This window comes from Chiloscyllium plagiosum, unplaced genomic scaffold, assembly GCF_037043375.1.
Source record: "Chiloscyllium plagiosum isolate Xiang-an unplaced genomic scaffold, Cpla_swu_hap1 HiC_scaffold_9, whole genome shotgun sequence".
Classification (NCBI taxonomy): Eukaryota; Metazoa; Chordata; class Chondrichthyes; order Orectolobiformes; family Hemiscylliidae; genus Chiloscyllium; species Chiloscyllium plagiosum.
Genome location: NW_028270147.1, coordinates 47,543,366 through 48,120,081, shown reverse-complemented (window position 1 = coordinate 48,120,081; position 576,716 = coordinate 47,543,366). Strand labels below are relative to the sequence as shown.

At 40.3% G+C, this 576,716-nt stretch overlaps 2 protein-coding genes and 1 long non-coding RNA gene across 3 annotated transcripts; 1 reads left to right on the top strand and 2 right to left on the bottom strand.

Moving 5' to 3' along the window:
- Nucleotides 1-118,451: 118,451 nt before the first annotated feature.
- On the bottom strand, nucleotides 118,452-121,846 carry dmrta2 (DMRT-like family A2). The gene is made up of 2 exons (XM_043699220.2): nucleotides 121,270-121,846; nucleotides 118,452-119,958 (listed from the first exon to the last, which is right to left on the bottom strand). Exons 1-2 carry the CDS (start codon nucleotides 121,691-121,693, stop codon nucleotides 119,087-119,089), a joined length of 1,296 nt encoding a protein of 431 aa, XP_043555155.1. The 5' UTR covers nucleotides 121,694-121,846; the 3' UTR covers nucleotides 118,452-119,086.
- A 35,333-nt stretch (nucleotides 121,847-157,179) lies between these two features.
- On the bottom strand, nucleotides 157,180-571,941 carry faf1 (Fas (TNFRSF6) associated factor 1). Its single transcript, XM_043699221.2, has 19 exons — nucleotides 571,726-571,941; nucleotides 565,502-565,570; nucleotides 549,267-549,313; nucleotides 525,912-526,114; nucleotides 492,752-492,843; nucleotides 468,111-468,214; nucleotides 438,065-438,170; nucleotides 340,057-340,143; nucleotides 312,709-312,804; nucleotides 308,459-308,582; nucleotides 289,742-289,805; nucleotides 282,896-282,977; nucleotides 268,151-268,305; nucleotides 241,229-241,365; nucleotides 240,669-240,757; nucleotides 207,797-207,877; nucleotides 204,806-204,883; nucleotides 188,603-188,818; nucleotides 157,180-157,761 (listed from the first exon to the last, which is right to left on the bottom strand). The coding sequence occupies exons 1-19, from the start codon at nucleotides 571,765-571,767 to the stop codon at nucleotides 157,678-157,680; spliced, it is 1,956 nt and encodes a 651-aa protein (XP_043555156.1). The 5' UTR covers nucleotides 571,768-571,941; the 3' UTR covers nucleotides 157,180-157,677.
- Nucleotides 160,275-173,131, top strand: LOC148149142 (uncharacterized). The gene is made up of 3 exons (XR_015758152.1): nucleotides 160,275-160,302; nucleotides 165,409-165,568; nucleotides 172,783-173,131. It is a non-coding gene; the product is annotated as an uncharacterized LOC148149142 (long non-coding RNA).
- Nucleotides 571,942-576,716: the final 4,775 nt, after the last annotated feature.

The window sequence follows — 576,716 nt, the reverse complement described above, 5'->3', positions numbered from 1 at the left end:
GAACCATGTAGTAAAGGAGACACTGAGGGACATGAGAAGCATAGTTTCAGCACATCCTCTCTGCCACTGACTGTTTGAATCCCTGAATTGGACTGCGCTGCCACAGCTGAGAAAGTTTCTAGTTCAGAAGTTAGCCTATAAAATTCCTCCAACTATAACTGGCAAGTTTTTGCCAGATGTTGGTTGGAAATAGGGAATTCAATTCACATCAGAAGATTGGGGTCATCCTATTTACCCTGCCCATCCTGACTTTGGATACAGGAATCAGCATTTCAGAGTTTTCAGATGAGATAAAGTACAGAGAAGTAGTGACAGGCCTACACTTAATTGCGATACCCTTTAGTGGTTGAATCATTGGTAATTGCTATTAACAAGAATTTGTCACATTATCTGGTGTCCTGAAGAACAGTAAGCAACTATGAAATACAACACAGTTTCCTAGGTAAAGGAATTTTGGGAAGAAAATTGGAATTACAGAAGTTATGGACATCTTAATCCATAGCAAAGTTTATTTCTAATTGACAAACTCTTACACATTGTAGATATTAATTAAAATTTACTGGATTAGCTAAAATGAAGGTACATGAAATTCAGTTAGAATGAAAAGAAAAAGACATATGAAACATGGTGGTAACCCAACGATTAGGAAGAAGTCACCAGTTTTTAAATTGTTTGTGTTAGGCTGAAAGAATGTGTATTTGTTTACATCAAGCCTTGTACCTCAAATTGTAATGGGCTGAATTGTCACAGTAACTCTGGAAAAGCTGAAGCTTTATTTAAAACAGGCACAGTGAATCAAATGTGATTATCAGCTTAATTTGTGACTGTCATGGAATTATGCTGTGTATATATCATACAGTTGAATGTACTACATATCATTGGTGAACAGGGTGTACAAGCTAAAGTTTTGTCAAAGTTCATTTAGGGCAAGAGAGAAGTGTCATTCAAAAGAGAGACAAACAAGCCTAAATGCATTAACTGATCAAGCCAGATGAAAAATATAACATGTTTGTGATGTTTGCCAGTGGTCAAACTGATCATATTCTGGTCACTGGATAGTGTCAAAAGTTAAAATGTATAGCGCATTTGTACAGAAAAAGTATAAAGCAGCTTGCCTCAGAGTAAAACTTAACCAGCTCAGAAGGTCAACTGATTAACAATGAGACAGGCTGATCACCTGTTCTGGCCTGATCCTCGAACAAATCCATGTAAGAGGGCTCACTTCTGGTAGTTAAGTGTTGTATGAATAAGATTTTTGAGTTCTTTTTGCTTTAATAAAGAACATTAGGTACATTCTATTGTTAGAACTGCCTTGGGTTATTGATATCCAGAATTAAGCCATCGGACCAGGGAAAATGGGAATAAAAGCTTACAGTGTGGAATGCTTATCAACATTAGTAGTACATGCATCCATAAATTAAATTTTGCAAAAGCTATTTTACGCACAGTGCATTCAAGTATCAAGTAACATTTCATGAAATGTGGCTAGGCTTGGAGGTTTTGAGGGGTTTCATTAATCACCATAATTAAGAGAATTTATCAGTTCCAAGAAAAATACTACACAGTGGTTGGGTGTGGGCAGTGAAATGTGGGTTTATCGCTGTGTTAAGAGTGAGGATTTTGTATTTATAAGATGAAGTCTCAGGTCTGACTCCGCATTTTTTGCTGACTGGGAATAATGTTGCAAAAGCTTGGACAGCAATTTTTTTTCTGCCCCTGTTCCATACTTCCTTTCATATTGGTGATAACAGGAGTGATAATTTTATTTACAAGGACCAACAGAATTAGACCATTCCAACAACTGCTTTGTTTTTGCTTCCAAAAAATCTTACATCAGTATAGTTTTTGTTGTTGAGCAAATAGTCTGTGCACTACTGTGACACGATTCCCTGAACTTCATTTCAATAATTTGCATTGGCAAAGACAATCATTGCACATCGACTTTGATTTTGAGATCTAATCAGCAGAGCAATGAGTACTCATCAGCATTAAGGCAAAAAGCAAGGCTTTTCCTTAAGCTAGAACATTAGGTGACTTGAAATTAGCCAAGGCAGTCTTGCAAAACACAGGGGCCAGAATTTTCCTAAGACCAAAAGTGGGAAAGTATCCAGATGGGAAATCCATGGCCTACTGAGATAAGAAAGCCAAACAAACTTTCCAACAATCAGGCAGCTGAATGCCTGCCAGTGGACTTTCTGCTGGAACTGGGGCACTCCAGCAGGAAGTGCCATTCGTCTGGACCTGGCAAACAATCAAGGCCAGCTATGCCAATACAGATGCCAGGGCTGTTGCCAGGACATTGCCCAACTCCCTCAGATTCCAGGTGGAGAATCACAGCTAGGAAAGGAAGATCTTGTTTGTAGGGAGGTGATTCAGGGATTGGGGGGGACCATAGGGAACGGGGATCTGAAGTGAGAACGTGTGAGAAAGTGTCAGCAGTCTAGTTGTACAAATCTTGTGCAAATTAATGTAGATTAAGGATCCCCTCACCAACACCAACAACATCCAGGGTAATTGCAACCCATGTAAGATATGAGCTTTCTATTATGAGGAAGGGTCGCCAGACTCAAAATGTTAACTTTGATTTCTCTGCACAGATGTTGCAGAGCTTTTCCAGCAACTTCTGTTTTCGTTGTTGTTAAGAATGAGAGCTTTGTTGTCATTAATTACCCATTTCTGGGCTTCAATTGACAGCAGAGCATGAAAGTTGAATTTAGATCTTCCTGCCCACAGCTTAATTAAGCAAATGCCTGAAGACAGCAGAAATCACCTTGATGTTAACACATCTGATTATTTTATCTTCCCATTACCTTAGCCCCACCCACACTGTCCTGAAAAGGACTTTGGTGCCTATGTAGACATTGTGTAAAAAAACACTGGATTAACCTTTGTCAAGAAATCCAAATGGCTTGTGACAATGGAAATCTACATGTTGTGTGCAATAGGCTCAAGAGGACATTTGGTCCAACTGTTATCCAAGTTTCTGCCCTGAAACTGTACGATGCTGAACTACTCACTGATAGAAGTAAACAAATGGCCCATGGATCTCACAAAAGCATTCAACATGGTCAGCAGAGCTAGATTCTGTATGATTTTGGAGAAAATTGTCTATCCACCAAAACTCTTTTCCACCCTTTTAAGAATGATATAGATTGGGGCTATCCAAGCTAGTCCTCCACCCCACTATGTTTTTAATTCACTCATGAGATGTGGGCATCGTTGGCCATGCCAGCAGTTGTTACCCATCCCTTGTTCATAGATACTCTATTTATTCTTTGTTATGGGTCTGACCCAGGGGTGGTTGTGGATGAGAAAGATGGTGAGCTCGGAACACACTCTTCATGCTGTCCCTACTGAAAATAAACTTCATATGGGCACAGAAAATCTACTCCATCTCAGCATCAATCCTGTCAAATCACCTCAGAATCATGTATATTTAAATGAGACCACTCCAATAGGTCCAAACTGCTCATGTTTTCCTCAAAAGACAACCATACCATTTTTAATCATATAATGCTTATAGCCATAACCTTGCATCATCCTGAAATTAGGGGAGAAAGTGAGGTCTGCAGATGCTGGAGATCAAAGTTGAAACTTTATTGCTGGAACAGCACAGCAGGTCAGGCAGCATCCAGGGAACAGGAGATTCGACGTTTCGGGCACAGGCCGAAACGTCGAATCTCCTGTTCCCTGGATGCTGCCTGACCTGCTGTGCTGTTCCAGCAATAAAGTTTCATCCTGAAATTAGTTAGTTCCAAATTAACACTACTAGGGCTCCAGTAACAAAAAAAGGTTCAAAAATATAACCCATGTTGTGTTTGTTCAACAATGGTGATTTTTATTTCACCTGTTCTTGGTGACAGAAGCCCTTGCAGTATTTAGTAGGTGCTGTTCATCTTTTTAAATCTATCCCAACCCTTGGCATTTATGGTCTTTCATTGGCAATATTTCAGAGATGCTACACTACCAAAACAACCCTACAAGGGATAAAATCAGTTTAAAACTATGCAGTGCTAAACTGGCCAACCACAGATAATTCGTTTTAGGATGCCAGTAAAGCTTGGAATGCAAACTCCAAAACACCAATAATTCCATTTTATTTAATAATAATAGAAATTGAATTTGAACCAGTGGAATTGGGCCTTTCTAACAATTTTAAGTAAATAGATTTGATCAAGTGAAAGTGGCTTTCTTTTCTTAACTGTAGAATTAATGTAATTTTTTTGATATTTCTAATTTGAGTGAATTACAATTTTTTTGTCATGCATACAAATGCCTAAGGTAAGCTGTTACCAGTGATGTGCTCCTGCCTATTTTATAAGAATGACCACTGAAATATTACAAAGGCATAATTCTCTAATACCAAGCCAACTTTCAAGTGACAAATTGCATGTATGTTTTTATTTTTGCACTGCTAGGAATTATCATTCAACCTTATCAAGTAAGTATAGGTTTTAGTAAGAGCGTTTTAATGAAACTTGAATTACTTTGGCATCATTTCACACTTGGTTTAACAAGCTGCATTAGAATTGCAGTAATGAATAAATTACAGAATTGAGCAAAAGCCATTGGTCTGAATATGAAATCAGAACACTTCCTTTATAACGCTCAGCAGCTTCAGACAATATCACCTCCTGAACTCTGCATATGACACTTACCTGGAGCAAACAGCAAAACTACCTGACGTGTAAGTTGATTGAGCATTGAAAAATTTGAATAAATCTAAATTGGCTCCTTTGTTGTTTTTAGAGTGGTGCTGGAAATACACAGCAGGTCAGGCAGCATCCAAGGAGCAGGAAAATCAACATTTCGAGCAAGAGCCCTTCATCAGAAATGAGGCTGGAAGCCTTGGGGGTGGAAAGATAAATGGAAAGGGGCGGGGCTTGGGATAAGGTATCTGGGAGTGCAATAGGTGGATGGAGGAAGGGGTAAAGGTGATAGATCGGATAGGAGGGTGGAGCGGATAGGTGGGAAGGAAGATTGACAGGTGGGAGAAGAAGTTTGGACCTGGGGTAAGGTGGGGGGGGGGAGGCAAAATGAGGAAACTGGTGAATTGCACAATGATGCCCTGGGGTTGAAGTGTTCTGAGGTGGAAGATAAGGCGTTCTTCCCCCAGGCAGCAGGTGGTGAGGGAGTGGCAATGGAGGAAGCCCAGGACCTGCATGTCCTTGGCAGAGTGGGAGGGGGAGTTGAACTTTCCGGCCATGGGGCGGTGGGGTTGATTGGTGCGGGTGTCACAGAGATGTTCCCTGAAGCACTCAGCGAGAAGGAGTCCAGTCTCCCCAATGTAAAGGAGAACCACATCGGGAGCAATGGATACAATAAATGACATTTGTGGAAGTGCAGGTGAAACTTTGATGGATGTGAAAGGCTCCTTTGGGGCCTTGGATGAAGGTGAGGGGGGAGGTGTGGGCACAGGTTTTGCAATTCCTGCAGTGGTAGGGGAAGGTGCCAGGAGGGGACAGTGGGTTGTTGGGAGGCCTGGACCTGACCAGGAGTCACGGAGGGAATAGTCTTTAAGGAAAATGGGTAGGGATGGGGAAGGAAATATATATATCTGGTGGTGGGGAACGTTTGTAGATGGTGGAAATGTTGGCGGATGATGCATTTTATGCAGAGGTTGGTGGGTTGGAAGGTGAGGACCAAGGGAGTTCTGTCCTTTTTGTGGTTGGAGGGGTGGGATTTGAGGGTGGAGATGCAGGATGTAGATGAGATGCATTGGAGGGCATCTTCAACTGTGTGGGAGGGGAAATTACGGTCTTTAAAGAAGAAGGCCATCTGACGTATGGAACTGATCCTGCTGGGAGCAGATACAGTGGAGGCAGAGGAATTGGGGATACGGGATAGCATTTTTGCAGGAGGTAGGGTGGGAGGAGATGTAATCCAGGTAGCTGTGGGAGTCGGTGGGTTTATAAAAAATGTCTGTGTTGGGTCAGTCGTTGTTGATGGAGATGGAGAGGTCTAGGAAGGGGAAGAAGATGTCGGACCTCCCCCCACTTTAACCTAGTTCCAAACTTCTAGCTCAGCACCATCCTCATGACCTGTCCTACCTGTCAATCCTCCTTCCCACTTATGCGCTCCACCCTCCTCTCCAACCTATCACCTTTACCCCTTTCTCCAGCCACCTATTGCACTCCCCAGCTACCTTCTCCCCAGCCCCGCCTCCTCATTCCTGATGAAGGGCTCCTGCCCGAAACATCGATTTTCCTGCTCCTCAGATGCTGCCTGATCTGCTGTGCTTTTCCAGCACCACTCTAATCTTGACTCTAATCTACAGCATCTGCTGTCCTCACTTTCTCCTTTGTTGTTTTGTTGACGTATATAGGTTCTGGTGACAGTTTTATCTATTCTCTAAAGTCTGCACAAATCAATGCAGACTAAAGCACTGCTGTTTATCATTTCTTCAAGGCAGGCATCCTTGCAAGAGGATTCGCAGTAGGGTTAAAATCAACTAGGTAAAAACAATGACTGCAGATGCTGGAAACCAGATTCTAGATTAGAGTGGTGCTGGAAAAGCACAGCAGTTCAGGCAGCATCCCAGGAGCAGGAAAATCGACGTTTCAGGCAGAATACCTTTGTGATAGCTAGATGACATTAAAAAAAATGGCACTTTGGTCTAAGGGGGTCTCTGTCATACTCTGTGCAGTCTGCAAATAGTCAGTCAATGAGAAGACCATTAGACAGTAGTTTGTTCAACAATCAGTCAACTACGCCTATAATATAATTGTAATCTAAGCAAGTATAACAACAGAGACTGTATATGTGAATCTGCGATGTCATGTAAATGTATATAGTTTGTTGTTAATAAACTTCTAAACATTTGTTATGGTCCCATCTCGTATTACTAATGGATAAATCAGATCCTAGTGTGAAAACTGGACCAATAGATCAAAGTCGCTTTCTTCTACTTTATCATGGCAACCTTTCACTGACACATGCGTACTCAAGGCTGCTGATTTGGTTTCAACAAGAAAACAGAAGTTTATTGCACAAAATAAATCAAAATAAAATAAAATACAAGCCAAGCTATCTCAATAAAGCACAGAATGAAATATTTCAAAACACATGGCAAAACCAAATCCTATCTACTCCCAGCACCATCATATTATAGTTACTCAGAAATCAAGAGAAATTCATTCCATATCAAATTTGGAGTCTTGACTTAATTGCTTTTGCTTAGTTCCAGTCCTATGAGCCATGAAACCTTTTCCCTCGATTGCACACACAACTGAGAGCTCAGTCCTTTAACAATCTGCTAAGTTCTAACCAAACGCTCCTGATTTGGAAGTTTCACAAACTATTCCCTTTCACTGAAGTAAAATTTTGCTTAACTGCTCTAAACATTCTATTTGTTCTTGCTATGACCCTAGTCAGCTCTCCTTTAAACAGCCCAAAAGCTTTTGTATAGCATTTTTCATCTTAAAGTCTGCTAAGTTAATAGCTTTATGTTATCTCCCTCCTGTTGCAAATCCCCACTCTAAAAGCAAACTTCCATTTGCACTCGATGAGATACATACTGCTTTCAAATCATAGTTTCAGAAAAACTGACCAAGTTTAATTTTAATCCTTTCACACAACAGACCGACAAACAAATGACACTAGTTTAAAAGTCAAACTCTACAAAGATTAGTTCAATATACTGAAGTTATGCATCTTTCACCACATGTGTCAATAACAATCCCACTCTTAGTGGTATAAGTTATGTGAGCAAACTTATAGAAAAGCACATTATCTTAGTTGGTAGTGAAGAACTGAAAAGTTATTTTTGTGATCCAAGGTGAACCTAGTGAAGTGAGCCATTTTGGCAGAGGAAAGCAGAGCACAGCAAAGCTGATTGTAGTCTAGCTACAAGAGGTTAAGGCAGCTATGTGTTTCACATGCTCAAACCTGCACCCCCTGGAATTGATGTTTGTAGAAATACACAAACAACAATGTGGATGTTCTGCTGGAATTAAGGACAGTAAATATGAAGATGAGCACATGACTGAAAAAAAATCAGAATACCATGGCAAATGGAGGGTCAGTGGTTCTGCAGGTGAGAATTTGAAATTGCAGTCCTAAATGACTTGCAGGAGAATCATTTCCAAAGGCATATGCAAATGAAGGTAGCAAGTAGATGGTCAAATTAGGCCTTGGATAATTAAAATAAGTTTGAAGAAATAGCAGCAGTTAAGAACCCCATAGAGTCCAATAACTTTGGAAAAGAGGTTAATTTCCCAGTGGCCAATGAAAATAACCAAAAGGCAAGATTTCACATTGTAAGACATTTGCTGTAACAGTGATCAGGAGCAGGAATCAAGATGAGTTATTCACAAATGTTTACCTAGGAATATTGAAGTCAATTGTTAACTAGTCCAAAGCCATTCTGTATTTTCCACAATTTCTCAGCAAAGGTCACCTGAAATCTATCTGGGATACTTAAAGGAACTGAATTCTTGTTCTTACTATTAACAGGTCTCCATTCTGCACGAACAACAGCTCAAGAAGTCTACTATCAATAATTCCATTATGTTAAAGGGGACAGTAGCATAATGACGAAGTCATTGGACTATTAATCCCGAGTTCAGTGTTGGTGTTCTGAGGACTTGGGTTCAAATCCTACCATTGCAAAATATGGAATTTGAATTTGAATAATTAAATTCTAATTGAGCAGCTTGTCCAAAGGTGACCTTAAAGTTATTGTAAAAGCCACTCTGGTTTATCCTTTAGGGAAGGAAATCTGTTATCCTGACTTACACATGAATCCAGACTCACTGCAATGTGATTGATTTTTAACATCCTTCTGAACTGGCCTCGCAAGCCACTTGGTTGTGCCAAATCACAGCTCACCACTACCTTTGGAAGAGCAAACAGGGATGGACAATAAATGCTCTTAACCAGTGATGCCCACATCCTGAAAACAAATGAGGTAAAAGGTGTAGATAGACACTTTTCCACATTGCCAGTCTTGAACAGCTTGACTAGGGGTGCTATTAATTTTGGAGTACACGACTTCAGTACTATTGCCAGAATTTTGTCACGGCCCATAGATTTTGCACTATCCAGTACTTGCAGCCATTTTTTCATAACACATGGAGTGAATTAAGCTGGCTGCAGTCTGGCATTTGTGATGCTGGGGACTACTAGAGGAGAATAAGATAGATGACCTATTTGGTACTTCTGTCTAAAGATTGTTATAAGCACTTCAGTCTTATATGTTGCTCTGATCTCCGAGTTCACCCATTACTGAGGATGGGGTTAGTTGCGAAGCCTTCTCCTCCAGTGAATTGTTTAATTGCCACCACCACTCACAACTGGCTGTGGTAGGACTGCAAAGTTTTAATTTGATACATTGATTGTGGAAGTTCTTAGCCCCGTAAATTACTTGTGGCTTATACTGATTGACAAGTATGACGGACACCCTGATTTAGATTTCTGGCATACTCGCCTGCACACTTCATTAGATTGATGTAATGATAAAGTAGCATATATCAATCCTTGATGTTGCATATGGTGGCTGATCCAAATCTGCTGCTGCCAATGGCTCACAGTGCCTCATGGATGCCCAGTTTTCAGCAATAGAGCTACTTGAAATCTATTCCATTTAACATACAGGTATTGCCAGACAACATGATAGATGGCATCCTCAACTCTAAGACAGGTAGATTTGGTGAGGACAAGGTCAAGTAATTTTTCCCTCTTACTAGTTCCATCACAACCTGATACATATCCAGTTTAGCAGCTGTGTTCTTTCGGACTCAGGCAGATCATTCAGTGGGAGTGATATCAAGCCACTTTCGTTGATGAACATTGGAGTGCTCCATCCAAAGTACATACAATGTCCTTGCCACCTATGCTTCTTCTAATTGGTGTTCAACATAGAGGAATGTAGGCTTGTCAACTGAGAGGAGAGTGGGTAGATGTTAATCAGCAGGCAATTTCAATACTTGTGTTTGACTTGATGCCACAAGATGGGGTTCAGAGTCAATTTTGTGGACCCGTCAGGTCTACCATGGTCATATTGACCGGCACAGTAGAATCATTAAGTTGAATGGCATACCCCACTTCTTTCCTTCTATTGTTACATAAAAAAGTGTAATGTTCAGCAATAGAATATTAATAGTATTATGCATTAATAAAACAAAAATACATAGTAATACTTTAATAGTACTTAATATAAAATAGTAAGAGCCAGAAACTGGACCAGCAAAACCAGTAATGTGGCAGTGAGCCATCAGCAGCAGAGTCAGCAGTAGCAGGGCCAGGGAAACATCAGTGAACTAGCTGCAGGACTGAGCCAGCAGCAGAGTCAGGAGAGCAGCCTGAACAATGCCAGCTGCAACAATGAGACAGCTATAACACCGTCAGGAAAACAGAAGTGGGCCAGTGGCAGCAGTGAGCCGGCGGCAGCAGCACCAGGACAACAGCAGTGATAAGAAACCAGTTTTGAATCCCAGTTGCAGAAGTGCCAGGAAACAAAAAGTGAACAAGTGAAGAACATGGAACTGTACAGCACAGAAATGGGACCTTCGGTCCACAATGTTGTCCCAAATATTATGCAAGATTGAACTAATCCCTTCTGATCCATAATCCCTCCATTCCTTGCATATTCATGTGCTTATCTAAAAGTTCCTTAAATGTATCTATCATATTTGCCTCCACCACCACCTCTGGTACCACATTCAAGATTCCTAACACTCTCTGCATAAAAGATTTGCCACTCACATCTCCTTTGAACTTTCCACCTCTTACCCGTGGGCGGCACGGTGGCACAGTGGTTGTGGGCGGCACGGTGGCACAGTGGTTAGCACTGCTGCCTCGCAGTGCCAGAGACCGGGGTTCAATTCCCACCTCAGGCGGCTGACTGTGTGGAGTTTGCACGTTCTCCCCGTGTCTGCGTGGGTCTCCTCCGGGTGCTCCGGTTTCCTCCCACAGTCCAAAGATGTGCAGGTCAGGTGAATTGGCCATGCTAAATTGCCCATAGTGTTAGGTAAGGGGTAAATGTAGGGGCGTGGGTGGGTTGCGCTTCGGCGGGATGGTGTGGACTTGTTGGGCCGAAGGACCTGTTTCCACTCTGTAAGTAATCTAATCTAATCTAATCTAAATGCATGCCTTATAGTTTTAGACATCTCAACTCTGGGAAAAAGACTCTGACCGTCTGCTATACTTATACATCTTGTAATTTAATAGATTTCTATCAAGTCTCCTATCAGCGTCAGCTGCCTCAAAGAAAACAACCCGAGTTTTTCTAGCCTCTCTTGATAGCAGCATCTTGGCAAATCTCTTCTGCACCATCTCCAAAGCCTCCACATCCTTCCTGTAATGTGATGACCAGAATTGAATGCAATACTCTAAGTGTAGCCTAACCAAAATCTTATAAAGCTGCAACATGACATCCTGACTCTTGTATTCAATTCCCCAACCAATAAAGGTAAGCAAGCCATCCTCTTTACCACCCTCTCTACTTGTGTTGCCAGTTTCAGGGAGCAATGGACTTGAACCCCAAGATCTCTCTGAACATCAATGATGTTCAGGGTCCTGCCATTAACTGTATACTTTTCCATAACATTTGATCGCCCAAAGTGCAGCACATAACATTTACCCAGATTAAACTCCATCTGCCATTTCTCCACCCATATCTGGAAAGTGAAGACAAGTTCACTGTTCTGGGAAGGAGGTAAGGGTTGAGGGCGGAAGAGTCAGAAGTGAGTCCGTCCTGGTTGAAGGCCCTGTTAACCACAGTTGAGGGAGTTCTCAGTTGAGGAGAAAAGGTCATGTCAGAGATGTCCAGTGAGATATGCCATCAACAAAACAAATACAACTGAGATCGAGAAATTCGGAGAATGAAATAAAATCCTTGCAGGAAGCAAGGTGTAAGGAAGTGTATACAAAGTAACCGTGGAAGTCAATAAGTTTGTAATAGATTTTGGACGACAACCTATCCCTGAAATGGAAACAGAGAGTCAAAGAAGGGAATGGAGGAGTCATATTTGGTCCAGGTGAAGTTGAGAGAAGGATGGAAATTGGAAACAAATTCAATGAATTTTTCAATTCCAGACAAGAGCAGGAAACAGTGACATCATTGATGTATTGGAGAAAGTGTTGGGGGTGCTGCACAAGTAAGACTGGAACAAAGAACATTGTACATACCCCACAAAGAGACAGGCTTAACTGGGACACATGTGGCTACCCACGGCCACATCTTTGACTTGGAGAAAGTGAGATGAGTTAAAGAAGAAGAGAGAATGAGAACGAGTTCAGCCAGGCGCAGGAGGGTGGTGGTGGATGAAAACTGTTCTGACCTCTTTTCAAGGAAAAAAACAGAGAGTCTTTAGACCATCCTGATGGAAAATAGATGTATAGAGGCATTGTACATCCATAGTGAAGAGGAGGTGGCTAGGGATTGAACACTGGAAATTATGGAACTGCAGTAAAGCATCAGAAGAATAAAAGAAAACCTGTCAAGAAAACCAAAGCATATTATTGGTGAAATTCAGCTCTGACATGCCTGATTTGGAGCAGAAAAGGGCAAGAACTATGAAACAAAGAGGCAGCAGCCTTATTGAAGTCACATTCACTCCCTGATGACTCAGTGATCTTTGGTATTCTGCTAAAAACAGATTACTGGTAATCCTGGCATCCAGATTCATGATGGAAGCTGTCTGGGCTTCCACTGCAGCACTCAATTTATTGGCCAGATGCTGTTTGTGATGGAATGAAGCAGAGAGTCTAGCCATCAAATGCTGCAGCGTGGTTGGTTCTGAAAGTATGTAAGACTGAGATAGTCAACTATTCAACCATGAAGAATGCTTTTCAAATGCAACACGCAATCTGGACACTTCTATGCTCCTTGTCATTGAATATAGTCTTTCTGGCAGGCTTCCCAGTGTGTCAATTATTTGGATGTACATAGTCATCAGCTTTCTTCTGAACAACAGTAAAATACATTGGATGTTAGAAGTTTGAAAAAAACAGAAAATGATGGAAATACTCAGCAGCACGGGCAGAATCTGTGGCAAAAGAAACAAAACTAATGTTTTTGTTGGTGGTCTTTCATGGGAAACGCTTTACTTTGTAACATACTGTATTTAAATCTTGATTTGATTCCTCTGCAGCAGAACTGTTGTGTCCATTTGTAATCAAGACATATATCTGCTCTATCCTTTCTTTTAACTCCACCTTGAAAACATTTATTTTCAGTATGACACCATGTGTAGTCCCTGCCTTCATGCTATCCTCTAAACTACATGCAGTTTTTTTAAAAAATCATTCATGAGATCTGGTGTCACTGGCTGGACCAGCATTGATTGTCCACTCCTAGATGTCCTCTAAAGATGGTGATGAGCTGCCTTCTTGATTTGTTGCAATCCATAAATTCTAAGTAGCCCCAGAATGCCATAAAGCAAGGCATTCCAGGATTTTGCCTTATCAACAATGAAGGAACAACAAAATTTCCAGTGAGTGGCTTGGAAGGGAAATTGCAGGTGCTGGTGTTCCTATGTATCTCCTGTCCTTGTCCTTCTGGATGGAAGTGATTACGGGTTTGGAATATGCTATCTAAGTAGCCTTGGTGAATGTCTATATTGCATCCATTAGCTGTTACACATTGTTGCTACTAAAAGTCAGTGGTGGACGAAATGAATGTTTGTGGATGGGGTGCCAATGAACTGGTCTGTTTTGTCCTGGATGGTGTCAAGCTTCTTGACTAATGTTGGAGTGTGTATTCTATCACAATCTTGAATTGCACCTTGTAGCTGGTAGACAGGCTTGGGAGAGTCAGAAAGTGAGTTACTCACCACACAATTCTTAGCTTCTGAACTGCTCTTTGTAATCACAATGTTTATATCATTAGTCCAGTTCAGTTTCTGGTTAATGGTAACCCACACAAGTTGATAGTGGGATTTCAGTGATGACAAAGCCATTGAATTTCAAAGGATGGTGATTGGATTCTCTCTTGCAGGAGATGGGTCATTTCCTGTAACATATCTTGCATGAATTTTGCTTGCCAGCCCAAACCTGAATAGTGTTCGAGGCTTACTGCAATTGGATATGGACTATTTCAGTATCTAAAGAGTTGCAAATTGTGCTGAATATAATGCAATCATCAGTGAGCATCCCCACTTCGAACCTTAGGATGGAGGGAAGGTTATTGATGAAGCAACTGAAGATATTTGTTACAAAGAGTCTACCCTGAGGAAATCATGCATGAGATGTGCTGGAGCTGACATTACTACCCTCCAACAGCCACAACAACCTTCTTTGTGTCAGCTTTCACTCCGGGCAGCAGTGAGATTTCCTCTGATTCCCATTGACTTTGCCAAGGCTCCATTCCTGAAGGACATTCGTGAACCAGAATTTGTTTTCCTGACAATTGACAATAGTTTCATGTTCATGAGTAGACTTTTAATTCCAGATCTTTACTGAATTCAAATTTCACTATCTGGGATTCAAAACCAGGTCTGCGGAACATTGCTTGAGCCTTTGGATTACTTGCCATCACCTTCATGACAGTACATGTATCCAAGCTGACGACATTCAAATAATCTCACCATCATCAGCAGCAAGTTGGTAGTTGGATGATGGCCATACAATTAATTGAGCAATGGATGGAGCTAGAAAAGGTATGATATGGCATTTGAAGATGCACTCCTAAAAGCTTTGTTACACAGCAAATGGTTAGCAACTGGAATGCACTGCCTGAATGTGAGGTGGAGAAAGGTTCAATAATGGCTTTCAAAAGGGCATTAGATCATTTTCTGAAAGGGGCAAATGCAGGAATATGGCACTAGTTGTATAGCCTTTGCAGATAACTCACATGAATATGATGAGCTAAAACACTTCTATCTTCAATATAACCATGGTGGCTATAGAATGAAGTCGAGTGAAGGTGAATCTTTACTTTCACTTTTGTGTTCCTCTGCCACCTCCAGGGTAGATTCAAGACCCTTGAGTATTGAAATTAAAAAGGGACAAGGTTTGGGTTGTGAAGACAGGAAAGGAGAAAATAAGAAGTGCTTGTTTACTGCATTTGCAATTTGTAAATTAGAACAGATTGAGGAATAAGGGGAATGAAAACAGAAAATGCTGGAAACTCAGCAAGTCTGGCAGCATCAATGGAGAGACAGAGTTAATGTTTTGAGTCCAGTATGACTTCTTCTGAATTGAAAAGGGCTGGAACATTGTTATCTTTGATGGTGTAGAATAATGACAGAGAAGGAACTAATGGAACAGATGATTAGAGCACCCAGTGCAAAAAGCAAAGGGAGTGTTAATGGTGGTAATGTAAAGATAGAGATGTATAATAGTTGTAAATGATAGTTGTGAAAAGGAGAATTTGGATCTTCTCTGTAGAGTGCAAACTCAAGATGACACAAACAAGATATTGCTGAGAGGGTGTTAACAATCAAAGGAGAAAGTGAGGTCTGCAGATGCTGGAGATCAGAGCTGGAAATGTGTTGCTGGAAAAGCGCAGCAGGTCAGGCAGCATCCAGGGAACAGGAGGATCGACGTTTCGGGCATAAGCCCTTCTTCAGCCCTTCCTGAAGAAGGGCTTATGTCCGAAACGTCGATTCACCTGTTCCCTGGATGCTGCCTAACCTGCTGCGCTTTTCCAGCAACACATTTCCAGCTGTTAACAATCAAAGACAGAAGTCATGATATGGAGTTATTGAATTCCTGGGATTCCATTTGGGTGATATGGCTGTCATGGTTGAATAATGATCAATGTGTGAAAACATTGAGGGTGTGCTTTCTAAACTTGTAACAGTGCATAGTGCTTGAAAGTGGGATAAGAAATATGAATGTTAGCTATGAGTTCTGATCAAATTAGTTTATTGGTATTTGTTTGATGGTCAGACAATGAATTGAGCAATGGATGAGGCTAGCAGTAAAATTGATATGATGAGACATTTGAAGATATACTCCTAAAAACTGACTGCTGCTGTCATCTGTTATGACTATTTTCCCTGCATGTGTCTGGAGGGCTTCTCACCTCCTGAGAATACAGGGTGGCTGTCTTTCCTTCCATCTCTTTCATCAAGACTTTGATGCAACATTCAAAACCGTTAGTGCATGCTTTGTCCTTTGCCCAACCATTGTTGACCTCTCCACAGCACAATATGTAAAATGATCTCATCATCATCTGCAGCAGCAATGATGCATCCCTAACCCACAAACCCCTTTTCAATTATAACAGAGAGGTGGAGGAATTATTTCTCTCAAAGGTTCTTAAGTTTTCGGAACAGTTTATCCCAGAGAGCAGTGGAGTAGGGTAATTGAACATTTCTAAATCAGAGGTGGATAGATTATTAACTAATATGAGAGTCAATGATTATCAAGGATAGGTTGGAATGTGGAGTTGAGGCCCCAATCAGATCGGCTACCATTTTATTAAATGGCAGAGCAGGTCAGAGAGGTAGAATGGCCTTAACATGCTCCTAAATGAAATTGTATCCATTGTTGATAATTTACCTGTACTTATTTTCTTTCCTTTATTCTCTCTCATTCCCAGTAACTCATGAGGTAGATACTAATTTATTGGCTAAAGTTGGAGATTAGAGTCAAGATTAGAGCTTTTGCCTAAAATATTGATTTTCCTGCTCCTCGGTTGCTGCCTGACCTGCTGTGCTTTTCCAGCACTGCTCTAATCTAGACAGCAATTTCTGTTTTTCCACTTTTAGTTACACAACCGCAGATTGCAGAAACTGATTACAGCTTCAAACATAAAACTAATCGTAAACTCTGACAGTTTGGTGGTAGACTCTTTTTTAGTCGAGTATGACCAAGCTGGAAGTCTTTTGTTGAACCACTCATGACTGTAGGGTTCAAAGGTTAGCATGGACATCCACAGCACTGACTGATCATTCTTCTTGGTACTTGGGACAACCTCCAAAGCCAAGCCACCTCTGGTTTCCTCTGGGCATGGCAGATGTTGCAAGCTTAACATAAACAGTCTTCAAACCAAATTTCAGTGATTGCGTCTTCTTTGGCCAGATATATTCTTTTCCCAAAAGAAATGGTCTGCAACATCAAAGTTTGTAAGGAATTTTTGTCCTTCTTTGGTTTACTAGCCACCTTGATGTCTTTTCCCTGTGGAAGTTCCATAGAAGATCTCCTTGAGATTCTATAGTCATCCATGTAGGATTCAATGGGCTACCAATTTAAGTTGCGTTTTCTGGAGCATACTCTTCATGCTTTTGAAGGGTAATGAAGGACCTGTTGTGACTTTGTTCTGCATTAAGTACTAATGATGGAGATCTTTGTGGAAATATTTCAGAACTTTGATGTGACACGAGAAAGTCTACGATATTATGCTAGACTCCAGGGCTGCAAGGATAATTGCCTTTCAGAGTTTGATTTTAATTTTTAACTTAATGCAAAGCACTGTACTCAAGTCAGCTAGAGGCAGAACTTGCTTTCTGGCTACAGTGCCAAAATCTTCCTCACTGTTGGCATCTTTGAGTGCTCACTGCGAGGGTATGAGAGTTATTCTACAGCCTCGAGGCTGGTGTCAATGATTATGTCTGGTCCTTCATAATGAATGCATAGTGCTGTTTGAAACATCACCTCAGTCTAAGAGGCACTAATTTTAAGACCAAAGATTTTGTCAGCACTTGAGAATTTACTATAGATTGGATGTCATTTTTCCTATGGGCAATAGGGCAGTTATCCACATACAGAAGCTCTCTGACATTTTAATCATCATTTACAATCCCAAAATCCAGGTCAATGTTTCCACATTGCAGTTAGATTGCTACTAAATCAAAGAGGTTGTGTGTTTTTAAATTCATTTTACCCAAGAGACAGACATCACCAAGAAAAAGATGATTGTCTGTTACCCAAACTATAAAAGGGCAATTCTGCAAAAGACATATCATATTCCTCAGAACTAATTATTGTTATGATATATTAAGTTGATCATAGGTAAGATTGTGATAGTCGAGTTTGCAATTAAGTATTGGTATGTTTAAGATTAGTATAATTCATAAATCAGGTTGTTGTTTTGCTTATGATAATTAAATTGCCATTTGCCTTTGCCAATGCAATAGTGTAATAAAAATATTAATTATACTTTGAATTGCCTTCTATTTAGTTCTTGATATTTTTTGATTGTACAAAAATTAAATCGGTATTTGCAGTAATCTAGCTTTTGCAGAGTGATACAAGAGGTAAATTATACAACACACATAATCAAATCTAAATCCCAATTTTGTATTTCTCCACCAACAATCTCTTGATACCATGTGGTATATAGTTTATATCAATCAATTATTTATTGCATAAACTTGCTGACCCATTAATGGAGCAAAGTTCTACGCTAAGTCAATAGCTGTGACAAAGAAACTAGAATCAGGGTAAAGAGTATTCACTATCACTGAGAAGTAATCTTATGTTATTGTATGTTCTTTACCTCACAGCGCAGTCAAAAGCTGACAAAACACCTCCACAAAATGGAGTGGAAAGCAGTCTCACACCTTAAATGTACAAATATGTAAATGGTAAATTGACATGTGATGGATTTAAAATCTAAAAATTCTATATCAAACACTGCTAATCAGATTTTTTTAACATTAACAACAACACTCGATATAGTGCTTTTAAATAGCAAAGCTCCCCAAGACAATTCACAGGAATATTAAAAAGCAAAATTTGATAGCAATAATTTGAATCCAATAAAATAAACAGCTCGAGAGGCCTTGGAAAGTTGGAAATTGCAAGACAGACAATGACAACCTTAGTCATAGGGCTGAGTCTTGTCATATTTTTGGTTTGGTGTCAATTACATCTGGTTTCATGGAAGATTTCACTCTGTGAGGCTCAGCGAGATTTCTTGACATTTGGTTCCTGGGTTGGTGTTGGAAGCTACCCTTGACTTATTGTGTCAGGACTCTCAGACGTAAGGATGGTTCCTTTGATGTGACTGAAGACCACTTACAACCACTAAATAGCACAGCAAGACAGAAGTACTGTTAATCATAGAATCCCTACAATGCAAAAAGAGGCTATTCATCCGATCGAGTCTGCACTGACCCTCCAAAGCGCATCTTGCCCTCCCACACTATCCCCATAACCCCGCATTTACCACGGCTAACTCACCTAGCCTGTACATGCCTGGGCTCTATGGGGCAATTTAATATGATCATCCACCTAACCTGCACATCTTTAGACTTTGGGAGGAAACCTGAGCACCGAGTGGAAGCCCACACAGATATGGAGGCAATGTGCAAATTCCACACAGTCACGTGAGGTCAGAATTGAACCCAGTGTCCTGGCGCTGTGAGGGCATCAGTGCTAGCCATTGTGCCACTGTGCTGCTGTAAGCCTAATAACTTTGACTGAGGGGGCACAGCACAAAAGGGCAAGACAAAGCAAGGCAGGGGTGTTGCAAACACTCAGGTAGTGAGCACCAAAAAAGCGATTGAACATCCCTGATACACAGCCTGGTCCAGTGCATGAGCTGGGTGCCTGTCCCTGCACACAAGGTGTGCTTTTGCAGCAACATTACAATGCTAATTACCAATGTGACCCAAATGCAACACTAATGTGCAGAAATATCCTTCAAGTGGATCTCATGAAAGTTCTAAGAGGCTGCCAGGTGTTGAATACCAGTGTCTGTGGATGAGAGCTTAAAAATGTGTTGCTGGAACAGCGCAGCAGGTCAGGCAGCATCAAAGGAGAAGGAGAATTGACGTTTCGGGTATAAGCCCTTCTACAGGTCCTGAAGAAGGGCTTATGCCCGAAACGTCAATTCTCCTTCATTCCTGAAGAAGGGCTTATGCCCGAAACATCGATTCTCCTTCGATTCCTGAAGAAGGGCTTATGCCCGAAACGTCGATTCTCCTTCGATTCCTGAAGAAGGGCTTATGCCCGAAACGTCAATTCTCCTTCAATTCCTGAAGAAGGGCTAATGCCCGAAACGTCGATTCTCCTTCTCCTTTGATGCTGCCTGACCTGTTGCGCTTTTCAAGCAACACATTTTTCAGCTCTGATCTCCAGCATCTGCAGTCCTCACTTTCTCCTTCTGTGGATGAGAGGTGTGCACAGCTGTTGTTCTGGATTGTACCCTGAGGCATTATTGCTGAGTGTCCAAGATAGCAGTCCACAGGTGCTGGAGTCTGAAATACAGAGCTGGAGATGCCAGGTTCCTGCTCTGAGTTGCATGTTGATAATTGTCAACATCTAGTTTCTTCATGGCCGGTTAGAAAACTGATTATTACTATGGTGAAACTTGGTATTAATGGAACTGTTAACAAGCAATCAGCCCCATTAATAGGCATCTCATAACTACTTAAGGAGAATTTCATTTCAGTGTGTGGATCTTATTTAGAAAATGCAGCTTGTTGTTATTGTCATTGACCTGGGCCTCACTGAACTTCTCATGCAACTCTTCTAGATTTCTTGCCATAGTCTACTTCTTCAGACCTCCATAAGATTTTGCCCCTGGAGATAAGATTTCAGCTGCTTTCTAAAGTAGAACAGATTTAATGAGGGAACTCTTGAGTTTGGGCTTGGATAGCTGAAGGCATGTCCTTTAATTGTACAGCAATGGTGATCAGAGGTGCCTTTGTCATGTAGTTGATTTACACACTTCATTCTTTACATTTGTTGGACTTTGGCTCAATCTATCAACTTACTTTCTTCTATGTGTGAGCCAAGTCCTACGTGTTCTTTTAAATTAAGCAATAGGAGAAGATATTCGGTCTCACACTTTTAGTTTATTTTAGCAGTAAGTGGATAAAGCATACAGAGCTCTGGGTCTAAACCTTTTTGTCCCTGACAAACTACAAAGTGTGCCAGTTCAAAAAGTAAGACCCCGTTCTGTCCCTGACCCAGTCTTTTTATACAATAAAAAACGTTATACAATCACTGAGGTAGAATTATCTTCTGATTGGCTGTTGATCTGACTCCATTCTCCGCCTCCTCGCCTTCCCGGATGTCTGACCCCACGTGACCTTCTTTTGCCCACGAAACGGAGCATCACGTGACCTCCTCGGCCCGCGAAACGGAGCATCACGTGACCGCCTCGCACTCTTCCGTGGCGCGAAATGGAACGTCACGTGACCGCCTCGCACTCTTCCGGGGCGCGAAACGGAATGTCACGTGACCCCCTTCTGCGCGCGTTACACAGCATCACCACAGGCTTCCGAATGCTGAATACATTTACACTCGCAGCCAGCCTTCTATTTTACAAGTAAGCCATATATTTACACATTGTAGACCTTTAATTCAACAAAGTGATCAAATGCACTCTGTTTGATGAGTCAAGTTGTGATACTGTCATGAAGCTTCAATACTGTATTCAGTATTGTAAGATCTATGTCATTTTATTTTTGTGTCTTTAGAAACTGTGGTTGCAAGGTGAAAGAACTGTTTTCAAAAACAGGGACTTACTAGGATGGCTACATAGGAATTCAATACTTAATATGAGCTCTGTTTTTTTTCTGGCTGTGGGTTCCTGCAATGTGCAGACAATCTAGAGCCAAGGCATTGTTTACAATTGAAGATGATTGGTTCACAGCTAACTGAGCAGGCTGGAACTGGAAACAAGTTGCAAAGTCACAGAAACAGAAAGAGAGAGAACCTACAAAGTAGTGCTGTTGTTTTCCCCAGTCAAGGCTGCCTGTTCTATTCAGTAAAAAAAACTAGTTTAAACACAGAAAACCAGATGCCTTTCCTGCACCAGTTGCTGTAAAATGGGACTTTTGAACTGTCAAATCAGAGAGATTTTCCAAGTGAGTTAGCTGCTCTACACTTCTTTCATACCAGTGGAAGCTTCCAGGGAAAGATAACTTAACAGAAAGGGCAGGGTAACAGGAATCAGATCACCTCAACATCAGATTTGGGAAGCAAAGTTCATTGAACTGATTTTTTGAGTATTTTCTACCTCTGCCAATAACCTATTTTCTCTATTTTTTTGACTGTATGTATGTAAGGGGATTTTATAAGCGATTAGAACTTTAGTTAGTAAGTATAAATGTTGCCAATGACTTATATCTGTTTCATTATAGCTATATTTTAATCACTTATAATAAATAATAATTGTTGTTTAGTACAGAAAACTAGTCTGTGCTTTCTATCAACCCTAGCCTGAAAGTACCATAAAAATGCTTTAATATTCAGTACAATTCCAGGAATAGCAGGCTCGATTAACAGTGGGTCATCCCAGTGGGTCATAACAAAATGCATGTCTCAGGATATCAATCCTTCCTTTAAATCACTTTAAATGTTATTGTGTTCTTGCTCCTTAGATATTTTTAGGTCAAATTGCATAGAAAACAACAGTAAAGCATGCCAACTATGCATCACCATGCAATTTCATTAGGACTAAAATTAAATCTCATCAGGTAGACTCTAATTTACTTCAAAACAACAAAGGAACAAAATATTAATAAATTAGTAAAATCTCATCTGCTTTTCCTATGTATAATTGTGTTTTGTTTTCTATTTCAACAAATTCAAACTGAGGTAGGCCACAATGCAAACCTATATTTAAATAATGCAGAAAACTCTATTTGTGCAGTACAGCAACAAAACCAGTACATTGAATCACCAAGAAGCTGCAAGCCATAAACTTCCTCCACTGCTTTATTAGAAAGGCAGATCCATAAAAATTCATCAGGATAATGTTGAGATGAAGCTCGTTTGAACTGCCATCTAGCAATCAACCAATCACTCATAGCATGGCATTTACAGCACATCTCATTCCCCAGTTCCTTAAGGACAATTGATTTTCTTGATTCCATTAGCATAAAAGCAAGGAAAATGACTGCAGTGCAATATTTTTGGAAAGTTCCAGAAGTCGGCAGTGCATCAGAGTGTAACCATGATAATAAGCAAGTGCACTGCAGTAAGACTTCAAAATATAAGACCACAAGTAAGCAATTTAAAATACAAATAGACACAACTGGAATATGTTAGGAAAATGCATATAATTTCAAAATAAACTAATCAGTAGGCAACATCTAACAGCCCATCAGCGTTTTCATATACTGAAGATTTCTTTTTCTACATTCTAAAACATAGAGCTGTCTAATACGTTTTTTTATATAAAATGACTACCCCTTGGGGTTGGAAAAGGCACATGAATATTCACACGATTGTCATTATCTTATGCTAAAGAGAAATTTCTATGAGATGAATTTATAACAATTTCTTGCAATATACATTAACCAAATGACTGCAATTTTCATACAGTGGACTTATTGTTTCCTATAAATGAAAATAAATTATTTATCCTTAATGTGTGTAGCTGACTGCAAGGCTGACTATAACTGTTCCAAACAAAACCAATTTTACCAGTTGATGACATATGTGTGGTATATTTCCTTTTGCAGCTAAATTAATTGAGATTTGTACAAAACTATGCATAGTTTAAGTTTTGGAGCTATCAGTTATTCAAGCTATTTGTATCAGCTAAGTGTGTTTACTTATTTTCATCCATGCCTTAAGACCATTACAAAGGAGGTGGGGGCGTGAAACAAGTCCTGGGCAACAATACACAATCAGCTCAGTTCTAAATTTCACTGGTTCTAAGTGAGCTACCTACTACTATTTCTTGTTTTGCACTACTAACCCCAACAAATGTGGTGTCAGGTGAATATCAAGGAAAGGAGGTGGATGGGGGAGAAATGACAAACAGCAAAGGAGAGGGAGAGAGAGGAGAGTGGCAAGGCTTGGAGAAGAAAGAGAGAGACATAATGGGAGTGGTAGGAAATAGAGAGAGAATAAAAGGAATGGGAAGAAAGATAAAAATAAGAAGGTTGGGGGAGACAGTAGGGGAGAGAAAGAACAAGTAGAGAGAAAGAGTACCGCGTCTGGAGAATTGTGTACAGTTTCGGTTTCCTTTTTGAAAAGGAACAGGAGTAGGCCATTCAGCCCCTCAAACCTATTCTACCATTCAATGAGATCATGGCTGATCCGTGACCTAATTCCATTTACTTGCCTTTGGCTCCTGTCCCTTAATTCCTTTCTTTAACAGAAAAACAATCTATCTTTGCTTTAAAATTAACATACGTAAAATAAGTCATTGCATTAGAGGTTTTCAGAGAAGATGCATTGCATTCATTCCTGGGTTGATGGGATTATGTTATGAAGAAAGATTGTACAGGTTAGACTTATACCCATAGGAGGTCATCTTACTGAAGCATAAAAGATCTTGAGGGTACTAGATAGTGTGGATATCTGGAAGATGTTTCCTCATATGGGGATAATTAAAACTACAGTAGTTAACCAAAAATAAGTCTTCCTTTTAAAACAGAGATGAGGAGAAATCTTTTCTCTTAGAGGGTCATTAAGTGTGGATGTTTCTCCCATAGGAGGCAGTGAGTTAGTGAAGGCTGGATCTTTACATTTATTCAAGACTGAATTAGAATTGGGGAAATGGATTGCAGAAAGGAAAGTGCAACCAAGACCTCAACCAGATAACCTATGACTGTACTGAATACTGGAGCAGGCACCAAATGGCCTCTTCGTGCTCATAAGTCTTATTTCTTAGTTGAGATGGAGACAAAGAGAGAGGTGGGAGGAATGAGATGCATAGAGGATTTCAAAAGATTTGGAGTAAATAAGGAGAAAATAAGTGAGAAGCCTTTGAGGGCATCTCATTGCCCTATCTACTGGTGCAATACATCTAGATCTTAAGTATACAAATTCAGGAAACACTGATCCAAAGCATCATGTGAATACCTTCACCACCTGGATTGCAATGATTCAACAAGGCAGCTCACCACCATCTCCTTAAGAGCAATTAGGGATTGGCAATATTAGCTGGCTTTAACAGTGATGCCCACATCCAGTTACGGAACAGCAAAAGTTAAAAATACAAAGAGGGCAAGTATCATATTTAGTTAAATGATGGATATATGTAGTGCTAACAGTGAGCCATATTAATATGACCTTGAAGGCTGATGTTCTCATATTTCTGGCAGAACATGATGCTTTGAAAGTGCTCACCTCAGAGCTTTTATTTATATTTATTTTGCAAGGTTTGAAATTCTTTCAGGACATGTGGGTGTAATTGACAAGGCCAGCATTTGTTGCTCATTCCTAATTGGCCTTGAGAAGGTGAAATGGTGAACCATTGTCGATGATAACTGCAATCAATGTGACATTCTCTAAGGAAAGGAATTTCAAGATTTTGGTCCAGTAACAGAAAAAGAATTGCAATATAGTTTCAAATCCAGATGGTGTGTGGTATAGAGAGGTGGGTATGTTCCCATGTATGTGCTCCCTTCACTTTCAAGATGTAAAGGTCACATTGGAAGCTGCAATCAGAGGAGGCTTTCTGTGTTCCTGCAAAGGGCCTTTGTAAATGATGCATACTGCTGCTTCTGAGCACCATGATGGAGGGTGTGAATGGTTAAGGTGATGGATGGGGTGCCAATCAAGCAGACTACTTTGTCCTGCATGATTTTGTTTTGCAGCTGCACTCATTCAGATCCAATCATACAGCTGACTTGTGCCTTGTACGTGATGAACAGGTTTTGGGGAGACAGGAGGTGAGTTACTTGCCACAGAATTCCCAGTCTCTGGCTTGCTATTGTAGTCAATATTCATATGACTGGGTGGTCAATGGTTGATAGTGGAGGATTCACTGATGGTAATGCCATTGAATGTCAGAGGAGATGGTTAGATTGTTTCTTGTTGGAAATGGTCATTACTTGGCATTTGGGTGCATATGTTACTTGCCATATATTAGAGGAGAAAGTGAGGACTATAGATGCTGGAGATCAGAGCTGAAAATGTGTTGCTGGAAAAGCGCAGCAGGTCAGGCAGCATCCAAGGAACAGAATCGACGTTTCGGGCATAAGCCTTTCTTCATTCCTGAAGAAGGGCTTATGCCCGAAACGTCGATTCTGTTCCTTGGACGTTGCCATATATCAGCCCAATCCTTAATGTTGTCCATGTTTTACTATATATGGACACAGACTATTTAGTATCTGAAAAGTTGCAAATGGTACAGAACAGTGTGCAAACTTAGCAAAGATGATAGATGAACTGGCTGAAGATGGTTGGACTAGTATACTACCCTGAGGTTCTCCTGCAACGATGTCCTGGAGCTGAGATTACTGTCATACCACTGACAATCTTGACGGAGAGTTCTTGGAAAGGAATAGATTAGATTTTGCATTGCTAGAGGGGCTAGTTTGCACAGATATTAAATTCATTTTGCAGCCAAACACTGAAAAATCACACCTACATTTATAGTGTATTTAGATTTCCCACAATAGCCACAAGGATTTTGCTTTGTGCTCCTGCCAAACCATTAAAAATGGGTGGAAGAGCACCTGTGCACATCAATCATTAAAGGAGGCAGGACAGTTTGAGAGTGTGGTTAATGAACCATATATAGTATCTCAGACTTTATTAACAGGGGCATAGAGTACAAAATTAAGTTATGTTAAAATCATAAAACATTGATTCAGCTTCAACTGGAGTATTGTATCTAGCTCTGGGTACAGTACTTTAGGAAAGATGTGAAGGCATTAGATTGAGGGCAGAAACGTTGAGCGTAGAGAGTTTCCTACGATTCCCACCGATTTCAATTTTACTAGGGCTCCGTGTTGCCATATTCAAGCCAAATGCTGCCCTATTGTCAAGGGTAATCACTCTTGCTTCACCTTGCACCCAACCCTTTTACCATATGTAGATCAAGTTTGTAATGCAATCAAGAACCAAGTGACCCTAACTGAGCATTAATAATCAGGTCAATGTTGTGTAAATGCTACTTTAAATCAATGTTAATGGCATTTTGTTGATAGTTGAAAGTAGATTGATGGGATAATAATTAACCATGTGGATTTATCCTGCTTTCTGTGCACCAGATATATGATAATGGCTAAGCAATTCTTTCAATTTCATGAAACACAGAATGGCAATATTAGTTCATAAATTTATTCTATTCACAGTGAGTTACTTTCAAATCAGAATATGTATATGACCTTACAATATGCATATTTCCAATACTGAGTGATGGTTAACATAAGTTTTATAATAATCATCAGTTACATTTGCAGGTAGTTCTCCTTTAATTAAAAAGTTACCAACACTTGCACTAGTTTAGGTGGAGATTTTAATCTTATACTAAGTCAATGTTGGACCATTCTCATAGGAAATCCAATCACATTGTAAATTTAGGTATGATTTTTTTTCAGTGTTTGGCTGCATAACGAATTTAATAGATACGTGCAAACTAGACCACCCTAGCAATGCAAAATTTAATCTATTCCTTTCCAAGAACTCACGGTCAAGATTGTCAGTCCTATGATTATTGATAAATGCATTATACTGCAATCACACATATTTGCTCCTTTTCATGAAAACTGATAAACCTGCATGGTGGTGAAATGGAAAATGGAAAGTAATTGACTATTTAACTCCATATTCATGAAAAGAGTGGCGAAGTAAATTACAAAGTACTTGCATAAAAATATAGGTTTTGTGATATCAAATATCTATCCTTTGAGGAACTTACAAGGTATGAATGGAAGAGCTTAATATAAGCTGCATCTTAGCCAAACAAAAAGAGAAAACAGATGCAGCACAAATGTTCCCATTTATTGGAAGTACTCAAAACTGTTAAAGACTACATAAAATTCATAGCAAAGAAACAGATCATTCAATCCAACTGGTGAAAGTCAATATTTATATTCATCACAGATCTCCTCTCACATCTCTTTTATAACTTTATCTTTATATTCTCCTTTCTTTCTATTCACTTTTATCTTAAATGCCATCTCTTATTTGTTTCAATTACTCCTTCTGGTACAGAGTTTCACATTCTGTCTATTTCTGAATTCTGAATTCAGCAGTGACTAAACACAGTAACTCTGTGTAGATTAACCAATGTTTATAGAATCTCAGAATTATTTCAGCACAGAAGGTGGCCATTTGGCCCATCATATATATGTCAGTCCTCTATATGTGCAATTACCAAGTGTCATTCCTCCATCTTCTCTCCAAAACCCCACACACTTTCTTTTCACAATAAGAATCTTATAAGAATCCTGACTGCCTTGACTGGGCTTCCCTCTAACACACTCATAGGTAATGCATTCCCAATCCTAATGACTCACTGTGTGAAAATGTTTCTCCTCATGTTTCCATTGCTTCTACTGCAAATTACTTTAAATGTGTGCCTTTTCATTCTTGAGCATTCCACCAAAGGGAATAGATCTTCCCTATCTACACTACGTAGACTCTTCATGTTTTTAAATACTTCTTTCAAATCTCTTCTTAAACTGTCATTTTCCAATGAAAACAGTATCAACTTCTCCAATCTATGTACATGACTCAAGTTCTTCATCACTGGAATCATTCTTATGAACCGTTTCTGCCCTCACATCTTTCCTAAAGTACAGTACCCAGAGCTAGATGTAATACTCCAGTTGAAGCTGAATCAATGTTTTATGATTTTAACATAACTTAATTTTGTACTCTATGTCCATGTTAATAAAGTCTGAGATACTATATATGGTTCATAAACCACACTCTCAAACTGTCCTGCCTCCTTTAATGATTGATGTGCACGGGTGCTCTTCCACCCATTTTTAAAATTATCACCTTTATTTCATATTGCTATTTCTGTTTCTTCCTATCAAAACAAATAATTTCATGCTGTCTTACATTGAACTTCAGCTACCATTTGATCACTCATTCCACCATTCTTCATAACTTTAACATAGCTTTTCTGAGAACTCCAAAACATGGCTTGCTTAATTTATAAAATTACTTCATTAACCTGTTTCACTAGTTTTAGTGATTACTATGTATGAGAAAGTCTTGTGATACATTGGTTAATGTCTCCAAGTCAAAACTTCCAAGGTTCAAGTCCCACCCCAGGATTTGAATGGTCGAGGAAGATGCATTCATGACATAGCCAAACTAGTAGATTGTCAACCTGCAAATCCTTCCTACATAAGCCAATGGTAAGTGGAAAGGATTCCTGGGCAGGGCATGTATGGAATGAAAGTTGGAATCTCTACCATCGCTATCCATACCCCAGAGTTCAAAGTATATATTGTCATCCAGGATTCCTGAGAAATCTGAAACTTACCAGACTGCTTGATCCTTTTCCTCTTCTAACCCATTCAAAGCTTATTATTCTACCAAAATGTAAGATCTCACGAAAGTCTCTATTGAAGTTTATTTTTTAGTTCCAGGACAATTTGCAAGTTACTAATGTCTTCTTATACTTGGTCACAGTCTTCAATTCTCAACCGTAAATTGTTTATGTAACAGTGCTTTATATCTATTCTGCTACTTATCTCATAACTCCAAAGGCTCCTGACCTTAGTCAAGTCTAATGTGCAGTGCCTTATCAACTAAATGGGATCTTAACTGTATTGTATAACAGAAGCTGTAAAATTCATTCCAATTTCATCCAAGTAGTCAGGGCGATAACATGGAAAAAGTGCTGACTGATAAGTTAAAGTTAGCAGAATAAGCTAAAACAAGCTCCTTGGAGGCTGCCTGAACTGCTGTGCTCTTCCAGCACCACTAATCCAGAATCTGGTTTCCAGCATCTGCAGTCATTGTTTTTACCTAAGCTAGAACAATGCCAACTCAACAGTTCAGGGGGCTGCAAATACCTCCCATTAAAATTAATTAAATGTCATGCATTTTATAAGCTCATGTACCAGTAAGAATTTCAGACAAGTACTTCCTTTTATGGATCATATGATTCCAAAGTCAGACAATTCCTTTTACTGTTAACTCAAGAATCCTGTACAGGCAGTGAAAGATGAAAAGCTGTTAAGCTGCACTCATGAGGTTTAATCAATAGACTTGGATTAATGCACAGTAAAATTTTATAAAATGATCATGCCCAAGTACAGCAATATTTTTAAAATCTTTAATCAGATAAATTGGATGTTAAATTCTTCAATATAATCACGAGCGCTTGTTAACAAAGATTAAAGATTTTATCTTCATAGTAGTTCCAAGCTATAGGTTGTGAACACAAACAAATCTGCTTGCCCATGAAATGAATATGTGCTCCACATATCATGCACAATGATCAACTAGTATCTTGAAAGGATGTTCAACAGATATACTAGAACAAATTGCGCAGATTTGAAGTGCCAAGTCTGTTCTGATTTATATATGATCACCAGTTAAGGCTAGCTCTTCACAACCTGTGGTTGCTATTTTATAGGTAGAAAGTCATTTAATTAAAGACAGTTGAGCAGTAATATTCCAGGACTGAATGAAAGCAAATCGACTATGTCAGGAGGGCATATGAAAGAAAAGTGTATACTTCAAGATGCCCCCTACTGGCTTTTGCAATTTAGAAAAACAGTGCAGGGCCGGTTCTAGCATTTTTGGGTCTGTGAATGTTATCCAGCAAAAGTCCCAGAAAACAAAGTCAAAACATACAAGGGAGGAGACTGCACATATTTTACATTGATTAATTCAACTTCCAACTGCTTAAGAATAAGAAATGATCCAATGATTTAAATCAAGAACTTTGAATGAAACACCACCTGAGGATTTTTCTTGAAGTAATTCCAATAGGTAATTCAATTTAGATGATTCTAAACTATGAATAGATTCTAATTAACAAAGTAAAAGTCAGAAAGAACATGTTTGGTTTGAAACCAAACACTTCAATTAAATTGACAGGTAAGTCTTACTTTAATATCATGCTCTTATGTTCCAAAGGTGATTCAAAACCGATTCAATTTTTTTTAAGTATAGCCATCTTTTTGTGGGTACACTAGTAGCCAATTTACAACACCATGGTCTCAAAAAAACATTAAAAGCATTAAGGAGTTAATCTGTTTTTGAATGTTGTTTGTCCTGGGAAAAAGAATGGGAAATGCTATGGGATGTTTTGCATTTATCAGAGCAAGCACTCCAGCTTCACCAGGTCACATTCAAAAGATAGCACCTCTAATTATGCAAATGTTGGTGGACAGATTACTGAGACATATAAGTCGAGATCTTGTACTCAAGTCCTCGTGAAAAGCATTATCTTCTACCTCACAACTTCAACATTTGTTCTCCTACAAATAGTTATATTTAGTATTCAATTGGAATATAATCAAATCTGTGGAGGATGTTCAACTAAGTTAATCTAGTCTGCAGAGTAGGCCTTCAAATGAATTATTGCACTTCATTGTTAAAGTCTCTGAATTGGGAGGCAGCAGTGAATGTTCCACAAAACAACCAAAGAAAATTGATCCATTTGAACATCTTCCATATATTTTATTAGACCCCATATATAATGCAGAATTTACTATTAGTGCAAAAAACTATTTTTAGAAAGTGAATGATAAGTATCATGTCCATTGTTTATCCATTGATAATTATCCTAAAATGGGGTTATTGGGATTATTTAGAGGTTAAGACTCAGTAATTCTCAATATATCAGCATTGTAATGAAAATTACTTCACCCAATTGAGTCCTACTGGATTGACGTACTTTTTTTTTAAAAATATGAATCTGAAGAAACTGACATTTTATAATGTCAAAAATATAGTACTCTGCAATTACATTTTGGATGGGGTGATGAATGTATAACAGAGGTAGAAATTTTTTTCTTCTTTAATGTTGCTCAGCCATCAACATCTCTACTGGATAAGGAAATATGAAGAGGCTATGTTTAGAATGCTAGACTGCACACGATTGCAGCAGACTGTTTGTCCTTTACTTTTTACAGCCTTTTGAGGTGGTCAGATATTTTTAACATCTGACTTCTATGGCTTTGTTACATTTGTTAGGTTTATAAGATTGTTATATTTGTGGTACTGTGCCATCAATTTAAGAGAAAACATGGAGGGAGTCAGACAACGAGCTTCTAGTCGTTAAAAATCAAAGGGAGTCCCAGAATGTGCCAAAGGGATGATGGAGTTTGGTAGTCATGGTTCAAGACAATGGCAGCAGTCTATGAGTCCACCCAGAGTCTCAGAAAAATTCTGCAAGTATCAGGTTGTAAACAATTGTGCTGTAAACTGTGCATCTACTTCTAAAATGGAAGAGAATTGGGATGAAAAATAGCAAATCAGCATTTGATCTAGATGTCAAGCTAAAGTGTTTTTATTGTGCCATGAGAATGAAGAGAGAATTATTTTTGAGATTAGGTTAGAGACTTCCTTACAAATCAATGACCATCACTAAAAGTTGTTGTGCATAGACAGCAGATAGAAATGTATCATTTCATTGGGCCACCAGGCAGAATAAAAAAGGACATGTGGAAAATGAAAGTGATATTAGACTGGTTCCTGTGAAAACTGTAACTCTGTGAACCAGGGGCAGAAACACAACTGTAACCTGGGATTTTTTTAGTTCGATTAAGAAGTTCAATTAGGAATCCTTTCTGTACTTCCAACTATGACTTAATTACTAAAAGAATGTATTGCCTCATTAAAGCCTAGGGGTATTATTGTTGGACTGTTAATCCAGGTAATGTTCTGGGGACCTAGGTTCGAATCCCACAATTGAAGGTGGTGGAATTTGAATTCAATCCAAAGAGATTCTGGAATTAAGAGTCTAATCATGACCATGAATCCATTGCCAGTTGTCAGAAAACCATCTGGTTCAGTAATGTCCTTTAGGGAAGGAAACTGCCATCCTCACCTGATCTGACCTACATGTGACTCCAGACATGCAACAATGTGGTTGACTTTTAACTCTGAGCAATTAGGGATGAGCAATAAATGCTAGCCTAGTCAGTGATGTCCTCATCCCATGAATGAATTTTTTAAAAAGTGTTTTTCTGTAACAGTAAAAAATTAAATGTAAAGTCTTGCTGTGTTATTCTTTCCACTACTTACTGGAAGTCGAAACGTTTTTGGAAGTCATTGATCTCCACAGAGATCTACAGATCATCACAGTTGTAAGAACTTTAATAAAACAATTTGCTGATGCTTGAACTTGATTACATCAGCACCATTCTGTTCCACACATTCAAAAGAACTGACAATCAATTTGAAATGGCACATCAAATATAACAAATGTTCAGTCAAGAAACATTTCTCTTGAGCAGCCAGTATTTTATCCTAAACCCTTCATTTCCTTTGTATTCAAAAATATATGGCTCTCTGTGTTAATATATTCAATGGCTGAGTAATGAAGACCTTTTGAGGGGGTAAGGGTAGTTAATTTCAAACACTCTCTCTCCTCTAAATGAAGACATTTTTCTCGCCTCGAACATAAATGATTAAGCCTTTTCTCTGAGAGTGTGGACATATGCCACAACTGGGGGAAGTATTGGGGGACACTGTAACTTTATGAGAATATCACTGGCTTAGTAAGCCACTCAGTTAAAGAATACTGATCTTATCAGCAGCACCTACATCCAATGAAAGAATTTCATAAAAATCAACCCTATCAAGTCCCTTAAGAATTTTAGATGTATGAATGAGACCACCACTCATTCTTCTAAACAGCCTTGAATAGTCTTATCTCACTGGACAATTAGATGTGTGAGGTATGGTAGGTAGTTAATAAGACAAGTTTGATAATATATGGCAAGAAATGAGAATTTCTCCAAAAAAACTCAACACAACTTGCTTTGCACTTAGCCAACAAATGTAAAGATTCAGCCCAGTATGGGTTTGGTTGCATTCTTTCCTCCTTCCAGCTTTTTCTCACGTCTCTTCTAATTTTCTTCTGTTTATTCTGCAGAGAAGGAGTATGTTTCACATGATATACGCCTCTGACAGTGAAGCTGTACCAATAAATTACTTATAAATCTTAGCATAAGGATCAAATATAAAGTCGTACATGAACAGAAATGAAGGTGTCAAATTTAAATCATGTGGATGTTGTAAAGATAATATCTTCTAATTTTTCTGTGTTTTGGATTGTGGACTGAAATGAGAAAAGAGTGCATTTATAAACCAAAGTCTGCTAAAGAGATTGCTGCATGTTTTAAGTGGAAGTTACCTGAAACTCATTGTAAATGCTGTACATACAGCTATTTGCTCAAGCAGTGGGAGAAAGACTGAGGATGAGCTAGACCCAGGGTGTAAGTAAGAGGAGATACTTAAATTAATTTCTTAATCCTTATTCTTAAAGGCCTTTATAACCTGTAACAAACAAGGTACCTAGTTTTGTTTTTCAACAAACTTCAAAACAATTCTTCATTTTACCCTAAACTGGAGATCATAACAGTCTAAAAATCTTGCATTTGTAACATATTATTGACAATGTATCAAATAGACAGTCACTGAAAGAATACATTTGTTAAGTCTTAAGACATGTGAATCACAAATGCAGAACTGATCAGTTCAATAAATAACAGGAAGTTTCAATACATGTAATTCAACACAATTTATCTTGGCAAAAATAGCAATTGTTTATTTCTCCAGTTGCATAAGTACCAATGGATTTTCGATTAAGTCCCCATTTCAACTAATTCCAACATTTTAAAAAATGTATTTTTTCACAAAGGCAGTGCTTTGGAATAATTAGTCTAATATCATGAAGTGATAAAATTTTGAGTTTTGGATAATTGACTGATAGTTGCTAACTGCTTGCCTGCACTTGAAGCCAGGAAATGGTAATAATTTTAAGCTTCATTAATGTCAGGATCTTGAAATATAGGGTTTCAAATACAAGTCCCGATATTATTTGCTATTTGATACATGCTAATATCAGGTCTCCCACTCACAGCCAGTAAAGAGGTAAGTGCAGTATGGGATCCATAGCAACAGAGATCCAGGTTATTTTTTGCCCCAGTATAAGCCTTTCTGCTTCAACTATGTTGGCTGGATCCCTTTGACCTTATCGCCAACCGACATGATTAAGGTGTATACAATGAAGAGTCACTAGATTTGAAATGTTAACTCTGCTTCTCTGTCTATGGATGCTACCAAACTTATGGAGTTTATCCACCACTTTCTGTTTGTGATTCAGATTTCCAGCATTTGCAGTTCTTTGTCTTCACTTTAATGACATCAAGTAAAATGATTAATAGGTAACTGCATTTAAAACAAAATGAAATCTAATGTTAAGTAAACAAATCAAACTCAAAGTGTATAAAAACACTGGTTTACACAGAATACATCCACACATTAGAATCTATGGAAGAGATAATAGAGATAACTACTGCACATATTCAATAATTAATAGAGAAAGATGCAATGCCAGAAGATTGACAAATAATTAACATTGTACCTACTTATAAAAAGAGAGGTAGAACATGACTAAGGAAATATAGAGCTGGCAGCTTAACATTAGTGGTAAGATAAATATTGGAATTCCCAATACAGGGCTGTGGAAAAACATCTAAAAACAAAAATATAATAATGAAGAGTCAACATGGATCTCAAAAGAGACACTCCTGCTGGACCAAACCCAGTGATTTCCTTGAAGGCATGACAGAGATAGTAGACAAGGGATGTTGTTGGCGTACTTCATCTAAAATTTCAAAAAGCCATTGATAAGGTACCACGTATTAAACTAGTGAATACATTCAGAGAAAGTAGTCCGGCACAAGTAGCTAGTACAGAAAGTAGCGATTGGGGAAAAGAGTAGTTATTTGGAATTGATGGTGAGTAGTACTGTTACATGAGGATCAGTGCTAAGCCACTGCTGTTCACAGTTTATAATAATGACTGAGACTTTGGAATCTATTTCTAACTTTGAGATGATGCCAAATTGGGACAGAACAGGGAACACTGATGAGCACTGCAACAAATTACAGGATATTAACCAAAATGCAGAATGGACATAAAATTGTCATATGAATTTCATATAGATAAATGTGGGTATTATCTTCTGATGAGCAATATAAACAAGTTACATACTCCTTAGATATTAAGAATCTAAACGGCATAGGGAGGAAAGGAATCTGGGATGACAAATACACAGAAAGTGGTGTAATAGGTTTAGATTAGATTAGATTACTTACAGTGTAGAAACAGGCCCTTTGGCCCAACAAGTCCACACCAACCCGCCGAAGCGCAACCCACCCAGACCCATTCCCCTACATTCACCCCTAAACTGCAGGCAATTTAGCATGGCCAATTCACCTAACCTGCACATTTTTGGACTTTGGGAGGAAACATGATCACCCGGAGGAAACCCACGCAGACACGGGGAGAATATGCAAACTCCACACAGTCAGTCGCCTGAGGCAGGAATTGAACCCAGGTCTCTGGCACTGTGAGGTAGCAATGCTAACCACTGTGCCACTGTGCCACCCAAGGCTATAAAAAAATTAAACACTTACTTTTGTAGGGACAGAATTGAAAAGTAAAGAAGTTATGCTAAACTTGCATTGAATATTGGCTAGATCCCATTTGGGAGTACTGCATACAATCTGGTCTCCATATGATAAAGAAGCTATGGAAGCACTGGTGAGAGTACTACAAAGATTTCTGAGGAAAATATCAGGGATGCACGAATAACCCTGTCAAGAAATAATGAATGCCTGGGTCTCTTTTATTTCTCTGGTAACCGAATGGGGTGCCTTTAAAGTTATGAAAACTTTTAATAGAGTAGAGAGAGAGAAGAAAGAATGGACAGACTTTCAAAGTAAACTCAGGTGTGAGGCTCAAAGTGAGGCAAAGAAACCATATGTCAAAAACGTTGGCTTTTCTTTGGCTCTTTAGCTGACCTCCAGTATTGGTCTCGTTCCAGATTTCTTCACAAGAGAGGACAGGAGGAACGACATGCTGAATTGGTTAAAGGAGGGATTTCTAATTGACGAGACCCTGGAAAGGGTCAGAGCTGAATTGCACAAGGATTCCAGCAATCATAAAAATTGCAAGAGAGATCTGAGAAGACAGAGTCTCCTCCAGATCCCTCATTCTTACCTGAAGTCCTGCAGGGCCAATACCTTATAGGGGTCTGAATGACATGGGCAAAAGTGAGATGTGTGGCAGAATTGATTAGGAAGTCCAGCAACGTCCATCATGATATTGTGGAGAAATCCAGACAATCATTTATGCTTTCCTACAAACAGCAAGTTATCAGTTAGGGGGATTATTGCTTATTAAAGGCCCAACTCATCTCATTAATATTCAATTTTCTATCTCCCAAACTCATCAAACAGATTAGATGTCAAGAGAACCATACATAGAAGACAAAATGTGCACCTGGCAAATTCAGCTCACTGCTTGCTCCAAACAACCTCTATTTTAAAAACCGGACACCAAATCTCAGACATGCTCCAGTGCACTGCCACACACATCTCACATCCATGGATGTTGGCACCCAATATGTGCCGGACTCTAACAACCCTCATGGCATATCTCTGACCCACTTACAGCAAGCTTCTGCACTTCAGTTAGTGACGATGCACTAGCAACTATCATTGTCAACTGTTAGCAATTCAGAGACATGCCCCCAGCTCATGGACTGGATCAGAATGCATCTCCAGGTGTTTTCATTACCATCATGGTGCTCACTCACTTTGATCTGATCAGAATGCTCACATGGTAGCCTTGCATTCCCTTATCTGGTCTTTTCACACTTTGGCCCATCAATCAGAGACTCATGTTAATTCTGTCTTGCCTTGCCATCTAGCACATTCATAAAACCAGGAAGCTTGCCATGGTTGTCAACAGACTTCAGTCAGGTCAATGGAGTGTCAGGGGGTCACAGCACAGTAATTTAAGAACTGCCTCTGATACCAGTCCGTAGTCTCCTCAGGGCAGTCAGACCATAGAGCTAAGGAAATAAATGTCAATCTGTCCACCACCCATCTTGAGTTTTCTTCCCAACTGGGAACTGTTTTCATCCTGAAATGAGAGCAAGGATGTATAATGAGTAGCACAGTTGTTACTTTTTGTGCAGATTGGGAGGTACCTAGTTGAGTGAACAGGCAGTGGAGAAGGCATCTAGGGTGAGTAGTGCTGGGGTTTGGAGTGGATGAGAATAAGTGAGGGAACAATGTAGGCACTAGTGAGAGTGATAGAGCATAAGTCTTGGTGAAAGAAGTATGGTAGTAGCAGATATAGAGTGAGGGTGAGGGTTCAGAGACGAGATGGTGGCACTTGTGCTGGCAGTGCGAAGAAGGACACTGATCTTCTTCCTGCAGTACTGGGCAGCTCTCCAGATAGTTGAGACTGCTTTGACCCACGTGGCAACCTTGGCCTAGACTAGCATGGTCCGGTGTCATGTTTCCTAGAGGAGGACGCAGTCCCACCTCTGCAACAACCTGCCTGTTGGATCTGTAAGAACCTGTTGACACAGCTGAGTGACAATGTTCCCTTGTCTGCAATTTCCAGGGAAAACATCAGGAACTGACAGTGCTTGAACAGCTGCTAATGAGGACACAGGCATGAGGGATATTGGTGAATTCCTGGATATCCATTGAGTGGCGGGTTGTTCAGGGAATGGCGTGTGATAGAATAGGGCTAGAATTGGATGACATTGGGGTGGGGAAGATAATTAATGAGGTGAGTTTGATAAATTATGGTGAAAGAGCTCTTCAGGCTTCATGCAAAAGTCCTCTGAAATGTTTGACTCAACTTAAATTTATCCACAAAATAAAAGATTCAGCCAATGATGTTTGTCAAAGAGGGAAGGAAATGTTTAGACTCTCAGACCAAGCAGGTATCCATGCAAGGGGCCAAGAAGTCAATTCCCTACACAGCACATTTCTGAATAACACATTTTCCAACTTCATTCAAATCTCTCCTTACATGTCCTCGTATTTCCATCTTGTCAGGCAATTTGAAATTTTTAAAACTGAATATTCAACATAGTGAGACCTTAATGAAGAATTGTTAGCTTACAACTTCACAGGTCTTCAAACTTTGGCCATTCAGTCATTACAATGCACTATCCATCATCAACCTTCCTTTCCTCTCCAAAATCCTTGAATGTGTTATTGCATCACAAATCAAGGCCTGTCTTTCTTGGAATTCCATGTCTGAATCCCTCCAGACAGGTTTTCACCACTGCCACATTACCAGAGCAGCTCTCATCAAGGCCTAAAATGACATACTTTATCCCTGTGGCCAAAACAAAAATCCTTTTCTCTTCATTTTGTCGAGCTGATGACAGCCTTTGACACACACCATTCCAAGCTCCTCCAATTCCTCTCCATTAACACGCAGCTGGGTAGAGCTGCATTTGCCTGGTTGCCTTCTGATCTGTTCAGTTGTAGTCAGAGAATCACCTGAAAAAGCTTATTTCACTCATGTGCCGTTACAACAGTTACAACATCTAAAAACACAAAGATAGTTCCCATCTATACAGGGATGACACCCAACTATACCACACCTCCTTTGTACTTCTCAGCGTTTCTAGATTGTCAGGCAACGTGTCTGATGTCCTGTACTGGATGCAAGCATACCAACAAGAAGCAAGAGTAGGCCATTTAGCTGCTTGAGTCAGATCTACAATTTAATATGTTCATGGATAATCTAACTTAGATGTCAACTCCATACTCCTGACAACTCCCAATAATCTTGTACTTCATTGTTTACATTGAAGGTATGGTTATTAAGTTTGTAGATGACACCAAATTTGGAGATATAGTGGACAGCAAAGAAGGTTACCTCAGAGTACAAGATCTTGATCAGCTGGGCCAATGGGCCCAAGGAATGGCAGATAGAATTTAATTTAGATAAAGGTAAGGTGCTGTATTTTGGAAAGGCAAATCAGGGCAGGACTTATACAGTTAAGTGCAATGTCATGGGGAGTGTTGTTGAACAAAGAAAACTTGGAGTGCAAGTTCATAGTTCCTTGGAAGTGAAGTCACAGGTAGATAGGATAGTAAAGAAGGCATTTCGTACGTTTGCCTTTATTGGTCAGTCCATTGAGTATAGGAGCTGGGAGGTCATGTTGTGGCTGCACAGGACATTGGTTTGGCCACTTTTGGAATGCTACAAGCAATTCTGGTCTCCCTGCTATAGGAAGGATGTTTTAATACTTAAAAGAGTTCAGAAAAGATTTACAAGAATGTTAGAAAGGTTTGAGCAATAGAGAGAGGCTGAATAGACTGGGCCTGTTTTCCCTGGAGCATCAGAAGCTAAGAGGTGACATTATAGAGGTTTATAAAATCATGAGGGACATGGGTAGGGTGAATAGAAAAGATCTTTTCCCTGAACTGGAGGAGTCTAAAACTAGAGGGCATCGGTTTAAGGTGAGAGGAGAAAGATTTAGAAGAGACCTAAAGGGCAACTTTTCACACACAGAGTAGTGCGTGTATGGAATGAGCTGCCAGAGGTATTGGTGGAGTCTAGTACAATTACAATATTTAAAAGTTATATGGATGGGTATATCAATAGGAAGGGTTTAGAGGGATATTGGGCAAATGCTGGCAAATGGGATTCGATTAATTTAGGATATCTGGTCAGCATGGATAAGTTGGACTGAAGGGTCTGTTTTTATGCTGTACAGCTCGACGACTCTATGATTCTATAGTGAAGATAAATGCAAACACCTCTTCAATTTATCTCTTTAACTTACATGATCAATTCCGCAGACTTACTTACTGCACTCATTTTGTTAACTTGTTTCTTTCTAAAATCTTTATAGAAATTATTTGTTTTTTTTTATTTATATTTCTTTCTCTAGTACACAACTTTTCCCTCTGGAATAACAGTTTAGTCACACTTTGCAATTTTTACATTCTGTCCAAACGTCTGACCTACCACCTACATTTTCACAATTATATGCTTTTTCTTTAAGTTTAATACTGTTTTAATCTTTCTAATTACCCTTAGATGTTGGATCCTTCATTTGGAATTTTGCTTACTCACTAGAATATATCTATTCTGTGTATTCTGAAATATCCCCTTACATATGTGCCACTGAATCTCTATTGTCCTATCCTTTCACCTAATTTGCCAACTCATTGTAACCAGCTCTGCTTTGATGTCCTCATAATTGCCCTTATTTAAGTTTTCAGACCCACTTTGCTCTCTCTCAAATGGAATATAAATTCAATCATATCATAGTTACCTCAGGGTTCCTTCACTATGAGATCAGTAATTAATTTTATCCTGTTGCACAATATCAGGGGTCTGGTACAGCCTGGTCTCTGGCTCCAGAACATGATGGTCTAAGAAATTATCCCAAAGAACCATTTTACAAATTTTTAAAAATTTCCCATTGTACTAACATGCCTTTCTGTTAAACTCCAAATATTTCTTCCTTTATGTTCCGTACTACCATGTGGTTACTGTTGGAGGACCTGTATACCATTCCCAAAAAGAACGTCATTCCTTTATCATTGATTAACTAACAGAGGTGGCCTTTTCCTAGTTCTTGGAATCCATGAAGGATAGATTCATGGCAGTGATAATGGGAGAGCAGTGTAACACTTAACAATGAACTTGCTTGTGGCCAGGACTAGGAAATCTTGGCAATATAGATAAATGGTTACAGTCCTCTCCTGCTTATTTACTCTGAGATGGTGAGCAAATGAATGTCAGGAATTCCACCATCTGTCATTACCTTCTCTGTCCTACTGTGTACTGTTTCTTCTTGGAATGAGGCAAAGGCAGATATTGCATGAGGTGAAAGTGGCTGGCAGAACTGTTTGTGTTGGTGGAGGTGAGAGGAAGGCGGTGAGGTGACCCAAGTGAGTGAATAGAGATTGCAGAGGGCATGCAGGACTAGTAATCTGGGGAGTGCAGGCTGGCTAAGAGCGATTGAAGGAAGATACCAAATGTAACAGACCATGAGCCTAGTTGGGAAGTAAGTCCAATGGTAGATTTAGGGTGAGTGTGAGGTAGCAGAGAGAGGATGGTAGCATTTACTCTTGCTGAATGCTGAAGGTCAATAATCTTTTTCCTGCATTGCTGGGTGTTCTTCCAGATTGTTGACACCAATCCTACCTGGGTTGTAACTTCAGACCAGGCTGTTAGGACCTGATGCCATGGTCTCCTCTGACAGTCCTGAAGAAAAAGAATGGCCTTCTTCTCTATCACTTCATCCATCGGGACGTCTCAGTCCCAATCAGCAAAATGCGATGCCAACTTTCCTCTATCAGCCGTCTCATTATCAATTCTTCATACACTGGAACTGTGAAGGGCAATTCCTGGCTTGCAGCATTTGATATGGTGAACAGCTGAGGTTTACATATGGCACCAGTGGCAGGAATCCCAGAAGATTCCAACAGCGGCGAGCACTTCTGTTACTGACAAGAGCAAGATAGCACAAGAGTGGAGCTGTGGAGGCATGATGCATGCCTAATAAGGAGAATGCTGTAAAATTGCATAAGAAAACTCAATAGTGGTCATGGAAAGAATCCATCCACGAAAATCCTGAAAATTGACACAGCCAAAATTTGAGAAAATTCAGCCCTTAATATCTAACACATTTCTGTTTGTGAAGATTGGGATTTTCTAGATACCTCTTCAACAATAAGTTTTAGTAGGAATTTATCTGGTACCTCTTAATTAGTAGCTTACTGAATAATTGTTTTTACAGTTTGCTATTAAGCCAGATCCAAACACCATCACAATGTACTGAATAAAAGCACAACCAATATATCATATTGAGTACAAACAGTGATTTCTTGGGGATCATGCAGTAACAGAGTTACAGTCAATGTCTGTTAATTAATTGAACAACACCTGGTAGGTGAATTATGAATATTTGTTTTTATTATGTTTTAATATAATTCTATATGCTACAACTATTGCTGCATAACTTAATAGATAAAATTAAATATAGGTGTCAAACCAGATTTTTACATAGAAATGAAAGGTTTTTGTCCAATTAGGATTTCATATTAAGATTTTTGCTGGCAATCACCATTGTATTGTTAGTGTCGGTGAAGGTGAGGGGAAGGTGGTGAGGTGACCCAAGTGAGTGAATAGAAGTTGCAGAGGGCATGCAGGGCTAGTAATCTGGGGAATGCAGGCTAGCTAACAGCGATTGAGGAAAAATGCCACATATAACATAAAATGATTCAATAATCAACATTTGACATATCCCAAATTATCTTGGAGGTGTCATTTTAGAACTGCCAAATGCCAAAAGATTGGATTAAGCTTTGCAATTTAGGTCTGCTAATTTCTATTGCACCATCTGCTGGCTGGCACTTTGGCTTAAAAATAATGTGTAAATTTATAACTATGTGCCAAAATATATAGCCAAACTACATTTGAATGTCATTCATTCTTCTAAAAGCTGAAGTAAGTCTGACCAACTGAAGTAAAACTCTTCTTTGCTTTTAAATGTTCTGTAATTGAAACAAGAAGATACAAAGGCATAAGTCATTTTCATATGCATGCCAACAATTCCTAATGTTTGCAAAATCTAAATAAATTCTAATTTGTTTAAAGTGAAATTTGATGTAGAAGGCATATTTTCATCTTTGCTCCTACATTTGGCAATTACTGTAAATCACCTAAGTTGGCCTCAACAGATAATTCCCAAAATGGGGGTCAACTTATTATGACATCACCATAATGATGTCATAAGATGTTCTGAGGTCACAATAGACTCTTTGCAAGACCTTTCCTGTACCAGTGAATTTTATTTTATATTTCATTGCATTTGAACAGATGATTGGAAAATAATTGTGAAGTCTTTTATAAACCTAATCATTACAGGATGTGGAAATCACTGAAAAGGTCAGCATTAACCATCCACTCCTAATAGTCCAAGTTAGTTAATAACTGACTTGGTGTGTTGTAGATCAGATCTAGACCCACTCTAGATCAGATTTGATGCGTTTGATTCAGAATCACTCCTTCAGAAGCCATCCCCTTCTCCATCCTTTCAATTGGATAGTCTGCACTTTTGGAACAAACTGGTGACCGTGCAGCATAATAGCTAATTCCATACATTATTGATCCACAATTTCATTCCATTCTCATCCAACCATGGCATCGATTATGCAAAACCCCTGTTGGGAACATGATATTCAGCAGGGTTTTACATTTGTAAAATTATCATAGGTTTTAGTTTTGTTCCATTGGCCAAGTAAACTGGTGCCACCATTCACCTCATCTTTTCATGTCCTGTGATCTTTACTAGACCTGTTTTAGAAACTTTCTACTCCACAGTTTGATTGCTGCCAAACAAAATTCACGAGCACTTCATCCATGTTGCCAATATGAAAATGGATACTCATATTTTTGCTGTTATCTGACAGTGGATTATTGGAAATTGATAATGAAACTCTAAGGTTCACAAGCAAAAGTAGGGCATTTGCTCCATTGAATCTGCTCTGCCATTCAGTGAGACCTTGGCTGCTCTGATAATCCTCAACTTCACTTCTCTGCCTTACCCCCATAACCATTCGTTCCATTTACTGATCAAATATCTGTCCACCTCAGCAGTGAATATACTTAACAATCCAATCTCAACAGCCCTCGATTGGAAAGAATTCTATAGATTCTCTCATTTCTGATTTTAATGGACAACCCCTTGCTCTGAGGTCATGCCCTCTGAACCTAGGCTCTCCAACAAGGGGGAAACAACCTCTTCACATTCATCCTGTCTGGCTCCCTAAAATGTTTCAATGAGTTCACCTCTCATTCTTCTCAAGTCCATGACTATAAGCCGATATATCTTATCTTGCCAGTAAGCTTTTCATCTGAGTAATATTCATTTTCTGTAGTAACACTTGACACTTTCACTCTTTAAAGCTACAACATTAATTAGATTTTTCTCAAGAATTTTTGTTGGATTCAGGATTTGATTTAGCATTGCGTTTTACGGGAAATAGGTTCAAATGAAACTATGACAGCTGACAGGACTTTATTTATGTTAGTAAATGTAGAATATAAAGTTGATTATGACAACTAATTTGTTCACCTCCTTGAGGGAAATAATTTACTCCTTACCTGGTCAGACCCTTGCGTGATGGAGAAAGTGAGGTCTGCAGATGCTGGAGATCAGAGCTGAAAATGTGTTGCTGGAAAAGCGCAGCAGATCAGGCACCATCCAGGGAACAGGAGAATCGACGTTTCGGGCATAAGCCCTTCTTCAGGAATGAGGAATGTTTGTCCAGCAGGCTAAGATAAAAGGTAGGGAGGAGGGACTTGGGGGAGGGGCGTCGGAAATGTGATAGGTGGAAAGAGGTCAAGCTGAGGGGATAGGTCAGACTGGGGTGGGGGCGGAGAGGTCAGGAAGAAGATTGCAGGTTAGGAAGGCGGTGCTGAATTCGATGGATTTGACTGAGACAAGGTGGGGGGAGGGGAAATGAGGAAACTGGTGAAGTCCGAGTTCATCCCTTGTGGTTGGAGGGTTCCTAGGCAGAAGATGAGGCGCTCTTCCTCCAACCGTCTTGTTGTTGTGGTCTGGCGATGGAGGAGTCCAGAGACCTGCATATCCTTGGTGGAGTGGGAGGGGGAGTTGAAGTGTTGAGCCACAGGGTGGTTGGGTTGGTTGGTCCGGGTGTCCCAGAGGTGTTCTCTGAAACGCTCCGCAAGTAGGCGGCCTGTCTCCCCAATATAGAGGAGGCCACATCGGGTGCAAAGGATGCAATAGATGATGTGTGTGGAGGTGCAGTGAATCTGTGGCGGATATGGAAGTTTCCTTTGGGGCCTTGGAGGGAGGTGAGGGGGGAGGTGTGGGCGCAAGTCTTGCACCTCCTGCGGTTGCAGGGGAAGGTGCCGGAAGTGGAGGTTGGGTTGGTGGGGGGGTGTGGATCTGACGAGGGAGTCATGGAGGGAGTGGTCTTTACGGAATGCTGATGGGGAGGGGAGGGAAATATATCCTTAGTGGTGAGGTCCGTTTGGAGGTGGCGGAAATGACGGCGGATGATGCGCTGTACATGGAGGTTGGTGGGGTGGTAGGTGAGGACCAGTGGGGTTCTGTCCTGGTGGCGGTTGGAGGGGCGGGGCTCAAGGGCGGAGGAGCAGGAAGTGGAAGAGATGCGGTAGAGGGCATCGTCGACCACATCGGGGGGGAAATTGCGGTCCTTGAAGAAGGAGGCCATCTGGATTGTACGTTGTTGGAACTGGTCCTCCTGGGAGCAGATGCGGCGGAGACTAAGGAACTTGGAGAATGGGATGGCGTTTTTACAGGGGGCAGGGTGGGAGGAGGTGTAGTCCAGGTAGCTGTGGGAGTCGGTCGGTTTTAGTAGATGTCCGTGTTGATTCGGTCGCCTGAGATAGAAATAGAAAGGTCGAGGAAGGGGAGGGAGGAATCTGAGACTGTCCAGGTGAATTTGAGGTCGGGGTGGAAGGTGTTGATGAAGTGGATGAACTGTTCAACCTCCTCGTGGGAGCACGAGGCGGCGCCGATACAGTCATCGATGTAGCGGAGGAAAAGGTGGGGGGTGGGGCCAGTGTAGTTGCGGAAGATGGACTGTTCCACATATCCTACGAAGAGGCAGGCATAGCTGGGGCCCATGCAGGTGCCCATGGCTACTCCTTTCGTTTGGAGGAAGTGGGAGGATTGGAAAGAGAAGTTGTTCAGGGTGAGGACCAGTTCAGTCAGTCGAAGGAGGGTGTCAGTGGAAGGGTACTGGTCGGTACGGTGGGAAAGGAAGAAGCGGAGGGCTTTGAGTCCTTCGTGATGGGGGATGGAGGTGTACAGGGACTGGATGTCCATGGTCCTCACCTACCACCCCACCAATCTCCATGTACAGCGCATCATCCGCCGTCATTTCCGCCACCTCCAAACGGACCCCACCACCAAGGATATATTTCCCTCCCCTCCCCTATCAGCATTCCGTAAAGACCATTCCCTCCGTGACTCCCTCGTCAGATCCACACCCCCCACCAACCCAACCTCCACTCCCGGCACCTTCCCCTGCAACCGCAGGAGGTGCAAGACTTGCGCCCACACCTCCCCCCTCACCTCCCTCCAAGGCCCCAAAGGAAACTTCCATATCCGCCACAGATTCACCTGCACCTCCACACACATCATCTATTGCATCCTCTGCACCCGATGTGGCCTCCTCTATATTGGGGAGACAGGCCGCCTACTTGCGGAGCGTTTCAGAGAACACCTCTGGGACACCCGGACCAACCAACCCAACCACCCTGTGGCTCAACACTTCAACTCCCCCTCCCACTCCACAAGGATATGCAGGTCTCTGGACTCCTCCATCGCCAGACCACAACAACAAGACGGTTGGAGGAAGAGCGCCTCATCTTCCGCCTAGGAACCCTCCAACCACAAGGGATGAACTCGGATTTCACCAGTTTCCTCATTTCCCCTCCCCCCACCTTGTCTCAGTCAAATCCATCGAATTCAGCACCACCTTCCTAACCTGCAATCTTCTTCCTGACCTCTCCGCCCCCACCCCAGTCTGACCTATCACCCTCACCTTGACCTCTTTCCACCTATCGCATTTCCGACGCCCCTCCCCCAAGTCCCTCCTCCCTACCTTTTATCTTAGCCTGCTGGACAAACTTTCCTCATTCCTGAAGAAGGGCTTATGCCCGAAACGTCGATTCTCCTGTTCACTGGATGCTGCCTGACCTGTTGCGCTTTTCCAGCAACACATTTTCAGACCCTTGCGTGATGCCAGGCCTTTAAAAATGTAGTTGACTGGCCTCTAAAATGGCCTAGCAAATCATTCATTCAAGAGGTTTGGGGACGAACAACAAATGCAGACTTTGCCAGTGATCCCCACATTCCAACAAAGAAAGCTACAAGATTCATTGTAGTAAATGGCAAGGTTTCTTCAACAACAATTCCCATAGGGTAATCTCAACTACTTAGAAAAACAAAGGAACAAAAATACTTTGGAACATCAAGATCCCTCTAAATCAGACATTATCCTGATTTGGAACTGTAATATTATTCTTTCATTGTTACCCAGATCACAATCACAGTACTCCGTACCTAACAGATTTGTGGGAATACTTCAACCACATCAACTGCAGCACATCAAGTCAGTTATTAAATAACTTTTCAAAGACTATTAGGAGTGGATGGTTAATGCTGACCCTTTTCAGTGATTTCCACATCCTATAATGATTAGATTTACAAAAGACTCCACGATAATTTTCCAATGATTTGTTCAAATTAAATAAAATGTAAATAAAATTCACTGTTAAAGGGAAGGTCTTGCAAAGAGTCTATTGTGGCCTCAGAACATCTCAAAGCACTTACAGCTAATAAAGTACTTTTAAAGTGTGATCACTGCTGGAAGGAAGGATAATTTGGCAAAAAATTTGCAGAATGATATACATGAAAAGATAATCTGTTTTTACAGATGTCGGTTGAGAGATAAATATTGGCAAACACCGGGAGGACACAAATGTTGACATTTAATTTCTTATGTGTCCGCTAAATGGTCATACGGGTCTTCAGTTTCAAGTTTCATTCTGAAAAACAGCATCTTTAGCAATACTACGCTCCACTGATACTGAAAGATCAGTTTCTATTATGTTCTCATCTCTGGACTGGGTTTAAAGCCATAATTTTCCAACTCAGAGACAGGAATGAAACTGCAGAATCAAGGCAAGAAGTGTCATCTGCTATTAACGAATGAGGCTATTTTATTTTAAAAAGAGCTGTATCAGTACAAATCTACATAAAAAAAATTCCACACAACTTGAAAAATCTGAGAACTGCAAATTCATTTGTCCTTCCCACCAAGTTGAACTTGGTGCTGAACATGGAATAAATTAAACTGCATGAATAAATTCCTAACATAAAAACAAATTTAAAAGTCTTCCAGAAGCATATAGACAGTATAAGGGTAGCCAAAGGAGAAATTAGTCAAATTAGGAATTAAGCAATCAAAATACATGGAGCAGAGGGCATAGCTGAGGGACTAAATTGTTTTTTGCACCCAACTTGAGAAAGATGTTGTTATACTTATGGTGAAAGTGGAGGTCATTGAAACATTGGATGGACTAAGAATTAATAAAGAATAAGTATTTGAATCATTAGTTATACTAAAAGTTGATAAGTCACCAGGACGAGAAAGGATGAATCTGGAAACACTGAGGAAACTACGGGTAAAATTTAGGGATGCATTGACCATAATCTCCAATACTCCTCAGGTTTAGGGGATGCTAAGAAAAGTGGAGAATTCCAAATATTACATGTATGTTCAGAAAATGGCGCAGGGATTACTCCAGTAATGGAGACTACTCAGTTTAATCTCAAAGTTGGGAAGGACTTTAGAAATGATAGTCCAAGGCAGGGTTAACAAGGACAAATGTTGATTAATTAAGGGGAAAAAAGCATAGATTTATAAGGGGAGACACTTTTAATTAACTTGAGTGCTTTCTTTTGGTGAGGCAATAGTCAGAGTTGCTTACAATAATGCAGTTAATGTGATGTAAATTGACTTTCAAAATAATTGGTTAAAGTGCCACATAAAAGTCATGTGAGTAAAGTTGAAGCCTATAGAAGTAAAGGGACAGTGGAAGCATGAATACAAAGCTAGCTGAGTGGCAGAAAACAGAGAGGAGTGCTGCACAGGTGTTTCTCAGACTGGAAGAAGGAAAATAAGGTTCCCTAGAGATTGGTTCTTGGGATCATTGCTTTTCTTGATATGTATTAATGATTCCACTGACTTGGGTGCACAGTGCACAATTTTAATATTTACAAATTATACAAAATTTGGAAATTCTGTGAATTGTGAGAAGGAAAGTGATAGATTTCAAGAGGACATAGGCAAACTGAAAGAATAAATAAACATGTGGCAGATTAAATTTACTTGCAGAGAAGGATTCAATGATACAATTGGTATGAAGAGCAAAGACAGACAATACAATAAGATATGATTTTAAACAGGATGCAAGACCGTCTTGGAAGTACATGTGCATAAGCCACAGATATTGCAAGTTAATAGGATATCTGACTTTATCCTGGCAAATAATACAAAAGCAAGAATATTATTATGAACTATTATGTACAAAAAAATCAAACTCAACTAAGTATTGTGATCAATTCTGGGTTCTGTACTTTAAGGATAAAAAGGCATTGGAGAAGGTCCTGTAAAGATTTATGTAAATAGCTCCAGGATGATGGACCATCAACAAGGATCATTTGGAGAAGTTGGCACTGTTTTCCTTACAGAAGGGAAGGCTCAGTGCAAAATCAATTGAGGTAAGAATGAAGCAGGCCATTCAACACATCGAGTCTATTCTGCCATTCAACAAGAATATGGTTGAGATGATAATTTTCAACTCCTGCCTGTGCCTAGTGTTCTGAATAGAACAGTTAGGTAGGCATTGTTCCTACTGGTGGTAATAGAGTCATAGAGTCATAGAGATACACAGCAAAGAAAAAGACCCTTTGGTCCAACTCATCCATGCCAACCAGATATCCTAAATTAATCTGATGCCAATTGCCACCACTTGGCCCATATCCATCTAAACCCTTCCTATTCATATACCCATCCAGATACCTTTTAAATGTTGTAATTGTAACAGCCTGCACTACTTCCTCTGGTAGCTCATTCCATACACACACTATCCTTTGTATGAAAACGTCTGGCAGCTCATTCCATACGTGCACCACTCTCTGCGTTAAAAAACGATCCCTTAGGTCACTTCTAAATCTTTCCCCTCTCACCTGAAAGCTATGGCCTCATGTTTTGGACTCCCTTTCCCCCTATTTATGTTACCCTTGTCCCTCATGATTTTATAAACTTCTGTAACTTCACCCCTCAGCCTCCGACCCTCCAGGAAAAATAACCCCAGTCTATTCAGCCTCTACCCATAGCTCAAATCCTCCAACCTGACAATAAATCTTTTCTGAACCTTTTCAAGTTTCACAACATACTTCATATAGCAGGGAGACCAGAACTGAATGCAGTATTCCAATAATGGCCTAACCAATGTTCTGTACAGCTGCAATATGACCTCAATGCATTGACCAAAAAGGGCGGGCATACCAAACACCTTCTTCACTATCCTAACTACCTGTGACTCCGGTTTCAAAGAACTATGAACCTGCCCTCCAAGATCTCTTTGTTTAGGAACTCTCCAGGACTTTACAATTAAGCGTGTAAGCCCTGCCTGATTTGCCCTTCCAAATACAGCACCTCACATTTATCTGAATTAAACTCTAACTGCCACTCCTCAGCCCATTAGCCCATCTGATCAAATCCCATTGTACTTTGAAGTAACCTTCTTCACTGTCCACTACACCTCCAATTTTGGTGTCATCTGCAAACTTACTAACCGTACCTCTTATGCTCGCATCCAAATCATTTATATAAATGACAAAAAGCAGTGGACACAGCACCAATCCTTGTGGCACACCGATGGTCACAGGGCTCCAGTCTGAAAAGCAACCCTCTACCACCACCACCTTCTGTCTTCTACCTTCGAGTCAGTTCTGTATCCAAATGGCTAGTTCTCCCTGCAATCCATGTGATCTAACCTGGCTAACCAGTGTACCATGAGGAATCTTGTCGAACGCCTTATTGAAGACCATGTAGATCACGTCCGCCACTCTGCCCTCATCAATCCTCTTTGTTACTTCTTCAAAAAATTCAATCAACTTTGTGAGACAGACCAGGATTATTAGTTTTAGTTTTCAGCAGTTGCTGGGGTCTTGAAGATGGATGTGGAAACTCTTATTTCTCTCTCTGTAATAGCTAAAAGCTGGGGTTCTCTGCAGCCAGAATTGCATGTGAGAGAATCTATTTTACTGAATTTGCCTTTGCCAAAGATGGGTTTAAGGGATGTTACTATTTTGGAACAGTTAATCAGTACGAGTTTAGATATATTATTTTGTTAAGCATTTTGATAGCGTTACAGTTCAGTGAATTCTTTTCTTTTTATTTTATCTGTATTTTAACTGTGTAAAAATAAATTATATTTTGCTTAAAGTCAAGTAGTTCAACAAATCAAATTGCATCTGGAACATGCCTCACACTTACCTTTAAAATAAGAAAAGTTAGAGTCTAGGCTGTCTGCTTAATATATTTTGAGGGGGTTTAGTCTGGTGCATAAAAAGTTTTCAAATCTTCACATTTCTCTTTAATGTATTCTCAAAAAGCAAAAATAACAACAAAAGATCAAGGGTGAGAAAATAATATCCAAGAATGCAATACTAAATCAATTGCATAACAGGCTATTTTCCCTGGAGCATTGGAGGTTGAGGGGTGATCTTAAAGAGGTTTATAAAATCATGAGGGTCATGGATAGGGTGAATAGTCAACATCTTTCTCCCAGGGTAGGGAAATTCAAAACTAGAGGGCATAAGTTTAAGGTGAGAGAGGAAAGATATAAAAAGGACCTAAGGGGCAACATTTTCCCCCAAGTATGGAACAAACTGCCAGAGGAAGTGGTGGAAGCTGGTACAGTTACAATATTGAAAAGGCATCTGGATGAGTGGATGAATAGGAAGTGTTTAGAGGGATACAGGCCAAGTGCTGGCAAATGAGACTAGATTAATTTAGGATATCTGGTCGACATGGATGAGTTGGACCGAAGGGGTCTGTTTTCATGTTGTACAGCTCTATGATTTTATAACAATGAAAAACAGTGAACAAACATAAGATATCCACCACCATTCCATCTGCAAAAGAACAGTTATTGCAGTATTGATTTTAGTTTCTTTGCTGAGTTACTATCTCAAATGGATGCAAATACGTCAATATCTTGAGTCTTAACATATATGCATATATACATAAACACACACAAGATGTATTTTTCTGCTCATTTGCATCATCCTCACATCAGATCAATTCCATAATTAAGCATACTTCATGCACAGATTAATTGAGAAAATTTTAACAGATACCAGATATGAACCAGCCTTAACTTCACAGAGTTGTAATACAGAGTTATACAGCACAAAAATAAACACTTTGGTCCAACCAGTCCATGCTGAAACATAATCCCCAACTAACTAGTCAAACTTGCCTGCTCCTAGCCCATATCCCTGCAAACCTTTCCTATTCACATAAAAATAATCCAAATTTCTTTTAAGCATTGTAATTATACCCACATCCGCCACTTTCTCAGAAAGTTCATTCCACATAAAACCACCCTCTGTGTAAAGAATTTGCCCCTCATGTCTTTTTAAAATCTCTCTCCTCTCACCTAAGCAGAGAAACAAGGTAGGACTCATAAATTAAACTGCATTTATTTCAGTGCAAGAGGCCTAACAGGGAAGGCAGATGTACAGTTGAGAACAAAAGCGAGTCAAACAATCAGGGCAGGCAGGGACAAGATGGTACTAATAAATTAAACCACATTTATTTCAATGCAAGGGGCCTCACAGGGAAGGCAGATGAACTCAGGGAATGGTTAGGAACATGGGACTGGGATATCATAGCAATTACAGAAACGTGGCTCAGGGATGGACAGGACTGGCAGCTTCATGTTCCAGGATACAAATGCTACAGGAAGGATAGAAAGGGAGGCAAAAGAGGAGGGGGAGTGGCATTTTGATTACGGATAGCATTTCAGCTGTACTGAGGGAGGATGTTCCCAGAAATACATCCAGGGAAGTTACTTGGGTGGAACTGAGAAATAAGAAATGGATGATCACCTTATTGAGATTGTATTATAGACTCCCAAATAGTCAGAGGGAAATTGAGAAACAAACGTAAAGAGATCTCAGCTATCTGTAAGAATAATAGGGTGGTTACGGTAGGGGATTTTAACTTGACAAACATCGACTGGGAGTGCCATAGTGTTAAAGGTTTAGATGGAGGGGAATTTGTTAAGTGTGCACAAGAAATTTTCGAATTCAATATGTGAATGTACCTACAAGTGAATGTGCAAAGCTTGACCTACTCTTGGGAAATAAGGCAGGGCAGGTGACTGAGGTGTCAGTGGGGAAGCACTTTGGGGCCAGCGACCATAATTCTATTAGATTTAAAATAGTTGCAGAAAAAGATAGACCAGATCTAAAAGTTGAAGTTCTAAATTGGAGGAAGGCCAATTTTGACGGTATTAAGCAAGAACTTTCAAAAGCTGATTGGGCAGATTTTCGGAGGTAAAGGAAGGACTGGAAAATGGGAAGCCTTCAGAAATGAGATAACGAGAATCCAGAGAAAGTATAATCCTGTTAGGGTGAAAGGAAAAGCTGGTAGGTATAGGGAATGCTGGTGATTAAAGATATTGAGGGCTTGGTTAGGAAAATGAAGGAAGCATATGTCAGGTATAGGCACGATAGATCGCGTGAATCCTCAGAAGAGTATAAAGGCAGTAGGAGTACACTTAAGGGGGAAATCAGGGGGGCAGAAAGGGGACATGAGATAGCTTTGGCAAATAGAATTAAAGAGAATCCAAAGGGTTTTTACGAATACATTGAGGACAAAAGGGTAACTAGGGAGAGAATAGGGCCCCTCAAAGATCAGCAAGGCAGCCTTTGTGTGGAGCCACAGAAAATGGGGCAGATACTAGATGAGTATTTTGAATCAGTATTTACTGTGGAAAATGATATGGAAGATATAGACTGTAGTGAAATAGATAGTGACACCTTGAAAAATATCTAGAGTACAGAGGAGGAAGTGCTGGATGTCTTGAAACGTGTAAAGGTGGATAAATCCCCAGGATCTGATCAGGTGTACCCTACAACTCTGTGGGAAGCTAGAGAAGTGATTGCTGGGCCTCTTGCTGAAATATTTGTATTATCAATAGTCACAGATGAGGTGCCGGAAGACTGGAGGTTAGCTAACGTAGTGCCACTGTTTAAGCAAGGTGGTAAGGACAATCTGGGAAACTATAAACCAGTGAGCCTGATGTCGGTGGTCGGCAAGTTATTGGAGGGAATCCTGAGGGACAGGATGTACATGTATTATGAAAGGCAAGGACTGATTAGGGATAGTCAACATGGCTTTGTGCGTGGGAAATCATGTCTCATAAACTTGATTGAGTTTTTTGAGGAAGTAACAAAGAGGATTGATGAGGGCAGAGCGGTAGATGTGATCTATATGGACTTCAGTAAGGTGTTCGACAAGGTTCCCCATGGTAGACTGGTGAGCAAGGTTAGATCTCACGGAATACAAGGAGAACTAGCCAGTTGGATACAGAACAAAGGTAGAAGACAGAGGGTGGTGGTGGAGGGTTATTTTTCAGACTGGAGGCCTGTGACCAGTGGAGTACCACAAGGATCAATGCTGGGTCCTCTACTTTTTGTCATTTATATAAATGATTTGGATGCGAGCAAAGGAGGTATGGTTAGTAAGTTTGCAGGTGACACCAAAATTGGAGGTGTGGTGGACAGCGAAGAAGGTTACCTCAGATTACAACTGGATCTTGATCGGATGGGCCAATGGGCTGAGAAGTGGCAGATGGAGTTTAATTCAGATAAATGTGAGATGCTGCATTTTGGGAAAGCAAATCTTAGCAGGACTTATACACTTAATGGTAAGGTCCTCGGGAGTGTTGCTGAACAAAGAGACCTTGGAGTGCAGGTTCATAGCTCCTTGAAAGTAGAGTCACAGGTAGATAGGATAGTGAAGAAGGCATTTGGTATGCTTTCTTTTATTGGTTAGAGTATTGAGTACAGGAGTTGGGAGGTCATGTTGTGGCTGTACAGAACATTGGTTAGGTCCCTATTGGAATGTTCTGTGCAATTCTGGTCTCTTTCCTATCGGAAAGATGTTGTGAAACTTGAAAGGGTTCAGAAAATATTTACAAGGATGTTGCCAGGGTTGGAAGATTTGAGATATAAGGAGAGGCTGGACAGGCTGGGGCTGTTTTCCCTGGAGCGTCGGAGGCTGAGGGGTGACCTTATAGAGGTTTACAAAATTATGAGGGGCATGGATAGGATAAATAGACAGACAATGTCTTTTCCCTGGGGTCATGGAGTCCAGAACTCGAGGGCATAGGTTTAGGGTGAGAGGTAAAAGATATAAAAGAGACCTAAGGGGCAACTTTTTCACACAGACGGTGGTACGTGTATGGTGCCAGAGGAAGTGGTAGAGGCTGGTACAATTGCAACATTTAAAAGGCATTTGGATGGGTATATGAATAGGAAGGGTTTGGAGGGATATGGGCTGGGTGCTGGCAGGTGGGACTAGATTGGGTTGGGATATCTGGTCAGCATGGACGAGTTGGACCAAAGGGTCTGTTTCCATGCTGTATGTCTCTGTGGCTCTATGACTAACTCAGGGCATGGTTAGGAACAAGGGACTGGGATATCATACCAATTACAGGGATGGACAGGACTGGCAGCTTCATGTTCCAGGATACAAATGCTACAGGAAAGATAGAAAGGGAGGCAAAAGAGGAGGGGGAGTGGCATTTTTGATAAGGGATAGCATTTCAGCTGTACTGAGAGAGAATATTCCCAGAAATATATCCAGGGAAGTTATTTGGGTGGAACTGAGAAATAAGAAAGAGATGATCACCTTACTGGGATTGTATTATAAACCCCCAGTAGTCAGAGGTAAATTGAGAAACAAACTTGGAAGGAGATCTCAGCTATCTGTAAGAATAATAGGGTGGTTATGGTAGGGGATTTTAACTTTCCCATAGTGTTAAGGGTTGAGATGGAGAGGAATTTGTTAAGTGTGTACAAGAAAAATTTCTGATTCAGTATGTTGATGTAACTACTAGAGAAGGTGCAAAACTTGACCTACTCCTAAGAAATAAGGCAGGGCAGATGACTGAGGTGTCAGTGGGGGAGCACTTTGGGGCCAGCGACCATAATTCTATTAGATATTAAATAGTGATGAAAAAGGATAGACCAGATTTAAAAGTTGAAGTTCTAAATTGGAGGAAGGCCAATTTTGATGGTATTAGGCAAGAACTCTCAAAAGCTAATTGGGCGCAGGTGTACAGGGATGGCTAGAAAATGGGAAGCCTTCAGAAATGACATGAGAATCCAGAGAAAGTATATTCTTGTTAGGGTGAAAGGAAAGGCAGGTAGGCATAGGGAATACTGGATGACTAAGGAAATTGAGAGTTTGGTTCAGAAAAATAAGGAAGCATATATCATGTATAGACAGGATAGATCGAGTGAATTCTTAGAAGAGTATAAAGGCAGTAGGAGTATACTTAAGTGATAAATCAGGAGGGCAAAAAGGGGACATGACATAGCTTTGGCAAATAGAGTTTAGGAGAATCCAAAGGGTCTTTACAAATACATTAAGGACAAAAGGGTAACTAAGGAGAGAATAGGGCCCCTCAAAGATCAACAAGGCAGCCTTTGTGTGGAGCTGCAGAAAATGGGGCAGATACTAAACGAGTATTTTGCATCAGTATTTACTATGGAAAAGGACATGGAAGATATAGAATGTAGGGAAATAGATGGTGACATCTTGCAAAATGTCCATATTACAGAGGAGGAAGTGCTGGATGTCTTGAAACGCATAAAGGTGGATAAATCCCCAGGACCTGATCAAGCATACCCTAGAACTCTGTGGGAGGTTAGTGAAGTGATTGCTGGGCTTCTTGCTGAGATATTTGTATCATCGATAGTCACAGGAAGGTGCTGGAAGACTGAAGGTTGGCTAACGTGGTACCAACAAGGTGGTAAGGACAAAACAGGGAACTACAAACCAGTGAGGCTGACATCAGGCAAGTTGTTGGAGGGAATCCTGACGGACAGGATGTACATGTATTTGGAAAGGCAGGGACTGATTAGGGATAGTTAACATGGCTTTATGCATGGGAAATCATGTCTCACAAACTTGATTGAGTTTTTGAAGAAGTAACAAAGAGGATTGATGAGGGTAGAGTGGTAGATGTGATCTATATGGACTTCAGTAAGGCGTTCAACAAGGTTCCCCATGGTACACTGGTTAGCAAGGTGAGATCTCATGGAATACAGGGAGAACTAGCCATTTGGATACAGAACTGACTCGAAAGTAGAAGACAAAGGGTGGTGGTAGAGGGTTGCTTTTTAGACTGGAGGCCTGTGACCAGCATTGTGCCACAAGGATTGGTGCTGGGTCCACTGCTTTTTGTCATTTATATAAATTATTTGGATGCGAGCATAAGAGGTATAGTTAGTAAGTTTGCAGATGACACGAAATTTGGAGGTGTAGTGGACAGTGAAGAAGGATCTCATGGAATACAGGGAGAACTCACCATTTGGATACAGAACTGGTTCAAAGGTAGAAGACAGAGGGTGATGGTGGAGCTTTGTTTTTCAGACTGGAGGCCTGTGACCAGTGGGGTGCCACAAGGATCGGTGCTGGGTCCACTACTTTTCATCATTTATATGAATGTTATGGATGTGAGCATAAGAGGTATAGTCAGTAAGTTTGCTGATGATACAAAATTGGAGGTGTAGTGGACAACAAAGTAGATTACCTCAAATTACAATGGGATCTTGATCGGATGGGCCAATGGGCTGAGAGGTGGCAAATGTAATTTAGAAAGCAAATTGCATTTTGGGAAAGCAAATCTTAGCAGGACTTATACATAGATAAATAGACAAAGTCTCTTATCTGGGGTGGGGGAGTCCAGAACTAGAAGGCATAGGTTTAGGGTGAGAGGGGAAAGGTATAAAAGAGACCTACGGGGCAACTTTTTCACTCAGAGGGTGGTACATATATGGAATGAGCTGCCAGAGGAAGTGGTGGAGGCTGGTACAACTGCAATATTTAAAAGAGATCTGGATGAGTAAATGAATAGGAATGGTTTGGTGTGATATGGGCCAGGTGCTGGCAGGTGGGACCCGATTGGGTTGGGATTTTTGGTTGGACCAAAGGGCCAAAAAGACTCTCAATTTTTTTTGTTTTTTTTTTAGTTTAGATTAGATTCCCTACAGTGTGGAGACAGGCCCTTCAGCCCAACAAGTCCACACCTACCCGCTGAAGAGTAACCCACCCAGACCCTCTGACTAATGCACCTAACACTATGGGCAATTTAGCCTGACCAATTCACCTGCCCTGCATATCTTTGGCCTGTGGGAGGAAACCGGAGCTGCCCAAGCTAAAAAGAACCAGCCTTGATCTTATTAAATGGCAATATTCCAGATGTTGGCTTACCAAGGCCCTGTATAACTACAGTAAGCCATCTCTACTTTTGAACTCCAATCCTCTTGCAATCAACACCAATATGTCATTTGCCTTCCTAATTTCTTGCGACATCTGCCTGGCTACTTTCATTGATTGTTCTATAAGTACACCGAGATCGATTGATTGCCTGTATACTGTCTATCAACTAATTCTCAATCCATGCCAATAGTTTGCTGTCTCTCCCATAAGCTTTAACTTTGCTATTAACTAGTGGCAATTTATCAAAAGTCTTCTGAAAATCCAAATTCACCAAATCCACTGGCTCTCCCTCATCTGTCCTACGAGTTGCATCCTCAAAGAATTCCAAGAGACTTGTAAAGCATGATTTACCTTTCATAAACCCATCGTGACTTTTTAAAATTTCATTACTGCTTTCCAAATTTTGCTGTTATCACAGCTTTTTTAACAAACTCCAGCAAGTTACCTACTTCTGATGAAGGACAATTGAGCTATAAGATTCTCTCTCTTTTTAAACATGGGATTATATTTGCCACCCTCCAATCCACATGAACTGTTCCAGAATCTATAGAATTTTGGAAAATGACCATCAATACATCAAATATTTCCATTAGTACTCTGAAGTGTAGATTATTAGGCCTTTAACCTCATTAATGTACCAGCACCAGTTTCTTATTAATTCTGATTTCCTTCAATTCTGCCCTTGGTTCCCTACATTTCTTGGAAGTATTTTATGCCCTCTTTTGTGAAGACAAAATAAACGTATATGTTCAATTCGTTATGAAGGTGTAGAGGTATGCTGTACCTTTAAGAGACAGAGAGGAAGCTAGCAAGGACTAACTGAAAGCACAGAGTGTCCTGAACAAGGTGAAAATGTAACTTGATTGAAGCAAATAGCTGGGAACAAAAACAAATTAAAATTCGGCCAATCAGTTTAAAGTATGCCCAGATACCAAACTCCACTCGAATTTGAATTTACTGTTTTGATGACATCAAAGCAATGAAATGATCTGATGTTTTGGAGTATAAAACCAGACATTTTGAACAGTTAGGGGGAGAACGCCAAGAAAACCAACAAGTACAGACTGCTAGCTGAATAGTTTTCTGAAAGGTACTTGTCGGTAAGAAAAGTTGTGCAGCAGAAGGAGACAACCCAGGAAAACCTAGACAACAATCTAAGGAGGAAAATCTGCAAAGGAGAAGTGGCAAAGCTGGCTGGTTTTGAAACGTGATTTTAGTTTTGTATATCTTAATCAGGATTTTTTATTGGACCAGCATTGTAGAGTGGGAGGTTAAAAAAATAGGTTAAAGAGAAAGGAATTGTAAATAGTTATGAATGTGGGTTTGCTAGCTGAGCTTGAAAGTTCATTTCCAGATGATTTGTCACCTTACTGGGTAACATCTTCAGTGGGCCTCCGGGTGAATTGCTGTTGAAAATTCCTGTTTTCTATTTATTTGTTTGGATTTCTTTGGGTTGGTGGTGTCATTTCTGTGGTGACATTATTTCTGGTGGTGATGTCATTTCCTGTTCTTTTTCTCAGGGGGTGGTAGATGGGGTCAACTTGATGTGTTTGTTGATTGAGTTCCAGTTGGAATGCTTCTAGGAATTCTCATGAGTGTCACTGTTTGGCTTTAGATTAGATTACTTACAGTGTGGAAACAGGCCCTTCGGCCCAACAAGTCCACACCAACCCACCGAAGCGCAACCCACCCACACCCATTCTCCTACATTTACCCCTTCGCCTAACACTATGGGCAATTTAGCATGGCCAATTCACCTATCCTGCACATTTTTGGACTGTAAGAGAAAACCCACGCAGACACGGGGAAAATGTGCAAACTTCACACAGTCACCTGAGGTGGGAATTGAACCTGGGTCTCTGGCGCTGTGAGGCAGCAGTGCTAACCACTGTACCACCGTGCTGCCCTTGTCCTAGGATGGATGTGTTGTCCCAGATGAAGTGGTGTCCGTCCTCATCCGTATGTAAGGATACTACTGAGAGAGGGTCATGTCGTTTTGTGGCTAGTTGATGTTCATGTATCCTGGTGGCTAGTTTTCTGCCTGTATGTCCAATGTAATGTTTGTTACAGTCCTTGCATGGTATTTTGTAAATAACATTAGTTTTGCTTGTTGTCTATATCGGGTCTTTCAAGTTCATTAGCTGCCATTCTAGTGTGTTGGTGGGTTTGTGGGCTACCATGGTGCTTTAGACTGACCTACCTTGGGGAAAATACTTTGGCTATTCACCCTATCCACGCCCCTCGAGATTTTATATACCTCTATAAGGTCACCCCCAGCCTCCCACACTCCAGCCTATTCAGCCTCCCCTTATACCTCTCCAACCTTGGCAACATCCTTGTAAATCGTTTAACTCTGTATTCCAAAGGTGACCTCATAAATCCTGTACAGTTGCAACATGACCTCCCAACTCCTATAGTCCGTGCACTGACCAATAAAGACAAGTGTACTAAATGCCTTCTTCACTACTCTGTCCACTTTCAAGGAACTATGAACCTGCACTCCAATGTCACTTTGTTCAGCAACGCTCCACAGGATCTTACCATTAAGTGTTTAAGTACTGACCTGATTTATCCGACCAAAATGTAGCACCTTATACTTGTCCAAATTAAATTCCATCTGCCACTCATTGGCTCATCTGATCAAGGCCCTATTGTACTCTGAGGTAACCTTCTTCACTATTCACTACACCATTTTGGTGTTATCTGCAAATTTACTAACCATACTCCTATATTCACAACCAAATCATTTATGTAAATGACGAAAAGCAATGGACCCAGCACCAATCCTTGCAGCATATCACTGGTCACTGTCCTCCAGTCTGAAAAGCAACTGTCCACCACTACCCTCTGTCTTCTACTTTCGAGCCAATTTTGTATCCAAATAGTGAGTTTCCCTGTATTCAATCCTGTACAGGATTTATGATCTAACCTTGTTAACCAATCTACCATGTCTTCTTGGCATTTCCAGTTTTGTTCCTTTGGCTTGTCCAGATTTTTTTTGAAGCTTCTGGTTTTTATACCCTTGATTCTTCTGTACCTATTGAAGTTCTAACCTAGAATGAAATATACAATACAACACTCAAAAGTACAATTTCCATATCAAAATGCCTTGCCTATGCACAGTATTGTGCGCCGTTTTGGTTGCCACACTACCAGAAGGATGTGAAAGCTTTGGAGAGAGTGCAGAGAAGGTTCGCCAGAATGTTGCCTAGTCTCAAAGGCCTTGGTTATAAGGAAAGGTTAAAAAGACAAGAAGTGTTTTTACTGGAACAAGTCATAATGGAATACTTCAAGATAAATGTTAATTAGCTAGCTGAGGGAGTTGTTGCTTGGACATTTTAGTTGGAAGTTTACATATTACTGTGCCAGTAACCATGTCATGACAGAGATCTGATAGAGGTCTACAAAATTGAGAGCATAATTAGGATGGATAGTCAGAGGCTTTTTCCCAGGGTTGAAGTTTCAATTACAAGGGAGCATAGGTTCAAGGTGAGAGGGGAAAAGTTTAAGGGAGATGTGCAAGGAAATTTTCCACTCAGAGGGTGGTAGGAGCCTGGAACATACTGCCAGAATAAGTGGCAGAAGCAGGCACATTGGCAACATTTAAGAGGCATCTGGATGGTTACATATAGGGAGGGAATAGAGATATGGACTGATTAAGGGCAGAAGGTTTGTTTTTCTGGTTTAGTTAGGGCATGATGATTGGCACAGGCTTGGAAGGCCGAATGGTTTTTCCTGTGTTGTACTTCTCATTTGTTCTCTTGTTATGACCCAAAAGCTGTAAAGAAATGGCAGTATAGTTCCAAGTCAGGATAGTGTGTGACCAGGAGGGGAACTTGCACTGCTAATGTTACTTGTAACAATAAGATTTATGAAGAGCTAAGAGCTATTTATAGATTTAATTACCTTCGGGTTCCCTATCTGCAATCAGATTAAAGACAAGTGGTGTTTCCATGTTAGTCAGTATGAGCAAGGTCTGAGTGAAATATACTTCTTCGAGCATGCAGCTGTAAGAATCTATTTATGTCCTCGAGCCAGACTACACTAACACCTCGAGCACCAGCAAGTCACATCAGAATGAAAATGTTACACTAAATGCCCAGCAGGTGGTACCATTTATTCTCCCAAAACAATGCTTTCACTGTAATTCTGGTAGGTTTTTTCAGCAAATTCAAGCTTTGCTAATTTTTAGTTTTTGAATCAATTTAAAAAGCTGAAATTAGTGTGTTTTTTTAAAAAATGCACACCATGACATGGTTACTGGCACAGTAATATGCAATTAAATGTAAACGTTCCAACTAAAATGTCCAAGCAACAACTCCCTCAGCTAGTTAATTAATATTTATCTTGAAGTATTCCATTATGACTTGTTCCAGAACAGAAACCTTCCCTTTTGGAAAAAAAGTGCATTTTTTTACAGGCACATTCTACTTTTTAGTCTCCCCTCTGAGCATATGTCAATGTTTCCCTTTCATCTGTCTGTGATTGATAAGGTAAGAATGCCTTCAGCACAAATAGTTAGATAATGTGATTCATTTTATATCTTTCTACTGTAAAATCAAAAAATCCGTATTCTTTGCACAGAAAGGAATATTTTAATTTCAGCATAGAACACCTTACTGAAGAAAACTCGTGTCAATATTCTAACACAAACTGATTGATTGTCATTTTTGTTTCGGTGCATAAGGAGAATCTTTAGCTCATAATATAATTTTCTCTCCAAAAATCAATTTAATCTAATGGCAACTTTTTTATCTAGTGAGAAGAAATACCTTAGTTGTCATCTAAATATTTCTAACTTCTTTAGTTTATACTTAGCATCAATCTTTCTCAAAGATCACTATAGTAAATTAAACAGATGATCTGCAGACATATTTGTATAATCAACATAAGTATTGCTAATACATCAGTATGAGCTTTTCAAATGAGAACAAACTACATATCCTACCAGAGTATTGGATATGAGCTCCACAAAAACAGTAAATCAGTTTTGGAAAAGCAAATCAATTCTCTAAATCCATTGGAAAACAAGTTTTTTAAAAAATTAACAGTGAAGATATTGTTGTGTCAATATTGTCACATGTTAAAAGTGGTGACTTTCTATTTTTCTATATTTTTGTTCATGGACTGAAATGAGAAAATAATTGTTTTAAGCCAAGGATTGCTGAAGGATTACTGCTGTTCTTAAAAGCAAATAACCTGATACTCATTTTAAGCACTGTTTACACGGCTGCTAATTCAAGCAGTGATAGGAGAAGGTGCAATTGAGCCAAAACTAAAGGAGTATACAAGTGAAGATTCAATTAGCCACAAGTATCTAATAGTGTGTAGACCACTAACCAGTTCTAGTTGACAAAGGTCTTCTGCTTACCGGCAACTGTGTGATTGATTCTAAGGTAACTGAATAGGTTGGAGCTGAGACAGGGAGTAAGGAACCATCTAATCTTCATCTGCCCAGGAACTCATTGATCTCTATGGCAAGACTTTCTTTATGCCTAAAGAAAACAGTTAATGTAAGCTCTAACATTTAATTAATTAGTCAGAAACCTTTTATAAGTGTGAACCAGCCACCATGTACTTTCTCCCAACCAGTGAGAGAAGACTGAGAAACAGCTTACTGATCAGTACTAGAATAATCTCAACAATCTCTGAACAGAAGCCAGTGAACTACTTTCTCAACTTTCCCTCCATCCATCATGCCCATGTTTGTTTCCTGATTGAGTCTTTGTATGTGTATAAAAGGGGAGTTTATAAGGGAGTTTATCAGGCGACTGACTGTGTGGAGTTTGCACGTTCTCCCCGTGTCTGCGTGGGTTTCCTCCGGGTGCTCCGGTTTCCTCCCACAGTCCAAAGATGTGCAGGTCAGGTGAATTGGCCATGCTAAATTGCCCGTAGTGTTAGGTAAGGGTTAAATGTAGGGGTATGGGTGGGTTGCGCTTCGGCGGGGCAGTGTGGACTTGTTGGGCCAAAGGCCCTGTTTCCACACTGTATGTAATCTTAACCAGTAGAGCTCTATGCTGATATTTCATAATTGTTTACCTGTAGGCCCAAGTCTGTTTACTTATAAATCTTAGCGATTCTTATTAAGTACAGAACTGTGGTCCATGCTTTCTGATAACATGTCCGAAAGATAGATAAATTGTGGACTTCTGCATACTTTTAAAAAAAACCTTGTATGTTGATTGGAAAAGTAGGTCTTGATTTCCAGTACACTACCCCAGCGAGGTGTAACACATGACAGTGGATTATAATCTGAGATCACTCTGGAGATATTAATTTTTAACTCCAAAATGTTATTTGCTTTAAAGAAAAGAAGTTGTACAGCCAAAAGAATGACTAAGAATGTAAATTCTGAGCAAAATAATTAGGTCCCAAGTAGAAGGCCTGAGGGATTATCCACGGACTTGAGGAAGACAATGAGAATTTACATCTGATGGGGTTCAAGGAAATTTCAAAGAGCAAGACTTCAAAGTGAGAAATGCAGTGCAAACTGAACTGTAATCTCCTGGTGAGTTTTCTCAGATTATGAATATGCTGGGAGAAAAGAGAGCAGTCTGAGCAAGAGATGTTTTTAATTTATGGGAAGTGGAATTTCCCCTTTCAAAAATACCTAAAAACAGCGGGTTGGTATCAGTTTCAATCCTGGTCTATAAATGCTAGAGTTTGAAGGTATCTACTGTCAGTCTCAGCTGAGAAAATCCCTTCATTGGCCCCTTTCAAAACATAAATTAATTTGGCCTGGAAGAAAGGCATTCACAAAAGAAGGGTCTTTTTTAATATTAATCTTGTTACAACCAACTGAGGGGATGTATGAATAAAGAAGTGGGTGCCAGTTCATCGCTCAATAGCCAGGAGCTTGATAATTTGGGGTATCCTATCCAGAACCATTATAGTTTGAGGAAGTTTGCCTGGGGACTGGTCTTAACAATGGACAATATCCCAATATTAACATGTTTTTAGCAAATTATGTACTTTTAAATTAGTACCAACTATCTCTAAAATAGTTATCTCAAAATCCATTGACAACCAATATTTATACAAAATAGTTGGCACCTTTGGTTTTGGTTGATATGTCACACAAATAACTATTTCTTATGCAACAAGTAAATTCTTACGCTCACAAAGGTGAAATATCTGTAATAAATAAATTTGTTCATATAAGTCAATTAAAAGTCATAACGTTCATCCACAGGACAGTGAAGATGTATTTGTCCATACATTAGATGCATTATCTCATACAAGTACTAATTAGCTTTTATTTTGCCTACAAAAATATTTGGAAATAATGATGGTGCAATACTGAAACAAAACTAAATTAGCATTCAGTAAATTCTGCTCAAAAGACCCAAGAGCACCTTTCGCCTTTGTTTTTACCTGAATAGCTTTTATTAAGCCATTACTAATTCTTCAGCTTTTCAAGAGACAGAGGTGCTTGAGGGACAATAGACTCCAGATAAAATAAGCAGTGGAAAAACACCATAAGTCAGGGACTGAGCCCAAGGAAAAATAGAGCAGAAGACCCACAAAACCTGAGAAAGCATTGATAGGCCCCAGCTTTCATGGAGAGACTGTTAATTCAATAGAGGGCAGATTGAGTGCCCACATTTGTCCAGGCTGAGCAGGGGTTGAAAAAGAGTGTGATCTGATTTGATTGCAGTTTCTCTGAATAATGTGTTATGATTGTTTGGAGAGATGAGTTTTGTAACAACACATTTCACAATGATTAACATAGGCATGTATCCTCTGTTATAAGTATTTTTAGTTTTAGATATAAAAGCTATTGAAACTTACACATTGAATAACAGAATGGTTACTGCTGGAGCAGCAAATGCAGAGGGTTGTGGTCTGAGGGATGTAGGACCAATTGTTTCTCCTTGCTTTGTGAACTCCACATTAGAGGCATCCCTCAACAAAGTAAAGGATAGGATGGAGATCCTTTTCTGGAGTTGGCCACCTCCAAGGCTGAGATTGAGATGGCTAAGGTAGTGAGTGAATACAGGACCTGGGCCCAGTGTCAGAAAAGGTTCAATTACCTTGTTTGCTCTGGCATGATGCATGCAATCACAAAACATATGACAGGCTGAACCATAGAGGTACTGAAGACCTGCCAGCAATGGTACATGGAGCTCCAAATGTAAATAAGCATTGGTGTCAGCCATAGTGGCTTGCACTACCTTATCTCTATTTTTTTCTCTTTTTTTCCCTGCAGGAGAAACATATAGATAATGTCTCTGAGAGGTCCAGTTAGGAGGAGGGACTCTATACCTCTATATCATCCCCACAATACAGAAGGAAGCCATGTAGATTGCCAAAGTGACAAGGTAGTCAAGAAAGGTGAGATAGGCATTGTTGTTTGAGATAGTGAATAGAAACTGAATTGTTTATGTTAACAGGGAGGTAACAGCCTAGAGGTAATATTGCTGGACTGTTAATCCAGAGACCCAGTTAATGGGTTTAAATCCCTCCACAGCAGATGGTGGAATTTGTATTCAATAAAAATCTGGAATTAAAAGTCGAATGTTGATCATGAATCCATTGTCAATTGTTGGAAAAACCCATCTGGTTCACTACTGCCGTTTAAAAAAAAGGGTGCATTATACTCCAACCCATCCAACAGCACATCAGAGGTTCAGTTACATGGGAATGTCAAATAACAGAGAGGCTCCAACACTACAAGATCAGTTCTCACAATCTCTTCTTGAATCTCCCACAGCTTCAAATGTCAAAGCAATTGAACAAAGTCCTGCACCATCAACAGGCAAAATGCAGATTGTAGATGAACCACCATTGCAGGTTGCAATCACACCCTTCATCAGAACAGAGGCAGTCACTTTGGTGTATCCTTGTGCTCAATTGAACAATACTGACATTAGTGGTACAGACTGAGTAAGACATCAATGAACAGGAGGATGTATGTGCGACAGTGAGGGCACTTGCTCTTTAAAGGTGGAGGACAGACACAGGGCCTCAGGAATCACTAGAAAGTAGGATGTACCAAGACCTGCAGCAGCAGATGTACTTTCAAATGACAGGATTCCCTGAGACAGTTTACAATCACACTCTGAGAATGGAGGAAGCCACCCAACTCATGCGTGCCACCAGAGATCCTCAGTGCTTTGTGCATGTGTGCTCCTCCTTTGACAGATTGGCCAGCCTCATGGAGGGCCATTTTTGGCAGCACTTGAACTTGTACGTACTGAAACTGGTTAGCTACTATCAAACTTCATCTCTCTTAATACTTTTCTTTCCTCCCAATCAGCTTTATCCCTACAAAAGTTCCTTTTCTTGAATTTCTCTTCCAATAGCACCTTTTAAACCTGTAGACCATAAGACCACAAGATATAGGAGCAGAATTAGGTCATTCAGCCCATTGAGTTTCCTCTGCCATTCAATCATGGCTGATATGTTTCTCAAACTCATTCTTCTGCCTTCTGCCTGTAATCCCCTTAACAATCTAGGTCTATTTTAAATACCCTCAATGCCTTGACCTCAACAACCCTCTGTGGCAATGAGTTCCACAGAGTAACCACCATCTGGCTGATGAAACACCTCCTCTTCTCAGTTCTAAAGCGTCATCCCTTCACTCTGAGGCTGTCCCCTCAGGTTCAAGTCTCTTTGACAAGTGGAAACATCTTCTCCACATCCACTGTATCCAGACCCCTCATTATTCTGTAAGTTTCAATCAGATTCCCCCTCAACCTTCCAAACTCCATTGAGTACAGACCCAGAGTTCCCAACCACTCCTCATCACCAGGATCATTCTTGTACACCTCTTCTGGAGCCCTTTAAATGCTAGCATATCCTTCCTTAGAAACAGAGCCTAAAATTGCTCACAATAGTCCAAATATGGTCTGATCTCTGCTCTTGTATTCTAGCCCTCCTGAAATGAATGCTAACATTGCATTTGCCTTCTCAACTGCCAACTGAACCTGCATGGTAACCTTAAGAAAATCCTGAACCAAGACTTCCAAGTCCCTTTGTGCTTCAGATTTCTGAAGCCTTTCCCTATTTAGAAAATAGTCTACACTTCTATTCTTCCTACCAAAGTACATAACCTCACACTTTCCCACATTGTATTCCATCTGCCACGTCTTTGCTCACTCTCCTTGTCTATCCAACTCGTGCAGTCTTCCCAACGTGGAACTCCACTAGTCATTGGCTGCCATCCTGACAAAGGTCCCTTTATCCCTTTTCCCTGCTCTCTGCCAGTCATCTAATCCTCTATCCATACCTTGCCTCTAATACCATGAGCTCTTATCTTATTAAGCAGTCTCCTGCTAGCACTTTTCTCTCTACCCCTGTAACAATGTATATCAGGGTCTCTCACTCTCTTCTTGCATCACTGAAATAATTATCTTCCTGTATTTTTGCATTGACTCCTCCAATTTGACATACCCCCTCTGTCTCTATAGCTTTGTACCCATTTGTAAAGCTAGATCCACCTCAGATTCTTCTGTTTCCCCTCCAGCCCATCACCATCAGCAGCCATTTATCTAAGCTTATCCTTTGTCCCATATGATTTATTTGGTCTAAGATTTATTGATTTAATATCACGCGTACCTAAAAGCTTTGTGTATGAGCAGTACAAGCAGATCAGAGTAAGCAAGAACGTACAGATCATAGTGAAAAAAAAGACTGAGGTTTACAGATTACATAGCACAGGGTGTCTGCTAGGCAAGATCAACATTAGCGAGATCAGCATTAATTGAAGTTTGACAGTCCATTCATCTCTCTAATAACAACAGGGAAGAAGCTGTTGTGAACCTGCTGGTACATGTGTTCAAGCTTCTGTATCTACTGCTTGATGGAAGCAGTTGTAGGAGAGCATTACCTGGGTGGGATGTGTCTTTGATGATGTTGGCAGCCTTTTTGGGGCAATGGGCTGTGTAAATGGAGTCCATGGATGGAAGGTTGGCTTCTGTGGTGGTCTGGGCTATGTACATCACCTTTTGTAGTTTCTTACAGTCCTGGGCAGAGCAGTTGCTATAAAAGACCGTTGAGCACCCAGACAGTATGCAATCAATGGTGCATCTGTAAAAGTTGGTGAGGGTCCTTATGGACATGCCAAATTTTCTGAGCTGCCTGAGGAAGAAGAGGTGTTGTTGTGCCTTCTTGACCATCACATCTACATGGGAAATCCAGGATGCCCTCCAACCTTGGGTGTAAAATGTGGTGCTGGAAAAATACAGCAGGCCAGGCAGCATCCGAGGAGCAAGAGAATCGACGTTTCGGGCATAAGCCCTTCTTCAGGAATGAGGCTGGTGTGCCAAGCGGGCTGAGATAAAAGTTAGGGGGGAGGGAATTTGGGGGAGGGGCGCTGGGAATACGATAGGTGGAAGGAGGTGAGGGTGAGGGTGATAGACCAGAGATGGGGTGGGGGCGGAGAGGTCGGAAAGAAGATTGCAGGTCAAGAGGGCGGTGCTGAATCCGGGGGTTGGGACTGAGATAAGGTAGGGGGAGGGGAAATGAGGAAGCTGGAGAAATTTACATTCATCCCATGTGGTTGGAGGGTTCCTAGGCAGATGATGAGGCACTCTTCCTCCAGGTGTCGTGTGGCCAGGGTTGACACGAGGGGCAGGGTTCAAGGGTGGAGGTGCGGAAAGTGGAGGAGATGCGGTGGAGAGCATCGTCGACCACATTGGAGGGGAAATTGCGGTCTTTGAAGAAGGAGGCCATTTGGGTTGTTCGGTATTGGAATTGGTCCTCCTGGGAGCAGATGCGGCAGAAACGAAGGAATTGGGAATATAGGATGGCGCTTTTACAGGGGGCAGGGTGGGAGGAGGTGTAGTCTATGTAGCTGTGGGTGTCGGTCGGTTTGTAGTAAATGTCTGTGTTGAGTCGGTCGCCTCAGATAGAAATGGAGAGGTCGAGGAAGGGGAGGGAGGAGTCTGAAATGGTCCAGGTAAATTTTAGGTTGGGGTGGAAGGTTTTAGTAAAGTGGATGAACTGTTCAACCTCCTCGTGGGAGCACGAGGTAATGCCAATACAATCATCGATGTAGCGGAGGAAAAGGTGGGGGGTGGTGCCAGTATAGCTGCGGAAGATGGACTGTTCCACATATCCGACGAAGAGGCAGGCATAGCTGGGGCCCATGCGGGTGCCCATGGCTACTCCTTTGGTTTGGAGGAAGTGGAAGGACAGGCAGGTCCTTGGCCTCCTCCATCGCCAGACCCTGGCCACACGACGCCTGGAGGAACAGCGCCCCATCTTCTGCCTAGGAACCCTCCATCCACATGGGATGAATGTAAATTTCTCCAGCCTCCTCATTTCCCCTCACCCCACCTTATCTCAGTCCCAACCCCCGGATTCAGCACCGCCCTCTTGACCTGCAATCATCTTCCCGACCTCTCCGCCCCCACCCCCTCTCCGGCCTATCACCCTCACCCTCACCTCCTTCCACCTATTGTATTCCCAGCGCCCCTCCCCCAAATTCCCTCCCCCCTACCTTTTACCACAGCCCGGTTGGCACACCAGCCTCATTCCTGAAGAAGGGCTTATGCCCAAAACGTCGATTCTCTTGCTCCTCGGATGCTGCCTGGCCTGCTGTGTTTTTCCTGCACCACATTTTTCAACTCTGGTCTCCAGCATCTGCAGTTTCTCCTTTCTCACTTTCTCCTAGTTGCTCTCCAACCTCAGCCTCAGTTCCATTGATGTAGATGGGGGCATGTTGTCCTTCTTTCTGAAGTCGATGAACAGTTCTTTAGTTTTGCTGACGTTGAGAGAGGTTGTTTCACATTGCACAATATCACCAAGCTCCCTAGCTCCTTTCTGTATTCTGAATTGCCATTGTTTGATATCTGTCCTACCCATGGTGGTGTTGTCAGCAAATTTGTAGGTGATGTTCATTCAGAATTTGGCTACACAGTCATGGGTGTACAGGGAGTACAGTAGGGGACTGAGAACACATCCTTGGGGGGGCTACAGTGTTGACTGTTATTGTGGAGAAGGTGCAGTTGTCTATCTTCACTGATTGTGGTCTGTGGGTCAGAAAGCGGAGGATCCAGTTGCATTCGGTGGAGCCAAGACAGAGGTCTCGGAGTTTTGAGATCAGTCTGGAGGGGATAATGGTGCTCAAGGAGAGCTGTAGTTGATGAGCAGGACGTAGGTGTCCTTGTTGTCCAAATGTTCCTGGGTTGATTGCAAGGATAGGGAAATGGCATCCGCTATGGAACTGTTATGCCAGTAGGCAAATTGTAGAGGTTCAAGGCAGACTTGTAGACGAGAGTTGATGTGAGCCACGAACAGTCTCTTGAAGCACTTCAAGATTATGGAGGTCGGAGCCACTGGGTGATAGTCATTAATGCACATTGCATGTGTGGAAGAAAATGACTAGCCAGGCAGTAATACATTTTTTACTCACTCCTTTACGACTTGCAACACAAGGAGATTCAACTGTGTAGGATCAGCAATCACTGAATACTGCAAGGCCTGATCTTCAGTCAGGAGTGGATTTCCTCGTTCATCCAAGGTTTCCAGGTGGGGACACCGCATTGCCTTCTTTGGTACATTATCCTCCTTGCATTTGCTAATGAAGTCCATGATGGTAGTGGTGTATTCATCTAGGTTTTCCACTAAGTACTTGAATATGTTCCAGTCCACCAATTCCAAGCAGTCCTGGAGATGGTCTTCTGCAGCCCCCTTTTTGTGAAGGATCTTCCAATTCCAGCTTCTGCTTGTAAGCTGGGAGGAGGAACATAGTTCTGTGATCTGATTTTCTGAAGTGTGAAGGGGGGCTGGAGCAGGATCGTGTCTTTAACGGTTGTGTAGCAGTGGTCCAGGATGTTTGGTCCTCTAGTAGGGCAGGAGATGTGTTGGTGGTACTTTGACAGCACCCTCTTGAGGTTGGCTTGGTTGAAGTCACTGGCTACATTAATAAGGTCTCCGGACATTTCACCTCCAGAGTATTTTGGCAGTGTAAATTTCATCTAGGGCAATCTTCATGTCCACATGGAGTGGTACATCGACTGCTGGCAGGACAGTGAAAGGGAATTCTCTCGGCAGATAGTAGGGACAGCATTTTACTGTAAAATATTCTAAGTATGGGAAACAATGGCTTCCCAAGGTCACTGCATCTGAGCGCCAGGAGGTGTTGATCAGGAACCATACCCCACCACCCTTTGCCTTACCCAAGGACATTGTACTGTCCGTGTGATGTATAGAAAATCTGTCAGCTTATACGACACAGAAGGAATGGCAGGAGTGAGCCAAGTCTCTGTGAAACAGAGCACACAACTGTCTCTGAGTTCCCTCTGGAAGGTACGTCTAGGTCTGAGTTCATCCATTTTGTTCTTGATAGCCTGGACATTTGGTCGAAATATGCTGGGGACAGGTATCTCAAAACTGTATTGTTTTAACCTTACCTTCAGGCCAGTACATTTGTGGGTTCCTGCATCTGGACAATCCTGGAAGTCAGTGGTGCAAGTCTGCTGCTCCTGCAGGTAAGTGAGTTGGGTCTGCTTGGGCTAAGCCTTCTGAAGTGCAGATCTTGCATATTTTACATTTTTTATTTATTCACTTATTGAATGTAAACAGTATTGATAAGGACAGCATTTATTGCCCACTGATAATTAGCCTTGAGAGGGTGCTGGTGAGCTACCTTCTTGAACTGCTTAGTGGTAACTCAGTCCTATCAAATGGACAACTCCAGGATATTGAAGGGGTGATGATGAATTAATGATGTATTTCCAACTCAGGACTGTATATAAGATGGAGGGAAACCTGGAGGTGGGTAGTGTTCTCTAGAGATGGTGTACCTGCTGGCCTTGTTCTTCAAAGTGATATACTTTGTATTTAGGAGGTACTAATGAAGAGGCCCTGAGCGTGTTGGTGCAGTGCACAGATGAAACACACCCAGTCGTGTTGAAATTGTGATGAAGGGAGTGAAAATGGTAGACGTTACATAGATTTTAATTTTAATATTGAAAATTGGGATTGGTATTAGATTTGTATGTCTCAAAAGATATTTGTGATGCAGTTGTTGTTTCTCTTGCCAAAACAATCAAATGCCACTGCAGTCAAGCAGTCTGAATGGTCCTTAGTCACATGGTTCTGGAACTAGATTGGTTGTGCAGTAGAATATGAATTCAATTGATTCAAGGATTATTGAAATAGATGCCTCTCATTTTTTGGAAATAATGATCACTGTCATTACAATCTGTAGTACTATTGTACATTATTTTGTCAGTAGTAACACTTGTACCTGAATACTTGGGTATATAATTTAAGGTAACACTGCAGTGTTGTATTGAAGGAGGGCTGCGCTTTGTGGTTTTTCATTCACCTCTTAGTTGAATTTAAAAGGTTTCATTACATCCAAATAAAAGGGGAGAAATCCTATTGTTCTGGCCAATAATTATATCTCAACTAATATCACTAAAATAGATTATCTGGCTATTATCTAACTGCTGTTAATGGACTCTTACTACATGGAAAATTGGCTACCACAATGTTCTTTCATCACAACTATGACAATGTTCGAGTTCATTACTTGTAAAGGACTATGAGATGTGGGTTGTCAAAGGCACTATCTTTATTTCTGCGGTTACATTCACAGACATTTAACTTTTAGTAATATTGATTTAGCTAGTGGAAGAATCTTGATATTTTTCCAGATAGGATCCTGGAAATGGGTAAGATCAATTTTACAGAATCCACCTCCAGCTTTAGATAATTCTTTAAAAAATTAAGCAGTTCAATTTTTTTGAATTTTAAAACAGATTGTTTTGAAATATTGTTGGTTTAAAACATTGAAACCAATTAGATGTAAAACTAAATTATAGATTATGCAAGCGGTTAAATGTCTTCGCACATGCAACTGCTGCCATCTATAGGTATTACATTGTTTTGTTTTCTCAATATGGCTAACCAGAAAAAATGAAGTCATCCCGAAAAGGAAGAGATTCATTCATTACCTACAATATATTATATACTGTATGCATAGCATAAATCCTCTAAATTGTTTGTAATTCAAGAATATAAATTAATGACAAAGACAATCTAATAATTGTTGGGGATTTTAATCCTCATAAAGACTGAGACAATCAACTTGGCAAGGTTGTAGAATATTTTTGAGACAATTTCCTGGAGCAGGTCATTATGGAGCCAACTAGAGAAAAAAAAACATCTATTTTAATTAGTTAAATATTCTCAGTGTAGCTGAATTGATTAGCAATTCCTTCTTAAAAGATCTGCTGAAAATAGTGATCATAATACAATAGAATTCCATGTTAAATTTGAAAATGACATACTCCAATCACAAAGTTGATTTTCAAAAGTAAACCTAGCGGGAAATCCAAGATGGCAGCAATCCAGTAGGTCTGCCCTGCTCGGCTCTGCCCAAAAACCCAGACAAAGTGGTGCATTCACCCTCCCTTTTTACCCATTGTGGTGCAAATCACTGGTTTTAGACCCCTAGAACTGCTATTTATTAGTTTCAGTGCTTTTTCCAAACAAACAACAATGACTAAGGGAAAAGGACTGCAAGGATCACAACAAGCAGGGCACTCCCCTGCAGTACTGGACACACCTGCAGCTGCAGTGTTGGCCTCTGTGAACACGCTTGGGGACTTAGCTGTGGAGAAGAGGCTGGTCTCGGAGTTCATGAAACCCCAAGAGGAGATCGATTCAGCGATGGAGGAGACCTGGACCAGGTTGGAACTGATCTTGGCCATGCTGCAGAAGCATGACTAGGAGATCCAGCATCTCGGACGGCGCGTCATGGAGGTAGAGCAGCGGGCTGTGGCTTCCAAAACTGCGGTGGAATCTTCGGAGGGCCAAATCCAGGCAATGGAACAGCAGATACGGATCTTAGTCGATCAGATCGATGACCTCCAAATCGAGGCAGTCGGAAGAATATCCGCCTGACCAGGCTGCTGGAGCGGGAAGAGGAAGCCAGCTGATCAGCTTCTTGGAGTGATGGCTCCCGTAGTTTTTGAAGCTGGAAGTCGGTGGACCGGGTGCGGGTCGAGCAGGCCCACCGGGTCACTGTGCAGGTTGATGGCTCTTCAAGCACGTCAGACAATTACCGAGAGAGACTTTAACCGATTTAGGGACCTTGAGGTGGATAGGATGCCTAGGGGGTCTCATGGGTATTTTCTGCAATCCAGGCAGCTGGTGTTGGTGGATGTGTGGAGATGTCTTCACCCTGAGGGCAGGGATTTCACCTTTTTTTTTAATCCCACGTAAGTGCTATACTAGGAATGACATGCTTTTTGCTCCATCAGCCTTTTTGAATTCAGTGCTGTCCTGCAGAACTGGGAACATAGCCATTTCTGATCATGCAGCAGTCTACATGGAAGTCAAGGCTAGTGGTGATGGTACAGGCTTGCTGCACTGGCGCATGGATCCTTTCTTCCTGAAGGATAGCAAGTTCATTGAGTATTTTTTGCGGGAATTTAAAATGTTTTGGGACATTAATTCAGGTACGGCCAGTAATCCGTCGATGCTCTGGGAGACTGCCAAGGCCTATGCAAGCGATTCGATTATTTCTTATTCAGCGACTCGGAAGCGGTAGAAGGGAGAGCAGCAGTGTATGCTCGAGGTTCGGCTGAAGACAGCCAAGACAGCGTGTTTTGACAGACCGTCTGTAACTAAATTGCAGCGGATTACAGCCCTCAGGGCTGCTCTGAACGCTGCTCTCACTCAGACAGCAAAGAGGGAGATTTCCTTTGCGAAACAGAGGTTATTCGAGTATGGTAATAAACCGGGTAGGTATATGGCATACTTGGTCAGAAAGAAGAGTGCCCCAATCTCTCACATCCATTAGCGAGTGTGCTGGTATTATTACCTGCGATTCCCAAAAAGATTAATGCAGCATTCAGGAAGTTCTACTCTGGGTTGTACCGGTCAGAGGGCTGTGAGGACAGATTGGTGAAGATAGAGTCCTTTTTTAAGACCTTGGACATACCAGGTGTAACTTCAGAGCAGGCGTCTCTTTTGAATGCCCCCCTGACAATGCAAGAGATACAGGAGGCGGTGAGGCAGCTGCAGGGTAGTAAGGGGCCCGGCCCAGATGGATTTTGGAGTGAGTTTTATAAGGAGGTCATAGACTTGCTGGCCATGCCAATGTTGAATATGTACAATTATTCGTACAGTCAGGACTGCCTCCCATCCTATCTAAGGGAAGCAAATATTTCTCTTATTCTCAAGTGAGGGAGAGCCCCAGAGGTTTGCACTTCATATAGGCCCATATCGTTATTAAATATGGACTTTAAAATTTTGTCGCAAATGCTGGTGGTGAGGCTGGAGAAAGTCTTGTCCTTCATTTTAAAAGGGGCCCAGACAGGTTTTGTTAGGGGTTGCAAGTCCTCTAATAATTTTAGGAGAGTGCTAACAATGTTTCAGGTGTACTAGCAAGAGTCGATTCCAGGCTTGGTAGTCTCCCTGAATGCAGAGAAAGTGTTTGACTGGGTGCAGTGGCCGTACCTCTTTTATGTCCTGAAACGCTTTGGCCTTGGCGGGGTGTTCGCCAGGTGGGTGCCAGTGCTATATAGTGACCCAAAAACAGCGGTTCTCGCTAATGTTATAAGGTCTGACAACTTTAGTATTGGCAGAGGCAGCTGACAGGGTGGCCCCTCTCACCGTTGCTATTTACATTGGTGATTGAGCCATTGTCAGAGGCCATCCAGAAGTACTCCACGGCCCTGGAGGTAGGATCAGGAATATATAAGATTACCCTTTACGCAGATGACATTCTTCTCTTTCTAACTAACCTGATGATATCTGCGCCCCATTTAATACATGTGATTAATTTATTTGGCTCCTTCTTGGGGTATAAAATCAATTTTATTAAATCAGAGGCCACGCCTGTCGGGGGTCTTATTAGAGTACCCAACCTTGGGGGTGGAATCCGATTCCCTTTCAGATGGTCACAGGGAGGTTTCTTGTATTTAGGCATTTTTATCACCTCGGCCTTTGATCAGTTATATAAAGCTAACTTTGTGCAGTTGCTGGAGAAGGTAAGACAGGGCCTTTGGTGCTGGGAGAATCTTCCGATATCCTGGTTGAGTAGAATAGCTCTGGTTAAAATGAATGTTCTTCCTCGCTCATTATATCTCATGCGAATTCTCCCTTTGCTGCCCAGGCAGGTGTTACGGAGGCTTAACAGTTGGCTCAGCTCTTTTATCTGGCGCTACAGGTGGCCTCTTATTAAGCTTGCCAAGTTGCAGCTTCCACAGGGGATGGAGCAGGGGTGTGGATTTTCCAGATTTTAAGAAATACCAACTAAGTTCCTGAATATCTTTTGTGGCTGATTGGGTTTGCCAGGATCCGAGGTCAATCTGGCTGAACACCGAGGCCTCCCAGGCAAAATGTCTCCTCATTAATCTGTTGTTCGTGGACAAGATGAGGACTGCTTATGGACCTTTGCAGAAATCCAATTGTCCTTAACACAGTTAAAACATGGAGAATGATGCGACAACGTGAGGACAATTTACAAAAACTTTTCCCTTTTATTCCCAAAGTAGGATGGAAGATTCCAGCTGACATCAATGGATTACGGTTTGAGGCTCTGGGAGTCCAGAGGAGTTTCCTGTTTGGGAGACTTATTTGACAGGGAGATCATGATGTCTTTTGAGCAGCACATAGAGTCATAGAGACGTACAGCACAGATACAGACCTTTTGGTCCAACTCGTCCATGCCAACCAGATATCCCAACCTAATCGAGTCCCACTTGCCAGCACACAGCCCGTATCCCTCCAAACCCTTCCTATTCATATACCCATCCAAATGCCTTTAGAATGTTGCAAACGTTCTAATCCCCACTTCCTCTGGCAGTTCATTCCATACACGTACCACCCTCTGTGTGAAAAGGTTGCCCCTTAGGTCTCTTTTATATCTTTCCCCTTTCACCCTAAACCTATGCCCTCTAGTTCTGGACTCCCCCACCCCAGGGAAAAGACTTTGTCTATTTATCCTATCCATGCCCCTGATGATTTTATAAGGCTCTATAATGTCACCACTCAGCCTCTGATGCTCCAGGGAAAACAGCCCCAGCCTATTCAACTTCTCCCTCCAACCCTGGCAACATCCTTGTTAATCTTTTCTGAACACTTTCAAGTTTCACAACATTCTTCCAATAGAAAGGAGACCAGAACTGCCTGCAATATTGAGCCAGAAATATGAGCTATCTAGGAGGGACCTCTTTCGTTACTTTCAGATTAGAGATTTTACACAGAAAAAGACTACATTAATGATTAGTCCCTATAAATCAGACATGGAGCGGAGAGTGCTTCGGTTCACGGGCACTCTCTCAATCAGTACCCTCTATCATTTATTAGGAGGTAGTGTCTCGAAGGACATCAAGAGGTTGTATGGAATTTGGGCTCAGGAATTGGGGGTGGAGATTTCACCAGAGGAGTGGGAGGATGCTTGGGAGAATGTAAGGAAGATTTTGATTTGCAATAGGACATAGGCTATGCAACTGAAGGTACTCCACAGGGTTTATTTGGCACTGGAGCGGCTTGCGAAATTTAAGACAGGAGTGTCCCCAGTGTGTCCCAGATGTAAAATATATGTTGGTACTCTTACTATTGTTTGTGGTCATGCCATAAGTTTCGTAGGTATTGGGGCGCTATAGCAAGTGTTTTGGAAGGGGTCTTGGGAAGTGAGGTCAAGGTAGATCCAGTGTCCTCCCTCTTTGGTTCGCCGTATCTCCCCTCTTTGGACACATGGGAAGAGGTTGTTTATTATTCTTTCATTTTGTGCGAGGAAGAACATTTTGATGAGCTGGATGTCGGAAAATCGCCCAGCACTCTCTGGGTGGCGTAGGTTAGATATGGAGCACATCCCCCTGGATTTCCTTACAAGTAGGGTGCACCAGAAAACTGAACTTTATTATAAAATGTGGCAGCCCTTTGTGAACCATATAGACATGGACGAATCGGCCATATTGGTTAGGGCCTTCGTATAGCCATGAGGACTATGTCTGGGGGCCTGGAAACCCCTGGGAGGAAGATATATTTATTCTTTTAAGGATGTGACAAGGAGGGTAGATAAAGAGGAACCAGTAGATGTAGTAAACCTGAATTTTGTTTGATAAAGTGTCATACAAAAGGTTAAAAGCGAAGATAATGGAGTTGGGAGTAATATATTTGCATAAATAGAGAATTGGTTAATGGCAGGGAGTAAAGAGTCACCATAAACAGGGCTTTTCTCAAATGCATAGGCTGAGACCAATAGAGTACTGGAAGGATTAGTTCTGGAATCTCAACCATTTACAATCTATATTGACGGTTTTGATGAAGTGGCAGAGCATATCTAGTCTTGCTACTAATAGAAAGTTAGGTGTAAATGCAAGAGGGCCAATGATTGTGATGGAAGCAATAGGACATAGGCTATGCAACTGAAGGTACTCCACAGGGTTTATTTGGCACTGGTTGAAACTTTATTGCTGGAACAGCACAGCCGGTCAGGCAGCATCCAGGGAACAGGAGATTCGACGTTTCGGGCACAGGCCCTTCCTCAGGAATTTGGCACTGGAGCAGCTTGCAAAATTTAAGACAAGTGTCCCCAGTGTGTCCCAGATGTAAAATAGGTGTTGGTACTCTTACTATTGTCTGTGGTCATGCCAACAATGGCCAAGGACAGTGAGCAGGGCAGTGAGTGGGATGGGAGTAGGGTGGGCCAAGGACAGTGAACAAGGTAGTGAGTGAGGCACCAAGCAAGCCGCAACCAGACTGGATGAGAGGTAAAATAGGGCTTGAGTGAGGCAGCAAATGGAGTGAGAGAAGTGCAGCAGAAGGGCATGGTGAGAAGGTGTTGTGGCCAACAAAGAGGTCAGAGTGAATGTCCTCATAAGTATCATGATTTTAAAAACGATTGATCACAAAAGCATTGATCATTTTATAATTAAAAACATGGAATATATTAAGTGATACATTACTGTATTGTCATACAACAGCAGCAACTTATTAAGTGAACAAATGTATTTTTGTGTTATGTCCATGTTTATAATATGTATTACGAGTTTTCATAATTATGGATACATTGCAATCTCAAGGTATGTTGGACTTTAACATGCCAAAGAGTGCCTGCAAAACACATCACCTCAATTTAAATTTTTATAATTCTTTCAACCTTCAGGTACTGATCAGATTGAGCACGATAGAACCAGCAAATCCAAGCTATTGCTTCTCTATTCATTAAAGCTATCACCTGTCCAGATCTAATTTATAAAAAGACAAATACCTTTAGATGAATTCTTCCAGGGAATTTCTGGGCCTAGAGATTTCTACTTCTAAAGCAGCATAAATGATTCCAAGAATCCACAAAAACTGGAGCAGACAGTATCATCTTCGAAATCATGCTGTCTTTTTCAGCAGTAAATGTTGTATCTTGTGATATGAAGCTCCTAGGGCCAATTTGGAAACTGCTGAGGGAATGTAAGTATGTAAAGTAAATGACAAGATGTCAAATGGTTGGGTAGGGATTAGGATGGCATATTAATGAAGAAGTATGTGGTGGGTGGCAGATAGGTGAGGGTAAGGTACCAAGTGGCAGAGGGGTAAAGTGCAAGGTAAGCACATGTGTTTTCAATACATTGAGGGGTTTGGTTGGAAGCTGGGGTGAGGTGTCAAATCAGAGGGGGTGTTGTCACAGCTGGTGGGCCTGGGTAGGATGAGTTTGGTTTTGGTTTTCATTTTGGGGGATGTTGAGTCAGGTCTGAGGGTGGGTCTCTCAGGAAAAACATCAGGTAGTGCACTTCCTTAAGAGGATAACTCTGAGTTATCCAGGTCGGAAATGAAGGAAATGGGAGAAATTCAATAAGGTATGACATCGAAATTCATTGGAACGATTGGGGGCCATGGGAAACCGGTGGGTGCTGTTGGGTTAAGGTGGATGTTAAGTTGAGGGATGTTGGGTCTGGGGATTACTGGAGACTTGGGAGTCATATTAGCTTAGGAGACTGTTATGTCAGGGGATTGTCAGGCCAGGAGACAGATATGTTGATTCACGGTGGGACTGCTGGTGAGAAATTGAGCTTTGGGTGTTGGACCAAAGATGTTCAAGGAGAAGGTGGGAGTTGTTTCAGTCAGGCATTGGTACTGTAGGGATGGGTTGAGTTAGGTCAGAGGTTTGGGGGTGCTGAATTAGTGATCACTCAGTGGGACTCTGAATTTATCCAGAATTTAGAGCAGTTTTAATCATCTAACTTTTCCTGAATAACTATTAAGTTTAAGTGAGTCAGAACACTGCAAAATCTCTGACTAACTCAAATTTGGAGACCTTTTGTACAAGAGTTTCAGACATCAGTTAATTTCCCAAGGAAATGTCAACATCCTGGGGAATTGCTGCAGAATCAACTGTATTAGGATTTCTGCATGTTCCTGTGTAATTGAACTCCAGTCTATACTGCTACAGTGACTATTTTCCCATTGGAATTTCTGGGTCTGGGTTTTGCACATGAGCTTCATTCATGGTCATCTAATTGCCAGTAAAATTATAATATTTCCCATTAATGGTAGAGTCAAAAGATTGTTTTCTTTTGAATCTTGCTGTTCAGAGATGTTATCTCACATGTCTGGAGCAGGTGGGTATTGAATTGAGATCTCCTGTCTCAGTTTCTTTTCCGAAATTACATTACTTCCAAAGAACATCTGAATTTTGTTTAAGCCTTTTCCAGAACAATGCTATGAAGAGAACAGGTGCAAATATCACAGCCCAATGCACTGTCAACACTGTTAATAGAGGCTGCTCAAGCATAGCTCAATAATCATTGAGAAATACTCAGAGTTATCCTCTTAAGGAAGTGCACTACCTGATGTGGAACAAATGTCTTTGGCACAAAGACCAGTTTAGCACAAACATCTAAAATGTAATGTAGTAGGACTGTTAATTATATCACTGCTACTTTGCCCCAGCAAGCATCAGTGACAATGTTGAATATTGTGGCTTTCACTGAGGTGAGATATCCGATCCACAATTGAAAGACCATTTTCCCTTTTGTCCCTCTAGCAGCCTGTGTACAGCCATAGAATGTAAAATATCCTCCTGGTGGTGGTGTTGTGCACCTGCAAGGTCATATTTATTGGTACATTAGGGTGTTGAAGCAATTCAAATTTGTCTAATTTTTAATAAAAGCAATATTTATTTCCACATAATGCATACAACCTCAGAATGACAAAACTGGTCTCAAGGTTTGTGTAATATGAGAATAACAATTAGAAAATGTCTCCGTTCAGAAGTGGTTTTTTTCACCCTATACCACATTCGTGCAATTAGATACATTTTGCAACAGTTAAAAGGTTGTAAAAGTGACAAATACAACACAGCATTTGTCAACATTTGGTTCCATTTCATTTTCATAAAGTAACAGAAGACTTATTTACTATCAAGCATATCGCAAAGTGCTCTAAAATGCACTTCCTTTCTATTCTTCAAAACTGCAAGAAAAGAAACACATATAATCGTTATCAAACTATTGCAGAAAAAAGAAAAAAAATTGAATTCTGTTAACTCCTGTTCAAACTTACCTTTTGAAAGGAACAAATTTCTTCCATTTACTCAATATAGGTTTGTATCAACAACTGAAACAATGCCACAAAAAGTGAATTGGGTAGCAAATAATGAATTCAATGTAAGCACTGAAATTTCATTACAAGCTGAATATTTAGTCTATGCACTTCATTTAATCAATATTTTTCAATCTTACTAAAATGTCTAATTATCTTTAATACATCCGCTGAGGGTGTTTAAAGAAACTTTGATTTTGTTATTGCAAAAAACTGTCTTAATTTTTAAGCATCATTGCCTTGAGACTTTTTTTCTTGCAAGCCATTCCCAATTTTATTCAGTTCGTTAAGCACTGCCATAGATGCAGTCTTCTCTTTTTTAAATTTGTATCAGTTCTGTGATTAAATAAAAAGAACTGCAGAAAATGCAACACACCCACAGTTCACATTTATCAACTGTACACGTCATTGTTGAGCTTTTCAACTCCACCCTGAAAGTTGTTCAAATGGATATGCATTGATGAGTGAAATGTGAAACCAGCTCTGAAATGCTGTCAATTTTTGTTTTTATTCATTCATGAGATGTGGGCATCACCAACGAGGCCATTATTTATTACCCAACCCTATTTGAGAAAATGGTGATGACTTGCCTTCTTGAACTATTGTAGCCCATTTGGTGCAGGTAGACCCACAATGAAATTAAGGAGGAAGTACTAGAGTTTCGGCCCATAACATTGAAGGTATGGCAATATATTACCAAGTCAGGAGGGGTGTGATTTGGAGCAGAACCTGCAGGTGGTGGTGTTCCCATGTATCTGCTGCCCTGACCACCTTGAAGTAGTGAGAATGTGTGTGAATGATGCAATGGTGAATTTCTGCAGCATTTTATAGCTGGTACATTTGTGCTCTGCTTTTCTCAGATAAGCACCAAGACGAACGCCTTGTCCATTAACTTCTGTCCATTTTCACCTACTAATTATTTCTCTTCTGTAGGTTCTAGCAGCATCCAGGAATCCTCAAAGAAGAAGTAGTAGCCTGAGCTCCTCTGCCCCAACACTAGCTGTGAGGAAGAAACCTGTGAAAGTCAAAGGGTGTACGGCAAGGCACTCACCTCACCATTCACCAGCGTAGAGACTGTCTCCTCAGTGGGTACTCTATCTAGATTAGACCCGGCGACATGACCAAGCGAGCACATCACGGACACTGCCCACAGCCAATTTATGCCTGAGGTCTCAGGCACATAAGATTATTGCTGAAGACAAGGAACTTGCTCAGTCTCTTGCAGGTGATGCACCTCTGTACTCGGTCATAAGTGAAATGCTCAACCTGATAATAATGGGGAAGATGCTGTTCTTGAATCTGTTGGTACATGTCTTCAAGAGGGGGATGAGAGCATTCTGTCTTACACCACTTGCCCTTCTTCTCAAAGAGACAGGATGGTGCCAGCACACCAAAGGGAGAAGGACCTTCTTTTCAGATAGTCCAGATATACCATGTCCCTCCACCTTCCTTCTACCTATAACTTCATTGCCTCCAGTAACTCTGGACAGTAAGCCTGCACTTGTACAGGAGATTTTCAGTGGGCTGGGGCCCTCTAAGTCAAAAGCTGCTAGGAATGTCTGACCCATAATTTTCAAAATGATCAGCCCAGCTGCAAGGTTAGGCCTGTACATGGATGTAATGGGAGTAAGTAGGGGAAAAAAAATCACTTTCTAAGGGCATATCAGTAGCATGACTGTTCAATTTTTGTATAAAAATCTGTACTTTTGTAAAAAATATATTCACATCTACTATTGTAACAGCATCAGTAATCTTATTGTTCCACTAGGCTCAGTTTTAGAACTTTGATCAAGAGAGAGGAACCAATAAAGTGGGTGACTGCAAATAACCTTATTCATTAGGGAATCACATACCTCTATTCCAGCCAAAACACTACAGTTGAATGTCAGGGACACTGAAGCTAAAGGTAAGTGTAGGGAAGGAGCCAAGGCCTGGGATTTCTAAAAAATTTACAACTCACATGCATCATTTGGGAAAGGTGGCAGAATCTGTGGTCTTCCACATGTTTCAGGAGGGTAACGTTTGTCCTATGTCTGGGGTTCACAAACATACGCTGTAGGATTTAATTCTGTGAGATGGCTAAAGGCTAATTTATGTTTTATGTTACTCTCACTGCACAATGCTCTGAAGAGAACAAGTGCAGATATCACAGCCTAATGCACTGTCAACACTGTTAGAGGCTGCTGAGGCATAGCTCAATAATCATCGAGAAATACTCAGAGTTATCCTCTTAAGGAAATGCACTCCCTGACGTGGAACATATGTCTTTGGCACAAAGACCTATGTAGCACAAACATCTAGAAGGTAATGTAGTAGGACTGTTAATTATATCACTGCTACTTTGTCACTAATGCTTGCTGGGCAATGTTTGGATGTTGTGGTTTTCACTGAGGTGAGATATCCGATCCACAATTGAAAGATCATTTTCCCTTTTGTCCCTCTACCCTCTACCGTTCACAGAGACAAGTGAGGAGGTTATTTCCAACTCCTCCAGAACCACAATGGGCGAATTAAATAGAACTAGCCACGCAAGAAGGCAATGATGTCAAGCAGAACACTGAGTGGGTCACTGGGATGTGTTCTAACTGTAAGAACATAAGAGCTAGGAGCAGGAGTAGCCATCTGACCCTTCCAGTCTGTTCCACCAAACAATAAGGCCATGGCTGATCATTTTGTGGCCTCAGCTCCACTGACCTGCCCTCTCACCATAACCCTTAATCCCTTTATTGTTCAAAAACAAATCTTTGCTTTAAAAATATTTACTGAGGAAGCCTCAACCACTTCACTGGGCAGGGAATTCCATAAATTCACAACACTCTGGATGAAGAATTTCCTTTTCAATTCAGTCCTAAATCTGCTCCCCCTAATTTTGAGGTTATGCTCTCTTGTCCTAGTTTCACCTGCCAGTGGAAACATCCTCTTTTACAACTATCTTATCACTTCCCTACATAATTTTATATTTCTTCTGAATTTCAATTAATATAATCTCAGTCTACTCAGTCTCTCCTCATAAGTCAACCTCCTCAACTCCATAGTCAACCTATTGAACCTCCTCTGCATCCCCTCTAGTGCCAGTACATTCTTTCTCAAGTAAGGAGACCAAAACAGCAGGCAGAACTCTTGGCCTCACCAGCATCCTAAACAGCTGTAACATAACCGCTTTTAAACTCAATTCCTTTAGCAATGAAAGACAAAATTCCATTTGCCTTCTTAATTACCTGTTGTACCTGCAGACAAACCTTCTGTGATTCGTGCAGAAGGGCATGAAGGTGCCTCTGCATAGCAGAATGCTGCAACTTTTTACCATTCAAGCAATAGTCCTTTTTACTGTTACTCCTACCAAAAATGGATGACTTCACATTTATTAACATTGTATTCCATCTGCCAGACCTTTGCCCACTCACTTAAAATATCTATGTTCCTCTGCAAAGTTTCACAGTCCTCTGCACACTTTGCTCTGCCACTCATCTTGGTGTCAGCTGCAAACGTTGACACACTAAACATGGTCCCCAACTCCAAATCATCGATGTAAATTGCTAATAATTATGGTCCCAACACTGATCCCTGAGGCACACCACTAGTTGCTAATTGCCAACCAGAATAGCACTCATTTATCTCCACTCTTGGCTTCCTGTTCATCAACTAATCCTCTGTCCATGCTAATACCAGTAACACCATACATTTTTATCTTAAGCAGCAGCCTCTTGTGTGGCATTTTGTTGAAGGCCTTTTGGAAATTTAGGTACACCACATCTACTGGGTCCCTATTGTCCACTATGCATGTAATGTCTTCATCGAGTTCCAAGCATGACCTGCCCTTTATGAACCCATACTGTATTTGCCCAATGGGACAATTTCCATCTGGAAGCCTTGCTATTTCTTCCTTCATATGAGACTCAAGCATCATCCCCAGTACAGAAGTTAAGCTAACCAGTCTATAATTCCCCAAATTTTGTCTATCACCCTTTTTAAACAGTGCTGTCACATTTGCTGTTTTCCAATCTTCTGGAACTGCCCCAGAGTTCAGCAAATTTTGAAAAATTACCACAAGTGCACTTGCTATTTCTCCCATCATCTCTTTTAGAATGCTGGGAGGCATTCCATCCAGGCCAGGAGACCTCTCTATCCTTAGCTCAATTAGCTTGCCCAACACTACCTCTTCTATGATAGTGATTGTTTCCAGATCCTCACCTATCTTCATCTTTTTGTTATTTACTGGCATGTTATTAGTATCGACCACTGTGAAGACCGACACAAAATACCTGTTTGATGCCTCGGCCATTTCATCATATCCCATGACTAAATGCCCCTTCTCATCCTCTAAAGGACCAATGTTTACTTTAGCTGCTCTTTTTCGTTTTATATATTTCTAGAAACTTTTGCTATCTGTCTTTATATTCTGTGATAGTTTTTTTTCTCATGTTCTACCTTACTTTTCTTTATCGCTCTTTTTGTGGCTTTCTGTTGACATTTAAAGCTTTCCCAATCTTTTAGTTTCCCACTGATCTTGGCCACTTTGTATGCCTTCTCCTTCAATTTGATAGCCTCTCTTATTTTGTTAGACACCCATGGCAGATGATCCCTTTTCTTACAGTCCTTCTTTTTCGACTGGAATATACTTTTGCTGAGCACTTTGAAAAATTGCTTTGAAAGTCCTCCACTGCCAGTCAACTGTCCCACCATAAAGTCTTTGTTTCCAGTCTATTTTAGCCAACTCCTCCCTCATCCTTTGTAGTCTCCCTCGTTTAAGCCCTGGACACTGGTATTGGATTTTATCTTCACACTCTCCATCTGTATTTTAAATTCAACCCTACTGTGATCATTCCTTCCAAGAGTATCCTTAACTATGAAGTCATTAATTATTCCTGTCTCATTACACAGGACCAAATCTAAGATAGCTTGCTCCCTTGTTGGTTCTATTACATACCCTTCAAGTAAACTATCATGGATACACTCAACGAACTCCTCATGGCTACCTTGACCGAGCTGGTTTGACCAATCAACATGTAGATTAAAATCCCCCATGATAATTGCCATACCATTTTTACAGGCATTAGTTATTTCTTTGTTTATTGTCTGCCCCAATATGATATCATTATTTGGGGGGCCTATAGACTACACTTATCAGTGACTTTTTCTTCTTAGAATTTCTAATTTCCACCAGATGGATTCAACTTTATTCTCCACAGAATCTATGATGTCGTCCTTTATTATCAGAGCTACACCAACTCCCTTACTTTCCTGTCTGTCCTTCCGAATAGTCTGATACATGTGGATATTTAACTCCCAGTCGTGACCATCGTGCAACCATGTCTCCGCAATGGCTACTAAATCATATTCATTCGCGATGATTTGTGCCATTAACTCATTGACCTTGTTAGGAATGCTACAAAATTCAGACAAAAGTGCCCTTATGCTAGTTTTCATACCTTCACGATTTCCAACATCTCATAATATGTTCTGAGTTATCCTTCCTTTTCACTTCTTTAATAGATTGTGCATTGTTAAAAATCACACAACACCAGGTTATAGTCCAACAGATTTAATTGGAAGCACTAGCTTTCAGAGCACTGCTCCTTCATCAGGTGGTTGTGGAGTACACAGTTGTAAGACAGAATTTACAGCAAAGGTTTACAGTGTGATGTAACTGAAATTATACATTGAAAAATACCTTGATTGTTTGCTAAGTCTCTCATCTGTTAGAATGACCATGTTAGTTTCACTTCTTTCATATGTAAATCGGAAAACATTTTTTAAAAAGTTACATTCTCAGGTGAACTTTAACAATTGGTGTCAGCCCAGATAATGTGTTGAAGGTGTTAGCCCCCTGTGTGCTGCTGTCTGTGCCATAATGTTTAGACTGATTCTAATCTAAAAAATGCTTATGGAGTCTGTTTTTCTCTTCATTGAGGCTGCCAGATCTGCTGAGAATTTTTAGCATTCTCTGTTCTCTTATTTCTTATTCACTATAAATATGAATATAAGTAACAACAATTTTCATATCCATAGCAACTTTAACACATGTAGTGATCCCAAGTTGTTTTCATAGGAAAGTTACCAATACTTAGCACCAAGTGATGGACAGATTAGGACAGATAACCTAAAGTTTGGTCAAAGAGGTAAATTTTAAGGAGTGCCTTAAAGATAGAAAGAGAAATAAATAGACAAGGAGCTTTGAAAAGAGAAGTTCAGGGCCTAGGGCCCTTGCAACTGAAAACACTCCCGCAATTAATATTGGAGATAGACAAGATATCAGAATTGGAAGAGGGCAGAAAACTGAAAGTCTTTTAGAGCAGAGAAGGTTGCAGAAAAAGGGAGGAGTGAAGCCATGAAGGAGTTTGAATAAAAGGATAAAAATTTTAAACTAGTGGCACTGCCAGTGTACATCAGTGAGCCCAGGATTGATGAGAAATTGGTATGTAGTGAGAGTTAGATCATGGACAGTAGAGTTGGGCGGTCAGCAATTGGAATAGTCAAGACTAGAGACAGCAAAGGTAATAAATGAGCTGAGGCAGACTTAGGTTATGTTACAAGATTGGAAATAGGTGATGCCATCGTTGTGATGGCATGGGTATATGGTCATCTCCGAGTCAAATACAACACTAAAGTTTTTAATGGTCTGCTTCAGCCTCACAGTTGTCATAGAGAGGCATTGAGTTAATGGCCACAGGAAATTATGCTTGTGACAAGGATCAGAGAAGTCACTTTAATTGAAGGAATTTGCTGTAAAACCAGTACAGAATATCAGACAAGAAGCTTGATAATTTGGAGACTATAGACAGAGCATGAGGTTTGGTACTGAGATAGAACTGGGTGGTGTCAGTATGTGTGGAATCTAATGTTGCATCTTCAGCTGATGTCAGCACATACATGAAGACTTTTGATATCATCTATTTTTCTATCAAATGCAATGAAATACAAGCATAAATAAAAGGGAAGCATTAAAATAAACCTCTTTCTTTTCCTTAATTTTGCTGAACTCTTCATTAATATCATTTCAGTCCCTCATTTACTAATTCTGGCTTTTTACCAAGTTGTCTGAAGAAAATAAAAGAAAATTTTTGTTATCTATAGTAACAAACGTGCAATAGTATTCACCCATCCTGCATCTCTTCACTGATCATTTCTAACAGTTTCTTATACACTTTGGATTTCTACTCCAATTTGATCAATCTCCAGCCCCTGCAGGTCATGTGTATTTGTATAAAGTCTAACAGATTTCTTAAGTGGCCACGTTTGGAATTTTGAGGTACAAAATACCTGCTGTTGTTTCTTATCAATCCTTCCCTCAGGGAGCACTGTTAGTTTTAGAAATAAGTTTAAAAAGTGTTATTTTGAAATAACTAATCAATCACAGTTTTCAGATAGATACAGATCCATCACCTTTATTAAAATATAAGTCATCTTCTGGATTCCGCATTTCTGATTTAATTGTGATCATTTGTTCCTTACCTCCATCACAAACTCTAATCATGAAAGAAAAAATAGCAGAGGTGTTTTTTTTTAATCAGTAGCTACACACATCATAATTGACTGTTACAGAAAACATCTGTTATCAGTGTGAATGATTTTGTTACTCTGGGTTTAGGAGAAAGATGTACTGTTAATGGAAATTGGAGGGAACATAATTGTGTCTCTAACAACCACAAGTCTGGCATAAGACTACTTGTTGCTTGTATTAATTGCAAAAATAAAAGTACTTGCCTTGACAAGTACATAATGTTTTCTCTCAAAGAAACTTCAGTAATATTTCTGATGCAACACCTAATCTTCAAACATTAGCAGAAACAAACCAAATGAAATGTTTTACAAAAAAAATTAAACTCATATATACCTGTTATCCTATACATCTCCACTATTTGTTTGTTTGTTTCATCACAACAATCTCTGAAAGGGAAGAAAGTTCCAGCAGAAGAGCAGCATAATACTTTGGAAGAGATGATGGATTTGGGCGCGTGGGTTTACAGAACTCTAAACAGCAGCTATTATTTATTTTAAGAAAGCTAGTAAATTTTACCAAAAGAGTTATAAAATATAAAAGCCAATGATTCATAATAAACCTATATATGGGTCGTTCTGCTATGATATGTGTTTCGTTAATGCAAATTCACTATAAGACAGTTGAGGAATTGGGACACAGTTTCTAAAACACGAAATTTTAAAGCATGTATTGGTTATAATGCGATACCAACCCTATTAGTTTCAATGGTGGTGCTATTCGTATAACATGGAGTTGCATGAGAACAGAACTACCGCATTATAAGATAGCCAACTGTACAAATAAATGAGAAGTCCTTGGAAGAGCACTTGCTTCTTCACTGTAGGAAAGATAGTGAAGCTTTGAATAGGGTCCTGCACAGATTCATTAGGATGCCTGATATGTGGTTAAACAAACACAAACATTTGAAAAATTGTTTTTACCATGTTAAAATAATACAAATTAATGGAACATTATAAGAAAAGTGTGTAAAATTATGAAAGGATAAACTGGTGAAGCAGACAGCTTGGTGATGCCCAGTTTGGGTTCTGCCAGGGACACTCAGCTCTAACCTCATTACAATCTTGGTTTAAACATGGACAAACAAGCTGAATTCCAGAGGTGAGATGAGAGTGGTAGTCCATGACATCAAGGCTGCATTCAACCGAGTGTGGCATCAAAGAACCCTAGCAAAACTAGAATCAGTGAGTATCAGAGTGCAAAACGCTCACTGGTAGAGTCATACCTGGCACATAGGAAGATGGTCATGGTTTAGGGTGTAGGTTTGCTCGCTGAGCTGTAGGTTTGATATCCAGACGTTTCATTACCTGGCTAGGTAACATCATCAGTGGTGACCTCCAAGTGAAGCAAAGCTGTTGTCTCCTGCTTTCTATTTATATGTTTGTCCTGGATGGGGTTCCTAGGGTTTGTGGTGATGTCATTTCCTGTTTGTTTTTGGTATCTAGATCTATATGTTTGTTTATGGTGTTGTAGTTGGAGTGACAGGCCTCTAGGAATTCTCAGGCATGTCTTTGCTTAGCCTGTCCCAGGATAGATGTGTTGTCCCAGTCGAAATGGTGTTTTTTTTCATCCGTGTGTAGGGCTATGAGGGAGAAAGGGCTGTGTCTTTTTGTGGTTAGTTGGTGTTCGTGTATCCTGGTGGCTAACTTTCTTCCTGTTTGTCCTACGTAGTGTTTGTGGCAATCCTTGCATGGAATTTTGTAGATGACGTTGGTTTTGTCCATGGGTTGTACTGGGTCTTTTAAGTTTGTTAGCTTTGGTTTGAGAGTATTGGTGGGTTTGTGTGCTACTAGGATTCCGAGGGGTCTTAGTAGTCTGGCTGTCATTTCTGAGACTTCTTTGATGTATGGTAAGGTGGTTAGGGTTTCTGGCTGTGTTAGCTCTGCTTGCCGTGGTTTGTTCCTGAGGAATCTGCGGACTGTATTTTTTGAGTATCCGTTCTTCTTGAATACGTTGTATAGGTGGTTCTCCTCTGTTTTCCGAAGTTTGTCTGTGCTGCAGTGTGTGGTGCCTCGTTGGAATAGTGGTCTGATACAGCTTCGTTTGTGTGTGTTGGGATGGTTGCTGGTGTAGTTGAGTATTTGGTCAGTGTTTGTCAGTTTTCTGTATACGCAGGTTTGTAGTTCTCCATTGTCCTTTCTTTCGACTGTGACGTCCAGGAATGCGAGTTTGTTGTCGGTTTCTTCCTCCTTGGTGAACTTTATGCCTGTGAGGGTGTTGTTGATGATGTTAAATGTCTCTTCTATCTTGTTTCGTTTTGTGATGACAAAGGTGTCATCTACATAGCGAACCCAGATTTTTGGTTTAATGGTTGGTAGGGCTGTTTGTTCTAGTCTTTACATTACCGCTTCTGCCATGAATCCTGATAGCGGAGATCCCATGGGTGTGCCGTTGGTTTGTTGTAGATGATGTTGTCGAAGATGAAGTGAGTGGTGAGGCACAGGTCCACTAGCTTCATGATGTTTTCGTTGGTAATATGATTGACGGTAGTTGGGGTGTGTCTGATGGTCTCTTCTAAAAGTGTGGTAAGTGTTTCCTTTGCCAGGTCGATGTTGATGGAAGTGAACAGTGCTGTTACGCCAAATGAGATCATTGTTTCGTCTTCCTCTATTTTGGTGTTTTTGATGATTTTTAGGAATTCCTGGGTGGAGTGGATGGAGTGCTGTGACTCTTCTACTAGGTATTTCAGTCTTGCATGTAGTTCTTTGGCCAGTCTGTAAGTTGGTATTCCGGGTAGTGAGACTATGGGTCTGAGGGGGGCTCCTGGTTTATGGACTTTTGGTAGTCCGTAGAATCGTGGGGTGTTGGTCCCGTCTGGTTGCATTTTTTGGAATTCCATCTTGTTTAATTGTCCGGAACTGTGTAATTTTCTTAAGAGATATGTAATTTTGTTTCCTAGTTGTGGGGTCGGGTCTAACGCCACCTGTTGGTAGGTGTTGGTGTCTGCGAGTAGTGCATTGGCTTTCTCTATGTAGTCCCTTCTGTTCAGGATCACTGTGAGCCGACCCTTGTCTTCTTTTTTAAGGTTTTCTAGGGCTTTCTTTTCTTGTGTTTTCAGTTTGTTTCCTTCCCTCTTTCGGCTCAGAGTAGGTGCAACTGTCAGTCTGATCGTTTGCTATGTTTCTCCCGTGAGATTGTTGTCCTTCAATGTGGTTTCTAATGCCGCTAGGAAATCCTTCCTGTCAGCGTCTCGGTAATTGAAATTTAGTCCTTTTACTAGTACCGCTTTTTCTGTGTCTGATAGGGTTCGGTCTGATAAGTTCTTAATCCATGCCCCTGTGTTATCGGTTTTGTCTTTGTTTGTGAGTTTGTCAAGTTTTTTCTTCAGGTCCCGATTTTTCTTTATCTGTGTTTGTCGTTGTTTGGTGTCAATGGCTCGTTCTATTGTGTCTGTCCATTCTTTTTTTGTTGCTTGTTTGAATAACGGTTTTTGGCGCGCAATTTCCAGGTTGTATTTTCGGAGTCTGTGGCGGGCATTATTGATTAGTTCTCAGAGCATTCTGCGGCCATTTCGTTCTGTTAAACTTCTGGCTTGAGGTGTTTTTATCGGCAGTTTGTATTGGAGACATTTTGGCAGTACCTGTTTTCTCAAACATTCGTGCAGGAAATATTGTTGTTTGCAGTTGTCCAGATGGCATTCCTTTCCCATCTTCGGGCAAGTTGTAGCGTGTTGCACCCATAGGTTTTTGCAAGGTCATCTACAAAATTCCATGCAAGGACTGCCACAAACACTACGTAGGACAAACAGGAAGAAAGTTAGCCACCAGGATACACGAACACCAGCTAACCACAAAAAGACACGGCCCTCTCTCCCTCATAGCCCTACACATGGATGAAAAAAACCACCATTTCGACTGGGACAACACATCTATCCTGGGACAGGCTAAGCAAAGACATGCCTGAGAATTCCTAGAGGCCTGTCACTCCAACTACAACACCATAAACAAACATATAGATCTAGATACCATCTATCAACCCCTCAGAAAACAAACAGGAAATGACATCACCACAAACCCTAGGAACCCCATCCAGGACAAACATATAAATAGAAAGCAGGAGACAACAGCTTTGCTTCACTTGGAGGTCACCACTGATGATGTTACCTAGCCAGGTAATGAAACATCTGGATATCAAACCTACAGCTCAGCGAGCAAACCTACACCCTAAACCTCAACCTGAGCTACAAACCTTCACAAACCTTGCAAAAATGGTCATGGTTGTTTAAGATCAGTTATCTCAGGTCCAAGACATCTCTGCAGGAGTTCTTCAGGGTAATGTCTTAGGCCTAACCATCTTCAGCTGCTTCATCAATGATCTTCTCTCCATCATAAGGTCAGAAGCAAGGATATTTGCTGATGATTGCACAACGCTGAGCACCATTCGCAATTCCTCAGATATTGAAACAGTCCGTGGTCAAATGCAACAAAATCTGGATAATATCCAGGCTGACATACCCAATACACAAATGCCAGGCAATGACCATCTCCAACAAGAGACAATCTAACCATTACTTCTTTGTTCTTTCACAGAATGTGAATGTCACTGGTAAGGCCTGCATGTGTTGCCCATCCCTGATAGGCTTTGAAGGTGCAGTTAACAGTCAACCACATTACTGTGAATCAGTAGTCGCATGTAGGCCAGACCAGTTAAGGGATGGAACATGTTTTAAACTCTTCCAAATGAGAAATTCCATTACACAAATCTCATTGTTTATATATAGTAATGTAATACAGATGACTTGAAACCAGTATTTACACAAGGAGATGACCATTTGGACAGATTGATGTCCCCAATAAAAAATCAAAACAATTGCTTGCACCTGTCCTTTACTTCTATGCAAAAACAGAATCATGCAATCCACCACAAACTAGGCAAGAAAATCATCAACAGTGACACACCACAACACATTGCCATCCGAAAAGTATCATGCAAGTTTGCATTTGCACCTCCCAATCTCAGTATAATCCATTAACAAAACGAAACAAGCTAAAAGACAAGTGGAAAAGAAGATTATACTGGCTATTGGAAAACACAAAATAATGATATTATCCATCAAGCCTATAAAGAGAAGACAAAAAAATATACATAGAATTGGAGCAATAAGTGGTTAGTGGAGATGGGTAATTTGTTAGCTCATTTGGCTGACATAACTAGAATATGGTGCATCATAAAGTCAATGTTATGGGTTCAATCCCTGTCCTGGCTGTGATAGTTTGGGGAAGTATACCTCCTCTCCTTATTCAATGCCTGGGGAATGGTTACTCTCAAATTGTACTTACCCAATTGCATCTCCTCAATGGAGACGGATGTCTACGATCCTCTGCAGTCTCCAAAGAAGTGGATCTCCACTAATCAAATAAACCAGACTTCAATATTTATTATAAAGTGATACTTAAACACAAAGTTTCAAACAAGATTATTAAGATCGTACTGCCAAATTAGCTTTTTCCAAATTGTTTCTTCAAGTAAAGTTGTAAAAAATAAGAAGATAAATATGTTCAATATTTCTTCACACAAATCACCACGAGGGGATATAGCTTTAAATTAAGGGGTGATAGATATAGGACAGATGTCAGAGTAGTTTCTTTACTCAGAGAGTAGTAAGGGTATGGAATGCTTTGCCTGCAATGGTAGTAGATTCGCCAACTTTAAGTGCATTTAAGTCATCATTGGACAAACATATGGACGTACATGGAATAGTGTAGGTTAGATGGGCTTCAGATTGGTATGACTGGTCGGTGCAACATCGAGGGCCGAAAGGCCTGCACTGCGCTGTAATGCTCTATGTAATGTTCTATGTTCATTAGCTCTGTCAAGAGGAATCATTTCTGACAGGTCAAAACAAGTGAAAGATTTGAACCCATCATAAAACTGCTGAGTTGTGACAGAGTGTGCAATTGTGTCATAATTTTAATACAAGTCACAACATATTACACAATGTTTAACTTCATTAAATCAACCTATTCTGACAACTTAAGTTTTAACATCTAACTCGTCAGATTTTGTTGATACGATGAAAATGAATTCTAATCACGAGGAAGAGAGTAAGTAATTTTCCTTGGAAGTAGCAAGGAAATGGTCAAAACTCTCCCATTAACTAGTTAGTGCTGAAAGTCTAGACTGAATGTCAAAATAGCATTTTTAATTGTTTGCTGAAATGGAAAGCATCAGAAATTGCACAGAGATGGTGGTGACAACCAAAAGGTCAGCAATTAGGTTTCTCTTTCAAAAATTGCATAGCTGTGGTTTCTGCAACTTGATCTAACACTTTAAAGCACCTGCATGCCTGAATGACAGGCTCCAGCTCAAAAGTACTAAGGATATAACATCACGCCACTGCAAATCATCTGATAATCCTCAACCTGTAAAGGGTTTGACCCAGAATCTTAAAACTTTAACGTCAGGTTCCCAGGAAGGTCAATGGAACCCAAATGGCGGTTTTGACAGTCCAGTAGATCACTTTTAAGGGAAATGGTGAGGGATTATTTTAAGTAGGCAAATTAAAGCTTCTTGCTTTCAATGTCTGAATCAAGGAGCCAATGTGCAGAATCTGCTCCAAGTGAAAAGTTCGGTGTACAGTTCTATAAATTGATTCTGATGGAATAACAATTATATGTGGATCCTGTCACTCACTCTCACAACAAGGTGCTAATTATATAAAAGAACTGTGACATTAATTAATGACAAAATAAGTTGTAGATGAGCATTTTTTTTCATTTCAAGGATATTCACCTTAACCCATCAGTAGTCAGAAGGTTGTGGAGCATGCTGCATCATTGACTGTACTGTCTTTCAGATACGACATTACAGAAAGACTCTGATTCCATTTACTTGCAGTTACTAATTTGATATTTCTTTCCTGAGAGCTCTCTATGGATGTGTTGTAGCTTGTGCAAATGTGCAGAGTGCCCAGAGGATGGCAGCAGCATGACTTATTGAATACTTTGTATGATACTGAGGAGAACATATATAAAAATAAAATCAGTTCAATTTGTGCGGTGATAAAGCTTTTTAGTCATGAAATATTTCCCTGGTTGCATCAATGCAATGGCATGGTTTCTTAGGCTACTTTAGAGGATACTTAGAAGTCAACCAGATTTGTTGGGGGACTGGAGTCGCACATATGTCAGACCAAGTACAGGTATAGGTTTTTTTCTCTGTCAAGGATATAAACAAGCTTAGTTTACCTAAGAATCTATACTTTCATGGTCACCTTTCCTGATATTAGCTATATTTTAATATATAGTTGCTAACTTTTCATTTATTTTATCAACTGAATTCAAATTCTTAAATTTTCATCATGTGTTCTCTGCGTTCTAAGTCCAGGCCTCAATTCTCAAACAGAATTGGGTTTTATTCCATGCAACCAGATTTGTTTCACCTTAGTATTGGTGGCGATGAAAACAAAGACTCATTGAATTTACTTGCGCAGGACAATAAATATGGTTCAATAATGTTGCAAAACCTTATTTAAGGCAGACTCAGTTTTCATGCAGCTGAAAATTTGCAACTCACAAACATTTTTGTTTCTGGTAATCTACACTTATTTAAACATTCTTGCTGAGAATCCAATTTTATAATGCTATGAATGTTTATTATACTTCTGCACTTATTTTTATATCTCAATTAGATTTAACTGCAAGAGTGTATTTTTACAGTGCTATTACATACTTAAGTAAATCAGAATTCCTTTTTTAATTCTATATATTTTGCATTTAGCAATTCATACACAACTAGACAAGATAAATGCTCTAATGCAATTTTAACTAGCTAGGAGAACAAGACAGGATGTTCACTGAAGAAAGGGCTAAATTGTCTTCCTGTAAAAAGCAAAATATATTGATTGGATATGTTTCTACCTCATATTTGAAATAATCTATTCCAATAATTTTGGTACGTGAAGGGTTAAGTCACCATAATTTTACCAGACCATACTGCTGCTCTCTTATTAGACAGACAGAGAGGGAGAGAGAGAGAAAGACAAGTGCTGGTGGTTTAATAGACAATAGGTGCAGGAGTAGGCCATTCTGCCCTTCGAGCCTGCACCGCCATTCAATATGATCATGGCTGATCATTCCTAATCAGTATCCTCTTCCTGCCTTATCTCCATAACCCTTGATTCCACTATCATTGAGAGCTGTATCCAACTCTTTCTTAAATGAATCCAGAGACTGGGCCTCCACTGCCCTCTGGGGCAGAGCATTCCACACAGCCACCACTCTCTGGGTGAAGAAGTTTCTCCTCATCTCTGTCCTAAATGGTCTACCCCATATTTTTAAGCTGTGTCCTCTGGTTCGGCACTCACCCATCAGCGGAAACATGTTTCCTGCTGCCAGAGTGTCCAATCCTTTCATAATCTTATATGTCTCAATCAGATCCCCTTCTAAACTCAAGGGTATACAAGCCCAGTCGCTTCAGTCTTTCCGTGTAAGGTAATCCTGCCATTCCAGGAATTGACCTCGTCCATGTAAGGTAATCCCGCCATTCCAGGAATTAACCTGAGAGTCATCACACTTCAGCTGAGTGGTGGTTTGGGAAGTGGGGGGGAGGTTAGGGGTTGACAGGGAGAATACTTCCCAGTGACCTCAGCTGGTATAGGAATAAAACTCATGCTATTGACATTACTCTGCATCACAAACCAACCATCCAGCCAACTTACTAACTGAACCCCCTTCAGTGCAAACATCAACTACAGAACAAGCTCCCTCCACTTTAACTACAGAGATCATGACTATACTTAGACGTATGGAAGGGATAAGGAGAAAAATGACTTATTCAGGGTACATAGTGACATGGTGATACTTAATTGTGTATAATTTTGCATTTCTGCAAATCTAGCTTCACTTGCACCTGCAAAATGAATTGTTTTAGTGTCTTTGTCACTGTCAGACCTGGTTAAGTCACACCCATATAAGAAATGAGCAGTCTCTTCAGATATCCCAAGGATAATAGAAGTTGTAAATGTTTATCACTCACAAGCAACTGACTCCTTGCCCACAGGTAATCTCAAGCATCAGCAATCCTTGCACCATGACATTGGTGACTGTAGCAATGGCACTGCACCTTAATATGAGAAATGCTGAGGCTAAACACAATGTACAGTGATTATGCTAGGGTCTAGTCTGCACACAGCATTGCACACTTACACCCACCTTGTGCGTGCACAGCATCACTAATTTCCCACATCTCTGGAGGGAATGGTTTATTCTATCAACTTTCTTTGTCACACAAGCAAAGGAACTGAGATGCACAAGATTTATGCTTGACTACACTTCCACAAATCAGAGGGTGTAATTGCAGCACAAGCTGAAGTGAAGAGTCCCATTATAAATGTGAACATGAGAATTTCTAATGGAAAAAATTAACAGTGGCACATGCTGATGTCAGGAAAATGTTCTGAAGAAGTCATGTTTGATCCATAATGTTAACTTTGTTTCTCTCTCCACAAATACTGCCAAATATCCTGAATATTCCAGCACTTAATTTTTTTTAATTTCAGATTTCTAGTATTCACACTTTTAGCTTTTGCTATATTAATTGAAGGAAGGGAGTGATGGCCCAGTGGTATTATTACTTGACTATTAAACCAGAGACCCAGGTAGTAATCAGAGAATCTGAATTCAAATCCTGCTGTGGTTGAATTAGAATTAAATTAAATAAATAACCAGAATTAGAGTAAACGATGACCATGAAACTATTGTCAATTGCCTGGAAAAACTCATTTGCTAATGCACTTTAGAGGAAGGAAATTCCATCCTACCTGCTCTGGCCTACATTTGACTCCAGGCGCACAACAACATAATTGACTTTTTCCTGTCCTCCGGCCAATTACAGGTGGTCGAAAGTGCTGGCCTAGCCAATGATGCCCACATCCTGTGAGTAAATGAATTCAAAAAATACGGGTTTTTTGGGTGTGTAAACAGATTGATGTTGAAAAGTTTAACTGCTTCAGCTGGTACTGCTACCCTTAAGAGAAAGGGCTTTTTAACTGAATGCCAAAACATGATATTTAATGGCTAGTACAATTTTAAAAAGGCAACATTTTTAACCAAGATGCTTATCAACATTTCCTTGCAGCAAGTCTACTTTAATGAGGAGTTGATCAATTCTGCCTGCTGTCCATCTTTGGGAGAATGGAGATACAACTATACTGTGTCAGTTGTCACTGGCATCTGGCTTATGGTGTGGTACAAGATGCACATACACACATAAATAGGAATTTGGCTTTTTAAAATGGATGCAGAAGGATGTGAGTCAGTCCTGTGAAGATTTGTTTTTTTAAACAGATCAGAATATCATTTAGAACATTGACCTAGAAACATCAATTCCAAGAAGGCATGTGACTTCAATTAAACACCTGGTAGACCCTTGTAATATTGGTAGATAAAATGTTTATACTGTTACATAAATGGCAAATAGAACAAGGTAATTAGTTTAGTTTTGACTTTAGAGCAGAAAGTTTAACTTCTCAATTCAGAAGAACCCAGTGTTCCGTTCAAAAGGTGAAAGTATTTCTTCTACCAAGAAAAGCTTTAATTCAAGGGAACCATTCGTTGTGCCACAGTATTTTTGTTTTGTGCTTGAGTTTCAAAGCCAGGGCAGTTTGGATAGAAATCTTCAAGTTGTTAGAGCTGAAAGAGTTTAAACGTTTAAAATTGTGGAAGGCTCATGACAGTGAACTCAGAAAGAAATTGTAAAACCATCCTTGCAGTCCAGGGAAAATAAACTGGGAGGGATTTGTTAAGTAGAAACTTAAAGAGTTTAGAAAGGAGTGATGTTTCACTAGATTGAGTTTTCATAAAAGGACAACATGTTCTGTTGTTAAAGAATATCAGCAACCTTGTGTGAAAATGTTCCAGTTACTAATCACCATGGTAACCAACAGAAAAAATTAAACATATGATCTATCAGGCCAGGTTTCATTCTGAAATAGGACTGTCCTCTATTATCATCAGCTGGGACCATGATAAAGCTGAATATTGTTGTCCTGGGAGAAATAAGTAATGAATTTTAGACATGAACTCAAAGTATATTATAGGTAAGTGTAGGACGAAACTCTAAACCATATGATATCCATACTGACCTTAACATTAATAAAGTATAATATGAAATAATATTAATGTGTGCAACTTAATATGTTTTGAGTCTACTGAAAATTGGATGCAACTTTTCAGATTTGCATTCATAACTTTGGATGTATTAGTGATTCAAAGAAGACAAGATAAGGCCTTAAAGAATGAGTTGATGTTTGTATAGAATAGAAAAAGGAGAACAATGCCATCACAGGCCTGTGAAACAATGAATACAAAGTTATTAAGAAACAAACTTTAGAACATAGAACATAGAACATAGAACATAGAACATAGAACATAGAACATAGAACATAGAACATAGAACATAGAAGAATACAGCGCAGTACAGGCCCTTGGGCCCTCGATGTTGCGCCGATCCAAGCCCACCTAAACTACACTAACCCACTATCCTCCATATACCTATCCAATGCCCTCTTAAATGCCCATAAAGAGGGAGAGTCCACCACTGTTACTGGCAGGGCATTCCATGAACTAACAACTCGCTGAGTGAAGAACCTACCCCTAACATCAGTCCTATATCTACCCCCCCTTAATTTAAAGCTATGCCCCCTTGTAATACCCGACTCAATACGCGGGAAAAGGTTCATACTGTCGACCCTATCTAACCCCCTAATCATCTTGTACACCTCAATCAAGTCACCCCTAAACCTTCTTTTCTCTAGTGAAAACAGCCCCAAGTGCCTCAGTCTTTCCTCATACGATTTTCCTTCCATACCAGGCAACATCCTGGTAAACCTCCTCTGCACCCGTTCCAATGCCTCCACATCCTTCCTATAGTATGGCGACCAAAACTGCACACAATATTCCAGATGCGGCCGTACCAGAGTCTTATACAACTGCATCATGACCTCAGGACTCCGGAACTCAATTCCTCTACCAATAAAAGCCAGTACGCCATATGCCTTCCTCACCGCACTATTTACCTGGGTGGCAACTTTCAGAGATCTGTGTACATGGACACCAAGATCCCTCTGCTCATCCACACTACCAAGTATCCGACCATTAGCCCAGTACCCCATCTTTTTGTTATTCTTCCCAAAGTGAATCACCTCGCACTTAGCTACATTGAATTCCATCTGCCACCTTTCTGCCCAGCTCTGCAGCTTCTCTATATCCTGCTGTAACCTGCCACATGCTTCCTCACTGTCAACAACTCCTCCGACTTTCGTATCATCCGCAAACTTGCTCACCCAACCTTCTAACCCCTCTTCCAGGTCATTTATAAAAATGACAAACAGCAATGGTCCCAAAACAGATCCTTGTGGAACACCGCTAGTGACGGCACTCCATGAAGAAACTTTGCCATCAACTACTACCCTCTGTCTTCTTCCATCCAGCCAATTTCTAATCCAAACCTCCAACTCACCCTCAATGCCATATCTCCGTATTTTCTGCAGTAGCCTACCATGGGGAACCTTATCAAATGCCTTACTAAAATCCATATATACCACATCTACCGCTTTCCCCTCATCAACCTCCTTCGTCACCTTTTCAAAGAATTCAATAAGGTTTGTGAGGCACGACTTGCCCTTCACAAAACCATGCTGACTATCCTTGATCACATTATTCCTATCCAGATGTGCATAAATCCTATCCCTTACAATTCTCTCTAAGACTTTGCCCACAACAGAAGTGAGACTCACCGGCCTATAGTTACTAGGGCTATCCCTACTCCCCTTTTTGAACAAGGGAACCACATTTGCTATCCTCCAGTCTTCTGGGACTACTCCTGTAGACAAAGAGGACATAAAAATCAAGGCCAATGGCTCTGCAATCTCCTCCCTTGCTTCCCAGAGAATCCTAGGATAAATGCCATCAGGCCCAGGGGACTTATCTATTTTCACCTTTTCCAGGATTTCCAACACCTCTTCTCTACATACCTCAAAGCCATCCATTCTACTTATTTGTGCCTCAGTATTCTCATCGACAACAATGCCCTGTTCCTGAGTGAATACTGAAGAAAAGTATTCATTCAGTGTCTCCCCAATCTTTGTGAAGATATACCTGCTGTAATACATGAAATGATGAAAATCAAGTAAAACCAGTTTAAAACTTATTTTTGCATGTAAACAGTCAGTCTGGGTCTGAGAGAGAAAGGTCAGGAACATGAGAAAACAGAGCAAGAGGTAAAATTAGGAGAACTAATTGGACCAAAGTGAAAGGGAAGAATAGTCCAGAGAGTATTGATCATCTAGAGTTGTCAAAGCTTGTGGTTTTTGACAACTGAAAAGAAGAAAAAGTTTTTTTTTCTGTTAAAAGCATAGACAAGATGAAGAAAGAAATTGACAACTCTAATAAAAAGATTGAAATAATGTTGCAGGAAAGAATTCAAGAGTGTATGTGTGATAATGCAAAGCATTGAATGTAGATCTCGGGAAATAGTGAGAGCAGTGATTCAAGAACACTGAATATCTTCAAGATATTTGTAATCATGGGTGGATCCAAAATAAGAAGGGTGTAATTTCAAATGCAATTAAAAATTACTGTCAGGTTATTTATGGAGAATGCGTTTACAGAGGCAAAACCTATTAAGAATTTATAATGTTGACACAAAAGCATGACAATAATAGCAAAGTGGAATAAGGTTTTCTAAAGTATGCACAGATATAAGCATTTTAAATTACGATATACAGATTAATATGGTGATGTGATTCAAGGATTCCTTAGTAATTGAATGATAATGTTTAGGCTTCACTCAGATCTTTAACATGCTAGTGACCCAGTGCAGGTGAAAAGATATTATCTGTAAAATATTTAATTATTTTAAAGGCTTAATGTTTAATGGTGGTGCTTTAAAGTTATTTTTATTTCAGTAATTTCATATATTTTTATAGGTTTGGTTTGCTCATTGGGATTAATGAAAAATATTTTATTTGTAAATGATGAGACTTTCATAAAAGAATTACTAACAATAATAAAGCATGCAAACTGTTAATTTATCTTAATGACTACATAAACATGACTATATATATACATATCAAAGTCTAATAAAATTAATTAAATGATAAGTAGAGTGATCTGGGAAGAGTAGATAGGGTGAAATATTTTCCCATTGGGCCAAGCATCATGAACTAGAGGACACAGATTTAAAGTGATTGGCAAAAGAACTACAGGTGAGATAAGGGAAACTAATTTTTAATGCAGAGAGTGATTACAATCTAGAACACAGTGCTTCAGAAGTGGTATCAAACAAGTGGGCTGCTTGGTCCTGGACAGTGTCAAGTTTCTTGAGTGTTGTTGGAGCCACACTCATCCAGACAGGTGGGACGTATTCCATCGTACTTCTGATTTGTGCCTTATAGGCTGTGGACAATCTTTGAGAAGTCAGAAGATAAGTAACTTGCTGTAGGATTCCTAGCATCTGGCCTGCTCTTGTACCCACAATATTCGTATGACTATTCCAATTCAGCTTCTGGTCAATGATTAATCCACAGGATGTTGATATGGAACATTCTTGATTGTCTGAAGAAAATGGTTAAATTCTCTTTTGTTGGAATTGGTGAATGTCTGGCTCTTTTGCAGCATAAATATCACTTGCCACTTATCAGCTCAAACAAAGGTTTTGTCCAAGTCTTACTGCATTGGAACATGGACAGCTTCAGTATCTGAGGAGTCATGGATGATGCTGAACATTAAGCAATTATCAGTGAATATTCCCACTTCTGACTTTATGATGGAGGAAAGTCATTGAGGAAGCAGCTGAAGATGTTTGGGCCAAGGACACTAGGCTAGGAAACTCAAGTAATGATATCCTGTAGTTAAAATGATTGGCCTCCAATGACTTTCCTTTGTTCTAGGTGTGATTCCAATCAGAGGAGAGTATTCACCCTTGTTCACATTGCCTCCAGTTTTGCCAGGATTTCTTAATGCCACACTTGATCAAATGTTGCCTTGATCTCAAGGACAGTCACCTTTAATTTCCCCCTTGAGTTTGACTCTTAAGTACATGTTTCAACAAAGTCTATAATTAGGGACTGAGTGAGCTTGTCAGAATATAACTGAGTTTCAGTAAGCAAGGTACTGTTAAGTAAATGTCACTTGATAGCAATAAGTATGACATCTTCTATCACTTGGCTGATGACTGAGAGTAGAGGATGGGGTGGCAGCATACTGTTTTGGGTTAGTCCTGTTTTTTGAGAACAGGGTCCATTGCCTTTGCAGTATCCAATGTCCTAGGTAGTTTTGTGATATTGCATGGAGTGAATTAAATTGGCATCTGTGTCACTGAGGACTTCCAGAGAAGGCCAAGATCCATCCAGCACTTCTGCCCAAAGATGTTTGCAAATATTTAGCCCTATCTCTCGCTGGGCTCCTCATCATTGAAGATGGAAATATTTGTGAAGCCCCCTCTTCCAGCAAATTGTTTAATTGTCCACCATTACTTATGACTAGATGTGGCAGGATGGCGGAAGTTTAGATCTGTTCTGTTGGCTGTGTGATCATTTGCTGTTTAGCATGCAAGTAGTCCTGTGTCATAGCATCACCAGGTTGATATCTCATCACTGGGTATGCATTATGCTCCAACTGGCATGCTCTCCTGCACTCTTCATTAAACTCTGGCTGAGTGGTAATGGTGCAGTGGCTTTTAAAACCCCAAACATGCAACAGATTTTTTTCTTCCTGGAGCCTGTATTTACATGTGATCTGAAGATACAGATTCCATCTTTGCTTCCATGGGGTGTGTGTGCAAGGTACAGCAGTTGTGATCGTAGGTCCTGCTTCCTCACCTAAATCTTATCATTAACTTGAGTATTCCTGACAGCGACCTTAAGCACTTTGTCTGCAATCCTCAGCTATTAGTTGTGAGGCTTCCTATGATGATCTCCAATTACCCACTTCACTCATTATGAGCTAAGTGTCAAGATGTGGTGATTGAAAAGCAGTACATCCTTTTCATGCTCTATATATTTGACTTCTAATAACTTCTCAGCTCCTATTGGTATAATAACCCTCCAACAATGCAAGTGAGTGTAAATTCACACATTATATACAGTGATTGAACACCCAGGAAAACAATAAGCCCTCAAAAGAATGTTCTTCTTCTCCTACCAAGTACAGACACAGGCTGACATCCTTTGGAAGGGCCTGCTGACTGCAATACTATGAAGACTTTGAAAACTTTAGCAGTCATTTTCTGCCTCTCAGCCTAGAGGTCCCCAGATACTGAGAATCTCCTGTCCAGGGACACCTTCCTCAGCTGCAACTGCTGGACGCAATGGAGTACCTATCACAGTGGAGCTGAAGGGGCAAATCAATCTGGACTGTACTAGGAAGCGGTTCCTGAGGTGTTGTTTCTCCTCTCTGTAGGACATTGTTGGTACCACCATATCTGCTTGGAATTATCATTAATGCTGAGCACCAATAGTTGGAGTAACAGAGTGCAGGTTTGAGTTAATATCTGACAAATACTGAGTGTTCTGCTGGACCTAAATACCAAATTGACTGAGAATGGCAACATTGTGTGAGAGAAAACAACACAAGAATACAATATCTGTTGTTTTCTGAGCACAATGTTGGCAATCTCACTCAGGGAATTAATAAATGATGCGGGTTCATTTTACAAGAAAATCTCAAACAGGTTTGTTTAACGAAAAAACCAATAACTTGCAGCTATGAACTAACTTCCTTATTCTAACATGCTGTGGCCTTGTCTAGTCACAGCCGCTACCATGTGGTGTTAACTTGGTCCTTGGCTCATGAGCATTGTTGCAATATGAGTTGATATTATTACTGGACAAGTCTAGAAGTTTAAGGTGAATGAGTCTTTAATTCCTCGACTGGAACCTCTGATAGATTATTTCTGAAGCTATCATAAACCTGAATTTAAATGACTCAGCTTTTTTTTTATACATTCATGGGATATGGGCTTCACTGGCTGGCCAGCACTCATTACCTGTTCCTAGTTGTCCTTGAGAAGGTGGTACTGAGCTGCCATCTTGAACTGCTGTAGTTCTGATGAGGAATCACCAGACTCAAAACTTTAACTGCGCTTTCTTCCCATAGATGCTGCAGACCTTCTGAGTTTCTCCAGGAATTTCTGTTTTTGTTTCAGATCACCAGCATCCACAATTCTTTATTTTATAAAAGAAACTACAAATGGTTAACAAAAAATTCCCCAGCAATGGAAGCTAACTATCAATCAACTGTAAATAATTACCTGAGTAAGTGCTAAGTGCAAGCAGGAAACTGAATCAGCACTTGTAACTTGGGTGTGCCTCAAAAAGGCACATAAAAATCAACAATATCTACTGATGAACAGAATGGATGCAAATGGAGTACAGATAATGAAATTTGGCACAGAAAGGTTTATAAAAGGGTGAGGAAGTGAGTAATTAAAGTTATAATCCATATTTCAGTGCAAGTTAATATGTAGAAGAGGAAAATATCTGCAAACTAGGAAGTTGATTAAAAAGTTAAGAGACCAAGCTATATTAGGGAAGTTTTTGTCCCTAGACTGTCATATGCAGGGCTTTGTGGCACTAAGATTGCAAAACACAGAGTCACAAAATTGTTTCAAGATGTGGGCAGCAGAATTTTGGTTAGCCTCAAGATTATTGGAAAGTAGAATGTGGGAGAGTGCATTAGAATAGTCAAATCTGGAGATAATATTAACTTGGATGAAAATTTCAGTGATTGGGCAAGATGTGGCAAAGTTGAGTGATCTTATAAAGGTGGAAATATAGGGTTACAGATCGACACACATTATTGAAATTAGTGGAAATAAAAATGATACCAGGGCAGCTGGTGGAATAGAGCCTGCCATGAAGTAGCTGAAAAATACATTTGGTACTGACTTTTCATGCATTTCAACCAAATGATATATAGTAACATAGACAAATAGAACAATAAATGACAATGTAGGGATGTTATTGAGACTTGAACAACAGCTTCATTGGAATACACTTGGAGATTCATATCCATTGTGCTCATCGCAAATGAACAGAAGCAACAAGGGTTAATCTGAAGATAAATCTATGGCTCCACAAACAGGAAAAAGACATCTCATAGGGAAGGTTATAAAGGTGCAAATTAAATCCAAAATAACAAATAAGATTATGTTTTCAGGTCTTTTATGCAGTAGAATTCCAGGACACAATTTCAGGAGAATCAGTGACATACATCAAAATCACGATAAGTCAAATCACAGGAGGCTGCCCAAAGAATTTGTGCAAAAGGAGTTTTGAGATGCAAAGGGACCCCTGGGTAACCCGATTTTCCTATAAACAAGTATTATGTCAAAAAAAATTAAATGAAGTGACATAGTAAATATGTAAACAATGTCTTTATTTTTCAATTTGTTCACACCAAAGGTGTCATTTAAGAGCATTGAGGATTGTTGGGAGTTAGTTTCAGAAAAACTCAATAACCTTATTCTGCATAGTGTGCTGTCTTTGGACAAGTGCAGTAAAGAGTCCGGCACTTTGTTAGTGCAGCTAAAAATATTCTCTGTGATTTCATAAGCACTCCTACGGCCTTTGTGGTTTCAGCTAGGGAAACGAGTGAATGAACCAGTGCCAGTCATCAGACTCTTCAGCATAGCAGCCTCCTCAGGATCCTCAGTGCCAAAACATACTGCATCAATAATTGTTATATCTGTCAGTTCTGAAGTGCAACAGACAGTAACTTCCACCTCAGCGTAAGTTTGCGTGGTCATCTCTGTTATGTTATGATAATGGTCCAAATACTATAAGCCTCTTTAGTCCTTTTCAAGAACCAGAACAACAGAATCTTAACCAATCTACAAAACTAAGGATCAACTTCAACTGCCAATGTTAATTCTATGGTTAAATTCCACTGCAATGGCCATCATATTCAATTATCCACTCTTTGTGTACAATCCAGGGATTAATTTGTCTATCTGTTCCTTTTTAAAACTTTCTTCTACTTGGATTAAGCTCTTATTTCTAATATATGTATACTTGTGCTTTGTTCATATTTATTCACATGTAGCAATTAATAAACTCATCTTTTTCATTAATTCAAGAAAGCCTGCCTAAATTGCCTCCTTTTTAAATAATAATTTCATTTGGTCTGGAAGAAAGGTATTCACAAAGGGAGGGATCCTTTTGAACTTAGCCTTTTGCAACCGACTGAGTGGGTGTGTGAATAAATAAGGGGAGCCAGTTCATCCCACCTTATTAATTTGGGGTAACCATCTCTAACCGTAACAACTTGGACAACCTCATCTCAAGCATGGTTGTAACAGGACATTATATTTTACAGAGGATATACATGGCTGTTTGGCTATATTTCCCTGACATTCCGATAATTAAATTATATGAAAGGGACAGAAGGTTTGAATATATTTTAGAATCCTGAAGTTAAGACTATGTAGTTTACATCTCATATAAATTTAAGTATATTCTTAACCATTGGAAAAGTATTAAGTTAAAACTATATCAGTAAATATTTAAGTGAATACTTGCTAAGTAAAGAGTGCTGCTGTGGTATAGCACAGTACTTTGAAGCTGTCACTTGTGAAACATCCACGGTTTCCTGACAAGTTTATTTCAAATTTCAATCCATGCCAGGGAATATATGAAGACAAGACTATTTCCCATTGTAGTTTAAATTCTCAACTCAGAATCATCCCATTTGTTGTTGCAAATCTTCTATTCAGCTAGTGATCAGCTTTAGTAGAGATTAGAATTAAACTGTCTGCTTGTTCTCCCAATCAGGCAGTGGTGAGCTGAGAGACTAAAAAATGAAATAAAGAAAAAAGTACAAAAATGAATTTAATTCAGCAAATGAAAGAAGTTTGTTATCCATACAATTCTTTTGTGATGCTAGTCTGAGACTAGTGGCCTGATGACCTCTGTCTTTAAAAGTGAAGGGGATATTCAGAAAAAGGTAAACTTATAAATCTGGTTGCAGAATGGAGTAATAATTTGGATAATGTCAAGCAGAGTATATCAGAGGGTACAGAGAGATTTCTTTTTACTGTAGTTGGACATTAGCAGCTAGATCTCATAGGGAACCAATATCACATTTAAAATTCAATACTATTCCTGAATGCACAAAGTATTCATCACAAAATAGATTAATTAATGGCACAAACAGGGATAATTGAATTTAACCTGGTACTAATTCTAAGGTAAGGTTCTAAGGTGAACAAGACTGTGAACAAAATTAAATAATCCAAGGCACTTGACTTTTGGACACAATGGTAAATTGAGGCAGTTCTGGTATAAGATGAAATAAAGGTTGGAGAGGGAAGGGATACAAGCCCAGAAAACCAGAATATACAGTCAGCATGAATAGAACTAAGAAATAAAAATACACAGAAAACACTGTAGGGGTACTTTATTATCCTCCACACATTAATCAAAGTGTTCCATAGCTATGAATCAGGAAACCAAACTAGCATATACAATGGTACTGCAATAATCTTTTAATCCTCATATAGAATGAGCCAAATTGATAAAAGTAGCTTGGATAAAGAATTCATATAATGCATTTAAGACAGATTTCTGGAACATTATTCCATGAAACCAACTAGATTATTTTAGATCTGTGTAATGTGTGATGAGACAGGTTGAATTATGTAATATTTTGGTGAAGCATTTTGAAGGTGACAATAGTCTTAAAAGTACATAGTGTTACACAAATATAAGCCAAGGAATTGAGAGGATTTAAAAAATTACCAATGAGTTGATAAACAGGAACAAAGTGGAACAAAATAAACTAACTAGAAATAAATAATTTATGTCTGCCTTCACAGAAAAAGACTCATAGAAAGTTGTGGGGACATCGATGTCTAATAAAAGTAATGAGCTTAAAGTAATTAGTGTTGACAAAGAAAAATAATGGAACCAAAGTCTAAACAATTCCTCGGACGTAATGGTCTACAGTCTGGGATTTTGGTAGAGATGGTTACAGAGATAATGGGGGTAAAGGTTTTAACTTCAAGAACTCCCTGATTCCACAACAGTCCCATATATTAGAAGGTAGTAAATATAATTCACTACTTAAGAAAGGAGAGTTAGTGAAAGCAGGGAACTATAGGTACATCAGCCTAAAATCAGCAGTAGGGAAAATGTTATAATCTGATACTGAGGATGCAGTAACTGGGTATTTGGAAACCATAATAAGGTAAGGCAGAGTCAAGTTGGTTTTATGCAAGGGAAATTGTAGTTGTAGTACATTGACAGCTTCAGTAAAATACCATTGAAGAGACTGTTATACAACACTACGGTTTATGTATTCATGATTAGAGTATAGGCATGGATTAAGGATTGATTAAGGGATATAAAACAGATGTTAAGAATAAATTGATCATTGTTAGGTGACATGCTGTCATGACTGAAGTGCTACAAGAATCAAAATTTAGTTCCCAGTTACTTACAATTTATTTCAATAGCCAATTTATCTAAGTTTGTTGATAGTACAGAATTAAGTAGCAAAATAAGCTGTGAGAAAGACCTAAAGTGCCTTCAGAGCGATATGTGCTTGAGCAAGGGAGTGGAAAATATGATCAGGTTTCTACCTCCTCGTAGCATTAAAGATTTGCATACAGAAAAGATGGTATTGTACCAAAACATTGTTCCTACAGATCCACAAAGGGCAAAGTTTTAAATAAAAAGATGCACAACTAGTTATTAACATAAACATTATTTTATGTCAGCAACACTAATAAGTACATATTTGATTTAGTCTTAATAGGTTTATGAGCATTGCTTGTTTTTGATTGACCACTGGTTCTTGAACTCTCAGATTTCAATTTCTGTTTAGTTTGATGATATGAAAACCAGGCTGTTTGTATAATGGGCAACCAATCTGCACCATCAGTTTTCCACCTGGGTGACAAATTGAAAATCTACCCCTGTGGAGTGAACATGAGCAGCTCAGGGTGATGTGCTTTTTTGTCTTTCTCTCTCCAGTTATGGGGAAATACTTATAGCCCTGCTTGGTGATAATGACTAAGGTCATAGACCATTTTCTTGGGAATTATAGGTGGGGACCAACTTTCAGCATCTGAACATCTTGCACTGCACTACTTAACAATGTAATTCTTTAACGAAAATATCATCCAAATGCTTAAGATTTTCAGCCCCATCATTCTCTTGATCAAGGAAATAGGCATACTTTTTCTATCAAAGGTAAGTGTTGTAATACCTCTTTAGGTAAGTGATTAAATAATCAACTGGGTGAAGAGTAGGAGCTCAGGTCCATGTTTGTGTTAAGTTTACATACACAGTTTATTAATGATTTTTCTTAACTTTAAAATATTACATAATGTCAAATTAAAATAAGTTTCAATTAGATATTTAATCAATACAAACTACAAAGAAACAAACAGGTATAAAATATTCATAAAAGAACAGAAAAGAGCAAATCCAATTTTATAGGTAAATATCAGGTTATTAATTCTACATAATGTAATGGGAATTGATGCAAACTGATTTTTTGATGAAATGTGTGATTTCTAACAAATGAATTCTAATTGTGGATTTGTGTGGATAAAATTTAAACAATCAGATTAGGGACTTAAGGTCTCAAAGTGTTGATTAATCACAAGAGAAACACATGTCCTGAGATATCAGTCATTCATGCTTTCAAGACTTTATGAAGAAAGGTATTGGCTGATATCAGTGTTCTAATAAACTGACTTAATATGGGTCCTTTCCATTCTTTCCCTACTCTGACAAAACCCAAACACATTTAAACTGTTCAGAGGAGTTTCCAAATAGAAAAAAAACAAATAAGCAAAAACAGAGGTTAAGTCAAACAGTATAGATTTTCAATTCCAACCAGCTGTCAGCTAAAAACCTCTTTTGAAAGAATTCTGGGAACAGGTCAAGGGTGCCCACGTCAGAGAATGGTGTTGGGACAAGAGGCCACATGGAAAGCAGAAAATAACAAACGATACAGATGTGGAAGTAGAAGAGGTAGTTATGGCCAGTGCCTCAGAATAATACTTGATTGCCACAGGAATAATTATCTCCCAATTGAAATGCAAAGAATCTACATCTAATAATAGAAATCAGCATATAAATAATCTGTTCAATTAATGCATGTTGCATTTTAATCACTTTTAGTCAATATCTACACCATATTTTTATTGTTGCATAAAAGTTACATATTGTTGTTTGTAGTAAAAATAGGATTTAAAAAATATTTTTTATAAAGGAATACCAAATGTTAACAACTCAGGACCAGTTTTATGCATAGTCCTATTCCTGTAAGAGATTTCAGTTTAGAGGTGACAAAAACCTGTAAAATGGATATTAGTCTATTCCCAAGATTCAGCCAAGTTGCACTAAAAAAGGAGGAAATACCTTTTAATGGCTAAGTGGCATTTTTTTTAATCTATATAAAAAAGAGTAAATTAAAGGAAGTGACTTAATTTAGGAACTGCAGAGGACCTGATTATCCCTTGAAAGAGTTTCAATTTCTATTTTGCTGTAAAAATTAATCTGAATCTCTTACCAGTAATACTTACCAGAACCTCTTCCTGGTAAAACTCATACTTGGTGGGTATTATAATGACATTAGTATAGACATTGCATCAGAATTAAGTGACTTGTGTGAAACAATTTTTACTTCTATTCTTTTGTGGCAAAATCAGCCTTCATTTGGAAGCTGATTTAAGCCTAAAAAAGAAAGATTGGCACAATAGATACAGAAAACAGACGCTATCACCTGATTTACTTTAGCTCATTTATCCAGGACAAAGAAAAATCATCTTCCCCACTGTCGTGACATTTCCCTGTGCCCTATTTTGACATTCATTATTTTACTTGAAAGACCTTTCTGAGTGCTGATGTCACTTTCTAATTAAGAAGTCATCAAGTAGTTTTAAATTTCTCTTTCATCAATTTTGACCTAATTCTGTTGTGTACCCTAATATAACAAGTATGTCTGTTACTTGCATTTTCTATACGCATATAAGCTATGCTCTGCCTGTATACTTCTATAAAACCATTTAAGTTTCCTGTCAATGCTAAAGGGGCTTGGTTTACCCAAAGACTCTTTATAATTCAATTCTTTAAAATTGGAAATTAACATTGCTGCTCTTCTCTGCATGGCTTCCAGGATTTGAATATATCCCTTGTGTCTTAGTGACCAAAGGTTTCGAAGCAATATTATTATTGATGAGCATTGACCTCACAGCCAAAAAAAATTACTTTACATAATTACTTTAATGTACTAAAGATTTTCAAGGTGTTTTTGAGTGCGTTATCCGAGGCCTAAATTTTATGAATATGAACAAAAAATGAATAAAATCTATTAAGTGAACGCTGGCAGGACCTCCTGATACCATTAGCTGCCATTAGATACTTGTGACATAAGGGGGCGCTCAAGCACAAAAGAAGCAGAAAGAGGGAGGCGCTTTGAATTCAGTGCTTAATTTTTCTTTATAAATCCGGCACAAATTAATATTCAACAGTTATTTGTGGTGGATTTAGAATGAAACATCGTTTCAACATCATGATTTGTGGAAAACATGAAATGAATACAACCCTCATTGCAGTTGTACTGTGACAAAATTGCTTTGTCATTAAATGCATGCACTAATTAATTTAGCTAAAGAGCACGTATTTTAAAAGTTATGCTTTAAACTTACACTTTTAAAAAATAAAACAAACAGGTTATTTATCTTTACAGGTTGTTCTGCTTTTAATTCTACCATCAACATTTTTGAATAAGTACTTTAATAATCGCATTCGGGAGCACATTTATGGTTTTACGAACTGTTTATGTCGACAGTAATATGAAAGTATGCAAAGACAAAAATGAAAGGAAAATACGCGCAGATAACGTCTGAGTCGTCAAAATAACGGATACTCTTACCTGACACTAACGCACTTTTCAGGTATAAAGCCTGTAGATTATTCCTGAAATTAAAAAAAATGCAATCACTCTATGAACAGCTCAACTCCATTAATCTCCTCTAAATGATTTGCTGCAAATGGAACTCACCCAGTGCGGCCAGCAAACTTGTCATTTTACTTTTTCTGCATCACGCTGTATCAAAGACAGGTTGGTGATATTTGCGTCATTAGTTTCCAGGCACCTGCGAGATTTAACACTCGACATTTCACCAAAAAGACAAATGAATTACATTATTCAACATGTCAGTAATATTTGTGACTTCGTGACTTTAGCAGTGAATTTAGATTGTGAAGTTTTTTTTTAAGTCGCGGGCACACTAAATAGTCGAAACTAAACCGCTAGCTGTCCTAATCGAGACCTGAATAGTAAGCGGACAACGGGAACTGCATTACCTTCCAAATATTCAGTGAAAAGCTCGCTTTTTAGTCGATACTACTTTGTGAGTAACTAGGCCTTAATTTTTTTCTTAGCTGAAGGGTCTCGTATAAAACTCAGTAAACGCTTTTTTAAAAATGGAAAACCGATTCTAAGTGATTTTTGTAGGAAAACAAACCTAAATAGGTATATTGCTCACAATGATGCCAAATCGCCAGGAATTTCATCTGAAAGGCAATGAGTTAGTATTGTATGCAACTGCCTTGGGCATTTAGAAACTTCTTTTCCTGTTTGTTCCTAGATCTTCTATGAGCAAATATGCAGTCGCACATTTCAGTTCTATCCAGTGACTTTGCCTGACCTGTTAGGAAACCGAACACTTTGTGTGAAATTTGTTTCTAGTTGTCGGTTTCGTCGATTCAAATGCTTAATATTGACTCATAATCCAGGACATCCAAATATTTCATCAGCCGCTTTCGGGTCAGTCTGCGTTTTATCACGAGTTACTACACAAATTATTAAATAATTTAAATAACCATGATTTTAAAATGCTAAAACTTTTTGATTGGTTATTGTTACAAAATTTGCTATTTAATTAAATGCGAACAATGTAACGCGAGTCTTCGAGGGAAGCAAAAGAGATATGTATTGTATAAGGCAAAGGTTTATCGGCCATCTAAATTTATAAAGTGTTTTCTTCTACAAGTGACGGCATTGCTAATACTCTGTTCAGACCATCTCCTCTTTAAACTCTAGAGTCAGTCAACTGGCTTTATATTTGCCTCGGAATTATTTAATATTGATATTGTACTTGTAATTATAATTTTTCAGCGCATTCTCCAAATACGCATCAAGAAGTTAAATATATTTCAAGGAATAAGTCCCTTCAAATGACATTTATATCCCTTCTACACGCGTTGATGAAATGGAGACAATCAGTTTTGTTCCGATTTTCACTGAATATTAAACATTTATGAATAATAAATGTCCTAACCTTTAATAGCTTACGCTTTTCTTAATCTTTAAAACTACTGAACAAGTAACTACATTGTGGCTCCTAACTATTTTAAGGCTTGACGTTAAATGACTTATCATTTGAACCCATCTTTCTAAGCAATTTTGATGACGTAAAACACTAGCTTTACATGTCTGCGAGATACTTGGGCGGAAGGCCCGGATTGTCGCGCTTGTAAGTATTTCTGGAATATATCGAGTCGATATTCCCACAATTTTACGTTTAGTAATGCCTCGTTTATCGATGTAAATATGTTTGTAATTAATTAAACAAAGTGGCATCAAAAAGATTGAAGGTTTGTTCACTCCAGAGCAGGATGTGGTGAAAATCACATTCATATCAACGTTCGGGTTTTAAGTAGGTGAAACCTTCAGTGCTGTCTGTAATAACCTGCAGTCTGAGAGAGACCTAACGAAAAACCAAATGTTGTGACCTTACATAACCGCGGTGGCAGTCCTGTCTATCCTAACGCCCATGGTAGTAATCCCAGATATACAAACTCATCCTGAACAAATTCAGCTGTGAAGGTTTGCTCAGATGTTGGCCACTTTCCTGGTACAGACATCCTGCTACCATCTTAAATTCAGTTTTTTTTCAATTAAAGTGGAATTAGGCAGCCCAATCAAATTAACTTGTTATTAAAGCTCCGTTTATTAAATCATTGTATTGTAGCCATATTATGTTTCACTGCCTGAAAGATCTGGACAAACTTTTGTCATATTGCCTGCAAAAATGTGGATTGGATGAAATGACGGGATTATTATGGAGTCTAGTAAAATGGCGCAGAATGTGCTGCATTTTTTAAAACAACATAAACAGCGATATTTGTCTGAAACTATATAAACTGGACATTAAAAAAATGAGGCAGAAATTAATCCGTGCAGTTTATAGAAATTTTCCTGTTTGAACAAGTTTCATCTGTCCCTTTCTGGGTATCAGTATATGAGCGGTATGTGCAATTTGAACATTGTCCTTTTAGACATCATGTTTACCCAGTTATACTTGATGCAAGAAAGTAAATAGATCAACTCAGCCAGAGTGCCGTTTAGCAGGATTAGGTTGCCATGGTTACGAGTTTGATGAGTTATGCAATCTTAATTCAATGCAGCGAGCCATTCTTGATCGTACGTAGACGGTCATAAAGTTTTAATGTCACTGGGATGTATTCTTCGGTCTGAGTTAGACATTTCACGGGTCCTTTTCTCTTCACTAGTTTTGTAAACAATTCTTAATACTCCTGAAAAGCCAACACCTCACCAATTTTATGTATTGGCTGAAATCAGAAATTTACTGCAATGTTTTTTTCGACTCTGGAGTTTCGATGACCATAACTAAATATTTCAGATTTCTTCTCATCGACAAGAACGGTGTAATTTCGAAATATTATTGTGCTGTCAGCTTTGGTTAAATATTTAAATCAAAATGCGTGTCCAGGAATTTGTTTACAAAATAACTTTTATTTCTATCAAATGCAAACACATAACTTTGACTGTTTACATGAAAATAAATGCTAGAATCAACACAGACTAGTACCAAGCTTCTATATACAATGTAAATAGATGACTGAACATTATACTACCGTCTGCTGTAGCCTTTGCCTACGTACAATTACAAATGCAGTTAGTTACCCTTACGTTTGATATATACACATTTGCCAAAGTCTACTTGAAAGAAACAGTCGCAAAGCAAGTCCCAGCTCAAAAAGTCTATAATATATTTAATCTGCACCTTTACAAAGGTACGTAAGAGCGCTTCCGCTGTTCCATGTGAATAACTTTTTTCTACATATTACATTAATAATTTAGAATTAAGTCAGTTTTCCTTATAGACATTACACTCGTATCTACGTACACAATAATCAAAAAGGAATTTCGTGAGTATGGCTATGAATTACAATACCAGCGAAGTATACCGTTAACAAAATTGCACGTCAGCACTTTTATTGTACAATCATGTTTATTATTAAATATTTAACTTTCTCCAATGCATGTTCTATAATAATCACGTAGGCACGGGACAGTTTCGAACAATTCGGCCAGTGCTTTGTCAAATTTTAAGACGCCTGAGAGAGTGTTGCAACTTACTGTTTATCCGGGTTATTATTTACAACTGATCCGTAAAGTCCATTAGTGTACACTTGATCTTTGTGCAAGTTGGACCTATCTCGCATGAGGTCGCTGAAGGCGTAATCCATTGGTGGACGAAAGCCCAGTGTTGGGACAAGGCCCGTTGTTGAATAAGGTGTCATGAAAGCAAGTCCCCGACTATGGGCCGAATACGCTAAGCGAAGAGGATTGAGTCCTAGATGTGGTCCAATGGCATAGGCGTTGGGATCTGTAGTAAAATGGGCCGCGTTAGGTTGTAGTGGTGAAAAAGCAGACCTGTTGCCCAGCGTCCCAATGGCAGGCGGCACCGCCCCAGCTACCAGAGGTCGATGTGATGTAGGTCCTTGGACAGCCTGATGAGTCCTATCACGGTGCCAAGTTTCTTCGGAAACCTTTTCTTGCTCTCTATTGTTTAGAATCTGCTCGATGGCTTGGACAACGTCCCCTCCGCAACCTTGCAGGACTAGCTCTAGGACACTTCTCTTGTGTGAGGGGAAAACCCTGGTTAGAATTTCAATTGGAGTCCTCTGACGGGCACCTGTGGAGGGGGTACCGTCTCTCTCATCCTTTTCTGTCTCTGACCCAGAGTCAGAGCCCAGTGGCGTGATGGTCCTTGGGCTATCTTGTCCTTCTTTAAGAACTTTACAGATGGGAGAACTAAGAAATGATTCTCCATCTCCGTTCTCTGATCCAGATCCATGGCGAACGTCTGGCGACGAGGTCCCAGGTACACTACCTGCTCCAGGCTCACTGTCACCCGGTATCGGCTTCACTAAGGACTGCTGAGGAGTACCAGCTCGCGGCATCAAACTCTTTTGAAATAATTCATACTTCTGGAGTTTAGTTTCTGCAAATCAAGAGATTTAAAAGATCTTAAACTGTGATAATGCAAATTGAAGGGTTTTTAAAAATGAAATCATTGTTGAACAGTTATAATTAGTTATAAATGCATTCAATAACAAAAACATTCCGGTTGAAAATAAGGATAACGAAGAGACAATGGAATTTTGGAAATTTCTGGTGGCGTGCACGAGTCGATACTTGACAACCAACAATTTGGCACCAGGAAATGTATTTGACATGTGACCACATCAGAATATTATAGTTTAATGTTATATATCCAAAACAAGTCTGAACGCTGAAACTGTTCCTCAGTTTCGTTTAAACGTTTTTTTATAGTATGTTAATTATTTTGCTGCTTAATCGTTACTTTCAATTGAATAAAACTTTTTAATTCTAAGGGTCTCATAAGTGACTTCTCTGGTTAAACAAAAGGCAAACAAACAAATCTGAAGAGCAGAGACCAGACAGAAGTTTGGTGGGGTCACAATTTGTTGTATCAATTATTGCTAAATAAGCCAATTCCCCAATAATATGACAGTATAATTGTTTGCTAAATTGTGTTTCGTGGAATTGTTTAGTGATAGTGTTTTCTTGTTATCAATTTTAAAATAAACAAACGTTGTTAAATTGTCCTTGAATATCGCCATCATTTGATACATGCTGGTTATTTAAATAAGCACTAGAATCGCATTATTCCCATTCTATTTCCATGATTATATAATGGTACAAACAATCGTGATCTGTATGCGAGAAATTGAATTGAATGCTTTCTGAAGTAAAGACAACCGCAATCCGAAAAAAGTGTAATTCTCCAAAACAGTCACATACCAGTTTTCACAGAAGACTTCTTTTCTCTAAATCGTCAGTGGGTGAAGGTTTACATTCTAAAACTGCGTTTCCTAATCCAGGTTTTACATCTAACTACCTACACTGTGTGTCTGAGGCCTGGAGAATTCCACTGCGGCTCAGGGATGCCGAGGCCAGGACACTGTGGAGTTACCCATATCTTCAAATGAAACGTTCTTCCGAGCAGCATTGTATATGTAAGTTTGACTTTAACGGTTACTATTTAATTATTTGGAAAATATGTAATTGTACGCGGCGCGCGGGTTAATTGTGAATATATTGTTACCACGATCTGAAGTGAACAAGGTTTTGCGGCAGAAACCTTCCCACAAATGCGGGTTCATTCTCGAATTTATCGATCGACCTTACTAAGTTGAACAGAGCTACACGAACTACTGTAAACATGAGCAAGGAGCTTACAGTGGGCGAAATAAAAAAAAGTTTTACAAACTTTGGGAGAAGGTGTTACCTGTGTTACCCTCGGAACAGACCGAGCCAAACACATCGTAAGAAGATCGGGATGGGATCATGCCGTTGGCAGCTGCAATGGCCAATCCTTCCGCCGTCCCGTACAAAAGTTGCAGCTCCCGGGCTTCGTTTTCTTCCTGCGCCTGTTGCCTTCTCAGGGCTACCTGAGCCGCCATCACTCTCTGCCTTTCAGCGATCAGGGTACACTTCGCGCACATGCAATCCTTCCAGCGACAGTAGCGTTTGTGGCCCTTCAGAGCGGAGACGACCCCATGGTTTCTACAGCGGGCGCACTTGGGAGTCCTGGGATACTTTTCGGTGGCACGTAGGAGCAGAGGCGGAGCACGGAGTAGAGTCCCCGACACTGAAACAGGTATTGCTGTCGGAGTAGTCTGGCTAGTCGAGAGCTCCGTGCGCAATTCCATTACTTAAGAATAGATTGCTGCTAAATGTCAATTTCTTGTCTTAATTTTCAATCTCAAACTACTGTGCTGGAAACTGTTGCAACAACCACGTATGCGCAGGGAAGATTAGGAGAGGCGCTAAGATCGGTGTGGGAGAAGGCGATGATATGGACGGTATTAGCATTAATGCTGCTGGATACAGAGGTTCAATGAGTCCACTCCCGCGCTCTCTCTATTGTTGCTCGTTACGTTTTCATTAGATTGAAATTGACAACATGTGGCGCCTGCGATTGGCCGAATGGCACGCGGCTGAAAGCACACTCCTGATTGGCTCTGGTTACTGTTACCTAGTGTCCACCTGAACCTTCCAAAATAACCAAGTGCAAACTACAACAGTATCTTACAGGTACAACTGAGACCCAAACTAAACTTAAACAGCAACTTCATTCTTTAGTTTACACCGGGCGTTGTTTGGAGATGTTGGTGTAGTTAACAACAGTAACTAAAGGTGAAATTCCACTTTCTTTTGCAGGCAGTCGTGATCATGATGATGTAATTACTGAGTAACTCCGACGTTGAATTCTGGGTAAGTAACACTTTATTAATTATTTCCACTGGTAATTGCAATGGGTTTTAAAATAGTCTGTCGGCAACAGATACAGTTTTCAAAAGAGAGATTATACTTCTGTTTGTACGTTCGAGACCTGTCTTGGGCAAACCAGCTTTTTCACTTTTCCCATTTTCGAATCGATAAAATATAACTTGTTATCCGTTTGGGAGCGTAAAGGAGGGTGGGCAACAAATGATTGAAAATGTGGTAAATTAAATAATAGCTTTAAATTGTACATGAAAATTTTGATAAAGTTGGACAGCAGGTTTTAAAAATAAACAACAGTCGTTATTCACACATTATGGGGGAGTGAAGGTAAAGCTGTCGACCCGAGCAGTAAAAAGCATGAGAATTCTTCAGCGCCTTGAAGGTTCGCCTACATTTTGCTTATCAAGTTTTGAGTACGCCCTATCTGCTCCAAGCAATTGCAATATAAACTGTACCGTTTACATAATGTTTAAGAAGATGCTTTGTATTCCAAATAGCACTCCCACCCCACCAAATCTATATAAATAAACCGTAATGGTAAGCTCCACCTTAGCCAGCATAATTCATTTCAGGCAATCTTCTGTTTCCTCTTTCCAAAACAAAATCCTACAACATCGGGTGGAAGAGCAACGCGCAACTGGCGAGTGGGGCAACAATAATGCGATTCATACAGCCGCAGAACTATGTTCCGGAAATGGCGGTGGATATTAACTGTTGCTCCTATCTCATCGCAGACTTTGTTTATGATTAAAATATATAACTTAATTTTATTATTCCTGCTCTCGTTGTTCTGCATTACTTGTATAACTGAAGACATGGGGGAACAGAGAACGCCTTATGGACAACTTAAAATTACAGTGGAAGAGCGAAGTTTCAGCTGTCTACTATATGACCTGTACCGTTCAAATAGAAAAAATCAAATTTTAATTTAATGCTGAAACAACGGAGAAGCTCCGTATTAGTTGCAGCATTTCTGTTAAAACCTCTGTGAAAAATGTGTGTGATGTCTATGTATGTGAAGGCAGTTTCTAAGACTGATCGATGTTTATTAAAGCCACAAATGTGCCTTCAGAACAACAGTGTACTCAGTTAAACATTCGAGTGTGATTTATTTTGTTTCTGTAATTGGTGATAATTAAGATTAATTGACAAAACAGGCACAGCTATCCAATTGATTAATTAATTGTCCCTGCGTTGCGCGTTTGCAACACAACAGAGTATATCTAAATAGCACAAGGTTATTTGAAACAATAGGTTAAACAGTTTAGACCAAGTGTATATTATATTGGCGTAATCAACAAAAATACACTAAATTTACAAAGGTCCTGCCGAGTTGCCATTCTTCAAACTAACATCAATCAATCAGCTGCCAAACAGCTCCTCCCTGATGAGAGCACTCGGGGTAATTTAACTGGTAATTTCATCCACTGTTCGCGTTTATTCACTGCAAGATGCATCGTTTAACCTGAATCGACTAGATTCTTTGGAGTAAATTTCGCGCCTCGATACCAAAGAATTGCGGGACGCGGTTTTAATTAAGAGAAAGACCTGAATTTCAGGTCTATGTGGTAGTCATTCACGTGATGTGGACTGCTAATTGGATATGTGAAATCATAAAGTTTTGGCTGAAGAAATATAATGTTGATTTTTAGTTTTATTAAATCGAATGTAATGTGGAGAATTCAAGCAGATTAATTTATCAATCCAGCTATTTGATGCTGGAAATGTACAGGTTGCCTATCTCATTGCATTTTCTATTTTGAACATTCCGAAGTATTTCTTAATACCTATCGCAATTAAGAACAGAAAATATGAAATACACAGTCGATCAGTCAGCATCTGAGAAGAGAAATACAAGCAATAAATATTATCAGACTGATTTGTTTTTTAACCAATCATTTTCAGTCCTTGAGCGATTCTAAGCACTGAACGCAATCGTTTCACAAAATCACACTTTGTTTCAGATTTGCACAATTTTTTAGCGATGCGGATACAATCAGAACAATTACAAAAATCAATGGACATGGGTCGGTCAATTTGAAAACAGTAGCATTCAAGACACAATCTCTTTCTCTTGAACAGAATGTGATTCCACGATTAGGTGCCAAGATTTTACGTGAAATCAAGCAACGATTGAGTTGCATACCCGAGAAAGTTAAATGCATCTTAATCAATGCATGGATTTAAGTACGCTTGATAACAAAATGACGGGAGTGAAATCATAATGTCGGTGCAAGTACCAAGTGTGTACATTTTTGGAGCCATAAAACAGTTTGGCATTGTAGGTTTGGCTATGGTTAGAAAAGCGTATTTTGCCTATAAGAAGGAAACATCACTACTGTATATTTTACTAAGTCATAAACGTAACCTCTTTTCAATTAATGCTCTATTTGGTTAAAACATCTAAATATTCAACGTCAATTGATTCGTACCGAATGTATCGAAACAAAAGGCTTCGCTCCGCTGATATTCTGCACAATTAACCAAACTACTTGGAATTTGTGTGACCACTGTGTGCGCATGGAAGAAAAATGCGATTGCCAGCGCTTCTCCCTGTAACGGACCTGATCTGGAATGTTCCAAAAATGTTTTTTTTAAAGTACAGAAAATAGAAGTCCATCTACCTTCATCCCTATTTATTCAAATGAACTTATCCGCTTTAAAAGAGAACAGCATAGATTAATATAGCACTCCATTCAAAAAAACAATGCTTATCTAGTTTTAACTAAATACGTTGTGTCGTCTTTTTTAAAAATACATGAGCAATCATATATGGACACTGTATTGTCCTCTCCGAAGCATGTGCAACATTGGAGGCCGGTTTCTTTCTAACAAATGAAAATAAATGTGGTTATTAAATAACTTGTTCTATTAATGCGTGACCGGCTATTCTTTTCTATTATTTCGACAATGGTTTTGTGAAAACCACAGTTCAATATCTTTAGTTGTGTAATTAATTATAAAAACTTTTTCAAACATACTGCAAGTACAATGTTTGAATTTAACTAAATTATTTATATATCCATTGAAAAGTTATCACAGCGCTATTATTCGGTAAATATTCTCACTACTGGCTGTCAATTAAGTAACAAAACTGACCAATATTAATGCTTATGTAAGTAGTCTTTTTTTTTCCGCTGGAATTATCCGTAAGTGTTTATTATCTGTTCTCTTTCCCTTTCATAGATGACAGTCCTCATGTACCTGCTAATGTAAGTGGTCTTTAAGGTTTCATTTGTTCCAGGGCTGTTCCATTGACTTTTTCATTGTTTACTGAATGAATCAGTGTAAGTAAATGCCATCTGTTTCCCGCTGGTTTAATCTGCACCTTTAATTACCCAGCCAAGAGTCTAATAGAGATGATATTAAACTAAATCTTTTTGACATTAAAAGTAATTATCTCAGGACGAATCTTACACCAATGAAAATTACCTCGAAGACATCCGATTTTGATGCTCGCTTTCGCAAACGTCACTCAAGCAGATTTACACAATATTAAAGTTTTTGCACCCTGATATCACCGCGCAGTTGATGTCAATGGTGTTGATTACCATGTTTCGTACGGTTCGAATTACAACATAAGCTACTTTTCAAAAAGAAACCCTAATGATTCCCAGCGTTCTAGATGTTATATACATTTACAAAGGACGAAAATAAAACATATATTTCCTACTACAAGATCATGAAACTATCGTGTTTCATGCAGGTCTGTCGGGCAATACTTTTAAGAAATGCTTTTTTTTAATGCGCAATGTCATATTAGAAAGTAAACAAATTACTGGTCTCAGTATAGATGTATTCATGCGGTTTAATATAGCATGAAAAGGATAGAGTTATATAAGCAAATGAAGTACACATATCCCTTATATATGCACACAAACGAAACGTGTGCACACATCATCCAAATTCATTAGTACACACGCTAACGAACTGTCAAACTTCATCTTGTTAAATGGGTTAGCCTTTAAAAGGCTGTAAATTGTAAATGTGGTTTGATATTTGGTTAACCCGTATTTATTATGGTCTGGTTTAAATCGAATCATAGTTTCACTGTGACTGAGTCACTTGTTTTTCCTTCAAACAATTCACCTTTGAACAAGCGAGTCTTTATAAACTATTCTGGAGCAAATCCAGGAACATTTTCTTAAAACCCATAGACGATTGAGTTTTTTCCAGGTTTTTAAATTTTCACAAAGGAAAAGATTGACCCAACATATGTAGCAGCATGTTGCTGACCCGAGCTCCCTAGTGCGGCATTCTCACGGCTTGCTGGCTACTGCTGTCCCACCTGAAGGTTGCCCGGTCCCCGATTGCCATTGAGCCGCTCCCCGGAGCGGGAGCTGAAACAATTAGGTTACTACAAGGTTAGAGTAGCACATCTAACATCAGATAAGCTTTGGGAAACCCAGCACTTATGCACGCTTCGTCTCCTAACTAAGTGTTCATTAGGTTGTTAACCTCTTTGAAAAGCAAAGGGCATGTGATAATGTCCTCTTCACAAATGCAATCTTTCCCTTAAGGCAGTTCACAAAACCTAAAATACCTGTAGAATACAAAACTGAACTGTACAATTTCTACTTTTCAATATTTCCCTTGTTATGCAAATAATTAAATGTTAATTATACATGTTCATTTGTGTGCTGTGCTGTTAATTAATACGTCGTTTAATAGTAACGTGCTCGTTATGTTCTCCCTTTTTAAAAAGCTAATCTGTTTTTGTTGTATTTATATTTTTATGATCCCGCTGGTCTAGAATACGTTTACAATAGAAAATACACGCTTAATCTAAGTTGTAATTCCAGCATGTTTGTGTGTTGATATTGCATTGATGAACTATTATACACGTTATTATTTTCTCCATATTACTTTCAAGCAATTGCCAGTGAATGCAAATCAATATTCTCAACAAAACTCCATTTGAGGCGATTTTACCATAAAAACGTACTAAATCGATCATTCGCGCATGTTTGTGTGTAATAAATGCGCAAGGGTGTAGGGTTTTGTACGAATTGATGATGTAATTTAAGATCGTAATTTGATTTACCTAAATTTCTTAAAATATGGCACCTCGCATAACAAAGGTTACACATTGTTCTTTATCGGAGTTGGGTTAAAGGCAATATCTGACAGAAAGCTATCCATGGCCAATTCATTCTGTTTAATCGCCTTCAAGAATCGCTGCTGGCAGCGTGTCGGACCTCTTCAAGTTTAGAAAGTGAATGGCTTTTTAAGCAAACAGCCTCACCTTTAAAGAAATCCGCTAGTTCCGTTTAATAATGCTCTTATTTCTAATTGATGGATTTCCAAGGAAGAGCCCGAAATGAGTAACTCTGACCAGATTCCCACAGCTATTGTGTGGGTTTTTGGTTCTTTTAGGACCATTTCTGCCTCTTTATTTTCCAACCCCTCGGGCATGGATTAAAGCGTCAGACAATTTTATCTTCGCACCTCTGCGCCGGTTTAAGGCACTTTGAGGTAATGTGAATAGAGGGCTTTAAGAGAAAAAAAGTTGCATGTTATTATAACTGCACCACTGATCATTCTGAAAGGGGCTACGGCAACTGTAGGAACAAACATCTACAAAGTACTAATTGATCACTTAAAACGGCGGTCTGTGCACCACATCTTTGGGAGACGAGCTTCAAAACTGTTTACAAAGGAGACGCGTTGGTTTAATGGGAAACTGCCAACAGCAATAGCAATAGCACGTGTCTTTTTATGCAACTAAAAATAAGTTTATTTTAGGGTTAAGCAAAAATAGTACTGATTACTGCAATGAAAAAGATCCTAATGAGATAATAATGCATAGGAATATTTAATCTGGTCGACCAAAATCATTAAATATGATTCGCTTCAAATGGTATTAGAATAGTCGATTAAAATTTATATAATCTCAATACAAGTTAAATATTAAGGATACTTATTTGGTCTCTTCAACATGAAAACGGTTTTCATTTCTTGTGCACCAGGTATGCGCTGTAATTAAAATTCAAACCCCGTAACATACATCTGCTTCGTCTTTGCCAAATGAATTGAAGAGGAAAAAAGATTGCATTTAGATCACAGATGGGTGCAGGTTTTGGAAGAAATTTGAGAAACACCATTGTCCGAAATCAAAACTCAATGTGTTCGCTGAAAGGAGTATTCTTTAGCCTTCGGAGTTGTATTAGACTTGTTTTTTAAACTTGAAGTGTTCCACACAATTACTCCGGTCCTAAATGTCACAACCATTCTGATTCCAAGCGTGGCTGATTCTAAATGTTATAAAAAGCTAAAGAAAAAAGAGTACAATTATGAAGCAATAATTATGCTACTTTGTTCGCACGCCAAAGCTTCCAAGGAAGCCGTTTCTTGCAGCATAGACGTTCACCGTTCCAGCCAGCTCCTTTTAAAAGGAGACGGTAGATGTAGTTGCCAAGTAGCTTATCAGATTTACAGCTCCAGTAGGAGGGTTATAGTAAAGACAAAGGGTTATAGTAAAGACAATTCCTGACAACAAAACTTGAAGTTAATTATCTGGAGTTCAATGTAAAGAACATGAAATAATATACACTAAAGTAGCCAGTAACTCAAACAATGTGCAATTTTCAATAATTAGGTCCACGAGTAAAACAAAGAAATAGCTGTATATTACAAAACTCCGGATTCCCTTTATACAAAAAAGGTCTGAAGACGATAAACTTAAATTAACACGTGGACAGAAGACTAATAGCTTAGCTTTGATTTATTCCGAATGAATTTTCATTCGGATTTGTATACGCTACCATAAGATTTTACGTTGTTTAACGCATGTTATATTTTATATAAACATTCATGAAGGTAATGTATTTAACAACCAGTGGATTGAAAATACCTTATTTCCAATCATAGTCAAACTAGGAATACAATTATAAATGCCAATATGTCCAGAAATGCTCCGCCTGTTTTCCTTTATATGTAGATTTAATTACATCAATATTAGCGCATGGATGTGAATATAAACTTTTCTTTTCATTAAGATGTTAGCTTCAGTTGGGAGATCAGTAACTGTTCATTCGAAATGAAAAAAAAATAGGATTCGATACCCTAGCGTGTTGTCTTGTCCAGTATTTAATTAAAATGCATCAATTTCTTGGTAATTAATTAGATGAGGTACAAACAGAGGTAAACAGTGTACAATTTTACTGTTAAATATTAACAGTTGAAAAATGACAGCAAATAGAAATATAAACTTCACTCACTGTTAGAAAGATGATGCAATTAACATTACTGTGACAGAGGCCGGGAGGTTTAGAAGTTCCTGTTCTATTGTGTCAATATCAATATCTATTGATTAGTTTTTAATAAATAAGCAAGCTAGCGTTTTAATTGTGTGTTTGACATAGTCAAGCCTGACTTACAAACAACATTCCTCTTCCTGAAGAAAAACAAGTGCAAGAGAATGACATTGCCATTGTTTGAACCACAGCATTTACATCAAAACATGTTCAAGTCTACCTCACTTTAAATGAGAGACTGATTTCCATCCAGCCCTGACATATTCTCATCAGGCTTTACCTTTGATACGGAGGATTGTACAGCTGGCTGTTATTTAGTCTGGACAAGTCTGAAAGGAGTCGTGTGTTGAAAATAAAATGGCAAAAAGACCAGATTTGACCACAGTACAGAACAGTTCTGAATTTGTAGCGTGGCAACCGGACTCAAGAGGACCTGTTCTTTTTAAGGCATATTTCATGTTTAAGAAAATCTGACACTTCATTTGAATGATCAGTACCTTTACCTGAGAAGTTTTGAAAGGTTAGATTCCTTGCTAATATACAAAAAGGCAATTAGTTGCGTGATTTGCGCCAAAAAGCGTAGATTCGCTTCGAGTTATTAACTGTGTCAACCCTAATGTGCTAATTTTAAAAACCAATTGAAAGCACTTCGTATAATTCATTCCTCTCTTACATAACCATGAACGACAGCCTTATAGGAACAATATTTTTAAACCTAAGCAATTCCAAAAATATAATAATATATACAAATAAACATCAACATTTTGAATGTGAAGATCAGGCGAGATCAGCAGTATCGCTTATTACTGGCGATGTCAACTTATTCAATCAACTTAACATACATACTTTACAAATCAATTTGTTTTTCTCAAAATTTAAAAATTATCCAGAAATTTTCAGCAGAGCATTGTTTGTATTTAAAACATAATGTAGCTGTCAATGCATACTGAGACGACGCGGCACTTTTACAACTTGCCACTACTTAAAGTATAAATAGTGGAAACGCGTTATATTAAAAATACACTGATATGATTATATTCGAGCAGGAATATTTTCAAAGAACAAAGCAAAAGTAATTTTAGGTAGAGGCATGGCACACACGCTTCAGGAACTACTTTGATTGTTAAGGCCACCAATATATGCTAAAGTAAGTATTCTGTACAAAAAGGCCCTAAGTACTTAACATTGCAAAGTTATTGGAGCTTGCGTTTTCATTTAATACAACAAATTTATAGTTTCCTTGCTGAACAACTCCATTAGTCACCACTGGAGTGTGATATTACTCTCGACAAATTCGTGTTTAACACGGACTAGCTGTGATGCAGCAATTTATTTGCAGAAAGATAAGCTCACTAAACTATATCTTGTGGTTAAGTTACCATTATTTGTCATGTAAGATACACTTGTTAAATTATGTCCCGTTTTCTCATAGTTAAAATGTTCAGTATTTAGCTGCGCTGCTGTCAATAATCGCCCCTTCCCAGCGAATCATTTACTAACGTCCAAATATCAAGAGTCCAAACATCAAGTAAATGTTAACTATGTGATTTATAAGCAGACTGGATGATGGCTGCGTGCGGCTTTTAAAGATATTTGATTAATCCTTCATCTCCTCCAAAATGCAGTTTTGCCAGCAGTCTGAGGTTTTCGGACCTCAGTCATGGTTTTAAAAACACATGCGTGCGAATGAAAGAAATGCCATGGTTGTTTTTTTTAAACTGAAAGATCTTGCAACAGACCTAAAATTGCCTGGAGCAACTCGTTAAAACTACGCGATAACCATTTTTGTCAAATCTGTTGCCTGCGTTTATTCACTTGGAAATATTAATCCATGAGTGCAGCTCACAAAGCCATTGCAAATTCCAGGCTGTGATCTTTACGGTGCTAAAAGACTGACAGGCATCAAAGCAAAAACTTTCAGACTTTAGTTACAGCACGTGTACAGATGGCAGGGGTTGTCTTTCAGTAACTTCACAGATTTTGATGAGCAAAGATCGTGGCTGTGTAAAGTAGACAATGAACTATAGGCTCCGATCTATCGACCCTTTTGATTAAAACTGCATGGGAAATGTATACACACAGCAGGGCCAATGCACAAAATGTACTTACGAAACTTAATTCCAAGCGTGAGTAATCATTTGTTGCAGGGCATTTGACCAAGATAAGGTAACAGTTCAATACATTTTGCACTTGGTATTTATTTAAAATGACATTTTAAAAAAATATATTTATACATCATATAATCACGGAGAGATTAATGCTAGATTCCATTCTATGAGACCAGAGGCCAACTTTCAAGTATACATTAATAAACAGAGATCAGTTGCCTTACTTTTGTGATAGGAGTCTCATTATTTAACACAGTACAATTGAGAAGACATCACTAATCAATGGTATTTTGTTTACCGCTGCACTCACATACATTCTTAGTTGGAGCAACTCAACTGGTTCATAATCCAGTATTTCTGTCCAACAGTCTAGCTTCCACGTCCCTGAGGAAAAAAAGGCGTCGTAGGGAAAAAGGTGTTGCATTTAATTTCAGAATAAGAGAATGGACTTCAAGATATTTTCCTGTATGTTCATGGCACAATAGATGCCGTTCCCTATTTATAACTCAAAAAGATTACAATTCAATTGTATAGGCACCCTCATATTTTTAAAATTATTCCATGACAAACAACACAATCCAACTAAATTAACCCACAGTACTCTGCAGATGCTGTACATCTGAAATATAAACAGAAAGAACTGGGAGAAAAAAACTCAGTCGATCTGGCAGCTTCAGCGCAGAACGAAACCAACTTAACATTTTGAACCTAATCTGGTTTCTTCAGGAGGTCAGGATTCTCTGACTCAAAATGTTAAACTCCGGTTCCTCTCTCCATAGAAGCTGCCAGACCTGCTAAGTTTCTCTATGATTTTGTTCTTATTAAAATCCATTAAACTCCAACTTATTATGAACCAGTCCATATTCAAATTGATCACCAAACTTTACAAACAACATGAATCATTCTCTGTTGTTATTCCAATTTAGTGGTCATAGAGCAAATCTAAAGGTACCTTTTGGAGAATCTTCCGAAAGCCACATCACCAATGTTAGCCCATAACAAGGTGGAAAGAGGCAAAAAGTATGGTGCTGCAATTGGCATTTGGCTCCTTACTCCCATGTGGAGAAGACCCTAACTCTCACTGCCCCAAGTAGCTGCCTGATAACGGCCAAGCCCCTCGAGTGGTATTGAAAGCTGCACTTAATTTTCTCTGCTGGGACCTTCTGATTGAAGGATGTCTCCCTTGGCATGACTGAACAGTACTCCCCTCAACATGGCGATTTAATTGAAGCACATGCAATGACTTGTTGCATCAGTTATTGGCACAAGTGGAGCATGGTTAACTACAGCAACATGTCCACCCTATGACAAGCTAGGAGAAAATAGAGAGTTGGGTGCTGGAAAAGCGCAGAAGGTCAGGCAGCATCCGAGGAGCAGGAGAATTGACATTTCAGGCAAGAGCCCTTCATCAGGAATGAGATTTGTGAGCCGAACGGGTGGAGAGATAAATGAGAGGCGTGGTAGGTGATGGGTCAGAGAGGAGGGTGGAGAGGATAGATGCGAAGGAAGAATGACAGGTAGGACAGGTCATGAGGGCGGTGCCGCATTGGAAGGTTGGAATTGGGATAAGGTGGGAGAGGGGAAGTGAGGAAACTGGTGAAATTCACATCGATACCCTGGGGTTGGAGGGTCCCAAGGCAGAAGATGAGGCAGTCTTCCTCCAGGCATGGGGAGGTAAGGGAGTGGCGATGGAGGAGGACCAGGACCCGCCATGTCCTTGGCTGAGTGGGAGAGGGAATGGTCTTTACAGGAGGAGGATAGCGGAGAGGAGGGAAATATATGTCTTGACAAGCTGTTTGGCTCTGTGTCAGTACAGACACAAATTCATGACCAGTTTTGCCTATTGTGAACCTAAGTGAGCGAGCATCCGAAATTGAGTAGTCCTGAAATGCCTGGTCCAGTCCATGAGTTGAGTGCCTCTGTATAGGCACAAAGCATCTTTGCAGCAGTACTGGAATGAGAACTGCTAGAGGGCTCCTATACGTGGCATTGAAGTGTACTATCAAGAGATCAGAGATATGATGTTGAAGACAGGCTGATGCCAATGTCCATGGCAAGGGTGGAGGTGGTCACTGCTCATATAACATGTCCAGAGATGTTGGTGACTGTTTTTTAAGATGGAGATCCAGAAGAGCCAGCAGTGATCTGAATTTGCCAGGTCTGTGCTTTAACTTTAGTGTTGGAAATTCTTGTGCCCCAGTTTCTATCAAGTGCATGGTACAATAGGAACCTGCCTATTAATGAGGAGAAATTTGATGTAAATGAGATTAATAATGAGCAACAATTCCTGTTAATAGATATCTTAATGCTCACAACTGAGAATCACATCTCAACACCCTGAAATCTTTGGAATTTGTTCCAATTTGTTCAGTGATTTGTTCTCCCAACATTGGAAAAGGCATCCCTGGACTTCTCACATGATCCTAACAGATTTCTTTTCATAGCCAATGTCATTCAAGGCCTTAAGATTTTTAAAATTTAAATTAAATTAAAAGATTAAGGTTCAACTCAATTGTGTTTAAGTGGCATGGTAACAAAACATATTTCGTAACTGTGAATGATCCATTATTGAAAATTGAGAAATTATGTTGAATTAAATGCAAATAACTCACATTCAAATAATTACATTTATAGCCATTTAAGTTACTATATATGCTGCATATTTCATTAATTATCAAAGTTCCAGTGGACATTTATGGGTAAAGAAAGTTAATCTAAGAGTTGAATTAGAAGCTCCATGAATAGGTGACTTAGAGCTTACAAGGTGCTTAATCCAAGTAGAAGTCAATAAACATATTTAGTGCTAATGTTTATACAAACATTTTTCTTGTAGGTTTCAAACCTTGATGAATATTTTTTAATCTGACAATGAACAACAGAGGTATCCAATCTTTAAGTGGCAAATTAACTCCAGAAAATTGGGCTGTAAGAATTTGGATAACTTAATTGCATTGCTAGGATAGACATATTCAGGTCTCACTTTATGCTTTTGCACAATACATTTAATCTGTTCATTGTGTGTTTTGCACTACTATATTGGGCCAATTATAAACCAACATTTGATGTTTATTCACTGCCATGCACAAGTTAATGTGGTTGAGGTTAAACATTGAATTGTGATGCATGAAATATTATTTACTGGAAAGTGCATGAGAACAGATATATTTTCTTGTTGCCAGATGTGATAATAGATACCATGTTGCTAGCACACTATGCACAAGATAGCTAGCCTTATTTATTTACAGGTAAAACTACATATAAACATGAAAAGAGACAAAATGTGTTCAAGGAAAAATAATCAATCATGCAATGATATGAACAGGATGTATTGTCTTTAAACAATGACAGTACTCATAATTCCTGCAATTTCTATCAGTATGTCCATTGAAGCAGTTTCTGTAGGCTAGCTTGGATAGATGGTTTGTAATACAGAGTGATGCCAAGTTGTGTGCTCAATTCTCATATCCACTGAAGTCACTATGAAGGCCTGACCTTCTCAACCTCACCTGAGGCATGACGACCCTCAGGTTAAACTAATTGCATGTCTCTGTCTAACAAGATAGCAGACAATGGCAACTTTCACAACATTCACTTTCACAATGAACATGCTATGAAATAATATCCTATCATTTTTACATTTTTTCTATTAATCCAAAAGATGTTGGGAAATAGTCAATGATCCAGCATTATAAGGATATGTCTCACTTGATGTGGTAGTAGTGAAGAGAATTTTCAAATTTCTACTTGGGTCAAATGTTTGATCTCAAAGACAAAGTATACAGTGCTTAAATAGGACATGAACATTTTTCCTTTTGTCAGCTACAAAATTCCATCTGGATTCCCTAGGAGCCACATAAATTTTATTTGATCTTGTTGAATCTGAATTTCAGCTTTCAGATATGCTGGTATCATGACAGTCTCAACACTATTTACCCAAGAATTGCAGAGTTAGTCACCAATGCCTAGACTCTGGTCATACTGAAAATTAAACCATTGATTGCAAATGCTGTCTTTGAGCAATGACTTACTTCTCCACAGAAGGTTGATTCCAAATTCAATGCATAATTAAACAAGCAGTTTATACCTTGCTTCAAAATTACTCTTCTGTTCAACAACTTAATACAGAATCCTAATGCAACCTGAGAAATGTAATACAACTATTATTCTTGTGGTGCCTCAATTTTTTTCTGTGTCCAGCTTCTTGAACGAAGACTCCAGTCATGGATATCTTTTGCCATGATCTGAAAAACTTTTCCTGATGCATCTCCAGCAAGACAAGTTAATTTAATTGATTTTAAACTTAATACAATGTTGAAACAACGTACACTATATCACTCCCTGTTATTGCTGTTTCAATGTATATGCTTTCCTTTGATCAGAATTTCCTGTTTTAATTAAAGGTCATTAAGGTGAAATGTTTCTGTCTTCATAGACTTGCTGATTTTTCCAGCACCTGCAGTATTTTGCTTTTGTATTTTTACAATGTTAGCTGCCTGTAACATCTGAATATTGCTAAAAAGTGATACAAAATAAAAACTTTTCTTCTTATGCTCACGAAGATTAACTCACAAGAAACCAAACTCGGAGAGGGAAATATGCAACCAACTTGTACAATTTAAAAAGAGGGTATTTTCAAACCTCACAATACATATCCAACATTAGTTGTGATTCAGTTATTAGACAACATGGACTAAGTATTACCATGTGTGCTAAGAATTGCATTGGAAACACTGTTGGACCTGCAGTGCAATGTATATACGAGTTACATGCATCAACACAAAGGATCCCATTCTATGTATGGAAAATAATTTAATTTATTTGCAATTTTTTCTATTAAGGGACAGGAAACTGCCAGTGCATGCTATATTCCCCATGTCAAAACCCTAAAAATCTAAACCATCTGCCTGATCTAAGATGCCAGCAGAACTGTGATTATACAGTGGGAGGGATTTGTCCCGGAAGTTATCAAAATTGAGTTTGGAGCCATGAACAATGGCTTTGGAAACCTTGAAGTCTCGTGGCATCAGGGTCAAATATGGGCAAGGGAAAGGAAACCACCTTCTGATAACCATGAATTGTCTTCCCTTGGTTATGGTTTTTCATGCTAAACAACATTTGGAGGAAGTATTGAGGGTGGCAAGGATGCAGGATGTTGTCTGGTTCAGGGATGTCAATACCTGTGACCAGTATTGGCTCAGCAGTAGCAGCAGCAGCAGCACTACTGATTGAGACATAAAGGGCATTGCTTCTAAACCAGGTTTGAGGCAGGGAGTGAGGGAAGCAACAAGAGGGAAAAACATATGTGACCTCATCCTCACCAATCCGCCTGCACAGATGCATCTGTCCATGACAATTTTGGTAAGAATTAACATTGAACAATGCTTGTGGATATGAAGTCCCATCTTCATGTTGAGAGTGCCCTCCTTTGTGTGGTGTGGCACTACCACCATACTGGATGCAACAGACACTCTAGCAACTCAAGACTGAGCATCCATGAGGCGCTGTGGACCATCAACAGCGGCAGAATTCTACTCTAACAAAATCTGTGACCCTATAGCCCAGCATATCCCCCAATCAACCATTACCATTAAGCCAGACAATCACCCTTACTTTGCTGAAGAGTGCAGCAAGATATACTAGGAGCAGCACCTGGCATACCTAAACACAAAACGTCAATCTGATGAAGTTACAAACATACTACTTGCATGCCAAACAATATAAACAGAGCTAAGAGATCCCACAAACAATGGATCAGAACTGAGTTCTGCAGTCCTCTATCATAAAGTCAAATGTGGGGATGTTCACTGGTGATTCCACAATGTTTAGCACCATTTGTGACTTTTCAGATACTGAAACAGACCATGTCCAAATACAGCAAAAAGTGGATAATATCCAGACTTGGGCTGAAATTGGTAACATTCACACCACACCAATGTCAAGCAGTGAGTATCTTCAATAAGAGACAATCTAAACACCACTCCTTGACATTCAATAGTGTTGCTATAACTGAATGCTCGACTATACTTTGGTTACCATGGACCAGTGTTGAAGAGGGATTTTAAAGAGAAGACCTGAGTCGTGTTCAGCAGCATAAATTGATCTTTCTTTGGAGCTCCATACCAATGGAGTGTGGGAGAGGCCTGGAGAGACAAATTCCAAGACACTTTAACTCTCCCAATAAACCTATTCTGAAGAAGAGTCACTAGACTTGAAACATTAACTCTGGATTCTCTCCACAGGTGCTGCCAGACCTCCTGACATTTTCCAGCAAATTCTTTTTGTGTTTCTGATTTCCAGCATCCATAGTTCTTTTGGTTTCATTTTTTTTTTAAGGTTAGATTCCCTACAGTGTGGAAACAGGCCCTTTAGCCCAACAAGTCCACACTGACTCTCCGAAGAGCACCCAACCTGACTAATGCACCTAACACTATGGGCAATTTAGCATGGCCAATTCACCTGACCTGCACATCTTTGGACTGTGGGATGAAACCGGAGCACCCGGAGCAAACTCTACACAGACAGTTGCCTGAGGCGGGAATTGAACCCGGGTCCCTGGCACTGTGAGGCAGCAGTGCTAACCACTGAGCCACCATGCCACCCCCAAGTCCAGTTTCTCCCGTTCTATCCAAACTAAATAATATGTTTAAATCAGCTTGTTACAAGGCTGCTATCCAAGCTTCCCTTATCAAAAATGTCTGATACTTACATGACTAAGATTTACTTGGTGTCCCACTAAGATTTCTTATAAGGCACTTCCTTATCTTAAAGGCTATGATTCCTGCAGTGGAATCTGCTGTGTTCAACCAACAATTCTCTTCAGCCACCCCATTATGGTATCTAAACACCACAGGCAGCCATTATATGTTTCCTTCAGCTAATGGCAGCTCCAACACCAGATACTAAACTGGATTTGTTGTTTCAATAAAGTGGCTACAATAGCAGATCAGATGCTAGAAATACTGCAGTGGGTAACTCACCTCCTGACTCTCCACCATCGACAAGGTTCACGTGATATGTGTGATGAAATACTCCCCAACTGCCTGGATGAGTGCAGCTCTAACAATAATCAGGAAGCTTGATACCAACCAGAATAAAGCAATCTGCTTGATTGGCACCACCTCCACAAACATCCATTCCCTCCACTACCAATGCCTTGAAGCAGCAGTATGTATTATCTACAAAATGCATTGCAGAAATTCACCAAAAATCCTTAGACACTACCTTCCACACCCACAACCACTACCATCTAGAAGGACAAGGGCAGCAGATATTTCAGAACTCTATCACCTGCAAGTTCCCATCCAAACCACTCGTCATCCTGACTTAGAAATATATCACAGTTCCTTCAGTGTTGCTGAGTCAAAATCCTGGAGTTCCCTCCCTCAGTGGTATTGTGGGTCTACCTACACCACTTTAGTGGTTCAAGAAGGCAGCTCGCCACCACTTTCTGAAGGCCAACTAGGAATGTGTTATGAAGATGTGGGTGAACTATACATTTTAAGAGAGTTAAAAGCAAGCAGTGACAGCACCATAATATTCTCAATAAGACACAATGAACATGTGCTCCAGCTACTGGAGTAGCTGGATGCTTGGAAACGACAAAAAACAAATGCAAATTTGGCCAATCAGTTTAAATTATTCCCTGAAAAAATACCAATTTTCAATCAAGTTTGAATTGAGTATATTGCCAATCTTAAAGTCAATGATGCAATCCGATGCTCTAGAGTATAAGACAGGGGAAAAATTGAACAGTTGGGAGGTGAACTACCAAGCCCCAGCAGGTAAAAGACTGCCTTAAAAATAGCTCTATTAAAGGACCTTTTTTGATCAGTAACCAATGAAGCAAAATCCCTAAGAAGAGAAGACAACACAGGAAGGTCCAAATAGAAGAACTGAAAGCTGCCTGGTTTTGAGATAAGAAGTGTTGTTTTGTAAATCTGAATTTGGAGTTTTATTGGACTAGTATTATAGAAGGGAAGGTAAAAATACATTTGAGGAAGGAATTGTATATAGTTGTTCGTTAATTATTCTCTGTTATATTTTAAGAAATAAAATTGTTAATTTTTACTTTAAGTAGTTCTTGGCCACTTGAATTTTTACAAATTACTGCACGGGAGAAATCTTTTCTGTATTGCTAGTGATAAATTAAGCAAGAGGGTTTACCCCGTGTCGTAAGAGATGCATATGTTCCATGAGTCAATAAAAGCCAGCGTCTAACCAAACAGAACCCACTTCTCATGCTATATACATTTTGAGTTCTCTTTCCAGATACGGTTTCCTGCTGTCAGTTCTGGTGTATGCCAGATGAAAATCTTCAACTTCATGTCTCTTTTTAACAGTGTTTAGATTCTGTATTGCCAAGCAAACATGTGAAGAAATATGGAAATACATGCATCAACTTAGTGTTTTGCTACATTTCTAAACCCTTCATCTACAGTGAATTACACTTGAAATTTAATGATTTATTAAGCAGAAAAAGCATACCAAGCATTTTTACATGCAGCATTAACTTATATTGAGATGATTCCAGATAGCTAATAATTTTGGATTGATGCTGGAAGGAGGAATATTACACAGCCAATAGGATAATTGTTCCTTATGTTTGAATACTCCTTGAGATCCCTGGTATCCTTCTGAACACTAGAACTGGCAAATTGCCACCTATAGTTTCCTGCATCATTCTAAGAATACAACTTCTGATATTGCAGTTTTTTTCCTGCATTGAATTGCCAGCTTAGATTATGCAGTCAAGCTTGAAATACTTCTTAAAAGTAGTCACTATGGACAATTATGTTTTGAAGTATTAGGCAATGGCACACATCCAGAGCAGGAATTAGTATTTGAATTGAATAAATGGTAAAAATTGTTGGTTCAGGATGGGTGCACACACAGCTTAGGAAAACTTTGGAACTGCTCCCATTTTCCTTTTTTTCTGAAATATGGCACAATTAAACTTTCAGCAAATTAACAAAAGTGGCCCACAAAAAGTCTGAGTGACTTTTCCCACTTTATCCTTATTTCAGGAATTAAGTAAATTTTTTGAAATGTAATCTTTTATGCTAAATACTGATCATAACCTGAAGCTTCGGAGTAGCCACTTGCATCTCTCCTTCCTTTTCTTTCCCTTATACTTCATGGCCAATCCAAACATCATTTCAGCCCTACTCTATGAAACTTCCTCCCTAAATATTTCTGCTCACTATTTTCATCTTACAACACCATCTCTCAATCCATCTCTCCCATTTACTTCATGGTTACTTTTCCTAGCTTTCCTCACCAGTGTTAGGCATTCAGTACCTTATCTATTCTTTTCTCTGCACAATTTCAAATGATATGTGTATTGTAATAGGACCAGTTCTATTACAATCAGACAGAGTGTCTACTCAGGAAGGGAATTTCCACTCTATGTTTATTGGAATCCACTTGCAGTAGCAGGAGTGAAATTTCAGGGATGAATGTAGGCATTTGAAATGTTGAATTTGTTTTTAGATTAGATTACTTACAGTGTGGAAACAGGCCCTTCGTCCCAACAAGTCCACACCAACCCTCCGAAGAGCAACCCACCCAGACCCATTCCTTTACATTTATCCCTTCGCCTAACACTACGGGCAATTTGGCATGGCCAATTCACTTAACCTGCACATCTTTGGACTGTGGGAGGAAACCAGAGCACCCGGAGGAAACCCACGCAGACATGGGGAGAATGTGCAAACTCCACACAGACAGTTGCCCGAGGTGGGACTTGAACCTGGGTCGCTGAGAGGCAACAGTGCTAACCACTGTGCCACCGTGCCACCCCATAATTGCATGTAGCTTTTAGCATGGACTAGTTAGACTCCATTAAATATTTATAATTTACTTCATTTTCTTAAAAGTAACCTTTAACACATATCTAAATACATATGACTTCTTTATATTTAAGAGTAATACGTAGAACATTCAGTCCATTGAGTCTTTGTCAGCTCTTTATAAAATAATCTACTCAGTCCCATTCCTCTGATCCATCCCCCTGCAAGTTTATTTCTCCCAAGTGATCATCCAATTTCCTTTGAAACTATTTGTCAACTATGCTTCCACTATATAGCCTGAGTTACAGATCTTTACCACTTAGTTCATAAACATTTTTTCTTTCATATCCCCTCTTGACCAAAATCTTAAATATGTCTCCTCTGGATCTTTTTAATGGCTTTTTAAAAATTACCCAAACCTGTCATAATCACATAGACCTCAGTAAGATACAACCTCAAACTCGTTGCTTCAAGCAGTAAAGCCCCTGCCCGGCACTTTAAAGGATTTTCACATCCTTTCCAAGGTTTGGGAGATAAAACAACAAGAAATTGAGAGTCATAGGAGTGAGATTTTAGGAAACAACATAGTGAGAATTCACAATATGAAGCAGAAAAAGGTTAGGAGCCAAAGCAGTGACTGTTCAATGGGTGAAGCAGCGAGCATTTGGAAGACAAAGCAGTAAAGATAAATGGAATAAAGCAGTGAGAGATTGAGGGATAAAATAGAGACCATTCAGGAGTTGAAGCAGTGAGCATTCAGAAGCTATTACAGGTGCTTTCAGGGGCTGAAGCAGGGGACAAAACAGAAAATTTGGGGAATAAATTCACAATTTGTGGGAATTGAGAGTTTGGGGGAATAAAGCAGTAAATATTCATTGATTAAAGCAGCTAGTGTTTGGTGGAAAATAGAATGAGTGTTTGGGGGAACAAAGTAGCAGGTGTTTGAGAGATAAATCTATGTGGTTTTAGGGGACACAACAGCAAGTATTTGGAGGACAAACCATCAGGCATTGGAGGAAAAACAACAAATATTTGTGGTATAAAGTAGTGAGGTGGGGACAAACCAATGAGCACTCAGGCAATAACAATCATTCAAGGGATAAAGTGCAAAGTGTTTGGTGGATAAAGCAGTGTGTGTTCAGGTAACAAAGCAGCAAGCAATTGGGGTAAGGCAATGAATGTTCGGGAGATAGTACAGTAACTATTCAGGTTAAAGCAGCAAGCATTCAGGAAATAAAGCAATGAGAGGTTGGAGATACAGAGGTGTGTAATGGAGTAATAACAGTTTGTGATGGGGTAAAAACATAACGTATGATGGCATAATAACAGTGTGTGATGGAGTATTATGCAAGGAGAAAGAGCTCATTAATAATCCCAGTACAAAGAAACCTTTAGGGAGAAGTGACTATAATATGGTAGGATTTTACATTAAATTTAAAAAAGTGATGCTGTTCAATCCACAACCAGAGACTTCTAAATCTAAGCACAGGAAACCTATGTAGATATGATAGGCAAATAGCTTTGGTAGATGGAAATCTACATTAAAAGATATGATGTCACAAATGTAGTGGCTAGATTTGAGAGAAGTAACATCTGATCTATAACGAACGTGCATTCATTTATGGCAAAATATCCAAAAGGCAAAGTGATCCAAATGTAGTTAACAAGAGAAACTAACATTTTTAATTACATGAAAGAAAGACGCTTACAAGTTGCCGAAAGAAAGTTGTAAGATTAGGAGTATTTGAGGGTTGATCACGCAAGTGTCCAGTGGCCTCTTGGACCAGCCAGTTGCATAAAAATAGGTGCAGCTTGATGGCCACTGGGATAGAATGCCCACCAAACCCTTTAGTTAATAAGTTCTACTCCAGCAATAAGAAAAATTTTGTAATAGTGTCCTATGACATCATCAGTCTGCAGTGACATTGTGCATCTTTCATCCTGGAGGAAATGGCATTGAGGATAATAGACTCTGGGCCTCCTGTATCTCCTCCATATCCTGAGTGGATAATAATCCTTTATGTCTGTTTTCAAGGAGGAAGATACAAAGAAACCTTTATTAGAAAATAAAAGTGAGGAATTGAAAAAAATGAGTGCCAATGTAAAAATTAGTACTGGCAAAATTATTGGGATTCGAAGCTGCTAAATCCCCTGGATCTGATGATCTACATTCCAGAGTGTTAAAAGGGATGGCTGTACGGATAATGGACATATTGGTGATCACCTTCCAAATGGAATAATTTCTTGAACAGCCCAACAGATTGCAGTGCAGCAAACGTAAACCAACTATTTAAAAAAGCAGAGGAGAGAGAAAATTGAGAAGTACAGACCTGTCAGTCCAACATTGGAAGGAGTAAAAATGCTGTAATATATTATAGAAAGATATGATAACTGGATGTTTAGAAAATAAAGGTGGAATTAGACAGAGCCAGCATAGAGTTATAAAAAGGAAATCATATATGATGAAACAGTTTTTTTTAAAAATTAAGTAATTTGCAGAATAAGGGGGATCAAGTGTATGTGGTGCATTTGGATTATCAGAAGGCTTCAGATAAGGTCCTACAAAAGAGGTTAGTTAATGAAATCAGGGTATGAGAGATTGAGGGTGATATAGGGGCATGGGTTGAGAATTGGTTCATGGATAGAAAACAGACAATAGGAATAAAGTGGTCTTTCACAGATTGGCAAGCTGTGACTAGTACGGTACTCTAAGGATCAATGCATAGGCCCCAGCTATTCACAATATATATTAATGACTGGGATGTGGGAACCAAATATAATATTTTCAAGTTTGTTAATGTCACAAGGCTAGGTGGAACTGTCAGTTGTGAGGAGGTTGAAGAAGATTTTAAAGGGTTTTAAGTGGGCTATGTGAATAGGTAAAAATATGGCAAATTGTAGAAAAGGTATTCCTTCTACCAGAATTTTCTGCATCACATTCAGTCAGCTATTTGTATGCCATTTCGCTAGCCTATTTAGTTTTGCAGTGATGAATGTCACCATCACTGCCTATCACACCAAATTTTGCTCTGTGATTTCCAATGTGTATAAAACAATAAACTTGGGGACATCATTGACAATGAGCCTCCGTTCTGACAAACAACCATTGAGATAACTTACTGTTTTCTATGCTTAAGCAAATGTAAACAATTTCATTTTAGCAAGGTTAAAGTGATTTTTGAAAATGTATCTAATCAAAATTTCTGCTTACATGAAAGTGACATTCAAAAATGATTTCAAACTAACAGACTTTCTTTCTTTAGAAACACATTTCTTGTGTCTGGACAGGACAGCAAGCAGTTTATATACTACATAAGTAAATTTGGAACTCTTAAACTGTAATGGACTATTATGATCTTTACAATTTGTCTGCTGGAAAGATTGACCCTTCACCCCACATACCAGTGTGAGTAATATATTGTTGAAATGGAGAATGCCAACATGGATATTGGAGGCATCATGCACTTCTTCAGGAAGCCCTGCCTGCAGCCACAAGACTGAAGGGTGGTGATTGCTGGTAATCAGCAGGAGGTTTCCTTGCCCATGTTTGACCTGATGCCATTAGGCTTAATGAGATCCAAAGTTTATGTTGAGAACTCACAGGATAATCCACTCCAACTATATACCCCTGCGATGTCATCTCTGGTAGGTCTGCTCCTGTCAGTGGGACAGAACATATCCAGGATGGTGATGGTGTTGTCTGCAACATTGTGTGTCAGGTATAATTCAATGAGTAGGATTGTGTCGGAATGTTATTTGACCAGTAAGTAGGACAGGACGCCCAATTTTGGCAGAAGTCCCGAGGTGTTGAAAAGCTGGGCTTTGCAGAGTCAATAGGGTTGTGTTTGTTGTTGCTGGTGCCTTTGTCAATGCCAGGAAGATTATCCAGTTGATCTAGTCATTCCTTTTATCAGGCTTTGTAGCTGATAGACACAACTGAGAAGCTTGCTAGGTCATTTAAGTGTCAACCACAATGCTGTGGATCTGGAGTCACATATGGACCAGAGCAGGTGAGGATGGCAGATTTTCCTCAACTAAAAACCATTAAGGAACCACATTGGATTTTGTGACAATCATTTGTAGGAAATCATTTGAGGAATAGAGAAAGTGAGAAACCTTGGTATGGACATGCATCCCTCATTGAGTGGGCCATCAAATACAAAAACAGGGATAATAATGTTAGATCTACATAAGACACTGGTTGGTCCACAAATAGAGTTTTGTCTACAGTTCTGGCCATCACCTTATAGCAGGGACATAAAATGACAGAGACCACAGAGGAGACTTATGAGAATGTTGTCATGGCTTGAAAATTGCAGCAATGAGGAAAAGTAGCAGCAGGCTTGCATATTTTAAAAATTGGAACATAGGAGGAGGGATTGAGTAATTGATGTGTACACAATAATGAGGGCCTTGACAGAGTGGATAAGGAAGACCTGTTTCTCGTATTGGAGAGATCAATTACCAGGGCTATAAATTTAAAGTGATTGATGGAGATTTAGAGGGGATGTGAGCAAAAGCTTTTTCACCCAGAGGATGAAAGATGTCTGGAATTGACTGTCCAGTTGGCAATTGAGTGAGAAACCCTCAACTCATTTAAAAAGGACAATGGATCTGCACAGTAACCAGCATGGCTAGAGATCAGGTGACAGGAAGTGGAATTAGAATGGGCAGTTAGTTTATTCAGCCAGCACAGACATGATGGACTGAATAGCCTCCTCTTGTATGTAATTTTTCTATGGTTTTATGGTCACTATTAAGCTGGCTTTTCATTCATCTGCATTGAGGAATCTCAATCCATATTCCCCCAGATCATTAACATGGGTCTCTGGATTATGAGTCTTGTTTCAATAACACTGTGTCATCATCTGCTCCCTCCATTGTTAAAAGATACAATTCACCATGAATCATTACAAAATAGAGATGACATGTCTCTTGACATATACTTCACAAAAAATTCACAAAATCAATCAGCTAATTTAATGTTATTAGCTACTTGCAATTGCACTATGGTTTCATATAAATTCCACTCATAGCTGAAGGGATATTGAAGCCATCTCTGTGTTTTTAATTAAAACTCAATGCCTAGTTCTTTGAGAAATCAGTGCAGATTGCAGCATAGCAGTTACATATTCACAATCACTCAAAAGGTGGTATCATACATTATTAAATGAACGTTTTGATGAAATATTGTAGAAATTATGTGGGAGAAATTTGTAATCTCATTATCTTATTCATAACAAAATATGACAAATATAACAAAAAATTTAAGCGTGTGCTGTGGTCTGAATTTACTTAGGAAATATACTTGCATTTTATTGTAGTAGTTTTGAGTATTTTCAGTTCTTAAGGTTCACGATGGACTCTAGGTAATCCAACCCAGTTGATTCAACATGTACCCCAGGAGCAGTCAGTAGAACTCAAAGTTGAAGTATTTAGAAGTTACAAAAGTTTTTAAAAGCAATATTCTGAACTGAAAATAGAGCCCAATCCATTGGTTTCATGTTTTAACCATTTTCCTAATCCCAGTTATAATCTCTCCCATCCCTATCTGTAAGGTAGAAGACAGGGTGGTGGTGGACGGTGGTTTTTCAGACTGGAGGCCTGTGACCAGTGGAGTGCCACAAGGATCGGTGCTGGGCCCTCTACTTTTTGTCATTTACATAAATGATTTGGATGCGAACATAAGAGGTACAGTTAGTAAGTTTGCAGAAGACACCAAAATTGGAGGTGTAGTGGACAGCGAAGAGGATTACCTCAGATTGCAACAGGATCTTGACCAGATGGGCCAGTGGGCTGAGAAGTGGCAGATGGAGTTTAATTCAGATAAATGCGAGGTGCTGCATTTTGGAAAAGCAAATCTTAGCAGGACTTATACACTTAATGGTAAGGTCCTAGGGAGTGTTGCTGAACAGAGACCTTGGAGTGCAGGGTCATAGCTCCTTGAAAGTGGAGTCACAGGTAGATAGGATAGTAAAGAAAGTGTTTGGTATGCTTTCCTTTATTGGTCAGAGTACTGAGTACAGGAGTTGGGAGGTCATGTTGCAGCTGTAAAGGACATTGGTTAGGCCAGTGTTGCAATATTGCATGCAATTCCGGTCTCCTTCCTATCGGAAAGATGTTGTGAAACTTGAAAAGGTTCAGAAAAGATTTACAAGGATGTTGCCAGGGTTGGAAGATCTGAGCTACAGGGAGAGGCTGAACAGACTGGGGCTGTTTTCCCTGGAGTGTCGGAGGCTGAGGGGTGACCTTATAGAGTTTTACAAAATTATGAGGGGCAGGGATAGGATAAATAGACAAAGTCTTTTCCCTGGGGTTGGGGAGTCCAGAACTAGAGGGCATAGATTTATGGTGAGAGGGAAAAGACATAAAAGAGACCTAAGGGGCAACCTTTTCACACAGAGGGTGGTACGTGTATAGAATGAGTTGCCAGAGGATGTGGTGGAGGCTGGTACAATTGTAACATTTAAGAGGCATCTGGATGGGTATATGAATAGGAAGAGTTGGAGGGATATGGGCCGGGTGCTGGCAGGTGGGACTAGATTGGGTTGGGATATCTGGTCGGCATGGACGGGTTGGACCGAAGGGTCTGTTTCCATGCTGTACATCTCTATGAGTCTATTAATTTTAAGTACTTGTTAAAAGCAGGTTTTTAAAATATTTCCTCCTGAATTACTTTGATTCTAGTTTTAATCAATTGCTTGGTCATCCTTTACAGGTTTTTAAAATGTTTTGAATTCTCAGGGTTGCTACTCTCTGGCAAAACAGTAAACTGCACTCTTAAATTCAATAACGTTTTCACCACCTCTAGTTGTCTATAGCTGTTTTAAATTTTCTTTATTAATGGAGGTTTTATTCTTAAAGTATCTTCATGAAGATACATTAATTTAGAAAGAATGTTTGCGAGTTTTTGATTTATAGACATCATTTACTTCAGAGTTTAAATTTTGAACTGAATGGCAAATGGATTTTGCTCTCTGTGAGAGAGGGGTACAGGTATTTAACTTGTCAGTCTTTCTTGAGCCATGATTTTTAAATGAGCATGTGTGAGGGAACAGCTCTTGGAGTGATAATCAGAATTTGTTTGCATGTGAGAGTTTTAAGTTGAAAGGAGTAAACATTAGAAAATATTAGCTTGCTTTCAGTTTAGAAGCAGGGATTTTTTTGTGCTTGGGATTACCCACAGATGGTAAATTGTGTGGTTTCAGAAGATCCAGCTGATGGCAGGTATAAGAATGGTTTCTCTTGAACAAAGGAGTCGTCAAAACAATTTGGTAGTAGGTTACTTCAGTGTAAACATTTTACGTTAAAAATTCCAGACCAAAGGTGTTTGGTTAAAAACTTCAAGGAGTGATTTGAAACTAAGAATATCTAATTTCAGTTCTGACAAATTAACGTAAATGCCAAATGCTCAAGATAGAGAACTGAAACAGTTAATTCAAACCTATAGCTGAAGAAAGAAGGGAATTATCTCTGGCATTTGAGTACTATGAACTGATCGTGTTGGGATTGAATGGATTTTATTTTAATGTTTTGAAATTTTATAAATTGTGTTATATATAAATAGCTTGGTTTGTTTTATTTTATAAGACCTTAAGACATTGGAGCAGAAATTAGGCCATTCAGCCCGAGTCTCCTCCACCATTCAATCATGACTGAAGTTTTCCAACCCCACTCTTCCACTTTCTCCCTGTAACCCTTGATCCTCAAAAACCCATCTATCTCCATCTTAAATATACTCAATGACCTGGTCTCCACTGCCTTCTGTGGCAGTGAATTCCATAGATTCTCCACACTCTGGCTGAAGACGTTAAACCTTATTTCCATTTTAAAAGGTCTTCTCTTCATGTGAAGGCTGTGCCTTCAGTTCCTACCAATGGAAACATCTTCCCAACATTCGCTTTGTCCAAGCCATTCAATTCTGTATGTTTCAATTAGATTCCTCCTCATCCTTCTAAACTCCATCAAGTATAGATTCAGAGTCCTCAAACGTTCCTCATGTTAAACTTTTCATTCCTGGTACCATTGTCATGAATCTCCTTTGAACACAGTATAAGGCCACTACAACCTTCCTGAGATATCAGGCCCAAAATTGCACACAATACTCCAAATGTGGTCTGACATGAGCCTTATTGAGGTTCAGAAGTACATCCCTGCTTTTATATTCAAGTCGTCTCAAAATAAATGCCAACATTGCATTTGCCTTCCTAACTACTGACTCAACCTGCAAGTTTACCTTGAGAGAATCCTGGACTAGAACTCCCAAGTCTCTTTGCAGTTTAGACTTCTGAATTTTCTTCCCATTTAGAAAATAGTCCATGTCTCTATTCATTTATTTTACATAATATATTTTATAAAACTAAAACTGCAACATTGTGTGTACATGTTTCAGTGCAAGATCACCACATTAATAAATAAATGATTGATTAAGCCAGATTTCAGCCTGGGATCGGACTTGTCCAGCAGTAACATCAGCTTGGATCACAACTGTTTTGATTGTTCAAGTTTTTTGCTCATTATTTTTGAGTACTGTTCCATTCTTTTTCTTCATTGAATTGATTTATTTCCAGAAGGCAGGTATAAGAATGGTTTCTCTTGAACAAAGGAGTAGTCAAAACAGTTTCCATTTTGTTGTGTCTTCTTTTTGCTTGACAAGATTTTTGATGCAATTTTCTTACCAATTTATGCATTTCTATTTACTTGTCAGGCTCTGTGCACTAAATTTGTACTTATGTTTTGACTGTTCTATTTCATATATATTATGGCTTTTTTTTCTCTCTTGTATATTTCAATTAAAATTATTTATCATTATGAGGTTACATGTTAATAGAATATTTCCTCTCCTGTAGGAATCTAGAAGTTCGGAGCACAGCTTCAAAATAAGGGGTGTCCTATTCAAGGCTAACATGAGGATTATTTTCTCTCTGAGGCCCATTACTGTTTTAAATTCTCTTCCCAGTGAGCAATGTAGTTCATTGAATATATCTAAGGTTGAGTATGATAAATATTTGGTTAACAAAGGATTCAACAGTAATCAGGATAGGCAGGAAAGTTGAGTTAAGGACACTTCAGAGTAGCCATGATATTACAGATTGGTGAAGCAGGTTCGATAGCAGTGAATGGCCTACTCCTACTCCAATTTCTTATCTTCAGTTTCACCTGTAATTGATCTTTTCTTGTTCCACTTGTGGTTTCCTTGCCTGCTGCCTTCCATATATTCCACGATCTTCTGTCTGATCTCCTGTCTTCTTCCAAAATTTTATTTCTTGGAAGTGCTAATCTGAAAGCCTTTTTCTAATTTGGTATTTTGCATCAGTTCAACAATACACCTAACTGAGCAATTAAACATGAAACTACCCATTATTTTGTTGGTGATTTTGTAATTTCCTTTCAGAGATTTGAACTATTTTTAGGTGAGTTGACGAGTGTGGTGCTGGAAAAGCACAGCTGGACAGGCAGCATCCAAGGACCAGGTGAATCAACGTTTTGAGCATAAGCTCTTTATCAGAAACTCCTGATGAAGAGCTTATAGTCCAAACATTGATTCTCCTACTCCTCGAATGCTCCCTGACCAGCTGTGCTTTACCAGCGCCACGTTCTTCGACTCTAATCTCCAGCATCTGCAGTCCTCACTTTCTCCCTATTTTTGCATGAGCCCTAGTGACCAGAATAAAGTAATATTTCATCACTTGCAAGGTATTAGGATCTTAGATGCAACGTTGGAATGAACCTGTCTAGGATTTACATTTGTTTATATGTAAGCAAATATGGTATGACACACTTAGGAGCATAAAATTAATATGTTCCTTTTCAAACAGAAACCAATCTCCTAGATGATTCCTAGAAAAAAAATCTAAACAATGCTTTAAATAGACAAAATATATTTTTACTGTAAAAAGACACATGTAGCTGATGTATGTTTAAAAAAAACCTACCTGTTAGCATACCACAAATAGTGCCATCTACTGCACACCTGTGCTCCTTTGTAATGCTTACTTTTAAACAGAACATAAATTGCAATTCTGACAACACTATAAATTTAGCTAAGTTAACCAATTTAGAAACACAAGATGTGGTACAAAATCAATTTAGTACTGCAGTGAAATCTGAAGGCTGAGGGTTAACTGATCTTGGGTGGCTTACATGAAGTGTTTTCCCTTTGCTTGTACCTAAGTGACCGTAAAATGTAATCCATCACTGACAAGATGAACAAACTCCCAAACCATTCCCAGGCATTTTACACCTGAAAACTATAGACTGTGCCAATTTAGAAGAATTTTATTTGCTAGAATATCACAGGGTTGTGCACTAAGTGCCAAAGGTCTAATATTGAGGCTCAGCTGTGGAGCTGCAAATACAGGCATTCCATTCAGCAATTTGTTCTCCTTCTTTCCCCAAGACAAAGTGCAGTGATTGCAAATTTTCATTACATGGTCAAACAGGTGACAATAATGAAGGTCTGGGTTGAGAAAAGCCTTGATGAGGCTTTCTGAGGATTTCACTATTGCGCTGCATCTAGAAATATTCAACACATTGTAAAAAACAAAATTATTTCTATAGTTTGTAGGTAAATACAACAAATGAGGCCATAAGGAGCATGAATGCTATACTGTTTAAGAAAATCACCAGGACAGATCCATCACAGATGGCCCAGTCAGGAGTGACCCTCGGAATCTACAATATTGGCTCCAGATTCCATTTACCCTAATGCATCAATGGGTAAGGAAACCCACCTCTGAACAGGTTACTGAGTGAAATATGTCAAAAAAAAAAGGAAGAGTACAGACCAGACTGCTGCCTTATGAGCACAGATAAAACTGGTCATCCTTGAGGGGCTGTGGGCCACCATCAGCATAATTGTGCTTAACCATAATTTGACAACTAATGGCCATTGTGCACCATGTACAAGATACGCCACAGAAACTTACCAAGGCTTAACAGCACCTTCCAAATCTGGAGGACATAGGCAACAGATGCATGGAAACACCCACGTCCTCAAGTACTGTACTCCCATTCACAAATATCCTGCCATCTTTAAATGAAAACTGTTGCCCCAAAATTCCCTTTCTTTGAACTTGCTCCCATGTTTCAAGTTTATATTCATTTTTCCCAAAATTTCATTTTTATGTCTGCTGGTTTTGGTACCAGCCAGAGCACCAAAAATATCTCCAAGTCATAAACAACATCTGTTATCCTGACTCTAGTGTTATTAGCTTTGCTTTGATCCACATTAGTAACTTTATCAATACCTGACTAGTTGCAATTCCAGCCTGAATTTCTGCACCTTTCCTCCTTCAAGGTTCTCCTAAAAACCTCACTGACAGAGCTTTGAGTTACACTTCCTAATATCATTATTTGGCTTGTAATCTCTTTATTGTTTTCAAGTTTGGGATATTGATATTGTTTAAGCAATGAAGGTGATATTGAATTTAGGTAAGAAATAAAGAAAAACAAATCAGCGTAAAAAAGAAAAAAAGTGAATTTAAATATCTCAAGCAGGTCTGCAGACAGTAAAAAAAGTTTAAAAACAGATTTGTAGTACGCTATATAAGCATACTTGAATCCAATTATTCTTACAAGTTCAAATGAAGGCTTAAGACAAATATACAGAATTATATTTATTATAAAAACTTTTAACGATTGCAATGTACTTTCAATTGAAATGTTTATTCTTAATGTCTATCAAAATTATGTCATTGGATACTTGTGTTCCCTACATGCAGGTTTCACACTATTTTAAAAGCTAAAACATAAATCTGAATCGCAAAAATTACTGCAAGTGCTACTTTTTTTTATACGACACTTAGGTACAATAAAGGAACCTGCATGCTTTGCCAAATAACCTGTAAAGTAGTACAAGGCCAGTTGTACTGGGCAACTTATGAAGCTGTAGACAAAGGTTAAAGAATATATAATGGTAATGACTTTTACTGGTTAAAGGAAAACCAGTATGGTTTTAAAAGTTGAATGTTTTTCATTAATGTTCAAGATGCAAGCATTGTTTATCATTGGTTAACTTTCATCAACTGGTTTTACTGCATACCAATGCTAAGACTAGCACAAGTTACATTTGATATAAGGAAATTCATATGACAAACTGCAATGTTAGATAGCATTTTAAGTTTAGGATTTAAGCAAATTTTCTAATTACAGTTAATTTTGACATCTCAGTGATAGCAATATAAAAATAACGGATAGTTAGCTTTAAAAATAATGCAAAAAGTTTGGTAGAATTTGTCTAAATTTTACATTTCAAATATTGAATACTTCATTTGGTAAGTGGACCAAACATTGTATCACTCTGAATACGGTATTTAGAATTTTATCCAAAACGATAATGTTCCAATAATCCTCTCTAAATAAGATGTAGTTCACACAATGCACATCCATAGTTAACATATACATGTAAAACCTCCTTAAAATCTCCTACATCTTTTGCACCAATGTAACCATGAACAAGATTCAGATATAAATACATAATCAATATCATTCTTAATAATGAACCTCCACATTTTTGCATGCCAAGAAGAAATCTCTACACCCGCTGTATTTCTGCTGCATTCAGGAGAATATCAGTTCTCATCTTACTTCAACAACTGTAAAATTTAAGTTCCCAATTGAAAAACCCTAGATATTTTATAGCCTTTGCTTGGGAATTATTTTTACTGAGTTAATCATCAGTCTGCTGTCAAATAATTAACTGGTTAAAATTAAATTTCTTATTTTTAAAGCATTTTTCTTTATCAACTTGTTTGGGCATGTTTTGACACACATAACTGGCCATCAAAGATGGACTTGAACCCAGATCTTCTGACCCAGAGAAGAACACAAACACTGCACCACATCTGTCCCGTAAATGGGTACTTTGATATTCAATGCCAGTTTGATCAAAGAAGGCTACCATTGCCAACAGTGACCAACTGCATTCATTTGTTTGTGAATGTAATAGTCATTTCATACAAAAAGGGAACTGAAACACAACAAAAATTGCTGGTGCTAACCTCTAGAATATCCTATCAAATACAGTTAGTCCTCTAGCAATGCTTATTGTTAGAAGTTTAACTAAGACTTAACAATGGAAAGAACAGACTTTTGAATATTCCCAGCATGGTTTTCTACAGCTTGTCCAGAAAGTCACATTAGTCAATTACTCAAGCAGCAGTCTAATTGGCAAGATAGCAATACAAAGTATATTATTACATTCAATGAGCACCCCAGTGCGAAACACGAGATTAATCTTCACTAACAGTTCCTCATAACTAATACATTTCATCTCTGGCATCTGTTTTTACAGTTACCTGTATTTCTACTGATAAAACCTTGACTTGCATTGATTCCTCGCAATACATTTTTAGTGACAATTTGTTTGAAACCATATCTCAAACAGGTATCACCTCGAATTTTTGTTTTGTGTGAAGCCCATAAAAACCAATTTTGTGGAAAGTCACATATGTAGCATTTATATCCACCTTGTTATATTATAGAACTTCTTCAAGATTAGATTGTGGTGATTTGTGTAGTATATAAGTATATTACAAGCATTACTCAGATAAACCGACAAGATGTGGTTGCATATTGATCACGTTAATAGTCTAATAATCCAGAAGTCTGAACTAATAACCTGGAGACACATGTTCAAACTCCACAATGGCTCTGGTAAATTTAAATTCAACAAGTTAATAAATTGAGAATAAAAAACAAGTATTAGTAGTGGTGATCATGAAACTACTGGATTGGCATAAAAACCCATATGGTTCACTCATGTCCTTTGGGAAAGAAAATCTGTATGCCTTTACCTTTCTGAGCAAATCCAGCCCATAGCAAAGCAGTTGACTCTTAGCTGCCATCTGAAATGGCTTAGCATGCCACTCTATTGTGTTTATGAAAGAAGATCACCAGCACCTTTGAGGGCAATTAGGGATAGACAATAAATTCTGGTATTGCCAGCAATGCCCATATCTCATGAATGAGCAAAAATAACTTTCGACATTTACTAAAAAAGATTTCGGGTATTAAAAGAGTTCTCAAAATCATGAAAGCAAAATCAATTCCCACGAACTAAACCCAAAAATAACCATGATAATTTTACATTAAAGACCTTTGATTAATGAGAATACTCCACATAAAAATATTCTCATAAGGTCTGATGTACATAGAAGACCAAAAAGGTTTTTGGGTGGAGCAGTTTAGAAGACATAAAAATTCTTTCCAAGCTGAAAAACATTGAAATTTACCATGGCACAGAACAGCATTTGAAACATTACCAAGCCTTCTGTTGAGCAGATGTTTCAGAAAGTTAGTACTTAATTGTTCTTGGTTGAACTGAATATAGACCATTCTTGGAGCTTCACTTTACAGTTACATCTTCCTGTATTCTTTCCAAACAATGATCATTTCTCTCCTTCAAGTTGTCGACAGTTCTTGCTAAATTTGGAGTCGATTGCCATTTCCTAGCAAAGCATTCAATATTTTGTTCATTCTTTTCTTGAAAACTAAGATAAATTAAAGTCAAAATATTTAAGATCATGACCTCTCATTTTGATTTTACCAATTGATGGAAATAATCTGCTTATGCCTCAATTCCTTTTACCATTTTGCACATATCTATTACATTCTTCTGACGTAGGGAACACAATATTGATCTTCACTAACAGTTCCTCATAAGTAATGCACTTCATCTCTGGTATTTGTTTTTGGGATTATTCATTTCATGCATGAAGGGCTAAAAACTGCTATATGGTACTTCAAACATGACTGACCCATCATACAGCACAGGCTCATTACCTCTATTTCTACTGATAAAATTTTGACTTGATCATCACCCAGATCCCTTTGCTTAATAATCGACTGAGAAACTTACCAATTGGGATTCTTATGCCATTTTCATTCCTGATTTGCATATTAAATACCATCTGTCACTTACCTGCTATTCTCTTAGATTGTTTATGCTTTCCAGTAATCTCCTCCCTTCTTCTTGGCAGTTCATTATTTTCTGTAGATTTCTATTTTAAGCACACTTTGGTCAATCCACCAATTATTTCTCAGTAAGTGATGTAATTTTCTTTTCTATATGAAGCTGAAATGTGTGTAACCTTGGTTTGTTGATATGCATTTCACAAATAAGAATTAACAAACTTACATTTATATCATACTTCCATGACTTGAGGGCATCTCAAGTAGTGGACAGCCACTGAAGTACTTTTATATGTAGTCACTGTTGTAACGCAAGATTTAATGCAATGTAATGCTTTCTTGAGGCCTTGCTTCAGGTAAATAGCTTATATAATTTGTTAAATTAACAAGCTGTAGCAAAAGCTGCTTTAGTTACATCTAAATTGACTTGCTTAACTTATTAAAAATATTATGTTATGAGGAAGATTATATCATTACTGTTGAAAATGAAAGCTGTGAGATCTAGGAGAACAATATACATACATAGAAAATAACGAGAAAATTGGCAAAAGATAACTCCATGTCAATGTGTTTGGGCATAATAGTCTTGACTAGTTTCTCTCGACATCAATTTATTCCTGTATAATATATACCAACAATTAGTTACTTCTCCGACTCCCTAAAGAAGAAAGAAGCAGCACTGAGCATGTGGAATAGGTTCAACAAGAAATAAGGCTGCAAATGAAAGTTTATATCCTTACACTTTACCAAAGCTGAAAACCAAATAGGAAAATCACATGGTATAAAAATGATACACTTTCCAAATAATACTGTAAATCTCCACGGCCAAGAATGACCCCATACCGACTGTGAAATCATAAATTAGGCTTTATGTAGAAATCCAGACATGGAATTATGCACATTTATGAGCATAGTCTCAAGTATGTATTGAATTAAAACAAATACAGAATTTTAAATCAAAGCACTTGCTTCAAAAATTGGGTGAATTGTAATACAGGGTTTGTGGTTGAATGGGTACAAAGAAACCAATTCTAAACTAAGATAATTCTCTTCACCTTTGAATAGTGCATCGATGAATAAACATAGGCTAGAATAGTGTGAAGGGTGGAAGTCAGTGTTCATCACAGATCGCTATCCTCCTATATATCTTTGTAAACATCTACAATTCTTGAGAGGTTGGCAGCATACAGGCATTTTACAATGATGATGTTGATTTAAGAGTTCTGGAAGAGGCAGATAGTTGTGGCATGTGGCTGGACAAAACAAAGAAGGATCTTGAATCTTTCAGACATAAGCTGAGCTTTTATCAACTATTTGAGAAGTCAGAGTCCCATGGATGAATTCATTCCTTTGCTTCCAGGAAGAGTGTTTCCTGAGGATAGAGTTTCACCTCCATTAATGTTTCGGTTGGATCAAACTGAGATACCTGTTGGAAAGAAAAAGAGTACATTAGACAGTAGTTCAGTATAAAAATTCTAATTTTGACACGTTGACATTTAATTAGCTTACTGTTTCACTGGCAGAAAAGTGGATTAAACAATAGTTGTCCTCATTTTCCCCACACAGTAGACTTGATACCTTTTAATAAGAAACATGTGGAAGAACAAACTGTTCATTGCTCGTTTAACCTGGAATCTAAAGATCTTTGCATTTAGTCAGTTCTCTTCTTTGTTACATACACTTCATCTTGGACCATTTTAGCTCTATTAGAAACATTGTCCTCTCCTGAACATCGAACTCTGTTGCCAACATGACCTGAATCTTGGACACAGGAGCTTAGGTCTTCCATTAAAGTGGAACTGGGGCATGATTTCAGTAGAGCAGGACCTCTTTTTATTTTTCTACCTTGGTTTAATTAATCTTTGTAAACTTCTTGGCATCCATGCTGAGTTCATGTAGAAGGGAGGGTAGCAAATATCTAAGAGAGAAACTTTGGAGGCCAGTTCCTACCAGTAGCTTCAATAATGCGATGATAAGGTGTACAATAAATATTCAGCTTTACCAAATTTAGCATCAAACGCTATGCAATTATTTTTTAATATCATTATCCACAGAAATGGTAATCCCATGAAAACAAGAATTAGGAGGAGGAGTAATCCCTTGAAGCTACTCACCATTCAAAAAGGCTCTGACTGACCTAACTTTGGCACAGATCGCCAGCAGTCAGTTATGGCATCTGTAATCAGTGGGTAAGAACTGAGGTCTCTATCTCAGATTATGGAAATATTCAGGATAACAATTGGCTCTATTTATGTTGCTTCACAATACAACTGCTTTACATAGCCAACATATTATACTTCATCACATATACCCATCAGAAAATCCAAGAAAGAGCAAGGATGAGTGAAAAGTTGCCAGATAAAACTTCTGTTATACTTCCTATCTTCCTTTCTTCCACTGAAAATGTGCACAAAGAGGGCAGACGGTCCTCATTGGAATAATTACTGACAATAGAAGTCAAAAATAGTACAGGCATGGGAGAAATAAATATTCGTCATGCAAAAATGTATAGTGTGAAGATATACATGAACAAATCTGTCATTTTTCAGAGTTCAATTTTATATGATTATCCTTCACAGTATATTAGTAGAGATCAGAAAAAGAATAATTACGTTTGTGACATTCTATTAAGAATTCACATTCAAGTCTATAAAGTTGTAAAAGAATCATCTGTTAAGTAACAAATGAAAGTAACATTTAAACACTGCTTCACAACAACTAGAGCATAGTGCCCTTCCAGGAACTATTGTGCAAGTGCAGTGAGGTGGTAACAAGGTCATTGTGGTTCATTAGAAGAAAAATTCCTGCAATTCAGCATTCAAACAGGTGGGATGTTGAAAGTATTAATTTATGCTGAAAAGTATGAATAATCACCATTCACAATCTGTTCAAGTAATTAAATACTTTTCAACTGTAATCAATAATGTTAAGGCTTATTTTTTAAACTACATTTAATTCAAAATTTTAGTAGTTTGGACAAAGCACCTACAATGCCAAATTCTCATTTTAGTCAGCTGGTTGACTAGTTTATAAAAGATGGAGTTTGTAAGAACACAATATAACTAAAAAAAGAGAAAAGTGTTTGTAATGGTATGAACTTTAAAAAGAAACAATGGCCTCAATTTACACCTGTTACTCATATCAAACTTTTAACACTTTTGAGAGATCATGTGATATAAAAGTTAGCTGTCACACTGGAAAACAAAGTTTAAAAATGATTGTGCACCTCTGTTAATTGCGATGAGGCAGTACACACTTACACTTCATGCTACCAGCTCATTTCAGTGATTTTAGCTTTCAGCTAGCACCAACCACATTGACTGTGGGGCTTATTAGGAGCAAGGTATCATAAGTAGCTAGCACCATTTCATACTAGACTGCACCTCAAAGGAGAGGTGCACTAAGGTAGTAAATACTCACAGGTGTGAAGGTAATAGCTTTCATTTGGGGAATGCAAAAATATGGCAAAACATGGAGGAATCAGAGTTCCTAGATCTTTAAGGCTTCAATGCAAGGCCTGCTGCAAGGATTTAGAGGCCACCAAGAAAAGCACATAAAGGACGATGACAGCAGATAGTTACGGAGGTCAATGTCAGAAGTCTAGCTCCAAGATCCTGACCAAATACTGTAATTTGTTCAAAGATCTAACAAACGTTTAAGGTCAGTGATTTTCAAATGTTTTTTTTTTAAATCAACTGTGTTAACTGAACTAAGACACTGCACGATTCATCATACCCAGTGTGGCTGGACTAGTAATCTAGAGACCCAGATAATGCTTTCAGGACCTGCATTTGAATTCCAATCTGAATTTTTAAAAAAAGGTGGAATTAAAAGCTTAATAATGGTTACGAAACCATTACTGTTTGTTATAAAAACCCATCTAGTTCACTCCTGTCTTTTAGGAAAGGAAAACGATCATTATTACCTCATCTGGTCTTCATGCAATCCTAGGTCTACAACAATGTAGGTGAGTTTCAACTGCCCTCTGAAATGACCAAAATACTCAGTTGTATCGAGCCAGTAAAAAGTTTCAGAAAAAAAGGAACTGGACAGACCACTTGGCATTGATGTAGGCACCAAAACGATAATGGCAAATCTCAGGCTCCTCCTGATATCCCCAGCAGATCGCATGTCAGTTTTCAGTCAATTCGATTCATACCAAGTTGAGATAAAGAAATGGCTGATGACATTGGATACTGCAATACTATGCATTCTGACAACATTCCAGCAATAGTATTGAAGACTAGTTATGGAGAATTTTGCATGCTCCAAGCCAAGCTGTTCCAGTACAGCGACAGCACTGGCATCTACCCAACATTATGGAAAATTGCCCAGGAATGTACTGTGCACAAAAAAGGCACTAAATCCAACCTGGCCAATAACATCAGTCTGTCTTGATCATCAACAGAGTGATATAAGGGGTCATCAATAGTACTATCAAGCAGCAGTTGCTTAGCAATAATTTGAGTTTTACATGGGCTGTGGAGTAGGACGTTACAGTTGGTGCTCATCTGCTCTTTCTGTTTATTTCCCATTTTCTTCTTTATTTATCCTCCTTGTTCTCCCCTGAGGTAGGCTGGAGGCATAGAGCAGAGTGCTCTGGAGGCCCAAGGGGCGGGAACAGCCAGTGGGCTGGAGGCCTGAGCAGAGTGGGGATGGCTAGTGGGCTGGAGTGTCACATGGAGGGAGGATGGCTAGCAGGTTGGAAGCCCGAGCACAGTGGGGATGGCCAGAGGGCTGGAGACCAGAGTAGAGTGGACATGGCCAGTGGGCTGGAGGCTCACAGCGAGCGGGGACAAGCAGCGGGCTGGAGGCTCACAGGGAGCGGAGATGGCCAGTGGGCTGGAGAGCGGAGCAGGGTCAGCCAGTGGGCTGGAGGTCTGAGCAGAGTGGGGAGCGGAGCAGGGTTGGCTAGCAGGCTAGAGGCTCACGGGGAGGGAGGATGACAAGCATGCTGGAGGCCCGAGCAGAGCAGGGATGGCCAGCAGGCTGGAGGCCTGATCGGAGTGCAGAGCGAAGCAGCGGGCTGGAGAGCGGATCAGGGTCAGCCAACAGGCTGGAGCCTCACAGGGAGTGGGGATGGCCAGTGGTCTGGAGGCCTGAGCAGAGTTTGGAGCAGAGCAGGGTCGGCCAGCAGGCTCACAGGGAGGGAGGATGACCAGCATGCTGGAGGCCCGAGCAGGGCAGGGTCGGCCAGCGGGCTGGAGGCTCACAGTGAGGGAGGATGACCAGCGGGCTGGAGAACTGAGGGGAGTGTGATGGCCAGCAGGCTGGAGGCCTGAGCGGAGTGGAGGCGGCCAGCGGGCTGGAGGCCTGAGCGGAGCAGGGTTGGCCAGTGGGCTGGAAGCTCACAGTGAGGGAAGATGACCAGCAGGCAGAAGGCATGAGTGATATGGGACAGATATTGGACTGGGGATCAGTGCAGCAGGAGAAGGGCCACTTGCAAACTTGCAGGTCCAACAATTTACTCAAATTACACTTCTCTAGTGACTGGAGTTTTCCTGAATATCTCCCTCTGTTTCCTGATTTATTGCTCTGTCTAGGATGTTACTTCTATCCTTTATAGTGAAGATTGATGCAAAATATCTGTTGAATTAATCTATCATCTCTATTTTCCATTATCAATTCTCCAGATTCACTTTCTATAGAACCAAAATCCACTTAGTTAACTTGTTTCATTTTAAAATACTTGTAGAAACATTTTACTATTTGTTATTATATTTTTGGCTAGAATTCTTTTGTAATCTTAATCATTTCCTCCATATTAATGTTTAATTATTTGCTGGTCATTTACATTCTTACAACTCTCCTGGTGTCACCTGTGTTTGTAGAATTATAGATTCTTTCTTCTGATTCAGTATGTGGATGTACCTACTAGAGAAGGTGCAAACCTTGACCTACTCTTGGGAAATAAGTCAGGGCAGGTGACTGAGGTGTCTGTGTGGGAGCGCTTTGGGGCCAGTGACCATAATTCTATTAGATTTAAAATAATGGTGGAAAAGGATAGACCAGATCTAAAAGTTGAAGTTCTAAACTGGCGAAAGGCCAATTTTAACGGTATTAGGCAAGAACTTTCGAAAGCTGATCGGGGGCAGATGTCCGCAAGTAAAGGGATGGCTGGAAAATGGGAAGCCTTCAGAAATGAGATATCGGGAATCCAGCGAAAGTATATTCCTGTTAGGGTGAAAGGAAAGGCTGGTAGGTATAGGGAATGCTGGATGACTAAAGAAATTGAGGGTTTGGTTAAGAAAAAGAAGGAAGCATATGTAAGGTATAGACAGGATATATTTAAAAGGGAAATCAGGAGGGCAAAAAGGGGACATGAGATAGCTTTGGCAAATAGAATTAAGGAGAATCCAAAGAGTTTTTACAAATACATTAAGGACAAAAGGGTAACTAGGGAGAGAATAGGGCCCCTCAAAAATCATCAAGCCGGCCTTTGTGTGGAGCCGCAGAAAATGGGGGAGATACTAAATGAGCATTTTGCATCAGTATTTACTGTGGAAAAGGATACGGAAGATATAGGCTGTAGGGAAATAGATAGTGACATCTTACAGAGGAAGAAGTGCTGGATGTCTTGAAACGCATAAAGGTGGATAAATCCCCAGGATCTGATCAGGTGTACCCTACAACTCTGTGGGAAGCTAGAGAAGTGATTGCTGGGCCTCTTGCTGAAATATTTGTATCATCAATAGTCACAGGTGAGGTGCTAGAAGACTGGAGGTTGGCTAACGTAGTGCCACTGCTTGAACAAGGTGGTAAGGACAATCTGGGAACTATAAACCAGTGAGCCTGATGTCAGTGGTAGGCAAGTTGTTGGAGGGAATCCAATCATGTATTATGAAAGGCAAGGACTGATTAGGGATAGTCAACATGGCTTTGTGCGTTGGAAATCATGTCTCACACACTTGATTGAGTTTTTTGAGGAAGTAACAAAGAGGATTGATGAGGGCAGAGCGGTAGATGTGATTTATGTGGACTTCAGTAAGACGTTCGACAAGGTTTCCCATGGGAGACTGATTAGCAAGGTTAGATCTCATGGAACACTGGGAGAACTAGCCATTTGGATACAGAACTGGCTCAAAAGTAGAAGACAGAGGGTGGTGGTGGAGGATTGTTTTTCAGACTGGAGGCCTGTGACCAGTGGAGTGCTACAAGGATCGGTGCTGGGCCCTCTACTTTTTGTCATTTACATAAATGGTTTGGATGCGAGCATAAGAGGTACAGTTAGTAAGTTTGCAGATGACACCAAAATTGGAGGTGTAGTGGACAGCGAAGAGGGTTACCTAGATTACAACAGGATCTTGACCAGATGGGCCAATGGGCAAATGGAGTTTAATTCAGATAAATGCGAGGTGCTGCAATTTGGGAAAGCAAATCTTAGCAGGACTTATACGCTTAATGGTAAGGTCCTAGGGAGAGTTGCTGAACAAAGAGACCGTGGAAAGTTGCATGTAGATAGGATAGTGAAGGAGACATTTGGTATGCTTTTGTTTATTGGTCAGCGTATTGAATACAGGAGTTGGGATGTCATGTTGCAGCTGTACAGGACATTGGCTAAGCCACTGTTGGAATATTGCATGTAATTCTGGTCTCCTTCCTATCGGAAAGATGTTGTGAAACTTGAAAGGGTTCAGAAAAGATTTACAAGGATGTTGCCAGGGTAGGAGGATTTGAGCTATAGGGAGAGGCTGAACAGGCTGGGGCTATTTTCCCTCGAGTGTCGGAGGCTGAGAGGTTTACAAAATTATGAGGGGCATGGATACGGTAAATAGACAAAGTCTTTTCCCTGGGGTTGGAGAGTCCAGAACTAGAGGACATAGGATTCGGGTAAGAGGGGAAAGATATAAAAGACCTACGGGGCAACATTTTCACACAGAGGGTGGTAAGTGTATGGAATGAGCTGCCAGAGGAAGTGGTGGAGCTGGTACAATTGCAACATTTAAGAGGCATTTAGATGGGTATATGAATAGGAAGGGTTTGGAGGGATGTGGGCTGGGTGCTGGCACGTGGGCCTAGATTGGGTTGGGATATCTGGTCGGCATGGACAGGTTGGACCGAAGGGTCTGTTTCCATGCTGTACATCTCTATGACTCTAAGTCTGGTACAATTTTTAACTTTTCTAGTTAACCATGGATGGTAGGTCCAATCTCTTGAAAAATACTGTGCATTCTGAAAGTTATAAGTTTGCCACTGTATCTGTATTCCTGTATTTTAATCTCATTTGTTTAATCATTCTGCATTCATGCCCGCATAACTGCATTTATTTAAGTTGAAAAAAGATGTCGGACCCATTCCCCTCTCCCTCAATCTGATTGTGAAATTCAATCATACTATGATTGTTGCCACGTAGGGGTGCCTTCATTGTTAGATCATTCATTATTCCATTGCACAATACCAAATCTAGTCTGCTCTCTTGTTCAAAACATGCTGTTATAAGAAATTATCCCAAAATAATTCTATGAAGTCCTCATCTAGACTACCTTTGGCCATCTGACTTTGGCACTGTCTATACCTATATTTAAATTTCCAATTATTATTGCTGTGTTTTCTTGAAAAGTTCCCATTATTTCTTACTTTACGGTCCATGCACTAAAGATGCATCAGCCTATAGGGTACCCTGGAACTGTCTGAGAAGAAGGGAAATGAGCTGTTCTTTTACCTGCCAGTACCATCTCTGTTCTTGAAAGGCTTATGCCAGCCATCACTGTGGGAAATAAACATGGGCGGCACGGTGGCACAGTGGTTAGCACTGCTGCCTCATAGCGCCAGAGACCCGGGTTCAATTCCCGCCTCAGGCGACTAACTGTGTGGAGTTTGCATGTTCTCCCCATGTCTGCGTGGGTTTCCTCCGGGTGCTCTGGTTTCCTCCCACAGTCCAAAGATGTGCAGCTCAGGTGAATTGGCCATGCTAAATTGCCCGTAGTGTTAGGTAAGGGGTAAACGTAAGGTGGGTTGCACTTCGGCGGGTCGGTGTGGACTTGTTGGGCCAAAGGGCCTGTTTCCACACTGTAAGTAATCTAATCTAAAAAAAAGTAGGTACCTATGCAGATTGCTAATTTCAGCAACAAAGATGTTTACTTCTATCCAAGATTGCACATAGGTGTCTTTACACCTACCCTTGATTCCATCTGTGGACGAACTGCAAGAGACACCTCCAACCTCATTTTAAGGATGGACATTGGCAAGTTGGATGAGACCTAGAAGAGGTTGCTGATTCCCATTCTCACCAGGTGTGTGCGTGATTTATATAAATCAATATCAATTTTAAACTAGCGTCACATAGATGTTAGTCTACTTATGTGAAGGGGTTTAATAAATAATAAGGTCAGTCTTTTCAGCACCATGATTTTAAACCAGTATGTGCCATACAGCAGATAACTGAAAGCTTCTTGAAATATTAATGTAAGTTTTTTTAAAATATATTAAAGGGATTTATAAGAAGGAATAGAAATCATCAAAAGACATAAGCTTGTTTCTGGTTTTAGAATAATCAAGGAATGACTTTAGTTGAGAAAAACCAAGAGATTGAAAAGACTTTGGGCAGTTCAAAGACCACCTGAATGGATGTCAGATATCAGTACAGTATCTCTCCTAGAAAAGGAGATTATTCAGAGTAGTTAAGGAAATTGGTTACCCCAGTGAAATAATTTAGTTTCTGAAAATTCCAGACCAGGAATATTTGGTTAGAATTTGGTTATTCAAAGCTGAGAAAGTCTTAAGATCTCAGTTAAGTGAGGATTCAAGGGAAAGATGTTAATGCTCACAGGATAGGAATTGCCACTGGTACCTTCAGGCACATGAAAGCTTTTGGTGACCTGTATTTTCAGTCTCTCCTTATGTATCTACATAATATATTCATTTACAACTTGACATTTGAAGAGACTCTTGAAAGACGAGACATCGTCTTAGCTTGCTTGTTGCAGTTTAATATGAAAGTTAAACCAGAAAAGTGCCAACTTTCCCAGACAAAAGTGTAGTACCTTGGGCACTTTGTTACAAAAGGAAGGAGTTACTCTTGACAAGAGAAAATCTGAGCAGTGGGGGAGTGTCCCTAACCTAAGACAGGGAGGGTACTGCATGGGTTCTTTGGTCTCGATGGATACTCGAGGCTATGACATTTGGCCGCTCCACTCCATGATTTGCTGAAGAAATTGGAAAATTCTGAAGGACTGGTTGGGGAAGGATATATGAGGCACACAAAATGTCAGAGTTGGACCCCAGCATGAAGAATCCTTTTGGGTGCTCAAGCAAAAACTTGTCTCATAACTTGTCCTTGACCACAAAAATTTCCATCTCCATCTCATATTAGGAAGCAATACCTGCTTTCTTGGCTTAGAAGTGTTGCGGTCAGAGATCCAAAAGCAGGAAAATGGTTATTGCTTATACCAGAGCTGAAAATGTGTTGCTGGAAAAGCGCAGCAGGTCAGGCAGCATCCAAGGAACAAGAGAATCGACGTTTCGGGCATAAGCCCTTCTTCAGGAATCTTTTGCTATACCAGACAGGGTCAGAAGCCAAACAAGACAAAAATGGAGAATTACTCCAGTATGAACTGCTAGCTTTGATGTTGGCTATTTCACAAACGTTCAGAGACACTCTGGTGCAGAGTTTGAAGCATTTACAGACAACAACCCATCAGTTACTTTCAAATGTTCAAACATCTTGTAACAACAGAATAGCCAGTGAACTCAGTCAGTTTCAATTCCAGATCTGGTACCAGTCAGGCAAAAGTAATGCAAATGCTGATGCCCTCAGTTGAAAGATGGGCACAGGAGGGAAATCACCTCTACCGAGCTGAAGGGGGTCTATGGCTGATGCCTTGTCCCAAGTCAAAGGCAAAGTTTTGACCTTGATTCCCCATGACATTTTGCCTGAGATTCAGCACAGTGTCACCAATGTACCTAAGAATAAAATCCAGTCAAGTAGAGTCAGGTTTGGTTTCATTTTTGCAACTACCTTGAAACATGACCTCAGACAGCTTCAACTGCACTAGTACTGGAAGACCCAATATCCACCAACCCAGTGCTGGCTGATGAAGAGGTCCAAACAGGCATAGAAAATGTTGAGGTGATGAATGGAGGAGGATGAAGTCATCAACTGCTTCATGACAGGGAAAGAGGGGTGAAGCAACACATCCTTCCTGATAGCCTCAAGGTCACGTGATCGTAATAGTTCAAAATCAAGCATGACATCAAACGGTGCAAAACATAATTGCTCTGATCAGAAAGCAGTGTTACTGTCCCTGGATACTTATTAATATTGATGACTACTGTCAAGTCTGTGAAAGGTATAATTTGGTGAAAGTGACCTCACTGCAGCATGGGATTCCAGGTCACCAAGAGACCTCTAGTGGTCCTTGCAATAGCTTTTATGGTCCTTGACTCCAGCAGTAATCAGACTGAGCATGTTCCCATAGTTAATGCAGGCCATTCTCACTTGTGGCCATAAGTTCTCAACTATAATCAATGTGCCAGCACATGATTTGTTTATCTGTTCTGGTGTTCCATATCAGACTTTCAGTGAGCAGGAGTTCAAATGAACTTTGGAAGGCCTGTAGCATTGTTAAGAGTTGCATTACCCTCTATCATCCATAGGATACAGACAGTGCTAACAATTCAAACCAAACTCTACATGAGCATCTGAGAGAAAACAAAAGTGGTCCTAGTACCTTCTGGAATTGGTTTATGCTTAAAATAGCATCCCACTTATCTGCAGACTATTTTCCACACACTCTGTCCTCAATCCTTACCGTGGATGATCTCCTTGGGCTCACCACACTTTCTGAAGATGATGTCTGGTCAATGCATGGGCAGCATCACATGATACTAAACCAGGCATTTGTGATGATGCCCAAGAGGACGGAGAGAGAAGCACTGAGAAGAAAAACATGAAATGGTCTCAAGGATATAGACTGACCTTTCAACTGAGGCAAGAATTTTACAGAATCAGAATATCAGGGGTCAGAAATAGGAGACAGGATCCTGAACCCTGTAGAGTCATCAAGTGGCTGGACATAATTGGTCACACCTATGTTGCTGAACTAATAGTTGGAGGGCAGCCTCATAAAATGGTTCATGGAAAGAAGCAACTTGAGGCCATAATCTGGTGGATTATGTGGAGACAAGAAGCTCACTCAGAGGTGTTGCAGAATGTGAAGTGTTGGATCTTATTGGCTCAAGTGAAAGTCGAATTGGATAATGGTAAGGAACTCTTTAACGACTTGTGTATTGTGACACCATGAGGCACATCGACATGAGAGAGGCCTTATCTCACCCTGGCCAACAGCACAGGGATAACCTGTTGGAGTGGAAACTGCACCTAACCTATGATTCCTGGACATCTGACTGGCCTCGACTTCAATATGGGCAATCATCCACAGAGCCTGGATCCCTTGGAAAATACCAGTACAGATGAGAGGCTGAGAAGGTCCTTGAGGAAATGCTGGATATCACCTCAACCTTCATCATTTATTCAGATTGATGATGCAAAAATAGAATGCTGCTACTGATGTGGACATGTAGATTCTAGCCATCATGGCACAACTGAACCCTGCTTTATGAGCTTTGAACCTTCCATGTGTTCAAATCCCTTGCTGCAGTATTAACACCTTTCTCTTTTGTATTGTCTCCACTCTTTGATTTATCACATCTTCCCAAATTTGATCTCTTGACCCCACTGTTCAATTTAAATTCCTCTCTACTTCTTTAGTTATGTGGCTCACAAGAACACTAGCCCAAGTACAGTTCAGGTGGAGAGTGGAACCTGTACAATCAGGGCACTTTCCCTGATTCTGGTACAACTGCCACATGAATCAGAGCTCACTTCTCCCAAATCAGTCTTTAAGGCATGCATTCATCCCTCTAATTTGATTTGCCCTATACCAATTTGCACATGGATCAGGAAAGAATCCAAAGACTCTGATCTTGAGGTTCTGCTTCTTAATTTGGTGCCTAGATTCTCATACTGAATATGCAGAACCTCTTTCTTTGTTCTGTCAATGACATTTGTACCTACATGGACCATAATGACAGGATTCTCCCCCACTCACTGCAAGTTCATTGCAGCCGAGGAGATGTTTTGATCCCTGGAACTGCACAGACAACACTACCCCCTCAGGACTTATATTTTTTGATGCAATGAACGGTGTCCATTCCTCATCTACTGCTATGTTTTTTTTGTTCTCCCCTCTATGACTCTATTTGAATAATTTTGTGTAGAGTAGTCAGTCCACTCTGTAGCCCTCACCCTTATTCAAACAAGCTTGAAGAACCTTGAACCTGTCAAATAACTGTAAACGTTAGGACTCCTATGGCTCCTGAGCTATTGATTTCTTAACCAGTCTCAGTTGCAGTCACACTAATGACTGAATGCAGTCCTTTAACAAATCAGAAGACCCTATTGTAAGAGGTGTGATTATCTGTTGATACAAAGATTCCAAATAACTTTCCCTCTGCCTGAGGTATTGCAATGTCTGTAGTTCAGCCTACAGTTCACACTAGCTGAGCAAAAGCTGCATAAACCTCAAATGCTTACAGCAGAATTGTTTGACCTTGATCACAGGGGCATTTTGGAGCTCTCAGATGCTACAGCTTAATCTACTTTATGTAACTGCTTAATTATTTTATTCAATTTTTTACTTTTATAATATTTCAATAATTTTATCAGTAAATGCTACACAATTAGGAATGGATTCCACCTTAGACAATTAACAGATAGTTATCAAATAGCTAGCTAGTTCTCATGTACTACAATAAGAACTAATTCTTGGGGGCTGTAAAGTTATAAAAACCCAAAACAAAGTAGCACTTCTTTTCTGTCCTTTCTAACTCCCTTAATCATCAACATTCAGCACTCTATAATAAGTTGAAGTGCAAAATTGCACAAAATTGGCTAGTTTATATGTTCCTAACACAAAAGGCCTAGCTGCCCAATAGACAATAGGTGCAGGAGTAGGTCATTCGGCCCTTTGAGCCGGCACCACCATTTATTATGATCATGGCTGATCATCCACAATCAGTTTCCTGTTCCTGCCTTATCCCCATAACTCTGATTCCACTATCTTTAAGAGCTCTATCCATCTCTTTCTTGAAAGTATCCAGAGACTTGGCCTCCACTGCCTTCTGGGGCAGAGCATTCCATATATCCACCACTCTCTGGGTGAAGAAGTTCCTCATCAATGCTGTTCTAAATGGCCTACCCCTTATTTTTAAACTGTGTCCTCTGGTTCTGGACTCACCCATCAGCAGAAACATGCTTCCTACCTCCAGAGTGTTCAATCCTTTAATAATTTTATACATCTCAATCAGACTCCCTCTCATCTTTCTAAACTCAAGTGTATACATGCCCAGTCGCTCCAATCTTTCAACATATTATAGTCCTGCCATTCTGGAAATTGACCTAGTGAACCTACGCTGCACTCCCTCAATAGCCAGAATGTCCTTCCTCAAAAGCCAGAATGTCCTTCCTCAAATTTGGAGACCAAAACTGCACACAATACTCCAGGTGCAGTCTCACCAGGGCCCTGTACAGCTGCAGAAGGACTTATTTGCTCCTATGCTCAATTCCTCTTGTTATGAAGGCCAGCATGCCATTAGCTTTCTTCACTGCCTACTGTACCTACATGCTTGTTTTCATTGACTGTTGTACAAGAACAGCTCGATCTCGTTGTACTTCCCCTTAACTTAGCTCCATTTAGATAGTAATCTGCCTGCCTGTTCTTGCCACACACTTATCCACATTAAACTGCATTTACCATGCATCTGTCCACTCACCTAGCCTGTTTAAGTCACCCTGTATTCTCATAACATCCTCCTCACATTTCACCCTGCCACCCAGCTTTATGTCATCAGCAAATTTGCTAATATTACTTTTAAAGCCTTCATCTATATCATTAATGTATATTGTAAACAGCTGCGGTCCCAGCACCGAACATTGTGGTACCCCACTGGTCACCGCCTGCCATTCTGTAAGGAACCCGTCTATCACTACTCTTTGCTTCCTGTAAGTCAGCCAAGTTTCAATCCAAGTCCGTATATTGCCCCCAGTACCATGTGCCCTAGTTTTGCTCACTAATCTCCTCTGTGGACTTTCAGGAAGCCTTTGATAAAGTCCAAGTACACTACATCCACTGGCTCTCTCTTGTCCATCTTCATAGTTACATCCTCAAAGAAATTCCAGAAGATTAGTCAAGCATAATTTCCCCTTCGTAAATCCATGTTGACTCTGACCTATCCTGTTACAGCTATCCAGATAAGTCATAATTTCATCGTTTATAATTGACTCCAACATCTTTCCCACCACTGACGTCAGGTTAACCAGTCTATAATTCTCTGTTTTCTCTTTCTCCCTCCCTTCTTGAAAAGTGGGACATTAGACACCCTCCAATCCACAGGAACGGATCCTGAATCTTTAGAACATTAGAAAATGATTACCAATGCGCCCATGATTTCTAGAGCCATCTCCTTAAGCACCCTGGGATGTAGACCATCAGGTTCCAGGGACTTATCAGCCTTCAGACCTAACAGTCTATCCAACACCATTTCCTGCCTAATATAAATTCCCTTCAGTTCATCCATTACCCTAGATCCTTCAGCCACTATTACATCTGGGAGATTGCTTGTGTCTTCCCCAGTGAAGACAGATCCAAAGTACCTATTCAACTCTTCTGCCATTTCCTTGTTCCCCATAATAAATTCACCCGTTTCAGTCTTAAAAGACCCAATTTTAGTCTTAACCATTTTTTTTCTTTTCACATACCTAAAAAATCTTTTACTATCCACCTTTATATTTTTGGCCTGTTTGCCTGCGTACCGCATTTTTTTCTCCACATATTACCTTTTTAGTTATCCTCTGTTGTTTTTTAAAAGTTTCCCAGTCCTCCGGCTTCTCGTTCATCTTTGCTATGTTATACTTCTTCTCTTTTATCTTTATATAGTCCTTAACTTCCCTCGTCAGCCATGGCTGCCCCTGCCCAGCACATAGAAGATCCATTTCACCTGCTTCATTATATAACTAAGCCCAATCACTCTTCCACTGAAGACTTTGTTAAGACTGTTTAAAGCTGACAACTTTAGAATTTAAACTGTACATTTCAAAACAAAATTAGCTATGTATGACAGATCTTGCCTTCGTCTCGAGGTGCTGCTGACTCCATGATGTCCTCCTCTTAACTTTTTCCTCTAGAAGATGGTGCAGTTCTGCAGCATGAAGCAGAACACCATGAATCTTGACACAGGCACTAAACACTCCAGTAACGTTCCCTTTACTTTTTCCACTGGACATCCTCACCAATTACTTGCTCCTTATCCCCCTTTATCAACAATGTAAAATAAATTCCCAGCAATTTCAGTTGTAAAAATGAGTCACTAAACTTGAAATGTTATCTGTTTTTCTCTCTCTCTCTCTCCAGAGATGCCAAATTTATGTAGTACTTTGTTTCTTTTTCAGATCTTCAGTACTTCGCTTTTATATTATTACACAAGTTCATTATATTGGTGTCCTATATCCAACCATCTTCAGCTGCTTCATCCTCACAACGTTCAGCATATTTGCGAATCCTCAGATACTGAAGCAACCTCTTTTCATATACAACATCTGGTCTACATCCAAGCACGATCTGATGATTGGTAAGTAACATTCACCCCATTCAACTTCCAGGCAATGACCATCTCGATCAGGGCAGAATCCAACCATTTCTCCAGAATCTTAATAGCAAGATCATCTCTGAATCCCCCATTACTAACATTCTGAGATTACCACTGATCAAAAACTGAACTGTACGGGCCATATAAGAACAGTGGAGAAAAGAGCATGAGGCCAGGAAGTTTGCAGTGACTAACTTACCTCCTGACTCCACAGTATCCATCTACCATCTACAAGGCACAATCCAGGAATATGATTGAATGTTCTCCACGTGTCTGGATGGATGCATCTCCAATAACACCATCCAGAAACAAAGTATCCCGTTCAACCCACACCCCATCTACGATCTTCATCTTTGATGTACAGTGGCAGCAGTGTGTTCTATCCACAAGATGTACTGCATAACTCACTATGGCTCCTTGACAGCAAACCTGTGACATTTACTATCTATAAGGACAAGAGCAGCAGATGCATGGGAACACCAACACCTGCAAGCTCCCCTCCAAGTCACATAGCCTCCTGACTTGGAACTGTAGCACTGATCCTTCACTGGTGCTGAATCAAAATCCTGGAACTCTCTTCCTAATAGCACTCTGGGTGTACCTATGCCCCCAGGGCAGCAGCAGCAGCAGTTCAAGATTGCAGATCAACATGACCTTCCCAGGGCAACTTCAGATCTCAATAGATGCTGGCCTACCCAGCAATACCCACATTTCAAAAACAAATAATAAAGGGTGTACTGACAGGATCAACTCTACTTATCACCAGTCTCTCTCTCTATATTGTTAAGTTATTAGACTGCTTATGTGACATCCAGTATTCGATAAACAGAAATGTATACAAATTAAATACTAGGAAAACTGTAGCTTTTTTACTCCACTACTTCAAACTCCATTTTGTAACAAATGATTCTCTCTCCAAGTAAACCACACTGTTTTAACCTTGATATCATATTTGAACTTGAGATGAGCTTCTGATCATGTATTCCACGATCACAAAGAGAGCCTACTTTTACCTCCTGCAGTTACCTGACTTTATCCCTGTCTCAGTTCATCACCCATTGAAACTTTCATTGGTTTGAACCTTGAACTTGCCTACTCCAGTACAGTTCTGGCTCCTCTCCCACATGCATGCTTTGTAAACTTGAGGTCATCCAAAACCTCTGCCCATGTCTTAATTTGCAATCAATTCCATTCACATACCATCTTTGAGTAGTAACCTATATTAACTACTGGTCAATCAACACCTTAATTTTAAAATTCTCATTCTTATTTTCAAATCTCTCCAGAGCATTGCCCCTCTCTATTTCTGTAATTTCCTGCAACCTTCTGAGATATTTGAGGTCATCTAATTCTAGCTTTCTGAGCACAAAGGGCAGGACAGTTGATGTTTCAGGCATAAGCACTTCATCAGGAATGTGGAGGGGGAAGGGGGCTGACAGATAAATAAGGGGTGGGGTGGGACAGGGAAAGATAGATGGAATGGTGATAGGTGGATGCAGGTAGGAGGTGACTGTGATAGGTTGGTTAGGAGGGAGGAGCGGATAGATGGGTAAGAAGATGGACAGGTAGGTCAGGTCAGGAGGGCAATGCTAAGTTGGATCTGAGATGAAGTGGTGGGTGGGGAGATTTGGAAACTGGTGAAATCAATGATGATGCCATGTGGTTGTAGGGTCCTGAGGCAGAAGGTGACATGCTCTTTCTCCAGTCAGTAGGTGCCTTTGATTTGGCAGTGGAGACAGGGAGTTGAAGTGGTTGGCTACAGGGCTGTGGGGTTGGTTGGACCAGAGATATTCCCTCAACCTCTCCATGAGTTGGCGCTCGGTCTCCCCAGTGTAGAGGAGGCCACATTGAGGGCAATGGATGCTGTAAATGAGGATCTATCTGTCCATCTTCCTCCCCACCTATCCGCCCCACCCTCCCCACCGACCTATCAGAATCACCTACCTGCTTCCACCTACTGTCATCCCACCTACCTTTCCCCCTATTTATCTCTCGGTCCCCTTGCCCCTCCACATTCCTGATGAAGGGCTTATGCCTGAAATGTAGAATCTCCTGCTCCTCAGATGCTGCCTGACCTGCTGTGCTTTTTCCAGCACTACACTTTTCAACTGGACTCTCTCGCACCTGCAGTGCTCACTTTCACCTGGCTTTCTGAGCTTCCCTGACTTTAAACACTTGCCCACGCGTGGATGTGACTTCAGTAGCCTAGGCCCTAAATTTTGGATTCCCTGCCTGAATCTCTTCACCTCTCCACCTAATTTTCCTCCTTTAAGTAATTCCTTGATAACACTTTGATCTAACTTTTGTTCTTCTGATCTACCACTTCCTTATGTGGTTTAGTGTCACATTTGTTTTTTTATTACTCTGACAATGTTGCATTACATTAACGCTTCTACATACATAGTAGTTATTGCTGTTGATGCAATTACAATCATGCTCTGATTAGATCATGTCTAAGTGGACAGAAAGGGGCTGTCTAGAGTGCTACAGGCCTGGCTTTATCTAATTTGTGTCCCCCTTATGATTCTGTTCATCAGTTGCTCACAGTATAGCAGATGTGTAAGTATTATCCCCTTCAGGTTGGTGTGGTTCTGTAGCATGAGGCAAAACATGAATCTTGACACCAACTCAAAGGACTCCAGGGGTCCTCCAGAACAATCCAGGCAGGAGAAACAATGTTTCAGGATACCAGTCTTGATCAATCTTTGTGCACAAGGACATGAGTTGTGCACGATCCGCCATGTTATTATTGGATTACACACTCTTTAGTTTACTGTGGTGGCTCAAGGATGACTAGAGACAAGCAATAAATGCTGGTCAGCCTGCGAAGCCAACGTTCCACAAGAGAATGAATAAATAAATAAAGTTTTAATAACTGCTTCAGGTTACTGGACATTGCCCTGCATCGTCTTTTGCTACTGATTACACACAGTCTGGGTATGGAATTCTTTTCAGTTTTGACATGGGCATGGTTAAAATCCAGCACCAGTCAAGAGACATGCGTGCAAGCAATGATACCTTACGTCATAGGGAAATGTAATATGTTCAATCCACCTGGCAAGAGAATAAAACAGATCTTTTTACTGAATAAGCAACCTTGTGAACCAGTGAACAGAAAGGTGCAAGATGTTATGAACAGCTAGATAGATTAGTTCATTGGCATGGTCACCTTCAAGAGAATTTGACAAGGTTGTCTTTGCCTTGCTCTGAAGTAGCAGTTGTGGCTGCAGTAGGCAGAAGATTCCAGTGATAATATCTTTACTGAGGCAGAGACATCTCACACTTTATTTATTACATGCTGAGATTAAGGTGAAGAAATGTTTGTTTGTAGCCCTAGCCGATGTGGCCTCTCACTGCTCTTCAACCTATTCCTCATCTCCCTTTTCCAGCAGCTTGGTTTGTTCCGCATGGTCTCTCCTGACTGTCCAAGTCATAATATATTTCAAGGACAATGTCTGCTTGTACACAAATCAAAACATCAAAATAGGGCAGGAAAACTTGAAAGTCAAAATCTCAAAGCTACAAAAATACAAATGGTCAAAAACTGTGCGCTTTAAAAGCATTACACAATCAATTTTCCAAATTACTCCGATTTGTGTCAAAGATTGTGGAGTGGCAGAAAGCATAAGGGACTGTCAGAGAATACAGGAAGATATACATAGCCTGCGAGTTGGGCGGAAAAGTGGCAGATGGCTTTCAATCCAGACAAATGCGAGGTGATGCATTTCGGCAAGTCTAATTCTAAGGTGAATTATACAATGAACGGAAGAGCCTTGGGAAAAGTTGATGGGCAGAGAGATCTGGGAGTGCAGGTCCATTGTACCCTCTAGGTTGCTGCACAGGTGGAGTGGTCAAGAAGGCATATAGTATGCTTGCCTTCATTGGACGGAGTATTGAGTACAAGAGCTAGCAAGTCATCTTAAAATTGTCCAAGACATTGGTTCGGCCGCATTTAGAATACTGTGCACAGTTTTGGTCGCCACAATATCAAAAGAATGTGGACGCTTTGGAGAGGGTGCAGAGAAGGTTTACGAGGATGTTGCCTGGTATGGAAGGTGCTAGCTATGAAGAGAGGTTGAGTAGGTTAGGTTTATTTTCACTAGAAAAAAAAAGGAGATTGAGGAGGGACCTGATTGAGATTTACAAAATCATGAAGGGTACAGACCGGGTGGATAGAGACAAGTTTTTCCCAGGGTGAAGGATTCAATAATGAGAAGTCATGCTTTCAAAGTGAGAGGTGGAAAGTTTAAGGGGGATACACGCGGTAAGTACTTCACACAGAGGGTAGTGGGCGTTTGGAACGCGTTGGCAGCAGAGGTGGTAGAGGCAGGTACAGTAGGTTAATTTAAGATGCATCTGGACAGATGCATGAGTAGGTGGGGAGCAGAGGGATACAGATGCTTAGGAATTGACCGACAGTTTTAGACAGTACATTTGGATCAGCTCAGGCTTGGAGGGCCGAAGGGCTTGTTCCTGGGCCATAAATTTTCTTTGTTCTCTTTGTCAAACTTCTCATCTAATATCCATCATCAGATGATAAGAAATTACCTGAAATCAATCTTGGAGAAAATCAGTGTCATTGGTAGAGACTGAAGACAAATTCATTCCTGAGCCTGCAACTCTACTTCTCTGCCTAGTCATTGTCTAAACTGAATCAGATCATTGGTGACCTAGCTGACCCTGAACTGTGCTTCTGACCCCATATCCTCATCATAACTATATGCATTTATCTCCCTAATACTATTCACCTCATCCCATCAGCTGCTGAAACTCGGATCTGTCTTTATTACTTCTTAAGTTTATAATCCCAATGGTCAATTTCCCTTGATAAACTTGAATTCATCTAATGTTCTGCATCTCATATCCTAACTCCAGGCTTGCTTCCCAATCAGCCATTTTTGCTGACCTACATTGACAATGCCTTAATTTTAACGATTACATTACTGTTTAAAATGCCTCTGTGACTTTGCCTCTTCCTATCTCTTGTGATGGAAGGTGTGTGAAAAACATTATCATGTTTAGTATTTAAATTGTTTTTGTAAAAAAATGAATGGATGTCAGTTAGTGTTGCAGAAGAGTTTTCAAAAGGCCAGAAATTCATTCTGGAACAGTGAGCTAAATGTACCAGTTGAAGAAAACACCTGATTGTCAATAAGGGTTTGGGAGAACCCTCAAGTCAGAACCTCTGGAATGTTAACAGATTAACGTTTTTATGCAGTGTAAATGTTTGAAGTAATTAACCTTGTATTGAATTCAGTTCAAAAAACATCAAAGTTTTATTTGGGAAGAATAAAGAGTGGAGTTCAGAAGAAAGTTTTAGTTTCTTTATGAGCAGATTTTGGTTCAGAAGTAACCAGTCACTGCAACAGCAGTGTTTTTCTATTTATGATGTTTCCAAGCAAAGAGAAATTGGGACTGAAATTTTAAGATTGTTAAGAGTGGAAAAACACCAGGCCATCAGAATTATGAAAAATTGATACCATCATAAAGTTCTCTCTTTTGCTCAAGAGAAAGAAACTGAAAGGAATCAGTTAATTAGAAGCTTAAAGAGTTGAAATAGGAGTATAAATTCTCTGGGCACGAGTCTCTGTAATGAAGAGTGTTTGGAAACAAGTTGATACTTTATTTTAATGTTTATATTAAGATCTTTCTAACTCTTAAAATATATAACTTGATTCTGAGGAAGGGTCATCAAACCCCAAACGTTAACTTTGATTTCTCTTCACCGATGCTGCCAAATCTGCTAAGTTTTTCCACCAACGTTTGTTTTCGTTTCTTGATTTACAGCATCCACAGTTCTTTTGGTTTTTATTGCTCGATTTGTTTGTGTAATAACAAATACTTGTTAGAAAGTACCTGCAGTCTCATGTGAATATATTTCAGTGACCAACCACCATATTAATGATAAAAAAAACACATGATGAATCAAGCCAGATTTCATTCTTAGATTTGACTTGTCCAGTAGTACCAGCAAGGACCATAACACTCTGCAATCCTGACCCCCTTGTGTATCCTCTATCCGCCCTACTTTTTGGAACAGTGCTTTCAATGGCCTCAATGCTAAATGCAGGAATTCTCATTCTAAAATTCTTGAAACTTTCTTGTTCCCTTCAAAATACTCTTAAAGCCTACTTCTTAAAGTAAGCTTTTGATCACTGGTCCTAATATCTCATGGCTTAGGACAGGAATTTGTTTGTTGAAGTACCTTTGAATGTTTTAAAGGTGTGATAGAAATGAAAACTGGTTGCGGCTGCTGCAGCAAAATGTCCATTTTACAATCTACTACCCGCCTGCTGGATCCATTGTTGGACTGTTTTCCTTACTCTCACGAACTGTGACATGGTCAAGCCTAGCACTATTGTTTTCATTATTAGACAAAAGTTCCTAATATAATTAATTCAAACAAATTGCTGGCAATCGCAGATGTAGCTACTTCCCCTATTGGTAGGGATGCTCTGACCATGCAAGAACTGGTTGGCAATAGTTTCTGGTTTTAGTGTTTCCTATGATAAATGGAGCACATGCATTGCTTATGGTACATCAAGTGAAACTAGCAGTACAACTTTACAGGTACTAAATATTTGTTGAAGTGCCATTCCACAGCATAAATTGCACCAAATTTAATTTTGGAGTAAATTACTCCAGCTGCTGGAATCTATACTGAAAACAACCAATACTGGAGATCACAGTGGGTCAGACAGCATCATGGAGAGAGAGCAAGCTTATAATTTCGAGTCTAGATGACTCTTTGGCTGGTTCATAGATATTTTCACAATAAAAATATGAACTGCATTTTTCATTCTGCAGGCATTTCATGTGAACACCACAGCTGTCAAAACAATGTTTCTGCAATGTAGCAGATCTCCAAAAATAGTACCAGCTATCCATGCCATTTTGTTTTCTTCCTTTGGGTATGGACCTTGCTGTAATATCCAAACTTACCTTGTTGGAAAATTAGAATTTACCCAATGAAGCTTTGAAGTGGGGTGAATTGGAATTTCTAATCATTAGCAGCTTTTTCTTTCTGTGTCATTGCTAACACAAAACATGGTAGGTTTTTTCCCCCTCTATTTGAGTACTTTTCATTGCAAGTCAATATTCTGATTAGGTGAAACTGCAAAAAAAAGTGAATTCTGACAATGGAAAAATATCTTTGGGTTTATAAAATTTGGGATATTTTACATGTAGGCAGTGGTCCAGCATGATTTTTTTATAACACGGGATTGCATCAGAACAGAACTACTGTGATATAGCTTTTTCCAACAAAGCAAGGTTAGCTTTTCTGGCCTGAATCAAATCAACTGAATCATGCATCCTCTTCCTTTTACCTGAAAATGATCTGCAGGTAGCTAGTGGTAATTGCTTGCTTTACTTGTGGGTAAAGATGAAACTGCTGTTAAATTTGACTTCACTTTCCCATCTTCATATAGTTGACTATCTTGCATTTCTTCAGGTGTAAAGTATTGTACTTTTAGCCAGCTATATTTGCAAACTTCTCTTTTCCACTTGCTGATTTGTTGCACTGAGGTCAGGAAGGTTGTCATACTTGAACAGCCAATCCAGATCAGGAATTTAATTCAAACTCAGTGAAAAATGTTACTAGTCAGATGGAAATTATAACTCACGTTTAAGCCAAAAACTGAATTCAGATGATGAACTGAGTGATGAATTTAAAATGCATTTTTGATGGGAAAATTTTTGATTCCAATTAACAAATAAGATATACTTAAATGGTGAAAAGACTGTATCCATTATATATTTCAAAATTCTACAAGCTTCCTTTGTGATACAGGTACGAAGAATTTCTTGTTTATGTTTTCTCACTGTAGAGTCCATCTGCTACAGTCAATTGCACTAGAGTACTGTAATGATATTACATTGGGATTTATAAATCTCAACTCAAATGTATGTACCAGAAGGAGGTAATTTTCTAGCTCTAACTCACATCACTTTCATCTTACAGCTTACATCTAATTTGACAGCACTTCTTTTCAAATCCCTATAGATAATACAAATCTATGGAGTAGAACAAGAAACAATGGTAGGTGCCAGATGCATCCAGAGCTCACCAACTCTGGTAACAACGGCATGGAACGCAAATATCTTTTAATGAACGCTATTCACTCGACTGTAACCATACAAACTGGGGTGTATTCAAGGTCATGGTGTATTTTAAGGTATACATTTTTCAACTTCGTGCTATCAGTTTAAATGCCAAATGAAATTATAAACTCAATTTATTTACCTGCAAGTCTTTATGAGAGGAATGCATACATATGGACTGTACATAGGGATCATGCCTCTTGTTGCCCTTCAAACACTGAATTCCCCAAGGAGAGCAGAGTTTGCAAATGTTTACACCATTATCCAATTAACAGACAATAACACTCGAACATCTGTCAACAAACAAAGCTGTTGTTTTGCTTCGCTGCAAGGCATTCCTGTTCATTTGGCTTGTCTATGAGCTTAATTAACACATCATACTGGCCTATTGTAAATAAACTTTCTATTCTCTTATTTTGTGCGGCTCTTTACAATTTCCTTTTGTTAGTTTATTCTAGTCCTTTAATCATCATCTTTCTATAGTGACTTAATTTACTCATTTCATGAAGGGTATAATGTATTTCATTAGATTTCATAGAAAATGGAAATTGAAAATAATTTTACAAAGACATGAGCCAAAACATCATTTGAAAAGCAAAATAAAAACTATTGCGAGATAGTAATAAATGTGAAGTGACTGAAGGGACAGAAAATGGACTTGAATTTGAGTTTGTAAGCATAGCGGAACAAAGTTTTGAAGCTGTCAACAGCAGGGAAGATAGGAGAAAAACATGTGCACTAACAAATGACTGAGAAGACTGAAGGATGCCAGAGGCACAGACACTGATAGAGCAGAGACGTTTTCTCAGCATTTTAACTTAGCATTAATGTATCTTCTGCCACACTTTTGTGGGTGACACGGTGGCACAGTGGTTAGCACCGGGTTCAATTCCCGACTCAGGCGACTGACTGTGTGGAGTTTGCATGTTCTCCCCGTGTCTGCGTGGGTTTCCTCCGGATGCTCCGGTTTCCTCCCACAGTCCAAAGATGTGCAGGTCAGGTGAACTGGCCATGCTAAATTGCCCGTAGTGTTTGGTAAAAGGGGTAAATGTAGGGGAATGGGTGGGTTGTGCTTTGGCGGGTCGGTGTGGACTTGTTGGGCCGAAGGGCCTGTTTCCACACTGGAAGTAATCTAATCTAATCTAATATAATAAAGTTAATTTGACTCTAACTCACGATCTCAGCGTTAGTTTTGGTAAACAGCTTAAAATGTTCCATACTCTGCTATTATATTGTTTCAGAATTTTAGTTAGAAGCAAGTTTAAAGTGAGTTACAAATATAAATTTTATTACATATTAAAATAATAACTTTTCTGCCTCCTAACTCTGACATTGTGATCCTGCAGGAACAGCTCAACAATTTTAAACATACGTACAGGTCAAGACATTACCAAAAGGTCAACCATAAGTATACACAAGATTATGTGATCTTTCCTGATGTTGCACATGGAAATTCAAGGCATATCTTAAGCAGAAATGGCATTTTGACAAGGGGATAATTGGACTAAAGTCCAATCACCATCATAAATTATATATTTTGTAATCATAAATGCTGCATAGTTGCTCATCGAAACTATCCCTATTAATATACTATTATCATGCCCATCAACAAGTGGTTGTTCTACCGATTTCTGTGAAAATCTGAGCAACCTAATCTCAGAAATGTAGCGAATTCTGCTGACAATCAGATAACTATAAATTTATTAGTTAAGTACCGGTCTCCAAACAATAAATTTATTTTACACTAAACATTTCTTAAATTGTGTTTATTCTCTACGACATTTATAAAAAAGTGGATTTTTGATGGGACAAATGCTTAAATCAATTCAATTATCAAAAGTACTTATTGCTCTCAAGTTTCAGATGGTTTCACCACTGAAATAACAAAGTCAGAGACAGTTCACATAGCATGTCTTAACATTGTTCTACCAGGTAAGTCTATTTTATCAAGGATCAAGATTCAAATTAAATGCATCTACTTTTCACCCATAAGACTTTGTGTAGCATATACTATTCAGATATGGCCTCCTTTTGACTAGCAATAGAAATTATGTCCAACATATGTGTTCCAATTGATTTTCAAATCATTTATATTCTGCAATGTTCAACTGATATAGCACTCAATTCTGCTAATCCACCACATTGAATCATAGCAAACATTTCAACAAATTCATATGATCTGCAGCTCTTTTCATAATGAAGGAAGGAGCTAATATTATTCCTTTAAAATTAACATTAACATTATTTTCTACTTTATCTGAAGCCTTTTGTTCTTCAAGGAGTAAAGTATAGAAATACAAAATGAATCAACCTAGCACTCTCTTTATGTTAGTGCTGCTGTTTGAAAAGTCAAAGTACTAGATTCACTACTGGATTGGTTCAAAAAGCAAACATGTACAAAACTGAAAATCTATAATTTAATAATAGAAGTGCATTCAAAATATGCATGCACAATGCTAAAGTAATTTCCACTTCAGAAAAAATATACTGGACAGTATAATTGCATTCTCCATCTGTTCTAAAATTAATATTGCACTGGCAGTGATAATATAGAGATTATTAATGAAGGCAGAAGAAGGAGAAGTGACTCCATGAATACTTAAGCAATTTTATTCAAGTCAGAAATGTGCAGGTCTAGGTGGAGGCCATGTGATATAAATAAAAAAATTCAGATAAAGTTAATAAAATCTGAATTGGAAAGTAGATATGTCAAGCAGGAGCATAATAGAATCGGAATGAATGGGCTTTTGTTTGATATGAACAACCAAACAATCTGGGGACTGTGATGACTATTGGATCATCATTCTTGCAATGCTTGTCATCATATAACGTTTGTGTTTGTCACTCTGCAATTAACTTCAATAGATCAACGACTTTATAAACTATGTCCTGCAATATGTTAAGATGTTCTTCTCGATTGTTTCATTTTCTCATTTGTTAATGCCTGCTTAAGCCTTCACACCTGCCTTTTTTTAAGCAAAAAGAAATACCAATGCAGAACGTTGTAGAAGATAATGGTGCTGAAGGGATTCGTGTTCATCGTACACGGATTCCACCCATTTTATTAATACCACACCCAGTCTGTAAATAGATATAAGTAGGCCTACTCTAGCTGTTCGAGGGAGCAGATTTATCTGTACCAACCAAGGTCTTAGTAATTATGCCTGAACAAATGCTACCATGCAATAAACTCAACAGCGATACCTTATCTGTAGATACAGTACGGTAGTGTATCCTCTATCATTAATCACTGGATATGCCAAGACAAAGGAGAATTACGGGTAGCGAACTACCTCAAACAACCCTTACCCAATACCACGTACTGGTATATGTCTCGAATACCACAAGATCGAACTGGACCTTAATAAAGCCTTTGACAAGGTTCCGCTTGGTAGACTGGTTAGTAAAGTTAGATCACATAGGATTCAGGCAGAGCTTGCCAATTGGACACAAAATTGACTTGATGGTAGGAGACAGAGGGTGGTTATGGAGGATTGTTTTTCGGACTGGAGGCCTGTAACCAGCGGTGTTCTGCAGGAGTCAGTGCAGGGTCCACTCTTGTTTGTCATTTATATAAATGATTTGGATGAGAATTTAGGATGCAATGCATAGTAAGTTTGTGAATGACATCAAAATTGATGGTAAAGTGGACAGTGAAGAAGATTTTCTAAGATTACAATGGGATCTTGACCAATTAGGCAAATGAGCTGAGGAATGGCAGATGGAATTTAATCTGGACAAATGCGAGATGCGATAAGATGAACAGGGGAGGGCTTATATAGTTAATGGCAGGACCCTGGGTAATGCTGTGAAACAGAGAGGCCTGGGGTTCAGGTACATAATTCTTTGAAAGTTGGGTCAAAGGTAACAAGGCATTCCGCATGCTTACCTTCATTGTTCAGACTATTGAGTATTGGGGTTGGGACATTGGTGAGGCTTTCAGAGTACTGTGTACATTTCTGACTGCCCTGCTACAGGAAGAATATTATTAAACTGCAGAGGGTTCAGAGAAGATTTACAAGGATGTTGCTAGGACTGGAGGAGATATAAGGAAAGGCTGAATAGACTGGAATCTTTTCATTGGAGTGGAGGAGATCGAGGGGTGACCTTAAAAGAAATTTATAAAATCAACGAGGGGCATAGATAAAATGAATAGCAAAGGTATTTTCTCTTTAGAGATAGGGGAGTTCAAAACTACAGAGCATATTTTTAAGGTTAGAGGAAAAGATTTAAAAGGGACCTGAGGGGCAACTCTCAGGTGGCTCGTTATGTGCCAGAGAAGTGACTGATGGGGGTACAGTGACAACATTTAAAAGACATTTGGACAGGTACATTAACAGAAACGGTTTAGAAAGATATGGGCTAAATGCAGGCAAATGGGACTAGTTTAGTTTGGGAAATTTGATCAGCATGGGCAAGTTAGATCAAAGGGTCTGTTTCCATGCTGGATTTAGTACTAGGCAATGAACCCAGCCAAGTGTTAGATTTGGAGGTAGGTGAGCACTCTAACGATAACGACCATAATTCAGTTATGTTTACAATAGCAATGGGCAGGGATAGGTATTTTCCCGCAGGGAAAGAGGTATAATGGGTGGAAAGACAATTATGATGCGATTAGGCAAGATTTAGGATGCAAAGGATGGGGAATGAATTGCAGGGGGTGGACACTCTTGAAATGTGGAGCTTATTCAAGGAACAGCTACTGCGGGTCCCTGATAAGTATTTATCTATCAGACAGGGAGGTAGTTGTTGAGAGAGGGTGCCATGGTTTATGAAAGAAGTTGCATCTTATGTCAAGCAGAAGGCGGCGGCTTATGTTAGGATGAGGCGTGAAGGCTCAGTTAGGGGGCTTCAGAGTTATAAGTTAGCCAGAAAAGATCTAAACAGAGGGCTAAGAAGAACCAGGAGAGGACATGAGAAGTTATTGGCGGATAGGATCAAGGAAAACCCTAATGCCTTCGACAGGTTTATCAGGAATAAAAGAATGACTAGAGTAAGATTAGGGCCAATCAAAGATAGTAGTGGAAAGTTGTGTGGGGAATCTGAGGACTTAGGGGAAGCAATGAATGAATACTTTTCGTCAGTACTCACATTGGAAAAGGGCAACTTTAGTGAGAATATGGAGAAACAGGCTACAAGATTAGATGAGATTGAGATTAACAAAGAGGATGTTTTAGTAGTTTTGGAAGATCTGAAAATAGATAAGACCCTGGGGCCGGATGGAATTTATCCTCGGATTCTCTGAGAAGCCATGGAGGAGATTGCAGAGCCTTTGGCTTCGATTTTTATGACATCATTGTCAACTGGACTAGTGCCAGAAGATTGAAGGATAGCAAATGTTGTTCCCTTGTTTAAGAAGGGGAGTCGGGACAACCCTGGTAATTATAGGCCAGAGAGCCTTACTTTGGTTGTCGGTAAGATGCAGGAAAAGGTTATAAGAGATAGGATTTATAATCATCTGGAAAGGAATCATTTGATTAAGGATAGTCAACACGGTTTTGTGAAGGGTAGGTCGTGCCTCACAAACCTTATTGAGTTCTTAGAGAAGGTGACACACCAGGCAACATCCTAGTAAATTTCCTCTGAACCCTTTCCAAAGCTTCCAAATCCTTCCTATGATGCAGTGGCCAGCACTGCATGTAATACTTCAGGTGCGGCCTTACCACTGTCTTGTACAGCTGAAGCATGACCTTGTGGCTGTGAAACCCAATTCCCCCTACCAATAAACGCCAATATTGCCTTCATATTGATTTCTTAGAGAAGGTGACAAAACAGGTGGATGAAGGTTAGGCGGTTGATGTGGTGTATATGGACTTCAGTAAGGCATTTGAGAAGGTTCCACACGGTAGGCTATTGCACAAAATACAGAGTTTCGTGTTTGAAGGTGATATACGGCAGTTTGGATCAGAAATTGGCTCGCTGAAAGAAGACAGAGGGTGGCGGTTGATGGGAAATGTTCATCCTGGAGCTTAGTTACCAGTGGCGTGCCCCAAGGATCTCTTTTGTGGCCACTGCTGTTTGTCATTTTTATAAATGATCTGGAGGTGGGCATGGAAGGATGGGGTAGTAAATTTGCAGATGACAGCAAGGTAGGCAGAGTTGTGGATAGTGCCAAAGGATGTTGTGGGTTACAGAGGGACAGAGATAAGATGCAGAGCTGGGCTGAGAAGTGGCAAATGGAGCTTAATGTGAAAAAGTATGAAGTAGTTCACTTTGGAAGAAATAACAGGAATGCAGAGTACTGGGCTAATGGTAAAATTCTTGGCAGTGTCCAAGATCTCGAAGTCCAGGTGCATAAATCCCTGAAAGTTGCCACCCAGGTTGACTGGATTGCCACTGGTAACTAAGCTCCAGGATGAACATTTCCCATCGACCACCACCCTCTGTCTTCTTTCAGCGAGCCAATTTCTGATCCAACCTGCCATATCGCCTTCAAACCCGAAGCTCCGTATTTTATGCAATAGTCTACCGTGTGGAACCATATCAAATGCCTTATATACCACATCAACCACCTAACCTTCATCCACCTGTTTGTCATCTTCTCTAAGAAATCAATATGAAGGCATATGGTGTATTGGCGTTTATTGGTAGGGGGAATTGGGTTTCACAGCCACAAGGTCATGCTTCAGCTGTACAAGACAGTGGTAAGGCCGCACCTGAAGTATTACATGCAGTGCTGGTCACTGCATCGTAGGAAGGATTTGGAAGCTTTGGAAAGAGTTCAGAGGAAATTTACTAGGATGTTGCCTGGTGTGAAAAGAAGGTCTTAGAAGGAAAGGCTGAGGGAACTGAGACTGTTTTCGTTGGAGAGAAGAAGGTTGAGAGGTGACTTAATCGAGATGTATAAGATAATCAGAGGGTTAGGTAGGGTGGTCAGTGAGAACGGACGGTGAAGGCTAACACAAGGGGACATAGCTTTAAATTGGGGGGTTTTAGATTTAGGACAGACATCGGGGTAGTCTCTTTACTCAAGAGAGTAGTAGGGGCATGGAACGGTCAGCCTACAATAGTTAAGGACATTTAAACTGACATTGGACATATGTATGGATAATAATGGAATGGTGTAGGTTAGATGGGCATCAGATTAATTTTTCAGGTCAATGCAACACTAAGGGCCGAAAGGCCTGTACTGCCTGTAACGATACCACATTTGATACGACAATATATGACACAGAGCTAAATATTAGTTGATGTCCAGAGGAATTTTTTAAGAACTACATATGAAGCCAATGCTGATAAAGGAATTAAAAGGTTAGGCTTTTGAAAGTTTGCATAGCAGGTTTTAATAAATAAGCTGCTGATTGCCTTTTCATTATCTTCATATTTCAGAAACTACACAAAGTGATCAGTATTTCACAATGTTATTGTACAGCAGCAAGTAAAAAGAAAAGAATTAAATAGAATATAAATCTGTTTGGAATTACGATCAAATTATTTGAAAGTATTTAAACTTTCCAAGTTGAATGCACGTACAATATAAACTGTAGCATACTCATGAAAAGATAACATGAAACACTTACATCTCTTCGAGGGAAAGTACTCAGCAGCTTGTATTCATCCCTTGGGAAGCCTTTGGAAGCCACAAAATCAAAGACAACTTGGAGCCTGTTGCTTGCTAGGAAACGCCGTTCAAAGAATTCCCCACGCGGTGTTCTGATGCGTAGCTTGCTGACAAGTTCAATGCTCTCCTCCCTTGGCTCTGGAGGTAATGATTGCTCAAGGGACAATCGAATAGCCTGGACAAATAAAGAAACAAAAACCTGAGCAAATCCTCAGGTCAACTTTATCCTTCCTATACCTTTTTATTCAGGAAAATTAGTGGTCAAAAGCATTCCCATTTCAATTCTCGGAGACACTGCATTATACCTGCAGACATAGCAATAATACAATTTACTGAAGAGATTTATGTACAGTACGATGTTACGACCAAAGTTGGAAGGATGCACCGATTGCTTTATAATCCCATCCTTCCACTGCTTGCAACAAATTTTAAATTTAACCAGAATGGTGGTGTGGTTAATTATATAAGTTTTAGACTGAATCTGATTGGATATTAGAAACAATCCAGCCAGGTTTCTCTTATCAATAGAGAATAACTAGTTGATTACAAAAAAAAATAAATAATGATGCACAAAATATTGACAGAAAAAGAGAGTTCGGTCTGTGTAAAGATAGATATGACTTATACTTGAACATCCTAAATTACTACCAGGCAAATATGGCTAACTAACAAATGATGGTTGATCATCCCACAGAACACATTAAATAGACCGAACAGATCCTTTGGATATCTCAGCAATTCTGTCATGATTTAAAGGTCACCAAATCTCATTAAAACTTCACAAGGGATTACAATTCTTCACTTGCAATGACCTGATCTTGAAACTCCTTCAAAGGCCGTTCCATCATAAAATCCCAACAGTGTGCAAGTAGGTTATTCAACCCGGGTCCACACTGACCCGACAAAGAACATCCCACCCCACATCTGTAACCCTGTATTTCCTACGGCTAATCCACTTAACCTGCACATCCCTGGACACTACGGATAATTTAGCATTGCCAATCCACCAAACTGCATGACCTTGGAAAGTGAGGAAACTGAGCACCCGAAGGAAATCCACACAGACATGGTGAGAATGATCAGACTACACAGAGATAGTTGCCCGAAAGTGGAACTGAACCCGGGTATCTGGCGTTGTAAGCTTCCAGTGCTAACACTGAGCCACTGTGTGACTGCTCACCATGGTCCACCCTTTTTCCTGGGTCTATGCTCCCCTGGATCCTTTGAAACTGCACTCCAGCCCAAAATCACAGGAACAACTCCAGCTTTTTAAAGTGACTTTCATCAAGCCAGTAGTGCCGCAGGATTTGTTTCCTGAGCTCTAATCTGGCTCAAGGAGTCAGTGGGATTGACAGGGTAAGCTCTCTGTAGATTTAAATCATTCCTGGCACAAAGGAGTATGATTATGATTGTTCAGTGTCAATCATCTCAACTCCAGGACATCTCTGCAGGAGTTTCTCAGGGTCCTTGGGCCAACCATCTTTAGCTGATTCATTAATGACCTTCCTTCTATTAGAAGTGATGATTGCACAACATCTAGCACTATTCAGAATTCCACAAATAATGAAGCAGCCCATGTACAAAGGGTATAAGATTTGGACAACATCCAGACTTGGACTGGCATGATAGCACCATTGTCGAAGAGCGTGGTGCTGGAAAACACAGCCAGTCAGGCAGCATCCGAGGAGCAGGAGAATCGACATTTTGAGTTGAAGCACTTCATCAGGAATGCCATATGCAGGGAACGTAAATTCTCCTGCTCCTCGGATGCTGCCTGACCGGCTGTGCTTTTCCAGCACCACACGCTTCAACTCTGATCTCCAGCATCTGCAGTGCTCACTTTCTCCCCTTGGTAGTACCATTCATGCTACCTGAGTGACAGGCAAGGACCATTTCCAGCAAGAGAATCTAGCCATTGCTTCTGAATAATCAATGGCATGGCATTACCAATACTGAAATCCTCACTATCAACATCATAGGCATTATAACCGACCAGAAACCGAACTGGTTTAGCTATATACTGAGGCTGCAAGAGCAAGTTGGAGGCTAGTAATCTTGCAGTGACCGACTCACCTCCCGAGTCCTCAAAGCCTGTCCACCATCTACAAGTCACAAGGAGTGTGATAACATTATTTGCATGAAAGACTGCAGCTTTAACAACACTCAAGAAGTTTGACACGACCCAGGTCAAAACTGCCTGCTTGACTGGTATCAAATCCACAAATGTTCACTCTCTCCACCACTGATGCTCAGTAGCAATAGTGTGTACCATCTGCAAGATGCGCTGCTGAAATTCGCCAAGGCTCCTGAGACAGCACCTTCCAAACCCCAGCTCACTATCTTCTAGAAGGGTAAGGGCAGCAGATACATGGGAATATCACTACCTACACACTTCCCTCCAAGCTACTCACTATCCTGACTTGAAAATATTCAGCATTGCTGGATCAAAATCCTGGAACTCCCTCCCTACATTGTGGGTCTTCCTATTGCAAATGAATTAAAGAAGTTCAAGCAGCAGCTCACCACCAATGTTTCAAGGACGATCAACTAGGGATGGGCAGCAAATAGTGGACCAGCTAGAAATGTTCATATCCCAAAAATAAGTAAAACTAAAAGGTTGCACTACTGCTTCTGTACTTTCAACATCCAATCTCTGCAGCAATAAATTATTAGTGACATACAATTTCTTCTGAGGTCTTCACTGCTCTTAGGACCTATCTAAGCCCTCATTATTCAGATCTCTTCAACTGCTCTAGCATTTCTTTCAGCTCCAGCGACTTTTAAGTAGTTCTGTTGTGTAACTATTAATTGTGTGCAGTTTTGTTGCAAGCCCCGAGGAATTTTCTTCTCTCTCACCACTATCAATATCCCCATCATCCTTGTCCCTCTGCCTTCTCTTGCATGTCACTGCATTCTACTCTTCTCATGCACTTCGTGTTCCCAGAAGGCTTATTGTACCGTTGTCATTGTATTAGGTGCAGCCACTTTCTTCAAGCTTTAGTTCCTTTAATTCTTGTGCTTGCAAATACATAGAAATACATACAAAACTCCATGTACACTATAATTTGCATGTGTTTATGTGCATATAATATGAATATGTACAGAACAAAATGCATATCTACAACTTTTCAACAATATTACTAATGCTATTGACTTTAAAGCACAGAACTTTTAATTGGCAGAAATAAAGCAATTACCTTATCAGGGAATTAAAAACATCAGTAGCTCATTAAGTCCTTTCCTGTTACATATGGTCAATTCCCAATGTTACTATTCTCCAAGGCTTCTCTATACTACGTGATTTAACAAAGACTGCCTAACAAGAGTACAACTTTATTCATCAAAACAATTAGACTGATAATGTTAATAATACTAGGTAGAACAAATACCAAGCTGAATAAACATTGATTTGGCCACTAGAAAAACAAATAAAGGAAGATGCTTTATTTCTGCAAAGAATACTACAGCTGTATGTGAAAATTGGAATTCAAACAGAGTTTGTGGGCAAATGAGTATCATATATGAGAAGCAACAGTCGGCAAGATTCAAACGTGAAAAAACAAACACCAGACTTACTGCTGGTAACAACGAAAGCTGTTTAAAGTTCTTGCGGGTAAACATCTCACATTACGTTGGCTTTTAACTGGTAAACTCATTGAGACACAATAAAAATTTAGTCCAAAAGCAGTAACGCAGAAAGCATATGGAGGTTCACAATTAAGAGTTCGGTGTCCAATCCAAATTATTTGTCATAGTAATCTAACTTTGTCTAATTGCATGTATATGCTGTGATCAAAAGCCACACGTTCATAACCTAAATCTACCCCTTCTCCAGTTCTGTAACACTAAGGCCAATGTAGCTTTGCCAAAAGGCAAAATACTGCAGGTGCTGGAAATTTGAAACAAACACAGAGAATGCTGGAGGAACATGGTAGGGGTGCCAGCATCTGTGGAGAGAGAAAGTGTTAACATTTTGGGTCTGGAATGACTTCTTCAGAAATGAGAGGTGTTGGAATTTTTTTTGATATATATTGACAGAGACTGAGATCCAGTACAAAAGACAAGGGTGTATTGTGCTGACAGCTGAGAAAGAGAAAAAGATGTAAAATGGGTGTAAGTTAAGGAGTAAAAGTGAGAGAATAGGCTCTCTCAGCTAAGATAAAGGGCTTATACTTGAAAAGTTGACTCTCCTGCTCCTCGGATGCTGCCTGATCTGCTGTGCTTTTCCAGCGCCACACTGACTCTTTCAGCTAAGAGCAAAGCAAATACGACACAATCAAGACAAGGTTGTGTGGGGGAACGGTAAAAAAAATGGGAAAACAGACATAATGTGGCTAGTTTCTGAAGTTATTGAATTCAATATTGAGACCTCTTGCCTGTAAACTGCATAAGTGGAAAATGAACTGTTGCTACTTGAGTTTGCGCTGTGCTTCGTTGGAAAGCTGCAGGAGGCCTAGGACAGAAATGTTAGCATGAGAACAAGGAGTTTTACTGAAATGACAATCAACTGAGGAGTCAGGTCATTTCTATAGACAGAGCAGAGTCATTCTGCAAAGCAGTCACCTAGTCTGTATTTATAATGTAAAGGAGACTGCATTGCGAGCAGTGAATGGAGTAGACAAATTGAAAGTGAAACAATGTTTCACTTGGAAGATGTGTTTGGTGCCTTGGTCAGTGAGGAGGGAGGTGATGATTTGGAAAGTATTACACGTTCTGCGACTGCAAATAAAAGTGCCATGCAGGAATAAGGAAGTTTCCATGCAGATGGAGGAATGGACCAGGTATCACAATGAGAACAGTCTTTGTGGAATGCTGTCAATGGAGGACAGGAGAAGATACGTTTGTGGTGGCATCCTGCTGAAGTTGGCAGAAATGACAGAGATCATCCTTTGAATACGGATACTAGTGGGAGGAAAATAAGGACAAGGGAACCCTCTCCCTGCTCCGAGAATGAAGGGAAAGAGAGAACACAGATGTATGAGAAATGGACATGGCTGAGGGCCCTGACAACCACAATTTACTGTTGTGGAGTTCTCTGTTGAGAAAAATGATGGTGTCAGATGCTGCATTGTGGAAGGTGGCATCATCAGAATGGATGCGAAGGAGACAAAGAAACTAAGAGGATGGAATGAATCCTTGCAAGAAGTAGGGTGTAAGGATGTGTAGTTGAGATAACTGTGGGTGTTGTTGGGCTGACAAACACAGTCTGGATGACTGCTTTGCGGAACGCCACTGTGAATTTTTTTTGTATTGAGCCTCTGTTTCTATAAAAAGTATTGAAAAAAATATTTTCCAAAACCTTTTAGTTCTGAAGAGGTGTGTCGCACCAGACTCAAAACATTAACTCAGTTTCCCTATCCACAGATGCTGTCAGATCTGTTGAGTTTCTGCAACATTCTCTATGCTTGTTTGTGGTTTTGTCTTCATAGTTTATGAAGATCAGTTAACTCAGTAGATATATGACCTTCAGGCTAGGGTTCTGTGTCTTATAACATTGTTTGGATAACTATAACCATAACAACTTGTACAGAACCTTTCACATCATATAATGTACCAAAACACTTTATAGGAGCATTCTAAAACTAAATATGACACCAAAGATGATATTAGGCTAGATGAACAGTAGCTTGGTCACAGGATTAGGTTTTAAAGATGTCTGAAAGGAGGAAACAGCCGTGAAAATGTACAGAAAGGGCATTCCAGGGCTTAAAGTCTAAACAAAGAAAGGTTTGGATACCAGTGGTAAAGTCAGGGTGCTCAAAAGGGCATAATTAAATGATTACAAGTTCTTCTGAAGGATGTGGGGCTGGTGAATATTATAAAGATAGAGGGGGACAAGGCCATGGAAACTTCCAAAAAAAAAATGGGAATTTTAAAGTTGAGTAGTTGATCGACTGTGAGCCAATGTAGATAAGCACTAGAGTGATAGTGTGCAAATTAAGGCAAGAGCAGCAAATGTTTGGCTGAACTCTTATTTATGCAGGGTACAATCTGGGGAATTCTCAGAAGTGCAATGAAGGCTGAGATAGACATTTTTAATCAATAAAGAAATCAAGGGTTATGGGGAAAGGCAGAAAGGTGAAACTAACGATTATCAGATCAGCTGTGATCTTATTGAATGGAGGAGAGGACCCAATAGGCAGAATGACCTATTTCTGCTCCTATGAATAGTGAAGTCTCAAAGTAACAAAGGTATGAAATACAGTTTCAGCAGATTTGTTGAGACAGGGCAAATTGCAATGATTTTGTGCAGGCGGAAATGGGCAGAAATAGGTAGTGAATAGTGAGGAGGTATGTTGTAAGTGCTGTTTCAATATTGTGGCCAGGAAATAAGCCTTAGATGAATGATTCAGAGATCAAGGAAAATTTGTTTAGAAACTTTGTAATTGATTATTTCTGATTTGTGATGTAGCAAAAATATTGGCATAAGCTAATCTCAGGAACAACCATGCCATCAAGCTATGGGCAGACTGAATTAGACTCAGACTGTTGCCAGGGAGAGGGATACAAATTGATAGGTAGGAAATGCATTTTGTGCAAAGTTGCAAACAATGGTTTTTGTCTTCAATTAAGTTGCATGAACATTTAGCTGAACTAACTAGATTATTTATCATAACAAAATTAATCATTCAGTAATAATTCTCAACATCAAATCCTAAACCATTAAACAAAATACTTAAAGATGACGAAGCAAGTGGTGTGTTGAAGCCATAGTAGTTGGGAGCTGGGAGACACCTGTGTGATCTACTGCAACCACATCTAAGGAAATGGCTACAATTTGTAAAACTTTGGTTTAGAGTTGATGAGCTGGAGTTTGTGCTTTGGATACTGTGATCATCAGGGAGGGAGAAAGTTACTTGGACACTTTCTTCCAGGAAACAGGTACATCCCTTCAGTAATTTCAGATTTGTTTGGTGGTTAGCGACAGGAAAGATGTACAGTAACTACTAGTGAGGCAGTAATGGGTATTCAGGAGGGAGAAGTCAAGAAGCCTCAGTCCTTGCACATGCTCAACAGGTATAAGGTCTTGTAGCCGATGTGGACAAGAGCTTGAACTTAAGGATGAATGAACAAACTGACCACAACAGTGCGGTACAAGGGATATTCAAGTGAGTGAAGGGAACTTAATACCAATAGAGCAAAGAAAAGTTAAGGGGATGGATAATGTTGGTTGAAGCCGAGATTGAGAGTTCTAAAGTCTCTGTCACTTGCTTGTTACCAGAGTTAAGAACATCTGTTCAGGGCTGAAGAGGATTTTGAAGAAGGAGGGGAAGAATTCAGTTGTTGACATCCACATGGGATCAAATGTTGCAGAGCTAAGCAAAACGTTTTGCTAAGGGTTATGAGCAGCTAGCACCTAAATTAAAATGCAGAGCCACAAAGGTAATAATATCTGAATTACTACCCAAACCATTTAGAAATTGCCAAATCAGAAATAAAATCTGAGAACTGAATGTGTGCTCAAAGATAGCACCAGTTTGGGTAGAGATAAGAAATAAAAAGGGAAAGTAGCCACTGGTCAGAGTAGATTAGAGGCTGCTAACTATAACTGCATTGTAGGCCAGAGTAATAATCAAAAAATTATGGGGGCTTGTGAGTGATTTTAATTTTCATTCAGATTGCACAAATCAAATTGGTAGAGCAGTGGATGGGCATTCTGTGCCAGGTAACTCATCTCCCGACTCCCCAAAGCTTGTCCACTATCTGCTGTCAATGTGTTAAAATCCTGGAACTCCCTCCTCGCAGGTTTGTGGGTATCACATTGTCTGCAGTAGGCGAAAAAGGCAGTTAACCACCTTGTTCTCTAGGGCAAATGGAATGGGCAATAAATACTGGTCTTTTCGGAGGCACTCAATCTGCAATAGCACATAATTTTTAAAAAAAGGATGCCTCAAGAACAATGGCATTCATGGTCATGACCTACACTTGCATACTGTCCTAAAAACAGATTTAATTTGAGAGATCATTTTGGAAGTAGTGATGCATATAAATAATCATAATTAAGAAGGGTTCAACTGGTCTGTTGAGTTTTGAATAACATAGTACCTGACCAATAAGTAATCAAAATATTTGTTTCCTATTGAAAGTAACTCCTGAACCAAATAATTGATTAAACACAAATGAAATCACCTGTTTGCAATCCTGGGAATGAAGCATTGCTTTATTTCCCACTTCCTAATACAAACCTTAATTTGTCTCCTATTATTAGCCATAATATGTGAAGAGAAGATAATTTTATATTTTGACCTTAGCGGTCATTTCACATTTAATCACATTTAGAGTATTTATTTCAAACAATATCAAACCTCAAATTCTGTAGATGCTTTTTGCGTGAATTTTAAGTAATTTTCTACAGGTGACCTTAAACAGTACGGTTACCATATTTTGCCACTAACTTGTCAAAATGCAATATTCTATTTATGTTGAAAATTGTGAATAGTATGTTGGATTGCCACATGACCAACAGCCAAGACAATTCCAAGCAGCACCATATCAGAGTGGGATTTGTGTAAAAATTGCTCCGTAACTACAAGTTAGCATTGCTTGTTCGGTAAATCTGTTTGAGACTTCCATGTAAAATGAACTCATGCTAATTCCCAATAGAGTATGGGAATCAGTAATGCTGTGTAAGAAACACAGCGCAAGAACATGCTATAGTGGTTTTTCCGATAAAATGAAAGCAGCAATGCAAGTTTGAAAATCACAGGATAAGGCCTCAGACAAGATTTCTAGTAGCACAGAAGTTACATTTCTGCTGGGACAGCAGAAAGAAAAAGTGAAATAAATGGTTTTGGCTGAACATTGAGCACTTGATTTGTAAGATGGCTCGATTGATAATCTGTGCCAGTGACAGGTCAATTCAAAATTGGGCTGTGGAATGCAGGGCCGATGTGACAACTTTGAGCGCCATCCTGTTAAAAAAGAAAATAACGCATGCAAAACAGGCTGATCTGCAGTCAAAAAACATCTCTGCAGAAATTAAAAGAAGCTTCATTGCTGAATCTCCATTCCCATACACATCCATAATATTTGCAAAAAACTCGGAACATCAGGGAGATTACTTACCAAATTCCCTAGTACACACTGGAAGATCACAAATATCCTCTCTAACTGGATACATTGGGATGACAATAAAGACGGCAATTGAAAATTCTAATTGAACATAGTCAACACCTCAGGTCTGTGGAAAAAGTTATAGTGTCATTGAGGTATACATTATGGTAACAGATCCTTCGGTCCAATCTGTCCATGCTGACCAGATATCCCAGCCCAACCTACTCCCACCTGCCAGCACCCGGCCCATGTTCCTCCAAACCCTTCCTATTCATATACCCATCCAAATGTCTTTTAAATGTTGCAAATGTACTAGCCTCCATCACTTCCTCTGGCAGCTCATTCCATACACGTACCACCCTTTTTGTGAAAATGTTTGTCCCTTAGGTCTCTTATTCTCCAACCCAGGCAACATCCTTGTAAATCTTTTCTGAACCCTTTCAAGTTTCACAACATCTTTCCGAAAGCAAGGAGACCAGAATTGCACGGAGTATTCCAATAGTGGCCGAACCAATGTCCTGTACAGCTGCAACATGACCTCGCAACTCCTGTACTCAATACTCTGACCAATAAACGAAAGCATACCAAATGCCTTCTTCACTATACTACTTTCAAGGAGCTATGAACCTGCACTCCAAGGTCTCTTTGTTTAGCAACACTCCCTAGGACCTTACCATTAAGTGTATATGTCCTGCTAAGATTTGCTTTCCCAAAATGCAGCACCTCGCATTTATCTAAATTAAACTCCATCTGCCACTTCTCAGTCCATTGGCCCATCTGGTCAAGATCCTGTTGTAATCTGAGGTAACCTTCTTTGCTGTCCACTACACCTCCAATTTTGAGGTCATCTGCAAACTTATTAACTTTACCTCTTATGCTCACATCTAAACCATTTATAAAAATGACAAAAAGTAGAGGACCTAGCACTGATCCTTGTGGCACTCCACTGGTCATAGGCCTCCAGTCTGAAAAACAACCCTCCAACCACCACCACCCTCTGTCTTCTACCTTTGAGCCAGTTCTGTATCTAAATGGCTAGTTCTCCCTGTATTCCGTGAGATCTAACCTTCCTAACTAGTCTCCCATGAGGAACTTTGTTGAACACCTTACCGAAGTCCATATAGATCACATCTACGCTCTGCCCTCATCAATCCTCTTTGTTACTTCTTCAAAAAACTCAATCAAGTTTGTGAGACACGATTCCCCACGCACAAAGCCATGATGACTATCCCTAATCAGTCCTTGCCTTTCATAATACACGTACATCCTGTCCTTCAGGATTCCATCCAACAACTTGCCCACCACCAACATCAGGCTCACTGATCTATAGTTCCCTGGTAAATTTGATTTGATGGATTCAGAGACCCAAAAGGGAACAAATTACTCGACAATATGACAGTATTGATGGAAGATGAATTTAAAGCTGATTTGATTAATTTAAGTCAGCACAAAGCAATCAACTTCAGGAACAAACAACTGAAGCTCCACAACTTAGTTCAATTGCACAAAGAACACACAAAGATACAGTTGGATAATAAAGGTGTAAAAGACCATCATGACAACAACCAACACAAATATCTTTTAAGAGACCAATGCACATACAAATTGAGAACCAAACAAAGTCTAGAATTCCATGAGATCCAGAAAGTTTGTCAAATGACTTATATGTTGTACAGATTCAGACTTAAACCCATAAATTTTACAACTTTGTTGTGTAAATAGTTTTGCAGAGACATAATGTTTGTGTATTTTCAATCGAATTACATGCATAAGACTGTGTCATTCTATTTTGTGTATTTAAAACTAGGAATTGGAATGAAAAAGAGCTGGTTTAAAAGACAGTGGTTGAAAGGCTGGCTGCAATTTTGAAAGCAATTAACCTGACACCCATTGCAGGCATTGTATAAGCAACTGTTTGAACAAGCAGTTATTGCAAATTGAGTTGCAGATGGATTTTGAGCTGTTGGGGGTGCACTGATGCAGCTTTTGCTTGATTGACAACTGGTCAACAGTAATAAACCAATGACAGAAACTTTACTTCCCAACAAATGTGAGATTGGTTCTCAGGTAACTGAACAGCTTGAAGCTGAGAACAAGTTACAGATAAAGTGTTCAGTTCTTGCCCAAATCAAGTAAAGTCCCTGTTCTCTGCAGTCAAAACTCATTGTAAACCTTAAGAAAATCAGTTTGCCTTCCCCGCAGCAGTCATTGTATGCTGGGACTTTTAACTGATAGGTAGAGGCTTTTTTTAAAGAAACCAGCCACCTCCTGTCTCCACCAAATAGTGGAAGCAACTGCAGAAAGATGACAGAAGCAATTGCTGGCCAGCAGAACAGTTGTAAAAATCAACTCATCAACATTACTGAGGAACAAACTGTTTATTGGTGTGTAAGGGAGGGTTTATAAGGGGATTACTGTTTCAATTAGTTGTGTTATCTGCTGACAGTTTACCTATAGCTAAAGTCTAATTACCTGGAATAAATAGTGATTCTGATTCAGTATAGAACTCTGGTCTGTAATTTATAAATTCTGCAGCTTTTATGACGACTCCAGGAATAGCATAGAGTCCTACAGCACGGAGACAGGCCCTTTAGCCCAAACTGGTCCGTGCCAACCAATGTCCACCCAAGCTAACCCCATTTCCCTGCACTTAGCCCATATCCTTCTGATCATTTCCTATCCATGTATTTGTCCAAATGGCTTTTATATGTTGTTAATGCACCTGCTTCAACCACTTCTGCTGGCAACTCACTCCAAATACATATCACCCTCTGTGTAAAAAGGTTGCCCCTCATGTCCCCTTTTATTCTTTCCCCTCTAATCTTAAATTGATGACCTCTAGTCTCGATTCCCCAACCCTGGGAAAAAGACTGAGTGTGTTCACCCTATCCATGTCTCTCATGATGTTATACACGTCTGTCAGTCTCAGTCTCCTACCCTCTCAGACTCCTACGGTCTAAAGAAAAAATGTCCTAGCTTGTCCAACCTCTCCCTAGACCATTGAGTCCATGCAACAATCTTGTAAATTTCTTCTGCACTCTTTTCAGTTTCATAACAAGCTTCCTATAACAAGGTGACCAAAACTGAACACAATACTCCAAGTGGGCCTCACCAATGTCCTGTATATAACTGCAACATAACTTCCCAACTTCTACACTCAATGCCCTGACTAATGAAGGCCAGTGTGCCAAAAGCTTTCTTCACTGCCTTGTCTACCTATGACTCCATTTTCAGAGGACTGTGAACCAGAACTCCAAGATCCCTCTGTTCCACTACACTCCTTAAGGCCGTATCATTCACCATTAAACTCCTATCTTGATTTGACTTTTTAAAATGCAAGACCTCACACTTACCTATAGTAAACTCCAGTTGCCATTTCTCGGCCTGTTCCCCAGCTGATCAAAGTTGAGCTGCAATTTCTAATAGCACTTCACAAGTTCCAGTACACTACCCCAATGAGTTACATAACCTGTAATTTTATCTTGTAAAGGATAGGGCTTTGTATTGCTCCTTTAAAAGTTGTGTATGCTAATAAGCCAAGATCTGGGATAACACACATAGCAAGTAGACATGAAAGCCTCGAGCAACATCTTGCTGGAATAAGGATGTGCACATATATTGCTCTATAACTGCAAGTTATCAATTTGTTTGTAAGCAAACTTGTTTGATATTTTCAAATAAATTGAATCTAAGCTACTTACCAATCCAATATGATAGTGCTAATTCTGTGTTAAGAATAAAAATATGATAAAGTACCCATTGTTAAGATTATTTCTGTCAAAATGATAACATTAATTACTCACTGAGATCAATAACATAGGAAATTTGGTGCAGACAATAATCATACAGCTACTTCAACCTTCCACCAACATCCAGAAAAGGCAAAGCTGTACAAACCCCCTGTCACATTTCATCCCAGGTCATGAAAAGTGCTTTATAAATGCAACTGATCTTGCTGTCTGGCATTAGTTAATAACAATTTCTGCATTCTGGATACCAAGTTACTGTAATGCACAGGAGATGGTGAAAAAAAATGTTACCACTTTGGGGGGGGGGGGCTCTGGTGCATTTCATTGACACTGTTTTTTTAACCATGGAATATATAGTTAATTTAGTTGGCATTGCAGCTCGGTCCTCCTTGAGAGCCCTTGGAACAGTTCTGAGGCGTGTACTTGCTGGGGCCACGGAGGTCCAGAACCACAACCTATTGTGGGCGGCACGGTGGCACAGTGGTTAGCACTGCTGCCTCACAGTGCCAGAGACCCGGGTTCAATTCCCGCCTCAGGCGACTGACTGTGTGGAATTTGCACGTTCTCCCTGTGTCTGCGTGGGTTTCCTCCAGGTGCTCCGGTTTCCTCCCAAAGTCCAAAGATGTGCAGGTCAGGTGAATTGGCCATGCTAAATTGCCCGTAGTGTTAGGTAAGGGGTAAATGTAGGGGTATGGGTGGGTTGCGCTTCGGCGGGTCGGTGTGGACTTGTTGGGCCGAAGGGCCTGTTTCCACACTGTAATGTGATCTAAAAAAAATCTAATCTATTCTGCATTAAGCAGTGAACAGAATGAACAGGCTTCTAACTGGATGACACATCTGCTTCAGTCTTCTGATGATGACAAAAGCCTGATAGGTAGCAGGGCATGTAGCCTTCTCATCACTCCAGCCGATCTGCATCTTGGATAATATCTTTGCTGCAGCGAGAAGACTCGTTGGACCACATGGTCCTGGCTGTAGGTGGACTATCTCAAGTCTGAACTCCTACAAATTGCTGAGCACAAGCTTCTGGTCACCACACAATAAGAAGAATGTGATTGTTATGGAGGGGGTGCACAGGAGATTTATCAGGACGTTGCCTAGGATGGAACATTTCAGCATTGAAAGAGTCTGGATAAGCACAGGTTGATTTCTTTGGAGGAGAGCAAATTGAAGATGAACTTGATAGAGGTGTATTAGATTACGAGGGACATTGATATGGTGAATAGAAAGCAGCTGTTCCTCTTAGTTGAAGGGTCAATTAAAAGGGTGAATAATTTTAAAGTGAAGAACAGGTGGTCTGGAAGGGATTTGAGGAAAAATGTTTTCACCTCTCGGCTTGCACTGCCTGGAAGAGTAGTTGAGGCGGCACACATCACAACCATTTAAAAGTACTTGGATGAACAATTGAAGTGTCGTAACATTCAAGGCTATGAGCCGAATGTGGGAAAGTTGGTTAGTGTAGGTAGCAGTGCACTTTTGGCAGTACAGACTTGATAGGCCAAAGGGCCTCTCCATTTCTATGATTTTATGAACTGCACAACATTCCCAGTTAACTTTCCTTCTTTTCTCCTCAGCTGCTGCATGAAAATACTCATCCTTGGTGACATATAAGATTTATAATATATTTTATATATTCATGGGCGGCACAGTGGTGAGCACTGCTGCCTCACAGCGCCAGAGTCCCGGGTTCAATTCCCGCCTCAGGTGACTGACTGTGTGGAGTTTGCACATTCTCCCCGTGTCTGCGTGGGGGTGCTCCAGTTTCCTCCCACAGTCCAAAAATGTGCAGGTTAGGTGAATTGGCAACACTAAATTGCCCATAGTGTTAGGTGCAGCGGTAAATGTAGGGGAATAGGTCTGGGTGGGTGTGCTTCGGTGGGTCGGTGTGGACTTGTTGGGCCGAAGGGCCTGTTTCCACACTAAGTAATCCAATCCAATCTAAACTCTAATCTAATCTAAATATATATATATTATATATATATGAGAGAGAGAGAGAGAAGTAAAAAACAAAACATTCTGGAAATACTTCGTAAGCCAGGCAGCATCTGTGGATATAATTAATATTTCAGGTTCATGACTTTGCATAAGAATTGAGAAAATTGAATTGTAAAAGGTTCTGAGCAAAAGGAGTTGAGGATGGAAAGAACAACGAAATTGAAAGGCAGCAGAAATTGCATAAGATACAATTTAATGGTACAAAAGCCAAAGTGAATGATAATGGGAACGCAGAGAAACAAAAGATGTTCCTGTACAATCTTTTATTTTATTGAAACAAAAGATATGCTTCAAGAAGTTTGAATGGCTGGATATCTGTTTTCAGAATGCAAGTAAAGAAATAGTCAATTCTCAGCATGAAACTTGAGTAGCTTGCTGAAAAAGTATACCTTTATATCTTTTGTCCATACTCTTCATGTTGCACTTATCAGGACAGTTTTTGTGAATATCAATTCAAGTCAAAACCCAAGATATATACTGGCTGAGAGTGTTGATGTTTGCACCATCACTAATGCCGCTTATCTCCACTTTTGCAATATTGCATAATTTCACTCCTGCTTCAGCTCATTTGCTTCTGAAACACTCATCTGTGCCATGGTTTCATCTAAATTTGACTAAATAAATTCCTGTCTGATCTTTTACATTCTATCCTCCATAAATTTGAGGTCGTCTAAAATCTGATGCCTATTTATTAACCAGCCATATGTCCCTATATCCCTTTGTCGAACAGTGTCAATTCTTATTTTTTAATCATTCCATGACCTTGTCCTTCCTATCCTACAAACTCCTCTGACTTTACAGCTGAGATATCTGTACTTTTCTAATTCTGACTTATTGCACGGTCCCAACTACCTGTATAATTGTTCCATCGTTGGCGGCCATCCCTTCATTGCCCGGATACCAAATTCTGGAATTTATTCCCAACACTTGTTTAACTTGCTTCCCTTATTTACGAAACTTCTTGAAACAGTGTAAAAATTGCACACAAGTTATCTGACCTAACATCTTAGGTAATTCAGTTTTATACTTTGTATTGCTCCTGTGAAGTGCTTTGGGATGTTTCATCATGTTAAAAGGTGCTCTAACTGTAAAGTGGATCGAGAAGCAACTATTAATCCATGTTATTTCAGTTCTCTCCCTTGTACACTTCTCCACAACAGTTTCTTCTGATGTGTCAAGGGCACAAATCGTTAAAGCAAATTATTTTAAACATAGAGAGACATTTAAAAAAAAACTGTATTAAGGTGAACTATACTTTAGAATTAAATTTTTCAAACATCACTAATGGTAAGGCCTCCTGAGGAAAGTTCACACATACCACAAGGTGTTAAGAATGCAAATATGATCAAATGATTCAGCTTTACCTCACGTTCTTCTTCTTGTTCTTTTTTAATCTGCTCCTGTCGTTCCTGCTCTGCCATTTCTCTTTCTTGTGCTTCTCTCTGATTTATAAAAGCAAAGTGAATGCATGAAATTAAAAGCAATTTCAGACATCACTTTAAAAATGTAGTACCATACAACAGCATCATTTTGTTTTTTCAAATTATGATTCTGATTAATGGGCACAAAGGCACAAGTATTCACACAACATATGAACAAAGGGCTGAAGAAGGCCATTCAGCCCCTCGAGGCTGCTCCACCTTTAAACGGTCATGACAGATGTGATTGTAATTTCAAATCCATATTCCTGCTTACCTGATAATTTTTCACCCTCTTGTGCACCATGGATCTATTCCAGCACTGCCTTAAAAATATTCAAAGACTCTTCTTCAACCACCTTTTCAGAAAGAGTTCCAAACATTCATGACCCTCCATAAGAAAGAATTTCACCTCATCTCTGTCTCAAAAGGGGTGACTCCTTATTTTTAAACAGTGACCCCTAGTTCTAGATTCTCCCATAACAGGAAGCATCCTTTCCACATCTACCTTGTCAACACCTTAAATTTTTTAATCAAGTCGCCTCGTACTCTTTTAAACTCCAGGGGATACAAGCTCAGTTTGACCAATCTTTCCTCACAAGACAACCATCCTAATTCAGTATTAGGCTAATAGACCTGCGAACTTGAATTTTATTTTAAATTAAACAAAATTTAAAATGTAATTAATATGCACACACTTCCAATACCAAACGAGATGATTAGAAGAGAATAAAAGGTACGGATTGAGGGGCCTGCCCAGAACGACACTACTGGCAGATTGACATCTTGAACAGATTAGTACAAAGGACTAGTGAATATATCTAATTTTTGAAGAAAGACTGAAGTCTTCAGTTTATATTTATATCTCCAGTGTTTCTCTTTGCTCTTTAAAAAGAAATCAGCTTACCAGTTTGATATTGGTGATTTTTTTTCCTTTTCAGTTCATAAAAATGAAATATCATTACAGTAAATAAAACTGTGGACACTGGAATCTGAAACAAAAACAGAGAACTGCTGGAGAAACTCAGCAGGTCTGATAGCATCTAGGGTGAGAAAAGCAAAGTTAATGCTTCGAGTCTCCTGACACCTTGTCAGACTGTTCTGACACTATCCAGTACAAAATACACCCTCCACCACTGATATTCAGTTGTAGGAATGTCTTCAGCACTGCAGAAATTCACTAGAAATTCTGAGACAGCACCCTCCAAACTCACGACCATTAATCCATTTAGGAGGACAAGAAGAGCTGATATGTGCAAACATTACTACCGGCAAGTTCTCATCCAAGTCCTCACCAGCCTGACTGAGAACTATATCGCCATTCCATCTGTGTCACTGAGTCAAAACTCTGGAATTCATTGCCTTTTCTTACTTTTCAGTTTTCTTTTATTTCTGTTGGGTTTTTTTTTAAACATTTTGGCTTTGTAGCTAAGATGGTGCTGCAGAAGGCAACTTTGTACACTTTTCATTGTACTCACATATTCTTATGAGTACACATGACAGTAAAACCTAATTCTAAAATTCTAATTCTAATGCCATTTGTGGGTCCACTTACAGCACGTGCACTGCAGTGGTTCAAGAAGGCAGCTCATCACCATCTTCTCAAGGGCAACTAGAGTTGGGCAATAAATGTTGGCCCAGCCAGTGATCCCCATGTCCCAAAAATGAATAAAAAAAATACTATCCAACTTCAGCAGGTAATAGGGAAAGCAATTGGAATGTTGGCCTTTATTTCAAAGGAAATGGAACATAAAAGTAGGGAAGTTTTGCAAAACTAGACAAGACATTAGTCAGACCATAGCTGGAATAGTGTGAATAGTTTTGGACTCCTTATCTAAGGAAAGATATACTGACATTGGAGGCAGTCCAATGAAGGTTCATTGGGTATGAAAAGAAACGGAGTAGAACGATGAGAGGTTACCTTATTGAAATATACAGGATTGATGCTTTACATCGTTTGGATCATAAACACATCAACAGTGAGAAGTATATTTTAAGAAATTGAAAAGTTATAGATGATTTTGTTCTGAAGATATTTAAAAATAAAGACCATGCCTTATCATCATTTTAAAATTAATTGATTCTATACAGTGGATGAATGGGCATGGATAGGCAAGAGTTTATCGTGGTGGTATGAGGGGAATTGAAGATTGGTGGAATTCGATATAATAATAAGGTATGGGCAAGGCTTTCGAACTTACTTTCTGAGAGGATTCCCCGTCTGGACTATAGTTCATGACATCCCTGAGATGCTGTAAACCACAAATCCATTAAAAGCTAGCCCAACAACACAAAAATTGCAGGTTGTTAAAATGTGGGCTGAGAAGCTAATCCTAAGCAGCTCTGGTAAAAATCAGAAAACCCAGGAACAAGGTTAGGAATCTGGGAATTGTGTTTCAAACCTCATTTTCAATTCTCCACAGAATCTTTCCACTTCATAAAAAGAACTCTGAGTCCAAAGATCAGCAATTTTATATATGAAAATTTTGAAGTACTGGAATGACTTTTCAACCACAAATTTGTTTTTTAAAAAAATTCTTCTTGGGATGTCACTGTCATGACTATCACCTGCTCTTAAATGTTGTCAGTGTTGCGCATGTCCAAAGAAAAGTCAATGAGGAAAACTACATTTTTGAAAACAAATATGATAATTTCAGAACTTTTTCTTAGTTGCTTTAAAATAAGACTTAGTAAAAGACATACAGAACCTACTTGGATAAGAGGGAAATGAGTTGAAAAAGAAACAATTTTGTCAAGATATTTCACTGGGCATTCTAACTAATTGTATAATATTCTGCTGATAGGAATACTAAGCCACATTTTTGCAGGTGAATCCTTGACACCAACCCAACATTAATTTTTAAAAGATTAAGATCTTAAGTGAAATGAAACCCTGCTAGATACATTAAAATGGATAATAAACAAGCATGAACAAACCTTTGCTCGATCTGCTTCGAGAGAAACTCTGTACGCCTCATCCTGTTCTCGTTTCACCCTTTCTCTTGCTTCACGTTCATCCTTGCAAAGGTAAAGCATTGAACAAAATTAGTGGGAACCAAAGCATCCTCTATTAGTTCAATGCAATTTTCCCTCTAATTCCAGTTTGCTGTAGGCAGTGGGTTTGTTGGACTGTGCAATGCCTTTTAAAGAGACCCTCAAATGAGGAAACAGGCATTTATTTGGCATGCTATTGTGTGTGGCCTACTTATCCTCTGCACAGCACATTCCTAATTGCTCGGAAGAACATTAGTACAGAGACCTGCTCTGCACCAAGTGTTATGAATTATTTAATCTCGCAGTTTGCTGTCACTTTTAAATGATTATAAATACTGTGCTACAAAGTCAATAATGTAACAGATTCAGTTTATTGATACATCTTGAATTGAATAAAATTCTGGAATTTAAATAAATTATTAAATTGGAGATGAAGAGCTAATCGAATGGTGACCATGAAACCATTGCAAATTGTCATTAAAACCCACCAGGTTAACTAATGTCCTTTAAGAAAGGTAATCTATTATCCCTAACTGATTGTGTGTGACTCCAGAACTAAAACAATGTGGTTGACACATAACTGCCCTCTGAAATGGTCTAGCAAGCCACTCAGCTGTACTAAACAGCCACAAAGCTGACAAAAAGGAACGAAACCAATACACCATCTGGCATCAACAGAGGCACCAGATACAACACCAGGAAACATAACCTCACTGACCCTGCAAAGTCCTCTTTAACCATTCCTGTGGGCTTGTGCCAAAAAGTTATATCAACTCCGAAGATGTGGGCATTACTGGCTTGGCCAGCATTTAGTGCCCAGCCCTGGTTGCTCTTGAGAGGGTGCTGGGTGAGTTGCCTTCTTGAACCACTGCAGTACCTGTTCTGCAGGTACACCCACAATGCCATCTCATTCAAGCAACAGCCTAACATAGTCATACTCATCGAATTATACCTTATAGACAATGTCTTGAACAATACCTTCACCTTCCCTGGATTGTCCCCTACCACTAGAAGGTAGATGCATCAAATATGGCAGCACAGTACTGTACAGACAGGTTGAAGTTACTCTGGAAGTACTCAGCATTGACTCGAGGCCTCATGTAATCTAATGGCATAAAATAAAACATGGGCAAAAAAATCTACTGCTGATTACCATCGACTTACTACACCTCTCTTCGAAAAGAACAGTTCTTCATGCTGAACACCACTTGGAGGAAGGGTGGCAAGGGCATAGAATGTATTCTGTGTGAAGAATGTCAATGTTCATCATTAGGAGTAGCACCACTAAGAACTGAGCTGGCTGAGTTAGAAAGGCCACAGCTTCTAGATTGGATCTACGTAGGGAAAAATGGTGAGGGAACCAACAAGAGGAAAAGTTCTAACTGACCTGATGCTCACCAAACTACCTCTTATGCGATCAGTAAGAGTGACCAGTGCAAATTTCATCTTCACAATGAGGATGCCCTCCATCGTGTGTGGCACTACTACCATGCTCAATCGGACTGAGTTTAAACAGATCGAGCAACTCAAAATTGAGCATATATGAGACACTGTGGACCATTAGCAATAGCAGAATTGTACCCAACCATAATCTGCAATCTCATGGCCTGACATATCTCTCACTCTACCATTACCACCATGCTCAGAGATCAAACCTGGTAAAATGAAGTATGCAGGACAACAGACCAAAAGCAGCACCAGACATACCTAAAAATGAGGGTCAACATGGTGAAGATATAAAGCAGGACCATTTATATGTCAAACAGCGGAAGCAGCATTCAATAGAATTGGTCAAGTGATTCCACCAGCAACAGTGCCACACCCAATCATGAATAGGAGATAAACAGGAGATAGAAGTTCCAGAAATATTCTTATCCTTAATGATGGGAAGTCCAAAGCATCCATACAAATAAAAAAAACAAGGTTGAAGCATTTGCATCCATCTTTAGCCATAAGTACTGAGTGGATGATTCATCTTGGTCTTTTCCTGAGCACACCTCACATTACAAGTGCCTGTCTTTAATCAATTTGATTTACTCCACATGATATCAACAAATGGCTGAAGGCATTGGTGACCGCAAAGGCTATGGTCCCTAACAACATTCTGAAAATAGTACTGAAGACAAGTACTCCAGAATGAGCTGTGCCCCAACCCAAACTGTTTCAGTACAGCTAGGGCACAGGTAACTACCCATCAATGTGAAAAACCACACAGGTCCTCTGCACAAAAAGCAGAGTAGACCTATCCAGGCCAATTACCGTCTTCTGCGTCGACTCTCCATCAACATCAAATCATTGGAAGGAGTCATCGACATTGCTATCAAAATTCACCTGCAAAAGAATAACTTGGCCACTGATGGTCAGTTTGAGTTTTGCCAGGGTCACTCGCCTCCTGACCTCATTACAAACAATCATCTAAACATAGACAAAGACCTGAAATTGATGTGGTGAGAGTAACTATCCTTGAAATCAAGGCATCATTTTGCCGAGAATGGGATCAAGGAGCTCTAGCTGGAGTCCAAGAGAATTAAAGGGAAAACTCTCCACAGGTTGGAGTCATACTAAACTCAAAGCAAGATACTCATGATTTTGAGGTCTCATTCCCAGGATATTGCTGCAGGTGTTCCTCAAAGTAGTATTTGAGTAAATAGTGATGGTTCAAAACAAAGACATAGCCTAGTGAGAAGGGAGGATTCCAAGAAGGAGATAAATCAACTCCAGTTAACGAGGGAAGCTAAGGATAGTGTGACGATACTATGGCAATGGTACCAATAGGTGTAACGTCCTGGCTTTTCTTTTAAAGAAGAAAGGTTGAGACAGAGGTAGAGAGTGCTCTGCTCAAAGCCAATAAAGTAAACAGCCTGTGAGGCCTTGGGTTTTTTAAAAAAAGTTATCACAATAGAAGCAAGCTCTCATAGAACCAGGATTTTTAGTTTTAGCTTTCAGCAATTACTGAAGTCTTGAAGCCGAATGCGGAAGCTCTTATTACTCTCTGTTACAGCAAAAAGCTGGGCTTCACTTCCTGCTGCTAGAATATGAGGCAACCTATTTTACTGAATTTGCCTTTGCCTTGGGTGTTATTATGGGATGTTACTATTTTGGAATAGTTACTTAGTAGTAGTTATTTTATATATTATTTTGTTTAACATTTCAATAGTTATAGTTAGGTCAATTCTTTTATTTTGACCATTTTTAACTGTAGTGTAAAAGTGATGTGTGTTTTGCTAAAATTCAAGTAATGTGACCAATCAAATTGCATCTGGAATGCAATAAATTACATTTATCTTTAAAGAAAGAACAAGTCAGGATCGAGGCTAATATATTTTGAGGGCGTTTGGTCTGGTCCATAACAATGGCATCAAATAAAAGAAAAAACATACAATGCAGCAAAGAGGATTGGGAAAGTTGTAAAAACTAACAAAAATGAGCAAAAAATAAAGAGGAAGAAAATCAATTCTGAGCATAATACTTTGCAAGTAATGCAAGTGGATAGCAACAGCTTCTTTAAATTAAGTCGTGTCTTGATAGACACAGCACTTGGGTAATACGTAGTGGGTCGAATTAAGGTCTAGGAATCAGCGCAGGCTCGGTGGGCCAAAGGGCCTGTTCCTCTGCTATGTAGAAAGAGAGAGTGAGAGAGTGAGAGAATGAGAGTGAGAGGCCAAAGCGACCATATACTCCTTAGCGATTAGGGTAATAATAAGGGAAACTAGGAAATGGCAGACGAATTGAATACTTTGCATCCGTCATTACAGCACATGTACACTGTAAATAATCTAAAAAAAAAGACTAATAGCATTCCAAAAATACTAAATAATCAAGAAGCAAAAAGAGGAGAGGAAATAAACTAACCAGAGGAAAAAGTGCTAGGGAATCTAATGGGGCTGAAGTGCAACAATTCTGCTGGACCTGATTAGATGCATGCCAAGATGTTAAAACAAAGCTACAGAGGCAGTGGATGCACTAGTAGTAATCTTCCAAGAATCCTTAGATTTGGAAAGGGTCTTATAGGATTAGAAAACTGCCAATGTAACACCTACATTTAAAAAGGGAGGAAAGACAAAAAAAAGGATAAAAATAGGTCAGTAAGATTAACATCTATTAAGAGTTGATTATAAAGGATGCAAAGCAATGGATTTGGTATGATCAAGGAGGATCACAAAGGGGATTTCATACTTGACAAATTTATTAAAATTTCCTGAGAAGGTAACAAGCAGGATAGAAAAAAGTAAAGCTGTGGATGTAATATATTTGGATTTCCAAAAGGTGTTTGATAAGGTACCACACATTAGGCTGCTTAATAAGATAAGAGGTAGCATACTAGACTGGATAGAAGATTGGCTAATTAATAGAAGATAAAGAGCTGAGGTAAGGGACTGCCCTATGAGGACTGATTTGTTCAACTGGGTCAGTGTCCATTAGAGTTTAGCAAGATGAGAGGAGATCGGATTGAAACATATAAAATTCTAACAGGGCTGGAGAGACTAGATGCAGGGAGGATATTTTTCTGGTTACTGGGTCCAGGATCGGGGCCATGGCACTGAGATTGAGGATCACCCATGTTCCTATTGAAAGGCAAAGTGGCATCAAAGGACTGAATGGTTTACTTTTGCGCCTAGTCGTTCTTTTTTTCTAAGTGACACAATTTTCATAAGTGATAAATAGAGTTCAGACTTTAATAATTTATTCTTACCTTCTAATTAGTGTCTGGTTTGTGCAATCTTCATGTATCCCTATCATTCCAATTTTAATTGTAACTAACGAGCAGCCTAAGTTTCAACTGCCTAAACTTTAAGTCTGCTCTTAAAATTCAACTATTTCATTGTTCCAAGCTGGCAATTGATAGGATTTTAATTTTCTTTTCTAATGTATTAAGGGAATGCTGTTAAAATTTGCATATAGTGACACTGGTCACGTTTGTATGGAGTCTGGTCTGGCATTTAGAAGTTTTCCTATGCTTGTGGTTGGTGAGGGTGAATCAACTCATCCTGGGACAGTGTTGCAAAAGTTCCATTCAGTCCTTTGATGCCACTTTGCCTTTCAATAGGAACATGGATGATCCTCAATCTCCGTTGGGCGGCACGGTGGCACAGTGGTTAGCACTGCTGCTTCACAGCGCCAGAGACCTGGGTTCAATTCCCGCCTCAGGCGACTGACTGTGTGGAGTTTGCACGTTCTCCCTGTGTCTGCGTGGGTTTCCTCCGGGTGCTCCGGTTTCCTCCCACAGTCCAAAGATGTGCAGGTTAGGTGAATTGCCATGCTAAATTGCCCGTAGTGTTAGGTAAGGGGTAAATGTAGGGGTATGGATGGGTTGCGCTTTGGCGGGGCGGTGTGGACTTGTTGGGCCGAAGGGCCTGTTTCCACACTGTAAGTAATCTAATCTAATCTAATCTAGTGCCCTAGGCCCAACCATCTTCACCAATGGCCTTCCCTTCATCATTACGTCAGAAATGGGGTTGTTCACTGATGATTGCACAATGTTCAGTAACATTCGCATACTCAGATTTTGAGTCAAGATTAGAGTGGTGCTGGAAAAGCACAGCAGGTCAGGCAGCATCCGAAGAGCAGGAAAAGCAATGGTTTAGTCAAAAGCCCTTCCTGAGGAAGACTTTTACCCGAAACGTTGATTTTCCTGCTCCTCGGATGCTGCCTGATCTGCAATGCTTTTCCAGTTCCACTCTAATCTTGATACTAATCTCCAGCATCTGCAGTACACACTTCTGCCTATACTCAGATTCTGATGCAATCCATGTTCATCTGCAGCAAGATCTGGATAACATTCAGGCTTGGGCTGATAATTCCAAGGAATATTTGTGCCACGGAAGAGCCAAGCAATGACCAACTCCAATATGAAAGGGTTAACACATTCGGCCTTGACAGTTAATAGCATCATCATTGCTGAATCCCTCAATGTCAACATTCTGGAGGTTACCAATGACCAGAAACTGAACTGAGCCAGCTATATAAATACCGAGGCTATAATTGCAGGTCAGGGATTAGGACTTCTGTTGTAAGTAACTCACCTCCTGACTCCTCAACAGCTGTCCATTATCTGCAAGATACAATTTAGCAGAGTGATGAAATAGTCTCTACTTGCTTGGGTGTGTGTGGATCCAACATGAAACGTGACAACATTTAGGATAAAGCAGCCTATTTGATTGCCATCCCATCCACCATCTTCAACATTCACTTCTTCTATATTGATGCACAGTTGCAGTACTGAGCACCATCTGCAGATGCACAGCAGCAACTCTGAAAGGCTCTTTGAACAGCACCTTCCAAACTTGCAATCTCCATTAGCTATATAGACAGGGAAACAGATGCATGGGAACATCCCAACTGCAAATTTCCCTCACTGGCACACTCCATCCTAACTTGGAACTACATCACTATTCCTTTACTGTTGTGGGTCAAAATCCTAAAATTCCTTTTGTAATAGCACTGTTGATGTACCTACACCACATGGACTAGAGCGGTTAAAGAAAGCTGCTCATTACTATTTTTCAAGGAAAATTAAGGAGGGACAATGAATGCTGGTCTCACCAGAGATGCCTATATCCAGTGAACAAACAGAATAAACAAATAGTATCCAACCAAACCACAATGTAACCCAAACAAGTAATAATAGGAATCTCTTGTGATCCAAACTGCTTCTGCCCCGAAACTTGCACCTCAATTTTCAAAGACAAGCTGTGAAAATGTGGTTAGATTTGAATCACAAGTTATTATTTTTGATAAATTCAACAATTCAAAGGGATTTTGGAGAAGATTTGTAGCTCAGGTTATAAGTTTGCTTGAAGATTTGTTCTCAGACGTTTCATCACCATGCTACTTAACATCATCAGTGAGCGCTGGTGTTCTGTCTCACTTGCTACTTACGTGTCTTCCCTCAGTCATCGAGTCATAGAGATGTACAGCATGGAAAGAGACTCTTCGGTCCAACTTGTCCATGCTGACCAGATATTCCAACCTAATCTAGTCTCACTTGCCAGCACCCAGTCCATATCCCTCCAAACCCTTCCTATTTATATACCCATCCAGATGCCTTTTAAATGTTGCAATTGTACTAGCCTCCACCACTTCCTCTGGCAGCTCATTCCAACACGCACCACCCTCTGCGTGAAAACGTTACCCGTTAAGTCTCTTTTATATCTTTCTCCTCTCACTCTAAACCTATTCCCTCTAGTTCTGGAATGCCCCACCCCAGGGAAAATACTTTGTCTATTTGTCCTGTCCATGCCCCTCATGATTTTATAAACCTCTTTAAGGTCATCCCTCCGACGCTTTGGGGCAAACAGTCCCAATCTATTCAACCTCTCCGAATAGCTCAAATCCCTCAACCCTGGCAACATCCTCATCAATCTTTTCTGAACCCTTTCAAGTTTCACAACATCCCTTCGATACGAAGGAGACGAGAATTGCATGCAATATTCCAACAGTGGCCTAACCAACATCCTGTACAGCCGCAATATGACCTCCCAACTCCTGTACTCAATACTCTGACCAATAAAGGAAGGCATACCAAACACCTTCTTCACTATCCTATCTACCTGCGACTCCACTTTCAAGGAGCTATGAACCTGCACTCCAAGGTGTCTTTGTTCAGCAACACTCCCTAGAACCTTACCATTAAGTGTTGAAGAGGGACGCCAATTCAACTGGGACAATACATCCAGCCTGGGACAGGCTATATAAAGACATGCACGGGAATTCCTGGCATTCAGACCGGAACCCCATTAACAAACATATCGATTTGGATCCCATTTACCAACCTTTCAGAAAAAAGAACCGGAAGTGATATCACCCCACCACCCAGACCAAGACACATCAATAGTAAGCGGGACAGAACACTAGCACTTCGTTTGAGGCTCACTAATGATGTTGCCTAGCATGGTGATGAAGCATCTGAGAACAAATCTACCAACTAAACAAGCAAACTTACAACCTGATTCAAAAGGGTGATTAGATGATTATTTGAAAAGGAACAACATCCAAAGCTTTGACAAGAAGGCAAGGGGATGGCACACAGTAAGATGCTCATTTGCAGGGCTGGCACAAATATGATGGGATGATGACCACAATCTCCATTAAAACATCTGTGATTCTGAGATAGCAAGTAAGCGTGTAGAACTAGTAGCAATCAGACTAAATCAGACTAGTAGCAATCGGACTAATTCTGTCCATGACTAAGAATTCAAAGCATTGAAAAATGGTCCATTTCCACATAAGTATATTCATATCTCACATAAACAATGTCATTTCTTACTGCCCTCCGAAATACATAAATCTTCTGAGTGAGAGCGAAAGTCTACCATAACAATCGTAATGCAGTGGCAAGAAAGTAATTAGAAATGTGAATATCACTGTTTTCTGGTATTTTTACCTCAGTATTTATCGTTAAGAGGGGTGAGTCTGCCCCAGACAACCCCACTAAATGATCAGGAATGTCCCATCACAATGGCTGTGAACAGTGAACTACACCCAAATTGAACAGATAAACTGCTTATTGCTTTTGACCTAAGTTTTCAACCTTCGAAGAAACAAATTTAATGTCTAGCTCTTTTGGAATTTAACTAATTTTCAACTTGATGGATTTTAAAAAATTTGATGTCAATACACTATCAACACAGAAGCAAGAACAGGTAATTTAATGTTTTGAGACTTCCTCTGCCATTGAGATCATGGTTGATGGATGCTTTGTGGCGTATTCCTTAATACATTTGAAAGCTAAAGAGCTATCAATCTTAATTTAAAATTTACAATTGATCTCACATTGCTCTTTGTAGAAGGGAGTTTCAAACTTCTCTCACCCTTTATAGAACATTACAGCGCAGTACAGGCCCTTCGACCCTTGATGTTGCGCTGATGCGGTTTCCAATTTCATTCCTGAAAGGTCCTAGTTTTAACACAATGGTCCCAACTGTTACCTTTCACTGGGGTAGCATGCTGAAAATTAAGCCCTGCTATTCCCACAGGCATCACAAAAGTTAAAGGATTTAAAACGAGTAAACAAAATTCCCTACTTTAACTGATTTTCAGACCCAGGTTGATAGAAAGCATGGACCATGTTTCTGTACTTAAGATGAACCACTGTTGTTTACAAGTGATTAGACTCTAGCTACAGGTAAACAGTTATAAAGCCATTGACATATAAGATTACAAACTACCCACCCTTACATAGACACAGACATACACTCAAACAGACACCAGAATAAAAATTATGGGCTGAGAAACTCAAGGAAGCAGTTCAGTGGTTCTTCTTCACAAATTGCTGAACTGATCCTTATGATTCCTAACAAAAACAGAAATTGCTGGAAAAATTCAGCAGGTCTGGCAGCACCTGTGAAGAGAAATCAGAGTTACATTTTGGGTCCAAAGATCCGTCTTCAGAACTGATGGTAATGAGGAAAAAGTTGGTATTTATGCAGAAGATAGGATGGGGGAAGGGTGAGGAGTAAACAATAGGTGGAGATAGAGCTCAAAGAGAGAGAAACACAATTGGACAAAGGAGTGGATAAAAGATCAGCCGAGAAGAATGGATAGCTGCTAATGGGAATATTAGTATTGACAATGGGTAGTGTGTGGTAGCAGCCCATGTGATGACAAGGTTTGGTTTGTGGGGGTGAAGGAAAAAACATGGAGAAAGGTGCTCAAGCCCCAAAACTGTTGAACTTGATATTATGTCGAGAAGGCTTCAGTAGTTCCCAAGCAGAAAATGAGGTGCTGTTCTTTCAGCTCATGCTGAGCTTCACTGGAGCACCTCAGCAAGCCTGGCTAGGGAACACAGTGGGGTGCTAACATGGCAGGCAACTGGAAACTCAGGGTCTTTTTTTGTGGACAGAATGTAGGTGTTCTGAAAAGCAGTCTGTGCTTCGCTTCCTTAGTATAAAGGAAACCACATTATCAACAATGAATATATAACAATCCAAAGGTGTGCTGGTCAGGTGAATTGGCCATGCTAAATTGCCCATAGTGTTAGGTGCATATGTCAGGGATAAATAAAGGGTAGGGGAATGGTCTGGGTGGGTTACTCTTCAGAGATTCGGTGTGGACTTGTTGGGCTGAAGGGCTTGTTTCCATACTATAGGGAATACTATAGACTAGATTGAGTGAAGCGCAGGTAAAGTGCTGCTTCACCTCAAAGGTGAGTTTGGGGCCTTTGATCGTGAGGAGGGAAGAAATATAGGGACAGGTGTTATAGCTTCTGTAATTGCAGGGGAAATTGCCACGTAATTGTGGAAATGTGTTGAGTGTGAAGGAGGAGTGATCTAGGGTATCCCAGAAGGAATGGTTCCTGCTGAGGAAATGTGTATTGTGGTGGCAACCTGCTGAAGGCGGCGTCTAATGATCCTAAGGATCTGGATGCTGGTGGGGTGGTAGGTGAGGACAAAGGGGACCACTATCACTCTTATGACATGGAAGAGGAGTGAGGGCTGAAGTGCAGGAGATGGGTCAGATCCAGCTGAGGGCCTTGTCAACTACAATGCTGGGGAATCCTTGGTTGAAGAAAAAGGTGGACATTTCAGAGGTCCCCTTATCAAACTTGGTATTATCAGAACAGATGCAAAAGAGACGGAGGAACAGGGAGAATGGAATAGAGTCTTTATAGGATATACAGTCAAGGTAACTGTAGGAGTCGATGGGTGTATGGCAGATATTGGTGATCAACCTATCTCCAGAAATGGAAAGAGATGTCAATGAAAGGAAGGGAGGAGTCAAAGATGGACCAGGTGAAGGGAAAGTGGAAGGCAAACTGGTAATGAAATAGATCAACTTTTCTAATTCTGGACGAGAGGGGGAAGCAGCACCAATGATGCCATCGATGTACCTGAGAAAGTTATGAGTGGAGGCCAGAGTCGGACTGGAAGAAGGAATATTCCACAGAGACACAGGCATAACTGAGGCCCATGCAGCTACCCAGAGCCATCCCTTTGACCTGAACAAAATGAGAAGTATTTTAAGTTGTTCAGAGTGAGGACGAGCTTGGCCAGATGGAGGAGGGTGGTGGTGGATGGGGACAATTCAGGTCTTTTTTCTAGAAGGAAACAGAGAGCCCTGAGACCATCCTGATGGGGATGGATGTGTGAAAGGATGCCATGTCCATGGTAAAGAGGTGGTGGCTGGAGCCCATAAACTGGAAACTTCTAAACTGATGCAAAACATCAAAGTAATCATAGAAACAAATAGGAAGAGACTGGGCAAGACTAGATAGGAAGACATGAGTTCTGTGGGACAGGAACAGGGAGAAACAATGGGTCTGCTGGGCAGTCCTGTTTGTGGATTTTTGGAAGGAGGTAGAAGTGGGCTGTGTGGAGTTAGGAAACTATAAATTTTGAGGAAATGGACAGGAGATTACCATTGCCAAATGAAATTAGGTTAGTGACTCTTGGGAGTAGAGTAGCCCGATATTCATGGTGGGGTCACGGTCCAGGGGAGATAGCAGGAGGTTTCTGAGAGCTGGCACTCAGCCTCTATAATGTAGAGGTCAGCCCACCAGACAACAGCACTACACTTGTCAGCAGGTTTAATTACAAAGTCAGGGCTGGATGTGAGAGCTTTGAGCGCAATCAGTTCAGAGGGACATAGATTGGAATGGTTAAGGGGGGGAGGGGTGCAGAGAAATAGAGGCAACCAATGTTACGTTGACAGTTCTCAATGAACAGGTCAAGTGCAGGTAAAAGGCCAGACGGAGTCAAGATGGTTGGAAATGTTGGAGCCAAGTGAAAGGATCTGTGGGATAGGGAGAAGACTCTTGTCCAAAGAAATAGGCACAGAGGAGAAGGTAACAACAGAAGAATTCAATATCGTGCCATTAAGGTGGGGACGCAGAAGGATAAAACAAAGACCTTTTCTCGGTACAGAAGGTTCAGCGTCAGAGAGCAGAAGGTCAGAAGGAATAGTAAATACATGACAGATGGTAGGGTTGGGAGAGTGGTTGGAGGTCAGAGGGAAAGGGAAGGGAGGAAGGTTCCAGAGGGGCATGGGTATCTCTGAGTTGTTGCACTGATGATTCCCATGACGGTCAGAATACTACTTTTCAGTCATTTTACTTCAGATGCTTCCACTTGTTTATAAGAGAAACAAGATGACTGGTTCATCAGTTAAAAGTTGCAGATTACAAGTACTGGTTTTCTCCAGGTGTAAAATGGGTTTTGACTGCAGAGAACAGACAGACACCTTTTGTGCTAGTGAAGATCAAGAAACTTCTTTCTCTTGTTCCCAGCCCCAAGCGGTTCAGTTACCCAAGAACCAAACACACAGTTGTTGGCTTTTATCAGCGATATCTGGTACTAGTCCTTGGACCTCAGCAGTTTCTTGTTACCAGCCTGCTACATCTGGACACAGAACCCCTCAGCTCTAAGTTGTCTGCAATCACTTCAATTATTGCTTCAACTGAAATGGCTTGTTACACAATGCATGTCATAGTGTCAAGTTACTTACTTTTCAAAATATGCAGCAATCCTTTAAAACACTGATCTTAAAACACTTGCCCCCTCCATTTCAGCCCACAATTTTAAAAAGCACAAAAAGATAAAGACACAGACTTTATATAAGTCAAAGACTTCCAAACCACTAGCGACAGGGCAGTTCAGGAGAACGGTTTCTCTTAACATACATGGAAAATTTTCATCCAATTCTCTCTTAATCCTCTAAATTCTATGGAATACAATCCATTTGTACAATCTTTCCTTGCAATTTAACTTGAAGTTCACATATCATTCAGATAAACCTTGGCTATTCTTCTTGAGGCAATTGTTTTCTTCAACTAAGGATGTAGGTTCCAGAACTGCTCTGTGCTCCAGTTGAAACCTAACCTGGGATTGACATCATCAATGAACACCCACACCATACTGAATCCGGAACCTGAAGTAGCGTATCCATTGTTACTGCTTCACTTGTCAACCTATTGGCCATCTCCCTTGCTGCTCCCTTTGCTGTCCTGCTGCCAACCTCTCACCACCAACATTGACACCCCACCATCCCACCGGCTTCCCTAGTCATCATCTCGTTGTGCATCCCCTTGCCACCCAGGAGCTGCAAATTCTATAGCAATGTGTCAAAGACAATTAGACATGTAGTTCAAAAGGGGAGGTTGCAGGGTTAAGTGGTAAAAGACTGAATTGGACTGTTCTCTGGGACTGACACTTTCCAATGTCATTTTAGATACTATAGATATATTTGTAATGTAAGATTATGCTACTGCATCACTACTGACTCAATAAATGAACAGCAGAAGTCTCCAAGGTCTACAGTTAGGATGTGAGCAAGCTTTTTTCCTGGTTATAACGTCAAAGGTACTGCATGAGCTGTGAGTGCACACATTACAGTTACACTGGCAACAAATACAACCTATTTCACAGCCCAATTCCTTCCATGAAATAAAATTAATCAGAAACTTCAAACATAACTTTCAAGATTTACAATATGACCTTGAATCAAGATCCTTCAGTATTTTCTTGATTAAAACATCCATGTTTCCAAAGTAGCTGAAATAAAGGAGAACTATAAAGGTTTTTAAACTGAGTGGATGGTATTCAATGTTAATTTCTTTCTGAAGGAATGCTAGCTGTCACAAATAATTTTCATTCAGTTATGTGAAGTGATAATTCTTTACAACAAGTTATTTCCATAAATGGTATATAATAATACCAAGTGTTTGTGAACTGAGATTATAAAGCTAGTTAGAGATGCACAGTATAATTTTAATTATTTGTCATAAATATAAACTGCACACATTAATTTCTGTAAATGTTTCACCCAAATCAGCGACCTATTTGAACTTGACTTATAGCCGACAGTACCTGATAATACATGCAACCCAGATTTTTCAATCAGGTGCTATGGCACGTCAAAACTATTTAAAATCAACTCCATTTATCTTGAATGAAGTAGACTTCCCATGAATCACAGTAATAACACAGAATGTGTCAGTCATTTAAGTCTCTGTAACTCAAAATACCAGTTCAAAATCGCAAAAATATGACAGCAAGCTTTCACCTAAGTTTTAACCATACTATAACTACAGTCATAACTCATTTATAAAGACAGATCACTGAACTTTATTTTTGAGCTTCCATAATTATCCAATAATATTTAATTATGAACTACATATGAAGCATTAAGCAAGAGACATTATAGTAATATTCCCTTGACCTTCAAAAGTTTTACTGTTGCTGAATCCACCACCATCAATATTCTGGGGTTACCACTGACCCAAAGCTGAACTGGACGAGCCATATAAATATTGTGGCTACAATAGCAGGTCAGAAACTTGGAATTTTACAGCAAGCACCTCACCGCCTGACTCCCTAAAGCCTGCCCACCATCTGCAGTGCATATCAGCTAGGATTAAGTGAGGACGGCAGATGCTGGAGATCAGAGTTGAGAGTGTGGTGCAGGAAATGCACAGATCAGGCAGCGTCCGAGAAGCAGGAGAATCAACGTTTCGGGCAAAAGTCCTGACCCTAACCACCCTCATTCAAGGGCAGAAGTTCCATAGGAACACCACCAAGTTCCCTTCCAAACAAAAACTATCATAATTAGACATATATCACTGCTCTTCCATCAAAAACCAGAACTCCTTTCTTAATAAGACTGTAGATATATATACATCACTGCAAAAGTTGAAGCTGGTGGCCCAGCAGCAATGCCTTAAGTGTAATTAGAATGAATAACGAAAGCTAGCCTCGCTACTGGTCTAAATATCCAACTAAAGAATAAAACATTGATCAAAAACAATTCAAAATAGTTAGTTCATATGGGCTAGCCATGTAAAATATATGGCATACTTGCCAAATAGCAGCCATAGGGTAGTCTCAGGGTATGTGACTACCTTGGGGTGAATTGGGTGAGGAGTGAGGGAGTGGAGAATATGAAGGAATGAGGGAGTGTAGAGTGTTTGAAGAGCGAGGGGATGGGGAGTGGGTGAGGAGCGAGGGGATGATAAGTATACTGTTTTGGATACTTTTGGGCCTGTGGCTCTGTTGCAGAAGAGGACAGTGATAGTGATACGGGATTCATTGGTGAGGGGAACAGACAGGAGATTCTGTGGATGAGAATGAGACTCGTTATGTTGCCTACTGGATGCCAGGGGCAGGGATGTCTTGGATCAAGTGTATGGCAATCTTAAAGGAGAAGGGGAGCAGCCCAAGAAATCGTGGTGCACATCAATACAATGACATAGCTAGGAAAAGAGATGGGGTCATGAAAAGTGAATTTAGGGAGGTAGGAAGGAAGCTAAAAATAAGGACCCCAAGAGTAGTAATCTCTGGGTTGCTGCCTGTGCAACATGCTAGTGAGGGCAAGAATAGGGAGATATGGCAGACAAATGCGTGGCTGAGGAGTAGGTGCAGGGGGTAGGGTTTCAGTTTTGTGGATTATTGGGCTCTTTGAACTTGAGAAGCACGCAGTAGACATTAAATGGATATGTTGATGCAGCTCATTGCTCTGAAACATTGGCCAAGTGAGATGCAGACACAGTTTTAGGAAAAGCAAGGGTAGGATAAGACAGGGGCAGGTTCAGTCTGCAGTAGTAGGAGGTTTTTCTAGGATTAGGTTGGTCACTTCTGTTATTTCCAAATCCACAAAAAGAAAGTCCTGATTAGAACACGCACCTGTGTACAGGCTGTATGCACCTCATACTCAATCCATTCATCCTTTAAAACTAAAATTGACCACAACTGTAAGACCGTAAGTTTTGCAGCACATGTAGGTCATTCGGTCCATTAAGTTGCTCCACCATTCATGAGATCATGGCTGAGCTGATAATCCTGAACTCCACTTTCCTGCCTTATCCCCATTAACCTTGATTTGCTTATAGATTAAAAATCTGTCTCTGTCAATCTCGAACATACTTAACGATAGTTTCGACAGCCCTCTGCGATATCGGAAACCCATGTCATTCAGATCCCAAATTAGGTGGGAAAGAGACTTACCGTTCACATGCAGCAATTACTTTGAGCATTCAGTGGATACTCAATGTGGAAGATGCAATGGGCTGAAAGTCATGTCAATTGGATAGACCTCACTTTCAGGTAGGCATTACCCTATCAAATGTAATACTCTCAAGTAATTTTTCGGTCATGCAGTGTACCAACAGTTCCTTAGTCCAAAGGATAGTTTAGAAGTAGAAAGCCATCTTGTTGGGGCGGAGATATGTATGGTTAAAAATTTTAAAACATCGCTTTTATTATTTTGTTTTGAAATAAATAATTATTTTAAATATATATTCAGAATTTTATTTATCTACGTTAATAAGACTAGTTTACAAGAACCCAGTAAGTTTACATCACTGAAAGACAATTTTAACAGCACTGCCAGTTGTGCAACAGTGACCATTTTAACAGTAATAAACTTTGACAGCTGAAATAGAAGAATGCACTGTAGAGATATTATCAAATAATGCTGTCTTTAAAATGAACTCCACCCAGTAAACTTGTCAAAAAGAGTTACTGTAATCCATAGAATAGTCTAACCCTCAGGCAGAAGAGTCAGACGGCAAAAGACAGGTGTGCTAAGTTCTAATACTTGTGGTTAACAATGTGTATCTACTCATTAGTTTTGTATGTGACAAATTCAAACATTTTGAGGTTTGTCATGCAACATCAGGCTATCAATCATCTGGCAAGTTAAAAGCCTATGTTTCTGAACAAAGCTTTCCAGTGTGACGCACTGCTACATAAACTCAAACCTGAGAAATTTCCATTTGCGTGACCCGATTGCAAATGTAGCATTTCTGTGCTATTAGGAAAATACAAACCCCAGCAAAAAATGTTCAGTCGAATCGCTCTTTCCTTTGAGTTAATTGAACAAAGCTTTTTTTGGTTATACTTGGGCCAGACTGTAAGTTTTTGGGTTTCAGAATTAAGTACAAATTTGCCCAAATCATAATAATAGCAAATCAGTAACTTGTTCAATAATATTACAATTGGTTTTAAAGAAAATTTGATAAAGTGACTTTAAGATATATTTCCTAAGTTATGAAAAGCAAAATTCACAAGATGATGGTGTTATAAATGTCTTCTCAATTACCTTTTTAAGAAAAATTCAAGGGATGCAAATAAATTTGTGTTTTTTGCACACAGGGATACAAATGCATCTCATGAATCGACATAGGATGCATCTTGTGGCTCCTAACTTGCGTTTTTAGTGCCCATTTAATTTAGCACTTACTTGAAAACTGCCAGTCTCTGTGGCTCTGCTTTGCCCAGTTTTATTTTAAGATTATAGGTTTGTCAGTGCTAAGTTACAGGCTGCCAACCCTTGTGGCTTACATTGCGTTTTAGCAGAGAGAGAGGGAGAGGCAGGCAACTCGTCACAGTTCAGAGCACTAAAGAAGAAAAATGTTGCTGTTCAATGCAATGCTGTGGCAGTCACATTTATAGAATGTACCAAGCAGCAGAATACATGGCAAACACATGGCATAGGCTTTAATCAAGTTGAAGATGAACAGTCTTTTGTGCGGCCAGTGAATTATGGGCAGTCAATCAATCATGGGGATCATTCAATTGCAGTCCATGGGATCGGCCACTATCAATCAGAAGCTTGGCTCTTGCTGTCTGGGATTTTGGACCTACTTGCGGAGCGATTCAGAGAGCACCTCTGGGCCACCCGGACGAACCAACCCAACCAACCTGTAGCACAGCATTTCAACTCCCCCTCCCACTCCACCGAGGATATGCAGGTCATTGGACTCATCCACCGCCAAACCACAACAACCCGTCGGTCGGAGGAGGAGCGTCTTATCTTCCGACTGGGAACCCTCCAACCGCAGGGGATGAACTTGGACTTCACCAGTTTCTTCATCCCCCCTCCCCCCACCTTGTCTCAGCCGGATCCCTCCAGCCCGGCACCGCCTTCCTGACCTGCAATCTTCTTCTTGACCTCTCCGCCTCCATCCTACTCCGACCTATCACCCTCACCTTGACCTCTTTCCACCTATCACATTTCCAACGCCCCTCCTCCAAGTCCCTCCTCCCTACCTTTTATCTTCTCCTGCTGAACACTCTCTGCTCATTCCTGAAGAAGGACCTGTGCCCGAAACGTCGAATCTCCTGTTCCCTGGATGCTGCCTGACCTGCTGTGCTGTTCCAGCAATAAAGTTTCAATTTTGGACCACAGTCAATCCTGCATGCCAAGTGCATTCAGTATGGGACTTACAGGTAGATCAGTTAGCATGGAGACATCTACTGAGAGTCAGGGCGTTCCTGCCTAGTCAGTTTGGGGGCTGAGGTGTGATTCACTGGAATGAGTTGCTAAGGGGATGCTTATGACCAAAGAACATTAGTGGCTGTGGCAGGTTCCCAAACAATCAGCATTTGGCCTCAGTATGAAAAGACTATGGTTATCAAGGTTGTGGTAATTTGTAAAGCCACATGTTCATGGTTAGATTGGGAACAATAACAGATGTATAAAGGGATTGAATGGAAATGGGAGTGGGATGGAAAGCATTCTGTGAGAGCCAATTGCATTAATCATGTATCCACAGATTCAATAATGCCATCTACCTGGCATTGTGATTCATGGCAGTCAAATTTTAATTCTTGCAAAAATTATGAGCTCAAGCAATCATCACTATTACACAATTTGCACTCACTGCTCCTTGTCATGCCAGATCAATTTGGATGCTAACTTAAAGTCTCACCAAGGTTTGCGATTTCAGAATCATATTTCACACCCGAAATTAGGTGTCAATGCAGAGTTGCCACATTTGCACAGTGAACTATAAATGTTCAACAACATTTGATTGGGATCACCTTCGCTTGAAAGAATTAGATGGGGTAGAATTTTTAAAGTGCATCCAGGAAAGCTTTTTGTGTCAGTACATTGATAGTCCTCCTAGAGATGGGGATGTAATAGACCTAATTCGAGGGAATGAAGCTGGTGAAGTGATCAAACGATTGAATTTTCAGTGGGCAAGCATTTTGGGGATAGCAGCCATACCTCTAAGTTGCAAAGTCATTCTAGAAAGGAATAAAGAGAGTACCTAAATTGGGTGAAGATTGATTTCAATATCATTAGACAGGACCTGACAAATATACACTGGGAGCAGCTATTACAGTTAAGTATACATTTGTAAAGTTGGAATCTTTTAAAAGTAGTACAGTAAGAATTCAGAGCCAGGATGTTCTTCTCAAGAGAAAGGCAAGTGCTCATGGGATCCAAGGCAAGTTGGCAAACTGGATCCAAAACAGGCTTGCAAATTGGAGGCAAAAGCTGATGGTGGAAGAAAACAGAAATTGCTGGAAAAATTCTGTAGGTCTGGCAGAAATCTCCAGGAAGAAAGCAGTTAACTTTTGAATCTGCTGACTCTTCATTACGACTGCTCATAGCTAGGAAAAAGTGGTTATTAAGCTGAAGCTGAAATGGTGGTGATGGTGCGGATAAGAGGAAGCAGCTCAGAGAGAAAGACAGATATGAAAGAGGTAGGTAGACAAGGAGATAATGGATAGCAGGCCAGGATAGAAGAAAAGTTGAGATAATGAGCTAAGAGTGAGAAATTGGGTTAAATATGCAAAATGCAACTCATATAATGTTATAATGGGCCTAGGAGTATGTGGGAATGGGTGACTGTAACTGAAATCCATGTTAGAATAGGACCAGTTCTTGGGTGGGTAAAAAACATAGGAGGATGGAGCCAGGCTCTAAAGGTATTGTACTTGGTGTTGAGTCCTAGAAGCTGCAGGGTCCCCAAAAGTAAAATGAGATGCTGTCCTTCGAGCTTATACGGAGGCTTGCTGGAACATTGCAGCAGGCTTACAACAGAAATGTTGGCATGGTACATGATGGCGTTGAACTTGCAGGCAACTGGAAGTTCACAGTCATTTTTGCAAATGGAGGGATATTTTTGAATTGGAGGCATGTAACCAGACATGTACCAAAGGGTTTGATGCTGGGATTGTGCTGTTATGTACATTAATGAATTGGATGTGAATGTATAAGGTATAGTGGTAAATTTGCATATGATACTAAAATTGTCATGGAGTGGTGGGCTGAAGGGGTTCTGTTTCTGTATTGTGAGACTCCTTTTTAACATAACAACTTTACGTTCAAGAATGTCTTGCTGTGGGAGGGGAGCAAGCACAGTTGATTGATGCTACAACTTCATACTCTGAATGTAGCATTACAACACACATACCCGAGGTTACATACTTCAGAGCTTTCATCAAGACTTGTCATAGGCCTCCTTTCAAAGCTTCCATGGCATAATGTCAGAGCATAATTTGATGCTTTTTTTATTACTGCTATGAGGGCTCAGGAATACTGTTGCAGAAATACTGTTTTATTTCTGTCATCCCACAGATTATTGGTTTACACATCTGACATGGACATTGGTAGATTCCTTATGAAATTGCTGCACAGGCAAAGACAGTGTCAAAGGAGAGAGGAATTACAAAATTAGCAACAACAGTAACCTTTAGTAGCTACCATATAGCCTCCAGTGAGTGCAGCAAGTGAAGATCTTTGAAGGAGATGGAGAAGAATTATCGAGTCCTGCATCTAAAGTCTTCTCTGTCATTTTCTCCAGCACTTGGAAACATAACCTAAGTTCAGACTAAGGATTTCTTGGTCATCGATATTGAACTGTATTATCTGTTGGAGCATAACTTGTATTTGGAATGCATGGCTATCCCATATTGGTAATCATCAAGGTTACACCTGCCTTGACTTTTATGTCAGCAGATCGTTTTGAGGAGCAACAGGGGACCAGTACATCAACTCCCGGTCTTCAATCCATAGATATATCTGGGCAATCACTGATGCAATTTTTTTTCTCTCTAGATTACACCAGCTTATATTCATCCCCTGCTACGAGGAGAGTCAAGCAGTCGAACTGGATTCTCCACTACTGCTGACTTCCATGGGCGCAGGATGCAATAGACTGCACCCATACTGGTCATAGGCACTCTCAAAGCAACGTAAGGTATTGGTCAACAGAAAATGCTTCCACTCCATCAGTATTGAATGGTCAGATTTTGATCATGTGTCTCAGATATGCTGAGAACTAATGATGTGTACTAATGATACAAAGAAGTCATGGGTTCCTGCCTCCTGCCAAGTTCATCAGCCCAGATAGGGATAGTTGCTGGATTATCCACCTCAAAATGGCACATGACACCTTTACAAAATCCTCAGTGATCCAGAATGAAAATATAACACTGCTGCATCATAGTGGAACAGTCCTCCCAAAGATGAAGTTTGATGTCTGTATTGCTTTGGAAAGGCCTTACAGCTGAGAAAGGACAGGTTACATTATTGTGGCACGCTGTGCCATTGCAATTGGAGCTGGCAACGGGTGAATGTCCTGGAAATAGAGCAATTTTGGGAAAACACTAATCTTCTGATGATGACAGCCAGTGAGAGAATCAGGGCACCAGGTGAACATCCAAGTGGTCAAAATATAGCTGTGCATCATTGGTCATCAGATGGAACTTCATTTAAACCTACTTCTAGAATGAATGAGTTGGGTTTTGGCTTCCTTTCATTGTGTAACATTCCATTGGATAGATCATCCTTAAATTGCTAAATTGTCCTGAAATCTCAGTGCATCTAACAAGATGAATTTAACCTGAGAAACGTTGTGTGCAGTTTCTTAGTAGACCACTGCACTGTGAGGGAGTGTGGACAGAAGAACTGCTGATTGTACACCACACAGCCACGAGTAGCAGCATGCCCTTGAAATGTTGTGAAGCAAAATGAAACTTTGCCTCCAGGGGTGTGTGGAATCATCATTGATTTAAAATTATTACTCTCAAGATGGGTGCAAGTGGGGACGTTTAATGTTGGGTACGCCTACCACATTCCCTGCACACTGCTTGTAGACGACTCAGTGTTGCCCATGTTTAAGTGCAACGCTTTGGCTGGAGTCATGAAAGTCATGGTTCATGGATTCCAGACAACTGGCACTATTGGTAGAGAAAGAATCAGTTAGTGGCAGAGATAAGCATTTATTGGCTTCTTTTGACTGTTGCAAATACTTTCCTTTTTGGGATGTGTAAAGAGGTTGCACATTTCAGAAGTGCATATGAACAATTATTAACAAAGTGCAAAAGAAAATTACAATGACATGTTACCCATGCCATCAGTGTGTTCTCAGTATGTTTTTCTCTTCTTTTCTCTCTCGTGACATCAATGCACAGTCCTGACATCTGCAGTTGGGATGGAGGGCTATGTGCTGCCTAAAGTTTTCTGCAGCTGCCAATTTCTAACTGGATGTCAATGCATTCACATGTCAATCAGCATGCCTGGGCCACCTCAGTGACTGTGCAGCTGCGGTGTTGGAGGAAGCTTGCTCTGCAGTCGATGCTGTTGGATCTGGAAGGCTTGGCCAGTCATTCCTTGGGGGCACTTAGAAGTCAGCTGTTTAGGCCTGAATGCCCTGCTCAGATGTAGGTTTACCTCATTGGCCTGGACTTCTACAAACTTTGGCATCATAGGGAAGGGGAGGTGGAAAGGCCAAGCATCATTGCCCTGAAAGGAAATGGCACCTTGAGTGAGGTTGAGGTCCCTCAACACTCCTAGCATTATCAATGAAAGAATCAATTACTGCATTGAGGAGGAATGAAAGGTCTTCATTGGTAGATATTAGGAACAAAAAGGAGGCAGTCACACTGCTGGGTGTACATTAGAAACACCCAACAGTAGGTGGGTAATAGAGGAGCAGATATATAGATACTTCACTAAGCTGCATTAAAACAAGTTATATTAGGGGATTTCAATTTGTCCAACATTAATTGCAATAGTCATAGTGTAAAAGGTTTAAAAGGGGCAGAGTGGACTGCTTTGTCCTAGATGGTATCAAGCTTCTTGAGTGTTGTCGGGGCTGCACTCATCCAGGCAACTGCAGAGAAGTATTCTATCACACTCCTGACTTGTGCCTTGTAGATGGACAGGCTTTGGGGAATCAGGTGGTGAGTTACTCACCGCAGTATTCCTAGCCTCTGACCTGCTCTTGTGGTCTCTGCATTTAAGTGCTGAGTCCAGTTGAGTTTCTGATCAATGATAACTCCCAGGATGTTGATAGTGAGAGATTCAGTGATGGCAACACCATTGAATGTCAAGGGGCAATGGTTAGATTGTCTCTTGTTGGTAATGATCATAGCCTGGCATTTGTGTGGCACAAATGTTACTTGCCACTTGTCAGCCCAAGCCTGGGTATTGTCCAGATCTTGTTGCATTTGGACACAGATGCATCAGTGCCTGAGGAGTCATGAATGTTGCTGAACATTGTGCAACCATCGGTGAACATCCCGCATTCTAACCTTATGTTAGAGGCATGGTCATGATGAAACAGCTGAAGGTGCTTGGGCCTTGGACACTACCCTAAGGAACTCCTGCAGAGATGTCCTGAAGCTGAAATGACTGCCCTCCAACAACCACAACAATCTTCTTATGTGCCAGGTGTGACTCTAACCAGTGGAAAGTTTTCCCCAATACCCACTGATTCCAGTTTTGCTCGAGCTCCGTAATGCCACCCTCGATCAAATGCAGACTTGATGTCAAGGGCTGTCATTCTCACCTCACCTCTGGAATTTAGCTCTTTTGTCCATGATTGAACCAAAGCTGTAATGACGTTAGGAACTGAGTGGCCCTGACAGAACCGAAACTGGACTGGGATTCATTGGCAGGTTATTGATCAGAAGTTTGAGGTGTGTAAGATTATGAAAGGCATAGACAAGGTGGATAAAAAGCATAGTTTCCCTTTACAGGGAAGAACTGAGGGAGGTTAGTATTAGTACAGAAATGGGGCTGGGAAAATTGAGGGGATTGAAGACAGATAAATTCCCAGGGCCTGATAATCTACATCCCAAAATACTTAAGGAAGTGGCTCTAGAAATAGTGGATGCATTGGTGGTCATCTTTCAGGACTCTTTACACACTGGAATAGCGTACAGATTGGAGAGTAGCTAATGTTACTCCAATATTCAAAAAGAGAGGTGGAGAGAAACCATGGGGCTATAGACCAGTAAACCTAGTATTAGTAGTGGGGAAAATCCTCAAATCCATTATCAAGGACTTTCTAGCAGAACATTTGGAAAGCAGTGACAGAATCAGACAGAGTCCGCATGGATATATGAGGGGGAAATCATGCTTGACCAATCAGTTGGAATTCTAAGAAGTATTAACCAGTAGAGTTGACGAGGGAGAGCCAGTTGATGTGGTATAGTTGGACATTCAGAAAGCATTTGACAAAGTCCTGTACAAGAGATTATTGTGCAAGATTAAAATGCATGGCTTGGGGGAAGTGTACTGAGATGGATAGAAAACTGGTCAGCAGAGAGGAAACAAAGAGAAAGAATTAATGGGTCCTTTTCAAATTGGCAGGCAGTAACTAGTGGAGTGCCACAGGGATTGGTACTAGGACCCCAGCTATTCACTATATATTAATGATTTGGATGAGGGAACAAAATGTAACATCTCAAAGTTTGTAGATATTACCAAATTCGGTGGGAGGATGAACTGTGACGAGGATGCAGAGATCCTTCAGTGTGATCTGGACAGGTTGGGTCCATGGGCAAATCAATGGCAGATGCAATATAATTTGGATAAATGGGAGGCTATTCATTTTTGAAGCAAAAACAAGGTGGCAGATTACTACCTGAATGGCTGTAAACTGGGAGAGGAGAGGGGGAAGTGTGCAGCAGCATTCAAGTGTCCCTGAAGGTAAACATACAGGACAGCAGGTGGTAAAAAAGGCAAATGGTATGTTGGCCTTCATTGAGGGAGGTTTCGAGTACAGGAGCAGGGATGTGTTGTTGCAGTTATGCAGGACCTTGGTGAGGCCACACCTACAATAGTGTGTGCAGCTTTGGTCTCTTTTCCTGAGGAAGGATGCTCTTGCTCTTGACGAAGTGCAGCGAAGGTTTACCAGGCTGAGTCTGGGGATGGCCGGATTGACATATATGAGGAGAAATTGACTAGGTTAGGATTGTTTTTGCTGGAGTTCAGATGAGTGAGGAGGATCTTAGAGACTTAAAAATTTCTAACAGGACTAGACAGGTAGATGCAGGGAGGATGTTCCTGATGGTGGGTGCATTCAGAAGCAGGAGTCACTGTCTGAGGATTCGGAGTGGACCATTTAGGACAGAGATGAGGAGACATTTCTTTACCCAAAGAGTTGTGAGCCTGTGGAATTCACTGCCACTGGAAGTAGTTGATGCCAAAACACTGAATGTATTCAAGGGGCAGCTAGATATAGCACTTGGAGTGAATGGGATCAAAGGTTATGGGGAGAAAGCTGGATTAGGCTACTGAGTTGGACGATCATCTATGATCGTAATGAATGGTGAGCAGGCTCGAAGGGCTGAATGGCCTCTTCCCACTCCTATTTTCTATGTTTGTCTATGTTTGAAGGATCAATAACATGGGGACATAATTTTAATATAAAAGGCAGGAGGTTAAGAGGGGGTTTGAGGAAAATTATTTTCACCAAAGTGATGTTCTGCCTCGGAGAGTAGGTGAAACAGCACAGCTGGTCAGGCAGCAACCGAGGAGCAGGAGAGTCGATGTTTCGAGCATAAACTCTTCATCAGAAATGTAATCAGAAACATCACATTCCTGATGAACAGCTTATGCTCGAAATGTCGAATCTCCCGCTCCTCGGATGCTACCTGATTGACTGTGCTTTTCCAGCACCACACTTCTTGACCCTGAACTCCAGCATCTGCAGTCCTCATTTTCTCTGAGTAGGTGAAACAGGAAACCTAACAATCTTTAAAATGTATGTGGATGAGTACTAGAAGTTTCATGACACTCAATGGTATCGGCCAAGTGTCGGAAAGAAAGAGCAGTTTTTTAAAAATTCGCTCAAGAGATGTGGGCATTGCTGTCTGAGCCAGATTTATTGCCTGATCCAAGTTGCCCTTTATAAGGTGATGGTGAGCTGCCTTCTTGAACACTGTAGCCCACGTGCTGTAAGTTGACCCACAATGTCCTTAGAGAGACACAAAATATATTAATTCAGTGACAGTGAACAAACGATGATATACTTCCAAGTCAGGATAATGAGTGACCTGGAGGGGAATTTGCAGGTGGGATTGCTCCCATCTGTCTGTTGACCTTATCATTCAATACAGAAGTGGTGATGAGTTTGAAAGGCACTGTCTAAGGATATGTCTAAGGTGAATTTCTGCAGAGCATCTTGTACATATGAGGCACTGCTGCTACTGTATGTCAGTGATGGAGGGAGATAGATGATTTTGCAGATGTGGTGCCAATTCACTGGGCTGCTTTGACCTGGATGTGTCAATCTTCTTGAGTGTTGTAGATGACGGATAAGTTTTGGGGAATCAAGATGTGAGTTAATTGCCGCAGTATTCCTAGCCTCTGACCTGCTCTTGTAGCCACAGTGGTCAGTACGATTGAGTTTCTGGTCAAGGGGAACCCCCAGGATGTTGATAATGAGGGATTCAATGATTGTAAATCATGGACTGTCAAGAGCTGAGATCAGATTGTCTCTTATTGAAGATGATCATTGTCTGGCATTTGTGTGGTGCAAATATTACTTGCCATTTGTCAGCCCAAGGCTAAATATTGTCCAGATCTTGTTGCGTGTGAACATGAACTGCTTCAGTATCGAAGGAGTCGTGAACATTGCACAGTGGCAACCACATCCACTTCTGACCTTATGATGGAGGGAAGGTCATTGGTGAAGCAGCTGAAGATAGTAAGGCTTAGGACATGACCCTAAGAAACTCCTGCAGAGATGCTCTGGAGTTCAGATGACTTCCTATATGCTAGATATGACTCCAATCTGTGGAGTCTCTTTGATACCCATTAATTCCAGTTTTGCTAGGGCTCCCTGATGCCACACTTGGTCAAATGTAGCCTTAATGTCAAATCTGCCACTTTCACCTCACTTTTGGAATTCAGCTCTTTTGTCCATTTTTGAACCAAGACTTTAATGGGGTCAGGAGCTGAGTGGCCCTGGTGGAACACAAACTGAGCTTCACTGAGCAGGTGCTACTCGATAGCACTGTTGATGACATCTTCCATTACTTTACTGATGATTGACAGTAGACTGCTGGGGTAGTAATTGACAGGGTTAGATTTAGCTGACTTTTAGTGTAGAGTAGTTTTTTTGTCAGTGCAGACTCAATGGGCCAAAGGGCTCCTTCTGTACTGTATGGTTCCATAATGCTTGCAATGATGTTAAGCACATGATGAAGAACTTATGTCCAAAACGTAGACTCTCCGCTCCTCGGATGCTGCCTGTCCTGCTGTATGTTTCCAGCACCACACATTTGACTCTGATCTCCAGCATCTGCAGCCCTCACTTTCTCCTAGCTGAGCATGTATGGCTACAGCAATGGAGTGCAGGTCAGAGTTCATATCTGGCAGACCCGAGTATGCTGAACCTGGCTCTCCATGGTGGTAACATGCCTGTCCCTGGAGGAAGCCAGACATATGCATACCAACCAGCAAGATACAATGAACATGGGGGGACTCCTCCAAGCTTAAGTCCAGTTTACTGACTTCCTCTGACAAACCTGCCTACTGATCTGTACCTGTGCATGTAACAATGTCATTAATGGGCAAAACCATGAATTGTCTTCTCCAAGCTGGGCAGGTGCCTAGTCTCTGACAGTCCTCCAAGTGCCAGAAACCTGGGACATTTCTTCCTTGAGCAGCAGCTGAAAGTCCTCAGTGATGTGCTCAACAGGTTGCGCTCCCAAGTCTAATCCAGACAGACAATGCACTGAAGTGAAAGTCTCTGTGCTGATGCAGCCTTTGAGGACTGATTGGCTTCCGCCTCAGAAGTGGAGGTGGAGCTGAGCATCTCTGGTGCAGGTCTCTGCTTGTTGAGCTGCAATGGATGCCACAAATACCTGCATAAGAGATGGAATTAGTTCTGTAAAAGGAATAGACATTTTTTCAGATTATGAATGAGTTATCTTTTATGGTAATGGGAGAACAGTGTAGCACAATGAAACTCACTGAGCTGGTTGAGCCATTGTGGTCTCAGCAGCCGCACAAATGGTGCTTCACTTTACTGGCCAAATCCAATGTTCTACTCATATGATGCGACAAGCTATTGTGTGGACGTGTAATAGTGAAAGTTGTAGTCCATGACCTTTAAGGAAAGGAATATGTAGCAGCAGAGTTCAAGAGTGTGGGTGGACTTGTGAGAATGAGGTAGCAGAGAGAAAATGATGTATTTTGTCTTTGAGGAGTGCAGATGATTATTCATCTTCTTCTGGCACTGTTGTGCATTGTGTTTCATCTGCAAAAGTGCAGTGACCTGGATTCTTATCTTGGTCCAGGCTAGCTGTGCTGAATGGTGTGGCTACCTCTGCCAGTCAGCAGGAAAAATGATAGCCCTCCTTTCTTCCACCCTATGTACCTGCACCTGCAGGTCTCTGTTGCCAAATTGAGTAACTAACTTGCCTTTCCTGGCCATTTCCTTCAGTATAGCAGTATGTAGCATGAGGGGAAGCTTCCAGTCTTGCAGTCTGAAGTGGTACACAGTTGAAGTTTAACTATGGAATCAGTGGCACGAACATTGAGAAGTCCAGGCAATGGTGAGCACTTCTGCCTCTTTTGTTGCATGATTTCGCAAGAAGCGGGTTGTGTCATTTAATGAGATGAAAAGCAGAAGACTACGCGACCAAATGTCCGCAATCTGATTCAGAAAAACACTGCCAAAATAAATGAGAAAATTCATTTCACCGTACTCAACTGATTCGGGTCTCAAGGTCTCAGTTTCAAGCTACAAATGGAAAAAATGCAGCAGTTGCACACGGGAGAGACAGAATCTTTATTTGTAGAAGTAGCTCTATCCTTCCCTCCCCTGCCACACCTCCATTCACTACATACCTTCAGTTCTCTCTGTTTCACATATATTAAACAAATGACCAACAGTTCCTCAGAGTGGGCAGCTTCCTGATTGGCTAGTTTACATAAAAAGTCAGTGGACTGAGGTCACTGCGATTGAGCTGCTTCTTGGGCAGCTTCGAGGATTTCTGGCCAGTTCTGACAGTGTTTAGCCTAACTGGCCAGAAACACAAAAAGCTGTCAGAGAAGCAGGTTAATCAGAGTGACCATCTGTTAACTGACTCAAACTTTTTAAAAGCTCCCAACAATCACAACAAAGAGTCCAAAGACAAAATTCCAAAATCCATGCCATTTATCAGAAATTTATAATTTCTGAAATGAAAATGCATAGGAGTTATTTACTTTCCTAAATGTGAGAAGTGGTATGATAAGATGCTTAGATGGCAGGCTGATCATGTACAAAGACAAAAATAAATGTTAACAAAAGTAAGTTTATAATAAAGCAATGCACAATATGAAACAAAACAAATACCAGGCAAATCAAAGTCAAACACTAAAAAGTTGAAGTAAAGGCTGCTATTAAATCAGCAAAATTATTGGAAAAGAGTGCGACAAAAACCTTGGTAATATTGTTCAAAGCTTTTTCAGCTGTTAAGAATCAAAGACTTGGCTGCTGAATGATGCTGTGGTTCTACGATTCAAGGACAGATTATAAATAATCCAACATATGGCTGAGATGCTAAATCAGCACTATACATTGGGCTTTATTCTTAAAGATGATGCTGAAATGGCTTGGCATTTACAGCAAGATTGCTAATACAGCTGAGGATGTCATCTTGGGTATAAAGAGGAACCTTAAAATCAGCTGCTGACCCAGACGCATCTATCAGTTGGTCCTTAAAATGTTGTGATAGCTCTATGATAATCTGTGGCTTTTTATCAGAAGTAGGTGGTGGGTGGTCAGTTCCAAAAGACATATACAGTAAGACATATACAGTGCTTTTCGTGACATGAGGTTCTCATAGCAAGCACTTTATTGCCAATTCAGTAGAGTTTTGAAGTCACTATTGTAAACTCAGGAATCATCATGGGTGAGACCAAGGCTTTGGAAACAGCGCAGAGGAGGGATCCAAAATGAAATCTCAGTTTAAAACATTTCAGTAACTCACATAGACTCAAATAGGAAAATAAACCAGAAAAAGCTGGAAATACTCAGGAGATTTTGCAGCATCTTTGGACAGAATAGCTGTGTCAGGTATTACGCATCAAAAAGTAAAAGGCGCAGAATTAAAATAATGAGGTAATTAAAGGCAACATGAGGAAAACTTTATTCATACAGTGCATTGTTAAGGCATGGAATTCACTGCCTGGGAGTCTGATGGAGGCAGGTTCAACTGAAGGATTCAAAAGGAAATTAGACCTATCTGAAAATAATGTGCAGAGCTACAAGGAGAAATGGGGGAAATGGAACTCAGTGAACAGCTCATTTGGAGAGCAGGTACTGACATAATCAGTCAAAATACCTTCTTCTGTACTGTAACAATTCTGTCAAGATCAATCTGGGTGGCACAGTGGTTAGCACTGCTGCCTCGCAGTACCAGAGACCCGGGTTCAATTCCCGCCTCAGGCAACTGACTGTGTGGAGTTTGCACGTTCTCCCCGTGTCTGTGTGGGTTTCCTCCGAGTGCTCCGGTTTCCTCCCACAGTCCAAAGATGTGCAGGTCAGGTGAATTGGCCATCCTAAATTGCCCGTAGTGTTAGGTAAGGGGTAACTGTAGGGGTATGGGTGGGTTGCGCTTCGGCGGGTCGTTGTGGACTTGTTGGGCCGAAGGGCCTGTTTCCACACTGTAATGTAATGTAATCTAATGACCTTTTGTCAAAAATCACTAAATTTGTTTTTTTCAGATTTTGGTCTGTATGGTTTAAAGGAGCAAAGATTTGGGGAATTCAATTGTGACTTACAAATTTGAAGAGCTAGGTATGTCCTTGAGGGCCAATTTCAAACAGATTTTTTTCTATACATCCTGAGGTATCACTGGTAAGGCTAACAGTTATTGCACAAAAGTCATTGGCCTTCTTAAGGTGATAGTGAACAGCCATCTTGAACTGCTGCAAACTGGGTGATCAAGGTGCTCCCAATAATGGTGTATAATAATCTTTTGAAGGGCGATTTGAATACAACTAAGAATTTCTTCAACTTGCTAGGTAATCTCACAAGGCAGTCAAAGGTCAGTCATATTGTTTTGGGTCTGGAGTACTCCGGAGGAAAGGACAGCAGAGCCCCTTCCTTCAAAGTCATAGTGAAACAGATGGTTTAAGACAATCCGGCAGTTTTGTGGTATTCGTTTTTCATTCCAAATTTATTTACTTTACTGAACTTAAATTCCCCAATCATTGCTTCAGATCATTAATTCAGATCTATGAATCTTTTGGGCAGTATGATAACCACGAAGCTTTCATATGCCAATGTGCATAGATTAAGACAAAGAAGGGCTCATGCTAGACAAGAACCAGGCTAAATGTTAGGTGATTCTCTGTTTTGTTGAGGATAGTGAAGCAGTGCAACAGGATCCCAACTCTTGTGGTGAATTTGGATTCACTGAATTCCTTTGAGAGAGTGCTGAACATGTTTGTGCTTGGGGCAGAGATCACCATTTATAAAATGCATCCAAATGTAGTCCACTTCCTGCAATATTGCTGTCATCCATTCCCCCACTCTCTCAGAACCCAAATACGCACCCCCCCCCCCCCCCACCCCCCACCCCGTTCTCACTTTGAACCCCAGCAAGCTACTCAGCTTAAAGAAAATTATGTGATGTATGCTGTGATTGCCAGCGATGCCCATATACTATGCAAGAATACAACTCATATGTGACATTCCTATCTTCACCTCATTTTTATACTCGGCACTGCTGCAAACCTAACAGTCGAATCTTACAGCCTGCACTCACTGCCAGGAATTCAACAAATAGCCATATCAGACCATAGATTGTTCCAAACTCACTGACTCATTTCCCTCTGTATTGTAAGACAAGTTGCTGGTAGGAGACAAGGATATTTCCGTGTTCTTATTCTCATGGAGAAGGCAGTGGCTACTGTCACTGGAATAGTCATCAGAGATTATTTAGATCACATTGCCTGAATTTAAGTTTGAATTTTGATAAGCTACAAAGGGGAAGCCCTTGAACAGTTTTCAGAATTTATTTTAGAACACAAGTTTGAAGTATGAAGGAAGAAAAGATCAGTAAACAAGGCAACTGAAATCCTACTCAGAGTGGAATTCAACATTTGCAATAATTTGACATATTTTATACCAATTTTAATATTGACAACATCATAACCCAAGTTAAACTCGAGAGCTCCAAAATATTGACAACATCACAACCCAAGTTAAACTCGAGAGCTCCAAAACTCGAGAGCTCCAATTTAATACCAAAACTAAAATTCTCAGACTTGAATCCTTTATCTATACTGAATTAGCAGGCCTTAACTGAGTTACAAGTAGCTCCAGGCAAAAGAATAAAGAAACCAGAGTTCTTGGATTAATGGCTATCCAATGACTTCCTAGCAAAAATGTGTTGTCAGCACAGTGGGTGAGGACAATATTGCATTCAGCAATATTAAGCTTGCACTTGCCATACACACATATGATAGTGAAGATTACCAACTCTGATGGAATAGTTTTTTGCCAGTTTTCAGCTTCAGGAATGAAAGAGATGATAGAGAAGAACTTTTATAGCTTTCGTTAAAAAAAAGTGCGGAACATCAAATTTTAATAGTTTGAGGAATTGGTTATGAAACAAATGTTTTGTTTATTGGAGCCAAAAGGTGCATTAAGTGCAATAAGACGAAATATGGAAAACTAATAAATCCCTTTTAAAAGGAAGATTTTTTCTCAGATCCATTTTCGTTTTTTGGAATATTTAATTTGTTCTTTACTGAGTCTCCAATTTGAATTTAGAAAAATTTGACTTTTTATTTCATAAGACAGTCTAACAGATTGTAACAAATAAAATGCCTAAATATTTTCACATCTCTTTACCTCATCCTTTATATCCTCTTGTTGTTGCGCTGTGAAGATCTCCATGGCATTCATCAGCCTCATCATCAGATCATCTACTGTTGTATTACCTAGCAACAAAGGGACACAATCGAGCTTTAAGCTATTAAGATTAATGCATGTTTGATGGAAGCAAGCAATTTGAGCTTTCATTAGAAAGGCATTAAGAAGTGGCACTTTTTTTTAGAAGTATGAATTCAGGATGAGATTGAATGTATTGTGTGCTCGCACAGTTATTTTTAATTACTTTCTAACTGAAAATAAGTGAGTTAAACTGAGGAAAAAAATCTGAAAATATGTTATTTTATAGCAGCGTAAATTTCTTGAGAACGGTTAATTTACCAAAATGCAATTTGACACTGATTATTTGCGTGCACATCATACACAAACATAAGCCAAAGCACTGGGTCCAAATTATCTCATCCGTATTTGAACATTCAAAATGAAAAATGCAACTCATGGATTTTTAATATTTGCCACCGTCTTGTACATTCTGCATACGAATGAAACTTAAAACATATATGCTTTCTACTTGAAATTACCTTGAATCACATTCAAAACTTCATTGGATGATCGTTTCCCCATAATAATAAGAAGCAAGGGAAACTGATCAGTTTTATATGTTCTAATGGTCTGTGCCACAACACTGCCAAAATGCCTCGTGCACATGCTCAAAAATCTGAAGAATAGAGGAAGAAAACAATTAGGTCAAGCAAAGTGTCCAATAATCAGTACTTGTCACCTAATCAAACCAGAAATTGAACATTTACTTGATTACAAATTAAGATTACTTCAATATTACAATTTAAGAGATTTTGAAAAAATTCTATACAAAAGAAAGATTTTCTCATACTTTGTACTATGATGTTTAGCACGTTGAAATTAATTGCGCTACTTCGTCAGTGCTGCTATATTGTTTTATTTGAACACATCATGTGCATACTACACCTTGAGAACGCACATCTAAAATATTTCTTTTTGTAAAGTGGCTGACAGTTCATTTGGCAAAATGTTAATCTTTCTAGTTATATTGCTCAATAATCATGACGATTTAATACATCTATGAACAATCATTTTGAAGGGGTCGGTGTAGCGAAGTGGAGATTTCTTTTTAAATGAACACTTCAATCTGTTAACTTATAATGAATAAAATCAGATAGCAAGAATTGGGTACCTGGAATGGAGCCCTTTCAATTTCCCAATCCTTAATACATATGAAAATTTATTCCATAACAATTTTTGCACTAAATAATTCTTTGTACTTCTAAGTCAGCATTATCCTTTGATTTTCTTCATCGATTTGAAAACATTCTTATTTCCTTGAATAAATATACTCGAAAATAATATTCTGCATCTTCATTACAAGCAGAAAGAGATAATCTTGCTTTTAACAGTCATGAACACTTATGTTTAATAAATGTACTTCAAAATCTTGCATGTCTTATTTCCAATTTTTTTTGCTTTTAAAACCAAAAGTTAGAATGTCAAATTTCCTTCATCAGTATTACATAAATACAACTTGCCAAGGCAGGACATAGTTGTTACAAAGTCAACGTAATTTGGCAGGAAAAAAATGGGAAGATGGACAGCTCAGTATATTTCATTTTGGAATTCCATTTAGAATATTCTTCAGTACTAAAAAGGATTTTTATATGTTAAATAATCTGAATCTTATATATAACTGATTTGGCCTTCTCAGTCAAATCATAAATCAAAAGACGAATTGTATTTGTACCAGAAGGTTTAAGTAGATAGCAATATTACAACTATCTATGAAAATAATGCAATCTAATGTTATATTTAAATATTTGATGGTAACTCAAATGTCATCGTGATAATGAGATGCAAAGGACGGAGTGCAAATAAAAGTTCTTTTTTCCAGAAAATCCAATTTAATAGCCTTGTGCTCAGGTAGCTACAAGTATGAGTTGACAAATACAGAATAAAACACAAATTGTGACAGACTGAATCTGACCACTGCAGTGGAAAAAGGTATAATATTTTGTGTATTGGCTCAAATATGGGACCTGTTCCTCAGGTTTTGTTTCTAACTAATTTCTGTTCAAGCAACATGTAGCTCCATAAATAATAACTAAGAAACAATAAATTTTTTTGCACTAAAAAAGCACTATAAATTATAAAATTTATAAAAACAGTTACTCAGTATCAGAAAAAAAGTTTTAAAAGGTAGATATGGTTCTTCATACAAAAAGGATCAAAGGGTATGGAGAGAAATTGGGTACAAGGTATTGAGTTGGATAATTAGTCATGATCATGTTGAATGGCGAAGCAAGCTTGAAGGGCTGAATGGCCTACTCCTACATTCTCTGTTTCTATGTCTGTAAGATTCTTGCAAAGATTTTCTTGTTTTAGTCAGCACAAACATGAGGAATCTAGAGTGAAACTCTATGATTATGACAGCCAAATTGTGAGAGGTGTGTGTGTTTCGGTGAGAGAGAAGTGGGGAGGGACATGAATGAGAATGTATGCACTTAAGTATGGGTTAAAAGTGGCAGGTGGAAGGTAATAAGAGTCAGATTGTAGAAACTCAACAGGTCTGGCAGCATCTGTGGAGAGAAAACAGAGTGTTTTGACCATTCCTCAGAACTGTTCCAAAGAACAGCCAAAAGGGTAATCCAGTTTCATTAATTTACTATCCATTGCATATAACCCTGTGGGTTACAGCTTATCCAAATGCACACCTAAATATATTTTGTGTGAAAGGATAGGGATTTGGATTTTAAAGTAAAAGCAGATAGATGTAGGTCAGTTGTGTTAAGTATTTATACAAAAAAAAGCTTGAAAGCAATTCTCAACAGCGCGCTAAGTGTATCAATTCCTTAAGAAAAATATGACTGTAGTGAAGTGTATGGGAGTAGCCTTGTAATAATAATCACAGAAATGTTAAAGTGCAAAGGATGCCATTTGACCCACTCTGCCTGAACCAGCTCACTAAATGAGTACCATTACTTACTGCCAATCTCCTGCTTTCCCCCCCAATCCTTTGCACATTATTTGCATGCACAAATAATCATCCAAAGTTTTCTTGAATACCTGAATTGAACATGCCTCCACTACACTTCCAGGCACTGCATTCCATACCCTATGTGCTATTTAGAGTCATAGAGATGTACAGCACAGAAACAGATCCTTCCTGTCACGCCGACCAGTTATTCCACTTCACCGTTGTTTTATTTTGTAGATCATTGGACTGATTCTCTCTTGTTCCTTTTATGAATGGGATCTATTTCTCGCTATCTACTGTATCCAACTATATCACTCATGGTTTTGAAAATCTCTATAGATCTCCTCTTAGCCTTCTCTCCAAAGAGAACAATCCAACTTCTGCAACCTATCCTCATAAATTAAGTTCCTCATCCCTGGAACTATTCTTGTAAACTGCTTCCACGGTGCATTCACATCCTTCCCATGTGGCATCCAGACCTAAACACAATAATGAATGGAATGTTTATATTACTGAGTTTACATCAGATCAGAAACAATTAATTAATTTAGTTTTGATGTCAGAACAGAAGGCCTAAAGTCTCATACCAGAAGAATCAAGAGCTCAGTTTAGAAAAAAAGAATAGCTTCTCCTCGCAAGATAATCAATTTTCAATTCGGGGTATCAGTTACAACTCAAAGTATTTTAGTATTGTGGAGTTCTCCAAGCCAGGTTAGATTAGAGAAAATGCTTAAAAAGTTGTTAGAATTGAAAATGTTTATACCATCAAAATTACAATGCGTCAAGAGAAGCTGTATTCTCTCATGCTTCAATTCAAGAATGTAAACCAATAAACATATTAAAAAATATTGAAGCAAGTCAGTCACTAATGTTGGCTGATTATGCCATTTGTCTTCCAAAGGGCTTAATGAAGGTAAACAATGAACATGGAGCACCAAACCAGTCCCATTATACAGAGTGCAAAAGTAGTTCATCAGGTAGCAGTTGCATCTATCATAAAAAAAAGGCTTCATGAAATTACAATGGCAGCTCACTTAGATTTTAAGAAAACAAATGTTAAAATATTAGATTAATTTTATTGGCCACGATTACATTAATAAGCGATGAAATATTGACAGGCATGGCATTAATATCAGTGGGGAAATCCCAACCATCAATTAAACCTGTGCCTTCAATTACAATACCAGCTTTGAAAATCATATTAAGCAGAGTGTTAATAGGTTGCATCGACACCTGACCAAAACAAGGAAAGGTAATTAGTATCTTTTAACAAAAATGGATGTTTTGACAAGATTTCCTAAAGCAGTGCCTTTGGGAGAAATTACAGCAAAAATGAGAGCAGTCATTAAATTGTAGCTATTTATTAATAAATTAGAAACAAAATAATATGTCTTCTACTTATCATCTACAATCACAGGAAGCATTGGAAAGATGACATGAAACTTTAAAGACTGTGATTAGAGCTTATTGTCAAGACGTTTTAATGATTGGAATAAAAGAATTCCATTACTCCAGTCTGTCATTAGGGATTGTCCCTGAAGACACCATCGGATTCATGCCTTTTGAACTAATATATGGACATGAGGTGAAAGGACCCCTTAAATTGATTAAAGAGAAATATATAAATCAAAGTTCAGAGATTACATGTCTGGCTTGTTTTGAGTTTCAACAAGAAATAACCAAAGAGAGAATTGGCCAAAAAGCATTTGAAAAGTGCTCATAAACCGCGGAAACTAGAACAGATCAAAAGCCTAAACGTGGAAGTTTATTGCTGAAGATAGGGTGTTAGTATAATCATTTTTCTCTGTGGAACATCAAAATCAATGTTCACTGGCCTGTCACAAATCAGAAGAAACTCAGTGATGTGAATTATATAGCAAGTACTCTAGACAAGTGGAAAATCAATGAATGTGTCATGTTAAAAAGATGTAATAACAGGAAGGATAGTCAGGATAGAGCCAAAACAAAAGAACTTTTCTAACACTGAATGCATTTTACCAAGACAGTCTTGCCGTCTGGAACAACTTTCCAATTATTAACCAACAAAGTTATTGAGGATTACATTGCTGCATGGGTTACATCAATGATTGATTGAGTTCGGTGGAAAGACAATATCATTTTATTTTCTATATTGTTGATTGTGGACTGAATTGGAAAAGGACTGGTTTAAAAACAAGGATTATTGAAGGACTTCTGCACAAAGGCCAGCAACTACGTGGTTGGCTCCCAGGTAATGGAACAGAAAGGGGATGTGAACATTTGGAAGAAGCAATCAAACCTCCGAAAGGAAAAACATTGTGTTTCTGCTCTGCAGTAAAAGCATTTCAAGCCTGAAGACAGTCGGTTTCATAGGTGCTGTAAGCTGTGATTTTTAATGAATAGGTCAGAGACCATTCTAGTGTGAATCAGTCTACCTGTATCTTCTACAAGCAAGTGAAACTGTCTGGAGGAGGATCAAGCAGCACAATGCTCTATTGACCAAGAGGGAACCATGTGGACAGGAACCAATTAATTGGTTTCTCAAACATTCTCTGCACATTACATACATGTTTCTTCCGGTCTGTATAAGGGGGAGATCACAAGGCGTTACAGCTTTAACTAGGATTGTGCAAAGACCATCCAAATAGCACCTTGTTCAAGCAGTATTTGAACAAGAGAACTAAAGGGTCAAAATGTGGAATCAACTGATAACAAGTAGCTGGTTGGTATGGACTAATGACAAGTTATCAATAACAAAGATCCTCTTTCTGCCAACAACTATGTGATTTGTTCTAAGGTTGCTGAACAGTTTGGGCCATGAACAAGATAATGAGAAACCATCAAACCTGTACCAGCTCAAGAGCTCTCTATTCTCTACAGTAAAAGCCACTTTACTTTTGAAGAAAGCAAATTTAATTTTTCCTTCAGTGATTGCTGTGACTTTTAAGTAATAAGTCAGCAACCTTCTGGAAGTGCAAAACAGCGACCCAGTACCTCCAGAAGGCCAGTGAAAGTATCCAGAGAAGCGGCATTCTAATCAGCACAACAACTATCTGAGCAGATGCTGTGAACAGAAACCACAGAATTGCTTTCCAGTTTTTCCTTGGTCCATAACACCCATATTCTGTTTTGTTTTGGTGTGTGTGTGTGTGTGTGTGTGTGTGTGTGTGTGTGTGTGTGTGTGAGTGAGAGAGAGAGAGAGAGAGAGAGAGAGAGAGAGAGAGAGAGAGAGAGAGAGAGAGAGAGAGAGTGTGTGTGTGTGTGTGTGTGTGTGTGTGTGTGTGTGTGTGTGTGTGTGAGAGAGAGAGAGAGAGAGAGAGAGAGAGAGAGAAAGAGAGAGAGTGAAAGAGAGTGAGAGAGAGAGAATATGAGTGTGAGAGAGAGCATGCGAGTGAGAGCAAGCAAGCACACCAGCATGTATGATGGTGGAATTTATTATGAGGTTATAGTTTTTAAACTATTGGAACTAAATGCTGATGATTCATACTTGTTCAGCTGCAGATAGTCTCTTTACCTGTAATAAATAATAATCCTTGATAAGTACAAAAATATATCCATACTTTTGCCAACCTGGGTCAGAGAATCAGGTAAACTGGCAAATTCTGCATGTTTTTAAAAATGTTAACTTTTGTGCTGACTCCAGGTATAGCAGGGTTTGATTTCCAATATGCAACTTTAATGAGGCATGACAAAGTTTAGGAGCACTGATTTGAAACAGACAATGAGGACTGGGTGTGGTATTAGTAAATAACACAGATGACAGAAAATACCAGGTTCTGTAGTGCATTTAAGACATGGCACTGGAAACAGCAAAGGATTTTCTGCAGGCAGTCCCCAGCAGCCTTGAAGGAAATTTCCAAGACATTGATTGACTTGGCAGGTAAACTGAAGGTAGCGTTGCCTGGCAGAGCTAAGAAGGCAGAGATAAGATGACAGAGATAACTTAAGTACAGGAAATATAAACATTCTGGCATTCTAGGAACTGTCCACTGATGACTGCACAATGTTCAGCACCATTCACGACTCCACAGATTCTGAAGCAGTCCATGTTCAAAGATCTGGACAATGTCCAGGCTTGAGCTGACAATTGGCAAGTAACACTCAAACCACACAAATGCCAGACTACGACCATCTCTAATAAGAGACAATTTAACCACCACGCCTTGATATTCAATGGTGTTACCATCACTGAATCCCCTACTATCAACATCCTGGGGGTTACCATTGACCAGAAACTCAACTGGACTCATTATACAAACATAGTGGCAACAACAGCAGGTTAGAGGCTAGGAATACTGTAGCGAGTAACTCACCTCCTGATCCCCCAAAGCTTGCCCATCATCTTCAAGGTCCAAGTCAGGAGTGTGATTGACTACTTCCCACTTGCCTGATGAGTGCAGCCCCAACCTCACTCAAGAGACGTGACACCATCAGGACAAAGCAGATTGGCACTGCATGCACAAGCATCTTCTCCCTCCGCCACCGACACTCAGTAGCAGCAGTGTGTACCACTGACAAGATGCACTGCAGAAATTTGCTAAAGATCCTCAGACAGCACCTTTTGTGGGCGGTACGGTGGCACAGTGGTTAGCACTGCTGCCTCACAGCGCCAGAGACCCGGGTTCAATTCCCGCCTCAGGCGACTGACGTGTGGAGTTTGCACGTTTTCCCCGTGTCTGCGTGGGTTTCCTCCGGGTGCTCCGGTTTCCTCCCACAGTCCAAAGATGTGCAGGTCAGGTGAATTGGCCATGCTAAATTTCCCGTAGTGTTAGGTAAGGGGTAACTGTAGGGGTATGGGTGGGTTGCGCTTCGGCGAGTCGGTGTGGACTTGTTGGGCCGAAGGGACTGTTTCCACACTGTAATGTAATCTAAAAAAAAACCTTCCAAACTTACGATCACTTCCATCTCGAAGGACAAGGGGAGCAGATATATGGGAACACTATCACCTTCCAGTTCTCCTTCAAGCCTCTCATCATTCTAACATGGAAATATATCGCAATTTCCTCACTGTCACTGGGTCAAAATCCTGGAATCCCTCCCAAATGGTATTGTGGATCAACCCACAGCAGCTGGGCTGCTACGGTTCAAGAATGTAGCTCATTACCACCTTCTCAAGGACAATTAGGGGCAGGCAATAAATTCTGGGATGCCTACATCCCACAAATGATTAAAAATAAATATATCAGAATCAGTTGGTCTTCAGTTACAGTTAAAGCAGCTTGAGCATAAGAGGATAATGAAGAAACTAAAGATGGCAGAAATAAATAAGGAAAGGGAAGTAAAAAATAAAAGGGCAGGAAACAGAAAAGAGAAAATTAAATATAAGTGCAAGAGAAAGTAAGTGAAAATGCATTTAAGCTTAAAATGACATAGCTGAAACAGGAGACATCAAGTACTAATGCAGACCCTAGTGGAAAAATTCGTGTCAAACAATTGCTGTTTTGCTCACTGAGCTGGCAGGTTGTGATGCAAACGTTTTGTCACCATGCTAGGTAATATCCTCAGTGCGACTTCCGTGAAGTGCCGTTGTTCTATTTTGCTTGATATTCATACGATCCAATCTGTTCAGGTGGGATGTGACATTTTGGGTTTTGCTCAACAGTGTATTGTTTTGGGCGTCTATTTCTACATGTTTATTGATGGCATTTTGGGTTGAAAACTGGGGGTCTAGGAATTCTCATGCATGTCTCTGGTTAGCCTGGCCAAGGATAGTTACATTGTCCCAGTCAAATTGATGGCCCCCCCTTGTCTACGTGTACTGAGATGAGAGAGAATTGGTTGTGCTGTTTTGCTACTAATTGGTGTTCATGGATTCAGATTGCTCAGTTTCTTCCAGTCTAGTTGATGGAGTGTTTATGGCAATTGTTACACGGGGTTTTGTATATCACATTGGCCCTGTGTCATTCCGAGTTGAAAATCAGGCCTCTTGGAATTCCCATGCATGTCTCTGGTTAGGTTGTCCTAGGATGATTACATTGTTCCAGTCAAATTGATGGCCCTCCTTGTCTGCATGTACTGAGATGAGGGAGAATTGGTCGTGCCATTTTGCTGCTAGTTGGTGTTAGTACATCTGGATTGCTAGGTTTCTTCCGGATTGTACAATGTAGTATTGATGGCAGTTGTTATGTGAGATTTTGTATATGAAGTTGATCCTACATTTGCATCATAATTTGAAGGTCATTAAGTTTGCATATTTAGTGTTTACTAAAATTTTTTAAGTTTACCAAAATTTGAGGAAAAGGATGTGCAGGGACTCCCTATGTTATATCAGAAAATTAATTGGGCAAATTGGATGCTGCTCATACAGAGTAAGTTGATAGGCAATATACAGTATATTTGAGATTTGCCATCAGAAGAGGTTTCTTGAGATTATGACATCGTAAAGGAAACTATATTAGCTGCATATGAGTTTGTGCTTCAGGCATACAGACAAAGGGTCTAGAATTTAAGGGATCAGGCGGGGTATATTGAATTTGGAAGATTTAATCGAAGTAATTTTGACAGGTGGATACCAGCACTGGAAGCTGAAACCATACACACATCTCTGACAGGTTATTCTCCTTAAGAAATTTAAAAGTAGGACTACACTATATCCCCATAATCCTAAAATACACATTCATACACAGATAGGATGAAACCACGCAGCTCTGTGGAGCAATTGATTTTGAGAAAATAGTCAAAAAAGGAACAAGGCCCTTGTAGGTCAAGAGTTCGAACGAAGAACAATAATTGCTCAACTTCTCACAGTTTCTTTTATTTCCTATTGATGAGACCCAATTATTGTTAACTGAAGAGTAACAATATTTTGGCTTGGTTTGGGTAGCAAGTTAGTTAGACATGGTCTTATGATTGAGTTAACAGTTTAGCTTTCAAAGTTTGAGGAAATATTAATTGAAAATCAGAAATATTAATTCTCGGAACATTTCCTGATTTTCAAGAAATACTTCACTGAGATATTTCTTCAACAGTTTTCTTGAAGGGTTTTACTGCTATTCATTGAGAAAGGTCAAAGTTCTCTCTTATCAGTATATTCCAACTACTCATGGTTTCCAAGTCTGTCACATAACAAAGATCACCTTAATTCAGAAACTGTTGCTAGGCAACAAACAAAACTAAGCTCCTTCCAAAACTCAGTTTATCTAACATTTACAGGCCATTAAGAATTCTCTCATTTCTGTTTTCAAGGCTTTCTCCCAAAGTCACTTTCGTTTCAAACTGTGCTGAGACTGCAAGTACAGACAGTTCTTCCACAATGTGACGGTTGCATTCTTGTGCAACCCCGTATTATAGAAAAATCATGCTTTAGAAACAGTACTTAAAGTGTTGGTGATGTAACCGCAATACAGCCAACATTTTAAAAGTTCGTGCTTTAGAACCAGCATCCCCAATTCGTCAATCGTGTTCATGTTGACGAAACGCAAGCTATAGCAGAACAACCTGTAGTGACAATGGTGAGATAAGATGGCACAGCACCTGAGTGTGTGTGCAGAGTGAGATTTGGCTTGCAACAGATTACTGTTTAGAGTGTGCAAATGTGACCAGTTATGGATGATAGAGGTTATCAACCTGGCAACAACTCTATGACTTACCTGGGCAAGTGAACAGCTTGGGGGGTTAACAACAGATAGAGACAAGCCACCATACTGCAGGAACAACAGGTTCTGTGTCTCCTGCAAGTTGCTGATTTTAAGCAGAAACTAAGAGACTTTGAAATAAGTGCATCAATTGCCCTGTGCCTCCTTCAAAGATGTGAAAGACTGGAGAAAGGAGATCGAAGAACAAAGTCTTGGGAAGAAAAAGGAACATCTTATCAAATCCTGTGAAGTGGTGCTTTTGACCTATTTCCCAGGTTTCTTTCTATTTATAAAAAACAATTTTTGTGTTCAACTTTGCCTGCCTGTATTATGTGCGTGCGTACAGAACTTTTAAGGGTGTAGACTTTTAACTGGGAGAGCCAAATGTTAACTGTTCGTTTATTATGACTACTGTTTACTTATTTGTAATAAACGGTAGTTCATGTTAAGTACAGGAACTTGGTCAGTAATTTTTGTTAACCAGATTCCATCAGACAAGAAAATTGGGGTCTTTGTGTACTTTGATTAAATTTTCCACTTTTATGGCGACCCCAGGACGAATGGGGCTTGAGAATCGTTGAACATTCCAAAGTAGGTCATGACAGTTACCTTAACAGAAGTTTAACTTGTGCAGCTTCCAAACCATAAAAATTTGATTAAAAATATGCAAATAATAAGAAACTGAGAAAATGTAAGCTCTCAGTTTTGAGAATATTCATGCAAGAAATCTTTCTGAATCAACCACTTCCAATGACTGAGGAAATCCTGCTTGAGAGACAGAAAGGATTTAGACCTTCCAGAGGAATCTCGAACATGGCCTTTGTTACTAATCAATTCCAAAAAAACTGCTGAGAATGCCACCAGGAACTCTTCATCGCATTTATCAACCTGACCAAAGCATCTTACTAAGTATATTGCACAGCTCTGAATGAGTCTCCAAAGATGTGGCTGTCCAAGAAAGTTTATCCCAATCTTACAATTGCTTCATGATGATACTACTGAAACTACAACAGAACTGACCAGAAACAGTTACCTTGAAAACCTAGACTGGTGTGAAGTAAGGCTATGTAGTGAGTCTACACTATTTACAATTTGCTTGGTTATTCATCTCACCTCAATATTTTAATACTGAGCAGTATTAAATATAAAGTCTAAGCTCAGTCACTTCTTGGTGAAAACTAAACTGACCACCAGAGATGCACATGATCTACAGTATGCAGATAACTTCAGTATAGTTTCCCACCTCTTCAACAGATTTGCAAGCTATTCTCGACGTCTTCTGTTCTGCATACATGAACCAAACCTCCTCTTTAATGTTGTCAAAACAAACATTAAACCTGTCAGTCAATATTCCACCTCCCACGTGTAATGAAAGAGAGACCCTGGAATGTGTTGAGTGACTGCCTTAGTGAAGGCCTCTTTCTAAATGTAGCCACAGAAAAAGAGATCCAACACTACATCATCCATGACAAGCTAAGCTTCCACAAACTACAACAGCAAATGTTTGACAACAAAGGCCTCCTGAAGTTAACAGAAGTCTGAATGTACAAAGGAGTTATCATCACCATGTTGTCGTACTTCAGTGAAAGCCACAGATAAGTGCTCGATGAAGTCTATTAGCAATTCTTCCAGACTTATTTATTTATTAATTCATGGGATATGGGTGATGCTGGCTCATTTATTGCCCATTGCTAACTGCCTTTTGAGAAAGTGAAGCCTCTAGATAAAATAAGACTACAGAATAAATGTTAGTGATCTTCCTGAAGCCAGTTCTACAAGCATTTGTGCAAAATTTCAAAATCAACTATGATGGATGGGATTTTGTGTCCAGATAGCCAAAAAGTGTTTGCTACCTTCAGGATCTGTGTACAAATTCAAAAATGCAAAGTGTTCTAAGGGAAGACAAAGTTAACACTCAAAAGACGCACTGGAGTGCTCCAGGAAGTAGGGCAGCATTCCATGGAGGGAGTTCATCAGACTAATAACTGGGATTGTGGGACTATCTTATGAGGAGCAATTGAGGACATTGGGCCTATATTTTCCAGAGTTTAAAAGAATGAAAAATGACCTCAATGATATTTGCAAAATTATTTAAAGGTGGATATATAAAGGATGCTTCACCTAGCTGGGGATCTAGAAACAGGGGGTCACAGTTTCAGAAAAAAAGACTGAGATGAGGAGAATCTTTCTTTCTACAGAGGCTGTGAATCTTTGGAATTCTTCCCCACCTCCTCACCTCCCGCGAGGGCTGTCAAAGTTCTGTAGGGAAGTAAGTACAGGATGGAGAACTAAATAGTTTCCTGATACCAACAAGAAGCGATATGTGACTGGCAAGGAAAAATGGCATCAAATTGGCCGATCTTGGTTGGTGGAGCAGGTTCGAGGCATTGAATGGCCTGCTCCTGCGTTCCTATAATGGACATTAATAGCTGTATGGTACTTGCTACCAATCGTTCAAAACGATGTCAACTTGCCCATCAAGGAACATTATATTTTGAATCAAAATTCCTTAACTATGTGGCAGAGTGGTGGGAAAGAAGGAAAAGATCACATGCATGCTAAATAGAGATACTAGAATATTATATGTAGATATAACTAATCTTATCGCAAATGGTACAATCAAAGCTTTGTAGTCCTGCCTACCACCCATTGTGAAGAGTCGTGAACAACTGAACAGCCAATAAGAGGGGTCTACACAAACATTCCCAAGCTCAATGACAGGGGGAGATTTGCATATAAATATAAAAGGCAAGGTTGAGTTTGCAACTGTCTTCAACCATAACTACCAAGTGGTTGATCCACCTCCGTCTACTCCTGAGGTTCTCTTCATTACAGAGGTTAGTCTGACAAAAATAATTAATTTAGTCCATCTGGTATCAAGAAATAGGCACACGCTAGATACAGCAGAGGCTGTAGACTCCAGCATCAACTGGCTTTAGTTTTCAAAAGGAATGCCATAGAACTAGTCACATCTCTCATCATTCAGTAAACTGATATTTACCAAAGTGGAAAATCAGCCAGGCATTTCCTCTCCATAAAAATCTAACCTAACCAATTAAGACCCTGTCAATACTCAATCGTTAGTGAAGCAAAAGAAAGTGTTGTTGAGTGTGCCACTTGATAGCACTTTCTCACCAATAATCTGGATTTTTCTTTCCACAGATGCTTCAAGTCCAGAGAATTTCCAGTATTATCGGTTTTTATTTCAGATTTCCAGATCCACAGATCTTTTTCTTGATAGTTCAGAACTTGAAAATTGCTGAAAAGAGACACATACTATAGCTTTTCATCTTATACTCAACAGGATAGTGCTGACAACCACCTTTTGAAAGATAATTTGGAATGGGCCCAAAATGCTTGTATTGGCATGGATATCCAGGTACCTTAGCATTTTGTAGTTTGGGATATTTTATCTAATGTAATTCTGTGCTTCAAAATGTTATATTAAGTAGAACAGGAATCACAATATATTTCAAGTAACAATTTTTGAACTGAGTTGGATATGTGCTATATTTAGATTTGGAATTAGTTCATAACTTTTAATTTGATTGGAAAGATGATATAAGTAATCCTTTACTAATATCTGAACTATGTAGTCACTATCATTGTTTTGATTTGCCTTGTACATGAAGCATGGAGGGAATAAATTTGTCAGTCTGCCACCTTTCAAACAATTATCTGACAAGGTCTTGTGGTGTTATTCTACTCAGCCAAATACCTTTTATCCCAACTTCTTGTGTTACTAGGAAATCATTTACAAGTGCATCAGACAATACTGTAGTAATTATGAATAGTTGACAAGGATAAGTGAACAATGAACAAGTCCATCTGAAACCTTACACTAATAAAGTCATTAGATGCTGCCCTTTCGATGGTTCTTTAAAACTTCTGAAGTTACAGGAATACACTAGCTCATTTGTAAGGATACTACTAAAGAATAAATGCTGTTGGCAGAAAGCAGATCTAGTGTTAAACCATGCTGCAAATTGATCTAGACATATCAAAAGCTGTGGAGAAAAGGAGAAAATGAGAATGTCCAACATAATCCAACGGTAATAGGAGCCCTAAAAAACCAGGAAGAAACAGTGGGAAAGTGACAAAGGCTCCAGATGTTGTGGAATCTTAATCTTTTGTAAACTAGTTTGTAAAGGACTCTATTGGGGGAGCCCTAAATAAGGCTGATACTTTAACTACCTCTTTCTAAACACAACATGCACAGACGGAACGTTTAGATGACTACTCTACTGGAAAACAGTTCAGATCATGTGCCCCTCTGTCCCTCTCCACAGAACAACAATTAAACTCCATCTGTTTCCTAACTACCTACAGCGAAATCCCTATTCAGTAGGCTAAGCAGCAGGACAACACAAAACTTTGGAAGCTATGTCCTGTACTGAAGCCCACACCTGTAGTGGATTTGCAAATGGGTCAAATGGGACCAGCACGGTCAACTGCTCTCCAACCAGGCGTGCATCATTCAAAGCCCTGTTTGTGCCAAGGGTCAGCAGCTGTGAATATGGTTAATTACTTGATGATTAGGAATGACAGGTGAGGAAAACCTACTGCTGAAAGGTGCCCGGGCTACTTAGCACTCTAGCCTGCATGGCAGATATAAGAGAGAGCAAGGGACACAAGTCCCAATTTGCACACTGTGTTGAATTGCAGTGATATCTAATAAATATCTAATAAATACATCACGATGTTGAATTTCAGCATGTACCTGAACTTACAACACAAATGATTCACAAATATTTTTAACTCTTCCTGGGCCTCGTGCTAGTTGACATCAATTCTGCTTTGATTTAATAATTAGGTGAATTTTCATCAGTCAATAACAAACTGCTGTGACAAACAAAATAAAGGCAGTTTCTCAAAGAACAATCAAGAGCAAAATTGTAGGTTACTGATTGTCATTTTGTTGAGCTAATTTGCAACACCACTTGTCAATAACAAATATGTTACAAACTTGTTATTAAACAAGATTTTGAATTGGCAACTGAAGAGTAAAATAAAACAACTCCAGGCAACCAATTCAGCTCGAGGAATACAGATGATTGAAAAGATTATTATTACTGGGCCAAATTCAATAACAAGGCAGAATTCAATAATGCCCAATTAGAGTAGAAAAGATTGACCACCAAATGAAAAAAAGTAATGATGAAATTTTACACCTGCAATGCTTAATTAAAAATTAAATTGTCACACTTAAAATGAATTTTCAATTTCGGAATATTTTAGAATAATTCATTGTAATTAAACTACTCAAGGAATTGTTTTCAGAGAACTGTTTGCATGAAATCAGTTAAAGTAATAAAATACAATGTGATACAATATTATAAGATTTTGATCAGTTTTCAACAATACTGAATAACCATGTTGAGTTCAAATTTCAAAGCTCAGTACAACAAGCAACACCATGGGACAACTAGATCCTCTCAAGTCATGATTTTACTATCACATTGTAAATAAAGGGTTAATAGATTGATTTGAAGTATGCAATATAACAGGTAACAATTATTTTTATATTGCGGTAAATGTCAACTTAAAGCCTTTGGCAAGTAGGGAAGCAGTATTATTCTCAGTAGCAACACTGGGAATAATGAGGGTTTTACAGGAATTCTTAGGTTTGTAACCACATGTTTTTTTTATTTTTGCACTGTGGACTGAAAAAAAGGAAGATACTACTTTGAACTAAGGAGACTGTCAACAAGATGGCTGCAGTTTTAAAAAACACTTTTTTTATTGGCTCCAGATCAGGTGGCCAAGGCTAGTTTGGGCCCAGTGCAGTAGAAAACCAATTGGTTTGCAAGGAAAAGCATCAAGAAAACCTCTCTTTCTCTCTCAATGTGGATGGACCAGCCAACTGCCAGCCAGAAAGTCTACAGTAACAGCCAACTGCCTTCTGCTCACCACCTTCTGCAAATTCCCTCATTGAAATGAAACACTCACTCGAGATTCTGAAAGCGATGAAATTTCAACCAGTGAGTGAAGTACTCGACACTGGTGTGCAAACAATTCTGTCTCAACATCAAGAAAGTGAAAGGAAGAGAAAGAAAACAACTCATTGAAAACTATTGCCCAGTCTCTGCTAACAAACTGTGTTTCACTGATAATATTTTCCTTTTTCACTTTTAATATCCATGTCTCGTCTATCTTTGTGTGACGACCTGAATGTGAGAGGGGGAATTTAAGATGGGAGAAGGTTATCTATAAGTAAGCAATTCATCTTCCCCAATTTCCATTGGTTAAAGATAATTAGTTGAGTGTTTTCTTTTAACTTGAGTTAGTTCTGGAAGCATACAGGCAAAAGATTGAAATTTAAAGAAATAGCCTTTGATTTGATTTATTTATTGCCACGTGTTCCTAAGTACAGTGAAAAGCTTTGTTTATGAGCAGTACAGGCAGATCACAATAAGCAAGGACATACCGATCAAAGGGTGAAAAAACAACTTAGAGGCATACAGGTTACATTGCACAGGGCATGTACTAGGCAAGATCAGCATTATCTGAAGTTAGAGAGTCCTTTTAACAGTCTAATAACAGCAGAGAAGAAGCTGTTCCTGTACCTGCTGTTGTGTATGTTCAAGCTTCTGTATCTACTGCCTGACAGAAGAGGTTGTAGGAGAGCATTACTAGGGTGCAATGGGTCTTTGATGATGTTGGCATCCTTTCTGCAGCAAAACATGTAAATGGAGTCCATGGATGGCAGGCTGGTTTCGCCTCCTAGCAGAGCGCTTTAGGGAACATCTCCGGGACACCCGCACCAATCAACCACACCGCTCCGTAGCCCAACATTTCAACTCCCCCTCCCACTCTGCCGAGGACATGGAGGTCCTGGGCCTCCTTCACTGCCGCTCCCTCACCACCAGACGCCTGGAGGAAAAGCGCCTCATCTTCCGCCTCGGAACACTTCAACCCCAGGGCATCAATGTGGACTTCAACAGTTTCCTCATTTCCCCTTCCCCCACCTCACCCTAGTTCCAAACTTCCAGCTCAGCACTGTCCCCATGACTTGTTCTACCTGCCTATCTCCTTTTCCACCTATCCACTCCACTCTCTCCTCCCTGACCTATCACCTTCATCCCCTCCCCCACTCACCCATTGTACTCTATGCTACTTTCTCCCCACCCCCACCCTCCTCTAGCTTATCTCTCCACGCTTCAGGCTCACTGCCTGTATTCCTGATGAAGGGCTTTTGCCCGAAACATTGATTTCGCTGCTCCTTGGATGCTGCCTGAACTGCTGTGCTCTTCCAGCACCACTAATCCAGAATCTGGTTTCTGTGATAGGCTGGGCTATGCACACAACTTTCTGGAGCTTTTTAAAGTCTTGGGTTACCATACTAGGAGACAGTGAGGTCTGCAGACGCTGGACATCAGAGTTGAAAGTGTATTGCTGGAAAAGCACAGCAGGTCAGGAGCAGGAAAATCGACGTTTCGGGTTCTAGCCTGAAACGCCGATTTTCCTGCTCCTCAGATGCTGCCTGACCTGCAGTGCTTTTCCAGCAATACAGTCTCAACACAATTACCATTCCAGGCCAGTATGCTCCCAGTCAATATGCTTTCAATGGAGCATCTGTAAAAGTTGGTAAGGGCAAGACAAATCCAAGATTGTTAACCGTTTTAAATTCAAAGTAATTTTGAGAGGTGGATACCAGCATTAGGAAGTGAAACTACGTATGAAGCTCTAAAAAAGGTCACTCTCTTGGAAGAACTTAAATAGTCACTGCCTTTTAAAATAAGAACCAATGCTGGAAACTAAACAAGCAACAGTGATGGCTGTGAATTATGAGATAATCCTTAAGAACAGACAGTTTTGCTGTCACCTCCATAAACTCAAGGAGGAGAGAGGATGGGAGAATAATAGAAGGCAAGTAACTAGGGCAAAGAAAAGATAGTGCAGAATGCCAAGATATCCTCCATGGATTACAAGGAAAAATACTGAGGGCGGAGATGAAAATTGGAGGCTTAAATGTTCCACTGTAATGAAGTGGGATCCTCTGTTCAGAATGCTGGAATAGTGTGGAAAGCCCATAGGACTTGGTGGAGCTCCTAAGAATAAATCCAAAAAGCTAATTCAAAAATGAGAATACCACACATCCAACTGTACTGTTAACTGTAGGAAAGCAGAGGTAAGGACTGATGAGTGCTCTTGTGATGAATAGGGTAGATGAGAGACTCAAAGGGTTTTGTCAAAAAACAATTTTGGGAACATCCTTCCTGCATTCACCCTAATTAACCTTGTTAAAATTTAATTGGTGTCAAAAGTCCTCTCATTTTTCCAAACTCCAGTGAATATAGTCCTAACCAATCCAGTCTCTCTTTATATGTCGATGTTGCCACCCAACTATCAGTCTGATTAACTTTTTTGCAATTTCTCAATAACCAAAATATCTACCCTCAGATGAGACATCCAAAACTTGACAATACTGAATCTGTGGTCTCATCAGGGCCTTGTACAACTGCAACAAGACATTCCCTCCTGCAATACATGAATCTTTCCGCTATGATGGTCAACATGCATTTGCTTTCTTTGTTGCCTGCTGCACCTTTACTTTCAGTGACTGGTATACAACACCACCTCAGTCTCTTGCATCTCCCCTTTCCCAAACTACTTTTGTTTCAAAGTGGATAACCTCACATTTATTCACATGGTACTTCATTTGCCATGCATTCATCCACCCAGTCAACTTGTCTAAATCACATTGATGGCATTTCTGTATGCTCCTCACAGTTCATTTTCCCAACCAACTTTGTGTTGTCTGCAAATGTTTAGATATTGTATTTAGTTCTCTCATCTAAATCACTAAAATACATTCTGAACAGCTGGGATCCAAGGACTTTTCTCTGTAGTACCCCATTAGTCACTGTATGCCTCTCAGAAAAAGACCCTTTATTCTTACTGTTTGCTTACTGTCTGCCAAATAGTTCTCTAGCCAAGTCAGTGCGCTAGTCCCAATCTCGTGTCTGAATTTTACTTACTAATCTTTTATGTCGGGTCTTTTATGTCATGCAAATCCATGATTCAGCCCAATCCTATCACTGTTCTCTAAAAGCTCTGCTATGCTATTAATCTTTTACAATGAACTCTAATATCTCCGCCTAACTGATGTCAGGCAATAATTCCCAGATTTCTCTCCACCCACTTTTTTTTTTAAACTAGAGGGTTACATTACCTGGTCTCCAATCCGTAGTAAAAGAGTCTATACAATCTTGAAAGATGACCAACAATGCATCCACCATTTGTAGGGCCATTTCTTCAACTTCTCTGGAAGCTAGATTATTGGGCTCTGGGATTTTTTCAGCCTTTAACTCCATCAATTTCCCCAACACCATTTCTCTACTAATATGGATTTCCTTCAGTTCCTCCTTCTAACTAGTCCCCGAATTCCCCAACATTTTAGGTCATTATTTGTTTCCTCCTTTGTGAAGACAGAACCAAATTATATATTTAGTTGCCGTGTCATCTCCTTGTTCCCAATTATAACTTGCCTTTTTTTCTGGCTGTAAGGTTCTTAGATTTAACTCCGACCATCCTTTCCTCTTCACATATCTACAGAAGCTTTTACAATCAGTTTGTATGAGCCCTACAAGCTTACTCTCAAATGCTATATCTTCTCCAACTTAATCAATCCCTTTGTTTTCTTTTGCTGAAATCTAGACTGCTTCCAATATTCAGCTCCACTCCATTTTCTGGGCTGATTTGTATGCCTCTTCCTTAGATCTAATACTATTTGTTTAATTTCCCTTGTTAGGCATTGCCAAGCCATGCTTCCCATTTTACTTTTGTCAAACAGTAATGAACAATTGTTGCAGTTTATCCATGCCATTGCCTATCCATCTTCATCCCTTTAAGTAATGTTCCCCAGTTTATCATAGGCAGGTTGTGCCTTACACAATCATAAGTTCTCATATATAGATTCAGGATCTGAGTCTCAAAATCAGCTACATAATTTTTCATCTTAATAAAAGATTCTACCATATTTTGGTTCCTCTTCCCAAAGGGGCCTCACAAGATTGACTAGATTGCCAATTATTTCTTTTTCGTGCTCAGTCGCGAATGGCCTGTTACCTCGTTGGTTTCGTGATGCATTGATCCAAAAATAATGCTGTACACACTTCAGGAATTTCTCCTCTATTGAATTGTTGCTGATTTGATTTGTCCAATCCATATGCAGATTAAAATTATCTGTAATTATATGCTGTATCTTAATTGTTTGCATCTCTAATTTCCTGTGTAATGCCTTTCCCAAAGTTACCACTACAGTTTGAGGGTCTAAATACAATCTCCACTATATTTTCAGCACCTTGTGTAAAGCTCTAGTCATACAAAATCCACTTCATTGGAGTTAATATTCTTCTTCAATATTGCATTAATTTCCTCTTAAACTAGCAATGCTAGCCCATTTGTTTTACCTTTATTCTGTCTCTCCTAAAAACTGAATATCCCTTGATATTCAGTTCTCATCAATGGTAAACCTGCAACCACATCTCAATAACCTTAACTGTATCATACCCATTTGTATTGATTTACATGATTAATTTATACATTTTATTCCATCTTATCACACTTGTGATAACTCTGGGAATAGTAGACCTCCCTTTCCAGCAGACTAACCCAGTGAGTCATTGGGAATCTGACATTGTAATCACCTGCTTAATGATAAAAAATTTCTATCATGAGTAAGAAAATGATCAGTTTTGGGACAGTCAGATAGATCACTTTGCTTCTTCCCAGGAGGGACAACTTGAAGCCTAAAGATAACTCCTGCTTAAGAAGGATCACAGTCATAAGCTGGAAACAGAGTGAAAATCAAGGAAAAGGAAATTTAAAAAAGGTGTTTAGAATCCATATTACTTAATGAAACATGGACTGGCAGCTACAAACATAGAATCTAAGATTGGAATTACATACTAGCCAATCAATGTGATGCATCCGGAGTATAGGTGAAGAAAGTTAGCTTGTTCCTTGTTTTCTGAGTGCTCATCTGTTTTTCATTTCCAGTCTACACCACTGGTTAGCAGCTGTACCAAGGACAGCCTAAGTCTCTCACTGCCAGTACGAGCTTCTCCACGAGCAAATCTTCTGCAGTACCTCCTTCTGGTGACACATGGAAACTGAATCCCTTGTGGCTCCAGGCAAAGCTTCAGAGGAACTTGGAAGTGGGTTTGGCCCCCATATAGACACTGCACCGCTATGTCAACATGGCATTCATGAATCAAACCCTTAGTTATGGACAAATATCTTCACTGTTTTGTGCATTCCTCAGGAGAATTAATGGATAAAAGACTAAACCCTGTCCAACAAATCTGTGAATGCAAAGACATCTGTTATCTAAATATGCCACCTTCCTGGCAACTCCTACAATCAAGCCAATGCACAATGCTCAACACCTCACTGCTGGTTAAGGTTATCAGCTCCAAGGTGCTGGAGTACACTAATTTCATTTGCATACACCCATTACTCAGCCAACAATGTCTGCACTGGCTCAGTAACATTTATTGTGCATTCAGCTATCATGCATCCAAAGATCTCCTGTACAATGACTGGTTACTACATCATGGTCAGTTGGATATTCATGCTTGCAAATAAGATATGGGTTTGGTAGACATCAGCGCAGATAACTGGGACACAGTCACCAACTTGAGCCTTAATTTTGGATGAACACTCGTACAGGTGATGGAAAGCTCTGCTGACCAAGAAGGCTAGCCAAACAAAAGTGTGTGTCAACTGTTGCTTCATTAGTAGCACTCTCACCTCTGATTTTCAAGACTCTGTTTTCAGGTCCAAGCCCAGAGCCTGACTGCATGAAAATCAGAGTTGACAGTCCAGTGCAGTAAGGAGTGAATAGTGCAAAGTCAGAGCTTCCAACTTTTGTAAGAAGCATGAAACTGAAACCCAGACTGCCAGTTCCTTCCAAGCTTAAAATATGTTAAATTACTGTTAGAAGAACAGCAGGAGAGTTGTCCTTAGTGCTCAGGCCAATATCTGGCCCTAAATCACAATCACAAAAACAGATTACCTAGTTATTATCACATTGCGAAACACATTTGCATGCTGTTGTAAAACCAAAGCAGAAGATGCCACTGAATACGACACCTTCTCAATCCATTCGTTTGGTCGAGCATTTATTGCCCAATTACCCTCAAGATAGCAGTGGTGAGTTGCCTTCTTGAGCTGCTGCAGTTCATTGGTGTAAGTACCCCCCACAATGCCATTAGGTACAGAGTTCCAGGACTTTGACCCGGTGATAAGTCAGGATGATGAGTGGCTTGGAGACGAACATGTAAATCATGGTGTTGTCATGTATCAGTTGCCTTCTTCTTCTACATGGTAGTGGCTGTTGGTTTGGAAGATGCTATGGTATTTAAGTGCATTTTTTCATGGCATCCTGTAGATGGCAAATACTGCTATTTCTGTCCATCAACAGTTGACAGTGTGAATGTTTGAGGATGTGGGTCCAATCAAGCAGGCTTTGTCCTGGATAGTGTCAAGCTTCTTGAGTGTTGTTGAAGCTGCACTTATCCAGGTGGGGCACATTCAATCTGGCTCCTGACTTGTGACTTGAAGATGGTGCATAGGCCTTGGGGATTATGAGGTAAGATACTTGCTGTAGGATTCCTAGCCTCTGATCTGCTCTGTAACCACTGTATTTATACGGTTAGTCCAGTTCAATTTCTGGTCAATGGTAATCCATGTTGATAGTGGGGGATTCAGTGATGGTAATGTCAGTGAATGACAAGGTGCAGTGGTTAGATTGTCTCTTACAGGAGTTTGTCATTGTCTGGCATTTATGTCGCACCGATGTTACTTGCAAGCCTGGATATTGGCCAGATCTTGCTGCATTTGAACAGAGTCTGCTTCAGTATCTGAGGAGTTGTGAATGGTCCCAAACATTACACAATCATCAATGAACATTCTGACTTCTGACATTATGAAGAGAATAGTGTTGATGAAACAGCTGAAGATGGCAGGCATAGGTAACTACCCTGAGCAACTCATGATTCTTGTGGCAAAGTAGTACTGTTTGTACCTCTGAGCCAGGAGACCTGGGTTCAGATGTGTGTAATAACATCTCTGAACAGATTGCTCAGAAAATATACCCTGTGAAACTCCTGCAGAGATGCCTTCGAGCTGAGATGAAGCACCTCCAACAACCATTACCATCTGTCTTAATGCAACCTATTTCTCTAAACAGCGGAGTCTTTTCTCTCATTCTTACTGACTCCAATTTTGATAGGGCTTCTTGATGTTATACTTGGTCAAATACTATCCTGATGTCAAGGGCAGTTACTCTCACCTCACTTCTGGAATGTAGCTCTTTTGCCCATTTTGCACCAAGGCTGTAATGAGGTTAGGAGGTGAACAGCCCTGGTGGAACCTAAACTGGCTGTTAGTGTAACAATTATTGTTGAGCAGTAGCTGCTTGATTGCACTGTTGATGACAGGGAGTAAATTGATGAGGCGATGATTGGCTGGATTGGATTTGATTTTTCTTTGGTGTACAGGACATACCTGGGCAATTTTCCAAATTGTCAGGTAGATGTCAGTGTTGTAGCTGTATTGTAACAGCTTGGCTAGAAGTGTGGAAATTTCTGAAGCACACATCCTCAGTATTATTGCTGGAATGTTGTCAGGGTCCATAGCTTTTGCAATATCCAGTGCCCCCAATCATTTCTTAGAATCACAAGCAAATTGGCTGGAAACTGACATCTGAGAGGCTGGAGCCCTATGGAGGAGGCTGAGATGGATCATTCACTCAGTGCTTCTGGCTGAAGATTGTTGCAAATACTTCAGCCTTATCTTTTGCAATGATTAGCAGGTTGTCCCATTACTGATGATGGGAATATTAATGGAGCCTCCCTTGAGCCTCTGGAAATTCAGCCCCTTATGCCTGTTCCACCATTCAATAAGATCATGGCTGGTCTGATTGTAATCTCAAATCTGCTTTCCCAACTACCACTAATAACCTTTCATACTCCTGGTTAACAATGGATCTATCTAACTCAAAGACTTTGCTTTCACTACTTTTTTTTTTAAGCAAGACAGTTTCAAAGACACTTAACCCTCAGGAAAAAAAAAAATGTCTCATCTCTTTTTAAATGAGTGACCCCTGATATTTGAGTCTTCACAAGAGGAACCATCTACCCTGTGAAGTTGCTTTAGAGTTTTACATCTTTTAATCCAGCTGACTATTACTCTTCTAAATTCCAAATGAATACAAATCTAGATTGTCTAAAGTTTTGTCGGAAGACACCCCAGCCATTTCCAGGTATTAGTCTAGTGAACGTTCTCTGAACTGCCTAAACATATTTACATTCTTCCTCAAGTAAGGTGACCAATATACAAATATCTAAATGCACAACAAATTATTTTCAAATACATTATTGGACAAAATATATTCCTTTTGTAATGAATTTATTTCATTTACTTTCTGCTTTAAACTATTTTAATTAGATTTACATTTTTTATTATGTGATTTCTCCCTATCATCTCTATACCCTGTGACTACTGGCAGGTTGAGACGATACATCTGAAAGGTAATTAAGCTTATCCGAAAAGGAAATATGTGCAAGAATACAGGAAGACGACAGGAGAATGGCAATCCATGAAACATGACTTCAGAGGGCCAACACATACACAATGTGCCCAATGACCTTCTTCTGTGATCTCCTTCACTCTCAACATTTTCAAGATAAGAATCTACACCATGACTATTTATTCAATGTTTGTTAATACTCTGAATATTTCATGATCAGTGGCAAAGGCAACATCTGTAGAACCAATCTTTGTAATTTCATTGTTTGTTGAAAGATTAAATATTCTATGTGATGATCTTGTTTATTTCTTGAGCCAATATAAAGAAACTTATTGCTGATTTGACTTGGTACTTCTTTTCAAGAAGTGTTTTGATTTTGTTATTGTTCTTGACCAAAGAACATTCAGATGGCTCACTTAGAGGTGGCAATCAGAATTTACCATTTGATCAACACATTCTTTCCACATTGTTGCACCACAATATTTACATACCTCTCACCTACCACCAAGATCTAAGTCTGACTCATTATGATGAGAATCATCAATGAAATCCTGCTTTAAGATTTTTGGCCTCTGACTTGCAGCACTTCTCTTTCTTAATTTCTGTCACTCTCTAACAATTTTTTGCTTTCTTGCGAGAGACTCTTTATTTTCTTTCTCTGTATGCTAGGAGATAGTGAGGACTGCAGATGCTGGAGAGTCAAAGTCAATATAGTGTGGCGCTGGAAAAGGCACAGCAGGTCAGGCAGCATCTGAGGAGCAAGACCCTTATGCCTGAATCATCCAGTTTCTTGATCCTCAGATGCTGCCTGACCTGCTGTGCCTCTTTCTCTGTATGTTGCCTGCCGTTTCTCTTAGTAATATTATATAGTGTCTCAGAGCATAATAGAAAACAAATAAACTATGACAAAAATCAAATGTAATATGAAAGAAAGTCAAGGACTAATGCAAATTTGTCGCATTCTTTCTTAGAATGTATGGCTACGGTTGGTGAAATCATGCCTTAGTCAGCTGGAACACAGTTTACTAAGGGGCCACACGGAACCTCCTGCCAGAGGACCAAAGCACTGCACATCATTTCACATTATGCCCTTTGGCTACAAAGAACAACTTTACTAACAGCAGATTTCACCAAATTATTATGTGGCACTTTGTCATACCATTCACCTTAAGAAAACCGGATACTAACACTTCTCAACATGGAAGTCAGAGCAGAAACCTGGTGATATCAGCTCGCCCACTTGTTCCAAAGTGCCTCCATTGTGGATTCTGGCAGTTATCATTCCAATGCTGCAGCTAAAACATGGTCCCATGAGCTAGGCAAGGCTGCATCTCTAGCCTGTTTGTTTGCTCTTATTGTGCTCATTCACTTTGTTTTGTCGTTTTGCATCTCGTCCCTCAGACAGAGATGTCAGGCTCAAAGGACCGTAATATTGTCCTACTTTATTGCACAGTCACAAAGCCAGGAATCTTTTCACAGCTGTCAGCTATTTTCAGTCAAGTCAAAAGAAGTTTCGACTTCGGTGAGAGAGTCCTGGCACAGTAAGTCAAGAGCAGCCTCTGATATCAATCCAAAAGTTTGGACAAAGTCAGTCAGCCTCTCAGTCAAGTCAGACAGCTCACACTCTTTTTGATTCTTTGTGCAGTGCTATATGCTGCTTTCTTCTTGGAACATGAGAGAGACCACTATTAATGGAAATGAAAGTTGGTGGCACAGTTGTAACCACTGATGCATATGGCAAGATGTTCCAAGTAAGTGAATATGCAATGTAGAGGTTATTGCTTCGATGGTTAGAGTGAGTTATAGAGAGCGAGGGAAAATTTTGCAGGCAAACTTCTGTGGCAGAACATGTGTCTTGGCAGGAGGTGGGTGCAGTAGCAGCAATAAAGTCAATGTGGGGTATTGGAAAAAAGATCACATTTGCAACACTGAGAAGGTTAATTCTGCTTCTCTCTCTGCAGATGCTATTTGATCGGAGTTACCCCAGCACTTACTGTTTTTAGTTCAGATTTAGAGTCTTCACAATTTCTTGCTTTTGTTTCCATTAATTTAGGATGGGTTGAGGAAGGCAATGCCCTGGGGAACATACTGGGTAAATGTCAATGTCTTGCATGGTAAGATTATGGAACTCTACATCAGGGGTCCAAAGTCACAATCCTGAGTGATATTAATAACACTGCTAATGAGCATTCTATATCAGTAACTATCAAATAAAATTCTCACACATAAAATGGATATATTAAAATATTCTCTTAATAAAAACAGGGCAGCACAATATTCACTTTCAGGTTAACTTTCCCTTCATCGCAACATTTGATAACAGATCACAATTTTTCTGCTCATACAGAGTTAAGAAGAAATAGTAAACTATTTAAAACATGTAAGTTTAGAAAATAAAATTGAGTACCTTGCTCTATTAGATTCCCTTGTCATGTCCCATGCCCAAGTGATAAAATTTTGACTGAGGTAGGAGACAATAGATTCAGCACACAGCAGTTGGGAACAGAACACATTTGTAAGAACACTGTCATCATGATGGAGGTAGATGGCAAGCAGCTTTCTCTGATTTAAAAAAAAGCACAGATTAGTGACTGCAAAACTATGAATAATTTACACTTCCTGTAACTTCCTTCCTTATACAAAACATGCTTTTCAGAACGCCTTCATTAACAAAAAACCTATACAGAATGCAATCGCTGAAACGGGAAATTTTCACATAACTCTCAGATCGTCTCATGTACAGGAAGCTTTGTCCATTTTATCCTTACAAACTAATACTGAAAAAATCTCATAAATCGCAAAGATAGTACAGCATAGATAACTAAATCCCGTTTTGGCTAATACAATTCACAAAACAATGTTTGTTTCCAAATTGAAAGTTTCTCCAGTTATTCTTAATGTTCTAACAGCTCTATAATTTCTATATCTTGTAATTTCATATACTTAACATAAATTCCTAAAAAGAGTTGCAACATTTAGGCATTTGCTCCCTTGAAGTGCCTTGATTCTCAGGCTGTGATAAAGTAAACAGATATTTTGATTTATTTTACGCAGCAAAGGGCTTTGCTCAATTTCTGATGCTAATGGGACATTAATTTTTCATTTTATTATGAAATGGTGAGAAATGTATAATGTGTTTGCTAAGAAATGCTGTGCTTAAATTTGGATTGTGCTCGGATCAAGATCTTTACGAATTGCAGACAAAAGCTGTTAATTAGCAAATCTTTACATCATAACCTGTTTAAATCATTCATTTATTAGTTTAATGTCAACAAAAATAGAAAACAAATCAAATTTTATGTAAAAGAAAGTTGACTTTTAAATTATGCTGCAATCTCTAGATAAAATCTGGCAAGCAAGTGGATGTGCAAAAGCTATATCATCAACTATTTGCAATAAGCAGCATATGATTTCTTTGATTTGGAATTGTGCACCAATACAGGGATAATATACAATACAAAAGAACATAAGAAACAGGAGTAGAGAAGGTGATTCAACCCTCATGTCTGCCCTGCCATTCAACAAGATCATGGCTGATTTGCCCAGCTCAAATCCTGTTTCAAGCAGCTCAACGTTCCACGATTCAGATATTTCAGACATGATAGAGAGGGATATAAAAGGATGGGGGAGTTGCATTACTGGTTAAGGAGGATTTCACAGCTACGCTAAAAAAAGGACATCTTGGAGGGCTCATTCAGTGAGGCCATATGAGTAGAATTCAGGAACATGAAAGGTCAGTCAGGGGCACAGACAGGCATTTCTGTGGCCTTATCACTATGCGAGGCATACTATAGACCTCCCAATAGCCAGTGGAAAACAGAGGAATAGATATGGAGGCAGATTATGGAAAGATAGAAAGGCAATTGTTATAGTGGGTGATTTTAATTTCTCCAGTATTGATTGGGACACTCTTCGTGCCAGGGGCTTAGATGGGACAGAACTTGTTAGGCATCCCCAGGAGGGTTTCTTGAAAATATATATCGAGATAGTCCAACTCGGGAAGATGCTGCACTAAACCTAGCATTGGGAAATGAGCCTAGTCAGATGATCAAAGTTTCAGCAGGGGAGCATTTTTGGAACAGTGATCATAATTCCATAAATTTTAAGATAGTTGTGGATAAGGATAACATTGATGTTTAAGTTAAAGTGCTGAATTGTGGGAAGCCTATTTACAATAGTATTAGGTCAGACCAGGATAAATTAGATTGGGAACAGCTGTCTGAGGTTAAATTCACATCTGACATGTGAAAGTCTTTTAAAGGCTACTTGATGACAGTTCAGAACCAACATGTACTTATGAGAATGAAAGATGAGGATCACAAGATTCAGGAAACCTGGATGATGAGAGATATTGAAAATTTTGTCAAAAAGAAAAAACAAAGCATATGTAAGGTTTTGGAAACTGAAATTAGTTAAGGCCTTTTGAGGAATGTAAAAGAAGCAGGAAATAATTTAAACAAGGAATTAGAAAGGCAAGAAGGGGCCATGAGTTGCCCTTGGCAAGTAGGATTAAGGAGAATCCCAAAGCATTTAATATAAATTTGGAGCAAGAGGGTAACCAGGCAAAGGGTAAATCACTCAAGGACAAAGGAGGGAATGTCTGCATGCAGCCAGAGAAAGTGGTTGAAGTCCTTAATGAGTACATCACATCAATACTCACCAAGGAGGAGGAAACGGATAATGTTAAAATCAGGGAGAGGTATGTTGATATGAAGGAGGCGGTGGCGTTGGGTGTCTTGAAAAACATTGAACAGATAATCCCATGCCTTATGGAATTTATCCCAGAATACTGATGGAGGCAAGGTTGGGACCTTAACAAAGAACATTGTATCCACTTTAGGTGCAGGCAAGGTCCCAGAAGTCTGGAGAATAGCCAATGTTGTTTATTTGTTTATGGAGGGCAACAGGGCTAACCCACGAAATTATAGGTAAGTTTGCCTTGTATCAATACTGGAAAATTATAACAGAAGATTCTCATGGACAGAATTTATTCACATTTGGAAAATAATGGATTTATTAAGGTCAGTCAGCAACAGCTTTGTGCAGGGGAGGTCTTGTCTCACAAATCTGATTGAGCGTTTTAAGGAAGTGATGAAGATGATTGATGAGAGTAGAGCAGTGGATGTTATCGACATGGACTTTCCTAAAGCATCTGATAATGTCCCTCATGCTACACTGGTCCACATGATTAAGTCACATGGAACCCATGGTGAGTTGGCAACTTGGATACAAAATTGGCTTGGTCAGAGAAGACAGGGGTGAGCTGTGGATATGAGGTCAGCCAAGTAGACCTCATAGAATAGGAGTTCTCTGATTGGGGTCGTTAATCAAATCCAAGCAAGGAGCTCTGGCTGACAGATAAGGACAAGAGTGTCAGACATTCTGTTCACTCAAGAGTTGGATCAAAGTCAAGGATTCTCCACATGTAAGTAAAGGGAGTCTTGGTGACAGGATACCAGCCTCTGTGGAGATATTTCATTAGAGGAGTCTTTTTCTGACTGAAGGTCTGTGAGCAATGGTGTTCCGCAATGATCAGTGCTGGGACCTTTGTGGTTTATAACATATATAAGTGATTTGGATGAAAATGTAGGTGATCTGATTAGTAAGTTTGCAGATGACACAAAAATTGGTGGAGCTATGGAAGTGAGGAAGGCTGTCAAAGAAGACTGCAGGATACAGATCAGTTGAAATGTTTGCTGGAGAAATGGCAGATGAAGTTTAATCTAGACAAGTGTAAGGTGATGCATTTTGGGAAGTCAAATGCAAAAGAAAGGCATAAAGTAAATGGCAAGACCCTCAGAAGCATTGATATACAGAGGGATTTAGGATGCAAGTCCACAGCTCCCTGAAAGTCGTAACATAAGTGGACAAGATGGTAAAGAAGGTGTATCGTTTGCTTGCCTTCACCGCTTAGGGCTTTGGTATACAAATTGGGAAGCCATGTTGCAGTTGTATAAAACTTTAGTTAGGCTACATTTGGAGTATTGTGCGCTGTTCTGATTGCACACGATAGGAAGGATATGAAAGCTTTGGAGTGGGCGCAAAAGGGGTTTAGTAGGATGTTGCCTGGATTGGGGTGTGTTAGCTATGAGGAGAAGTTAGACAAACATGGATTGTTTTTGCTAGAGGGGCAGAAGCTGAAGGGGGTGGGGGGAGCTCAATACAAGTATGGGAATTCTGTGGTAAGCAATTCAGCTCTGACTTTCCAAAGCCAGGCTGCTATCTAGAAGGCACATATTAGAAATGAGATGGAATACTTTTCACAGAATGGCTGCAGTTCCAAGAAAGTTAAGAATATTGCAGCACACTTCATTGGCACCTTATTCACAACCTTAAATATTTATTCTCTCCAAGAACAATGCACAACTGCAGCAGTAAACTTCAAGTTGCACAGCAACTCATCAAAGTTCTTTTGACAGTACTTTTCAAACACCGAGAAGGCCAAAAGTAATAGGTTCACAGGAAAACCACACACTTCAAGTACTCTCAAAGCCACACAACATCTTGACTTTGAACTATACCACTGTTCCTTTACTGTTGTTGGATCAAATTAGTGGATCTCCTCAACAGCACTGTTATTGCGCCTTCACCACATGATTTGCAGCAGTGCAGGAAGGTAGTTCACCACCACCTTCCCAAGGGCAATGAGCAATGTTGGCACCCACATCCTGTGAATGGACATCTACAATACTGCAACATTCTGTACAAAATGGGATATATCAAGCAACATAATTTTTACTAGTTACAACATCAGCAATGACAAAAAGCAGATATTGCCCTAAAGTGTGTGACTGGTGTAAGTTTTTGCTGAAGAAATCATTATAGTTTTCAGTATAAACATGACAGATTATCCTATTTAAATCTGAACTTCAAAGTCCCATACTGCTGATTCACAACAGCTGATTAGAATATTAAAATATAGTGATGCCCTTGTGATCCTTAATTAAAAAAGGAAGATCAGTCTCAGGCTGCTCTGTTGCTCATCCATTCTACATTTCAAAGCGCAATGTGCAATATCCAGGTTACTCCACTAGAATCCCTGCTATTGTATGAAAGTTGTTAGAGAAGGAGGGCAAGGCTATGTTTGCGCAATGATTAGGCTTCAAAATAAGCTTCAAGCTCCTAGAGAGACAGCTACCCATTCATTCATTGGGCCAATTCAAAAGCCTGGAAAGATTAAACACCCCTGCTGAGCAGGCAACCAAATGCAGGCAGAAAAAAAAGAAATAAAAATTCTTTAAAAACTCTTCGATGACTTCATTATTTTATGCATACGAAAATTTAAGACACTGTTTAGTTAGCGAAAAACCCACATTGACCTTTTCTAAACCCTTAATCTGTCCTTTGTTGTACTGTTGCTTTGTGGCAAGCGGAGGCTTTCCTCTCCTTTCACTGTAAGCCATTAGAAAAGGTCTTGTGAAACAGTCACACTACTTAAGAATAAATTCCTATCTGAGCTCCCCCCAACATCCCACACCCACCAAATACAACACAGAAAACCAGTGAAGTGACTTGTAGCGTAGGAAAACGGACTATGCACTGCTTACATTGTACCTAGAATGATTTCACAACCACATTGTTAGTTGCTGAAAAAGTGCACAACCTGTACAGTGTCTTGTACCTTTTGAACAGAGTAATATGCAAACAGAGGTTTCACGACCAGATATCAACTTTTTACCCAACTATTTTGAGGAAACAATGTGACATGCCACAAGCAACACTAACTTTGCCCAATTACAGTGGTATGATTCCTATAATTAAAGAGAAGGGTATGCCAATCCAGTTTGATTTAGCAAATTGAACATAAAGGTTTAAAAACGTGAAGTCGATTTTCTTCTTGAAAAGGCATTTTCTATTTCAACAAATTTAGAATTCAGTTTTCTTTTTAACATCATGCATGTCTTCAGGCTACTACCAAAGAGCTGGTGTATCTCATGAATTTGCAGATCACTGGAAACTTGGGATTTCCAGCATTTAAATGGAAGCCTTTTTTAGTTTCAAAACATTGGAAAATTTAATATAAAAACTGATAGTGATCAACTTCAGCGTGCTTATTACTACCCAAAAATCTGTTATCATATTGAAGAAGTGTCATCAACCAGGGTATAACATTCATGATTTGGTGGTGCCAGTGTTGGACTGGGGTATACAAAGTTAAAAATCACACAACACCAAGTTATAGTCAAACAGGTTTATTTGGAACCACTAGCTTTCAGAGCGCTGATCCTTGTGATGAAGGAGCAGCGCTCTGAAAGCTAATGCTTCCAAATGAACCTGTTGGACTATAACCTGGTGTTGTGTGATTTTTAACAGGGTATAACAGAGTAGGCATTATTTCGAGTCCTGCTTCTCAGGGAGATATCAAATCCAGTCTGTCCAGCTCTTCTTGACCAAATGCCATAAAGTGAGCAGCACCAAGTAGCTTCCAAAGATACATCAAAGAGATACAGTGTCTCAACTCTAACCCATGCAACAGCATGGGTTCTAGAACATACACCAATAAACAGCCAGCAAGATAAAGGATGATAAATCAGAGAGTTTTAAATTTTGTTGCTTTTTTAAAAATCAGTTGCTTCCTTGGTATAATGCCACAAGTGAACAAAGCTTTGAAGCAATGGGTTGAGAGTGTGGTGCTGGGAAAGCACAGCAGGGCAGGCAGCATCCGACGAGCAGAACAGACGATGTTTCAGGCAAAAGCCCTACATCAGGAACCACAGGTCTCGACTCTCCTGCTCCTCGAATGCTGCCTGACCTGCTGTGCTTTTCCAGCACCACACACTCGACTCTAATCTCCAGCTTCTGCTGTCCTCACTTTTGCCCATGAAGCAAAAGTGCCATGGCAAATTAATTCATACAAAAAGAAATGGCAATGAAAGAACATTTGCAGAACTACGCAGCTTTACGGATGAGGCAGATGCAATACTAAGATTTTTTTTTTCATTGAGAGCTTTCACACAATCATAGGATTCCTAGAGTATAGATGCAGGTCATTTGGCCCATCAGGTCCACATGAAAGAGCATCCTGTACAGACCTATTGCCCTACCCTACATGTGTAATTCTGTATTTACCACGGGTAATCCACCTAACCTCCACATCCCTCGATAAAACAGGCAGTTTAGTATGGTCAATCCACCTAATCTACACATCTTTGGACTATGGAAGTGAACCGGAGCACTGGAGAAAACCCACACAGAGACAAGGAAAACGTGCAAACTTCACACGGACAGTCGTTTGAGGGTGGAATTGAACTTGGGTCCCTGGTGCTGTGAGGCAGCAGTGTGAACCACTGGATCACCATGCCTTTTCTGGCTCATCTTTACATTGCCCTGCACAATGCCCTGAACCCATAAGTGTTCTTTTTCCTCTGCATTTTAATTTTCTTGGATAGCAGTGTTAGAATACGTAATTCACTTGACACTCCTTGGTCTGCTTCTGTGTTGTACATCTCATTGTCTACAAGACTCTAAGTCAGACTTGGCAGAGGAGAAAGAAAGGTCATACGAACATATGAAATGTGAGCAGTAGTAGGTCATTCAGCTCCTTGAGCCTGCTCCATGATTCAATAAAATCATGGCTGTTCTGACTGTAATCTCAAATCCATATGCCTGTTTACCACCTTTCCTCTCTTGGTTTAACAATAATCTCCCTTTGCCTTAAAAATATTCAAAGGACTCTACGACCACCACCTTTTCAGGAAGAGAGTTCCAAAGGCTCATGATCCTTGGAGAAGGGATTATGCCTAATCACTATTTCAAATGAGCAACTCCTGATTTTTAAACAGTGACCCTAGCTCGTAAGACTAAACATCCTCTTCACATCTACCCAGTCAAGACCACTCAGCATCTTTTGTATTTCAATCAAGTTCTCTACTCTTCTAAATTATATCAATTACAAGCCGAGCCTAGCCAAACTTTCCTGTTAAAGAAACCCTCTCACTCTAGATAGGAGTCTGATAAACCTTCTTTGAACTTCCTCCAATGCAATTACGTCCTTTCTAAAATGACGTGATCAATAATGTACACAGTACTGCAGATATTCCATGCCCTATATGACTAAAGCATGACCTCCCTACTTTTGTATTCAATTCCCTTCCTAATAAATGATAATATTCTCTTAGCTATCCTAATTATTTGCTGCAGATGCATTCTAACCTTTTGTGATAAACATGCTGGGACACCCAGATCCCACTGCATCTCAGAGCTCTGTAGCCTCTCACAATTTAAAGAATATGCTTCTTTTTAATTCTTCCTGTCAAAATTACAATTTCACATTTTTCCACATTGTATTTCATTTTCCACATCTTTCCCCACTCAAACTATCTAGATCTTTTTGTAGTCTCCTTATATACTCTTCACAACATAATTTTCTACCTATCTTTTTGTCATCTGCAAATTTGGCAAATGTAATGTCCTTCACCAAAGTCATTTATATAAAATCTGAACAGTTGAGATCCCAGGAACAATCCCTGTGGCACCTCACGTACTGTAGCTTGGCAACCCGAGAAAGACTGATTAATGTTATTCTCTGCTTCTTCTTAACCACTAATCTTCTATCTATACCCATATGAGGCCCCTACACAATGAAGTTTCATTTTCCACAGTAACTTTTGATGTGGCACCAAATGCCTTCTGGAAATTTAAATATAGTATATCCACTGGCTCCCCTTTATCCACTACCCATGTTACCTCCTCAAAGAACTCCAACTTACTGGCCAAAGATTATTTCCCATTTGCAAGATAATGCATTTTCCTTTTATTTTATTCAATCACTGGACATGGGCATCATTGGCCAGGCTAGCATTTATTGCCCATCCTTAACAAAATTGTTGTGGATCCAGAGTCACATGTAGGCCAGACCAGATAACGATGGCATATTTCCTCCCCTAAACGACGTCAGTGAACCAGATCGGTTTTCTCAAAAATTTACAATGCTCATCATGATATTTTGAAGCTCAAAATGCAATCAGAAAAATTTTTCAGCTCTATGTAAAAAGCATCCAACTTCGCATATTCTGCTGATGGAGACCTCAGCAAACCTTCGTTGTGTAGACACAGGATGAATTACTCTAGCAATTGCTTTATTGAGTTGTGTAAGATCGACAGAAATTTATATTGAGCCAGAGCTTGGGAACTGTCCTCATATCTGAGTACCAATCTATTGTTTTGGACACCAGAAAGGTAAACTCCAAATTGACTACGTCATCCAAATTTTTTATATTAATGAAATGAGGGATTTCTGAGGTGTAAAGAGACAGTCTGGTATGATGCAGTTTTCAAAGTAACTTTGCTGGATGCTTCAAGGTTTTCCAGTCCTATAAATAGTTTGGAATACCAGATCTCAAAGATGCAGTGTTTCAGAGTTCTGTACTCTATATTGAAGGTTGAGGACAAAGCAAATCTTGTTAATCAGCAGGTAAGACTGCTAATTACTGATGGTGCATACTTTTCTCTTGTGTGATCTTTGAATATCATTACTACATGCAACATCCCTTTAACTAAAGGTATGACACCTCCAGCTGCACACAATCGGGTCATACGTAATACTTCACTTTTAGCAAACCATAGAGCACCATCCAAGATAACCTTGATGTTGACACCAGCATTAAGCTTAAATTTGGTTGGGTAAGGAATTATGTAGATAACATCTGTCAAAGTTACATCAGGTTACTGTATAACATCTAGGGAAGGATAATACTGTTTTTCAATAGATAGTTGTCCCTTATATAAAGAAACTTGCTCTACTGCACTATTGACCTGTTCTTCAACATTCTGTTCCAAACCAAGAATATGCATGTTAGTTCTTCAGACTGAGCAAGTTTTTAAAGTGACCTCTTATCTGCAGTGAATAAATAACCAGTGTAAGGCCGAACAGTTTTACTTTTGCTGATGTAAGGTATTGGAACTGCACCAATGATAAGATTCAGTGGCATCAGATTGCTTAGGAGTTCACATTGATGTTATCACAGATAGAACATTTTTCAGATGAGAGATTGGTCTCTTCTGGTTGAATATTCTATTGTGCTTTTAGAAGTCAACACTCTCTGAAGGATGCTCTGCATTAAGTGGAAATTTGTGGCATAATATTTCTTTGGATGGGTAGATGAATAGGAAGGGCTTAGAGGGATATGGGCTAAGTGCTGGCAAATGGGACTAGGTTAGGTTAGGATATCTGGTCAACGTGGATGAGTTGGATCAATGTTTCCATGCCGTACATCTGTATGACTCTATGAACAATCTTCCATATTCTGTATCCACTGCTATTTAAACAACTCATTCAAGAATTAGATTCTCTTTTGATTGAAGGTCAGTGACTAATGAATCTGAGACACTAACAATGATAGCATTGCAAACAAGCTCTTGTTGTAAGTTTCCAAAGTTGCATGGTTCAGATGTACATACAGGTGGTTAATGAAGTTAATTCAAACCCACCTGAGACTTGGTATCTGCTACTGTCTTATTTGCACTTTAAGTCAAATATTAATCAAAATCGGTCAGGGATATTCTCAAATGCAAGTTGTTTCTCATTTATCCATTCCCTACACAATATAAGATCTGAAGATGTTCCCTGTTAGTAGAAACATGTGCTAACGTGTTATGCATTTGATTTGGTATCCAATCCTGAAACTGTTCAAAATCTTAGCAATCATGCTTTCCATGTGTGTCAATCTACTGACCTATCAAATGGACCTGAAAGGTTGAATTTTCTCATCAAACGATCACTAGTGATGAATTCTGTTGCTTTGTTGATAGGCACTTGAAGTTGTTAATTATTTTCTTGGTCTGGATGATCTTCATTAGGATGTTGATGCCATAATACAATATTATGTTTTGTTGCTGTATTCCTAGTTGATGAAAGCTGTACTGGAATCTCTATTTTGGTAAAGATCATTGTTGCAGTAATAAAATTGAAGACTATCAAAGTTTTTTTTTGTTATAAATGCTGTTTCCAAAGTAAAATGTGTATTTTTCTTGACAATTATGACATCATCAGAAATGAATGAGGATAATTCTTTTCCAAATGGCTTAAGGATTTTTAAATGGTCAGTGGGTAGAATATTTCTCAAAATGATTTCAGTCAATTCCATTGAATGACTTCTTTTGGTTGCATTAAAGATGGCAGCCATGATATCATTTGCACCTATTCTTTGCATCCCAGATATTTGTGTGTTGAATTTGAAACTATGTGGTGAGATTTGTGCTCTTTTTCCTTTGTCACTGATGCTTTCTTTAATAATTTGAATCAATCAAAACTTTTTAGTTAAATAAACCTGAATAAACCTTGAGCCTCTGAAACAAATCATGAAAATAATAAAGATGGAATTAACTTCACAGTTGGAAGCAAACTTTGAATTCCAATAAGTCATTTATATTCCCAATTTTTTGAGCAGCTTACTGTAAACCTGTTTCTGAAGAAATTTCTCAACTTCCTTGTTGTTAACTTTGCCACGAAATAGTCCAGAACTGCTAAGTCACTGTCAGAAATCCTAACTCTACTTGCGAATCTAAATTTTTCGGTTTTACCTCCAAGGAATTAAATCTTCTTTAAATATCCAATAATTAGTCACTTTTCATGGGTGCTAAATCCAGATTTAACCCTATAGCAGCAAGTGGGCTTTTATGGCTCGTATCACAACCTCAATTACTGGCTGTAAACGCTTTTTTTTAAGATCATCCAAGGTTTTTAGTGGCTTCTCAACGAGAGTCATCAGTTCAGAAATTTTTCCTTGACTGCACTACACAAGTATTTTTGCGCAAAATCTTAAATTTCCCTTTTGTTTTTAAAGAGGGACAATGACTGGAGATATGATGGTTCACATCAAAACGCACCTACAAAATTTGGGAAATTGAAAGATTGAATGATGTTTCTTTTCGCAACTTGCAGTCAATCAGAATACATTCTTTCATTTGCCAAAATTTCTTACAACAGATTACTTCAGTTGCCTTAGTGTCACATGTTGACTTATACAGTCTATCTCTTACCACAAACAAAAACAGAAGTTGCTGAAAAAGCTCAGCAGGTCTGGCAGTTCTGATCTGAAACATCAGCTCCCACTCTCATCTGATGCTGCTTGACCTGCTGTGCTTTTTCCAGCTCAACTCTTTATTCACTCTGACTCCCCAGCATCTGCAGTTCTCACGATCTCCAAGTATCTGTGAAGAGAAATCAAAGTTCATGTTCCAGGTCCGGTGACCCTTCCTCAGAATACTGAGGACAATTCTAAGGCAGGGTCACTGAACACGAAACATTAACTTTGATTTCTCTTCATAGATGCTGCCAGACCTGCTGAGCTTTCCAACAACTTCTATTTTTGTTTCTGATTTACAGTATTTGCAGTTCTTTCGGTTTTTATCCCTTACCATAGTCTATTATTTTCCATATTCATACTTACTCTCTCATCTCTACATTTTTATTCACCTCATCTTTCCAAACCTGATCATTTGCCCCCATTATATAATTTAAAAACCTCTCTATTTCCCTTATTATGCAGTTTGCTAGAAAACCATCTCAGCATGGTTTAGGAGGAGGCTATCACAACTGCACAACCTTCACTTTCCCCAGTATTAGTGTGAGTGCCTTGCGAACTGGAACTCACTACTTCAACACCAGTGTTTAAGTTACACAGACAGCTCTCTCATCTTATTTGTGAAAGGTGGACCTTTGAGGTTCTGCTTTCTAATTCAGTGCTTAGCTCCTGACAGTTACTACACAGTTTCTTTTTCCTTATTTTACCTATGTTGCTAGTACAAAGGATGGACCCTCCCCACTCACTCTAGGTTCCTCTCCAGCCCTGAACAGATGTTCCGAATCCTGGCACCAGGCAAGCAATGGACTCTTGCTCTTTGCAGCGCAGAACAGTGACAATCCCTGTCAATATACTGTCTGCTACCACCATTACATTCCTTTTTGCCTTTCTACTTGAACAGCTTCCTGTCTCACAATTGTCAGTTAGCACATCTACAACACAGTTTTTAGACTCATATAAAGACTCTCAAAGATGTTAGAGCAAGTACAGCTGTAAGACAGTGCATAAATTAGGTTCAAACTTTATGTTCGTGATACTTTGTGGTTTTCCACATGTGATCTCAATTCAGTTCCAAATGTTCATTCTCCCTTTTGGTGCTATCATACAACTCAGATTCACTGCCAAACTCAAATATATATGTTATAATGTTTTGTAAAGTATGGTACCTTTAATTGGTAATATCACATGTTATTCCATAACTAATAATAAGTTTAAGAGTCAATGAGAAACTAAATAGCCCGACAACAAATTATATTGGCATTGATAGATTTCAGGTGTTCCTTTAGTAATGTAAGAGATCAAACTACAAGGTAACAAAATGCATTTTCCATTTCACCTTTTAGATTTGTAAAGTAAACCCAATTCTTTCACATGAGATGTCCAGTGTTTATTCAAAATAGAACAAACCATAAATAAGCAGCCACAAACTCCTTGCACACAAAATCAAATTTGTTATGTCACTTCAATATGTTCATATCAATGTCATTAAATTTTACAGAATAAATCCTTGATGAACACTCTATTATCCTTGACAGTAAACACAAATTCACCTTATCTTCAAATTGATGGACAATGCTGCATATAAACGTAAGTCTGTGTTTGTTAGTATTTTCTGTATCCAAATACACACAAATTTCCAGAAATGTTTGCATTGAACATTAAGTAAGAGACTTTACTTATATGTGGTAATAGCATGTCAAGAGAAATCCACCATGTAATACAAACCCAAAGCACAGCATTTAAACATTTTACTTTGCCGTGTACATAAAGCGTGATTCTACTCTCAGCGATAAAATGTACAATCAGCCTAAACTTCAAATGGTACAATAATGTTTTTCAAAATACTAACTCACCCATTAAATGGAACAAACTGCAATTCCTCATTAAAAAAATAACATTTTGCAGTAAAACTGAAAACTTTAGACCTATTTTGATAGGAGGTCTATGGAGAATTACATATTTGGAAATTTTATATAAACATTGTGGAAATTTTAATCTAGACATTGAATTACTTGAAATTTGTTGGGATTCAACTATTGAATATTTTTTTAATATAAAAGTTCACCAAGTAAAAATGGAAAAGATAAAGAATGGTCAAATGGGCCAATCTAGTCTGTACATAATCGGTTTAAAACATCCTGATTAGATGAACTGTGAGTGGCGTCGTGAGAAAGACTTAATCAAGTGTAGTGTTTTACTTAGCGATTAAGTATATATCAATTGATGGTATTCAAAATCCGTGGTAATCCAGCCACTCAAATAAACATTTAATGAGTTTAGGTTCAAAAAATCTGGCAGTGGATTTAGGTCAAAATGAGTTTCGAGCATCATATTATTTTCCTTCCTTCTATGTGGTTGGTTACTTAAGACTGTTTTCTTTTACCAGAGAGCTTAATTACAGAATTTAAAATCTAAATTCAGCTCGGTCTTTTCCATTAAATGAGCCCACTGACAAAAGGATAGTGCTTATAAAATAGCTCCTTCAAAATATTTTTAAAAATATATATCCTATTAAAATATGGAAAAATATCTGCCGACAAAGAACTTGATTTTTTTGTACTTTGGAACAAGACAGTTAGCCACAAACAAGAAAAAAAAATCGCAATGGTAAAGTTTAAGTAAAATGAACTTTACAGAAGCTGAAATGAATGACCTGGCGAGATTGCGAAAAAGATCATTTTAAGTTAATGAAGCTATTTTAAGTTAATTAAAGTACAAGACAGGAGATAAAGCACTTCAAATTTAGTTTAAAAGCACTTACTCCACTACGAAGCTCACTGTGGCACTTGGTATTTTCTTTCAAAGGACCAAAAGTTTTGTTCCCCTTTCCATTAAGTTACAAATTAGCAGTTTATAATACGTTATCTTTTGTTCATCTTTTGTAAGTAGAGCATTTAACAACTTAAATTTTGATCACCACCCCAAATATCGAGTCTTAAGAGCTTCTAGTTGCCGAGCTACAAAGATTGTATTTAATTATGCAGTAACCAGGTTTTGTGGTGAGGGGAAGAGGAGTAAGGAAAGAGGCACTGCCACTCTTAACTGTCAATTTCTTTTCATAACCTATTCAAATGAAAGGACTGAAAAATTAATGCAGATTGAGCTAATATCCCAAAAAGGTCACTTACATCTCTTGCTTTTCCATAGAATGCTTCTTGAAAGGCAGCTTCAAGTGATCCAATGAAGAATACAGGGTGACAGTCACCGTATCTGTTAAGTGACAAAGAAAATTAAGCTTGATCCATGCAAAAGAGTTGCACTGGTGGTATTCAACAGTCACACTACTATAAGCATATAAGACTTGAGAAAAAGCAGGCTGTAGAATCAGAGTCATAAAGCACCGAATCGGCCCTTTGGTCCAATTAGTCTGTGCGGACCCGGTTTCTGAAACTGAATTATTCCAATTGCCTGCCTTTGGCCCTTTCCACTCATGTACCCGTCCAAACATCCATTAAATGTTATAAGGGCACCCGCATCTACTATATCCTCTGGTCATCTTGGTAACTGGATAAAATATCATTTCATGTTCTGGCCCATAGTGTAGTGGGGCAAGAGCAACAGCACACTCCTCCACTCTCAGCCATTAGTCGACAGGAGTCAGTGCCAGCACACAGTCTTTGAAACATAAAGTGACTTGGATGTTCGAACAAAGTAAAATTCTAAAATTTGTTGATGATCCCAAACTTGGAGGTGCAAACAGTCAGGCTGATGTCAATCCACGGCAACAGGACACAGATAAGCTAACAGAATACTGCAGATAATTGGTATATGGAATTTAATACAAACTGTGAACTGATGCATTTTGGTAGAAGGGATGTGATGAGGCATTACGACTTAATAGCAGAGATCTAAAGAATATGCAGAGACAGAGGAACCTGAGAGCTCATGCATATAGGTCTTTGAAGGTGCCAGGATAGTCCCAAGGCCCAGTTGAAAAACAGTTGAAAGTCCCAAGGATTTGTAAGAGATAAAAATATAAAGCGTTGGAGAAACTCAGTAGGCCTGACAGCTGGCTAAATTAGTCATATTGGACTTGAAATATCAACTGTGTTTATCCCTCCACAGATGTAGCCAGACCCGAGTTTGCCCAGTTGCTTCTGTTTTCATTTCAGTCCACCAACAGCTTGAGTATTTTGCTTTTATTCATAATTAGATATACTGAGCACAAGAGTAGGGAAGTTATGCCGAAAGCCGTGGTTAGACCACAACTAGAATACTGCATCCAGTTCTGACCATCACACACTGGGAAGAGCTTGAGAGGAGGCAGAACATGTTTGCCAGCATGGTTTAAGGGAGTACGGAGTTGAGCTACAAGATTAGGTTGAAGAAAAGTTTCAGAGACACAATGGGAGAATGCTAGATTGCTCTAGAGAGAACTAGCATGGACATGATCAGCCAAATAGCCTCCTTCGGTGTTATTCTAATTATGATTCAAAAGGATAGACACTTTATCACATGAATCTGTTTTGCACTCACTTAACAAGATTAAAACTGCACATGATACTTCAGGTATGGTATTACCAAAATTTTATGTAATTACAGTAATGCATCTTCACACATCTAATCCAAGCCCTCGCAATGAAGGGTAACATACCATTTATAACAGAGAACATTAAGTTAACAAACAAGGTCATTATTCTCGCCAGTCTCTTTTGAATACTAATGCAATTAGTCCCATGGTTCCAATATTTCCCCATATCCCTTTATTTCTTGCTTCTGTAAGTATTTATTTGATTGCATTTGAAAGTGAGAATTGGCAAGTGTATTCAGTGTCCAATCAAGTGGTGAATCCAATTTGTTGTGTAAGTAGACATTTCATAAGATCATCTCCAATTTTTTTTTGCCAAGTTCCTTCAAGCTGTAACATCGAGTTATTAATTCTTCAGCCAATTGAGGAAGTTTCTCTTTGCTTACTCTAATTAAACCTTCAATTTTAAACATCTCTATAAATCTCATCTTGCCATGACGTCTACTGTAAGATTGATGACCCGAACTTCTTTTACAACATAAGACAACACAGATTCAGTAAACAAAGGAAAGTTCGAGTTAATGCTTACCATTCACATAGAAACTTGCCTTTCCAATCTCTAAAGCAATTTGTTTCATCCCATGTGTTGTCCAGCCAAAATACAATTGTTAACTATAAATTATCTACATTTCACTTCAGTGAAAGATTTTTACAATATACTCAATTGTTTGACTTTTTCAAGTATGTAAAAAGTTAACATGCCACATTTGCTGACAATTAAGTACAATGGATGACCACTCAATAAAACATTTACTGTACACATACACCTTATATATAATGAAAACAGTATGCCTTAGATTACCTCATAAAAATCAGATGATCCCAACATTACCACTGAATTAGGAACCCTGTCATTGCCAAGATTATCCACCTTTCTCCCTTAAAACTTGACAAAAAACTCCCTCCAAATTTACCCACAGGAGAATACAGAAGGCACCATTGAGGGTTGGGTTTCTGTTATTTGAAATAAAAGGATATAAACCTAAACAATCTTACTGGATACATTTTTATTTTATACCATACTTAATCAATGGTTTGTAATATTAGCATCCATGAACATCCAGGTGAGTTCACCCAAGGACACTTATGCCGACAAAGTTTGTTTTCAGAGAGTCTGCAAAAGAGCAGAGCTCTCTGGGGAAAATATTGCATCCAATCATTCCACATGGAGGCAAGTACTGAAACCTGCTTTAGCACTTCTCAGGTCCATCTACACCAAGCTTACAAAATGTGACATAGCCAGAGGAGGGCGAGAAGTGGCAAGTTGCAGAGGCTCACTTAAAAGAAAGAAAAATTACAACATGCTCTACCAATTCTATGAAATGCTTGCTGATCCAAGCAGGACGGGATCCATAGAAGATGGCGAACTAATTTAGTTTGAATGTAATCAAGCAATGATCGACTGCTCTGTGTCTCTGAAGAACTTCTACAGGGACTGAGGTGGTTAGTCTCTAAAAAGGTTTGCCATTTTCTTTTGGTCTTGATATGAATCCTTTCACTGAAGACTTGGCGTCCTACCCTGATTCCCACTCTCTAAAATTTTACTAAGGCTTCTTGATGCCACACTTTGCAGAATATTTCAAATAATGACATAAAAATGTAAATTGAAATATATTCACCAATGGTTTTGGTAGCTTCCAAAATATATGTCTGTAACAGTTCAACATCATACTCGCGATTCAAATAGAGTATTGTACAACAATGTAAAACGCCAACAAAAATGCATATTTAACAGGACACTTGAAGCAAAACAATGCCAGACTCAATATCTGATGAAGAACAAATCCAGAAGTTAACTACAGATGACCGGTATCATGAGCAAAAATATTGCTGTAAAACAGTTAACAATCAATGACAATAGATAAATCATACATGAAAGATTTTATTTCTGACAGAAACAATAATGAAGCTCGCTTTGTACTAACACAAATCCAGCAGAGAAAATTGAATACTTCTAATTGGAATGACCACAACGAGCAACTTTGAAGACCTCAACAGCTGTATGAGGGAAAGAATAATCATAGTGTCATAGAGATGTACAGCACAGAAACAGACCCTTTGGTCCAACTCGTCCATCTCAACCAAATATCCTAACCTAATCTAGTCTCATTTGCCAGCACTTGGCAGATATCCCTCCAAACCCTTCCTATTTATATACCCATCTAGATGCCTTTTAAGTGTTGCAATTGTATCAGCCGCCACCACTTCCTCTGGCAGCTCATTCCATACACGCACCATCCTCTGCATGAAGAAGTTCCCGTAAGATCCCTTTTATATCTTTCTCCTCTCACCCTAAACCTATGCCCTCTAGTTCTGGACTCCCCCACCACAGTGGAAAAAAACTTTGTCTATTTATCCTACCCATGACCCTCATGATTTTATAAATCACTATGAGGTCACCCCTCAGCCTCCGAAGTTCGAAGGAAAACAGTACATCAGTGAGATGAAGGAAAACTAAATACGAACGTTGGCTTGTTGGTCAAGTGCTTTTCCATTACTTTGTTGGGGATCAACATGATTTCTTTCAATATTTGGTCTGCTATATTTTGCAAATGTTGTTGCAATTGAAGAATGAAGAGCATGTACATGACAGATGTCGGGGTGATAATACAAATGAAAGCTGGCAGAAAATAGGATGTTCAAAGAAGAAGCAAAGAATGAAATGAAAAGCAAAGAGGGGTGGAATTGTGTGCCGGTGTCTAGGCCCTTGGCTGCCAGCTGAAAAGATGGTGAGTCTCCTGCTTCACATCTTTCAATGAAGACTCATGGGTAGTATGTGCGAATCAGGTAGCTTACAAGTCAGCAGCTGGCCTTTCCTGAGCATTAAGACAGTGGTGAAAACTTTGAACACATCACCAAGCGAGGAGGCAGCAAGTTTTAAAAGATCGCGGACAGTTGATTCCGAGCACAGAGCTGAGAGAGGGGCCAACAAGTTTAAGAACAGTGCAGAAAGTATGGATTAGCTTCATTCTGAACCCAGCACCAAGAATGGAGTGAACAAGTTTAAAAAGAATGCAGAGTAAGAAGTAGCAAGAGAGATAAAATTGAATCAAGTTGAAGTAAAATAATATAATCAAATAAAACTAAAGGAAAATAAAGTTGATGTAAGTAAAGTTCAATTGTTAGTTAATTACGGGACAGTAAGTCAGCAGGGAGACATGGCATATACCTCTTGGGGTATGTGCAATCATGGATACATCACGTGCCCCAGACAAATACATCTGTACGAAGTATCACTGGCAACACAAGCTTGAGTTTTGGCTTCTAAAACCTGAGCTTGAGTCACTGTTGCCCATAAGTGAGGCAGAGAAAGAATGGATGATTATCAAACAGTCTAAGAAAACCAGGCATGGAGTGCAGAAGTCTCCTGAGTCTACTGTGCATGCTAATTGACAGTAGTTTCCAAAATCAATGAAGGCGGTGTTTCCTCAATGAGTGCACCTGTATCTCAGCTGTACAGAGTAGGGATAGAGAAAAATAGGGGCAAAAATGATAGGGAATTCCATACTCAGGGGATCAAACAGGCATTTCTGCATCATGAAGCAGGACTCAAAGATGATGTGTTGCCTCTTTGGTGCATGGTTCATAGATGTCATGGAGTGGCTCCAGGACATCCTTCTAGGGGAAGGGGTTCAGCCAGAAGTTGTGATCTGCTTTAGCACTATGTTAAGAAGGGGAATGAGATCCTGAAAGCAAAGTTCAGGGAGTTAGGAAGGAAATTGAAAAGCAGGAACTTTAGAACAAAAATTCAGAATTATTCTCAGTGCCATATGTCAATCAGCAGAAGAACATTAGGGTCAATTGACTGAATACTTAGCTGAAGAACTGATGTAGGAGGGAACGTATCAGATTTCAGAGGCACTGGGATCTCTTCTGGGGCAGGTGTGACAGGGATGATATTGAATGTAGGGAAATAGATGGTGACAGCTTGAAAAATATCCATATTACAGAGGTGGTGGTGCTGGATGTCTTGAAACGCACAAAGGTGGATAAATACCCAGGACCTGATCAGGTGTACCGTGGAACTCTGTGGGAAGCCAGGGAAGTAATTGCTGAGCCCCTTGCTGAGGTATTTGTATCATCAATAGTCACAGGCGAGGTGCCGGAAGACTGGAGGTTGGCTAACATGATACCACAACTTAAGAAAGGTGGTAAGGAAAAGCCAGGGAACTATAGACCGATGAACCTGACGTTGGTGGTGGACAAGTTGTTGGAGGGAATCCTGAGGGACAGGATTTTCACATATTTGGAAAGTCTAATTAGGGATAATCAATATGGCTTTGTGCGCAGGAAATCATGTCTCACAAACTTGACTTGAGTTGTTTGAAAAAGTAACAAAGAGGATTGATGAGGGCAGAGTGGTGGACATGATCTATATGGATTTCAGTAAAGCGTGGGAAACGTCAATTCTCCTGGTCGTCAGATGCTGCCTGGCCTGCTGTGCTTTTCTAGCACCACACTTTTTGACAACAAAGGTTCAGCAGACTTGCTTGCAAAATGATGGGACTGTCAATGAGTGTTTAGGCAAAATAGGCCTCTATTCTCTCGAGTTTTGAGCAAGGAGAGATGATGTCATTGAAACTTTTAAGTATTTTAAAGAGATAGATAGGGTAGATGTCGGTAAAATATTTCCCCTGGTTAGGGAATCAAGAATGAGAGGCATAATTTAAAAAAACGGGGAATGTCATTAAAACCAAGATGAGGAGAATTTCTTTTACTCCAAGAGTGATAATCTTTGAATTCTCTACTTGAGGGCTGTGGAAGCTCTGAGCACACTTCAAGTTGAGCTTGATAACTTTTTTGACCATCAATGGCACACAGTTATGGGGATAGTGTGGGTAATGGTCATTGAAATGACTGATCATCCATAATTGTATTAAAATGGTGGAGCAGACTCGACAAGCTGAATGGTCTACTCATGTTCCTCTGTAATAATTGGAGGCAGCAAGTACATTTGCATCAGAGTCAACAAAGTGTCTAGAAAAATCAGCAACTGTCAGAATATTTTAATATTTCTCCACTTGCAGTATGTCTTTTTCCCTTGCTCACCGCAAGGGAAAATTGGCCTGTTAATGGAGCAGCACTGAGGTAAGCATGAAAGAGTATGTATATTTAAATCAACCAATGTTTATTATTTTGGTCTCTGGGGTTTTCCATTTACAAGTCAGCAATTATCTGCTATTATTGTTACACAGTCTAATTCACCTTCACTACATTCCTGAAGCTTCAATTATCATTTTAGATTGTGTCACTGAATGAGAAGTCACAATTCTTCTCACCCACTTATAATTCCTTATTCGTCTATTTTCTTTGCAGTGATCATTCTGAATTGATTTAAATTTAGGATGACATTTAAATTTCTTAATTATCTGATAATAGAGAAAACTTCGCTCAACAGATGTTTTAAAAAAGCATGGAGCTCTCCTTTAATGGAAAAAAAAATTACCTTGAAGAAAACTCTGCAGTAAATTGCAACAAGGCATCTCCCTCATTTTCAGCATCATCGGGCACTGTGGTAGAAATAAGTTAATGTTAACTTTTTGGATCACATCAAGACACATAAATATATCATAAAACTCCAACTTTAATTTTGTCCTGAATTGAGTTCTTCTGTAACTTGTGGAAAATAACAACTTGTTAGAAAAAAAAGTTGACATTATGTAATTGTTGTTCAATTCGAAGAACAGTTCCACATTACAAGTTTACTGTAAAACCCACACTTGATTCACATAATACATTGGTACTTCATTCTAAACTTGAAATGAAGCAAACTCAATAGTGACCACGCATTTGGTACAGCAAAGGCTACTATTCACTTTAAGACTTCTGTACAACTCAAACCAGACACATAAACGTTTCGATTAAAACCGACACAATGAATGAAAATAAGCCAAGTCTAAAAGCTGCAAATCATTAGACCATAAGACACAGGAGGAAAAATTAGTCCATTCAGCCCATCAAGTCGAATCCGCCAATTGATCATGGCCGATAGGTTTTTCAACCCCATTTTCCTGCTTTCTCCCTATAACCTTTGATCCTCTTGGCAAACAAGAACTTATCCTTCTCTGTTTTAAATATACTCAATGACCTCCCCCCCTCAGCCTTCTGTGGCAATGAATTCCACAGATTCATCACTCTCAGACTAAAGAAGTTTCTCATTTTCTCAGTTTTAAAGGGTCTTCCCTTTAGTAGAAGGCTGTGCCCTGATGTATATTGAAATAATTGAAAATACTTTTTAGATTAATTTATTCTTGAAAACAATGTGACGAAAACATAAGACAAAACACCAAAACCATATTTACTCAAAATAATATTTTAAACGTTCTCAGGCTAACGGTAGAGTGGTTCAGCTTACAGTTTCAGCAATGACAAGGGAAATTTGCTCCGTGGAAAGAAAGAAAGAAAGAAATTAGCTATTCCTTTAAACTTAAATTCTCAAAGTACAGCTGGAAATATTTTACATTAATCAATTGTACATTGTGACTGCATTGTGCAAGTGGATGATAATGCCCGAAGATTTCTGGCCATGACTTTGCACAAACTGAAGAGAGTGGAGTAGGAGCTGAGGCAACTAGTAGAATTTAGTAGCAATAGCTTTGAACAACAAGCTCTATTTCACGTGTGATTTAGATTTTAAATTTATTCAAATACAATAATACCTGGAATCAATCCCAAATTAATGGCCGATTTCTAATTTTTAAATAAATCTTATGGAATGACTAAAATGAATAAATCTTGAAGTGATCATCAATTTATCATGATAAAATCACATGATGAAACCTGCACTTCAGTTTAAACCTATGTGAATCAAAGTCTACAAATATATTCCATGTTTGCACAAAACCAGAGACTGATTGCACCTGAAACAATGTTCAATTTTGGTCCCTAGAAATGGTGAAGGATCTCGAGATCCTGGGAAAGATTCAGAGAAGGAAAACATAAGTGAAACCAAGTTTGAAGAGCCTACAGTTAACAAGAGAGGCTGACAGAATGAGGCATTTTGACTTTAGAAAAGCAAAGAAATCAACAGATGCAAAACTTTGGTCTTTAAAACAAAGAATGAATTAGATTTTGGTTATTTGGATTGGTTTCTTAAGTTGGAAGGCAAGGGAAAAGTAGAAGACATTGATACACATTAATAAGCAATAGGACAGGTTATGCACTACAAAGTGGACCATTCCAGAGGCATTAGGCTCTGCTATAAGTTTCCAGCAAATGCAGTATAGAGACATTCACTGCAGATATTTAAGCTAGATCAGCTCCTGAGAATGGAAGATATCCAATTTCGCAAAAAAAATGTGCTTTTGTAATTCATGTAGAGCATTTGGGCTTCACTGGTCAGGCCAGCATTTACTGGCCATCCATACTTTCCTTTGAGAACGTGATGAGCTGCTTTCTTGAAACACTGTAGCCCACGTGTTGTAGGTTGACCCACAATGTCCTTTAGGAGGGACTTTCAGAATTTGGAACCAGCAACACTGAAGGAAGTATGATATATTTCCAAGTTAGCATGGTGAATGATTTCAGAGGCGAACTTGCAAGGGGTGGTGTTCCCATGCATCTGCTGTCCTTGCCCTAGATGGTAGCGTTTGTGGGTTTGGAAGGTGCTGTAGAAGGATCTTTGCTAAGTTTCCACAGTGCATCTTCTGGATGGGACACATTGCAGCAATTGAGCATCAATGGTGAAGGGAGTATATGTCGTGCAGATTGCTTTGCCTTGGATGGTTTCAAGCTTCTTCATTGTTATTCAAGCTGCACTCATCTAGGCAAGTGGAGAGTACTCCATCCACTCCTGATTTGTGCTTTGCAGATGGTGGACAGGCTTTGGGGAGTCAGGTAGTGAATTATGTGCTGCACTACTTGTAGCCTCTGACTGGTTTTGTAACCACAATATTTATATGGCAAGTTCAGTTTCTGGCCAACAGTAACCCCTAGGGTATTGTTAGGGAGGGATTCAGTGATGCTAACACCTTTGAATCAAGGGGCAATGGACGGATTCTCTCTTTTTGGAGATGGGCATTGTATTACATTTGAGAGTCCAAATGATACTTGCCACCTTTCAACCCAAGTTGTGGATACTGTCCAGATACTGTTACATTTAGACACAGATTGTTTCAGTTCCTGAATTGTTGATAATGGTGTTGAACAATATGCAATCATCAGCAAACGTCCCCATTTTTGACCTTATGAATAAGGAAGGTCACTGATGATAGTACAGCCGAGGACACTACCACTAGAATTCCTGCAGAGATGTCCTGAAGCTGAGATGACTAATCTCCAACAGCCACAACCATCTTGTTTTGTGCCAGGTACGACTCCAAACAGCGAAGAGTTTTCCCACTGATTCTCACTGACGCCGGTTTTCCATTCCTCCCATGATGCTGCACTTTGTGAAATGCCATCTTGATATCAAGGGCTGCTAGTCTCACCTTACCTGACTCTTTTGTCAATGTTTGAACCAAGGCTGTAAGGAGGTCAGCAGGTGAATGGCCACAATGGAACTCAAACTGAGCATCAATGAGCAAATTATTTTGAAGTTAGTGCTGCTCAGTAGAATTGTTATGACCCCTTTTCATCACTTTATTAATGCTGAAGAATAGACTGATAGGATGGTAACTGGCTGGGTTGAATCTGTCCTGCTTATTACGCAAAAGATATAGCTGAATAATTTTCTGTTTTTCTGGGTGGATGCCAGTTTTGCCATTTAGCTCAGTTGCCTGCATGGCTTGTTTGCAGTTCAATTCCCAAAGTAGGCAAGGTTACTATGAAGGATGCTTCTTCTCAGCCTCTCCCTTCATCTGAGGGGTGGTGCCTCATAGGTTGAACCAGCATCAGATTTCTCTCTCTAATGAGAGAGCAGCCCTAAATTCTCATTAGACTGTGGTGATCTCCAACACCAGTAGCTTCACCATGGGTATGGTTAGTTCTGGAGGATACGTCTTCAGTACTATTTCCGGAATATTCTCAGGGCTCTGGGCGGCATGATGAATCGGTGGTTAGCACTGCTGCCTCACAGCGCCAGGGACCCAGGTTCATTTCCAGCCTCGGGGGATTATCTGTGTGGAGTTTGCACATTCTCCCAGTGTCTGCCTGGGTTTCCTCTGGGTACTCCGGTTTCCTCCCACTTTCTAAAGACGTGCAGGTTAGGTGGATTGGCCATGCTAAATTGTCCATAGTGTCCAGGGATGTGTAGGTTAGGTGCATAAGTTAGGGTAAATATAGAGTAATGGAGAAGGGGAATTGGTCTGGGTGGGTTACTCTTCGGAGGGTCAGTGTGGATTTGTTAAACCAAAGGACCTGTTTCCACACTGTAGGGATTCTATGGTATCTATGGCTCATAACTGTTCCAGTATTAAGTGCCTTCAGCTGTTTCTTGAAGTAAATTGGAATTACGTAGTGATAACAACCATTGTGGTCTTTGAAGTGTTGTTGATTGCTTAAGTGGGCTGTAGTAATTTTCCAGGATTGTTCCAGACATGGTCTTAATGTTTTTGAAGGACATTACACAACTATTAAGTATAAAGTGAATGGATGGGCTCAAAATGCAAATGCCACAAAAAGCCAGGGAATAATAGACTTCAGTGGTCTTTATTGCAACTGTTCAAATGGACCTAAAGCTTTGAATCTACATGGCATTTGGTTCTGTTTCCATGATTTTTGCAATTTGAGTACTTTTGAAAAAAAAGACACATTTTATCTAAATCTTTTTTTGGCACTCAAGTGCAATTCTCAGAAATATCAATTTAAGGGGAACAAGTGTAGACAGTATATGAGTGCAACCGTGAGCAAGTAGACTCTGGTACAGAGAATGCCATGAAGAATACACCACCTAATGACAATTGATGGTTAACTCTAATTGGTCAATTCACTACCCTGAGAAATGAACAAAGAATTGGCTGTTACCTATTTTGATGAATTACAACAGGAACAACGCATGAACACATTCTTCTAGTCATCAAAGTACAAGCAGGTGTTTCACATTGCAAACTTAAATGACAATCTTAAATTCGTTGTCAGTGAAATTATTCACATCCTCAGGATTTTTCAGCAAATGTTGCCCAATTGTAGAATCACATCAAATGATGTACACTTTGTTGTGCATTTTGTAAGCATGTGTTAATTAGGTAAGGGTTGCTGTGAACAAAAGAATGGATATCCTGTTAATCATGACCCACCAATCCTTGGGGTGTGCGGTCAACATACTTTGTTCATACGTGATATTATCCATTTGCATAGGAAGAATGCCCTTTTGGCTTGACAGCAGCACCTGCTAGTGGCAAACATCACTACTTTTGCAAATGCATACTGGCAGCATAAAACTGCTAACTTTCATATACCTCAAAACTTTGAGGTCCCTTAATATCCCAAGATAATTTAAAGTAAACTGGCCACTTTTCAGGACAAAAGGTGACACACTTTGGGTCATTCCTAAGTTTCCATAATATGTAGTAAGAAATGATCTGATCAGTGTAGCTAGTATCCCACAGCATAGCATTTGCCATAGCAGTCGTGCTACCAATCAGGTCCACAGGTCAACCAGTGTCCTACTCTCCTCCACGATAAGTGTTGGCTTTTCTGTTAGATTGGTATTATTGTAAATTGCCCTGATGAGTGCAAGGTTGTTTTTCAGCAATACTAAAGTTCTGTACTCACAAACAACTAACTTTATTGTCCTTACTTTCTGGATTTCACTCGACTTGTTCCAGCATGTTCTCATGCTTCAGCAAATCTGCAGATATGCACCACTAGCACGCGGTCTCGAAAATCTCTTTCTGCATTCTCAGGTCAAACTCTGTTGGATTTTAACAATCTCACTCTTTATGTGCTTCCTCAACACATTAAACAATCACCTGCATAGCTTATGGTTTCCTCCTCTAACTGCTTCTGTATGCATGGTCTCTTTAACTACTTAATGTAAACCTGGTCATTGACTACTGGATGATCAACGGTGTGTATAAATAACCTAATCCGCCTGCCCATCTACAATATTGGGTTGTTTTATATCATCATCTCTCCATTCTGTTTATCTCATTTAATCTCGATCTTGTTATTAATATAGGTTTGCATTGTGTTCATTCATGTGCATGTTTTGGATGGTTCTCCGATATTCAATCTATTATTCCACCCTCTAATTTTGTTATTAATTCTTCGTCTGGTCCTTGTCCTCATTTGGCTATGCAACCCGCCTTCCTTTCCCTGTTCTCTTCACCAACCCCCTTCGCTCATCATTATTCCCTTGCCTTACTTCTGTTTCAGTTCTGTTATGCGCTGGTCTGGTACCTGGTTGAGTTTTGATCATCTGAATAAAAAAATAAGCAGTGAATAATTGCCCATTCACACAATGGCCTGGATTAATTTGATTGCCATATGAGAGTGAGAAAAAAGTTTCCAGTCGCTTTCCCCTCACTGAGTTAGCTTGGGCTCCTTTCTTCTCTCCACCAGGAGATAATACGGTTTAAGGGTTGGGAAGTTTCTGATACACTTATTTTTGTAACTGGATGTGACAGGTTGCATGAACCAGAGACCTTTCCCTGCCAATCATGTTCAAATGTACCACGTGTCTCTTACAGGTTCATGAGGGACCTTCGCAAGGTTAAGTATGCTAACATTATTCTTATTCCAGAAGGGAAGAAGGTAGAAAACAGGAAACTAGGCCAGTTAGTTTGATGTCTGTCATATGGAAGATGTTGGAAACAATTGTTAAAGATTGTAGCTGCGCATTTAAAAAACATGCAAGGGAGACTCATGCTAGATCTCATGGAATACAGGGAGAATTAGCCATTTGGATACAGAACTGGCTCAAAGGTAGAAGACAGAGGGTGGTGGTGGTGGTGGAGGGTTGTTTTTCAGACTGGAGGCCTGTGACCAGTGGAGTGCCGCAAGGATCAGTGCTGGGTCCTCTACTTTTTGACATTTATATAAATAATTTGGATGTGAGCATAAGAGGTACAGTTAGTAAGTTTGCAGATGATTTCAACTTCCCAAATATTGATTGGAAGTTCTTTAGATCAAGTAGATTGGAGGGGCGGTGTTTGTGCAGTGTGTCCAGGAAGCTTTTCTAACTCAGTATGTAAATTGTCCGACCAGAGGGGAGGCCATATTGGATTTGATACTTGGTAACGAACCGGGACAAGTGATGGGCTTGTTAGTGGGTGAACATTTTGGTGATGGTGACCACAATTCTGTGACTTTCACCTTGGTTATGGAGAGAGATAGGTGCGTGCAACAGGGTAGGTTTTACAATTGGGGGAAGGGTAAATACGATGCTGTAAGACAGGAGCATAAGTTGGGAGCATAGGCTGTCAGGGAAGGATGTCGTGGAAATGTGGAACTTTTTCAAGGAACAGATACGACGTGTCCTTGATATGTATGTACCTGTCAGACAGGAAAGAGATGGTCGTGTGAGGGAACCTTGGTTGACGAGGGAGGTTGAATGTCTTGTAAAGAGGAAGAGGGAGGCTTACATAAGGTTGAGGAAACAAGGTTCAGACAGAGCATTGGAGGGATACAGGATATCCAGTAGGAAGCTGAAGAAAGGGATTAGGAGAGCTAAGAGAGGGCATGAAAAATCTTTGGCGGATAGGATCAAGGATAACCCCAAGGCATTTTATGCGTATGTGAGAAACATGAGAATGGCGAGAACGAGGGTAGGTCCGATCAAGAACAGTAGTGGGAGACTGTGTATTGAGTCGGAAGAGATAGGAGAGGTCTTGAACAAGTACTTCTCTTCAGTATTTACAAACGAGGGGGACCGTATTGTTGAAGAGGAGAGTGTGAAATGGACTGGTAAGCTAGAGGAGATACTTGTTAGGAAGGAAGATGTGTTGGACATTTTGAATAACTTGAGGATAGACAAGTCCCCCGAGCCTGACAGGATATATCCGAGGAATATTTGGGAAGCAAGAGAAGAAATTGCAGAACTGTTGGCAATGAACTTTTCGTCTTCACTGTCAAAGTGGGTGGTACCAGGGGACTGGAGTGTGGCGAATGTTGTGCCCCTATTCAAAAAAGGGAATAGGGATAACCCCGGGAATTACAGGCCAGTTAGTCTTACTTCGGTGGTAGGCAAAGTAATGGAAAGGGTACTGAGGGATAGGATTTATGAGTATCTGGAAAGACACTGCTTGATTAGGGACAGCCAGCACGGATTTGTGAAGGGTAGGTCTTGCCTTACAAGTCTTATTGAATTCTTTGAGGAGGTGACCAAGCATGTGGATGAGGGTAGAGCAGTGGATGTAGTATACATGGATTTTAGTAAGGCATTTGATAAGGTTCCCCATGGTAGGCTTATGCGGAAAGTCAGGAGGCATGGGATAGAGGGAAATTTGGCCAGTTGGATAGAAAACTGGCTAACAGGTCGAAGTCAGAGAGTGGTGGTAGATGGTAAATATCCAGCCTGGAGCCCAGTTACAAGTAGAGTTCCGCAGGGATCAGTTCTGGGTCCTCTGCTGTTTGTAATTTTTATTAATGACTTGGAAGAGGGAGTCGAAGGGTGGGTCAGTAAATTTGCAGATGATACAAAGATTGGTGGAGTTGTGGATAGTGAGGAGGGCTGTTGTCGGCTGCAAAGGGACTTAGATATGATGCAGAGCTGGGCTGAGGAGTGGCAGATGGAGTTCAACCCTGTCAAGTGCGAGGTTGTCCATTTTGGAAGGACAAATAAGAATGCGGAATACAGGGTTAACAGTAGGGTTCTTAGTAAGGTGGAGGAGCAGAGGGATCTTGGGGTCTATGTTCATAGATCTTTGAAAGTTGCCACTCAGGTGGATAGAGCTTGTAAGAAGGCCTATGGTGTATTAGCGTTCATTAGCAGAGGGATTGAATTCAAGAGTCGTGAAGTGATGTTGCAGCTGTACAGGACTTTGGTTAGGCCACATTTGGAGTACTGTGTGCAGTTCTGGTCGCCTCACTTTAGGAAAGATGTGGAAGTTTTGGAGAAGGTGCAGAGAAGATTTACCAGGATGTTGCATGGAATGGAGAATAGTTCGTACGAGGATAGGTTGAGAGTGCTAGGCCTTGTCTCATTGGAACGGCGAAGGATGAGGGGTGACTTGATAGAGGTTTATTAGATGATCAGAGGAATAGATAGAGTTGACAGTCAGAAACTTTTTCCCCAGGTACAACAGAATGTTACAAGGGGACATAAATTTAAGGTGAAGGGTGGAAGGTATAGGAGAGATGTCAGGGGCAGGTTCTTTACCCAGAGAGTGGTGGGGGCATGGAATGCGCTGTCTGTGGGAGTGGCAGAGTCAGAATCATTGGCGACCTTTAAGCAGCAATTGGATAGGTACATGGATGGGTGCTTAAGCTAGGACAAATGTTCGGCACAACGTCGTGGACCAAAGGGCCTGTTCTGTGCTGTATTGTTCTATGTTCTATGACACCAAAATTGGAGGTGTAGTGGACAGCGAAGAGGGTTACCTCAGATTACAACAGGATCTCGACTAGATGGGCCAATGGGCTGAGAAGTGGCAGATGGAGTTTAATTCAGATAAATGCGAGGTGCTGCATTTTGGGAAAGCAAATCTTAGTAGGACTTATACACTTAATGGCAAGGTCCTAGGGAGTGTTGCTGAACAAAGAGATCTTGGAGTGCAGGGTCATGGCTCCTTGAAAGTGGAGTCGCAGGTAGATAGGATAGTGAAGAAGGCGTTTGGTATGCTTTCCTTTATTGGTCAGAGTATGGAGTACAGGAGTTGGAAGGTTATGTTGCGGCTGTACATGACATTGGTTAGGCCACTGTTGGAATATTGCATGCAATTCTGGTCTCCTTCCTATCGGAAAGATGTTGTGAAACTTGAAAGGGTTCAGAAAAGATTTACAAGGATGTTGCCAGGGTTGGAGGATTTGAGCTACAAGGAGAGGCTGAACAGGCTGGGGCTATTTTCCCTGGAGCTTTGGAGGATGAGGGGTGACCTTATAGAGGTTTACAAAATTATGAGGGGCATGGACAGGGCAAGGTCTTTTCCCTGGGGTCGGGGGGTCCAGAACTACAGGGCATAGGTTTAGGGTGAGAGGGAAAATATATAAAAGAGACCTAGAGGACAACGTTTTCACGCAGAGGGTGGTACGTGTATGGAGTGAGCTGCCAGAGGAAGTGGTGGAGATTGGTACAATTGCAACATTTGAGGCATTTGGATGGGTATATGAATAGGAGGGATTTGGAGGGATATGGGTCGGATGCTGGCAGGTGGGACGAGATTTGGTTGGGATATCTGGTCAGCATGGACGGGTTGGACCGAAGGATCTGTTTCCATGCTGTACATCTCTATGACTCTATAATCAGGAAGTATTAGCATATGTTTAAGCAATTTAATGGAGTTCTTTGAAGGATTAAGATGCACTATGTAGATGTACTGTACTTGGATTTCCAGAAGGCATTTGATGAGATACCACATCAAAGGTTACTGCTGAAAATAAAAGAGCCACTGAATAGACGTAAATACATTAGCATGGATAGAATTGGCTGGCTGACTGGCGATAAAAGTGCATAAATGGATTGTTGCCTGATCTGCAGGAATCCATTCATCACATTCTGCAAAGTCTGTGCTGGGGCCTCAACTTTTTATGATTTACATCAATGAATTTGATGAGGGAAATGAAGGCATGGTAGTTAAATTCACAGTAGACATAAAGGTGGAAAAGCATGTTGTGGAGAAGACATAAAAAGAGATTGTTGATGGGTGTTAATAAGTTGAGCAAGTGGGCAAAAATCTGTCAGATGGAATATAATTTTGAAAAATGTGAAGCTGTTCATTTTGGAAAAAGGATAAAATAGCACAGTGTTATTTAAACAAAGAACGACAGCCGAATTCAGAGATGGAGAGAGATGGAGTAACAAAGCATTACATGCAGCTGATACTCAAGGCTAATGGCAGTTATCCCTTATTCCAAGAGGAATGTATTATAAAAGTTATGATGTTATGGTTCAGCCATACGTGCATAGGTGAAAACATATCTCAAATACTGTACGCAATTTCGGTCTTATTCAAAGAAGAATGTAAATGCACTGGAGGTTAACTACATTGATACCAGGAATCATTGGGTTATTATATGAAGATACCTTTGACGGTCTGGCTTGTTTCCAATGGAGTTTACAAGAGCGAAAAGAGACTTGATTGAAACGTAGAAGACCCTGAAGGGTCTTGACAAGGTGAATATGGAAAGCATGTTTCTTTCTGTCAAAAACTAGGGGGCTAACAGTCACCCTTTTAGCTCACGAATAAGATTTTCCTTCTTACTAAAATCCTTTGCTTCATGATCTCTGTAGCTGAGGAGTTGACAGACGCCACTATCCACAAGCAGACTTTCACAAACATTTCTTCTAGTAGAGACATATCCTTATTCTCCCGTCTCCAAGAGATGCAAACTGGTGTACAGCACAGTTGCTATTTAGTTCCTGATCTGCTTTCATTATCTTTCTTCTACTCGACCTTTATTTTCTGTCAAAATAGACATTACTCTCGAAACATCTGGGGGAAAGGACTTGTTTACCATACTAGGTAAAAACAATGACTGCAGAGGCTGGAAACCAGATTCTGGATTAGTGGTGCTGGAAAAGCACAGCAGTTCAGGCAGCATCCGAGAAGCAGTAAAACGTTTCGGGCAAAAGCCATACTATAAGCTGCCCTTTTAAATTCCTCTTTCTGTGCTGCTAGATTGCACTGAACTATCCACTTGCAAATTTAGCTGACATTTGGCCTGAAGTAAGAATATACTTCAGTTGTCTGGTGATACCACTTGAACACTGCCATAAAAAAGGCATGTTGCCAAAGCTTTTCATCTTGTACTCATCAGAACAAACAAAAGAATCCTAATATCAAACAATCACAACAACTCATACACAGGTGAAAAAGTGTACTATTGGTTAGCTAGTCGGCTAAAATTGGTCAAGGTGTTGCCATAGATAAAGCAGTGGCGAATTATACGATTCCCAAGTTTATTAAAAAAAAGGCACAGAAAAGGCACAGGCTTGAACATATTATTTTCATTCAGAAATGGGTCACTATTTGTCAATGTATGCTGCTTCTAACAGGTGTAATATTAGCCATGTTGCAAACTTACAAGAAGAGTCATATTGGAACAAGAACTCTGTCCTCCCTCCACTGATACTGCTAGATCTCCCAAAATTTTGCAAACCTTTAGTTTTACCTCAGACTTCAAGAATCTGCAATATTTTATTTCACTCTCTGAGTTTGAGCATTTGCCTCAAAATGGTTGCTATTGTGATAGCTATTAGTCCACCCAAGAATGTTCACCAAATGCCACCCAATTGTAAAATCATACAAAACAGATATTTTCATTTTGGATTTTTCCCAGCATGCACTTGTTGAATATCATCTGCATTCTATGTATTAAAGACAATCAAAGGAACCTGTTGTTTGATTTGATCAGCCAATCATTGAGACATATGGCCTCTGTACAAGGCATCTTATCAGACTTTAAATTCATGATACAAACATTTCCTAATTCCGCAATGGCAAATTTCTTTTGGACTGATGGTAGGATTCTGTTGGAGGAAAATACCACTCATATGGTCACTCGTAAGTGAAATGGTCCACACAGCTTGTTGTTCAAATTTTTGATATGCTTTGTCTTTGTGAGATAACTTGAGGATGATGGAGAGTGGACACCACTGGAAATGGCAACTTTTGATCCATTTACAAATTTCAATGCTGATTAATTTCAATACGCTAGATACATAGCTATACATTCCAAGTACAGGCTGACTGAATCAAACAGTATATTACTTCAGTGGAAATAACAGGCAAGAGTACTGACAATATTCATCGAGCCCCATACTTGCAAAGTGATGTCAGGACAGAGGGAGGATCCAATTGGACATATCTGAAGCATGCAGCATACTGCTACAGCAACATCTTTGATGATCTTACAGGGGTAAGCACGATCTCATTCTGAAGGAATGTTTCAAAACACTGACTTTGCTTTCTTTCCACAGTTGCAGCCGGACCTGCTGAGTTCTGCAGCAATTCTGTTTTTGTTTCAGATTTTCAGCATCTGTAGTTCTTTGTCTTATATTACCACTATCTCCATAACTTCAACTCAAAAAGTGTGACAGGAAATTCAATGTCCACTGGCTCAAGGTCTCTGCAAAGAAAGACCTGCTCAGTCAACTTTTTGACCCTCAAGAGCAGGAACCATAGGATGTCCACAACAACTTGTCTTGGTTGATCCTCCATCCCAATGCCATATTTTTAGTTTCTCCCAATACCCCTTGATGCATTTAAAATCTAGAAATTTATCTATTTCTTTCTTGAATATATTCAGTGACTTGGCCTCAACCTTCTGTGGTAGAAAACTGCTCAGGTTCACAATCCTTAGAGAGACTAGATATTCCTCGTCTCAGTCGTAAATGGTCTATCCAGTATTGTGAGACTGGGTCCCCTGGTTCTGGTCTCCCAAATAAGGAAATCATCATCCCTGCATTTAGTTTTTCCAGCCCTATTAGAATTTTATTTATTTCAATTAGATCCCTCTCACTCTTTTAAATTCTAATGATTATAAGCCCAGTCAAAGAAATCTCTCCTGATAGGACAATGCTACCATTCCTAGCACGAGCGTAGTTAACTTCTGCTGCACTCACTCTTTGGCAAATCTATCTTTTCTGAGGTATGGAGGTCAAAACTGCACAGAATACTCCAGGTGTGGCCTACCAAAGATCTGTATAACTGCAGGATGACCTCCCTACTTCAGTACTCAAATCCTCTTGCAAGGAAGGCTAATATATCATTTGCCTTCCTAATTGTTTGCTGCACCTGCCTGTCTACTTTTATTGATTGGTGTACAAGGACATCCATATCCCTTTGTGCATCCATACTTCCTAATATATCATTTAAATAATACTCTTTCTTTCTGCTTTTTACAAAGTGTATAACTTCACACTTCAATGAAAGAGCTAGATAAATTGGATAACCTAAATAAGGTAAGCTATTACAAGGTCTGAGGAAGGGTTACTGGATCCGAAACATTCACTCTGCTTTTTCTCCACAGATGCTGACAAATCTGGTGAATTTCCCCGACAATTTCCGTTTTTGTACAACTTCACATTTAGCCACATTGTACTGTGTTTACTCACTCACTCAACTTGTCTAAATCACCTTGAAGCTTCCTTGCTGCCACCTCACAACTCATGATCTCACCCAGTTTTGTATCATCAACACACTTGAAAATGTTGCATTTGGTTCCCATCCAGGTCACTTATAGTGAACAGTGGGGCCCAAGCACTGATCCTTGCAATCCCCTGGTTTATTTAATCCTTAAATAAAAACTGAAAGAACTGTGGATGCTGGAAATCAGATACAAAAAATGAAATTGCTAGAAAAGCTCAGCAGGTCTGGAGGCATCTGCAGAGAGAAATCAGAGTTAACATTTTGGGTCCAGTGAACCTTCCTCAGAACCACTTAACCCCATTCTTTCCTATCAGTTAACCAATTTTGATTCATGTCAAAATATTATCCACTATCCCATCTGTTTTAATTTTGCCAAATATTCTCTTGAGGGATCTTATCAAAAGCCTTCTGAAAATCCAAATAAAACATATGTACTGGCCACCCTCATCCATTCTGCTCAATATATTTCCCCAAAAAATTTCAGTAGATTTGTTAAGCATAATTTAGGATCATAAAACATAGGAGCAGGAGTAGGTCATTCAACCCTTCGAGGTTGTTTCATCATTCAATATGACCATGGCTAATTATCCTGCTCAGAAGCATGTACTGGGAGCAACTGTTCTGTGGGAAGGGCACTATAGACATGTGGAGACTATTTAAGGAACAGTTGTTGCGAGTGATGCACAAATGTGTCCCTCTGAGACAGGCGAGAAGGGGTAAGATAAAGGAACCTTGGATGACAACAGTGGAGGAGCTTCTCGTCAAAAGAAAGAAGGCAGCTTACCTAAGGTGGAGGAAGCAAGAGTCTTGCTCAGCTCTAGAGGATTACAGGCAGGCGAGGAAGGAGCTCAAAAATGGTCTGAGGAGAGCCAGGAGGGGGCACGAAAAAGGCTTGGCAGGAAGGATTAGGGAGAATCCAAAGCCATTTTACACGTATGTGAGGAATAAGAGAATGATCAAATAAAGACTAGGGCCGATCAGGGATAGCATAGGGAACATGTGTAGAGAGTCTGAGGAGGTAGGGGAAGCCCTAAATGAGTTTTTTTGCTTCTGTCTTTACTAAAGAAAAGGAATGAAACCATTGAGGAGCAGGTAAGCATGCTGGAACAGATAGAGATTGAGGAAGCTGATATACTGAAAATTTTGACAAACATTAAGATTGACAAGTCGCCAGGGCCAGTCCAGATTTGTCCTCAGCTGCTTTGGGAAGCGAGAAATGTGATTGCTTCACCGCTTGCAAAGATCTTTGCATCTCGCTCTCCATCAGAGTCGTACCAGAGGACTGGAGGGAGGCAAATGTAATTCCTCTCTTCAAGAAAGGAAATAGGAAAATTCCCGGCAATTATAGACCAGTCAGTCTCACGTCTGTCGTCTGCAAGGTGTTAGAAAGGATTCTGAGGGATAGGATTTATGACCATCTGGAAGAGCTGAAGATGTGTTGCTGGAAAAGCGCAGCAGGTCAGGCAGCATCCAAGGAACAGGAGAATCGACGTTTCGGGCATAAGCCCTTCTTCAGGAATGACTTTCCTCATTCCTGAAGAAGGGCTTATGCCCGAAACGCCGATTCTCCTGTTCCTTGGATGCTGCCTGACCTGCTGCGCTTTTCCAGCAACACATTTTCAGCTCTGATCTCCAGCATCTGCAGTCCTCACTTTCTCCTCGACCATGGCTTGATTAAAGGCAGTCAGCACAGCTTTGTGAGGGGCAGGTCATGCCTCACAAATCTTATTGAGTTCTTTGAGGATGTTGCGAGACATGTTGATGAGGGTCGAGCAGTGGATGTGGTGTATATGGACTTCAGTAAGAGACCCAGTAAGGTTCCCCATGGTAGGCTCGTTCAGAAGGTCAGGAGGAATGGAATACAGGGAAATTTAGCTGTCTGGATACAGAATTGGCTGGTCGACAGAAGACAGCGAATGATAGTGGAAGGAAAATATTCTGCCTGGAAGTCAGTGGTGAGTGGTGTTCCACTGGGCTCTGTTCTTGGGCCTCTACTCTTTATAATTTTTATTAATGACTTGGATGAGGAGATTGAAGGATGGGTCAGCAAGTTTGCAGACGACACAAAGGTTGGAAGTGTCGTTGACAATATAGAGGACTGTTGTAGGATGCAGCGTGACATTGACAGGATGCAGAGATGGGCTGAGAGGTGGCAGATGGAGTTCAACCTGGATAAATGCGAAGTGATGCATTTTGGAAGGTCGAACTTGAAAGTTGAGTACAGGATTAAAGACAGGATCCTTGGCATTGGGGAGGAACAGCGGGATCTTGGTGTGCAGGTACATAGATCCCTTAAAATTGCCACCCAGGTGGACAGGGTCGTTAAGAAAGCATATGGTGTTTTGGCTTTCATTAACAGGGGGATTGAGTTTAAGAGCCGTGAGATCTTGTTGCAGCTCTATAAAACTTTGGTTAGACCGCACTTGGAATACTATGTTCAGTTCTGGTCACCCTATTATAGAAAAGATGTGAATGCTTTGGAGAGGGTTCAGAGGTTTACCAGGATGCTGCCTGGAACGGAGGGCTTATCTTATGAAGAGAGGTTGACTGAGCTCAGACTTTTTTCATTGGAAAAAAGTGGGAAGAGAGGGGACCTAGAGGTGTACAAGATAATGAGAGGCACAGAGAGAGTTGATAGCCAGAGACATTTTCCCAGGGCAGAAATTGTTAACACGAGGGGTCATAGTTTTAAGCTGTTTGGCGGAAAGTATAGAGGGGATGTCAGAGGTGGGTTCTTTATGCAGAGAGTCGAGAGAGCATGGAATGCGTTGCCAGCAGTAGTTGTGGAAGCGAGGTCATTGGGGATATTTAAGAGACTGCTGGTCATGCATATGGTCACAAAAATTTGAGGGTTCGTACATTAGGTTTACCTTACATGAGGATTAATGGTCAGCACAACATCGTGGGCTGAAGGGCCAGTTCTGTGCTGTACTGTTCGATGTACCCTGTTCTCGCTTCCTCCCCATAGCCTTTAATCCCTTTAGCCCTGAGAACTGTAACGAACTCTTGATCTCCCTCACCTAGGGGGAGGAGAGCATTCGAACAGATCTGAAATGCCTTAATCGTGACTTGCTTCAAGAAAAAAGACTGATTTCAGTAACTGGACAGGGGTCTTCCTGATGTCCACCACAGGAGACACATTAAAGAGAATTTTTGCAATCAGCTCTTCCCAGTGGCTGAAGTAATCCTATTGGAGGCAAAATATGGATTTCTTCCATCAAGAGAATCAGTGGACATGATCTGCACAGCAAGTCAAGCCATGTAAAGTGCACAGGACACCAGAAAACGTTACACATGGCCTTCAACTTCACAAAGTCCTTCAATTCTTTAAAACAGAATGGATTATGGAGCATCCTTTTAAAATTTTGCTACTTACAGTAATTTAACCCCATTTTTCATAAAACCCACAAACTGTGATCCTCATGAATAGATTGAGCAGGCACCCAATGTGTGCGCAAATTGGAGTTAGACAAAGCTGTGACATTGCAACTGCACTCTTTACCACCCATCTCGCAATAATACTCCATGCAACATCCATGAAACTTCCCACTGGAGTGGAACTTCCCTACAGGTCAAAGGGGAAACTGCTCAACTTGTGTCATCTCCAATCTCGGAACAAGATCACCCCGATCTCTTCATTGAGCTGAAGTAGGCAGACAATACTTGCAATGCGCACATTCAGAGGCCAAGCTCCAAATGAATTCAGAGGCATGAAAGAATAGGCCTCAGGCTAAACATTCAGAAAACAAAATTCATTTTCTGCTGCACAACGCTGTCCCAGCTTTTAAGAGCAACAGCAAGTCACTGAAGTGAAGCAATTTTCATACCTTGAAAGCTTTCTTTCACCAATGATAAACATTGATCAGCAAATTCAACCTCCAGAATGCCAATGCAACTAGCAATCATATGATGAACAAAGTACTTGATGACATAGATCTGAAATTCAGCAACAAGCTCCTGGTCTACATGGACCATGTATGTTTAATAACTCAAATTCTTCGATAAATATCATCTATGCCTGTACAAAAATTCTGCAAATACATGACAGACTAAGTGTCCACTTTCATGTCAACACCCCCGAAGGCCATGTTATTATTAAACAGCTGCACAAGGAGGGCCACATCACCCACAAGCATTACACAGGACTTCCAAACCAAGCTCTCGACTTGAAGCTACGTTGTGACAAGCAGATACCAGAAGGCAGAGAGGGACAGCTTCATCTGAACAAATGAAGTATCCCCACTGATTTATGACTTGTCCAAGACTGCCCAAACTGCAGAAGAAGCATCCACAAAGATGCCAACCAAGTCGAGCATCTCAAACAGGTCCAGATGGAGGCCCGATGTAAACAGTGGCGTGTGCGTGTGTGTGAAAACCTGAAAATACCATCCACTCATCTCTTCAAATTTGTAGCTGCAGGGGTGTGTGGATCCATTGTTAAATTTTAGTCACACCAAGATCCATAAATCTGGAGTAGAAGGAAGTCATCCTCAGTCTCAAGGACTGAAGAGTGGAAAAAACAAAAACTTAGAAGCTGACCCTTTGGTGCAATTCTGCAACTGGTCAACAGTTGCTGAACAATCCTTTGTGTACGAATAGCTACAGTAACAATTGGTTGAGCTTGTAATAGGATTCATTTATACTCGCTAGAAGAGGCATTCCTTCCGACAGAGGTACCCATTCTCTGCTAACAAAAGGAATGCGCTCGGGCATCGAGTCTTTATTGAATTACCTAGGAGTATTGGGGGGGGGCATAGTTTACTGCTGCTTTGCCCATTCCTTGGCAATGCTTGCCAACTAATCAAAACTCTGTTCTGCTATCGTAATTGTTTGAAAGTTGGTCTTGATAAACGCAAGGTGAAAAGCTTTGACAACATGTTTCTCTTTTCAGCAATGACCATTCTCTTTACATTAGCAGTTATAAGCTGTAAATCATGATGAAAGGACAATGACAAAATCAAAGTAGTAAACTATGGAATGGCTTTGTGAAATGACATAGGTTATGCTGGATAATATTGGTATTCTAAACATACTCATTGCAGACTTCTTTGGTCCCGAAGATACCATGCCAAAAAGTTCACCATCGTCAACTCCAAACTCAGTAGCATCTTCAAAATCATCTCCCTCACTGTCACTGACCATGTGAACATCAGTGCACTGCATGAAGAATTGAAAACAATTAATGTTAATAAACTTAACATTGACGCATTCAAAACAGTAATTAAAGCCAACTATGATCGGAAAGGAAAACAAGCTGGCAAGAAAGTTAAAATATTTGAGCACAACAAAGGAGCATTAAATAACTAAAACAAAAAGCAAAACATACAAATCAAAGATATTGCATTTTCTTTATTGATTTTCTTCATTACTCCTATCAAGAAATCTGCATGGCAGCACAAGTGACCTGCCCTGTTGAAATAGTGACACCAAACTTTAATCTCACAACTCACAATTTAGCACAACCTGAAATTAGATAAACTGGTGCGCAATTTCACGGTTTACTTCCATTTCAAGTTCCCAGCTTTTCTTGGGATCCATTTAAGAAATATCAAGTATGCAAGGTTAAATGAGGCTTTTTTAAAAAAATTACCACTAATATTTAAATAATCATGTCCACAACAAATGCCAACCTAACTATAATGGTTCCACAATCCCGATATAGCCTTTGCTTGGAATATATAAATTTATATCTTAGACGATTTGGAAAAGACCAGACCATTTTAGACAATGTGAAAAAAACTGGAAGGTATTGAAATTAAGGGACTTTGGCAGTCCCATGATGGTTGACAAGCAATTGTAGTTGGCCTTGTTTTGCTGCATTGAACACTTGGGAAGGGCAGAAAGAAAAGTAATAACATGGCAGACATTTGAAAAAAAACAGCTGTAAAGAAGCAGCTCTCTCTCTCCCCGGTTGAATTTGCAAATCTGTGTATTAAAAGTTTACATCTCAATATTTGGACTATCTTTGCCAATCCAAAAAAAGAGCTAAGCTGTGACATTTATTCAAATGTCTAGGTCTAATTGGATTTCCATCTGAACTAAAACTTGGTCTGAAAGATTTTGCAGCAGTCTACGACTGCCAGAGGTTCAGCTTGATCCACAAGAACCTCAGTTTTTGAGAGAATTCATCAAACTTTTCTATTGTTTCACAGAGCACTGGAAAATAATGGGCGTTTTTCCACTTTTTTAAACATACTTTCTCTGCAGAGTCTAATGTCTTTGTTGGATTAAGGGGATACAATTCTCTTTCTGGATTATTGTTTAGTTATTAACTAGTTTGGCAAATTGTTTGAGGAATAAGTTCTGCTTCTAATAAATGAGATTTTTTTGAGTTTGTTCACACATCCGGTGAAAATGTCTTATCTTCTGAATGTAATACACTCGGGAATCAATTGACCATTTCAGTGATTGCATTAACACATTCATATAAGTAGAGTGCAACTTGAGGAGTAGCAGAACTTAATTCTCAGTGCATCTCTCTCATCACTTCTTCTGTGAAAACTAAGGCAAGTACTTGTCTAGCATCTCTGTCACATTTTCATGTACCTTCCCCCACTCTTCATTCCATAGTGGCCTGATCACTACTTTGCTAGTCCTCACAATACTAATCTATCCATAAAATATTTATTTATAATCACTTCTTGAGATTTTTGCTTTCCATTCACTGGAGTTCGTAATATTTCATGACATTTTTCAGTATCAATTACACTTGTCCTGGTTCTAAAGTCTTAAAGCTTATAGTATTTTCTAAAATTTCTGGCCTCTTCACACAACTGATGCCAAACTTTAAATACACACCTTTTACCACCTTCTTGAATTGGAACTGACAGAAGCAGGGAAAGACTTAACATGCTGATAAAAAGGAAATCAAATATCCAGTGCATTTTTTTTTGGATTCATCTCCTGTCCTTAAAAGTACTTACTCTAACAGATATACAGCTCTCTACTCTCGCTTATAAGTCACTAAATGCCTTCCCTTGAAGTAAACTGAAAAATACTTTAGTACCCTGTGTGCTAAGAGGTTCCCAGCCAGTGATGCACTCCTTCCTTCCACATAGGTGACCTTCACACATCGGGAATCATGCATAAAAATGAGCACCAGACACTTCAATTACTTGTATTCTGCCAATCCAAGGGGACGAAAGATGATCAGGGGCTGTTTTTGCATGTGTTGATGTTAAAATCAGATAAGCCATGATCTTATTCAATGGTGGAGCAAGCCCAAAGGGCCCAGTGATCTACTCTTGATCCAAATGTTTGTGCGTCATTTATGCCAATTTTTGAACCTACTTCCTCTGTCTCTACATCTATGCCCTCTTGTTCAAGACTGTCCCAAAAAGGGGAATATCTGTTCAATGTCCACCATATCAATTCCCTTCAGCATTTTATATACTTCAATCAGATTGTCCCCTCATTCTTCTGATCTCCAGCGTTTACAAACCCAAGCTATTTAACAGCTCCTTATATGACAGCCCTTTCATCCCTGGAATCATTCCGGTGAATCTCTTCTGAACTGCCTCAAATGTCACCACATCATCCCCCAAGTAAAGAGACTAAAACTGGACACAGTATTCTAGGTGTGTTCTCAAAAACACCTTATATAATTGTAACAACATTACTTTTATAATCCAGTCCTTTTCCAATAAATGCAAAGATTCCATTTGTCTTTCTTATTGCTGTATACGCTGTACCTGCATACTCACTTTCTGCAATTCACTCACACTCTACGAACATTAAAATAATAATTCGCCCTTTTCTTTTTACAGCCAAATTCAATAATCTTGCACTTATCTACATCAAACTTTATTTGCCGGTTTTTGGCCCATTTAGACTATCAATATCCATCTGTAAACTTTATATCCTCATCACCGTCTGCTTTCCCACCTATTTTAGTATTACCCACGAATTTTGCTATGTTACAGTCTGTCCCTGCTTGCAAATCATTTATATAGATTGTAAACAGTTGAGGTCCAAGAATTGAGCCTTGCAGCACCCACTAGCTATAGTTCACCATCCAGAGAAGGACCAATTTATTCCAATCCTCTGTTTTCTGTCAGTCAAGCAATCCTCTATCCATGTCAATACTCTACCTCTAACCCCATGATCTAACCTTCTGGATTCATCTTTTATGCAGCATTGAGTCAAAAGCCTTCTTGAACTCTCGATATATCACATCCACAGGTTCGCCATTATCCACCTTACTGGTTACATCCTCATAGAACTCCAGCAAGTTTAGCAAGCACAATTGGCCTTCATGAAACAGTGCTGACACTGGTGAATTGAGCTTTGTTTTTCCAAGTGTTCAGTTATCCCTTCCTTCATGATTCACTCCAACAATTTCCCCACTACAGAGGTCAAATTAGCAGGTCTATAGTATTTGAAGAACCGAGGCTAAAGCGTTGAAACAAAATAATAATTGATGCCTCATTTAAAGTATTCAAATTTTTAAAATATATTTGCATTACAATGTAAAGAAACATGTATTGAACAATGTCCATTTTTATTATGTGAGTACAATATAATCAGAATCAAAGGCAAACTAATAATATAAAGTAATCCAATCTCTTCATTAATTATTCAGAGTCATCAATGAATAGAATCTGCAAGTTCATTACTTATAAGCACAGCAGTAAAGCTGCAGTGGGTTTAGTTAGAAAGGGTGAACCAAACACAGTTTAAGAAAATAGTGTGCATTTCTCATCTGCACACAAAAAGATAAGTTAGAATACAATGACTTAAGAACTTTACGAAACGTAGGTAGCTTTTACTGAAGACAACTAATGGTAACATTAACAAGAACGTTTTACTAACATTTCAAATTTTGTGTTGTCTTTCCTCCCGACTCTTAAATACTATCAGAATAGCAGGTGAATCAGAGTCACACCAGTCGCACCTCATGCTGCTCAATGAATGCTTATTTTACAAGTGTGTTAATACAAATGTATCAGCAAACACAAATGGCAATGGTGATTCGGGGAGAAGCTTTTTTTTTAAATACAACAACTTGTGTGTTAGGATTTGCATTGTCACAGAGTGGTGGGGGCCAATGTACAGTTTCCAAAAGGATAATCACCGAAAGAGAATGAATTTGCAGGGTTACGGGGAAAGGACAGGAACAAGTTGAGATGCTTTTGCAAGCACTGATGTGACAGATGAAATTACCACCTTCTGCGTTCTAACCATATGATAATTCTATAGGATGTCTTCTTTCACAAAAAAAGTAGCAAATTCACAGCTTCAGGTTTTAAATTAAATGGAAGTAAAAAGAAAACAATTGCTTTACCTCTTCAGAGTGTTCTCGGGTTTGTGTAGGTGAAGGTCTTTTACTGACTGTTAGTCGGTGGCAAGGATAATTGAGTCCAACAGCAGCCAAAGTAACCTACAAATTGGTTGAGTCAGAGTGAGATTAAAATTAAACTATTAGGCAGTACACGCATCTCAAAGATAGATAAACACAATTTTTATGATCTTCCAGTTTCCAGATTTATTTAGAAATAATTTATCCAAAAATAACTTTGAACATTGGTATTTTGTTCCTGGCTTATATGCTAAACCTAAAGAAATCACCCATTTGGCCTCAGCTGGAGTAGTGTACAGAAGTCTGGATACCACACTTTAAGAAGAATGCAAAGACCTTGAACAGGGTACAAAAGAGGTTTGTTAAGTAAGGTCATACCTGGGATAAAGTGGAGAGATTCACATTCGAGGAGAGAAATGTAAGGACAGACCTGATGTAGGAATTCTAATTACACAGGTTTTGATACAGCTAATAGAAAGAAACTGTTTTCTATGGAGCGTGGGTTACTAACCAGAGGTCACTAATTTCAAAGAATTGCAAAAACAACAGGAAGACTATTCACAGGGATTTATCAGGATCTGGAGCATCTGAAAGGGTAGCAGAAAAAGGTTCCATAGGAACATAGAAAGAGAACTGGACATGCACTTGAAGAGGACTAATTTGTTCGGTTATCGGGAAACATCTGAAGTGCCAGAGTAAGCAGGAATGCTCTTTCAAATTACCAGTTTGGGGGAAAGGACTATTCTTTAAGATTTATCCATATTTCTAACCTTGTATTATTTTCAGACATATCAATAAATAGAAAAAGAGAGCCTTCATTTAGTTGAAGATTTAGCATCTATTTTACTACTGCACAAAACAGCAAATATCTGATGCTCCTTTCTCTTCCAGCCATCCACAATTCCAGTGACAACAAGATACCACCTTCACAACAGTTACAGATCCATGGTAACGCTATTGGCACAACATTTGAAATTTGCCACACAGTGAAGAGACTAACAGTATAAGCTGAATTTTAACATCATATAAGCAGTACTATAAAGGTTTGCTCTATCTTACTTATTTCCTTCTCTGAGGAGATAGGCAATGTAAATTTTCAGACTGGCAAACCAATGGTAAATATCTAAAAACTCTGAGTGCAAGTTTCCCTCCAATATTTAAAAACAACTATTTCTTCCTTTCCAAAATTCCTCAATGGTTTTCTTTGTTCGAAGACTCATCTAAATGGTGTAAATGAGATTCGAAATGAAGCAACAGAGCACTGGCTGTTCATCATTGGTTGATGATCCATTTCTGTACTAGCCACAGTAATTTATTCGGTCACCTTGTATTTTTCTTACCCACAGACTGATGAATATTTGACTTTCTTCTGGACACAATATGATTTTCTCATTCAAATTTTTTATGCATGTGCCTTTTCTATTCTCAGATATCAGGTAAATCTCTTCATTTCCTCCCCTCAGGATAACAATGCTCGACTTGGTCACTGTTGTACATTTCAATATGCTACAAACATTGCTCTGTGCCAGTTGTTTTTCATTCTTCACGTCCATTTTTAAAAATACAAGCACTTCATTTGTGTTGGACTTTTCTATCTTGTATTCACATTTCTAACAGGTGACAGAACATTCCTAAATTTTCTCTGCATGGACTGGAGCATTAAACAGCCTTTCTACTAAAGTTGATTGCATATTTTTCATACAAAATGTAAAATCAGGCTTCGCAGACTATATCTCATACACATTTGCAAGCTTTAGTCCATTTTCTTTAAGCCATATCTTAGCTTGGCTGTAACATGATAATCTTTGGCACTGAGGCATCATAAGCTTGAGGATTCGAGTTCCATTTAAGGACTTGCAGGACTTGTACAGAAACTAACATTTCATGATTGATTTCAATTTAATTATCATATTATCAAAGTACATTTATTGATTAATCTCACACAATAATATTCTGCTTAAGGGTAGCCAATGTAGATCTTCACACCATAACATTAAATGACTCTGATTAGCTTAATTTGAAAAGCACCATGGGTGAAGACAATAATCTTATGTTTAGAGTTACAGCTGTAAGGCTGAAACACATCAGTTTTGTTTCGATCCAGATTCCCAAGAAGGAAGAAGACAGAGAGAGTATACTCCTGGCTTGTCAAGGAATCAACCAAAGCTGTGTCCTTGTACTGATGTAAGTATAAAGGTAAAGTTGCCATGGTTTGACTGAACCAACTTGGGTGCTCTCTCATTAGAGAGACACAACTGATACTATTTTAACCTATGGGTCACCACTGCTCAGGCAAAGGGAGAGGTTGAGAAGGACAGTCCTTTGTGGTAAGCTCAGCCAGTGCAGGAATTGAACCCACATTGTTGTTGTCATTCTGCATCGCAAACCAGCTGTCCAGCTAACTGATCTAACCGATCCCTATTTGAAGCATAGCAACTGAATAAATATAACTTGGTATTAGAGCTAACTTTAAGTGTTTAAGTTTGTAATCGCCTAATCACTGAGACTTTAAAACAATTTATAGAGCTGAAAATGTGTTGCTGGAAAAGCGCAGCAGGTCAGGCAGCATCCAGGGAACAGGAGAATCGACGTTTCGGGCATAAGCCCTTCTTCAGCCCTGAAGAAGGGCTTATGCCCGAAACGTCGATTCTCCTGTTCCCTGGATGCTGCCTGACCTGCTGTGCTTTTCCAGCAACACATTTTCAGCTCTGATCTCCAGCATCTGCAGACCTCACTTTCTCCTCAACAATTTATAGAGACAAGTATCTTCTGCATTAGTTTTGCCTTTAAAGTATAAAGGGTAGCAATCGGTTTTCTAGCATTCCAACAGCAAAAACAAAACCATACAGAACAAAGACTCTTGGAAGGGAAAACAAATTGTTAGTGATAAGTGAATGTTTCATTTATGGGAATTCTGTCAATTTAGGCAACATTGAAACATGAGCTCGAAGGTGTCAACCATTGCCTCCCAACTGAAAATGCTTCCCCTTTTTTAAACAATGAAGTCAAGAATATTTCAAGTTGTCCTATTATTTAAGTAAACTGACAATAACAAAAGAGGATCAAACCATGGATAATTGACAATTTAAGGAATTTAAGGCAAGTCAAAAGATAATGGGAGATAACATCAGTCAATGTTTGTCACCTTTAAGAACCAATTAAAGATTAATCATGCATCGTTTAAACTAATTAGCATGAACTCTCATCCAACCTAGGCCTATCAAACTTAACAATGTAATTGATCACATCATGGTCTGTAGTTTAGAAATAAGTTATTAAGCAACAGTTATACAACAAGGAATGCACAGGAAGAATTTTGAAGTTATCCTACTTCCAACCAAGAGTGGAAGACCTTCGATGCATTGGAAACAGACCAAGAAACCAAATGTTGACCTGTGCTCTGGATTCAACTGGAAAACAAGAATCATCACACCTCCATATAGTTGCTGCTCTGCTTTGATAGGTATTATTTATAATCTAAGTTAAAATCCCTCAGTTACTGCACTAACCTGTTTCCTTATTGGTTAAAATCTTAAACGAGCAAATTAATATTGGAATTTGAGTATAGGACCTGTAAAATGTATGGGCTTGAGCACAAAAATATAGGCTGACACTCCAGCACAGTGCTGAAAAATGCCATACTGTCAGAGCTGCTGTCTTTCTGCTGAGATATTAAACCAAGACTTCAAGTGTCCTGAGGCAAAAGTTCATTATGCCCAACAAATACTGGGGATACAAGAAATTCCTCAATCACCATTATCATTTTACTAACATTGCAGCAGAGACTACACCTCAAACTTACTTAACTGATATATTGTTCTCTTTGCAGACAAACTTAAGAGGTATAATTGCACAGAACATTTCTAAATATATAAATTAAAGTAATTCTAAATGAGTAGTCAACAAGACTTATGCTTCCAAATGACAGTTACCCAAATTAACTTTAACAATAAAAAATATGAATTATATAGGGTCTTTAGGAGACTAAAAAATTTCAGGTGTCTTAAGTCCATATCAAACAAAATTCGGCACTTAGCCACTTAAAAACAGAATGTCAGAGCTTAGATTCTACCCAGCTGAATGCAGAGCTGCCAATAGTGGTTTGAAGTAGTTTGAGTATGAACAGGAGGCTAGAATTGGAGAAGTATTAATGTTACAGGTGAATGTAGGGATGGACAAGGGACAAGGTCATGGAAGGATGTGAAAATAAAGATGAATACTATTGTTGGTTATGTGATGTAGGGTGAGTGAGAGAGAGAAAGAGAGAGAGAGAGATATAGAGACAGAGAGAGAGAGATACAGAGAGAGAGAGATACAGAGAGAGAGAGATACAGAGAGAGAGAGATACAGAGAGAGAGAGAGAGAGATACAGAGAGAGAGAGATGCAATCTTCTTCTGGATAAGGTCCCTGACCTGAAAGGAGTAAATGAGGTCCCTACTGGGCAATCATACTTGCGACTCAACTGATCAAAGGACATCATGACCACCCGGTCAAATAAATCTCCCAGACAAGAGATTCCCCTGGATGCCCATAACTTAAGACCAGAATCTTGGCATTTCTACTATAGGAGAGAGAGAAGAGGTTTCAGATAAACTGCCTTCGCTTTGTCGCATCACTCTTCGCATTTAGACCGTATTGATGACAATTGGGTTCTGACAATAATCTGTGACTATCCTCATCTTATCCATAAATAACAGATAAATAAGTGGGCACTTCGCCTGCAAGGCCTCAATATCCAGCCATATTGACCTTGGATCCTCACAAGCCCAATCATTCACAAAAGATAATAGGGAGCTTATTTGATACCTCTTGATGTCTGGAAAGTCTACCCTCCTCCACCCCAAAATTCCCTGGGGAAACTGCAGTTTAGCAATCTTAATGAGAAGCTGCCTGTGACACCAAACAAAAGAACAGAGCTAACATCTGGGTTTCTGTAACGTTTGCCGAGGCAACATCAGAGGGAGCATTTACATGGGATATAATAACCGAGAAAAAATATTCATTTTGATAAGAGCCATTCAGCCTAACCAAGATATTGGAAGAACTTTCCAACGCTGAAGCTCGATAAGGTAGGATCAAGTGCACAAAGTTAGCCTTATATAAGTCGTCAAAGGTGGGAGTAATGAAAATGCCGAGGTACAGAAAACCTCCCTGTGACCACCTAAAAGGGAATCGCATTTCACCTTTAAGATCGGGTATTCCTGAGACATGGCCTCCGACTTCAAAAAAATTAATCTTATTTCCTGAGAACAAGCCAAATAAATTGATACATTGTATTAAATGAGGCATAGACGCTGCCGGATTTGATAGGAAAAGGAGAACACCACCTGCACTGAGTGTGATCTTATCCGCCCCTGATCCCACATCTGGGGTAACTATATTGGGGTCCCTTCGGATAGGCTTCGCCAACGGCTCAATCACCAGCGTGAACAACAGTGGTGAGAGGGGACAACCTTGTCAGCTGCCTCTACCGACATTAAAATGATTAGATCTTATGCCATAAGTAAGGACCGCTGCCATAGGATCACAATATAGCACTTGTACCCATCTGGTAAAGACCTAACCGAGAACAACATGCTCCAGAGCACAAAAAAGATTCCGCCACTGCACCCAGTCAAATGCCTTCTCCACGACAAGAGAGACCACCAAGCCCGGAACAGACCTCTGCTGACACACCTGGACCATGTTCAGTACTCTTCTAACGTTATTAGAGGACCTATGGTCCTTAATAAAACCTGTCTGGTCCTCCTTTACAAAAAGAGCAACACCTTCTCCAATCTCAACGCGAATGTCTTAGGTAAAATTTTGAAATCCGAGTTTAGCAGTGAAATAGGCCTGTATGAAGCACAGTCCTCCAGGGCCTTCCCCTCTTGAGAATGAGAGAAATATTAACTTCTCTCAGAGAGTGGGAGGCAGTCCTGACTGTATGAATAATTGCATCTATCCAGCATTGGTCCAGCCAACATATTAATAAATTCCTTATAAAACTCATTCCGAAGGGTGCCTTGCTACTTTGGAGCTGTCTTACCATCTCCTATATATCTTGCACAGTCAAGGGATCATTCAAGAGGGACACCTGCTCCAGAGTCACACCTGGAAAGTTTAGGTTCTTAAAAAGACTCTATTTTTGCCAACCTGTCATCACAGCCCTCTGACCAATACAACCCGGACTAAAATTTTGTAAAATCCATATTAATCTTTTTGGAATAGGAAGAAAGAGTCCCAGTCACCTCTCTGATAGATGTGATAGGCTGGGTTGGGGGACGCTCTTTTTCCTAGCCAAATATGCCAAGTATTTACCTGGCCTATCCACATACTCAAATAACCTTTGTTTCACGAAAGAGATCTCTCTCTTCGTTGTTTGAGTAAGCACGGATTTCAGAGGCGCTTGGAGCACTGTGATTCACTGTAACTTAATCACGGATGGCCTTTCAAAGTATATGGTTTTGGCTGGCTTCAGCCAGGCCTGGAGAAGACGTTGCTGCTCCCCCCTCGGTCATTTCTGATGAGCTGAATAAGAGATGATATACCCCTTGCATAGTCCTTGACAGTCTCCCAAAGCACAGATGGGTTACTGGCTGTGCCCAAGTCCAAGAACGCTTTAAACTCCCACAAGAAGTAATCGATAAACTTATTATCCTTAAGGAGAAAAGGATCCATGCACCAATGCCGCGAACTTACCCCATTACCTCGGCCTTAACCTCCAAATACACTGCTGCATTATCAGAAATGGCTATGTTTCCAATTTTAAAGGACAAAACCAAATTCAAACAAGCCGATGGAGCAAGAAAAATATCAATCCTTATGCAACACTTGTGCGGATTGGCGATAAAGGTGAAGGCCCTACCTGCCAGGTGAAGACATCTCCATACATCCACCAATCCCAACTCCCCCTCTTAAGTCCACCAGTTGTTTAGACTGCGGGAAGGTACCCAGGGGACCCCTGGGCATCCCATCCACTGTGGGATCCATGAGGCGGATTAAGTCTCCCCCCAGAATAGAATGACGTGTCCCAAGGGCAATCAACCGAAAGAGCGCATCCGTCAGAAATTTAAGGGGGTGTGCTGGGGGACAGTAAACATTCAAAATACTGTACTCCTCACCATGTATTAAAGCTTTGAAAATCACGAACTGTCCATATTCATCCTTAATTTGATCTAAGGATTGGAATGGGAGATTCTTCTGAACAAGTATAGCCACTTCCCCGCTTTTACTGTTAAAAGATGAAACTAACACCTGGCCAAATCCCGCCTATTGCAACTTCAGATGCTCCTTCTCATCAAGATGGGTTTCTTCTAACAGAGCGACATCTACCCTCTCCTTTCCGAGACGTGAAAGTACTTGCCTTTTTGTAATCGGTAACTGACTTCCCTTAATATTTCAGGTGCACCATTTGAGCGAACAACTAGCCATAGTCATCTAAAACAGCCCGATCCCCGAGAGGAAGAACCCTACTCACGATGCACCGAGTGGAAACAGTTAAAGAAGAACACATCTACAAAAACTATCGAAACAAAACTTTTAAAAACTACAATTACAATAAACAAATATAAAAAACAGATACTGGGATACTTTCCCCCATGCCCACAGGGGACACACAGACTACCTACAAACATCTCCATGGCTCCTTCAAATTGAAGCTGCACCCAAACCCAGGCAAAACAAAAGTAAAGAATACATAGATGTTATAAGCACAGGAATTAAAAGTAGGCATTTCACCGATCCCACCCATAAATCAACCTCCATTATTGCTGGAAAATCAAAGCAAAAATTCCAAAAATGCTTCCCAAACCCCAGGAAAGCAAAAAGGAAGAAAACAAAATTACAGGGACAAAACAAAATGAGAAAAAAAGAACTATTATTGTCCATACTGCTTGAGCCAGTCAGTCTATTTTAAAGTGTCCAAAAAGTTCTTTGCTTTCTCTGATGAGTCAAAGACACGTATGGACCCTCCATGGCTGAAACGGGGCACTGCCAGGTACCTTACGGAGTACTGGATATCCAGATGTCCCCCAACCTTTTCTTTACCTCAACAAATGTCTTCCTCTTGTGGATCACGGACATAGAAAAGTCCTAAAAATCTTCTAAATCAGAGCATGTGGATCCTTCGCCAATGTTCTGGAAGCTTCCAACACCCTTTCTTTGTCTTTATAGGACTGGAATTGCACTAAGACCAGGCAGGCCGCTGGTCCGACCCTGGTCTGCGCACTGTGACCCAGTGAGCTCAATCAATCAGCATCCGGCCCACCTCAGCTTCCCATCTCAGAATCTGCAGCAGCCATTGCTCAAAAAAACTAGCTGGCTGATTCCTTTCTTCTCGCTCCAACAGTCCAATAATGTGAATGTTCTTTTTCCGACCTCGATTTTCGAGGTCTTCGACCTGCTCCACTAAGGCCTGAACTTGCTTTTCCAGAGCTTGGATCTGTCCTGCCAAAGATTTGGCCAAAGTCTCTGACGCTGTGGTCCACCGCTTGACCTCCTCTACATGCTGCAAGAGATGCTGCATCTTCCACTCATGCTTTTGCAGGATGGCCAAGATGAGTTCCAGCCTGGCCTGGGTTTCTTCCATTGTTGACTTGATCTTTTCTCGGAGTTTAACATAGTCTGAAGACAGGCCTTGCTGAGCAGCTAAGTCCAGCGCGGCTTTTATGGAGGTTGACACTACGCAGATGTACCCACTACTGCAGAGGAGTGCCCTGCTTGTTGAGATCCACACTGCCCTTTGCCTTTAGTTATCTTCACAGTTCACTAGAAAAGGATATATAGCGATTCTAATCGCTTAGAATTACCGATTTTTCCCAGAATGGCTAAAATGTGGAGGGTAAAAGCACTACTTTGCCTGAGTTATGGTGCAGAGCTCAGCAAGGCAGACTAATTAGATTTCTGTCATCTTGAAGACAATAGACAATAGGTGCAGGAGTAGGCCATTCTGCCCTTCGAGCCTGCACCACCATTCAATATGATCATGGCTGATCATCCTTAATCAGTATCCTGTTCCTGCCTTATCTCCATAACCCTTGATTCCACTTTCCTTGAGAGCTCTATCCAACTCTTTCTTAAATGAATCCAGAGACTGGGCCTCCACTGCCCTCTGGGGCAGAGCATTCCATACAGTCACCACTCTCTGGGTGAAGAAGTTTCTCCTCATCTCTGTCCAAAATGGCCTACCCGTATTTTTAAGCTGTGTCCTCTGGTTCGGCACTCACCCATCAGCGGAAACATGTTTCCTGCCTCCAGAGTGTCCAATCCTTTCATAATCTTATATGTCTCAATCAGATCCCCTCTCAGTCTTCTAAAGTCAAGGGTATACAAGCCCAGTCGCTCCAGTCTTTCAGTGTAAGTTAGTCCCGCCATTCCAGGAATTGACCTCGTGTACCTACGCTGCACTCCCTCAATAGCCAGAATGTCTTTCTTCAAATTTGGAGACCAGAACTGCATACAGTACTCCAGGTGTGGTCTCACCAGGGCCCTGTACAGCTGCAGAAGAACCTCTTTGTTTCTATACTCAATCCCTCTTGTTATGAAGGCCAGCATGCTATTAGCCTTCTTCACTACCTGCTGTACCTGCATGCTTACCTTCATTGACTGGTGTACAAGAACACCCAGATCTCTTTGTACTGCCCCTTTACCTAAATTGATTCCATTGAGGTAGTAATCTGCCTTCCTGTTCTTGCCACCAAAGTGGATAACCATACATTTATCCACATTAAACTGCATCTGCCATGCATCTGACCACTCACCTAACCTGCCCAGGTCACTCTGTAATCTTCTAACATCCTCCTCACATTTCACCCTGCCACCCAGCTTAGTATCATCAGCAAATTTGCTAATGTTATTACTAATACCATCTTCTATATCATTAACATATATTGTAAAAAGCTGCGGTCCCAGCACTGATCTCTGCGGTACTCCACTGGTCACTGCCTGCCATTCCAAAATGGAGCAGTTTATCACTACTCTTTGTTTCCTATCAGCCAACCAACTTTCAATCCAAGTTAGTACTTTGCCCCCAATACCATGCACCCTAACCTCCTATGTGGGACTTTATCAAAAGCATTCTGAAAGTCCAGGTACACTACATCTACTGGATCTCCCTCGTCCATCTTCAGATTTCCCCTTCATAAATCCATGCTGACTCTGACCTATCCTGTTACTACTATCCAGATGTGTCGAAATTTCATCCTTTATAATAAGACTCCAGCATCTTTCCCACCACTGAGGTCAGACTAATTGGTCTATAATTTCCTGCTTTCTCTCTCTCACCTTTCTTAAAAAGTGGTACAACATTAGCCACCCTCCAATCCGCAGGAACTGATCCCGAATCTATTGAACTCTGGAAAATAATCACCAACACATCCACGATTTCTTGAGCCACCTCCTTCAGTACCCTGGAATGTAGACCATCAGGCTCTGGGGACTTATCAACCTTAAGACCTAACAGTCTCTCCAACACCAATTCCTGGCAAATATAAATTCCATTAAGTTCAGGACCTTCAGCCACTGTTACCTCAGGGAGATTGCTTGTGTCTTCCCCAGTGAACACAGATCTGAAGTACCAATTCAATTCTTCTGCCATTTCTTTGTTCCCTGTAATATATTCCCCTGTTTCTGTCTTCAAGGGCCCAATTTTAGTATTAACCATTTTTTTGCCTTTCACATACCTAAAAAAGCTTTTACTATCCTCCTTTATATTTTTGGCCAGTTTACCTTCGTACCTCATTTTTTCTCTGCGTATTTCCTTCTTAGTAATCCTCTGTTGTTCTTTAAAAGCTTCCCAGTCCTCCGTTTTCCCATTTATCTTTGCTATGTTATACTTTTTCTCTTTCAACTTTATATGTTTCTTAACTTCCCTCGTCAGCCATGGCCACCCATGCCTCCTCCTAGGATCTTTCTTCCTTTTTGGAATGAACTGATCCTGCATCTTCTGCATTATACACAGAAATATCCGCCATTGTTCTTCCACTGTCTTCCCTGCCAAGGTATTGCCCCATTGAACTTTGGCCAGCTCCTCCCTCATAGCTCCATAGTTCCCTTTATTCAACAGAAATATTGTCACTTCTGATTGAATCCCCCTAATGTCACTTTTAATTGCAAACATAATGATATTTAATATAGATTTAATATATTGTTATTTAATAACTTCATGTGTAATTTGTTCTCTTATTCATTCTAATATTCAACGTTATTTAATGATTTCCATGGAATGCTAATGGTGCCCGAGTGAGCTAACTGGGTAGTGGGTGGACAAGGAGATAGGCCTGCAGCATGGCAGAAAAGTGGATGAGGGTTTAGATTAGGCCAGGGAGAGTAGGGTTGGGGGCCAGGAGACAGATGTGTTGTTGATGATGATTTGGGTTTTGAATCAAACAGGTATCTGCAACTCTTTGAGGGAAATTTGGCAAGGTGGTGTGAGATCATTGAAATGGGTAACAAGTCCAGGAAGGTGGGATGGGGTTTAGGGCCACAGACGTGAAATTAAATTTGAAAAGGAACTGCAGTTCAAAGCTCATGCTTACGTAGTTATAATTTACCACAGTATACATCAGTTTTATTAACATTTGTATCTTGCACGTTGAAACGGTAATTACTTTCTGCCAAATATGTCAATTTATTTATGAAAAGGTTAAAGATATAAAAGTGCTCTGACAGACCATTCTGGATTAGCATTTTACCACATTTGAAGTAGTTTACGGTTAAAGTGCTTTGGGCAACTCAGTTTTGAAAAATATGCCCAAAATTAGAAGAAAAGTTAAACATGAGATTCTGGAACTAACTAGATATCAAAACAGACATACAGGTCCAGAGCAATTATCTTGGAAACCTTGTGTAAATAGCACACAGAATGTAATCTGTACAAGTGAGGCCACTTCTATTCTGACCTAATATGTGAATCCTATGGTCAAGTAAACTTATTTTTTCTGTTTCACAAAATTAGATCAAATTATATCAAGATAGCAAACTTACTATTGCAAATGGTGCAAAGTTATTTAATTGTATCTTATCAACTTAAATTCAAACAGCCAATTGGAATCCAAGTGATTTTTAAAAAGAACTAACTTAACCTTTTCTCAATATGATCCCAATCGACAAATCAATCCAATGTTTACTTTTCCACAACTACTTATTTTTGGACATGTATGACTATTTTTCTTCATGCTGCTAATTTTATATATTTCTATTATGGTGCCTAGGAACTCACTGCGATAATGATTTAGCAACTTCTACTGAAATTTAGCTCTAGCTGAACCATCAGAGTATCTGAGACTCACAACAATTGTGATTTTTGTGCATAGTTGAAAATAAAAACTCTTAACAATAAAAGCTATAAATACCTGGATTTATGAATTCCTTTCACAGAGGTAACTTCACTTTACAACTTGGTCATTAAAATATCAATTAAAGGTAGGCAGTGCATAGGTGTAATGAGGGAGGAAAAGAAGAAATCAGCAACATCATCTTGCAAAATCTATTGAAAATGTATGTTACACTTTAATATCAATTCCAGACAGAACTAATTCCCAAAAACAAAATGTTGAAATTATTCAGGTTATAGCAACATTCTTATGAAGAAAAGCAGTTAACATTTCAGGCCTATGACCTTTTAGCAGAAATGGGAAATTTAGAAATTAAGAGGTCTTGAGTCCTCTAGTTCAAGATTCCCCAACATGTTCCCTGTCAAGTCCCCTCAGATTTTTCAATAAGGTTTTGAATAAAGTGTGAATGAGACAAAGACAAAAGGAAGATCTATGATAGGGTGGAAGTCAGAGAGATTTGAATGGCACGACAGTCAACAAGCTTGACCCTGAGTTTCCAGTGACCTGTCATTTCAATTCCTCACCTGACACTCAGAGTAGCATTTCTGTCCTTGGCCTACTATTCTGTTCCAATGAAGTTCAAAGTTCAGAAAGAGGATAAGAAAAAGGAGCGGAGTTGGGCTACTCAGCCCCTTAAGCCTACCCTGTTCTTCTGTAAGATCATAGCTCATGTGCCCCAGATCTCAACCCTTCTGTGCCAGTTCCTCATTGCCCTCAACTCAATGTTTCAAAAATGTATCGACATCTTCTTTAAATACTGTGTGCATTGTTCATTAACCAAAATTGCCCACTAGCCAGTCTTATTTAGCTGTGTCTTTATACTACTGTTAATGCCCTTATTAAATGTGACTAGGAGAAATTGTGGACTGCAGATGACAGAGAACAGAGTTGAAAAGTGTGGCACTGGAAAAGCACAACAGGTCAGGCAGCATCCAAGGAACTGAGAGTCGATGTTTCGGGCACAAGCCGTTCATCAGGAAGGGGGCTCCTTGGATGCTGCCTAACCTACTGTGCCACACTTTGACACTTATTAAAGATGACGACACTGATTTGAGACACTAATTGCTCCCCCTCAAAGTGAATTTCAAACTCTACAACTTTGTGATCATGAGCGGATCTTTAACTGTGAGATCTCTTGCTAATTCTATCTCATTGTACTTTACTGGATCTCAGTCAACCTGTTCCTGAATGGTTCCTGCAATGCACTGCTCAAAGAAACAATACTCGATGCACCCTACAAATTTGTTTTCCATTTTACCCTTGTACATCTGATTTACCCGGTCAATATACAGATTAAAATCACCAAAGGCAATTGTAATGCCTTTCTTACACGCCTCATTAATTCCCAGTTTATACTTCGTCCTACACTGAGGCAACTCTTCAGGGGCCTATATATAACTACCAGCCATGACTGCCTTACTTTGCCATTCCTTATTTCCACCCAAACTGATCTCACATCATGATCTATTGCACCTATATCAGTAGTCACCACTGCTCTGATACTTAGTTTTATTAGCAAAGTTATCCACCTCTTCTTCTGGAACATGGAAAAAACCATAACCTTGAATATTGAGTTCCCAATTCCAATCACCCTGCAAGCACTTTTCTGTAACAGCTAGAAATATAAAAATATTTCTAGTTGTGCTGTCAACTCATCTATCTTGTTACAAATGCTGCATGCATCCAGATAACGAATCTTAGCTTTGATTGTTTTATTTTCTATTACACTCATCAGTTTATTTTTCCTACCCTTTCCTGACATATTTTCATTATAGTTTGCCTCTTCACCATGCTGCACTTCTGCTCTTGTTTCTTTTTGATGTTTTAAACTTCTTTTAATATGGCCCTCCCAAGCACTAATTAGTTTAATTCCCTATCTACAAACCTAATTATAGCATTTGCCAGGACAGTGGTTCTTGCATTGTTGAACTGAAGACAATCTCAGTGAAAAGCTCTCTCTTTCTCCAATACTGTGTGCCAGTGACCCCATGAATTGGAACACATATCTTCCATACAAATCTTTGAGCCACACAATACCTCCCGAATTTTATTTATCCTACATCAATTTGCATGTATTTCTGGCAGAAATCCAGAGATTATTATTTTGGTGATTCTGCTTTTCAAGTTAGCCCCAAGTTATACAATCTCTTAGCAGAGCCTTTCTCCTTGTCCTACCTCTGACATGGGTACCTACATGGGCTATGACAACTAGATCTGTTCCCTCCTATTCCAAATTCCCATCGAATCACAAAGATACCCTTAACCTCAGTATCAGGTAGACAATGCAGCCTTTGCTGCAGACACCAGTATCGATTCCTCTCACTATGCTCTGCCCTGTAACTACATTTTTCTTCTAGCAGAAACAGTTTCAAGGGGCTGTCTGCCGTGCGTTTTATCACCTGCTGCTATTGCCCTTCTCACACAGGTCTACCCTCCCAATCTGCTTCACAGTGAAGCTAACTTGCTCTCTCAGTCACTGTCAAACGAAGCTTAGGTATAGTACTTCAGCTTTTCAATTAGGTACTTTACAGCTTTCACCACTCAAAAGTGAGTTCAGCAAGTTTAGAGCATAATCTCATTTTCAACAACAAACACAGAAATTGCTGGAAAAGCTCAGCAGGTCTGGCAACATCTGTGAAGAGAAATCAATGTTAACATTTCGGGTCTGGTGAACCTTCCTCAGTGCCCATTTTGTTTGCTTTCCTTTGTAAGTTTCAGATTTTCTTTCTTCAGATAAGCAGCATATCTGTTCTCAGCACTATCTTTGCTTCTTTGAGCTGGATTTTCCAGTCTGTATTGGAATCTGCATTTTTGCCCAGATCAGATAAAGAGTTGACCAACTTATTGCGTCTATGCTCGATGGAATTGAAAAGGAGGAGGGGAGGATCTTATTGAAACATACAGAATACCGAATGGCCTGGACAGAGTGGATGTTGGGAAAATGAGACTAGGACCCGAGACACAGCCTCAGAATAAAGGGAACACCTTTTAGAACGGAGATAAGAATTAACTTCTTCAGCCAGAGAGAGGAGAATGTATGGAATTCATTGACACAGAAGGCTGTGGAGGCCAGGACATTGAGAATGTTGTAAACTGAGGTAGATAGGTTCTTGAGGATCAAGGAGATCAAGGGCTACTGGGAGAAAGTGGGAGAATGGAGTTGAGAAACTTATCAGCCATGATTGAACAGTGGAGTAGACTCAATGGGCTGAATGGTCTCATTTCTGCTCCTAAATCTCATGGTCTTAGTCACACAAAACCAGGTTATAGTCCAACAGGTTTATGTGAAATTACAAGCTTTTGGAGCATTGCTCCTTCATCAGGTGAAGTGGAGGGTAGCACACAGGCACAGAATTTATAGGTGGAGAGATCATTACAACATAATTCCAGGTAATTAAGAATGTCAAAGATAGTACAAATGTGTGAATGGCATGTTGACAGTTGAATAGCAAGTCTTTGCAGGTGATCAAAAGTGTCAAATAGTGTGAGTGAAGTGTCAACAGCTGAATAGCAAGTGAAGGGATGACCTATGAACTGTTTAATTAAGGCTAAGAGATAATTACAAGAAATCAAAAATAAGATAGCCCTGGAGACAAATCAAATGGTTGCAATAACATGATAGGTCACTTTGGTTACTTTTATATCTTCCCCCACTCACCCTAAAGCTATGCCATCTAGTTCTGGACTCCCCAACCCAGGGAAAAGACCTTGTTTATTTCCCCTCCCTCATGATTTTATAAACCTCTCAGGTCAGCGCCTCAACCTCCAACACTCCAGGGAAAACAGTCCCAGCCTATTCAGCCTCTCCCTTTCGCTCAAATACTCCAACCCTGGCAAGATCCTTATAACTCTTTTCTGAACCCCTTCAAGTTTCACAACATCCTGGACTTCAGTTCCTCGATGCAGTCAGAGAGGTCACGAGGTCTCCAGGGAGCAGCGGAGTCTGTCAGGATACGTGAGTATACGGTTTAAATTTCTTTTAGTTTCTGGACACAGTCGGAGAGGTCACAAGGTCATACATTTGAGCGGTCGCTTTACCCAAAAAAAACTACTCGGATAGTGTCACCCTATCCTCCTCCTCCAACCAAAAAAAAAGTTGTGTCGGCTGCTAAGGTGACAAGTGTATCCTTTCGTGTTTCATTTCTTTTCCCGGCAGTCTATTTGGGAATTTAGAATAGCACGAATGGAGGTGAGGGCAGTTGAATGTTCCTCCTGCAGTACGTGGGAGGTCAGGGTCACCTCTAGTGTCCCCGCTGACTTAATTTGTGGGATGTGCACCCAACTCCAGTTCCTCAAGAACAGAGTTAGGGAAATAGAGCTGGATGAACTTCGGATCATTCACGAGGCGGAGGGGATTATCGAGAGAAGTTACAGGAAGGTAGTTACTCCACAGCCACAAGATGATGATGGATGGGTTTCCATCGGGAGTAAGAAAGAGAACCGGCAGGCAGTGCAGGGATCTCCTGTGGTGGTTTCCCCTCAACAAGTATACAGTTTTGGATACTGTTTGGGCGTGGGGGTGGGAGAGAAGAACGACACATACCGGGGTAAGCAATGGGGCACAGGTCTCTGGCACAGAGCCTGTCCTTGTTGCTCAGAAGGGAAGGGAGAAGAGGAGCAGAGCTTTAGTCACTGGGACTCCATAATTTGGAGGGGGGGGGGGGGCAGGTGGGTAGAGGTTTTGTGGGAACAAGAAAGATTCATGTTTGGTGTGTTGCCTCCCAGGTGACAGGGTCCATGATGTCTCTGATCATGTTTCCAGGATCTTTGAAGGGGAGCAGCTGCAAGTCGTGGTCTACATAGGCACCAATGACATAGGTAGGAAGAGAGATCGGGATTTAAGGCAGAAATTGTAATTCCAGTGAACAGGAGGTTGAGGGTAGTGAGGTTCGGGACAGGTTTACAAGGTCGTAAGAGGGCACCAGCAATCAGGATGTTGGTTTGATATGTATACTTCAATGCCAGGAGCATTGAAGGGTGAACTTGCAACATGGGTTGGTACCTGGGATTTCGATGTTGTGGCCATTTCAGAGACATGGCTCGAGCAGGGACAGGAATAGTTGTCTTGGATTCTGGGATCTAGATGTGTCAGCAAGAAGAGATAAGATGGTAAAAGAGGTCGAGAAGTGGCATTGTTAATCAAGGGTAGTTATGTTTACAATGGCAATGGGCAGGGATAGGTATATACCGCAGGGAAAGAGGTATAACTGGAAGAAAGGCAATTATGGTGCGATTAGGCAAGATTTAGGATGCGTAGGACAGGGAAGGAAACTGCAGAGGATGGACACACTTGAAATGTGGAGCTTATTCAAGGAACAACTACTGCAGGTCCTTGATAAGTATACACCTATCAGGCAGGGAAATGGTTGTCAAGAGAGAGAGAGCCACAGTTTACTAAATAAGTTGAAGCTCTTGTCAAGAGAAAGAGGAAGGCTTATGTGAGGATAAGGGGTGAAGGCTCAGTTAAGGGGCTTGAGAGTTATAAGTTAGCCAGAAAAGACCTAAAGAGAGGGCCAAGAAGAGCCAGGAGGGGACATGAGAAGTCATTGGCGGATAGGATCAAGGAAAACCCTAAGGCTTTCTATAGGTATATCAGGAAGAAAAGCATGACCAGAGTATAAGATTAGGGCCAACCAAGATAGTAGTGAAACGTTGTGTGTGGAATCTGAGGACATAGAGGAAGCACTTAATTAATACTTTTTGTCAGTATTCACGTTCGAAAAGGGCAATGTTAATGAAAATATAGAGATATAGGCAAGAAGACTAGATGGGATAGAGGTTAACAAAGAGAAGGTTTTAGTAATTTTGGAAGATCTGAAAATAGATAAGACTCTGGGGCCAGATGAGTTTTATCCTTGGACTCTCTGGGAAGCCAGAAGGAGATTGCAGAGCCATTGGCTTCAATCTTTATGTCATCATTGTCGACAGAAGACCGGCAGATAACAAACGTTGTTCCCTTGATTAAGAAGGGGAGTCTGGACAACCCTAGTAATTATAGGCCAGTGAGCCTTAATTTGGCAGTGGATAAGTTGTTGGAAAAGGTTATAAGAGACAGAATTTATAATCATCTGGAAAAGAATAATTTGATTAGGGATAGTCAACACGGTTTTGTGAAGGGTAGGCTGTGCCTCACAAACCTTATTGGAGTTCTTTCGGAAGGTGACAAAACAGGTGGATGAGGGCAAGGCGGTTGACGTGGTGTATATGAACTTACAGTAAGGCATTTGATAAGGTTCCACATAGTAGGCTATTGCATAAAATAAGGAGTTTCAGGATTGAAGGTGGTTTAGCAGTTTGGATCAGAAATTGGATTGCTGAAAGAAGACAGAGGGTGGTGGTTGATGGGAAATGCTCATCCTGGAGCTCAGTTACCAGTGGTGTGCTGCAAGGATCTCTTCTGGGGTCACTGTTGTTTGTCATTTCTATAAACGATCTGGAGGTGGGCAGAGAAGGATGGGTTAGTAAACTTGCAGGTGGCAGTAAGGTAGGCAGAGTCGTGGACAGTGCCGAAGAATGTTGTGGGTTACAGAGTGACATAGATAAGATGCAGAGCTGGGTTGAGTAGTGGCAAATGGAGTTTAATGAGGAAAAGTGTGAGGTAGTTCACTTCGGAAGTAGTAACAGGAATGCAGAGTACTGGGCTAATGGTAAAATTCTTGGTAGTGTAGATGAACAAAGAGATCTCTGTGTCCAGGTGCATAAATCCCTGAAAGTTGCCACCCAGGTTGATAGGGTTGTTACAAAGGCATATGGTGTGATGGCGTTTATTGGTAGGGGGATTGAGTTTCGGAGCCACAAGGTCATGCTTCAACTGTACAAGACATTGGTAAGGCTGCACCTGGAGTATTGTGTGCGGTTCTGGTCACCGCATTTTAGGAAAGATGTGGAAGCTCTGAAAAGAGTTCAGAGGAGATTTACTAGGATATTGTCTGGTATGGAAGGAAGGTCTTACGAGGAAAGGCTGAGGGAATTGAGGGTGTTTTCATTGGATAGAAGGTTGAGAGGTGACTTAATCGAGATGTATAAGATAATCAGAGGGTTAAATAGGATGGACAGTGAGAGCCTTTTTCCTCAGATGGTGAAGGCTGACATGAGGGGACATAGCTTTAAATTGAGGGGTGATATAATTTAGGACAGATATTAGGGATACTCAGAGTAATAGGGGCGTGGAATGGCCTGACTATAACATAGTAGCTCACCAACGTTAAGGGCATTTAAACGGGACATACATATGGATAATAACGGAATGGTGTAGGTTAGATGGGCATCAGATTAATTTTGCAGGTCGGCGCAACATCGAGGGCCTGTACTGCACTGTAAAGTTCTATGTTCTATCCTTCCGATAGGAAGGAGACCAGAATTGCACACAATATTCCAAAAGTGGTCTAGCCAATGTCCTGTACAGCCGCAACTTGACCTCCCAACTCCTATACTCAATGCACTGACTAATAAAGGAAAGCATACCAGACACCTCCTTCATTATCCTATCTACCTGCTACTCCACTTTTGAGGAACTATGAACCTGCACTCCAAGGTCTCTTTGTTCAGCAACACTCTCCAAGACCTTATAGACTTAATGCAAGTCCTGTTCTGATGTGATTTTCCAAAATGCAGCGCCTCGTATTTATCTAAATTAAACTCCATCTGCCACTCCTCAGCCCATTGGCCCATCTGATCAAGATCCTGTCCTACTCTGAAGTAACCTTCTTCACTGTCCACTACACCTCCAATTTTGGTGTTATCTGCAAACCTATTAACTATACCTCCAATGTTCACATCTAAATCATTTATATAAATAACAAAAAGCATTGATCCTTGTGGCACACCACTGGTCACAGGCCTCCAGTCATAATTCTAATTTTTTATATTGAATTCAAATTCCACCATCTGCAGTGTTGGGATTAGAATCTGGTTTCGCAGAACGTTTGCCGAGTTTCTGGATTCATAGTCTATCAATAATACCACTAGGCCATTGCCTCCCCATATCTATTCATCATGAGTTTATCATCATTGATTCAGGTTAAACTCTTTGGTGAACAGAAGGTCGAGTCATTCTGGTGCCTCAGAGTAAAACATCTCAAGTCCAGATGGTTTTCTTTTGACATTAAAAATAATATGTCATGTATAAACACACACTGCTGGGAGGCTGAAATATATTTTTAAATCTCACTATCTGGTAAAAAAAAATATATTACAATAGGAAAACAATCCTACTTTCCTTACTTAGTTTCTAAATCTACTCAGTTAAATTTAATCAGTCAGTCTGGTATATATGAGCATAAATGTTACAAAATTTCGACAAATATCTGGAATAGACTTATTGGTATTCAGTGCAAATATTATTTTATTCTGGAGGAAAGAAACCCCAGATTTTGATGTTTTCTTATAACGAAGTGAAGAAAGTGTACACCCCAAACTAGTTCAAAGACAAAGCTCCAGCTAAGTGTACACCAATAATATAAACCGAAAACAATTTTATAGAGTCTACGTTATTTGCTGAGTAGTTTATTATTTTTCAAAACAACAGACTCGGATTTTTTCCATCCGGTTTGCATTCTGCTTCATGGCCTTAAAACAAATTCATGCACTATAGAAAATCAAGAATGTTGACAGAGCTTGGATAGCGCCTCATCATCTTGATTGTACAAAAGCTTTAAACCAACCAAATTATATGCAAATATAAGCGGTTTTTGTTTTTCTATTAACTCTTAAAACAAAGGCGAAAAATCTCGGCCATAACAACATATAAGCATCATTATTTTGATGCCTTTATGTTTCTGTACCATACTACATAATCTTATCATCTGCCAGGACCTAACAGACTTTTGCTGGCATGAAGTAACAAATCAAATACAAATCCCATCAGGGAATGGTCTAGAGCCCTTAGTTCTTAGCAATGAAAGCTGTTATCATTTTCTGAATTACAAGAACTATAAAAGGACACTCTACTCAAGCTATCACTGAATGTCACCTGAAAGCAATCACAAAAGGGCTCTACCTAGGCTTATCTCTGAGCTCTGTCACTAAGGCAACCAGAAGGGAATAAGTTTCAGTGGGTCTATGAATTTAGGAAACCATAAAAGCCAGGGCTAAAAGGTATGTGCAGCCTCACAAAGATTGACTGCATTAATACATTAGCAAATACTGTGAAACACTGGATAAATGTCAGCAATTATGGAAAGACTCTTCATAACAATGTATGGTGTCTGTCAACCCCTGTGGTGTGATATGTAACTGTCATTCACTGATGTATGTGCTCTATTTTTTCATTGACCTGAACCCGTATCACCACATGCAAATTGGTTTCAAGTTGAACAATTAAAACAAATTATTCTGTGGTTGGTTGTTCTCAAAGGTTTTACAGTGCTTAATAGTACCTAAGTCTTTGCAGTGCTTGTTCAGGAAATTTCATGGGACATTCTGCCTCAGTTTCAAGTTAATGATTGCAGTACATAAAAACAAATACTCAAAACCTGCATTTGCTTCCAGTCATTAAAATTTATTGTGAAAAAGACCCACAGTGCCATAGGAACCATTTTCACTATATTTCTTGTTAACCTCAAGCTCAATAAACAAGGAAACTAGATAGGCTTGCTGTAATTGGATTCCTGTATAATCTTGAGTCTCTTTTGAACCTGATGGACCTGGCTCATCTGGAAACATCAGTTAACTTAATCTAAGTCAACACTCATTTAATATATTCTTTTTCAGATCCCTTTAGGTAGTAAAAATACACTGTCTGCTGCAGCTCTCACTTTAATGAGGGATGGGATACTGTACGAGTTCTCGATAACTCTTTGTTTTGGCAGAACCTCACTGGGGGGGGGGGAATATATAGACTTGTGCTGGTTAGCAAATGTCTTCATGCTGAGTAAGTTCAACCAAGACAAAGAATCTGGCTGGTTAGCATTTTACAGTTTAACAAGGGCACATTTTCAGTCTTGAGGGCAAGAATAATTTTTAACACCGCAAATAACACCTCAAATTCTGAGTAGCATCCTCTTGAAAGACTATAAATTGGAATTACAAAAGTTTACTGTTATTTATGAAAAATAAATTATTTTATAATATTATCTAGTATGTTGACATCATCTCAACAACATTGAGAACTTCAATTCTAAACTGGTTTCCTTTTAAAACCAGTGTCGATTTCAAAACATTTTCAGAGATGAGTGATAGGATCTCTCATTGGCCATTCACCTTTAAGTAAATTGATGGCATTACACAAAGATAATGAACACATTTATTGTTGGAAGCTGGACTATGAGCTAACATGGAATTTTTTTTCAAAAACAAATTTTCTCTCTTCACATTTCCTTCATAAGACTTATGGCAGCATGTTGAAAGATTATCGTGGAACTACCAACACCTCTATATTCAACTGGAACGAAATAAGTTGCTTGAGAATGATCTAGCCATGCAACTGTGAAGCATTTTCAGTGAAAAACTTCATGTCCCAATCAAGGACACCAGGTACCAAGATGGCATCCTTCTCAGATGCTCAAGCTTTAAAAAGGCTGCTGTTGCAATCTCAATGGACATTAAAATGATTTGGATTATAGTCACAATGTGACACTCTTCCTCCCTGGATGGGCTGACTTAAATACTTGATGATGAACAGCTTTCCAGAAAATCTTTCAACGTGAACAGGATGCTTAAAGTGTCAATGTTGAGTTATTCATGATGAATACAACTAGCTTAAAAACATCATTCAAGTGACTGACTACATTCTTGTGTCATGGAAGTAACTACTGCTACTGGAAGAGTTTTTCAGGCAACTAGTTCACAAAAGATATCATGCCCAGTGAGAAACTGAGATCTTGCCAGCAGTAGAAAAATAATCTAATCAGCTCTAATCATTCGGAATGCTGCACCATGAGTCTGAATTCAATACTGGTTGGAGCTGGGGCCATTTTCTGAGAAGACACCGCTCACATTTTTCACTAATTTACAGTCTTGCTGGCTCCCTATTTGGTTACAGTTTCATAAAGGCTCTATAAAACCTTATTCAAGTGGTCAATATTCACTTGTTAACAATGAAAGCATCCTTAACTGACGATATCCTATGAAGGAATGATTGGACATGTTGATCTTACCACTGGAATTTAGAAGAATGAGAGACAATCTCATTGAATCTGGGAGAAATGTGAAATCTGGAAAGGATGGATGTGAGAGGAAATTTCACCTTCTGGGAGAGATGAGTACTGGAGATTACAAATAGGTGGTCTCCTTTTTAACCGAAGAACATAAAGACTTTGAAGACATAAATTCTTTTCACTCAGAAATTTTCTAATCTTTTCCCCCAGACAGCATGGAATATTTTTGCAGCTTACATAAATTCTTGATTGGCATGGGAGCCAAAAGTTATAGAGATAGTCAGAAATGTAGACTTATGCTCACGATCAGATTAGCCTCATCTTATCAAAAGATACAAGATCAAGAGCAGGTGTACTCCTGCTCCTAATTTGTATGTACAATGTACATCATTGCATCCAATATTGTTTTCACATGGACATGATCACTCGTCACAGGAAAATGTCAGATATGTTTCTGTCTCTGTTGAAGGTAGAAATGCTAGAAGTTACAGATAGTGTGGCTGATGGGTAAGGGAAGGGGGTGGAAGAAGTAGTTAAGAGTCCAAAGCAGGTTTATAACATCAAGTGAAGAATCACTTGTCAGGTCACTGCTGAACTCAACTTTGAAATAAGTGGTATCAGAGTAGTTGTCAGGTGCCTCAAATAAGGTGCAACCAAAATGAACAGCACATTTGACAACCACTAGTCTGCAACAGACAACAGTGGTTCATGTCAGGGTAGATAATAGTTTTGCAATGGTATTTTGAGAAGCCAACCTACCTGTGTTAAATAATACTATAAATGAACCTATTATTTTCTGAAGTGTCAGTATGGAAGATTTACATATACAAGATAGTCCTTAAATATTGCATCAATTTGCAGAGGTCTGCTGACAGTTAACATTGATGTTTATGTCTGACTGACAAGAGAGAGAAGAAACAATAATTGACCCTGACATCCATCCATATAGTTTACCCGAATCAGTGGCAGGCTGAGTCCAAGGATAGGCAATAGGAAAAGGAGGAGCGTGTGTCCCCTAGATAGATTCTTATAAGAAAATGGTGCAACCTGTAGGATGGTCATCAAAAGTTGATGACAAATTTTTAAGCCCTGACTTGATGCCTGGCATTCACTTTAGCCCTGACTTGATGCCTAGAATTCACTTTGTTGAACTGGTTGCAAACCATAGAGCATAGTACAAGAGGGTCTCCAATCCAAAGTGTTGACTGGATGGAAGTACTGGATAAATGTTGGGACAACCATATTGTATCATTGAACTGTACTAGGCCGAAGGTATGTTTAATGAGGTTTTCCAATGCATTTGTTAAGTAGGATATACTGCAGGAATAGAGTGAGATTGAACATTTTTACATTATTGCAATTGTAAATGATGCAAAGGAAAAGGCTACCAACAGAGAAAGAATATGGTAATCGACTATCGTACAATCCCAAAAACAAATTTATGCAACACTTAAACATATTTGTTTGACTGCTGTATTTATAGAGAAAAGAAAGAAATTATTCCTTTCTCAGGCTGAAGAATTTGCAAATTGCAACAGAGAATTATAACTCACTACAAAACTGGAAAAATATTTACAGTGGGATTCATGAATTCCTTAAAGTTTCAAAATTTGGGTGTGGATTATTTGTGTGTAAAAGTCAAGCGTGTGGAGCCAAGAGTAAGGGGGGTGCAAGGAGTGGGGCTGGAAAAGGGGGCGGGGATGGAATGTAAAGGCAAGAAGGTGGACAAGGTAGACAAGAGGTTGATGATGGCAAGACTGAGGCTGAGAGGAAGCCCGAGTTCAAGGGTGAGTGAGAACAACAAGGAGAATTGAGGGAGGGGTGGACACTGGTGTATCTCGGGCAGGAACAGACATGAGGAATAGGCAGAGATTGAGGCTAAGAGCGAGGGAGGGAGAAAAGGTGAACAGGAGGAGCAAAACAGCATGGGCAAAAACAGACTAGCAGGAAATGCAGAGGGCAAATAGTGAGATGGTGAGAGATGGTGAACAGTGCGCTGAGTGAGGACTAGAGTGGCAGTTGGGATGGACATAGAGCAAAGGCCAGGACTGATTTGCTGGTGATGCAGCAAGCATGGGTGAGACAAGCGATGTGTCAAGTGAGGCTGATGGCAGAGAGTGAGGATAAGTAGGGCATAGGAGAGTGTGAGGATGGGGTATGAATTAGGGGATGCAGACAGGGTGCTGGATGAGCACAGCCAAGTGGAGGGCAGTTGGGAGATCAGCCAAGGGGAAATGCAAGTAGCACAGAAAGAGACAGAGAGACAGAGAGAGAGAGAGAGAGACAGAGACAGAGAGAGAGACAGAGACAGAGAGAGAGACAGAGACAGAGAGAGAGACAGAGACAGAGAGAGAGACAGAGACAGAGAGAGACAGAGAGAGACAGAGACAGAGACAGAGAGAGACAGAGACAGAGACAGAGAGAGACAGAGACAGAGACAGAGAGAGACAGAGAGAGAGAGCACGCACATGAGCACACAGGCCAAGATAGGGAAGGAGCAAGGGTGTGTGGGATCTAGAGAGAGCAGAGGGCCTCAGCAGGGCCAGAGAGAAGGTGAGCAGATATGACAGAGGGGGAAGAGTACAACAGAGAGGAGAGTACAACAGTGGGGGAATACAACAGATATAGGAGAGTGAGCAAAGGAGAAACAGAATGGAGAGAGAAAACTGGGACAAGGAGAGCAAATGGGGTCAGTGAGACAGCAATACAGGGAGGGAGGGAGAGCGATAAAGCCAGCGTGGGATAGCGAATAGAGACAGGAAGGGGCAATGAAAGCCAGGAGAGCTAAAGAAGAAGTGAGACAATAGGATGTGGAAAAGTCTGTAAAAAATAGAGGGAGGATGAAAACTATGGGGAGGCGGGGGCATGAGAGATACGGTGAAAATGAGAAGAAAGGTATAGCAAAATGTGAGAGGGGAGTGATGGGAGGTGAGGTGGGAGGCGGGAGACTGGACAGCGGGAGGCGGTAGGGGATGGACAGTGGGGGAAAAGGGACAGCGGGAAAGGGGGAGAAACTGGCAGAAGAGGGAAGAGACACCAAGAGGAGGGAAAAAGCAAGAGGAGAGAAGGACAACAAAACACAAAGGATGAGGGTCCACGAAGCGGGCAGGGTCAACAGAAAAAGGGAAGGGACAGTGAGAGAGTGAGACACAGCAAAAGAGAGGGACAGCAGGCAAGCTTGCACAAAATGACAGAATAATACTTAATTTTAATGACAGTCAATTATCTTAACTCTGGATTTATTGGAGCATGATTAATCAATATTTAGGAAGAATTGTCACAGTTAATTCTATATCACCCACCTAGACCATGATATCTATTATGAGCAAAGGTCTTGAAATTATTAAGACACAATATCAAATTAGCATTTTGCTTCATGGAACTTTTTTACCCCCAAAATAAAAGCTGATCAGCCCTGTATTAATTTCCTCATACCTTAAATATCTCTGTGTAAAATCATGCCAACAGCTCAAGCATTAACAAAATTACTAAGCTAACAAAATTCTAAGCTACAGTGGACAGGATTTCATTCCAATTGATTTTAAAAAGTTAAATCAGTTTACAAAAAACTTGTTGAATGTACTGAATGGATGGCTGAATTATTTCAGAGGAAAGCCTTTATGCATGCAGATACTAAAACATCTTGAAATGTTTATACAGCTGACTGGTCTCAACTATGGGTAAATCTGAAAAGTAAGCTCCTGTGCCCTACGCTTCTCTTCAATTTTGAAAAGATGTTTGGCTAATGGTTACAATGGTCATATAAAAAGAGTAATGCAGAAATGAAAATATATCAAAACCACATACTAACAAAAGCAGAAGTACATAAAAGAACATCTGCTGAAAGTTTGTGATGAATAGGCAAGAGAAATTCTAAGGATTGAAGCACAGTACAAATTCTTTGAAAGTATATTACACTTACAGAGTCATCCTCAGCAGAGGCAGGCCAGCCTTCCCAAATCTGGTGACGGACATGGATGTTTGTGAGATCAAATATGTTACGCTTTACCTAGTAAAAAGAAAAATTTTAGAGGATACAACACACTGCATTTTGTTTTATTTAAAGTCATCTCAAGCACAGTATATTTCAATGCAAGCCTTTTCTACTCTTTCACAGGGTGTGAGCATCACTGGCTGCTCAGCATTTGTTGCCCTCAAGAAGGAAATCATGAGCTGCCACCTTGAACTGACGCAATCAATGTGGTTTTAAGTGCAGCCATAGTAATGTGAAAAATACCAGAATGTTGAGTCAGTGACAATGGCAAAGGCAATATAGTCCCAAGTCAAGATGGTATGTAGCTTGGAGAGCAATTTACAAGTGATGGTGATTCTGCTGTTCTGGTCTTTCCAGGCAGTACAGGTCACAGCTTTGGAAGTGCTGTTGAATAAGACTTGATAAGTTATTGAATGCATATTATATATGGTGCACATACTGTATATAGGTTTTGGTTCTTGAACGAGTGAATAGTTTTTGCCATTTCAAATGCAGATAAACTGAGTAGTTATTCATATCCTGTCCATAACCGGAGCCTTCAAACTTGACCATTTTTAAAAGTTAGTTCATGATATGTGAAATTTGCTGGCAAAAACAATATTTGTTGTTCACTGCGTAAAATTAGGACAATTTAAAGACCAAGTTGGTTGCAAAGGAGACAATCATACTGGATATCTGAATGATAAGAATTGGATCATTGGCAGGAATTTAAATTTTACAGTATGACACAGATTAAAAATGACCAGTGGGCTGCCAGGAAGGTAAGCAAACTGTTTAAAAAGCTTCCCTCAGGAATCTGCAGCCTCCAAAATAATTGCAGCGAGGGAAGAGAGAATGAGGACCAGGGGGCTGCCGGGAAAGTAAACAAACTGTTTGAAAAGCTTATTTATTTGGGCAGCAGCTGAACCCGAGACATCCATCTCTCCCATCCATCCTCCTCCTCTAACCAAAAAAAAGGACTCTGTGGTGAGTTGGTAAGGAAAGGATTTTGGTAAGTTAAGTTGGTTAAAAAGAAAACTTCTTTCCTTTTTCAAAACTTTAGTCTCAACTTAGGTAAAACTTAAGATTGAAAATGGCAGGAGATCTCAGACCTGTGTCATGTTCCTCTTGCCCAATGTAGGAGCTCAGGGACACAGCTGGTGTCCCTGGCTCCTTCTTTTCCAAGAAGTGTGTCCAGTTGCAGCTTTTGTTAGACCACATGACAGCTCTGGAGCTGCAGATGGACTCACTTTGGAGCATACGCAATGCTGAGTGGGTCGTGGACAGCATGATTAGTGAATTGGTCACGTCGCAGATTAGGATTGCTGAGGGAGAAAGGTAATGTGTGACCAAAGGCAGAGAAAGAGCAGGAAGGCAGTGCAGGTGTCCCCTGCGGTCATCTATCTCCAAAACAGGTATACCATTTTGGATACCGTTAGAGGAGATGGCTCACTAGGAAAGGCAGCAGTAACAAGTTCATAGCACTGTGACTGGCTCTGCTGTACAGAGGGGGAGGGAGGAAAAAAAGGGTGGAAGCACTATAGTCATAGGAGATTCAATTGTAAGGGGAACAGATAGGCGTTTTGTGGTCAGAAAATGAGACTCCCGAATGGTATGTTGCCTCCCAGGTGCGTGGGTCAGGAATGTCTTGGATTGACTGCAGAAAATTCTCAAGGGGGAAGGGTAAACAGCCAATTGGTGTGGTGCATGTAGGCACCAATGATATAGGTTAAAAAAAACAGGATGAGGTGTGACATAAAGGATTTAGGGAGTTAGGAACCAAGTTAAAAAATAGGACCTCAGGAGGTAGTAATGTCAGAATTGCTTCCAGTGTCACGTAGAGTAGGAATGATAGAATATTTAAGATGAATCCATGGCTTGAGAGATGGTGCAGGAGGGAGGGGTTCAGATTTTTGGCACATTGGGACCAGTTCTGGGGGAGGTGGGATGATTACAAATTAGATGCTCTACACCTGGGCCGGACTGGAACCAATGTCCTTGGTAGTGCTTTTGCTGATACCTTTGGGGAGGGTTTAAACTAATGACAATAGACAATGGACAATGGACAATAGGTGCAAGAGTAGGCCATTCTCCCCTTCGAGCCAGCACCACCATTCATTATGATCATGGCTGATCATCCTCAATCAGTATCCTGTTCCTGCCTTATCCCCATAATCCTTGATTCCACTACCCTTAAGAGCTCTATCCAACTCTGAATGTGGCAGGGGAACAGGTACCAAATGAGGAGGTAGTGATTAAAGCCTGTAAGGAACTAGATAATGAAGTCAGCATGACTAAGGGGAAAGAGTAGGCAGGAAGTGGCGACATACGCAGAGGGATTGGTGGTCTGAGGTGCATTTGTTTTAATGCAACTAGTATGGTAGGTAAGCCAGATGAATTTAGGGCTTGGATTAGTACCTAGGAGTATGATGTTATTGCTATTACCGAGACTTGTTTGAGGAAAGGGCATCATGATTGGCAACTAAATGTCCCAGGATATTGATACTTCAGGTGGGATAGAGAGGGAGGTAAAAGGGGTTGATGAGTTGCATTACTGGTCAGAGAGGATATCACAGCTGTGCTGAAGGAGGGCATTATAGAGGACTCGAGTAGTGAGGCACTATGGGCAGAGCTCAGAAATGGGAAGGGTGCGGTTCACAATGTTGGGCTGTACTACAGGCCTCTAAACAGTGAACATGAGATACAGGTACAAATATGTACCTGTATCAAACAAAGATGTTGGAGCAACAGGGTGGTGTGATAGGAGATTTTAATTTTCCCACCATTGACAGGAATTCACAGTGTTAGAGGATTGGATGGAGCAGAATTTGTAAGGTGCATTCAGGAGGGTTTTCTAGAGCAGTATGTAAGTAGTCCAACTCGTGAAGGGGCCATGCTGGACCTGAGCCCAGCCAGGTGGCTGAAGTTTCAGTGGGGGATTACTTTGGGAATAGTGATCACAATTCCATATGTTTTAGGATACTCATGGACAAAGACAAGAGTAGTCCTCAGGGAAGAGTGCTAAATTGGGGGAAGGCCAACTACATCAAAATTCGACAGGAGCCGGGGAATGAAGATTGGGAGCAGCTGTTTGAAGGGAAATCCACATTTGATATGTGAGAGGTTAATTAGAGTTCAGGAGAGATAGGCTCCTGTGAAAATTAGGGATAGAAATGGCAAGATTAGGGAACCATGGACAACAGATGAAGTTTGAGAAAGTTCCCCACAGTAGGTGGAGAAAGTGATGTCGCATGGGGTCCAGCTTATTCTAGCTAGATGGATAGAGAACTGGTTGGGCAACAGGAGACAGAGGCTAGCTAAAGGAAAAAGGATGTGTACATAAAGTCTAAGTGACAGAAGTCCGACGAAAGTTTGGAAAAATATCAGGAACGTAGGACCAATCTGACAGGAGGAATTAAGAGGGCTAAAAGAGGTCATGAGATATCCTTAGTGATCAGGGTTAAGGAAAACTTCCAAAGCCTTTTATTCATATATAAGGAGCAAGAGGGTAACGAGGGAAAAGGTTGGCCCACTCAAGTACAAAGGAGGAAAGATATGCATGGAGTCAGAGAAAATGGGTGAGATTCTTAATGAGTACTTTGCATCGGTATTCACTGAGGAGAGAGACATGGAGTATGTTGAAGTTAGGAATAGATCTTTGATTACTCTAGGTCAAGTCAGCATAAGGAAGGAGGAAGTCTTGTGTATTCTAAAAGGCATTAAGGTAGACAAGTCCCCAGGACCGGATGGGATCTAACCCAGATTACTGAGGGAAATGAGAGGAAATAGCTGGGGCTTTAACAGACATCTTTGCAGCATCCTTGAAAACGGGAGAGGTCCCACAGGACTGGAGAATAGCTAATGTTGTCCCCTTGTTTAAGGAGAGTAACAGGGATAATTCAGGTAATTACAGATCTGTGAGCCTGACATCAGTGGTAAGGAAGTTACTGGAGAAGATATTAAGGGATAGAATATATACCCATTTGGAAGAAAATGGGCTTATCAGTGATAGACAACATGGTTTTGCACAGGGAAGGTCATGTCTTACAAACCTAATAGAACTTTTTGAAGTTGATTGATGAGGGAAGGATGTAAATGTCAGATACTTGGACTTTGGTAAGGCGCTTGATAAGGTTCCCAATGGTAGGCCGATGGAGAAGGTGAAAGTGAAGTCGCATGGGGTCCAGGGTGTTTCTAGCGAGATGGATAGAGAAGTGGTTGGGCAACAGGAGACAGGAGACAGAGGAGTAGTGGAAGGGAGCTTCTCAAAATGGAGACCTATGACCCACATGGATCCATGTTGAGACCACTGTTGTTTGTAATATACAAAAATGATTTGGAGGAAGATGGAGGTTGTCATATTAGCAAGTTTGCTGATGACACCAAGAATGGTGGAGGAGCAAATAGTGAAGGGGGCTGTCGGAGAATACAGCAGAATATAGATAGACTGGAGAGTTGGGCAGAGAAATGGCAGATGGAGTTCAATCAGACAAATGCGAGCTAATGAATTTTGGAAGATGCAGTTCCAGAGCAAACTACACAGTAAATGGAAAGGTGCTGGGGAAAACCGATGTACAGAGAGTTCTGGGTGTTCAGGTCCATTGTTCCCTGAAGGTGGCAACGCAGGTCAGTAGAGTAGTCAAGGCGGCATATGGCATGCTTTCCTCCATCGGACAGGGTACTGAGTACAAGAGTTGGTAGGTCTTGTCACAATTGTATACAACTTTGGTTTGGCCACGTTTGGAATACTGCATACAGTTCTGGTCGCCACATTACCAAAAGAATGCGGATGCTTTGGAGAGGGTGCAGAGGAGGTTCACCAGGATGTTGCCTGGTATTGAGGTCATGCTAGCTATGAGGAGAGGTTGAGTAGATTAGGATTATTTCATTGGAAAGAAGGCGGTTGAGGGGGGGGACCTGATTGAGGCCTACAAAATCATGAGAGGTGTAGACAGGGTGGATAGCAAGAAACCTTTTCCCCCCAGAGTTGAGGACTCAATTACCAGGGGTGACAAGTTCAAACTGAGGGGGGAAAAGTTTAGGGGAGTTATACATGGAAAGTTCTTTATGCGAGGGTGGTGGGTTCCTGGAATGCATTGCCAGCAGAGGTGGTAGGGGCGAGAACGATAGCGTCATTTAAGATGTATCTCGACTGATATGTGAATGGGCAGGGAGCAAAGGGATACAGATCCTTAGAAATTAGACGGCAGGTTTAGATAGTGGATCTGGATCAGAGCAGGCTTGGAGGGCCGAAGGGCCTGTTCCTGCGCTGTAATGTTCTTTGTTCTTTGACTCAAAGGGACTAAGAAATCTGCATATCATTATATCGTTTAAGAGACTTGATTTAAAGAATTCATGGGTATTATCTAAATCCCTTTTTTTTCTTGTTTAGGAAAATCTAGAACGACAAAATTTTCCAAGAAGTGCCTTACTATTAAAGCATACATCTATATAATACACTGAAGAACACAGATATCATCATAAACCATAACTCCGATAAATGTTATAACCCAAATTAACATTAGCAAAACAAAACTAATGGAACTATCCTTATTTTATCAAATTGCTGTTGGAAAGCATTAGCATGCTTTGACTGCTAAATTTCTTTTTATATGCCTGGCAAATTCTAAACAATATTCTGCTCAAATACGTATAAGAAAAATTACAAAGTGTCAGTTTATTACTAATGTATCATACAAGTACGATAAGCTACTTGGAGGGAAACAAATTGAACACTTCATGCTCTATCCCATGAATTAAAGGAGCAAATAAAGAATACAAATTTTGCATTAGTCCTATGCATTAAAACTCAGACTTCCAAACAATAAACATCAAACCAAATCTTAATACCAAAGAAAATCCCCATAAATAGCAATGTCCCACATTACAAAAAAAAACTGATCATCAGTAAGACTTGCACATTAACCCTTCGAGCAGCTGAACATAACCTATCAGTGTTTTTGTAGTTTTGGAAACAGAAATAGACATAGAAATTTGAGTTCACTGAAAACATCACTGTACATGCTTTCTTTAAAAGTCAAATTAGATTTTGAGAAATGCAAGATATTTCTAATAACGTTTGCAGCAAATTAAAAAAAATCCAATTTTTTTATTTTCGGATTTCAAAAATTAAAGGAAATTATGTTGGACATTATGTTGGATCAATATTTTACAAGGATTCATTATAACTTATTAAATTTTGTATTCTGTCCCTCAGTCTGTAATTTAACTCCCATGATCTTATCTGCCTTTTAATTACTTTCTCAACTTGCCATGCCATCTTCAATGATTGGGCATGTAGATTACGTGATGCCTGTTCTCATACCAATGCTCCCTGTAAACTGTGCGGCCACTTGGAAGTCTGGCGCATTACCAATGCATTGGCCTCCGATTCCACAAGTCACTGCTGTGCATGGACCGCTGTATTCCACGCAACAGAAAAACTAATTAGAGGGAATGTCATCCTTCACCTCCATCAGAATTATATGCTTTGTTTAACACTGCCTCTCCTCTTTACTAAGTTTCAACTGATTACATGCCATTTTTCTCCAAGCTTATTTAGGTCGTCTTAAATTTTATCACTATCTTTTTCACAGTCCAAAGTATACAAATCTTGGAATTGATCTTGTACTCTCAAAGTTAAATCATTAAAAGGTACCTTGCTCTCTGGGAAACATAATTATAAACCTTCCTCAAATACAAAAGCAATCCATCATCATTAATCTGGTTCCAGAGGAGGCTTTGTAGCCAAGGTGCCACTGCTTTCATTCAATGGGTTTCAACTATATTACATGGCAATTTCTCAAATGCCTTTGAAAGTCTATTGGGACCATATCAACTGCACTAATTTCACTGTACCTCATCAAAATTACTATCGAATTAGTTAAATACAAGTTGCCTTTCATAATTCATGCACTCCTCCCTTAATTAATCTACACTTGTTCAGCTGGCTGTTAAATTTGTCCTAAGTTATACTTGATAAAAACTCTCAGGATGGAAGATAAACTGACTGGCCCAGAATTTCTGGATTTATCCTAACACCATTTTTTTAACAAGGGTCTAACATGTACAACTTTCCAGTCTTTACCATTCTCAAATCCATGGAAGATTTGAAGACTAAAACCAACACCTCAAATTTCAACACTGACTTTCCTCAGCATGCTCAGATACACCTGATCTGTTGTTGATGGTTTAGCAAAGTACTGCCAGCCTTTTGAATGCTTTCACTGAATTAACTTTTAGCCCATCCAATATCTCTGGGATCTCACCATTCACTAAGTTTGGCAATATCTGTTCCTTTATGTAACGACAAATACAATGTAATCAGTTAACATGTGAACCATGCCCACTATTTCCAAGCGTCAATCTCTCTTTTGGACACAAATCAGTTCAACCCTCCCTTGTACTCCTCTTTTCTGACTTACACTGACCCTTCTTCAGAACTGACAGCAGCTAGAAAGAGATGGTATTTATCCTGGTGAGGGGCGAACGGAGTAAGCAGATGGCAATTCGACAATCCCTTTGTGTACCCAACTTTCTAATCTCTCTGGACTCCATCTCCTGCTATTGACTCATTACTTCTAACTAGTATCTAAAAAGCAGACTGACACTTGGAAACAGCGAGCATGGCTGACACATTAACTGAGCACTTGGCATCTGTCTATATCAAGGGAACAGATATCAACTGTACAGGGTGTTGGGCGCTGCACCTAAAGGATGATATACAGTTTTGATCCCCATATTTTAAAAAGTATATACTGACATTGGAAACTGTTCAAAAAAGATTCATGATGCTGACTGCTGGAATGAAATGCTTGATTTTACAAAAAAAATGTTAGGCCTTTATTCATTACAGTTTAGAAGAATCAGGGGCAATCTTATTGAAACTTACAAGGGGGCTTGACAGAGTAGATATTGAGAAGATGTCTCTACTACTAGGAGGGAATCTTAGACTAGGCACAAAGTTACATAATAAGGGAATATTCACTTAAAGCTGAGATGCGAAGGAATTTCTTCTCCAATAGGGAGATAACCAGAGACGGTAGAGGCTAGATTACTGAAAGCATTTAAAGACGAAGCATACAGACTTTTCAAATATTAGGAAGGTGACAGCTGTGCTGAGCTCACAATGAAAGGGGGGGTTCAGGCGTGGATCAGATCAGTCGTGATCTCATTGAATGGCATGGTAGGTTTGAGAGGTCAAATAGTCTACTGCTGTTCCTAATTCTAATGTTTTTGATTCTCTCATATTATCATCATGACATACACATTTTTTCTATTTCAAAAGCAGCAGTAGTTCTGAATTATGGAGTCTGACAGATCATGTCTAATTGGAAAATGAATGTTGCACTCCAGCAAAAGAATGGAAAAGCATACTTTACCACAAAGCCAATATTAGCATGTACTTTATGCTTATTTTGTGGATACACTGTTGCTTCTGAGCTACACAATTCTCACTTTTTGCATACTGTAGTCATTCAATTAAAAATGTTTATTATTTGCTACAAGTCTATATTTTTATAATTTGCACTTTTGTATCATTTCTATCAGAAACAAATTGTTGGATTCAGTTTATCTATTGCCATTAACCTTTAACCACTTTCCTGCACTACATTTACTGTCCATGACAATTATTACATTTTGTATTTGAGTTTGCCCTTCTTTCCTCTCTAACCTAAGGTCTCTTCTTTTCTATCCTGTCCTCATTCCTGTTCCTTATCCCTCCTACAAGCCCAAATTCACCTTTTCTGTTAGGTCTCTGTTGCTACATAATGCTAATAAAGTTTGATCTAGTCAGAACATCTTTGCTCTCTCAGAATGATCATGACTTCTTCAAATTTTCACCCCTACAATATGTCTGCAAGTTCCTAATCTATACTCAATAGTTCGTCTCAGTAATTGCCTGGAAGTGAAATGCTAGAAAATACTTTCACAGTAAACTCAGTTTTTTAACTGCTTGCAAATGTCAAGGTGATCATTACCTTTTGTTCTAATTGTTTTCCATTGTTGTACAATAAAATCTACATTAGTGTAGAATTCTACTTTTGGAAACAAAAAAAAACACAGATTTTTAAAGATACAGTTAGTCAACGTTTTTCACCTTGTTCAAACAGGACATTCACAAGAATACAAAGGTATAAAGGAACAACAATGTTTCATACTGTGTGATGAATATTTATTGGTTGGCTAGCACACTCTGATTCATAGAGGTGGTGCCATTGAGACTCCAACAGGGAGAGATGATGACAGAATACAATCTTGAGTATGCTATTAATTACACTGATAAAGTTAAGATTGTCAGTTAAGCACACATGCACATGCTGGAAATCAATACATGTGACCCTGTTTTTTGCAGACAGAAAGAACAGTAAAGATCAGATGAACTGCTAAACTTTGTTTAAATTTAAACCAGGCAGGTTTACTATGACTGGTGAAGGAATTGCCCTGCAGAACAGACTAAACAATGTGCGTTGCATATTTTGGAAACATAAGCAGGTACAAAGTGGTCTTTCTGTTTGCAAAGAACAGGGTCCTCATGGTAAGTATGTCAGTTGGAGTACCAGAATGGCAATCTTAAATTGGTTGTCAATGTAATGCTGAGCATACTCTGGACTCGTCCAATCATAGAATCAATTCTGATGTTGGACAATGTGTGCGGATTTTGCAAGAAGGAGCATATTCCTGTGTGATCCCCATATCCCTTGATGTCATTAATAACTAGAAATCTACCAATCTCTGCGTTGAACTTAATTACTGATCTTCCAAAGATTCACCATCCTCTTGAGTGAAAAATAGACCTCCTTATCTCAGTCCAAAATGGCTTCTCTTTGATCTGAGACTTTATCTCTTGGTTGTAGATCTCACAACCAGGCAAAAAATCTTTCCTGCATCTATACACTATCCCTGTAAGAATTTGGGAACACAAATCTATATTTATGTGGAGAATTGAAAGATATTGAACAATTTTCAGTACTGCTTGGATTCACAAAGCGTTTTTACCAAAGGGATTGAAGAATATCAATGTGGATTCTTGGGAATGAAGTTAACAGTTTCATGTGGACTGTGATCCACCCAATGATTACAGAAAGTCAAATAACTGCAGAAAAATGGCCAAGCAAAGTTTTTAGGGAGATACCAGATCAAGTTTACTATCCTCAAATTTTGGAAAATCCGATTTAAAATAAAAACACACATGTAGGCCTTTGTGTTGCTGCTGCCGAGCAACTCTTTCTCAACTTTGTCATTTTGCGATTTTTGGCATTGAGGGGCAAAGGAGGAATAAACCTCCACAAAAACAAGAATATCTCTCTCCCTTCTCGGTAACGACTTGAAAACCTGAAACATAAGAAATAGGAGCAGTAGGCCATCTGTTCAAAATCTATCTTTGCCTTGAAAGCATTCAAGGAGGGATCCTCAACTGTTTCACTGGATGGGGAATTCCTCAGATTCACAATCCTTTGTGTGAAGTAGTTTCTCCTCAACTCAGTCCGAAATCTGCTCCCCATTATTTTGAGGTTATGCCCACTCGTTCTAGTTTCACCTGCCAATGGAAACAATCTTCCTACTTCTGTCTTATATATTCCTTTCAAACTTTTATATGTTTCTATAAATTTCCCCATCATTCTTCTAAATTCCAATGAGTACAGTCCCAGTCAAACTTCTCAACTCCTGAATCAACCTAGTGAACCTCCTCTGCATCCCCTCCAGTGCCAGTACATCCTTTCTTAAGTAAGGAGAACAAACCTGTACTCCAGGTGTGGCCTCACCAGCACCCTATACAGAACATTTTTAAATTCCACCCCTCGAGGATTGAGGGACAATATTCCATTTGCCTTCTTAATCACCATACTGCACCTGCAAACCAACTTTAAGATTCATGCACAAGGAAACCCAGTTCCCTCAGCACAGTAGCATGCTGCAATTTTCCACCATTTTAGTAACAGTCCATTTTGCTGTTATGCTAACAAAATGGGTGACCTCAAAATTACCAATATTATATTCCATCTGCCAGACCATTGCCCACTCACTGAATCTATCGACATACCTCTGCAGACTTTCAGTGTCCTCTGCACACTTTGCTACTATCTTAACATTATCTGCAAACTTCGGTTCCCAACTCCAAATGATCCATGCAAACTGTAAACAATTGCAGTCCCAACACTGATTCCTGAAGCACACTATTAGCAACTAATCGCCAATTAACAAAACACCATTTATCCCCACTCTTCACTTTCTGTTAATTAACCAATCCTCTATCTAAACTAACAGATTGCCCGTAACTCCATGCCCACATTTCAGTGGTTCATAGAACATAGAACATAGAACATAGAAGAATACAGCGCAGTACAGGCCCTTTGGCCCTCGATGTTGCGCCGATCCAAGCCCACCTAACCTATACTAACCCACTATCCTCCATATACCTATCCAATGCCCGCTTAAATGCCCATAAAGAGGGAGAGTCCACCACTGCTACTGGCAGGGCATTCCATGAACTTACGACTCGCTGAGTGAAGAACCTACCCCTAACTTCAGTCCTATATCTACCCCCCCTTAATTTAAAGCTATGCCCCCTTGTAATACCCGACTCCATACGCGGGAAAAGGTTCACACTGTCAACCCTATCTAACCCCCTAATCATCTTGTACACCTCAATCAAGTCACCCCTAAACCTTCTTTTCTCTAATGAAAACAGCCCCAAGTGTCTCAGTCTTTCCTCATACGATCTTCCTTCCATACCAGGCAACATCCTGGTAAACCTCCTCTGCACCCGTTCCAGTGCCTCCACATCCTTCCTATAGTATGGCGACCAAAACTGCACACAATATTCCAGATGCGGCCGCACCAGAGTCTTATACAACTGCATCATGACCTCAGGACTCCGGAACTCAATTCCTCTACCAATAAAAGCCAGTACGCCATATGCCTTCCTCACCGCACTATTTACCTGGGTGGCAACTTTCAGAGATCTGTGTACATGGACACCAAGATCCCTCTGCTCATCCACACTACCAAGTATCCGACCATTAGCCCAGTACCCCATCTTTTTGTTATTCTTCCCAAAGTGAATCACCTCACACTTAGCTACATTGAATTCCATTTGCCACCTTTCTGCCCAGCTCTGCAGCTTCTCTATATCCTGCTGTAACCTGCCACATCCTTCCTCACTGTCAACAACTCCTCCGACTTTCGTATCATTACTTTGTAAACTCTGAAAAGATTTAACTGTGACTACTCTCCAAAGACTTGGAGCCAACTTGATTTCCATCCAAACTGAACCCTTGTTTCAAAGTTTTCCTATTGATCTACAGCAGGCAACAATTCGATTTTGACAACAGAAAACCTAATGGACCATGAGAATTCATAAAATTCTATCCCTTGCTTTTCAGATTGTTGGCAAAAAAGGGTTTTATTTTTCTTTTGCCCTTACTAAAATACCATCTCTACTGTCTTCTTTGTATTTGGGTTGTAAAACTATGTCTGTTTTGGGATCAGAATGTGATATAGTTATAATTCCAGAATATAAAACTGAAGACATTAACAACTTTTGCCAACTAATTAAAGAGCAGCTTTGTTTTTAAAAAAAAAAATATTTTGACTTTAATTAAAGAAGCCTGGTCAAAAACTCTTCGATTATTAGCATGGATAGAAAATTGTCTAACTAATAGAAGACAATGAGTTGGGGTAAAGGGGACATTTTCAGGATGGCAACCTGTAACTAGTGGAGTCTATCAGGGATCAGTCCCAATGCCACAATTATTTGTAATCTATATTAGTGACCTCAATGAGGGAAGTGAATGTACTACTGCCAACTTTGCAGACAGCACAAAAATAGGTGGGAAAGCAAGTAGTGAGAAGACACATATAGTGCACAGAGGGAAGCTGCAGCACAGAGGGATTTGGGGTTTTCCTGCATGAATCACAAACAGCTAACATCCAAGTTTAGAATAAGTCAGGGAGGCAAATTGACTGTTGGTCTTTATTGCAAAGGAAACGAAGTATAAAGAGAGGGAGGTCTGCTAAAACTAAATAAGTCACTATTCAGAAAACACCAAAAGTACGATGAATAGCTTTGGTCCCCTTATCGGAGGAAAAATACACTACCATTGGAAATAATCCAAAGAAAGTTCACTTGGTTGATTCCAGGCATTTCAGGACTTTCTTATGAAGCGAGGTGGAGTAGTTTGGGCTTGCACTTATTAAAAGATTGAGAGAACACCTTCTTAAAACATTCAAGATTCTTAGGCAACTTCACATGGCAGATAAAGGGAAGTTGCTTCACTTTGTGTGCACGTCTAGGACCAGAGGACATAATCTCAGAGTAAAAGCTCACCCAGTTAAGACAGAGATCAGAAGGAATTTCTTCTCTCAGAGAGTGGAGCACCTATAGGACTGTTTATTACAGAGGGCTGTTGAGGTGGGCACATTAAATTCATTCAAGGCTGAGAAAGGGATATTTTTGAATTAGTCAGGGAATCGAGGACTATGGTGCGAAGTGGAGTTCAGTATTACCAGATCAGCCGTGATCTCATTGAATGGTGGAATGGGCCGAATGGCCCACTTACAGTCCTTTGGCTTACGGTCTTATTGTGGATAGCTGTGTAAAAAGGCAAGCATTGGCCATTTTGGCAAGTTAATCACAACATTTATATCAATGATGTGACTTGTGGAGAAATGGAGCTTGATTATATTTATCCCATCGCAGTTGGAATGAAGAATTTTGTATATTTCTATAAAGGTACCTTTTCTTCTAAACAGCCACCACACATACTCCTCGTAAGACAATCCTAACAAACCAGGAATCTGTCTGCAGAACCTCTGCTGTATTCCCTACAAGACAAGTATATCCTTCATTAAGGAAATTGACCAGAACTGCACATAATAGTCCAAATGCCACCTCAACATTGTTCCATGTAATTGTAGGAAAGCATCTTCGCTCTTGTATTCAAATCCTCTTGCAAAGATTAACATATAGTTCGCTTTCCAAATTGCATGATGCATCTGCACTCAAGCTTTCAGTGACATATAAACAAGGACAGCCTGGTCCCTCTCAATATCAATACCTATATTATTGTTAAACAAATAGTCTATATCCTCATTCCTCCTATCACACTTCCCTGCATTATCTTTCAGTCTATTGCCCATTCACTCAACATGTCAAAGATCCCTTAAAGCTCTATGAATCCTCCTCATAATCTGCATTCCCACCAAGTTTTATATCAACTGCAAACTTGGAAATATTATCAATGACCCTCACATCTAAATGGTTGACATGAATTGTGAATATCTGGAGTCAAAGCATCTTGCAGTATCTGGTCTTAGCCTGCCAAACTAAGAATGACCCATTTGTTCCTAATCTGATTTCTGGCAGTTTAGCGATCCTCAATCAATGCTAGTATATTATCCCTAATCCCATGCATTTAGTTTCAAACATCCAAATAAAATCCTCTTCAGGACTCAGCTGGTAACATCTTCAGAAAACTCTCAAGTTTGTCAATCATGAATACCCCTATGTTGACACTATCTAATTAGATGATCATTTGAGTAATAATATTCTTCATAACAGATCCTTGTATTTTTTCTCTTACTGACATCAGGTGAATAGGTACGTAGTTCCCTGTTTCATTTCCCTTCTTTTTCAAACATTTGTAACCTGCCAATCTGCAGGCACCATTGTAGGGTTAATGGGAGTTTTGAAAGATGATCACCAATGAATCAACTATCTCTGGAAATAACTCTTTCAACAGTCTTGGATGAAGGTCATCTGGTCCTGGGATCTGTCAGTTTTCAGTCCCATTGATTTCTCCAACATTATGTTTTAAATTAACTTTGCCAAAGTAACTGAGAGACATAGGATCTACCTACATAGCATCACACTGGCACTGAAGTTCATACACCATACTGAGGTAGGAGAAAATGAGGACTGCAGATGCTGGAGATCAGAGTTGAGAATGTGGTGCTGGAAAAGCACAGCAGGTCAGGCAGCATCAGGGAAGCAGGAGAATATACATTTTGGGCATACGCCCTTCACCGGGAATGAGGCTTGTGGGCCGGAGGGCTGCATAGAAATGGGGGTGTGAGGGGGGAGGTAGCTGAGAATGCAATCGGTTGATGAAGGTGAGGGAGAAGGTGATAGGTGGGAGAGGTGGATAGAGTGGACAGATGGGAAAGGTGATGGACAGGGCAGGAGGGCGGTGCAGAGTTGGAGGCTTGGGACTGGAATAACATGGAGGGGGAAGGGAAATGAGGAAATTCTTGAAATCCACATTTATCCCGTGTGGCTGCAAGATGCCAACGCGGAAGACGAGGCGTTCTTTCTCCAGGCGTGGGGTGGTAAGAGTTTGGCGATGGAGGAGACCCAGGACCTGCATGTCCTTGACGGTGTGGGAGGGGGAGTTGAAATGTTCAGGAGGTGGTGGGGTTGGTTGGTGCGGGTGTCCCAGAGATGTTCTCTGAAACAGTCTGCAAGTTGGCATCCCATCTTCCCAACTTAGAGGAGAGCACATTGGGTGCAACGAATACGGTAGATGACACTAGTGGAAGTACAGGTAAATTTCTTCAGATGTGGAAGGATCCTTTGGGGTCTTTTGAGCGGAGGTGAGAAAAGTGGTGTGGGAGTAGGTTTGCACTTCCTGCGGTGGTAGGGGAAGACGCCAAGGGTGGGGTGTGGGGCTGGTGGGGGACATGGATCTGATGTGGGAGTTGCGGAGGGAATAGTCTCTCCGGAACATTGGAGAGGGGTGGGGAGGGAAATATACCTCTGATGGTGGGGTCCATGATCAGAGATATATTGCAAATGAAAGAATTATGCAATTATGTCATTTCACTAAAGGCTTGTTTCTCATAGAACCCAACAAAGATGTTTGCAAGAGCTCGGCAAAGAAACATACATGGTGTTAATAAAACACAGTTGTTAAGTTTATAAAGTCAAAAAATACTAATTCACACACATGACATGTCTGGATTGCCATGACATATTGCTTCAGTGCAAGGATCTGTGATTTTATTGAGTGTCAATTGGTGAATCTTCAAGTAAAGTTTAATGAGCACATGGGCATAGCATTGCTATCACGATATGAGCCAAATGTGCAAGAATGCATCATCGTGTATGTGGAAAACCTGTAGCAAATCATAACAATTTGACCAATTTACAGTGTGCAGAACTGGTCATAGTTAAGAGAACATAATGGACTTCATTTTTGTGTCTCAACAGCTCAGACACACAAAGCCTTAAAATCAAATGCCATTGCATATATCACTGATGAACTTGTTACTCTTACGCAATGAGTAACTATTCTTTCAAGTGAAAGGTTTAATCAGACAATTATGCAAATGTGTAAGAAACCTCTAATGCTGGAATGTTCAAACAGATCTCATGCAGTTTTGTTTCCAAAGTGAGAAAGAGAGCATATGTGCACAACACCTTGACATGAACAAACGACATAGAGGAAGGTTAGCATTGAAATTTATTGTGATAGTAGGTATAGTGTCTTCCTCTCTGAGGATAGCTATCTTGTTATGGTAGAGAGGCTTGTGTGTACCGAGAAACCAGAGAGCTAATCCATCTGTGGCAGTACTCCTGAGACGGTCATAACGGTAACGGAAAGGGGGAGATTCCAGAAAAAGTGATCCACGAAGACCTAAACAGGGAGCAGACAACGTCACTGTTCCGGTCTCTCACGTAGATGCTCTGACTTACACAAACATCCTCATTCAAGTTTTTAAAAAGTCGTTCTTGGATTCTTTAAAATTATCTGAAGTACTCTCAAGTGTTGGAAGGTAAAAGGAAAATATTCTCCATACAATAGAATGAAATTAATGCAAAGGACAAAATTAGGAACAATAATTGTGCTCAGACTACACAATCCAGCCTACAGTGTCACAGCAAAACTATCACCTCAAAACTCACACATTTGGGTGAGCCAAAGAGAAATGAAGGCATTAAAAGACTATTCTGTGAATAAATCTAAGCTTTGCAAAGTGTTTTATTTAAATTTTTTTTAAAAGCTAGAAATTTCACTCACGCAATAAAGTAATGGTAGATGAGTCTTTCAGAAAACACTCGAATGGAGGATTCTGGGTAATCCTAGATGGAGGACGGGAAAAATTTCTGGCTGTAAGAGCTGCTCCTTTTTTTTGAGGTATTAGAGGTGATTTCCTCGAATTCCAGGAGCAGCAATTACTGTTTTATATGCTGTTGCATTGTTTTGGAACTTTGGAAAAAGAAGTCAAAACAACAAAAGGGAGAAGAGCAGACAAAGGAAGCACATGGTGAGGACAGTGCAGGAGAGAGAGCGAGAGCGCGAGCAAGCGAGAGAGAGAGAGAGAGAGAGAACCTACACAGTTACTGCCTTATTTGCTGTTTGAATTCGTGTATCGCTGGACATCGGAGTGCATCTGGGAATATTAACAAACAGTGAAATTCACAACTAATCTTGGAGGAACTGTTGGGCGAAGTTCACAGCACAGAATCAGATAAGTTAATTGTTGTTTTAAGTCTGTCCAAGAGAAAGGCTGCAGTAGTGAGTATAGTGGATTCTTTCTTGATCATATGTTTTTGGAGATAAGTCTCTTGATTAAACTTAAAGTATAAGCCGTAGCTATTAATTTAACCGGGGGCAGTGTTTGTTGAGGAATAAGATGGTGTTATTTTCTGGGTCTGTAGATTGTGAAGGAGCAAAAATGGCCTTTGCAGTGATATGTACTTCTTGTCAGATGCGGGAGTTTAAAAAGAGTTGAAGGGTTACTGTGGATTATATTTACCATCTTATCAGATCGAGTGGATTAGTTGAAGAGACAGATAGAAGCGATGAGAAACTTGCAACAGCAACAGTATGTGATGGATGGCAGTTATAGGGAAGGGGGAAAGTCTCAGATAGAGTCACATAGATGGGTTAACTCCAGGAAGGGTGAGAGAAGTCGGCACCTAGGGCAGGAGTATTTTGTGGATATACCTATTTCAAACAGAAATGCTGTTTTGGAAAATGTAGGGGGTGCTGGATTCTCAGGGGAAATTACAAGACAATTTTCTGATTCAGTATGTGGATGTACCGACTAGAGAAGGTGCAAAACTTGACCTACTCTTGGGAAATAAGGCAGGATAGGTGACTGAGGTGTCAGTGGGAGAGCACTTTGGGGCCAGCGACCATAATTTTATTCGTTTTAAAATAGTGATGGAAAAGGATAGATCAGATCTAAAAGGTGAAGTCCTAAATTGGAGAAAGGCCAATTTTGACAGTATTAGGCAAGAACTTTCGAAAGCTGATTGGAGGCAGATGTTTGCAGGTAAAGGGACGACTTCAGAAATGAGATAACAAGAATCCAGAGAAAGTATATTCCTGTCAGGGTGAAAAGGAAGGCTGGTAGGTATAGGGAATGCTGGATGAGTAAAGAAATTGAGGGTTTGGTTAAGAAAAAGGAAGCATATGTCAGGTATAGACAGGATAGATCGAGTGAATCCTTAGAAGAGTACAAAGAAAGTAGGAGTATATTTAAGAAGGAAATCAGGAGGGCAAAACAGGGCCACGAGATAGCTTTGGCAAACAGAATTAAGGAGAATCCAAAGGGTTTTTACAAATATATTAAGGACAAAAGAGTAACTAGGGAGAGAATAGGGCCCCTCAAAGATCAGCAAGACGGCCTTTGTGTGGAGCCTCAGAAAATGGGGGAAGATACGAAATGAATATTTTGCATCAGTATTTACTGTGGAAAAGAACATGGAAGATATAGACTGTAGGAAAATAGATGGTGACATCTTACAAAATGTTCAGAGTACAGAGGAGGAAGTGCTGGATGTCTTGAAACGGTTAAAAGTGGATAAATCCCCAGGACCTGATCAGGTGTCCCCGAGAACTCTGTGGGAAGCGAGAGAAGTGATTGCTGGGTCTCTTGCTGAGATATTTGTATCATCCATTGTCACAGGTGCGGTGTCGGAAGACTGGAGGTTGGCAAACGTGGTGCCACTGTTTAAGAAGGGCAGTAAAGACAAGCCAGGGAACTATAGACCGGTGAGTCTGACCTCGGTGGTGGGCAAGTTGTTGGAGGGAATCCCGAGGGACAGGATGTACATGTATTTAGAAAGGCAAGGACTGATTAGGGATAGTCAACATGGCTTTGTGCATGGGATAGCATGTCTCACAAACTTGATTGAGTGTTTTGAAGAAGTAACAAAGAAGATTGATGAGGGCAGAGCAGAAGATGTGATCTATATGGACTTCAGTAAGGCGTTCGACAAGGTTCCCAATGGGAGACTGATTAGCAAGGTTAGATCTCATGGAATACAGGGAGAACTAGCCATTTGGATACAGAACTGGCTCAAAGGTAGCAGACAGAGGGTGGTGGTGGAGGGTTGTTTTTCAGACTGGAGGCCTGTGACCAGTGGAGTGCCACAAGGATCGGTGCTGGGCCCTCTACATTTTGTCATTTACATAAATGATTTGGATGCGAGCATAAGAGGCACAGATGGTAAGTTTGCAGATGACACCAAAATTGGAGGTATAGTGGACAGCGAAGAGGGTTACCTCAGATTACAACAGGATCTTTATGAAATGGGACAATGGGCTGAGAAGTGGCAGATGGAGTTTAATTCAGATAAATGCGAGGTGCTGCATTTTGGGAAAGCAAATCTTAGCAGGACTTGTACACTTAATGGTAAGGTCCTAGGGAGTGTTGCTGAACAAAGAGACCTTGGAGTGCAGGGTCATAGCTCCTTGAAAGTGGAGTCGCAGGTAGATAGGATAGTGAAGAAGGCGCTTGGTATGTTTTCCTTTATTGGTCAGAGTATTGAGTACAGGAGTTGGGAGGTTATGTTGCGGTTGTACATGACATTGGTTAAGCCACTGTTTGAATATTGCGTGCAATTCTGGTCTCCTTCCTATCGGAAAGATGTTGTGAAACTTGAAAGGGTTGAGAAAAGATTTACAAGGATGTTGCCAGGGTTGGAGGATCTGAGCTACAGGGAGAGGCTGAACAGACTGAGGCTGTTTTCCCTGGAGCATCGGAGGCTGAGGTGTGACCTTATAGGAGGTTTACAAAATTATGAGTGGCAGAGACAGGATAAATAGACAACGTCTTTTCCCTGGGGTCATGGAGTCCAGAACTAGAGGACATAGGTTTAGGGTGAGAGGGGAAAGATATAAAAGAGACCTACGAGGCAACTTTTTCATGCAGAGGGTGGTACATGCATGGAATGAGCTGCCAGAGGATGTGGTGGAGGCTGGTACAATTGCAACATTTAAGAGGCATTTGGATGGGTATATGAATAGGAAGGGTTTGGAGGGATATGAGCCGGGTGCTGGCAGGTGGGACTAGATTGGGTTGGGATGTCTGGTCGGCATGGACGGGTTGGACCGAAGGGTCTGTTTCCATGCTGTACATTTCTATGACTCTATGACCAAGAAATCAGCACTAAACTAGTGGCCAGAACACACTTTTTCTTATCAGGAAAGTGCAAGTTGATACATAATACAATGCTATATATTTAACATTCAAAAGGTTTATCATAGCACCACCTACAGGTCAAGGTAAAGAAAGGTACTGCGAGGATGAAGATGAAGGATGAAGGAATTTTCATTGAAATGCACATTACAAATTTAAAATATAAAGGATTATAGGTCCTGGAGCATCGGAGACTGAGGTATTACCTTGTAGAGGTTGATAAAATCATGAGGGGCATGAAAAGGGTGAATACCCAAGGTCTTTTTCCTAGGATTGGGGGAGGAGATGGTGTGGAGGATTCCAAAACTAGAGGGCATAAGTGTATGGTGAGAGGGAAAAGATTTAAAAAGGACCTGAGGGAAAACATTTTCACGCAGAGTGTGGTGTATGTATGGAATGAGCTGCCAGAGAAAGTGGTGGGGGCTGTTACAATTACAACAATGAAAAGGTATCTGGCTGGTTATATGAATAGGATGGGTTTAGAGACATATGGATGAATTGCTGGCAAATGGGAATAGGCCAGATAAAAGATGTCTGGTCAATGTGGAGGAGTTGACCAAAGGGTTGTTTCAGTGTTGTATGACTCTATAACATATCTCAGTATTGAGTAGCAGACAGAAGTTTCAGCAAATTGAATAAAATCTCGATGGAAGATATTCAACAGCAAACTTGAAGTCATAAAATCATAAATCATGATCGAAAGCATCAAGCAAATGTGGTATAATCAAAGATAAATTTTAAATATGTTAAATAATAATTTTACTACAGTGCTTTTAAGAGTTTGCTCCTATAAGGTTGGGCACTTTACCTCTCATACTGATGGGAGTAATATTACAATGGTAATGTCACTGGTTTAATTGTATTTTGTTCCAATAGTTACAAAAGCTGTAATTCAGAAGAGAAATACCATTGCATATTACAAAGCATGGAATTACCTTAAAGGTTCTTACACTGGCATTATGAAACACACATTAAGACTAACAATCAGGCCTACATCATCCCCTCTTCATAGCAATTTTCAAGAATCACTATTCTTATGACAAAAATATGCTATACCTTCAGTCAACAAGAAAATATGCATAAGATGGCAATACATTCAAACTGAAGGGCCTCAATTTAGATGAACTAAATTTAGCCTCAACTATGGCTGCAGTTTAATGTTTTCACTGCTTAAGGTCAGAACAATTATTTATCCTTTAACCGATCTCATTTGTTGCTTTTCAGCTTTTAACAAAAGATCCAATAAATAGGTTAGATTTATTATGAGTGAGAAAAGGGAAATAAGTGCTCTCGGCAACCACTACAAATGAAGGGAACTTGTTTTAATTTCTTACTTCTATGCTTTCTTGATGATATACACATACAAAGCTATCATATCATTCTGCAATATAATAGTAATTACAGATGTGGTCCCATGGCATTAGTGATGCTTCATTCAGGATATTCTATTCTTTCTTACGACTCACTTGTTGAATTAGACAAATCCAGTGACCCTGCACTAAATTTAAAGAAAGGCTCCCCTTCCAAATGAAAAATTAGCATACTTTTCTTGTTAGGTGCTGGCCTCAATAATGCAAGGCCAATACAATTTCTTAATCCCAAAACTAAACTACCATACAGAGTTGATAAATAGCAACAAAGCTTCTTCAGAATACCTAGTTATGAGAACTTATCTTTCAAGTAAATAATTTCAAGTCAAAAAGTGATCAATCAGGTAAAAAGCCACACAGGGAAATTTCAAATGTCCTCAAATTAAATTCAACCAAAGACATTGAGTCTCAAATATTCAACTGCCAAGAGGTAAAATTACTGAACTAAATTTAATGTATGACAGAAATAGTTCAAAACCAAGCATAAAAATGGAAATATTTAGCACAAAGTTTCAGTTTTTTATGGTACCTGTCCTGCCATGGTTCATAGCAACTTCTATCACCTCACTGATTATGCATCTAAGCTCTGCAGCTGTCTGTCTTCTTCAATCAGGTGACAGCAGAGGCAGAAAAGCTCACTGCTACTGGGCACATCAGCATTCACACTACTGGTGTTATATTTAAACCCTAGCTACACTTCACTTCAAAAGCTGAAAGTCAGGAACTGACCTTCACACTGATATTTGGCCATTATCATGTGGAGATGCACAGCAACGTTGGTGGCACTTTACAGGTGAGATACCGGAAGACTGGAGGGTGGCTAATGCAGCACCATTATTTGAGAAAGGTGATGAGGAAATCGCAGTAAAACTGTTAGCCTTATGTCAGTAATAGATAAATTGTTGGAAGGGATTCAATGGGACTAGATTTATACAGACTTGGAAAGGCAAGGACAGATTAGAGATAGTCAACATGACATTGTGCATGGGAAATCACCAACTTGATTGAGGTTTCTGAAGAGGTGACATCGATGATTGACGAAGGCAGAGCAGACTTCAGCAAGGTGTTCAACAGGGTTTTGCATGATAGACTGGTTAGCAAAGTTTGATCATATGGAATCCAGGGGGGAGCTAATTAGCACTAGCTAGCTGATTATTGGCTTCAAGCTGGGAGATAGAGGTTGCCGGTAGAGTGTTGTTTTTTGGACTGGAGACCTATGACCAGCAGTGTGCCACAAGGATCAATGCTGAATCCATTGTTTTCCCTCATTTATATAAATGAATTGGAAGTGAATAGAGGAGCTATGGTAAGTTTGCAGATGACACTAAAACTGATGGCATAGTGGACAGTGAAGACAGAGTATGACAGGACCTTGATCAGATGGGGTCAATGGGCTGAGGAGTGGCAGATGGAGTTCAATTTAGCTAAATGTGGGGTGTTGCGTTTTGGTAAGGCAAATCAGGGCAGGATTTATATAGTTAACAGTCAGGCCTTTGAGAGTGTTGTCAAACAAAGAAACCAAGGGTGCAGGTGTACAATTCCTCAAAATTGTCACAGGTAGACAGAACACTGAAGATGATGTTTAGCATGCATGCAGTCATTGGTCAGGGCATTGAGTATTGAAGTTGGGATGTCTTGTTGCAGCTGTAAGGACATTGGCAAGGCATTTTTAGAATACTTCATTCAATTATGGCCTACCTGGCACACCAAAGATGTTAGGTGAAAGTAGGTACTGCAAATGCTGGAGATTAGAGTCAAGATTAGAGTAGAATAGTGCTGGAAAAGTACAGTAGGGCAGGCAGAATCCGAGGAGCAGGAAAATCAATGTTTCAGGCAAAAGCCCTTCATCAGGAATGAGGCTGCTAAACCGAGAGGGTTTAGAAAAGCTTTACAACAATGTTGTTGGGATTGGAGGGTTTGAGCTGTCGGGAGAGGCTGAATAGGCTGGGACGTTTTTCCCTGGAGCAGAGGCTAAGGAGTGACCTTATAGAGATTTACAAAATCATGAGGGGCACAGATAGGATGAATAGCCAATGTCTTTTGTCTCAGGGTAGGGAAGTCCATAACTAGAGGGTCAAGGTTTAAAGTGAAAGGGGAAAGATTTTAAAAGGGATCCGAGGGGCAACTTTTTCACGCAAACTGCCAGAGAAACCAGTGGAGATGGGTATAATTACAAACTTTAAAAGGTATCTGGATGGGTACATGAATAAGAAGGATAGTGAGAGACATGTGCTAAATGCTGGCAAATGGGACTAGATCAGTTTAGCATATCTCGTCAGTGCAGAGGAGTTGGTTTGAGGGTCTGTTTCCGTACTATATAACTACATGCCTTCATCAGCAGGGATGTAGATATTCTGGTGGATGTGATGATGGAAAGGAGAGCCATCCTCTTTCTTGTGGACCTACATATCAGGCCACATCACCAGTCCCAGTCAGCTTTAAGTCAGGTAGCAGCCAGCTCAATGCTGATTCTCAAACCACATGAAGCTTCCAGCGATGTTGAAACAAGATTAATTACTTTCTGCAGTCCACCATGAGTAAATGTCACAATCTCCTCTCTGCAACTTCACACTCACTCTAACTTAGCCACTATACATTACCATCATCAAGCCTGAAACTCTTACACTGCTTGCAACATCTCCACTCAGCAACTTTCATCCACCTTACTCTCCCAAACTACAAATCCTTCCTCTGTATTTCCTACACACTAACTGGGGAAACCTCACCACTTCTTCTGAAACAGCAATAACAGTTAGCCATTTACTTTCAGAACACTCAATCCTTTTCTTAAGATCACTGCAGAAGAAAATCTCATATAACTGGCCAAGATGGGTTGCCAATATCTTATGAGAAGATCTTAGAGATGCCTAGAAAGGACTGAGATGCATCTGGTGGGGGACTGAGACTTCCATGTGCAGGCAACCCAATAAGTTTCACTCTGCTGTGTTATGCTATTCTCCCACTGCTACCAGTGTTAATTTATTCTTATGTTGCTCAGACTTCTACCCCTATTGCACAATGAATGCCCTCTCTTCTGTTTCTCAGGCATCACATAACATCTACCCAGAAGGAGGTCTGCCTCTCAGGTGCTCCTTCTCAGAGGAAGAAGTTATAAACCCTTCAGAGATTGTGCTAGCAAGGTTTTTTCCACACCATTCAGAAACTGAAAAATTTTCACCTCAATGGGTACTCTAAATTTGAGTCAGGAACACAATTTGGTGACCACGTAACTGGCACATCTCCACAGCTGATCAAGGAAGAATCATCCCAAATCGCTAGCATTCCACAAGTGATGTCGGAAGCCATAATTGCTCAGTCTGAAGCAGATGATGATCCTATGGCGTTGGATATTAATAACTTTGCTCGAATTCACAGGCAAAGGAACAGCAGGCAGATTTGTCAGACACACTTGGTAAACTGGATCAAATATTGAAGTCGTCCACCACTGCCATCAGTACCATTTTAGCTGGCTCCAACATGTATGCATGTGGCTTTCTCTATTGACAGGCAGGTGGCTGACATGGAAACTGAAAATGTGTTGCTGGAAAAGCACAGCAGGTCAGGCAGCATCCAAGGAGCAGGAGAATTGACGTTTCGGGCATAAGCCATTGTTCAGGAATGAGGAAAGTGTGTCCAGCAGGCCAAGATAAAAGGTAGGGAGGAGGGACTTGGGGGAGGGGCGTTGGAAATGAGATAGGTGGAAGGAGGTCAAGGTGAGGGTGATAGGCCGGAGTGGGGGTGGGGGCGGAGAGGTCAGGAAGATGATTGCAGGTTAGGAAGGCGGTGCTGAGTTCGAGGGATTTGACTGAGACAAGGTGGGAGGAGGGGAAATGAGGAAACTGGAGAAGGCTGAAGAACTTCTGTGCAGAGGAGATGACCCGGGGTGTGCAGTGAGAGAGGGACTCACTGAAATCCTTGTAGAGGGAGGAATAGAGCTTCTTCAAGGAAGGCATCCTTGCAAGAGGATTCGCAGTAGGTTAAATCTTCAAGGAGAAATAGAGAAATCTCCACGGCTGACATGGAAAGCAAAGTCCAGCAGAAAACTCAGTGGTTGCCAAAAAGGGACATAAATCTGTACTGTAACGCTGTAACCATTGGTGCTCAGCATCAAAATGAGACAGGGGAATGAGGGACTCCATCTTACTCCTGATTACCACTCGGTCTCCTGAGAGGAAGAGTAATAAGAGGAACTTAAACGGGATAAAATCAGTTTCCTTTTAGGACACTCCAGAAAGGACAGGTCCCTCCACCTCTAACCTGCTTATGAGCCCCAACCGAGCAGAAGCTGCAGCTGAGAAGAATGTTTGGGACCTGTAGCCACCAATATCTCCACGGTTGTCCACCTAGATCTTTACAGGCAGTAGGGTGCACAGCAGGTTCCCTCCCCATCCTATCTGTAGGCGCTGGATGTAGTGGAAGGGTAAGAGAAGGAAATGCTCTGACAACACATAGGTAGCATGAGTGAGACACCCAGTAACAATCTGGACAAAGCAAATGAGGGCATTGTTGCGAAGTTTGCAGATGACAAAGACAGCCGGAAGGGCAGGTAACGTTGAGGAATAAAGGAGGCTGTAGAAGGATTTGGACAGGCTACAAGAGTGGGCAAAGAGGTGGCAATGTAGGTAAGTGTGAGGTTATGCACTTTGATAGGAAGAAGAAGTATAAACTATTTTGTTAATAGAGAAAGGTTTCAGAAATCTGAAGCACAAAGGGACTCTCGAGGTTAACACGCAGGTTCATTTGGCAATTAGGAAAGCAAACGCAACATTAGCATTCATTTCAAGAGGGCTAGAATGCAAGAGCAGAAGTGTACAGCTGAGGCGATACAAGGATCTGGTCAGACTGCAATTGGAATAAGATCATTCTGTTATAACATGTGTTTCAATGCAAATTTGCTGTTATGTGATTGACAAATTGGGGACACTGCTTCTAAAGCACACACTTTGAAAACATGTGTTGTCTGTAACATGATTACAGCAACAACACTTTAAGCGCTTTTTCTAAAGTGCAATTTTCCTATAACACAGGATTGCACAAGAACACAACCATTGCGTTAGAAGAACAGACTTACCGTGAACCATTCTGGGGCCCTATCAAGGGAGGATGTGCTGGCATTGGAAGGAGGTCCAGATGTGATTACACCACGACCTCAAATTCACCTGGACAGTCTCGGACTCCTCCCTCCCCTTCCTAGACCTTTCTGTTTCTATCTCAGGCGACCGAATCAACACGGACATCTTCTACAAACCAACCGACTCCCACAGCTACCTGGACTACACCTCCTCCCATCCTGCCCCCTGTAAAAACGCCATCCCATTCTCCCAATTCCTTCGTCTCCGCCGCATCTGCTCCCAGGAGGACCAGTTCAAAATACGTACAACACAGATGGCCTCCTTCTTCAAGGACCGCAATTTCCCCCCCGACGTGGTCGACGGTGCCCTCCACCGCATCTCCTCCACTTCCCGCTCCTCCGCCCTTGAGCCCCGCCCCTCCAACCGCCACCAGGACAGAACCCCACTGGTCCTCACCTACCACCCCACCAATCTCCATGTACAGCGCATCATCCGCCGTCACTTCCGCCACCTCCAAACAGACCCCAGCACCAAGGATATATTTCCCTCCCCTCCCCTATCAGCTTTCCGTAGAGACCACTCCCACCGCGACTCCCTTGTCAGATCCACAGCCCCCACCGACCCAACCTCCACTCCCGGCACCTTCCCTTGCAACCGCAGGAGGTGCAACACTTGCGCCCACACCTCCCCCCTCACTTCTCTCCAAGGCCCCAAAGGAAACTTCCATATCCGCCACAGATTCACCTGCACCTCCACCCACATCATCTACTGCATCCGCTGCAGCCGGTGTGGCCTCCTCTATATTGGGGAGACAGGCCGCCTACTTGCGGAGCGATTCAGAGAGCACCTCTGGGCCACCCGGACGAACCAACCCAACCACCCTGTAGCACAGCATTTCAACTCCCCCTCCCACTCCACCGAGGATATGCAGGTCATTGGACTCATCCACCGCCAAACCACAACAACTCGACGGTCGGAGGAGGAGCGTCTTATCTTCCGACTGGGAACCCTCCAACCACAGGGGATGAACTTGGACTTCACCAGTTTCTTCATCCCCCCTCCCCCCACCTTGTCTCAGCCGAATCCCTCCAGCCCGGCACCGCCTTCCTGACCTGCAGTCTTCTTCTTGACCTCCCCGCCTCCATCCTACTCCGACCTATCACCCTCACCTTGACCTCTTTCCACCTATCACATTTCCAACGCCCCTCCTCCGTCCCTCCTCCCTACCTTTTATCTTCTCCTGCTGAACACTCTCTGCTCATTCCTGAAGAAGGGCCTGTGCCCGAAACGTCGAATCTCCTGTTCCCTGGATGCTACCTGACCTGCTGTGCTGTTCCAGCAATAAAGTTTCAACTTTGATCTCCAGCATCTGCAGCCCTCACTTTCTCCTTACAAGAATGATCCCAGGGATGAAGGGCCTGTCATACATGAAACAATTGAAGACTCTGGGTCAATACGCAATGGAGTTTAGAAGGATATGGGGGGCATCTGATTGAAACCTATCGAGTACTAAGAGGTCTGGACAGCGTGGATGAAGAGGTTTCCACTAGTAGGACAAACTATGTCCCAAGGCACAGCCTAAGAATGAAAGAATGAAACCTTAGAACTGAGATGAGGAGAAATTTCTTCAGCCAGAGGGTGGTTGCTCTATGGAACTCATTGCCTCAGAAGGCTGTGGAGACCAAGTCATTGAGTGTATTTAAGACAGAGACAGATTCTTGTTTGGTAAGGGGGTCAAGGATTATGGGGAGAAGACAGGAGAATGGAGTTAAGAAAAATATCATCAAATGGCAGAGTCGACCTGGGTCAGATGGGCTGAATGGCCTAATTCTGCTCCTATGTCTTGTGGTCTCATGGACAGCATTTAAAAGTCTTTCATTTCTGTCAATATAGATGTATTTTCAATCATCACATCTAATCAACTGTCGTTTGACCTGTATGACATAGCAGCCACTTAATCAACAAGTTAAGCAGTTTTCTTTTCATACATCCCAAGAATACATAAGCTATATAAGTGAGCAATTACTCATGTGAGAAGCTTTCTTGATAGCAAATGCTAGAAATCCTTTAATACTTAACATTCATGAGTGCAGCCAAGACTTTGCACTTTAATGAAGAAAGCACTGAAATCAATGGTAGTGTGGATGTAATTGTCAGGGTTCTGCCTACACTCATGTTCCACAGTTATAGGCACTTTGTGTATGTGACTACATGATCGTTTATGTGCGTACATTTCTCTGGAGACAAAGATTCAATCTGCTACATGCTTTACAGAGGAGCATGTACTCATTGAAGGATGGTTAATGTCAAATGCTCAAACAACACCAGAAGAAGCCTTACCAACGTTCTGTACAACCGCAACATAATGTCCCAGCTCCAATACTCAAAGGTCTGAGCAATGAAGGCAAGCGTGCATAAAGACCTTCTTAACCACCCTATCTATGTGTGAAGCAAACTACAAAGAATTGTGTACTGAACACCAAGGTGTTCTGTTCTACAACATTACCCAAGGCCCTACTTTTAATTGTATAGGTCTCAGCCTTGTTTGTTTTACCGAAATGCAATACCTCGCATTTGTCCAAATGAAATTCCATCTGCCATCTTCAGCCCATTGACTCACCTGATCATGATCTCTTTGTAATCTTTGATAACCTTCTTCACTGTCCACTATACCACCAATCTAGTTATCATGCACAAACTTACTAATCATGCTTTCTATATTCTCAACTAAATCATTTATATAAATGACGAACAAAAGTGGACCCGTCACTGATCCATGCGGAACATCACTGGGCACAGGGCCTCCAATTTGAAAAACAACCGTCCATTATCATTCTCTGTCTCTTGCTGTTAAGCCCATTTTGTACCCAATTTGCAAGCTCACCTTGAATTCCATGCAATCTAACTTTACTAATCAGTCTACCATAACCTTGTCAAAGGCTTTACTGAAGTCCAAGGATATAATGTCTACTGCTCTGCCCTCATCACTTTTGTTGGTTACTTAGTCAAAAAATTCAATCCAGTTAGTGAGACATGATTTTCCTCACAAAAAAAAACATGCTGACTATCCCTAATTATTTCTTGCCTCTCCAAATGCATATAAATCTTATCTTTCAGAATCACTTGTAACAACTTAACCACCATTGAAGTCAGACTCCAGTTCTGATCTCAGTTATAGGAAAGACATTATTAAACTGGAGAGGGATCAGAAGAGATTTGCCTGATGTTGCCAGGTATGGAGGGTTTGAGTGATAAGGAGAGGCTGGATAGGTTGGGACTTTTTCCATTGGGAATGTAGGAGGTTGAGAAAGGTTTTAAAATAGAGGGGTATAGATAAGGTAAATGGTAAGTGTCTTTTCCCTAGGGTGAAAGCTTTCAAGACTGGACAGTATACTTTTAAGGTGAGAGGAGAAAGATTTTAAAAAGGCACGAGGGGAAACGTTTTTGCACAGGCTGGTTTGTGTGTAGAATGAATTTCCAAAGGAAATGGTGGATGCAGGTTCAATTACAACAGTTAAAAGACATTTAGATAAGTACGTGTACAAGAAATATTAGTAGGGATACAGGCCAAGTGCAGGCAGGTCAGGACTAGTTTAATTTGGGATTATGGTCGGCAAGGACTGGTTGGACAGAAGGGTCTATTTATGTGCGAAATGACTCTATAACACCCAGTCTCTGTCTCATATAATATTATTCTGAAAGGCAATAGGGATGGAATTGCAACCTCTGTTAAGTTAAATACTGTGTTGAAGTACACTGAAATATTACATGCCCAATCAGCACTGCAAGCCACTTTGTAATCACTCAAGGCTGAATAAAAACGGGACCCTCATAAGGACCTGCCTTAGGATGGCTCTTAAACCTATAATGATCTATGCAGAGAACTAACTTCGCAGGTCTCAGATTAGATTAGATTACATTACATTACAGTGTGGAAACAGGCCCTTCGGCCCAACAAGTCCACACTGACCCGCCGAAGCGCAACCCACCCATACATTTATCCCTTACCGAGCACTACGGGAAATTTAGCATGGCCAATTCACCTAACCTACACATCTTTGGACTGTGGGAGGAAACCGGAGCACCCGGAGGAAACCCACGCAGACACGGGGAGAATGTGCAAACTCCACAGTCAGTCGCCTGAGACGGGAATTGAACCTGGGTCTCTGGTGCTGTGAGGCAGCAGTGCTAACCACTGTGCCGCCCACAGATGCAGGACGGAACCACGGAAAATGTTACAGCACCGAGACAGACCATTCAATCCATCTGGTCCACACTGGCTGAATTAGCTAGTCCACCATTCCAATTCCATTTTCCAGCAGTTGGTTCTGTAGCCTTGCAGGCGAACATGTTTCAGGTTTAAATCCAAGTGCCTCTTAAATGAGCTAAGGGTTTCCCCCCCTCAAACCACTCAAAAAAACTGTCAATTCCAGATGGCCACCACCCTCTGGGTGAAATCTTTTTTCTAATCCTTGTACCAATTACCTTAAATCTACGCTGTGTCATAGTAGAAGGATACGACTTTGGCTACTCTATTCAAACCCCTCATTATTGTATACACCTCAATTAAGTGATCCCTCAGCCTCTTCTGTTCTAAGGAAACTAATCCTAGCCCCATGCATCCTTCTTCACAGCTACAATTTGCAATTCCTGACAAATCTTTGTAAATCTCCTTTGTACTCTCTCTAAAGTAATTATGATCTTCCCATAATGTGGTGACCAGAACGATACATAAAAATCTAGCTGTTGCCTAACGAGCAAATTGTATTGTTCCAATATTACATCCCTGTTCTTAATAGCTCACTGAATAAAGAAAAGCATCTCATATTCCTTCCTTCCCACCATTTCTAGCTATCCTGACACCTTCAGGGTCTGCGGACATGCACTACGCTTTCTCTCACTTCCTCGACGCCTTTTAATATCCTTTAGCGTGTTGTCCATTCGTTTGCTTTGTTTACCTTCCTCAAACGCATAATTGCATTGAATTCCAACCAAACCATTTATATCCTCCTGCAGTTAACAGCCATCCTGATCATTATTGACTATTTGGTCAGTTTTTGTATCATCTGCAAACTTCTCAATCATGCCTTGCACATTCAAGTAAAGTCAGTAATGCATAACACAACTGGTAAGGGATCCAAACCAAACCCTTTAGCACACCACTAGAAATTGTTTTCCTTTCACAAGAACATTTATTAACCATTATCCTTCATTTTCTGTCACTGAACTAATTTTGGATCTAGTTCACCATGTTCCTCTCATCCCACAGGCTTTAATTTTTCTTAACAGTCTGCCATGTATAGGACCTTGTCAAATGCCTTGCTAAGATCCATATAGACAATATCCATGACATTACTCTTGTGGATCCCCCTGGATATTCCCTCAAAACTTGAATTGGAGTCATAGAGATGTACAGCATGGAAACAGACCCTTCGGTCCAACCCGTCCATGCGGACCAGACATCCCAACCTAATCTAGTCCCACCTGCCAGCACCTGGCCCATATCACTCCAAACCCTTTCTATTCATATACCCATCCAAATGCCTCTTAAATGTTACAATTGGACCAGCCTCCACCACTTCTTCTGGCAGCTCATTCCATACCCGTACCACTCTCTGTGTGAAAAGGTTGCCCCTTAGGTCTTTTTTATATCTTTCCCCTCTCACCCTAAACCTATGCCCTGTAGTTCTGGACTCCCCGACCCCAGGGAAAAGACTTTGCCTATTTACCCTATCCATGCCCCTCATAATTTTGTAAATCTCCATAAGGTCACCCCTCAGCCTTTGACGCTCCAGGGAAAACAGTCCCAGACTGCTCAGCCTCTCCTTGTAGCTCAAATCCTCCAATCCTGGCAACATCCTTGTAAATCTTTTCTCAACCCTTTCAAGTTTCACAACATCTTTCCAATAGGAAGAAGACCAGAATTGCACGCAATATTCCAACAGTGGCCTAACCAATGTCTTGTACAACCGCAACATGACCTCCCAACTCCTGTACTCAATACTCTGACCAATAAAGGAAAGCAATCCAAACGCCTTCTTCACTATCCTATCTACCTGTGACTCCACTTTCAAGGACCTATGACCCTGCACTCCAAAGTCTCTTTGTTCAGCAACACTCCCTAGGACCTTACCATTAAGTGTATAAGTCCTGCTAAGATTTGCTTTCCCAAAGCAGCACTTCACATTTAGGAAAGACATGTCCTTCCTCTAACGAAAGTATATTGTCTACCGCTGATTGATCTGTGCCTCTAAAAGTAACAGTTCTCTCTGTGTCAATTCCAGTAAATGTCCCATCACTGAGATCAGACTGACTAACCTATCATTATTTGACCTATACCCCACACCAATATCTAACAATGGCACAATGTTTGCAAACTTCCAATATTCTTTACCTCACCAGTATTCTAGTGGGGTTTGGAAAATGATTCTCACAGCATCTGTTATTTCCACCCTGGCCTCCTTTGACAGCCAGACAGTGATATGTCCACCTTCAAAGAGCTCAGTGTTTCTGTTCTCATGAGGCATATTTTATATTTCTCAATCTTCTTCCTCTTTAACCAAAATGTCTGCATCATCCCTTTCCTTTGTGAAGGCAGAGGCAAAATACTAATTTCAAACACTTCCCAGATCTTGTACATCCCCAACAAGTTACTATGTATATTTGTTAGGCCCATCCCTTTCTTCAGTCATAAAATATTGCGCATGAAGCCTCAGAGCTAATTTTCCTTAATGGCACGAAAAGTTATAGCCCTCATTGAACTGTTTCTCATTCCCTCCCTAACACTCATAAGAACATACAATCATTTCTTTCTCCAATAGCAGAAGGTTCAAAGAATATAAGTAATTGATAATGAATTCTTCTCTTGCACAACAGTAAAAGTGAATAAACATAACAAAACAAAGCGAGATTTGCCTTTGCAAACAAATAGGGGTTGTTTTCCAATGTTGCAACAAAAATTAAGGAAACTAAATGATATCTTCTCCTAACTCTCATATCTTGGAAGTGCAAGTCAATTAAGTTCTTGTGCTCAATGATGGATTGCTTGATCATGGTCAATGTGAGGCTCATCCTCATCCTATCATCCCTGTTTAATATTGGGTTAGCACGCTGGGAAATCAAACCCTGCTATTCTTCCATTTGTCAGATAAGTTAAAGATTTCATAGAAGCATACAAAATGCCACAATTTACCCATGGATCAAGACCCAGGTTAACAGAAAACATTGACCAGGCTTATGTATTTTACAAGAGTTACAATTCATTATAAACAAACATTCTACCTACAGGTAAACAACTATAAACTATGAACATATAACTCTTTGTTAAAATTTAACCTCCTTATAAACCCCTTATATACACATTTAGGCAGATAAAAAAATTGGTATTGCGGGGTGAGAGGGAGAAGCCGGGAAGACAACTCAAAGGTGCCCATCAACAGGATTTGCTGAGTTGACCCTTTTGGCTTGCTAGGACTTGCTGCTTCAAGATCTTTCTTCTCTAGGTACTTTCACTTGCTTGCAGGAAACAGAGAGTTTGATTCAATACGTATAAAGTCTCTGACTCATTACTTATAAGCAACAGCTTATGGCAACTGGTAAAAGGAAACAAACTGGCAACCTTCAGGCTTCATGTGCTTTTGTTATTGCAAAGAAAAGGACATGGTCTTTCAGAACGAATTACATAGTTGTCGGCAGGCCGAAGGCTTCTGTCATCGACAAGTGGTTACTGTTCCACACAGCAATCAACTACTTGCTGCAGCCAGGTCTTACCTTGTACATAATGCTTGTGGTCCCAGTTTCTGCAGTAACCTGTCCCCATTGCCTGAGCAAGCAACAGTGCAAACAGCACTTGCATTGCAATGATAGCTTGCTTTTAAAAAAGTGCAGCAACGCCTTCCACAATCCTGGGTTGTGAAACCTTTCCCAATTCAGTTCACAACTGAAAACCAATATATGGTCTTTTCAATACTTAGAAGTCTGTTGCAGCTCTCCCAACTCCTCTATGTCCAAAACATCACCTCTTTGCATGCAAGGATTGTGTGGTACACTATCTAGAGAGTACCATAAAGCCCCACAAGAGTGTTTCAAGCATCTGAAAGTCATGTTGAAGAACTCTAGTCTGTTCCATGATTGCTTTAGTGATAGAAGGGTCTGCATCAAATAATGGGTTCCACATAGGAATCATCAATAATGTTTGGACAGAATAGTCCTTATCTCCCAGGTATCATCTTGGAGGCCCCTCGATTAAAACAGGAACTTGTGATTTATCAAGAATATAGTCATCATGGCAGCCCAAGGATTGTGATACAGACCTCTAAGATGTGTCAATAGTTGCACATTGATTGTCTGGAACACTCCTGTTAATAAATTCAGCAGCATTATAACATTCCACTCTCAAGGCATCACACGTACAGTGTTCTTTGTTATTCTTGAATGGGATGTGGTCGTGTTGTCCATCCCTAGTTGCTCCTGAATGGGTTGACTCTAAGCAACTTCAGAGGGCAGTTAAGAGTCAACTGCATCACTGTGGTTCTGGAGTCACACGTAGGCCAGACCAGGTAAGGAAGACAGATATCCTTCCCTAAAGGATAGTAATGAACCACGTAGGTCTTTATGACAATTAACAATGATTTTTTAAAAAATCCACGATTTTATGAAATTCAAGTTTCATTAGCTGCTATGGTGAGGTTCAAACCATTGCCCCAGAACAGATGATTAGTCTGGATTGCTGGATTACGAGTCCACTGACTTCACCACAACATTACTGCCTCCCTGCACGTCTGACAACTGGAGGAAGTTGCCCATGTTGCAAATGTCTTGGACCAGGCCAGACCCCCTCAAAACATTTCAAGAAGGTAGACTAGACTCTAACTTTTCTAGCTGTTTCCAGGGGTGATACAACTGGTCAAACCACTCAGTTTTAAATAAAACAGAATTTATTTACAGACTACCAAATGAAAGACAAGCAAAATAAATTAGAATTTGAATAACAACAATTTGAAAACATGATCGAAACTATCTAACTTAACAAAGACGTGCTCTGATATCCTGCAACATCCCATAAATAAATCCCTTGGCAAAAAGGTAAATTCAAACACAGGTTCTTATAGGAAAGATGTCTGAGAGAGATTCAGCCAAAAAACCTTTGCTGAATCCGGGACCCTTTTAACCTAGTAGCTTTCTTTGACCAGCAGCTTCAAACTAAACCAAAGTAGAAAGATCCCTCAACTGGGAGAAGTGGTCACTCTGGTTTCTTTGTACAAGTGTATTTTAAACAAAAACAAACTTAAAAGCACTTTTCTATGATTCTTTGCCTCAGGCAGTATCTGTTAGCCATTATTAATGTTGCCAGTTCAGACATATCCACACCTCTGCGTTTACAATCTTTCTTGAAAAAATAGGCAAAATAACCTTGTTAAAGGGGCCGCATCATCACTTAAATCTTACTGTCCACACTGCTGGACTGACCTCATCATGGAGAAACCAAATAAAGAGCTATGATATTCAACAAATTACATTTGTGATATTTCTGCTACATTTGAGGGTTGAAGAATCTAAGACATCACATTAATCTCCAGTGCTTCTTGGAACAAGGCAGTCCAATAGAAATTAAATGCTGCTGTTACCTTAATTGCCTATGGCTAACAACTTCTTCAGAATGCAAGTTCTGCTCCAGTACATGACAGTTCCATTATGGTGCCGTGGGACCTTCTCAGTCAGCACCAGCATTGAGCTTTGGACATCTGGAAGAAATTACAGCAAGAATGGTAGATCTGGGTCTCCTCATCCTTTGCAACATCATGAGGGGACACTCCTCTGCTACTTCTCCCTCTGGAAACTATGCGGCAGTCAGTAGAGGTTACTATTGTTCCTAGGCTTGCTGACATCTTTACATTGTTGCTTTCTTCTGCATTATCTGCATCAGATGCAACATGGATGATCGCTCTAGCCACTTGCTAGATCCACTGCTTTACTGATACTATGTGGGAAAAATCAAAAACAGAACAGCTTATCAACGATGTGATTCCCAAAAAGTTGAAGCAAACAAGCCTTGTGCCAAGATACACCATGGCATTGAGGCAAGAGAAGGGTAAGGTAATGCTTCTGCATGGACCGCAAGTTATTTCACATTATGCAGATGCATGCAGCACAATGCGGCCAAGCAACACTGCCGATTACTAGTCTGTCAGGACTACATCCTCATAGCTCCTTCTCTATTTCCTCCTTCCCCTCTAAGAAAAACGTCATCTAAGTTGCAGACCATATTCTTACATACTGATCGGACATATGTGAAAAGCAACTCAAAGGCATTGTGAGACAATCAAACTGGTGGAATGTGTTTCTGAATTGGCGAACTCAAATGACACTTTTAAATTCCCCTGTGATTGCATCAGCATCATAGGGATCACAAGGATTCAACTGTTATGAACGAAGGAATGGTTTGTAATGTGCATTGTTGGTCAATTCACTGCATACAAAGTGCAATTTGATAACAATTGTGTGGCAAAATTAAATTTACAGATGCCTGATTAAAGCAACTGCCTCCACCCCACATATCCAGACAAATAATGAAACTTACTCTGCTGACAGTGAATGTGTTGGCCTCCATTTCTCCTCCTCATTGTGTGGTTCAGACTTTGTCAAAGTTGGCACATTATCCAGTTTGTGCTCTTTGCATGTCAGTTACAGATTCTGTGAGATAATCCAGACTTGCCCACCTCTCACATTCATGCTCAATTTATTGTTGCTGTCCCTGGCAACACCATCAGCTTTCAGACTCCCCACATTTCTATCCGGCTCTTTCATTTGACAGTTAACATCACCAATTTTTCACCACTGCATAACTTACTACATTGACACGCTGACAACAGCAATCCATTATCCTCCCATTGAATCTGGCGAAGGGTCACTGGTCTCAAAACGTCAACTTTACTTTCTCTCTGCAGTTGCTGCCAGACCTGTTGAGTTTCTCCAGCAATTTGTTTTTGCTTCAAATATTCAGCATCCATAGTTCTTTGTTTCATTACCTTCCAATCAAGGGTGAGGAAATGGTCTCGTGGTACAAAGATACTAAGGATGGTAGATGCTGGAAGTCAGAGTCAATAAAATATGGAGCTGGAAAGGCACAGCAGGTCAGGCAGCACTGGAGCAGCAGGAAAGTCAACCTTTCAGGTCAGGTCCCTTTATCAGGACTCGTTCAAAGAATAGGCATGGAGGTGGAGGCAGCAGGAAAAGAGCTCAACGTCATGGAGTGTGCAAACTTTGACATGTGAGTGCATGGGAACAAATGTGAGTCCTTTGCTAAGAATTGACTGTTTGTCCGCAGTAAGGGGGAGGTCTGGGGGGGGGGGGGGGGGGGGGGGGGGGGGAAAGAGATGGTGAATACCCGGCAGGGCTTGGGGCTGGAGCTGAGTGTTAAACTGGGGTGGGGACTTGGGGCAGAGATTGCTTCTGAAGTGAGTGTGTGTGTGTGGAAATGGTCACATGGGTGGCAAGAGTCATCATGTGGTCAGACTATTAATTCAGCAACTCAGCTAATGTTTTGGACCTGTGTTTGAATGCTATCAAATGATGGAATTTGAATTCAATTTTAAAAAATAATCTGGAACTGATGACCACGAAACCATTGTTGGAAAGAATGTATCTGGCACACTTATCCCCTTGCTTTCTTCACCTGGTCTGGTCTATATGTGACTTCAGACCAACAACAATGTGGTTCACTCTCAACTGCCCTTTGAAATGGCCTAGCAAGCCACTTGGTTGTATTAATTGCTGCAAAGACTCAACCAAGACATGAAACCAGACAGACAACCTGCCATTGACCTAAGCACTGGAAACAACAGTGGCAAAAACAACCCTATTCACCTGGCAAAGTTGTCATTATTAATATCTAGGGACTACTGACAAAATTGGGAGAGCTGTCCTAAGACTCGTCAAGCAACAGCCTGACACTGTTGGCAAGGCATAATTCCATGAGTATGCCTATGAACCAGACACCATCAACATCCCAGGATATTTCTTGTTACCATGTAAGCCAAAGCTTGATTGGCACTGTATCCAATCTCTCCACCTCCGATGCCCAGTAACAGCAGTGTGTCCTATCTACATGATGTACTATAATATTCACCAAAAATAATTAAATAGCATCTTCCAACACACATCACATCCATATATATGGACGAGGGCAGCAGGTATATAGCAACATCACCACCAGCAAGTTTCCCTCCAAGCCACTCAGCACCCTGTCTTGAAACTATATCGCTGTTCCATCACATTCACTGGGTCAAAATCCTGGAATTTCCTCCCTAAGGACATTGGGGGTGTAAGTGTAGCACATGGACTGCAGTGGTTCAAGTATGCAGCTCACTACCACCTTCTCAAGGGCAACTAGGGATGAGCAATAAATGATGGCCAGCCAGCGACACCCACATTCCAAGAATTGATCAAAAAAAGCCTTGCAAACACCCACCTCCCACAGCACCTCATGTCCAATGTTGCATCAGATTTGAATTAGAATGTCCTTTATGGTCAGTATGTATTCAACATAAAATATAGTGAAAACTGTGTACCGGCACCTATAAATAGGTGCCATTTACATGAACTTAGAATAAAATGAAAACTAGATAACTTAAAGGTTCCAACCTTATTTTTGGAATTGCCCCCTCAACTGTCATTATATCCTCAGTTTCACACTATAATACACACCATTTGCAGACTTGAGTGTTTCCCCGACTTCTTACAAAATTGCTTCCTGATAAGCCTCCTTGACATTTACTGCCTGAACTTTCAAGTCTGATGGTGACCTGTGGCCAGAACGTCCACTTAAGAACAGCCCTGTTGAAGCAAGGCTCAGCCTCCAGACTGATATCTCCACAGCTCCCAGTCTGATTTCTGTAATCCCCAATCTAGTTGTACTTGGCCTGCAGCACTGACTATGGCCCAATGCCAATACTGCAAGGACATGGATCACAGACGATGATCGGACCAAACACCTGACTGTGGCCAACCCCTTGGAATGAGATCAAACAAGGCCCTTGACTACAGGTTATGGCACCTATGACTAACCATGATTCCACTTCACTCCACACATGACTCGTCCCCTTTAACTTTCAGATATTGCCATCTGATTGAAGCGAATGCAGTGTGCTTACTATATATGCAAACTGACAGGAATATTGAAATATAAAGTGTCAGTGAACTCCAAAGTCCAATGAAAAAGTGCTGTGGTATAATATGAATTAGTCTGACCATTATAATGTGGCGAGGCTGGTGTTTTGCCAATCCTAACTTCCATGGACAAATTGTAGAGGCAGACATTGTCCATGAAGCAAAGGGATGTGAATGAATGGACCTTAAAATGGAGATCCAAAGAAGCACAAGTTGCATCTGCCATGTAACTGACTTGAATATCAGAATTGTTGTTGTCTAGTTTCTCAGTAGTGGACAGGATAACTCAAGAGCTGCATATAAATGAGGCATGTTAGCAGATAATGACATGCAAGTGATGGAATTAAGTTCATTGCCAATTATTAGATATATTCAGAACTTGGCATTGAAAGCTGAGGAAAAATTGCAACCATCTTTTGGGACATCAAGAATTTAGATTTTTTCATTTGCACCATATTTTCTTGCCATTGCCCATGTCACCCAAGAGCTGGGGAAATTCCACACCATGAGATGAAGTACCAGTAGAATCAATTTCCATTATCAGTAACAAAACAAAGTCACAAAACGTTTTCATTATTAAGCTATAAATGCCTTCAAACATTGCAAGTATCTCAGGGCAATTTCCCATTAATCAACATACTACCATTAATCCCCTTTCAGCAAAATACACATTATGTGCCATAGGGTTTTTAATTTTTTATTTCATGAACAGCTGCAATAAATATAAACTTCATCCACTGAGAAAGAAAATTTAGCCCGATTTGACACATATCCATTATGAATAAGTCAAGCCAAATTAATAAGATATTGCACAGGAACTTAGCTGTGTGGCCTTAAGAGCTGAATCATTAATCCAGTCTGAAATAAATATCTTGCTTTTAATCAAAGAAAGAGATTCAGCATCACAAGTTCAGAAAAATCAAATCACAACAATTAGGCAATGAAACAAAAAAGATTATTTGGCTCTTGAACTGCATAAAGCAACTTGAAAAGAAGTTCATCAAATAGAAGACTGCACTATGGAAAACCTCTGACATATGAGAAACTTCCTTCAGTGCATTCCTTGATTACTTGGGAGCACAAACTTCATATATTAAGAAAATAGTTTGAAAGTCCCTAATTACAGGAGATACAGTGTGTTGCAAACCACATGGTAAACAATTACAGTGCTGAGTAATTTCATTATACAATAAAAGCTCCTTTTTGCAAGGCCTTAGAAAATTTGTAAGACTCTGTAAAGTAAATGCAACTTGTGAAATAGAGTCATAATCTCATTAGTCTTGGTTTCAGAGCACTTGCCCTTCCTATTCAAATATAATATCCTAGAAGAAAACTTTACTCAACGTAAGAATATACATAATTGAGTATAACAGAATACTGCCTTTAAGTACACAGGCTGCAATTGAAGTTAATCAGTTGCAAAGTGAAAGACGGTTACATTTGCCCAAGATATTTTGAAATTCGTTCACATAAAAGATCATGAGCAGCTATTTTAATGTTTCATGAGATTTTATCTCTCAGCATTTATTACAAAATGGGGGGATTTGTTTCATGTGCACAAAATTTTCACTATAATTCTATCAGTTGTATATATTTATTCACAATTCTTCTCATTTACACAAACTATGCTTATATAACTGTTCCTGTCAATCATCTTAGATCTGTGCCTGAAGGCTCTCTGTCATCACCCAGCATTGTATATTTTGCGAAGTGCATGAATGTCATTGCAATGATCATCAGCAACTATCCTTCAGAGCTGAATCTAGTTCCAAACAAGTCCCACATCTTTATTTATATATGTCCTTTTTCTGGATAACCATGAAATGTTACAACATTGGTCAAGTTCACCCCCTTAACCTAAATGGAGCACTTAAGGCAGCAACCATGTTAGCATCATGCGACACAGCACAAACTGCAGAAAGTGTACCTTGCACCACATGTGTAACAAATTTTAATAGTTTGATGCACTTCGATTTTTCGATCTATTGAAGGACCAGTGGCATCAGCTCAAAAATGGGCAAGGAAACCTCCTACTGATGACCATGTACCTTCACCCTTCAGCTGATGAATCAGTATTCCTCCATGTCGAACACTTGGAGGAAGCACTGAGGGTGGCAATTCCTCAAAACTTACCCTGCACAGGGGATTTCAATATCGACCACCAAAAGTGGCTTGATAGCAGCATTAATGATCGAGCTGGTAAGGCCTTAAAAGATATAGCTGCTAGACTGGGTCTGCAGCAGATGATGAAGGAACCAAGAGGAAAAAACTTTTTGACATTATTCTCATCAATCTGTCTGCTCTACATGCATGCCTCTAGAAAGTGTCAGTAAGAGTGACCATCATACAGTCCATATGGAGACAAAGTCCAGCCTGAGAATGAGCATAGCTTCCACTGTATTGTGTCACAATCACTGTGCTGAATGGATCAGATTTCGAACAAATCTATCAACTCAAGACTGAGCATCCATGATACACTGTGGGCCATCAAAATCAATAGAATCATACTCCAACCACAATGTGCATCATCATAGGTGGGCATATTCCCCCACTTTACCAATTCCACCACTTTACCAATTCCACCAAACAGGAGATCAATCATGATTCAACAGAGACTGAAGGTGGGCAGGCCAGAAGTAGCACTTAAAACTGAGATGTCAACCTCGTGATGCTACCAAACAGGATAAGCATCAAGTTTAAAGGGAGTAAGCAATCCCACAATCAACAGATCAGGTCTAAGCTCTGCAGTTCTGCCACATCTAGTTGTGAATGCTCGTGGATAATTAAACAAATTGAAAGAAGACACTCAATGAAAGAAGAGCCCAGCGCTTCAGTGTAAAAGATAAGTCTGAGGCATTCGCAACATTTTTCAACCAGATATATGGGTGGATGATCATCTCTGACTCCTCTAGTAGTCCCGCCCCTGCAGCACAGATGTCAGTCTTCAGCCAATTCAATTCACTCCACATGATGTCCAAGAAACAGTCGAAGGCACTGGATACCACTTGGGCCTTGACAACATGCCGGCAATAGCATTGAAGACTTGAGCTCCAGAAATTACTGCAACCCTAGCCAAGTTTTCTGGTACAGCTAAAACACTGATGTCTACCCAACAATGTGGAAAACTGCCCTAGGTATGTCCTGGACATGAAAAAGCAGGACAAGACAACCCCAGCCAGTTACCACCCCATCAGTCTACTGTGTACTCTCAATTATCAGAGACTGATGGAAGGTGTCATCAACAGTGCTATCAAGCAGCACCTACTCAGTGTAGCCCAGTTTGGGTTCTGCCAGGGCCGCCCAAATCCTGCCCTCATTACAAACTTGGTTCAAACATGGACAAAGAGCTGAATTCCAGAAGTGACAGCAGAGTGATTGCCCCTTATATCAAGGCTGCATTTGACCCAATGTGGCATCAAGGAATCCTAGCAAAACTGGAATCAATGGATATTGGGGGCAAACTCTTAGCTGGTTGAAGTCACACCTGGCACATCGGAAGATGGTCGTGGTTGTTGGAGATCGATTATCTCAGCTCTAGGACATCTCTGTAGAGGTTTCTTCGGGTAGTGCCCCATGCCCAATGATCTTCAGCTGATTGATCAATGACCTTTCATCAAGTTCAGAAGTGGAGATGCTCAATGATAATTGCACAATGTTCAGCATGATTGATCAGAAATTCAACTGGACTCACCAGAGAAATACAGTAGCTATAAGAACAGGTCAGGGGCTAGTAATAGTCTAGTGAGTAACTCTCCTCCTGACTCCCCAGTGCCTATCCACCATCTATAAAGCAAAAGTCAGGAGTGTAATGGAATACTCCTCACTTGCCTGACTGAGTGTGGCGTGAACAACACTCATGAAGTTTGACACCACGTAGGACAAAGTAGCCCACTTGAATGACATCATATCCACAAATGTACAGTCCCTCTTCTGCTGATACTCACCCGCATCTGTGTGTCATATGTATAAGATGTACTGCAAAAGTTCACCAAAAATCCTTAAACAGAACCTTCCAACCTATAACCACTCCCAAGGAGGTCAAGGACAGCAGACATTGTAATATCATCACCTGCAAGTTCCCCTCCAAGCCACCACCATCCTGACTTGGAAATATATATCATGGTTCTTACACTGTCACTGGGGCAAAAATCCTGGGATTTCCTCCCTAAGGGGATTGTGGGTCAACTACCCACGTGGACTGCAGCAGTTCAAGACAGCTCACCACCACCTTTTCAAGGGAAGAGATTTGAGATGGTAACAGGAGATGGAAAAATTGCAAGGAGGGCCAGAAAATTGGAGAAATGAAAGGTTTTAGTGAAGATCTGTAGCTCAGATTGTGGTTGAAGTTGTTGGTTGGTTCGCCCAGCAGAAAGTCTACCATCTCAAGAATCCACTAACAATGTCAGGAGAAATAAACCAGAGCATTGAGAATGCATTGAATGCAAAATGATGTCAAAAATACAAAGCTAAGGACACTCTACCTGAATGCACACAATTTTGGCAACAAGATTGATGATTGCGATTTTTGAGAAGAATTATAGCTCAGGTTTTAAGTTTGCTCACTGAGCCAGTAGGTTAGTTCTCAGACATTTCATCACTATGCAAGTTATCATCAGTGAGCCTCCATTGAAGCGCTGGTGTGGTCTCCCATTTTCTATTTATGTGCTGTGGCCTGGTAAGGTGGGTGATATCATTTCCAGTTATTTTTCTCAGAGGTTGGTAAATGGGATCCAAATCGATGTCTTTATTGTTGGAGCTCTGGTTGGAATGCCAGGCCTCTAGGAATTCCCATGTGCTTGTCCTAGGATGAATGTGTTGTGCCAGTCAAAGAGGTGTCCATCTTCGTCTGTGTGTAAGGATACTAGTGATAGTTGGCCATGTCCTTTGGTGGCTAATTGGTGCTTGTGTATCCTGATGACTAGTTTCCTGCCTGTCTATCTGATGTGGAGTTTGTTGCAGTCCTTGCAGACTATTTTGTAAATGACATTTGTTTTGCTGGCTATTGGTAGAAAGTCCTTTAGGTTCATCAGTAGTTGTTTCAGTGTGTAGGTAGATTTGTGGGCTACCATGATGCCAAGGTGTCAGAGTAGTCTGGTAGTCATCTCTGAAATATCTTTGATGTACGATAGTATGGCTAGAGTCTCTGGGCATGTTGCGTCTTTCTGCTTGTTGTTTAAGAATCGGCAGACTGTGCTTATTGGGTTCTTGAATACGTTGTATCGGCATTTTTCTTCCTGGGTGCTGCAGCGTGTTGTGGCACATTTAAATAATGTCCTGGTGCAGCTCTATTTGTAGGTGTTGGGAAGATTGCTCCTGTAGTTGAGTATCTGGTCTGCATGTGTTACTTTCCTGTAGACACTGGTCTGCAGTTCTCCATTGACTGTTCATTCCACTGTGACATCTAGGATGGGGAGTCTCTTCTTTGATAAAATTTATGCAAGTAAAGATGTTGTTAACGATACTGTAGGTTTCTTCTAACTTGTTCCATATTGTGATGACAAAGGTGTCATCTACATAGCAGAACCAAAGCTTGGGTTGGATCGTGGGGAGGGCTGTTCGTTTTAGTCTCTGCATAACTGCTTCTGCTAAGAATCCTGATATTGGTGATCCCATAGGTGCCTCGTTGATTTGTTTGTAGGTCTTGCCGTTGAAGGTGAAGTGGGTAAGCATAGGTCGACTAGCTTGAGGATGCTGTCCTTGCTGATGGAGTTGGTGCTGTCAGGTGTTTGCGTCCTTGGTTCGTCTACGAGTGAGGTCAATGTTTCTTTGGCCAGGCTGATGTTAATTGATGTGAATAGGGTCATTACATCGAAGGAGACCGTGACTTTGCCCTCTAATGATCCTGGTGTCTTTAATGGTGTTCAGGAATTCTTGGGTGAAGTGGATGGAGTGGCATGAGTTTCCTACTACGCATTTCGGTTTATGGTGAAGTTCCTTTGCTAGTCTGGATGTCAATGTGCTGGGAAGTGAGACTGTGGATCTGAGTGGTGCCCGTGGTTTGTGTACCTTAGGTAATCCGTAGAAACAGTGTGTGTTGGATCCATCAGGTTTCATTTTTTGAGGTCTGTCTTGCTAATTTTGATTGTTTTGTGAAGCAACTCCAGAGAACAGGCACATTACTACATTCAAATTAACGATGACAAGATTAAATTGCCTTTTGTATCTTTTAATGGATGAATGCAATTATACGTATATTTTGAACTTAAGTTAAGATTTTAATTTGAAAATTTCAGCTAAAAAAAATCACGCAAAATTTATTCCAATACAGCTTCAGTAACTGCAGTGAAAGTAGTAATGTGTCTATTACTTCAATTTAAAATGTCCTTTTCATTTATCAAAAGATTCTTAGCTTTCTATGGGAGACATTTTAAGCAAAAGTAGCCCTGAAACTGGAATGGCAATACATTGCAATAAAATAAAGTATTGCGGATGCTGGAGATCTGTAAGAACAACATAAATTGCTGGAGAAACTCAGCAGGTCTGGCAGCATATGACATGAAAAAACAGTTAATATTTCAAGTGACTCTTTATCAGAGCCAATAGTAGCAAGGAAAAAGAAATTATATATGGTCTGCGTGTCCCTGGAGAAGAGGAAACAGCTGGTGCATGCAAACTGGAAATTTTGAACCGTGGTCTGTCATGATATGGGTTGCTTCAGTACAACCAACCTATTCTTATAGCCCATATTAGCAACTATTCATTCTACTAAGCTTACCTTTATCCACTCCTTTGGGGTCTCTCTTCACCGATTATTTACCATCACGCCACCAGCAGAAATACCAACCTGCTCCTAGCTACCATCAGTTCTGAAGCAACGCCACTGGACCTAAAACGTTAATCCCGATTTATCTCTATAGATGCTGCCAAACCTGCTGAGTTTTTCCAGCAATTTCTGTTTTTGGAACCCATTATTAGTCTATGACCTGAAGTCACTTTGGTGATTTTTTAAAAATGGCTTAACGGGAAAGGCCAGCAGTTTTTGTCCATCCCAAATATTCTTCAACTAAATGATTTGTCAGAGCATTTTCAAAGACAGTCAATCACATTCATGTGAATCTAGAGTCACCAGCTAATAATGACAGATTTTTTTCTCTAAAGCATTAATGAAGCAGTTGGGGTTTATGCAAATTAACAGTAAGTGTTATGGTCACTAATTCTGAAATTAACTTTCAATTCCAAACTTTTATTAACTGAATTTAAACTTCTCCAGCTGCCACAAAGATGTGATTTGAACGCATGTCACCACAGCTTTAGACCAAGGCCTCTAAATTGCTAATCCACATTAGTGAGAAAGCTTGTAGTTTGTAGGGGACCAATTTGTTCAGAAGAATTAACAATATCTGTTCTTAGTGTCAATGGATCAAGCTAAATAAGGTGATAACATTTGTTCACTTGTGGAATGTCTGGCAGTACTTCCTTCTCACACCAGGGGCTGGAAGGTTGCACATATTTCACAGTAGGATGTCAGATAACTAAAGTTATGGCTATATTGAGGACTCTTAGTAAAACTCATACTCAATAGCAAAAGAACTTGTAATTTCATAAGGTGAGTGGAATATTCATGTAATAAAAGAATCCTAATACATTTTCGTGTATACCACACCTAGCAGATTTGAATTTATGAAACTCAGCTCCCTCATCTTGACTGTTCTGGAATGTGAATGTTTCATTACCCTTACAGGCTTGGAAAATATGAAGGCTGAGAGTGACATAGTAAGGAACTTGGAAGATGTTCAGGTGTGAGAAAGAGAAAACATTCTTCTGTGAATTATATTCACTGACTGAAAGGTTCAAGGGACACAGAGAGAGAGGATGGAAGCTGGTGGAAAGTTTAATTCATTATGGTCTGATTGTGTGAGCACTGGCTTGTCAAGGATTGAATGTTTGTGTATTGTTCCCTGCAGCTCGAGATCCAGGAATGGTATGAATGTAATTTGCATTCTTGAAATCGAAGATGATTTTAAAAGAAAGAGTCATTTTTAGGACAATGATACTGGACAAGTTAGCTGAGCAAGGTGACTTCATGACCTTTGCCACATAGTTGAGACGAGTCCTTCATTATGATGTACTGTTAAAAGGGAAGGTTATCTAACCAAAGTAATTGGCCATTTGGGGCCTGGCTGGATTAAGGTTTCCCACTTTGATATGCATGTAGCTTAATTAGTCAAGCATACTTAGACCTATCAATGAGTTTCTCCTCCTCTGCAAACTTTTGCCATTTTATTACAACTTATCTGATTAAGGGCATGTGGCACTTTCATAATTTTAATACCAAATTCTGTATAAAAACAGCTTGTTTGCAGCAATGAGGGGAGTCGTCTGAGAAAGCTCTTAGGGGTAGGAGCTGGTACCACTAATCTGCTAATGGTTTTAGAACCTCAGCTCAAGCCTGGCTTCTAAATATCTATGTTATACTGCAACATTGATGCCATTGATAGATAAAGGTAATAATTTATATTAAACTGTCTGTAAGAGTTTTATATTCCAGACTACCACAGAGTATGATCTCCGGGACGGACCAAGACAGGCTGACAGGTCAAGCCCATCAGGGATTCCCTGAGCTGTCTCGAATAGGTACTTTAACATTACTACTACGCAATCATCTCTACCCAAATGATGTCATCAGCTAGATTTTTCATAGCTGCTAACTTATACTACACTTTAACTCAAGTATTCATCCTTTACCCTCTACCATCATTTAACATGTTTATATTTTTGTTCATCAACAACTTACAAACTATTCCCCTCTCCACCAAGTCTCTTGTGGCACGTTTACAGTCCTCCTTGAGTATTCATAGGACTTGTAGTGAAGATGAACATTTCCTTGTGCTTACCACTGTGGATCAGGGTTGTCATACAACAGTATGCATCTGGTAGAGTTTTCTCTGCTGCCAGTGACTAAAGAAGCTGCAAAGCCACATGCGCTTCCCTACTCTATAAGGAGTAGTGTTGATTTGAAAGAATTATAGTTGCTACCTTGTACCAGAGTAATGCTTTTCCACATAGATTCAGGAGAATTAGGTAAGCAGCGTGGACATGATTTAATACATCATCTTACCATCTGCTGCTTTCATGGTTGTCAGTGCTTCCTGGCAAAAATATCCAGGTTTGAGTGATACAAAGAGATCTTGTAAAATTTGCCTCCAATGCAGTTTTCTCAATTTTAAAATCGGAAACTCCAGCAACGTCGAAAGTGTGGTGCTGGAAAAGCACAGCAGGTCAGACAGCATCCGGGAGCAGTAAAGTTGATGTTTCGAACATTCCTGTTGAAGAGCTTATGCTTGAAACGTCGATTCTCCTGCACCTCAGATGCTGTCTGACCTGATGTGTTTTTCCAGCACCATACTCTCGACTCTGATTTCCAGCATCTGCAGTCCTCACTTTCTCCTAGTTGACTCCAGCAAATACAGCCAATACACGACTGGAAGCACAGAAACTTACTTAATACAAACATCGCTCAGAGATCCAGGTGCAGATTTTACATCTATCAAGAGTCCACAACAGCATGGAGCTTCAACTTTCCCTTTGTGGCTTAAAGCTGCAAACAAGTAATACTCCTCTATCTGTGTCTTCACATTCTTTCTCAGTTTTCTTCCTGTGACAAATAATCTAGTCTTTCAACTGTCGCAACGACAAATACATTACAAAATTAATCTGTGGTTATAAAATACTTTGGGATGTCCTCACAACATGAAAAGGAAAGTTCAATCATTACTTTAATGAAAACAAAATATTGCAAGTGCTTGAAATCTGAAATAAAACAGAAAATGCTGCTTATCTTCAGAGCCCAGGTCTGAAAAAGTCATACCAGGCTCGCTATGTTAACTATTTCTCTCTCCACAGATGCTGCCAGACTTGCTGAATTTCTTCAGCAGTTTCTGTCTTCAGTTCAACTATTACCTTCTCTGACACATTCTATGATATTACCACAGTAGCATATAAATTCCAGACAGCAAGACTGATAAATATTTTGCTGTACAGGAGTATATATTAATTGTTGTAAAATTTAAAAATATTTCACATTTAAGTCAGACCTCATTAGCTGCAATGTGTACACACTGCACTCATTGTGTCAGCTTATCAGCAAATTATCAAGATTTAAGTTTAAATTTCATCAAGTGGGTTATAGCAAAGATAAATTTATGCAAAATGTTTTCCCAAATATCGGATAAATTTCAACTATGTATACAAATCTAAGAATGCTTGCCTAGCTCCAGTCAGAAATTACTCAAGTTTTCCCATGGAAGACCAATTTCAGGAATGTGTGATTTGTGTATGCACACCCCTGACCTCTGCTCTTTGTCAGAGTTCAGGACCAGACATTGGTAAGAACCCAGGGTGGGGAGCAAAGGTCAGCAGCATTAATACACAAATCATGCACTCCTGAAATTGACCTCTAATGGAGAAATTTGAACGCCTTCCTAATGATTTGAGCTATAATGATTTCGTATCCATTATATGCAAGTTAAGAAAATCTCCAAGTTTAGATGAAGTGTAATAAATGTTTTGAAAAATGCTTTTGGTAGAAGTCCTTCTTACTGCCTTTTAAAAATGTTGTTGTTAAATGATGACTCTGAAAGAGAGATTAAGTCAGGTATTCTAAACTTTTTATTTGCAATCAACAACAGAGAAATGGTTCCCATCAACTGCAAAGAATCTGTTCTGAAGCAAGCAGCATGGAAGCATTCAAGTAGTTCAAATCACTGGATCTTAACAAATCATTTTATAACAGAATTTAAAAGAATGCATGGGTCAAGAATCTTGCACTCAGCAGACCATAAAAAAAATTAAGACATATTTGCTGGAAGAAATGAAGGCAATTTTTTCTAATTCTGATTTCCTAAACATCCTTGACTTAAAAGTGAGAATGTATCCTTGCACAAATTAGGTTCAACTCTTCTAGATGTTAAAAAGATGTATGTTCAGTTTATTTTAAACTGCACCCAAATCCTCGATGATAAATTATAATGTGGTCTTATTTAAGAGAAACCCTTTTATAAATAAAAACTGATTTCCAATTTTATTTTGATTTTTATGCTAATCAAAGGATCTATGACTATGACTCCATCATACATGTTATTGTCAAGAAGCAGGACATTCAATAGCTTCTACCTCACTCTCTCTAATCAGCAAGTAAAAAAGGATTAGAAGTGACAAAGAGAATTCAAAAAAGTGCTTGGACCGTGATTGGCCCTGAGCTCTTAGAAATAATTTAAGCTGCACACTCACCTCAACTTTTGAGGCAATTGATCTAAACACATAAAAATCCAACTTCTGGACTCAAATATTCATAATAACCTCCTCAAAATTAGCCAATAGCATTTGTTTCTGCTTACAAGCCAGATTATATTTCCTAAGTAATATCCATAGTTTGGAAGTAAGAGTAGCCAAAAATTATACTGCTTAAAGAGCTAGATTCTAAATCGACCATAGAGGGAAAGAGACCTTTGAATGCATATATTAGAACTAGACAAGGCCATGAAAAGATGAACTGCTTGGATTGACAAGCACTGATCATAAAAACTGAGAAAATAAAAGAAGAATCATAGAACCGAGTACAGAAGAGTTCTTTCGATGCAAAATTATTCTACTACCTGTGCCAGTCCCACTTTACCACATTAGGCCCATAGTCTTGAACGTAATGGTCATTCAAGTGCTCATCCAAATGTTTTTACAAGGTTATGAAGTTTCCCACTTCAAGTCCCCTCCCAGACAGTACATCCCAGACCCCGAGCACCCTCTGGGTGATAAAGCTTTTTCCTAAATCCCCTCAAACCCTCCTGCCATTAACTTTAGAATTATGTCCCCTTGTTATTGACCTTTCGACTAAGTGGAATGGCTGCTTTTTATTCACCCTGTGCATGCCGCTCATAATCTTACACGCACTCTACGACAAGTGAGTCTAACAGCAGTGGTAAGGAAATTATTGGAGAATATTAATCCCCTCAAACCTTCCTGCCATTAACTTTAGAATTATGTCCCCTTGTTATTGACCTTTCAACTAAGGGGCAAGATTTGATCAGGGATAGTCAGCATGGCTTTGTCAGAGGAAGTTTGTGCTTGACGAGTCCAGTGGAATTTTGAGGAGATGAAGAAGTGTTTGGATAACAGTCAGACAGTTGATGTAGGTTATACAGATTTCAGCAAGAACTTTGACAAGGTTGCACATGGAAAATTGATAAAGGTAAAAGCTTATGGCATCCAGGATAACTTCACAAAAATATGCCTTCTAGTTTTTGAACTCCCAACCTGAGGGACAAGATCTTTGCTATTCATCTTTTTTTTACATTAGATTAGATTACATTACAGTGTGGAAACAGGCCCTTCGGCCCAACTAGTCCACACCGACCCGCCGAAGCGCAACCCACCCATACCCCTACATTTACCCCTTACCTAACACAATTTAGCATGGCCAATTCACCCTAACCTGCACATCTTTGGACTGTGGGAGGAAACCGGAGCACCCGGAGGAAACCCACGCAGACACGGGGAGAACGTGCAAACTCCACACAGTCAGTCGCCTGAGGCGGGAATTGAACCCGGGTCTCTGGTGCTGTGAGGCAGCAGTGCTAACCACTGTGCCACCGTGCCGCCCAATCTTATCTATGCCCCTCATGACTTTATAAACCCGAAGGTGACCCCTCAACCTTCTGTGCTTCAATGAAAAAAGTCCCAGCTTATCCAGCCTCCCCTTATAACTCAAACCCTCCAATCCTGATAGCATACTTGGAAATCTTTTTTGCACCCTCTCCAATTTTATATCCTTCCTATAGCAGGACGATCAGAACTGTACACAGCACTGCAGAAATGTCCTCACCAACAATCCTGTACAACCGCAACATGACATCCCAACTCCTATACTCAATGGTCTGAGCAATTGACAAGGTAAGCCTGCCAAACCCCCCTTTTTTAACCACTCTGTCTACCTTTGACACAACTTGCAATGAACTATGTACATGAATTCCAAGATCACTCTGCTCAACAACACTACCCAGGGCCCTACCATTAATTGTGTAAGTTCTGCCCTTGGTAGTCTTACCAAAACACATTCATCTAAATTTAATTAATCTGCCATTCGTCAGCCCATTGACCCAACTGATTAACATCAGTTAAGATAACCTTCTTCACTGTCCATTACACCACCAAATTTGGTGTCATGCACAAACTTAGTAACCATGCCTCATATATTCTCATCCAAACAATTGTGGATCCAGCACCAATCCCTGTAGAATTGGTCAGAAGTCCGAAAAACAACATTCCATCACCATCCTCTGCCCATCCATCAAGCCAATTTTTTTATCCAATCGGCAAGCTCCCCGAATCTTATGTGATCTAACTTTACTAAACGGTCTACCAAGTGAAACCTTGTCAAAGGCCTCACTAAAGGTTATGTACACATTACCGCTGTTCCTTAATCTATCTTCTTGGAATACCACGTACAACAGCTTGGGTTCTTCATAGTAATATTCTGATGAATGGAGCTCATTGCACATATTTGTTGATAGTGCCCACATATTCCTCCCACTACCACCACCTCCCCCCACCCCCACTTTCAAAGGCGTGATGACCACAGAACTGCAAATATAGGCCATTCAGCCCATCAAGTCTGCTCCTTCATTCGATGATCCAAACAAAGAACAGTACAGTACATCACAGAACAGGCCCCTTGGTCCACCAAGACTGCACTGACACATGATGCCATTCCAAACAAAAACGTTTTGTGGATGTAAGTTTGCTCGCTGAGCTGCATTAGAACATTATTTCAACAAACCACCACACCCTGCAGCACAGAAGAACTACAAACAGCAGAGGAAAATCACCTATTCAGTGTATTCAAAAAGAACGGGTAACCAATGAACGCAGTCCGCTAATTTCTCAGCAACAAACCCAAACAAGCAGACAAAACACGTATAGAAACCTGAGCCACTCTCTCCTACATCAAAGACATCTCGGAAGTGACTGCCAGACTACTCAGACCTCTTAGCATCACGGTAGCCCACAAAAACACTAAAACAGCAGCTAATAAACTTGAAAGACACTATACAGACAACAAGCAAAATACCTTGCAAGAACTGTAAGAAACACTACATTGGACAATCAGGCTGAAAACTAGCCACCAGGATACATGAACACCAACTAGCCACAAAAAGACATGACCCACTCTCACTAGTACCTTTACATATAGACGAGGAACGACACCACTTTGATTGGGACAAGCCAAACAGAGACATTCTTCAATTCCTAGAAGCATGGCACTCCAACCAGATCTCTATCAAGAAACACATTGACTTGGATCGCATTTATTATCCCCTGAGAAAAAGAACAGGAAATGACATCACCAACCCAAGAAAATGCAAACACAAATAAAAAACAGACCATACCACCAGTGCTTCTCCAGAGGCTCAGTGATGATGTTACCTAGTATGGTGAAGAAACGTCTGAAAACGAAACTTCCAGCTCAGCAAGCAAACTTACATCCAGAACCTCAATCTGAGCTCCAAATCTTTTCAAAACTCACTAAAACCTTTTGTCCATATCCATCTTCTCACTGCCCATCCATATATCTGTCAAGATAGCTCTCAAATCCATTGTAACACCTCCACCACCTTTCTTAGCAGCATACCCCAGGCACAACCCCCATACAAAAAACTTGCCTTTAACATCTCCCCAAACCCACCCCCTCTACTCCAAATCAATATCTCCCAGTAATCGACATTTCCACCGAAAACACCTCAGACCATACAAAATTATAAAATACGTGGATAGAATGTAAACTTCTTTCAGGTCACCCCTCATCCTTCAACATTTAAGTGAAAACAAACCAAATTTGTCCAATCTCTCCTCACAGCTAATACCCTCCAATTATCTGATAATCCTCAACTCCACTTTCCTGCCTTTTCCTCATAACATTTAATTACCTTGCAGACTAAAAGTGTGCCAGATTCAAAGCTAGTTAATAATCCAGCCTTAACAGCTCTCTGTGGGAATGAAAGAAGAAATTCCTCATCTCTCTCTTTAATGTGTGACAGCTCACTGAGATTATGCCCAGTGGTCCTAGGTAACACTTTTCTCTCAGTCAATAGTTCCCTACACCACACTTATTCTAAAGTTGAACCATTTTAGTTGTCCTGCAGGCCTCCAGTACCTCTCATGGCTGGAGATGATTTGAAAAGTTGGATCAGGGCCACTGTAACTTCCATACTAACATTTAAAATCAAACAAACCAATTTGTACACCTTTTTTGGTGGTTGAAGGTTTCAGCGCAACAAGTACACAGTGCACCTTCAACATTTAGACCTTCTGCACTCTTATCCCAGAATCCCTTCAAGTTTCACCAGTTTACCTTAGACTTACAGGTCAAATGTTTTGTGTTAGATTAGTTCATATATGGCTAACCACCTTGACAACAATTCCCAATTCTCATAAGAAACATGAATCTTTTAAAGGGGTTTGCAGACATACATAATAAACACAAAAATTACTCAAATTACAAATACTTAAGTGTGAATGATTCAAGGATCTCTCCATGCCCCACACACATTGCACAATTCCAATGTTTGCTTTCATCCATTCCTTAAGTCTAAAAGAAATGATAGATTTACATAGTACCATCATTCTTGTCAGAAGAGATCTAATGCCAAACGTCATTCAGATTGGGTGGCACTGGAAAAGCACAGCAGGTCAGGCAGCATCCAAAGAGCAGAAGAGTCAACGTTTCGGGTATAAGCCCTTCATCAGGAATATGGGTAGGTGGACGGGGGAGGCGGGTGGTGGAGGGGAAGGGGGCTGAGAGATAAATAGGAAGTTGGAAGAGGGGGTAAGTTAGCTGGGAAGGCGATAGTTGGGTGCAGGTGGGGGAGGTGATTGTGATTGGTCAGCGGGGAGGGTGGAGCAGATAGATGGAAACGAAGATACTCTGGTGGGACAGGTTAAGAGGGTGGTGCCAAGTTGCAAGGTTGGATCTGGGATGAGGTGGGGGAAAGGGAGATTCGGAAACTAATGAAGTTGATGTTGATGCCATGTGGCTGAAGGGTCCCAAGGCTGAAGATGAGGTGTTCTTCCTCCAGTCATCAGATGGCTTGGATTTGGCGGTGGAGGCAGCCCAGGACTTGCATGTCCTTGGTGGAGCAGGAGGTGGAGCTGAAGTGATCTGCCACAGAGTGGTGGGGTTGTTTGATGCATGTGTCCCAGAGCTATTCCATGAGTTGGTGCCCCAATTGCAGAGGTGACCATATCAAGAGCAACAGACACAGTAGATAAGTTTTTTGGGTATGTAGGAAAATCTTTGCGTGATGTGAAAAGATCCTCCAGGGCCTTGGACGGAGGGAAGGGAGGTGGCATTGGTGCAGGTTTTATACCTCTTGGACAAGTAAATTCAAGCCACCCAACAACTGGAAGAAGAACGCCTCATCTTCCACCTGGGGACCCTTCAACCACACAGCATCAACATCAACTTCACTAGTTTCCTAATCTCTCCTCCCCCAACCTCAGCCGATATCCAAACCTCCAACTTGGCACCACCCACTTGATCTGTCCATCTTCCTTCCCCCATCCGCTCCACCCTCCCCATCGACCTCTAACAATCACCCCCATCGCCCCCCCCATCTTCATCTACCTAATGCCTTCCCAGCTACCTACTCCCCATCCTCACCCTCTTATTTATCTCTCAGCAGCCCCCTGCTATTCCTGATGAAAGGCTCATACCTGAAACATCAACACTCCTATTCTTCAGATGCTGCCTGACCTGCTGCGCTTTTCCAGTACCAGACTTTTTGACTCTGATCTCCAGCATTTGTAGTCCTCACTTTATCCCAGTCATTCAGATTATGTCAAGTGTCATACAGCAAGTATGAATTAAGTTGCATGTCATACAAGCCTTAAGGAAGTTTTATTTAGAAAGCTAATGTCTCATATTATCTCCCTCACCGTTAAACTAGTCTTTATGACTTCTGTGAATTGTTATATCTTTCTGTGTATAGCAACCCGAAACCTTATAAACAATCCATAACTTACCCAGTCCTGTATCTCTGCTATTTAGTCAATTATCGTTTGAAGATTTCTCCTCGAATATAAAATACTTTTGCAATTTTTATGCAAAGTGATTTGACTTCAATAATAATGTGGAGAACAATGGATTCAGTTAGGCGGATTCACTTCGAGGCAGCTTCATTTTCTCGGGTAAAGAATAATATTGTTCATTGGACAAAACACTAATTTTAATGACTTGCAATAAGACAAGCATTTTAAAAATGTGGTCATCTAATTAATACCACGTTTCTGCACCATTTCAATTATGAAGAGGTTTAAGGTGTTGAGGCACAAATTTTAGCACTACACTTACTCAGTCTTCATAATGTTCATCATAATGTTAATCAAAAAATTAAAGTCACATTAATAATTTCCAACCAACACAATTCCACCTACTCTGATTAATGCAGCCTCAGTCTCTGTTCAGAAATGGGTCAAACATTACACGTCAACAACAAAGCGAGAGCCTTTACTGCTGGTCTAGCTGCTCTGAAAATGTGAGCAACAATTGAGACAACAGAAAGACTAATCAGTTAATTTGCATTATCCTCACTTATTTAAACATTTTCTACTGCCGTAGACATTTTCTCAGATATATTGTAGAGACCGTGTATTTTTATTTTGTTTTTTTTTTAAACCACGGAGTTAAATAAGAATAGACTCTTTTAAAACTATTGTTTGAAATAGCATCTGCAGTTTTGAAAGCAAGTAACCTGATACTCCCAGCCAAAACACCCAACCAATTGTTTGAATAAGCAGTGATTGAAGTTCAGATTGTAGATGATCTGGAAACAAGTGATGGACCGATGCAGCTCTTGTTGGCAACAAGCAGTCGATTGGCCTGTGAACTAGTGACAGTTATAACTTACAGAGACCTTTGGCTTGCCAACAACTGTGACTGTTTTTTGGGTGGCTGAGCAACTAGGATCTGGCAACAAGTTAGAGAGAAGTAGAGGAAAAGAAGAACGTAGATCGTAATCCAACCCAGAAGCTGCCTGGCTTTGCAGTCAAAAACGCAGATCAAGCCTGAAGAAAACCAGTTACTTTTCCTACAGCAGTCGCTGTGAGCTGTGACTTTTGAATATGTGAGTGAGTCAGAGACATTTTCCAAATGAATCTGTTACCCTGTACTTAAAATCTAATGGAAGCCTCCAGAGAACGATATCCGAATAGGGCCTCCAAGCAGCCAAAGAAAGACAATTTCAACACCAGAACCAGGAAGGAAAGACAATGTTGTTCTATCACCGCAAATAATCTAGTTTTCTTATTTGCACATGTGTGCGCATGTAAGAGCGAGTTTGAGAGGGGATTAGAGTTTTAGTTAGCATTGTTATATGCCAGTGGTTTCCCTATAGCCATAGTTCAATCAGTTGTAATAAGTCTTATTCAGTACAGAAACTTGGTCTGCGATTTCTATCAATCTTGGTCTGAAAGCTAGGTAAATTGAAATACTGTGCAGTTTTAACTCCAGTTTTAATTTGGTACAACTCCAGAAATAGCAGGGCTTGATTTACGAAGCACTACTGCAGTGAGTCATAACAATATCTTGTGCTTTCCTCCCTGTACTGAGCGGCTTCCAATTTTTAGTGTCTTCAATTTCCATTTCAATCGATCGTGCTTGCTCTCCTCTCAGGCCTACACCCTTCTAACCTTCCACAATCTCTCTCTCCAGCAAAATTCTCTCGTCCATATTAAAAGTTTAACATCTTAAGCTTACATGGCCTCACTGCTTTCATTGCATATAGCGCTATTAAAGTAAATTTCTTATTAATTTACTTTACATTAATTCACTTCTTGTCTTGCTGTCCATGTACATCCACTGTCACCATGTTAACCCACTTCTTTTTCTCAACAAAGCAACTCTCTCTCAATTTATTTGCAACTGCACTCTCAAAGTTTGAAATGTATAACTTTTGTTCCTCAATTTACTCCGTAGCTACCAATATGTTCAACTACGCTTTCATATTTCTGATGACAGGGTGTCCATTAAAACCAATAAGTATCTCATTCTGGCCATCCCACTAGTACTGATGTCATTGCTGCTATCATAGGCTCAAGAACCAAACACGTGAACAAAGACAACAAGCAGTTGGTTTAGCCTTTCATTACTGAATCTTGATGGGGCACAAAGATCTACTCACATATACCCAAAATACTCATTATGCCAAGAGCATCCTGGACTGTAAGAATAACATTTTTTCTCAAATCCCTCTACCCATCTTATCCACCCTCAACTCAAACAACAAACATGAGATGCTATTTAAGTTTAGTCATTTAGATTGAGACCATCCAAATAGCTACCTTAGAGATCTTTCACCGTTCATATATTTGACAAAGCCAAATTTCTACTCAAATCCATTCTTTTACCAGCCTGAACTTGCATCCTTCTTTACTCAATCACCCCTCATTCCTTCTTTCAAGCTCATTTTGTCCACATTCCCACTTTCTGCTTATCATCTAACGTCCTTCCCTGGAATACTTGTTAATTAAGAATTACATTTATTAACTGAGTCACGTAGGCAACAGATGTCCCAATGTAATTTAGAAAATATTTTGCATGGCAACTGGTGTCCAAAAATACTTTAACCCAACAAAGCTGTCACCTGGGAAAGCCTCACAGTAAGCCAGTGCTGTGAACTGACGCCATTCACATCACGGGCACTGTATTTAAATCTGAGCTGTGCACGACTTGAAATGCTGCCAGACTGGTCTGAAGTAGTCAACCTTGTCAGTGCTTTGTCCACAGTCCGGAGGAAAGCACAATCCCACAAGGTTCGTGACCTTCTGCAGTCTGCAAGGGTAAGAGCTACCATTTTTCTCTCTGCTACCTCACACTCTACTTGCACCCACTAAGTTCATGGTCTACCATTCTTACTATTTTTGCGGTATCTTCCCTCATTTGCTCTCCCACAACATATTAACCAAACTACTACACCTTCTTATGCTGTGTTTTACCCAATCACTCAGAATACCTCATCACCCTTCTTGACTGAGGATGGACCAGCCCCTGACTGACGACAGACCCCTAGGACGATTGCTCCTAGTAGACAACTAGAAAAGGCCATTTGGTTGAAGCATATGCAGTGTGCTTGCCACATATGCTGTTGTCACGTGCTCTCGGTGTGCTACTGACATCGCACAATACCTACAGTAACACTTTCATGGTTCATTGCTGGTAAACTGAACAAGCTTCTTGGCTTTTAGTGTCTGCTAGAAGACAAAGCAAGGTAGAGGTGCTGAGACCACCAGAATAAATGCAAAGTCAGTGAGTGTTATGAAAGAAAGATAAAGCCCCTGACATGCACAAGATGGGTGCCAAGTGGTCTGGCAGCAGCACTGCATGCCAAGTGTTGGTGAACTCCAAAATGCAGTACTTAAGTGCTAATCTGTATTATAAGTTGGTCTCAAGATGTGCTATGATAATTTGGTCAGGCTGGTGCTTTGTCAATGCCAACTTCCGAGCACAGAGGTGCAGGCTATACAGAGCGCACCCTGAGAGGTTGTGGAATGGTGGCCAAGATAGATGCTCAGAAAAGATGTCAGCGAATTGCAGCAACCAGCTTACTGCTTATATTTAGGTTGGGAAGTGGTACCATCTAGTTTCTGAAAACAAAAAATGCTGGAAGTTCCAGTAGGTCAGGCAGCATCCACAGAAAAAGCAAATTAATATTTCAAGCCTAGATGACTCTTCATCAGAGCTGACCCACTGTGATTTCATTTTTTAAAATTTTCAATACATATTCCAGCAACTGTAATAAAGTGTTCCGGCCAGCTAGTTCCTCACTGGTAGATGGGAAAAACAGCAACCCTCAAAGTGAGATTTTATAATACTATGTTAATGTATGCAGATAGGCCCTCACCACTCACTAGAGAAATTTTCATCTCGCCATTAAACCAAAAATCAAGAGTTTTACTGTCAACGTACAGAATCTCATTTTCTTCCTTGCTGTCATTTTCCCAACTTTCCTCGGCATTGTCCACATTGTTTAGAGGCTGTGAAAATTCAGACCAGGGAGACCTCTGCTGGACGATTCATTTAGCAGGCTACGATAGTTTTATGCTGATAAAATTAACAGCTTAGTCTGTCAAAAAGAATTATAGGTCAATTCACAAATCAAGAAATTTTACAAACATTTTCACCACAGATGATATAATTTACTCAGCAAGCAAATCTAATCATGAATACTTAGCAATACACTTACAAACTATTTTACCGTGATTTACCGTCTAAAATATCCCATTACTCCAGGGGAAATTTAGCAGTAAAATGTCTTGATTACTTAAGAAGCAGATAATTGGAGAGTAATTTATGCTTTGCTGTTTAGAATTACATATAAAATCAAGAACGTCATTTAAAGTCCATTAAAAGTTCTAGTCTGATGAACAAAAAATGTGTTGGTTAGAACACATTCATTCTTGCATTATGATTTTATTTAAATTCATTTGTTGCACGGTAAAATTTGACTGCATTAACTAAACTCAGCTTTTTTTCTTTTTTACTCCCACGTAGCTTTCAAGTTTGCATTCAAGTTCCTATTCTTGTCTTGATATTGCACAATTCTAATCAATCATTTAGTCTGCAATCTCAAGATTATCTTTGTAATCCTACTCTCTCTTTTTCAAAAAACTTGCAGATTCCATTACGATGTCTGGTACAGCATCTCATACCCTCACACAAAGTAGAAAGAAAATCTTGTAACCTCTTGTTCCTTTGTATGCGATCCAAAGTTGGATCCTCTCACTACTGACTAAATTATTTTTCCCCTCTCTGCTTTATTGAAATCCTTAATAACTTCCCATATATATGTTAACATTCTCTTAGTTTTCAGCTATGTCTCAGTTAATAACATTGTTGCTTTTGAGTTGGATGTTTGAAGATTCAGATACCACAAGTACTTCACCACAATAAAATGTGCTGACATTCCAGCGCTGTACTGAGGGCATGTTGCATTGTCAGAGGTGCCACTTCTCGGATGAGACATTAAACGAAGACCATCACTACTCTTTCAGGTCAACATAAAAAGGTCTTAGAGCATAATTTTGAAACTGGAAATATGGGAAGTTATCGTATGGGTAAAACCGTTAGATATGAGAACAGAATTAGGCCATTCGATCATGGCTGATATGCTTCTCAACTCCATTCTCTTGCCTTCTCCCCACAACTCTTGATTCCCTTACCAATCATGAATCTATCTAGTTCTGTCTCAAATACACTCAATGACTTGATCTCCACAGCCTTAGGTTCTAATGAATTCCACAGATTAACCACCCTCTTATTGAAATAATCCTTCAAATCAATTCTAAAGGGTCTTCCCTTCCCAAAGGCTATGCCATGGGTTCTATTCTCTCCTACTGGTGGAAATATCTTCTCTCCATCCACTCTATCCAGGCCCCTCAGTGTTCTGTCAGTTTCAATAAGATTCTCCTCCTCATCCTTCTAAACTCTATCGAGCACAGAGTCTCAACCGCTCCTCATATGACAAACCCTTCTTCCCCAGGATCATTCTAGTAAACCCCTTCCAGTCCCCTTCCACTGTCAGCACATCCTTCCTCAGATATGTGGACTATATCCATCCGTCACTATCAGATTATATGCTCATTAGCACATTGCTATTTGTGAGAGTGTACTATGTGCAAATTGTCTGCTGCATTTCCTACATTACAAGAATTACTAACTTCAAAAGTCTGGGTTGTGAAAGGCACAACATAAATTTAAGTCTTTCTTTAAAAAATAAAAAAAAGTTTATCTATTTTTTCCTCATAAATAAAGCCTCTAATCCATGGAGGGGTGTGTAGGCAAAATCATTTTTTGTATCTGCATCACAGCTTTATAATTCTTCCAAAGCAGATATCGAAATTGAGATATATTAAACGAACTGGAGCATAACCAATGATTTAAGTATTGGCTTAGCATTACATTTTGGCCCTGGTTTTATGCCATGCTTTTATTTATGAAAATCCTGTGCTAATATATTGTTTTCAAACTTAACCCATCCCTTCCATTTATAAAGATTTGTGCAGCTGATCCCTGAAATCTTGCTGTGAAACTACTATGTTGGAAGAGTTACCATTTAATATATAGATTCCTCGATTCTTATTCTAAAAATGCATTGCCTGACAATTTCTTCAAATAGATTGTACGTAAATATTAATGTCACATTATTGGTAAGTTGATACTCTTCTGAAGCTTCTTACAAATCTCTTCACAGTTCAGAGAGGAGTGCATATCTAAGTGCATAGTTTGTAGTACCCCCTACTAATGGCTGTCGTACAGGTATACACTGGAAGTGTCGCTCTTTGACATATGAAATTACATTCAGAAGCTGCTAATGACACAAGATATTATATCCATATAAAAAACTTTCCAAAAGCCTGATTTTGGCCAATTTCACCAATTTAAAATTATAACCCATGAATACACTTGTGCATGAAATTAGGAATGGACTGTCCAAGACCTGGGTTACAACTAAATACCTGTATATAAATTTAGATGCTATTTAAACTTCCATGAAATATTATAAATTATTAAAATATATTTTCAGTATCTTTTAATTTCAGATTTGTAAACCTATTTGTACTGTCAATGATAAAATTTGCTAAATAACACAACTTTTATCAGCAAATAACTGAAGCAGTGCTCAGAAGAACCATCCAAAGCAAACAAGGAGACCTCCATACAAAGATTCTTGTGTGAACCATGCTTGCTGTTCTTAAGCTTTTGTGTCCATGTCTGAACAGCTGCAATAGGGTAACATAAATGAATCTCATCTTGGTTGTACCTAATCCATTGCTGGGTATGAAAAAGAAAGTCAGTGTCAAAACTAAACAAAGATGGCCATTCTAAGAACACATGGGGTTTTTTTTTGCAGCTGTAAAAACCCCACCAAAATCCTCAGTCTGCCCTGTCTAGTCACGGACCTGCAACTCAACCAGGCATAATTTCTGCCACAATTTGCAAACATTTGCACTGAGCTTGCTGTTGCTCATATTAAATGTGAATAGGTCAAACAGTCGGAAAAAATGTTCAAATGCTTGGTGGGGTGGCACTTGCTAATCACCTCATTTTGCTGCTCTGGATCAATGAAGTACAGGAACCTGTATCAGACGAGCATTATTCATTTAAAACACAGGTTGAGCTTCTGCAGTATTTATCAGTAAACAAATGCATAAGCTGTTAACTGTCATTTGGATTAGCAGAACCTCTATGTATTTTGCAATGTATTTTGCCCTGGTTTGACAACTAAACTATGCATAATTATAGTACAGTTCAATTGGAACGGATTTAATTTATCAAATTTGTAAAGGCTAAAACAAACTGGAATACGTCATAAAATTTAAATATTCATCTTTAAGACAATGAACATCTGTCATTACTATAAAGCAGCATGAGCTGAAATGGACAGATTCTGAGATGCTTATTTAAAATGTTATCCATTGGAAAATCTTGCTTCTAGTGATACTAATATTTTAAAATTAACCTCAGAAGAATATTTTCTGATTTAAAATGCTAAACCCTTGAGCCCTGGTGACCATAATACTTCATTACAGGATTTAAAACAGGAAAGTGAAATTTAATTCCTTGCCTTGGTGTTTTCATGTAATTCATCTAAGTACACACATCCATGAAGTTAAACATAAGCACATAACTCAGCGATATAAATCAACTTCTTTTTCCCATTTCACACCCCCTCGTCTCCTTACAATCATCCTGACAAGTGACCACAACACCACACTGTCCACCTGTAAGTGCATCATATGTTTCTCAACTCTGCTCTGAAAAGAACACAAGTCCAGAGAAGGCTAGATAGCTAATGTCAGTCTTTTGTCCTAAGGTTGGAACTTTCTTTGTTACATTACTACATTTATTGTATTCTAAATGAGTGATTAAAACTGCTAATTTATAACAGTGCAGTATAAAGCTTGCAACTAGCTAATTCAAGTTCGAATGCCAAACTAAGCTGAAGTTTATCCCAGAGTTTCCCTACAGGGGGAGTTTCAGCAAATTTCATTAAGTTGCTCTCACGACGCGGGAGGAAGCAGAAGGGACAAGGAAAAGGAATTTTGCAATATTGTACCTTTTGTAATGAAACTTGTGCACTTTTGATTAGACTTTAAAAAGTAGATTTTAAATTTACTAAGCTTGAAGTAAATTTATCATTCCATTTATATGCAAATATAAATTATAAGATTGCTCAGAATTAATTTTAAATCAACAAAAATTGATAACTAAAACTACATTAAAGCTGTTCCAGCTTAAGGACATAAACAACCAACTGTTACTAAATGTTGCTGTTGTTTTCATATTCATAAATCTCAACTAGTGCACTTACAACAAATCTGAAATAGCTTTCCATTTATATACACAAATAATGCACTTAAAACAAATTCTATATAAAAGGATTTAAGGCGTTTTCTCCTTTTCATAGCACTTTTATTTCTGTTTGCTGTAATCTGCCTTTCACTTTTTCATTGCTGCAGAGCAAACAAGAAGCTCAGAGCTTTGAAAAGACAGCTCAATGTGTAATGGTCCACCAGAATTAATTTAGTTGCACAAAATCTATTCAATGCCGCTTTCTCAACCATTTTGAGCTCAACACAGATCAGTCTTTGTAATTCTAGTAAGCACTTAAAGTGCACAGTAGGTGTTCATCAGTACCATCTGGTCAAAAGCAAAACAAGCTACCGATTCTCTCTTTGAATAGAATGAAGCAAGTGTGAATTAATCTGTTCAATTAGCACTATTACAATCTGTCAAGTGCATAGCACAAAACAGGATTATTACAGTAATGGTCACATCCCAATAATCCACTTTTTTAAAAAACTCAACATTTGCTGATTTAATCAACAGGTGAAACAGTAAGCACAAATTATTTAAATTTCTCAGATTTAAGATACAGTTGAATGGAATGCAGATAATTTACCTTCATTTTACCATTGAAGATTTTACTGAGGATTGGTATCATGATTTTCACATGAAGACATGCCCTTTACTTATGAAACACAAATCCATTACCAAAATTAATAAGGATATTGTGTCCTCAGTTAAATTCACGGCAATCAATGTTTCAACTGGCCATTACAGACTTGAGCATTTCAGAACCTTATAAGTATTTACCACTATTTTAATTTCTAAAAATATATTATTTATCCCATGATTATGAAGAAACAAATAAAAATACTAAAACAAGAATGTAGTCCTCATGGTGACAAACAATACAAAAATCATCATCTTGCATTATTTTTAAAAGCATACATTCATGAATGTCGAATCAAACTATGACGAAGTTGTTCAGAAATCAATCGTATTTATTATCACAAAAGGAAGCTAAGAATACATTAGTTGCTCGTCTTTGATTTGCGTGGAAATAAATAATTGAACTGAGTGTTGGGTCCATGTCTTACTCCATGAACCACATAATGTAATTTCACTCTCTTATCTACATTTTATAACATTAAAATTCATCTTTCCAAGCAATCAATGCTTAAAATATGCCAAATGGGCTTGGCTTCAAGAATGATCAGTGGCAGATTACTTCAGATTCTAATCACTAAATAAACAATGTTTTTCTTCTTGCCACCCTTTTTGATCTTAAGCGATTACTTCAAATGTGTGTCCATTTGTTACTATCTCCCCATCAATGAAAACATTATTAATTTCACCATAATTTTTCATCTTCACTATGCATATATCAATGTAACCTTGCACCGAGACAGAGAAATTTGCTCCCTTTGGATATTTAATACAAAAGTTAATTTTAAATCCATTCTTCCCTGCTAAGTAATGGCAAAGGCAGTACATGAAGCAGTGCGAATGTAGATGTAAATAATAAGTATTTTATCATCTAATGATGCCAACTACGTTGGAGGAGCCATTTTGTGTTGACCTTAACAGACATAACTGATACTAGATGCAGAATAACATCCTATACAAACTCCCAATTTCTATGGAAGCAGATACTCGTGCGGTACTAAGACATGCCAATCAAGACGACTTGTATTTCATCATCAGATTACTAAACTGAATAAGTACAACAAAAGTTACAGAAAATGTATGATATTGAATTCAAGACGACCCAAATTAGGAAATGAAATGGAAGGGATTGGGATCCAAGTAACATAGTGGTGTAGAGTGGAAAGGTAAAATCATATTTCTATAGAAGCACTGTTCAGTGACATTTAATATGAAGTTGTACATACATACAAGGACAGGGCTGAATTCCTTCAACTCCATTATAACCTCGGCAAAAAAACCTCTTATTACACAAGAATAATTATATTTAGTTATGGAGGATCTGTCACCAGCAAAACCATTCCCAGGAAAGAGCTAAGAGAACACAACACAACATCTTGAGTACAGGTCAGGAGATACTCACCATGAATCTATCAATAAAAAATAAAATTTGCCAGAAATACAATGAAAAGTCAACACAAATTCTGTTGAACATACTGAACTGCAACCATCCAGAGTAAGGGCCAAGCACCTGAAAATGGGATTTTTGATCATTGGCTTGGACACAATGGATCAAATTGCCTCAATCTGTGCAATAATCTCAGAGTCTGAAAGAGTAGCACATGCTGAAACGTTCAGATTGAGAGCCAGAAGACAAATGGATAAATCTTCCTATATAGGTAAACTGTCATTGCAGTGAAACAATTGTTACTAATGGAATATTAAATACATAAGTGGCTCACATCTATACTGCCAGAGTGTGGAGACAGATTAAATCACAAACTTCAAAACAATACTGGACAATTATGTGAATAGAAAATATTTGTGGGGCTTAGGGGAAAAGGCAGAGGAATCCGGCGTTGTTCTTGCTGAGAGTCGGCTATCTTTGTTCTATAGTCATTCTATAGTTCTACAAAATGTGTGTTTTGCCATTACTCCATCAAAAAAAAATGATGCACACAAAGCAAACAACTCCTTAAAGGTTGGGTGTCTTTATCTAGTGCACCTTTGTTGATGCCAATGAAGGTTAATCTGAAACCAGTTATGCCACAAACGCCAAACAAGAAGCTGTCAAATGATGTCACAGGTTCTTGCTTTCAGATGGCACATATTGACAAGCTGCTGTAGCTACTGGTCAACATGGCAGTCCACATCAGCCCACAGCATATGTGGTAACCTCCTTGTTCTGTAAGTTAATGACTCCCAGGTGTGAAGGCTAATGTTAGGACCTTCACATCGTGCTTGCAAGCAGCTTCGCTGCACTGATCTTCTGGTTCCAGCTAGCACATCATACAAAAGGTCCTGTGGTATGCAACCACCTTACATCATGCACATGGATCAGAGTCGCCACTGGATCAGAGGCAATACACTTAGGAAATCTGCCAGTGATCTGCTTTCAGAGATTGATGGCCAGAGGGCTAATAGATAAATACATTTGCTGAATTTGCAATTTTTGATCAACAGGAAAATACATACAACATGCCACAGACGTCGATCTTCTTCAAAAGAACTTTCACAGCCATACAGGAAACTGCTGAGAACATGAACCGTATAATTCATTCACTTTGTTTTAAGGGTGAACTTTGTGATATCCCATGTACCTTTTAGGATTTGGCCAAAGCTTGTAGCTACTTTATCTACAGGTGTAACAAGTTCTGCATCAAGAAATAGATTATTTGTGGACATAAAATAACAAAATTCGTTCAACACCCAAGATATCCTGATGTTATTGGCAGTTTATTAGTGAAAAATATATTTCTGAACTTTAACTAATATGTAAAAATAGTTTTTCTGGAAATAACTGCACTAGCACTGAGACATTTGATTAAAGCTGAATCTGATATGAACATATTCTTAATTTACACAAAATTAATCCAAGAACATTAGTGCACAGAATATATGTCTAGCTTCCTCCACTTTTGTACTGTAATAAATCAGTGATGTGTGGATTTAAATACATATTTTATGATCCATGTTATGAAAATACTGGAGAAGCCAAATCTCTGTTATGATTGAGCTCGAAAGAATACAATGCGTGACACCAAGGATAAGAAAGTAAGTGGTAGGATTTCAGAGTTTAACTGAAATGCCAAACATTCTTCATTATAAAATCTTAAACAAAAACAAACACATAAAAATAATGATTAAAGTGACACAGGAAAGTAATTTTTGATCATATCCATTAAGAGTCTAATATTCAGGATTAACGAGGTAAATATGAGCCAACAGACAACCTGTGGTTGTATACCCAAAGGATGGCATTTTAAACAGGCAATGCAGCCAAGACAGATCGCAACTATACATTAGTAATACTGTAGGTTCCAATTTTCATTAAAACTCTGCCTCATTTGCAAGGAATTCCAATTATTCTCGTTTGAAAATCTAACCGGTGAACATCCTCAAAATCATCTCTAACTTGGAATGCTTCAAGAACTGCTCATGCCCATAAAACAATAAGAAATAGAATAGGAGTAGGGTGTTCCTCCCTTCAAACTGTTCTGCCATTCAACAGGCTCATGGTTGTTCCAACATAGTTCCCATCCACTTACCCGCCCTTTCCCTGCAATCCTTGATTCCCATTCTGATCAAGAATCTATCTCAGCCTTAAATATATACTCTGCACCCTATAGCTCTCTGTGGCAAGGAGTTCCAAAGACTCATAACCCTCAGAAAAGAAATTCCTTTTCATATCAGTCTTAAATTGGTGCCCCTTTCTTCTGAAACTATGGCCTCTGGTCCTAGACTCTCCCATGACAGGAAACATCCTCTCCATATTTACCCAGTTAAGCCCCATAACAATCTTGTATGTTTCAATGAGATCACCTCTCATTCTTCTAAACTCCAATGACTAGAGTCTCACTCCAGACCAGGGATCATCTCTGTGAACCTTTTCTGAAGTGCCTTCAATGGAATAACATTTTTTCTTCAATAAGGGGACAAAGGTTGCTCACAGCACTCCAGATGTGGCATCACTAGCACCTTGTACAGTTGTAGTAAGACTTTCCTATTCTTATACTCCAACCTGCTTGAAATAAAGGCCAACATTCCATTAGAATTTCTGATTACGTGCCGCATCTGTATGGTAGCCTTGTGTTTCATGCACAAGTACCCCCAGCCCTTTTGAATTGCGGATTTCTGCAGTTTTCTCAATTTAAATAACATTCTATTCTTTTGTTCTCCACTGCAAAATGAACAACTTTGTATTTTCCCACATGATACTCCATTTGCCAACTTTTGCCTACTAACTTAACCGATCCATATCTCTTTGTAAACCGTTTGCATCCCTTTCACAACCTGCCTTTTCACTTATGTTTGTACTGTTGACAAATTTGGCTGCCGTACATTTACTTTCTTCCTCCAAGTCACGAAAATACACATTGTAAAACAGTTGCGGACCTAGCAGTGATCCCTGTGGAACCTTACTGGTCACACTAACCTGAGAAAGAACTCCTTACCCCTCTTGGTGTTTCCTGCCCATGGGCTAATTCTCTGTCCATTCCAATATACTACCTCCATTATTTTGGGCTCTTATTTTCTGAAAATCTTTTGTGAGATACTTTGTCGAACACTTTCTGGAAGTCCAAATACACTACATCTATTGGTTCCCCTCTATCCACTCTGCTTGAGACTTCCTCAAAAATCTCTAATAAATTAGTTGGTCACCAAATCCCTTTCACAAAGCAATGTTGACTCTGCTTGAGCAGATTATGATTTTCCAGATGTGCTTCTAATACCTTCCTAATCATTGATTCCAATACTTTTCTAGCAATAGATGTTGAGCTAATCAGCCTATAGTTACCTACTTTTTACCTTTCTCCCTTTTTGAGGGGTGTCACATTAGCAGTTTTCCAGTCGTCTGGTACTTGTCCAGAATCCAATGATTATTGGAAAATTACAACCAATGCATCTGCTATCTCCGTGGTAATCTTTATTTCAGAAACCAGGATGCTAGCCTGGTCTAATACTACATCTTTAGTGATGATGATGGTTTTTAATTCCTCCCCTTTATTCTTCAGCCAGGTTGATCACTCTCTTCTCCCAAGACAGAATTCCCCAGGACTTCTAAGACTGCTTCTAAGTGTCTAAGTACGAGCACAAATTCAGCATCACCAAACTGCTAGTATTACCAGGTTGCCAATGAATTTTCTTGAGTTACAATCTTTTTCAACTGCATCAAGCAAATACTGCCTATGGGTTTCCTTCAACCTGTTCTCAGCTTCATTGAGAATGGTCCCAAGGCCTCTTTCCAGACTTAGGCTCCTTGCATGGCAAAAGTCATCATCTTCTGGGACTTCTCTTGATCCCCATTGGTCTTGACATTGCCAACAGCAGGACTTATACTGCCTATAACAACAACATGTCCTCCAACACTCTCCCAGCTCCAAACCGCAAGCAACATGTTTCCCAACAAACATACCCCCAGTTAAACTGAAACCAAAGAATCTTCAGGAGATCCACCCATCTCGATGACAATGGGCTGTCCTTGACCTGATCTTTAGGTTTTACTGATTCGTTTTCTGCTAATCCAGCTCTAGGTTCCTCTGGATTCACATTGTTGCAAGCTTCCCAGATACCTCAGCTCCAGCCAAGTTGCCCCACCTGCTATTTTGATAGCTTTATCTTTGTTCTCATTTTCTTAAACAAACATGAGTAACGTTCTAAACTGCCATTTTCCTGGTATTCTGGCAATCACGTGCTGAGAATTAATTTATCTACCAAGCATTGAACTTCTTAATGAAACTTGACAAGTTTTTTTAAAGTACACTTAACGTCAGTTATACTTATCCTATTTCTACTGATATGTTTTAGGCATGATAGATTATGTACTAAAACATATCAACCAGGAACTTTATAATGCCAACATGAATAATAATATTCACTGAGTTTTTTAGCTCATTAAATTGTTCAAAGAACATTACCACAGGAAGCATCACCCATACCCCTCAATGTGCAAACTAAAAATCTGAGGCACAGTGTGAGAAAATAAGAAACAGGTGCCCAAAAGTCAGGGTTGTTTTATTTTCCTCATGCATAAAATTATGGATATGCAAATAGCCAAGTCTCCTCCCTTGCTCCTCTGAATTTTAATCAATCTTGTTTATTTGTGGTGCACTTTTGTAGACTATATATTGCCAGATTTTGCTATTCATTATATCTTTTTGCCATGCCTCCCTTTTACTTCTGGTCACAGTAAACATTTCAGCAGGGTTCACACTGGACAAAGAGACTTCAGGTTGCTTAATAATTAGCAAAGCTTTATCACAATACTTGGCTCACTACCCAGCATTTTACACAAGAGCAAAACTGCATTACTGTTTCAGAAGGGTTACCAATTAGTTACATTCAGTCAATACACTTAAAAGGAGGAACAACTTTCAAGGTGAGCCAAATAAGTACAATAAACAAGCTTGTTCCACCAGTGATCAAGATGTATACCTGATTAAAAAGTACAGATGAACTCGACCTGACTTATAATCAGTTTGCCGAAAATAAATGCTTAATGATCACCATGAATATGTACTTTTCAGCAGTCAAGATAGATAATTGCCATAATTTCGCATTTCTAACTGTGTAAATTAACATTAGCAAAGCATGTAAACTAAGACACAATCATCACGTAAGAGGTCCAACAAAGAGTCATACAGCACGGACACTGACCCTTCGGTCCAATCATGCAGACCATAATCGCAAACTAAACTAGTCTCACCTGCGTGCGCTTGGCCTATATCCCGTCAAACAAGTCTTATTCATGTACTTATCCAAATGTATTTTATATGTTGCAATTGTACCTGAATCTAACATTTCCTCTGGACATTCATTACATATACAAACCACCCTCTGTTTTAACAAAAAATTGTCCCATGTCTTTCTCCTCTCACCTTAAAAACACGGACCCTGAAATCCACCACCCTGGGGAAAAGACACTTGCCATTCACCGTATCTATACGAGTTGCCAGAATAAATGCTGGAGGTGACTACAAATACAACATTTAAAAGACAAATGGATGTGTATATGAATAGGAAGGGTTCAGAGAGATTTGGGCCAAATGAGACTTGGTCAGATTGGGGTCTCTGCTCAGCGTGGATGAGTTGGACCAAAGGGTCTGTTTCTGTGCTGTATGACTCTATGAGTAGGGCATTTAAGAGAAGTTGTTCCTACAATCAAAGATTGGCTCACACTCACATTTTCTGCCGACAGGGTCATGACCTAGCTTCAGCAAATGCAGAAATAAACAGCTAGCAATTCGAGGAGCAGTAAGTAATTGAAAGTGGCAACCCTGCAAATTGCCACGGGGCCCCCTATGCAGGATTAGAGTCGTGAAACATGCCAAGATTATGCCTTGTTCCAGGTTTAAGGCAGAGCTTTTTGCTGCTTTTGGGTTTCACGAGTATGTTTGCCAGTGAGGAGAGCAAGGATTCAAATGGTCTAGACAACGGCATCTGAGAGGGCGGTGAGAGGATGGAGACAAAAGGGCTATCGACAGAGGGGGTGGTGGTGGTGGGGCGCATGGCAGGGGAATGACATGAGACTGGAAAAGGTGTGCGGGGGCTGGGGGGGGGGGATGAATGAGGTAGCAAGGCAGATTGAAGCGGGGAAGGAAGCTGCAGGGTAGGTTGAGAGGCAGAAGAAGGTTGCAAGGGGTTACATTGAGGGTGGAAGACCACAAGATGGATAGGGGACCTGGAAAGCAATAGGATGCTGGGGGCTTTGAAAAGCGAACCACATGGGGATTCGAAGGGAGGCAACACTGGTTTATTTTTAAACAATTATGTCTATATCTGATTTAATAGATATAGACATAATTGCTTCAAAAATTATTGCTTAGAACTGGTCTCCAAGAATTGCTTAGAACTGGTATCTAAGACCACCAAGCCAAATCAAGGAAAAAGACTGACCACTTTATACGTTGCGAGCATAGGGGAACAAACAGTATCAATAAGAAATTTAAACTCACCAAACAAACTAGAAATGCTGAAGCAGAGGTTATGAACTTCTTCATGATGGTCTGATGAGCAACGTTGTGAGCACAAGAGGTTCAACTGCTGAAATCAATGTTATTTTTAAATCTAATAACACTTGGATGTAAAGCAGGAATTATATTATATTTGGGAATTGCTAACGTAGAGCTGTTTCTTGGTATAGCATGAAACATTGAAGGTAACAAAACAACAGTAATTGTTTAATATTTGTTAAACTGCCATAGAAGTTCACAATTTGTTCATTAAAATCAGTCCATCATTGTATTTATGACGGCTGTCTGCTCATACTGGTTAAGATGTTGGGGAGGACAAAGACGAATTTTGCTCGTTCCTCTCTAAGCAACAAAACAACTAATTCAGGTCAGAAAAGAGATTAAACTTCCTGATCCTGGAGTTAAAACCCTTTAATTTAACAACGTTCACATTTTGAAAGAACAATGATTATCCTTTGAAACAGTGGTTTACAGAAACAAAGTCAAATTTTTGTTTTATTTCATGAAATTCTGAGATTTTTGAGAAGTGTGTTTCATGATTACACCTATTTCACATGCAAGCTAAAATCCAATTTGCTCACAACAAAGGTGGCATTAATCAGACAACCATAACCAGGAACTAAAAATACACACCAAACATATAACAAGAGGGCATTATATTACAGCTTCTAAGTGCAGTGTATAATAAACAAACTATCATATAATTTGGTGTTTTCATAAGATGATGGACAATTTATAATTATTGGTTTCTTAATGTGAATGGAGCTCATCAGCACCTATACTTGGAAGATGGAGAACAGTCTACCAGTCAGTGCATTTTATGTTGCACTGTTCTTAATGAAAAACTACTTAATTTGATTTGCTTTTTTTCTCCAACATTTTTACAAGCCTTCATTGCCAATGGCAGGATTATCTATATTCTTGAATTCAAATTTTAATTTAAAGTCTTTGGAGTTGTCAAAAAGTAGAGTCTAATATTCTGTAATTAAGAGGTGATCTTTATTCTTTTATGCTATGTGGGCATCATTTGCAAGGCCAGAATTTTCTGTCCGTCTTGAACTGTACCCAAGGTGGAGCAGATTAGTCAAGTTCTTGAACTACCTGGTTACAGATATATGCAGCAATGATGCTGGGAAGGGAGCTCCAGGATTTTAATCCAGCAACAGTGCACAAATGGCAAAATAGTTCCAAGTCAGGATATAGTGACCCTTGGAAGGGACCTTAACAGGAGGCAATATTTCCATATTTTCATAGATTGTTACACTGTCCATTTAGGTTGCAGTTTTGTTAGGTACTTTCCAAGGAGCCTTTGAAGAGTTGCTACAGTGAAACCTTTAGACAGTACACACTACTGTCAATCTGTAACAGTGATGAAGGGCTTGAATGTTTACATGGGTGAGCAGAGTCTCAATCAATCAGGCAATATCATCTTGGATATTTGGGCTACTGAGTGATGACAGAGCTGCACTGATCCAAGCAAGTGGACAGTATTCTATCACATACATGGCTTGTGGATGCTGGGCAGGCAGTGGGGAATCAAGAGCTGAGTAACTTAGTCATAGAGTCATACTTCAGAATTCCTAGCCTCTGGCCTAGCCACCACATATATATTACAATACTTCCCATCAAACTTTTTAGACATGGTTTGACATATCTCCAAGGTAGGTGGAATGACTCAAATCTGGATCTTCTTTATCAGAGATATAGACACTAGCATTATGCCACAACACCACAGTTCAGAAACTGGTCAGAGGTAACCCCAGGATGTTGATAATGGAGTAATTCAGTAATGGTACTACCACTGAATATTAAAGGGAGATGGAACTTAAGTGGCATAACATTCATACCACACATCAGTGCAAATTGAAAGTTGCCTGGATCTTTTTGAACATGGACAATGTTCCAACATCGAAGGAGAATGGCACTGAATACTTTCCAATCAGGTAGGTAAAAACAATGATTGCAGATGCTGGAAACCAGATTCTGGATTAGAGTGGTGCTGGAAAAGCATAGCAGTTCAGGCAGCATCCGAGGAGCAGGAAAATCGACATACTTTCCAATCAGCAGAGAACAACCCCACTTCTGACCTTATGATGGGAGAAAGAATATTTTAAGGAAATCCTGCTGTGATATATTTGAGCGGTTATGATTGGCTTCCAACAACCACAACCATCTTCCTTTATCCTAGGCATGACTCCCACCAGCAAAGAATTCTTCCTCATTTCTAGTTTTGCTCGAGCTCTTTGATGCCATACTGCCAAATGTTGTCTTTTACATCAAGGCATTCATTTTCACCTTCCCTTTGAAATTCAAATCTTTTGTTCATGCTTGGATCAAGCAATCGTGAGATCAAAGAGAGAAGTTGCCGTGCCAGAACCAAAGTGAACATTCAATCAGATTTTTGCTGTACGAGTGCCATTTGACAGCACTATCAATGATGCCTTCCATCATTTTGCCAAAATTAGACTGGTAATTGGCCAGATTAAGTATGTTCTGCTCTTGTGGGCAATTACCCATCCCATCACGTAGATGCCAGATTTGTATCAGTACCCTCTTATTTTAGCTAGAACGGTTAGTTCTGAAGCACAGCTCTTCAGTACTACTCTTGGGGTGTTATTCGAGTCTATTTAGCCTTTGCAATATCCAATGCCTTGATATCAGCAAAATGAAACAAATTGGCTGGCCACTGGCATCTGAGATGCTCTGGATTTCAGGAGAAGACCAAGATGCATCATCAATGCAGCATCTATGCTAAATATTGTCGCAAAAGTTTCAGCCTAACCTTTTGTTCACTCCCCCCATCATTAAGGACAGAGATATTTGAGAAGCCTCCTCCTCGGGTTAGTTGTTTAATTGCCACGCCACTGCACTATTCATGCTTGGCAGTGGCAAGACTGCATTGTTATGGTCTGATTGCTCACTGCAGAATAGCTTAGCTCAGATGATTGTATACTGCAAGAAATTTAGTTATAAAATACATGGGAGATGGTAAGAAAAGCAAAAATCAAAGAAAAATACTAATACATAATATCAAAATCATTCCATGTCTACGTTACCAGTGAAACAATACACAAATTGGTCTTTGCACATCCACACTAATGATGGCAATGTAATCGAACCGTCAGATCTCAGCCTGTACTGCAAAGACATGCCTACACTCTAAACAACTTTCAACTCTAATTAGTTTCTTAAACTGCTTTAAATTTAGCGACAGATAAAATCAAGCCATAAATTAAAATGGAATTTATGATTTTTAAATAGGCAGTGGCTACGTCCAATTACCTCTTCACCTTTTAATTCTGCATCACACAAAGACTATATTAGGTTTTAATTTCTCACATGCAATGCAACAACAAAAAATCTATTAATACTGTCCTAAAATTGGTACGCAATTTATGTCGCACTGACAAAAAATAAAAAGTTCTTATTTGATTTGCAATATTAAAATGTCACCAGATAAAAGCTATGATTGCCCAACATTCCTGTAGAAAATAAATCAACATATTTGCATTTCAATTTGTGTGATGAGAGATCATGGGTCCTTGTCACCCTGGTCACTTCAAGTTGAGGAACACCCATTTCATCTACCAACACAGAGGCGCACTACATGGCCAGATGAAGCTGAGCAGTTTCCCTTTAACATCACATTCCTAGTTTATCAAAATGAGCAATTTTCTTTTCAGCTTGTTATGGACCAGACCATACCTCCTCAAAACATGTCAAGGAGATAACCTTGATCCTAACATTTTCTTATTTTAAAGAGGAGTGCCAGGCATTGCATTCTAGATGCAATTCGATTAGTCAAATTATCAGGCTTGAAGCAAAACATATTCATACATTACAGTTAAAATACAGACAAAATAAAAAGAATTGGCTTAATTGTAACTGCATTGAACAATAAAAATAAGAAAATATGTTCCAATATAGTGGCATCTCATAAGCACACCCTTGGCAAAGGCAAAGTCACTGGTGGTAACAGAAAAGGACATCTCATTGAAGGTAGTAAAGATAGTTTACCACAGGATAACAGGGAAACCCCTGTAAAAAATAAAAAGGTTTGAGAGTCTGGTGAGAAGTGGCCAAGTGGTGGTTGCAACAACAGAGAAATTCGCACTTCCAGAATTACAGTTTATTATTGGTATTGATTAATACAGTTGATCACAGGTATGAGTAATGACGATTGCAATTGAAAATCCAGTTGAAAATCAGGCACGAGATGTTACAGAAAGTATATCCTGGGATTTTTCCGACTGTATGATAACAAGGTCACAATGCCATAGGGTAAAACAGGAGGAGAAATCAAGAAGTAAAGATAAGGAAGTTGAAGTTCAATTATCAGCAACGATGTTTGCTCAAATGGTTGAGAAAAAAAAACAAGAACAGGTGGAGGACAAAATGGATATTTTTAGTTCAGACAAATTAGCTGAATTACAAAAGGAGGAAGAAAATCTGCAGCAGTTGTATCAAAAGGTGTAGATGGGAGAAGAATCTGAGTGTATCCCAGAATGTTACTAGCTTAAAAATGAAGTGAAGAGGAGGAAATGGAGACCATTATATATTCAGGCACATGAGAAATGGGCAGAGGTTCGTCAAATTGCATTACCAGTGGGTTACAGGAATGAGGTGTTCCAGACAGCACATGAATTGCCAGTAGGAGGCCATTTGGGTGGAAGGAAACCTCAAGCAAAAACTCAAACAAAAACATTTTTATTGGCGTGGTCTGCTTAAGGATGTAGTTGAATTTTACTGGAGATGTCATACGTGTCAGGTAATTGGAAAACCTCAGGCAGTGATAAAACCAGCACCTTTCAAATCCATTCCTGCATTTGAGGAATCCACTAAAAGAGTCTTAATTGATTGTGTAGGACCCCTAGGTAAAACAAAAAGTGGGAACCAGTATTGTGGGTGTGTCTTCCAGATTCCCAGAGGCCATTCTATTGTACAGTATTACAGCTACAAAGATGGTAGAAGAGTTACTCAAACTTATCGACTACTCATAAGAGATAAGACAATATAGATTGTAAATAGTTGAGGTCCAAAAACTGAACTCTACTATACCCCACAAGTTACAGTTTGCCATCCAGAGAAGGACCCATTTATCTCAAGCCTTTGCCTTCTGTCAGCCAATCCTCTATTCAAGCCAATACTCTACCCTTAACACCATGAGTTCTAATTTTCTGGATCAGTCTTTTATGCGGCACCTTGTACAAAACAACCTCTATTATCCAAACATCAATTATCCAAACATCAATTATCCAAACATCAATTATCCAAATTTCAGATTATCCTAATAAGATCTCAAGTAAACGCTATCCATATCCGAACTCTCAGTCATCCAAACAAACTACACCCACCAGTCTCATTCGGATAATCGAGGCTGTTCTGTAAATGCCTTCTGGAAGTCCAAATTTACCACATCTACCAGATCCCATTATTTACCCAAATAAAAACCAAAAGAACTTGCTTGCTGTGAATCAGAAGCAAAAACAGAATTTGCTGGAAAAGCTCAGCAGGTCTGGCAGCATTTGCAAAGAGAAATCCAAGTTAACGTTTTGCATCTGGTGACCCTTCCTCAGAACTGATGGTAGCTTGGAAAATGTTGGTTTATATGCAGAAGATAGGGGGTGAGGGGAGGGGTTAAGGAGTAAACAATAGGTAGGGACAGAACCAAAGAGAGAAAAGAAAGTCGGACAAACAAAGGAGTCAATAACAATCTGCTGGGAGAGTGAATAGCCGTTAATGGAGATTGTTAGAGTCTAATAACAGGTAGTGTGTAATGGTAGACTATGTGATAATAATGTCTGGTGTATGGGACTGGGGGCTAAGACATGGGGGAGTTCAGGCCCTAAAATCATTGAACTCGATATTGAGTCCAGAGGGCTGCAGGGTCCCCATGCGGAAAATGAAGTGGTGTTGTTCTACCAGCTTGCGCTGGCCAGGGAACGAGGTGGTGCATTGAAGTGGCAGGCAGCTGGAAGCTCAGGGTCTTTTTTACATACAGAACATAGATATTCAGCCAAGTAGTCACCCAATCTATGCTTCATTTCCCCTATGCACAGGAGAACAGATTGTGAGCCGCGAATGCAGTAGACTAGATTTGGAGAGTGCTGGCTTCACCCTAAAAGATATGCTTGGGCCCTTGGATACTGAGGAGGGAAGTGATAAATGGGCAGGGTGTTACAGCTTCAGCGCTTCCAGGGGAAGGTGCCATGAGGCTCTTGGGTTTTGGGAGTGAAGGAAGAGTTGACCAAGGTGTCCCAGAGAGAACAGTCCCTGTGGAAAGCAACGAGGGAGGGGAGGGGAATGTGTGTCTGGTGGTGGCATCTCGTTGAAGGTGGCAGAAATGGTGGCAAATGATCTTCTGGATGTGGATGCTGGTGGGATGGCAGGTAAGGACAAGGGGAACCCCACCACTGTCGCAGGAAGAGAGGGGGAGAGGGTGGAGATGCGGGAGATGAGTTGGACCTGGTTGAGGCCCCTGTTGACAATGGTGCTTGGGATGCCTCAGTCAAGAAAGCAGGTGTACATTTCAGAGGCTCTCTTTTCAAAGTTGGCCTCATTGGAACGTGTGCAATGGAGGTGGTGTAACTGGGAGGCTACCATCAGTTCTGAGGAAGGGTCACTGGACTAGAAAGATGAACTTTGATTTCTCTTCACAGATGCTACGAGACCCACTGAACTTCTCTAGTAATTTGTTTTTGTGCCCTATTATCTACCTTGCTGGTTACATCCTCAAAGAATTCAAGCAGACTTGTCAAGCATGACTTGCATTTCATTAAACTGTGCTGAGACTTGAATTGAACTTTGTTTAGTGAAGTTTTCAGTTATCCCCTCCTTTATGACTGACTCTAGCAATTTACCCACTACAGAAGTCAACTAACTGGTCAAACTAACAAAAGCATGTTTCCAATGCACTAAGTTTCCAGAATTCAGGAAATTTTAGAAAAACTATCACTAATGCACTGACCTCTACTGCACCTCCTTTAATACCCAGGGTGCTGGCAACCAGGGCCTGGAGACTTATAGAACATAGAACAATACAGCGCAGAACAGGCCCTTTGGCCCTCAATGTTGTGCCAACCTGTGAACTATTCTCAGCTCGTCCCCCTACACTATCCCAAAATCATCCATGTGCTTATCTAAGGATTGTTTAAATCTCCCTACCTGCCTTTAATCTCATCAGTTTACTCAATACCTTCTCCCTAGTTACAGTAATTTCACTAAGTTCTTCTGTAGTAACTGCAGATTTTGGGAAGAAATTATCTTCGACTGTGAAGAGAGAGAAATATTGGTTTAGTGCCTCTGCCATTTCGGTGTTTTCCATTATTACCTCACCATTTTCGTTCGCTAAAGGGCCAACATTTACTTTCACTATTCTCTTCCTTTTCATATACTTATAGAAGCATTTCGTATCAGTACTTATGTTTTCTGCTAGTTTCCTTTCGTAGTTCAGCTTAGCTCTTCTGATATCATTATTACTAACCCTATGTTGACATGTAAAGTTCTCCCAACATTTCAAAATTCCAGTTCAGTATGATATGCACTACTTTTTGATTATCAATTTCCTTTTTTAAGCCATGGACAACTTTTCATATTTTTACAATTCCTCTTTCTCTCAGTAACATACTTTACTTGAGCCAAAAGCATTTGCCAGTGCTCATCAATTATTCTGCCTTTTAATATTTTTCCCCAGTCCACTTGGGCCAACTCCTTCCTCAGGCTTGTATAATTACCTTTGCCTAACGCTAACACTTTAGTATGCGACTCAGTCTTCATGCTTTCAATCTGAATTGGAAACTCTAGCATGTTGTGGTCACTCCTTCCAAGAGGAATCTTCACTCCAAGACCATCTGTCAATCTTTCCTCATTACATAATACCAAATCTAAAGTAGCCACTTCACTAATTGGCTCCATGACATGTTGCTCTAAGAAACAACCCTTCATATACTCTAAGAACGTTTTTTTGTGGCTACCCTTGCTAAAATTACACACAGCTACGTCACAAAGGTTAAAAACCAGACACCTACATCCAACAGGACAGACCTTATTTACAAGATGGAGGAGAAAGTGAGGACTGCAGATGCTGGAGATCAGAGCTGAAAATGTGTTGCTGGAAAAGCACAGCAGGTCAGGTAGCATCCAAGGAAGAGGAGACTCGACGTTTCGGGCATGAGCCCTTCTTCAGCCCTTCTTTGCTGGAAAAGCACAGCAGGTCAGGTAGCATCCAAGGAAGAGGAGACTCGACGTTTCGGGCATGAGCCCTTCTTCAGCAACACATTTTCAGCTCTTATTTACAAGATACCCTGCAAGGACTATGAATCGCAAGGTTTGTGAAGGTTTGTAGCTCAGGTTGAGGTTTAGGGTGTAGGTTTGCTCGCTGAGCTATAGGTTTGATATCCAGACGTTTCAATACCTGGCTAGGTAACATCATCAGTGGCGACCTCCAAGTGAAGTGAAGCTGTTGTCTCCTGCTTTCTATATCTTTCTCCTGGATGAGGTTCCTGGGGTTTGTGGTGATGTCATTTCCAGTTCGTTTTCTGAGGGGTTGATAGATGGCATCTAGATCTATGTGCTTGTTTATGCCGTTGTGGTTGGAGTGCCAGGCCTCTAGAGATTCTCTGGCATGTCTTTGCTCAGCCTGTCCCAGGATAGATGTGTTGTCCCAGTCGAAATGGTGGCTTTTTTCATCCGTGTGTAAGGCTATGAGGAAGAGGGAAGCATGTCTTTTTGTGGCTAGCTGGTGTTCATGTATCCTGGTGGCTAACTTTTTTCCTGTTTGTCCTATGTAGTGTTTGTGGCAGTCCTTGCATGGAATTTTATAGATGACGTTGGTTTTGTCCATGGGTTATACTACCTCGATGTTATATTACCTCATAGCCCTACACACAGATGAAAAAAACCACCATTTCGACTGGGACAACACATCTCTCCTGGGACAGGCTAAGCAAAGACATGCCAGAGAATTCCTAGAGGCCTGGCACTCCAACCACAACGCCATAAACAAGCACATAGATCTAGAAAATTAGAAACATAGACAGAAATTGCTAGAAAACTCAGATGATCAGGTCGCACCTGTGGGAAAAAAATGCAGAGTTAACAGAGTTATAGAACAGAAGAGGAATCACTGGACATGAAACATTAACTCTGCTTTCTGATAACAGATGCTGCCTGATCCAATGAGTTTATCCAGCAATTTGTTTTTTTTGGCAAATAAAACATCATGTGGAAAAATGAGTGAGACTCTGAAATAATTTTTTTTATTAAGGTAGATGACAAAATAGTCTTTTATAATGCAACTGAAATCCTGATATTCATAAAAACACACATTAAGCACAAAGCAAGGAAGTGGTTATACCTCAATTTTGGACACTATAATTTAGAAAGGATTTGAAGCCGATGTAGAAGATACAGAGGCAATTTACCAGAAAGACGCCAAGTATAAAGATCTTCAGCTACGGGATCAATGACTTCCACCCATCATAAAATCAGAAGTGTAAATGTTTGCTGATAATTGCATAGTGTGCAGCACCAACTGTAACACCTCAAATATCAAGAGATTCCATGTCCAAATGCACATTTTTCAGGTTTGGACTCATAAGTGGCAAGTAACATTCGTGATACACAAGTGCCAGACACTGACCATTTCCAACAAGAAAGAACCTAAACAGCATCATTTGATATTCAAGGGGATTACCACTGCTGAATCTCCTAATATCAACATGGTGGAAGTTACCACTGACCAGAAACTAAACTGGACCCATGAAATAAATAGGTCAGTGCACAATTTTTGAGAAGATTTGTAGTTCAGGTTGAGGCTCAGGTTGTAAGTTTACTCACTGAGCTGGTAGGTTTGTTCTCAGATGCTTCCTCACCATGCTAGGTTACATCACCAGTGAGCCTCCGTTGAAGTGTTGGCGTTCTGTCCCGCTTTCCATTTGTATGTCTTGGTCTGTTATAGAGTCAGAGAGATGTACAGCATGGAAACAGAACCTTCGGTCCAACCTGTCCATGCCGACCAGATATCCCAACCCAACCTAGTCCCACCTACCAGCACCGAGCCCATATCCCTCCAAACCCTTCCTATTCATATACCCATCCTAATGCCTCTTAAATGTTGCAATTGTACCAGCCTCCACCATTTCCTCTGGCAGCTCACTCCATACACGTATCATCTTCTGCATGAAAAAGTTGCCCCGTAGGTCTCATTTATATCTCACCCTAAACCTATGCCCTCTAGTTCTGGACACCCCAACCCCAGGGAAAAGACTATGCCTATTTATCCTATCCATGCCCCTCATAATTTTGTAAACCTCACTAAGGTCACCCCTCAGCCTCCGACGCTCCAGGGAAAACAGCCCCAGCCTGTTCAGTCTCGCCCTCTAGCTCAAATCCTCCAACCCTGGCAACATCCTTGTAAATCTTTTCTGAACCCTTTCAAGTTTCACAACATCCTTCCCATAGGAAGGAGACCAGAAGTGCACGCAATATTCCAACAGTGGCCTAATCAATGTCTTGTACAGCCGCGACTTGACCTCCCAACTCCTATGCTCAATACTCTGACCAAATTATCACGTCTGTCCTGAGAGGGCAATTCCTTGGAACTATATTGCTGACCCACTTTGATTGGATCAGAATCCTGGAATGAACTTTGAAACAGAAATGTTGGTGTACCTGCACCTCTCCAGTAATTCAATAAGACAGCTCACCACCACATTACCTTTTTAATCAACATCCACATCTCATAAAAGAACAGGAGAAAAAAAAAAATCAGGGAATTAAAATATATTGAGAAATCAGAAAATTGAAGGTTGCTTCTTCTTCAGGCAGAAAATTGCAACAAATAGGGCTTATATATAAAAATCCATAATGCTACATTTAAAAGCTATAGTGCTGTTTACTCAAATACCAATAATAATGAAAATAAGACAAAGACACATGTCAAAACATTTTAAATGGTTTTAGTAAAGTTTTTAAATAAATGTCCCTTTCTCACAAAAAGAATGTTACTAAAAGTTTTAAAAAGCTACTTAATTTCCATAAAAATGTGTTTGATTCACTAAAAACAGGAGTGGTCCATTTTCCACGAATGATCGAACTACATAATAAATCAAAATCATAGCCAATCACCCCTGGGGTACACTTGAGATAATAGGCAAAAGTATTCAAAAGGAGAAAGTGAGGTCTGCAGATTCAAAAGTCATTCAGCCCGTTTTTAAAAGTTATACTTCTGCAAATATTTTACTTTAAGTTTATGTTCACTTTTGACATAAATTTGCTCATGTAAGTGACACATTGCAATGTTTTTCTACAGGATGTGACACTACAGCACGTTCATTATACACAGGATACAAGTACCCCACTACGTATCTGAAAAGGCATTTGCTCAAGTACTGTAGACCGTTAAAATTGGATAGTTGACAGGAAGTGCATACAGATGCAAGATCATGCGTATTAATAGATTTCCTTTTAAATTATGAATGACTTCCGAAAACAGTGTTTACTGTTATATTGACAAAATTACTTCTAGCATTATATTTCTAAGATACTTCTAAAAATTAACCCCAACACCACTAAATGTGTTTCAACATAATTACTGTATTTATATGACATTTCAGATTTATTCACAACTTGTCAATGTTACATAAGTCAGACATATCATGTACTTTTCTTTATTTTCTGCCTCAAAATGAAAATTATATTCTTTGCAAAATTAATTTGAAGTAAATTGCGCATTTTAAAACTGAAAATCAACATCTTTTCAGATAAAGCTTAGTCACATACATGGAAGTTGACTGAATTTTAATATGTCATGTTAATAATTTATGTTATAATTTAAAGCATGTGTATAGAAATCAGAATAGCTCTAGTTACAATTGAAACAATTAAAGCCATCAGAATAGTTAACTATAATTGTATTAAATATTTATACACTACAGTAACAGTAATAAAAACAAAGCAAACAGAATTTTATGAACCCACAAATTATAAATTATTAATATTGTCATTTTCAGAAAAGCTCATGTTTAATTTAGCAATGAATTTAAGAGTTCTTCTTCAATTTGCCAATTATTCACAAATCAAACAGTTCTCGTACTATGTATACAACCAAAACTAATATGAGAAAAACAGATTGACTAGATCTTTATAAGGATTATTTCAATACTATTTCAATGCTATATCTTCTCTATTACGTAATACTGATTTAATACTTCACACACCTTGCTTTGGTATTGTTGCCTTTATATTAATGCACAATTCTGTGAGAAGTTATGAATAAAGTGAATAATTTCTCATTAAAAATCCTATTAAAAACCTGAAATGTAATCTCTAAAAGTGTCGCATTACCTTGCAAAATATCCAATTCTTAATTTAAATCTATTCTAATTTCATTTTCACTCAATAAATTTTGACTCCAAATGTAAAAACACATCTGGAAACAAGATTAATGGAATTTTAGTTTTCCTGACAAATTTAACAAAATTTACACTGTCAAGTACAGATGAACTTTATGTCAAACTAAATTTCAAACTAACCTTGTTTGCAGTCAATAGTGTAAGCAGCATAATGTGAATAGGTCAAAGTTTTGAAAAGAAAACTCATCTAAACTCTGGAATTGTTGATAGCTTGACAAAAAGTGCTCAGTTGAAATCAAATAATGCCAGATGCAACTGTCCTCAACTCTCTGTTAGACGTCTGTTATCCACCAGTGAGAACATATCACCAATACAAATTTTGGCTGTTAAACTCAAACTGTTCATCACTGGCAGATTAGTGAATATTGTTTCTTCTAAAATCAATAAACTTTTTCAGTATTTTATACATTCTTAAAAAGCTGAATTCTCCACAATTCAAGGAAGTTAAGCTGTCTCAATTACCTCTTCCTGTGCTGTCATTTTCTATGATTCAGCAAAATCTTTTGATTACTGTGCATGATAAAATGTCTAAACACAGTAGAAAGGCAGCGCCCCATGGTTTCCCACCCTTATATGTCTTTTGAAGGCCAATTTGAGTAATGACTCAATCGCAGGTCCGGAATAATGAAGGTAGTACAAGCCTCTGCTTTTGTCCATTAAGTGTCCTGCTTATGTGTAAATATACTGAGGCACTGGAAATTGAGGAGAGGGTTGTATAAAGGAACGATTACTTTACATGAGAAAACAGAGCACTCAAATCTATGCAAAAGTGTTTAATAAAAATGTCAGTCATACAATGTTGGTCAGAAAGCAGCCATAGCTTCCTCTCAAAGACAGAAGCCAGAATGCATTCATTAATGTACTTAGCATCCTGTCAATACGTAGCCAGTTCCTAAAATCCAGAGACCTTGTAGATAGCTTGTTATTCAAGCATCAGAAGATTAGGTGGACTTCACAGTGGTAAAATGGCCACAAGAAAAGTCCTTCTCTATTTGCTAACACAATGTTTATCATGAGTGGATTAAAAAACAACTTTCATATGTATCTATTTAGTGATGGTTTTAAAAATACATTAAATAGCCCAAAGATGGCAACAGCATTCATGTGATCAGTCTTAGCAGCAATCTTTCAGAAGCTTCTCAGTACTCAAAATCAAGAAATCAATGGCTTATGTACTTCCCAATTGGATTGCAATGGTAATTACGGTGTTGTAAAATTGCCTCAAACACAAATGCTTTCAAGAGCAAAAGACACGCTCAAGAATTGCAAGTTATCCCTCTCCTGAAACATGTGTTAATGACTTCATACTTAACCAACAGTCTGCAGCTCATCTTCGAAGTTATCTGCAATATAGTGGATACTCGATTATCCAAACGAGATGGGCAGGCACTAATTCGTTTGGATAATCGATTATTCAGAAAATCAATTAAATGCCTTTCCTCTGGGGCTCAGAGTTTTAAAGTCAGCTCGCTGTTCAGGAGACTAGCATTGGCACATAGCATGCGAGGCCCCTCCCCCAACCCAGTCCAACTACTCCCTCGACCCCCCCCTCCCGCCCCCAACCCGGTCTAACCCCACCCCCACAACCTGAACAGCAGCAAAACCCCTAACGCTGGGTTACAAAGGAAAAAAGCCTGTGAAAAGCTACCAACTGCTTGTATTTGTGCTCCCTGCAAGTAATCAATCTTCTGAAAGGACTGCATGTTGAAAGACGATGGATTTTAAGATTTTTGTACAAACCTAAATTTTATGAGCAAACATATGGCAAATAAAACATAATGCGAGAAAATGCAAAATTGCGCTTTTTGTCAGAAAGAATAAAAGTGAAGCACATTATCTGAATGGTCAAAGATTGCAATGCTCGGAGATGCAAAGACATCTTGGAATTCTAACACATCAATCCCAAAAGGGCAGTTTGAAAGTATAACAAATAATTGAGAAAACTAATAGAATATTATAATTTATTGCAAATAAAAAAGTTTGAGGTTATGCTTTGTTGTGGAGGATACCAATGTGAACCCATCTGGATTAGCATGTACTAAATGGTCTACTTTTTTCTTTGCATGTTCTTTTTCCAAACAGGAAAATAGAAATAGCATTTCATCAATATTCCTCAGAAAATCTTCAAAAGAAATTTGAAAAGAGATAAAACTGTCTATAACTCCTAAACTGTTGGCCAATCCCTATAAAGAAATTCCATACTGGTCACTCAAGCTTTGGACACCATCCCAAAAGCATGGACATTGAATGAAGTGATATCCCTCAGCTGTCTCGTATTTAAGCTGATGCCAATGAATAAGAGAGAGAGAGAGAGAGAGAGATAGAGCAAGAGAAAGCGAGAGAGAGTGTGAGAGCAAGAGAGACAGCGAGCGAGACAGACAGCGAGCGAGACAGACAGCGAGCGAGACAGACAGCGAGCGAGACAGACAGCGAGCGAGAGCTAGAGAAAGTGCGAGATAGAGAGAGACAGACCGAGAAAGAAAGAAAGAAAAAAAGAAAGTTTACAGCCCAGGAACATGCCCTTCGTCCCTCCAAGCCTGTGCCAATCCAAATCCACTGTCTAAACCTATTACCCAATTCCTAAGCATCTGTATCCCTCTGCTCCTCACCTACTCATGCATCTGTCCAGATGAACCTTAAATGAATCTACCATGCCTGCCTCTACTACCTCTGCTGACAACGCGTTCCAGGCACCTACCACCCTCTATGTAAAGTACTTTCCACGTGTATCCCCCTTAAATCATTCTCCTCCCACCTTGAATGCGTGACCTCGTTATTGAATCCCTCACCCTGTCGATACCTTTCATGATTTTGTAGACCTCAGTCAGGTCATCCCTCAATCTCCTTTTTTCTCATGAAAACAATCCTAACCTACTCAATCTCTCTTCATAGCGAGCACCTTCCATACCAGGCAACATCCTCGCAAACCTTCTAAGCACCCACTCCAAAGCGTCCACATCCTTTTGGTAATGTGGCAACCAGAACTGTACACAGTATTCTAAATGCGGCCGAACCGAAGTCTTATACAATTTTAACATTATCTGCCAGCTCTTCATCTCATTACCTCGTCTGATGAAGGCAAGCATACCATATGCCGTCTTGACCACTCTATCCACCTGTGCAGCCACCTTCAGGATACAATGGACCTGAACTTCCAGATCTCTCTGCTCATCAACTTTTCCCAAGGCTCTTCCATTTAGTTATACTTTCTGATTTAGTCTCTCTTCGTATGTTTGCAAGCAATATGTGCTGCAAAGTATCCCAACCCATGTCTCAGAGTGTTTGAAATAAACCCTATTTCTTGCTTTACTTTACAACAATGGTGTTATGGTCTTTAGAATGTTAGGGTCCCCAGACTAGTGCAATATTTCACCACTGCTTAAAGAGGAGGAATAAACTGCTTATAGAGGTGGTGAATATAGGGGGAGTGTTATGTTTTAAAAATCATAATCCATCCCTAACAGTATCAATATATCCATTGATTTAGTATGTTCGCAAATCTGTTAAGTATCCCAATGAACCTCACTGACCTCAATTACAGAATGCTTTCTTTGCTGATGCTGAATTATAATAGTAATTGTCCTGAACCCATTCTTCTACGTGCACTATTGTTAACTGCAGAAAAACTTACATGGAGACACCAATAGAATGTTACTATCTTTTACCCTTCACCTAAGAACAGCAATAGGACCTGATCTCTCGATTTCAGTTAAAATAAAAATCAATTTATTGGCATAGTCACTGAGCAAGCTATCTGAAGCAAATTCAAAAGCGAAACACCAGTAAAATAAAAGCAAAGTAGTGTGAATGCTACAGTCCTAAAATAAAAAGAAAGGGCTGCAGAAGCTCAGCAGGTCTGGCCGCATCTGTGAAGACAGAAACAAAGTTTGCTTTGTTGCGAACAGTCATATCAGATTTAAAATGACAGCTTTGATTTCCTCTCCAGAGGTGCTGTCGCACCTGCTCATTTTCTTCAGCTTCTTTTTCTTTACTTATGTCAATCAGATAGATATTGCTGTCGAGGTAAGCGACCAAATGTACCTCTTTTCTGCTTATCATTTCCATTTCTGAACAGGTCTTAGAGTACAGTAAATTAATGTTATGGTAACATTAATTTTGATAAGTAATGGAAATCTACTTCTCAGTTATTGGAGAATTTGCCACTAATGAATATGAATTTCAAATCATCAAAAGAAACAAAAGAACATCAAAAATGAAAAGGTTTGAAATTAATCCAATATTATTTTTTGTCTAGAGGACTGCTCAGTCATAAAACAAGCAGCAGTGGAAGCAGAATCCATAATAGCTTGCAGAGAGAATGTGGAATATACTTATATTAAAAACAAAATTCAAAGCTATGTAAAAACAAAATAAAGAAAATAGGAACAAAAATAGACATTGCTGGAAAACCTCAGCAGGTCTTTCATGTTTGGAAAGAATATCAGAGATAATGCTTCGGGGTCGAGTGACACTTCCTCAGAACATTAGCTCCAATTTCTCTCCACAGATTCTGCCAGACCTGCTGAGATCTTTCAGCAAGTTCTGCTGTTGCTTATAATTTACAGCATCCTTTGGTTTTTAAAGAAAATATGACTATGTAAATAGTTATTTCAGAAAGATAGTTCAGGAATGGCTGGTTTTCATGTTTCTTTGCCTTTGTTCATTCCTGCGATGAGGGTGTCACTGACTAGGCCAGCATTGATTGCCCATCCTTAAGTTAAGAGTCAACCACATTGCTGTGGGTCTGGAGTAACACGTAAGCCAGACCAGGCAGAGATGGCAGTTTCTTTTTCTAAAGGACATTTTTGGAAAAATCCATCTATTTCATCAATCGACAATGGATTCATAGTTATCACTAGACTCTTAATTCCAGGTATTTATTGAAATCAAATTCCCCCATCTGCCATGGTGAGATTCAAACCAAGATTCCCAGAACATTACCAGAGTCTCTAGATTAATTGTCTTGCAATAATACCACTAAGCTATTGCCTCCTTGTGAACTGCAAAAATCTATGATTCTAAATTCCAGTTCATAGATCACATCTTAATCAGCTGCATTGGCATGTCAATGAAATCAAGATATGAGTTTCAAATAAACCAACTGCCCTTATATGTATATGTTGCATGTACAATGCACTGTGACCACATTCAATCACTTGAGCGTAAGTTTCAGTACAGCTAAAATGACAAACCACAGTGAACTAAATTAATTGCTTTACTGTCTTTCACATACATTCTCACCATCGTTCACTGGTTGCCTATTTAAATTGCCAAATTTTTACCTTTAAAACTCTCTATCCATCGGATATCTGCTGTCTCTTCCAAAATTTAAATCCTTCAATCTCCCAAAAATGATTTCTTCCATAACTCTCACCATTGTTGGGTGAATCTTCCACAACGGAGCCTTTTTTCAGGAATAGCTCCAGAATCCACTCTGCCTCTTCAACTCTCTGCCATCCTTCATAAACCTTTGCAAAAAACATGCTGTCTCTCAAAGCCACAAGTACCTCTCAACTTCCCAATCATTTCAGTCTTCCATTACTCTGATTATCCTGAAAACATCTTCTAGCTTAAAACATATTAATTAAATTGACATATTTGTAATTCAACCCAAGAAATATATGCCATTGCACTTCTGTACAGCAATATGTAAGTAGGCATAATATAGATTCTGGCTACTGGATAATCACATAGTTATGTCACCTCAATGATTTAGTAGACCCATCATAACCATTTCTGAGGAAACTGATAACCATCTCAAAACACCATACTGGGAAGAATATTCATGAAACAGGGAGAATAAGTTTACAAGTTCACACCTTCCAAAAGAACATTTTGAATTGTAAGCAATGTGAGCGATTTGTTAATTTTATCTAAATTGAGAAATTTAATATATTATTCATTAAAATTTATAGCTTTACTCATGAAAGGAATCAGACTGCTTTGTCTAATGACCTCTAAACAGGATACACTTCCATGAATCCTTATTACGTTTTAAAAGTGCACAAGCAGCCATCTATGCGGATAAAAGATCGCAGGATATTCAACAGACATTGCAACAAATCTAGGGATGCCTTCAGCTATGGTAGGAGCCTTGTGACGTAGAATCCAACCATTAGTAGCCATTTTGAGATTTAGAGCTTAGAAATGCATTGTGATGCCAAAATTTGTTTTAAGTCACATGACTGACCTGTGCCATTTTTAGAAAGTCATTATTCAACATCATTCGCAAAACTGTCCACAAGTATTGTTATGATCTTATGAAGGTTTGCTCACTTGTTTGCAAAAGTTATCTTCTATGATTATAATAATAATTACGCAGAAAGTATTGGTGCAAATTGCACGTAAGATACTAGATATTGTGGGTCAACCTCCAGCAAATGAAAGGCAGCAGTTCAAGAAAGCAGCTCACCACCACCTTCTCAAGGGTGCAGAGGGATGGGCAATAAATGCTGGCCCAGCTAGCGATGTCCACATCCCATGAATGAATTATTAAAAAAAGACACAATATTGCCATTCCACAAAATGCATTGAATTTGCTCAAGACCAATACACAAACAACTGCTTGTATTTTAATTGATTCAAAGGCAGTGATGGACAGTGAAAGTAATATTGACATACTTTCTTCAATGGGTAAATTCTCTAAGATTGCAGGTTTATGAACATGGCCAAGTTAGTTTGTTGGAATGCTGCTCAGACCTGATTAGTTCTCAGTAGATAAGTTCATTATCAGGACTCTTCCATGTCACGAGAATCAGGATTAGAAGATTTGGAATTAAATTCCTTCTTAGTAGAGTTAGTGTGTCTGGAAATAACTTACATCATGAACTTTGTGACTGATAAAATGCACAAGGGTTCAGGAAAAGCTAAGAAAAGATTCTTGCAAGTGTTTAAAATAATTAAGGATTTAGATAGAAAAAAAAAACAAAAATAATTTTGTCCAATGGATAATGGTTCACTATCCAGATGACACAGACTTAAGATGATTGATAAGGAACCCAAGATGACATGCAGAAACAGAAACAGGCTAGGATTTGGAATGCACATTCCAAAGTGATACTGAACAGACTGAAGAGGAGCTTTCAAAGGAGAACTAGTAAAAATACAACAAGAAGAAAATTTTGCTGAAATGTCGGCAAAGAGCAAAAACTAATTGAATTGCTTTCTGGAAGGGCCAGCATAGTCTTGTTGAGACAAATAGCAGCACCATTCTCCAATCAGGGATAGTGGAGGGAACTTGTGCCTGGAGTTAGAAGAGATAGGGGAGGTCCTTAATGAATACTCAGCTTTAGTATTCACTACTGAGACGTACTTTGACATTTGTGAAACAGGCTGACATGCTCGAACAGATTGATGTTAAGAAAGTGGATGTGCTGAAAATTTTGAAAGATGCAAGGATAGATAAGTCCCCTGGGCCAGATGGGATATACCCAAGGTTACTATGGGAAGTGAGGAAAGAGACTGCTACAACTTTGGTGATTATCTTTGCACCCTCACTGTCCACTGGAATAGTGCCAGATGATTGGAGGGTCGCAAATGTTATTCCCTTGTTTCAAGGGAGGGAATAGAATTAAGCCTGGAAATTACAGACTAGTCAGTCTTACATCTGTGACGGACAAATTATTAGACAGGGTTCTGAGAGACAGGATTTCTTATTACTCAGAAAACTGTAATTTGATTAAAGATAGTTTGCATGCTTTCAGAGGGGCAGGTCATGTCTCGCACGCCTTATTGAATTCATCAATGACAAAACACATTGATGAAGGTAGAGCAGTGGATGTGGTGTACGTGGATTTTAGGGCGCTTTTGACAACGTTCTCCATGGTAGGCTCATTCAGAAAGTGAGTTAACATGGGAAACAGGGATATTTGGCTGCCTGGATACAGAACTGGCTGGTTCATAGAAGACAGAGACTGTTCTGGAACCTCTGCTCTTTTTGGTTTTTATAGCTGAGTTGTACGAGGAAGTGGAAGGGTGGGTTAGTAAGTTTGCTGAAGGTTGTTGGAGGGCTGTTGTAGATTGCAACAGGACGTTGACAGGATGCAGAATTGGGCAGAGAAGTGGCAGATGGAGTTCAAACTGGAAAAGTGTGAAGTGATTCATTTTGGAAGGTTGAATTCGAATACAGGATTCTTAGCAGTGTAGAGAAACAGAAGGATCTTGGGATCCATGTCCATAGATCCCTGAAAGTTGCAACCTAAGTTGATAAGATTGTCAAGAAGGTATACAGTGTGTTGGCTTTCACTAGCAGGGGATTGAGTTTAACAGATGCAAGGTTATGCTGCAGCTCTGGTTGGACCAGACTTGGAATATTGTGTTCAGTTCTGGTCGCCTCATTATAGGAAGGGCATGGAAGCTTCAGAGAGGTGCAGAGGAGATTTACCAGGATGCTGCATAGACTGGAGGGAATGTCTTATGAAGAAAGAGTGAGGGAGCTAGGGTTTTTCTCATTGGAGCGAAGAAGGATGAGAGATGACTTGATAAAGGTGTACACGATCATGAGAGGTAAAAATAGCATGAATCAGTCAGAGATCTTTCCCCAGGGCAGAAATGGTTATCACAAGGGGGCATAATTTTAAGGTGTTTGGACGAAGGTTATGGGGAGATGTCAGAGGTTGGTTCTTTAAACAGAGAGTGGTGGGTGCGTGAAATGCATTGCCAGTGGTGGTAGTAGAATCAGATACATTAGGGACATTTAAGTAACTCTTGGGTAGGCACATGGATGATAGTAAAATAAAGGATATGTAGGTTAGTTTGACCTTAGAGAAGGATAAAAGGTTGGCACAACATTGAGGGCTGAAAGGCCTGTACTGTTTTATGTTCCTTTGTTAAATTTAATGATTTCAGAAAAGATTTTTAAGTCTTGCAAGTTAGGCTAGACATCCATGATCATAAGTCAAAGACTATAAATGTGAATAGATAATACCAGTAAAATTCAGAGGAAAATTTCTCTTCCAAGATTGGTATTTGCGACGTATACTGATACACTATCCATACACTTATCTTTCTCCTCTCCATTCCCCTTTTCAGGGAAAACAATTGCCAGTAGATACTCCCAGAAAAACTCCTACGGTTTCACTTGATAGAAAGGTGAAGGAATTCCCTTACTGGAAAGCACAAGGTTTTGGTTAGATTTGCCTAAACAAAAATAAATTGAGTATCAAACCCTGAATGCAAAACAATGCTGTTCCTCTGTAGGATTTGTACAATAAATCTGGTTATCCACAACAGAGGGAATCTACTTGATCACAGCACTGAATTTTATTTGAAAATTGAATTGGTGTCTTAATAACTGAACTGCTTGCTTGTTCTTCTAAATGTACATCAAACAGCATTAACTGAGGCCAGTTGCAAATGCTTAGGAAAAAAAAACTTTAAAAATCCGCTAGCTGCTTTAGATGCTGCATACAAACAGGAAAGCTGAAAATAATCAAAACTAACTCTCAGTTTTCGTGAGTCTGCTTCAATCCAACAATGAGAAACAGGACCACGATATTTAGCAGGATAGAAAACATCCTACGCTTTTATCAAATACAGGGATTGGACACAAAGTGTAGCAATGGCTCTCTAAATATTTAAGGACATTTTACATGGGTGCTAGACAATTGGGTTTCCAATAATCAGTGAAATGTGGTTCAAAATCTGTGTGGGGTGAATGCTACAAGCAGATGATGATATGACCTTGCTAGATTATTCAAAACTAACAATGGCCAAAATATTATGCCTGTGAATTTGGACAGAGTGAGTTTGGTAGAAAGAGTTCCCCAAGGTAGAAATTTAAAACCTTTACATTATTCTACTAAAGTATTGAAAAACCGCCTTACAGTCCTGCAGTGTTGCTAACGCACACTTCTTTATTCATTAAAATTACAGACCATTGCAAATGGTGGAATCTCAAACTTACAATCGAGATGGATCACTCTGTATCTGCACCAGCTCTCAAAGACTTATGCATTTACTTTTATTCTCTTGTCATTTGCCTATACTTTTATTTTACAAATGTTTATCCATTTCCTTTTCAAAAGCTGTTACCATCAACTCTGCTTCCACCACTGGTCATGACTCTATGTAAAAGCATTCTCCTCACCCATGTGATAATTCTTTTGGTGAGGGTCTTAAATTTTAAGATCATACTAGATGAATTGCTGCAAAACATGGCAACCATAGCATAAGCAAGGGAAGACTATAAAGGTTCTAGAAAGTAATGCATACATCTGGGGGCTGTTTGCACATTGATGTGGTCGAACAGAGAATGTTTTAACCTGAGCTGTCTGCTTTTATTTGGCTTCTGCAAAGAACTGCTATAGTGTCGTCAGTACAAAGGCAGGAAATCAACTGAAGAATAAGGGCAAGTACATAGGGGTCTTATGCCCTTTAATTATCCTGGACCGATAAAAATCAACTACCTGGGATATCTTACTAAAAGTGCCTACATACATGATACTTAGCGAGAACACAAAGAGGTTTGGTTTTACGTTTACTGTCACCAACATGGCTGACAGATGAATAATAACTTCAGTGAGGCATCAGTGTCTGGTCAGTATCCTAGAACCATAATGTAGGCAAAAGGTCAAAATCTTTGAAGTCGACAGAAAGCAGTGAAAACAAGCAAGAAAATAAATCTACTATGGTCTGTAAAATTGTCAAAGAGAGAATCGTCCTTTAGTTAAAAGGCCAATCAAAAAATATAAATACCACATTCAATTTTCTGTTCAAAAGGTTGATGAGAAAGCATTAAAATTCCCAAATTCAAGCTTCTGGCTTCAATTTTTAACCGATTAGCCTTTTATGATAATTCATAGACAACTTGAATTCAATTTAATTTTAAGAGCATAAGACCAGTCCTTTCAAACACAGTTGATATAAAATGTGCTGCCCATTTTCATTTAAATCAAATATTTCATAGCATTTTAAATCAGCAGACATTTTGCAAAAAGTGATAAAATGAATTTACATTTCAGAAGAATAAAAAGGAATGCAAGATCTTACTACAGCTAACAGTTATCACCCAAAGCAAAGAGTCTCTATTCGGACATAATATTTGCAATAATCCAATTTTAAAATTAGCTGCTTCTCTGGCAGTACTCAAAATAGCAAAATAATTATTGAAAAAATCATAGCAATTTATTACCACGTATTTGAAAGCTTCTGGAAACTATAATTGATACAAATGCATCAATCCTCCTTCTGAGTGACACAGTCAGGTCTCACCTTGAACGACATACAGTAAAAGTATTGTTTGTCTTAACAATTCAGGCTATATTAATTGTATTAATTCCTGGAACTGCCAATCTTGCTGAATCTAACAAGTGTGAGGTTGACAACAACTGTGTAAAAACTACAACCCACATACTCCTTGTCTGGCCCCATAAAAATCTGTGACTATATATAATATAGTAAAATAAAATAGCCCGTCTTACGGCAGCTTTCAAACAAACAAACAAGAAATCAGAAGTTTACTCAATAATTAGCAAAATATTAGAACCTCTTTAGCAGAGCTTTGATGAGTGATAATGAGCTATTTGCACCTCCCAATTCCACTGTAACTCACCTCTTGTACAGTTTTGGTGCCCGGAAAGTTCAGGCTATAATCCCGTTGGGCTTCTCTATGCGTAATGATCAGCATGAAGTTTTGATTTAATGACTCCTGTAGGGCACTGAAAGAGTGGAGATAAAAACAACAGAATCAGGAGAGCAGCGTGTTCAAGCTTGCTACCAGACTGACTGTATGAAGTCCCAAGAGTATGATGACTACCAGATGGGCAAGTCTTAACAAATTCAGTTGTAGACTGATCATAAAGCAAAACAGTATGTTGTGAATGACCAGAAGGGATAGAACTAGTTAGTTAATTTCCTCTTTACTTTTAAGAATAATCATTTACTTTATATACCAATTACATGGAAAGACACAGCACCCATTGAGTTAACTGTTTTTCAATTTAATAGTGATTTGCAAAACCATTCAAGTATTTCTCACTTTACACCAGCAATATGGTTAAATTATTTTATCAAATTAATAGTTCCCTTTTAAATACCAAACACATTTTTATGTGTCTATAATGAGTCTAAGACTATAATGTGTCACAAAATAAACTCTTCCAATTATGTATGCAACCTAAGATACAGGTACTGTACAAGGATCTCAGTTGTCGAGACAGCTGATTTTATGATGAAAGCTTTTAATAATGATGATGAACAACTTAGATAAAAGACAAAAAGTTACATCACACCTTTGATATTGTATGCGACAAATGAAATCACAATAACAAATGATTTTTAAAAATTAATTCCTCATGAAAGTATATACTTCTTATCCCTGTGCATTTCAATTCTGTATCACAGACATCCTAAAATCCAGAAAGATGGAACAGTTTGCTAACGCAGCAGCTTCCCTTCCTATGACTACATCTCTCCCTACCTCCCAGCTGCTGCTTCAAGCAAGTGGGTGGGGAGTTCAAAACTAGCCGACGTATTTTTAAGGTGAGAGGAAAAGGATTTTAAAAAGACATGAGGGCATCTTTATTATAAAGAGAGAGGTTTGAATGTGGCATGAACTGCCAGAGAAAACGGTGGGTGCAGGTAAAGTTACAATGTTTAAAAGACATTTGGATAAGTTCATGAACAGGAAAGGTATGGAGGAATATGGGCCAAGCACAGGCAGATGGGACTTGTTTAGTTTGGGAACATGGTCAGTTTGGAAAGGTTGGACCGAAGGGTCTGTTTCCATGCTGTTTGATTCTATAATGCAGTTTCTCTTTGCCAACCAACAGAAACTGCACAAAAGCAGAAACAATGGAAATTCAGATCCAGCGTTCCCACAAACAAAAAAAATTCAGACAGTGGGGAAATTGAATCATGTCATTTATTAGTAGTCTCATGAACAACATTATGCTAATTACAAGTATCACCGTTAAAAGTAAGAAAACTAAGCCATTTGCACAATTTTATTTTATGAACAGCATGAAGTCTAATCTATTTTAGTTTAAATTTTAGTCCCACAATTCCGATTTAACACATTTATATTTTCACTCCTATGACTTAGGAATGAATGAATTTGTATTGATATTTCTCTCCACCTATAATGGATTTCTTTTGAAAATCACAGTAACTTACAAATTAAATGCAAAGGCAAAATTACATCCAGGAAGGTCCTACAAATAACTGAATAATCCCATCATCTGATATTTGTTCGTATTCACGGAGGGAGGAACGTCATCTAGGACAACTGCAGAACTCCCAATTTCCTATGAACAGAACCAAAGAATCTTTCATGTCCACACAAAATAGTAGGGAGGGTCCTCAATTTCATACGCCATCTGAAATGCTCTTCAAATAATGCATCAATTCGCTAATATGGGTTACAAATACAACTGCTTTACTTTTTATAAGGAATAGAAAATCTTACATCAAAACCATCAAGTAACCATGAAAAACCAAATCATAATATCTTGCATAACTTTGAGGAAGTATGCTTGTATAACAACAAAATAAAATGTGTCAATGATATTGGTTTTACTCTGGAACACCCGTTAACTTCTCATCTTGGGTCACATGGACTGAAGTAAAACAAAGCTGTCTCACCATTGTCCCGCCAAGGCACAACACGATCAACAAGGGCAGCTGAAGTCAGGGAGCACATTGCTCACAAATCACACTCTCACTAGGAGAAGTCCTAACCACAGAAGAACTTGACATACCTTACCTTACCTTGAAAATAAAATTGCCAATTCAGCCAATTTTTCCATTTGTTTAAAATTTACGTAAGATGTGTGTACAATGCTCAATAAATTTGAATTCTCAAACAAATTAAATATAGAAAATCGATGTCACATTGAAAATATTTACACACTTTATGAATAACCAACATCATTTTGAATGAAAAGCTCTTACATATTATTGCAACATTCGGTTTTGTCTCCATTTTTCCACCACCCTCTTTCCAGTACACACACTTTACATTATTTTGATACAGACAATCCTAAGAGAGCATCAAATAATTTTAATATGCATTTATTAAAATACTATTCTGATTCACTTTGATTTTAGTCACACAAAGTACACATGAAGCAGGTGTTTTCTGAGAAAAGCAAATTTGATACGCCTTTGATGGTTCCAACAATTAATAAGTTATGGCACACAGTAAAGACATTCTTTTACTATGAGTACAATACTAGCTTATGCTAACAAAATCCAAGTTTACTGTAATTACTGCATATTTACATAAAGTAAAAAAATATTAAATCACTGTGAGCAAGTAATGTTTGATGTGGCTTGTACAGCTATATTGGGCAGATTGATGTTTAAAGGACAGACACGTGACAGACTGAAAATCCAGCAAATACGCTTTTGCTGAGGCTTTTGTGTTTATTTTGTATTTTATATTTGGTGATTTTAATATGCCATGGCATGCATTTCCAAACTTCAAATTATACTCTGAATTTAGTCGAAATTTCAAAGCTTAGCTTAGTTCTGTATGATGTCATTCCCCAGAGCCTGATCAAATTAATGATAAATAATGATGAACTACAAGATGAATTTTACATAATTAACGCTCTGTTACAAATGTTAATAAATGCCAAGTTACCCGAAGGTCTGCTCCAAACATATAGCTTTTCTCAACATCAGATTATTTTTTGAAGCAAGTGTCATCTTTTTCAATGTGAAAAAAAATTTATTTATCTGCTCTGCTCCAAAATCATGATGATCAGTTTGGGCACAATGAATTACTTCCTTACCATCATAGAACAGTTTATAAAACTTAAGTGACTCTGCTGTTCTTTGAATAATGTAGTTAATGAAGTTATGAAAATTAAAAGAGCGCTTGCAATTGTTTTCATACAAATGCTTATGGTAAGTCTCACTCAATTGCATTGTTATTCTTTCTATGCATAGAACATAGTAGCCACGATAATGTACTGATGACCACATATCTAACTTGTGCCTTTCATGCCATATCCACCGTAATCTGCCAAGCAGATCTCCCTCCTTCACTCAAAACTCTCCTGCTAAGTCCTGGGGATTACCTTAACCATAGCACTCTAAGTTTAGCAGTCCAAGCTTCCAATTTCCAGCTCTTCAGCTCAGTGCTCCCCTCCCTAACAACTTTTCACTTACCCACTCACAGTGCCATCCTAACTTAATGAAATTTACCACAAAAATGTCTGTTTTACAGAACTGTATCTAATATATCAATTTTTTTTATGTAATACATTACAATGAGTGGACTCTTTTCACCTAATTTGTTTCTTGAACATATGTAACTACTGAAGTCTAAAAGGAGAAATTGTCAAGTGTTAATTTTTAAAAGCATGAGTACAACCATAGAATCATACAGCACAGAAGAGGCATTTCAGCCCATACAGCTGCAACAACCGACCAATGCTATCCCTTTTTAGCACTTGGCCCATGGTCTTCAATGTTATGAGATTTCAAATGCTTATCCATGTATTTTTTAAAAGATTATGTGGCTTCCTCTCTCTACCATTATGCCAGGCACTGCATTCCAGATGCCCAACAACACCTTAAAATTACACCCCCTCATTACTGACCCTTCAACTAAAGAAAACAGCTGGTTCCCATCCATCCTGTCCATGTCTCCTGTCTTACAACTCAATAAGATCTCCAGTCAGCCTTCACTCCTGTAAAGAAAACAACCACAGCGTATCCAGCTTCTATACATAGTTAAAATGTGCCAATCCAGGCAACATCCTGACAAATCTCCTTGAGTGCAATCACATGCTTTTGAGAGCTTTGATACTGAAACAACTTCATGGAATTCAGTATCCGATCACCAAGTCACCCATTATTCACACATGCACAGTACTTGACACTGGTCTGACACCCTCAGAGCCAGCTCTCAAAGTGAACAGGACCTCAGACACTCCTGTTTATTTTTTTTTATGGTGTGTGTGTGTGCAGGTGTGAGACACAGTGGAAGACACAAAGTGCACCAATCTTTATTCAATTTCCACCACCAGGAAGATAGGAAAACACCCGGGTGGCCAGTGACAAACACTGCCCTTCACATCAAAGGGCAGTGCTGTGTGATCAAAACAGTGAAGGGGAGGGTAGGGACGACACTCCTGTTTATATCTGTCAGCCAGGACTCCCTGATTGGAGCAGGCTAACATCCATAGTCAGGGAACTTAATCTATTAGAGACAAAAAAAACTGCAGATGCTGGAATCCAAAGTAGACAAACAGGAAGCAAGAACACAACAAGCCAGATAGCATCATGAGGTGGAGAAGTCAACGTTTTGGGTCCTGAAGGGTTAATAGCCAAAATATTGACCTCTCCACCTCCTGATGCTGCCTGGCTTGCTGTGTTCTTCCAACCTCCAGTTTGTCTATTAACTCATATTTTATCAGGTCCACCTGGCTGACCTCATCACAGTCAGTGCAGATACATTAACTAAGTGTGGAATTTGAGTGCGAAGAAATTCACGACAGTGCTGGAAAACAAACTACTTTGGTCCTTTAAGAGAAGAAGCATTCTCAGACAGGAAGCATGAGGCAGCAAGACGAGAGAGCTGTGGTCAGCAGATAGGAGAGTGATTGGTCGCTGTATTGCAAAAATCACTTTCTTCTTTAAATATAGGATAATTGTTTAAACTCAGACGTGGAATAAACAAATTTATTGTTTTTATTCCAAAAATACAACACAAAATTGTAACGCCAGTTAGAAATATCACAACATAAACATGAAAGCAAATTTTCAAACTTTTTCCCAATATCATCAACTTAAAAACAGAAATTACTGGTGAAACTCAGCAGGGACAGCATCTGGGAGAAGAAAACAAAATTAACATTTCAAGTCCAGTGACTCTTCATCAGGTTCTCAGTACGAGACTCGGAGGCATCAGCGAGGTAGGCCTGAAGTAACTGAAGGTGGCGGTGGAGTTGAGTTTGGGCTGTTGCAGTACCCAGCAGCATCAGTGCACTGGTGAGGTCCAGTGAGGATTCATAGCGGCAAGGGCATTGGTGGAGGCAGGATGGCGTCAAAGAGTGGCGGCTTTCATTCTCGTTGCAGCAAAGGGACTCATGCCTAGCCACTAGGCCCATGGTGCAGCACTTAACAAGGAGGACTGTAAAGCTGAATACGCTTTCTTTATTCTTTTGCTTTTATATGCCATGTTTTGTTTTATTTTTCTGTGTTTTAAGATGACACCAGAGTGGCAACATTATACAAAACGTTTCACTGCATTTAAGAAAATACATGTGAGAATAAATAAATCAAATTCTTTGACCCACCTTCTGATCATCTCACCTAATATTTTCTGCTGTGGCTCATGTCATTACATTACAGTGTGGAAACAGGCCCTTAGGCCCAACAAGTCCACACCGACCCACCGAAGCGCAACCCACCCATACTCCTTACCGAACACTACAGGCAATTTAGCATGGCCAATTCACCTGACCTGCACATCTTTGCTCTGTGGGAGGAAATGTTCCAGGGAGGCATCTAGAACATTATTTTTGTAAGCATAATTTGCCAAAGTAGCCCTCTTTGGAAGATGGTAGTGGCCCCATTGACTGAATTGCTGCAATCATTTGGGCATTGATACACTCAATAGCATTAAGTAGGGAATTCCAGAATGTTGACCAGCCATGATGTTGGAAGGGAGATATTTCCAAATTAGAATGCCAAAAGACTTGAGAAGGGAACTTGGACGTGTTGGTCTACCTATGGCATTGCAGCTTTTGCTCTCCTCAGATTGAGGTAGCATGGTAGGAATCTTCTACCAAACGACTATTGTGTAATTATTGGGGTGCATCCTGCAGATCTGATATATTGCACTCAAAATGTAGTGGTGTTGGAGACCATTAATATGAAGTCCCATGACTGCTGGATACCTTTGGACCCTGTCCAAGACTGCTGTGCTGTCATATTGTTACATACTCAAGCAATACAGATGATGCCAAGGAATCAGGCGTTATTATGGAAGGACAGACTTAACAGTACCTTGCAGTTGCCTTGCTCTTATAGCTAAGTATCAGCTTGACAAAATCAATTAAACTTCCAGTCAATGGTGATCCCATGGGTGCAGATGATGGGGCTCTACCACCAGAGTTCGAAAACAGCCAACCTGTGTCTTGTTCAAGATGGTTATAAACAAGTCACTGGTCACCCTAGCCGTGGAAGCTGCAGTCCCAAAATCAGAGGTTGTTTAATTGAAATGCTCCAATTGTGCATACGCATTAGCACCCAAACAACAATTTAATTTTTACATGAGAAGCCAAAATCAGCAGCCCCCTCCCCCACTGATGCGGCACGGTGGCACAGTGGTTAGCACTGCTGCCTCACAGCGCCAGAGACCCGGGTTCAATTCCCGCCTCAGGCGACTGACTGTGTGGAGTTTGCACATTCTCCCCGTGTCTGCGTGGGTTTCCTCCGGGTGCTCCGGTTTCCTCCCACAATCCAAAGATGTGTAGGTCAGGTGAATTGGCCATGCTAAATTGCCCGTAGTATTAGGTAAGGGGTAAATGTAGGGGTATGGGTGGGTTGCGCTTCGGCGGGTCAGTGTGGACTTGTTGGGCCGAAGGGCCTGTTGCCATACTGTAATATAATCTAATCTAATCACTCCAACCTCTCACCCTCACAACGCGCAGCCCTCCAATCCCTCTGCTCCAATCCTGACCTCACCATCAAGCCAGCGGACAAAGGGGGCGCAGTGGTCGTCTGGCGCACTGACCTCTACATCGCTGAAGCCAAACGCCAACTCGAGGACACCTCTTCCTACCGCCCCCTTGACCATGACCCCACCCCCCATCACCAAACCATCATCTCCCAGACCATACAGAACCTCATCACCTCAGGAGATCTCCCACCCACAGCTTCCAACCTCATAGTCCGGGAACCCCGCACTGCCCGGTTCTACCTCCTTCCCAAGATCCACAAGCCTGACCACCCTGGCCGACCCATTGTCTCAGCATGCTCCTGCCCCACTGAACTCATCTCTACCTACCTCGACACTGTCCTATCCCCCCTAGTCCAGGAACTCCCCACATACGTTCGAGACACCACCCACGCCCTCCACCTCCTCCAAGACTTAAGTTTCCCCGGCCCCTAACACCTCATCTTCACCATGGATATCCAATCCCTCTACACCTCCATCCGCCATGACCAGGGCCTCCAAGCCCTCCGTTTCTTCCTCTCCAGACGTTCCCAACAGTACCCCTCCACCGACACTCTCATTCGTTTGGCCGAACTGGTCCTCACCCTTAACAATTTCTCCTTTGAATCCTCCCACTTCCTCCAGACCAAAGGGGTAGCCATGGGCACACGTATGGGCCCCAGCTATGCCTGTCTCTTTGTTGGCTACGTAGAGCAGTTGATCTTCCGTAATTACACCGGCACCACTCCCCACCTCTTCCTCCGCTACATTGATGACTGCATTGGCGCCACCTCGTGCTCCCGCGAGGAGGTTGAGCAATTCATCAACTTCACCAACACATTCCACCCTGACCTTAAATTTACCTGGACCATCTCTGACACCTCCCTCCCCTTCCTGGACCTCTCCATCTCCATCAGTGACGACCGACTTGACACTGACATCTTCTACAAACCCACCGACTCCCACAGCTACCTGGATTACACCTCTTCCCACCCTACCTCTTGCAAAAATGCCATCCCGTATTCCCAATTCCTCCGCCTCCGCCGTATCTGCTCCCAGGAGGAGCGGTTCCACCATAGAACACACCAGATGGCCTCCTTCTTTAGAGACCGCAATTTCCCTTCCCACGTGGTTAAAGATGCCCTCCAACGCATCTCATCCACATCCCGCACCTCCGCCCTCAGACCCAACCCCTCCAACCGCAACAAGGACAGAACGCCCCTGGTGCTCACCTTCCACCCTACCAACCTTCGCATAAACCAAATCATCCGCCGACATTTCCGTCACCTCCAAATCGACCCCACCACCAGGGATATATTTCCCTCCCCACCCCTCTCCGCCTTCCGCAAAGACCGTTCCCTCCGTGACTACCTGGTCAGGTCCACGCCCCCCTACGACCCACCCTCCCATCCTGACACTTTCCCCTGCCACCGCAGGAACTGTAAAACCTGCGCCCACACCTCCTCCTTCACCTCTATCCAAGGCCCCAAAGGAGCTTTCCACATCCATCAAAGTTTTACCTGCACATCCACTAATATCATCTATTGTATCCGTTGCTCCCGATGCGGTCTCCTCTACATTGGGGAGACTGGACTCCTCCTAGCAGAGCGCTTTAGGGAACATCTCCGAGACACCCGCACCAATCAACTACATCGCCCAGTGGCTCAACATTTCAACTCCCCCTCCCACTCTGCCGAGGATATGGAGGTGCTGGGCCTCCTCCACCGCCGCTCCCTCACCACCAGACGCCTGGAGGAAGAACGCCTCATCTTCCGCCTCGGAACACTTCAACCCCAGGGCATCAATATGGATTTCAACAGTTTCCTCATTTCCCCTTCCCCCACCTCATCCTAGCTTCTAACCTCCAGAAACTCGATCCCCTGACCTGTCCGGACTTGTCCGACCTGCCCAGCTCCTTTTCCACCTATCCACTCCACCCTCTCCTCCCTGACCTATCACCTTCATCTCCTTCCCCACTGACCTATTGTACTCTATGCCACTCTCTCCCCACCCCCACCCTCCTCTAGCTTATCTCTCCACGCTTCAGGCTCTCTGCCTTTATTCCTGATGAAGGGCTTTTGCCCGAAACGTCGATTTTGCCTGTCCTCGGATGCTGCCTGAATTGCTGTGCTCTTCCAGCACCACTGATCCAGAATCTGGTTTCCAGCATCTGCAGTCATTGTTTTTACCTCTGCACTTTAAAAAACACAGGATGGAATTTTAACTGCCGGTAGGAAACTTGCAGCTTATTTTCCCGACCAGTTTGCTGTTATATAAAGTTATGACTTAAATCACAGAACCTCATCAACATTCTGTTGGTGTATTTCATGCCTAACCCAGTCAAGAAATCATTGGGAAATGGTTGTCAGCCTCTGGAAAACAGCATAGCCAAAACAGCATCCTGCTTGCAGTCAGGTCGAAGAACAGGAGAGTTAAAACTTGCCTCAAGGGCTCTTCAATTTCTTGGTGTTCTTCAAGCCGGCTTTCACTGGGTGGAATACCTGCAGGAACTTCCTCAATCACGCCAAAATTAAAATTACTATTGGTGCTCAAAACAACTGTTAAAATCAGATCCATGCCACTTTTCAGGAGTCAAGTAAACCAAGTCATTTTAAATGCCCATCCTCTTGATGAGACAGCTGAGAAAGCTTAACATTCCCCTTTGACGTATGAGAATGCACATTATGTACACATATGTAGATATAACATATTGAAAAATAATTCACAAAACTTATTACTTCAAGATTGAATTGTGTCAGGCTAGCATTGCAGATGAGTTTGATAGAAATAACAACAGGGAAAGTATATGTTGATAAATAAGACTTAATATTGTGAGTAGGTCTTCCGATGATGTTGCTATTGGACACAGCTTGCTTCATCAACATGCACTGATGTAGTACTCTTATTTTTGCAAAACTATTCTTAGACCATATGCTATCACCTCCATAATAATATCCATCTCAAATCCTTCCTCAGCTTATCTTCTGTTGAATACCACATCAATCCCTTTCTTTGAACTCACTCATGGGAGGAGGGTGTCACTGCTCAGCCAGTATTTATTGCCCATCCTTAATTGCCCAAAGTGCAGTTAAGAGTCAACCACATTGCTGTAGGTCTAGAGTTACATGCAGGCCAGACAGGTAAGGATGGCAGTTTCCTTCCGTAATGGACATTTGTGAACAATATGGGTTTTTCTAAAAATTAGCAACAGTTTCATGGTCACTATTAGACTCTTAATTCAAATTGCATCAGCTGCCATGGTGCTATTCGAACCTGGGTCTCTAGATTAACAGTCCAGCCATCACTACCCCACAATTACAGCCAGATTTAACTGATTGAATCACTTTCCAATTGGCCTCTCAATTTCTACCCTCCATCCTTCTCCCTGAAAGACAACAACATTTCAAGAAGGCAGCTCAGTAAAACCTTTTCCAGGGCAATTAGTGATGAGGAATAAATCCTACTCTATGCAACAATGTACCTTCCACATCCCATGGATAAAAATGAACTTTTAGTTCAACCAAAACTCTTAACCAGCATCAAAATCTCCCACTCTTACCCCTATTCTTGCTGAACTAGTGTCTTACAGTTTAATACACCAACCTTATAAAACCACTCATTCTTGCATTCAAGTCCTCCTTGTCTCTAGCATTGTCTAATTATTCAATCCTTGAACATCTCTGCAGCCATTTGATCTGACGTCAACATGTCTTCACCTTCTTGTTTCTCATGTGCAACCGAATCTGAAGGCTCACTAGTGCAGTTAAATATAATATGTAAAAAGCTTTCTTTGGTGTTAGGTACAAGTAACTGACAATTATCAAAACGATTCTCAGTCTGCTCAGCTCCAGATTAAAGAAGCATCACACCCAAAAATGAGTTTGGGAATTTTCCACATATACAACCTACTTCCTGGTCCCTCTTCTTTGCCTCAACTCTCCAATTCAAGCATGAACTTCCACCCCAATTACCAAATTTCCAATCAAGATTCCTATTGATAGATGCATCTTTGTCACTTCGGTGCTCACTCTCAGCAAATCACAAGCCAAAAACTAAAAGCAGGCATGCTCACAGCAGAGACAGAAGATGTTGTGCTTTCTCACTCCCTCCTCTTTCCCCCCCCCCCCCCCCCCGCCCCCTTTTGGAAATCTCTATGGCACGGTGGCTAGGTGGTTAGCACTGGGACCCGGGTTCAATTCCAGCCATGGGCAACTGTCTGTGTGGAATTTGCACATTCTCCCATTGTCTGCGTGGGTTTCCTCTTGGTGCTCCAATTTCCTCCGACAATCCAAAGATGTGCAGGTTAGGTGAGTTGGCCATTCTAAATTGCCCATAGTGGTCAGGGAGGTGTAGATTGGGTGCATTAGTCAGGAGTAAATATAGGATAAGGTAGAGCAAAGGGTCTGGGTGGGTTACTCTTTGAGGGTCAGTGTGGACTTGTTGGACTGAAGGCCCTGCTTCTACACTGTAGGGATTCTACGGGAATATAGGCCAGAAGATTAAATAAACCAAAAATGAGTATACGTATCACGAGGTTGCAGAGCTGGTCCCAAAATTTGCACAAGTGTCTTTACTTCACAACTGCCATCACGACTTCTGAGTTCACGATCAAAAATAGTGTTCTATGACAACTCTCATTTTGAGAATCTACCACAAACACCATTACTTCTGCTCCAAAATACTGTAAGATGCAAATCATTTTGAAAGTGCTTCTTGTCGCTAATAGTGAAAGTGGAATTCCCAAAAATAGTAACCATTAGATATTTACAACAGTTACACTTTTGCTCGAGAACCTTTGCTGGAACTATCAGGAAATGCTGTTTCTCCTAAGTACATCTAAATTTGGAAAGCTTCAGTGATCCGACATTTTTCTAAGTATCTGATTTTAATCATGCACACCATCTAGTGGCAAGATAAAGCGAAATTACTGATTACAGGTCTTCAGCACACTGCCTAGATCTTTCAGTCTCTGCATAGTCAGAGACCAGACTTTCCTTGAAGATGTGCATGAGGATCATATGGATGTTCAGAAATAAGGGCTACACGGGAATTGCCGAGGAAAATAAAATTTCTAACGGACAAATACTGACAGCTGGAAACCTCTGAGCAAGTACCTAATGGCGTTAAACCTGGTGACCTAGGAAGGTTCTGACTTCCGGAATCATAGAATTCCTACAGTGTGGAAGCAGGCCATTTGGCCCATTGTGTCCACATTAACCCTCCAAAGAGCATCCTACCCAGACCCACCCCTCTACCCTATTTCTGTAATCCTGCACTTCCCATGGCTAATTCACTCAGCCTGCACATTCCTGGACACTGTGGGCAATTCAGCATGGCCAATCCACCCAGCCTGCAAATCTCTGGACTGTTGGAGAAAACCCATACAGACACTGGGAGAATGTGCAAACTCCACACAGTCACACAAGGCTGGAATTGAACCTGGGTCTGTGGTGCTGTGAGGCAGCAATGCTAACACTGAGCCACCATGCCACACACAGTAATACCCCTACTCAGCCTGCAAGCATGACCTTGACATGACAATCACTTGCCAGTTAAATTTATCATTCTGGTCCCATACTCTCATTTCTGTACTGGGCTGCTGAACACAATCTGAAAGAAATCCACTATTCTCTATTTAGGCAGTTTAAAATCTTCTGGACTAAAGATAGAGTTCAACAATCTCAGACCATGAATTCTATATTAATATTATTGTTCCACATTAGTGCCTAGTTCTTGTCTCTCATGGTTCTGCTTTCAGTCAGAGCTCTTTTTCATTCTCTAATTGGTACTTACTCTGGATCTATGTCCTGTCTTCTCCAACTTTCCATCTTTACCACACCCTCTTTTGTTCTCTGACACCTTTAATTTCCAGTTTTCCAGAACTTTCCTTCGACCTGCCCACTTGCCCCATATCTTTTCTCAACAATGTGATAACGGTCTGCAAATATAGTATTATTTTTAAGAGTTTACGCATCAAAAAAGTGGCACCTGGGTGTTGGGTTCTTTTGTGTAATACATTTTTTCCAAAAAAAAGCCAGAGCATCATGCCACAAAAGCAATCAAAACCAGTATTGAACAGTCTTCACAGTCCAGGTGAAAGAATCTGAAAGGCATCGATTAAGTAGAACCCTCGAAGAGTTAAGTTATGGGGTGTAATTCCTCAGGAATTCGATTTTCATAACACTAATATCAGGGAACGGTTTAAACACAGCTTTTTCGTATTTTGATATACCTTGCTTTAGTTTGTAAAATTTCTTTTGTGAAATAAACCTCTGCTCCATTATTGAGGAAAATCTGCAGCTTCACATGAATGCCTCTGCAATGAACCACCATGGTTATTAACCAAAAAAAAACACTATCAAGCCATGTTTCATTCTCGTATCCGATTTATCCAATTGTACCAAGAGCTGGGATCACAGCAACAGTACAAAATCCATGATGTTTCCAATGGTCTTCAATTCCAAAATGAATTCAAAATGTTAATGCTGCTCACAGATACTGCCAGCCCTACTGAGTTTCTCTAGCATTTTGCTTATGTATTTCAGTCCTGAATATCCAGATAATCAAACATCTTCAGTGTTTGACTCACTGCCATTTCTCGCCTGGGAAAACATACCTTGAAAAGTCCTGTTCTTCTCTCCAGCAGGATATCTGTTTGCAGCCTTCATTATGTCCATCTTCTTCACTTTCGATTTCCCTCCAAGTGTTTGATAAGGTCGTTACCAAATTCACTTTCACTGCCAGAACTTACCCCACATGGATTCCAAATGAAGTTCCATCCTTAGCTTTTTACATCCCACCCAGGATTAGATATCTCAAATATACAATGGTCCTTGGACTGAGACTACTTTTTGCCATGCACTACCACAAGCATACACACCTCACTCCTCATTAGCAACAATGTGTCCCAGACTATTTAATTACTCATCTCAGCTGCTCCCTGAAGAAGCTTCTTCTTTTCGTGTATTAAACTCAAATGCCAACCACTCTCAGGTATGGACGCCCCTCCAGATCATTCCTTAGATCTCCTTTTCTGTGCCACCCATCCTTGTTCTAATCCCATACATTGTTATGTCTTCCATAACCTCTAATCTGCCATTCCTGACAATGAACCATCCATGCTCATCAAAAAACTCAGTTTTATTTTCTGAAGCCACCACCTGAAATGAATTTCAGGCATGACACAAAATTCAATTTTTCTCATGCTGCCTTCACCACTATACCCACTTCTTTAGGCAAGGGCAGTTCAAACCTTTCCAGCAGTCTCCAATATACTTTTTCCATCTGGAATTCTCCTTCTGGACTCTAACCTGCTTTTGCTCTTTTCATTAAGAACAGTTGATGTGATAACAAATGTCTAAAGTTTTCTGGACCCCTCACCCATTCAGAACAATCGCCATCTGAACTTGTTGCGTTTTGTTCTAACCTTGACTGTTATCAAATTGCTGATAAGAGTGGGACAGTTGTCATCTGGGATCATGTCCCCCATCATGCAGAGGTTAAGCATCAACTCTCAAATACTCGCCCATCTTCCATGGATTACTTTTCATTAGTGTGGCTGATTTAAGTGTTGCTGCAGTATTTGGTAACTGCTTTCGAGCCTTCAGACCTGGCGTGTTTGGCCAGTTTGTCTGACAGCATAAGGCGGACTGTACTCTGAATTTCCCTGGCTGATGTACTCTGGTGCTTGTTGTAGTGAATCAGGCATGAAGCCTCAGAGGCAATGCGCTCAAAGATGTTAACAATGAAGGAGTTCATCTCATTCATGGCTTTGGATGCAATTCTGATGGAAGGATGGACCTGGATCAGTACTCAGTACACACATGTCAAATAGCTCTGTTTGACTCTTTCTCTGTTCCTTGGATGTTTTCCTGGTGACATTAAGCGGCATTTCAATGCAATTCGGGACACAGCGCTCTTCACCGCAGCCACCAACTCAGACAATAGTTCACATCACAGAAAGCTCCTCTTCCCAGAATCATCCACTATTACTGAACATTAAGCCATTACTTTGAAGACTGTCTTTGATCTCATCTCCTTGGGAGATCTTCCATCCACAGCTTCCATCTTACATCCCCTAATCCTTCTTCTACTTTCTTCTCAAGAGCCACAAGCAAGAGTGCTTTGGAAGACCCATTGTTTCAACATGTTCTTGCCCCATTGAGCTTATTTCTTTCTATTTTGATTATTTTTCTTCGCTGATCAGTCTCTTCCTAACTACACTTATGATTTTTTTGATGTCCTTCTTCAGTACAACAATTTTCAGTTTCCAAACCCCAACTGCCTCTCTTCACTAAGAAATACAATCACTCCCCACCTCTATCTCCCAATAGGATTGTCCGACAGCTCTCCATGTCTTCCTAGAATGGAAGCCTTAATAGTCCTCATCCAGCACCAGCCTCCTCTACCCGATTGAACAATTCGCCTTTAAATGGCACATTGTTTCCAAATAAAGGATTTGGAAGGTCTTGATTTGCCTGACCTTTGTGGTGAATGTGAAAAATTCTTTGTTTCAATCCTACTTGGAGTTCTCACATCCAGCTACCTGTAAAGACTCTATTCCATTCTCCCAGTTTTATCATCCTAGTGCTTCTGTTCTGACAATGCTAGCTTCTCTAAAGTGCTTTCAACACAAATTATTTTTAAATCAAGTGAAAAATGGGTATGAATTCATGGGACATGGACATCAATACTGAGGAAAGAGAGAGCTATTCTGATAATTCAGGTGGACCCTGTTCTATGCTGGGACCAGAGTCCTGGAGAACCAAACTAACTCGGGCTGTGGAAAGGGCTTTAACTCAATAGTTTTGGAGAGGGGGGTTTAGTTGCAAGGAACATCATGAAAAACTTTAAAGGGAGAGGTAGGTCTCAGAAGAGGTTAAAGTTTCCAGAACAAATAATATAAGAGTAGGAAAGGATCTGAAATCTAACTTCAGGCACAGCAGATAAGGGGCAAGTTATAAGAAGGGATGCAGTCAACGCAGGACTGGTGGTGTAGCATTTAAATGCATGCAATATATGAAACAAGGTAAATAAGTTTGTCGTGCAGATGAACGCTGGCAAGTATGATGTTGTGGCTGCAAGAGGATCACAGCTGGGGACTAAATATCCAAGGTCAGGGATTCTAATGACACATGGGCAGAGGGGGCAGGGTTGCCTTGCCAGTAAGAAATTAAGTTAAGTCGATAGCAAGAAGTCATTTAGAGTCAGGGGCAAAGAAAAAAAGACCCTGATGGGAGTTATGTATACAGTACCTTGTAATAGTCAGAATGTGAGGATGAAAATAAATCAGGACATTAAAAAAAGACATGTAAGAAAGGCACTATTACAATAATAATGGGGGACTTCAAAGTCCAAGTAGGCTGTGAAAATCGGGTTGGTAGCTGATTTCAAGAAAATGATTTTGTGGAATGTCTATGAGATGGCTTTTTGGAGCAGTTTGTGGTAGAACCCACCAGGGAACAGGCAATTCTGAACTTAGTGATGTGCAATAAGGTAGATTTGATTAGTAAGCTGAAGGTGAAGGAATCCCTCAGGGGCAATGATTATAATTTCATAGAATCCATCCTGCAGTTCAAGGGGGTGAAGACTGAATCAGATGCAATGGTATTACAATTGAGTAAAGGTAACTACAAAAACATGAGGAAGGAGCTGGTCAGAGTTGATTGGGAAAGGGAGCCTGGCAGGGAAGACAATGCAGTAGCAATGGTAAGAGTTTCTGGGGCTAATTCAGGAGGTACAGAAATTCATCCCAAGGAAAAAGAAACATACTAAGGGGAGGACGAGGCAACCATGGCTAATGAGGGAGGTCAGGGACACCACAAAAACAAAAGTAAAAGCATACAATGTAGTGAAGATTAGTGGGAAGCCAGAGGAATGGGAAGCCTTTAAAAAACAGCAGAGGATAAGTAAAAAAGCAATATGGGTTGGGGGGGAGAGAATGGAGATGAAGAAATAGGAGAGCTATGCAAAAGAAGAGTGCAAGACTTTTTTTTAGCTATTGGAAAGGTAAGAGAGAGGCAAGAGTGGAGATTGAACCATCTGAAAATGAGGCTGAAGTAGTAATCACGGGGAACAAAGAAATGGTGAAGGAACTGAATAGGTCCTTTGTACAGTTTTCACAATAGAATACACCAGCAGAAACCAAAATGTCAAGAGACTTAGAAGGAAAGAGGTGAATGCAGTGGCCATCACTAAGGAGCTGCTGGTGAAGCTAAAAGGTCTGAAGGTGACTAAATAACCAGGACCAAATGGACTACATCCCAGAGATCTGAAGGAGATAGGCGAGGAGATTGCAGGATGCACTGGTGGTGATCTTGCAGGAATGACTAGAGTCAGGGGTGTTCCAGAGGACTTGAAAATGACTAATGCAACACCTATTTAAGGAGGGAGGTAGGACACAGGAAACTATAGACTGGTTAGCCTGTCTTTGCTAAGATTTTAGAGTCCATTATTAAGGATGAAACTGCAGAGTACTTGGGAAGTGTGTGGTAAAATAGGGCAAAGTTAGCATAGTTTTGACAAGGGGAGGTCATAGAGATGTACAGCATAGAAACAGACCCTTCGGTCCAACCCGTCCATGCCGACCAGATATCCCAACCCAATCTAGTCCCACCTGCCAGCACCCGGCCCATATCCCTCCAAACCCTTCCTATTCATATACCCATCCTAATGTCTCTTAAATGTTGCAATTGTACCAGCCTCCACCACATCCTCTGGCAGGTCATTCCATACATGCACCACCCTCTGCCTGAAAAAAATTGCCCCTTCGGTCTCTTTTATATCTTTCCCCTCTCACCCTAGACCCTCTAGTTCTGGACTCCCCGATCCCAGGGAAAAGACTTTGCCTATTTACCCTATCCATGCTCAATTTTGTAAACCTCTATAAGGTCATACCTGACAAATTTGTTAGAATTCTTTGAAAAGTTATTGAGCAAGTTAGACAAAGGAGAGCCAGTGGACATGATCTATTTGGATTTCCAGAAGGCCTTTGACAAGATGCTGCATAGAACGCTGCGAAATAAGGTAAGAGCTCAAGTTGTTAGGGGTAATGTACTGGCCTGGATAAAGGATTGCCTGTCTACCAGGAGGCAGAGAATAGATGGCTGCCTGTGTCTAGTGGAGATATGCAGTTGGGACTATAATTATTCACATTATACATTAATGATTTGAGAGAAGGAATTAAGACATTGTTACTGAGTTTGTAGATGACACAAAAATAGTGAAGGGATGGGTTGTTTTGAGGAAGTGGCGAGGCTGCAGAGGACTTAGACATACTAGGTGAGTGAGCAAAGAAATTCCAGAAGAAATACAATATGGCAAACTGTGAGATTATGCATTATTTTCTCAACAGGGAAAGGCTTAAGAAATCTAAAATGCAAAGCACTTGGGAATCTGAGTTCAGGATTCTCTTAAAGTTAAATTGCAAGTTAATGATTAAGAAGACAAATGCAATGGTGGCATTCATTTCAAGCAGCCGAGAAGACAAGAACAGAGATGTACTGCTGAAGCTGCATAAGACTCTAGTTAGACGATATTTGGAATATCGAGAGGATTTTGGGCCCTGTATCTAACGATGGATGTGTTGGCGTTGAAGGGGGTCCAGAGGAGGTTTGTAAGAATGATCTTTGGGATGAAAGGCTTATTATTTGAGGAGCAGTTAAGGACGCTGGGTCTGTTATTCATGGAGTTTAGAAGAATGAGGGGGTGATCTGATTGAAGCTTCGAAAATATCAAGAGGCCTAAACAGGTGGAGAAAATGTTTTCACGAGTAGGAAAGACTGGGACCCAAGGGCACAGTCTCAGAGTGAAAGGATAACCCTTTATAACTGAGATGAGGAAGAATTTCTTCAGCCAGTGAATTGTTAATCTATAGAACTCACAGCAACTAACAGCTGTGAAGGCCATGTCATTGAGAGTATTTAAGGCAGAGATAGATAGACGATTGATTAATAAGGGGATCAAAAGTAATGGAGAGAAGGTAGGAGAGTGGAGTTGAGAAACATATCAGCCATGATCAAATGGTGAAGAAGAATCAATGGGCTAAATTACCTCCACTACCTTTTTTGCTGACTCCAGCATCAGGCCATCAAACACATCGTCCTCACTCAACCACTGTTGGCACTAAGTAGAGACCATTTCTTTCTCAACAGTCTTATCAATCCTCTGTAACTTCTATCATCTCATCCTAACATCCACATAAGCCAGTTTCCATTAAGTTGCCGATGTTTTTCCTTTATATGTTACCTCCCCACTGTTTAAGACCTTAAGCACATTTATAGGTGAAGAAATTTACTTCTTTCAACTAGATCTATTGCTTACAAATGCAGTCTCCTCCAAATATGGAAGGTCGAATGTGAATATGGTAACCACCTTACATTTCACTTCCACTCAGACCATAAACATTAAACCATGCTTCCAGTCACTGCCAATTTCAAAGCACCATCCTTCCCCCAGCTGCATGTGTCTTAGGCCTGCTGCAGTGTTCCAATGAAGCCCAATGAAAGCTGGTGAAAGAGCAATTCATTTTCCATTATGTACTCTACAGCCTTATGGATTGAACATTGGGTTCAGCAACCTAAGATCATGAACTCTGTCCTCCATTCCTTCCTTCTTGCCATAATATCAGAAATGAGGATGCTCGCTGATAACTGCACAAAGTTCAGTACAATTCACAACACCTCAGGTACTGACTGTTCATAGCTGCAAGACCAGTAAGACCAAGATGATATTCAGGTGTGTGTTGATAAATAGCACATAACAGTCACGCCACACAAGTGTGCCAATGACCATCCCCAACAAGAGAATATAACCATAATCATTTTGTAGATGGTAAACACTGCTGCCACTATGTGACAATGGTGAAGGGAGTGAATGTTGAAGGTGGTGGATAGGGTACCAATCAACAGTCCACTTTGTCATTAATGGCATTGAGTGTCATTGACTGAGAACCAGTTAACTCCTATCCCATTGAAGTTGGCTTTCCAGCTGGTCTGTTCTTATTCTAGACGGTTCTTTGCCCTGTTTCATCGTCAGCCTCAACTTTAAGGTACATCACTGTACTCTCAATATTCTCCCACAAACATCTGATTTACTCATTCCCAAAACTAGACTGAACAGTACTCTACCCTCCTAGTAAGCTGAAAATTTACTGCTGGTCAACACAAATCTTGACCCCACTCTAGGGACTCTTGCCTCTTTCTGCCCATTATGTTGTTACTATCCCAGTCTATGGTCAGATGATTGAATAAAGTTCCCCCACTATAATTCTTGCTTCCCTGTCATGTCCTTGAAATTTCTCTCCATCTTTCCAAAGAGTTATTTTCTTTCAAATGCATCCAAAAATATAAGTGCATTGAATTTATTCCTTCTCTCTAACCAAGCAGATTGTGACCTTGACACTCTCAAAGAATGAAAGCAATGTTCTCTTTAATAAAAAAAACCCTTTTTCTTCTTTACTAAAAGAACTTGTATCCAGGAATATTTAACATCCAGTCATGACCTGGTTTGAGGCAGGTCTGTGTTTTGATCACATCATCATATTTCCACAGGTCAATCTTTGCCTATAACTCACCAATCTTACTTACAAAGTCATGAGTTTTCAAAAACACTATCCAAAATTACAAGAACTTAAAATATACTGTACATTTTAATAACAAACTTACTGCAATCTAATTATCAGCCTTTTCTCCTTTGTCCCATCTCACCATTAAGTAACCCATACTGTCATGTTTGATGCAGGTAGCACAGTGGAAATCAAGCCCTCTTTTCATGACGTCTTTACAGAGTTAGAGATTTTGCAAGTGCATACAGAATTCCCTATTTACCTGCCTTTTTATATCGAGCTTGCCAGTAAGCACAGACTAAGTTTCTGTACTCTAAAAGAATGAGTATTTATTACAAATAAATGAACTGTAGCTTTAGGTAAACAAATATGAAACATCAACATATAACACTACTAGTTAAAGCTCTAATCCCCTGATAAAACTCCCTCTACATACGTATGCAGACAGACCAGAAAGAAACATTGTTATTATGCGTGGAGAGAAAACTGGGAAGGTAGTTCAAATGCCCCTATCAATACGGTTCACTGAGGTGACTCTTTTCACTTGCCAGGACTTGCTGTTTGGATTTTTCTCTTCTCTTGATACATTCACTTATCTGCAAGATGTACAGTCTAAGTCTTTCATAACTCTAAAGTCTCTGACTTATTGGTTAACAGCAGCTTACAGCAACTGGTGAGGGAAAATAAACTGTCTGCTTTCTTCAGGCTTTAGGTGCTTTTTTTACTGTTTGGAAAAGGGAGCACTATCCTTTCTGGTAATGCGATGGTTTCTGCTTATCTTGTTCACATGCGCAAGCTATCCAGTTGCCAAGGAGTCAATCACATTGCTGTTGGCAGGCAGAAGGCTTTTTAAAAATATTTTTATTTAAAACTTTTTCAAAAAATTAACTTAAATTAAATTACATCACATTACTTTATTTCACTCACCGCACCTCCACTGAAGCTCTCATCCCTGGGAGCACCCATCATTGGTCCTGTATCTCCCCAGCTTTCCCCCTCACAGGGTCCCATGAGCCACCCAATCCGACTCCCATGGCTATACCATGGCCCTGGTTAATATTGCCGATAAGTCCACGTCTACATAATTTAGAAAGGGCCATCATGTCTTGTAAACCCGCTCTGTTTTGTGGTGCACCGTAAGGTAATCTTGAGGGAGATGCTCCATCGCGAGCCTGCACCATCCCTTAAGACCTGGGAATTTTTCCGATGCCCAATACATTAGAATGTTCTTCCTCGCACAATGCGTAAGCATGTTACACAGCCTCTTCCCGTGTTCCCCAGAGAGGGCAAGTTTGGCAACCCCAGAAGAAGAAATACTAGATCCATCTTGACTTCAATTCCCAGGATTTCCTTCAGCTCCCTCACTATGGCACTCCAGTATCTCAGATCTTGTAACATGACCAAATATAGTGCGTAAAAATGCCTCTACTAATTTGACATTTGGGACATCCTGGAGATGCTCCTCTCTTGAACCTCGCTCGCCCCTTTGGCGCCATATGAGCCCTGTGAAAAATCTTCAATTGCATGGCCTGCGCTTTGTTACATATATGGGAAAATGTCAAGAAAACCTCAATATCTTCCCATATTTCCAAAGAAATATCCTCTCCTAGTTTCCAATTCCAAGTCCCACAAAGTCTTTCCACATCTCCTAAGGCACGCCCTTTCTGTAAATAATACAGTACAAACCAAAAGAGCACCCGTACACTGGAGCACTCTTTTCTCCATGTCTGACTTGTTCCTGGCTCAGCGTTACATGGCCCTCCTCTTATCTGAAAGTACCAGAAAAGGTCCCTATTCGACAATCCATATTTCTGACTTAGTTGACTAAACGACATCAAGACCTCCCCATCAAATAAGTCTCCCAAACAAGAGATTCCCTTAGGCCAGAGTCGACTGCCCCAGGTTTAAATCCTGGGCTCCTGCCATCAGGGTAAACGGCGAGGTCTTAATCCAATTGCCCTCGTCTTGCCTCATTATCCTCAAAGCTTTCTCCGTATTCTTACCCTGCTCGGCCACGGATTTCATCTTATCCATGAATAATAGATTAACTAGGGGACATCTCGACTGCGAGACTTCAACCCGAATCCCCCTGTACCCAGTCACCCACATATGCTAACAGGGTGCTTATTTGATATCTCTTCAAGTCTGGAAAGTCCACAACACAAACCCCATCCCCCCCAGTACAATTTTTGTATCAATCAGGGTACGGATTTCTCCGGATTGGCCAAGAACAAAAGGACATCGTCAGCATATAGAATGATCTTATGCTCTCCCGTTCCCATCCTTCGAGCCACTATTTAAGGGTCCCTCCTGATAGCCTCAGCTAACTGCTCAATTAACAAGGTAAATAACTTTGTTGGTTCGCTCTCCCAATACTAAAATTATATGACTTATACAACACCACCAATCACCTAGCAAAGGCTCCCCCCAGACCAAAGTATTCTAGGATCCCAAACAGGCATGGCCATTCTACCCGGTCAAACATCTTTTCCTCATCTAAGGAGACCACCAAACCTAGGATCAATCTTTGCTGGCATACTTGCAGTATGTTCAGTACCCTCCTGATACTGTTGGAAGAGTTACAGCCCTGGATAAAACCCATCTGACCTTCTTTTATACTATCGGGCAATACCTTTTCCAACATCAGGGCCAGCACCTTTGACAGAATTTTAACATCCACATCCAACAACGAAATTGGTCTGTATTAAGCACATTCTTTGGGGTCTTTCCCCTTCTTTAAAATGAGTGTGATATTAGTCTCCCCAAGAGAGGGCAGAAGACAATCCTGAGTATATGAATGACTCCACATCCCCAAAAATGGCTCCGCAATACATTTATGAATTCCTTCTAAAACTCACTTAAGAATCCATCTGGCCCCAGTGCTTTGCCACCCTGAAGATGCTTTACTGCTTCGTGCATCTCTTGTATCGTCATTGGCGCATTTAACAGGGAGGCCTGTTCTGCATTCATACCGGGGAGGTCCAGGTTCTCAAAAAAGGTCTGCATTCTCGCTGCACTGTTTTCGCCGCCCTCCAGTCAGTATAACTCTACAAATATTCCTGAAATCTACCACTGATCTTCTTCAACCCACGAGTAACTGTGCCAGCCCTCTCTCTGATAGACATAATGGATTGCAAAGCATTTTCTTTCTAACCAGATATGCCAGATATCTACCTGGCTTAGCTCCAAATTCAAATAAATCCCAAACCCCCATCCCAGATCTCCCCGCTTGCCCAGAGGGGGCAATCCTCCCAATCCTTACAACTATCCTGGCTCCTTCCAGTTGAGGCCATGCCCCAGTCCCAGGCAATTCAAAGACAAAGAGAACATGTTATTTACATTCCTGAGAGTTAACAATGGACGCCCACTCACCCATTTCCACACCTCTTCTCCATACATCTGCGCCCCAGATATAGCCACCCCCAATCCAGAAAATGACAGCAATAAAACCCCCAGATTTTAACCAATCAGTCAAAATGTTAAATAAATCAGGTTTTACACAAAGGCAGGACAGAATCTCCAAGACTGATAACCATAAAAAGGAGAGAAAAAAAAAGGAGGGTGGTTGCAGAGAAAGTAAAGAAAAACTGTACCATTGTTCATAACATTGCCCCTTTCTCACCCCATCCCCGACCAGAGTCCTTTATTTCAAAAAGTTTACAAAGTCCCTTGCCTTTCTGCCGAAGCAAAATTATAGACCGTTCCTCTGTAAGCAAAATGCAACAACGCCAGGTCTCTCGAGGAATACTGAAGGTTCCTTAATTTCCCCTTGACTTCATCAAATGCCTTTCTCTTCTTAATTATGGCTCCAAAGAAGTCTTAACAGAACATTACTTTTGAGTCTTTAAAGCCTGTGGATCTCTTCCCACTACTATTACTATTTCAATCATTAACTGTTTTTCTTTATAGTGCTGCAGTCACACTAGGATCGGGTGGGAGCGTGGGTCCAACCTGGACCTGCGCATTGCGATCTGGCGGGCCCGCTCACCTAGCCTGACTATCTCCAGCCCCAGGAGCTTCGGAAGCCACTTCTCCAAGAATCCAACGAGGCCCTCGATCCTCCTCATGCTCCGAGAGATCCAAGAGCTGTAAGTTCCTTTCTACTTTTACTTTCCAGGTCATCCACTTTTTCTTGAAGGACCCAAACTTGGTTTTCCAGCATTCAAATTCTCCACCACGGTCTCCAACGCTGTGGTCCTTCGCTCGACTGTTTCCACTGATCGGTCCAGTGTTTGGATCTCCTGCTGATGCTTCTTCAGCACGGTAGATAACGGCTCCAGCGCTGCCTCAATCTTTTGTCAGAATTTAGCAAAATCCTAGAATAAATACTGCTACCCCATTAAATCCAATGGGGCTGCACTGGGAGTTTAAGCAATGGTTGCGGGCACGCCAGACATCGGAGGGGAGTGCCCTGCCTTCTGTACTCTTTTTGCCTCCTTTCTTTTATTTGCATTCATCCTGATCTTAAAGCTGTCAAATCACAGTTTTAAAAGCTCTCGATGTTCATCAACTCTATATTATCAATTTTTTTCTCAGGGGTGGTCAACGAGGAGGGGATAAAGGTCCACCTTGCCCGGGTTATGGCATCGAGCCCAGCACAGCAGACCTCTCAGAATGCCGCCATCTTGGATCTCCCGGCAGAAAGCTTTTGATATCAACAACTAGTCAGCATCACCCCACAGACCAGACCAATCAACTATTTATTGTCAGCCAAATCTCATTTTGTACACATTTCCTAGCTCCAGTTCATTTGCAACTACACTTCGCCCATGGTTGAGCAGCACATACAGTATGTACTGGTAACTTCGTCCTAAAAATGCAGCAATACCTTACACAATCCTTAGTTGTCAAAACAGTCATTTTCCCACTTTAGTTCACAATGAAAATTACAAAACAAAAGATTTGGTCTTTAAAATATCAGCTTTCTTGGTTGGTATATTGTTTTACTACCAATCACATGTCACATTCAGGTGTAAAATCCAATTTATTAAGTCTTTAAAAGTCTTTTAAAGTTTTCTTCTCAAAGAGAAATTGTATATTGCTAGAGATTGCAAAGACTTTACACATTTGCCCATACTTAAAAGCTGGCATAATTAATTCAATCTGTGTAACTTGTTCACATTTACACTACAATGCAAATTGCTGATAATCCCTGCTATTCTGGAATTTTATTTGGTGTTTGTCGTAAATCCAGATCAAAGTCGGTCACAAATCTTCTCACATGACTTCAGACATATCTTTTTGTTCTTCTGCAGAATCTCACAGTACATGGTCAACATAATAACTGCTCAATACAACCCATAAAATAATTTGTTCTTGCATATCTAAGTTTTCTCTTGCCCTGAGCTGTCAGAGGAAGTGGTGGAGGCTGGTACAATTGCAACATTTAAAAGGCATTTGGATGGGTATATGAATAGGAAAGGTTTGGAGGGATATGGGCCAGGTGCTAGCAGATGGGACTAGATTGAGTTGGGATATCTGGTCGGCATGGACGGGTTGAAACGAAGGGTCTGTTTCTATGCTATATATCTCTATGACTCTGATTTCTGTGTAATAAGTTTCAGCCAGCCAAATAGCTGAATGAGGAAGGATTCCGGCCCGAAACGTCGATTTTCCAGCTCCTCGGATGCTGCCTAACCTGCTGTGCTTTTCCAGCAACACACTCTCGACTCAGATCTCCAGCATCTGCAGACCTCACTTTCTCCAAATAGCTGAATGATCCTTCTGTTTAAATGCAGAATTAACAATCAACTTCAGGACACATCACTAATCAGCCAAAATCATCCTGATAATCTGCTAACTGGCTAGAAGAGTATTTTCAACTCTTTTATTCCCCCATCCTAATGCTTAGGAATTGGGCAATAGGTTTCAATAGTAGATTTGGATTGGCTCAGGCTTGGAGGGCCGAAGGGTCTGTTCCTGGGCTGTAAATTTTCTTTGTTCTCATTCAGAACAAATGTTGTTCAACTACTCTTTTGCAAGAGTGCCAGCTTCTTCATTCTGAAGTTTTAATTCACTTACCAGAATCAAAAATTGTCCTTGTAGTTCCTCAGCAGTCATACAAAGTTGTTTAGGTTTAAAATAACAAAATCATTTGTTTCTCTATTAGCCTAAAGTACTACTGCTGTGGTCTGCTCTGACACTTATGCCTTGGGAAGTGGTACCACAAATTTAATTCAGATCACTTCAATTCACTTCCAGTTGTTTTTAACTCTGTCATTAACCTGATGTTTCACTGTCTTTTGCACCTCAGAAATCAGGATTTTGTTTAAAAACCTCTCAGGTCAAACCACTGATCTTTACAATGGATTAAAGTCTATTGAGCTTGACCTTTATCTTCAATAACTTCATTGGATTTTGTGGAATGTCTGGAAGTCAAACATGGTTTCCAGATAGATTATCTCCTAAAATAAAGTCAACATCATTAATTCTGACATCACTCCTGCCACAGGGTATATTCAGACTACACAAGGGAACAGGTAAACAATTCCCAGTGACCAGTATCAATATACTATTAATTAGCAAGTATTTCCAAAATAGAAATAGAATCTTATACTAATAATGAGAAATTAAGCCAACTCGAGAATCATAGAATCCCTACTGTGTGAAAGCAAGCCAGTCAGGCCATTGAGTCCGCACTGACCTGCCAAAGAGCATCCCACCCAGACCCACACCCCCGACCCATCCCTGTAACCCTGCATTTCCCACGGCTAATCCGCCTAGCCTGAACTTCCCTGGACACTCTGGGCAGTTTAGCATGGCCAATCCACCGAACCTGCACCCTTTGGACTATGAGAGGAAACCCACACAGACATGGAAAGAATGTAAGTTCCACAGTTAACCCTGCACCTTTTCTTATTCTTCCATGGGCTAATTGCCCTTGAACTAATTAGCTCCTGGGCCATTTCAAAGAGCAGTTAAGAGTCAATTATATTGCTGTGTGCCTGCAGTCATGCAACTAGAGTAAGTAAGGTCAGCAGATGCATTTCCTTAAAAGACATCGATAAGCCAGATAGGATTTTATAACAATTGACAATGCTTACATGGCCATTAACCTGGCTTCATTTTCAATTATAGATTTTAATTTAAATTTTAACATGATAGTATTCAACCCCATGTTTCATAATTATTAACCTGAAACTCTTGATTAGGAGTCCAGTGACATTACCACTAAGCCACGACCTCCCTCCTCTTTAAGGATAATGACCTTTTTTGGTCTCCAACACCTCATATGTTCTATTTGCCACACACTGTAAATACATTGAAGTGAGTTAAGGTAGAACTTGCCATTGGCCCAGAGGATACTGGCTGCTCTCAGAGATGAGAACAGTTTAACACAAGCGTCATGATGCCTCAGATAAAGAATGAGGTTAAAGCAGTACATGACCTTAAATTAATCCTTCGTGTGACCTCAGTTGGCACATGAATTAAACGTCGGCTGTCGGCATCACTATACCACAGTAGTAGTAGTTTGTCAGATTTCACTCACTGGTACAATTACAAATGTCACCAGCTTAGTTTCTAATTCTTATCAATTTGTTTTTCCATGCACTGTCTTGATGCAAAAGTAGCATATTGGTTCTCTTGAACAATGCATATCTCCCACATTATGTTTTTAACCACTCTGAAAACATCTGTCACTTCATTTCAGCTTCTCCCCTCACAGCGATTACTATTCTGTTCACTATCTCCCCAGTTTTCTATTTGCCAAGGTTTACTGCCAGTTGTGTTTTTGGGGCAGATTGTAACCATCAGCCAAAACAGCAACCTCTCTGAACTTAGAAGCCTTACAGACTTCCAGATGGTAGACAGGGATCACTGCTTTTAAAGTGACTCTGTCTGATTAACTTGAACTTGTCCAAATTCCCTGCTATAACATTTTTTACAACAGGTAACAGTTTCCCTCTGATATTAAGCTAACCAGCCTGTCATTTCGCACTTTTTGCATACCAGCGTTTTTGAAAAAAGGCATTGCATTCACTGTTTTCGTATATAATGGAATCTCCCTAACCGAGGGGATTTTGGAAAATTTAAACACATGCATCAACTATTTCACCAACCACTATATTTTTTTAAGAAAAGCCCTAGGATGAAGTCCATCAGGACCTAAGATCTTGCAGCCCATAGCTACAACAATTTGTCCAGTGCCACTTCCCTGGTGATTGCAATTTTCTTACAATTTTTTGGTCTGCCTTCCATTTCCAGATTTACAGCTGTAACTAGGATGTTACTTGCATTCTCTATAGTAAAGATTGACATAAAATACCTGTTATCATCCTATTACAAAAGATAATTATTATTACAAACCATTTGCAAAGGTCCAGCATCTAAACATTGTAAGCTTCCACTTTAGCTGCCTTGAGACAGCGTTGCGCAATGCCTCAATGAAAATCTCATCCAAAACACCATCATCATCTCTTTATTGAAGAGTTTGTGCTTGTTAGAACATTGAAAAAAAATGTTGTATAATTATTTATTTTTTCAAAAAATCTCCACCTCAATTATTAATTGAAGACTGGTTAAGACATTTTCTACTTGATTATCAGTGTATTCCTAATATTAGAATCTGCACCAGGCTCTCTACCCTCAGAAAACAATGCAAGTCTTTGGTGCATTAACACAATGTCATAATAATCAACATTTCATTCAAGACTAAATAATAATAGCTAAGTATAAATATCGTAATAACCACTACAATCTGAAATTTTGTCAGCCTTTAACTGAACATTAACCTCTTTTCAGAAGCTGTGCATTTCTTAATGAGAACAAATGAATTGTTGAAGTCATATAGAATTCTCAGTGTTTGATCTTGAAGTTTATGTAATCAATTTTACTAATTCATAGATGATGTCTGATTAATTACAAAATTTACAAGTGACAATATAATATCTGACAAAATAAATTGTTCATTTCAGAGACCTGATACACTAATTTTAAAATCATTTTAGACAAGGTAATCTTACACCATAGCTGTAGACCTCGTTTCCAATTAGATTCAATGGTCTGAATTTCTGAAATGTTCTCCTGCACAACCACCAAAACTTTGCCAGAAGACCTACGGAAACCCTGGAAAAACAGCATAAACAGTCAAAATGAAGACTTTCCTGGGTTTCCATGGCTCTTACACCAGCACTCTGACAGACAAATAGGAGATCTCCATGAAAATACACACTCAAAGATTTCTAAATACAAGATCTGCTTTGCTTTCTAACCCTTGTTAATTACCAAGTATTGGATTTGTTATTATTCATAACAGGTTATCCAATGGAAATTTACAAAAATGTTCTTGATTGGTTGTGGCACTCCCACTTCAGTCAACTACAGAGCAGAAAAATACAGTCAAATAAATCAATGCTGAAGGAAAGTTATCAGATGCTGTATTTACAGAAAAATATGGAAGAAAGTAATTTGATAGCTTACCCAGACTGACTTGTGGCTGGCCCTTCTGATCCTGGTTGGACTATGTCAGGTGTGAGAACGTAAAGGCTATTATTCTTAGGCAAGTGAAGAGACCTCAGAATAGTCTGCAGATGAGAAGTGATCAAATTAAAACTCAAGGATTTAAAACAGATCAAACTCAGTAAAAATAAGGTAATTCAAAAAGTAACAAACACCATGCTAACAATCGAGAAATCTAAATCCTTAAATTAAACAGTGCCCAAATGTCTGATCACCACAGTCCTCACATCAACTTGATAACAAGATCAAATCTCACAGGGTATGAATCCTCAGTACAGTGCATGCTTACTCCCCAAAGCCTATCCACTATCTACAAGGAAGAAGTCAGGAGTGAGATGAAATATTTTCCACTTGCCTGGCTGAATTCAGTTTGAATAATACTCACAAAGCTCAGCGCTATCCAAGACAAAGCAGCTCACTTGATTAGCATTTCATCCACCAACAATGTACAGTGACATTAGCATGTTACATCTACAAGACGCACTGCAGCAATGCCCTTGGCTCTTTTCACAGCACTTCCAAGCCTGTGACCTCTACTACCTGGAAGATCAAAGGCAGCAGAAACGATGGAAATACCAGCGCCTGCAGTGTCCCCTCCAATCGACTCACCATCGTGATTTGCAACTATATTGCGTTACTTCACTGTCATAAGGTCAAAATCCTGGAACCTCCTTTCTAACAGCTACGCAGAAAGGGTAGCACTCCACCTTCTCCAGGACAATTCAAAATAAACAGTAAACATTGGACTAGCCTGAGATGTCTTGCGAATGCATAAATACAAAAGTGCTGCTCTCCTACAGCTCATCATCACTGCTATTAGTTCTTCAACGAAGGACATAACATCCCTATGTGAATTTACTTCAAGTACATGAAGACAATTACATAAATGTATTGCACAGGGACTGCTACCAAGGATGATCCTGTAGTCACATGATACAATGATAAGAGAATTGAGTAATTATAAAATATCAATTTCCAATTAGTCTACAATATCTACAACAGATCCAGTAATGATACAAGGAAAAGTACAATAATGGAGAGCTTTAAAAAATATAGAAAACTTTAAAGCCATTTCAAAAGCAGTCCATACAATAAGATAAAATTAGAAATAAACCTAGCTGCACAAGGACAGAAACAAGAATCTAATATCCAAGTTGTCTTATTATTATTTTACCTTTGTAAAAACACAATTTAGCATCTGCTTAGAAAACAAAATTGCTGTCACAACCACATTAGCAAAGCAAACACCTAGTAGTGCACAGATCTTGCTCAATTTAATAAACTGCAAATGTTGGCAAATTCTATATAGCACTGCAATACGTGATGGAGCTCGTTGGATAAATAAATGAATGAATAGATTAACTTTATACCATTTACTTCATCTTTCTGCTGTTCGGATGACATTTCAATATTAGGTTGGCTATTAAGTTGATGAGTTATCAAGGGGAGTTGATGGCCAAGTGGTATTATCGCTGGACTGTTAATCCAGAGATTCAGATAGCGTTCTGGGTACCCAGGTTCAAATCCCACCATGGCAGATAGTGGAATTTGAATTCAGTAAATATCTGGAATAAAGAATCTAATGACTGCTTTATATCCACTGCCAATTGTCTGCAAAACCCATCTGGTTCACTAATGTCCTTTAGGGAAATCTGCCATCCTTACCTGGTCTACTTACTTGCCATTCCAGATGCACTGCAATGTGGCTGACTCTCAACTTCCCTATGGGCAATTAGGAATGGGCAATAAGTGCTGCCTAGCCAGCAATGCCCTCATCCCATGAACAAATGAGAGGAGCTGGAGAAGCATCAAAAAAGCATCAAAGGAAAGAAGGATGGAAACTGCAGAGACACAGGTCATTACCTTTTAATCCTAGAGGCCTAGAGATTTGGCCCTTGTTCAATAAAGGACATATGATTAAGGTTTTGGAGAAGATTTGTGGCTCAGGTTATGGATCCGATTGTCTGACTGCTTGCTGAGCTGGTGGGCTTGTTTTCAGACATTTCATCTGATGATGCTAGGTAATATCATCAGTGAGTCTCCAGTGAAGCTTTGGTGTACTGTCCTTCTTGCTATTTGTGTGTCTTGGTTTGCTGTGATAGGTGGTATCATTTCCGGTGGTTCTGTTTTTGAGAAGTTGGTAAATGAGGTCCAGAACTATATATTTGTTAATGGAGTTCTGATTAAAATATCGGGCCTCTCAAACCTCCACCCATGTCTTTGTTTGGCCTGTCCCAAGATGGATGCATTGTCCATGTCGAACTGGTGTCCTTTTTCATCTGTACGTATGGGATACTTGTCATGTCAGTCATGTCTTTTGGTGACCAGTCTCTCAGTCAACTGGGACCCATTATAGAAAGGCAGCAAAAATGTATGGTCAAATCATGCATGAGCAATTTGTACTTTTTGATGATCCAACAAAGAATGTTGGTAAAGACAGTGTAGTTAATGTGGCATATATTAATCTTCATCTGAAAATATGCTACATAACAAGCTTGTCAGCAAAGTTAGAACGCATGGAATAATAGGGACAAGAAGCAGCATAAACAAAAACAAAATGGGTTGAGAGAGAGGGAACAATGATAATTTTTTGGATTGGAGACAAGTACATGGTCTTGAAATGCATTAATGAGCAGAGGTCACAGCCCTAAAATGACAATGCTTGGAAGTATTGTGAACTGTGAGGATAGCAACAAAATTCAATATCGTAGAGACACGCAGAGTCAATGTGCCCGAAAAATTAAAGCTAATGTAGAGAAGTATAAAATGATTAATTATGGTAGGGAATGGCCAGCAAGGTTAAGATTAAGTAGTTGCTATTATCTCAGCTGATATTACTACTGGTCAAGTCTGATCCCAGTCTGAAATTTGGTTTGATAGATTTTTGTTTAGGTTTTAATTAGTCGGTCTTTCACTGAAACACAGATTCACTGCACCAGATGCGATTTTAACAATAAAACAGAAATTCACAACACAAAAACTAACAAAAACAAAAAAAAATATTTACCTATAACACAAGTTTAAAGATTTTGAAAAATATGGTAAAATACAATCCCACTAATCACAACAGAACTCCTTTACAATGTTCACACTTGAAAGAATTCCATTCTTTATCACATACACAGGGCTTAGTTTAAATTTATTTTAATAGTGGCTTCAATTCCCAATGTTGATAATCTAATAGCTTTTTCCTCGAATCTTCAGACTTCTTCAGCTTCAAATCATTCCCAACGACATAAAAAAAACTACTGGCCTGGAACTTGCAAACTAAACTACTTCCACAGAGCTAACCAAATTTTAAACCAATTCCTTTTCATGTGGTCCAACGTTTTTGCATATCGATCTTCTACGAAACTGCCCAATTCAAAAAGGTCTTCCTTAACGTGGGGGAGACATGGGGGACTCACCCCCATCCAAAAAAAAATCAATCTCTGACCTTCTAAACTGAAAGCCTGATGCACAACTCTTTATTTGCTTGTAAAAGCTCTCACAACATAAACAAATTACTTACAAACTCCAAGAATTCTCTCTTCCAATTTTTTTTTTAAAAAAGAATTCACCATGGCGGCAGAAAAACGTACATGATCACAACTCTTTCAGACACACAGATCAAAACCACAAGCCCCTGGTTCAAACTCTAAATTAAATATTAAAATTAGATACATCACAAACCTTACATCACAAAGTAGTTGTAAAAGGGATGCAGGAATAGAGGAACTGAGGGTATAAATCCGTGCAGGTGGCAGGACAGGTTGAAAAGGCAGTTAATAAAGCATGCAAGGTGGTGAGCTATATTGAGTGTACAAAATGAAGTTATGATAATGCTAACACACTGGTTTGGCCTCAATGAGGGTTGTGTGTTCAAATCTGGTCACCACCCTTCAAAAAGGTTATGATGGCATTAGAGAGGGTTCCAGATTGATCGGAGAAGAAGGGGATCTCCTCCTTGCACTCCTTTGATAGCAAAAGCATCCTTCCTCAGGTAAAGAATCCAAAACTGCACACAATATTCCAGGTGTGGCCTCAACTTTTATGCACGGTTTAAGGCACAAAACGACGTGGCATTGAGGAGGTCCACATCCCCTCCCAATGACCAGGTGCTGTGTCTTGCCATGGCAGAAATGAGGAAAACCCTGTGCAAAGTCAACCCACGTAAGGCTGCTGGACCAGATAACATCCCTGGCAGAGTGCTCAGAGGATGCCCTGATGTACGGTAGATGTTATCACAGACATCTTCAACATCTCCTTGAGCTGTGCCATAGTTCCAATGTGCTTCCAGGCCATGAACATTGTGCCAAAGTAGTCTTCAGCGTCCTGTCTTAATGACTACCACCCTGTGGCACTTACACCCATTGTCATGTAGTGCTTTGAAAGGCTCGTCATGAGGAAAATTAAGACACTGCTGCCCCCCATCAATGGATACCCTGCAGTTCGCATATCAAGACGACTGCTCAACAGATGTCATTTGCACCATCTGCCCCTCACCCACCTGGAGAAGAAGGACCACTGAGTTCACAGATTTCAGTTCAGCATTTAACACTATCAGTCCTCAGCGCCTGATTGGAAAGCTGAGTCTGTCGGGCATGAATACCTCCCCCTAAGTGGATCCTGGACTTCCTGACAGTCCAGATCGAGAACAGCATCTCCAAAACCATCACAGCGAGCAGAGGGCCGCCCAGGGCTGTGTGCTCAGTACACTGCTGTTCAGCCTGCTGACACACAACTGTGCAGCGATGCACAGGTCAAATCACATCATCAAGTTCACTGATGGTACAACTGTAGTGGGTCTCATCCACAGGAACAATGAGTCGGCATACAGAGAGGAGGTGCAGCAGCTAATGGACTGGTACAGAGCCAACAATCTGTCTCTGAATGTGAGCAAGATGAAAGAGTTAAAAATCACACAACACCAGGTTATAGTCCAACAGGTTTAATTGGAAGCACACTAGCTTTCGGAGCGACGCTCCTTCATCAGGTGATTGATTCAAGATGAAAGAGATGATTGTTGATTTCAGGAGGCACAGAGCGACCAATCTTCGCTGAACATCGACGGCTCCCCCATGGAAATCATGAAGAGCACAAATTTCTTGATGTACACCTGGCGGAGAATCTCACATGGACCCTCAACACAAGCTCCATAGCAAAGAAAACCCAGCAGTGTCTCTACTTTGTGCAGGCTGAGGAAAGCCCACCACCCACCCCCATCTTCACCACATTCTACAGGGGGTTCATTGAGAATACCCTGAGTTCCTGCATCACTGCCTCGTTTGGGAATCGCATCACCTTGGATCGTAAGACCGACAATGTATGGTGAGGACAACTGAGAAGATCATCAGGGACTCTCTTCCCTTCATTACAGATATTTACTCCGCCTGGAAAGGATTCTGAGAGATAGGATTCACTATTATTTTGCAAAACAGAGTTTGATTAAAGATAGTCAGCATGGCTTTGTGAGGGGCAGGTCATGCCTCACGAGCCTTATTGAGTTCTTTGAGAATGTGACGAGACAAGTTGATTAAGATCGAGCAGTGGATGTAGTGTAAATAGATTTCAGTAAGGCATTCCCCATAGTAGGCTCAATCAGGAAGTTAGGAGGTATGAGATATAGGGAAATTTGGCTGTCTGGGTACAGAATTGGCTGGCCAAAAGAAGACGAGTGGTAGTGAATGGAAAGTATTCCGCCTGGAGGTCTGTGACCAGTGGAGTCCCACAGGGATGTGTTCTTGGGCCTCAGCTCTTTGTAATTTTTATAAATGACTTGGATGACAAAGTGGAAGGGTGGACTAGTAAGTTTGCCGATGACACAAAGGTTGGTGGTGTTGTAGACACAGTGTCGAGGGCTGTTGCAGGCTACAACAAGACATTGACAGGAAGCAGAACTGGTCTGAGAAGTAGCAAATGGAATTCAACCTGGATAACTGTGAAGTGATTCCTATTGGAAGATCAAATTTGAATGCTGAATACAGGGTTAAAAACAGGATTCGTGGCAGTGTGGAGGAACAGTGGGATCTTGGGGTCCACATACATAGATCCTTCAAAGTTGCCACCGAAGTTGATAGGGCTGTTAAGAAGGCTTACAGTGCTTTGGCTTTCATTAACAAGGGGATTCAATTTAAGAGTAGTGAGGTTTTGCTGCAGCTCTATAGACCACACTTGGAATATTGTGTCCAGTTCTGGTCACCTCATTATAGGAAGGATGTAGAAGTTTTAGAGAGGGTGCAGAGGAGATTTACCAAGATGCTGCCTGAATTTGAGGGCTTGTCTTATGAAGAGAGATTGAATGAGCAAGGGCTTTTCACACTGAAGAGAAGGAAGAAAGAGAGGTGACTTGATAGAGGTGTACAAGGTAATGTGAGGTGCCCTATGAGGAGATAGCCAGAGACTTTTCCCCCAGGTCTGTCACGGGAGGTATAGGGGAAATGTCAGAGATAGGTTCTTTACGCAGAGAATGGCAGGTGCGTGGAATGCACCGCCAGCTGTGGTAGTACAGCCAGAGATATGAGGGACATTTGAGTGACTGCTGGACAAGCACATGGATGGCAGTAAATTGAGGGGTGTGCAGGTCAGGTTGATCTTAGATTAAGGTAAATGCTCAGCACAACATCGTGGGCCGAAGGGCCTGTACTGTGCTGTGCTATTCTATGTTCTATAACTGTTTTCTTTAAATGGCTCTGTGGTACCCTACTAATCACTGCCTGTCATTCAGAAAAAGACCCATTTATTCCTATTCTTTGGTTCACAGACAGGAAACAATTTTCCATCCATCTCAGTACACTACCCCTAATCCAATGAGATTTAACTTAAACGTTCATCTCTTTTGTGGGAATTGTCAAGAGCCTTTTGAAAGTCCAATTAAACCATGTCCTTGGCTCCTCTGATCAACTCGACGAGTTACATCCTCAAAGAATAAATTTATCAAGCATGATCTGCTTTTTGTAAATCCATGCTGGATCCTGCCACTGTTTTCCAAGTAAAATCCTTGATAATGAACTCTCGTATCTTCCCCATTATCAATGTCAGGCTCACTGGTCTACAATTTCTTGTTTTCTCTATCTCCCTTTTTAATAGTGAAGTTACTTCAGCTATCCTCAAGCAGTTGAAAGAGTGGCTGGAGAGATTGTGTAGTAAAGTGGATTGAGATTCTTGAGGCCTTGGGGCAGATTCTGGGGAAGGTGGAGTTTTACAAGCCAGATAGTTGCTGCCCAACAGGGAAGTGACCAATATCCTCAGGGGTGTTCACATACCATGAGGGAGTGTTTAAAATAGAACAGCAGGGGGAGGAAACCTGATGGATGAGAACAAAAGTGAGGAAAAATAAGATGGAAATGGAAATTAGAAAATTAGAAAGCAGGAAAACAAAAATGAGTAGCCTAACAGCAAATAATTCAACATTATCTCCATGTTCTTGTACTTGTGCCCCTATTAATAAAGACAAGAATATTGTATGCTATATTCACTGCTCTCTCTCCTGTTCTGCCCCTTGCAATGATCTGTGCGTACATACACTCACATCCCTCTGCTCCTGCACTCCACTCCATCCTTAGAATTATACCCCATCTTACACTGTCTTTCAACATTCTTCCGACCAAAATGCACCATTTCACACTTCTCTGCATTAAAATATTTGCCCACTTCAACATTGGAATTTTATCCAGAAGGGCATAGACAAACATTCTCTATCTTCTGGCAGAATAAATTCCTTCACATCTCAATTTTGAATGAAAGTCCCATTCTTCTCTAACTGTGTCCCCTAGCTCAAGACTCCCTCATTAGTGGAGACATCTTGACAACAGGAATTAGCCGAGTGAGTAGCCTCTTGAAATGCCCCCAGTGCTAGCATATCCATTTTTAAAATACCAAAAACTAAACTGTACGCAATACTCCGTATATGGCCTCTCCAACATCCTGCAGATTTGGGACAAGACTTTCCAGTTTTAAATTCCAACCCACTCGCAAGACCAAAATTCTATTTACCTTCTTAATGACTTGCTGCACCTACATGTTACCCTTTTGTATTTTATGCATAAATGGACCTAGATCACACTGTACTACAATTGGTTGCCACCTCGCTCTATTTAAATAACAATCTGCCGACCAAAGTACACGACCTCATACTTTGTGACATGAAATTCCATCTGAGACTTTTTTGCGCACTCAGTCAACCGATTTATATCCCCTTGTAGATTCATTGCGTCCTCATCACAGCATGCCCTTCCACTTATTTTTGTACCATCAGCACATTTGGATACTTTACACTCTCCTCTCTCTCTTCCAAGTCATTAACATGGATAGAAATAATTGAGGTTCTTGGACTAATCCTTGAGGAATTCTCCTAGTTATGTCTTTGCCACCTGAATAAAACCTATTAATCCCAACTTTATGAACCTATCCTCATCCATGCTAATGGATTAACCTTAATATTGTCCGTCTGATGTGGCACCTTGTCAAAGTCAAAGGTCTTCTTGAAGACCAAATACATTACATCTATCACTTCTTTATTGACTCAACTGGTTAGATCCTCAAAGAACTCAAGTAAATTTTGTCAAACATAACTTTGCTTTCACAAAACCACACTGACACTGTTTGATTGTGTTAAGCTTTTCTAAATTTGCAAGTATTTCTTCCTTAATTACATTTTCTAGTTTTTCCCCAATAACAAATTTTAGGTTAATTGACCTATAGTTTCTTGCTTTATTTCACCTGGTCTTCTTGAACACAGTGGTCATGTTAACCTTTTTCCTAGAACTATCTCAGAATCCTGCCAATATTTCAACCAAGGCTTCCACTTTCCCTGCAGCCATTTTCTTTAAAACTTTAGGATGCAGGTAATCAGTTTCTGGTGACCTTTCTGCCTTTGGTCTCATTAATTTGTCAATAACTGGTTCAAGAAATCAGCTTACCACCACTTCAAGGGCCGCTAGGGACAGGCAATAAATGCTGTCCAGCAAGCAATGCCCAAATCTCACGAGTGAATAAAAAATAACCTTTATCTTCTGTGATAGAGACTGTTACAAGATCTTTCATACCATTAGCACCTTGCTTATTGTCTGTTTTGTAATGTTTATAGTATCTTAAACAACGAAGACCGATGCAAAATATTGATTGAATTTTCTGTCATTTCCCTGTTCCCTATTATTGACTCTCCAGTTGCATCCTCCAAGGGTCCTACATTTACTTCAGCTATTCACTTTCTTATTATATATGTCCACAGAAGCTGCTGCTGTTTGCTTTTGATTTCTTGCCAATTAATTTCTTACTAAAATTTTCTTGCCCTTTCTTAGCTTTTTAGTCATCTGCTGCTGTCTATGAAAAAAAATCCCAATCCTCTAGCCTGCCCCTAATTTATGGTGCTTTGTATGTTTTAATTGTTAATGGGTGATACATTTTCCTCAGAGTCTTCCTTTCTCATCTGAATAAATTTTTGCTGAGTATTATCAAATATCTGCTTAAATGTCTGCTATTGTACATCCAATGACATTCTTCCATTGTATTTTCCCCAGCCTGCTTTAGAAACTCTTTCTTCATATTACTGCAAGTGCCTTTTTTCTAAGCTGAGGTAACTGGTTTGAGATCAAAGTTGCTCTCCTTCAAACTGAATTTGAAATTCTACCAAGTTGTGATTGTTAGCCACTGGAGGATCCTGAAATCTCTTATTAATCCTATCTCTTAGTTCGAAGATAGCCTATACCAAGTAGTTGTGCAATGTACTGCACTAAGAAACAATCCCTGATGCACTCTACAAATGTGTCCCCCATGGTACCTTTGCCTATTTAATTTGTCTAGTCATTTTGTCAATTAAACTTACTGATGACAATCGTAGCCTCCTTTCATGGCTCAATTATTCCTTGGTCCGAAACTGAGCCAATTCTTCAGAGTCTACAGATGATTCCCATCAATGTCTTTTTTCCATTACTATTCCTCATTTCCACATAATGATCTTCTGTAGTCATATGACAACCCATCACTACATTGTTTAGACTTGCTAGGATAGTGTGCTGGAAATCAAGTCCCACTATTCCTGAAGTATTCATTACAGAAGACAAAAAATTTAAAAAGTTTCCTGATTTTCAGATTCAGGTTGATAAAAAGCATGAACTAAGTTACTGTACTGAACAAGATTCATTATTTATTGCAGATACTTGAATTCTCACTACAGGTAAACAGTTATAAAACATTGGCACATAATGCCACGAATTAAAGCTTTAATCCTCTTTTCAACATCCTTTTACTTGCACACACAACCAGAAAGGGATAGGATAAAATAGGTCATGGATGGACAGAAAAAAATTCTGAAAAGACAGTTCAGTAGTTTTCAATCCCAAGTAATGTTGTTGAGATGATCCTTATCAATCTTCTGCTGGCCAGCGCATCACTTCAGTTGTCTTCCTCTGGATGCTTTCAGAAGTTGGAGAGACACATAAGGTAGCCCGATTTATTTATAACAAGTCGCTGACTGAACAGTTATTAGTCAATGTTTACAACAACTGCTGCAAGCAAGGTAAACGGGTTTTCTGCAGATTAAATGAGTTTTAAAGTTTCTAGAGAGAACACAGACTACTCCCAAGCTGGGAAAGAAATGAACATTTCTCTCTCCCTTGTTTCCAGCTTCAAGCTGTTCAGTTCCTCAAGAACAAATCACAATTATTGGCAGGCAAAAAGGTCTAACATTGACAACTGGTCACTAGTCCATCGACCAATCAACTGCTTACTAGTCCATCGACCAATCAACTGCTTCATTCTGAGAAAAAGCTGCATTGGTACACCACCTCGACTTGAAATGATCTGCAACTCAAAACACCAACTATGTTTGTTCAAACAGTTGTTTACACAATTCCTGGCATGAGTTTCAGGTTATTTGTTTTTCAAAACTGCAGCCATTTTGTCTTACACCGATTTTAAAACAGCTCTTTCTCATTTCAGTCCCCACTGATTAAAAGCACAAAATAAAATACATAGTTCTTAAAGCAGTGAAACCAGCCTTTATTAACAAAGCTACCCCTACTTCCTTTTCTTTTTTTATCTATTCTTCCTCGCTGAATAGTGTTTAATATTGAGTTCCCAATCTTAGTTATTATAGAGATGTGGTTGTAGGGTGACCATCAAGCCATATTCATTTTTTTCTGTTTTTGTCATTAATTCATCCACGTGCTCCATGACATACAAATACTGCGCATTCAGGTAAAGAGTCTTAGAGGTGACCTTTTACTGTTATTACTTCCTCTAGCTCTGATTTCAGCTGCATTCTTCTACCTCTTCCTGTTACATTTTGATTACCATTTGTTTCTTCATTACACTGCACCTCAGCTCTCTCATTTTATCAATTTTTTAAGCTTCCCTTCAACTAAACTCTCCCTAAACCCCCCCTCCCCCCAACCAATTGGTTTACAGCCCTATGTAGAACCTTAGTCATGATTCATCAGGATACTGATTCGACAATGGCTGAAATGAAGCCTGTTTCAATTGCAGCTCACTTTCCTAATAATGGTGCTACTGCTTCATGAACCATAACCCATTCCTGCCACACCAATCTTTGAGCTGCACAGTTACCTCTCAACTTATTTACCTGAAGCCAATTCAGATGTGGCTTAGGAGTGTAACTGGGAATTACCACCACAGTGGTTCCACCTTTAACTTTAGCCTAACCTGCTCATAACCCTTCAGCAGAGCTTCTTTCCTAATCTTATGTTGTTGGTACCTGTGTAGACCAAGACAACTGGATCCTTCCCTTCATATTTGAAGTTTCTCTCCACCCAAAAGAAATGTCCTAAACATTGGTACCACATAAGGAGACTCACTGCCTTTGCTGCAGAGAACACTATATTTCCCCAACTATGTTATCCCCTATTACATTTTTCTCCCCAACTAAATTACGTTCCGGACCACGGTGCTCTGGAGAGTTCACTCATTCACCTTGAAGGCTATGTCCTCATCCACATTGGGAACAAAAACCTTGTACCTTTTAAGAGCTGTGGCTCCTCCAAATCTGAACTGCAGTTCCCGATACCTGTATCGCTTCACAGCCTCCTGCCTCTGATTACAAACCAAATTCAATGCAATTAATCAAAGGGGTGTGATTGCCTCCTGAAACAGTGTCCAGGTGCCTGTAATTCTTCCTGATATGCCAGTGTTGCATTCAGATTCCAGCTAATCAAATCTAATCCAACTACCTCAAATCGCTAACAATTGTTGGAGGTCACTGTGGAAGGCAGCAACTCCCACATATTATAGCTGCAACATATTGCCTGTCCAGCCATCTCTATTCTATTTAACTAAATTGGATGTTAAATATTTTAAAAGTGAAGTTGTTCAGCTGGAATATCATCCTCTGATTTAAACAATGTAAAAGTCAAATTGTTTAGACATTTTTTTAAAAGGTCACATTTCGGGGATCGAATGAGATAGCAAGAATCCAGAGAAAGTATATTCCTGTCAGGGTGAAAGGGAAGGCTGGTAGGTATAAGGAATGCTGGATGACTAAAGAAATTGAGGGTTTGGTTAAGAAAAAGAAGGAAGCAGATGCCAGGTACAGACAGGATAGACTGAGTGAATCCTGAGAGGAAAAGAAAGTAGGAGTATACCTAAGAGGGAAATCAGGAGGGCAAAACAGGGACATGAGATAGCTTTGGCAAATAGAATTAAGGAGAATCCAAAGGGTTTTTACAAATATATTAAGGACAAAGGGTAACTAGGAAGAGAATAGGGCCCTTCAAAGATCAGCAAGGCGACCTTTGTGTGGAACCACAGAAAATGGGGGAGATACTAAATGAATATTTTGCATCAGTATTTACTGTGGAAAAGGATATGGAAGATGGAGGGAAATAGATGGTGACATCTTGCAAAATGTCCAGATTACAGAGGAGGAAGTGCTGGATGTCTTGAAACGGTCAAAGGTGGATAAATCCCCAGGACCTAATCAGGTGTACCCGAGAACTCCGTGGGAAGCTAGAGAAGTGGCAAACGTTTAAGAAGGGTGGTAAGGACAAGCCAGGGAACTATAGACCAGTGAGCCTGACCTTGGTGGTGGGCAAGTTGTTGGAGGGAATCCCGAGGGACAGGATGTACATGTATTTGGAAAGGCAAGGACTGGTTCGGGATAGTCAACATGGCTTTGTGCATGGGATAGCATGTCTCACAAACTTGATTGAGTTTTTTGAAGAAGTAACAAAGAAGATTGATGAGGGCAGAGCAGTAGATGTGATCTATGTGGACTTCAGTAAGGCGCTCGACAAGGTTTCCCATGGGAGACTGATTAGCAAGGTTAGATCTCATGGAATACAGAGAGAACTAGCCATTTGGATACAGAACTGGCTCAAAGGTAGAAGACAGACGGTGGTGGTGGAGGGTTGTTTTTCAGACTGGAGGCCTGTGACCAGTGGAGTGCCACAAGGATCGGTGCTGGGTCCTATACTTTTTGTCATTTACATAAATGATTTGGATGCGAGCATCAGAGGTACAGTTAGTAAGTTTGCAGATGACACCAAAATTGGAGGTGTAGTGGACAGCGAAGAGGGTTACCTCAGATTACAACAGGATCTGGACCAGATGGGCCAATGGGATGAGAAGTGGCAGATGGAGTTTAATTCAGATAAATGCGAGGTGCTGCATTTTGGGAAAGCAAATCTTAGCAGGACTTATACACTTGATGGTAAGGTCCTAGGGAGTGTTGCTGAACAAAGAGACCTTGGAGTGCAGGTTCAAAGCTCCTTGAAAGTGGAGTCACAGGTAGATAGGATAGTGAATAAGGCATTCCTTTGTTCGTCAGAGTATTGAGTACAGGAGTTGGGAGGTCATGTTGCGGCTGTACAGGGCATTGGTTAGGCCACTGTTGGAATATTGCGTGCAATTCTGGTCTCCTTCCTATCGGAAAGATGTTGTTAAACTTGAAAGGGTTCAGAAAAGATTTACAAGGATGTTGCCAGGGTTGGAGGATCTGAGCTACAGGGAGAGGCTGAACAGGCTGGGGCTGTTTTCCCTGGAGCATCGGAGGCTGCGGGGTGACCTTATAGAGGCTTACAAAATTATGAGAGGCGTGGATAGGATAAATAGACAAAGTCTTTTCCCTGGGGTTGGGGAGTCCAGAACTAGAGGGGATAGGTTTAGGGTTCGAGGGGATAGGTTTAGGGTTCGAGGGGATAGGTTTAGGGTTCGAGGGGATAGGTTTAGGGTTCGAGGGGATAGGTTTAGGGTTCGAGGGGATAGGTTTAGGGTTCGAGGGGATAGGTTTAGGGTTCGAGGGGATAGGTTTAGGGTTCGAGGGGATAGGTTTAGGGTTCGAGGGGATAGGTTTAGGGTTCGAGGGGATAGGTTTAGGGTTCGAGGGGATAGGTTTAGGGTTCGAGGGGATAGGTTTAGGGTTCGAGGGGATAGGTTTAGGGTTCGAGGGGATAGGTTTAGGGTTCGAGGGGATAGGTTTAGGGTTCGAGGGGAAAGATATAAAAGAGACCTAAGGGGCAACTTTTTCACGCAGAGGGTGGTACGTGTATGGAATGAGCTGCCAGAGGATGTGGTGGAAGCTGGTACAATTGCAACATTTAAGAGACATTAGGATGGGTATATGAATAGGAAGGGTTTGGAGGCTTACGGGCCGGGTGCTGGCAGGTGGGACGAGATTGGGTTGGGATATCTGGTCGGCATGGACGGGTTGGACCGAAAGGTCTGTTTCCATGCTGTACATCTCTATGACTCTATGACTATAATATGGATACTACTTTTGACGGGCTGAAATTCACGCACAATGAATTATGCTAATTCCATGAATGCTACAGGGGAACTGAGCTCAGGTGAGCTACACATAAAGGGAGGTTGTCACTTGACTCTGACCTGCTGCATCTTAAACTTGCATGCCAAATCTTCCATTTCCCTCAGTTTTCTTTCTTCTACTGTTGTTTTATTTTTCCAGACTAACGTTTTAAGATTTTACTTCCGATAAAAAAATGATCAGACATTTGATCCTTGTACAATCTCACCAATCACTGTAGCCATGAGAAGTCATCCACAACTGCACGGTAATTATAGTGAAGTAAATGCATATAGGCCTATCTTACATAGAAAATAATGATGAGATAAACTTTGTATCACACTAATTATACTAATTATTGTGCTCATTTGATAATGAATTTAAGAAAATCATAGTCACAAAGTGTGGCGCTGGAAAAGCACAGCAGGTCAGGCACCAGCCAAGGAGCAGGAGAGTTGATGTTTCAAGCAAAAGCCCTTCAGCAGGAATTCCTGATGAAGGGCTTATGCCCAAAATGTCAACTCTCCTGCTCTTTGGATGCTGTCTGACCTTTTTTTTTAGATTACTTAGTGTGGAAACAGGCCCTTCGGCCCAACAAGTCCACACCGACCCGCCGAAGCGCAACCCACCCATTCCCGTACATTTACCCCTTTTACCTAACACTACAGGCAATTTAGCATGGCCAATTCACCTGACCTGCACATCTTTGGACTGTGGGAGGAAACCGGAGCACCCGGAGGAAACCCACGCAGACACGGGGAGAACGTGCAAACTCCACACAGTCAGTCGCCTGAGTCGGGAATTGAACCCAGGTCTCTGGCGCTGTGAGGCAGCAGTGCTAACCACTGTGCCACCGTGCCGCCCACCTGCTGTGCTTTTCCAGCACCCCACTTTTTGATTCTGATCTACAGTCCTCACTTTCTTCTTAAGAAATTCATAGCCTAACATTGGTATGAATTGTACATCAAAACACTTAGTAGCACCAAAAAAAATTAATTTCCTCATCATAACATTTATGCACAGGATAATACCTTGACTCTCAAATGTTGATCGGTTATCTGTGAAGAACTAGGGTCGACTTTTGCAGGGTACACATGGAAAATTACAGACTTTTTGGCCAAAATAGGGGGTCGACTTTTACATGAGACAGACTTTTATTCGAATATATATGGTAATTGACCAAACAGAAGAGAACACAGGAAATACCCACCAATCAATTCCTTGCTTTCGATGATGTCACATTTCGGCTCTCTCTCCCATCACCACTGCTCATGTTGGTCTCTTCTATTAGATTTGCAAATGAAGCCAGGGTGTTAAATCGTAACATACAATATTACCAAGGTGTGAGGGGCAAATTGTCTGAGATAGAGTGGAAAAACAAATTCAAAGTTGCGAAAGTACATTGCCAATGGATAGCTGTCTCCACTCTCTCTCCTTTTCTTTCTGAAGCTCCTATCCGCATATGCTCTCATGTTGTTTCACAATTACAGAACCGTCCTCTCTTGTGCTTTATTAGGTGCTGCTAACTGTCTCCCATACCTTTAGAAGCTAGTGACTATCTCTGGGTCTTTCTTTCTCCCAAACCAGACTCTATAAAACCATCCTCAAAAAACTCCAATAGATTCATCAAACATGACTGCCCATCTATATCCTATCAATTCTACATGTCCATAAATCTATATAAACTATGCCTAATCAGATTATTGTCCAAGTGTACATTTCTAATAGATATTATCCATTATAATAGATTCCAGCATTTTTTTCCTCCCCTGGTGTAATGCCAAGAGGTCTTTAGTTCCCCATTTTTTCTCTCTCCCTCCCTTCTAAAATAGTGGTATGACATTTGCTACCCTACAATCTGCAGGAATCATTCCAGAATCTTTAAGAGTTTTGAGAGATGGACACCAATGCATCTATTATCTCCACTGCGATCTTTCTCAACACTCTGGGATGTAGACTATCAAGTCCCAGAAACTTATTCAGCTTCAGTTCTATTAAATGCCTCCGACAGAACTTTCTTAGTGATACTAACTTTCTTCAAATCCTCACTGCCTCTCGTCTCTTTTAATGTTGAATTGTGAGAGTTTCTCATATCTTCCTCAGTGAAGACCAAGTAATTATTTAGCATCACTGTCATCTCTCTATTCCCCAACATAAATTATCCTGACTTGGCCTGTAACAGACTTCAATGTTTCCTTTTTTTAAAAACTTATCAATGGAAGCTTTTACAGCTTGTTTTTATATTTTTGATACATTACATTCATATTCTATTCTTCATCATCTTGTTTGTACTGCATTACTGTATTCTAGTATTCTCTAAATCATCAGAATTATGACAATATCTGGCAACTTCATAAGCCTTTTCTTATAATCATTAATTTCGTTTACCAGCCATGGTTGACTGAATTTTTTTAGGGTTTATGTGCCTTGAAAGAATTACAGCTACTGTAAATTAAGTAATATTTCTTGAAACACTATCCATTGGCAATGTAATGTCATACCTTTCAATTTATTTACCCAATCATCTCAGCCAATTTACCATTCAAACCTTCATAATTTCCTATGTTCAAATTTAACACCCTGGCTTCACTTTTAAATATAATGTAAAATTCTATCTAATAATAATCACTCATTCCTAAAAGGTTCCTTCACAGCAAGATTAATTCGACGATTTATATTACATAATATTAGTTCTATAATAGCCCAGTCTGTGGTTGGATCCTCAATACACTGCTCAATGACCTAATATATATCAGAAACTCATCCTCTGCAACTTTACTGCTCATTGGGTTTAGCCATTTTATATGCAGATTGAAGTCAACCATGATTACTGTATAATCCACGTTACATACGCATCTAACCTTTTTATTAATGTCCCACACTACCATTACGGTTCAATGGCCTATAAATAAGTGTTTGCTGTTCCTTGCATTTTTTAGGAGAAAGTGAGGACTGCAGATGCTGGAGATCAGAGCTGAAAAATGTGTTGCTGGAAAAGCGCAGCAGGTCAGGCAGCAAAGGAGCAGGAGAATCGACGTTTTGGGCATAAGCCCTTCTTCAGGAAAGCTATTTTTTGGCTACACCCAGATTGGGCATTTAGCAATGTGAGATCCCCTTACTAACTTACTAACCCCACCCTTTATGATCAGTGCAGCATCACGTTTTCCTTTTTACCCTCTATAACAACACTAGCAATCTTCTTGTAACTATATTAGTTTTGGTCCTGTTAAGGTACGACTAATCCAGCTTGTACAGGTCTCACCTGCCTCAATGGTTATCCTAATGCCTCAGAAATCTGATGTCCTCCCTCCAATACCAATTCTCCAGCCAGGTGCTGAAACATTCAATTGTCTTATACCAATATTCAAAGGCATCAAGCACTGGGTGCAATCCTGAGATTGCTGCTGAAGGCCCAGCTTTTTAATTTATTTCCAAAATGCCTAAAATCTAATTTCAGGGCCTCATCTAACTTCCTATCTATATTATTTGGTACTAATGCAGACCACTACCTCCAGCTGTTTATGCTCCCTCAATGAGCCTGAGATGAGGGAGGTAACACCATCCTTGAGCCATATTTACTGCCACAAAATCATCAGTCTGATCTCCTTGCATTGCTGCTCTTTGACTCTTCTTTATCCTCTCCTGTACAGATGAGCCACCAATGATGCCATGAACATGGCTCTGGCTTAACTCTCCTAAGGAATCATTACCCTCACCAAATCCAAACAAGTCAAGTAGCAAGATCAACTCAAGGAGATTCATGCACCCGTGTTCTTCTCTTCCACTTTCTGCTGGTCACCCATTTCCTCTTTGCCTGTTGGCTCTTAAACTGCAGTACAACCTTCCTAAATGTACTATCCACCCAGTTCTTTGCCTCACAGCTGCTTCAGCCAGTGCTTACGCTCAGAGATTCAGAGCTCAAGCTGGTAACACTTCCTGCATCTTCTAGGACACGTGGCACACCCATGATTTCCCACATACAAGAGGATGTTGAATCCACTTAGTTGAGCTGTCACATCATGACTTTCAAAGCTATTCACTGAAATTAGAATAAGTAGAATAACTTACCATAAACTCCTCTGCACTTTCGTAACCAAAGAAACAACCAATTATGAAGGCTGAAAAAGGTAAATAAGAAAGGACCACCTCTTTACCCCTCTTCACACACAGTGCAGAGAAGGCCGCTATTCAATTTCAAAAAACCAACATTCTCAGCCACGTTATGACACTGTTCCAGGGCAGTGCGACTCAAACCTGGGCCAGAGACAGACACTACTATTGTACAAGACACCTAAGGCCTCTTCATATAATCCCTGAAAAACAACTGATTCAAGCTTTCGAAAACCATTTTAAGCTAGCTACCTTATTAACTAGCTGTAGGTGCAGCAAGATAGCTTGCAAATCTTTGTTCCAAGATAGAAATAAAGCTTAACTAATCTTAATTTATTTAGTTAAAAGCTAAACTGAAGAAAAAAGTAGACTTCAGAGCCAGCTCTCAGTACAGCCCAAAGTCATCAGTAAATCTGAAAATGCAGCCTCCATATATTCATCCAAGTCAATAACAAATCTGTAGCAGTAGCAGTGGTGGACTCTCCCTCTTTATGGGCATTTAAGCGGGCATTGGATAGGTATATGGAGGATAGTGGGTTAGTATAGGTTAGGTGGGCTTGGATCGGCGCAACATCGAGGGCCAAAGGGCCTGTACTGCGCTGTATTCTTCTATGTTCTATGGTGAAAAGTTGAGATCCACAACACAGATTCCGTACCACAGCTTGTCAGATTAATTTTCTTTGATTCTTTATACCTCTTCCTCCCTCAGTAATTATTAACTAATATCACAAGGTAACTCCAAGTAGAGGCAATCTGCCAGTTGCGAACACATTCCGTTCTGGAGTCAATTCTTAAGTTGATTTCTTTGCAAGTCCGAACACAATACAGAACAATGTGAAGCTGCTATTCCTAAGTACAGGATATGTTTATTCGTTGGATCTTTAAAATAAAACCCCTGTAAAGGATAACGTAAGTACAAGTGTTCACAAATCAGACACTGGTAAATCGAGAACGCCCTGTACTTTCATTTTTGCTAATGGTCTCGTGTTGCAGCTGACCAAATTACATTGGGAAGACAGTTTAACTCCATCCACAAACACTGTCTTATCTACAATATTCACAATCTTCTCAGAAATTTCAACTAGATTAGTCAGGTATGGCATATCATTCATTTTACTATGCATTAGTTTTAAATTTCATGTTTGTCCATGTGCTCTGATACACCATCTGTGATAATAGATTACAGCAACTTTCTCACAACTGACCAGTCTGTATTTTACTGGCTATTCACTCATTTTAAATTAAGGAGTGACAGTGGCAATTATTCAAAGGCACAATTCTTCCATCTGGAGTGTTCTAGAAAATTATTGAAGCTGCAATTTCTTCACAAGTTCCCTTAAAAGCCCCGCAGTCAAAATCATAAAAGCACATTTGCTTCCAATGTTATTTTTTTCAAGTTTACATCAGATTCAAAAATTTGCTCCTTTTGACTTACTTTTAGATTCCCTTGATATTTCATTATTATTCTTTTGGAAAATAGATATAAAGTATTCCCTTAAGAAGTATTTCATTTTCTTCTGGTCCAGCATAGTTTCTCCCATATCTAACATTACTGGGCCACAGATTTCCCTCTATCACAATCATTTTTGGCTAGTTTTAGTAAACCTTCTAAGCTTTTTCATATCCACATTATGAAGCTCGTGACTTTATTTATATCCCTTGAATGCTTCCACACAGCTCTCCCAGTTAGTTGGATTTTCATTTTCCCTTAAATTTATAGCAGCATATACTTTTAGCTTGATAAAATTTCTGATCTCATTTATTGGCCATGGTTGCTTAACTATCTAACTGGAGCTTTTGGTTTTTGAGGGTTATTTGTTAATATCAGTTTATGACTTTCTAAAGCATAGCTGCAAATTTACAACATATGTTCATTATTTCACTGGACCAGAGTTTCCTGAGAAAACAGGCATTCATTACCTATTCCTATTGTCCTCAAGAACAGTGCATGAAGTTAACTTCAACATTACATACAGTGCAGGCAGACCCTGTACTGTTAGAAAAGGAGTTCAAGATTTTGACACAGCAGTGAGGGAACAAAAATATAGTGCCAAGTCAGCATTGATGGGAAGGTTGGAAGGGAACTTAGAGATGGTGGCATCCCCATACTGCCCTACTAGAGATCACAAGTTAATGAAGTACTACTGAAAAAAGTTTGATTTGCTGCTTCTTGCATACCAAATACACTGCTGTACTGTGCCCAATAGTAAAGTAATTAAATGTTGAAGGTGCTTAAATATTAGAATTTTATTTGTCTCTTTTTTTGTGTCTTTGTCCCTTGCTTCCACACAGCCATAAAAATTCTACTACAATGAACTTAGAAGGTGGTTGTAGTCACATCTAAAATAGACAGTAGCTAACTAAACTGCGATGACCATTAACAATTTGCAAGATGTTATGGACCAGACCATTCAAAACATTTCAAGGAGATAGTCTGGATCCTAATTTTCATCTTATTTCAAGGCAAGTGTGTGTTGCTACAATCCAGGTGTGATTCATTTGGTCAAACCACTAGGCTTTAAGCAAAACACACTTTATTTTTACACCATAGTTAAAATACAAACAAAAAAGAATTGGCAAAATAATATATAATACTTAACTTCCACTAATCAACTACTGAAATATAGCACCACTCCATAATTAAACCCTTGGCAAAGGCAAATTCAGATTTCTCACACTTGCTATCTCACCCAGTCCAGGAGAAGGAACACCAACAGAATGAATGTAACAGCAGAGAGAGAACTCAAGCTTTCTGCGACAATATTCTGCTTTTCTAACGCAGTATGTAGATTGTCCAACCAGAGGGGAGGCCATATTGGATTTGGTACTCGGTAATGAACCGGGACAAGTGGTGGGCTTGTTAGTGGGTGAACATTTTGGTGATGGTGACCACAATTCTGTGACTTTCACCTTGGTTATGGAGAGAGATAGGTGCGCACAACAAGGTAGATTTTATAATTGGGGGAAGGGAAATTACGATGCTGTAAGGCAGGATTTGAGGAGCAGACGTTGGGAGCATAGGCTGTCAGGGAAGGATGTGGTGGAAAGGTGGAACTTTTTCAAAGAGCAGATACGACGTGTCCATGATATGTATGTACCTATCAGGCAGGAAAGAAATGGTCGTGTGAGGGAGCCTTGGTTGACGAGAGAGGTTGAATGTCTGGTAAAGAGGAAGAAGGAGGCATACATAAGGTTGAGGAAACAGGATTCAGACAGAGCAGTGGAGGGATACAGGATAGCCAGAAGGGACCTGAAGAAAGGGATTAGGAGAGCTAAGAGAGGGCATGAAAAATCGTTGGCGGATAGGATCAAGGATAACCCCAAGGCATTTTATGCGTATGTGAGAAACCTGAGAATGACGAGAACGAGGGTAGGTCCGATCAAGGACAGTAGTGGGAGACTGTGTATTGAGTCGGAAGAGATAGGAGAGGTCTTGAACAAGTACTTCTCTTCAGTATTTACAAACGAGAGGGACCGTATTGTAGAAGAGGAGAGTGTGAAATGGACTGGTAAGCTAGAAGAGATACCTGTTAGGAAGGAAGATGTGTTGGACATTTTGAACAACTTGAGGATAGACAAGTCCCCCGGGCCTGACGGGATATATCCTAGGATTATGTGGGAAGCAAGAGAGGAAATTGCAGTACCGTTGGCAATGATCTTCTCGTCTTCACTGGCAACGGGGGTGGTACCAGGGGACTGGAGAGTAGCGAATGTTGTGCCCCTGTTCAAAAAAGGGAATAGGGATAACCCCGGGAATTACAGGCCTGTTAGTCTTACTTCTGTGGTAGGCAAAGTAATGGAAAGGGTACTGAGGGATAGGATTTATGAGTATCTGGAAAGACATTGCTTGATTAGGGACAGCCAGCACGGATTTGTGAAGGGTAGGTCTTGCCTTACAAGTCTTATTGAATTCTTCGAGGAGGTGACCAAGCATGTGGATGAGGGTAGAGCAGTGGATGTAGTGTACATGGATTTTAGTGAGGCATTTGATAAGGTTCCCCATGGTAGGCTTATGCGGAAAGTCAGGAGGCATGGGATAGAGGGAAATTTGGCCAATTGGATAGAAAACTGGCTAACCGGTCGAAGGCAGAGAGTGGTGGTAGATGGTAAATATTCAGCCTGGAGCCCAGTTACAAGTGGAGTTCCGCAGGGATCAGTTCTGGGTCCTCTGCTGTTTGTAATTTTTATTAATGACTTAGATGAGGGAGTCGAAGGGTGGGTCAGTAAATTTGCAAATGATACGAAGATAGGTGGAGTTGTGGACAGTGAGGAGGGCTGTTGTCGGCTGCAGAGGGACTTAGATATGATGCAGAGCTGGGCTGAGGAGTGGCAGATGGAGTTCAACCCTGCCAAGTGTGAGGTTGTCCATTTTGGAAGAACAAATAAGAATGCGGAATACAGGGTTAATGGTAGGGTTCTTAGTCAGGTGGAGGAACAGAGGGATCTTGGGGTCTATGTACATAGATCTTTGAAGGTTGCCACTCAGGTGGATAGAGTTTGTAAGAAGGCCTATGGTGTATTCGCGTTCATTAGCAGAGGGATTGAATTCAAGAGTCGTGAAGTGATGTTGCAGCTGTACAGGACTTTGGTTAGGCCACAGTTGGAGTACTGTGTGCAGTTCTGGTCGCCTCACTTTAGGAAAGATGTGGAAGCTTTGGAGAGGGTGCAGAGAAGATTTACCAGGATGTTGCCTGGAATGGAGAGGAAGTCGTACGAGGATAGGTTCAGAGTTCTCGGCCTTTTCTCGTTGGAACGGCGAAGGATGAGGGGTGACTTGATAGAGGTTTATAAGATGATCAGAGGAATAGATAGAGTAGACAGTCAGAAACTTTTTCCCCGGGTACAACAGAGTGTTACAAGGGGACATAAATTTAAGGTGAAGGGTGGAAGGTATAGGGGAGATGTCAGGGGTGGGTTCTTTACCCAGAGAGTGGTGGGGGCATGGAATGCGCTGCCCGTGGGAGTGGTAGAGTCGGAATCATTGGCGACCTTTAAGCGGCATTTGGATAGGTACATGGATGGGTACTTAATCTAGGTTAGAAGTTCGGCACAACATCGTGGGCCGAAGGGCCTGTTGTGTGCTGTATTGTTCTATGTTCTAATATCTAGCAGGTTCCATTTTAAAACCCCAAATTTCAACAACTGAAAGCAAAACTAAAAGCTCGAGTCTGTATGAGCCTGACTCTGCCCAGTCATGTTTCTTTTTACTTCTAAGAAAACCCAAAGCTATTTACTCTGCTTTCCATGGTGCAGACACCTTGGCACCAGGTTTACCGCACACCTCTTCAATCCAACAGGACAGAGACAAATTCCTCTTAAAGGCACATCTCGTTACAAAGATCAATTTCAAAGTCACAGTTATCATGTCCTAATTGACCATTTATTTCAGGCAAAACCAGCCATGTTGGTTCTATGATTAACTACTTCCATACAAATTCTCAAAAAGATTGATTGGGGTGAAAATATGACTAACAACTTGCAGTATTGTTGCTTATTATCCATTTCACTATCAACCAAAGTAAACCTAGAACTCTGTTAACAATCATATAATCTTGAATGCAACTGAAGCAATCCCATTTGTAAAAGTATTTCAGAAATGACTTCTATGTATTAAAACCTACGAATCTGTCCAAAATTGATAACTACTTACTAATTACAGAGACACCTTTAACTTTTCTTTCTATCAAGGTATTTAAAAGGCATAAAACAAAAAGTCGTTTAAATTTGAAAATTAAATCCAACAACATAAACTTACACTGTCGCTTACATCTGTTGACTTCCAACCTTTTAACTGCATTTGAGATATAGGAAGTTGTAACTCATTTTCTAAAATTTGCTTGATTGCACCTGTAAGATTAAAAACATTCTATATTAATTCCTCCAAAAATATCAAATATTACAATTCAGTTGTAAGTACTGTTTCAAGGCTCAAAATTTTCCAAATAACAAACAAATTAAGATAATATCTATAAAACTCTTGCTAAATAGAAAATGTCTGAACACACCTCACAGACACATAGCAGTGAAAAGCATAACACAGAAAAAGAGAAAGAAATATTAAATGGGATGACCAGAAGCTTGGTATCAGACCTTGATGAGTGATGAGTTTTGGTAGGGTCAAAAGATGAAGAAGTGAAATGGTTACAAGAACTGGAAAGCAAATTCAAAATCTCATAGTCCAGAGGGTGGAACACAGAGCCATAAATGGTGTATGAAAGAAAAGAGAGAGATGCACAAACAATGAATAGTGAAAGAAACTAGAAGTTTAGGAGAAAGATAGCCACAATGGAAGATGACAGAGAAATGGGATGGGAAGGTCTATGGAACATAAGGACATAAAACACAGGAGGCAGAAGTCGGTCATTTGGTCCATCGAGTCTACTCTGCCATTGAACGAGATCCTGGCTAATCAGAGACTCCATTTTCCTGCCTTTTCTGCTTAAACCTTGATTCCCCCTTACTGATTAGAAATCTCTCTCTCAACCTCAAACATGCTTACCAATCAGACTTAATAGCACTCTGCAGTAAAACATTCCACAGACTGACCACTCTCAAAAGAAAAACGTATTCCTCATCTGTCTTCAATGTGCGATCCCTTCCTCTGATATTATTCCCTCTGGTCCTAGACTTCCAACAGGGGGAACAGCCACTTCACATTTCCCCTGTCAACCCCCCCAAGATGCTTATATCTTTCGATCATGTTTGCTCTCACTCTTCTAAACTCCAATGGGTACAAATCAAAGTCATTCAACCGCTCAAAAGAAAATTCCTCCAAACCCAGAATCAAATTGCGCAAACATTTTCTTGGCTGCCTCCAATGACAGTGTATCTTTATTTGATAAGGGATCTAAAACTGTACCCAGTATTCAAGATGTGTTCTGACCAGTGCCTTGTATAATTCTGGGGCAAGACCATCTTATTTTAATACCCCATTCCCTTTGAAATAAAGGCCAACATTCTACTTGCCTGTCCTATTCGCTTTGCTAGATTTTTGTGATGCATTCACGAGAACCCCAAAATTCCTATCTGTGGAAGCTATGTGCAATCTTACTACATTTAATATTTAACTCTGCTAATCTTCCTGCCAAAGTGCATAACCTCACATTTTTTCACACACTATTCCATCTGCTTTGTTTTTGCCTACTCGCTTAACCTGACTATATCTCTTTGAACACTTCCTGTGTCATCCTCACTATTTGCCTTCCCACCTATTCTGGTGTGATCTGCAAACCTGGAAATAGTACATTCGCTTCCATTATCCAAGTTATTATAACATTCTGTAAATAATTGTGATCTTAGCACTGACCCCTTAGTTATTGCTTGGCATCCGAAAAATGCTCCCTTTCCCCAACTCTCTATCTTTTATCAGCCAAACCTCTAACCCACCAACACCATGGGCTCTTATTTTATTAAGTACTGGTAAAATCGAACTTGGCATAGGAATAGAATATGAGCAGAAGATAAAAACATGCATAAAATTGCATGTGGCAGTCAGCTGACAGATTGAGATAGCAATGTAAAGTTGATTTTAGCCAACTGAGTCTTCAGTGATGGTTGTAGTAAATATGCTGAAAACACAATAAAATCATGAAAAGTACAACAGGTAAGCCCACACAAAAAGGAAGTTAGAGCATGCAATAAGTCCATGCAATAAGAGGAGCAACTTCTTCTTTAAAGAAGTTGTCTTTGGAATTCTCTTCTCTGGTTAGCAGTGAAGGCTGATTACTTATTTAAATCAGGGCTAATTTTGACTGAAAATCGGTTCAAAGTTTATTTGGTTGTCATGAAATGGGAGGATTTTGGAGCAGGTAGGCAAGCGGATTTTGAGCCCACAATCCAATTAGCCATGATCTTTAGAATGGCAGAGCAGGCTTGAGGTGCCGTATATTCTACTCTAGCTCCTATTTCTTATGCCTTGAAGTTAACAGCTGTGGTCTTTGTAAAGCTGAAAATATGATGGTTGAACATCCAAAATTTGAACCGAGTGATTCAACCTGAAAAACAGAGTGAAGAAGGTAACGAGGGTGAAACATGACAGATTCAATCTTCCCAACATTCGGTTTAAAGAGATTATAGCTCATTTGAGACTTGACGCTGGATGAAGTAGACCAACATGGAGGAAGAAGTTTAAGGGTAGCTTCGGGGCATCGTCAGCTAATTCCCTAACCTGGCCCTGTATATGCAAATGTTACCAAATGGAAGGATTCAGATGAGGAAGAAATGGCCAAGAATGGTTTCTTAGGAACTCTGGAGATAATGATATGTAACATGAAAGAGAAACTAGGGTTGGAAATATTCTAACAATAGAATATCAAAAAATGAAGCTAAGTTGTTGGACTGGGTTCTGGCATGGGCAGTCAGACCACAGGTGGAAACTCCTGCAGATAGCTACTGCAGTGTAATGTTCATGTGTAATTTGTTTGCGTGTGTGTAATGGCTATCCTTTTAACTATGTCTTATTTCTGCAAAATAATACAATTATTTTTCTTTTTATTCTCCTTTTTGTATCTAAGATTGATACCTAAGATGGCACTATAAGAGGTGACATTACAAAGCTTTTCACTCCTGGACGGTTGTACTTGAGTACATGTAGTAATAAAGGATATTCTATTTCTCTTGTGTGAATAGATTTTCTTTTGCTATATTTTAACATAAGCAACCAAAAGATCAAGAGTCATCGAGACTTGAAACATTAGCTTGTTCTCTATTCATGGATGCTGCCTGACCCGCTTGATTTTTTAATTAATTTTGCCTCATACTGCACTATTGTGCTTCAAAATTAGGATGTTGTAGCCTGAAATTTCATCAAGCATTGCAACATTAGGTTTAATGTTGTTTTACTATAACACCTGACCCGAGTGGTACCATTTCAGTGTCGTCTCTCCAACTTGGACTTTGGGGGTCATGTGGCCAGGAATAAGCAAATGACAATCCTCCCGTGCACATGCCAGTATTTATTGGTCATCCCTCGTTGCCCTTGAGAACATAATAGTGAGCCACCTTCTTGAATTGCTACAGTCCATGTAGTCCAGACTGTTTATTCTGGAACCGAACTCCAGTTTTAATTATGGGAATCAATGCTTTGCTTAAAGCTGTTTCTCTAAAAAGGTATAATTTTCGTAAACAGAGCTGCAACTTTAAGTGAAGACTGTTAGTGCAAGAATATACCACAAAGTTGAAAATAAAAATCTTAACCAAATTAAAAGTGATAAGATTCATTTATCATATATAACTTGCTACAAAAATACTCTTGATGACACAGTCATGCTTTTACAAGAGAACGACTACAGAAAAAATGTGTGCATATTATCAAAGGGTTTTCCGGATTGTCCTTTAAGAGCATCTTTAATGTTGGAAATACTTTTTAGTGGGGGAGAAGAGAGGTGGGTGGAGCCTGAATAAAGAGAGCTATTTTCTCTCACCAGTTGCTGTAAGCTGTTGCCTTTACACCAATTTCCCTGTTCCTCTTTAGCGGAAGAATATGGAGAAAGGAGATTTAAGAAAAAAAAAGTCTTGGCAGCCAAAGTAACATCTCAACAAATAACATCTCTATGGGCTGATGCCATTGAACTGATTTTCTCAGTTTTTCTTCCCTCTAACCTAAAAAACATTTTTTTGTGTGGTTGTGTCAATCCATGTGTGTGTATAGGGAATTTAAAAATGAGTTTTAAATAAAAGACTCTGATGTTGACAAATGGTAGTTACTTATTTATAAGTATAAACGTATTTCTAATAAACAGTAGTTCTCATTAAGTACAAGAACCTGGTCAGTGTTTTCTGTGAATTCCATCAGACAGGTAAATCAGGGCATTTGCATGCTTTTGTGGCAACCCAAGAACGGTAGTACTTGAGAATCAGCACACTTTCCCATATTGTTATGGCTATTGAACATCATATTTCTTCATATCCAAGGAAACACCTCAGAGATCAAAAACCCTTGGGTCAATTTTGGAAATTCCTTTTTTTGCTGACCAGACAAGCTCCAGGAAACTTGAATGACAATAGATGCAAGTATCATCTCGAAGTTAACTTTTTGTAGGCAATTATTGTTTTTGTATACTTGCTGCAGATTGTTAATGTGCATGCTGCAACATTCAGCCAGTAAAGGACTGGCATAGGCTATGTGTAACCAAGTCTAGGATTTACATGTCCAATCCCAAGAAAACAGGGGTGCTGCTGGCAGTAATGTTTGTCCTTATTGGCACTCTGGGCACTGACCCACCAACGTAGCTATGTCAGCATCCAAACTTGGTCACCAGACATAACTTCTTGCTAACGTCTTCCATTTTGGAAACCCTGGATGACCCTGGTGGAGTTCATCCAGCACTGGCAATGACCTTGATTCAAGACCATCAATCACTCCTGTTCCCTAAAATCTCATGCTGTCCTCTATGGTGATCTTGCCGGATCCAGAAAAGTTTAAATTCTGGTTGTAATGGACTTTCCCATTTCCCCCATTATGACTAGCAGTTTTAGTTTTGCCAGGGTAGGATCATTTTGTACCGAGAGTCAGATATTGTCAGCAGTTACCAGAAGCGTGTCCAGAAAGTTGAAAATCAGAACAAACGCTTCCAGGTCAAGGCATCCGTATTTGCCACCTGAAGTGCGTTCTAACTTGTAATGGTATGCACTGAGAATAAGGGCCCACCACTGAATTCAACCAAAAGCTACAGGCAGCGCAGCCTTGTCTTCATTAAGCAGCCCTAGCAGGTATTTGTGGTCCATTATGAAGACACATTTATGTAAAGGTATTGTTGGCACTTTTTCACACCTAAGATGATTGCCAAACCTTCTTTCTATATCTGGGCATATTTGCAATAAGCATCAACCAAAATCTGGGGAGCATACACTATCGGGCATTCTTTCTCCATGAGGGCCATTGGTGAGCCAAAATGATCCCGACACTGTATGGGGAGGCATTGCATGGCATGGCAGCACCAGCTCTCATTTGGATTGTAATGGGCCAACATCTTAGATGATGATACTTGCTTTTTCACTTCTCTAAAGGCTGTTTCTGGTTATGCAACCAGTTCAAAGACCAACCCATTTTCAATAGCAGGTGTAAGAGTGCCAAGATGGAGGCCAGGTTACATCTGAATTTCCCATAATAATTCACCAACCCAAAGGAAAGACCTAAACTTTGGTGCAGGCATGGGAGCTGGGGCTTCTTCGACTGCCCTCACTTTACCTTCTAACAAATGTAATCCGGTTTTGTCAACGCTGTAGCCCAAATAAGTCACTTGGGTTGCTTGGAACACACATATTTCCCTCTAAGGCATATGACCACCTGGGAAAAACATTTAAGTACGATGTCTAAGTTCTCAAAGTGTTTTTTAATCGGTCTCTCACAGTTACTAGCACATCATCTAGATAAATGGCAACCTAGGGTAGCCCTTGTAAAATGTTCTCCAAAATCTACTGGAAAAGGGCAGAGGCTGATGACACCCCAAATGGCAGTCTTGCGTAGTGGCGCAAATCCTTGTGGGTAGTAATTGTGGCATACTTCCAGGAATCCTCATCCAGTTGCAATAGCAGATACATGTGACTCATGTCCAGCTTTGTGATGGACATCCCACCCTCCCCAGCAAATGGGCCGAGGTGAGCCTTGCAAAAATTGCAGGATTGCTCCTTCAGCAACATGCAAAATGGCCTTGGCCCCTTTCATTGTCCCTAGCCATTCCTGATAATCTTCTCGGTATTTAACTGGGACTTCGCTCAGGCAATCATTTTCTAACCAAAAATGTTGATCCAATGGTGAATCTTTCTCAACCAATTCTGTCCCAATAGGCTTGGACCTAAGCTTCTTACGAGAATCAGTAGCAACTGTACCAATATCTTCCCACAGGAAGCCGGAACCAAAGTTGTATCCTTAATCTGTAATTGTCCTTCAGTGTACATTCTCAGTCTGGCAGAGGTCTTGCACAAACTTAAGGGTTGGAGTCCAGAGAAAATCTCGTTAAAGACTGGTTCTGCAAACACTGATACAGTTGCACCAGTATCAACCTCCATGAGAAACAGGTGACCATTTAACGAGATATTTATTTTAATTAGTTCTGATGTGGATATTGCTAAGTGATTTGACTGCTCCAACCGACATGTAGGTGAACTTTCCAGGGCCTATGAATTCTGTTACTCAAGTCAGACCTCAGATGACTCCTTTGCTGTCTCGAGTGTGCATACCAGCAGCAACTACAAATGGCTGGCCAGCCCGGATCCTGAAGAACTTTTTAGGCATTTGGCCGAGACTCAGCTTTGTTTTGGCGTTTTGCTGTAGACTGACTTCGGATTCCTCTGCTCATAATATGCCCTGCTTGCAGCTCTGTGGTGTTCCTCTTAGTTAGACAGGGGAGGGAGACCACATCCATTGGGATGCTCTGGAGCTGCTCTGGAGCTCCCATGCTCCACTTGCTGCATTTTGTAATGACAAAGCCAATTGCAGTGTCAGTTTGAAGTCCAGTTGGACTTCAGCTCATGGGCGCATTTGCATGGATATGTCATTAATCCAACATATCAAAGGGGGTCTCAGCATCTCATTCAGGGTTAACCCAAAACCACATATCTCTGCCAGACTTCTTAATCTCATCACAAATCCAGTTGTGGATTCCCTTGATTCTCAAACAGTTAAATAAAACAGATAGCATCTCAGAATTACAGGAAGTTTGAGGTCATAAAATTCCTGAACTAAATCTGTCAACTCTTGAAAGATTATAGTATCTGGTGCCTGCGGGAAGGTAAAGCTTGTAATAGCTGAAACACTGCAAGTCCCCAAGCAGTCAGAAGGGTAACCCGTTGCTTTTCATCTGCCCAGAAAAAATATTGCGTTCTTTCCACATACTGGGCCCAGTCTACCACGGCAGGATCAAATGAGCCAAGATCCCCAAATTGAGGTATGATGCCAGGAATCTGGATTAGTGGTGCTGGAAGAGCACAGGAGTTCAGGCAGCATCCAAGGAGCTTCGACATCAACGTTTCGGACAAACGCCCTTCATCATAAATAAAGGCAGTGAGCCTGAAGTGTGGAGAGATAAGCTAGAGGAGGGTGGGGGTGGGGAGAAAGTAGCATAGAGTACAATAGGTGAGTGGGAGAGGGGATGAAGGTGATAGGTCAGGGAGGAGAGGGTGGAGTGGATAGGTGGAAAAGGAGATAGGCAGGTAGGACAAGTCCGGTAAAGTCATGGGGACAGTGCTGAGCTGGAAGTTTAGAACTAGGGTTAGGTGGACGAAGGGGAAATGAGGAAACTGTTGAAGTCCACATTGATGCCCTGGGGTTGGAGTGTTCCGAGGCAGAAGATGAGGCGTTCTTCCTCCAGGCGTCTGGTGGTGAGGGAGCGGCGGTGAAGGAGGCCCAGGACCTCCATGTCCTCGGCAGAGTGGGAGGGGGAGTTGAAATGTTGGGCCACGGGGCGGTGTGGTTGATTGGTGCGGGTGTCTCGGAGATGTTCCCTAAAGCGCTCTGCTAGGAGGCGCCCAGTCTCCCCAATGTAGAGGAGACTGCATTGGGAGCAACAGATACAATAAATGATATTAGTGGATGTGCAAGTAAAACTTTGATGGATGTGGAAGGCTCCTTTAGGGCCTTGGAAAGAGGTGAGGGAGGAGGTGTGGGCGCAGGTTTTACAGTTCCTGCGGTGGCAGGGGAAAGTGTCAGGATGGGAGAGTGGGTTGTAGGGGAGCGTGGACCTGACCAGGTAGTCACAGAGGGAACGGTCTTTGCGGAAGGCAGAAAGGGGTGGGAAGGGAAATATATCCCTGTAGTGGGGTCTGTTTGGAGGTGGCGGAAATGTCGGCAGATGATTTGGTTTATGCAAAGGTTGGTAGGGTGGAAGGTGAGCACCAGGGGCGTTCTGTCCTTGTTATGGTTGGAGGGGTGGGGTCTGAGGGCGGAGGTGCGGGATGTAGGCGAGATGCGTTGGAGGGCATCTTTAACCACGTGGGAAGGGAAATTGCAGTCTCTAAAGAAGGAGGCCATGTGGTGTGTTCTGTGGTGGAACTGGTCCTTCTGGGAGCAGATACGGCGGAGGCGGAGAAATTGGGAATACGGGATGGCATTTTTGCAAGAGGTAGGGTGGAAGAGGTGTAATCCAGGTAGCTGTGGGAGTCGGTAGGTTTGTAAAAAACATCGGTGTCAAGTCGGTGTTCATTAATGGAGATGGAGAGGTCCAGGAAGGGGAGGGAGGTGTCAGAGATGGTCCAGGTAAATTTAAGATCAGGGTGGAATGTGTTGGTGAAGTTGATGAATTGCTCAACCTCCTCACGGGAGCACGAGGTGACGCCAATGCAGTCATTAATGTAGGGGAGGAAGAGGTGGGGAGTGGTGTCGGTGTAATTACGGAAGATCAACTGCTCTACGTAGCCAACAAAGAGACAGGCATAGCTGGGGCCCATACGTGTGCCCATGGCTCCCTCTTTGGTCTGGAGGAAGTGGGAGGATTCAAAGGAAAAATTGTTAAGGGTGAGGACCAGTTCGGCCAAACGAATGAGAGTGGAGGGGTACTGTTGGGGACGTCTGGAGAGGAAAAAACAGAGGGCTTGGAGGCTATGGTCATGGCGGATGGAGGTGTAGAGGGATTGGATATCCATGGTGAAGATGAGATGTTGAGGGCTGGGGAAACGGAAATCTTGGAGGAGGTGGAGGGCGTGGGTGGTGTCTCGAACGTATGTGGGGAGTTCCTGGACTAGGGGGGATAGGACAGATAGGGAGGTAGGTAGAAAGGAGTTCAGTGGGGCAGCAGCATGCTGAGACAATGGGTCAGCCAGAGTGGTCAGGCTTGTGGATCTTGGGAAGGAGGTAGAACCGGGCAGTGTGGGGTTCCGGGACTATGAGGTTGGAAGCTGTGGGTGGGAGATCTCCTGAGGTGATGAGGTTCTGTATGGTCTGGGAGATGATGGTTTGGTGATGGTGGGTGGGGTCATGGTCAAGGCGGCAGTAGGAAGAGGTGTCCTCGAGTTGACGTTTGGCTTCAGCGGTGTAGAGGTCAGTGCGCCAGACTACCACTGCGCCCCCTTTATCCGCTGGCTCGATGGTGAGGTTGGGATTGGAGCAGAGGGATTGAAGGGCTGCGCGTTGTGAGGGTGAGAGGTTGGAGTGGGGGAGGGAGGTAGACAGGTTGAGGCAGTTAATGATCCGGCGGCAGTTGGAAATGAAGAGGTCGAGGGCAGGTAATAGGCCAGCGCAGGGTGTCCAGGTGGATGCAGTGTGTTGGAGGTGGGCGAAGGGGTCCTCGAAAGGTGGCCGGGAGTTCTGATTGTGAAAGTAAGCTCTGAGGCGGAGGCGACGGAAGAATTGTTCGACGTCAGGTCGTGTATTAAATTCATTGATGCGTTGACAGAGGGGGATGAAGGTGAGTCCTTTGCTGAGGACTGATCGTTCGTCCTCAGTGAGGGGGAGGTCTGGGGGGAAAGTGAAAACTCGGCAGGGCTGGGAGCTGGGATCTGGTTTGGGTGTAGAGCTGGGAGTGGAGGCGGAACCTGTAACTGGAGTGGGTGCGATGATGGGGGGAATGGAGGTGGAGTCATGAGCAGGGGTAGTGTTCCCCTCGGGGATCTGGGGGGTGGGGATAGTGACAGTGGGTTCTGTGGGGGGCATGTCAGCAGAATGCAGGTGAGTGGCGCTGGCGGGGGCGGAAGTGGTGGTGACCACGGCAGTAGGGGTGGCGGAAGTCACTGAGCATGTGGCATCAGCGATGATGTGAAGGGCGGAAATGATGTCACGTGTGATGCATGAGGAATTTTGATGGGTGGAAGTGGTTGTGGGAGTGGCCATGATGGGGGCGGAAGTGACATCATCAATCAGTGTGCATCAGCAGCAAAAGGAGCCTTCCACATCCAAAGTTTTACTTGCACATCCACTAATATCATTTATTGTATCTGTTGCTCCCGATGCGGTCTCCTCTACATTGGGGAGACTGGGCGCCTCCTAGCAGAGCGCTTTAGGGAACATCTCCGGGACATCCGCACCAATCAACCACACCGCTCCGTGGCCCAACATTTCAACTCCCCCTCCCACTCTGCCGAGGACATGGAGGTCCTGGGCCTCCTTCACCGCCGCTCCCTCACCACCAGACGCCTGGAGGAAGAACGCCTCGGAACACTTCAACCCCAGGGCATCAATGTGGACTTCAACAGTTTCCTCATTTCCCATTCGCCCACCTCACCCAAGTTCTAAACTTCCAGCTCAGCACTGTCCCCATGACTTTTCCGGACTTGTACGACCTGCCTATCTCCTTTTCCACCTATCCACTCCGCCCTCTGCTCCCTGACCTATCACCTTCATCCCCTTCCCCACTCACCTATTGTACTCTATGCTACTTTCTCCCCACCCCCACCCTCCTCTAGCTTATCTCTCCACGCTTCAGGCTCACTGCCTGTATTCCTGATGAAGGGCTTTTGCCCGAAATGTCGATTTCGAAGCTCCTTGGACGCTGCCTGAACTGCTGTGCTCTTCCAGCACCACTAATCCAGAATCTGGTTTCCAGCATCTGCAGTCATTGTTTTTACCACCATGATGCCAGGAATGCTTACCCCCAACTCAGAAACAACTGTTGCGCATGAATTTCCTTCAGACACTTATTGTTTTTTCTCACTGGAAGAACTGCACAGAGACTGGTATCCAGTCATTGAGTCACCCTATATTTACCTGTGGCTGGTACATGCAGTTTAAAATATGAGGAACATGAGGACTTTGGGACTATACTCAATGGAGCTTACAATGATGATGGGTTATCTGATTGAAACTTAGAGTACTGAATGGCCTGAACAGAGTGGATGTTGAGAAGAGGTTTCCATTGGCAGGAGAGGCAAGGACCCGAGGGCACAACTTTAGAATGAAGGGAGAACTCTTTAGAATGGAGATAGAGAAACTCTCCAGCCAGAGAATGGTGAATCTGTAGAATTCATTGCCACAGAAGGCTGTGGAGGCCAGGTCATTGAGTGTATTCAAAACAGAGATAGGTAAGTTCTTGATTGCCAAAGGGATCAAAGGTTACAGGGAAAAGGCAAGAAAATGAGGTAGAAAACCATGATTGAATGGCAGAGCAGCCTCGATGGGCCAAATGGCCTAATTTCTTCTCCTATGTCTTAAGGTCTTACATAGCTCTGACTAGCCAGCTCCAGGCCAGTCCCAAGACTGAGGAGACTTTCTGAATCTCAGGCTGTGTCAGCTAAGAATCCCCGATTGGCCCAGGTTAGCAACTCCAATTAAGAACCTCAGTCACTGAGGTCCATCTAGCCGTGATTCCAATCATTACATCTCCAAAATGTGCTATACTAACTAGAGGTAAATTAACCTAACATCTATTGTTGGAAAACTATTGGAATAAATTATAAAGAATGAGAGTAACACCAGAACACTTGGAAAATCATAATCTAATCAAGCAGAGTCAGTATGGTTTCAAGAGAAATAGCGTCTGACTAACTTATTTGAGTCTTTTGATCAAGTCTCAACCAGAATGGTTATAGGAAAAATAGTTGATGCGTTGTATTTGGATTTCCAGAAGTGTTCAAAAAGGTACTTCACAAAAGGTTAAGTCACAGGATAAGGGCCCAGGTAATATATTGGCATGGATTGAGAATTAGCTAATGGGCAGGAAACAACAAGTGGGGATAAGGGGTTCTTTTTCAGGTTGGCAACCTGTGACCAGTGGGGTTCCAAGGAGATCAATGCTGGAACCACAAGTGTTCACAATATATATTGATGACTTGGAGGAAGAAATTGAGTGTACTTTAGCCAAATTTGCAAATGACACAAAAATAGGCAAGATACAAACAATTTCCATAGAGATATTGACAGGTTAAGTGGGTGGGTTAGAAGTTGGTAAGTGGAATATAATGCTTGGAACATACAAAGCTGAGCATTTTGGAAGGAGAGCAAAAGTACAGAATATTATTTAAATGGAGAAAAATGCAGAAAGCTGCAACACAAAAGGACTTGCGCATGAAACACACACACAGATCAGCCATGATCCGACTGAATGGTGGAGCAGGCTCCAGAGGTCAAATAGCCTACTTTTGCTCCTATGTCTTGTGATCTAATGGGGAGAATTTGCCAGACTGGTTGGGGAGGGTTCAAGTAAATTGGCAGGTGGGTGGTAACCTGTGCAAGAAGTTGGAGGAAGTGGAACAAAGGACAAGACAAATGACAGAAAGTAGATAACAAAGATGGTGAGCAGAGGAATCAAAGGAAATAATCAATCAAGGCCACAGCAAAAACAAAAATACTGTGAATGGAATACGGAATGTTAAGATCTGCTGGAGACTGCAGCATTTTAAGAAAGCAGCTCACCACTACCTTCTCAAGGGCAACTAGGGATGGGCAATAAAAATTGCAGGTTAGCCACTGGTGTCCACATTCCACAAGTGAATTCAAAAAGCATAAAGCTCTATGGCTTGTCCTGAACACAAAACATACGAACTACAACAGACGAATTGATCACACAAATAGATATCAACAGGTCTGATACAGTTGAGATTATGGAAACATGGCTGCAGAGTGACCAGGGAGAGGAAATGAACATCCAGGGAGATTCAGTATTTTGGAAGGACAGACAAGAAAAAGAAGGCGGTGGAGTTGCAATACTGGTTAAGGAGCATATTAACACAATATTGAGGAAAGATATTAGCTCCGACAATATATAATCCATGTGGGCAGAATTAAAAAACACCAAAGGGCAAAACAAATTAGTGAGGCATGGTATGTGGACCACCAAATTCTTGTGGTGATGTTGAGAATGAGATTATACAGGAAATCAGATGCACGCAGGAAAGGAACATCTGTAATTATGGGTCACCTTAATCTGCATATAGATTATGCAAATCAAATCCATCAAAATACAGTAGTGCAGGATGGTTTTCTGGATCAAAATGTTAAGAGAACCAATGAGAGAAAAAAAACCATCTTTCACTGGGTATTATGCGGTGAGAATAGAATAATTGGTGATCTAGTTGTGAGAGACCTTTTGGGGATGAGCAACCAGAAAATGATCGTCAAGTTGGAGAGCAAGTTTGCTGGTTCTGAGATTTGGGTTTAGAATCTCAATAAGGGAAACTACCATGGCATTAGATGTGAGTTGACTATGATGGACTTGAAAATGAAAGGAATGACTGTAGATAGACAAAGGTAAACACAAAGAATAAATAGGTGAAGTACAAAAAGTGTTTATTCCTGTCTGATGCAAGAATACACACAGAACAGTGGCCGGACCATGGCTTACAAGGGAAGTTAGAGATAGCATTAGAGGAAACAAAGAGGCATACAAATTGACGAGAACAGAACAACAGACCTGAAGGATTAAGACCAGTTTACAAGTCAGCGAAGGAGCACCAAAGGATTGATTAAGAGGAAAATAGAGTGTGAGAGTGTGGAGAACACAAGAAATCAGTTTCTACAGATATGAAAAGAAAATAAGATAGGTGGAACTTGTCCTCTTCCCACGTTCTTCAGGTCAAAGGAGTGGCATTGGGTACCCAAGTGGGATCTGGTTATGCCTATCTCTTTGTGGTGCACATGGAACATTCCATGTTGCAGTCCTACTCTTGCCCCTACCCAAAATTCTTTCTCCAGTACTTCAATGACATTATCGATGCTGCATCCCTCTCTAATCTGGAATTAGAAAAATCAGTTTTGCTTTCAATTTCCACTCTGCTCTCACTTTCACTTTGTCCATATCTGAATCCTCACTTTCTTTCTTCAACATCTGAGTTTCCATTTCTGGGGACAGGCTGACCACCAATATTCACTACAAACCTACCATGACTATACATCCTTCCACCCTGCTTGCTGAAAAACCTCAATTCCATTCTCCCAGTTCTTCTGTCTCTGTCAAATCTGTTCCAATGATGCCAACTTCGATAAGGAAGCCTCTGCAATGTCCACCTTCCTCCTCAACCAAGGATTCCCCAGCACTGTGGTTGACAGGACCCTCAACCGTGTCCAAACCATCTCCCACACTTCAGCCCTCACCACACCCCCTCCTCTCTCCCACACAAGTGATAGGGAACCTTTTGTCCTTACCTACCATCCCACCAGCATCACCAAACAAAGGATCATTAGCCACCATTTCCACTATCTCCAGCAGTATGCCACTACCGGGTCCCTCCCTTATCATTCATTCGCAGGCATACCTTGGTCCATTCCTCCTCCACTCCCAACCCCTCCCCACAACCCTATGGCACCTTCCCTTGCAATCGAAAGTGCAACGCCTGCCCATTTACTTTCTCCCTCCTGCCTATAAACAACCCCACACGTACCTTCCAGGTGAAGCAGCACTTTACCTGCACTTCGCTTAATCTAATCTTCTGTATTTGCTGTTCACAGTGTTGTTTCCTCTACATTGAGGAGATGTCTGGGCAACAGCTTTGCAGAACAGCATGGTTCCGCCTGCAAAAATGACCTGAGCTTCTGGTTGTCTGCTATTTCAACATGCCGTCATGTTCCCTGGTCAACATCTTGGGCTCAGGCTTGCTGCAGGGCTCCAGCAAAGCTCAGCACAAGCTGGAAGGACACCACCTCATTTCCCATTTGGGAATTCTGCAACTTTCTGGACTCAATATAGAGTTCAATAATTTCATGACCTGTGCATTTTCTCTTATTACCTTACCCTAACCCCCACACACCAGGCCTTGTCATCACCTGGGCTGCAACCATGAACAACCACCATTGTCAGCTACTTATGTCCTCGTGAGCAGCTATTAATTCTCCAAGGGCAACCTTTACCCATTCCTTTTGTCTGCCCAACTGTGTTTCTCTGTGGGATCCATTTCCACTCATTGTTTACTCTTGCCCGCTCCCACAAACCCATCATTAGGAAATATCAATATCTTCTTGGCTACAATTAGTTCTGAAGAAGGATCACGAAACCAAAAATGTCAACTTTGCTTTCTCTGCAGATATTGCCTGACTAGCTGAGTTTTTCCAGCAGTTTCTGATTTTGTATCTGATTTCTAGCAGCCACGGTTCTTTAGTTGTCACATAACAATGTCCCTTCGTCAGAAACAGGAGAATTTTTTTGTAAAGGGGAGCAAAGAAATGGCAGCCAAACTAAATTTATACTTCACACCTGCATTCACAAAGGAGAGCACAAATAGCAGGCCAGAAATTATGAGGAACACAGGGTTGAGCGAGAGGGGGGATATGAAGCAAATCTGTATTGGTAGAAAAACGGATGTCAGAGAAATTGACAGAATTGAAGGCTGATAAATCCCCTGATCTACATCCCAAAGTACTTAAGGACATGGCCCTCAAAATAGTGGATCTTGCAAGATTCATCATACTCTGTAACAATTCCTACCATACTGAAGGGTAGGTAATGTAATCCCACTATTTAAAAAGGGAGGAAGAGAGAAAACAGGGAATTCGATTAGATTCCCTACAGTGTTGAAATAGACCCTTCGGCCCAACAAGTCCACACTGACTCTCCGAACAGTAAACACACCCAGAGCCATTCCCCTACCCTATATTTACCCCTGACAAATGCACCTAACACAACTGGCAATTTGGCATAGCCAATACACCTCACCTGCACATCTTTGCATTGTGGGAGGTAACTGGAATACCTGGAGGAAACCCACGCAGACACGGGGAGAATGTGCAAACTCCACACAGGCAGTCACCTGAGGTGGAACTCAAACCCGGGTCCCTGACACTGAGGCAGCAGTGCTAACCACTGCGCCACCGTGCCACGACCTACAAACCGTCCCCACCAGTAGGGATATATTTCCCTCCCCACCCCTATCAGCGTTTCAGAAAGACCATTCCCTTTGCAACTCTCTTGTCAGATCCACACACCCTACCAGCCCACACCCCACTCCTGGCACCTTCCCCTGCCACCGCAAAAAGCGCAAGACCTGCGCTAAACCTCCCCCCTCACCTCCGTCAAAGGCCCCAAAGGATTCTTCCATATCAGACAGCAATTTATATGTACTTCTACAAATGTCATCTACTGTTTCTGTTGCACCTAATGTCGTCTCCTCTACATCGGAGAGACAGGACGTCAACTTGTGGATTTTCAGAGAACATCTCTGGGACACCCGCACCAACCAATCCCACCACCCCGTGGCTGAACACTTCAATTCCCCCTCCCACTCCACCAAGGACACGCAGGTCCTGGGCCTCCTCCATCGCCAAACCTTAACTACTCAATGCCGGAGGAAGAATGTCTCATCTTCTGCCTTGGGACCCTGCAACAACATGGGATTAATGTGGATTTCACCAGTTTTCTCATATCCCCTCTGCCCACCTTATCCCAGTCACAAGCCTCCAACTCGTCCCCACCCTCTTGACCTGCCCATCGTCTTTCCCATTCATCGGCGACACCTTCCTCTTCGGCCTATCACATTCTCCCCTACCTTCATCTACCTCCTGCATTCTCAACTACCTTCCCCCTAGCCCTAATCCCCTCCCATTTATCTCTCAGCACCCCGAGCCGACAAGCCTCATTCATGATTAAGGGCTTATGCCCGAAACATCGATTCCCTTGCTCCTCGGATGATGCCTGACCTGCTGTGCTTTTCCAGCACCACACTCTCGACTCTGATCTCCAGTCCTCACTTTCTCCTAGAATTGTATTCATTGGAGTTTAGAAGAATGAGGGGAAACCTTAGAGAAACCTATAAGTACTACAATTGGACAGGTTAGATGAAAGAAGAACCTTGCTGATGGTGGAGGAGTCCAGAAACAGGACACATAGCTTAAAGATAAGGGGTAAACTTTGAAGACGGAGATGAGGAGAAATTTCTTTACCCAGAGAGTTGAGAGCCTGTGGAATTCACTACCACAGAAAATGGTTGAGGTCAAAATATTTTGTATTGTCAAGAAAGAGGATGGCATTTGGGTAGTGAGCTCAATAAAAAGCTATAATCACTTTAGCTAAATGGCCTACTCCTGCTCCTATCTTCCATGTTCTTATGACCTCAGGTCTTTCCTGACCTTAAGTCCATTCTCTCACGTGCCCGGTACTTTCTGCTGTCCACTTCTTTGAATCCAGAGTTTAAATGCAGATCTACTTCCAAAGCTTCCTAACTAATCAGTTAAGTTGTTAGGTACCTTAAAGTAGATACTATTTTTCTGTTCCAAAAATGCAAATCAGACTTTAAGACTGCTTTATATCTGCAACAAAGATAAAAGATATCATGTCTACAAGTAATGGACCCTCTGATGTTAAAAAAAAGCATTGCAAAGAATGATAAGAGCAAGTAACATTCATGCCACAACTATGCCAGGCAATGATCATCTCCAACACGAGAGAGCATCTTGCCATCACCCCTGAACATTCAATGGTATTAGTATCATTAAATCCTTCACTAGCCAAATAAATACTGTGGAGGAAGTGAGGACTACAGATGCTGAAGATCAGAGTCAAAAGTGTGGTGCTGGAAAAGCACAGCAGGTCAGGCAGCATCCAAGGAGCAGGAGAGTTGACGTTTTGAACATAAGCCCTTCATATGGGTTGGGGGCAAGGGGACAGAGATAAATGGGAGGGGAGTGGGGCTGGAGGGAGGGTGGGGATGTAGCTAGGAAGGCGTTAGGTAGATGAAGGTGGGCGGTAATGATGATAGAGCCAATTGGAGGGTGGAGCGGATCGGTGGGAAGGAAGATGGACAGGTAGGACAGGTCAAGAGTTGGAGGTTTGGATGTGGGATAAGGTGGGGGGAGGGGAGCTGAGGAATCTGGTGAAATCCACATTGATCTTGCATGATTGGACGGTCTGAAGGCGGAAGTTCTTCTTCCAGTCATCGAGTGGCTAGGATTTTGCTTGTCCTTGGCAGAGTGGGAGGGGGAGTTGAAGTGGTCAGCTACAGGGCAGTGGAGTTGTTTAGTGCATGTGCCCCGGAGATGTTCTCTGAAGCGTTCCGCAAGTTGGCGTCCTGTCTCCCCAATGTAGAGGGGACCACATCGAAAGCAACAGACACAGCTGATGAGGAGTTTGGATGTGCAGGAAAATCTCTGCTGGATGTGGAAGGATCCTTTGGGGCCTTGGATGGAGATGAGGGGGGTGGTTTGGGCACAGGTTTTACATCTGTTGCGGTGGCAAGGGAAGCTACCGGGAGCAGAGGGTGGGTTGGTGGGGGGACATGGATCTAACGAGGGAATGGTCTCTGCAGAATGCTGAAAAGGGGTGGGGAGGGAAATAAATCTCTGTGCTGGGGTCTGACTGTAGTTGGCAGATATGGAGGAGAATGATGCATTGTATCTGGAGATTGGTAGGGTGGAAGGTGAGGAACAGTGGTATCCTTGTTGGAGTTGAAGGGGTGGGGTTCAAGGGCGGAGGCACGGGGAGTGGAAGAGATGCGCTGGAGAGCATTGTTGACCACATGGGAGGGAAATTGCAGTCTTTGAAGTAGGAGGCCATCTGCGATGTTCTGAAATGGAATTGATAAGAGGAGGAGGTCACAGGCTGGGAATCCTGCAATGAGTAACAACTCCTGAATCCCAAAGCCTGTCCACAACCTACAATGCATAAGTCAAACATATGATGGAAAGCTCATCTTGATGAGTTCAGTTTCTATAGCACTTCAGCTGCATGACATCATTCAGGACAAAGCTGCCCTGACTGGCTATGCACCCACAATCAGTCATTCCCTTCACCAAAAGCACAGTAGCAGCACTGCCATCTACAAGATGCACAGTGGGTCCTTAGATAGCAGGTTCCAACCCATAACTTCTACCAGCTGGAAGGGCAAGGCAGCAGATGCAGATTCCTCTCCAAGGTACACAACATTATGACTTAGAAATTTGTTGCCATTCCTTCACTGTCTGTGGGTCAAAAACCTGAAACTCTTTCCTGAAGCATTGATGGTTACTCACAAGACAGCTCATCATCACCTTCTCTAAGCAAACAGAGATGGGCATTTGAGTCTTTGGCAAATAAGATTAAGGAGAATCCCAAGGTATTTTATATGCATATTTGGAGCAATAAGGTAACTAGGGAAAGGGAATGCCCAGTTGAAACTTTATTGCTGGAACAGCACAGCAGGTCAGGCAGCATCCAGGGAACAGGAGATTCGACGTTTCAGGCACAGGCCCTTCTTCAGGAATCAAACGTCCTGAAACGTCCTGTGCCCGAAACGTCGAATCTCCTGTTCCCTGGATACTGCCTGACCTGCTGTGCTGTTCCAGCAATAAAGTTTCAACTTTGATCTCCAGCATCTGCAGACCTCACTTTCTCCTCAAAGGGAATGCCCACTCAAGGTCAAAGAAGGGAATTTAGCCAGAAGAAGTGGGTGAGGTCCTTAAAGAGGACTGCGCATCAGTATTCACCAAGGAGGACATGGATGATGGAAAAATTAGGACTGGGTATCATGATATTCTGGGACATGCCAAGGTGGTGGTGTTGAATGTCTTGAAAAACATTAAGGTACATAAGCCGCCAGAATCCAATGAGATACTGAAGGAGGCTAGGGAGGAGATTGCTAGGGCCTTTGTATCTCTTTAGACAAGAGGCCAGTGTTGATCCTCTTTTCAAGAAAGGCAACATGGAAACCAGAAAATTATAGGCTGGTGAGCTTTACATTTATTGGAGAAGAATTCTTAGGGACAGCATTTACTTGCATTTGGAAAAACTAGACTTAGTCAAGATAGTCAGCATGGCTTCATGCAGGAGAGGTCTTGTGTCACAAACTTGATTGAGTTTCTTCAAGAGATGACAACGATGATTGATAAGGACAGGGCAGTAGATGTTGTCTTCATGGACTTTACTAAAGCATTTGACAAGGTCCCTCATGGTAGGCTGGTCCAGAAGATTAATTCACATGGGATTCATGGTGAGTTGGCAACTTGGATACAAAATTGGGTTTGTATCCAGAAGACAGAAGGTACCTGTGGAGGGGTGTTTTTCTGACTGATGGTCTGTCACCAGATATGACACCTCCACAGAAAGAGCGGGAGCAGCAGAGGAAGTGACGGCAAGCAGAGGGGCAGCCAGGAAGGAAAAGTGAGTATATAAGTCAGGAAGGCGGCTAAACCCGAGATTCTACACCTGTAGTATCTCCCACCCACCCTCCTCCTCTAACCTTCTTAACTACTCTGCTTTTTCTTTTAAGGTAAGGATTTTTATTTCTTTACCAGGGACTAGTTAAAAATTTACTTCGTTTTTTTTGTGTGTGTATACATCAAGTCCTTATTTAGGGTAAAAAAAACTATAGCAGAGAGGCATCAGAAGGTATTCTAACTCATACTTGTACAAAGTAAGTAATTAACTAACTAAGCAGAGATGGCTGGGCAGGTGATGTGCTGTTGCTGTATGATGTGGGAGCTGGCTGATCCCATTGTGAACGGCAGTGACCACATCTGCAGCAAGTGTTGGTTGCTGGAAGAACTCCGGATCAGAGTTGATGATCTGGAATCTGAGCTTCAAACACTACGGCACATCCGGGAGGGGGAGAGTTACCTGGATGCTTTGTTTCAGGAGGCAGTCACACCTGGGAGATTAAGTAATTCACATTCAGCTAGTGATCAGGCACAAAAGAGTGTGACTCTAAGTGAGGCAGGTTGGGGGAACCGGAGTTCAGGAGTGGAGGAGCCTCAGCCCTTGACCTTGTCCAACAGGTATGAGATTCTTGCTCCCTGTTCGGATGAGGAAAAGGGCTCTGGACGGATGAGCCAACTGACCAAGGCACCATGGTGCAGAAGGCCATTCAAGAGGGGGGAGCTAATAGACAAGTAGTGGTTATAGGGGATTCTATAATTAGGGGGACAGATAGTATCCTTTGCAAGCCGGATCGGGAGTCTCGCATGGTGTGTTGCCTGCCCGGTGCCAGGGTGCGAGACATCTCCGACCGGCTTGAAAGGATATTGGAGCGGGAGGGGGAGGATCCAGTTGTTGTGGTCCACGTTGGTACCAACAACATAGGCAAGACTAGGGTGGAGGACCTGTTTGGGCATTACGAAGCGCGAGGCAGGAAATTGAAGCACAGGTCCTCAAGGGTCATAATCTCCGGATTACTGCCCGAGCCACGTGCCAATTGGCATAGGGACAAGAAAATTAGGCAAGTAAACACGTGGCTAAGGGATTGGTGTGGGAAAGAGGGATTCCACTTCATGGGGCATTGGCATCAGTTTTGGAATAGGGGGGATCTGTACCGTTGGGACGGTCTCCACCTGAACCGATCAGGTACCAATGTTCTAGCGAAGAGGATAAATAGGGTGGTCAGTAGGACTTTAAACTTCTGAGTTGGGGGGGAAGGGAAAGTGAAAGCGACAGGGAGTATGGAGGTAAATGGCAAGATAAGCAGCAGGATAGCATATTTCCAGGTGGATTTAAATTTGAGGCAGACTGAGAATACAGTAAAAAGCAAGGATAACTTAGGACATATGACTTCCAACATCTCTAATGATAAGGAAGTTAGCATTAAGGCACTTTACCTGAATGCTCGTAGCATTCATAACAAAGCCGATGAACTAATTGCACAGATAATAGTGAATGATTATGATGTAGTAGGCATCACAGAGACTTGGTTACAGGGGGGTCAGGACTGGCAGTTAAACCTCCATGGTTTTTCAACTTATCGAAAAGACAGAGAGGTGGGCAGAGGGGGTGGAGTTTCCTTGTTAGTTAAGAACAAAATTAAATCTATGGTATTGAATGACATAGCGTCGGATGATGTGGAGTCTGTGTGGGTGGAATTGAGGAACCACAAAGGCAAAAAAAACATAATTGGAGTTGTGTATAGACCTCCTAACAGTGGTCAGGACCAGGGATGCAACATGTACCAGGAAATAGAGAAGGCATGTCAGAAAGGCAAGGTTACATTGATCATGGGAGACATCAATATGCAGGTGGACTGGGTAAATAATGTTGCTAGTGGATCTAAAGAAAGGGAATTCATGGAATGCTTACAGGATGGCTTTTTGGAACAGCTTGTCATGGAGCCCACAAGAGAGCAGGCTATTCTGGACCTAGTGCTTTGCAATGAACCAGACTCTATAAAAGATCTTAAAGTAAGGGAACCCTTAGGAAGTAGCGACCATAATATGGTAGAGTTCAGTCTAGAGTTTGAAAGGGAGAAGGCAAAATCGGATGTAATGGTGTTACAGTTGAATAAAGGTAATTATGAGGGCATGAGAGAGGAACTGACTAAAATAGACTGGAAGCAGAGGCTAACCAGGAAGACAGTAGAGCAAAAATGGCAGGAGTTTGTAGGTATAATTGAGGACACTGTACAGAGGTTCATTCCCAAGAAAAGAAAGATTAACCGGGGAGGGATTAGACAACCTTGGCTGACAAAGGAAGTCAGGAAATGTATTAAAGGAAAAGAGAGATCTTATAAAGTGGCTAAGAACAGTGGGAAATCAGAAGATTGGGAAGGATACAAAAGCAAACAGAGGATAACAAAGAGTGTAATAAGAAATGAGAGGATCAAATATGAAGGTCGGCTAGCCAGTAATATTAGAAATAATAGTAAAAGTTTCTTTCAGTACATAAGAAACAAACGACAGGCAGAAGTAGACATTGGGCCACTTCAAACTGATGCAGGAAGCCTAGTGATGGGAGATAAGGAAATAGCAGGAGAACTTAACAAGTACTTTGCGTCAGTTTTCACAGTGGAAGACATGAGTAATATCCCAAAAATTAAAGGGTGTCACGGGGCTGAGTTGAGTATGGTTGCCATTACAAAAGAGATAGTGCTAGAAAAGTTAAAAAGTCTTAAAATTGATAAATCTCCTGGCCCCGATGGGATACACCCTAGAGTTCTGAGAGAGGTGGCTGAGGAAATAGCAGAGGCATTGGTTGAGATCTTTCAAGAGTCACTGGAATCAGGAAAGGTCCCGGATGATTGGAAGATGGCTGTTGTAACCCCCTTGTTCAAGAAAGGATCAAGGCAAAAGATGGAAAATTATAGGCCAATCAGCTTAACCTCGGTTGTTGGTAAAATTCTAGAATCCATCATTAAGGATGAGGTTTCTAAATTCTTGGAAGAGCAGAGTCCGATTAGAACAAGTCAACATGGATTTAGTAAAGGGAGGTCATGCCTGACAAACCTGTTGGAATTTTTTGAAGAGGTAACAAGTAGGTTAGACCAGGGAAACCCAGTGGATGTGGTCTATCTAGACTTTCAAAAGGCCTTTGGTAAGGTGCCACACGGGAGGCTGCTGAGCAAGGTGAGGGCCCATGGTGTTCGAGGTGAGCTGCTGGGATGGATTGAGGATTGGCTGTCTAACAGAAGGCAGAGAGTTGGGATAAAAGGTTCTTTTTCAGAATGGCAGCCGGTGACGAGCGGTGTCCCGCAGGGTTCGGTGCTGGGGCCACAGCTGTTCGCATTATATATTAATGATTTGGATGAGGGAACCGGGGGCACTCTAGCGAAGTTTGCCGATGATATGAAGTTAGGTGGACAGGCAGGTAGTACGGAGGAAGTGGGGAGGCTACAGAAGGATCTAGACAGGTTGGGACAGTGGTCCAGGAAATGGCTGATGGAATTTAACGTGAGCAAGTGCGAGGTCTTGCACTCTGGCAAAAAGAATAAAAGCATAGATTACTTTCTAAATGGTGAGAAAATTAATAAAGCCAAAGCACAAAGGGATCTGGGAGTGCTAGTCGAGGATTCTCTGAAGGTAAACATGCAGGTTGAGTCCGTGATTAAGAAAGCGAATGCAATGTTGTCTCTTATCTCAAGAGGGTTGGAATATAAAAGCAGAGATGTACTACTAAGACTTTATAAAGCTCTGGTTAGGCCCCATTTGGAGTACTGTGTCCAGTTTTGGTCCCCACACCTCAGGAAGGACATACTGGCACTGGAACGTGTCCAGCGGAGATTCACACGGATGATCCCTGGAATGACAGGTCTAACATATGAGGAACGGCTGAGGATACTGGGATTGTATTCGTTGGAGTTTAGAAGATTAAGGGGAGACTTAATAGAGACGTACAAAATAATACATGGCTTGGAAAAGGTGGATGCTAGGAAATTGTTTCTGTTAGACGAGGAGACTAGGACCCGTGGTCACAGCCTTTGAATTAGAGGTGGTCATTTCAGAACAGAAATGCGGAGACATTTCTTCAGCCAGAGAGTGGTGGGCCTGTGGAATTCATTGCCACGGAGTGCAGTGGAAGCTGGGATGCTAAATGTCTTCAAGGCCGAGATTGATAGATTCTTGTTGTCTTGAGGAATTAAGGGCTACGGGGAGAACGCTGGTAAGTGGAGCTGAAATGCGCATCAGCCATGATTGAATGGCGGAGTGGACTCGATGGGCCGAATGGCCTTACTTCCACTCCTATGTCTTATGGTCTTATGGTTTGTAACATATACAAATGATTTGGATAGTAAGTTTGCAAATAACAAGAAAATTGGTTGAATTGTGGATAATAAGGAATGTTATTGAAGAATACAGCAGGATATAGATCAGCTAAGGAAGTTGAGCAGAGAAATGGCAGATGACAGACAAGTGTGAGGTAATGCATTTTAGGAGATCAAATGCAAGAGGAAAGTGTAAAGTAAATACAAGGACTCTCAGGAGAGGGTGTAGAGGAGGTTCACCAGGATGTTGCCTGGTATTGAGGGTGCCAGCTATGAAGAGTGGTTGAGTAGTTTAGGATTATTTTCATTAGAAAGACAGAGGTTGAGGGAGGAACCTGATTGAGATCTCCAAAATGAGGGGTATAACCAGGCGGATAGCAAGAAGCTTTTTACACAGAGTGGGGAACTCAATTACTAAGGGTCATGAGTTCAAGGTGAGAGGGGAAAAGTTTAAGGAGATATGCATGGAAAGTTCTTTACACAGGGGGCGGTAGGTGCCTGAAATGCGTGGGCAGCGGAGGTTGCAGAGGCGGCACGATAGTGTAATTTAAGATGGATCGAGACAGATACATGAATGGGCAGGGAGCAGAGGAATACTGATCCTTAGAAAATAGGCGACTGGTTTATATAGAGGATCTGAATCAGTGCAGGCTTGGAAGGCCGATGGGCCTGTTTCTGTGCTGTAATTTTCTTTGTTCTTTGTAAGAGTAGTGATTATGCAGAGGAATCTTGGGCTCCAAGTCCATAGCTCCTGAAGAGGCTGCACAAGTGGATAAGGTGATGAAGAAGGCAGACAGCAGGAGTGCCTTCAGCAGTCGTGTCACTGACTATAAAAGTTAGCAAGGTACACCAAAGATGTCTAAGACTTTAGTTAGGCCACATTTAGTGTATTCTGGTTTTGGTGGTCACACTGTAGGAAGTTAGTGGAGGTTTTAGAGAAGGTGCAAAAGAGGTTTACCAGGATGTTGCCTGGATTGGAGTGTAACAGCTAAAAAGAAACATTGGACAAACTTGGATTGTTTGCACTGGAGCCTTGGAGGCTGAGGAGCAATGCAATAGAAGTATATAAAATTATGAAGGCATGTACAAATCTTTATCCCAGAGTGTAAATTCCAGATATTTGTGGGTATAGTTTTAAGGGGAGAAGGGAAAGGTTAAAAGGAAATGTGTCAGTCAATCTTTTTTCACAAACAGATGCATCAGTAAAGTTTAAGGGGCATTTCGACAGACGTTAATAGGCAAGGAACAGAGGGATATGGACCGTGTGCAAGCAGATGGGATTAGTTTAGAACAGCATTATGGTTGATACAGCCATGATGTACCTATTCCTGTGCTGTACTGTTCCATCAATATTGGCTCAGCCAACAAAAACCACATTCCCAGTTTTTAATAAGTCCTGTAGGCTTTGCATTTTGAATCAGTGGCAAATATAACCTCATCTCGTCACAGAGTTATACAGCATAGAAACAGACCCTTCGATCCAACTCATTCACACCAACCAGATATCCTAAACTGATCTCATCCCATTTGCCAGCAGTTGCCCCATATCCCTCTAAACCCTTCCTATTCATGTACCCATCCAGATACTTTTTAAATGTGGTAATTATACCTACCTCAACCACTTTCTCTGGCAGGTTGTTCCATAAATGCACCACCCTCTGCATCAAAATGTTGCCCCTCAAGTCCCTATTAAATTTTTCCCCTCTCACCTTAAACATATGCCCTCTAGTTTTGGACTCTCCTATACTGGGAAAAAGACAGTGGATCTTCACCCGATCCATGCCTCACACAATCTTATAAACCTCAATAAAGTCACTGACACCAGGGGAAAAAAAAGTCCCAGCTTATTCAGCCTCTCTTTATAACTCAAATCCTGGAGTCTCAGTAACATCTTCATAAATCTTTTTTGCACCCTTTCACGATCATGGTCCAAGAATCACATAAAAATAAAAGAAATTTGAAGAGTAAAACATATAGCCTCTCAAGCCTGCTCCATTGTTCAATATGATTGTGGATGATCTTCTGCTAGGATGCTTTTCCCAATTGGTTCCCATATCCATTATTTAAGAGATTTTTTAAAAATTCAATTCTAAGACTAGAATCTACTTTATCTTGAAAATCCACATCGCAAGTGGAGAATTCCAAGTATTCACAACCCTGTGTGTCAAGAAATTTCTCGACATGCTGGTCCTGAGCTCATGCGTACTTTGCCAATCTTATTCTGAGTCTATGCCTGAGGTTCAGATTGCTTGCTTACATTTCAGACTCCTCTATCATTATATTTGGGTATGTTTTATCCCATTATCCCATCGGGAGAGATGGTGACAGGGTATGGTTCTTTCCTGAAGAAGGGCTTATGCCCGAAACGTCGATTCTCCTATTCCCTGGATGCTGCCTGACCTGCTGCGCTTTTCCAGCAACACATTTTCAGCTATGGTTCTAACCAAACAATGAAGAACACTGTGATTTTTAAGACATGTAGCCATACTTGGAACAACGACTTGCATTGTAACTGATATAAATGGTACCTTAATTCTAATACTGTTGCAGCAAACATTTACCAGATATTTTGTACATGTAATATCCAAAACTACTTAATTATTAGTGTAATGTACAGGTCTCCTTTTGTGTAAAGTCCCAGCATCTACACAAAATTTGGTTTTCACAGTGACTTTTTTTTTTAAATGCCATTATGTCTCTTGGGTCTTGTTGACGCTCAATCTGCATATTAATGTGTAATTACTGTTTCATTACTATCATGTGGTATAAGTTAACTCAATGCTCAAGGCTGGGACAGATTTTAACCTGTAAAGAACTCATGTTATGTAGATAAGATAGTATTAGTGAAGTGAGGATCAGCCAGAATCTCATTGGATGGCAGTGCAGACTCAAAGGGTGGAATGACCTACTCTGCACCTACAGCTTTTGGTCTTTTAATCACGAATACTGTGGAGAAGTTCAAGAGAATAATAGAACAGTACGACCCACCATGTGTATTAGCACATTTAATGATACAATTATCACCGGTGTGCTGAAAAATGATGCAATCTGGATATGCTTGAACCCAAAACATCTAAATCTCATTCTAAAAAGGTACCTTGTACAAAATTCCACGATTATAGGAAATGAGTCCCAAATTCACAGAAGTTACACTTTTTTCCAAGCTGGGCACCAAACACTTATACTGATTGCCTCACTTGATGAAAAAAATTCTCAAGAAACCATTATCTTTAAGACACCATTTGCAAGATTTTGCCTCCAGAGGCCATGCTTCAGTTTATCCATGAATTAGTACATCGAATTACAGAAAGCATTCCAAAATGCGTACACATTGCCCATCACATCACAGTAACGGACAAACCAAAAGAAGAATACAACAGAAATCTAGACTCACTGATTACAGCAGCTCATTACAAAGGATCTAGTGTTCAACAGCAAGAAATGACACGTGAATGAAGTGTTGAAAAAGTTGATTGAAGCTATCGATTCAAGTTCTGGGATCTAACCCAAGCCAGACAAAAATCAAAGAAATATAGGCCTATTCCCATGGTTTCCCAGCATCATACAAGCAAAACTTCTGCCAATGAAGCTTTGACATAAATAGAGCTCCTGAAGAAGGATAACCTGAACCTATGGAAAGGCAAAGACGGATTAGGGATAGTCAACATGGCTTTGTGCATGGGAAATCATGTCTCACAAACTTGATTGAGTTTTCTGAACACATGACAAAGAGGGTTGATGAGGGCAGAGAAGTGGACGTGATCTATATGGACTTCAGTAAGGCGTTACCATTAAGTGTAAAAGTCCTGCTAAGACTTGCTTTCCCAAAATGCAGCACCTCACATTTATCTAAATTAAACTCCATCTGCTACTCCTCAGCCCATTGGCTCATCTGATCAAGATTCTGTTGTAATCCAAGGTAACTTTCTTCGCTGTCCACTACACCTCCAATTTAGGTGTCATCTGCAAACTTACCAACTGTTCCCCTTCTGCTCACATCCAAATCATTTACATAAATGTCGTAAATTAGTGGACCCAGCACCGATCTTTGTGGCACTCCACTGGTCACAGGCCTCCAGGCTGAAAAACAACCCTCCACCACCACCCTCTGTCTTCTACTTTTGAGCCAGTTCCATATCCAAATGGCTAGTTCTCCATGTATTCCGTGAGATCTAACCTTGCTAACCAGTGTCCCATGGGGAAACTTGTCGAACGCCCTATTGAAGTCCATATAGATCACATCTACCGCTCTGCCCTCATCAATCCTCTTTATTACTTCTTTCAAAAACCTCAATCAAGTTTGTGAGACATGATTTCCCACGCACAAAGCCATGTTGACTATCCCTAATCAGTCCTTGCCTTTCCAAATACATGTACATCCTGTCCCGCAGGATTCCCTCCAATTACTTGGTGGGCGGCACGGTGGCACAGTGGTTAGCACTGCTGCCTCACAGCGCCAGAGACCGGGGTTCAATTCCCACCTCAGGCGACTCTCTGTGTGGAGTTTGCACATTCTCCCCATGTCTGCGTGGGTTTCCTCCGGGTGCTCCGGTTTCCTCCCACAATCCAAAAATGTGCAGGTTAGGTGAATTGGCCATGCTGAATTGCCTGTAGTGTTAGGTGAAGGGGTAAATGTAGGAGAATGGGTCTGGGTGTGTTACGCTTCGGCGGGTCGGTGTGGACTTGTTGGGCCGAAGGGCCTGTTTCCACACTGTAAGTAATCTAATCTAATCTAATCTAAACTTGCCCACCACCGATGTCAGGCTCACTGGTCTATATGCATTTACCATTACCAGAGAAAGTAATGCCCAGAAAGTAACTGAGGACAACTTTGTGAAGCCATCATCTATTCATGTTCATTGAAATACAGGACAAACTTATCAAAAAAAAGTATTAAGATGATACATTATTAACATGCACAAAACTGCCTCATCTGCACATTGGACAAGAGTTAGGGGTCCTACATCCAAACCAGGGATCCTGATTACCTGTAGAAATGCGCTATGAGCCTAAATTCAACAACACCATAAAACGTAATGGAACAACATTGTGGAGAAACAGAGGTCAACTCAAGGAACTGTTTAACAGTATAATATCCAGCACAGCAGTTGTGCAAAGAAAACAATCGAAGAGTGAAAACATGAAAGTACTACCTTGCAAACAATCAACACTCTGACAAGAGGTAAGACACTACAGGGCAAGAACACACAAGTGATAACTATATCTCGGAAAAGTTAACCCATCAGGAAATCCAGAAAGATTGTTAAATTATATACAACTCATACAGAACTTAAATTCTTTCATTCTTATTTCTCGCAACGATTCTAATGTACAAAAATTTAAATTCTGAGTGCATATATTTAATGTTGGAAAAAGGTGATGTTCTCTTAATACATTAAGAGGGAGGAGCCTAAATAACAAATTAAGTAGGATGGACAATATATAACCAGCAGCTTTGTCAACATAGTTTGCAATTTGCAGTGTAAAAGAATGTAGCTGTGCTTTGCTGTGACAGTAGTTACTGATAAAATCACTAATAAATCTGCCCACTGAACAATCATGTAGGTAAATCTTCAAATTACCTACATCCTATTTAAAAAAGTAGTTCAATTGTGAGATTGATAACATTTCTGTAAGTAAGCAAAACTGCAACAGCATGTCAGAGTTAGAACTGTGACAACATTGGACAATGGTTAACCCTTCTGAGTCTGTCCATATAAGATGTCTACTGTTACCTTCTTAGGAGGTATAAATTGCATATTTGGGTTCTAAATCAAATAGATATTTTAAGGGTAAACAAGGTCAGCTTCAAATACCACGATGAGACAGTTACATATTTGCCAAAATCCAGAGCAAGAAACAGAGAAACTGATGGAAATGAGGAGCAGTCCTGATCTGGAGCAGCCAAGCAGGAATTGAGTCGGGACAATGCACAAAATTAAAACTCCAAGTGATTAAGGAATTAAAATCGCCAGATCTGGCTGCTGAAGCTATTGGAAGAGATTAGAAAATAAATCCTCACAGGCAGAGAAATCTGGAAATCTTAAGTTAAGGACAGCCAAAGCCAATTCCTAAAATCTGTGGCACACTTTCTTTTGGTTCTGGGGAAATGAAGGAATCACAAGATACCTTAATGCACAGGGGAACTCCCAGGTGAAATTAAAAATGGAAGAGAATGTGGTATTTTCAGATTTTTAGGTTAAACAAGGATTTGAATATTTTTAAGGCAGAAATATACATATTCTTGCCAAATAAGTGAGTCAGTGATCATCAAGGCTAGGCGGGAATATGAACTTGAGGCTGCCATCAGATCAGCCATAATCTTATTGAATGGTGGAGCAGGCTCAAGGGACAAAGAGCTACACCTAAATCAGATGCGTGAATAGCACCAACTCAATGGTACTTGTGTCAGTTCTTACGCAGTAAAGGTTCACTTATTTAAAGCAAGATCAAGCAGTAATTTCTTTCAGTTATTAAGAGAGTTTGAATTTCTTGCCCAAAGCTGAAGGATTCCCTCAAGATTATAACCATACAGTAATATCAAAATTTACTGATTATGCCAAACTAGTGACATGGCAAACTGAAAGGACAAAGCCAGGACACTGCACAATGATGACAGAGTTCAGAAGATAGGCAGACTGCCACAAATGGAATGAAAAGAGATAAGCATGAAATGCATTTGTTGGGTTTAGGTCAATTGTGACAATACTATGGCCCAAGACTGTCCAAAGTGGAGGATGAGCATCTAGGAAGGTGGCAAGCACCTTGAAACTTGCCATCGAGAAAGAAATGAAAGCCAAGTGAAAACAGCCAAAGGAGCGTGTTACCACAACAATGCCCCAACCACCCCTTCCCATGTCCACCAACTGTCCTAGGTGTAATAGAGCCTGCGGTAGCCACAACAGTTTGCAGAGTTACCGACAATCGCACCTTGACAGTGGAAGACCGTCATCCTTGCCTGGGAGGGACCGCCAATGATGATGGCTAAAAGAGGTGTATTTTCTCCTATTTTTTAAAATGAGGTTTGTGACAAAGATGCAGAGCAGCAAGCCAATAAACTAAACAGCCTATAATGCCTGGGGATTTTTTTTTTAAAATAACAAGTTGGAACAATAGAAGCACGCTGAATGGGTAGGATCAAGCTCCCACAGAAACAGGATATTTAGCTTAGCTTTCAGTCACTGTAGGGGTTGTGAAAGCTGCTACATCTCTTTCTCTTTGCTCCAGATAAAAGCTTAGGTTCTCTGCCTCCCACCAGAATTGCATGTCAGACCATGGATGATACTGAATTTGCCATTGCCAAAGGTGTGTTTCTCGGATGTTATTGTACTGGAATAGTTTCTGTTTAGTAGTTAAATAATCTATTATTCTGTTAAATTTGCCAAAAGAGTTAAATTATTCCAATTATTTGTTTGTATTCTAACCATCGTCTATGAATAAAGTGTTTCAAGCCTGGTAATTTGACCAGTCAAATCATATCCAAAACGCAACACCTGGCACTTGCCTTTAAAATAAGAAAATGTTTGGGTCCAGATTATCTCTGGCATTTTTTGAGGGAGTCTGGTTCAGTCCAAAACACAATGAACTCTGGTCAGTTCGACCAAGTCAATTTTTATTTCAGATTGCCAGTGTCACCAAGATTTTGCTTTTGGCTTTAGTAACATTAAATGCAGTGCAAAGTAGTATATAATTCATATTTCTTCCTGTTGTGCAATTCTGCCTCAAGTTAGTTTTATGAGAAGAGGTATAGGCCTATGTATACACAATCTTATTTCGAGACAATAGCCTCTATTCCATATTTGTCAGCACACGATAGTTTCAAATATGTAATAGCCTTCCCTCAACAGAGAACAATACTTGATCCCTTGGCAATGATTGGAAATGTTACTGGATTTATCCATATTTTATCACAGAGAATCGTACAATGGTAACAGCACAGATGTCAATCAGATGGCCAAATCTGTACCAGCTCTCTGCATGAACAATTTAAACTAGTTCTGTGTCTCCATTCTATTCAAATGATTTCCCTTTGCTGCTTATTCAATTCACTTCTGAAAGCCACAACCAAATCTCTATCTATCTCTCAGGTAATTAAAGTCATTTCCAGTATGCTGTCCAAAAATTATATGAACAAGGATTCAACTTGTTACGAATTGTAAAAACTAATTTTTACAGAAAATTGGCCAAGTCATTGTATTGGCATTTGATTTAACTGTTCTCCTTCTTAATTTAAGGATGTGCTAAGAACCTGATCAGATTAAACGAGAGCTATGCTTTCAAGAGCAATATTCTTAATTTCCTTGAAAAACCAAAGACTCAATAACAAAACTATTGGGGAACAAATACAAAATTTTCTGCAGATCTAATTAAACTGGGCTGATGCATTCAACACAAATACCCAAGGACTAAACTGATGCAGACCTGCTCAACGCTGAAAACATGCTTAAGTTTTTCTCGTACAGTCCTGAATGTTCAACATTATCTTGGACCAAGAAGGTATAAATATTTAGTTATATTCAGTACAAAGGTTCAAATTTTGTTGAGTGCACAATGATGATATTTTGGGAATAAACATCAGTGTGAATGGAACCAGAAGCTGGGAGATGACAGGAAAATACACATAAAATCTCCTGGTCAGTTTAACCACACTTCTGTTGTTTCAAGTAGAATATGTTTAAAAATCTTACCAACTGTGTTTGTGTCTTCAACTACTACTTCCACATTTCTGTCTCGGTATTCTACTCTGAAGTTTAACATTCTTGGTTGCCTTTCTACAACTGGCCTAGATGGTACTAATGGGCAGAAAGCTGATGAAGTTGAAGAAGAGGAAGAAGGTTGGCTGGTAGGACCATAAACTGGATCCTGCGATGCTTCACCACGAACAAATTCACTGAAAACAGAGTAAAAGGTATTTCAAAAAGACACTCAATAAAACAGATTAAGATTTATGTAACACAGGATAATAGCTGAGAAACTATTTTAATTTATTAAAATTGTAGATAGCTGCTTTGTAACAGGTTGTCTCCATATTGTACATTGTAGATGTTTACATTCTAATACATATTTTTCACTCAAGTTGCTTTTGGGTAGCGATGGCAAAACTGGTCATTCACCAACATATTAAGATCGTCAAGTCGAACTTTGCTCCAAATTTCTGATTGCAAGTTTACAAACATGACTCGTGATTTGGTTTTTGGTTTTAGAATTATCTTTTATAATCCACAAAATTCAATAGGATCCATTTATGAACACATACAGCATTAAATTAAAAAAATGTCTAAATGCAGAACACTTTAATCATAAAAAAACACTTAAGGACACAGGAGCTTATGCATTTCAAAACAAATTTCAAGTCCTGAAAAAGATATTCATTTTACTGCCATATAATTTACTTTCACTATAAATATTATTTACACAAGTTAGCAAACACAAACATCGCAGCTCAAAATGGAGTACAGTTCATGTTAGATTGCAAGCTTGAGAATTTGATAATTGACAGAATTTTAGAATGTCATAAAGTTTGTTTTTAGCTACAATCTACTGTTTGGTTCTTGCAGCCTTAATGAAAGATGAACAAGCTCCCTGTAGGTAGCTATAAGTCGAGCAAACTTCTTACTAACGGGCATCTATGGGACTAGGAGTGTACCGGTTGATCAAGAGGTCCATATAATCAGTATAAAAACACACTAAGTAATATAAACATAATGCAAGGGGTATTCACATCACTATTATACTTTGTTAACAGCATAAATCGCTGAAATAATATTGCAACCGCCTTAAATAAAACGTACCAGCAGAGAGCATTCTTTCTGACACCTGCAACTGACTACTCGGACAGCATAGAGATTGTGGTAAGATAGTAAACTTCCAGTATTTGAGATAGAAAATTATCAAGAATGCTGGCTCATTAAGTGCCGGTCTAACACAAAGGTTGCTGTAATTCAATGCTGGATTCTCCAGCCAGCATTGCTTGACTCAGCTCTTTTGGTTATTAACAAGTATAAAAACAAGTATTCAAACTCGTAGGCAAGTATAAAAATAGCAGTCCAAGACAGAGTGTAAGCCTGGGAACCTGGGAACTGATAGAATTCAGTGCTGAGATTGCTGTTCTGTACCTGTGCAGAGAAAAGGGACTGGCCTGAGAGAAGGTGCTGGAAGGCAGCAGCAGGGCATGGGAGCTTAAGTTGGTAAGCATTAATTAGGTGAACAGGTAGGTGGAGATTGGTGACTTTTACATTTTCTTCCCTCTCTAGAAACAGTTAGTAGTTTAAACTGGTACTGAGGAAATACAGTATAAATTCAATGCTGTCTAACCAGTGAAATCATTTGATATAACTACACCTGACTGACAGCAGGTGGTGTGTAGCAGCAGTAGAACATGGACATTGGTTGATAACTGTGATTCATAGCAACCACATGAAAGAGGGAGGTGAAACACTGGGACAGATTTCACCTGAAGTGACTGGACATATTAAATTGTAAACTTGGAATTTATTCAGTATAATTGATACAATAGTTTGTGGAACCTATCAAGTTCCAAGTATTTTGGACCTGGTAATGTGCAATGAACTTGACTAAAAACCTCACCAGTAAAGGATCTTTTAAGCAAATGATCATAAAATGTGGCATTTTACATTCAGCTCAAACAGGAGAGAGTCTGTAACATGCGTCTTAAACTTAAATAAAGGGTAATAAGTGCATAAAGACTGAGTTGGCCAAAATAGGTGGACAATAGGTCAAAAGGAAAAACAATATAGAGGCTCAGACAGACATTTAAGTACATATTTCACACTTGCCAAAAATTATTCTGTTAAGAACGAACTATCAGAAAAATCTACCATTCTACAGTTAATTAAAATTTTTTCAAAAGATGCACGGTGGTGTAATGGTGGACCAGAAAATCATAAAAGTTTCAGATACTAACAGATCGCTTTGAAAAAATGGGGAGAAATTGGGAGTATCAGAACCAAATATAAACAGTAAAAGTTTACACAAATATAAAAAGGAACACAGTAGCTAAAGTGAGTAGAAGCTGAGACTCGGGAAATAACAATGGAAACGCAGAAGAAATAGTAAAGGCTTTCAACAAGTATTTTGTATTGGTCTTCAAGAGATGACACAAAAGAAAATTTAAGTGGGGGTGGGGGGGAGGAACTTAAAACAATCATTGTCACCTAGTGAAAAAAGTTATGAGAAACTTGGAATTTGTAAATCCCCATGAAATTACCAGCCTGCTTCCTTGGGTCTTAAAACAAGTGGTTGCAGAGATAGCAGAATCATTGGGTGCAAACTTGGGAAATATCCCATTGGACTAAAGAAAGGCAAATCACACAACACTGTTCAAGCACAGGGAGACTGCAGAGTAGGAAATTATAAGCCAATGAGCCCAACATCTGCTAGAATCTACTCTTAATAGTAGTGATTGGAGGACATTTAGAAAATCATACCATCAACAAGCAATGTCATCATGCTTTTTAGAAAGATAAATCATGTTACATAAATTAATGAGTATTCTTTGAGGATCTAAGACGCAGGGTTGATAAGTAAGACCTTGTGGATTTACAATAGGCATTTGATGGGGTGCCACATAAAAGACTACAACACTATTGTTTATGGTGCTGGGCCTGATCAATTGGATAAAGGACTGGCCTGCTAACTGGAATCGAGTTGCAATCAATAGATCTTTTTTTAGGATAGAAAATGGTCATCAATGAAGTGCCAGATGGATCAGTGCTAGGGTCTGACGTGTTTAATATATATATAAGGAACTGAGTTCATCACAGAAATATGTGCTACTAAAAATGACAAGATGGCATATGAGCTGTGGGAATGGTGAAAGAGTCTGCAAAGGGGATATAAGTAGGTGACGTGAGTAGACAAAAAATTGCCAGATTACATAGAACATGTTGGAGTCAAAGTGCCTAGTTTAAAATTTAAGCAAAGTCTGGTAGTTAACAGTCAAACAGCATTAACTGCTGCATTCTCCATGGTAATGCCTCTACTAATCAGAGTACATATGCTAACTAGTCAGTACCCTCCTCCATCCAGCATAAGAGTTGATTTTTCTCAAGTTGGTATTCTTGCGAAATGTCCTGATGTGTGTAAGATGAAAAGCTTCAACAAACTGCCTTTTTTTAAAAACAATACTCAAGTTCTATACTAACAAACAACTGTAAATGTTAAGTTTAGCTTTGAAGATTGTGACAATTTACAATGCCCGAACATGGCAAACAAATGTGTGTTCTCTTCTCAAGAGTCATATTCAAATGGACATGGAAATGTTTTCTCTCTCTACTGATATCAGCGTACCTACTGAGTAATTCCAGCACTTCAGATTTTTATTTGGGGAGCAAATATCCATTTGCTGTTATTTTAATATTCTTTTCTCATGCTATTTAGATTATGAATATACCTATACTTCAGCTTCTGACATAAATTAATAATGTTACTTTATTTAAAAATTTATGTATTTTAGATTACATTTAGTAGCTGAAACAAAAATTGCCATTAGTTCCCATTAATTCTGGTGAGCTTGTTTTGAAATGGCAAGTGCAAGCGGAGGAGGTAGAACTGGCAGATGGTCTGAAAAGTTGAGACAACCATTGTGCTAGAGGATCAAGTTATTCTTCTTGTACTATACATACAATGTGCAAGGTAATGCATTGAACAACTTTAGTGTTTCACAGTAATGCTGTATAAAGACTGAAAAAAACTTGCTTTGATTCTTAAAAATAAAATTAAATATCTACTTCATACCACATATTGCTGATTTTGTGTAAAGATCAACACTCCAACATGTGATCAAAAAATCTGAACTTTATCTACTTTCCATCCATTCACCTGTAAACCTATTCATCAGTCAAAATAATGCCAAATTTGCAAATCTATTTATTATAAGACTTCTGTACAGCTCCTTATGTCTGTGTACATGAACATGTGAGGTTAAGGATAACACACTGACTGATGTGCACTGGGGTCCCATCAGCATCACCATCAAATATGGCAACATGATACAAGGAGGAATAGTAAATAAAAAACCAAGTTCAACTTAGTCATCAAGATTTCAGAGCAAGGACAAGGTAGGTAGATTATAGATAGATTCCCTCCAGTGTGGAAACAGGCCCTTCAGCCCAAAAAGTCCACACTGACCCTCCGAAGAGCAACCCACCCAGACCCATTCCCCTACATTTACCCCTGACTAATGCACCAAATGCTACGGTCAATTTAGCATGGCCAATTCACCTAACCTGCACATCTTTGGACTGTGGGAGGAAACCCACACAGACACAGGGAGAACGTGCAAACTCCACACAGACAGTTGCCCAGGGCGGGAATTGAACCCAGGTCCTTGGCATTGTGAGGCAGCAGCGCTAACCACTGAGCCACCATGCCGCAAGCACAATAAAAGGTGGGGGGAGGGGAAATGAGGAAACTCATGAAACCTACATTGATCTAGTGTGGTTGGAGGGTCCCATGACAGAATCTCTTTCCACAATTGAGGCAGAGGCCCAAGATTAGATGTACAAATTGAGGAATGTCTAACATGGGGCCGCAGTTGGGAAATGAAGCTGAAATTATGTCATTGGATATTCTAAGAATGAACATGTTAAAACATGCAATAGCAAGAATTTGTGGAGGATTTTTGAGGAATTGAACTTCTCAAATGTCAACCCCCAATTCTGACTAAAATTTAGTTTCAGAAGCTTTACTTATAACTGAGTATGTATGGTAGCTAACACTGATAATGAAAAATCAAAACGCTTGCAAGTTGGGTAGTTAAGAGACAGGTGAATCTTAGAGATAAATAAGGTGAAAAATACAGATATCATACAAACCTGATTAAATATCAGCTGAAGAGGAAAGGGAACCAAGGCACAGGTTAACAAATCAATATCATTGATCAGCCAGCAATTAAAAAAATTAAGCCATAAGGGTGAAGAATTCAAAATTAGTGAAGCCATGTTAAATTTGTACTGGACCTCAAAACTGCACCAGGAGCAAAAGGGGCAAATGACAAAGTTCTGGAAGCTTCTGGTGACCAGGAATCATGCATATTTACAACCTGTTAAGAAATAAAAATACTTATGGGCTATTTCAAATGGATGGAATTAATGTACTTCAAGTCGGGAGAAAATCAGCTTTTCCTTTACCTTCAACTACTGTCAAGACTGAACAAGCATATTTGTATCAAATCAAAGTGACCTTGGCATGTCAGCATTCAACGCAATTTGTGTGCGTAATATGGAATGAAGTTCATTTAAACAACATACCTTGGCTGTACCACATTACTTACGTGTGAAGCAAAGGATAGCTGTCATGCTTCATGAAGTATTTTCCAATATGACCTCATTTTAATTCATCATTACTTTCTCAAAGACAAGTAGGGATGGGCAACAGAGTCTGGCCTCAAAGTTGTCCACATTCCACAAATAAATGTGGACATAAAAATTCAAAAACTAGCATGTCTCCAAATAAAGTAATACAGCAATAAAGAAGCAAGGTAACATATAGTACACTATTAAAGTGAACGCATTATAGATCAACATTATCATAACACATTGCATATATGAAAAGCTGCTTCTTTGAAATATTTTGTAAAACTATTTTTTGCATTAATTTATGTTTCAACCAGACTCTGCGTGATGACAGAGTGCTCAGTGGAACCCTCTTCATATCGCCACACATTGCGAACAGCTCTCTCCCAGCCCCTCCATCACCACAGACACACAAGCCTCTTCATCATCCCCTTGGAAAAAGGACTGCAGATGCCGGAGATCAGAGTCGCAGAGTGCGGTGCTGGAAAAGCACAGCAGGTCAGGCAGCATCCAAGGAGCAGGAGAATCGACATTTCGAGCATAAGCTCTTCATCAGGAAGGAGGGAGTGGCCCAAGGGGGCTGAGAGATAAATGGGAAGGGAATGGTGCTGAGGAGAAGTAGCTGAGAGTGCAATAGGGAGATGAAGTCGGGGGTGAAGGTGATAGGTCAGAGAAAAGGGTGGAGCAGATAGGTGGGAAGGAAGATGAACAGGTCAAAAGGATGGTGCTGAGTTGGAAGGTTGGATTTGGGATAAGGTGGGGAGAGGGGAAATGAGGAAACTTGTGAAACCTACATTGATCTAGTGTGGTTGGAGGGTCCCAAGACAGAAGATGAGGCATTCTTCCTCATCTTTGGCAATGGAGGCAGCCCAGGACCTGCATGTCCTTGAAGGAGCGGAAGGGGGAGTTGAAGTGTTCAGCCACGGGGTGATGGGGGTTGTTTCGTGCGCGTGCCCCACAGATGTTCTCTAAAGCGTTCCGCAAGTAGGCATCCTGTCTCTCCAACGTAGAGAAAACCACATCAGGAGCAATGGATACAGTAGATGACATGTTTGGAGGTGCAGGAAAATCTCTGACGGATGTGGAAGGCTCCTTTGGCACCTTGGATGGAAGGGGAGAGGTATGGGTGCAGATTTTGCAATTCTTGCACTGGCAGGGGAAGGTGCCGGGAGGGGAGGTTGGATTGGGGGGGGGGGGGTGTGGACCTAACAACGGAGCCGCGGAAGGAATGGTATTTATGGAACGCAGATAGAGGTGGTGAGGTCTGCTTGTATGTGGCGGAAATGGCGGAGGATTAGGTTAGAATTCCCAACAGTATGGAAACAGGTCCTACGGCCCAACAAGTCCACATTGACCCCTAACAGCAACGCACACAGACCCACTCCCCTACCCCATATTTACCCCTGACTAATGCACCTATCACTATGGGTAATTTAGCATGGCTAATTCACCTGATTTGCACACCTTTGGATTCTGGGAAGCAACTGGAGCACCTGGAGGAAATCCACGCAGACAGGAAGAGAATGTGCAGATTCTACACGAACAGTCACCCGAGGCGGGAATTGAACCTGGGTCCCATGCGCTGTGAGACAGTGGTGCCAACCACTGTGCTCCCATGCCGCTCTAATGCAATGTATCTGGAGGTTGATGGGGGTGGAAGGTAGGGACGAGGGGGGGGGGGGGGGCGGGTTCTGTCCTGGTTGCAGTTGGAGGGCTGGATTTGAGGGCGGAGGTGCGGGAAATGAATGAGCTGTGCTGGAGCCAATCATCGACCACGTAGGAGGGGAAATGGCGGTCTTTGAAGGAGGAGGCCATGTGCTATTTTCTGTGGTGGAACGGGCCCTCCTGGAATCAAATGAGGAGGAATTGGAAATAAGGGATAGCTTTTATAGGAGGCAGGGTGGGAGGAGGTGAGTCCAGGTAGCTGTGGGAGTCGGTGGGTTTGTCGTAGATGTCCGTGTTGAGTCGGTCACCATTAATGGAGATGGACGGGTCCAGGAAGGGGAGGGAGATGTCCGAGATGGTCCAGGTGAACTTGAGATCAAGATGCAATCTGTTAGTGAAGTTGATGAACTGTTAAACCTCCTCATAGGAGCACGAGGTGGTATCAATACAGTCATCGACGTAGCAGAGGGAAAGGTGGGGACTGGTGCCAGTGTAGCTGTGGAAGACGGACTGTTCCACATACGTGCCTCTTCGTTAAGCTCCTTGATACTCAAGAACCTGTCGATCTCAGTCATAATTATATTCAACGACTTGGCCTCCACAGCCTTCTGTGCTAGTGAATTCCATAGATTCACCACTTTCTGGCTGAAGACATTTCTCCTCATCTCCGTTCTAAAAGGTCTTCCCTTTACTCGAAGGCTATGCCCTTGGGTCCTAGTCTCTCCTCCCAATGGAAACATCTTCCCAACATCTACTCTGTTCAGGCCATTCAGTATGTTTCAATTAGATTCCCCCCCGCTTCTCAACATCGAGTAAGATCCAGAGTCTTCAAACATTCCTCATGTGTTAAGCTTTTCTTTCCTGGGTACATTCTCATGTAGCTCCTCTGAACATGCTCCAGTACCAGTACATCCTTCCTGAGATATGGGGCACAAAACTATGCACAATACTCCAAATGTGACCACAGCCTTATAGAGCCTCAGAAGCACATCCCTAGTTTCATATTCAAGCCCTCTCAAAATAAATGACATCATTGCATTTGACTTCCTATATACTGACCTCAAAAACCTGCAAGTTTACCATGACTCTATGGTGGAAGCTGGTACGATTACAACATTTAAAAGCCATCTGGATGGGTATATGAATAGGAAGGGTTTAGAGGGAGATGGGCCAGGTGCTGGCACGAGTGACTAGATTGGGTTGGGATATGTGGTCAGCATGGACGAGTTGGACCGAAGGGTCTGTTTCCATGCTGTACATCTCTATGACTCTATGAGAATCCTGGACTACAACTTCCAAGTCTCTTTGCACTGCAGACATGTGAATTTTCTCCCATTTAGAAAATAATCCATGCCTCTATTATTCCCACCAATGTGCACAACCTCAACCTTCCCACATTGTACTTCATCTGCCATGTCCTTCCCTACTCTCCTAACCTGTCCCAATCGTTCTGCAGCCTTCCTGCCTCCTCAATGCTACCTGTTCCTCTACCTATCTTTGCATTATCTGCAAACTTAGTCAGAACGCCCTCAGTTCCTTCATCTAGATCGTTAAGGTATAGAGTGAAAAGTTGTGGCCCCAACATTGGAACACCACTGTCACCGGCTGCCATCCTGAGAAGAACCCTTCTATCCGCACTCTCTGCTTTCTGCCAGACAGCCAAGCTTTTATCCATACAGCACTTTGCCTCTAACACCTTGGGTCCTTATCTCACTCAGTAGCCTCCAGTGCGGTATCTTGTCAAAGGCCTTCTTGAAGCCCAGGTAGATAATATCCATTGGCTCTCCTTGCTCTAACCTGCTCATTACTTCCTCAAAGAATTCTACCAGATCGTCAGGCATGACCTCCCCTTGATGAAACCATGCTGACTTTGCCCTATTTTACCATACACTTCCAAATATTCAGAAATCGCATCCTTCACAATGGATTCCAGGATCTTACCCACGACCAAGTTAGGCTAATTTATCTGTAATTTTCCACCTTTTACCTTACTCCCTTTTCAAACAGGGGTATCACGTTAGCGATTTTCCAGTCCTCTGGGACCCTGCCTGATTCTAGCAATTCCTAAAAGACCACCTATCCCTGCAGTTATCTCCCTTAGAACTCTAGGGTATTGTCCATCTGGTCCAGGTTATTTATCCACCTTCAGGCCATTCAGCTTTTCTAGCACCTTCTCCTTGATGAGGGTCACCATACTCAGCTCTATCCCCTCACTCTTCAATTTTTGGGATATTATTTGTGTCGTCCACAATGAAGAGTGACGCGAAATCATTATTCAGTTCCTCAGCCTATCCTCGTTCCCCACTACTGTCTCTTCAGCGGCATTTTCCAGCAATGCAAATGTCCACTTTTGCCTCTCTTTGCCCTTTATGTATCTAATGAAATTCTGACACTCTTCCTTTATATTACTGGCTAGCTTACCCTCCTGCCCTTCGCCACATTACATGCTTTCTTTTTTACTTTTATGCTATCCCTGACTTCCCTAGTCAGCCACGGTTGCCTCATCCTCCCAATACCATACTTCTTGGGATCAATCTCTGCTGTGTCTCATGAATTACTCCTAGAAACACCTGCCGTTGCTGTTCCACTGTCTTTCCTGCTCGGCTACTCTCCCAATCAATTCTACCCAGCTCCTCTCGCATGCACCTACAGTTGTCTTCATTCAGCTGTCATATCATTACCTCTTATTCTAATCTCTCCTTCTCAAATTGCAGCATAAATTCAATATTATGATCACTGCCTCCCAAGGGTTCCTTTACCTTAAGCTCACTTAACAAGTCTGCCTCACTGTGTCACAGTATTGCCAGTTCCCTTGTGGGCTCCACCACAAGCTGCTCCAAAAAGCCATCTCGTAGATACTCCACAAATTATTTTTCTTGCAATCCACCTGCATATTGAAATTCCCTATGATCACTGTAACTTTGCCTTTCCCATACATCTTTTCTATCAGTTGGTATATCTTGTGCGCCAGCTCCTGACTACTATCTGGAGGCCTATACATAACTCCAACTATGGTATTTTCATCTTTATGGTTCCTCAAATCTACCTACACAGTTTCTACATCATCTGATCCTACTTCGTTACTTATTATTGATTTAATTTAATTTCTTATTAATATGGCGACCCTCACCCCCTCTGCCCATCTGCTTATCTTAATCGATAGGATATATATCCTTGAATATTCAGCTCCTGGAATTAGAATCCTGTTCTACAGTTTCAAGAGTCAGAGCAAGGAAGGCATTACACAAGCTGAAAGCTTTCTCCTAAAATTTTGTTTCAACAGAGTTTTCAGGACCTGGTGAAGTTTCCAGATGTCAGTATTTCTGTCTATTTGGTAAAACCTGAAGGAATGGGCTGTGACCAACTCTCAACTATTCAAATCCAAGTAACTCGAATCAGAACTAGACATTTATCACCAATCTACAGCTTTTGGTTACTCAGCCTTATCAAGAGGGGATTCAGTTGATACAAGAAACCATCACATTTCAGCCTGTCTCTCCAGATTCTTGGCTCACAGCGTTTGCATTTTTTCCACCTTATATTTCTTAAAAACAATCATCTCTGCAGAGGCCTGTCTTTGTGTGCGCAATGCATTTGTGTGGGGAATTAAGAGGATAAAAGAATAACTTCTGATCGTCACAAATAACAGACTGGTGGATACTTCCTTTATTTCTGATAGTTACACTAAATAGAAGGAATTGGCGATTTGGGTAAATGAATCAACATATTTACACAAAGTGCAGTTTGTACAGTAGTGTTGCTCATTACAAGTGGGACAGAAGTAATGCATTGACAAAGCTGTGAAGCTCAGAAACAAAAGTCTGAATATTGAAATTCTAAAATCTCAAAGTCCAAAATCCACCATTTAGTGAAACTTTCTCCGCCCTGGACTGCACTTATCTGCATTGTTAGGATCACCATTTGATAAAAGGGTCTGGAAATATTGGATAAAAAGTGCAAAATATTTAAAACACTGGTACTGGAATTAAGAAATTACATCTATTGGTAAAACTTGAATAGTATAGGACTTCATTTCTTTCGAAAAGGGGACAGAAATAACCAGAAGTCTGTTTTACTCAAATATGGACAAAGTCTTTCCACTTGTGGGACAATTTGACCCCAAATTCATAAATTCAAGATTCTTTAAGAATGCTAGATGTACAAAGTTAATGGACACAAATGAAAACAGAAACTGCTGCAAATACTCAGCATATCTGGCAGCATCCAAGGAGAAAGAAATAGTTCACTCTTCAGCTCATCTGAACTAGGAATAATTAGAAATACAATAGCTTTTTATGAGACAAATAGGGGAGGGTAGATAATGGCAAAGGAAAGCTCTATGATAAGGCAGAGGATTGGAGACATTAAATGATTAAAAGAGTTGATGGGGCAGAGCCAAAGAATAGCATTGGGACAACTGGAAATACAAGATGGCACAGAGGAGAAGCAAAAGCAAGAATAACGAACAGCTGCCATCCGAAGTGAGCTCCAGGATTTTAAGGATCATCTTGTCAAGAATGAGCTTCACAGTCGAATAGACCTTGAAAATGTTTCCATCCACCCGGTCAACAATCTCAAGCAATTGAAATCTAAGAAGAAAATGACACTGACATCGCTCATGGAACTTCTGAATGACAACATCATCTCTGCTCTCTCGAAAAAGAATGTTCAAGCTTTGATTAACATCCTTGCAGCAGTATACCAAAGAATCAGTCTCAGCCTCAATCTTAAGAATACTCAGGTCCTTTACCAACCCATCCCAGAACTAGTGCTGGTCTTCCCCTCCATTAAAATCAATGGAGAAATCCTCCCAATTGTTGAACATTTCCCCTGTTTAGGAAGCTAACTTCATCTAAGCGGCTGTTATATCCAACACTGAATCTAATCCATGAACACCGCATTTGGATACCCAAGGAAGACAGTCTTTAACAACTGCTGCATCCATACGAAGACCAAGATCATCATGTATTAGCAGTCATCCTTCTGATGCTTCTACAAGGAGGACCATCCTTCAAAGATGCTCTGAAGGTTTACTTTAGAAATACAACAGAGGCATCAATAGACCCTCACACTCAGAAGAAACTAACTTGCAGGAATCTCCTGTATGAAGAGACACAATTCTTCAAGACCACCCACTGGGAAGATGAAACACAGAAAAAGAATCTAAGAAACAAATGCCAATGATCTTGAGGCCAAGGACCAATTCCCCGTCCAGTAAACACCTGCAGCTCCAAGATCAGGCTCATCAACCACACAGGTACCCACACAACTCATGCCCAGTGACATGCCAAATCCTCAGTGGACAATTATGCACATTAGCAAATTTTGTCCATTAATGATGGCAGCTGTCTTTGAAAAGTTGGTGGGGATTTGTCTTCTTGAACCACTATCGTCCATTTAGTGGAAGTACACCCATAATAAAATCATGGATGGAAGTTCCAGAATTTTGATTCACGACTGAGGAACAAAGATATATTTCTAAGGCAGGATGGTGAGTGACTTGGAGGGATTGCAGATGGTGGTGTTCCCATAGAGCTGCTGCCCTTGTCCTTCTAGGTACTAATGGTTGTGAATCTGGAAGGTGGTGTCTAAGGAGCCTTGGTGAATTTCTGCAGTGCATTTTTAGAAATGATACACATTATTGCAACTGAGCATTCGTGGTGAAAGGAGTAAATGTGATGCCAAACAAACAGGTTGCTTTGACCTGGATGGCGGCAAACTTAGAGTTATAGAGATGTACAACACGGAAACAGACCCTTTGGTCCAATTCACCCATGCCGACCAGATATCCTAATCTAATCCAATTCCATTTACCAGCATGCCCATATCCCTCGAAACCCTTCCTATTTATATACCCATCCAGATGCCTTTTAAATGTTGCAATTGTACTAGCCTCCACCACTTCCTCTGGCAGCTCATTCTATTCGTGCATCACCCTCCATGTGAAAAATTTGCTACTGAGGTCCCTTTTAAATATTCCCCCCCTCACCCTAAACCTACACTCTCTAGTTCGGGAATTCCCCCGCTGTAGGAAAACTACTTTGTCTATTTACCCTATCCATGCCCCTCACGATTATTCAAACCTCTATAAAGTCACCCCTCAGCCTCCGACACTCCAGGGAAAACAGCCCCAGTCTATTCAGCCTCTGCCTATAGCTCAAATCTTTCAGCCATGGCAACATCTTTGTAAATCTTTTCTGAACCCTTCCAAGTTTCACAACATCCTTTTGATAGGACAGAGACCAGAATTGCACACAGTATTCCAAAAGTGGCCTAACCAATGTCCTGTACAACTGCAGGTTGACCTCCCAACTCCTATACTCAATGCTCTGACCTATAAAAGCAATCATACCAAATGCCTTCTTCACTAACCCATCTACCTGTGACTCCACTTTCAAGGAACAATGAACTTGCATTCCAAGGTCTCTTTGTTCAGCAACACTCCCCAAGGCCATTAAGTGTGTAAGTTCTGCTCTGATTTGCCTTTCCAAATACAGCAACTCACATTCATCTAAACTAAACTCCACCTGCTACTCCTCGGCCCATCTGATCAAAATCCCGTTATACTCTGAGGTAACCTTCTTCGTTGTCCACTACACCTCCAATGTTGGTGTCATCTGTAAACTTACTAACTATACCTCCTATGTTCACATCCAAATCATTTATATACGTGACAAAAAGTAGTGGACCCAGCTTTGATCCTTGTGGCACTCCACTGGTCACAGGCCTCCAGTCTGAAAAGCAACCCTCTACCACCACCCTTTGTCTTCTACCTTCGAGCCAGTTCTGTATCCAAATGGCTTCTTGAGTACTGTTGAAGTATAATAATCTAGGCAAGTGAGGAGTTGTGCTTTATACTTTTGACTTGTGCCTTGTCAATGGTGGACAGGTTCTGGGAAATCAAGAGATGAATTACTGATGGCAAGATTTCTAGCCTTGGACCTGCTCTTGTATCCACAGTATTTATATGACTAGTTCCATTCAATTTCTGGTCAATGGTAATCTCTAGATATTGATAGTGTGGGGATTCAGCTCAGTAATATCAAGGCATGTCAAGGGAGGATGAATTAACTGACTATAGTACCATGGTACAGATTGCCATTCAAAATATGGATGTAAAGGGAAATGTATTAACAGTGGGGGATAGCAGAGTTAGGGGAAGATATTCCATTCTCTGCAGCTAAGGGAGTCCCAAATGCGATGGCACCAAGACTCAGGACATCTCTTCTGGGCTGGAAAGGAACTTGAAATAGCAGAGGAAGTATCCAGTTTTCATGGTCCATGAGGATACCAACAGAAGGAGCGGGAAAGAGATTCTGCTCAAGAACTACACATGGCTTGAAATTAAATGTAAAAGGAGAGTCACAGAAGTTGTAATTTCTAGATTACTGCATGAGCCATGTGCAAATTGGCACAGAGTAAACAGGTTTAAAGGGGTAATTATGTGGAAAAATGGGTTCTAATTCATGGGGTACTGGCACTAGGAACGGACAAAGACTGGGACAGGCCACGTTTGAACTACGTTGGTACCAGTGCTTCAGGAAATCACCTAAATCAGTTGCAGATTGTAAATTTAAATCAGTTGTTTAACTTAATTAGTTGAAGCGGGGGTTCAACTGAAAGGAAGCTTAAAAAATCAAAAAGAAATGAGAGAGTAGAAGGGCAGGGTAGTGAAGGGGAAAGTCATAATCCAAGTCTGACAGGAAGAGGCAAAAAAAAAAAAAGCAGAAACATGTGGCAGAAATTAGAACTAGAATAACAGCAGTAAAAAGTTAAAGCTTAAGTCTCATTACCCAAATACATGCAGCATTTGTAACAAGGAAGATGAATTAATAACAAGACTGGGAACTCAATATTCAAGGGGACACAATGTTCTGGAGAAACAAATAAAAAGAAAAGAGGGGCGGCACGGTGGCAAGCACTGCTGCCTCACAGCGCCAGAGACCCGGGTTCAATTCCCGACTCAGACGACTGACTGTGTTGAGTTTGCACATTCTCCCCGTGTCTGCGTGGGTTTCCTCCGGGTGCTCCGGTTTCCTCCCACAGTCCAAAGATGTGCAGGTCAGGTGAATTGGCCATGCTAAATTGCCCGTAGTGTTAGGTAAAGGGGTAAATGTAGGGAAATGGGTGGGTTGCGCTTCGGCGGGTCGGTGTGGACTTGTTGGGCCGAAGGGCCTGTTTCCACACTGTAAGTAATCTAATCTAAAAAAAAGGTGGTGTAAATTTGATAACATAAGATGGCATCAGTGCATGGCAAGTAGTGATATAAGTGAAATATAAATCAGTTTGGGTAGATATAAAGAAAATAAAGGAAAAATATAGTCATAAATTGGGAGCCAACTCCCACAGGCTTCCAACTAGGCTCCCGAAACAATGGATAAGCAAGCACAAAGGGCACTATAATTATCATGGGTGATTTTAATTTGCATATTAACTGGACCAATTAGATGAACAAAGCTAACATTAAAGACAAATTTGAAGAGTGCATCAAGGATTCGTTCTTCGAGAAGTACATTGCAGAATCTATCACGGAAAGGGCTGCTTTTCTTCTGTCTAGTGTATAAAGTAGGATTAATAAGAGATCTAGTAGTTAAGGGTCCTCAAGGTTAGTGGCCACAATGTGGTAGAATTGCAGTTTTAGAGAGTGCAATTTGTCTCAAATCAGTGTCCTCAATGCAAATAAGGACAATTATAGTAGAGTGAAGAAAGAATTTTCTAATGCCGGCTGGAAAAATAGATTAGTGGGGAAATGTTAGTCGATGAGCAGTGTTTAATATATGCTTAGTATAGCTGAGCAAAAATTTATTCCGGTGCAAGAGGACGACAAACCAGCCAAGGAGGATATCCAAATCATACACAAAGGCATAAAATGTGGCAAAAACTAGTGGTAGGCTGGAGGATTAGGGAATTTCATTTTTAGGAACGAGCAGTGAATGACTACAAAGCCAATAAAAAGGGAGAAAAGTATTCTCAAAGTAAATCAGTAAGAAATATAAACAGCAAGAGCTTCTACTGGTATATAAAAATACTACTTAAAAACACGTGCCACCTTTGGATAACCCAACTGGGAATTAATAATAGGGAACAGGGAAATGACATAATTCAAACCAACATTCAGCATTGACGTTCACAGCCCAACATCTGTCACTGGGAAATGCTAGAGTCCATAACGGAGGAAGAAATAGCTGACATTTAGAAAAGCTACACACAATCAGAGTCAATGTGATATTGTAAAAGGGAAATCATGTTATTTTAGGATTTAACAAGCAGAGTTGATAAAGGCAATCCAGTACATATAATGTATTTGGATTTCCAGAACACATTCAATAAGGTGCCACATAAAAGTTATTAAAGTTAGGATCTCATTGTATTGGGGGGAATGTATTTGCATGGATTGAGAATTGGATCGTACGCAGAAGTTTGTATCAGATTGTAAGCTCGCTGAGCTGGTAGATTTGTTCTCAGGCATTTCATCACCATGCTAGGTAACATCATATGTGAGCTTCCGATGAAGCACTGGTGTTCTGTCCCACTTGCTATTGATGTGTCTTGGTCTGTTATGGTGGATGATACCACTTCCGGTTCTTTTTTCTGAGAGTCATAGAGATATACAGCACGGAACGAAGGGTCTGTTTCCAACTCGCCCATGCCGACCAGATATCCCAACCCAATCTCGTCCCACCTGCCAGCACTTGGTCCATATCCCTCCAAACTCTTCCTATTCATTTACCCATCCAGATGCCTTTTAAATACCTTCTTCGCTGTCTACTACACCTCCAATTGGGTTGGCAAATAGGGTCCAAATCGATATGTTTGTTTATGGAGTTCCAATTTGAATGCCATGCCTCTAGGAATTTTCATGCATGTCTTTGTTTAGCCTGTCCCAGGATGGATGTATTGTCCCAGTTGAACTGGTGTCCCTCTTCGTCTGTGTGCATGTATACTAGTGATAGTTGGTGCTCTTTTGCAATTAACGGGTCTTTTTCAGGTTGGAGCAACTTAATTTGTGGAATGCAACATGCATCGGTCCTCAGGCCACAATTATTTACTACCTTTATAACTGACTTGGAGGACGGGACAGACTGTGATATATCTAAATTTGCTGATGATATGAAAATAGATGGGAGGGTATTTTGTGACAAGAACACTTAGGAATCTGCAAGGTGCTATAGATTGAGTTTGTGGTCAAAAGCTTGGGATATGGAGTTTCATGTAAGAAAATGCGAGGTCATGCAACTTTGGCACAGAAAATCAGAAGACTATTTAAATGTAAGAGACACCAGAACAGTCCAGCATAGAGAGATTCCAATGTTCTTGTGCATGAAATACAACGTTAGTATGCAGATGCATTATGAACTAAGAAGAAAAATGTAACTTTAATCTTTATTGTTATAGAGTTGGAATTTGAAAACAGGGAAATCTTGATCCAACTGTGTAACGTGTTGGTAAGACCACACCTGGAATACCAAGTATAATTTTGGTTCCCGCAGTTAAAAAAGGACAGAGTCATAGAGTTATACAGTATGGAAACAGACCCTTCAGTCCAATACGTCCATGGAGACCAGATATCCCAACCCAAACTAGTCCCACCTGCCAGCACCTGGCCCATAATCCCTCCAAACCCTTCCTGTTCATATACCCATTCAGATACCTTTTAAATGTTGCAATTGTACTAGCCTCCACCACTTCCTCTGGCAGCTCATTCCACACACGCACCACCCGCTGCGTGAAAAGCTGCCCCTCAGATTTCATTGACATCTTTTCCCCCCTCACCCTAAACCTATGCTCTCTAGTTCTAAACTCCCCCAACACAGGGAAAAGGCCTTGTCTATCTACCCTATGCATACCCCTCATGGTTTTATAAACCTCTGTAAGGTCACCCTCAGCCTCCAATACTCCAGGGGAAACAGCCCTCGCCTGTTCAGCCTCTCCCTATAGCTGAAATTTTCCAAACCTGGCAACATACTTGTAAATCTTTTCTGAACCCTTTCAAGTTTCACAAGAGGATTGTATGCAATATTCCAAAAGTGGCCTAACCAATGTCCTATACAGCTGCAACATGACATCCAACTCCTGTACTCAATACTTTGGCCAATAAAGGAAAGCATACCAAATGCCTTCTTCGCTATCCTATCTACCTGCGACTCCACTTTCAAGGAGCTATGAACCTGCATTTCAAGGTCTCTTTGTTCAGCAACACTCTCTAGGACCTTACCATTAAGTGTACAAGTCCTGCTAAAATTTGCTTTCCCAAAATGAAGCACCTCATATTTATCTAAATTTAACTCCATCTGCCACTCCTCAGCCCATTGGCCCATCTGATCAAGATCCCATTGTAATCCAAGGTAACACCTTTTTTGTTGTCCACTACACCTCCAATTTTGGCATCATCTGCAAACTTACGAACTATACCTCTTAAGCTCACATCCAAATCATTTATATAAATGATCAAAAGTAGCGGACCCAGCACTGAGCCTGGTCACAGGGCTCACTGGTCTGAAAAACAACCCTCCACTACCACCCTCTGTCTGCTACCTTTGGACCAGTTCTGTATCCAAATGGCTAGTTTTCCCTGTATTCCACAAGATCTAACCTTGCTAACCAGTCTCCCATGGGGAACCTTGCTGAACGCCTTACTGAAGTCTATATTGATCACGTCTACGCTCTGCCCTCATCAATCCCCTTTGTTCCTTCTTCAAAAAACTCAATCAAGTTTGTGAAATGTAATTTCCCACGCACAAAGCCATGTTGACTATCCCTAATCAGTCCTTGCATTTCCAAATACATGTTCACCCTGTCCCTCAGGATTCCTTCCAAGACCTTGCCCATCATCGACGTCAGGCTCACCGGTCCATAGTTCCCTGGCTTGTCCTTAACACCTTTCTTAAATAGTGGCACCACGTTAGCCAACCTGCAGTCTTCCGGCACCTCGCCTGTGACTATCGATAATACAAATATCTTAGCAAGAGGCCCAACAACCATTTCCCTAGCTTCCCCCAGAGTTCTGGGGTACTCCTGATCAGGTCCTGGGGATTTATCCACTTTTATCCATTTTCAAGACATTTAATACTTCCTCTTCTGTAAAATGGACATTTTTCAAGATGTCAGCAGCTATTTCCCTACACTCTGTATCTTCCATGTCCTTTTCTACAGTAAATACTGATGCAAAATACCCGTTTAGTATCTCCCCCATCTCCTGCGGCGCCACACAAAGGCCACCTTACTGATCTTTGAGGGGGCCCTATTCTCTCCCCAATTACCCTTTTGTCCTTAATGTATTTGTAAAATCCATTTGAATTCTACTGAACTCTATACTTGTCAAAGTTATCTCATGTCCCCTTTTCACCTTCCTGATTTCCCTTTTAAGTACTCCTGCTGCCTTTACACTCTAAGGATTCACTTGATCTGTCCTGTCTGCACCTGACATATGCTTCCTTTTGTCTTAACCAAACCCTCAATTTCCTTAGTCATCCTGCATTCTCTATACCTATCAGACTTTTCTTTCATCCTAACAGGAATATACTGTCTCTGCGCACTCATTATCTCATTTCTGAAGGCTTCCCATTTTCCAGCCATCCCATTACCTGTAAACATCTGCCCCCAATCAGCTTTTGAAAGTTCTTGCCTCATACCATCAAAATTGGCATTTCTCCAATTTAGAACGTATACTTTTATATCTGGTTTACCTTTTTCCATCACTATTTTAAAACTAATAGAATAATGGTTGCTGGTCCATACTAGCATTGGAGGCAGTACTAAAGAAATTTACCAGCTGATTCCTGTGACGAATAAGTTGAGTTATCAATGACAGCTAAACAACTGCTTAGCCAAAGCTGGAGATAATTTACCAGAGTTTAGAAAAACGAAACATACAAGATTTCTCCATTAGTAGGAGATCTTCTGTTCACAAACTCCAAACTCTCAGACCCTCAACTCTGAACAGCCAGATTACCTCTCTTTGCCAAGACTGATAAACAGGACTGCCCTGATAAACCTACAATTTCTTCACAACCCTACATTTTTTTCCTCCTCTTGCTCAGATTCTTTCTAACTCCATCTCTCCTGTTTCTTCAATAATTACCAGTTGCCTGGCCCTGTCTCATCCTCACCAGGGACATCCAAGATTTTACATCCACTATCAGTACAATTTAAAACTTTGAAGATCTTATTGAGAAAGATTGAGTCTGTATCCATTGTAGTTTAAAAGATTGAGGAATGATCTTAATTCAGTATGTAAATCCTGAGAGCACCTGAAAGGGTGGATGTTGAAAGGATGTTTCCCTTGCGGAATCGACCAAAGCTAAGGGACACAGTCTGAAAATAAGAAATCTCCCACTTAAGATACAGAGGGGGTAACTTTTCTTCTCTCAGAAGCTCATTAGTCTGTAAAGTCTCTTCCCTTGAGAGCCTTAGCAGGAGAGTCATTGGACATTTTTTAAGGTTGAGTTCGGTTGATTGACATGGGTTCAAAAGGGATAATGAGTAATTTAGAAATTACAGGCGACAAAATACCAATCATGATGTTATCAAATGGTGCCATCGGCTCAAGGGTCTACAAATGACCCATTCCTCTTCCAATTATGATTTCTTCTTCGAGTACAGTCTCAACCAGTTTCCATCCACCACCACTCTCCTATTCCTGGCTGTTGACATGCATACATTGAATAGCAATTTCTTGAACTTCGCTTCCTTCCTCCTGTCTTGTCAAGGTTACTCATATGGGATGTGTATCTTTTTTCATCGGACCCATGGGACATACCTATTTCCGTCATACTCCAGTTCCCAGCTGCATCTCTTTTACCAGTATATTGATTACTTTAAATCAGTGTTTTTTCTGATCTTGATCTTAACTGTAAAATGTCATCAACTTTGCTTTTAATTTCTATCCCAAGCTCATCAAATAATTCATTGAGTAAGGGTCACTGGACACAAAACATTAATTTTGACTTCTCTCCACAGATGCTGTCACACCTGCTGAGGTTTCCTAGCAATTTCTGTTTTTATATCACCTAATAATCATCCACCTCAGATTCTTCTTTTCCTCAACTTCTTCTCCATAGGTTACCAATTAAATTTCATTATAAACACACTCACGTCCAAAGCTACATCAACTATATTTCCCCACATAGTGCTTCCTCACATTTTTTTGTGATTTCTCTGATACTGAAACATTTATAGCAGTGCTTCAGATAGATCTTCCTTTCCCTCTGTGATGGTCCAAATGCTTTTGGGATAAAAAACATTAGATTTTGCGATGGGGTGATGATCCCTTTAAGAACTAGGTTCCTCTGGACTATGATTTCTGGCAATGTCTTGGGATTACAATAAATGATCACTTAACCAGACTTCCTGGAGGATAAACAATATTGAGATAAAATCAAAGTTATTTTTCTGACAGTGATTCTGGGTTCAAACCTGCAAGGAATTAGATAATGCTAGCTCAGAAAAGGAAAAACTGAGTTATGCCAGTATATAGGTATACCTCCGAGAGAAGAGGCACTGCTAGATCTAACCCTATGGAACAAACCCAGGCAAATGGTTGAAGTGTCAGTGGGTAAGCATTTTGAGGATAATGATCATAACTCTAAGTTTTTAAATTATTATGGAAAGGGATAGATAGTGCACAAGTGTAGTGTCTAAAGTGGGCCAATTTCAATATCTTCAGACAGGATCTGGCAAACACAGTGGGAAAAACTACTTGCAAGTAAGTCTACATTTGGAAAATGGGAGCCTTTTAAAAGTAGTACAGTGAGAATTCAGGGCCAGCGTGTTCTTTTAAGAGTGAAGGGCAAGTGCAGAGAATCCTGGATGTCAAAGGATGTTGAGCGTAAGAAAAAGGAAGCATGTTCGGTAGTGTTCATTAAAAACAGGGGAGGCACCTTCAGGAGTATGGTGTGTGTAGGGGGCTGCTTAAGAAAGAAATTATAAGGACAAAGGAGGGCCATGGAATACCTTTGGTAGATCGGATTAAGGAAAACCCCAAGGCATTTTGTAAGTATGCTAAGAGTAAGAGAATGATGAGGGAAAGAGTGGGGTCTATTAGAGACCAAAGGGACAATCAGTGTGTGGAGCCAGAGGACATGGATGAGGTCTTAAACAAATATTTCTCATCTGTGTTCAGAAGAGAAAGGCATTGACGGTAGAGATTTCAGTTGGTATTGTAAAGTCTGATAGCATGTTAAGATTAATAAGAAGGCATTATTAAATGTTTGAGTGAGCATAAAGGTGCACAAATCCCCAGGGCAGAATGAGATGTATCCCAGGTTGTAAGGGGGGTAAAGGAGGAGATTACTGGAGTCCTGGCAGAGATATTTAACATTTTGCTGGCCACAGGTGAAGTTTCAGATGCCTGGAGAATAAACTGTTATGGTTCCTTTGTTCAAGAAGGGGAGCAGAGATAGGCCAAGTAATTACAGACCAGTTAGTCTGATGTCAGTGATAGAGAAATTGTTGGAAAAAATTCTGAAGGACAGGTGTGAATAATACTTCGAAAGGCAGGGATTGATCGGAGATAGCATAGATTTATCACATGGAGATTGAGCTTTTTTTAAATAGGGGATTAAATATATTAATGAAGGTAGTGCAATTAATGTAGTTCACATGGACTTCAGTAAGGTCTTTGACAAGATCCCACATGGAAGGCTGGTTCAAAAGATAAAACCCTATGAGGTCCAAGACAACTTGACAAACTCCCCTTTCACTTAGTTAAAATCCAGTACATTTCTAGCTTTTCCCAGTTCTGATGAAAGGACATCAACCTGAAATCTGAACTATTTCTCTCTCACGGATGTGGCTACCAAGTGTTTTCAGAATTTTTTTAACGTTTAAATACAGGAATAGAAATACTTACTAAATCAGTATTTATAACAGAACAACGACAGAAAATGTCAAAAACATTATTTAAGTTGATGTTAAACAACATCTCAGTTTGGAAAATTTAAAACTCAAATTCAGCAAAATGTAACTTTACCAAGCAAAAATCTTTTCAAAATTTTATACTTCAATATCTGAAAAATTTGTACAAGAACTTCAAATACATGAAAAAGCATAAAGGTTACTTACCTCTGTAAAATGCCATTCTCTTGTGGAATTATTCCATTAATAGCCGCCTGCAAATAAATGCAAAACATAAAAACACTATCAGAACCATATCAATTCCAAAGAACAGAGTTGAAATGTTAACTATTTCTCTCTCCAAAAGTGCTGCAAGACTGCTCAGTTTTTCCAAATTAATTTCAGTCTCCCAGCACCTGCAAAATTTTGCCTTCATATCAAGGACATTTGATTAGGCTGAAGAAAAATCGAAGACGACCATTTTGGTGCCAAGAGTGACAACATAGTACAATTTCTGCTGTTGTTGCCATTTCTCCCAGGGTTAACTTTGGCAAAATGAGAGAGAGAGAGAGAGAGAGAGAGAGAGAGGGGACATAAGGGCATTGTCTCCTTCTGTCACCATCTTGTGATAGAATCCCAGAATCACAGCAATTTAGGGGCACAGATGTTTTAACCAGATTGCAAGCGTAAATAGATTCTTGAAATTTACAGTGCAGCTGATCATCCAGTTCCTTGTGCATCTGAAATCAAGTGGCCAATTTGTGGATGTAGGTTTGCTCGCTGAGCTGCAAGGTTCATTTTCAAGCAAGCAAACCCACATCCAGAACCTCAACCTGAGCTACAAATCTTCTCAAAACTTGTGAATTTATTTCATTTTTCTGCCCTTTTCATTTTCTTATTCAAAATTAACCACTCTACTTCTGAAAGTTGCTAACAATTCACTCATCACTGCTTCTAGCACATTCCATGCACTAAGAATCTATACATAAAACAATTACTTTAAGCTTTCCTTACAATGTTTGGGTTACCACTTCATTGATTAGTGGAAATTAGTTTCCCATCAATTTTTTTGTGATATTAAACAAGTTCACAAAATTTATTTTAACCTTCACTATTCTTTCAAAAGTCTAATTCTACAAGTCTCTCTGTATAGAGTTTCCAAATTCTACGATATATCATCTTTGTAAATTTCAGGAATGAGCTGAACATGATACAGCGGATACAGACATCCTTCTTCAACTTTCCAAAAGTGAGCACAATACTGTCACAACGGCTTAACCAAAGCTTTTTCCAGCATGTTAGTATGACCTCTTTGTTTCTTGTAGGGAGTATTTTTCCCTGTATCTAAACCATCTCCTGTTTGAACAATTTCCACTGTTTACCTATTAATTTGTTAGTTCCCTTTTTATTTCACCGAAATTAGCTTCAGTACAACAGTACATGTGCACCCCTGCTGCTTTTACCAACATAAAGCCAAAACGTGGAATACGCCATTGTCCAATTAACAACTTTCTTTCACATGATCCAAGTTCTGCTTCAAGGAGTCTGTATATACACAGACACATATCACAATATATATTCAAATCAACTTAAATATACACATAAGTACCATAACAAGAATATAATTTTCTTGGTAAACCATTATTTGCATCAATTGTGACTTTTATGTGTTTTATTTTCTTCCCATCCTTTAATGGGTTATATTTGATATTCCTCAGACCAAGGTTTTACCACAGAATACATACCACAAATTTGCACTGGATAAAAACATCTCCCAAGAGTCATAAAGCATGGAAACAGACCCTTCGGCCCAACTCAGATGAAAATCCAACAGAGCAAATCACAAGATCTGTATATAAAATTAAGTTAATTTATCAATTACTCAAAAAACATTTCCATTGCACTGACTGAAAATCCTCAACTCCAGATAGCTTTTCAAAACCCTAACTTTGTCAGACACAACCAAATGCTTACATTTCTACGTCACTCTTATTTAGGAAGGTAGACCAAAGCCCAAAAGTACAGAGGATGTTCAACATACTAAATCAACAAAATAGCATGTGAGCACCACAAATAAATTACAAAGCACAAAACATGCTCTCCGCTTTGCAATGTTTCTCTCTTCTGTGGTTCTTGCAATTCATCCCATCTTTGTGGTTCGTATAGTTGCTCACTAAATGTTTGGTGATAGCAGTACACACATGCACACTCTTTCTTCCTCGCTACTGGTATCAGTGGCATCTGGTCTATCTGTCTGCACATCCTCACTTTTAACATGGCTTGCTTGTAAATGGTTCGCTCACAGATTACATGTCTCCCTGCATTAGCTCTTTCTGAGATCCTCAATGGAAGTCGTGGACTATACTTCAAAATAAGTCATAGGTTGTGTAGCCTCAGCATGTGAGAAACATCATCAAATGCAGGATTGCTTTGTGTGACTTGCAATCCTTCTCTGCGTAGCGTGATGCACAAATGCAGCCACTCTCACTGCTCAGTCATTTCCTCCTTGGATTCTCTGCAAACATTGCAGCCATGTAGCTACTTTTCTTGTCTCATTCTAACTGTACACTATATCTCACTTCCTCACATTCGTCAGTCTTCATCTGACTGTGTGCATGTTGCTACCAAGTATCCTGCATCATAGTGAAGCAGTTTGAAAGAGCATCCAACAGTTGGCATTGTGGTAAAGCAGTTCGGGAAGAGTATATTGTGCAGGCAATTGAAGCAGTATGGAGAAAAAGCATCCTGTAGCAGCATCATAGTGAAGGGATTGGTGAAGTGTGTCTAAAAGTGACATCAACAACAAGAATTGAATGTCAAAAGGTATTCAGTTTTTAGGAAGGACATACAAATAGGACAAGATGATGGGGTAGCACTGCTGGTTAAAGAGTAAATTAAGGATTTAGTGAGGACTACAGATGCTGAAAAAATCAGAGTTGGTCAAGTGTGGTGCTGGAAAAATCACAGCAGGTCAGGCAGCATCTGAGCAGCAAGAAAGTCAATGTTTTGGGCATCAGAAATTAACACAATATTAGCTCTGGTGAAGTGGAATCGGCATGGCTGAAGCTTAGAAACACGACGAGGCAGAAACTATACTAGGGGTTGTATACAGACACCGAACCTGTTATATGTGCTTGGCCCATATCCCTCCAACCACTTCTTAATCATAGACTTATCCAAATGTCTTTTAAACATTGTAACTATACACGCATCCATCACTTCCTCTCTGGAAGCTCATTCCACACACGAACACTAAAAAAAACTGCCTTTCATATCTTTAAATTTATCTCCTCTTACCTTAAAAATATGCCAGGTAAAAACAATGACTGCAGATGCTGGAAACCAGATTCTGGATTAGTGGTGCTGGAAGAGCACAGCAGTTCAGGCAGCATCCAAGGAGCAGCGAAATCGACGTTTCGGGCAAAAGCTCTTCATCAGGAATAAAGGCATGAGCCTGAAGCGTGGAGAGAGAAGCTAGAGGAGGGTGGGAATAAGGAGAAAGTAGCTGAGAGTAAGAGTTTCAGGGCAGAGGAAATTACCTGGGAGTTGCAGTGGGAGAGGGACTCCCTGAGATTCTTGTAGAGAGAGGAGGAAAACTTCTTCAAGGCAGGCATCCTTGCAAGAGGATTCGCAGTAGGGTTAAAATCAACGAGGTAAAAACAATAACTGCAGATGCTGGAAACCAGATTCTGGATTAGTGGTGCTTCAGGCTCACTGCTCCTCCTCTCTCTACAAGAATCTCAGGGAGTCCCTCTCCCACTGCAACCCCCAGGTAATTTCCTCTGCCCTGAAGCTCTTGCTCTATGCTACATTCTCCCCACCCCCACCCTCCTCTAGCTTATCTCTCCACGCTTCAGGCTCACTGCCTTTATTCCTGATGAAGGGCTTTTGCCTGAAATGTCGATTTCGCTGCTCCTTGGATGCTGCCTGAACCGCTGTGCTCTTCCAGCACCACTAATCCTTAAAAGTATGCCCCCTAATCTTGACATCTCCCATCCAAGGGAAAAGACCCCTGCCATTCACCTTGTCTATACCCCTCATTATTTTATAAACCTCTATAAGATCACCCCTCAACCTCCTCTGCTCCATGAAAAAAGTCCCAGCCTAACCAGCCTCACCTTATAACTCCAACCTTCTATTCCTGGCAACATGCTGGTAAATCATTTCTGAATCTTCTCCTGCTTAATAAGAGTCTTCGTTTAACAGGGCAACTAGAACTGAACAACATACTCCAGAAGATACCTCACCAACGTCCTGTACGACCTCAACATAACATCCCCACGCCTATACTCAAACATCTGAGCAATGAAGACAAGCATGCTAAACACCTTCTTAACCATGTGTGTGATGCATATGGAACTGAAAGAAATTGTTAGATGGAAAACTGTGTTGGACAAACTGATAGGTTTAAAGATAATAAATTTCCAGGGCCCAATATTCTACATTCCAGAGAACTCAACAACACAAGATGCAATGGATACATTGGCGCTCATTAAAATCTTCTACTGATTCTGAAATACTTCCAATGGATTGAGGAGTTGCTGATGTAACCACTCTACTTAAAAAAGTAGACAGAAAGCAGCAAATTATAGACGGGTTAACCTGACATCGGTAGTGGAGAAAGTTCTAAAGTCCATTATAAAAGATTTAATAGCAGAGCACTTAGAAAGCAATGCCAGGTTTGGACAAAATCAGCATAGATTTATGAAAGCTGACAAATATACTGGAATTTTAAGGCTATAGTTAATACAGTTGATTAAGGGAAGCCAGTAGAAGTGGTTTACTTGGACTTTCAGAAGGCCTTCAATAAGGTACAACAGAAGAGATTGGTATGCAAAATTAAAGTGCATGGGATTGGGGTTAGTTTACTGATACGAACAGAGAACTGGTTGGCAGACAGGAAACAAATAGTAGGAATTAACAAGTTTTTTCCACAAGACAGGCAGTGACTACTACTGTACTGCGGGGCTCAGTGCTTGGATTCCATCTATTCACAATACAGAGGAACTTCAACTGTCCGAAAGACAACGATGGCAGTATTTTGTTCGGTTAAACGAATTCCAAATAATCGAATGCCAGATAACATAGCTTAGCCAAGCATTGGGACCTTGTGATCTTGCCAGATAATCCAATATTCAGACAATCAATTGCCAGATAATCAAGGTTTCTCTGTATATAAATGATTTAGATGAAGGGAATAAATGTAACATCTCCAAGTTTGCTCAAAGCTGGATAGGGAGGGTGAGCCATGAGTGGGATACAGACATGCTTCGGTGTGACTTGGACTAGACTAGATTGATTAGGACTACATTCACCTGATAGAAACCTATAAAATTCCAACAGGACTAGACATTTCCTGTGTTTTCCCTATGTTCCCAAATACCCAGAAGTCCAGAACCAGGGGTCACAGATTACAGTTGAAGATAGACCATTTAAGGCTGAGCAGAGGAGAAATTTCTTCACCCATAGATTGGCCTGTAGAATTCTTTGCCATTGGAAACAGTTGAGGCTGCAACACTGAATGTTTTGAGGAGTTGGATATCATTTCATTCCTTTAGCCCTAAGAATTATATGATAAGAAAGCAAGAACAAGGTACTAAATTGGACAATCGGACATAATAATATTGAATGCTAGAGCAGGCTCGAAGGGCTAAATGGTCTGTTTTTTTTTAAAACGTTTGTGTCTCCCTTGAATCTGCTTGCACACTATACACGTGACACACACAAATTAGGAACAGAGGTAGAACCTTTTGCCCTTGAGCTTTTCCCCATGGCTGATCTGTGACCCAATTCCATTGACCGCCCCTCACCAACCCAATAGTAAAACTCAATGAATTAATTGATCTGGCATCAATTGCTATTTGCAAAACTGAGCTCCAAATAGCCTTTGCTTTTAAAAGTGCTTCCTAATTTCACCCAAAAGGATTGGTTTTGATCTTTAGACCGTGCCTCGTCTTAGACTCCCCAAATGGAAATTTATTTTTCTACCTCACCATATGCTCCCCTTACCAGCTTGAAAAAGTTTAACAACATCAGCTCTTAAGTATCGAACTTTCAGGGAGTACAACTCTTGCTTATGTAGTCTCCCTCTCCGCAGAAGTTAACCCTGGAATCGAAGATATCATTCGAGTAAATACATTAACCGTTCTCCAATGCCAGCTAATATATCCTTCCCAGGGTGTGATATCCATAACTACTCAAAGTATTCCAGATGTGCTCCAAACAGGGTTTTGCATAACTGAAGCAGGAATTCCAGCCATGAGTTATCTATTCCTCTAGAAATGGCCATCATTCCAGGAGCTTTTGTAATTATTTTCTGTACCCATTCATAACTTCTCAATGATCTACAAACCCAACCTCACATTGGACCTCACTGGTTCTAGCTATTCATCACACACAGAGCACACGGTTCTATTCTTTTGAGGTCTATATGTTTGCCTACATTGAATTCATTGAAGAGAAAATGAGGTCTGCAGATGGTGGAGATCAGAGATGGAAATGTGTTGCTGGAGAAGCGCAGCAGGTCAGGCAGCATCTAGGGAACAGGAGAATCGACGTTTCGGGCATTAGCCCTTCTTCAGGAATGAGGAAAGTTTGTCCAGCAGGCTAAGATAAAAGATAGGGAGGAGGGACTTGGGGGAGGGGCGTCGGAAATGTGATAGGTGGAAAAAGGTCAAGGTGAGGGTGATAGGACAGATTGGGGTGGGGGCGGAGAGGTCGGGAAGAAGATTGCAGGTTAGCGAGGCGGTGCTGAATTTGATGGATTTGACTGAGACAGGCTGGGGGGAGGGGAAATGAGGAAACTGGTGAAATCCGAGTTCATCCCTTGTGGTTGGAGGGTTCCTAGCCGGAAGATGAGGCGTTCTTCCTCCAACCGTCGTTTCGCTGTGGTCTGACGATGGAGGAGTCCAAAGACCTGCATATCCTTGGTGGAGTGGGAGGGGGAATTGAAATGTTGAGCTACAGGGTGGGACACCCGGACCAACCAACCCAACCACCCTGTAGCTAGGAACCCTCCAACCACAAGGGATGAACTCGGATTTCACCAGTTTCCTCATTTCCCCTCCCCCCAGCCTGTCTCAGTCAAATCCATCAAATTCAGCACCGCCTCCCTAACCTACAATCTTCTTCCCGACCTCTCCGCCCCCACCCCAATCTGTCCTATCACCCTCACCTTGACCTTTTTCCACCTATCACATTTCCGACGCCCCTCCCCCAAGTCCCTCCTCCCTATCTTTTATCTTAGCCTGCTGGACAAACTTTCCTCATTCCTGAAGAAGGGCTAATGCCCGAAACGTCGATTCTCCTGTTCCCTAGATGCTGCCTGACTTGCTGCGCTTCTCCAGCAACACATTTCCATCTCTACATTGAATTCAATTTTGTACAAATATGCCCATTTGCTTCATCTATCAGCATTTGTAATTTTATGCTTTCATTTCCACTGCTTAATCTTGCCTTCGTGTCTCTTCTATCTTTGTCTGACTTATGTACGTACTCTCTATATTTTTTTTAAAATGTGTGATGTTTTGTACAATTTATTCCTCACACAGTTTCTCTGTCACTGGCACATGTGACTGTTAAGTTTACTATTCCCACAGACATCATAGGATATATTAGACCTATATGGTTTGCAAACATGCACTCTCAATCTGAAACAAATTTGGAACTGACATGCTCAAACCTCCCAAATGCCCACATATTTTCTTATATCTACAAACTACAAAGTGAGTTTCAGTTGCTACATTACATTTACCTCCTCCCACTCTCCCTCAAAACATAGTTCATTGTTCCAACCTCTTGCTCAGACTGCCAGATGTTGCATGCAAATCTACTTTTGCTCATGTTCTCCACATTCACACAGTTTGAGTCCCTTTTATCAATCTTCCTTCATTCACATATTTGTAAGCTGCTTCACTAGTTTGGTCTTGGGAATCTGTTTAGCCCAGTTGGCTGGATCGTTGGTTTACAGAGCAGTGTGATGCCAACAGCGTGAGTTCAATTCCCATCACCAGTTTGAGGTTACCATGAAGGACTTTCCTTCTCAACCTCTTCCCTCAATTGCGGTCTGGTGGCCCTCAAGTTAAATCATCACCAATTGCTTCTCTCTCTCTTATGGTCTGGTATGATTATGGCCACACAACAGTTTGGTCTTTCCTCTCTTTAACTCAAAATTAACTATGCCTGGTTGACTCAGGCATGTTTCATTGGAATAAACACATACCCGCTCCTGACCTTCTCAGTTGATGCTCATGCTGTCACTCACATTCATATTAGCAATTGCCAAATTGAGTATAAGTTTAACCTGTGCTTCAAAGTGAGTCACATGACACTAGATCGACAGCATGTTCACATTTTCTACAGTAGAGAAAAAAAGGAGGAAAATGGTTTACCTATATTGATGTGATGGGTAGGCAAGTAAGCATTCTAGGTTTTGTTCTCTCTTTTGATGGAGCTTAAGTATATGCTAATCAATGCAGGGATATGCTTCCCCCTTGTAATATGAACTCTAATTCATGTTTTAACACTTTTTTTTGCCATATCTATCATTTTGTAGCATTCATGAATAACTTGTGTGTTTTACTTTCTTGTCGGGGTATCAGGGCCCTGACTGTCTTTCAAATGACTCGACTGCAGCCGACATTCATTTCAACAAGAACCATTTATTACCAGACTATTTACACAGTTAGAATTCTCCATGCAATTTGAGTGTCACCTCCATAACAACTCTCTCCAGGCTCTCTCTAAATGTTTGATCTTACACAATGATCTCTTCAACCTCATGCTTTTAACCCATTACTCCAAATTTCCCAAGTCTTCAGTCCCATTATTTACATTTCTCTCCCAAGCCAATCTCCTCCAAAGTCTCAAACAATCCAAGGGTTCGTCTACAAAACTATTTTACAACTCTCCCTGGTCTTATTCGGATGTTTTCCAAGGTTGGCAGTCTGGTACAGTTTCTTCTATTTTCATTTTGGGTATTTTTGAGCTTTCACTGGTCTCTATTTTTCCAAAGTCAAAGTCATATGTCATGTTTGCATTGGTTCTCTTTTCAAGGATAATAAAAAGGTTCTTTGATTGCTTATGTATTGCTGAAAGAAAACAATTTTGGTGCAACATTTCACCCTGCAGTTGTCAGGATAGATTACGAGAATACAAACAAAGTGAAAACCAACACTTATACTGCGAGACAGGAAGGGACTGATCATCTTGCAAGCAGACTGAGATTGGCAGAGGCTTTGGCATGGAGAGTGCACCAAATAATGATGCTGACAGTTAACTGAGAGACGTGGCTTAAACTTTAAACCATGGGGTTAACACTCATGTCAGAGATGCTGCTATTAAGCCAAATGGATGTTCTATCATACAAATGACTAATACAGTATCATTTTCAGTGTCAATGTGATGCGAGACATGTAGGCCATATGCCTCAAAGACCAAATGGCAGATTCTTTCAGCGATTCACAACAAGCAAGGTACTGACTATATCTAATCAGCCTGTTACAAAACTCAACACAAAGATCCATCGTGAAATAAGATTCAATTACTAAACATTTGATAAGTACTCCAGAATGTGAGCTGAATTACACTGACAGCCAATTTATACCAGTTCGGCATGAAGAGTGGCACGTGTGTGCTGGAAACTACACATACAAATAAACAAAGGCCTATTCTTTGCAGAAAGAAAACGTGAATGCACTGTATCTGTTTAAACTCAAAATAGGTAACAGCAAATTATTTGTTTCAGCATTAGTTAATTTTATAGGGCAATCAGAGTCAATCTGTCTGGTTTAACATTTAAATAAAGTCTGGCAGTTAACTGTCAATAATCATTGATTGATACTTTCCAGATAGCACTACCTCAACTCCCCAACCAATCAGAAGTTTGATGTTGGTTTTCCGTTTGAATTAATGTTTTTGGGAATTATCCTCCCGGGCAGAAGATGAAAGGCTTCAACAAAATCATGTGTTTTAAATAAGCATTCAAGTTCCATACCAGCAGATGACTGTCTCTCATAATACCTTGTGATGCTTCCTCGAAACACAATCTTAGTTGTTATATTTCCTCAATAGTTCCTTCTTGTTGGTAGTTTGCGATCCATACTCTTTCCCATGGCTAAAGAATTGGTAACTCCCTCACTCAATGGCAGATTCTAGTTAGCTTTTCTCTTTGGACTTCTCACTCTAATCTTGGTTTTCCATGGTAACAATGTTCAATTTATCAGTCAACAAATGGAAGCCAAGTTCAGAACCTTCAATTCATCACAATTCTGTAGATAATCTGTCTTGCAATGGTGATGATCCATAACTCAATACAGTGAAATTAATGTCATCCAATTTTAAGAAGATCTCATGAGTCATACAGTCAATTGTAAATTAATGAACCAATATTCTTTGGCAAATGCTCCAAATTCTCTTCTGCAAATAATGGTTAAGCAGATACAACCATGCCAGGAATTAAAGATTTGTTTTAATAATTTTATCCTCATGTCCGCTGCAATGCTATACAATATTCCATAATAAATATTTTCCCTTTAAACTCAACAATTCATTCCTAATCTTTCAAAATTCTTCATGGCAAGGATGAGATAATTGTTATATTGTGTTAACAGCACGAATTCAACAATTGGATATGAACTCTTCAACAGACTGAATAATCCCTTGCCACAAAATTGACTGTTGGACTCTAACATTTGAATACTCCAAGATAACCTTGAGGAATACTTTGGAGAATACCAATTCTGATATTTTAGGTAATTTCAAATCTTTCAATAAAGACAAACAGGTCATCTGTAATCATGAGACGTTTCTGTTGCAAAGGTATTGTCTTAATATAAGGTTGCTGCAGATATATGCCGGTTATCAGACTGGCAGCACTTCCTAATCTGGAGATATTCTTCATCTGTTTTGAGCTTCTCCAATCTCTTGGAACTTGTTTCCTCTGACGTTGACAAGTTTGTTACTGACGGCTATCCTTGTCCTACTATAAACTCAGAAGTCTTGCTTTGCAGCCTCTTCAGACCTCACTCTCGATAAAATATTTGCCGTTATTTGACACTTCATTTGCACGTACTCCATGGTTGAGTTTTCTCTCATCAAACATGGCCTGAAATGCTGAATTATAGATGGCAGCTTCAAAAGTTCCTTCGTGATAATAAGAAGAAACAGTGGTGTGTAATCTGTTACAATAAACCTTTGCTGCCACCCGTCCTCCCAAAAATACTTAACTTCCAACAAACCCGTCTTGCCACAAAGGCTTCTTTTTCTATTGTGGCACATCTTTTCCCTGTTTACATTAGAAAGCTTCTATAATTTACCGGCCTCTGTTTCCATTTTAGCGACGATGCCACCCATGGATGGGAATTGTCCTCCCAGGCAGAAGATGAAAGACACCAGAATAAGAAGCAGAATCTGAAAAGGTTATAATCTTTACATTATTACCTCATACACATGCAAATTGGTATTGGGTAAATCAGATTAGCTGCATGACTGGTATGGGAGAAGTAGGTACTTGTTTGTGGGGCACTGATACCAGTACTAGAGAAGATAGGATCAATATCAATGGGAGGTTTTCCACCTGAACCAGGCTGGGGCTGGTATTTTTGCTAACCATATAACTAAGGGAGGATTGTAAACTGAATAGTGGGGTGCAAGAGAACAAATCTGGAGTAGATGGGGTAAACTTAAGTTTACAGTCAAGAGCAAAGAGCAAGGTATTAACATGGGAAGGAAGAGAGAGAGAGTATAAATCTAATCAACAATAAACAAACATATGACACTAGAATTTAAAAGCAAAAATAATCCATAACTAAAGGCTCAGAGTCTAACTGTGTTTAGCATTTGCAACAAAACAGATATATTCAAGAGTTCAAACAAAAATAAGTATAATCTGGTTGCATTACAGAGAGGTTTGCAAGATGACATGAATTGGGACCTCAATCTTAAAATGACACTTCAGAATTACAAAGAAAATAGGATAAGAGGGAGGGGTACTCTGTTAGCTCATGATGGCTTTATCACAACAGAGAGGGACTATCCAAGTTCAGGAAACCAGAACAGTTTGGGTAGAGATATGAAAAAACAAAGGCAAGAAGTCACTTGAGAGTGTGATAGGATTCCTGATGAAGGGCTTTTGCCCGAAACTTCAACTTTCCTGCTCTTCGAATGCTACCTGACCTGCTGTGCTTTTCCAGCACCACTCTAATCTAGACTCTGATCTCCAGCATCTGCAGTCCTCACTTTCGCCTAGAGTGGTATAGAGGCCCCCTCACTGTGGGCAAGAGCATAAAAGGAAGAAATACTGACTTCTTGTTTGAAAGGCATGGTAATAATCATTGGACATTTTAATCTACACCCAGATGGGAAATCAGAGAAGTAAAAGTAGCCTAGATGAGAGGCTCATAGAAAGCTTTCGGGATAATTTATTAGAGCACAATGGTCTGGAGTTGAACAGACAGCAGGCTATACTAGACAAATTACTGTGCAACAGAATAGGATAACTTAAATAATTATCCCGCAGTGAAAACATTTCTAGGTGGCAGTGACCATAATATGCTTGAATTTTACATTCAATCTGAGGGAAAAAGAAATGGGTTCAAGGCCAGTATTTTAAATTTAAATAAAGCCATTAGGAGGGCACAAAATCAGAGCTGAATACAGTGAACTGGCAAATTAAGTTGAAGAATGGGTCAAGTGATGCGGTAGTAAATATTTAAAGGGGATTTTTGAAAATATACAAAATAGATACATCCTGACAAATTTAAAAAACCTCCAAGTGACAGACCCACTATTCATGGCTCGCTAGCAAGTTAAAAATAGTACCAAACTTAAAAACATAAACTGTCTAACGGCAGGTGGCAAGTCAGAAGAATAAACGGAACATAAAAAAAGTGACCAAAAAAAAACCTAATAAAGACAGCAAGATTAGAGTAGCTAGAAATATTAACAAAGTGAGGACTGCTCCTACAGAAAGTTAGACTGGAGAATTAATAGTGGAAATTTGAAATATAACAGGTAAATCGAACAAGTATTATCATAGAATCCCTACAATATGGAAGCAAGCCATTCAGTCCATTGAGTCCACACCTATTCTCCGAAGAATGTCTTACCCAGAACCATCCCTACCCCCTATAACCCTGCATTTTCCATGGCTAATCACCTAGATTGCACATCCCTGGACATTACAAGCAATTTAGCATAGCCAATCCACCTAATCTGCACATCTTTGGACTGTAAACAGAAAACAGAGCACCAGAAGAAAATTCACACAGATACTGGGAGAATGTACAGACTCCACACGGTCACCCAAGACAGGAACCAAACCTGGGTCCCTGGCGTTATAACGCACCAGTGCTAATCAATGCTACTATGCTGCCCTTAACAGTTGACAAATAAAGAACACAAGCAACATCCCAGAAGCAGAAACACAAGGGAGAGAGGAACTCAAAAATCACAGACACATAATAGTATTGAGTAAATTGTTCAAGTTGTGGGCTTATCTAGAACTGGGGTGACTATTTGGAATTCAGGAGTCACCCATTTGATCAGCAATTTTTTTCATCTCAGAGGGTCATGGCACTTTGGAACTCTTTTCAGGAAAAGATGATAAAAGCAGAGTCCTTGATAATTTTTAAAAGGTATTAAGTAGATAATTTTTTGTCAAGGCGTTCAAACATCATCAGTGGTAGGCACATGGATTGAAGGTTACGATATGATCAACCATTGTATTCTTGAATGGCAAAGCTGGCTTGAGAGGTTGAATGTCCTAACCATGGTTTGCATCCACAGGTATCATGTTGCTAACTGGAATTTGTAATGGCATAATATTACAGAAGGAGTCAGTTAGCTGGATGGACAGTTTGTGATGCAAAGTAATTCTAAAAGCAGGGTTCAATTCCCACACCAGCTGAAGTTACTATGAAGGACTCTCTTTCTCAAACCCTCCCTCCAACTGAAGTATGGTGATTGTCAAGTTAAAACCACTCTCTTGACAGCAGCCCTACGATCAGGTAGGAATCATTCCTGATGAAGGGCTTTTGCCCGAAATGTCAATTTTCCTGCTCCCTGGGTGCTGCTTGACCTGCTGTGCTTTTCCAGCACCACTAATCTTGACTCGGATCTCCAGCATCTGCAGTCCTCACGTTTGCTCAGGTAGGAATATGGCAACTTGACCTTTAATACCACAGAAGTTAACAACTTAATTGTTGAACAAATTTCTGATGGCCATTCCAGCACCACTATTGGTTTAGTCTCAATAGCTCTCTGTCATCAGTTCATTACTTACTGACAGAGATTTTATGAATTCCCCCAACTAGGTGAACCATCCCTAGGAATCTCTCACACTTGTACCTGGGTTGCTGAAGTTCTCCAATTACCTTTGTTTTCTGAGGATCAGCCACTGTTCCTATGGTGTGCACAATGTGATCTCAAATTTAACCATTAGCTTTAGAAATTGACTCTCATTATTTAGTGTTAGGCCTACGTCCTAAAATGTTTTCAGAACTTCTCTAACTCTATAATCATGCTCTTCCTTTGCAAAATCATGCAGGAGATTATTATTCATACAGTTAGGTGTTGTCCTCTGGATTATTTCAGATGCAGATGCTAAGTCAAAAGGTTGTCTGCTGAAGCAATAATAATCAAAAATGGTTGTTGGCATCCTTTACTTCAGCAGGTTTTCTGATTCTGGGTCTACAAATTGTCCACACTCACATTTTCCATTGTGCCTCAGACTCTCTCTGCAAAATTTGACCTGAATATGATTCCAGATCCCAATCTGCTTCACAAACTGTGCATCCCTTCACAAGGAGTAAATCCTTCTTTACTTGCATTAAATTAGATATTACTTCATCTATCACCCTAACAACAATGTGCTCCCACATGAATTCATCTTTTACAGTGCAGTATGCACAATTTACTACTAATCAGTCATGGTAGTTGATAAGGAATCAATGGACTCCCATGGTCTCTGCCTCTTTGTTAACTTTAGCACATTCGATGATCAAGTTCTTACAATATTAAACTTTGCCAAGACTTCAGAACTTCCCTTCAAGATGAATAAACTCTCATCCAGCCCTTGCCTGGTCAGTGTCTGTGATGATTCCAGCGGCATAGAGTAAAGTATTGACTTGATTTTTCTGGTCTTATTATGTACCCTTGAGACTGTTTGAAGCTTGCTGAAAAACTTCCTTTAGTTAAGCCACTTTCAGCCCCCTTCCACACACACACAATCACCAGCCCCTCTACCTAAACCAACTGCCCATAGCCTACCTTTGGCAACTCCTCTTCTACCTCAGCCACTCGTCCCTCATTTTTATACAGCAGATCCTATTCCAAATCCCTGCTCTGGCTCTGACTGCATCAAACGTAACAGCAGTCAACAGGAGGTGAGGTTTGTAAAAGAAAACTGAACAAAATTCTTACATAAAAACTGGAATCCTGTGAAATAGCAGAGATGTCTCATCACTGGATTTATGCAGACTTTTATATAAGATCAAGATCATGAGGATGCAAGTAACATCTCTTTTAGTTGTTTTGCTGTGTGCAGATCTCCAAAAGGTCCATGCGTGGCATTGACTTTTTCAACAGAAGCCATTCATCATCGTATCTACTGATGCACAACTGCACAGTTTAGAGGGAACGTGGGACGGAAAATGATCCAGGGCAACTTTGAAAGAGTTGTGTCTAGAGGTAACAAAGCTACGGACAAGACCTTTAAGAAACAGATGGGTTGAGACTGGTCATATTATGAAGGTTGAAACTTTATTGCTGGAACAGCACAGCAGGTCAGGCAGCATCCAGGGAACAGGAGATTCGACGTTTCGGGCACAGGCCCTTCTTCAGGCACCTTCATATTATGAAGGTGGCAATATGCATCATTGGTAATGGAAAGGATATGTCAGATGATCAGCTAGGGTTACACACGAAGATGAAGTTCCAAACACACTGATTCAGGCCCAATTAATAATCAGAAAGGTGTACAGAATCAGCAGCTAGGTAATAAATTTTATGGCTGTGACCAAAGATAATTACTTCAGTAATTATTATTACTTAACTTGAAGAAATCTTTGCACACCAAATACTGGTTGTTAGTTGACAGTATAAGAAATTAGATATAATACAGGTTGAGAGAACTCTGGCGAGGTTGAGCTGGGTGTTGTGCATGTGAAGCTGGAAGCTGTGCATTCAGATGATGTTATCAACTCACACACAAAAAATGGAACTGATAAAGATTCATAAAAGATGACTTACACAATGCCAGCAGTTACTTCTATATGCCACGCTGTAGCAAAAATCCAATCTTAAAATAATTCAACAGGTCTGCATTCTTCAGAAGTTGAATTGCGTAGTAAATTAAGGTTTTGGGAAAAAGTTTAAAATGCACTTCTAAAATTTTGGAAAGACTTCCTAAAATCACTTTACCATTCAAAATTATTAATTTCTCAAATGCCACACGAGGTACTTACCACTAAATCCCAATTATTCTGTTCAAGCAATGTAATAGCTTCATCAATATTTTCAATTCCAGTGCATGCCTAAAGAAAATGAAAAGTAATGTTTGAAAAAGCAAACATTTGTAAGTGTCTTATTATAGCAAGCATAATATAATTTTGCACTGCACAATTTGTTTTACCAATTTACATATTTGAATACGATGGATCTTTTGAACCCCAAAATTTAAAACAAGTGTTGAGAAGCAAAGTGCATGAGCTGGAAGAAAGAACTGGTAGTGGTTGAGAAAATGGTTGCAGCTTAGCCAACAGCTCAAGCAACAGAGAGGGTTAACATCACATAACTGTGTAACAAGTGCACACACACACACACACAAGATGTTCATTCTTATGTGGGGAGAGAAGTGAAGAAAAATGGTGGTCTGTAAACAATTAATTCAGTTGTCAACATTTCAAATATATATTTCAAAATTCAGTATTATGCAATATCAACACATCCTTATGACTTAACCAGACGCAAAAGTTGCATTTTACATGTCTTGTTTTATATTGCTGTGGTTCTGTTCACCGAGCTGGAAGTTTTTGTTGCAAACGTTTCGTCCTCTGTCTAGGTGACATCCTCAGTGCTTGGGAGCCTCCTGTGAAGGGCTTCTGTGGTGTTTCCTCGGCATTTATAGTGGCCTGTCCCTGCCGCTTCCGGTTGTCAGTTTCAGCTGTCCGCTGTCGTGGTTGGTATATTGGGTCCAGGTCGATGTGTTTGTTGATGGAGTTTGTGGATGAGTGCCATGCCATGATGAGCATGGCACTCATCCACAAACTCCATTAACAAACACATCGACCTGGACCCAATATACCGGCCACTACAGCGGACAGCTGAAACTGACAACCGGAAGCGGCAGGGACAGGCCACTATAAATGCCGGAGGAAACACCACAGAAGCGCTTCACAGGAGGCTCCCAAGCACTGAGGATGTCACCTAGACAGGGGACGAAACGTTTGCAACAAAAACTCCAGCTCGGCGAACAGAACCACAGCAACGAGCACCCGAGCTACAAACTTTCTCACAAACTTTGTTTTATATTGTTCAGTATCCATTTGAGACAACCAAAGAAAATGGGAAATGTATTTATAGCCTGTGAAACCTAATGAACTTAACTGCATTATTCAATCCCAAAGCATCAAAAATCCAACAATCAACATTAATAAAAACATGGAACGACTACTCGATCACATAGCCCAAGCCTGTTACAGCTTATTAAAAAGACAAGAGGACCATCTAACTAGTTTTATGTATGCTAGAGGATGCTTACAACTATTATAAAATTAAGGTCACATTATTTATATATAAAAAAACAATTATTTGGAAAAGCAATTCCTGATTCATACCACAAATTCTGGAATACTTCACAATTAAAACAGAACTGAAGATATTCAGTTGCTTTCTATCAGGAGACTTGATGGCATATCATATTATAGACAAAACTACCTTGCCATTTTGAAAGCATTTATTATCTACCTCAACAATACTGGAGATAATCACACAGCCACGCATTTTATCACATAAACCTAATGCCCAAGGACAAAATTGGCAATGCAGATTGTCTCCCAAATATACAAATGGCCCAATTCACTTTTCCACCGATTCTAATTTTACACAAATCACGAAAATCTACTTAATATGGATTCCACGTTGAGTAGGATAAATAATAATGTGATTATTTCAATGGATGATTCTGCTTAGAACAGGAAGGTGGTGCTATTGAGCACCACAACAGTCCTAAACTGAAATAACAGTGAGAAAATCAAACCTGGGAACAAATGTGCAGCTATGCACAGAAGTACAATATTGAATAGTGTTCTGTAATGTAATACAAATTAGGGAAAAAAAATTGAATGGTATCATGTTCCTTTATTATTTATCAAAACATAGTTTCAGTATCGCCTGCACAGGAATGTCAACCCACTCTTACTTCTGAAGCCCTCATAGATCCCAACACCCTTCCAATCCTCATCTGCATGCAAACAGCTTTCACAATTTTACTTGAAACATCAGGTTAAGACGACATCCAGATTTACCACACCATCACATCTTGACTCCTCCAGTGTCAATATGTTATCAGAATAATTGAACAGCATTCAGTGCAGAGCAAGTCAAACCTTCCTCCAATACTAGCCACACTCAGGCCATTGCTTTCACTCCCACGATAAACTCCATTCCCTAGCAACAGACTACACCCCCTCACTGACAACCTAAGGCTGATCCAAACCATTAGCAACTCAATCTCACTTTAGGTTTTCCACTACATATCCACACCTTGCTTTCCTAACATTGGGTTGAACCAAGGACTGTACAAAGATTTAATCTGTGTTGACAGTGCATTCTTATCTTTCTCTGAAATAACAGCAAATTTCTGAAACCGTATCTAAAGACTTCAAGCAGTCTTGAAAGATGATTAATGTAATTCCATTACTTTTCTGGGAGACAGCAGCCAGTGGTAATGTCACTCAACGAGTAATCCAGAGGTCCAAACTAATTCTCTGAAGACATGGGTTCTCATCTCCCAGACAGAATTTAAATTATTAGTTATTCTGGAATTGCAAACCAGTCTCAGTAATGATGACCATGAAACTATCATCAAATGACACTGTAAAAATCATCCAGTTCACTCATGTTGCTTCAGAAGGAAAACGGTCATCTTCACTTGGTCTGGCCCACATGTTAATTCCAGGCCTACAGAAATATGTTGACTCAACTGCACTCTGAAATGGTCTGATAAGTCACTCAATTTAAGGACTATTAAGGACAAGCAACAAATGCTGGGTTTGCTGCTGATACCCACAAAAGAGGTAATTATTTATTTTCCCATGAAGACAAAAATAACTCATTTTTTCATCATGTTTTAAATTATTTTAAGAGTCCCTCAGAAATATACTTGCCACATACAAATCTGCGTGGCATACACTGCATTAAAGTAATGTCTAACTTGAAACATAAGGATTCTAGTACAATACATCAAGCAATATCAGCTTTCCACTCTTAAAAATCATCTCCATAACTTGGAATACAAAAAAGTTGACAAGGCAAGTAAAACAAGAATAAGAAACTCAGCAGGTCTGACAGCATCTGCAGAGAGAGAGAGAGAGAGAGAGACAGGGCTCAAATTGGAGTCCAGCATAACTCTTCTTCAGAATGGTTCTAATTCAGTTTCTCTCTCCACAGATGCTGCCAGACTTCCTGAGTTTCTCCAGCATTTAGTGTTTTCATAAGTAATACAGGATGCTTGTCTTGGTATAAAGGAATCTGGAATACAAAAACAGGGAAGTTATACTCAACTTTTAAAAATCACCAGTTAAATGTCAACTAGGATGCAGCCTATAAATCTGACCACAATTTAGTGAGAATTTAAGGCAGTGAAAGGTAACAGGCAGGTTTAACAGCATGACTCGGAGCACAAGGGATTTCAGTTATGTCAAGAGCATGCAAAAACTGGGATAATTCTCGAGCAGAAAAAAAAAGGGAGATCTAACAAATACTTACAATTATAAAAGGTTCCGCTAGACAAGTAGGAAGAAGTTATTTCCTCTGGCACTACGGTTGGTAACCAGATGGCATACATTTAAAACACTGACGAGAGAATTAGAAGGAAAATTGAACTTTCCCCCAGAGAAGGTTATTAAGATCGGAAATGCAAGACCAAGGAGATGATTGTAGCTGATTCCATAGGATGTTTCAAAAGGGAATATACTTTAAGAGGACTGCAATGCAGGGTTTTGGGAGAAAGTACAGTTGGTTGCGTTTCATTTGCCCAGACCTGAAGCTCTGCACCTCCCTAATTCACGTTCCTTCTTTCAAAAGTAAAATCCTCAAAATTATTTATTTAACTAAAAATTGTGGGTCATTGACTCTAAGATCCCCTAATGTGGGTTTGTCATTCTGTTTTCCAATGCCCAAGATGTTTTGGGACATCTTAGTACAGGAAAGGAACTACACAAGCACATGCAGATGAAAATTTCAAAGATCCGGCACAAATGGGACAAGCCTAATTCCCACAGTGTGCGCTACAATATTGAATAATTATCATTCCTTTTGTCATGCCCCTTCCTCTAACTTGGACGTCTCCATTCCATTATTTATGAGCACCATGCTGGGGGCCCCTCTTCCTTCTGCAATTTCCCTCCCTTCCCACTTGCCTACATCTTTCAACACTGTTGCCACTGGTTCCAACATTCCAGCTGCTTCCTCTGAATTCCTGACATGCTCTTGTCACCAGCATACTTGCGTCCTGTTTTATTTTGATTTTTCAGGTGTTTATACAGATCAAGAACTGAACATCAGGGATCTTCCAAAGTCTGCAAAGGATCAGTTACTTCTGTATAGCTGACAAATTTATCAACATCAATCCACTGACAATATTTACTCATCTTGCAAACGTTTGGAGGAGCCGTGTTGGACCGGGGTAGACAACATTAAAAATCACAATACTAAGTTATAGTCCAACAGGTTTATTTGAAGGCACTAGCTTTTGAAACACTGGTGTTGTGTGATTTTTTAAATCATCTTGCAAAAGCATTATAAAGCTCCATATCTTTAAGGTAGGTTAACCTAAGTTCCTCAACAATAAAACTCAAAAAAGATTCAGAGATATCCACCCACTTCGCAAGAGGAAAAGCTGGTATGTTGCTATGTAACTACAAGAAAGATAACCAGTTTGGTTACAGACTGTTGTCAAAAATGTTTTGAAGTTGAGGACGAGAAGAAGAACTTCCTCTTCTCTTGTACATCTGGGGCAGCACCTTGTTCCAGCTTTTATTTTCACCTGTTTTGATTCCCCACCTCATTAATCAATAGGAGACATCTTGGTATTGGAGGCCACCAGTTGGTTCAATGAATCCATGACAGCTCTCTATAGCACAGTTCAGTCAGTCCCATTCCCTGCTCTACTTCTTTAGTACTACAAATGTGGATTATTAATTATCCACAAATCTATCACCTTCAAAAGCATCAAGTTTCAGATCACCAATATTCACTGGTTTTAAAAAAAATACTTTTCATATCCCTTTGCATTTCTTCCCTCAAACTTGTATCCAAGTCCTCATGCACTTTTGGATATTGGGAACTGCTCTTCCCACAAATCAAAGAAAATACTAGACCTAATAGACCAATTAGCTTTCTTTTATACTGGAAAATGTATTTGGCTCTATAATTGACTTATTAAAAAATAAGTTACAACTTGCACAGAAAAGCTGATCATTTGACATTTGACATTCCTTCCAAAACATTAAAGACTTTAGTATCTGAACATGAATGTTTGCTCGTATCACATACGATGATTCTTTAATAAACCAGAATGATCATTTTAAGGAATCAGGGCCAAAAATACAAGTTATTCACCACTTCATTTGGGGCAGGTTACCAATTCATTTTTTGCTCTACATATCCAGTGTCTTCATTCAACAAGTATTGTCAAGTATTTAACATCAAAACAGCAGGTATATCAATACTTTATTTCACAGTCCAGTGGTAACATACCTAAATGGATCATTGATTTTGTAATGTGCAATATTTAAGTCTCCACAAGTTATGTATTTGCTATTGAAAAAAATTAGCCTGTAAACGTGGGTTGGCTAAGAAAACGCTAATACCTAATAAATCAAACATAAAACGCAGCAGATTTTGCACAAACCGTTTGATATGGATTACAAGAGGCACTGAAACTTTCAAGATGGGAGTTCTTGGGGCGTAAGGGTCAGATCTGAGGAAGGGTCACTGGACCCGAAATGTTAACTCTGATTTCTCTCCACAGATGTTGCCAGATCTGCTGACTTTTCCAGCAATTCATGGTTTTGATTTCTGCTTTCCAGCATCGGCAGTTTTTTCGGTTTTCATTTAGGACTCTTTTTAATCCGAGTTGTTGTTTTCAGTTAATAAATTGTGTGAATTAAGAAACAAAAAGTCAGATTATTTTTTAAAAAGGTTGTTCCACCAAATCTGAGCATTCAAAAATAAAACATATTAAACGTAACTTTTTTTTAAAGATACAGATAGCAAGGGATAAAATCAGCTACATCTTCCTATCCTACATTTAACAGCAGCAACATGTGGTCAATTAATTACATGACAACCAGGTAACTGGTGCATCATAGCCCCAATTTAATATAAAAAGGATGGTAAAGGTTCTCGTTCATCCACAGTTCGTTAAGCAAGACATAGAAAAAGTCTCTGTAAACATCGAATGCACCTGAAAATCAGCAAGAATCATCTCTCGGTCCATGGCCGCCATTCTGCTGCTTCTTTCAACTATGTCCGGCTGCTCAGGACACTCACACGCACAGAGGGAGTTCACATCTCTACAACTTTTACCCTCGTCGGCAACAATCGTCAATACCACTATTTAAAGAGCCTTCTCGGCTCTACAATCAGTAGTAACCACAGTCCAAAACAACATAAACGAAAGTTTTGCTCTACTGTTTTTCTTAAAGAACTAAGTTAATAAACTTGACCCCTAGAAAGAATGAACGCTTCCACGTCACTTTACGGCAACGTCGTTCACTAATTTTGCTTGTCACGCTGTCGTGAAGAGAAATAAACATCGTCTTTACGGCCGTTCTTACACGTGATGCAGCTGTCAACTGGTCTGACAGCGGAGCGGGGAGGAAAGTTTCTCTCTCTTCCAGAACAGAGCAATTCCACCTCCCTCACCCCTTAGCACACAGTAATCGCCTGCCCGCCCCCCCCCCCCCCAACACACACCCCTTTCAATACAGCAATTCCCCCCCCTCTAGACTGAGCAACACCATCCCTTTCCTCGAACAGCCACACCTCCCGGCACAGAGCAATCCCTCCCCAACACTAAGAAATACCACCCTCTCTAAGAACACAGCCATAACCTTCAGCAAAGCATAAAATTCCCCCTCTCCCAGAACCTAGCAATTCCCCCATCTTTTGGCATAACGCGATACCCCCTCTCCCAGAATACTGCAATTCCCCCCAACACTGAGCAATACCACTCTACCAGAACACAATGATTCCCCCCAGCACAGCACAATACCTCCCAGAACATAGTAATCCCCCCATCTTCCAGCAGGGAGCAATAACCCCCTCCCAGAAAATAGCAATCCACCCCTACAGAACAGCACAATCACCCCACCCAACCAATACACAGCAACACCACCCCTGTCCTAGAAGAGCAAAAACACTCACACCTCCCAACACAGAGCAGCCCCCTGCCATCCCAGCAAAAGACAATTCCACCCCCAACACAGAGCAATACCACCCTCTCCCAGAACACAGCAGTCCCCCCAACACAAAGCAATCGCGCCCCCTGCATAGCACAAAAACCTCCTCTCCCAGCATAGCGCGATACCTCCTCTCCCAGTATAGACGAATACCCCTTCTCTCAGCATAGAGCAATATCATTTCTCCCAGCATAATGCAATTCCCTCTCTCCCAGCAGAGACCAACACCCCCTCTCCCAAAACATCGCAATTTCACCCCTCCCAGCACTGAGCAATTGCCTCTCCCAGAACAGAGCAATTGCTCTGACCCAGAACACATTAATTGCCCCCAGCTCAGAGTAATTTCCACCTCCACCACCTCAGCACAGAACAATCACCCCTCTCCAAGGATACAGCCAGTCCCCTCTCCCTGAACAGAGCAAACTACCCATCCCCAAGCACAGAGCAATTTCTCCGAAATTTCCTCTCCCAAAGCAGGAGTTCTCAGCAGTCAATCCCTGTTCTCTATCTTAGCACAGGGTAGCAAAGCAATTCCTTCATCACTCTCTCTCCCAGCACACAGATATGAGCAAAAATTGGATCAGCGAGGAACAAAGGAGGCTGAGGAGAATTTAAATGAGATTTACAAATTTTTAAGAGACTGGGATGGAGTGAATGTGAAGAGCATATTTACCTTAGCTGAATGGTCAATGACAGGGATCAGATTTAAGGTGATCAATAGAAAGATTAGATGGGAAGTGAGGGTAAAACAAATTCATCCAGAATATGGTAGGAGTCTGGATATCACTGCCTGAAGGGGGTAAAGTGAGAAACCCTGAACTCGTTGAAAATGTGTCTTGATATGCATCTGAAGTTTCATAGCTGACAAGGCTAGCGGGAACAAGCTATTGGAAAGTGGGATTAGGTTGGATGCCTTGATTTGGCCAATGTAGATATGATGGATCAAGTGGCCTCTTTGTGTGCTGTGCATTTTCTATGATTCTAAAGCCTCCTCCATTCTCTCTACCAGTGCAGACCTATCCTTCTGCCACACAGCTTTGCCCAACCCCAGTCTCCTACATTCCTTCTCTCCCTCATCATTAGTTTCACTGGGGGATAGAGGTGTTAAAATCATTATTACTTTCCATTGTAATTTTTCTTGAAATATATAACATAGGAGGCTGAGGAGAATTTAATTGAGATTTACAAATTTTTAAGAGACTGGGATGGAGTGAATGTGAAGAGATTTGCAGCGATTTCCATTTTTGTTCTAGTCAATCTGTTTCCAGTTATGTCAAAAGCTGCATAACTTTGCGTAATATGAAATTGTGGCTGCATCAGCTCTGAGGAAGAATCACTGGACCCAAAACATGAACTCTGCTTTCTCTTTACAGAAGCTGCGAGACCTGCTGAGCTTTTGCAGCGATTTCCATTTTTGTTTCTGATTTAAAGCATTCATTTTCATAATTTAATCATCTGTAATACTCATGACAGAAGTGATACGATTCTGTAAGTAGATTTCTTGGTATTTTGTTAGTTTAGAGCTGAAAATGTGTTGCTGGAAAAGCGCAGCAGGTCAGGCAGCATCCAAGGAACATCCAACATCCAACACATTTTCAGCTCTGATCTCCAGCATCTGCAGCCCTCACTTTCTCCTTCTCCTGTTCCTTGGATGCTGCCTGACCTGCTGCGCTTTTCCAGCAACACATTTTCAGCTCTGATCTCCAGCATCTGCAGCTCTCACTTTCTCCTCCATTTTGTTAGTTTAATATAGTCATTCTGTACTGAAGGACTAAGAATTGTAACATAAGCAATGTAAAAATATTTTAAAATAATTTTAATTTTGAATTAACAAGAGGTATATAAAAAAATTATTCTTGCATACTCAATTTCTATTAAAAGTTTCTTTTCAAGAAAATTAGTCTTGGAACCAAGCTATCAAAGTTGCAAATTGCTTTCAACTTCCTTTAAGTAAACTAATACACATTGGTGTTCCAAACACTTTCCAAACACAGTACCAATCCGAGACCTACAAATACCCAGTCCTCTGCCTAATGACCTCTGGATGGCACTATAACTTTACCAAAATAAACTACGTTTGGCAATAACTTTCTGGATTGCCCTGAATCTAGTCAAAAAATTACATTTAATAAAATGGATTTTAAAATGTAAGCTCTCAACCAAGGTGGTTGTTCCTTTGACAGGGCACATTAAAATAAAGAATCTTAAAACTTTCACCATAAAGTTTAGTAAGCAATTATTTCATTACTTTACGCGACACTTCTCACCACTTCCCCCTCCTTCCTGATTTAAATGTAAAAATAAAGACAAAACCTAAACATTTTTAGGAACACGGAAAGCATATGAACTTTAATAAGCCAATCACAATTAAATAATTTACCGTATCTCATCTGTTGAGCAAATATTTTTGATCAATTCTGTTGATACTCTTTAAAATGTTCTAAATCCTTTCTTCCAAGTTCTTCTACAACTTGCTCAGCTATATCTTGGAATTCTGATGCCAAGAATACATTTGTTGTTTGCCTCTGCACCCACTCAAGGATAATACTGTAGAGTCATAGAGTTGTTAATAGCATGGAAAAAGACTCTATAGCCCATCATGACGATGCCTGTCATCAAGTACCTAACTATTCTAATCCCATTTTTCTTTCACAGGATCTGCTAAGATAATTCTTGTGCTGATCAGAAAACTGCTTCTCTATTTTCCTTCTCTGGATACTTACACTGGTTTGCAGGAGACACAGGGTGACTGGTTCACACTTATAATAGGTCTCCGACATGTTTTATCTCACAGAAACTGCTGAAGAAAAAAAACAAACCAATTTTATTTCAAATTAGTGTAGCTTTTAATGCAGAGAACAGAGAAAGAATCTGAGCTTGTGAAGATCTGATGGTTTGTCACTAACTTGTTCACTGCCCCAAGAAGTTCAATTATATGAGAACTAATTGCATAGTTGTTCACAGGCAGAATGCCTTTGCCATCCATATCCATTCACTAGTCCACAGACCAATTAGCCACTTGTTACCACTAGCTCCAGCTCATCTGCAACTTCTCCTACCACTGCTTGTATGAGCAGCTGTTTAAGCAGTGCTTACAATAAGTGTCAAGTTACTCGCTTTCAAAAAATGCAATAATCCTTCAGCAATCCTTGATTTTTAAAACAGTTCTTTCCATTTCAGTTCACAATCAAAAATATAAGAAAATTAAAAGACATGTTCTTTAGACTATGATTAGATGGTGTCAAGCATGTGTCTGAAGACCAGTAAAATGCTCAAAGCTCTGCTTCAAGGATGTTTTGAAGCCTGCCCTGGAATGGAGACAAAACCTAATGACAGAAGAAGATAGTGACATCACTTGTGAGCTAGCATGCATCATCAGTCAATCAGTGACTACAACATCTTTGCAATATATGCAGAAAATTATCTAGTTGTTAAGGCGTCTTAATTATTTTATATGTGGTGAATGTTACCTGATATTAAGTTAATAGGTGAAATCTTGGTTAACTCTGACATAATGCACTTCTGATAATCCTGACAGTGTTAATATAACAGGATATGGGCAGGATCCCAGCTGGCTAGAATCCATGATGACAAACATAGTGCTGTACATGGTAAACAATCGTCGAGTTATAGATCCACAAATTCATGTAAGTAACAAATAAGTTATTCTACTGATAAAAAAATAGTTTGCAACATTAAGATAAGGTCACGAGACTTATTACTTAGAGGAACAGACTGGTGTTTCTGCAGCCATGGATGCGACTCCAAGATGGTACAAAGCCTCCCTAGTGCCAGGTCAAAGATGTCTAGAGCAGTATAGGACATTGTGAGTCCTTACTTTCACTGTTGTGACTGAGATGGAAGGATGCAAGAAGCTACCACTTTTGTTCTGGCCAAATCCTTCCTGAGAAGTAGGACAACTCCATCCATCAGCAAACAGCAGACAATCCTTGCAGTTACCATTTCAGACATAAGGTTACATTCTCAATAAAAC

What these genes read in the sequence shown, in the direction of transcription:
- faf1 (XM_043699221.2), bottom strand. Translation starts at nt 571,767, where the DNA reads ATGGCGGCCATGGACCGAGAGATGATTCTTGCTGATTTTCAG. An exon ending in TGATTCTTGCTGATTTTCAG is followed by an intron (nt 565,571 to 571,725) that starts GTGCATTCGATG and finishes CATTTTCTTTAG; the next exon opens with GCATGCACTGGAATTGAAAA. An exon ending in AGGGAATCTAATAGAGCAAG is followed by an intron (nt 241,366 to 268,150) that starts GTACTCAATTTT and finishes TCTATTCTTCAG; the next exon opens with ATTTTTGAGCATGTGCACGA.
- dmrta2 (XM_043699220.2), bottom strand. Translation starts at nt 121,693, where the DNA reads ATGGAATTGCGCACGGAGCTCTCGACTAGCCAGACTACTCCGACAGCA. An exon ending in CTGTTCCGAGGGTAACACAG is followed by an intron (nt 119,959 to 121,269) that starts GTAACACCTTCT and finishes CTTGATTTGCAG; the next exon opens with AAACTAAACTCCAGAAGTAT.